General features: G+C 40.1%; 1 protein-coding gene, 1 long non-coding RNA gene, 1 other non-coding gene and 1 pseudogene across 5 annotated transcripts; 2 read left to right on the top strand and 2 right to left on the bottom strand.

The window, feature by feature from the left end:
* The first annotated feature begins 91,937 nt into the window (after window positions 1-91,937).
* On the top strand, window positions 91,938-556,334 carry PCSK5 (proprotein convertase subtilisin/kexin type 5). Of its 3 annotated transcripts, XM_021927555.2 has the most exons (38): window positions 92,388-92,637; window positions 133,576-133,680; window positions 188,576-188,689; window positions 226,573-226,716; window positions 229,548-229,624; window positions 269,271-269,359; window positions 272,756-272,928; window positions 297,520-297,732; window positions 308,617-308,717; window positions 335,121-335,224; window positions 358,103-358,220; window positions 360,019-360,207; window positions 371,278-371,414; window positions 376,565-376,708; window positions 381,139-381,241; window positions 382,928-383,121; window positions 386,193-386,277; window positions 390,026-390,123; window positions 390,554-390,683; window positions 391,091-391,206; window positions 435,181-435,283; window positions 441,119-441,255; window positions 446,652-446,858; window positions 448,280-448,348; window positions 495,595-495,637; window positions 498,642-498,778; window positions 500,037-500,237; window positions 504,939-505,019; window positions 508,929-509,012; window positions 510,911-511,106; window positions 520,794-521,011; window positions 522,503-522,739; window positions 527,440-527,670; window positions 531,830-532,007; window positions 537,641-537,858; window positions 547,667-547,767; window positions 550,988-551,174; window positions 555,591-556,334. In XM_021927555.2, exons 1-38 carry the CDS (start codon window positions 92,446-92,448, stop codon window positions 555,998-556,000), a joined length of 5,664 nt encoding a protein of 1,887 aa, XP_021783247.2. In that variant the 5' UTR covers window positions 92,388-92,445; the 3' UTR covers window positions 556,001-556,334. The 3 variants fall into 3 exon arrangements, with proteins under 3 accessions (XP_031509995.1, XP_021783247.2, XP_031509996.1); XM_031654136.1 differs by lacking the exon at window positions 504,939-505,019; XM_031654135.1 differs by lacking the exons at window positions 435,181-435,283; window positions 441,119-441,255; window positions 446,652-446,858; ... (13 more) ...; window positions 550,988-551,174; window positions 555,591-556,334 and adding an exon at window positions 394,706-397,344 and having other exon boundaries at window positions 91,938-92,637.
* On the bottom strand, window positions 384,495-426,697 carry LOC110741449. Its single transcript, XR_002517650.2, has 3 exons — window positions 426,486-426,697; window positions 426,277-426,337; window positions 384,495-385,891 (listed from the first exon to the last, which is right to left on the bottom strand). It is a non-coding gene; the product is annotated as an uncharacterized LOC110741449 (long non-coding RNA).
* On the bottom strand, window positions 489,463-494,697 carry LOC103878426 (annotated as a pseudogene).
* Window positions 548,220-548,281, top strand: LOC116270140. The gene has a single exon (XR_004178073.1). It is a non-coding gene; the product is annotated as a U7 small nuclear RNA (small nuclear RNA).
* Window positions 556,335-576,716: the final 20,382 nt, after the last annotated feature.

Genomic DNA, 576,716 nt, shown 5'->3' with positions numbered 1-576,716 from the left:
CCATCTCTAGTAAAAACACAAAAAATTAGCCGAGTGTTTTGGCTCACACCTGTAGTTGCAACTACTTAGGAGGCTGAAGCAGGAGAATTGGTTGAACCCAGGTGGCGGAGATTGCAGTGAGCTGAGATCGCGCCACTGCACTCCAGCCTAGGTGACAGAGCAAGACTCTGTCTCATAAAAAAAAAAAAAAGAAAAAAAAAAAGAAAAAAGAGAGAGAGAGAGAATCAGGCAATAAGAACATATTAAGAAGGCAGTTTGCACTTGGTGGAGCGCCAGGGAGTCAACGTAGGAGGTGGTGATAGGTGGAGAGTTTATTTTTCTTCTTTTCAAAGGCATCTATATCCAGTCTTTGCTTCATTCTAAGTTTCTTATAAACATTCACTAGTAATTATTGGATACTTCTTATATTCCACCATGGTTCTTAGTTCTTTACAAATGCTAACTCAGTAGATCCATGCGACATCATTACAAGTGTGTCAGATACTGCTATTTGCTTAGCCAGTATCCCTTTTCCTCCTTTTTCCACATAAATAAGAACTTCATTTTGTTTGGGTGTGGCAATATGGCTAGCTAAATTATTGAAATTTCTAGCTTCCCTTTCACGGTCATGCGATGCAGTTCTATTCAATGAGAAAGAGGCAGTGGTTCTGGGACGGGCTTGCATTACCAAACAATAAGGCAGAGCATTCTAAGGAAAAGATGTTATGCTTTATCTCTTTTCCTTTCTTTCTGACGTTGCCTGGAATATATGTATCGGTAGGCACACAGAAGCTGTCTTGAGACCATGAGAATAAAAGTCATATATTGCTCCACACATTAAGGATAGTGACATAAAACTGTTTTTTAAAGTCCGGAACACGGATGGTCTCCTGGGGCCATTGTTTCAACCCTGGACTGCCTACTCCTGAGTTTTTGTAACCCTAGAAAAATAAACATTATTTGCACAAGCCACTGAACTCACATTTGTTACATGCAGCTAAACCTAAATCCTCACTGATCAAGGTAGATACATACCATTTAAACTCCTTCCTTTCTCGTGAGAAAATAAGGCACAGTAAGATTTAGTACAATGACCAAGATCTCGCAGACAGGATGTGGAAGACCTAGAGTACGCATCCAAGCCAATGATTCTTTTTTTTTTTTTTTTTTAATACTTTAAGTTCTAGGGTACATGTGCACAACGTGTAGGTTTGTTAAACATGTGTACATGGGCCATGTTGGTGTGCTGCACCCATTAACTCATCATTTACATTAGGTATATCTCCTAATGCTATCCCTCCCCCCTCCCCCCACCCCACAATAGGCCCCGGTGTGTGATGTTCCCCTTCCTGTGTCCAAGTGATCTCATTGTTCAATTCCCACCTATGAGTGAGAACATGCAGTGTTTGGTTTTATGTTCTTGCCATAGTTTGCTGAGAATGATGGTTTCCAGCTGCATCCATGTCCCTACAAAGGACAAGAACTCATCCTTTTTTATGGCCTCATAGTATTCCATGGTGTATATGTGCCAAATTTTCTTAATCCAGTCTGTCACTGATGGACATTTGGGTTGATTCCAAGTCTTTGCTATTGCGAATAGTGCTACAATAAACATACGTGTGCATGTGTCTTTATAGCAGCATGACTTATACTCCTTTGGATATATACCCAGTAATGGGATGGCTGAGTCAAATGGTATTTCTAGTTCTAGATTCCTTTTTTTTTTTTTTTAATTTATTATACTTTAAGTTCTAGGGTACATGTGCATAATGTGCAGGTTTGTTACATATGTATACCTGTGCCATGTTGGTGTGCTGCGCCCATCAACTTGTCAGCACCCATCAACTTGTCATTTACATCAGGTATAACTCCCAATGCCATCCCTCCCCCCTCCCCCCTCCCCATAATAGGCCCCAGTGTGTGATGTTCCCCTTCCAGAGTCCATGTGATCTCATTGTTCAATTCCCACCTATGAGTGAGAACATGCAGTGTTTGGTTTTCTGTTCTTGCGATAGTTTGCTGAGAATGATGGTTTCCAGCTGCATCCATGTCCCTACAAAGGACAAGAACTCATCCTTTTTTATGGCTGCATAGTATTCCATGGTGTATATGTGCCACATTTCCTTAATCCAGACTGTCACTGATGGACATTTGGGTTGATTCCAAGACTTTGCTATTGTGAATAGTGCCACAATGAACTTACGTGTGCATGTGTCTTTATAGCAGCATGATTTATAATCCTTTGGGTATATACCCAGTAATGGGATGGCTGGATCATATGGTACTTCTAGTTCTAGATCCTTGAGGAATCACCATACTGTTTTCCACAATGGTTGAACCAGTTTACAATCCCACCAACAGTGTAAAAGTGTTCCTATTTCTCCACATCCTCTCCAGCACCTGTTGTTTCCTGACTTTTTAATGATTGCCATTCTAACTGGTGTGAGATGGTATCTCATTGTGGTTTTGATTTGCATTTCTCTGATGGCCAGTGATGACGAGCATTTTTTCATGTGTCTGTTGGCTGTATGAATGTCTTCTTTTGAGAAGTGTCTGTTCATATCTTTTGCCCACTTTTTGATGAGGTTGTTTGTTTTTTTCTTGTAAATTTGTTTGATTTCTTTGTAGGTTCTGGATATTAGCCCTTGGTCAGATGAGTAGATTGCAAAAATTTTCTCCCATTCTGTAGGTTGCCTGTTCACTCTGATGGTAGCTTCTTTTGCTGTGCAGAAGTTCTTTAGTTTAATTAGATCCCATTTCTCAATTTTGGCTTTTGTTGTCCTTGCTTTTGGTGTTTTAGACATGAAGTCCTTGCCCATGCCTATGTCCTGAATGGTATTCCCTAGGTTTCCTTCTAGAGTTTTTATGGTTTTAAGTCTAACATTTAAGTCTCTAATCCATCTTGAATTAATTTTCGTATAAGGAGTAAGGAAAGGATCCAGTTTCAGCTTTCCACTTATGGCTAGCCAATTTTCCCAGCATCATTTATTAAATAGGGAATCCTTTCCCCATTTCTTGTTTTTGTCAGGTTTGTCAAACTTGCCAATGACTCTTAAACCCAGGCTTCCAGCCTCCTGTCTGAGCTTTCTCTGTCTCTCTTGACTCCTACAGATCCTCAGGGCTTTGGCTCATTTTTTGAAGCCTTGGTGCGGTCATCCCTGTTTCCTGGTTCTAACAGAGAAAAGCAAAGTAGTCATGGCAGACTTTACAGCATTTAAAGTCTCAAGATTAGAGAAAACCATTTCAGAAAGAAATTATCTGTGATATTTCTAAGAAACACATGAAAGCTTTTAACAAAGTCTTGAACTAATAGCCTTCAGATCTTTTTTGCAATGGACTTGGGAGGAATACACTGAAAATGAGTGAAAACATCTTTCACTTCCAACGACTAAATCCCTATTTCTCATTAAGACAGTGTAGTTCTAAGGCCATGCCAGGAGAGCTGTGACTTAGTTGTCAATCTTCAACCATCACGCTCTCAATCTTTTCTCTCCTAGCAAAGCTTTAAGTGGAGATGCATATGTTCTACCTCTTGATATAAATTGTTTTAATTGCTTATTAAGGTTTAAAATGTACAACTGTGAAAGCAAGAAGAATGCAAATTTTCTATCAGCATTCTTTCTTCTGAGAAAGCTCCCAGAAAGTTTAGCACCCATAGAGATTTAACTTTATCAAATGTAACATGGGAAGGGGAAAATAGACGATATATCTAAGACCTGGAAATAGGCTTAATCCACTCACTGACCCTGGGAAGCACTCTAGAGAGTGGTCATTTGGCCATTTTAATAACAGTCTTGCAATGTAAATGCTTGTCTATTGAAATAGAAAATTTCTGAACACTAGAATTAATTCTAAGTGAATTTGTCAGAAATACCTTAGAGTAACATTTCCAAAGGGTCCTATAGTCAAATTTAGGAAATATTATATTTTGAAGAAATTCACAATATATATTAGTGTATTAAAGAGTCTGCAACAAAGGGACCAGTTTGGAATCATTCAATACATTTAAATACACTTTGGGGAAATATTATCCTACACAGAAATTGGAAATATCTTTACCTTACCAGGTTAATGCTTACATTTATACTTTTATAATTTTCCCTCTCACCCCAACTCATAAAGCCTTTAGATATGTAGGAATGTTGAATCAATTACAGTCAGTCTTCGTTTTTGGCAGATTCCATATTTGCAAATTTGCTAACTCACTAAAATGTATTTGTATTCCAAAAATCAATATTCAGAGTGCTTTTGTGCTCAGACAAGCACAGAGAGGCAAAAACTTTGTCACCCAACATGCATGTTCCCAGCTGGGGTCGAATGTTCTGCCCTGTTTCAACTCTCATACTACAAATGAGTGTTCTTTTCTCCAGATAGCAAATGCCACATTTTCCACATTTTTGTGGTTTTTGTTGGTGATTTAGCTGTTCAAAATGTCTCCCAAACCTCCTAGTGCTAAAGTTCTGTCTCGTGTTCCTGAGGGCAAGAAGGCTGTGATATGTTTTACAGACAAAATATGTGTGTTAGATTAGCTTCATTCAGGCATGAGTTATAGTACTATTGGCATATATAGAGAGATATACATATAGTATATTATGTATTTTATAAATATATGTATATATTATATATAAGACAGTAGCACTGTAACTCATGATGGAATGCCTATATTTGATTAATATATAAAATTAATGAATCAACTATATGTTAAATAAGCTGTCTTTAAGCAGGCACATTTAAAATAAGGCTATGTATTGATTGGTTAACAAAAATATGACTAGAGGCTCACAGGAACCTACCCTTATATTGCCCTGGGAGCAGGTGTTCAAGATTGGCAAATTCGGTGTTGATAACTTTATAGAACATAACTACTACAAATAATGAGAACTGACTGTGTCGTGTTAATAAGTTTTAAATTTTCTTCAACACATAAGAACAAGGAATTAATAGGAAAACTTTATATGTGTCACTCCTTGTCTTTGGGAATTTATAATTTAAGAATAGCGATAATGGAATCAAAACTATAACATTTACTGAGCACCCACTAAGTGCTAGGGACTGTTTTAAGTTCTTCACATGTATATATCATTAAATCCTTAGATAACTTGTGGAGTAGAAACGCTTTATTGTCTATATTTAACCTAAGGAAACTGAAACATAGAGAAGTTAAACAACCTGATCATACTCACACATGGTTTTTTCTTTTTTATAAAAAATGTTTAGAAACATCCAGTGAGTGTTAATGTTAGATCATCTGCTTTGTACAAGATAATGAGCTGTTTGCTCCCTGTTTTCTGACCTACAAATGGCTACTGAGGATCTCTCTTGTAGACCATTCCACTTTGGCTTCCTTGGTTTTCTCCCCTCTATAACACCCTGAGTTAATTAATTAGGTCATTCACTACTCAACTTTCCTGAGTTTCTAAGACCTGCAAGATGAAGTTCAAGCTCTGGAAACTTTTATTTAATCTGATCATATTACACTAAACTCAGTAACTCCCAGAGGTCAGGAGGCTAGAAAGGTAGTCTTAGAGTGAACAATCTGGACACCAGGATAGGACACTGGGCAGGCTCGTTGTTAGCTAGCTTTATAAGTGGATATGCCATTTCTCTCTGGTTCCTATCTCAAACAGTTTGAGTATTGGAACTGTATCTCATCCTTCAGTATAGTACTCTCCCCTTCTCCCATCTTCCTAGTACAGCTGAAACAGTATCTTGTACACAGCAGATGTGCTAATGAGTGATTGCTTATTAAACAACACAATGCATTCTAGGAAGAAGTAAACAAATAACAGCACATCTGAAACCACTATGGTACTTGTATACTTATACATGTATTTTATTCTATAAAATAGGTGAGTTCTGGGAGGAAAAAGAGTATCAGTGAATTGATTTTTATAAATTTTCAATTCCAGTAAATAACTTTAAAATAAAGGAACTATCATGATTCTTGAGTAATGCATAATAATTTTGTGGTGGTAAAATTTATTCCCTCATCCTGGATCTGCTTTCCATGTATAATTTAATTTTTATGTATATCCAGAGCTCTAAGTTTTAAGACTGAAAATACTGTGTGAGGCCTCTGTGGCCTGTGGGACAGTATCAAGCAGTCTAATACACACTTCTACTTTGAGCCCCGGAAGGAGAAAAGGAGGCAAAAAGGTTATTTGAGAAAAGGGTTATTTGGGAAATTGTTAGTTAATTTCCCAAATTGGATGAAAACTGAACTCACAGATCCAAGAATCTCAATTAGTCTCTGGCAGAATAAGCACACAGACACACAAATTACTAAGGGTTATTAAAAGCAAATTGCTGAAAACCAGTGATAAAGAGATTTTAATATCTCACTTTTAATTTCTGATCTTCAGTATTTGTTCATCTTAGAAATGGGTAAAATTATCCACTTTTTGGGTTTTTTTTTAATTATTAGAAGGCTAAGTACGTAAAGCAAACAACATGTATTTATGAAGGCCCCCACAGCATAGCGATTCTCAACAAAGGTTTGGCAATCTAACAGCTCGGGTTCAAAGCTCAGCTCTGCCACCGAGGGATCTTTGGTGGTATATAAACTCTCTGTGCTTCTGTTTTCTCACTGGTAAAATGGAATTACATAGCAATCCTACTAGTTGTGAGAGTTAAATGATGTGAGATGGTGGCTATAAAATATAACAATACCAGAAAATAGCTGGTGTTCAATAAATGATAAAGCTGCTATATCATTCATTGAGAAGCAAACAACCATGTTCTAGCACTATTGTGATGCCTTCACCAAGCTGTGCCTGTTGCATCGCAATGTGCCCGTTAGAACTGGTTCTCGGTTCCTTGGATAAAGAAAATGTTCTGCTTTGCTATAGGGGAAAATCAAGGGAAGTGAACTTGTAAAACTAGGCAGAATCTAGTTTCCCTTAGGCTCTCTTGAAAGACAATCTATTTCTGCAACCAGAAAATTTTTTTAATAGAATAGTATTTTCATAAGAAGCCCCCCAAGAGTGGAGAAGAAACCTAGAAACTACTAAGTAATATTAATCCATAAATAAAGGAAGAAACAGTGCCCACTGGAACCTACAGCAATGAATTTTGACTCTGCCAGCTCTTGTGAGCTTCAGAATTGTAGGCTTGGTTTGAGTTCTCAGTTAGTATTCATCCATTAGGCTAAAATGTCCCCATGTGAGCAAACAAACAGATAAAACTATCCCTCCTTGCACAATAAAAAATGACTACAAATTCACTTAGAGATCTGTCCATCATTCTGTTACCAAGTTCCATCTTGCTTTGTTGGATATGGCATCTTAATAAGACTATTTTATCTTAAAAAGACTAAAGTTGAGGTGTCATTTTGGGTTGATATCATTTCATATCATCATAGGGCAGAAGGGTTTGGATCAACATCTCGCTTTCCGCTGACTTTACTGACAGCACTGAGAATCTCATCTCAGAGGAGTGAATGTAAATGCATTTATTGACAACATGTAAATAAGAGAAGATTAGTGGTTTTGCTGGTGAAATAAAAACACCTTGACTTTCAAAAACCCTGTTTGAAACTGACTGTTCATGACTCTATACAATTGACACTTGGAGTTATTCCATCTCTCCGTAAAGTATAAGCAAACTGTCTTATCAAGTTTCTTTTGGTTGCAAGTAATTGATAGAAACTCAAGTTTACTAAAGAAAAAAAATGCATTTATTAAAAACGTGCTGAGTTATCTTGCAGAATGTTGGAGAAACTGAACCTGTCAAGTAACTGCAACCAGAACTGGAAATTAACAAAAATTCAGGCTGTCCTCTTTCTCCTCTGTTTTTCTTCTCTGCTTCAGTTTATCTCAGTGTTCTTTGTTTTCTCTTTACTGACCAGTTTTCCACCTTCTCCTTGCACATGGCAGGTGTCTGACCTAGCTCCCCCAGTTACATTCCGCAAGCAGAAATTAGTAAGTTATCTCTGAATCCCAACTCTAAGCTACTAGGAGTGAAATCTCACACTCAACTCAGGTCAGATATCCTCTGGTAGTCTAATCAGCATGTCAATGTGTAGACATAGTCTGGGGTGCAAGATTGTATGACATGTTCATGAGATATCTGAGCTCCACTTCTGCGAGGAATTAAGGGGCTGTTCTCAGAGAAGGGAGATATTTAGTAGATATTCCCCCAAAACATTAAATATTTTTGCATATTAATAACAGCTACAAAAGAAGATAATGTCTATGTCCAGCAAACAATTCAATTCTTATACTCCCCCAAAATCACCTTATGTGAGGAAGAAGCTCCCACAGACAACACTGGCCCAGCCTTAGAGAGACTGTGCGTAAACAGGTGACTTGAAAGATGCCAGATCTGTGATCATTAAGAAAACACAGGCCGGGTGCAGTGGCTCACGCCTGTAATCCCAGAACTTTGGGAGGCCAAGGCGGGCAGATCACTAGGTCAGGAGATCGAGACTATCCTGGCTAACACGGTGAAACCCCACCTCTACTAAAAATACAAAAAAATTAGCCGGGCGTGGTGGCGGGCACCTGTAGTCCCAGCTACTCGGGAGGCTGAGGCAGGAGAATGGCATGAACCCGGGAGGCAGAGCTTGCAGTGAGCCAAGATCGCGCCACTGCACTCCAGCCTGGGCCACAGAGCGAGACTCCGTCTCAAAAAATAAAAAAAAAAAACAAGAAAACACAACTTGAGGCTCTGGGTCTGCTATTCTTTTTCAATGGTCAAAACAACAGTGTTTTTACAAGTCTTTCTACAATTAATGAGAATTTGAGCTCATACCTAAATATTAGCAAAGATAAAATTTAATCTAGAACGTTGTACCTTTTATTTTTATTTTTATTTTTATTTTTGAGACGGAGTCTCGCTCTGCCGCCCAGGCTGGGGTGCAGTGACCGGATCTCAGCTCACTGCAAGCTCCGCCTCCCGGGTTCACGCCATTCTCCTGCCTCAGCCTCCCGAGTAGCTGGGACTACAGGTGCCCGCCACCTCGCCCGGCTAATTTTTTTTTGTATTTTAGTAGAGACGGGGTTTCACCGTGTTAGCCAGGATGGTCTCGATCTCCTGAACTCGTGATCCACTCACCTCGGCCTCCCAAAGTGCTGGGATTACAGGCTTGAGCCACCGCGCCCGGCCTGTACCTTTTATTTTTAAAGCATTAAAATTTATAGCTAAGCTGAAGTCGGTTTAAAGTGTAATAAAACAAGCTGTTCCTTTGAGATATACCTTGGGAATACGCAAAGGAGTTGATAAAGCCGGAAGGCATTTTCACCTTGATGTGTTGACTTGATGGTAAATATAAACCTTCAGGATGTTGTGTATTTCTTGTAATTTTTTTTATCATCTGCCTCTCCCTCATATGTTTATCCTGAACTCATTCAGAATAGACTGGCTCTTCGCTTTCCTTGTAATTTCTCATTTTCCACAGCACCTAGGATGAATTCCCAGTCTCTCGAATAAAGTAGATTTTAAATATCATTTATGTAAAAAAAAAAAAAAAATCCATACATTTTAGAGTTGTAGATTGAGATATATTGGGATAAAATTGCATGATGTCTAAGGTTTGCCTTGAATACTTTAGTGAAAAAAAGAAAAAGTATTTATATAGCTAATATGGTCTAAATAATAGATATTTGGAGGTGTATTGTACTATACTCTCTACTTTCATAGACATTTTAAATATTTAATAATACTAAAATAGTTTAACATTTTATGAATAAAAAGATGATGTCCAGTGTAGCTATTCTTCTCATGTTGGAAGCCCTCCGTCATACTCCTGGCCTTGTGTTGTTGAGCTTCTCTTTGAAAATCCAAGTCAGTCCATTCCATCTTGGGACAACTATGACTATTTTTCATGGTGTTAAAACTTATTTATTTCAAGCATCAATAACCCCATATTTATGCATCTTCTACCTGGAAGTCATTCAAATATCTATTGGAAAAAATGGTATAAGAGTTATTGCTAGTTTTCTTTAATGAAATAATGAAATAATTATGTTTTAAAAATATTCTTCTTAGAGAAGCATTTTTAGTGTTCATCTCATTTGGAGTATTTACATATAAAAGGATGTAATATCTGGAATTTGTTTTAAAATAATTCAAAGAAAAAAGTAATTTTGGGGGAAGACTAAAAATGAGAAGTTGATAATTGTTAAAATTGTAAAGGTGAACTATTGGTTACTATATTGTTCTCACAAGTTCTGTGTATGTTTTAAAGTTTTTTTTCACAAAATTTATTCTTAAAAGGTTATATATGTTTTGGCATATCTTTGCAAAGATTATATGAGACATGTGTTTCCAAAAATATGTTCTATACATTCTTGCTATATGTTTATTTTAAATGAATATTTGATGATATTTCCCTTCATTTAGGTTCACACTCTTAGTAGCCAGGCACTTTGTTATTATTTATTTCCCCATGATCTGCGAGAGTACTCTGAGATTCTGGTCCCTTGTGGGAGATGGCATTTCTATTCTGTCCCAAACTTAACCCTCCAATCACCTCACTGTACAAGATAGTAATTGTGCTCAAATATCCCAATTATATTCTAAATTGGTCACACACAAAAGCTGTCAAACAGAAGATATTGAAGTGATATCAGTAGAAATAGTGAAGTAAGATCCTCTGAAAATCCTTTCCTCCATAAAAGCAAAGAGAATAGTAGAAATAGTCAAAATCAATTTTTAATAAATTTTTACATTAACCAAGAAGTTACAACACTCTAGAGAGAATCTATTCAAGAAAAACAGCCAAGTGTCAGCAAAACAACATGCTTTGTGGCATTTTAACTTGTCTTATTTCCATTCCTCCTTCCACATTTTCACAGGAGATTTAAAAACCAACAGTCTCACAATCGTGGTGAAAACAAGCAGCCTAGCAGCCACTGAAGGTGACAAAAAAGAGCTGAAGTGTCTCCAAAATCCTATTTACAGAGAATTGTCATTATTTAACCTGTCTAGCATTTTCCTGGCAAACCCACATGCATGGCTTGTCCTTATTTGACCTAACTCAGAGTTTTGCCAATTGGACAATGGAACAGACTTTTGCTGAGGGGTGCTTGTTAAAAAATAATAATAATAGGTGCAACTGTTTAATGCTGCATCTGCTTAAGGCAATCGTAACAGCTGGGGAAAACAGCAAGCTGACTTTAAAAAGTAAAATCAAAAGCTAGAGAAGGAGAAGTCTATAAAGAGCTTTAAAAAGCTCCCACATTTTCCTGGGACTCTAGAAGACTGCACACATGTGTCAGGTTGTGTGCATGCCCAGAGCTGTGTGCATGCTTAGGGAAGATCTGCCAAAGCCTTAAGCATTCACCCAAGGCTGAACTTGAGGCTCTTGTCAGGCAGTAGGTGAAGGATAAGGCAGAGCAGTAAAATGCCAGAGTGTGGAAGGTGTGCCCCAACATACACACAGGACCCTTTAGCAATAACTGGGAGACTTAGTGGTTTTATGCATTTAAGGAAATCTCTCTCTAGAGAGTAGATGACCATTAAAGCAAATGAGCAAAGATGTTAGTGGCCATAGTTAATAAATATAGACTTTACAGAATTATTTCAGAAAAGTCACTAAATAAACAGGGGCAACAGCAACAATAACAAAAAAACCCTAAAGAGGTTGGATAATAGGACTCTTAGAATTGCCACACTATATTGTTTAAAATGTCCAATTTTAAATAACAAATTTAGAGACATACAATAAATAAGAAATGATGGCACATACAGAGGGGGAACATCAGTCAATGAAAACTATCCTTAAGGCAGTCTAAAAGTTGGACCTACTAGACAAAGACGTGAAATCAGCTATTTTAAATATGTACAAAGAATTAAAGGAAAATATGAATAAAAGAAGGAAAATATGAAAAGGATAGCTTACCAAATAGAAAATATCAATAAAGCACTTGAAGGCAGAAGTTGGAAATCATCCAGCCAAAGGAGCAAAAAGAATTAAAAAAGAGTGAATATAGTTTAAGTAATTTATAGGACACCATCAAGTAAAACAATATATACATTATGGTAGTTCAAGAGGAAGAAGACAAAGAAGAGTAGAAAGCTTACTCAAAGAAATAATGCTTGAAAACTTCCCAGATCTAGCAAAAGAAACAGTCACCCAGATTCTGGAAGCCCAAAGGATACCAAATATATTGAGGTCAAAGAAATCCACATCAAGACACATTATAATAATGTTTTTAAAAGTTAAAAAATTTTGGAAGAGCAAAAGCAGGCACCTGTCACATACAAGGGAACCATTATAAGGCTATGAGTGGATTTTTCAGCAGCTACTTTGCAGGCAAGAAGAGAATGAAATTATATATTTAGTGCTGAAAGGGGGAAAAAAAAACTGTCAACCAAGAAGGTTATACCTGGCAAAACTACTCTTCAAAAATGAAAGAGAGATAAAGACTTTCTCAAAAACTGAGGAATTTCAGCACCACTAGGTCTGCTTTACAAAAACTGCTGAACGTAGTTCTTCAATTTTAAACAAAGGGATGCTAAACTGCAATGTGAGAGCATAAGAAAGTGTGAAATTCATTTGTAAACATTAACTTTGCTTAACTTAAAATCAACTGAGTTACGACCTTAAATTAATTGTCAGCAAAATCTCTTCATCTTTGCCATATAACATAACCTAATTATGGGAATAAAATCTCATCATATTCACAGCTCCTGCTCACAATCAGGAAGAGATTATATAGGGTGTATAATCTAGATACCAGAATCCTGGAGACAATCTTAAAATTCTGTCTACCCTGATCCGGCATAAGAGAAGTTCTGAGTATAAAGTACTTATTGTTATTAATGATATTACTATTATTAGTATTGTCATCACTAGTCCATGTTAAAATTTGTTCCCGACAGTACTTGTGTGCTTTCAATACTTGGTGCACTAGAGGGAACTGATAGTATATTATAATATTTGAAGAAGTAATTCAAGCAGAATAGTAGCCTGTGTTTACAAAATGGATGAAGAGGAAATTCCATCCATATTACATAATTCAATAGAGTCTTGTGTCACTTAGTGACAGAAATACTTTCTGAGAAAAGCATCTTTAGGCAATTTTGTTGTGCAGACATCCTATAGTGTACAGTATTTACACAAACCTAGATGACATATCCTAATTTCATACACCTAAGCCTATTGCTTCTAGACTAGAAACTTGTACAGCATGTTACTGTGCTGAATACTGTAGGCAATTGTGACACAAATCACTAGATGAAAGAAAATTTTAAACTTCATTATAATCTCATGGGACCACCATGGTCTGGTCTACACTCTCCATCATTGACCAAAATGTTGTTATGCAGTGCATGACTGTAGTTGTGTTTTAGAAAAAACTGTGGAAAACTAATTATATATGACTGAAATTTTCTAACTGACTTCTTATTTGAGCTGACATAGCTAGGAAGAAAAAAATGTAGCCCTGGATGTAGTAAAACTATCTGGGGCCCATACTAACCATTCTGTTTACAAACCAACCTTTTTAATATAATATTGGTATGTTCTCTTTAGGATATAACAAAACAGGGGCAACAGGATATCATAGAGACTGGGCCGGTGGCGGAAATCAAAACATTACAAAGATCCCCAAACTGTGTGTGTTTAAGGAGTGAAGTCCTTAAATTCAGAATTATGCACCTGAAGGTATCCAAGATAGACTTTTTTAAGTGGAAGTGAAAGACAGCAACAATGCTTTTTAATCTTCTGAACTTCTCCACAAACCAGACAGAAGAACTAAACTAGAATAAAAAAAAATCAAAGAAAATATCCCCAACAAAATATTTCTGACAGAACTTAGTAACGAAATATTCCCACAATGCATCAAACCAATTCAAGACAGCTACCTGACTCATACAGTAACAACATCTGATGGTAGAAAGCAGTGGGAAAGCCACTGATCTTTTCACAGTTTTGAAAAGACAGGAACCCAAAATCACAACAGATACTAATTAGAAAACTCAGCCCATTAAGTAACATGAGTTGAACAAAGAGTTTTCCAGGTTCCAATTTAACAATGAGTGTAAGGGAACTGCTATGAGACTAGCTCTAATGATGCTGGGGCAGTCTGGAATGTGTAAACCTTCAAAGCTGACAAATTCAAATTCTTTTCTGAGACAGAGTTCCTACCAATGACATTTGTGGCTTTCTGGACTGTGTTGAAGAAGCAATGTAAACTACAATTCAAGAACAGCCATCAGGAAGGGCAGGCTGTCTCTTGCTGGAAAAAAAAAAAATTGTTGGGACTAGTGTCCAAGCTAAGCAGGATAGAAACAATAGAGTTAAAAATTGGAAGATCCAGATTAAAGTGGGAGTAGAGAATAAAGGGAGTCAATTTCAGGAAATTCACTGCCATAGTTATTATAAACTTTGTGAAAATAACAAAAGAACAAACTGTAGAGATATGAGGCTGTGAAAGCTTCCCTGGACCTCTTTTCTTTTCTAAAATAATGCAAAAACTTATTTAATTTGAAAATGATTTTTGAAAAACAGATAATGAATAAGTCACATAGTTGCTATAAGAAAAAAAAGTGAATGATGAGAGAGAAGACATGTCTACAGACAAAGAAAGCACACCAGAAAATATGTTCACTACACATATAAAAAACTTTAACCAAATATGTCCAATTGAAAAAGAGCAGGAAAGAGAGAGAGACACACACAGAGACAGATAGACAGACAGACAGACAGAGACAGCATTTTGAGAAAACAACTCATGTAAGACCTGGAAGGAAACTCAGAATTCAGATGATCATAGAAAATGGAGATTTGAAAAAGAAGCTGGCAGAGTTAAGGAAAGAATTAAAAGTGAATGAAAAAAATTATTTTATAAATGTATAGTAGAAGAAATGTAATTTTGTATACATTAAATTTTACACAAGAAAATAATAGATAATTTTGTTTAAAAAATATTTTAAGAGAAATAGAAATTGAGGAAGAAACAAAATGATTTAAATAGAAAATAAATTAAGAAATTAAAAATAAGGATTAATAAAGTAATAGAAAAGACAGGCAAAGAAGATCCAACTTAACTCTAATAGCAACTTCCAAAGATAACTGAGGAAATGGGACAGAACAAGTGCTTAAAATTATAGTTCAAGAAAACTTTACTGAAATAAAAGATTACTTGAAACTACATAGTAATTGGCCATACTACATGACAGAGAACACCAGCCCCAAATAGCAAACACCAGCACATATTCTAATAAAATTACAAGACTTCAAAGAAAAAGAGTAAATCCTTTGGGCACCAAGGAAAAGACAAAGTTCTATTTATAATAGAAAGAAAATCATATTGTTATCAGACTTTTTAGACTTCTCAGACCCTTTATATAAGAAGATTAGAGAGTAGTACATTTAAGATGTTCAAATTAAAAAATTAAGGCACAGCTTTTTATATCCAGTCAAACCAATTTTAAGATGTGAAGACATAAACCAGTTGCTATGATTATGCAGAAATTTGGGAAATCTTGTCTAATGAGACCTTCCTAAGGAATCTTCTAGAGAACAGGCTTCAACCTGAAAGACTGTTGACGTAAGGATTAGTGACTCCTCTGTGTAGAAAGGAAGTTGATACATATATCAGTAATGTCTGTCAGGAGAGGAAGGCTCCCTGCTGCTTGGACTGTAGTTTTAACCAGTTTTTTTTCCAGATAATTACAAACCTTCAAAGAACTCCCCTATAATCCATCAACCCATTCTTGCAATGAATTGGAAAGAAGCTGGGATTGGCTCTCACAATCTTAGTCTGTTCTTTAGAGGTTACTTCAGAAATAGTAAAGCTGCTATAACAAACTACACTAATTGGGTAGCTTATAAGTCACAGAAATGTATTTTCTGTTGGCAGCTGAGGAGTACAAGATCAAGATGTCAGCAGATTCAATGTCTGATGAGGGCCCACTTTCCTCACAGATGGCACCTTTTGGTGTAGCCTTACATGGTGGAAGGGACAAGGCATCTCTCCTGGGCCTCTTTTATAAGGGCACTAATTCCATTCATGAAAGCTCCACCCTCATGATCTCACCACCTCCCAAAGGCCCAACTCCTAATATTATCACATTGGTGGTTAGGTTTTAACATATAAACTTTTTTTGGGGGGGGGAATAAAAACATTCAGACCATAGCACTTACAAAGTCACATTACTCCCTATTCTTTATTCATTTTAATGACTTCATTACCAAAATTTACAAAACAATATGGAGCTTTCCAAGTAACCATGTGCAGGCACCCGTATGTTAAATTGCCTTCTGCCATAATAAATGAAATAATTCTGAAATACATTTAAACTATAACATGAAAATTTGCTAGATTTAAAAGATAAATGTGAATTATCTGCTATTCAATAAATTTTAAAAAGTATTTCTCTAATGGGCACATAATCCTTCTGCCCAATAAGCAACTTTGTCATTTAGACTTTATACTTCAATATTTGAACATTTGAGAGTTTCTAGTCTGCATATACCCTTCAAGAAAAAATATCCATATACAATGAAGAAAAAAATCCACTTGGAAAGAATATTTATATGAAGATTAAGATATTTCCCCATCTTGTAAAGTCTGTGGGAACTATTACTGAAGTAAGTTCTAAAGAAATGTGTTAAGGCTCAGGGTGCCCTATGTGCTGATAGAGATAGGCATCATTCATATTACTTGAGAATTCTCGTTTCCATATACAGAAAGCCAAGAAAATGAACACAGCTTTGATTGATTGTTCCAGGAAAAGAATGTGCAATATGGTACGAGCACATTTTGTTGTGTTTTGTTTTTTTTCTTTTTCTTTTTCTAAATAGAAAGCTTCTGAGAAAGCTACAATGAGAGAGAATTCTGGGATTTTCTTTTTTCTTTTTTTTATTATACTTTAAGTTCTGGGATACATGTGCAGAACATAGGTTTGTTACATAGGTATACACATGAGATGGTGGTTTGCTGCACCCATCAACCTGTCATCTACATTAGGGTATTTCTCCTAATGTTATCCTTCCCCTATCTCCCACCCTCCAACAGACTCTGGTGTGTGATGTTCCCCTCCCTGTGTCTATGTGTTCTCATTGTTCAATTCCCACTTATGAGTGAGAACATACAGTGTTTGGTTTTCTGTTCCTGTGTTACTTTACTGAGAATGATGGTTTCCAGCTTCATCCATGTCCCTGCAAAAGACATGAACTCATTCTTTTTTATGGCTGCATAGTATTCCATGGTGTGTATGTGTCACATTTTCTTTATCCAGTCTATCATTGATGGGCATTTGGGTTGGTTCCAAGTCTTTGCTATTGTGAACAGTGCTGCAGTAAACATACATGTGCATATGTCTTTATAGTACAATGATTTATAACCCTTTGGGTATACAACCAGAAGTGGGATTGCTGGGTCAAATGGTATTTCTAGTTCTAGATCCTTGAGGAATCACCACACTGTCTACCATAATGATTGAACATTTTTCATATGTTTGTTGGCTGCATAAATGTCTTCTTTTGAGAAGTTTGTGTTCATATCTTTTGCCCACTTTTTGATGGGGTTGTTTGTTTTTTTCTTGTAAATTTGTTGAAGCTCCTTGTAGATTCTGGATATTAGCCATTTGTCAGATGGATAGAGTGCAAAAGTTTTCTCCCATTCTGTAGGTTGCCTGTTCACTCTGATGATAGTTTATTTTGCCCCAACAGCATTTATTGAATAGGAAATCCTTTCCCCATTGATTGTTTTTGTCAGGTTTATCAAAGTTCAGATGGTTGTATATGTGTGGTGTTACTTCTGAGGCCTCTGTTCTGTTCCATTGGCCTATATATCTGTTTTGGTACCAGTACCATGCTGTTTTGGTTACTGTAGCCTTGTAGTATAGTTTGAAGTCAGGTAGCATGATGCCTCCAGCTTTGTTCTTTTTGCTTATAATTGTTCTGGCTATATGGGCTCTTTTTTGGTTCCATATGAAATTTAAAGTAGATTTTTCCAATTCTGTGAGAAAGTCAGTAGTAGCTTGATGGGGATAGCATTGAATCTATAAATTACTTTGGGCAGTATTGCCATTTTCATGACATTGATTCTTCCTATCCATGAGCATGGAATGTTCTTCCATTTGTTTGTGTCCTCTCTTATTTCCTTGAGCAGTGATTTGTAGTTCTCATCGAAGAGGTCCTTCACATGCCTTGTAAGTTGTGTTCCTAAGTATTTTATTCTCTTTGTAGCAATTGTGAATGGAAGTTCACTCATGATTTGTCTCTCTGTTTGTCTATTATTGGTGTATAGGAATGCTTGTAGTTTTTGCAATTGATTTTATATCCTGAGACTTTGCTGAAGTTGCTTATCAGCTTAAGGAGATTTTGACTGAGACAATGAGATTTTCTAAATATACAATCATGTCATTTGCAAACAGAGACAGTTTGACTTCCTCTCTTTCTATTTGAATATCTTTATTTCTTTATCTTCCCTGATTGCTCTGGCCAGAACATCCAATACTATGTTGAATAGGAGTGGTGAGAGAGGGCATCCTTGTCTTGTGCCAGTTTTCAAAGGAAATGTTTCCAGCTCTTGCACATTCAATATGATATTGGCTGTGGGATTGTCATAAATAGCTCTTATTATTTGGAGATACATTTCATCAGTACCTAGTTTATTGAGAGTTTTTAGCATGAAGTGGTGTTGAATTTTACCGAAGGACTTTTCTGCATCTATTGAGATAATCATGTGGTTTTTGTCATTGGTTCAGTTTATGCGATGGATTATGTTCATTGATTTGCATATGTTGAACCAGCCTTGGATCCCAGGGATGAAGTCAACTTGATCGTGGTGGATAAGCTTTTTAATGTGCTGCTGGATTCAGTTTGCCACTATTTTATTAAGGATTTTTGCATTCATGTTCATCAGGAATATTGGCCTGAAATCTTCTACTTCTGTTGTGTCTCTGCCAGATTTTGGTATCAGGAGGTTGCTGGCCTCATAAAATTAGTTAGGGAGGAGTCTCTCTTTTTCTATTGTTTGGAATAGTTTCAGAAGGAATGATACCAGCTCCTCTTTGTATCTCTGGTAGAATTTGACTGCGAATCAGTCTGGTCCTGGATTTTTTTGGTTGTTAGGCTATTAATTTTTGCCTCAATTTCAGAACCTGTTATTGGTCTATTCAGGGATTTGACTTCTTCCTGGTTTAGTCTTGGGACAGTGTATGTGTTCAGGAATTTATCCATTTCTTCTACATTTTCTAATTTATTTGCATAGAAGTGTTTATAGTATTCTCTGCTGGTAGCTTGTATTTCTGTGGGATCAGTGGTAATATCTTCTTTATTATTTTTTATTGTGTTTATTTGATTCTTCTCTCTTTTCTTCTTTATTAGTCTGGCTAGTAGTCTATCTATTTTGTTAATCTTTAAAAAAAAAACAACTCCTGGATTCACTGAATTTTGAAGGGTTTTTCGTGTCTGTGTCTACTTCAGTTCTACTCTGATCTTAATTATTTCTTGTCTTCTGCTAGCTTTTGAATTTGTTTGCTCTTCTCTAGTTCTTTTAATTGTAATGTTAGGGTGTCGATTTTAGATCTTTCCCACTTTCTCTTGTGGGCTATAAATTTCCCTTTAAACATTGCTTTAGCTGTGTCCCTGAGATTCTGGTACATTGTGTCTTTGTTCTCATTGGTTTCAAATAACTTCTTTATTTCTGCCTTAATTTCATTATTTACCCAGTAGTCATTCAGGAGCAGGTTGTTCAGTTTCCATGTAGTTGTGCGGTTTTGAGTGAGTTTCTTAATCCTGAGTTCTAATTTGATTGCACTGTGGTCTGAAAGACTGTTTGTTATGATTTCCATTCTTTTGCATTTGCTGAGAAGTGTTTTACTTCCAATTATGTGGTCAATTTTAGAATAAGTGCAATGTGGTGCTGAGAATAATATATATTCTGTTGCTTTGGGGTGGAGAGTTCTGTAGATGTCTATTAGGTCCACTTGGTCCAGAGCTGAGTTCAAGTCTTGAATATACTTGTTAATTTTCTGTCTCGTTGATCTTTCTAATATTGACAGTGGGGTGTTAAAGTCTCCCACTATTATTAAGTGAAGAGTCCAAGTCTCTTTGTAGGTTTCTAAGAACTTTCTTTATAAATCTAGGTGCTCCTATATTGGGTGCATACATATTTGAGATAGTTAGCTCTTCTTGTTGCATTGATCCCTTTACCATTATGTAATGCCCTTTTTTGTCTTTTTTATCTTTGTTGGTTTAAAGTCTGTTTTATCAGAGACTAGGATTGCAACCCCTGCTTTTTTTTTTGTTCTTTCCATTTGCTTAGTAAATATTCCTCCATCCTCTTATACTGAGCCTATGAGTGTTTTTGCATGAGAGATGAGTCTCCTGAATACAGCACACTGATAGTCCTTGACTCTATCCAATTGGCCAGTCTGTGTCTTTTAATTGGGGCATTTAGCCCATTTACGTTTAAGGTTAATATTGTTATCTACAAATTTGATCCTTTCATTATGATGCTAGCTGGTTATTTTGCTCGTTAGTTGATGCAGTTTCATCATAGTGTCGATGGTCTGTACAATTTGGTATGTTTTTGCAGTGGCTGGTACCAGTTTTCCCTTTCCATATTTAGTGCTTCCTTCAGGAGCTCTTGTAAGGCAGGCCTGGTGGTGACAAAATCTGTCAGCATTTGCTTGTCTTCAAAGGAATGTATTTCTCCTTCACTTATGAAGCTTAGTTTGGCTGGATATGAAATTCTGGGTTGAAAATTCTTTTCTTTAAGAATGTTGAATATCAGCCCCCACTCTCTTCTGGCTTGTAGGGTTTCCGCAGAGAGACCTACTATTAGTCTGATTGGCTTCCCTTTATGGGTAACCCACCCTTTCTCTCTGGCTGCCCTCAACATGTTTTCCTTCATTTCAACCTTGCTGAATCTGATAATTACATTTGTTGGGATTGCTCTTCTCGAGGAGTATCTTTGTGGTGTTTGTATTTCCTGAATTTGAATGTTGCCCTGTTTTGCTAGGTTGGGGACATTCTCCTTGATAATATCTTGAAGTGTGTTTTCCAAGGTGGTTCCATTCTCCCTGTCACTTTCACGTATACCAATCAAACGTAGATTTGGTCTTTTCACATAGTCCCATATTTTTTGGAGGCTTTGTTCATTCCTTTTCATTCTTTTTTCTCTAATCTTGTCTTCACACTTCATTAAATTGATCTTCAGCCTCTGATATCCTTTCTTCAGCTTTATCAATTCAGCTATTGATACTTGTATATGCTTCATTAAGTTCTCATGCTGTGTTTTTCAGCTCCATCAGGTCATTTATGTTTTTCTCTAAACTGGTTATTCTAGTTAGCAAGTCCTCCAACCTTTTTTCAAGGTTCTTAGCTTCCTTGCATTGGGTTAGAACATGCTCCTTTAGCTCAGACGAGCTTGTTATTACCCACCTTCTGAAGCCTACTTCTGTCAATTCATCAAACTCATTCTCCGTCCAGTTTTGTTCCCTTGCTGGTAAGGAGTTGTGATCCTTTGGAGAATAGGTGTTCTGGTTTTCAGAATTTTCAGACTTTTTGTGCTGTTTTTTCCTCATCTTCGTGGGTTTATTCACCTTTTGGCTTTGATGTTGCTCACCTTTGGATGGGGTTTTGGTGTGGATGTCCTTTTTGTTGATGTTGATGCTATTCCTGTTTGTTAGTTTTCCTTCTAACAGTCAGGCCCCTCTGCTGCAGGTCTGCTGGAGTTTGCTGGAGGTCTACTCCACACTCTGTTTGCCCGGGTATCAGCAGCAGAGGCTGCAGAACAGCAAAGATTGCTGCCTGCTCCTTTCTCTGGAAGCTTCATCCCAGAGGGGCATCTGCCAGATGCCAGCCAGAGCTCTCCTGTATGAGGTGTCTGTCGACCCCTGCTGAGAGGTGTCTCCCACTCAGGAGGCACAGAGGTCAGGGACCCACTTGAGGAGGCAGTCTGTCCCTTAGCAGAGCTTGAGCACTGTGCTGGGAGATCTGCTGCTCTCTTCATACCCAGCAGGCAGGGATATTTAAGTCTGCTAAAGCTACACCCACAGCCATCCCTTCCCCCTGGTGATGTGTCCCAGAGACAGAGTTTTAGCTATAAGTCCCTGACCGGAGCTGCTGCATTTCTTTCATAGATGCCCTGCCCAGAGAGGAGGAATTGAGGGAGGAAGTCTGGCTACAGCAGCTTCACCGAGCTATGGTGGGCTCTGTTCAGTTTGAACTTCCCGGCAGCTTTGTTTACACTGTGAGGAGAAAACCGCCTACTCAAGCCTCAGTAATGGCTGATGCCTCTCTCTCAGTCAAGCTTGAGCTTCCCAGGTCAACTGCAGGCTACTGTGCTAGCAGTGAGAATTTCAAGCCAGTGGATCTGAGCTTGCTGGGCTCCATGGGGGTGGGATCCACTGAACTAGACCACTTCGCTCCCTAGCTTCAGCCCCCTTTCCCGGGGCATGAATGGTTCTCGTCTCACTGGAGTTGCAGGTGCCACTGGGGTATGAAAAAAAAACTCCTACAGCTAGCCCAAATGACCACCCAGTTTTATGCTTTAAACCCAGGCCCCTGGTGGTGTAGGCACCTGAGGGAACCTCCTGGTCTGCAGGTTGTGAAGACTGTGGGAAAAGCATAGTACCTGGGCTGGAATGCACCATTCCTCATGGCACAGTCCCTCATGGCTTCCCTTGGGTAGGGGAGGGAGTTCCCCAACCCATTGCGTTTCCCGGATGAGTCAACGCCCCACCCTGCTTCGGCTCACCCTCCATGGGCTGCACCCACTGTCTAACTAGTCCCAGTGAGATGAGCCGGGTACCTCAGTTGGAAATGCAGAAATCACTCCCCTTCTGCATTGATCTTGCTGCGAGCTGCCGACTAGAGCTGTTCCTGTTTGGCCATCTTGCCAGCCACCCAGGGATTTTCTTTTTAGCTTCCCCAGTGGTAGCCTCGTGGCTCATTAAAATGGAAGATGTCTTTGCAGACTCCTATCTGTGCTCTTTGGGATCTAAACCATTTCTTTCAGTCTCTTCAATAATCACTTTTTCCGCTAAAAATTTAACAGATAAGACTTCTCCAGTGAATTGCCATGTAGCTTGCTGAGATCAAAATTGAAAACGGTATTACGTCTTGAACTTAATATGCTTCAAACAGGATTATTGATTTCTAACTCGCCTAAACCTGTTCTTCTGGTTTTCTTCATTTCAGTAAATGGTACCACAAATCATCTAATTACTAAAGCCGAAACCCAGAAGACATCCTTATTCCTCCATTTCTCTTACCCCCAACATCCAACCCATCAAGTCTTATTGGTTTGAACTCCAAAGCATGTCTTTAATTCATCCAATTCACTCTATGTCCACTGCTACCATCTAAGTCCAAGCTATTATTTGTCTTACATGGCTCACTGCAATAGCCTCCTAACTGTCATGATTCTACTTTTGTCCCATTGTAGTACACTCTCTCCTAAGTGACTAGATTGGTCTCAGCAGGCCATATCACTTTCTGGCACAAACCCATCTTCCCAGAAGCATCCCATTACACATAAAATTCAAGCCATTTATGAAACCCCATTCTATTGGATCCCTGTCTTCCCCTCTGAGCCCCTCTCCTCCATGGCCCCCTCACTCACTAGACAACAGCTTTCTTTCTATTTTCCTAATACGATGAGATCATTCTTGTGTTAGATCTGTAGATATCTAGAACATTCTGGTCATTTCAAGTCTTAGCCTAAAAAAGACCTCCTAACGGTAACTTCAGTAATAACTACTCAATCTCATATCTCTCCCATTACCTTGTAGTATTTTAATCATAGTACTTATCTCTATTAAAATTATTTTGCTTATTTTTTAATTATTCGTCAAATGTTATATCCACAGAAAACAGCTTGTTTTAGTCCACACTTGCGCTCCAGATCCTATAAGAGTGGCTGGCACCAAGCAGGAACTCAATAAATATGTATTTAATGATTGAATCTATTTTAGGGCTGCATTTACTGAGCAGTACATGAGTTCCTTAAAAGCCAGTCAGTTCTTTTTCACAAGAATTTTTTCAGTGCTTTAGTAAGTGCTAGGCATGATGCCAGAGGCATAAATCCTAAAATCTTAACTTTGCATACCTTGTGCTCCGTTCTGTCCACTGGAGGCCCTCAATACCTTTTGATTGATATTGCATGATCAATTGACGATGCCCAGATAAGATTACTACAGGAGATATTGAACATTTTGACAGTCTCCTACACTATTATGGGAACAGAGACTACTAATACATTTAAAGCACAGATTTGTAATTAAGAGAAAATGTTGGATCACTAATAATAATATGCTAGTATATTACTATAGCTGCTATATTATAGTTATTTTTAAAATAGCCACTGCATAGGACATCCCTGAACTGATGGTCACATGGTGAACACACTGTGCCAGAAAAGCAGCTGATGATCAAGAGACAGTTTCACTCACTAGGCTATCACTCTGTAGTAGCACTGATGCAAATGCATAGGTTGACTCTAGCATGAGCAACTTGCTTTCTAAGATCCAGAATCTTATAGCACCTGCCAGAATGGTCTACGTCAGGCAAGTGTCTGTACCAGCTTGCAGGTCGTGACATGGAATCAAGGCAATTTATTAAGTGTTTACTGTGCATCTACAGTATACCAGGCACTCTGCTGGGCATAGAGGTTCAGAGATAACTGAGACATAAGCCTGCTTAATTATGGATTATTTATTGAAACTCAAGGCTCAGTTCTCCTAATTTTCCTTCTTTGAGGACTAATTACAAGTCACTTTAATATAATAATAAGAGCCTTGCAAATAGTAATTCACTTAATCTTTACAAAATGTCTGTGAAGTGGTATTATAATCATCCCCATTTAAAAAATTTAGGAAGCTGTGATACAGTGAGATGAAGGAACTAGCACAGGATGCATTTGGTATGTGGAGGAACCTTGCCTATTCCACCAGCATCTCCACTGAACTCAAAAACCTCAATCCTGCACCTCACCCTGCATCTGATTTTACTTTTCATGAAGTTGGCCATCTAGATCTCATATCCTAACTTCTTCCTCTGCTTATTGTTTTTGGTAACATCTCAACCTTCCCTTGCCAAGATCCTGAACCAGGTCTCTATTTCTCCCTGATTGATGTACAATAATCTTTCCATCCCAACTTCAAGTTTCATTGATAGAAACTGTCTATGCGCTGTGATGACTATTCAAATGGACTGGTTGTTTTGGATTCATTCTTTCTAAAAAATTGGGACACTGTATTCCCCACACAGACATCTTGAAAAATGCATTCCTATAGGAAATGAAGGCAGCTCAACAACCACAGACAAGTATTTTGAATCCCTACAAATAAGCTGCAATATAAATGCAAGACTATCATCTTTTCCAATAACTTAATTTGCCGAAGGGACACTATTCCCAGACCAATGAAGATGAAGAGTGTTAGAAAGCTGAAAATGACAATTACAGTTTCCCCCCAAGTGGCCCACATTTTTGAGTGTGCTGTCTATTTGCATTCATTTTCGATTTTCTACCACTCTTCTCTTTCTACCCTGTTACCCTCCAGTCTTTTTAATGAGGCATTTCTGTGTATGTGTCGTATGTGTATATATTTTATTTTTATATTGGAAGGAAATGGCTGTGTACAATTGTATTTATTATAAATAGGAAAGTCAGTCAGCAAGTGATTAAGAGCTCCACAATGAATCATAAATATTAAATTTCTCTTAGAGCTTTTGGCACTATGCAATGTTATTTCCCAAATAATGTGCATATAACCCCAGGTCTTATTGGCATATGAACCATAGGTTAAGACTTTATTGCTGGTTTTATCCCTAAGTCCTCCTGGAATATAACCTACTTTCCAATGTGCACTCAGAGCACCCCCTCTTCCCCTTAATTGTGTTTATCTGAAAGTCCCACAAGAAGGGGGTGTAAGTTCCCATGTAATTTTCCTACTGCTGGTTTCTTCTGCTGTCCTTATGTTCCAACTCAGTGCTTGCCATCCTTCTGATTTGTTTTCTAATCATTTGGCTAGGAGAGCTTCCTAGGACTCTCCTGGGGCTACACATGAGGAAACACTGACCTAACCTTTACTTCCTGTGCCCTTGAAATGTCTGCTGCTGCCACCTGGAGCTCTGGAACTGCCTGGCTGTGAATCTCCATCACCAAATGCCACCTGCAACGGTTATCTGAGCTGCCAAAACTCTGTCAGGCTGCCCATGTGTTGTCCCTGAGCTGCTTTTGACCTCTGCTGTTCATCCCTCCAGCTGATGGAAAAAAACCTTTACTGCTTCATGTCCTACTGTTTGTAAAGTAAGAGGGAGATCTTTCACCATAGATACTTGAGTATCCTAGTGTTGAAGATCTAGTTGTTTGAGATTTTTTTTACAGCGTTGTCCTGAGCTCATCCACATTTTCCAAGGCATGAGACATAACTGTTTATGTCTCAATTCCAACTGCAAGAAATATTCAAGCATTTCCCTATGCCCCAAGGAGGTGCCACAGTATTTAGCACTATGCCACTCCCTTTTGCCAACTTTTGACTAGGTGAATTGAAAATGTGGAGGGCAAGAAATGGGTTTGATAGCAAGGAGGAGTAAGGCTGGATATAGAGTGGGGGTTAGTCAGTGCTGAGAGTCAGGCTGGACAAAAAAGGATCTCAGTGTTTACTCTGCTATGCCAAAAAGAATATTAGAAAATATACCTAGAATGGAAAGGAAAGCAAACATAAAACAGAAGGGCCAGGCCACAGTAGGTCAAAACCTAGGAAGACCAAGAGGAAAAGAAGGCTCAAGTGCAGAGCAAAGTGGAGGTTCAAGACAAAAGCACATGACTGGAATGGAGGATATATCATAAAAGGCAAGAAAATCCACAGAAAGCAAGAGCAACAACAAGATAAGCTGAAGAGCAGCAGTGTTGCTGGGTGGAAGGTAACAAATCCAATTGTGATTTGTCCAGGTTCTTGGTACATCGAACAAAGATTTGAACAGCATGCTTGAACAATCAGTGAAAGCATAGATTTATTGGAGCAGAAGGCAACAGAAGTGAAATCACACTCCATGGAATAGTTACAGGCCCAAGCAAGTGGCTCAAGAGCCCTGCTAGCAAATCCTTCCAGGGTTGAAGTGCCCTTTAGAGGTCTCCCATTGGTTACACACCATGTAAATGAAGAGCTGGCTCATGGCCAATTAGAGGCAGAAGTAAATTGGCCTGCAGCCAATCTTAGACTGGCATGGACTGATGACTTATGCAAATGAAGGTCCCAGAATGGGCCAATCATAGGCCAGAGTGCAGGTTTGGTCTGTGGCCAATCAGTGGCTGGCATGAATTGGCACCTTATGCAAATGAAGGTCCTAGAAGACTAATCATTGGCCAGGGTGAAGGGTTTTATTTCTTTTAATTTAATTCCAGGAAGTTTGTGTGAATCAGCCTTAGGTTCCCTGCCTTCAGACTCGACTCTACTGCCTCAGCAGCATCAGTAGCAAGGAGGGACCAAGAGACCAAGGCAGTCAGCTTCCTAAGAGTGAACTGACTCTGCTCTTCTCTTGCTCTGTCAAAAGCTAATCTCAAGTAAACTCAACCTGAAGATCTAAAGATCTAAGGGGAATTATATCAAAACATAGCACATCTGTAGACAGCAAAGAGTAGTTATTTGAGGCATTTCCTTTAGAATAACCATGACATCCAATAAGATGATGAGCTCTGTGCACACATACATTAGAGAAACTCCACAGCTCAAGAGCAGATTAGGTCCTAGAAACTCCTAAACCTGGGGACTGCCTAAGCTGTTCCTAAATCTACTTGTCAATAAGTCCAAAGGGAAAACATGCATGTGACCACTGTCACCATCTGCTGTTGGCAGAGAGAGGAAATATGATTTTTCTCTGACTTTGTCCCCTGTTTGCCTCCATAAAATTCCACAATTGAAAATCCTGAAAATAGATTAGTGTCTTTACAAGCAAAAGCAGAATGTGGATGGACAAAAACCATGTGTGGAAAGTGAGTGATTCAGGGACCTGGATCTTCCTCTCCTTTCAAAGTTCTTATCTCCTCAGGCCACCATTGCTCAGTCCTCTGCATGCTAATTGAAGTCAATAAACACTGAGAGCTCTCATTGGGCCAGGCTCTGGACTAAACACCAGGAGAAATAAAGAAAAAGAAGACTCAGTCTCTACTTTCAAGAAACTTCCAATCTAGTAGGGGAGTCAGTCAAATAATTCCAAGTAATTACATCTTCTGTGTTACAGATTCCCAACAGGATGCAGGCATCTCGAAGGGTGATTTGGTTTGCAAATTGAGAAAAGTTTGGAGGAATCTCCCTTTAGCATTTGAAACAATATGTAAGAAATGCGTGGAACAGAGTCTTTTGGATAAAGAAGGCTGATTGAGCATATGCATTTCATTTCACTCTCTACTAAAGCCTCCCAAATATGTACCAAAGAAAATTTTAAACCATATATGCACAAGAACAAAAGAGATTGGAAGAGGAGGCAACAGTCACAAAACTTTGGAATCTGGAGCAGATTAAGTAAAGCTGCGAAAGCTGAACCCTAAACTGGTAGTGGAGAAGCCAAAAAGGAAATTGATCTATTCCACAGACGCTACCAAAGGCTCAGGAACTGATGGTCCCAGGTATCTCTGAAACTAAGCATGATGGTGATATTAAATGACAGAGGAAAGCCTGTTTAAGAAGAAGGTTAAACCCTGATCCCTTCCCAGAGTCTGTTTAGTCAAGTATTGTCCCTCTCTCACTATCTCTTTAATGATCATAAATCAGATAATTTCTGAACTAAGGTGTATTAGTCTGTTCTCATGCTACTAATAAAGACATACCCGAAACTGGGTAATTTACAAAGGAAAGAGGTTGAATTCACTCATAGTTCCACATGGCTGGGGAGGCCTCATAATCTTGGCAGAAAGCAAAGGGGAAGCAAAGGCACATCTTACATGGCAGCAGGCAAGAGAGCTTTTGCAGGGGAACTCTCATTTATAAAATCATCAGATCTCATGAGACTTATTCACTACCATGAGAATAGCATAGGAAGGACCTGCCCCTATGATTCCAGTACCTCCCACCCAGTCCCTTCCATGACATGTGAGAATTATTACAATTCCAGGTGAGATTTGGGTGGGGACACAGAGTCAAACCATATCATAGGGGATGCCAGGCATAGTCCAGGGAGAAGGTATAATATAGAAACAGGGAAAGCAAATTAATATTGATGCATAGAATGTTGGAAAGCCCAGTCCTCTTCTCTCAGTAAATTTCCAGAACACTATCAGACAGATTGAGCCCTGCAGGTACTAGAGAACTTTTCTGCAAAATCTGAAAATCTCAGCCCAAAGGACAAACCTGAAGGTAATGACACAATGCTTCTCTAGCCATATCCCCACTCAGAGGACCCACCCTCCAAAAATCCAGCTAGCTTGTTAGCTCATTCTGAAAACATGAGCACTCTTAGGTTTTTCCTCAAGAAAAATGAAAACATATGTTATCACAAAGACTGGTACATGAATGTTTGTAAGAGAACTGTTCATAATAGACAAAAAGTGGAAACAACTCAAATGTTCACCAAATGATGAACAGATAAATAAAATGAAGTATACTCCTACACTGGAAAATTATTCAGCAATAAAAAGGAATGAAGGACTAATCCATGCGGTAGCAGGAGTGAACCTTGAAAACATTCTGCAAAGTGAGAGAAGTTGGTCCCAAAAGGCCACACATTGTATGATTCCATTTATATGAAATGTCTAGAATGGGTAAATCTATAGAAACAGAAGGTACTTTAGTGGTTTCCTGGAACTGGAGGGAGGTGGGAATAAGGAGTGACTGCTAATGGGTGCAGGGTTTCTTTCTATGGTGATGAAAATGCTCTATTGTTTGATAGTGATGATTTTCACAACTCTGAACATACTAAAAGCTACTGAATTGTACCCTTTAAAAGGTGGGGTATTTTGTTGTTTGTTTTGTGAGACTGAGTCTCACTCTGTCACCCAGGCTGGAGTGCAGTAGCATGATCATGGCTCACTGCAACCTTTGCCTCTCAGATTCAAGCGATCCTCATGCCTCAGTCTCCCGAGTGGCTGGGATTACAGGCACATGCCACCACGCCCAGCTAATTTTTGTATTTTCAGTAGAGATGGTTTTTCACCATGTTGGTCAGAAGGGTCTCAATCTCCTGGCCTCAGGTGATTAGCCTGCCGTGGCCTCTCAAAGCGCTGGGATTACAGTTGTGAGCCACCATGCCTAGCCTAAAAGATGTACTTTAATGGTATGTGGGTTATGTCTCCATAAACATATACACACACACAACCAAAATTCACCAGACATCTGAGGAAGTAGTCTAACATAGAATGGCCCATTAGAAATATAATGCAAGTTACATGTGTACTTTTAAATTTTTTGTAGTCATATTAAAATAAATTTTTAAAGAGCTAAAATTAATTTTAATAATATATTTTATTTATCTCAGTATATCCTTAATATGATCATCTCAACATGTAAACAATACAAAAATATCAGTGAGATATTTTACACTCTTTTTTCATTTGAACTTCTGAAAATCTAGACTATATTTTATATTTATAGTATATCTCAGCTTGGACTAGCCAAATTTTAATTACTCAATAGCCCAGGTGTCTAGTGGCTACAGCATGGGTCTAAAATGAATGATATAAGCCAAATAAGTAAACCAAAACAAGGCAAAACAACTAAAAAAGAAAAATCCTTAGAGAAAGTAGAAACTACAGAAGAGGTAAATTTTTAGAAATAAGCTATTATTAATACGCTTAGGGAATAAAGAGAAAATGTGACTCAGAAAACAAGAACAAAATATTAAAAACACAGAATCAAAAATTAAAAAATTTTTAATTCTCTTTCTTAGAAAATTAAAATTATGATGGCAGAAATTAAAAATTAAATAGAAGTGTTTAAATATAAAATTAAGGAAAACTCCTTTATAGTAGAACTAAAGGATAATGAAATGGAAAATTACAGAGGTGAAAAAAGGAAATTAGAAAACTCGTCATGAAGGGAATCATGGAATTAATCAAAGGAGTAATTCAAGAATATTTCCCAAAATGGAACAATGAGGGTTTCGTGGTTGAAATGACCCAATCAATAGATAAAAATAAACCCCTGAAGCACGTCAGTTTTGAAATACCAGAACACTGGAGACAAGGGGTTTTCCAAAAAGATAAACTATAGGTCACGCCTCCAAAAAGGTAAACTGTAGATCAGACACAACTGGTCAGGAATCAGAATTTCTTTGAGACTTCTCAACATCATCACTGGAGCTAGGAAACAATGGAAAAATGCCTTAGAAATTCTGAGAAATAATGACTTCCAACCTGGAATTCTATACATAATCATACTATTAGTTGAGAGTGAGGGTAAATGAAGAATTTTTGGACCTGTGATATCATCCCCTTCTTCCATTTTTCTCTGCTTCTAGTCGAATCTCTGACAGTGGCTACTCTTCCTCATGGCTCATGCTCCCCACAACTTGGGTCCTTCCATGGTCCCAGCTTCCGTCTTATGGATCTTAAACAGTAATTATTGAATACTATAATCATCCTTTTGAAACACATGAGCAAGCTTTACTTTAACAGAAATTTTAGAAATTTTAATCATTTCAGAAATTTTAATTACTCTTTTATATCCTCCTTGGTTTTTCTTCAAACTTTCATTCTACTTTTTTCACATAATTTCATATACATGTAATACTGAAAGTCTTCTATTAATCATCCTATCAAATAAGCAACTTTAGTACATAAAATACTTAGTACATAAAATACTTTATTTAGTACATAAAAATTTGTACATAAAATCTTCTAGTTGGTTTAATTTCCTGTGACCATAAGTCTTATGCTATCAGATTTTTTCTGGAATGAGTTTTCATTATGAGTTGTAAACACTTGATCCAAACAACATTTATGTATTACAAATTTTGATAAGTAACTGAAAAATAAGGGAAAAAATTTTAGTGCAAGTGCTGTCCAATGAGATAATTTTTTTCCTATATTAGTTCATGTATCTGTGGATGAAAAGGCCTTATTGCCAAATGAGGAAAGACTCAGCATTGACTCTGTTTCTACTCTGTGTTTCCATAAATGTAAACAGTGAGAAACTATATTTACCTGCATAAGCTTAAGGGATGGACATTCTTATTTCTTTTAAAAAAGCAACGTCACTTGACTCTTTTAACTCCTTCCTGGTTATGAACTAAAATCCAAACAATGCTCTACCATCAAAAGGTTATTTTTAATGATATATCACCTGACAATTTCATTGGAATGTAAAAAACTGAAAACCACCTGAATTGAAACAAACAACAACAGCAACAACAAAAAAAAAAACCTAGACATTTGAGTCTTTCTCTTTCTATATTTCAGTAAAAATAGTCTTTATGCAAACTTAGAAAATTATTATTATTTGTGTTTCTTACTGTTGAATTTAAATTCATCTTGGTTAACTTCAAGAGGGAATTGAGAAAAATCAAAATATTATTAAATTTAATACCCCTTTGCAATTGCAATATTTTTTGATAAAATACATTCATTCAATCACAAGCTTTACATACACGTTCATCAAAACCTTGGAGCTCAGATTTAGCTTATTCGGGTTATGGGAATTCTCTGCCATATAATTTAGTTAGGAAGGCCAAGTCTCATTTTCTCCCCATCAGCCATATGAGACCTGTATTTGTCAGAAACAGTCCAATTCTATTTTTCAGTTGCAATAAGCATATTATTAAGCACTTCAAGGAATATATGTTTTTAAAGACACACACACAAAATAGACTACATATTGTAAAATACATTACTAAAATTATTCAAGATTATAGATCTTTATATAATTAATACATCTATTTCATAATAAGTTTTAAAGATACTAAATCAATATCCTGTTGTTCATTTTCTACCTAATGATAACATGATACATTGCTAAAATCATTGTGAATCATGAAGTATGATAAAAAAGATATGAAATTTAGTAAATATATTCCAATGTTTGGCTTTCAAGAACAATTAAGGATCAAATCTTTAAAATAAAAAATAACTATTCATTAGGCATTATAATCAAACTTTACTTATATACTTTATGAAAGAGCATAGACTGCTAAAAATTAATTAGATTGGCTAGCAAATATTTTTTGTTGATAGAAACTGGAAATGCTAAATATTTCATGGGATAAAATAAAATATTTACCATGTTTGAAATAAACATTTCAAAACATATTTTAATAAAACTGCTGTATCTGTTAAGTAACATCCCAAACTCAAAGGAATTACTTAAAAGTTTTATCCATGGGTTTTCGTCACTATATCTTAAAAATTTTGGTAGCACTGGGAAATATTCCAGTTACATTTAAAAGAATCAATAACAGCAATCAATACTGCTTTGACTCTTGGAAGGTGCTTTTTGTTCTCAGCTAATTATATGTCGTAGGGATAAGTATGGAGAATAGCTGAAATAAACTTGTATTTCAGTATTTTCTAAAGTTGTTTCAGTGTTCAATATTTTCTACCATTTTCCTTTGCTCTTATGGGACCTTCCCTCAGAGCTATGCAGTCTTAATAGTTGGAGGATTAAACAAATTTATGACATGCTATATCTATATACATGGATAGATAGACCCTACTCTTTCATACATCTGAATCTGAATAGGCCAACTAGGACAAAAATACTGATTTTCCAAGAACGAGCTTCACCTTTAACTGCAATATGTATAAGACAGGAAGTGTCACCAGGTTATGGTGACTTGATCGATTGTTAATGGAGCCTTCTCTTTTATTTGGTACTCTTTAAGTTTATACAGACCAGGAAAGATTTGTGGATGAATGAAAAGAAATGCTTTTGCTTTGTCAAATGGGGAAAGAGCAATTGTTGAACTCAGACTCAAATCTTAGCTACTGCAGTCTTAGGAAAGAATATACATGGAAGTTGAAGGGCTAAAACTGAATATCTAAATCTATGCCTATACAACCCTTAGAAAATCCTGATATGGCCCAATTTGAGGACCACCAGCCTCATCCACTTTACTCTTGCAGCGTCTGGGTTCAGCTAATGGTCCTTCGTGTAGCTTTTGCTGTTTGTATTCGATATGACATGCAGGGATACTCCTCACTTATTAACTTGTCCAAAGTTTCCTTTGCAAAATCTCCATTCCAGAGGACTTTTTGAAGGTTTGACCTCAGAAATGACAGTGAGCAGCTGTGGCTTTCAGACTTGACCTAGTCCACAGATCTCACAGACCTTCACAGCCCCAGTTGTCTCTGCTGTGGCACAGTAAAGGGTGGGACCTTTTAAACTCCTTTGGTTGCACTCCCTTCCGGAGTTGGGTGAGAGCTGAAAAACTGCCCATTGTGTGGTGCCAGGACACTTCCTGTGTAGCACAATTAACAAACCCTCTATTGGGGTCACTGCCATGTCTTAACCACATTATACTACTTTGTGGGCTTTATTTACAACTTCAGAAAACATTATTTTTAAAATGTTAGTATAACTGATTTTAAGTATTTTGTAACCTTATCATAATTTTCAACCTATCAGAATTTCGTTAATGAACATGAAATACTCCATTTGAAAATGTTGCTTTTAAAAAGAGTATTTAACATCATTTCTATTCATTCATTCAGCAAATAGCTACTAAGTACTTGTGTGCCAGATTCTCATGGTGATGTGGATACAAAAATGAAAAAAAAAAAAACCGAAACAGGATTGCAAACAATAGAAGAGGAGAATAGATTAGTGGTTGCCAAGGTACGGGGATGGGGTGGGGGTGGGGATGACGGAGTGCCACCCTAAATGGGTAGACAAGGGAATTCCTTTGTGGTAACAGAAGAACCCTGTATCCAAAGGTAGATGTAAAACAGAGGTTGGTAAACTTTTTCTGTAAAGGGCCAGATGGTAAATATTTTTAAGCAAGTTGTGCTTGGAGAAACAATCAACTTTAGCAAGAGGTTTATTTGTCTTATAGATAGTTCACCATGAAAAATTTGGAGGTCTTTTACAACTACAGACAGAACCTCTCAATCTACCCTTCTAAGATGGAACTGGGAGCCCTGTACTAGAGCAATGAAGTCTGTGGGGAGTAGGACGGAAGAGAAAGAGGAGGGAGACCAGAAAGAGCGGAGTCTCGTGCATCTTGGACTGGCACAATAGGAAAAATAAAGATTTGTATTAGAGTTGGCAAACTGTGGCCTGTAGGGCAAATCAGATGGCCCACTTTTTGCTTTTGTAAATAAAGTTTTATTGGAGCACAGCCACATTTATTCATTTATGTGTTATCAGTGGCTGTATTAGCACCACACCAGTAGACTTAAGTAATTGTAACTGAGACCATATGGCTCACAAAGCCTAAATACTTACTATTGGCTCCTTAAGACAAAGCTTGCTGACTCCTATTTTACAAAGACTTTGGACTCTGTGGCTTTCTTTCTGTCATTGTGCTGATAAGCCCTCTCAGGTGTCAAAAGCACAACAGAGAACTTATATTGAGTTCATCCATACACCAGAGTTGTCTGTATCTGTTAACAAAATTTTATGTAAATTCAATATAAAATAGGAAATGTAAAAACTAATCAATACGATCCAATTGAAAATAGTAAGTTGCAGAAAAGTAAATGTGGTCTAAAGCCATTTTATAAAATGTAAATATAAATGATTATATTTTATAAAATGAAATATGCATTTTTGTATACTTATAGAAGAGAAGCCATTGATATGGGTGAGATTATAGGTCAGTGGGGATACAGGGTGTTCCAAGGAGCCATGTGTTACATGAGGGAGGGAAGAGGGAGAGGAGATTGTTATACAATCTGAGCCGAGTGAGGAAGGGAAATTATTTGTTGAGTTTATAGACCCGGGGACAAGTAATGAAAACTAAATTTTAAGGCATCAGATATGAGATGCAAAAATATTTTGAAGTATCAGATAATTGTCTACAATATTGAACATGAATAAAATTTTACAATGTGATTTAATATTTAATTTCTGAAATAAAAGGATGGATGATTATTCATTTTTGTTTTCATGAATTGAGTTGCATTACAAGACAATGTGCTCATTTAAGTGATAACTTCTTCTCTTAACAAAATTGTTCTTCTCAATACCTTTCTGAGCAGTTTCTTGCAATGCCCTTAACAGGTTATGGCTAAAGTCAGACTTGTTTCTTAAACCCTGATGGAATTTTCTGTGTGTTGCATTCATTTTTGTTGCCAATCTTAGCTTAGCAAGCCTTTTTTATCTGTAAGGAAACCTTGTTCGACTTCTTTAATTGACCTATGAGGTTGGAGCACTGGGCTCAAAATTAGTTACTACACTCGTGCCATAAGCCAAAATTCAGCTAGTTACATCAATTGCAGGTATCACCAATGGGGAGCTCACCATGTAACAGCTACAGATTTGACCATGACCCCTTATAACCTTGCCACGTTTCCATGGCAATGAACTAAGAAAATGAAAGTGCTGAAGGGATATGTAACGTACAGAAAGCAACAATTCTTTAAGAAAAAAGTACTAATTTTACATCCAGATAAACTTCTTTTTTTGAGATGAAGTCGTCATCTATTGCCCAGGCTGGAGTTCAGCGGTGAGATCTCAGGTCACTGCAGCCTCTGCCTCCCGGGTTCAAGTGATTCTCCTGCCTTAGCCTCCTGAGTAGCTGAGATCACCCCTTGCTAATTTTTTGGGGTTTTTTGTTTGTTTGTTTTTTGTATTTTTAGTAGAGAGGAGGTTTCACCATGTTGGCCAGGCTGGTCTCAAACTCCTGACTTCAAGTGTTTCACCTGCCTCAGCCTCCCAAAGTACTGGGATTACAGGCATAAGCCACCATGCCCAGCCTACATCTGGATAGATTTGTTTTTTTGAGACAGAGTATCGCTTTGTTGTCCAGGCTGGAGTGCAGTGGCACAGTCTCGACTCACTGCAACTTCCATCTCCTGGGTTCTAGTGATTCTCCTGCCTGAGCCTCCTGAGTAGCTGGGATTACAGGCACACACCACCACCCCCAGCTAATTTTTGTATTTTTAGTAGATACGGGGTTTCACCATGTTGGCCAGGCTGGTCTCGAACTCCTGACATCATGATCCACCCACCTCAGCCTCCCAAAGTGTTGGGATTACAGGCCTAAGCCACCATGCCCAACCCAGATAGATTTCTTAATGTTAGATAATAATAATTTTTAAAATATATTTTCAGTCATACTCCAATACAACTTCAAGATTAGTAAACTGTGAACTTTAGAAATACATACAGTCAAGTCTATATGTGTCAATCATTTAGAATTTCTCATTTAAAGAGAGACTTGCTGAAATTTAATATTATACTATGTATGAGGAAACATAAAAGGGAAAGAAAATTTATTGGCCAATAAATCAGAATGTCTCTTCAGCTTACATAACTTTAGGCAGAACACTTAATTTTCTGAATTTCGGTTTCCTTATTTAAAAACAACTGAAAGACAGATTCCTCTTTCTTCTTCAAATGTGTAAGGGCCATTATTTGTGGAAGCACTGTACAAATGTCAAGCTTTACACAGAGCCATTTCTTGACTATCTACACTGGTTCTACTGAGGGATGTTCAAGATAGAACCACACCACAGAAAATTGTACACTATTATTTTCCAAAATATAGTATCATAAAATTTCAGAGCCAAAAGGTATATTTGGGATATTTTTCTCCTTTTTTTTTTTTTTTTTTTTTTTGAGATGGAGTTTCACCTTGTTGCCCAGGCTGGAGTACAATGGCACAATCACAGCTCACTGCAACCTCTGCCTCCTGGGTTCAAGTGATTCTCCTGCCTCAGCCTTCTGAGTAGCTGGGATTACAGGCACGTACCACCATGCCCAGCTAATTTTTGTATTTTTGGTAGACACAGGGTTTCTCCATGTTGGTCAGGCTGGTCTCGAACTCCCGACCTCAGGTGATTCACCCACCTCAGCCTCTCAAAGTGCTGGGATTACAGGTGTGAGCCACCATGCCCAGCATTTTTCTCTTAATTATTTGAAAATATTTCTCCACTATATGTTTCCAAGACAGCACTCAGCACTGATTTTCCTCCTACCACTCTACCCGCTCCTTCCCAGGCTCCTTACCCACACATCCTCTAGTAATAGGCCTTTTAACATTAGAGCTCCTCCAGGTTCATCCCTGGCCCCTCTTTTCTTACACCCTTTCCCTAAGTCCTCTCAGCTACCTCCCTAGCTTCCATCTCCAACTTCATGCAAATATCTTCTAAGATTTTTATCTCAAGTCCACTCCTCTCTCTAGCCCCAACCCAACTACCCAATTGCCTGCTTAACACTTTTGTTGAACAGTTCAAATGCAGGTCATATAAAATCTCTTCAAACCTCACCTCATGTTTTTCTTTCCCCTTTGTCCCTCGAACTCAGTCCTCTTCCACGTTCTGATCTCAGTGCATCTTAAAGTCCACGTACCCAGATGAACAAATCAGAGCCTTGGAAATGGTTCTTGTCATTCCTCTCTCTATTACTTCCCATAGTCAAGAAAACACTTTAATTCTATAGGTTTTTCATTTAAAAAATTATCTTCTCTTCATCTCTACCAAAGCCTAGATAACTCTCATCTTTCAGCTGACCTATTTTAAGAACCCTCTAACTCTTCTCTTGTTCCACGTTTAACCTGTCTTTCCACTGCATCCTAAATCTATGATTCTCATGTCAGCTTCCTTATGAAAATCCTCCAATGGTTCCTTAGGTTAAAAATGAACATCCAGCCCACCAGGTTCTACATGATCTACCTCACCTACCTGTCTAGCCCTATGTTATTTTCTGTTGTCACCAACATTATGCACTCCAACCATCTGGCCTTCTTTCTGCCCCTCCAAAATATCATGTTCTTTCTTGTCTACAGATCTTTGAACAGACTCCTTTTGCCTGGTACCATCGTCTCCCCGCAAACTCACTCAGAAAACTCTTATTTATCTAGAAGATGCAGAGCAAATGAAATTTTATCATGCAAGTCTTCCTGAAGCTGCCGACGAGGTCACATTCTCTTCTGTGTGCTCTACTTTTCCTTCAGAGTGTTTATCACAAATTGTATTGTATTTTTAGTGTATGTGTGTTTGTATGATTTCTGTCGCAGTTTGATATCTGTCTATACTTACTGGGCTGTAAACATTATCTACAACCAAATCTGTTTTACTTAGTCCAGTGTGAACATAATGCCCGGCACTCAAAAAATATTTCTTAAATGAATGAAAGAACGTTAGTTCATAATGGAGCCAAACGTCACAGGCCATCTTTCTGACTGATGACCATTCCGTTTCTGGTTGAACTATATCAGCATGGCAAGGTATTACACTTTTGAACAACTCTCTTAATTAGAGTGTTTAAAAGTATTGAAATCTATTTTCCCAATTTTAACCAAATATTTGTGGTTTTTTCCCAGAAGAATAGGAATAAACAAGCTTACTCTCTCTTCCTTATAACTCCCCCTGAATATTTGAAAATCTTTACTATGAATTATTTTTTGAGATCACCATTATTTCTCACTGATTTTCTGATATGATTCAGGGCCTTCTATTACTCTGATTAGCCTCATCCCTATAGTGGTTAGGAGAAGAGGCTCCAGACCTAGAAATCATGCTTCAATCTTGGTGCTGCATTCACTAACTTAAGAAACCTTGGCAGATCTCACAACATGTTATTGTTTTCATGTTCTCATTTGTAGAATGTAAATAATTACAGTATCACCTCACACAATTGCTATGAGGAATAAAGAAGTTATTATATGCAAATATCTTAGAATGGTACCTGGCATTGAGTAAGCACCCCTCAGAAACAGAAGGATAATAATACCTGAACATAGCAGGGTGCGGTGGCTCACGCCTGTGATCCCAGCACTTTGGGAGGCCGAGGTGGACAGATTGCCTGAGGTCAGGAATTCAAGGCTAGCCTGGCCAACATGGTGAAACCTCATCTGTACTAAAAATACAAAAATTAGCTAGGTGTGGTAGCGCACGCCTATAATCCCAGCTACTCGGGAGGCTGAGGCATGAGAATTGCCTGAACCTGGGAGGTGGAGGTTACAGTGAGCTGAGATTCTGCCATTGCACTCCAGCTTGGGCAACAGAGCGAGACTCTGTCTCAAAAAAATTAAAAACATAAAAAATAAAATATGTATATATATATGCACACTATATAGGGGCTGTTATGATTATTGTTATGTAACTGAATTAGGGTTCAATTTGGGAAGCAGATGTGAGTTACGGAATAAGGATATTAATATAAAAATTAATTATAGGAGGAACTAGGGAAGTGAAGGTCTAAAAGGAGCAGTTGGGATATTAGGTGAGTCACCATTACATCTGAGAGGCCCCAATCACCCACCTGCCCAACGGAGCGCTACAAAGTGGGTTGTATTAGAAATATCTATGTGAAAAATGGTGTATCAGTGTTCCAGCATCTGGTTTGGCCTGGAGGCCACCATTGGTCCACAGGAAGGAAAGAGGGATGTAGAATACAGAACAAGGATACCTGTCGTTGCTGTCTGTCACTGCTTCTGCCACCACCATCTTCAGAGAGCAAGGCTGCTGCTTGACTTCCAAATCTAAAAAAACAAAATACCAAAAAACCTGTTTTGGCCAACTAACTCAAAATTACCCAGTGAAGGAGATTCAGGAAAAGCAGTTCTATGTTAACCAGCTTGACAATAAACCACGCAGCACAGTATGTAGAATCGCTTCAGGTTGACAACCAACTGCTTAACATTTGCCCCCAGTAGTAGAATCCAAGTAGGACACAACACCACAGCACAGCGGGGCTCCTGCAGCCGACACTCTGCAAGTGGAACTTCTTCTAGATTCTAATGGAACATCTTCTTCCAAGCTTGCATGAATTTTTGGTCATGGCACAGTTGTTTTGTATTGAATTTTCTGACATTGAAAAATCCCACGGCCACCTTCATACGTACTGCTATTGAAACAGATCCCTCAGACACACTATTTGTATATCTGATTTTGTGTTTTCATAATTTACCCTCATATCAATTTCAGCGTATAAATTGGCAGTTATGCTTTGACCTGTTCTAGTTGAAGTCATTTCATAGTCTTGATGTTGAGATGCAATGTTAGCTAGCCCTCCTCTATTCATTTCATATGCAAATTAATACACATGTATTGGAGGATGGAAAGGAAAGGCCCTGAATAGGGCAGATCTCTATAGCATTTTTCAAATGCTCCATGGAACATTAATTCACTAGATGCTCACAACAAACGTATACAATATTTCCCTCTCCCTCTTTATACTTCACTAAATAACTGTGGGAGATACTAGGTTCAGTAAAATCTACAGATTGCTGCTGAACATCCCAGAAACTCCATTCAGTATATATATAAAATAAAGCTCCCAACTCACATCTTTCTTTCCCTTATTCTAGAGAACTGAGATTTTGTTCACCAAATCAAGAATTTTGTGACCCTGGCATTTCCATTAACAACTATGCACAGTGTTGAAACTTCTTCCTCACCCTGACCAAACACATCGACACTTATCTCTGACCCACCTCACCAGCCAGAAGGTCTTGTTTGGGACCCACCTGGTTCACCCCAACTAACCTCCATAATTCAAAATCTCAGGAAGAAAATACTGGAAGTGGGGGTAAGGGGCAAGTATTTATTATTTTCCCCTCAGAAGAACCTCAAACTTCTTATATAAATTAGGCCATCTCTGCCTAGCACCAGCTTTGCATACTAAGGACCTAAAGGAGTGGCAGCATTAATCAAGTTTAAAAAAAAGGTTCTTAATACTGTTATTTATAAAACTGAATGGCCCCTTAAGTGACTCTATGCTGAATAAGAAGGTCTGTTCCTGTAGCCTGCTGTCTCCACCCTTAGACAAAGAAAAGGCTGGGATTTTCATCATCTCCTTAAATCCTATTTAATCTTTGCTTTGACAAGTGCCTGGTTAGTTACTTCCTAGGATTTTGAGAAGCTTTAAGTGAAATAATCTATATAAAGTGTTTAGCATGGTTTGTGGAATGGAATGCATGCTACATAAATGGAAGCTATTTTTATGACTGAATGTTTTAATCTCCCTAATTACCTTTAAGGACCCTAAGGATAGGGACCAAGTCATGTGTTTCTTTTTATCTCCCTAGTAATTAGTGCAATGTCTGGCTCATAGTTGGCTTAATAAATATTTATTGAAGAAATGAAGATGCTTATTTCACACTTTTCTTTGTTCCTATGTCCCTGTGCTCCTTGAATCCCATTTGGATAATGTAATAATTGACATTAATAGCAAGCATTTACTATCTTCAATCCCAGTTCATCTAAAAACCTCTAAAGTATGCAAGGGAAGCAGAATTTGAAAATTCCTCATATTTATGTCTACTATCTTGGAAGACCAATTCCAGGACTCAGTCAGACACCTGTTTACAGAACAGTCTCTTTGTCTACATTGTCACATAAACAAAGTTGGTGCCTTGATTATGTTTCAATTAATCCTATAAATCTCAAGTTCAACTTCAACATCGTCCACAGGAGGCTGGTACTGCACCAGGCTGCTTTTGCTCACTATTGGCTGATGGTGGCAATTAAGGATTCATCCAAAATGTTACCTGCTAGTAGAAAATGTCATAGTCCAACCTGGAAGCCAATAGCAGGCAACGTCCAGTTCTACTCTCATGTACGAAGTGTGGAAATGAGGCTAACAATGAGATATTCAGGCCTCCAAAAAGCAGAAGAGAAGGCTGATTCTGTGGCAGAGGTTAGGGCTAGAAAACTCTTTCCTTAACCTTCACAGCCAGTGCTGTCCAATAGAAGTCTTTACAATTATAGAAATGTTCTATTTGTCCCGTCTACTCTGTCCATATGTGACTATTGAGCATTAAAAATGTGACTTTTGACCCTGAGGAACTGAACTTTGTGTTTAATATTAATGAACTTTAATTTACATTTAAATAACCATGTGAGGCTGGTGGCCACCATATTGGACAGTGCAGCCCTAAGCCATGGGATAGAGTCCTTGAAGGAAAAGCTACACAATGTAGTCCATCGCTCCTATACAATGATCTCAGTTTCTTAATCTGAAAAATGCAAATAATAAAACTAATCTGCTATGTCACGTGGTTTTTATGAAGATCAAATGAGACTACAAATGTGAGCATACACAGTGATGAAAAAACTAAAATCCTCTACGAATGCAAGGCATTGTCATACAGTAAGCTATATCTTTATATAAATATATTATATATGTGTGTATACATATACACACACTTATATACATATTATATATTCAAAGTTACCCAGAAGACAGGGCAAAAATATGGCTACCGTTCTACCCCAAAGATGACCTCTTGCTTCCTGCAAGCCCTTTTTTATATTAACCGTCAACTAAGGGACGAGAAGTGTAAGCACAGGTTTTTCTGAAATGGTACCCCACAGCGTGTCCTTAGCAAGGGAGTTGGCCCCACATCTGAAGTTCTCTGAACTTAAGATGAGAGGTAATTAGTGCCCTATCATCAGATATGGGATCTAATTGCCAATTTCTGAGAAAAAGGGAATAACCCTTTGAAAAACCTCACACCACCATGCTACGTGAGGAAAGTGTTATGGACTGAATGACTGCGTCCCCCCCACATTTAGATGTTGGATCCCTAACCACCAGTGTGATAGTATTTAGAGATGGGGCCTTTGGGAAGTATGTAGGGTTAGATGAGGTCATGGGGATGGGGTTTCCATGATGGGATTAGTGCCCTCATAAGAAGAGACACAGAAGTGCTTTCTCTCTCTCTTTCTGCATGCACACAAAGAAGTCATGTGAGCACACAGCAAGATGGTGGCTGCCTACAAGCCAAAAAGAGAGCCCCCACCAGGATCCAGATCCACCAGAACCTTGATCTTGGACTTTCCAGCCTCCAAAACTGTGAAAAAATAAGTTATGTTGTCTAAACCACCCAGTCTATGGCATTTCGTTATGGCAGTCTGAGCTGACTAAGACACGTTCAGATCCTCAGCTCCCACTTTTCCTCTTTCTAAGAGTTGGTAACTATCACCAGTATCTCCTTCTGCACTGTATCAGAAATAGATTTTCATTTCAAGCGTATTAACCAAAGGAGTTCCAAGAATATTCAACCAAATGGCTGCTTATGGCCCTAAAGACACTTGTCAGCAGGGTGCAGCGGCTCACACCTGTAATCCCAACTCTTTGGGAGGACGAGGGAGGAGGATCACTTGAGCCCAAGAGTTGAAGTTTAGAGTGAGCTATGATTGTGCCACTGCCGGGGTGACAGAGAGAGACCTTGTCTCTTAAGAAAAAAACAAAAACACTTTTCACCCTTTCTCCTGAGATCAAACTATTAAATAAATGCTAAGTCTTAAAAATAATGTGATTAGCCAGACACAGTGGCTCACGCCTGTAATGCCAGCACTTTGGGAGGCCAAGGTGGGTGGATCACCTGAGGTCAGGAGTTCGAGACCAGCCTAACCAATATGATGAAACCCCGTCTCTACTAAAAATACAAAAATTAGCTGTGTGTGGTAGCATGGGCCTGTAATCCCAGCGACTCGAGAGGCTGACAGGAGAATCGCTTGAACATGGGAGGTGGAGGTTGCAGTGAGCCGAGAGAGTGAAACTGTCTCAAATAAATAAATAAAGTGATTAGTTTACAACTTCTGCTGTAACAAATGACCACAAGTTTAGCAGCTTAAAAAAACGATACATTCTCTTAGAGGTCACAAGTCTGAAATGAATGTTAATAGGACTTAAATCAGGTTTGGTTCCTTCTGAAGGATTCAGGGGAGAATTTGCTTCTTAACTCCTCCAACTTCTAGAGGCTGCCAGCATTTTTTAGCTTTACTTGTCATTCCTGAGCTTGCTGCACACCTGGCTTATCCAGGATAATCTCCCCATTGCAAGATCATTAAACTTACTCATATCGCAAAATCTCTGTGGCATATAAGGCAACGTTCACAGGTTCTAAGGATTGGGTCCTAGATATCTCTGGGGGCCATTATTTAGCCTGCCACAAATGATAGCACCACAAAAATGTCACCTGTTTTATTGGTGCTATGCATAATTCTTAACTCTTCCTCCGTGTTACAATTGTTGATCCATATTTTTATATGCTGTTGAGAAGGTCGTGATTTGACAGAATTTGGAAATGGGGGCATGGACAGTTTTCAGAGAAAATGGTATTTTTCCAGGAATAATCTAATTTCCCCATGCACTGTAGGTTTAATTTTTCAACAGCAAGACAAGGTGGCAAAAGCTGCCTTTCTCTTGTGAAATGCATCCAGTTATCCTCATTTGTGGGTGAAATGACTTTCTGTGAATAAGAAGCACAAATTACTTTAATAAATTGGATAATTTTGCAAGTTGTAAAATGCCACACCATTTGAGATATTTTAGATATTCATATGAGAAAAATATCGCATTGGCTCAAGGCAAACTTTAGGAGGCATGTAGAAAAGAAGCCCAGGATTGAATGCATGTAAAGTGTACATATAGATTTGAACATAATATGTGAGCAATGAATATGTATTTCATGTCAAATGGGAGGGTGATTTAGAAGCTTTCTAATGAGTCTGACCCTCTCCTTTCATAGATGAAGAAACTAAGACCCAGTAGGTATAAGATCATGAAACTGTAAAGACTCCTGTGTCTGAACTTTTAGAGATGTCAAAGATGGCAGAGTATGCAACTACAGAGATGAGCAGATTGTTTTGTTATTTTGGTTGGAGATCTTGCCTCCCATATATGCCCTCACACACCCCACTGCAGAGCCTCACACTGGTCTCCTTCAGGTGTGCCCTGAGTCCCCACACAGGAAGAAGGGGGCAGGCTGCAGACATACTGAGGAGAGTGGAAGGAAGGGCAGCCTCTCCAGGTCCCAGCCATCACCCTCAAATAAATGAGGACTGCACACATTAGAATCCACCTCTTAACGACAAGATCAGAGAAGCCTTTCTAGGCAATGGGTCCAGGTCACATAGCTAGTTCGTAGCAAGGCCAAGAAGAGCAGAACCACAGACCGTTTCCCAAGCCAGTGTCTCGCAGAGGCTGTATCCGTTTCTCAAGGCTCATGGTTTACTAATAAGTGAAGTAGAATCACAGAAACTGTGGGATGTCCTACATGTTGACACTAAACTGCTGGTTTAACAATTTAAAATACGAGTCTTCTCTCAATATAATTATAGGATTGATTAGATATATATTATATATCATATATATGTTAAGTAATACTTTGCTTGAGGAAGTGTGGTCTGGGAAAGAGACACAAATTTTAAATTATTTGATAATCATCTTCTAGCAATATTGTCATTGTGTCTCTTTGGCAGTGTGTATAAACTTGGGTGTTATCAAAACTCCACTATGTGCCACAACAAGCCACAAATATAACCACAAGCCTGTAAGATTTTTGAAAAAACTAATTACACAGTATACAGAAGAAGAAAAAAAAAAAGGTTTCAAGAGAAACACATCAAGCTGTTACCAGGGGTGGCCTCTATAAAGAGAAGTTAGGATTGAGGAGGGAAAAGGTATGCATGTTGGCTCCTGTCTTCAAATTCCTTGAATTTCTTTTTTACAATGAGTATGATCCTAGATCATTACATAATGTTTTTTTTTTTTTTTTTTTTTGAGATGGAGTCTCGCTCTGTCACCCAGGCTGGAGTGCAGTGGCACCATCTCGGCTCACTGCAAGCCCCACCTCCTGGGTTCACACCATTCTCCTGCCTCAGCCTCCCGAGTAGCTGGGACTATAGGCACCCGCCACCACGCCTGGCTAATTTTTTTTTTTTTTGTCTTTTTAGTAGAGACGCAGTTTCACTGTGTTAGCCAGGATGGTCTCAATCTCCTGACCTCGTAATCCACCCACCTCGGCCTCCCAAAGTGCTGGGATTACAGGTGTGAGCCATTGTGCCTAGCCCATAAATTTTTTTAATGCTAGTTTCCTAACTGGAAAATATCTTATCCAATGTGTAATTAAAAGTATTGCCGGGTGCGGTGACCCACATCTGTAATCCCAGCACTCTGGGAGGCCAAGGCGGATGAATTTCTTGAGCTCAGAAGTTCAAGACCAGCCTGGGCAACGCGGTGAAACTCCATCTCTACCAAAAATACAAAAAATTAACCAGGTGTGGTGGCAAGTGCCTGTGGTACCAGCTACTCAGGAGGCTGAGGTAGGAGGATAGCTTGAGCCTGGGAGGCAGAGATTGTAGTGAGCCAAGATCACACTACTGCACTCCAGCCTGGGCAACAGAGCAAGACCCTGTCTCAAAAAAAAAAAAAAAAGTGTGAGTCCTTAAGTCTCCTTATAAAGAAATCATTCAGGAAACCGATCCACTGAGTACCGCAAGGAAGGAAATAGGAGGTCATCACTGAAGCATGCATAATAAAAAGCAATGCATAAAACATACCCCATTGTTGCAAAGATTCAATACATGAAAATTAAGATGGGCAAGTCCATTTCTACCTTCTACTAAGTCCCGTCTCTCAAAAAAAAAAAAAATTAAGTGAAAAGATTTAAGAATATAATTTCCTAATAGTGTGGTGAAGTAGAGGCTGGGAGAAAATTTGGAAGTCCTGAACCTTAGTGCTGACCTTCCAGTTTACTGGCAACAAGGATAGAACAAGTCACTCTGCTTAGTCAGCTCCTTCGTGAATGGAAATATCACAATCCACTTGTAAGTCATACTGATTTTACCTTCTAAAATCACTGCAGTCAATTTAGATTGGACAATTTCCAGATCACAAAAATCCTAATGGCAAAAAGCATGGGGTGGGGGAGTCAGAAAATCTGGGGGAGTGAGGTGGGGGTGGAGGTGGGAGATGGATAAGCTCTACTGAGCTTTGTGAATTTAGGCAACACCAAGTTATCTCCCTGGCCTTCTTTTCGAGTCTACTAAAGGAAAATGAATAGGATCAAATAGGTAAGGCACATTGCAAATTCTGAAGCATTCTGCAAATACATTTAAAAATTGACGTTAGCCTCATTTTCCACTTGCTGTTGTGATTGTTTTAAATTGGGTTGTTCTCCATAGAGCTTTGTAACTTATTGATATCCTTTTTTTGGAAGAAGATGAGGTAAAATTTTAAAATTTTTCAAGACCTTTTTTTTTTTTCTGAGACAGTGTCTCACTTTGTTGCCCAGGCTGGAGTATAATGGCATGATTATGGCTCACTGCAGGCTTGACTTCTGGGGCTAAAGCAATTCTCCCACCTTAGCCTCCAGAGTAGCTGGTTCTACAGGTGCACCACCAAGGCCAGCTAATTTCTGTACTTTTTTGTAGAGGCGGGGTTTCACCATGTTGTCCAGGCTGGTCTTGAGCTCCTGAGCTCAGCAATCCACTAGCCTTCGCCTCCCAAAGTGCTGGGATTACAGGCGTGAGCTATGGTGCCCGGCCTGAAGATATTATTTTTATCCCCAAATATTTTTGCAATTATAGGCTGTTACGCAGTGCAGCATAAAAACAGTACAGTAGGGAAAAGAATACAGTTTCAGAGTCAAAAGCCCCAGGTTCAAACCCTAGTTTTGTCAGGTTAGCTGTTTCTAGGCAGCTTTGTGACACTGTAGAGATTAAATGAGACAATAAGTATAAAGCTCAGCAGGTGCCTGGAAAATGTTTGTTTTCTTCCCTGCTTAAGAATGTAATCACACACACACACACACACACACACACGATTTAGAAAGCTTCATGAGCAATCACAGAAAAGCAAAACGTGCATCCCGACTGACTGTACAGCCTCAGCTCTGCCTTCCCAAGCAGCATGTGATGTGCTGAATCAAAGGCTCAAGAATGACGAAGAACAGGAGCTACTATGAAACACAACATTGCAGCTTCCAACACAGATTTTTTGCTTTGAGACAAAGCACTGTGTCTTCTTGAGTTTAATTATGCATAATTGTGACTTTCCTCTAAAATACGATAAACAAATATTGACTTCATTGTTTTAGAAGAACAAAGCTATACGTCTCCAATGCAGGAACTCAGAAAGATTTTTTAAAGAAGTAGAAATAGGCCGGGTGAGGTGGCTCATGTCTATAATCCCAGCACTTTGGGAGGCCAAGGCAGGTGGATCACCTGAGGTTAGGAGTTTGAGACCAGCCTGGCCAACATGGTAAAACCCTGTCTCTACTAAAAATATAAAAGTTACCTGGGTGTGGTGGTGGGTGCCTGTAATCCCAGCTACTCGAGAGGCTGAGGCAGGAGAATTGCTTGAACCCAGGCGATGGAGGTTGCAGTGAGCCGACACGGTGCCACTGCACTCCAGCCTGGGTGATAGAGTGAGACTCCGTCTCAAAAAAAAAAAAAAGAAATAAAAATGTATTTAAAAAGGAATTGATAACTTGTTCCTCTTCCTATCCCAAACCACATTAGACAAGGTTTGGTAATTGAGGAATGAAGGAACCCAGCAGGCATCACCAGCCAGTATATTCCCTCTCAAATCTCTTAGCCTCTTGTGGAAGGAACAGATGGTTCAAAGTGGTCTAGAGAGTGTGAGAAAATCCAGAAAATGAGGTCAGGCGACCTGGGCCCTGTGCACTGACATATTATGTTACCCTGGGCCACAATTTTCTCATCTAACCATGACCGTTAATGGGTCTCCAGTTTATAAATTCAAAGTTACATAGATCCTTTTTCTCACTTCCCACTTCGAAAAATTCTCTCTTTGGTAATTCTTTCTCATATCTTCGTTTGATTACCCCCAAGGCTGTCTTACACTGTGGTTCAAGCTTTGGCTTGAGAAAGTTTACCATCTGAGAGACGTTGGAAAATTATGCAATCCCTCCTATCTTCAATTTTATCACCTCCAAAATAGCAAGAATAATACTATAGAGTTCTCAGAGGTTTCATAAGGTAATTAACATAAAGCACCTGCAGAGTGCATAGTAAATAAATATTACTTATTACTTAGCATTAGTATTACTTTTTTAAAACATTCCTCAAAATTTCTCTTTTCTTATGACTTTATTGCAATTCTCACAGCCTGATTCAAGTGTTTAGGAATACAAATAAGCTTTTTTTGTTTATAAATAAAAAACGGGATCATTTTAGGTATGTATTTGTCAGGTTGGGTTTCGGGAAATGTATTTGATATACATGTCACATTTACCAGTTGGTTGACTTTTGATAAGGTGGGTCAATGTATGATGAACTATATATCATTCTATTATAAATTCCTTAGTATTTCAGGATTTTAATTCTAATTTTGGTGGTTTTTTCCAGCAGTATTATAGGCCTCTGAGAAAGGTTATTGTTTTTCTTCCACAAAGTAAAGTGGCCTGGCATACTCTATCAGTGACTTTAGCAGTCAGCTGTAAGAAAGTTAGCCATTATACTACTACAGCAGACCACATCTTCAGGTTCTCCAGGACCCAACCATGTGAAGTGGGCTTTATCCTGGGACTCAAAATGGTTGAATGGGCTTCTCCTTCTCTGTAAAAAACAGCCAAACAATTCCATGTTTTCCACAATTCTAAATTACTTATTTTGGGGGTTGGAGGTAATATTTGTTATGTCTTACTTTTTCACAATTGGCTGAAGGTAAAAGAGAAGGGACATGGTTTCTCTCTGCTCATTTACCAAAGACTCTGATCTTAAATGGAGAAGAGTATGTTCCAAGATCTATTCCACCCCCAAGCTGCCAGCTGTTGTAAAGGGGTCTCACTGAGCCTTTCCAGATCCTTCAGCTGTATCCCTACCCCCTTCATGAAGCCTTTTCTATAGTAAGCGCAATCAAGTCCCACACTCAATTTAGTCCTTGTACACTGTCTTCAATATTTGGTCTGCCTTGCTTTATCAATCCAAGTAGACAGTAAGCTCCTTGGGTGGGAAGACCATGTCTTGTTCTATCGTAACCAGCACAGTCAAAAATATGCAGTAAGTGGTCAAAGCTGATCTCCAGTCATGTGTCACTTACCAAGCAGATACGCTCTGAGAAATGCATCATTAGGCGATTTTGTTGTTGTGCCCACATCATAGCCTGTACTCACACAAAACTAGATGTTCTGGTCTACTTACATACCTAAAGCATAAGGAGTAGCCTGTTGTTCCCAGGTTTCTAACCTTAACAGCATGTTACTGTAATGAATACTGTAGGCAGTTGTAACACATTAAGTATCTGTGCATCTAAATATACTTAATATAGAAAAGGTACAGTAAAAATAGTATTTAATAGATTAAGAATGGTATACCTATAGAGAGCACTGATATGGTTTGGCTCTGTGTCCCCACTCAAATCTCACCTTGAACTGTAATAATCCCCATGGAGGAGGGACCTGGTGAGAGGTAATTGAATCATGGGGGCAGGTTTTTCCACTGCTATTCTCATGATAGTGAATAAGTCTCATGAGATCTGATGGTTTTATAAAGGGGAGTTCCCTGCACATACCCTCTTGCCTGTCACCATGTAAGACGTGACTTTGCTCCACCTTTGCCTTCCACCATGATTGTGAGGCCTCCCCAGCCATGTGGAACTGTGAGTCCATTGAAACCTCTTTCCTTTCTAAAGTACCCAGTCCCAGGTATGTCTTTATTAGCAGTGTGAGACCAGAATAATACAAGCACTTACCATGAATGAAGCTTGCAGGACTGGAAGTTGCTCTGGGAGTATCAGGGAATGAGAAGTGAAAGCAAAGGCCTAGGACATTACTGTACACTACTGTGGACTTTATAAACACTGTACATTTAGGTTACACGCTATTTAATTAAATTTTTTTTTATTTCTTCAACAGTAAACTAACCTTACCTTAAAGTAAAAACTGCAAGGTTTTTACTTTATAAACTTTTAATTTTTTTAATTTGTTGAGTCTTTTGTAATAACAGTTTAAAACACAAACACATTATACAGGTGTAGAAAAATATTTTCTTTTTAATGTTCTTATTCTATAAATTCTTTTCTATTTTAAAAATTTTTATTTTTTTAACTTTTAAAAGTTTTCTGTTAAAGATGAAGACATAAACACACATATTAGCCTAGGCCTACAAAGGGTCAGGAACATCAATATCACTGTCTTCTACCTCCACACCTTGTCCCAGTGGAAGGCCTTCAGGGGCAATAGTACACATGGAGCTATCATCTCCTATGATAACAATGCCTTCTTCTAGAAACTTCCCAAAGGACCTGCCTAAGGCTATTTTACAGTAAACTTTTTGAAGGAAGTAATGTATACAGTGGTCCATTTTCAAGACAAAGTGACTTAAATTGACTTAGGTTAGCAAACTACAGAAGAAACAAGATATAGTAGGCCACTGCTTGGATAGCCAATGCCTGCTTGTCAGCCTCCCTCTCCCCTTTCTTTCCCCCAACCCTTAGTTGCCGTCACCAGAACCAAAAAACTTCAGTCTAAAATGAAAGCTTTCCAGCCTGCAAAATAGCTCACTTTGTCTGTTCTTATCAGCCTGTCCAGCTACTTAGGTCATAAGTCAAATATTTAAAGAGCCCCTGAGCTGACTAGGATCGCAATGCATTGTGGGCTGCAACAAAATGCAGCAAGACAACCCTAAAGAAAATACCTAAAGCCCCTACCCAACGATCAATAGGCAACGTCCGGGAAGATTGTGACCCCATAGTACTCAGCCTATAAGGAAGTGGGGGAGGGACTTGCACACTAGAGTATACATTGCTTGCTAAAACTGTACCGGGTATGCCTGCCCATCAAACACGGATCTTGCAAGACTGTCATTAAAAGTCTCACTTTCGCTGTTCTGCGGGTCTCTAAGTCCATTCTTTGGGTTTGAATGGGTAAGTTTGTTTCTCATACTTTTTTAATAAGCAGAGGCAGTACACTCTAACATAATGATTAAAAGTATAGAATAGTAAATACATAAACAAGTAAAATAGTCATTTATTATAGTTATCAAGTACTATGTACTGTACCTAATTGTATGTGTTAGACTTTCATACCATTGGCAATGCAATAGGTTTGTTTACACCAGCATCACTACAAACACCTGAGTAATGCTATGTTATTAGGACAGTTAGAACATCACTAGGTAACAGGAATTTTTCAGTTCTATTATAATCTTTTATAATCTATTATAATGGACCATATATATGGCCACTGTCATATATGTTATCATTAACCGAAAAGTTGTTATGCAGTACATGACTATATTCTGTCATTGCAGCTTATTGTCTAAAACTACGTCCTTTCTCAGTCCAATGCAAGTCTTCCCAGCAGTGGTGTCTCAGTTGTCATGTAGACTGTAAACGCCCTGAGGGCTAATGGCTGTTATTCAACATTATATCCCCACAGTCTGGCCCAGTGCTTGACTCACAGTAGATACTACAGCAAATTGCTAATTTGAATAGAATTCTCAAGAGCATCTGTGCTAAAAGCTTTCCTTCCCTCTTCCTAAACACCACATTAAGAAATATCTTGCCAGGCACAGTGGCTCACACCCATAATCCCAGCACTTTGGGAGGCCAAGGTGGGAGATCACTTTAGGTCAGGAGTTCAAGACCAGCCTGGCCAACAGAGTGAAACCCCGTCTCTACTAAAAATACAAAAATTAGCAGGACGTGGTGGTGGGTGCCTGTAATCCCAGCTACTCAGGAGGCTGAAGCAGGAGAATTGCTGGAACCAAGCGGGGCAGAGGCTGCAGTGAGCTAAGATTGCACCATTGCACTCCAGCCTGTGTGACAGAATGAGACACCGTATCGAAAAAGAAAAAAAGAAATATCTCTACTTTTTCTCTCATTTGTTTCTGAACTTCCAATTACTGCTGAGGCTCCTTAAATGGATGCAAACTAAAGCCAATACTCTAGGTCAGCAGTGGGCAAACTATAGGGTCAAATTCTGCCTGCTGCCAGTTTTTATAAAGTTTTACCGAAACAACCACGTCTATTTGTGTATGTAGTGTCCATCGTTGCTTTCTGGCTACAATAATAGAGTTGAATAGTTGCAACTGTATGGCCTGCAAAGCCAAAAATATTTACTATCTGCCACTTTACCAAAAAGCTTGCTGATGCCTGCTCTAGTTTAAACTGCAAAACCACTGCGATTCTTAGTTGTGAAGAGAAAAAGAAAATGAAGCTCTGAAAATTTCCAGGTACAGATAATAATAATATTTGTTGATAATTTTATAATAAAAGTAACCTTTCCTGGTATATTTTACATATATATGTAAAAGCATATTTACACAATTTTTTAACGCTTGATTCTATCAACATCTGGATGATGTAGGCAGGGCAATTATAGCTTCATTTCACAAAGGAAGGAATAAAAAAATTAAGTGACATGTTCTGGGAGACAAAATACTTTTTTTAAAAAAATCAACATCTGTTTGAGTCTTTTCATAACACCTAGTTATTGAAAAAAAAACAAAAAACTCACTCTGCCTTACTCCCTTATTTCTTCTTTACCATTAAGCTGGTTAGTATCTGAAGGTCTCCAGTGCTGGGCTTTGAAGAGTTTCACTTCATAAAAATTTCCATGCTAAAGGCCCTGTGGTCGTATCATATAGGTAGAATTTATTTCATTTAAATTGTTGTGGGCCCCATTTTCTGGGATAGTTCTGTCTGTGCTCCAAAATATATTTGCAGAATGGATAAAGTTGTGAAGGTCCGATTGCCCTGAGGAAGCTCTCCGTCTCAATGTTCTCCTATTGGAGAGTAGCTGTTGGTATATTCTTTCAAATGCTTCTGTCAATGTGCCCAGGTTAAATATTGTATTAGAGAAGGCTTATGACTTTTGGTCAACTCACAGGCTCCTGCAGTGTACACGAAAGGACCCATGCATCCATCTGTGTATGTGAACACAGGACTGTAGCCAGAACAAACTGATGAGAAATCTCATCACAACCTCCTCCTTGTAAATTCTGAAAGTGTGAGTGATCCTGTTTCAGGCACTGGCCTCTCCCTAACTAGCCAATGGCTCCTAGTAGTGCCTTAGCAAGAACTTGGTTGCTTATCAAATATATTATGTACAATTAAGTTAGCAAATAGAAGCCAAGACATTTGAGCAGGTCTGCTGTAAACCATTCAATCATGCAGAAGGGAGGAAGGGGGAGATGACATCTGAGGTAGACAACAATTCAGAGAAAGTTTAGCAGAGTTTAGCAGAGATGCAGCCTTCTTGGGGCAAACTAGTCAGGAAAGTTCAGAGTAGTGCTTCTCCAGCTTTAGCTTTATAGTGCATCAGAATCACTTGGAGGGCCTGTAATAGATTGCTGGGCCACACCCAGAGCTGGCCAGGGTTGGGGCCTGATCATTTGTATTTCTAACAAGTTCCCAGGAGATTCTTCTGAAGCTGCTAGTTCAGCGACCACACTTTTGAGAACCATGCTGTAGTCTAGAACCTAGACTCTGAACCAGTGGTTCTCCAATCTTAATGAGCCAATGAATCAATCTCCTTGGAATCTTATAAGATGCAGATTCTGATTCCGCAATTCTGGAGAAAAGAGGGCTGAAATCTTAACATTTCTAACAAGCTCGCAGATGCTGCTGACTTGGTATATCTGGCCCCAGTAGATTGGATGTTGTGTACAGCATAGGATTCCAGACTGCTCCCTGGAACACACCATTTATTTTGCAACTGCAGTTGGGCTCTTGAAGTTTCTGCGAAGTTATAGCATGCTTCAAGACTTTATATTTACATCAAGTGTTTTTTTCCTAAGACTTTATATTTACATCAAGTATTTTTTTCCTGAGTCCATTGCCTGTCTTCTTTTCTTCCTCTTCTTCCTTTCTTCATTTCCTTCATAAATGGAGTTTACTCTCTCATCTTCACCTCTCAGCTGAGAATTTGTTAGAAAGTCAATAAGAGCTCAGTTTAGTAAACACAGATCTGAGACAGGTAACTTAGATCCTGCTTGGGCTGTGGCTCTAAAAAGGTGGAAGATATTGGGCAGGTCACAGAATCTTTCTCAGCCTCAATTTCCCCAGATTCAAAATGACGTGGCTGTTCTAGATGATGTTTAAGGTCCATTGAAGCTCTCAAAGACTCCATTACATTAAATGTAATCAAAAGCGCACCAAAAACCAATAATACGTGTGCTGCCACCTTTGGGTAGAAAACATAACTTTAGCTAGACCAGTTACAACTTTGAAACAAAAGACATTTCACTGAAACTCTCGTACCCTGCAGGCCCCACACAAATTTAATATTTCTTCCATATGATTACGATTCATAATAACTTCCCTTTAATATGAAATTTCAGACACAAACCAACATAAGTTTGATTTTGATGTCATTTCCCTTTTTATATATTAAAACTTTACAGTCTGACCAACCTTCTGTGGATGTTTTTCCCATCTTAGGAAATTTTCATGGTTTCAGAAAGTCTGAATACTCTGGTTTATAATGCATTCCAATTAAATTATCGATTAGTAAGTAACTGACGAATCCCAAGAATGCACTGTAGAGAAATAGAACAAAAATATCGGCATTGAAATAAGATTAATCTGGATTTGAATTTTTGATCATTCAATTTCCTAACTGTGCTCTTTGGTAAGTCCTTTAACTTCTCTGCATCACATCTTCTCACCTGTGAAATGAGTATAAAATACTTCTCTTCATTGTTGAGGGGTTAAAAAAATAATGTTGTAAAGTCCTTGACAAAGTTGTTAACACTCAGTAAGTGCTCAATATGTAGGAGGTCTTACCAAATGGCCACTGCCAGGCAGCCTGTGATGTTGAAAATAAATCAGGCTTTGAAGCCAGAAATTGGTTTCAATCTCCGACTGTTTTACTTTATGACTTTGCACAGCTCACTGAACCTCTCTAAGCCGGTTTCCTCATCTGTATAAGGATATCAAGACCCTCTGGGGTTGATTGAGGATTAAATTCTAACGCTATAGACTGAATTGTGTCTCCCACTGCCACTACCCGGGAAGAAAAGCAAGTGTACGTGGGTTTATAATCACTAAGACGCGTTTCCATTTTTCACAACCACACTTTCGTCCAATGGAAGGCAGACATGACTCTTATTAAGGGGAGGACAGTCTCAAATCCTTCAAAACTGTCTCCTGTCTCACAGGAGGAAGTAAGTTTCGCCTTAAAAGAGAGATATCTTTGGAAGGATTTCCCGCTCAGTGAATCAGAGCCTAGATCTACCAATAAAAAGATGAGTTTGTTGGCATCACTAGTAGTAAGACAAGTGCAGAAGAAAAAAAAGTTTAAGATTCTTTCTCCCAAGTTTAAAAAATCTTCTTTGGCCTCCAGTTATATTTCTGACCACTTTTTTTTCTTGACCCCATCCTTCAAGGCACTTAACTGCCTACACTTGCCATATGTATCCCGTACGTTCCTCTTTCTGCTCTTTGGTCATCTTGGCCTTTCTCCTGGGAATTATTTTTCCCCAACCTATGGTTGGGACACATTTCTCCATGGGTTTCTCGTGTTTCTACATGTTTTGTGAACAGCAGCACTGACTGGTCTTTATTCTAAGTCTAGATTGTCTTTTCAAAGATATTTGTGTAGCAAGCCTTAGAAGACAGAGATTGTGTATTCCTCAAGAGCAAAGCCATCTACTGCCCCTTGTAAAAGAGTTAGTTTCCCTAAACTCAAGGATTCTCTCCTCTAACAAAACCCCCTGCATGTGCAGGTATTATCTGGCCCTCTTTACATTGCCCTGTGGGAATTAGAACTCAGAGGATAAATATTTTAAAATGCTGATACTCTAGCTACTGCTTTTGCAGTGAACAATAAACTATTCTTTCTTTCCAGGAGTCTCATGACTTCTTCCAACATCACATGAAAGGAGCAGGCTAACTTGTTAGCTTCCAGATAGGTAAAATCTCAAGCTCTGCACCATTTTTGACACTTATTTTACTCCTAAATACCCAGATCCTACTTATATTTTAAAGTTTACTTCAAATGCTTGGGTTTCATGAATATACCCTGGTTAGTTTTTGCTACTATCTGTAAAATAAGGATGATAGCAATAGTATCTATCAATTTGGGTTGTTTTGCAGGTTAAATGGGTTTATATATGTAAACTATAAGTGCTATAAGCATTAGCTGTTAATATCATTATTATTTTTTTATTCCAGAGAAGTTTATGAAAGGTGACATAGTATCCTTGGCAAATAACAGATCTGATTCAAATTCTGTTTTTACTTCTGTCCAGCTCCATGACTTTAGGGAAAGTACTTGGCCTATACAGGCCTCAGTTTTGTCACTAAAAAAATGATGATGATAATTCCTGCCATTTCAGGGAGGTTTTAGTAATAAACAAGTTATATATAAAGCAGATAACACATAATAGATGTTCAAATAAGCATGAGGCTAAGTTATTATAGCACTTTCTACTTTGCATACCACTAATTTATCCAGGTGTATTATTACCTCTATCAACCTGTTACTTCAATGGAAACAAGAACTCTAGTGAATTTATCTTCATGGCCCTCAAATGCCCAGCACAAAGGAGTCAACTTTTTAAGTCATTCAGTCATTCATTCAGAAACGCATATTGATCACTTACTTTGTGCCAGACATATGTATTGAGGATACATCAAGGACTACTAATGCTAAATAGAAGCAGGAGAAAAAATACCCTCAAATTTCTTTTTTTTTCTCTAGGGACATAAGAATTTGGAGATTATAAGTGGGGAAAAAACTTGCTTATGTTATATAAGTTTGTGAGCCAAAATGGGAAATTACTGTATCATGAAAAGCTCATGATTATTGCATTTAATCTTTAGCTTCTTTAAAACAATCTTATTTCTCCATTGTTGGATATTGGTTAAAACAGAAAAAAAAAAAAAAAAGGTCATAGACCTCTTAAACTTTATTCCATTGCTACACAATTGGGTTGATTCAGATGACCCCTCACTTTCTCATTTATTCAAAAATTCTTTACATTTGTAATTTTTCTTATCCAAGCTAGTCTCCCGCATACTGTCTTCAACTTTCTGCTCATGGAAATCAAGTTTCTTAAGACTAACCTCCTGGTTCAAGTCTGGCTGGTGGACTCCACCCCTGGCTGGGTTTTGGCATCTGACTTTGGTATAAAAGGTCTCAGCATTGTAAGTATAGGAAGGGTGGGGGCTTCCCAATGACCTCACCCTTTCATACATGATTAGGTCACTCCCAGATAACAACCACTCTGAAACATGCCAGCCGGAAGGGAAGGGTCAAATTTAGAAAGTCAACAACCCCACTACCCATTCATTCAATCATGGGCCTCAATGCCTTGAGAAAATCATTTTGCTAAACCATGTTTTAAAGTTTCACTTACTGTAACATTATGCAAAACACGCTGTCATCTCCCCAAGAGATGTCAGGAAAGACAGACAAGTAGCCCTAATTATAATCATATTTGCAACAACAAAAATGAATATAGATATGTATCAAAAGGGATTTTTTTCTTCTCTCTTGACACTACTATGTATTAAAGAAACAACAGCTAACCTGATATTGCCCTTACTTCTCCTTGCTGGAATTTCATTGACAACTTAGTTTCCTTTCTGTGTTTCTTTATTAACTCAGTCAGCACAAAACATAGGCAACAGTAAACATAAACTTTTTTATACGTGCAAATTAGTGATAATAACTGTCCAGAGAGTTACTTTTCTAATATGGAGTGATCCAAAGAAGGATAAAGGGAGTCTACATGTCAGGGTCTTCATTTGTTCTCCTCTCCTGCAACTAGGCCTCATACAAGTTTCCTACATTACACTTCCAAACAAAATCAGCTCTTTCAACAAGCCTGGCAGATAGAGGGACTCAAAAAGTATTACCTGAATTAAAGTGAAATGTATTTTTTAAATTTTAAGGATATAAAATATACTGCTATCATAATATCTCTGGTTCTGGACTTCAGACAGGTCTTGGGGTCACAAGTTGTCACCTTTAATTTCAATAGCTATTTGTTCTACCTTTAAGCCAACTAAGATGGGTCTGCAGAGCTCCAACACCAGCATGTTAAAAGAGTTGCATTATCTACCTTAACAAACAGCTGGGCACACAGAATTCAGTAGCAAGAAGCTTCCTGCCATCAACAAGCTCTATTTGTTTTTGAAAACTAAAGGAAAACCTTCTGTTAACAGAGAGAATGTGTTCTAGTGAAACATTATTGACAGAAATTTTGCAAATAAATACAGAAATAATATAGGCAGCACAGTGATGGATTTTCAGGTAAAATAATTTTTATATTATTAAAATCATTTTCTTGTCTAACTGGTCCATGAATATTCATTGATTGCATACCCTTTCAGGCACTAGGAATTAGGAGATGAAGAAGCTGTGTTGAAGGAATATGGGCTTTTCCAAACCCAGAAGCTCTCTTCAGGGGGTTTCCCAGGGTAGTGAGGGAGTTTGAGGATATAGAGTCAGAAGATCACCTCTGGATCTCTTAGGCCCTACCCCACTCCAGAGGATTTTCTTGGAGGTGTCCCTCCAGGGTCCCAAGGAAAGATCGAGTTTGAGTTTAATTATCTTTCCACCCCCAAAAAATCCTCTTCTTACCTGCTTCTCATTCCTGAAACTCCTTCCATGTGAACATTGTTCTTCTTATCAATTTGAGGTACGTAGAAAAATGTAAATAGTTGCTCGACTGCATAATTAATTGCGGCCTGGACTCTACTTGAAATGCAATCAACTTGTCAATTCACAAGCAATAATGACTTCTTCATTACTTATCAGATCTTTCTTGGGGCAGTAGTGTTTCTGACACCCAAACCTTGTCCTTACCCACCAATCTGCTTGCATGCATAAGGTTGCGTCCTGAGCTTGACCTCTCTGAGATTCCATTTTCCTATCTACAAAATGTCTGTCCTCCCTATTATGTGAAGAACAAATGAAATAATCAATGGGAAAGTGCTTTGGAAGCTGCAGCTGTGGTGCAAACACAGGGATGATAATAATGATGGTGACTACCCCCATAGGGCTTAGCACCCTCTGGCAAGGTTTATGTCTCTTCAACTCCTTACATCCTCAGAACTTAAGCTCCAGAAAAGTGAGCTCTTGATTTTGCTGCCATATCACCAGGCACCCTGTAAATGGCAAGAGAGTGAATTAATGTTCCATATATGTTGCCAAGAGGTTTTTTCCCCTCCTCTTTGCTTATTATTTAATAATAACATCATAAGAAGTTTTATCTTCCAAAATTCTTACCAAAATGCAGTTGAAAACTTTAACTTCTTTGAGAGTGCTCTTTTTAAAAATTACTATTTGTTGTACTCTGCTACTATTGGAACAGAGATATTAAATAATCCTGTTAGCTTCATAAAGCTAGAAATGTTGTAAAAGATTAATATTGTATTCCCCTATGGATGAGAAAACAGAGTCCAGAGTTGTGAAGTTTCTTGTCTCTGGCGTGGTAATCAGTGGCATCTATAGGCTGGCAATTGCAGCTTTTGCTTTTGGTGACACCATCTCCCTCTTCTCTCTGTGGACATGTTGGGTGCCTGAGTATGCCCTGCTATTCAGACTAAGGATGTGAATAAGAATCTATCAAGCACATTAAGTGGATGTCATTAGGTCACTTCAAGTGACATGTGTCAAAGCTCTGGGAATAAAGAGAAAATAAATGGGAATAGGGTTCATGTAGATGGGAAGTCAACCAGGGACAGGGAGAAATTAAGGTAGGAAGAACTTTCAATAGCCTAGGAAACCAACAGAGCAGTCATGTATTCATTTAGCAAATAATGAATGCCTACTACGTGCATGACTCTGGGGAAACAAAGGTGATTGCCAACCAGTTGTTGTTTTGATTAAAGATACTACTGTCAAAGGAACAGAATGAATTGATGGATGAGAACTCACTTCTACTTGATGGTTTCTCCTCAAACCACTTTACAGTCCTCACCAGATACTTACATGTGTAAACTACAATAAATTGTGAATATTTTATCACTAATACCAGTCCTAGATATGTAATTAACAACTAAATACTGTTGTCAAGTAAACTGAATGGATTGAAAGACAGGAATTCACTTTACCTTGATTATGTCTTGGGCCTGAGACCCAGTAGGGCCCCTGGTGTAAGTTCAGGAAACTTATCTCACCTCAAACAAGTTTGCAGTTGTCCCTAGGCACTTAAAGGTACAAACGATAATAAATTAGAACAGAGTCCTCAGAAATAATACCACACATCTACAGCCATCTGATCTTTGACAAAGCTCAGAAAAACAAGAAATGGGGAAAGGATTCCCTATTTAATAAATGGTGCTGGGAAAATTGGCTAGCCATAAGTAGAAAGCTGAAACTGGATCCTTTCCTTACTCCTTATACGAAAATTAATTCAAGATGGATTAGAGACTTAAATGTTAGACCTAATACCATAAAAACCCAGAAGAAAACCTAGGTAATACCATTCAGGACATAGGCATGGGCAAGGACTTCATGTCTAAAACACCAAAAGCAACAACAACAAAAGCCAAAATTGACAAATGGGATCTAATTAAACTAAAGAGCTTCTGCACAGCAAAAGAAATTACCATCAGAGTGAACAGGCAACCTACAGAATGGGAGAAAATTTTTGCAATCTACTCATCTGACAAAGGGCTAATATCCAGAACCTACAAAGAACTCAAACAAATTTACAAGAAAAAAACAACCCCATCAAAAAGTGGGCAAAGGATATGAACAGACAGTTCTCAGAAGAAGACATTCATACAGCCAACAGACACATGAAAAAATGCTCATCATCACTGGCCATCAGAGAAATGCAAATCAAAACCACAATGAGATACCATCTCACACCAGTTAGAATGGCAATCATTAAAAAGTCAGGAAACAACAGGTGCTGGAGAGGATGTAGAGAAATAGGAACACTTTTACACTGTTGGTGGGATTGTAAACTGGTTCAACCATTGTGGAAAACAGTATGGCGATTCCTCAAGGATCTAGAACTAGAAGTACCATATGACCCAGCCATCCCATTACTGGGGATATACCCAAAGGATTATAAATCATGCTGCTATAAAGACACATGCACATGTATGTTTATTGCGGCACTATTCACAATAGCAAAGACTTAGAATCAACCCAAATGTCCATCAGTGACAGTCTGGATTAAGAAAATGTGGCACATATACACCATGGAATACTATGCAGCCATAAAAAAGGATGAGTTTGTGTCCTTTGTAAGGACATGGATGCAGCTGGAAACCATCATTCTCAGCAAACTATCACAAGAACAGAAAACCAAACACCTCGTGTTCTCACTCATAGGTGGGAACTGAACAATGAGATCACTTGGACTCTGGAAGGGGAACATCACACACCAGGGCCTATCATGGGGAGGGGAGAGCGGGGAGGGATAGCATTGGGAGTTATACCTGATGTAAATGACGAGTTGATGGGTGCTGACAATTTGATGGGTGCAGCACACCAACACGGCACAAGTATACATATGTAACAAACCTGCACGTTATGCACATGTACCCTAGAACTTAAAGTATAATAATAAAAAAAAAAGAAAAGAAAAAGTGAAGTTTGGCCAGGACCCTGAGGTAGCCCTGGGGCTGGATGTCTGGGTGATAAATAGCAAACCTGCAAATGCTTTACCCCTCTAGACAGCATCAAAGCTAATGCTGCCAAGGGCTTCCACAGTACACAGCAATGTTCAGTTTTGAGAATGCACGTGTTTCTAGAACCCGGTTCTTGTTCTCAGATGACAAGAGAGAGAAGTCTTTTTTTTTTTTTAAATCATAGGCTGTCTTTGGATAAGAAATTTACAGAAGTCTCTGCCTGGCAGGTGAAGGGGAAGGTTGAGTGACAATGACCAAAATGCATTCTAAGTTTCCCTAAGAGACTCTTAGAAGTCCCTATCCATTCTCCTTTGGGAGGAAATACGACATCTGATTTTCATTTATTTTTAATTATAGAAAATGAAATGCTTCATGGAGTTGTTGTTGCCCCTAGATTTACTTATTTGATACAGGAGTTTAACCTATAACAAAATTCATTTTAAAAATATTTTTCATTTGTAGTTGTTTGATACGAGACACTGCAAAAATAGTATAAAGGCTTCACATATACTCTTCACTCACCTTCCCTCCGTGATGACATTTACACAACTATAGTGATTGCAAGTGAATTAAAACGTGGCTCGTTCCCCAAGGAACTCAAACCTAGTGAGAGAAATAGACCAAGAGTGCAATAAGTCCTAGGACACAGAAACATGCTACTACTAAAGACCAGAGGAGAGACATTTCTCTCAGATTGCTTGCCCAGGAAGACTCCTCAAAGACAAGCCTCATTGGAATTGTAAGGCTATGTAATCTTTACCCCCGCCCCTGCAAGGATCACAGAATCTTTGAGGCAGAGGAGCAGCATGTGCTAAGTTTCAGCAATGTAAAATAGCAGGATTCATTGAGAGGATTAAATTAAATCAACTTGGATGGATTAAAGAGCGTGTATGTACTGTGGGTAAGTAGAGGTTAGGGAGAGAAAGAAGGGACAGCAGACATGTCTAGGAAGGCAGTGTATTAGGGTTCTTCAGAGAAACAGAACCAGCAGGACATACACTAAGAGATATACCTGAAAGAGGATTTATTATAGACATTGGTTCATCTGATTATGGAATCTGAGAAGTCCTGTGATATGCTGTCTGCAAGCAGGAGAACAGGGAAGCCAGTGGCAAGGCCTGGGAACCAAGAAAGCAGATGGTTTCACTGGAATAACAGAGAAGGCACTATCACTCTCTTAGCCCAGAAGCAGCAGGTCAGATGACATTCTTACATGGTTATGGACTGAAGTTCATCACCACCTTCTCCTTCTTTTGTAATGATACATTAAGACTATTGAGAGAAACAGAATGCATAGCAAATTAGAAGTTATCCTTAAGCATGAAAAATTAGACCTTATAAAGGAAGCATCTTCTTCTTTCTTGGTAGAACATTTAATCTTTACCTGGCCATGTCCTACAAGTACTAACTAACTTCAGATTAGTAACCTCTTCTCAGAAGCTCTTCCTGGCACGCCTACCCCCACCATGCACAGAAAGACTGAGTTACTGCCACTCCTGAATGCTCCACTAGCAACATCCACCTTCTTCCCTTACAGGACCTATGACACACATGAATTGTCATTACCGTGAATTGTAGTTACTGGCTCACCTGTTTGTCTTCCCCTTAGGCTGTGATAATACTCCCTGAGGGTAGGGATTACACATTGTATTCCCAGTGCTTTCCACCTAAGAAATATGTTAAGAAAATGAAGTGTTGTGGCTACAGGTAAGACTCAAGGAACCAGTCTCTTCTAAACTAACAATTCTATCCATAATTCTGAATTTTCCTGTTGATTTTGTATTTTCCACTGAACTAACATGAATTGTTTTTGTTAGAAACATGAAATCCAAAGTGTACATCAAACCAACTGAATGTTTATTTAAAACCAAAAATCACAGTAACCTCAGGAGGCTTTGAAAACCCTGTGTTATTTCCCAAGAAGAAAACTTACCTGTTGGCCATGTACAATGAGTCGCCAAACAACCTACTTTCCTGATGACCTTGGGTAATTATTAGGCATTTTACCAGCTGGGAAGGTTCCAACGTTCAATACAGAGTAGATAACCTCTGGCACTTTTTAAAATCTGTGATTTCCCAAGCTGAGCATAACTTCCATCACTGGCGTGTTCTTTATCTTCCTCTTTAAGATGAAAGCTGCTTCTGTGATGTGCACCTACACAGAACAGCTGTTCCAGTTGGCTTTACATAAACAAGCAATTCCCCCAAATCAAGACTTGTTCCCACCAGTGCAGTTAATTAATCTGTCCGTTAATCAACAAATGCTTGTTGAAGAGCAGGCACTCTTCCAAGCATTGAAAACACAGCGGTCAACGAAACAGATGAGACCCCTGCCTTCATGGAGCTCACATAATTCAAGGAGTCTGATTGTACTGATTGATGATAAACATACAAATAAAGTTATAAGAAATGTCTGAGATTATAGAGAAAGGATTTCCTGCCTAAAGGAAATAACAGTTAGGTCTTTGCTTTATTGAGTGACTGGCCCAGGGCCAGAGAAAGCACTAGTTGTAAGGATTATTATTGGAAAAAATTTGTTGTAATTAGGTAAACCCAGTGCTATTAAGTCTGAGCTACAGGGATGTGGAAATAGAGAACCTTCTTTGATATGGCATTGGCAGCTATGGGATTTGCCTGTGGGCTGCTATGGGATTTAACATAGAACTGTACTGTTTGGCACAAAAGGAATTTTCCCCCTTTTTCTGTGTGTCCCAAAGGAGCAATATGGGCTATTTAATATACCTAATAAAGTTAAAACTTGACCAGTTGAAAGGAGATTAGAGCACATTTGTTTTTCTGTGTCAGCCTGATTAAAGTAACTCATTAGTGGTCAATCCCACTATACAACCAGATATACAACATGTATGAAAACTTACCAAGTCAGAAGACAGAGTTATGGGCTTATTGTCAATAACTCTACCTGCTGGTACCATCTGCACATTTTTTGACTTATCTGTGTACCCGCTTGTACTATTACTTACCCAACATTTTTCTTTAAGTCAATTCACTTCTTTACTTAAAAAGCAAATGTGATGGCATTATGGATAGAGAAACCAATATCATTGTTATAAATAGCACATAGCCATAAAAATCAATGCAACAAATCAAGCAATACTATTATATTCTAGCTAGATAGTGTTGCCTGGTGACCACTCTGATTTTTTTTATGGTAAAAGCTTTTTGTGTGTGTGTGTGTGTCAAAAATGAGAAATTGGTAACTGAGAGAGGGATTTTAGAAACATTGCAGGATAAGAAGAAGGCATATTCCTTGACGCCATTAGGAGGGATTAGATTCTCCCTCTGCAAGTCAATGTTGCTTCTATATCTATGCATAAGCTAAAATAATATCCTATTGTATGAACAGAAAATGCTCCTCTTTGGGAAATATTGAACCAGGTGACCTTGAGAGTGCCTTCCAGCTCTTAAACGGCACAGTTCTCTGAGACACGCTCTCTAGTTAAGAGCAGGGAGGAGAGATGTCATTCACAGGTTTCTTTCAGGTTGCCCACCAAAAGTCAACCAGTGCTTCCTCTTCTCCCAGCCCTCACGCATAGTTCACATCCCATTTTCTTTACTCTACCTGCAGCAGACAGGCCAACCACCCTCAGCCTGGAAAACTCCCTTTCACAACATGGAAAGATAGAGGAAAGAAGAAAGAACAATGGTGAGATAAGTTACAGTAAGGGAGTCTGGGTGATCTGGGACAAAGGAAGAGACTGCAGCTCCTTAGCTTAGTGCTGAGCTCACATGACACCTAACATGAAGTCACAGTATCTGAAAACCGTCTTTTGTGGAGGCAATATATTGACTCTTGATGGCATGCTTCGCTTCTCATACAGATGTTTGGAATCCTATAAACAGTGCCTCCCTTTGCCTTATGTACCAGTTTATTCTCTGCCAGAATTATTTGTTGTCAGTTAGACACACCTTGAGTCTAACGTTAATTCTTAGACACACAAAACTTTGTACCAAAGGGTCAGGAAACCCCCAGGATTTGACAGTGTGCAAAAAATAGGAGAAACACTGAACAGGCTTGAATTCCTAAGGAATCTTTGGAGGAAAGTCAAGACCTTCTTTGTTTTATTTGTAGATAATCAATGTTTTCTTTTGCTCTATTGATCTTTCTCAATCGTCTCTCTCTCTCTCTCTTTTTTTGTTTTGTTCAAGCAAGGAATTAGTCACAATTTAATCTAAGTCTAAAAAGCTAATAAGCCTTTTTAAATTATTTACGAAAGACCATTTAGTTCTGGGTGCTCAAATGTTATTGTTTGCCTAAATCTTTTCATTAAGACTGTGCATAGAATTTCTATTATCTCAGAAAAATGACTCCCTCTTGTGGCAAGAGCAGATTTTGCAACCAATTCTAGGGCTTTTGAGTTCTTAGATGCTAAAGAGCTGGGTAAGATCTTAGAAACTGTCATTTTACAGATGAAATAAGTGAAACCCAGAGTATAGCTAATGTATTGGTGTTTATATCTGGTTGGTGATTGAGCCAGACCCAGTATCCAGGTCTCCAATTTCCCAGGGAAGGGCTTTTCCCTTATATTTTCAAAGTTTAAAAAATGCCCTTACTGGTGTGATTTCCAGTCACAGGCTCTCCTTTCTGCTGCCTCTGAACAGAGCTGGTGGAAAGGCCATTCTCTGTCCAGGCAACATTTTCCTCCATGTGAAAGCTGCTTCTTGGTGGGCTTTCTCAAAGAGATAATTAGCCATTTCCCAGAGCTGGTCTCTAAGTGGCATCCCCACATCGGACAGCAGTTCTACCCACACAACAAGGACTCTCTTCATTTCTCTGGGAACACCAACCATCTATCATCCTTGGGTACTGCTTTCTGTCTAATTCTCACTCATTTGGCTTGTGACAATAAGTAGGGCTTTAAACACAGCACTGGGAGATACAGGTGGACACATCCACAACCCAGCTTCCTATAAGGGTAACCATTGCAACTACTAGAAATATGATAAAACGATCTGCAGCCTTACTTCCTGAGATGTGTTCTGTGGATCAGCAGCATCAATATCACCTGGGAGCCTCCTAGAAGTGTGAAATAATCTCTTTTGAAAGCACATTCTGCTTTAGTAGCCATGGGTTAGAGCCAGGAGCCAAAATTGTACACTTCTCATGAGCTCAGGTCAATGCTGGTTTTTTTGTTTGTTTGTTTTTTGTTTTTTGTTTGACACAGAGTCTTGCTCTGTCACCCAGGCTGGAGTGTAGTGGTGTGATCTCGGCTCACTGCAACCTCTGTCTCCCGGTTTCAAGCGATTCTCCTGCTTCAGCCTCCAAAGTAGCTGGGACTATAGGCACGCGTCACCACGCCCAGCTAATTTTTGCATTTTTAGTAGAGACGGGATTTCACCATCTTGGCCAGGATGGTCTCCATCTCTTTACCTCGTGATCCACCCACGTTGGCCTCCCAAAGTGCTGGCATTACAGGCATGAGCCACTGTGCCCGGCCTCAGGTCAATGCTATTTTTTTTTTTTTTTTTGAGATGGAGTCTCGCTCTGTTGCCCAGGCTGGAGTGCCGTGGCCGGATCTCAGCTCACTGCAAGCTCCGCCTCCCGGGTTCACGCCATTCTCCTGCCTCAGCCTCCCAAGTAGCTGGGACTACAGGCACCTGCCACCACGCCCGGCTAGGTTTTTGTATTTTTTAGTAGAGACGGGGTTTCACCGTGTTAGCCAGGATGGTCTCGATCTCCTGACCTCGTGATCCACCCGTTTCGGCCTCCCAAAGTGCTGGGATTACAGGCTTGAGCCACCGCGCCCGGCCAGGTCAATGCTATTGATTCATAAATCACAAATTGACTAGCAAAGATCTAGAGCAAAGTAAGCTGCCTACCCAAATTGTAAAGCACAAGTCACAGTTCTGTTTGTTGTGTGACTGGGTATGAATTGATAGTCATTCATCAGTTCTGCTTGAATAATATCAAATTCTATTGACATTAGACACACTCAGCCACAACTGTCTCCCGTGGATAACTCTTTAGGTTTCTATGAACCAAAAGACCTACTTCCAACAAGCCTTCCAGTAAAAGCTGCCATCTTTGCCTATATTGACCAGGAGGCAAAGAAAATCCAGGAAATGAGCCAATTTAGGAAAAGAACAAAGCAACATCAGAGATCCTTGAGGGATACCCATTAGAGGAAGAGGAAGTTGAACAGCCCAAAGAAGACCCAGATATCACTAAATGATTCTGGAGACGTCTGAGAGAAAGAACAGTCATAATTTTTCACAATTATTTTTACGGATTTGGAAAATATAGATAAATGTTTCTCATATTTAATGTTTTTGATACACTAATTAATTACGGGTGATAGCCTCAAGTTTTCCATCTTTTATGATTAGTAAAAACGATGAGATTTTTGGAAACACAGCTCTATTGGAAAAGCAGCTCCAGTGTAGTTCTGAATTGACGGTGTAAACAATCAATTTTAGCAAAACAAATACTGGGGTTTCTTGTTCCCACTTGAGAAATGCAGATGGATAAGCACTAAAGCTAAGCAGGATCCCAGCAAAGCCCTTGAGATTATCTTAGGTTAGATTTCCTGGGAAGTAGCCTCTGAGAGGAGATTTCTAGGCAGCTAGTTTACTGGGAAATGCTATGGAGAAACATGCGTGGTAAGCAAATTGGGAAGGAATGGGAAGCAGAGGCCCTTCCAAGAGGACTGGGCAGAGAAAAAATTGACCTGTGATACAGTTGCAAAAGAAGCTTAACTGAACCCATGGGGAGCTCTGAAGCAGGGATGGCCCATGAGATGTGTCCCAAATTGCATAGGCCAGGCATGGTGGCTCACACCTGTAATCCCAGCACTTTGGGAGGCCAAGTTGGGCAGATCACCTGAGGTCAGGAGTTCAAGACCAGCTTGGCCAACATGGTGAAACCTTGTCTTTACCAAAAAAAAAAATACAAAATTAACCGGGTGTGGTGGCGCATGCCAGTAATCCCAGCTGCTTGGGAGGCTGAGGCAGGAGAATCGCTTGAACCTGGGAGGCAGAGGTTGCAGGGAGTTGAGATCGCATCACTGCACTCCAGCCTGAGGGACAAGAGCAAAATTACATCTCAAAAAAGAAAAAATGTGTCCCAAATTGAGGCAAGGGGGTTGGGCATTTTTACTTATACAGTTGTTGGATGTGGACCACTGCAAGTGGAAGCATGCAACCTTGAGTGAGGCAGCTTTCTTGGGTTGAGGCAATTCTCAGAAGGGATTCAGGTGTGAAAAAAAGCCCACAGAAGCTCAAAGAATGAGTGCCTTGGTCCTGAAAGGGTGGAGGGGGAATATCTGGCCAGCACACCACAGCATCCCATTGCAAAATGTCCTCTTCTCATTTCTCAATACTCATGACATCTTTCTGTGGTTGAGACTGCTGTCTTTCAGCTTTTAGGGTATTTGTCTACCAAAGCAGAATCATTTGGGACAACTCTTCAAAGTATCTATACCCAGTTCCTACTTTCTGATTGAATTGATGTTAATGGTTAGGCAGGGTCGAGCACTCTAGGCCTAATCAAGCAGTTATTCTTAAATCTGAAGGGCAATAATGTCCCTTAACATGTGGGTGCAGTGTCTGAGGATTGCATTTGGCTGGCATGTGACAAGACCATGAGCTATGAATTCCAGCCACCACTGCTCCAAAGGGATTAATTAGAGATGTCTAAGGTGTGTAGGGGAACGAAACAGCCAACATAAACATATACACTACCACCTCAGTCATGCTGCCATCTCCCAGGACTTTGCAGATGAGTTTTATTGGCCAGATTTTAAATGTTTGAAGCTTATAGTTTGTTTCTTTTTCTTTCTGAAGCCCACAGTTTGTTTCTCTTTCTTTTTATTTTTGGTTAAATGTCTGCCTTTGGATCCTTGTATAAAGGAGACTTTTATCCATCTAGCTCTTATAATCCCACCAGTTTTGGCTGAAGTACAGTAGTAGTTCGACTTTCATAGCAGAGCGAACTATACAAGAAGACTGGTTCAGATCATATGCCCCCAAACATAACAGTTGTGCTATAAAAAGCCACCAATGTCCACCCTTTTCTAAGATGCTAACATTATAAAGTCAATGTTCTTTGGTTGTGAGTTTTTGTTTTCCATTTTGTGATTGTGTATGTGTATTTACTTTGTATTATGAAAGTTTCCAAATATACAGCAATTTAGAGAGAATAATACATTTATCTCCTCCTTGTTCATAACCTAACTTCACCACTTATCAATATGTGGCCAATTTTTTTCATCAATACCTACAATTTCTGTCACTATCCCCCCAAAGAAGCTGGAATATATTGAGGGAAATCCTGGATACATCATTCCATTCATAAATACTTCAGAAGACACATGCATTTTAATCTCTGTCAATATCACTAATTGATGAGCATATTTCCTGGCATTGAAGTGGTATGAACCATCACTCCATACCAGAAATGGTAGACTACAGAATTATTCATTCAGTAAGTAGATATTAGTTACCCAACTCATGTTTGCTGCTTAGGATAGAAAATAGAATTGGACATGGTATTTGTTTTCTAGAGTTTTAAGTTCAGTGTGTGTGTGTGTGTGTGTGTAGGTAGGTAGGTAGGTAGGTAGGTAGGTAGGTAGGTAGGTAGGTAGATAGGTAGATGAAGGAGGCAGGAAGGAAAAGCATAGAGTTGGCTACAGTGCAGTTTGTGACTGTTGTGGGCAAGGGAGGCATATGCTTTGGGAAACACTTTTTGTCAGAGCAGATACCCTGAGCTGAATTTTGAAGATTCATCACCAAATGGTGATGTAGAGGTTAAAGTATATTCTAGGCAATGAGAAGAACCCTATGAAGCTCCTAATTTCTAAAGCATGTTAAATGCCAATATGCTCATTGGTTGAAATTGCTCTATTCAGGTAGCTGTCCTAAGGGGGCCATGTAGCATCACTTCCAATGCTTAATTACAGTCAGCCACTCTGATTCCGGACAGAATTTCCGAAAGGAATTGAGTCACAAAGTAATAGCAGGTCTACTCATCTGTAACCTCTTTGACAGCCTGCACCAACTCTTATGTCTTGGATTCATAGCCCAGATAGAAAAATTCTCAGTAGATACTGTGTAGAAGGGGTATAGGTATGAGAATCTGGGCAATTCAGAAGGCATGTTCTACCAAGGGTAACTCAGTACCATAGTCTCTGCACAATATTATGCAATGGATCTATTAGACTATTTGTGTTATTACATAAAAAAGTAGATAAATGATAAAGATAGCACACTAACACAATCAATTGGATTAATCAAATGTTGAGGTTTTTTTCTTTTAACATGGAATCCAGTTAAAAGCCTTTAGAATGTTTGCGTGGAGAAAGTAAAGTAACACTTGTTACTTGATGGTTTTCAGAGGTATTTTGGTGTACAATATTTCGTACACTAAGATAATAAAAATAACATTTGCTTGTAATTTTAGTACAAAACTATATGAAGTAACATGCTAAATCCATTTTCATAACTTTGTAAATCTTCACAATATATTTATAAGTACATCCTAGAATTATACTCATTTTAAAAACAGGGATGGACAGAAAAAATTTAAGAAATGTATGTAAGATCGCACAACAAGCAGTAAATCTTGCATTTGAGCCTAACAGTCTTATTTCAGGGTTCATGGTGTGAATACTATGCAATATACCTTCATTATAGTGTTCTTTACAATAATATGATTTTCCTATAGAGTGGAATATCTCAAAAGTTATACAAGGAATTTTCAGGAAACTATTAAGTCATTCTGGAACTTTATGAAACTTACTCTGTGAAAATCATTTAACTCTGCTATCTTATGACCAAAAAGTGGGCCCTTTCTAGATATTGACACAGCATTATCTGTAATATGTACCCCAAATTGTAAGCTGCTTGTATTTCCAACAATGGAGTAATGGTTATACAGTCATACACTACATAATGATGTTTCTGTCAATGGCAGACCACATATATGACAGTGGTTCCATAAGATTATAATGGAACTGAAAAATTCCTATTACCTAGTGACATCGTGGCCTTGGCAACGTCATAGCTCAATGCATTGCTTTTTCTATGTTTAGATATATAAATGCTACAAATAAAAATATAAAATATATACATAAACATTGTGTTTCAATTGCCTACAGTATTCAGTGTAGTAACATGCTGTACAGATTTGTAACATAGGAGCAATAGGCTGTGTCTAGGTACATAGTAGAGTAGGCTGTACCTCTAGGTTTGTGGAAATGCACTCTGTGATGTTCACACAATGACAAATTGCCTAATGATGCATTTCTCAGAATGTGTCACTGTCATTAAGTGATATGTGACTGTATATATGTGTATATATAATGAATATGTATGTGTGCATACTACATTCATATGATAGACTCTTTTGCAGCCATGAAAACACATACTTAAAAATGAGTAGAAAAATAGAAATAATATATTTGAAATATATAAGTGAACATAACTAAAATATTAAAACAGAATAAAACTATGTATGCATGTATATATGTGTATATGTATGTACATACACACATACATGTATATATGTATGCATGTTTATATATATATATTTTATATTTTTATTTATATATTTATACATATAAATATGTTGACAGATATAATTTGTATAATGCCAACAGAGAGAAAGAGAATTAAAAAAAAATACACCAAGATGGTGAGTAGAGGTTTGGTATTTGGGAGATTATGAAATACTTTTATTTATATTACTGTTTTCTACAATAAACTGCTACTGTTCCAATCAGAAAATGATTTTTTAAAGTACATCTATCTTTCTTGAGCAATACCCACAAGCATAGGCAACCACAGCAAAATGGGCAAACGTGATCACATCAAGTTAAAAAGCTTCTACACAGCAAAGGAAACAGTCAACAAAGTGAAGAGACACCATATAGAATGGGAGAAAGTATTTGCAAACGACCCCTCTAACAAAGGATTAATAACCAGAATATTAAGGAGCTCAAACAACTCAATAAGAAAAAAATTGAATAATCCAATCAAAAATGGACAAAAGATCTGAATAAGACATTTCTCAGAAGAAGACACAAATGGCAAACAGGCATATTAAAAGGTACTCAACATCACTGATCCTCAGAGAACTGCAAATCAAAACTACAATGAGATATTATCTTACCTCAGTGAAAATGGCTTTTATCCAAAAGACAGGCAATAACAAATGCTGGTGAGGATGTGGAAGAAGGAGAACCTTTGTAGACTGTTGGTGGGAATGTAAATTAGTACACCCACTATGAAGAGCAGCTTGGAGGTTCCTCAAAACACTAAAAATAGAGCCACCGTATGATCCAGCAATCCCATTGCTTGGTATATACTCAAAAGAAGGGAAAACAATATATTAAAGAGATATCTGCACTCCTATGTTTGTTACAGCACTATTCACAATAGCTAGCATTTGGAAACAGCTTACATGTCCATCAACAGATGAATGGATAAAGAAAATGTGGATTTGGATTTGTGTCCTCACCCAAATCTCCTATTGAATTGTAATCCCCAGTGTTGGAAGTGGGGCCTGGGTAGGAGGTGATTAGATCATGGGGGTTGACGTCTACACACATACACAATGGAGTACTATTCAGCCATGAAAACAATGAGATCTAGTCATTTGCAACAACATGGATGGAACTGGAGGTCATTATGGTACGTGAAATAAGTCAGGCAAAGAAAGACAAACATTGCAGGTTTTCACTCATTTGTGGGATCTAAAAATCAAAACAGATGAATACACGGACATAGAGAGTAGAAGGATAGTCACCAGAGGCTGGGAAGGGTAGTGGGGGGCTGGAGGTGGGGATGGTTAATGGGTATATTAGTCCATTTTCACATTGCTATAATGAGATACCTGAGACTGGGCAATTTATAAACCAAAGAGGTTTAATTGACTCATGGTTCTGCAGGCTGTACAGAAAGCATAGTGGCACCTACTTGGCAAAGGGGGAGCAGGCACATGACATGGCCAGAGCAGGAGGAAGAGAGAGCAAAGGGGGAAGTGCCACACAGTTTTTAAATAACCAGATCTTGCAAGAAATCACTGTCAGGAGGACAGTACCAAGGAGGGTAGTGCTAAGCTGTTCCTGAGACATCTCCCACTATGATCTAATCTTCCCCTACCCAGGCCCCACCTCCAACATTGGGGATTACAATTCAATAGGAGATTTGGGTGAGGACACAAATCCAAACCATGTCAATGGGTACCAAAAAAAAAAATAGAAAGAATAAATAAGGCCTACTATTTGATAGCATAACAGGGCAACTATAGTCAATACTAAATTCTACATTTTAAAATAACTAAAAGAGTGTACTTGGATTGTTTGTAACCCAAAGGATAAGTGCTTGAGGGGATGGAAACCCCATTCTCCATGATGTGCTTATTTCACATTGCCTGTCTGTATCAAATCATCTCATGTACCCCATAAATATACATACCTACTATGTACCCACGGGCATTAAAAATAAAAAAAAGATTTAGGATAAATAAAATTATAGAAACAATTAGAAGAATAAAGCACATCTATCTCTACCTCTTAGGTAATTAAATTTTTGTTTGAAGAATGTGTCATCAGTGTAAAAGAATCCTGCATTTGTACAAACTGTAGTTGTATTCCAGTGCTGCTGTTATTCCATTTGTTGGTCGGGAGGAAAATTTTGTGTTCAAATGCTGTGATAAGCATTTCTAGTCTTGTCTCGTCTTTGACCCATTTCTAAATGCTTTTAACAAAAAATAATGATATGCCTTCACATATATTGTCTTTCTTCAAGCTCCTGAAGGTCTTGTCTTAATTGATATATACCTGATACCATTAAGCAAAATAGTGGGGTTTTTTGTTTGTTTGTTTTTGTTTTTTTGAGACAGAGTCTCGCTCTGTCACCCAGACTGGAGTACAGTGGTGTGATCTCGGCTCACTGAAGCCTCTGCCTCCCCAGTTCAAGTGATCATTCCGCCTCAGCTTCCTGAGTAGCTGGGACTATAGGCACGTGCCAGCACACCTGGCTAATTTTTGTGTTTTTAGTAGAGATGGGGTTTCACCATATTTTCCAGGCTGGTCTCGAACTCCTGACCTTGTGATCCACGCACCTCGGCCTCTCAAAGTGCTGGGATTACAGGCGTGAGCCACCGCGCCTGGCCGTAAAATGGTCATTTAGTCCATATTTGCAGAAGGATACGTATTAAGATAAGAGAGGAGTAGAGATTGCAATGTATTCTGTGCTAAATTATCTGCTGTCGTGCAGTGTTATGCAGTTTTCTTCAATTTTGCGTGGAGTCATACTGTCTTCAGGCACACTGCAGTCTCAAAACTGTCTTTTCTTTAAATAATGTAGTAAAAAAATTAAATAATTAAAGTGGCAGGCAGGAAGTATTAAAGACTTTAGACAGAAAAAAAGGGGAAGAGTGAAAGAAAAGAAATGAACACTTTAGAGAAAATACAAGAAGCCTTTAAATGCATCTCCTATTTAAAGAGAAAAACCTCATGAATGAGACGTGAAGGGATGGGGGAAATGGCCATTCTTTGTTAGAAGGGAAATTGGTGATCTTCGTTGAGTGTCTCATTTGAGTAGCGCCTCTGGTATTATTGACTAGATGGCAGTGTTTCAAGCAAATTTTAAATTATAAAACTATTGTTCAGGATGTCTAAATTTATTGGAAACATACTCCTGATCTCTGGTTACTATAGAAGCTTAAAGCTGCATTTTGGAGAACCTTTTGGCAGACTGAGTCTCAGACAAAAATCTTTGCATGGAAGGCTTATAATAATACCATTTTCCTGCTCAAGCCTGGTTTTCTCCATATATTGATGACAGGAGATTATTTTGAATGGATTTTAAATGTCTCAGGGAACAGAGCACCCTCTCCAGGTCCCTTTTAACTGTTCCCTAATCAACAGTCCAAACGTTCACACCATGCTCAGAATTGACTTCTAAGCTTAAGGGAAAACACAAAGTCGTAAAGATTCTCTCTGGTTGAAGAGGGATTCCTTGGTATTTTTCAACCTGGAGAGTTGGAGAATGGTTTGTTAAATTAAGTTTAGCCTAATTCTGCAGCCTTATATATTTTAGGTTTGGACTAAAGGTTCCTCCATACGCAGTGAACTGTCACCTAACTGAATGTGTAAACAGGCTGCAACCTACTCTTGTAACAAGTAGCTGAGTCTCAGCCAGTCATGGCGGCCAGTTTTGGTCAATCACAAGCAGCCAACTCTTCAGACCTATTCAAGGAAAGCAAACACTGAGCTGTAGGCAATCTAGTTGTTTCTGTACCTCACTTCCATTTTCTATACATCACTTTCCTTTTATGTCTATAAATTCTATCCAACCGGCTGGACCCGGTGGCTCACACCCGTAATCCTAGCACTTTGGGAGGCTGAGGCAGGCGGATCACCTGAGGTCATGGACTCGAGGCCAGCCTGACCAACATGGAGAAATCCTGTCTCTACTAAAAATACAAAAAATCAGCTGGGTATGGTGGAGTGTGCCTGTAATCCCAGCTACTCAGGAGGCTGAGGCAAGAGAATCGATTGAACCCAGGAGGCAGAGGTTGCGGAGAGCCAAGATCGCACCGTTGCACTCCAGCCTGGGCAACAAGAGTGAAACTCCGTCTCCAAAAAAAAAAGAAAAAAGAAAAACCCTATCCAACCAGTGTGGCAGTCCTGGAGTCACTCCAATCTATTCCAGTTTTGGGGACTGTCCAATTTAAGAATCATTCTTTCTTCAGTTAAACTCTGTTATATTTAATTTGTCTAAAGTTTTACTTTTTAGTTTAAAGTTATAAAAAGGGCTGGGCACAGTGGCTCACACTTGTAGTCCCAGCATTTTGGGAAGCCAAGGTGGGAGGATCACTTGAGCCCAGGAGCTGAAGACCAGCCTGGCCAACATGGCAAAACCCCATCTCTACAAAAAATGCAAAAATTCGCTGTGCATGGTGGCACACGCCTGTGTTCCCAGCTACTCGAGAGGCTGAGGTGAGGATTGCTTGAGGCTGTGGTGGCCTAAAATCATGCCATTGCACTCCAGCCTGGGCAACAGAGCAAGACCCTGTCTCAAAAAAAAAAAAAAATTAATTAAAAATAAAAGTATAAAAATACCTAAAATCTCAAGGTTCTTAATAAAGGGCACTGAGAAGTCTACCAAGTATTAGAATCATGATGTTTTTACTCTATTCAAACTCAGCTCCCAGCCCATTCTTTCAAGTTTATCTCAAGCTCTATTTTCTCCATGAAATTGCCTAGACCACTCCGGCAGCACTTCATCACTTCACCTCTCTCTTACTGTCAGCACTTGACTCCAACAATTAAACAGATTAGATACAGTCATGCATCGCTTAATGAGAGGGATACAGTCTATAAAATGCATCTTTAGGCTATGTTGTCATCACATGGACATCATAAAGTGTACTTACACAAACCTAGATGGTATAGCCTACTACACACCTAGGTTATATGGTATTCTAGGCCACACACCTGTATAGCATGTTACTGTACTGTATACTGTAGGCATTGGGAACACAATTGTGTATTTGTGTATCTAAACATAAAAAAGGGCTGGGTGCAGTGGCTCGCGCCTGTAATCCCAGCACTATGGGAAGCTGAGGTGGGCGAATTGCCTGAGCTTAGGAGTTTGAGATCAGCTTGGACAATATGGCAAAACCTCATCTCTTAAAAATATATATAAAAAGCTGGGCGCAATAGCTCACGCCTGTAATCCCAGAACTTTGGGAGGTCAAGGCACGTGGATCACCTGAGGTCGGGAGATAGAGACCAGCCTGACCAACATGGAGAAACCTCATCTTTACTAAAAATACAAAATTAGCCAGGCCTGGTGACAGATGCCTGTAATCCCAGCTACTTGGGAGGCTGAGGCAGGAGAATGGCTTGAACCTGGGTGGCTGAGGTTGTGGTGAGCTGAGATCGCACCATTGCACTCCAGCCTGGGCAACAAGAGTGAAACTCTGACTCTAAATAAATAAATACATAAATAAAATAAAAATTAGCCTGGTGTGGTGGCACGTGCCTATAGCCGCAGCTGCTTGGGGAGTTGAGGCAGGAGAATCACTCAAGCAAGCCCAGGAGGTCAAGCTTGTGGTGAGCCAGGTTTGCACCACTGCACTCCAGCCTGAGTGACAGAGCAAGACCTCATCTCTAAAAAAAAAAAAAAAGAAAAGAAAAGAAAGCCAGGCACAGTGGCTCACGTCTGTAATCCCAGCACCTTTGGGAGGCTGAGGCGGGTGGATCACGAGGTCAGGAGTTAGAGACCAGTCTGGCCAACATGGTGAAATGTCATTGCTACTAAAAATACAAAAATTAGCTAATTAGCTAGCATTCACTTTCATCCTACAAATGTCTGGGTGCATTGGCACGTGCCTGTAGTCCCAGCTACTCAGGAGGCTGAATCAGGAGAATCGCTCGAACCCGGGAAGTGAAAACTACAGTGAGTCGAGATCATGCCACTGCATTCCAGCCTGGGTGACAGAAGGAGACTCTGAAAAAGAAAAAAAAAAACAAACCACAAATGTACCAAAGGTACAATAAAAATATGGTACTCTAATCTTATGGGACCTCTGTTGTATATATGGTCCATTGTTGACATCCTGATGTGGCACATGACTGTAAAAATCAATTCAAGAATTTCACCAAATAGCTTAAAGCTTTGTGAAAAATGTGAATTTTATATTAGTCATTGATCATAGCACCCAGCTAGTATTGGCTGACTGACTGACAGATGGATAGACAGATGGATGGGTGGACAGATGGAGGCAGCAAGATTAGCAGACAGGGCAGTAGATTCAGGGAATGTGGTCAGGGCTGAGACAAGATGTGATTCAGTTCACAATATTTATTGGCCCACTTCACCTGTTTAAATTACCTGCCTGGTCTCTCTAGGATTTGAGGCTGCAAACCATTATCTGATTTTTGGAACCTGAGAGACGTAAAGGTTCTGAATTCATCCTAAGGAAAAAAATTTAAAACATGCACAACCTTTACTCATGAAGACATTCTCTGCCGTATTATATACACAATAATAAATTGGAAACAATTTACGTATCTTACAATAGAGTTTAGTAAATTATGATACATCAACCCAATGGAGTATGGTCATTAAAATGATAATTACAAAGACCATGGAGACATATTTATAGCATATATTACTTGAAAAATGCAGAATATAAAAGTGTATTTGTGGTAAGTTTATAACTTAATAAACATATGGTTGTTTTCAGACCAATACTAGAAAAGAGTACATAAATATGAAAATCGTTAGCTTTCAGCAGTGAAAAGAAATGTCGCTACGTTTCTCCTTTTCTCAAACTGTTTTAATTTTTTTATTATTTATTCCAATGAAGATCAGGGTGTTGAAAGACAACCTGTGATGAATAGACAGATGGATAGAAAACTTGGAGCAAGGGAAATGTTGGAAGAAAATTGGGGCTAATGTAGGAGAAAGAAATTAAATTTGCCATAAAGAGAAGTGATTCCATTAAAGCTTCTAAACCACATTGAATTTTACTTGTGGCATCTGCGACCTGAAGAATCCTTCCCTTTATGTCTGCATGAACCTTTTTCTGTGTGTCTCAAAGTTCTGACTATTATGTGTGTTGGGGATGTGCCTGTGTGTGTGCCTGTGTTTGTGTGTGTGGTGGTGGTGGTGGTGGTGATGGTGGGGAGGATCCAATTCTTAAAATGCACCTTTTGTCATCATGTAAGAATAGCTCTGATAATAGAAACCACTCATAAAATAAACATGTTACTGGGAATCTTAAGAGAATTCTTTGTAAGAGTGTCTATTGTAATGAATTCCAACAGACTTTGCTATTGTTTCTCATAAAGCTACTGGAATTTCATCACAATCAGCATATTGCAATTAATTGCATCCACAGTTTGTGGGACCTGGATAATTAGCAAGTGAAAAGAAAACCTCTGAATTCAGTCAGGACAGGAGGAAAGCATTTTAGACACAGTGAATCAAACATTCCCTTTCATCCTACAAACGTCTGGGTAGTGTTGATTTGGATATTCATCTAGGGACAGAGCTGAGAAATGACTGAACTTTGAGGTGAAGAGAGATGAGAGGAGGAGGTGAAAAGTAACTGCTGCTCCCTGACAGACCCAGGAAGCCCTGAAGAAAGGCTCTCAGCTTTGAATCCTCCTGTCCTTCCTCCTCAATTGACACTGTAAGAACTTTCCAGAATGAATGATTGGCATATGCGCAGGGATAGAACAAAAGTACATATTTTCAGCCAGGCGCAGTGGCTCACACCTGTAATACCAGCACTTTGGGAGACAGAGGTGGGTGAATCACCTGAGTCTAGGAGTTCAAGACCAGCCTGGCCAACATGGTGAAACTCATTGCTACTAAAAATACAAAAATTAGCCGGGCATGGTGGTGTGTGTACCTGTAATCCCAGCTACTCAGGAGGCTGAGGCAGGAGAATCATTCCAACCCAGGAGGCGGAGGTTGCAGTGAGCCAAGATCATGCCACTGCACTCCAGCCTGAGTGATAGAGTGAAACTCCATCTCAAAAAAAAAAAAAAAAGTAATTTTTTTCAGGGGCTTATATTTGCAGAGACTTTGTTGTAACTCTGGAATGGCGGAATACTGCAAATACAGGCTTCAAAAAATTGAGTTCCAGTTCAAGCCCCATCACTCACTACCGGTGTGCAGCTGAACGAATCATTTCACTGTCGACGTCTCGTATCTGCAACATGATATTGATAGCTACGACAGTGTTAAAATAATCACAATGTCTCTACTTATTTGGCATGTCACTGTGAGAAGTAAATATGATGAAAGGCTGAAGGTATTTTGTAAAGTCTATATAAATGCTATATCAGTGCTCTGTCAGTGTTAGTCACCAAGATCACTCTGGGTCATTATTTATCCAATCAATGTGACAGGGTTTACTTTCACCCTACCTACACAGATTCATCAATTTCCTCTTTTCATTTGATCCAGATGTTTTCAGGGAAACTTACTTTGAATTTGTAGAAAGGAAAAGGCCTGTTCCTGCCCGGACTCCCTTTAGCAGAGAGTTTATCATTAAACATGCAGAGAACATGACTAACACAGGAGAATTGCTGCATTTCTTGGCCCAATGAAAGTAAAAGAGCTATTGGATAATAGAATATTGATTAGATAATTTGTTTCAGAGTCATTAGTTTCCACATGTAACTGAACCACTTCTGGAATCTCACATCTCTCAAATCATGAGAATCAATCTACTAAACTTGGAGCTCCCTACACATACACTTGAGCAGAAAAAGTGTTTTCTAAAGTGTCCAGGGTATTAAATGTAAAATCAATATTTTCATTTAGCCAATGCTGTGGCCTTAAGTATATCACTGACCTTTAGGTGGTCAGCTTGTTACCTTTAAGTATAACTTTTCTTTTCTATCAAGCATCTAGCATCTAGCTCCTTTGAGCCTGGAAGTCTTAACTACTGTCATCCCTTAAGATTTTATTTTCTAATAATGCATAGCCCAGTTTTATAGAATGTCATGGTTTTTCATTGCTGACATTTATGACAAAATTCTTTTCATTTTTTATTTTGCTGCCAAAATGTCAACATGCAAATATCCTATGAATTTGCCAACTTGTATCTGTATGGACACACAAAAAAAGTATGACAAAGACTAGAATAAGAAATGATTAATGATGCTGAATATATTGCCTGTTCTTTTCACATAGCATTCAATCTATGCTCACCTTTTATAGTTCAATATGCTGCCAGATCTCAAAACCATGCTCTTATTATTTTTAAATAAATAAAGAACAGTACTAGAGAAAGATGTTCTCCTCACTCAAACCCTAACTATGAGGCACAGGATGTTCATAGAACTTGGTCTCACTTTCACAGAGAAGGCAATATTTAGCATTAATACAACACATTTATGTTATAGTATTATTTAGCACTTCTGCAAAATAGGCTTTCCCTGTGCATATTTGGAGAAAATTAAAGAGAAGCCTGCCTTAAGATCTCCAGTGATTTAGTAGACTTAGTTGTCGAATTGCTGGAAAAGCTAACTAAGTCATAGGATTTAAAAGGGTAGCATTTGCCAGAGTTCAAATTGGGGTCTGTTTTTTCTTTATGCAGTATCTGTTTTTGAGTCATCACAGGGAACTTGTAAACACAGAGCCAGGGAAATCTTATGCTTTTTAAATTTGAAAGCCCTTAGAAGCTTTCTGCTGAGCTGCATTCCACCAATCTTTAGAAAAATAAAATTTTACTGATAAATTATTTCTAAGTGTAGGTAAGTGTAGGGTAACCTTTTTGAAAATAGAACATTGCTGCCACTCTAGATACATAATAGGAAAGGATATTTGCTGCTTATTGGTATAAGTTGAACCTGAACTCATTTTCTTCCAGGAAAATGATTGCAGTGAGGTCTGGCTCTGAAAAATCTTACTGAAAACACCCTTATCATGAATCGAAAGGCTAAGGGGTTAAGGGTTACAGAAGATGTCTGTTTTGTTTTGTTTTGTTTTGTTTTTTGTTTTGCATGTGTGTGTGTGTGTGTGTGTCTGTGTGTGTGTTTGTTTTCATATACAGACCATCTCTGACTTACAATGGTTTGACTCATGGTTTTTGGACTTTACAAGTGTGTGAAACCATCATAATTTTGAGATAATGTACAGTATTCAACATATTACATGAGATAGTCCCTACTTTATTATAAAATAGGCTTTGTGTTAGGTGATTATGCTCAACTGTAGACTAATGTTAGTGTTCTGATCAGATTTAAGGTAGGCTAGACTAAGCCATGATGTTTGTAAAGTTTAGGGGTATTAAATGCAGTTTTGATTTATGGCATTTTCAACTTACAATGGGTTTATTGGGATGTAAACCCATCATAAACTGGGAACCATCTGTATTACAAAAATCTGAAGCAGGGATAGGGAAGATTGGTAGAGAGATGCTGCAACAATAGCTGCACAATGGCTGTGTAATAACTACATCTTGAATACACCATCGGAAGAATGAAGCTATGTCATACACAGGGAGCAGTAGGTGATCTAGACACATAGCTTCTGGAAACAATGGAATGTAATAAATGTAAAGGATGTGCTTACACAGGGTATTTTCAAACTAATTTTATTATAATTTATTTTTCATAATTCAAATTGACAAGTAAAATCATACTGAATATGTTTTGATTTAGAAAGCCTCATTGGGAATCAACGAATTAGATCTACTCCTTGGAATCAACGAAGTTTTTTTGTTGTTGTTGTTGTTGTTGTTTTGGGATGGAGTCTCACCCTGTAGAATGTCACAATTTTTCATTGCTGACATTTATGACAAAATTCTTTTCATTTTTTATTTTGCTGCCAAAATGTCAACAGGCAAATATCCTATGAATTTGCCAACTTGTATCTGTATGGACACACCAAAAAAGTACGACAAAGACTAGAATAAGAAATGATTAATGGTGCTGAATATATTGCCTGTTCTTTCCACATAGCATTCAATCTATGAACTCCAGGCTTCACTCCAGGCTGGAGTGAAGTGGAGCAATCTCGGCTCACTGCAACCTCTGCCTCCTGGGTTCAAGTGATTCTTGTGCCTCAGCCTCCCGAGTAGCTGGGACTACAGGTGTGCGCCACCATGCCTGGCTAATTTTTGTATTCTTAGTAGAGATGGGGTTTCACCATGTTGGCCAGGCTGATCTCGAACTCCTGACCTCAGGTGATCCGCCCACGTCGGCCTCCCGATGTCTTGGAATTACAGGTGTGGGCCACCACGCCCGACCTCAAAAAAGATTTTAATTATGAAAACCCATTTAGCTTTGTCTTCCTAAGTAAGACGAAGTTGCTACATTATTACTTATTAATCCCCTGATTCCTTGAGGGGATCTTAAGAATACAAGAGCCAACAAAATGTTTGGAGAAAAGAGTCCAGAGACATTACAAAAAGAGCAAGCCTTGACTCTTGGGGATAGGCTGCTGCCATTGGCATAGGACCCATTCTTTTTAGTGAGTGAAGCTCAAAGACTCAAGCCTATTTCTTTGATTTCTACCATCCTTTCCCTACCTGCTTTCTTTCTGAACTAGAGTCCAAAGTGGACCAGGGGTAGGGAGGGAACCATTTTCATTCATCATATCCATCTTGAAGAAGACACTGATCTGGGACCAGAAGTAGAAGGTAAGAGACAGTTGGTGTCACTTCCTTCATATATATCTAAAGGAAATCACCTACAACCTTCACACTTCAGTTTTAACTGAAAAGCTTTCTGGGTCAGGTGTGGTGGCTCATGCTTGTAATCCTAGCTCTTTGGGAGGCCGAGGTAGGCGTATCACCTGAGGTCAAGAGTTCAAGACCAGCCTGGCCAACATGGTGAAACCCTGTCTCTACTAAAATACAAAAATTAGCTGGGTATGATGGCAGGTGCCTGTAATCCCAGCTACTTGGGAGGCTGAGACATGAGAATCACTTGAACCCGGGAGATGGTGGTTGTGGTGAGCCGAGATTGCACCACTGCACTCTAGCCTGGGTGGCTGAGTGAGACTCCATCTCAAAAAGAAAAGAAAAGAAAAGCTTTCTGGGAACCGGTTTGTTATTTTAGGATTTAAATGTCCACAGAGGAAAGCCAACTGTGCCAAATTAAGTCAACTTCAAACAGGTCAAAGAAGGAGCTAAAGCTTCTTGAAATTGATAGACTGTTACTCACTTATTGGTGTCCCATTTTATCAATATTATACGATACTTTAAATGTAGTATCAAACCCTGAATCAACTCTTGTCCTAGAAGCTCATGTGTCATGGATCATGGTTTTAAGTAGTAGTGGTTAAACATCTAAAGAATTGAAATGTTAAATCAAGTTTCCATTCTCCTGACTGTATTTATTTTATTAACTCACATAAGTAAATTGGATTACTGTTAATCCTTGTTTCATAGCACACAGTCATCTTTGATCCATGTAGCTCTTCCTTTGTTTTATTTATATTATTCATGTATTTCTTAACTTATTTTTCCCAGATAGGATTACTGTCCTCGTAACTGACTTTCTATCGGCCTCAGTATTTTTATCTATTAAATAAGGATGTTAGATTATATGATATATTTAGTCTCTTTCTGCTTTGATGCTCTATGAATAACATTAAGACCTGCTTGGCCCAGAGCCTGGCATATAATTAGTGCTTAATAAGTGGTAGTTAATAGTTTACAGTAGACCTTTAAACAATGCAGGGGCTAGGGGTGCCCTCACTCCCTGAAGTTGAAAATCTTGTATGACTTTTGATGTCTCCAAAACTTAACTAATAGCCTACTGTTGACCGGAAGCCTTACAGTTGATTAACACATATTTTGTATGTTTCTTGGCTTCTTTTTCTATGTGTGATAGGGTGTTGCTCTGTGGCACAGACTGGAGTGCAATGGCATGATCATGGCTCAGTGCAGCCTTGAACTCCTGGCCTCAAGTGATCCTCCCACCTCAGCCTCCAGAGTAGCTGGGACCACAAGTGCATGACAACTTGCCTGGCTAATTTTTTATTTTTTGTAGAGATTGGGTCACACTATGTGGCCTAGGTTGGTCTCCTGGGCTCAAGCGATCCACTCGCCTCGGCCTCTCAAAGTGCTGGGATTACAGGCACTGATCACACCTGGCCTATCTTGACCCTTTTTTTTTTTAAAGCCAAAACTCTAAAATTATCAAACCATCCTTTGCCAGTATTAATTCTCCAGCTTTAGATTCTTCAGCTTCCTTTTGCTTTAAGTTGTTATATAACAACTTCCCTTTTTCTTGAATCACATTACATTCTATAGGTATGCCTTTCTTTTAGCAATCCTGCTCCCATATAAAAGCTGCACTACCAATACCAAATAAAAATACATGTTTCTCACCTGCTGGTGAGAAAAACAGTGCGAGGTTGTCTCACCTGCTGGTGTAGCTGCAGTGAAGTCTTTACGAATTTTCTTTTCTTCTTTTTTTTTTTTTTTAAACAATGTTCTTACACTGGATGGATTCATTTATCTTGAAAAGGTAAGCAGCTGCAGCTGCAGACTTCAATCTATGCTACATATCAAGCAATTCAACTTTTTCTCATAATGTCATGATTTTTCTTAATTCTTGGGAGTCCTTCCAGCATCACTATTAGCACTTCATATGGGTCCCATGGTGTTATTCAAGATTTACGGAATTGCCCTAAATACAATGAAACATATGCAAGAACCATGAGAGATCGCTTTTTGCTGTGATACACAATTTACTGGAGAAACTAGCTGCTCATGTGGAGACGATTAGTGTCATCAGATACTTATAACACTCGAGCTCACCGCAATAGCAACAGGAGGTCGCTGAGATATTATTACCATAGTACAATATGCACTACAATTAATTTTATGCAGTTATTTAATATTACATCTTTATGTTTATTCACATTTCTTTCAACTGTGAACGGTGCTATTTATGGTCTGTAGGTGTTTGTGTGTATAAGTTTTAGTACATTTAAATTTTTATCATACATATTTTTAATGATAAAATGGACTAGTATCTACATATACTTTATGCACTCATAACATACCTAACTTTTTCTTTCTTTCTTTTTTCTTTTGAGAGGGAGTTTCGCTCTTGTTGTCCAGGCTAGAATTGCAATGGCATGATCTCGGCTCACCGCAACCTCCGCCTCCCGGGTTCAAGCGATTCTCCCACCTCAGCCTCCCGAGTAGCTGGGATTACAGGCATGCACCACCATGCCTGGCTAATTTTGTATTTTTAGCAGAGACGGGGTTTCTCCATGTTGGTCAGGCTGGTCTTGAACTCCTGATCTCAGGTGATCACCTGCCTAGGCCTCCCAAAGTGCTGGGATTACAGGCGTGAGCCACCATACCCAGCACTTTTTCTTAATTTTTTCAATATATCTAAGATACATGGTTTGTCTGAGAGTTAAACTGTGGCAATCTCCAAAAAAACCTTGCAATATATTTATTGAAGGAAATCTGCATAAATGGACCTGTGCAGTTCAAATTCAAGTTGTTTAAGGGTTAACTAGTAATTTATCATTATTAGCATTATTCAATTTGGGGAACTTTCGTACCAATTCTCAATCTGATATACTAGGATACCATAGAGTTGATAACTCTTCTGATTGGCAGCGAAATGTTCAGAGGCATTTTTTCCTCCCATTGGTCAGTTCCAAACAGCCCATTACCAATTTATCATTGATTCACAGAATCTCAGGTTATAAGAGATCTTAGAGATTAATTTCTAGCAATGGATATAGCAGAGGAAGAAATAAGACGTCTCATAAGGCAAACTCTGCCCAGAATAATTCCAGTTTGCAGAGTTTCAAGATGGGTCCTTATGGAGTTCTTTTTCCCTTCTCCTTCCATTAAACTGCTTAGATTTCTTTCTGTTTGTTGCATTTTCAGTGAAGTTTTCTTTTAGAGATTTAAGGGACTTTGGCAGACAGGCCAAACACTAGTGGGGCCTCATTATCAAGTAATATGTTGCTAAGTATAAGACAGGGTAAAACTGAAACTGCCTGGTGTCCTGCCATATGGCACGTTACAGAGGAAGAGTCAAGGGGCAAATCTTGCAGTTCTATTCTTCGCATACGAAAAGAAAACACTCATGCAAGACTTGGATTTTAGCTTCCTTACAACGTTAGAAATGGTATTCCATCAACCACTACTAGTCTATCAGTTCTTCCTTCCTTTGGCTAGTGAGACATTTGTAATAGAATTGACTGTCATAACCGTCAGAGCCTAAGGTCATGAAATATGACAGATTCTTTGCTGTTGCAATTGGTGCTTATCTGGAAGCTTCCTTCTTGGCCAACAAGGCTCTACCCAAGGAAGCTAATGAGTTCATTAAAGTAGATCCCAAAGCAGGAAGCAGAATGTGCCTATTCATCAATGGAAGTGGGACTTCTTTTATACCGTTTAGGTTTAAGAATCACAATTTTTGAGAATGGACTTATGGAACTGTGATATAACTGCAAAAGCTATGGATAATAAGAGGAATGAGTCTACATCCATATATTTGATTTAACAGATGAATGAGGGTTCAACTCATTTTTTTTTAAAAAAAACAGGGCTAGGTTTTCCCTTTAAAATACATATGCATTGAAATGAAAGAATATGCCCTTTGATTAAGTTTAAATGCTGGCCCAGGGATTAGTTTACAAAGCAGAAAAGTGGTTTGCCCACTTCCTACCTCATTTTCCAATTCTCTCTCATGTTCAATGCAGTGAATGTTACATTTGTGTGTGCCAACCAGGGCATGCTCACAGAAGGAAAGGGTGCTAGTGGAAAGAAAAAGAAAGACACCAAGGAGAAAAAAATATTAATGATCCATTTTTCCACCCCAAGAAAACAATCTCCAGGCTCCAGAAGACCCGGTGCAGTGATTCCTCTCCATTTCATTCAGAATTTGAAGCCCAGAGACAACATGGCTTTGAAAGAGAAGCATTTTGTGCTGCCTTTGTAGTCCGAAACAATAACAGCTCCTGAGTCCCAAAGAGAAACCCGTAGGGCATCCTTCAAACTTGTTACAGAGTACCTTATGTAGTGGCAACCCTTCTGTGGATCATGTGAGACAGGTTCTTCCTCCTACCTGAAATGCCCACAATTCTGAATTAAAAAAAAAAAAAAAAAAAAAAAGGAGATTGTCCTTTATATGTGTATTGAGATGTGGACCTTGACTGAAGTCTTATCCCATCTGAAATTTACCATCTTCAAGAGGAATAATCCAATGTCCCTATGCATAGATGCAGATCGTCAGAGTTAACAGTGTTGTAATAGATTGTGAACTTTTGGACTCCATGGCTGGGGAAGGAGAAAGAGATGTGTCTACAGGGACTGGCTAGTAGGGAGACTGTACCAAAACTCTAAAGCACAAGCATACTGCTTATGTTTTCCTCTTAATAATAATAGGCCAGGCACGGTGGATCATGCCTGTAATCTCAGCACTTTGCGAGGCCAAGGCAGGCAGATCATTTGAGATCAGGAGTTCGAGACCAGTCAACCCTGTCTCTACTAAAAATACAAAAATTAGCCAACCTGTAATCCCAGCTACTCCGGGAGGCTGAGGCAGAAGAATGGCTTGAATCTGGGAGGCGAAGGCTGCAGTGAGCCAAGATCACACCACCTGCACTCTAGCCTGGGCGACAGAGCAAGACTCTGTCTCAAAAATACATACATACATACATACATACATACTTACAATAATAAACCACATTTACTCTAGAATATTCAGAGATTCTGAATTTCACTAATTTTTTTGTGTCTCCCCCTTCCCCTTTCTCCAGTGTACAGCACAATTCATAGCACATGCTAGGTGCTCAAAACAGATGTGTTGAATCAGTCAAATGAATACAATACATACCCTTCTGCACATGTTTTCTTCTGATCTTCTATTTCTTCAGCTATAATGTGGGGATGATGTTATTTCGTGGATTTGTTTTCAAGATTAAATAATATAGCATCCCTTATACAATGTGTAAAATGTCAAATGCTATGCTCAAAGGTACTAGTAGAATTTTAAGTCTGCAGGTATGTTTCAGATTAAAAAAAAACCAGTACCAAAGCTATAGGTGGGATGAGTTAATTAATCTCAGACACATTTAACTAACAGGAAGAAAGAAATAGGGCATGGTAGGAGGAAAGAAAGGGGGACAGTTAGGGATATAGTGAATACTTTTAAAGTAAGTTGAATTATTTCATACGGGGTAATTTTTCTAGTCACAATAAATCACCCTGTGCCCCACCCCCGCTCCAGGAAGGCAGGGAGGTTGTAAAGGAGAAGCGAGAAGAGGGTTAATTTGAGCTCCCTTCTGCCTGCTGCAGTCACAGTGCATGATAGAATAATGAAGGGCCACATATTTCATCTGAAATTCCTCTGTGGTCTTTTTTATATTAAAGTCTTTCACTGTTACAGGACTGTGCTTGGAAAAGTTGGAAAACTTTTCCCTTGGTGGAGAAAAGCCCTCATCAGACGCAATCCAACAAATGAATGGAGTTATTTCCTTGGCCCAACATGTCCATCCACTGGCATACGAAATATTCATAGAAACATCTTTCCTCACTTCCAAGGCCGGAATTTTACTCTCCCCTGGCGTTGCCTAGTATCGGATGCGCAGATTTCGAAAGCGAGCAGGCAACAGACTTGGCTTTCGAGCCACCGTGGTTGGCTTCTCTAGGAGTCGATGCGACTTACTGTCCTGTGTGGTAACTTCTCCCGGGAGCAGAATGTGTAAAATAAACAGTTGCTGAAAAGCATGAAGAATTAACGAAGTGAAAATCTCGAGCTATTTGTTCGGCAATTGACATGCAAGTGACCTGCTTAAATGCCTAGTTATTTAAGGACGTTTAGAACGAGGATGAATGAATCTTCAGGGCGCTTACTTCGCACCGGCGTGTAAATTTCTTTAGTCTTTCGGGAAGTGGCGGTAAATTCATACAAATCCAGCAGGGAGGGGAGAGAAGAGGGTAAAACCACGATCTCGGAGCGCTCTTCTCAGTCCTTTGGAAAGACTTGCCTTTGCTGCCCGGAACCCTGGAGGTTACAGCTGGGAGAACCCGGAGGCGCTAGGACCTGGTCGGCGCCTGGCTGCGGCCGCTTTCAAGAGGGCGGAGGAGGGAGAGGAGGAGGGGGATGTGGGAAAGGAGGGGTGTTAAGGGGGGCGGGGGAAGTCATTTATGCAGAGCAGGAGCTGCTGCCATTGCCACTCAGAATCCCCGCGCGCTGCTCAGAGCCGGAGGGAGCGCTGGGAGCGAGCAAGCGAGCGCTCGGAGCCCGGGCCAGCAGAGGGGGCGCCCGGTCGCTGCCTGTACCGCTCCCGCTGGCCATCTCCGCCGCGCTCGGGGCCCCGGGAGGAGCGAGACCGAGTCGGAGAGTCCGGGAGCCGAGCCGGGCGAAACCCAACTGCGGAGGACGCCCGCCCCACTCAGCCGCCTCCTGCGCCCGAGCCGGGGAGCATCGCCGAGCGCCCCGCGGGCCGGAGAGCTGGGAGCACAGGTCCCCGAAGCCCCAGGGATGGTCTAGGAGCCGGCGCAAGGCTCGCTGCTCTGCTCCCTGCCGGGGCTAGCCGCCTCCTGCCGATCGCCCAGGGCTGCGAGCTGCGGCGGCCCAGGGCTGCGCGCCGGGCGGCCCAGGCCGGAGAAGTTAGTTGTGCGCGCCCTTAGTGCGCTGAGCCAGCCAGCGAGCGAGGGAGCAGCGAGGCGCCGGGACCATGGGCTGGGGGAGCCGCTGCTGCTGCCCGGGACGTTTGGACCTGCTGTGCGTGCTGGCGCTGCTCGGGGGCTGCCTGCTCCCCGTGTGCCGGACGCGCGTCTACACAAACCACTGGGCAGTCAAAATCGCCGGGGGCTTCCCGGAGGCCAACCGTATCGCCAGCAAGTACGGATTCATCAACATAGGACAGGTAACGAACTACAGGCTGGCCCAGCCCTCGGCCCTGAAGCCACTGAGGGCTTCTTGTCCCCTCTGCGTGGAACCCCCTCCCCCTCTTCCAGATGTGCTCTAGCAGCTGTTGCCCTAACTCTTGGGCGATGCTCTGTCTCTTGCGCGCGCGCGCGCGTACACACACACACACACCCCAGAGTTGCCGGGTCCGTGTTTTGTTTACTTGTCTTTTGCAAGCCACGCGGGACTGGTGGGGTCTCGGGAAAAATCCAGAGTGCCCCCGTGGTGGTTTTAGAGACGGCTGGACCTTTTGACTTGAAAAGTTGAGTAGCACTAGTAATCTGAGGCAAAGTCTCGGAGAGGGTGATCGTGGGGAGAGGGTGAAATGAGGTCTTTTGGGGGATAGGGGGTGAGCGCGCCTCTGATGCCTGCGGGTAAGGGAAAGCCTTTCCTGCTCGGACCTGAATTTAGCCCAGAAAGAAGTTTCCTCTTCTTGGGCGAGGGAACCGCTGGCGCTGGAAACGCCGGAGGCGCGGGGACTGGAGCTGGAAGGGAGGAAAAAGGAGGGGGAGGGAAGAGGGGGCGGCACCCGGTGTGAGTGCAGATTTAGGGGAGACATCTAGGCTTCCTTGCCTTAAGCGAGGTCCGCGTGGGGGCTCCCAGAAGGGAGTTGGAATGGGGAGGTGGGAAACTTCCGAAACCGGCTGGCTGGGTTCCGCTCCGGGAAAACTAGGAGTCTTACCCCGGGACGGAAGGTGCCGAGCCGGAAGGTTGCGCCGTGGGGCGAGAGTTGGGCAGGCAGCAGGGGCGCTGGGTTTTTGTGGGGTGCCGCTCGCGGGCTTTTGGCAGAGCTCCCCTGCTAGGGAGAAATGCCAATAAACTAAGGTGATGCTATGAGGATGACTGGAAGCGTAACAGATTTGGAGGTACTACGGGTTCAGTAGTCTTGGCTTTCTGGTTCTCTTCCCCCCACACCCCTGCGAGAAATGGGGGTAGAGAGGGCTATGAAATTGGGTTCCAAAAAGTACCTCCCTCCACATACACACCGCAAGCGTCTTTGAGGCTGGCTGGAGGAGCGGGTCCTGGCTGGGCTCAGGCGAGAATCCGCTAGAATGGGAGGTGAGGGTGATAGATGGCGCCTTTCCAGCAGGCGCGCTTTGGGGACTGCCCGGGGTGCACGCACCCTGCGTGCTCTGCCTGGGGGAAGGGAGAGGAGGTGCTGGCTGGTGCCAGAGGAGTGGGAGAGTACGGACAGTTTCTGAGGCCATTGCGTTCCACGCCCAGGAACCCGGGGACACCCCACCCGCCTCCTCCCCGCCGCCTGGGGGATGCGGCACCTGGAGAGGAGGCAGAGCTGCTGTTGCCGAGTCTAGAAGGAGCTGGGGAGCCCGAGGAGTGTTCCGAGCAGCAGGAGCACAAGATCTTGCACTTTGCCCGCTCAGAGGGAGGACATATTGCAGAGAAGCCAGCCCTGTGGAGAACTGAGACTAGGGCAAGGGGCACGGTTTGTATTCCCTCCCGCCCCTGGAAGTAAGGAAGTAAGGGAAGCCAGCCAGATTTTGTTGCTTGAGTGACTGTCATCTGCGGAAGATTTCCATTCTAAAGGCTTGTTGGGATTCTACTGGCTGCTTTTTCTCTAGGAGAAAACACTGAGTCCGTTCAGGTCTTTTTACATGAACTTAAAGTTGGGCACTGCCTATGCTCTGGGAATGGAACTGGGGAGGTTAGCACTGAAAGTAGCTAGTACTATTAATCTTTCCAGAGACTCATCTCGGGTTCTCCTAACATTGAACATCTCACACATGCCAGGCATTTTTGGAGGAATAAATTCTTGACCATACCCTTCTTTCTAAATCTCAAAACAACCTTGTTTGGTGAATATTACCTCACACAGGAGACGAGGAAACCGAGACCAGCTAAACAGTGGCAAAGCCATGATTCGGACCTGGGACTTTATTGCAGGCCCAGTCCCCCATGGATCCTGCCTTTTAGGGAACCCTTCCATCCCATGATGAAGGAGGAAGAAAGTAAAATCTCCATTTCCTTGAATTCTGATTTAATGGCTCAGTAGACTGGAAACAAATATCTGGTCTCAGTTCACAGATACTTAGTTCAAACAAACCTAGATTTCTTGACGTTAAGAACAAGGGCAGAAACAGCTGTTACCTTTCTGAATTAATTGAGCAGAACTGGTATATGACAGAATCTGGCATAGTGAGATGGGAGAAATTGTCACCCAACCTACTTTTGAACAAGCAAACATTGCAATGTCCAGCAGCCTCTGCCTTTTTATAAAAGGCCTTATAATGAAGATTCATGACTTCTCATTAAAAATAATAATACTAAGAAAGTTTACATACAAATAACACCAAGAATGATTTATTGTGGTTTTTACAGCGACAGTGAGGAAATTTAGTGCTTACAGAGGTTACAGAGGACCCCTTGAACCAGTGTAAAAAGATCAGCTATTCTAGAGTGGAGAGCATTTCCTCTGTAGATCAAAGGAGCTTAAGCCTATGCTAAGTCTTTGGGGTGGTAAATTGAGTTCACACGTGCAGTATCATTGCACTGTAAGGGCCAAATGTATTTCTTAATCATCCTTTACTGCTCTGACCTTTCAACACTTTAGACATCCTTTTGTTATTCTTTCTTTCCATCAGTAAACCAGCTGTGGTAATCAGCTGAGGGCAGTCACTAATTTGCAGATACCTCTGGATTGTTCTGTAAATTTTTACCCATTTGGGCTTGGGGTCTCATGTGTTGCAAATTGGAACTGAAACTTGTTATTATTTCTGCAGCCATTTACTATCCTGGTAGTATTTTTTTATATCTTTGGTATGATATTCTAGGTGAGTAAGGTAGTGAATTTTTACCACAGTGAAGGTACAGTTTTGACTATTTACTCAGAATATCAATGTAATGTTTTGTGTAACATCTTAGCATTTAAAAGTCACGAGAGGTAACATTTCTGGCTGGGCCAGGGGATTTCTATGGGATCAATAGTTGTGCCTCTTCTGTTAAAAAAAGATAGGATGTACAGAGTAACACAAGAAGAAAGCAAACAAACAAGCAAAAAGGACGGGCTTGATTTCCAGAAGGAAACATAAATGAGGATTTTCTTGCCTTTGTTTATAGAGCTAGCATATGTTTTCACAAAATGTTTATATTCTGTGAATAGTTGTGCTTTGAAATCCTGCGATAATAATACTTAACCATAATCATTGTTAGTTGTTGTCATGTTAGCATATATTATCTTTTGGTTGGTATCAGAGTCAGCTGCAAAATGCCCTCCTTTTCTTACCTACAAGTTCTGACTACCAGCCCTCTTAGGATCTAGTGGAACCAGCACCTTCTGAGCTGGCCGAGGGTAGGAGGTGTGCATGCCTATTGACCTGCATGGGAATGGAGGGAGAACCCTTTGTCCTCCCTCACTAATCATGTGCTCTGACCCTTTGAGCTCACGATCTACTGGTTAGACAATTGAAATGATATAAAGGAATGAGACCTGACATATTGTTAATTGTGGACCTCCATTTAGAGTAAATCTACAAAGGAGAATTAATATCTGGTTATTTGAATTCAGGGAGAAGATCCCTTGTGAACAGATTGTTTGCAATGTGCAATAGCTGTATTTATCCTTCTGTCAGTTGCTTATAATCCTTGATTCCAGCCTGAGATTACCAGTAGCAAAGCCCCTTCCCCAAACCACATAACAATTTGAGTAACACCTCTGAAGGATAAAACTAGATGCAAGCCACGCTGGGGAAGTATTTTACCTAGAGCCCCCATTGACAGTATGTGGACTTGGAAACTCTGGAGAGGCCACTTTCGAGGCTGTGAAAGCAGGAAAGTCACTGAACTTAATGGAGCCTCTGTTCCTTCATCTGTAAAATGATAAATCTCTAGATAATAGAGTGAGTTAACTATGCATTGCTCAGCACATAGTTAGACTTGCAGCGAAAGGTTTATTTAATCTGAATCTGAGGAGAAAGGTCAAAATAAATGAGATCCAAAGTTTTAGATAAGGAGAAAGGAAGACATTTTAAAAATGGAGATGCGAAAGGTGAAGATCAGGAAAATAAATTTTTGAAGATTGAATTGTAAGAGCTATATCATAGCTTTGTGCAATTTTCCTGTTCAATGAGTAATTTAAAATATTAATAGTTTAGAAAGAGTTTCATGTTAGATTCTAAACAATTAGGATTGATTTCCCATGGCAGGGCCCTCTTCCCTCATTGATCCCAGTCACAGGCCATGAATTGTTATAAGATAAGCATACTGCAGATGGACAAAAGGGAAGAAAAAAACCTGAAAAATTTTCTTAAATCATATTCGCATTTACATTTTATTTATTATTTTGGATGTAGTTTGTATGAGTAAAGCTAGAAGAAATATTTTTCAAGTAGGTAGGAAGAGATACATTCACAGGGAGAACTTTGTCCAGAGATGTCCTGAACACCTCCCGCCCTGCTGATTAATTTTGAGCTGTGAATATCATAGGACGCTTGAAATGTTGATTCACGGTGGGCTGTGAATTCTGGGTGCTTATGGATAGTCCTGGAAATAGGGGATGTGGTTAGTCTGATGGGCTGTATGGGAGTGGATTGTGCTTGCCTAATAAATTCTTAGGCATTTTGTAAACAGGAGAGTTAATTGGTGCTGTGGTCCCAGATTGGTCTTGGTGTGATAAATCTGGCTTTGCATAGGCAGCTCTTCATGCCCAAGAACCTCAGTCCTGACCCCTGCTAGCCACTCTCATACGCATATTTCTTATGAGGCAAATGAAGGGATAGTAGGGGAACCTTTGCTGGAAAAAGCAATTCAGAGTGCATGGCCTGATGATGGCAGGTCTGTTGCATTAACCTCATAGATAAGGAATGGCTTGTATGTGGTCATTGGGGATTTTGGGGTCTATTTGAAGTGAAAAACTGCATTTTTGTGAGCCTAAAGGCAGCTGACTTTGCCTTATGACTGTCTTTCATGGGCTTGCATCCAGAGGTCCTAACCTTAAAGGTCAGCCAGAGAAACAGGGTAGTACGGTGGGAAAATTTTCAGCAATGTCTGACTCTTTGGCTGAGAGAGGGAGTCCTGACCCAGAAATATCCCCTGGGCAGGGAGGGGTATTTTTGTTGTCGGTTCAAGTTATGTGAAGCAGTGTCTGGTTTTCACCAAGGCTGAAGTATCTCCAGGCATTGCTCTGCATTGGGACTTTACTATTCATTTAATTCAGGTTGTAATCAATGACAGAAAAGCTGACTTTAGCTTCCTGGCTGGTAAAAATAAATGCTTATAGACATTCATCCATGCTAGAATACACACACACACACACACACACACACACATATGATATATACACAGATATGTATGTGTAATATGTATATATATACACAGCATATATATGTCAATTTTTATTTTTACCAGAATAAAATTTGCACATAGTTTAGAGCAAAATTACGCATGTAGTGTTCTCACTAGTTTCAACAAATTATCCATCTCTACATCCAAGAGTACCAAGGAGGAACAATCAGTGCCAATAAACTCTCCAATTTGAGTTCATCCTGGGAATAAAATTAGATCAGAAAGAAAACAAGACTAAGAGTCAGGTTTGAGTGAAATTCCAAGTCTTGACTTTCATTAACCAACCTGACCCTCCGTTCCTCATTTTTCAGATAGGGAGCCGTAATACCTACTTCATCCACCTCCTAGGGTTGCTGTGAAAATCAGGTGCCCTAATAGTTAGTGAAGGTGAATGTGTATGTAGCTAAAATAAGGCATAGGGAGCATTATATGATCTTTAAAGACACCGAAGAGATGCACAAGCACTCAAAGGAAAATAACAACATGCAGTGATTTTCCAGATTCTTGTGATTGTTCCTGGGGATATGATGGGGGCTGCAAGGAAGCTGAATAAGTGTTGTGCCTGATTATCCCATAGGATGATGGGATAGCTACACTTTTCCCCCAAGAGCCATGGAGACAGGACAGGGGCGGGGGCAACTGACAAGAAAATCAGCCGGCTAAGGCTCCCATCTCCTATTGGACAGCCCTCGTTTATAAGACATATACAATATGGAACTTGCAAGATTTTTTTTCTTTCTTTTTTTTTTTTTTTTTCCAAAATGGAGTCCCGCTTTGTCACCCAAGTTGGAGAGCAGTGGCACGATCTCGGCTCACTGCAACCGCTGCCTCCCAGGATTAAGTGATTCTCCTGCCTCAGCCTCCTGAGGAGCTGAGATCACAGGCACGCACCACCACGCCCGGCTAATTTTTGTATTTTTAGTAGAGACGGGGTTTCACCGTGTTACCAGGCTTGTCTCCAACTCCTGACCTCAAGTGATCCACCTGCCTTGGCTTTCCTAAGTGCTGGGATTACAAGCGTGAGCCACTGGACCCAGGCAAGATTTTCTATTTAAAGTATCAAAACATAGTCTTTTAGTTTGACTCCGGTGTGAGTCTGTATAAAAAACTAGTGGGAAGTAAAACTGAAACATAATAGGCCCGTGAGGACTATAGATGGGAGTCTTTCAGGTACAAGTGTTAAAAATCAACCCCAAACTGCTTAAGTAAAACTAACGAACAAGCAGATAAGCAGACTGGGAATGTGTTAGTTTAAACAGATTCACATGCCTTTATGTGCATTTCTGAAAACAGCTGAACCCTTTTTGTAATGAGACCTTACCTGATCTGCACTTTCTTCATGGCCAAACCTACCCTGACTTAAACTGACATTAATTAGGCCTTTAATTTGTTTCATTGCAGAAATATGAATTGAGTTTGATTGCAGGGATGTTGTCCTTGATCCAGATAGAGGTGTGTGTAATATACTCAAGTATGTGCCTCATTATGCTTTTCTCACCTGAATAATTCTGAGTTCTGAAACATATTTAAATCCAGGAGTTTCAAAAACATGATTGTGGGCCCGTCCAGCTGAAAAGCCAGAGGTAGTGCTAATGTCAGCTATTTCTCCTTTTCCCTCAGAAGGTGCTTCCTAGCAAGCAGCAAAGTTCATGTGCTTCTTTGTACCTTTCTTATCCAGTATTGAAATTAACCCCTGAAAAATACTCCTGATCATTGGGTGGGGTCGTATCTCCACATGTGGGCCAATCACTTTGTCTAGGAGGGTAGCAGTATTTTGATGGGTGAGCTTGGATCACATGTCCTCCCTCGATGGGAGATGTTGACCTTTGATGGGCAGTCCACCAGTTGGGTAGGGACAGTTCCCCAAAGGAAAGTGGGATGCTGTTACTAGAATAAGAGAAAAGAGATGTGGGATAAGGAAAAAAAACCCACTAGAGATCAGGTTTTACAGGCCCCAAATGCCTAGGCTAGAGAGTTTCAACCTTATCATTTAGGATAAGTTTATATTGAAGTTTATATTGAAGATCTCTGAGAAGGACAGACAACAGCCCACTGATTCTACCAACACAAGTCTACCATGTAACATATGGATCAGAAAACATTCTCTGTTCTTGAGACGCTAGAACATTTTCACCCATAATTATCATTTAGTAAGACAAATAGTAATGGACTTCTGGGTGGTAGAGTATGGTTCAGTCATGTCTTGGGAGAGTCTGCTGTTGCAGTGTGCACAATGAACTAAATGCATAATGGCAGAGTGGTTATTGTGTTGGCAACGATGATTGGTAATGAAAACAGGAGCCGTGACGATGGAAAGATTTGGGCGTTCGTGTAGAGGAGGATTCAATAGGGCTTGGTAACTAAATGGAAGTAGGGGATGAGGAGGCAGGAGAACGTGAAGATAGCTGCAAAGTTTTAGCTTTGGGACCAGGAGAAGGGTGGACTATTGTGTAGAATTAGGACAGTCTGCAGGATCATTTCTGAGAACAAAAGGAGAGGCTCAGCATTAATTTTCTTTTTAGATTTATCTGTATTATATATATTGAAGGTATACAACATGATATTTTGATATACATAGTGAAATGATTATTACAGGTAACCAAATTTACATATTTATCATCTTCCATAGTTCTCTCTCCTTTTTGTGGTAAGAGCACCTAAAATCTGGTCTCTTAGCAAATATTCAATAAACAACACAGTATTATGTTGTTTATCCCTAGTACTCCTGCTGCACATTCCATCTCTAGACAAATTCATCCTATATAACTGTGAGTTTGTACCCTTTGACCTACATCTCCCTCCTTCCTCTCCTCACCCCTGGTAGTCACTGTTACACTCTGTTTCTATGTAGTCAACATTTCCCCCCCGCAAATTCCACATATAAGTGGGATCATCAGCATTCTTTTTGTTGGAAGATAGAAGGACATGCTTATAGAAATGCCCAGTAGGGGAAGACCATTTAGATTGGGAAAGAAGTATCAATTAGCATTCATCAACCTCAGTATAAAGGAAGCTTGTGGAAGGGCTTAGGATTGTTAAGAGATGAAGCATGAAGAGAGGGGCACTGAGAAGGCAGAGAGAAGAATGTCTCCACTTAGGGAGCAAGGGAGAATGGGAGTAGATGAAGGGGTCAGGAAGGTGGAGAGAGCCACCAGAAGAAAGGGTGCCTCCTTTAGATGGTGTGCAGTAGTGAGAAGTGCTATAGAAAGAATCCAGGAGGATGTGTGTTAAGTGATAAGGAGGCTTCCAGTGCTCTTAGCACCAACGCTTGATTGAATAGTGGAGTGGAAGTCAGGTTGTGGGGCAGTAGAGAAATGGAGCACAACAGTTTTGCATTGCACATCTGCTTCTATCCACCTGCCGGCCTCCATTCCCTCCCTTCATCTCTTTCTTGCCAATGTGCTGGAGTAGTTAGGATCATAGGTTTAGAATTAAAAGGGTTTGAAACCTAGTACTGCTCCTTCCTAGCTGGGGGACCCTAGATAAATGTCTTAAGCTCTCTGTTCCTCAGTTTCTTCGTGTATGAAAAGGACATAATAACAAGAGTGATCCCCAGCCCCATACAATTGTTGTGAGGATGAGTTAAAAGTGGCCAGAATAGTATCTGACACACAAATACTCAGTAAATGAGTATCTTGTTTAAAAATTTTTTGGCCGGGTGAAGAGGCTCACGCCTGTAATCCCAGGACTTTGGGAGGCTGAGGCAGCCAGATCACTTGAGGTCAGGAGTTCGAGACCAGCCTGGCCAACGTGGCAAAACCCCATCGCTACTAAAAATACAAAAATTAGCTGGGCATGGTGTTGAGCATCTGTAATCCTAGCCACTCAGGAGGCTGAGGCAGGAGAATCACTTGAACCCGGGAGGTGGAGGTTGCAGTGAGCCGAGATCGCGCCACTGCATTCCAGCCTGGGTGACAGAGCGAGACACCATCTCAAAAAAAAAAAAAAAAAAAAAGAAAACGACAAAACAAGGAATTTGAATTTACCAGAGTAAGAGAGAAGGCAAAAGGGAGACTCTGGGAAACTAGGGGGCAAACAGTTCTTGAATACAAAAGGTGCCACCTCTGAAGTAGTTGACCATAGTCTGTGAGGAAGGTGGTGGGGCCAAAATAGGACTATTGGACCAATGGAATAGGGTGGTCATAGGGGCTTTACAAACAAAAGAAAAATGGATGGCCAATTTGATAAGAGTGGTGAAGCAGAAAGATGAGAGTCAACCCAGTATTTATATGTTTTTGTAAGCTACTAGCTAGAGTTGTTCTGCTCGATGATAAGGTCCAGGGTATGCAGATGCAGGTGAGACAACCAGGCGGAGAACAGGTGAAGGCTAATGGGTTGGAAAGAGTCAGGAAACAGAGGCTAGAGTATTTGAGGGGTTATCAGTGCGTGGAAGAAGAGGATTCCAAGTAATTTGTGCTGATATATCCACTGGGCAGATAAACATGAAGCTTACCCCGTATTTCATTCTCTTTGGATAAATGTAGGTATTATCTCTGCTTTACACATCTGTGTGCTATTATTTGCACTGCAGGTCCCGTACCAACTTAAGGGATAAAGACAGACACAGGGGTGATTGCTTTCAACTCCCATATTTGGTTTAAAAACTGAAGATTGTGTTGAACACTGAATATAGACGGAACAGTGGAAACAGAGAATGTAAAACCAGGACATAATATTTAAGGATGATTTTTTAAAATGGTCTATACTACCTCACATTTTAGGTTGACTTTTAGCTTAGGTTGTCACATAATCTACTTTCCATCTCAGTATTATAACAGATAATTATAACTATAATTTATTCACATTTCCTGTATTCTGCCCTTTAAATACATATTTTATATAGTACAACAAAGCTATGTTCTGAACATGCCTTTCATGTATTCTTAGCCTAAACTTTACCACCTTATAGGAATACAGATATGTTTTAAAATATGAGTCTTTAAAATTATTTATAGATTGCTCTATCACATATAACATTTTTAGATTGCTCTATATAATAGATTAATCTTGTTTACATTTGTATGATAATCTGATTGTTAATTGAGGTTAGCATCACAAAATAAGTATTTAAGTTTCTATTTTAATTTTCGGTGCATTATCTAAGAGGTTAATTCTATCCTGGGAAAATTACGTTTTGGATACCATGCCAGCATTGAACCTAGTTAAGATTTATTAAAAGCAAGTCTTTCCTTGATGCCTTTCCCAGTATGACAAACTGTTTATATTCTCTCTCTCTGTGTGTGTGTGTGTGTGTGTATATGTGTGTGTGCATATATATGTGTGTGTGTGTGTGTGTATATATATATATAAAATAAGTACTTAAGGGATGATATTTTTGTAATAAGTTTTTAAGGTCTGGTATTTTTCTATACTGAGAAGCTCTTACAGCTGTAAAAATATACCAGATCTCTGCATATCCATGTTCCCATGCTTGTACCTTGTTTTCTCTGGTGGGAGTTCCTCAACCAAAATAAAGCTGGGTAGTCTGAATACAGAGCAGGGAGGGGAGATCATCCCAGGGCCTATAATTTTGTAAGCAAATATCCATAATGTAAATTTAGAAAGATACTGCTTACTCATCCTGTGCCTATTCTAGTTTCATTTAACTAATATGTTTGTGTGTCGGCGGGAACCCCATTCATCAATTTCAGTTTCTCAAAGAAAACAAAATTGTAGGCCACTTAGGATTTATTACAGGCTAGCTTCCAGCAAAACCTTTTTTTTTTTATTTTTAAGTATGGGGCATCTTTCTATTTGGTGCTCACGGACCAATTTACCAAATGCTGCATTCTTTGACTCATCACAGGATGATGTCATTGTTCCTGGGCTAGTTGGACAATGCTGGGAACCAGTGAAGGAAACTCAAAGCTGAAAACAGGTGACTTGAGTCACCTTTTTAGATCCAGCGCTGCCATGAATTTGTCACATATTTATGAGCCAGTTACAGGTTTCCTTTGTCATAAAAGATTAATTCTATTCATTGTTTTATTTTAAAAATAGTTATTGAGGGACACCATCAAGAAAGTGAAAGCACAACCCACAGAATGGGAGTAAATATTTGCAAATCATATGAGGAAGATTTGTACCCAAAGTATGTAATGAATTCTTGCTCTCAATAATAAAAGACCAGTTTCTCAATTAAAAATGGGCAGAAAATATCTGAGTAGACATTTTTTCAAAGCACATATGCAAATAGGCAAGAAGCACATCTAAAGATGTTTAACATCATTAGTCACCAGGGAAATGTAAGTCAAACCTCAATAAGCTACTGGCTTACACTCACTAGGATGGCTATTAAAAAAAAGACAGATCATTACAAGTGTTGATGAGAATGTGGAGAAATTGCAACTCTCCAATTTGCAATGGGAATGTGCTAATGGGAATGTAAAGCTGTGAGATCACTTTAGAAAACTGTCTGGCAGTTCCTCAAAAGGTGAAACATACAGCTACTGTATGACCCAGAGTTGCCTCCTAAATGTATACCCAACAGAAATGAAAACATTTTTCCACACAAAATCTTGTAGATAAATGTTCATGGCAGCATTATTCACAATAGCCAAAAAGCAGATACAACTCAACTGTCTATCGATGGATATATGGATAAACAAAATTTGGTGTATTCATATTAATATTATGGAATATTCACAATGGAAATGAAGTTCTGCTACGTGCCACAATGTGGATGAACCTTGAAAATATTATGCTAAGTGAAAGGAACCAGTCACAAAAGGCTACATATTGTATCATTCTGTTTATATGAAATGTCCAGATTTAGCAAATCTATAGTGACAGAGGGTAGATGAGTGGTCGTGTAAGGCTGGAAGGGTTGGTGGGAAATGGGGAGTAACTGCTAATAGGTATGAGATTTTTTTGGGAGGTGATGAAATGTTCTAAAATTGATTGTTGACCAGGCTCACTGGCTCTTGCCTGTAATCCCAACACTTTGGGAGGTCAAAGTGGGAGAATCGCTTGAGGCTAGAAGTTCAAGACCAGCCTGGGCAATAAAGGGAGACCCTCTGGTCTCTACAAAAATAAAAATAAAAAATTAGCAGGGCATGGTAGCCTGTAGTCCCAGCTATTCGGCAAGCTGAGGAAGACAGATGGCTTGAGCCCAAGAATTTTGAGGATGCAGTGAGCTGTAATTGTGCCACTGCATTCCAACCTGGGTGACAGCAAGATTCTGTCTCAAAAACTAATAATAATAATAACACTGATTATGGTGATTTGTGCACAACTTTGTGAACATACTAAAAACAATGTAATACTCTGCTTGAAAGCAGGGGTCCCTAACCCCTAGGCCATGGACTGATCCGGTCTGTGGCCTGTTAGGAACCAGGCTGAACAGCAGGAAGTGGAGCTGCAGGTGAGCGCTCCACTTCCTGTCAGATCTGCGGGGCCATTGGACTCTGGTAGGAGGGCGAACTCTGTTGTGAACTGTGCATGTGAGGGATCTAGGTTGCGTGCTCCTTACGAGAATCTAATGCCTGATGATCTGATATGGAACAGTTTCAACCCACAACCATTGCCCCCTCCCCTGTCTGTGGAAAAATTTTCTTCCATGAAACCGGTCCCTGGTGCCGAAAAGGTTGGGGACCACTGCTTTAAATAGTGAATTGTTTGGTATGTGAATTATATCTCAATAAAGCTGTTAAAATAGTTATTGAGTACCTATTTTATCAGCCATTCTACTGGGCACAATACAGTTACATTTGTCTGCTTACATGGTGCTTGCATTGTAGTGGGAGGAGACAAGCCATAGTCCAGTAATGACATGAGTAAAATAATTTCAAATTATGATAGGTGCTGTTGGAAAGCAACATGTTAGTAGACTAAAGTGTGACTAAGAGTGAGAGAACTCATTTAGTTGGTCAGGGAGACCCACTGAGGAGGAACACTTAAGCAGATACCTAATTTTTTTTTCTTTTCTTTTTCTTTTTTTTTTTGAGACAAGAGTCTCCCACTGTCGCCCAGGCTGTAGTGCAGTGGTGCAATCTCGGCTCACTGCAACCTCCGCTTCCCGGGTTCAAGAGATTCTCCTGCCTCAGCCTTCTGAGTAGCTAAGATTACAGGTGCCTGCCACCATGCTCGGCTGATGTTTTGTATTTTTAGTAGAGATGGGGTTTCACTATGTTGGTCAGGCTGGTCTTGAACTCCTGACCTTGTGATCTGCTCGCCTCAGCCTCCCAAAGTGCTGGGATTACAGGTGTGAGCCACTGCGCCCAGCCGCAGATACCTAGTTTTAAGAAAGCACCAACCACATGGTAGTCTGGAGTTGGATGAGGTCTTTGTAAAGGAGATAGCAAATGCAAAGGCCTCAGAGAAAGAGGTCAGACAGTGTAAATGGAGACTAACAAGGAAGAAGAGGTAGAGCTTGAGATTGGAGAGGATGATCTTAAGGCTTAATTTTGGTGATGTCATTTCCCTGTTCAGAAGCCACCAGTAGCTCCCATTTGCCTATTGCGTTACAATGGATTCCTTCGCTGGGCTTTTAAAGGCCTGTACCTACTTGTCCTGAAATAGTTTTTCCATCATTTCTCCTACTCATTCCCTTAATAAAGCTAGACCTTCCCATTGTTCCCCAGATATTACGCTCAATGCTTTCCTGTTGCTGTGTCAGTCTTTTTGCTTGAACTATTCACCTGATCCATTGCTCTTCTGGAAATTTTATCTCTTCTTGAAGGCACCTCTCAAATGTCACCTCTTGTCTGTGGCCATACTATGCTGAATGCGCCCTGTCTCATCAAATATCACCTCTTTACCTGTATTTTGCTCTGGAAGTATATGTAAAATATAGGTATAGGTAAAATTGCTCTGATTTTTAACTTCATTGACTTGTGTAATAGCTTGCCCAAAATTCTCTTAGGGAATTAAATATAGTTAAGTTTTTCTTTCTATTTTTCCGTCGACAAGGACTTAATTATTACTCTGTAGCATATAGCATAGTGTCTCACTCTGTATACGTAGTCATTAAATATCGGTTGAATTCTAAAGTATTTTGCAGACATGGAATGTACATAAAATGTAAAATAAATATGAACACTGGAGAAAAATTACAAAAAATTCTGTACAGTCAAGAATGAAATCAGTAGTGCATTGTATATTCTATAAAGGGGTATGGTAAAAAGCAGTGATCTAGGATTGATGAGTCATTTATGTGTGGGTTTGAAAGTCCAGGCTTCCTGGGAAATAGCCTAACCCTTATCTTTTAGTGTTTCAGACCTTGGCATCATTAGCAGGGTCATTCTTCTGATTTTGACTTGTATGAGCATTTTTGGTATGAGAGTCAGAGTACACAGTGTGACAGCATGCACTCCAAGAGCCAAGTCCCAGATTATCCTAGGACTGTGATTGCTTTTCTGTGGATCTTGGTGAACCCTAAGGGTCCTTCCGGCTGTGACCATCTCCTTGGGGTGGCAGTGAAAGTCTTTTGTCTATTGGAGCAGTGGGAAGAATAGCACAGAGTTCCCTAATGAAGGAACTGGTCAGTAGTAAGAAACAATTTCCAATCATGGGCAAATTTCACTGTTTGTATAGAAGCAATGGAAGTAGCAAAAACAAGCAGGTTTGGTGCACATGAAAGATACTAAAAGAAAGGTCCTCTGTATAAAATAAGCTGTAGACTCTTGTGATGGTCAGAGGCTCATGGCAGGGCCTAGCCGGATTGGCCATTTAAGCACCAAAACACTGAAATTAAATCCGGAGACGAGGAGGGATTGCAGACTCCAGAACAAACAGAAATAAAGTAAGCCCTGCAGCAGCTCAGTCCTTAAGGAGTGGCTTCAGAAACATCCTTAGAGATAGAAAATAAACTCAGGACAAATAGAACAAATATTTATTGGGAGTTAACTCCCTTTAATGATAAAAGGAACATTCTCTTGGTTGGGTGACATGGCCAGAAGCCAATCTCTCAATAGAGATGAGTCTCCGCATTTGACGTCTTTTCTTTTATCAGATCCAAGCTGCAAACCTCCAGGCCTTCAGGCTTGGGTAGATAGAGGGAAAGGTGAGTTGTATTTTCTAGGTCAGATGAAGGAGTGATGGAAAAGCTGAGCTTTCTCATAGGATATATAGTTTGAGAGTAGAGCTATTCCTTCCTCACAGTTGTGATGGGACTACTGTAGGTAAGGCCTTTGTTACTCTTATGTGGATTTTTGTGCAAGTCTTACCCTGTCCCCACTATTTCCCCCTTTCCTCTGGTCAAGAAGACTTGACTTCTTCCTCTCCTTTTTTCTTCTCTTTTCCGCCTCTTCCTTTCTTAAGGTTCTCAACATCATTCAACCTAACTATTTTGCCATTCTGTGCACATGAACTGGCATGTCCTGCTTTTTCGCCTCTACTCATGTCATTCTCACTGCCGGAACATCCACATGTCCAGATCTCACTATGTTCTACAAAGCGCTTCTCAGATGTCATTTCCTCAAATGAAACTTCCTGTGGCCAAAACCTCCTTTGTTTAAACTCTCATTGAACCTTGTATGCTTCTTTTTATTGGCACTTGGCATTTTCATCTCACATGCCGTCTATCGATCGATCCATCTATCTATCTATCTATCTATCTATCTATCTATCTATCTATCTATCTATCTGATTTTCTCTCCTCTGCTAGATAATAATCCCCCTAAACATAGGATTTCTGGGCCAGGTGCAATGGCTTATGCCTGTAATACCAGCACTTTGGGAGGCCGAGGCGGGCAGATCACCTGAGGTCAGGAGTTCGAGACCAGCCTGGCCAATGTGGCGAAACCCTGTCTCAACTAAAAATACAAAAATTAGCCAGGTGTGGTGATGCGCACCCGTAGTCCCAGTTACTCTGGGAAGCTGAGGCAGGAGAATCGCTGGAACCCAGGAGGCGGAGGTTGCAGTGAGCCAAGATCACGCCACTGCATTCCAGCCTGGGTGACAGAGTGGGACTCCATCTCAAACACACACACACACACACACACAAACACAAACACACACACACACAAACAAGACAGGATTTCTGTGTGGTTCACCTTTGTGACCCAGTAGGCACCTAGAAGAATTTTCTGTAGTTAAAATGCCCTCAGAGCTGGGTGCAGTACCTCATGCCCATAATCCCAGCACTTTGTGAGGCTGAGGCAGGCGAATCACCTGAGGTCAGGAGTTCGAGACCAGCCTGACCAACATGGAGAAACTCAATTTGTACTAAAAATACAAAATTAGCTGGGTATGGTGGTGGGTGACTGTAATTCCAGCTACTCGGGAGGCTGAGGCAGGAGAATCGCTTGAACCTGGGAGATGGAGGTTGCAGTGAACTGAGATCGTGCCATTGCACTCCAGCCTGGGTAATAAGAGTGAGACTCCGTCTCAAAAAAAAATAAAAATAAAATGCCCTCAGAAACATTTTCTAAAATAGATAAATGGGAGTGGGCAAAAACAGGCAGGGAGTAAATAAAGCCCGCAGCAGTTGTTAGTACTGTCCAGTGAATGTTTCTGGTTCTCTCCCTTGCCTGTGTTTTAAAATTGAATTTCCCGATACTTGGTGTTGAGCATGGCCAGGTGACTTCAGTGGGCCAGTGAAATGTGAGCAGAAGTGGCACGTGTCCCTTCATTTACAGTCAGTTAGTGATTTGTGGTGAGCTGCATCTGCCCTGTGATTGGCAAAGCTCCAGATGGTGGATGCTTCATTAGTCTGAGTCCTTGAGGGATGCGATGAGCAGCACTCCCAGCCCAGTGCACAATAGATACTAACATGAGCTAGAAATAAACCTTTTTTGTTTTAAGTCACCGAGTCTCATGGAATCAGTTCACTCTGGTGGAACCTAGTCCATCCCGACAAACACGAAAGACCAAGCTCAATAGTTTTCTCCTTAGCCTTGTGTGCAGTGTAGACTAAGATAGGTGATCAAAGGAGAGAAAAAGATTGTGATACTCTGGATAAGAACCCTGTGATGTAACAGGAAGACCTTAGTGAACCCCAGCATACATTTTGCTGATTATTCAATTGGTAATTATGTATATCCAAGAAAAAAATCAGAAGTCACTTAGTTATTTCCAAATGTGTGTATGTGGTTCTGTTGTTTAGAGATTTGCATTTCCTGAAAGAAACCCTAAAGGTCCTAAAGCTTAATTGCTCTCAGAGTTGCTTCTTTGTCCTCACATTATTTATTGACCTTGCCGGTTCTTTGGATGAAACTTAGTCTATGAGTTCAGATAGACCTGTTAATCACTGGTAAGCTTCGTTAGAAAATTCAGAGTTTTTTTTTTTTTTTTTTTCATGAAGACAGAAACTTAATGTGTTGCAGGTTGTCTTTTATTCTTCCCCATCAGTTGAAAATAGCATGTTAATTTTGTACTTCAAAAAATCATTTAATAGAGAACTCTCTTTCTGCTTGCCAGTAGCCCTTGCTTGTGCCTTCGCTGAGGGCCACATTGTGCTTCCAGAATTATGACACCCACTGCTGCAGAATCCACTTAAATTTGCCTTTCCATTCCAAAGGACATTATGCTTTAGTTGTGAGAGAACTGGCTTCACAAACATGTGGGTATCGGTTCACTCACTGATTTATGTGATGTGGACACAGTGGGGAACATCTGAGATTTAAAATGTGATGGCCTGAATTTCCAACTGTTGAAATGAATCCAAAGCAGCAGATTTTTCTCCTTTGGCAAGACAGAATTGAAGCAACATGCAGTGATTTGGTTTGCCGGTTTGGGATCTGTTAAAAATCTGAGTAGCTTAAAAATGGGGGAGAGTAAAGCCTGCGTAATGTGAAAAATATTCTAAAGGTCACCTGGTTGTAAAGTCTTAGGCAAATTAAGCATCATGAAACAAGAACTATTTTGAAATAATTGATATGTTGCATGTGAAAATGTAAGCTTTTTTTTTTTTTTTTGCTATGATATTCTATTGCCAAAGTAGTTAAAATCTTATTTTGTTCAACCTATTTCTGAAAAGGCAAAGGTTATAGTGAACCCAGGAAGTTGTTCTCCCACTTTCTAGTCTCTCACCTATGGAAGTCATGGCTGGCATTTATTCATTTCTTTCACTTGTGAGATTTCTCTTTGCCATCGTTCTGTCCTTCAACATTCATTGCAAATATTTGAGAATGCCCACACTATGCTGAGCACTGTGCTAAGCCCTGAAGATGCAGCAGTGCATAATGATCCCTGCGTTCGTGGAACTTATGTGCTCATCAGAAGAGTGTGCCAACTTGCTTCGAAATAAATCACCCGAAACTCAGTGGTTTAATACCACAGTCATTGTTGCTTCTGAAGCTATGAGTTGACTGGTAGGTTCTTGAGTTGACTGCTGGGTCACCTGGGGCCTGGCTGGTCTAGGATGGCTTCACTCATGTATCTGGTGGTTGGTGCTGGTTGCTGGTGCTGGCTTGGGTTACGGGAAGTGGTGGGTATCTTCCCATAGTGACAAGAAGGTATCCCAGCAGCTTGAGAGAGTAGCCTCAATGTGCAAAGTGCTTTTCCAATTTCTCCCTGTGTCTTAATATCCCGTAGGTCAAACCAAGTCATATGACCAAGTCTAGCGTCAAGAGGTAGAGATATATATTTCATCTCTTGATAGAAGGAGTTGCGTAGAATTTGTGGTCATATTTTGCAGTCTATCAAAGGAGATTTCTAATAATCAAATGAATAAGAAACAAAAGGTAAGTCAGATAGTGGTAAGTGCTATGGATAGAGAACAGGAAAGGAGAAAAGAAGAAGAAGAAAAAAGAACAACAAAAAAAGGGAAGAGGGGAACAGAGACTGGAAAATTTTTTTTTTCCATTGTAAACAGGCTTAGAAAGTCTTCATGGAGAAGGTGGCATGAGCAAATTTGTGAAGAAGGTGAAGGAAAGAAATGAGCCTTAAAGATGCCTGGAGGAAGCACGTTCTGGTTGAGGGAACAGCCAGTGCAAAGGCCGTGGACAGGAGAGAACCCTACTATGTTGGAGGCATGGCAAGAAGCCTGGTGATTCTGAGTGAAAAAGAGAGTGGTAGAAGATGGGCTGGAGAGGCAATGGGAGTGGGCTGGAGAGATGGGTTCAATCTTGAAGGCTGGTGCTTTTCACACTTTCATGTGCACCTGGGGATCCTGTTAAAATGTGGATTCTGGTTTAGTAGATCTGAGATGGGGCTGGAGATTCAGCACTTCTGACAAGCTCTCAGTTGTTACTGCTGCTACTGCTGCTTGTGGCCCTGAAACAATGCTTTGAGGAGGAAGCCTATAGGTCTTTGCAGACTTGCATGCACAGGCAGTACTTTGAATTTTCTGAGTGAGGAGGGAAGCGTTAGACAGCTTTGAGCAGACATGTGACCCATTCTCTACTACATGATAACAAAAGATAATTGTTGAGAATGTGTACATACATACATATAGTATAAGGAATGACTACAGTCTGTAGTATGGAGAACATTGTCTGTTCAGCTTGCTGTAGTTTCAGTCTTCTGAATATCATTTCCTCTACAGAAAGTTATTTTCCTCTGTTCTTTTGGTAAATGACAAAGGGACCTAGCTCTGGACACCTCCCCACCCCACTCTCATACCAGATCCTTTCTAGAATGAACCTACTCTCTCTCCTTGCAGTCGCTCAAATCCTGATTTTTTGGAACTCTTCTTAGGCTTTTATTTCTCTGATCCTTAGCTCCCTGACTCAGGTGGCTCTCCATCCTGGCTACTTGTTTCAAACAACTAGGAGCCTTAAGAGACACCTTCAGAGAGACCAGTTAATTGGGTTTGGGTGGGATCTTAACTATGCAGCCCGGATTCAGAACAATGACTGGGCACATTCTTCCTCAGCACCTGGTATGCTGGCTGTTCCCACAGAGCTCAGAGCTTCTCTTTCCCAGAGGAGTCCACTCTCCCTCCACTCTGGTCTCAGTCTTTTCTCATTTCATTACCATCAAAGCACATGAATCATTAGCTTATTTTCAACCCTATTGCATTTTGATGTGTCGGTAGTCAGATTTTGGTTAATTACAATCATTTGCACTTGAGATAGGGGATGATCTTTACATAGCTATACATATATGAGTATTTAAATATTTGTTGATGTTTAGTGTCACGTATTTGTGCTTTTAAAATGTAATCGATTCTGTAGAGAATATAACATATAACAAATCTCTAAGTAAACTTCAGGGTCTTACTCAGGGGATACTGGGAACATGGGCTAGAAAATCATTTGGCTCCAGGCTGCATATTTATGAGGTACCTTTCAATGAGTTTTTAGATACAGTTTTGTGCCCTGGCTGGATTGAAATATAATGTCCATTTGAAAACTTTCATCTCATGTCTCATTACCACATCTCACTGCTTCTAGTACACTAGGAGCTAATACACATTGTGCATTCCAGAACTATCTGGTGAATAGCATAGTTGTATTTGGAGGTTACATGTAAATATTGAAATAAATAAGCTACAGATTTTGGCATTCCTTTTTTTTTTGTAATACAGTAGGAACCTAATATAGTAAAACAGTAATTCCTACTGTATTACAAAAAAAGGAATGCCAAAATATGTATATAGAAGTAGCCTGGGCTCTATCTCAAACTTTTCAAGGCCCTTCTGAAACCCTATGTTATTCCTTAAGATAATGCTTTTTTCTCCCGTTTTAATCCAGCCTATATGTATATAGGTCTTATTTATAGGTCCAGTTTGTTCTTAAATGATTTATAGTTTTCTAATCATTGGAGGAAATAAAGGAAAACGAAAGGCAGTGCAAAATGTTATCTACAAATCGTGTCACAGATTCGCTGTATCATCATGTACCTGGAATGACTTGGCTGTGCATCATTAACTTGTAACAGATTTAAACTAATTATTAACTCAACCAGATGGATTTAGTTGAGTGTTATCATAAAGGGCTCTGAGATGTGAGAGTATGACAAAGTTCCATAAAATTTATTGCTTGAATCTTGTTGGATTCAGTGTTCCCTTAAGGCACTGCCTTTTGCCCCCACAGCACCATGTCAGATTTGGTTGTTACTTACTATTAGGAAGAGTGTGTTTAAATTAATATTTGTCTTGAAAGAAATGCCACTTCCAACAGTTCATGGCTTTAGAGGAGCCCTAATACTTGTCTCCTAAAATATAAATGACCTTTAGGTAGTTTTAGAGGACCCAATGACCTAAAACCCAATGACGATTGGGTTTTAGAGTTGGGAGCAAGAGTGTCACCTGACCCCCTCATTGCAAAAATGAAAAAACTAAGTCCCCTTTCAGTATGGAGAGAACACTGAACTGGCATTTAGCAGACCTGAGTCCCAGTATCTTCAAGTTCTGATTACGAAAGCAACTCCTGAGAGTTGCCTCATTAATAGCATAGTGAAGCTTTTCTATTTCTCAGGATCCTCAGTAGGATGTATATATTTCCTTAATAATTCTTGCTAATAATTTTTGTATTTATCAGGGCCTGTGTTTCTTTAGGAGATACATGTGTGGGGAAAATTGGTCAAGGGAGTTAGCATGTATAGGTATATGGCATATAAGCAAATAATTCAATTTTAGAGGTAGTATTTTTTTCCCTAGTTCTGTGAAAATCTGGCTTTTTACACTCCTTTCATTAAACTGCCTTGATAAGAAACGATAAATATTCCACACTTTGATACAGCAAAAGGTGTGAGGAATAGCTTACAGTTCTACCTTGGTGACTGTTTAAGAATAAGGTAAATGATTGATTGAATGGCTAAAGCATGCCCATCTTGGTCTGTCCCTTGGAACCAGAGAACTCTTTCCTAGGGGAAGTTAGAAGGCTCATTTTGGGGAGGCGTGCATAGTGATGGCTTTTCCAAGTAGGAATCTGACCGTGTTATAATGGGGATGCCTTTACCCATGACTGCAGTGCTCAGGGCCGGCAAGCTAACCTTGGCTTTCTTTGGCTGACCCTGACTGTATTATATAGTTTGTGAAATTGTGTGATGAGGAGTAAGTTGCTGCCTCTATCATGTTGAGCAGCCTGTTCTGTTTTGGGGTCTGTAGAAGTTATACAGTAACCAAATCAATAGAATAGAGACATTATCTGCATATCTAATGTAGTCACTGTTAAGAATCAAAATTAACATGATACATTTCAAGTAGGAGAAAGTGCTTGTGGCTGTGGGAACCATTCCCCACTCTTGGTCTTTATCACTTTAATTTCTTGGGGCTTTAAACCTATTTCACAACTTAGTGACAGACTGTTGGCATGTTAGAACTAAGAGGGAGGAAAACTTATGAAGCCCTGTTCTTCCACTAAATTACCTGCATGTATTTGAACAATGCAAATAAAACAGTCAGGCAATATCCAGTGTTTGGAATATTAAGGTAATTCATGGATTAATTTTCAGTTGTGTAGAAACCTCTGATGGAAGCTTAATATATATTAAATGTACTTTTTCTTCATTTATGCAGATATGAGGAATTGTCCAGATAAGTATAAGTCTTGAGTTACTACAAAAATCTATAAATGTTGCAGTGATTCTTTTGGTAAAACACTGTATTGAGTTTATCTTTTACATCAACAGTAAGTACTTAGAATGATGGAAGAGAGATACTTAAAAGTCAATCTAGTGCGGGAAGTTACATGTTCTTAAACATCACTTCTAACTTTCTATTTTATGGATACAAACATTTACTTGGTAGGCATAATGGTTATTTAAACTCTTTTTTGGGTTTATTTGACATATATTTAAGACTAAGCAAACTGCCGAGATAAAGGTCAGTGGACTTTTTATGTTAAGAAAGAAAATTAAAAGCTTGGCACTTTAAAACCAGGCTCAGGAATTGTTGAGATAAAGATATTAATCTTAAAGTTAATCAGGTCAGGGTTCAAACTTTAATAAAAATTGAAAATATGACTCCAAGCACCAATTATGATATACTGTACCATTTAGCCTATTTAGGTTTAATATAGTATGGTGAAAATAGCACTGAGCTTGGTGTCAGAAAAATCTTGTTTCTGTCTCTTGCTATTAGTATAAACTTGGGTAAATTACTGAATTTTGCGGAGCCTCGGTGTTATTATTTCAAAAATGGAGATTATAATTTATTCATTCTGTAAATGTTTACTTGGCAACCACTCTATCCCACCCACTGTGATAGGTGCTGGCAATATAGCGGTGTGTTTAAAGTAAGGAAATAAACTGCTTGACCAGATAGAGAGTAACTGGGGAAGGCAATTTAGCAGAGAGGTCAAAGAAGACTTTGACTTCTGAAGAAGTGATATTTGAGCTAAGATCTAAAAAACGAGAAGGAAGTAAGAAGCAAGAGATTGAAAAAAAGAGAATTCCAGGCAGATGGGACAGCAAGTGCAAGAGTTCTGAGGCTGGAAGGAAGGCCAGTGGGTTGCTGCATAGTGAGTGAGGGTTAGGGGGAGGTGTTAGGGGATGATATTAGACAGGTAAATGGGAGCCAGATAGGATAGCCCCTTGGGTCCAGTAAAGGCATTTTTGATCTTATTATAAAAGTAACAGGAAGTAATTGACAAGTTTCCCAAAGGGTTGATGTTACCTTACATAAAACAATGTAAGGGAAAGCTCTTTAAAGATGGGAAAAGCAGGGCCGGGTGAGGTGGCTCACGCCTGTAATCTCAGCACTTTGGGAGGCCGAGGCGGGTGGATCATGAGGTCAGGAGTTCGAGACTAGCCTGACCAACATGGTGAAACCCTGTCTCTACTAAAAATACGAAAATTAGCTGGGCATGGTGGCACGTGCCTGTAATCCCAGCTATTCAGGAGGCTGAGGCAGGAGAATTGCTTGAACCCGGGAGGCTTGCAGTGAGCTGAGAGGTTGCAGTGAGCAGTGAATTGAGAGGCTGCAGTGAGCTGAGATTGCGCCACTGCACTCCGTCCTGGTGACGGAGGCAGACTCTGTCTCAGATAAAAAAAAAAAAAAGAAAAAAGATGGGAAAAGCATATGAATATAAGCAGTTAATATTGGTGTTACATAGGATAAGACAGTAAGACAAAGACACGTGGCCTGATAAGTTATTTATTCTGTTTACAAGGTTGTAAAACTGTTGAAGTGGACAATCACGTACGATGCTGAAACACACAGATAATCCAAAACACCTGGCATTTTTCTGTGTGTTTTGGGAACAAGTGTGTGTGAAGTGAGAGGCAGCAGATCTGTCTTGGTAATATTTTAATTAGGCTGATACTCAAATTTTTGTTGCTTTGAGCATGATCTGCTGAAGAACCATGTGTCACCTGGGAGCTAGCATCAGATTCAATATTTGCCCCGAGGCAGCTCAAAGAGTAGATGGTTCATTTATGCAGAATCAGGATTTATAGTTCATGGATATCATGGGCAGATAGTATCAGTAAAACAGAACCCCAAGAGGAGACATTGATAATTTGATGCAAATAAAGCCTGGCTTTACACATTGCACATATCTGCTGATATAATTGTAAAGATATTTGGGATTACTTTATTCATCTTGCTTGTGTTTGATGAACTCCTGTGAAGCCTGATAAGAATAACATTTTTCTACTAAGATATCTGTTGAGATATCTAAACATTTTACTTGAAAAGAGGAAGGAAAATTTAGAGATTATTATTGGTCCTTCCATTTAGGAAGTAGAAGCTAAGAAGAGCATTAACCTAAAGTAGAATATGGCAGGACCTAATGGTTATGGGAAGACAAACTTTTAACTTTTAATAGTTACAATTATTAGTATGCATGTCACCTGGGAATTTTTAGTTCTGAAATTTTACTCACTTGGTTATGAGGCGAACTGAGTTTTCCTCAAGATAGTTTCTCATAGGTAACTATACTTCTAATACTGTGAACATTATTAATGTTTTTTCATTATCTTCTAGAGTTGAGTTTGGATAAAACTCTTCTTGAAATCCCATTTTATTTTAAACATAGGTTGGGCCCTTAGCATTGTAAAATAATAAAAATTAATATAGATTGGGTGAGTATATGCAGCGTGTATTGGTGCTTCATCTTGACTGCACAGGTCAGGAAGGACGATAATGTGCTTGCACCTGCACCCTTTGTTGAATGTTGCTTCATCAACGTGCTTGGTGACCTGCTCACCTCGCAGACTGAGCTGGCTGAGCAGGTGATGACTAGATTCTGATTCAGTTAGGGTGGGGCTGATTAATATGCATTTCTGCCAAGCTCATAGATGCCAATGCTGCTGGTCCAATGCTTCTGGCTCCAGGACCACACTTTGAGAGCCACTGATTTATAGATTTTTATTACTGATTTCAAGACATTTATATTAGGTGTTGTATGGCTGATAGCACTTAAGAGACATCAAACTATACACAGCTTCTCATCTTTGTTTCAAAATTGCCAGCTGTGTTTTTTTTTTTCAGTTTACAGTAGTTCCAAATGGCTCCATCATGTAGCATAATCGTTTATATTTTGTTGTGACTAAGATGGTCATGTTAGTGGAAAGCAGCACTTTACTAGAAATGCTGAAATATTTCATTTATTTCATAAAAGAGAGGCTTTACATATTGTAAATGATTCTCAAGGTTGCTTTTTGCACTGTGTAGTTCCAAATGTTGATGTGGTTGCTATGGCTTTAGGGAAGTTCTTCAATTGAATAACATCAATTTGATCATATATTTTAATCTAAACAAATAACTTCTTAATGTTTGCCTTTCCTTTTGCATTACCTTTTCAACCAGCTCTCTTGATGACAGGGCTTTTCTCTATAGAGTTAAAAAAATCAGGTTTATTGAGGTATCATTTGCATGCAGTGAAATTCACTGTACAATTCTGTACGTTTTGACAAATGCGTATGGTTGTATAGCCACCACCATAAGAAAGATATAGAAAACTTCCTTTGCCTCGAAAAATTCCTTAGTGCTGCTGTGTGGTCAGCCTTTTGCCTTACCTCTCACCTCTCACCTCTGGCAGCTGCTAATGTGTGTTCTGGTGTACCTTTTCTTTTCCAGAAGGTCATATAACTGGAATAATACAGTAGGCAGCCCTCTGAGTTTTGCTTTTTCCTTTGTTGTAATGCATCTGAGATTCATCCTTGATTAATTAATCAATAGTTTGCTCCTTTTTATTGTTGAGCAGTATGACATTGTATGGATGTACCGGTTTATCTGTTCACCAGCTGTAGGGCATTGGGTGGTTTCCAGTGTTTGGTGATTATGACTAACAGTCATGTACAAGTTTTTGAGTGAACGTTGAGTTTTTATTTTTCTTGGGGGAATATACTTAGGAGTAGGATTTCTGCGTTTTATGTTAAGTGAGTATTTAATTTGATGTGAAACTGCCAAACTGTTTTCCAAGTATTCCCAACAACAACGTATGAGTATTCCGCTTACTCCACATCCTCACCGTTGTTTGATATTCCATTTTTTCCTTTTATTTTTATCTGTTTTGATAGGTATGTATCTGTAATGTCTTTAATTAATACAACAAGCCAATAGCTGCCAACAGTGTCTGAACCTCAGGAACTGTAAAAAGAGGACCCATCCTCACATCTGCCTAGATGCAGAACTTCACATCTGATTAAAAGCCTCGCCCACTTCCCCTCTGCCATTATCCACAGATGCTGCTGCTGCTCTTCCCCTACTCTGGGCCCACTTTTGTGGTCACCACGGTGCAGGTGCTAACTCTACCAATCCTTAGAAGGACTCAGATGGGAACAAGTGAACAAAAAGCATCTCTGGGCTGGGGGTGGTGGCTGACGCCTGTAATCCCAGCACTTTGGGAAGCCGAGGTGGGTGGATCACCTGAGGTCATGAGTTTGAGACCAGCCTAGCCAACCTGGTGAAACCCCGTCTCTACCAAAAAATACAAAAATTAGCTGAGTATGGTGGCACATGCCTGTATTCCCAACCACTCAGGAGGCTGGGGGAGGAGAATCACTTGAACGCGAGAGGCAAAGGTTGCAGTAAACCACTGCACGCCAGCCTTAGAGATAGAGTGAGACTCCATCACACACAGACACAAAAAAAGAAACATCTCTGAACTGAACAGCCATTAGCAAAGATATGGGGGAGCTTCTCCTCCTAATAGGGTTTTTAAACTTGGAGTGACAGGGCCATAAGCTGTCCCAAGCTAGACTCTATCACATGTTTTTTGTTTTGTTTTGTTTTTTAAGAGGTGGGGTCTCTGATGATGGTGACTTACTCCTTATACGAAAATTAATTCAAGATGGATTAGAGACTTAAATGTTAGACCTAAAACCATAAAAACCCTAGAAGAAAACCTAGGTAATACCATTCAGGACATAGGCATGGGCAAGGACTAAACGTCTAAAATACCAAAAGCAACGGCAACAAAAGCCAAAATTGACAAATGAGATCTAATTAAACTAAAGAGCTTCTGCACAGCAAAACAAACTACCATCAGAGTGAATGGGCAACCTACAGAATGGGAGACAATGTTTGCAATCTACTCATCTGACAAAGGGCTAATATCCAGAACCTATAAGGAACTCAATCAAATTTATAAGAAAAAAAAACAAACAACCCTATCAAAAAGTGGGCAAAGGATATGAACAGACATTTCTCAAAAGAAGACATTCATACAGCCAACAGACACATGAAAAAATGCTCATCATCACTGGCCATCAGAGAAATGCAAATCAAAACCACAATGAGATACCATCTCATACCAGTTAGAATGGCAATCACTAAAAAATCAGGAAACAACAGGTGCTGGAGAGGATGTGGAGAAACAGGAACATTTTTACACTGTTGGTGGGACTGTAAATTGGTTCAACCATTGTGGAAAACAGTATGGCGATTCCTCAAGGATCTAGAACTAGAAATACCATTTGACCCAGCCATCCCATTACTGGGGATATACCCAAAGGATTATAAGTCATGCTGCTATAAAGACACATGCACACGTATGTTTATTGCAGCACTATTCACAATAGCAAAGACTTAGAATCAACCCAAATGTCCATCAGTGACAGACTGGATTAAGAAAATGTGGCACATATACACCATGGAATACTATGCAGCCATAAAAAAGGATGAGTTTGTGTCCTTTGTAGGGACATGGATGCAGCTGGAAACCATCATTCTCAGCAAACTATCGCAAGAACAGAAAACCAAACACCGCATGTTCTCACTCATAGGTGGGAATTGAACAATGAGATCACTTGGACACAGTCAGGAGAGCATCACACACCGGGTCCTCTTGTGGGGAGGGGGTAGGGGGGAGGGATAGTATTAGGAGATATACGTAATATAAATGACGAGTTAATGGATGCAGCACACCAACATGGCACATGTATACATACATATGTAAGAAACCTGTGCATTGTGCACATGTACCCTAGAACTTAAAGTATAATAATAAAAAAAAAAAAAAAAAAAGGTGGGGTCTCTCTCTATCACCCAGGCTGGAGTGCTGTGGTGATGAGAGCTCATTGCAGCCTCAAACTCCTGGGTTCAAACGATCCTCCTACCTTGGCCTCCCAAAGTGCTAGAATCTATCACGTTTTTAATTTAATGCTCACATCTTGTCTACTCTGAATCTTCTCCTTTAAGAATAAAATGGGTTATTTAAAATGCTATAGAGCTCAAGGCCGGGTGCGATGGCTCATGCCTGTAGTCCCAGCACTTTGGGAGGCCAAGCTGGGTGGTTTGCCTGAGCTCAGGAGTTCGAGACCAGCCTGGGCAACACGACAAAACCCTGTCTCTACTAAAAATACAAAAATTAGTTGGGCATGGTGGCACACACCTGTAATCCCAGTTACTCTGGAGGCTGAGGCATGAGAATAGCTTGAACCTGGAAAGCAGAGGTTGCAGTGAGCCGAGATCACACCACTGCATTCCAGCCTGGGTGACAGAGTGAGACTTTCCCTCCAAAACAACAACAACAACAACAATAACAACAACAACAAAATTAAAAAAAATGCTATAGAGTTCAAAATAGCCTCTGTTTACCAGTATGAAAAAATGTTGGCAATTCTGAATCTGATTATACCATACACATTCAAATACATATTTTCTAAATTTTTTTTTGAGGGGAGAGAGAACTTTTGGGATCATTAATGGAAGGCATAAAGAATGAAACATGCCAGTTACATTAGTTTTAAAATAAAAAGGTGATTAGAGATTTTTTTCAAGCTTATTTTAATTAACTAGGTAGGAATATTTAAATGGAGATTGCAGGATTCAGGGTAAATGTTTCTATTTCTGCTGAATGAGATGGATGAATTGAAACGGTAGTTCTTCACCTTGACTGCATATTAGAATCACCTAGACGGTTTTCAAAGAGAAAAGTACCGATGCCCTGGCCTTAACTCAGACCCTTAAGTCAGAATCAGAATCTCTGGGGCAGGTATGCGGGGGTCAGGGGGTCGGTCCTTTGGCATGAGTACTTTTTAAAGTCCCCATATAATTCTAATGCATGGACAGCGTTGAGCATCACTGAACCTAAAGTGAACATATACTGTTCTAGGCGGTAATTCTAGCAATGTTTTCACCTATAAAAATATGTACTATTTTCTGTTTGTTTCCATCTATGTGGCAATGCTTCAGGTTCCTGAGATGATGCTACAGAAAGGAGTGCAGACCCCATTTTCAGACATACGTTCTTTCTCTCAGCCTCTCTTGGGCTCTCTGTTTCATTTGTGTGTGTGTGTGTGTGTGTGTATGTATGTGTGTGTGTGTATGGGAAATGTGTGTCTTAAAAACAGGTGGGATAGCTTAAATATTAAACAATAATTTCTGTAAGTTTCTCCAGAAATTACTTACAGATGGGTTTTGAAGAAATTTTCATAAGAATAGCTGACTATAAATAGCAGTAATAAATGCTCTTATCTGAGGACTGGAGTACATGGGTTATTTTATATTAAGGATATAATTACTCATTTTGGACAAAAATGGATTGAAGAGAATAACAGTGTAATGTCATTGCCAGGTCATTCTTAAATAACTGTTATAAACGTACTGTAAGTTGAATGTTGAACCCAGTCCTTATCTGTAGTGTGCTAATATGAAAATTTATTTGAGTACTCTTGGGAGAAATGTTCTAATTCAGTAGAGGACATATATTTCAAACTCACAGTTGACACCATGGGGTTGGCAGAATCAAGTCAGGACATTATCTTCATATCAACAGGGACTGTGTTTTGTTCACTCTGTCTGCAGTGTCTTTGGATCATTGCTTGGCACATAGTACACACTCAGTTAATGGATGAATGTCTGATAGCCTGTAAAAGCATTGGTAGGGTACAGAAAATGAAATTCAACCTTTGACAGAAATCTAGATTTCTATCATTTACATGTACATTAAAAAAATTAAAGTACAGACTGGAGGAGAACCAAGTTAAAAAGAGTTCCCAAGGATTATTTATTCTGCTAAAGTATTCTAATTTTAAACTATTTTATTAGAAGTACATTGCCATGGGAGGTCATGGTGTCATGGAGTCCATCCCGACTCCCCCTTACCTGGAGTTGAGATGTGTTATGTTCCGGGCTCCAGGGTTTCTGGGGAGACATTACAGATGGCTTGTCTAGGGGAAGTAACCTGCAAAAGCTTGTTACATGAGAAAAAATGGAGAAACTTTGAGGTTTGGCCAGAAACAAGGAAGACCCAGTAGGGATCTGTTGGCTGTCTGCCATGTAGAAGAGGGATGATGCTCTTGGGTTGTTGCCTTGAGTAGTCAGTGGACCTAGGCTAATTATTGGGAAAAACTTTCTAACAAATGGGCTGCCCCAGAAAATGCAGCACCCTAGCCAATTGGAAGGAAGGATTTCTGCATCCAGTGGGGAAGGGCAGACTAAAATCTTATGAAGGTGTTTTCCGGCTCTGAGATTCTGTGATTTGCTTTGAGGCAAATCTCATGTCCCTTGTGAATAGTTGGACAGACCATCGGATTTTCACATGAACCTGGGAAAATCTGGTGCTTATTCAATTTGCTGTGTCTTAAGTTTCCTTGGTGAAAGTGTTGTATCTGTTTCTTACCTGCTCAGGATTCGTAATCAAGATGTTTTTGATTACTTGCTAGTAAGGTAAACTATGAGGACTTAAATTCTTCTGTACTCTATTCAGGTGGCTTTAGAATAAAATAACGAGGCTTCATATTAGTGAGGGCAAGGAGGTGAGACAGGTTGGGGATACTATGTTAGCATACCCATGCAATTGAATGTGGCTCTACAAAACCCTTTGAGTAAGTTTTAAATAAAATCAAGGTGTTGTACCTGGAAAAAGCATAGATTTTTGGAGTCAGGCTGACCTGGTTTCAAATCCTGGCCTGGACACTTCTTCACTTGGGCATATTACTTAACTTCTTTTAGGTTTAGAGTCTGTTTCCTTGTGCATAAAATTAGAGTAATTCTCCCTCCTTTGCAGGGTTGTTGGGAAGGTTAGACATAATATAGGGAAAGCATTCAGGAAGTGGGAATGTTTGTTGGTAGTCATGTTAATTACACAGTGGCTTTGAATAGATAAGCCATTTACTAGTTCTATTTTTCTAGGTAAATTGCTTCATTTTGGACTTCAGTTTATTTTGAGGATTAAACAAGATCAAGATTATGTGAAAAAAAGTGCTTAGCAGAGTACCTATATTGCTATAGCTATATTGGTATAACTATTTGGAAGCTGATAACCAAATACCTGAGGATTCCTGAAAATTACGAAGAATAAAAAGGCACCAAATTCAAATGGTCATTTCCTTTTCTTATGGGTGTCTCCTGAGGTACTACTTCTACCTTGTGTTAGGTTCCTATTGCTGCTGTAACAAATTACTACACACTCAATGTCTTAAAACAATGCAAATTTATTATCTTGCAATTCTGGAGGCTAGAAGTCCTAACCAAAAATTGAGATACTGGCAGAGCTGTGCTCCTTCAGGAGATTCTAGAGGAGACTTCGTTTCCTTGCTTTTTCCAGCTTCCAGAGGTTGTCTGCATTCCTTGGCTTGTTGCCCCTTCCACCATCTTCAGAGCCAGCAGCATAGCATTTCCAAATCTTTCTCCAGTCTCTGCTTCCATCTCTTTCTTTCTGACTTCTGCTTTGGTTATCACATCTCTTTCTCTAATTGCTGCCTCCTCTTTTCTTTATAAGGACCCTTGTGATGTTATTAAACCCCATCTCAAGATCCTAACTTAATCATACCTGCAAAGTCTCTTTTGCCATAAAGGTAACATATTCATAGGTTTTGGAGGTTAGGATGTAGACATTTGGTGGGGAGCAGTAATCAGCCGACCACATACCTGCATTTCATAGAGATTAGACATCTGAAATCATAGAGATTATACATCTTTCCTTGAGCACCCTGATTTAAAAATATCTATACTGTAGTGATTTTGCTCTGAATTCTTGCCCTCCAATGCCATTCTCTGAAGAGCTCAAAGCTGAGTCTGAACCTGAAGGAATTTAGGAAGGAATCAAGGATTCTCTGAATGATTGACTTAAACCTAAAGTCTAAGAAAAATAGCTTTTGTGTCATTGTGTGGCATTCTACTGCCTGTTGCAATAGCATTTACAAATCTTGGGTGTCAGGATGCTGTGCTTGTTTTGGAGTTAGGCTGGCATGGTTTCAAATCCTGGCTTGGACACTTTGAGGTGAAGGTATGCCTTAAAAATACTTTATTGCCGACATGGAAACACTAATGTAAGTTCTCTGGGGTCAGCGGTATAACCAGGTATGAAGGCCAGGATTCTTGCCCCCATCCCCCGCCCCCAGAGAAAAGGAATGAGCTCTCTCTTACTCTTGGAGATACTTGGCAATCTCTTTTTGCATCTGCTCAAAGTAGATGGAAATATTCCTAGAAAATATCCCCTCTCTATACAACTCTTAGAAATACAGCTTGCTGGACAGCGGTTGAGATCTCTGGGTAACTGTAGCTTTAAGTTCATCCTTAGAAGCTTTGTATTTCAAACATCTTTTAGAGTAGTGAGGAGCATCTGCTCTGGAATTAGGCTGCCCACCATCAATCTTAGCTTCATCCTTTAACTGTGTGGCCCTGGGCAGGTTCTTACACTCTGTGAGCCTCTGCTGTCTCGTGTGTAGACCAGGGATGATGATAGCCTGCTGATACTGTTGTGAGTCCGCAGTGAAGTAATAGCTGGCTTGTACTCCATAAATATTAGCAGTTCATCAGATTGCTGCATTCCCTTGACTTCTGACTTACTATTTTAAAATTAATAGCCTTGTTATAAGTATGATTTTTGTTTAGTGATTTGAAGAAGTCATTAACTGTGATGGGATGAGGGAGGGGACTGAGAAATATAAAGACAGACTATGATGATTATGTAGTGATTGGTGATATATTCTTAATTTCAGATATATTTTTTATTCATTCACCATTTATTTACTAAGCATAGAGCATATGCTACATTATATGTCAATGATTTACCCAAAAAGGGCTATAAAAAAATGAGCAAGAAACTTTCCCTAAAGTTTAGAGACATGCTCACTGTTATTTTGAGTTCCTCAATGCCAGGGGCTATTCATTCATTGCTTTATTCTACTCATTTATTGAGTGTGCCCGGCACTGTTAATAGGAGCTGAGACTAATCCAGCAGTGAATAAAACAAAAATTTCTGCCCTTATGGGGCTAACATTCTAGTGGGGAAAGACAACGATAAATGGGTCACATAAAGAGAAATAGATATGTTATATGGGGATAAGTGTTACGGAGAAAAATAAATCAGGGTATGGGGTATGCCAGAGGGGCAACAGTAACTTTAAACTGGATGGTCACAGAAAGCCTCCCTAAGAAGGTGGTCTTTGAGAAGTGGGGAGGTGAGTTCTAGAGATTTCTGGAGGAGCATTTCAGCCGGAAGGAAGGAGGTGCAAGGGCCCCAAGATTGAGAATGCTCTTGGTGACGAAGGAAAGCAATTGTGGCCTCCTTCTCATGGATTCTCCTTTGAATATTATGGAGTTTAGAACACAGAAGGCAAGTAGTTACAATTATTTTAACATTCTCACATTTAGCCAAGTGCTAAGGAAGCATCACACTTAAATTTTAATGAAAACGATATCTCATGCACTGCCTCTGTAACTTTCTGTCTAAATCAGAAATGAGTTTAACAAGTAGAAGTTTCAGACTTTTCAGTTTTGAGCATTGGAAAGAGGTTGGTCAACAAGAACAATGGTCTTGATGACTTGGTTCTTCCCCGTCTCACCTGAGCAGGTAGGAACAGGTAGGTGTGAGCTGGAGGACACATTCCAGCTCCACATCGTGGATTCTTTCATTTCCCAATCTCTAAGTCACTCTGTGGATTGCAAAGAGATAACCAGAATTCAGAAAAGGGGAATTTATAACTTTTTTGAAATCACTGGTTATTGAGGTATAATTTACGTATCCCAAATGCAGCCATTCCTGTATATAGTTGGCTGAGTGTTGACAAATGTACATACCCAGTGGTGTGCTGGTAAATAGTTAACAGGCTCTTCTTGGAGAAAAGAAAGCCCTAATTTGTGACCTTCGCCAGTTTTTTGTAATGTAAATACTTCTATCCTTGTTGATGTTAAGTCATCAACCTGCTGTCACTGAATAGGGTGCTGGGAAAAGATGTGTTTGGATGTTGGAAGCCGATGAGGAGGAGCTGTTTCCAGCACACACCTTTGCACTTATTACCAATGGGATCACCATCATAATCAAAATGCAAAACATTCTCAGCGTGGGGCTCCAGGCATCTCCCAGCCCGTTCCCACTCCACACCCAGGCTATCACTGATCTGTTTTCTTTCACTATACGGTAGGTTTATCTGTCTTAGAATTTTATGTTAATGGAATCATATAGTATGCGCTTTTTTGTGTTAACATATTTTGAAATGTATTCATGATTGACTGTTCCTCTTGTTTTCCATTACTGGGTATAATTCTATTATATGCCATATGATCTTTTTTTAATCCTATTATATTCTATTTTATACTTTATAAAAATAAGTTATGGTACATATATTTTTTCATTCACCTATTGATGGACATTTGCATTGTTTCCAGTTTGGGGCTACTATTAAGAAAATTCTATGAACATTTGCGGATGAGTTTTGTCTAGAAATAATGTTTTAATTTCTTTTGGGTAAATACCTAGAGACAAAATGTCTAGATCATGAAGAGAGTGTGTGTTTCATAAATGGCCAAATGGTTTTGCAAAGATGTTGAACAATTTTATGCTCCTATTAGCAATATATGAGAATTCTCATGCCCAACAATCTCATTAAAACTTGGCATTGCCTGTCTTGTTAATGTTAGCTGTTGTAGTGTGTGTGCAGTGCTATTATGATTTTAATTTGCATTCGAGCATCCTTTCATGTGTGTATTGGCCATTTGTAAATCTTCTTTTTTTTCTTTTTTTTTTTTTTTTTTTTTTGAGACAAAGTCTTGCTGTGTCACCCAGGCTGGAGTGCAGTGGCGCAATCTCGGCTTACTGCAAGCTCCGCCTCCCGGGTTCATGCCATTCTCCTGCCTCGGCCTCCCCAGCAGCTGGGACTACAGGTGCCCGCCACCACACCCGGCTAATTTTTTTGTATTTTTAGTAGAGATGGGGTTTCACGGTGTTAGTCAGGATGGTCTCGATCTCCTGACCTCGTGATCTGCCCACCTTGGCCTCCCAAAGTGCTGGGGATTATAGGCATGAGCCACCGCACCTGGCCATTTGTATATCTTCTTTCGTGAAATGTCCGTTCCAGCTTTTGCCCCTGTGGTTAATTTGTGTGTAGAATGAAGGTAAACTACTTTTCAAAGAGGAGGTACAGAATTTGGAGGAATCTATAAATTGAGGAAGGCAGGAGAGAAAACCAAGCAGAGAAGCAGCCCGAGAGAAGTGACAGGTTCTTCAAGGGGGCCACAGTGCTGGTGACCCCAGTGCTTCATAACTAGGTGACCAACTGTCCCTATTTCAGCACTGAAAAATCCTGTGTCCCAGGAAATTCCTTAGTCTTGGGTAAACTCTCTGTGGGGGTCAGTTGGTCACCTTTCAGAACTATGTACAAGGAAGCTGCAAACTCTGTGTCATTAGACTGGTGAGGGGTTTCGCTGCATGCTCAGGTGAAGCCGCCAGTGGTGAATGATTTCTAAAAGGCCACACAGCTCCTCGGGGCAGAGCCAGTGTAACGGCATGGGTCTCAGCTCTCTGTTCAAAAGTCATCAGCTTGCTTGTGATACGAAAATGTAGGAACATTGGGAAGGTGCCCTCCTGCTGCTAGAGAAAAAAGTAAACCCAAAACTTCAATGGTTATTTTTTCAAAATAACAGGCTCTGTGAACGCATTTATTTGGCTCAAGTTTTAATTTTCTCATCAAATGCAGTTGTTCCTGAAAGAACTGAAACATTGAGTCTACCGGTCATTTATTAGTATAAAATACTTTACAACGCCTTTCCTAAGAACACGCTTTGGTTCTAGAAAGGATAGAGATAGGAGAATTCTCGGTGCAAGGGTGACGGGCTACCACTCAGGAAGAAAAAGCACAAAAACTTGACAGAATCAGGAACAAGAGATGAAATTCATTGACTTAGAGTTGTGTATAGAGTTGTGTTAGTGTGTGACTGTATAGAAGAGGAGCTTTAGAGGGCTAAGAGTGAAGAAATTATTCTCTCTTTCCTTTATGTAGCTAGCGTTAAGGAAAAGGTTGGGCTTTGCACTATTTGCTATTGATTTTATACTTCATATACTCCTGTTGTTTCTGATTTATTTATAAGATATCCCCATGTTGGTTATATATTGCTTCTTGTTTTAGTCCTTGCTGCTATTGAATAACGTAACCACGATCAGCTTTTGTTTTACATTACCCTGGAGAAGCTAGATGGAATGCCTGCTTATAGATAATATCACTGCTCTTTTTTCATACACTGCCTTTCTATTGAATAACTTCCAACATGTTGTGACATTTTGCTTCTTAATATTTATTAAATGCCCAATAGTATGCTTGGTGCTGTTGAAAGAATACAAAAGATAATTCTCGTCAATAAGGAACATGCATATTAATAGACGAGAGGCATAAACATGCTTTTATATATATATACTCCTAGAAGGTGATAGATTATTTTGTTTAGATGGGGCAGAATAATTGAACTAAGGCACTTTACTCTTTAACTGTTGTCTTGTAAGCAAAATGAAACAAAATAAAGGGTAGAGATGTCTGAACCCACAACTTTCAGAACCTTGGAAGAGTTGGTACTGCAGTTAAGGTAGAACTAAACCATTTTTGCTGAAATCAGCCTTGATGTGATAATTCTTTGATACTCATACTAGAGATTTTGAGCTGCATGTAGCTCTACTGTATGTGGTTTTAGTAATTTAAGTATTCTGATATTTATTTATTTATGTATTTATTTTATTTATTTATTTTTGAGACAGAGTCTTGCTCTGTCACCAGGCTGGAGTGCAGTGACATGATCTCGGCTCACTGCAACCTCTGCCTCCCTGGTTCAAGCAATTCTCCTGCCTCAGCCTCCCGAGTAGCTGGGACTACAGGCGTGTGCCACCAGGCCCAGCTAATTTTTGTATTTTTAGTAGAGATGGGGTTTCACCATGTTGGCCAGGATGGTCTTGATCTCTTCACCTCATAATCCCCCTACCTCAGCCTCCCAAAGTGCTAGGATTACAGACGTGAGCCACCGCACTCGGCTGGATTCTGATTTTTAGGCCATTCATTCAGCAGTCTTTAGTGAGATTCTATCCTATGTTGAGCCATGCACTAGGAGCTGGGAATAAAATGGTGAGCAAACAGATGTGCTCCTGTCTCAACAGAACATATGGGTTGATGGGGACACAGGCATTAAACCAGTAATTGTACTAATTAAGGTATAACTAGAGGTGCATATTCTTTTGATTCTATTAATATGAGATGGTATAATTAATGACGCTGACCTCGCCTGGGGAGTTTTGGAAGACTTCCTACTTGAGATGAGACTCAAAGTATGAGGAAGAGGAGTTCAGTCGGAGAGGGTGGAAGTAGGGGAGGTGCTACAGGTGGAGGGAGCAATGAGCGTGGCACAGTCAAGGAATGGAAGGAAGTCCAGCATAGCCAGTGTATTAGTCCATTTTCATGGTGCCAATAAAGACATACCCAAGACTCGGCAATTTACCAAGGAAAGAGGTTTAATGGACTTACAGTTCCATGTGGCTGGGGAGGCCCCACAATCATAGAGGAAGGTGAAAGGCATGTCTCACATGGCAGCAGACAAGAGAAGAGAATGAGGGCCAAGCGAAAGGGGTTTCCCCTTATAAAACCGTCAGTTCTTTTTTTTTTTTTCCCCCGTCAGAGTCTCGCTCTGTTGCCCAGGCTGGAGTGCAGTGGCACGATCTTGGCTCACTGCAACCTCTACCTCCCAGGTTCAAGTGATTCTTCTGCCTCAGCCTCCTGAGTAGCTGGAATTACAGGCATGTGCTACCATGCCCAACTAATTTTTGTATTTTTAGCAGAAACAGGGTTTCACCATGTTGGGCAGGCTGGTCTCGAATTTCTGACCTCAAGTGATCCGCCTATTTTGGTCTCCCAAAGTGCTGGGATTATAGGTATGAGCCACCATGCCAGCTGATCTCTTGAGACTTATTAACTACCATGAGAACAGTATGGGGGAACCCACCCCATGATTCAATTATCTCCCACTGGGTCCCTCCCACAACATGCGGAATTTATGGGAGCTACAATTCAAGATGAGATTTGGGTGGGGACGCAGCCAAACAATATCAGCCAGAGTACAGAGAGAACGCTGGTAAGTGTGATTTGAGGTGAGGCCAGAGAGAGGCTGGGCCAGACCACGCAGGCCCCTAGGTCAGAGGAGGAGAATGGTCTATTCAGTGAGTTAGATGAAGCGTATGGAATAGTTCCTGGCACAGTGTGAATAAAAGTTTAATACAATATTATTATTCTGATTTACTTTTCAAAACTATATTATGAAATATTATTGATTGTTGACTGATACTATTTATTTTAAGGGCAAAGGGAATCCACTAAAGGATTTTAGGCAGGGGTAGGATATAGAACACAGCTGGATTTGTATTTTGAAAGCTTCATTCCAGCTACTGTGTAGAAAACATATGAGAGGGGGTTGTTCTGTGAGGATCTATCTTCCTTATGGAGATTCTGTTTCTTTCCATGAGAACTACTGTATTCACCAAAGAGAGCTCTTGACAAAAGTTACAGGCGATGAAAACTCTAAGCTTCTTGGGATTTTAAGGTTTTCTTGTAAAGGATTATGCAACCACTCCTGAATTCTACCCTTAGTCCTCTGGAATCTTAAAATGGGCCTGTAAATCCCTCCTTAAAACACTTCTGGAGGCTGGGGCTGGCATCTGTGCCCTCTTCCTCATTGTTCACTGCCGCTTCAGAGTCCAGGATCATTGAGATGAGAAGCTTCCCCGCCTGCATTCCCCACTTGTTTTCAGAGTCCAGGATTTCATCTGTGTAGGTCAGAGCAGTTTCCACTTGAATAAAAAATGTGAGACTTAGACTTTCTTTCAAATCTTAATGATGAGACATTTAATTACTGTGTAAAGCCCTAGTGAGGACATGATTTCTAAATAGCACAGAAATCGAGTGGGATGATGGTTGAGAACGTGATGAAAAGAAGGGAATGAGAAATGAAGCTTTTATCTGGAAAAATTAACCTGGGCCAAGACTTTTTTTTTGTTTTTTGTTTTTTGTTTTTAAATTAGGAAAGTTGAACTTTTGACTTGTCCCAATTGGAAAACTTCCTGATGATAGTCATTATTTTAGGGCAGAGCCATGGATGTCCTGGAGAAACAGCTACTATGGTATTTGCCCAAAGCATGTGAGCGTCAAAGAATGGAATCTGGGCGCTGCAGTGGTCTTGGGAATTAACTAGCCCAAAGTCCAATTTCATAGAACAGGAAACAGAGACGTAGTGTATGTTGTTTAGCTCTGGTGAGTGTCAGCTGGAATTAGAACCGAGCTCTTCTGTCTTCAATGCGTGGTTCAGTTTTCATTCTGTGATCTACATTTTATAATTTGCTGAGAAAATATGGTTGGTTGAGGTTTTGCTCGTTTGCTTTTCCAAAGTGGACAGGGGCTCATTTTCAAAGCCATCCTAAACAGATCTACCTGAGGAAAGGTGTATGTAAATGGGAGGACTGGAATGTTAAAGAAATGGGTAAGATAAAGTAGAACCAACTGTCTTTATACAGGAAACTTAGCTGATTGGTAGGGTGTATGATTTTTGTCTCGTTTTAGAAATTGCGATTTTACTTTTAGTTTTGCAATAAATGAATAAGAGCTCTATATTTATACTCTCTACAGAAGTCAGAAACAAACCGAGTCATGTTATCTTTGTGAATGATCAATTGCTTAAGACATATTTCAAATTAGTTATATAAATAATCTAACAAGGTCCTTCATTGTACATTTCTCAGAGCAAACAAAATGCAATGTGTTTTTATAACTAGATAGCTATTTGATCTTTTTCCCCCTCTTTCCCACATTTGGGTATAGATTGATATAGAATTACTTAAAATGCTGCATATAAATTAAACATTAAAAGGAGATTGGAGAGGCTAAGCTGCCCCATTATAATCTTTAGTTCCGCAGTCACTGCCTCAAGGACACTCCATTTCATATCACATGTCCTTCTTTAGAAAAGTGATCACCAAGGTTCAGGTAACATTTAAGCACAGCCAGCAGCTGCATAATTTATGGACCTTTTTCGTTTTGTGTTCCTTTTTAAATGAAAAACAGGAAAACAGAAGATGTTTTTCATGCATTAATGTCTTTCTTTTGTTCTTTCCTTCCCACCTTTCCTTTGCAGATAGGGGCCCTGAAGGACTACTACCACTTCTACCATAGCAGGACGATTAAAAGGTCAGTTATCTCAAGCAGAGGGACCCACAGTTTCATTTCAATGGAACCAAAGGTAAGAAGAACCAGTTGGGTGGGGACCAAGAAGCAAAGCTTCTGCATTTTTCATTGGTGATAACATACTAGGAGCTGATGACCAGCATGAAGACTCAGATTTCTAGAACTGTCATATTATCCTTTGGTCTAGTGTCTTTGCTTCCTCTTTAGACAAAAATAGGCAGTGGCTTGATTTTTATTGAAATCCCAGTTGTAGAGCAGCCCAGGGGTATCCATAGCTATGGGTTCTCACAGAGAAGTGAGAGGGCCTAGGGACTGGGGAAGACAGTTTGATTGAGAACAACTGAACTGTAACAATACCATGCTGTCTGCCTATTTGCATACAGATCTGAGGTTGTATGAGCTCCACAAAAGGAGGGTTTTCTTCCAGAATCCTTAGGTCAGGGGTACAGATCACCGTGAATCCTCGTGATTTTACTTGGCATTGATAGACCCACACCACTGGCAGCTTCAGGACTAGACTGTGTCTGGAACAGGTGGGATACTGAGCACAGAAAGGGGAGAAGCTGACTCCTGCTCTTGGGGCCTCATCAGGTATCTTTCTTGCGCCAAGTCCTTTTGGGTTTTACAGACAACATAGCCCTGGGAGAGCCTAGAAGCAAGCATGCTATGCATAGGTTTTCCCGTTTTAGAGAAGTGGGGCAGCATTGAAATGGGAGATGGGAAGCTGAGGGTTGTTAGGGACAAACTAATAGCCGACAACTAAGACTCTGAGGTCGAGTTAAGTATCTGCCCTTATTCATTCAGTTGGAGGAAGGAATGGAGTTTTGACTGAGAACTAATTGGCCTCTCTGACGTGTCAAGTAAAGGGGAAGAGGGCACGGCTGTACCAACTTGCCCTAGTTCCTCAGTGGGCTCCTGATTGTGTATTCCTGATTGTAGGGTAGTGTTGCTTTTTTCCCCTCCTTATGATTTGGGTTTGCCCTAAGAACTCATTTTCAAATAAACTGGTAGATAAGTCCCTACCAGTGTGCATAGCAATCTCATCTAGATATCCTCGAAAATTATATTCCTTATAAAGCAAAAAGGCCCCTGGAATTAATATGCAAATGAGGTTTGCAATATTGCGTCTTGCCCTCAGTTATGTGCTGTAGTTAGCCTTGTTTAATTTTTTTCTGGAATATTATGACACAGTGTTCGTGATTGTGAAATTGTAACTTGGCTAGAAAAAGCACATCTCTTCTATGTCCCTATTTTCTGTGGGTTATAGGAACATCCCCTAATACATTTTCATGGTCTGTGGATTACATGTTTTTTCCTTTGTCACTATTCAGAATTGAAGTTTTCTGGAGAGGCAATCAGTTTGGGACATTCATGAATTAGCTGCATTTTCAAAGCAAAGTCTTATTTTTCAACTCTTAAACTTTTTTGAAGTTTTTCTTGAACTTTGATAATTAAAATGATGCTAATTTCAGACCTCATGTACAAAATCAATGTGAATTTGATTAAGTACTCGTGGTTTGGGAAGTAAGAACAGAATGTTATGAGGCATTATTTTCATGATGAAGGATTTACTGAACGTGGAACTATTTCAATCCTTCTTGTTATCTTGGTGCATCTTGGTGTTTATTTCCTCTTATCTCAGTGCATCACATGGCTTATGCGTGATCCGACAGAGACCTTGTATAGTAGGACATGTGGTACCTGGAATGCACTCCTATTTCAGGAGAGCGGGGCCATTGCAGACCAGCCCAAGAGTACATGCTGCACTCCCCTGCCTCCTCAACAAAAATAATCCCTTAGAGTAGAGCCACAACTTACTCTCCATTCCAATGCCGTCTGCTCATCATTCCTGGCTAACATTTACACAAGACAGCCACAGTTCCTACCAGCTCTGCAGAAGGAGAGCCACAAATTGGGAATTGCCCACTCTTTGGATCTGTCTTGTAGTTCATTTATTCATTGGCCCTTTTTCGAGCCCCTAGCAGATGCCAGGCCCTGTGTTAGGCTCTGGGGTTTGGAGATACACTAATGCCCGAAGGGAACTTGCTGCTTTCAGGGAAGAGCACCCAGAGCATTGCAGTGCTTCTCAGTGTTCGGGGTGGGGGGAGCAAAGGACATTGGGAGTTCCTGCTTTTTTTTTTTGAGACGGAGTCTCACTCTTACTGCCTAGGCTGGAGTGCAATGGCGCAATCTCAGCTCACTGCAACCTCCAACTCCCGGGTTCAAGTGATTCTCTTGCCTCAGCCTCCTGAGTAGCTGGGATTACAGGTACCCACCACTACCCCTGGCTAAGTTTTGTATTTTTAGTAGAGATGGGGTTTCACCATGTTGGCCAGGTTGATCTTGAACTCCTGACCTCCAGCGATCTGCCCACCTCAGCCTCCCAAAGTGCTGGGATTACAGCCGTGAGCCACCGTGCCTGGCCTTGTGTTCTTTGTTTGTTTGCTTTAATTTTAAGAAACTTTTTGTTTACAGAGAATGTGCAAACATGAAAATGTTACAAAGAATTTCTATATACTCTTCCTAGATCCCCCAAATGTTAATGCTTTACATTTTACTACAATTAGTTGATCATTCTATCTACACACACATACACACACATATTTTTTATTTTTATTTTATTTTATTTTTGAGATGGAGTTTTGCTCTGTCACCTAGGCTGGAGTGCAGTGGCACAATCTTGGCTCACTGCAACCTCCACCTCCTGGGTTCAAGCAATTCTCTTATCTCAGCCTCCTGAGTAGCTGAGACTACAGGTGTGTGCCACCATGCCTGGCTAATTTTTTGCATTTTTAGTAGAGACGGGGTTTCACTGTGTTAGCCAGTACGGTCTTGATCTCTTGTCCTCGTGATCCACCTACCTCGGCCTCCCAAAGTGCTGGGATTACAGGAGTTAGCCACTGCACCCGGCTGATATACACACATATATGTATGTAATGTATGCATATATATAAATTTTCTGAACATTTGGGATCAAGTTACAGATATGATGTGCCTTCAATTCTAAATACTTCACTGTGTAGTTATTTAAAATAGGGACATTCTGTTTTATAACCGTAAGTATAACAATAAATATCTGGCTATTAATATTAATTTAATATTATCTACAGAATTTATCCAAATTTTTTGATTGCCTCTGGGGCCAGGATCACATTTAGTTGTCATGTTTCCCAAGTCCTCTTTGCTCTGTCATATTTCTTCAGCTTTCTTTTTTTTTTCTTTCATAAGCTAGAAATCATTTAAAGAGTACAAGCCGGTTATTTTGTAGAATATTTCTGAAGTTGTGTTTGTCTGTTTCCTCATGATTAGATTGAGGTTTGGCAAAAACATTTTTGGCAAGAATATCAGAGAAGTGATGTGTTCTTCTCAGTGCATCAGATTGAGAGGCATGTGATACTGCTTTGTTTCATTACTAGTGGTGTTAACTTTGAACACATGGTAAATATCGTATCTGCCAGTTTCTCTACTTTAACATTACTACAGGCACACCTCAGAGACAGTGCAGTTTGGTTCTAGACCCCCTCAATAAAGCAAATATTGTAATAAAGCAAGTCACACAAATTGTTTTCCAAAGCATATAAAAGTTATACTGTCCTATAGTCTATTAAGTGTGTAATAGCATTATGTCTGAAAAATGTATATACCTTAATTAAAAAATATTTTATTGCTGAAATATCCTAATGATCTTGTGAGTCTTCAGTGAGCCATAATCTTTCTGCTGGTGGAGGGTTTTGCCTCAGTGTTGATGGCTGCTGACTGCTTAGGGTGGTGTTGCCGAAGGTTGGGGTGGCTGTGGCAACTTCCTAAAATCCAACAATAATGAAATTTACCATGTCAGTTGACTCTGTGTTTGCCAACATAGTTGATTTCCCTGTAACTACGGGGAAATCACAAAAGATTTCCCTGTAGCATGCAATGCTGTTTGATAGCATTTTACCCACAGTAGAACTTCTTTCAAAATTGGAGTCAATCTTCTGAAACACTGCCATTGCTTTATCAACTAAATTTATGTCATATTCCAAATTCTCTGTTGTCAATTCAACAATGTTCACAGCATCTTCACCAGTAGATTCCACTTTCTTTGCTCAACCATAGGAAGCAATTCTTTACCTGTTCAGGTTTTATCATGAGATTGTAGCAATTCAGTCACATCTTCAGGCTCCACTTCTAATTCTAATTCTCTTGGTGTTTCTATCACATATCACATCTGCAGTGACTTTCTCCACTGAAGTCTTGCATTCCTTAAAGTCATCCATGAAGGTTGGAATAAACTTCCTCCAAACGCCTATTAATATTGCTATTTTGACCTCCCCTTATGAATCAAGAACATTCTTAATAGCATCTAGAATGGTGAATGCTTTCCAGAAAGTTTTCAGTTTACTTTTGCAGATCCATTAGAGGAAACACTATCTATCAGAGCGGTAGTCTTATAAAATCTATTTCTTAAACACATTTGAAAGTAGAAATTAATCCTTAATCCATGGACTGCAGAATGATATTGTGTTAGCAGGCATGAGAACGGTAATCTTGTAAATTTCCATCAGCGCTCTTGAGTGACTGGGTACATTGTCAGTGATCAGTAATAGTTTGAAAGGAACCTTTTTTTAGTGATAGGTCTCAACAGTTGACTGAAAATATTCAGTAAACTATGCTATAAACAGTTGTGCTGTCATCCAGGCTTTGTTGTTCCACTTATGGAGCACAGGCAGAGTAGATTTAGCGTAACTCTTTTTGTTTTTTTTTTTTAAAACAGAGTCTTGCTCTGTCACCCAGGCTGGAGTGCAGTAGCACAATTTCAGCTCATTGCAACCTTTGCCTCCCAGGTTCAAGCGATTCTCCTGCCTCAGCCTCCTGAGTAACTGGGATTATAGGCATCCACCACTATGCCTAGGTAATGTTTGTATTTTTAGTAGAGACGAGGTTTTACCATGTTAGTCAGGCTGGTCTCGAACTCCTGACATCAGGTGATCTGCCTGCCTTGGCCTCCCAAAGTGCTGGGATTACAGCTGTGAGTCACCACATCCAGCCTTCCATTTAGCATAATACTTAAGAGCCCTAGGATTTTTTTTAGAATGGCAAATGAGCGTTGGCTTCAATTTGAAGTCACCAGCTCCATTAGCGCCTAATACGAGAGGCAGCCTATCCTTTGAAGCTTTGAAGCCAGGCACCTGCTTCTTTCTAGCGTGAAAGTCATAGGTGGCATCTTCTTTCAACAGAAGGCTGTTTTATTTCCTCTACATTGACAATCTGTTGTTTAGTGTAGCTGTCTTCATCAATGATCTTAGCTGGATCTTCAGTGTCACTTGCTGCAGCTTCTCATCAGCCCTTGCTACTTCACCTTGCACTTTTAAGTTATAGAGACAGCTTCTTTCCTTAAACCTCATGAACCAACCCCTGCTAGCTTCATACTTTTCTTCTGCAGCTTCCTCACCTCTCTCAGCCTTCTTAGAATTGGAGAGTTACAGCATTGCTCTGGATTAGGCTTTGGCTTAAGGAAATGTTGTGGCTTGTTTGATCTTCTATCCAGACCATGAAAACTTTCTCCCTATCAGCAATAAGGCTGTTTCTCTTTCTTATCATTTGTGCATTCATGAGAGTAGCGCTTTTTAATTTCTTTTAAGAACTTTTCCTTTGCAGTCACAACTTGGCTAACTAAGAGGCCTGGGTTTCTGCCTATGCTTGCTTTCGACATGCCTTTCTCACCAAGTGTAATCATTTCTAGCTTTTGATTTAAGTGAGACCAGAGTGACTCTTCCTTTCGTTTGAACACTTAGAGGCTATTGTAGGGTTATTAATTGGCCCAATTTCAATATAGTTGTGTCTTAGGAAATAAGGAGGCCTGGGGAGAGGGAGAGAGAGATGGTGAATGGCCAGTCAGTCTAGAGCAGTCAGAACAAACGCAACATTTATTGATTAAGTTCACTGTCATATGGGTGTGGTTTGTGGCACCCTAAAACAATTACAGTACATCAAAGATCACTGATCACAGATCACCACAACAGATATAACAATGAAAAAGTTTGAAATATTGCAATAATTACCAAAATGTGACACAGACACACGAAGCGAGCACACGCCGTTGGAAAAATGGCACCAACAGGCTTGCTCGGTACAGGATTGCCACAAGTCTTCAATTTGTAAAAAGCGCAATATCTGCAAAGTGCAATAAATAGAAGTGCAATAAGACAAGGTACACTTGTATTTCCCTTTTCCCAATTAATAAGTGTTTCGTGGGAAAATACTTAGAGACTGCAAATTTCTACAAGCTCATTTTTGATTTTTTTACTCCCAGCTGACTTCATTGGGCATATAAGGCAAGTGTTGGTGTGACTTGGTTTCTTGGGCAGGTCTCCTTTTCTTTTATCTTGGGTGTGGATAGGGTGGGTGATTTGTGTGCCGGAGTGGAGGTACATTTGTGTGTCTGGACCATGTGAAATGGCTTCGTGGAAAATCGGTGATGCAACCTTAAAGTTAATTTTGATCACCACCTTCTCAAGAAAGGAAAAACACATGAGTGAATCGTAGGGGATACACACACTAAACAGATCCTGGCTTTTACTTACTATAGTAAATTGCACACTCCTTTTTTCCCCTCCTTTTATTCTTTACTTACAAGGCTCCAAAGAAGGAAATGCAAAAGTAGCCACATTGTAAGAACAACCCTCTTGGTGCTAAGAAAATGATGTGGTCAGTTTGGGCACATGAGCCCAGAGAACAAGAATAGCCTTGACTCACACATATAATGTGTGTTAACATTATGTTATGATTAACTTTTTAAATGACAGAGATTCACAGACTTCTAACATACTAACATAGAAGCATTAGGGCAATAATAACACAGTTTTGCAGAAAGTGCTGTTATATTTTAAAGCAGTCTGCCCAATAAGGCTTTCATTCTTCTTGTCCACATCTTTCTTGTTGACTTACCAACATTTCTCCGAGAGATCTAAACTAAATTTTAGAAACAATAGTCTGAGTTCACATCCTCAAAGCCTCTTACTAGTCTGTCTATAAATTTTGGCCAGCCACAGACATTTGGGTCAAGGACAGTGTTATCTGTAGGAGAATATTGGATGGAAACTCTTTAGTTGCTCACGGAGTTGGAAGAGTGTGAGAGAGGGAGTGAAGAGAAGAAGATTGTTTTCTTTCATTTTCCTTCCCCTTATCCAAAACCAGAAAAACTAAAATCCTGACTTTTCTAGTAGGGTAGGGCATTTTTGACTTTTGAAAGTAAAACCATAAACTGCCATTAAGTTAGACACCCATGCCCTATGCATATGTAGTTAATTACATAAGCATGGCTTCCCCTTTTTCCCATTAGATTTTATCTCAAAGGTTCTAGTCTATCAATCTTTTATCTTTTCCAATCCTTTATCTATCCTCCAGTCTATTATGGGTCAGTTTTTATCCCAAGACTAGGACAGTGTCACTCCCTCTGATATGTCAGCGATGGGCATCTCCCATCTTTTTGCGCCCTATGTTCACCTCAGCCAGCCTGCCTCTTCACGTGGTTGTGTGTGGCTGCGTTTCTCACTTGGAAAAGTTATTCATATGACATTACTTATTGTGGAATCACAGACTCCTTAGAATTAGAGTTGATTTAGTCTTATCACTTTATCCAATGCTGCCATACCATCCATTGTATTTCTTTTTCTTTTTTTTTTTTTTTTTTTTTGAGATGGAGTCTTGCTCTGTCACCCAGGCTGGAGTGCAGTGGCCAGATCTCGGCTCACTGCAAGCTCCGCCTCCCGAGTTTACGCCATTCTCCTGCTCAGCCTCCCGAGTAGCTGGGACTACAGGCGCCTGCCACCTCCATCCATTGTATTTCTAAAAGGAATTTTTTTCAGATCTGTTTGAACATTTCCAATGAAAGAGGCTTCACCATCAGACAGGGCAAACATTTCTATATTTTAAGAGGTTTAACTTGTTAGTTATAATCTGCTTGCCTGTAACATCTATCCATTGAGTCTACTTTTGCCTTCCAGAATTCTATATAGTGTTAAATCCATTTCTTCATAATAGCTCTTTAAATAGTTGAAGCCCTTTGTTTATTCTCTTGGAAAAGCAATTGTCTCCTTATAAGTGTGGCCCAGCATCAAGTTCAAGGCTTTAGCTTCCCATTTGTTACATTTATCCATAGCCATTTCCTCTGAAGAGAATTTAAAGCAGAGCATTTAAGCATTGTGCAATGAAGAAAGGGCATAGGAAAAGGACAGGAAGGGAGAAATGAAGCGATTGGATGTAGCTGGCAGAATTAGATGAAATCAGACCTGTGAAAGAAGAAAAGCAAGTTCAAGTTTCCTACTCATTCAGGTTGGTGTCTGTTGTGCTCAGGATTAGATTTTCAGGTGCCTGGGGTTTCTCTTTTTGCCTCAAGAGTAAAATAGGTGTGATGGAGTAACTGCAATACAGGAGCACTTCCCTGTACATAATGGAGAGGTTGTGGGCACCTACTCCTTATCATCGAATTCTATTTCCCCATGGATTCACTTTATAATTTCAGAAGTATTTTTTCTTTACTACTAATTGATCTGCAATCGATCCGTGGAGGCAACCATCACATTTGCTATCTCTTTCCTGAACTTGGAGACGAAACCATTTGCGAGCTTTTTACGTACAGTTGATCTACTAGGTGAACTTTGGAGTTAAAGAACCTTATTTGGTTAAAAATAAGTATTCAGAAGTGTGTGAGGTCACTCTTACATGGCTTACATTGCTACCATGCCTCTTCATTAATTGTGGCCATACCTTTTCACAAATAATATTTCATGGGGTCTAGCATAGCTTCAAAATGAGTTTCACCTGGAGTTCAAGTGCTTCCTGTGCAGGCCACTGCTGCATTGCCTCTCTCCCAGCCTGCCCTCCTTCCAGAGGGCACTCCTGGGTGTTTTCTTTGGCAGGTTAACATGCTGCTCTTCAGTTTTAAATGCGATAATGACTTAATGTTTGGGCTTTCTTTTGTGCAGTGCAGTTTTGTAAGTGTAATATAACAATCCAGGGTTTGTGCTCATCCAGCTGTGTGGGCTGATCCAGGGTGTGTTGAGATCTGTGGCTTTGGCCTTGTGTTCCTGCACAACGAGGGTGGCTGTGTTTTCTTCGGGTAGGTACCTGAGGCTTTGTGTGGTTGCTTAGGAATGGTGATTTCACGTTTGCCTCTCCTCATCTTACTGGTAAAGTAAAAATGGTTACTAAATATCCTGAGAGTACACTATATTCTGGAAATAGCATGAGCTTGGATCCAATGACAAGCAGAGAGACTGCGGACGTGCTGATCAGGAGGGACTTAGGGCATCTTTCTCATTTCTGGCTACCTTTTTTGCCGTGTTTTCACCAGCTATGAATGCGAATCATTATAGCAAATCCCTGTCTTTAGCATTTGATAGCATTTCTGAGTCTTTGCAAATCCCACTAGAATGCATACACTCTCGGGAGAAGCCTTTCAGCCTTAGGTTAGCCCTTTGATCCATTTATGGTGACATGATGACGACGAGGGTGGAAGAGACCTCAAGAAGCATGTGGGTGCTGGGTCCACCGTGTTCTCCACCTCCCTGTCCTATCTGTTTTGTTTCCAGGTCTCCTAGGTGTCTGGATGGTCAGAAACCAGAGGGTCAGTTTGTACGCTGCTGGAATATCTGATGGGAACGTTTAGATCAAAGACCCAATCTCTTATAGGCAGAAGTAAATTATTTAAAAAATGATTTCTCAGCTATTTTGGCAGCGCTGCCAAATCTTTAATAGAGAGTACTTGGCAGTACTTCACTTCGAAAGGTCGTAAACTCACATGCCTCAAGTAGGAGTGCAGGTAACACCAGTGAGTGAGAAGGGCCAGGCAGAAGCTCACCGGGCATGCGCCAAAGCGTAGCGCCCTCTTTGCCTGCACGGAGCAGCTGCTACTCAGCTGCGGCCCATTGTCCTCAGGCCGCGGAGCTGGCTTGGTGTTGCCAATTTAAAAGGACCTGCAAGTCTTGAGTTTTACGTATCGTTTTCCATTTTTAAACGCTGGCAACTAGTTCAAAAGTTTAAAAATATTTGTATGGACCAAAGGAAACACATCTTTGGGGCATCCCAGTTTGTGACCCCTTGGGTTGGCTGTGTTGGGAGAAAGGGAGAAAGGCGTAAACGACAGATCTCATCACTTTGATAATTTCGCTTTGGTCTGATGCTCACATGGACACACAATATTAGTTGTGTCAGTTATGTACCACGGTGATGGCTCCAACATGGTTTCTCTCTGTGCCTTTTTAGTCTCCAGATTGAAATATGAGTATCAGGCAAAACATAACAGGCTCAGGTCTTGCAAGTTGTGGCGCGAAGGGTGCCAGTGATGGTGGCAGAAGGTAGAGGGCTTATTCTAGTTCTCTTCTGCTTCCTCCGGTTTTTCCCTAACATCTATGACTGCCCTGGGAGACAGGCTTAACAGACTTGTTCGAGGAAGCGCCATAAGTTAAAGCAAAGAACAAATAGGAAATAAAAGTGATGGCCATAAAAACAGGAAGAAGAGTATGATCAGGGGAGGCAGGTTATGGATTTTGCATAATCTCTTTAGCCACTTGAAGGAAAGATACTAACTGTAAAATCTTTACTTTTTCTAGTTGATGTGGTATTTCTTTTCTTTTTTTTTTTTTTTTCCGAGATGGAGTCTTGCTCTGTCACCCACGCTGGAGAGCAGTGGTGCGATCTTGGCTCACTGCAGCCTCTGCCTCCCGGGTTCCAGCGATTCTCCTGCTTCAGCCTCCTGGGTAGCTGGGACTACAGGCGCACGCCACCACACCAGGCTAATTTTTGTATTTTTAGTAGAGATGGGGTTTCGCCATGTTGGCCAGGCTGGTCTCAAACTCCTGACCTCAGGTGATCCACCTGCCTGTGCTTCCCAAAGTGCTGGGATTACAGGCATGAGCCACCATGCCCAGCCTATGTGATATTCCTAAGATGTCAGATTCTAAAAAGGTAGCTGTTGAAACTAGAAAATGTAATGATAGCATTCTAAATTTCTAGATAGGTACTAAGAAGGGAATTTTGAACCTATAGTTTCTGTTGAAATCTTGGCCAAATTAAGATAAAATAAGCAAATCTAGGAAGTGGAAACAGCAAACAAACAAACAAAAATCCAGCAACAACAAAAAACTCAAAGCCATTTTAATTGTCTGGCTTTGAAGAGAAATTGTACTAATTCATGTGTTTATTTTAATGAATGCAAGAGTAAATAAGAAATCCAATTAAAACACCGCCATTGAAAGGACGTTATTTGTTAATTAAATGCTTGCAAATTTTATTTGTGTGCTGAGTTCTTCCAAATATCAATCAATTCTTACAATACAAAAGGAGGCAATATGACGCAGTGGAAAGAACCTTTGTGTTTTAGTTCTTACTCCCATTCCTATAGGATGGATGAGCTCTACCTGTCAATCTTCCGTCACTTGAAGACTTCCATTTTTCATACATATACTTAGAGAAGTACACAGTATAATGCAATATAATGAATTGTGCATATAAGAAAAGATCAAAAGTGTAAGTTAAATCCTTATAACAAAATAGTAAGTTGCCATTAAAATAATGTCATAAATGTATACATTCAGGTAAGGAATGATCTCTAAAATAACATGTAGGCTGAGTGTGGTGGCTCATGCCTATAATCCCAGCACTTTGGGAAGCTGAGGCAGGGGAGGATGACTTAAATCTATGAGTTTGAGACCAGCCTAGGCAACATAGTGAGACCCCGTCTCAACAAAAAATAAAAAAATCAACTGGGCGTAGTAGCAGGGGCCTTTAGTCCCAGGTGCTTGGGAGGCTGAAATGGGAAGACCACTTAAGCCAGGAAGGTTGAGGCTGCAGTGATCTGAGATTACACCACTGCACTCCAGTCTGAGTGACAGAGTGAGACCCTATCTCAAAATATATATATATATATACACACACACACACACACACACACACACGTATATACCCACACACATATATGCACACACACGTATATATATATAAAGTTTTAAAAAGCAGTATATGAAGAGAGTAGAAGATGAAGATGTCTTCCCATTTATGTTTTACATTTAAACAAAAAAGACCTGTGTGTGTGTGGCTATCATTTTATGCAGGATAGGTTTGGAAGGATGCACATATGCATAAAAATAACTCTTAACCTTTCCACAGTGCCTGATTTTTAAAAACGATAGTAAAATTGCTTTTGTTGAAATATCAAAGCAACAGTGCTTTGCTATTTCAAAACTAATGAATGTATTTTTGTTCTTATCCAACTCCACCATGCTCTTGACATCATGGTTGATAATTTGCTCCTTCTTGAAAAAGTTGACTTGTTTCTTGAGAGCACATTCCCCGAGTTTTCTTTCTGTCTTTCCCCTTGCACCTTCTGTCTTTGTTGAGGGCACCTTTTCTACCTCATGTGTAAAGTTTGGAGAGCCCAGGGCTCAGTCAGCTCTGTTCTTTCCCTAGAGGAATTCATTCATTTCCATTGCTTTAAATCACCATCATGCTGGTGTCCTTGCCTCAAATTTCTATCACTGTTTACTTTCCTGACATCCCCAACTAGATAGTTAATAAGCACCTAAAATGTCATAATAAAAATAAGATGTCCAGGCGCGGTGGCTCACGGCTGTAATCCCAGCACTTTGGGAGGCCGAGGCGGGCGGATCACCTGAGGTCGGGAGTTCAAGACCAGCCCGACCAACATGGAGAAACCCCGTCTCTACTAAAAATACAAAATTAGCTGGGCATGGTGATGCATGCCTGTAATCCCAGCTACTCGGGAGGCTGAAGCAGGAGAATTGCTTGAACTCGGGAGGTGGAGGTTGCCGTGAACTGAGATCATGCCATTGCACTCTAACCTGGGCAACAAGAGTGAAATTCCATCTCAAAAAATATAAGTAAATAAATAAAATAAAACATATAAAAATATAATAATATAACAATAACATATAAGATATATGTTATACATATATAATAAAATATAACATAAAATATAATAATAAAAATAACATACATGGAACTTTTACATTTCTATCACCATAAAAAAAATTTTACATTTTCCATCACCATAGTGCCCAAGCCTTTTCTTTCCCAATAAATAGCATCATGATTTATCCATTTTTGCCGAAGCCAGAAATGGAACAGAATCATTCTTGATTCTCTCCGTTTCCCTCGTTTCTCCTCATTGAGTCATCAAGAGATATTGTTGGCCCCACCACTAAAATTTATCTTGCAGCTCTGAATCTGTGGACTTTCTCCCCCTGCACTGCCACCATCCTGGTTAATCCCACCATCAGTGTTGACCTAGTTCACAGCAATTGCCTCTACTTCCACTGCTGTTCTTCTACAGTCATTCGCCACAGACAGTAAATTTCCAGAGTTCAAAAGAGATTTTTTTAAATGACTTTCTATTGATTCTGAAGTAAAATCCATTTTTTTAAAGTTATCTTCAAAGGCCATTATGATCTAGCCTCTTTCTACCTCTCTGAGCTAGTCTTTGACGCACCTCCTTTTTGCTCATCACACTTGGCCATATCTCTATCTCTCTTTCTGTCTCAAGCCCTTCCCCTTGTTCCCTTTGCCTGGAATATGCTTCCTTTGGTCTTTGTATGATGGATGTCTTCTCAGCCTTCATGTCACTTCCTTTGAAAGACTTCCCCCAGTATCCTTGCTAAAGTAGATCTTTAATCTCACCTGCCCAACTCCTGTCTGCCTTCAGCATGTTAATTTCCTCTTTGGTATCTATCTGAATCCAAAACTCTATATATATATATTTGGTAACTGTTGGTTTTCTCATTCTAGGGTATAAATTCAATAGAGGCCATGCATCTTGTTAACTGTGATATTCCCGTGGCCTGGAACAATATCCAGCACGTAGAAAACCTTCAATAGAAGAATAAAATAATGAATAAATGACATTTGAAATTAATTTTAGAAGATAAGTGATAGAGGCAATAATAAAGCTTGGAGCTGTAATTTTTTTCTTTATTCTCCTAGTACTGACATCATTTTATGGTGACATACACAGTACTGTCTCTTTTAAGTATAGACATTAGAGCAGCTAGTTGGAGAGACACTGTTATAAAATGAAAGTGCATCAGTTGCATTTAGGATATTTGGATTCTGATCTCAGCTTTACTACTAGCTCAGAGTGGCTATTAGCATGCCACTCCTCATTGAGCTTATTTCACTTGTAAAATCATGGAGCAGATGAGCTGCTTTCTAATGTTCATTCTGATCCATTAATTACCATCTTGAATCAGTGTCACTTGTGATTTTACTATTAGTTCACGTTGCCATCATATCGCTTTTTTCATATTCTCTGTTTTAGTTTCTTTCCAAACGTTCTCCTTCTGCCTTTTTCCTCAATAATTATTTAGAATACTTCTTTTTTTGAGTTGGAGTCTCACTCTGTCGCCCAGGCTGGAGTGCAGTGGTGCAATCTCCGCTCACTGCAACCTCCGTCTCTCAGGTTCAAGTGATTCTCCTGCCTCAGCCTCCCAAGTAGCTGGGACTACAGGCGCCCGCCACCATGCCCGGCTAATTTTTTGTATTTTTAGTAGAGACGGGGTTTCACTATGTTAGCCAGGCTGGTCTTGAACTCCTGACCTTGTGATCCACCCACCTCGGCCTCCCAAAGTGCTGGCATTACAAGCATAAGCCACCGCGCCTGGCCAATATTTAAATATTTCTTAGCACTCTGAGCTCTTCCCCAGACACTGTTTTGCCTTAAAAGGCTAATTTTGCAATTAGACTTGAGATTAACTTGGTTAGTCTTGAGACAAATACAGATGTTATCTATTCAGCTATGCATGTAATAAATGAGGAACAAGTAACTGCTTCTTTGCTCCTGTAGTACGTGTTTCTTACAATATAGGAGAATGATGATGAGAATAATAATAATTAAGTGTTATTGCTGGCATTCAGGAAGTTCCAGAAGAAGGTACTTCCAAATAGCAAAACATTGTAGTTAACAGAGGTTCTTCTAAGGAGTTAAAAACTTTATGTGGCTTTTGAAGAAATAGCATACCTTCTAAAATGACAACAGCAATAGAGCAAATTTTACGAAGCCATGAAAATTAGAATTAGAAATATATTAGGAGGCCAGTGGTGATAGGGTCAGGATAGAAAATAGAAGAAACCAAAAATAAAGTCAGATAGAACGAGGGTGGATGCAGTTAATGAAAATTGTTGGTAGCTATGTAGATTACTTTTTAATCCTTTCGCAGAGCTAAGTAAGCATTTTCATACATGAGTTGGCAAGCCTAGGCTGCCATTCCAAGAAAAATTGAAAAAAAAAAAAACAAAACAAAAAAACCAAAAAGAACCAACAAAAGTGCAAAAGACTAACAGAGCAAGTAGGTAAGAAACAGGACTGTGTCCTTAGGACAGATTTGCTAGGCCCCAACTCAAAGGCAGGTTTTGCTCTAAATGGAATGTTCCAATAATGTCCCTTAGGCTATGGACACACTTTTCAGACTTACTCCTGGGACTCATGGGATTCCCTTCTTCAACTCACGTTTGTACAGAGAGAAAAGAAGATAGAAACTTTGGGAAAAATGAGGTTGCTCCTTACATGGAGAAAACTGAAGTCTCCCAGGAATGAGGTAGCATGAAAGAGATATCCAGAGTTTTACTAACCATTCACACATTTGCTTTCTCCATGGGTATTTTAGAGACAGGGCCTCATTCTGTCACCCAGGCTGAAGTGCAGTGGTACAATCACAGCTCACTGTGGCCTCAAACTCGTGGGCTCAAGTGATCCTACCCCCTCAGCCTCTTGAGGAGCTGGGACCACAGGCACATACCACCATGCCCACTTAATTTTTTTTTTTTTTAAATTTTTTGTAGAGACAGGGTCTCACTATGTTGGCTAGGCTGGTCTCAAACTCTTGGCCCGAAGCAATCCTCCTGCCTCAGTCTCCCAACGTGTTGGAATTATAGGCATGAGCCATCATGCCTGGCCTCCCCACAGATATACATATATATATATAAAATATTTTAAATTCTAGGGTACATGTGCACAACATGCAGATTTGTTACGTATGTGTATACATGTGCCATGTTGGTTTGTTGCCCCCAACAACTCATCATTTACGTTAGGTATTTCCCCTAATGCTATCCCTCCCCTCGCCCCCCACCTCTCGACAGGCCCCAGTGTGTGATGTTCCCCGCCCTATGTCCATGTGTTCTCACTGTTGAACTCCCACCTATGAGTGAGAACGTGCTTGGTTTTCTGTTCTTGTGATAGTTTGCTGAGGATGATGGTTTCCAGCTTCATCCATGTCCCTACAAAGGACACGAACTCATCCTTTTTTATGGCTGCATAGTATTCCATGGTGTATATGTGCCACATTTTCTTAATCCAGTCTGTCACTGATGGACATTTGGGTTGGTTCCAAGTCTTTGCTATTGTGAATAGTGCCACAATAAACATACGTGTGCATGTGTCTTTATAGTAGCATGATTTGTAATCCTTTGGGTATATAACCAGTAATGGGATGGCTGGATCAAATGGTATTTCTGGTTCTAGATCCTTGAGGAATTGCCACACTGTCTTCTACAATAGTTGAACTAATTTCCACTCCCACCAACAGTGTAAAAGCTTTCCTATTTCTCCACATCCTCTCCAGCATCTGTTGTTTCCTGACTTTTTAATGATTGCCATTCTAACTCACTACAGATACTTCGAGAGCTCATTGTGTACAAGGCACTGAGCTAGACATCAGATATAAAACTAGAAAAGCAAACCTAGTCACTGCCCTCATAGCACTTCCTATCTTATCAAATGTAAGATCTGGGCCTGATTTTAGATCAAAAACCAAAAAACTGCTTTTGAAGTTACTAATGAATATGTTTTAAGAAAAGTTTTCACTAACACATCTCAAGTTTATATTTGTATCTAGGGATACTATATAAAATAACAAATTTTTAATATGAGTATGTCTTAGATATGTCAAGGGACATATCTATATTGAAGTATTTATTTGTTGCTTATCTGAAATTTAACTCAGCATCCTTTGTTATTATTTGGGTAACCCTAATTTATACCTAAACAATTTTAAGATTAGGATTAAGAATACCAGTACTGCGACATTGGTGTAAGTACTGAGGCATAACTTTTTTTTTCAGATGGGCTTGGAGCATTTGAAAGGATTTGAGGTGTAAGGACTGAACAAAATCCCACTATCCCCTGACATCAGTAAGTCAGGGGATTTCCTATTTTTCCATGTCATGAAATTTTCCTTGAAATCCTCATCATAAAGGAACATGCATTGTATAACCATCGTTTATTTTGCCAATATTTATGTTGGGACATTTATTTATTAAATTTTTTATTTTTTATTTAGTTATTTTTTTGAGATGGAGTCTCGCTCTGTTGCCAGGCTGGAGTACAGTGGCACGATCTCAGCTCACTGCAACCTCCGCCTCCTGGGTTCAAGCAATTCCCCTGCCCCAGCCTCCCAAGTAGCTGGGACTACAGGCGCCCACCACCATGCCCAGCTAACTTTTATATTTTTAGTAGAGACAGGGTTTCACCATGTTGGCCAGAATGGTCTCAATCTCTTGACTTCGTGATCCGCCCACCTCAGCCTCCCAAAATGCTGGGATTACAGGCGTGAACCACTGCGCCCGGCCTAACTTTTAATTTTTGTGGGTACATAATAGGTGTCTACATTTATGGGGCACACAAGATGTTTGATACAGGCATGCAGTGCATAATAATCACGTCATGGAGAGTGGGGTATCCAGCTATGTTGGGACATTAAGATTGGTTTCCCTGTTTATAACAGTATCTGTAATCCAACAAGTAAAGTCTCTCCACCCCATAGTGGTTGTTTCTTTGTAGTTTAGTAGAAAGACAAACTCATTCTGCACATTTTAAGATACTTCACAAACTGTCCTTCTGTATACCTGACCCTTAAACCTTTATAGTGAGACACAGTTATGTGAATGTGTGTGTGTGTTGAGGTGGGGAACTGCTACAGCTAACCTTCTCAGAGCTGCCACAACAAGGGCCTTTTAAATGAATGCATCTATTTAGTTGCTTTCTGATCAGCTGTTGTCTTTCAGATTGTATGATTATAGGCAAAGCAACCGTTGAAAGATTTGTAGATTTTGGAAATTTTGTAAGCAGTGTAGTTGTAGCACTGTTCCTTCAGACGAGAACGTTTCCACTCGGTAGGCAGAAGTCCTCACCAGTAGTTAGTATTAACTGCTGGAAACAGGGTTGAGAGTCCAAACTGGCACTGAATCTGAGATTGCTGAATTACCCTGAGAGGGCAAAGGCTTCACAGGTAGACCTAAATGAAGATAACAGAATGAGTCACCGGTATAGACAATGCTGGTCTTTTCCAGTTTCATGACTGCACAGCTTAGACTTTGGGGGACATTGGGGTTACATCACTGGGAATGAAACTTAGAGACAGTTTTCCCCAGTGGACCAGCATCAGCGCCTGCACTGTGAGTTAATACAGGGGCAGGGAATTATGAAGGCATTCTGAAAGAGTCGGTTTTCTCTTACAATCAATGGATAAATAGTTCAGCCTCATGTGTCCAATTCAAGCGTGTAGTTGAGCAAACTGTGTAAAGAAATGTGAACGGTTCTGCATTTGTGGCATGATTTATAAACTTTGAATCTGAATAATATGTTAGATGCTTCAAAAGGATAGACACAGAAAAATGATACCCTGCAGCTTTTTAACAGTTTATGGCATATTAACTCTTACATCCTTTAAAATCTTTTGCTTTATGTATTAATGCATACAATCAGACCTCCTTATGCACAGATTCCCACAGATTCAACCAACTATGTATGGAAAATACTTGGGAAAAAACAGTAAAAATAATACAATAAAATAATAATAAATAACAATAAAATTAAAAACTGAAAGTATAGTATAACAACTATTTATATGACATTTACATTGTATTAGGTATTATAAGTAATCTAGAGATGGCTAAAAGTATATAAGTCATATACAAATACTCCTCCATCTTATATCAGGGACTTGAACAGCTGTGGATTTTAGTATTCTCACAAATACCGAGGGATGACTGTATTTTAATTCTTTAGAACTGATGTCCCCGCCAACATTTCATTATAACAAATTTCAACCATACAGCAAAGTTTTGAAAGAATTTAAAATGAACATCACTATACTTACCACCTAGATTCTACCATTAGCATTCTACACACTTCTTTTATCACATCTGTGCACCTATCTATCTTTATCCAGCCATTAATCCAGCTAATTTTTCAATGTATTTCAAAGTAAAATGCAGACATCCATCCACTTCCCCCTGAATACTTCAGCATGCATGTCATTAACTATAATTCAATATTTGTTTATGCTTTTTCTTCTTTTAATGTAAAATTTACGTACAGTGAAATTACAAGTCTTAAACATACAGTCTTTGAGTTAGAACCAAAGTCTATATCCCTGTCAAGATACAGACTCTCACTTCATCCCACAAGCTTCCCTTAAGCCCCGTTCTACTCCGTCATCTCTATACTGAAGCCATCCTTGTTTGTTTGGTTTTTTCCCACTATCAGTTAGTTTTGAATGGCATACTTTTTGAAAATTTAAATCAGGTTTAATTTATATATAGTAAAATGCATCCTGTTTATTGGACAGTTCTGTTGAATTTTGACAAATGTATATGGTTGTGTAACTACTACCACAGTCAAGACAAAGAACAGTCCCCACTACCCCTCACCAAAAATTATCCTGGGTTCCTTTATATTCAGCTCCTTTCCCTGCCCCTAGCTTCCTGCCACCATTGATCTGTTTTCTGGACCCGTCGTTTTGCATTTTCTAGAATGGCATAAAAAATGGAATAATTTGGTATGTAGTCTTTTGAGTCTGGATTTTTGCACTTAGCATAATGCCTTTGAGATTTCATCCATGAGGCAGTGTGTGTCAAAGCTTGTTCATTTTTGTTGCTGAGTAGTATTCTGTTACGTGAATGTATCATGGCTTGTTGATCCATTCACCAGTTGAAGGACATTGGGGGTTTGCACTATCCACCTTTTGGTGTTTATTTGTAACTTTAATCTATTACCATATACAAGACAACTGCACAGTCAGGAGTTTCCAGGGGTATGAACTCTATGATTTGGAGAAAATTGTTCAGTGATTTCATTTGAAATCTGTAGCTTCTAACACCTGGTTGACAATATGTATTACATTACATTATGTACTTTGACTTTGGGAACATGAAAAAATATCCTTAATTGCTGGGATTTCAAAGTCTAAAATGACTGTCTCATTTGAACTTTTTTCAAATGGACTTGGGAGCATTTTTCTTTCCTGCGCGGGGCAAATGTTTTACTTTTCCAGTCTCATCTTGGAAGCGAGTATGTGTAATCCACCCTTGTACTCCGAGCACCAAGAGTAAGGATTGAATGGCGAGGAAGCAAAAGAAGTGAGATTAGGGAAAAGAGATAGGGAGGAGGGGAGGGTTTCCAGGAAGAGCAGCAACCACCAATAAATATTTTATTGTGTTGCTATGTGGCAATGGTTACACCAAGTCAAGTTGCTTAACAGTAAGTCAGGTTGATGCAGGGTTTAAAGTGAGCTGAGAGACTGGTGAGGGGGTGGATTTCACCATGAGATTGTGCTTTTGTTTTGGCCAGGAATCTGGTACCAAATGTGAGAACCTGCTGCCACGTGGCTACTGGAAGGAAACATGCTTGTTCTTGCTTCTTGCATTTTCTGTGAAAGCAGAAACAATTTGGTAGTTTTATTGGCATGCGTGTGTGTGCGTGTGTGTGTGTGTGTTTATGTGTGCAGATTTACAGTGGAGTTAGAGATAGCAAAATATCGTATTTGCTTTATTCATTTACTCAGTTATTCGACAGACGTGTTTTAAGCACCTATCAAATTCCTGCACTTTTGAAACCTAAGTCAGAGTAATTAGACCTTAGTAAAACAAACAAAAAGTGAGTATGTGGTTTTGTCACTATTGTAAGAGTTGAGTAGAGATGGCATTTTACTTATGAGCCCCAGTGAAGTCCTGTGGGGGAAAGCCTCCCTCTCTCTTTGCACCTTAAAGCAGTAATTTGGACTTGGAGCTAAGAATCAAGATGAGAAAGGTCTTATAGTAACCTTTGTGTTCACATTCACACTGGAAGGTGTTAAGCGGATAAACTTCAAATAAGAATAAAAGGACACTGTAAGCCATCTGAATAGGTTAATAATCTGTAACTATGTGGCTAAACAGTACATGGGAGTATAGAAAACCAAGTGATTTTGTAAACATGCTGGACATTTTGTTTGTAGAAACAAATGTTTCTTTTTTTTCTCCTGGTAGAATCTGTACATGGCTTCTGAGATTATCATCAGGATATGTTTTTCTTTATTGGAACACTATTGTTCAGATTACACTCATCAATAACTTTAACACTCAAAGCACATCAATAGTCTGTCTTTGTGTTTGTAAACCTTCATGGTGCTAATGAATTTACAAGCACACAAGTTGGTTAATGAACATCCTGGGTGGGAGGGAAAGCATACCTTTGAATATCCCCCCCTCCCACTCCTAGTATTAGAGGAAACTGATGAGGCACCCAGGAAAACACTGTGGTACTTTATCATTACTATAATGATGGCTGTGTTACAAAGTTATTGAGTTACTGCCCCTTGGCTTCTTTTAAGATCAAATTTACTCATAATTGTAGCTGTTACAATGGCAATTTGTTAAACTTAAAATGCTTGGCTCTCCAGAACATCCCTATTAAGGAGACTGAAGTGGGAATTTGGCTACATGGATCAAGTGGATTGAGACATCAGGAAAACCAAAGGGAGATACACACATACCCGGTGGAAGCCTCCAACAGCCAAACCAAGCCAGCATACTGGGAGCATGGCCTGAAAATCTGTCCTATCCTTTTACTCTAGAGCTTTCTCAACAGGAGACCAGTTCTGTGCTGTCCTTGCCAAGGAGAAAGGAAAATTATGAGAAAGCACACTAAAATTTCATTGTGTAGTGCTTGCCTGTACGTCTCTGAAATGCTATTTGCACATTCTCTCCGAACCATGAAATATCTCTTTTTAAAGTAGACATCTTCCTTTAAAAATGATTTGGAAATCTTTTAGGTTCTACACTGAATATTGACTGCGTCCTAAGGAAAAATCTGTGGTTCACATTAATTCAGACTGCCTATATGAAGGGACACCTAGTATTTGTCAAGCACCTAATAGGTGCTGGGCAAGTGCTGTGCATTCATAAATCCTCTGTCAATAGATGCTTTCAACAAACTTTGGGGAAAGTATACCTCTTCCTAGGAAACAGACTTGGAGAGGCCCGGTTCCTTAGCCAAATATTGCTATTTTCACTATGCTGGGCTATCGCCGGCATTTGTTTTTCTTCTTTCTGACAAAAATACAGAGCGGGAAGCGGGAAAGGAGCAATGAAGAAAGATGAGCATTATTTACACTGGAATTCACAGACATGGCTGGAAAATCAGCTTCCCTTCTCCTACTCTTTAAACCCCCTCTCACCAACCCACATGCTTTGTAGTCATTTTTTTAATGATTTAATTAATTTTAAAGAGCTTGAAACATTTAAACTTTAGTTTTAAACTGTAGCCTCAAATTAATTCAATTGTAACATACTTAATTGAGGCCGGGATGCTACCTCTACTACTAAAAACAGGAAGAAAAATTACCGCAATAAATACTTCTTAGATACTTCTTATAGGTCAGGCCCTGTTATAAGTGCTTTGTATATACTAACTCAGTGTTTCTCAGCCTTTTTTTTTTTTTCCTATTATTGTCCCCTTGAGGAGAAAAATTAAATTAAATTTAGGTTTAATTTAAATTAACTGTGTTAATTTGAATTCGAATTAAATTTAATTTATCCATAATGAGAAAAATTAAATACAAAGGAATAAGTTTTTATCAGACAGGGTTGAGCTTTAGAGGGTCATAAACCATTCTAATACCTAAGATTGTTTTTACCCTCCAATGTGCTGTCACCCCTGTTGAGAATACATGTACTAACTCAAATCATTTAGTGCTCTTGACTACCCTAAGAGTTTGGCACTGTTAGTAGTCACCCTATGGTACAAATGAGAAAAAAAGACCCTACGAGATTAACTCGCTCAAAGCATAGTTAATAAACAGCTGAAGCGTCCAGGCTGTACTCTTGTAAACACTACACTATATTGCCTCTAACTCTTCAGTCATTCCTGCTGGCTGCAGCCTCTCTGCAAACACATTTTATATCTCAAACAGCCATCTTTAATTAATATAATCAAGTCTATTAGAATTGCCCTGTTTGTTACCTTCTGGTTTGAAGTTTTGGCCTTGGCATACTTTGCAATGCTTAGCATGAGCACATACTCTGTCTCAGTCCTTTACTAAGCTTGTCACTCTTTTATCTAGCTTAATCCTCTTGATAACCTGTAGAGTGAGTAGGTGTTATTACCATAATTCTACTGATAAATCAGGGAGGTGCTGGGTGGTTAGGAAACCTGCCCAAGGCCATAGGGCAGGTCAACTACTAAACTAGGCAAGCAATCCTGATTGGTTAGATTCCAAAGCCCATGCCTATCCTTGGTCACTTCCCAGATAATCTTCCATGGCAACCTCTGGGTAGACTTCCAATATCTCATTACACATTTGAAAATATATTAATATCATTTAAAGTTTTCTTTGAAATAATCCTAGATTTGAAGGCAAAAGTAGAGTGACTCAGAATTACCCTCTCTGAAATCTAAGACATTTATAGATATAAGATTTAAGATATAAACTACATAGAAATACTGGAATGCTGACTAAAAGGCACTACTGCCTGCACATTAATTAGAAAGGAAGAGGAAATATCTTGGAACTTGGACAAGATTGCAAAATAGATCCCTTATTTTCTTGGTGGTCTGCCTCTCGTTGAAGTCTTCTTTCCTCTATTTCCACCTCTTTTTGTTCTTATTCTCCTATAGGAATTCCTCGTTTTCTCTTCCTCAGCACTTCTCAGACTGATTCTCATGGGCATAATTCACAAATTGTGAAAGACCAATACTAGCTTAAAGTATTATTTCTCCCCAGCAGATTTGCAATTTGGCAGAAATCAAAGCTTAGGGGGCAAAATATTACGAATGACGTTTTTTTAGGCCTGGGAGAGGGAAAATTCATAGGAGGGCCTTACCAAGTCCCTGGCATCCTACACAGAGGGCTGCTGTCTGTAGGCTTACCCATCAGCGAGTTATAAGTCAAATTAATGAGTGTTGGTGTCATGAGATTTGCTGTATGCTCACCTTTTTCAACAGCTGGGCTTCTGTGCTAAGGGAAGCCCACCTTCTCGGTATTGTGTCTTTTTATTAAACTGAATCTTGACTCAGTCCTGGCAGGGCGTTTCGGGCCAAGTGATCCATCAGATGGCTTCTGCTCTTAGCTTCTCAGGGTGACTATGTGGGTGGTCTAGTGTGCCTTAGTTTCTCCATCTGTTTTAGTAGAAAAAGATCGTAACATTCTTGGAGATCACAGAATGGAATGTGCTGTATAAACACCAAGCAGTGTTGTTACAATAAATAGCAAATTAGTGACTCTAGCTTAAATTTCCTACAGTTGATGACTTGTGGGTGTAGCAAAGAATCAGAAGTTGTCACTAGGAAAAAAAAAAAAAAACCTTCCTCCAATTTTCTGACAAAAACAGAATTTTAGGATTTTGGCTACCATCTGTTGAGGAGCACAATCCTGCCTCTCTGTGGAAGGCTGAAATGGTGACTGTAGTAGGATCTGGCTGTCTCCTAATTATATATAGCTGGCTTGTTAGTATCTGCACCAAAAGTTCTAACCTACGTGTCTAGCCGTTTTGTTTTCTAATCTAATGTGTTACACATCTCATTTTTAAAATCTAAAATATGCTGTTGGAAGACACTGCAGTATTAATATCAACATTTCCTCTTAGGCAAGAAGAAAAAATGAAAACGTTTGGAACAATGATGTAGGTACAGAGAGCAGTTGCTTTGCAGTGGTTGTATGGCGTGACTGTTTTCTTTCAGGTAATTCTATTTTGAGAGATTCTGTTATCATTTAGTGTTTCACCAAGGTTCTAAGAGCGGGCAAATGGATCCTCCTTTCTTACCTGAGAATGATGGTTTATGAAACAGAGGAACGAACCATGAGTTTGAGCCTTAAATCTCAGCTCTCAGAAACCTGAGATTTGTTTGTTCCAGCCAGTTATTCATTAGGAACAATGTCTGCCCTATCTATCTAACTGGGTTGCTGTGAAGCTCAAATAAGATTTAAAACCGCTTTGTAAACTTGAAAAGATTATGCAAAAAGTAATCAAAACGTAATGCATTCACAGTTGTAAGATTTAAGGTCTAAGTTGGGGCAAGCCTACTTAGCTTTAAATGATGCCTGGGTGAGAACAATCCCCTGTAACAGGCCTAGAATGAACTCAGCCTTTGACCCAATCCAGGCTCAATAGTGTTCAAGACCTGACCTCTCTTAGCTCCTGTCCGAGTTGGAATAGAGTGTAATTCAAGGGAGGAGAACAAAATGAGTTTCTTAGGATGTTTTACTCTGTGTGCTTAACAGTGATTTACACAACCTGACTATAAACAACAGATGGAATTCTGTTTTCTGGGTACCCATGTGTATCCATGGATTGTGTAGCTTGGAGGCAGCTTGGTTCAGGGGAAGGGTATGAGCTTTAGAGGCTAAAACCTGTCTTGAGGACCCAGGCCATTACCCGTCTAAGATTCATGAGCTTGAGACTCTCTGTGAGATAATGCATTGGGATTTTTCTTTTTTCTTCCTGTGGAAGATTCTGGCTCCTTGATTTGGAGTCAGAAGAACTAGTTCTGTCTCTGTCTTTCATTGACAGTGAACATCTGGGCAAATGATTGAGCTCTATGAGTGGAAGTTTCCTTCTGTATAAAATAGAAATGGTAATAATAAGAACTCAGAGTAGTGTGAAGGTTAGAGAGGTTAATTCGTGCAAAAAGCACATTGTAGTCTTGAAAGCAGTGTATTTATCCATTCACTCCATCAACACTACATATCCCCTGTGCAGCCTACCAAGGAGCTGGTAATCTACAGGGCAGATAGACACAAAAGCTGACATTGTGGCACACTGGCCTTCCTTCAAAGGTCTAACCTTGCAATTTGGCAGAAATAGAAACTGAGGGGACAAACTATTACAAATGACATTTTTTTAGGCCTGGGAGGGGGGAAATTCATAGGAGGGTAGTGATCATTGATGATCTCTGAAGAAAGTGTGCCCATGACATGTAGGGAACTTTGAGGAAAGAGCACACAAACTTGTTCAGAGAATCTAGAATATCTTTCCAGAGAAGGGAAGACTCTTGAGCCAATCTTTAAGAAGAAGTTTGCCAGTGGACAAAAACACTGAAGTGGCTCAAGGACATTCTAAGGAAGAAGACTGGGGAAACTTCAGATGCATGACAGAGAGTGGCATTGTTTAGGCCACATTTCATTGTTCCTCAAGCTAAGGTGTGTGAATATGGAGCAAGTGGGGTGAGGAGGGCCAGGCTGATAAGGTAGATACCCTAGGAACCATGTCACAGAGGGCTGCTTGTTCCATGTTGACAAGCTTGGACTTCACCTTGCATGGGTTAAGGTTTCATGGGTTTCATGTACACATGAGACCATAGGATGTCATGCTCTTACTGAAAGAGGATGCTGTTGAACCACTGTGAGGTGCTCATGTAATTCGATGATCCCCCCTGCTCCCTACCCAGATTGGAGAAGCATTTGTATGAACCCAGTTAACTTCTTACCGAATGCCCCATGTCCAGCAGTTGTACACATTCCGGTGTGGCTGGGCTTGGGGCCGACTCTGTGGTGATGGCACAAATGGAGACATTTGCCGGTGAAACTTAAGAATCCTTATGGGAACCAAGTTCCATTGGTTTCATTTGCAGCAATCAACATTCGACTGAAAAGACTTTACTGGATATTCACCATGTGCTGCGCACAGCACTGTGCTTAGTGCAGGGGAGAAATAGGAATGAGTAAGGGATGGTTAAAGCTTTATGATAAAGACAATAGCTGCCTGTTGAGTGGTCACTGTGGGTCTGTGATGGTTCCACTCAAATGTTGCAAAGCCCTCTGAGGTAGATATTGTAATTCCTATTCTATGTAGGGCAGAAGCAGCAATTTTGCACACTAGCTTGTGGAGGACCTAGGATTCAAACTCATGTGCCCAACACCAAAGTCCATGTTTGTAATCCTACCTGTGTTCGATGATGGAAACAGAAGTGTAACTAACTGTATGTAGGGTGAAGACTTGGAGAGTGAAGGAGATTGAAGAAGCAACATAGAATAGATTTTAGGTGTTTTTTCAACTGTGAAATAAAAATAAAACAGACAGTTCTTTCTTCTTCTGCCTACCTTTGTTAAATTATAGGTCAGAAGACTCAGAGCAATTGTCATATTCTTACAAGCTGGAGAACTGAAGGGGAAACAAATGAAAGACTTGGAAGGAATAGGATTAGTTTGAAACAACCAGAGGTCAGGGCAGCTCAATAGTGTAGACTTCTGAAGGAGTGAGGAATCCAAAACTCTGTGGGCAGTTAATCCTTGAAAGGAAATAGGGGCTGGGGAAGAAGCAAGACAAGAGAGAGAGACTATCAGAGAAAAAACTAATTTTAATATTCTGGGAAAACAGAGGGAATGTGATCATGTGAAAGGGCATGAATAAAGAAAAACAGCTGAAGAACAAAAGGAAATTTAAGATGCCAAAGATTGTAAATTAAACCTTATTGCTATAAAGGCCAGTTTACGCTTTTTCTATATCACAGGATTGCATTTATTATTCCCTAAATTTATATTCGTGGAAGAGAAGGCCAGAGATGAGCATCGGCTCTCCTTCGTGCTCCGGCCATGCTCTACTCATTAACATTCGACAGCTGTTTCCCGAGTGCCTGCCAGGAGCTCAGTTCCTGAGAGGCTCTGCCATAAATTATACTCTTCCAGAATTTGAGAGGGAAAAGGGGTGCAGATGACACCAGGGCAACAGGCTTGAGTTCTAGTCGTCCTGGTCAAATGGGCACATCTGGCCACCCTGTTCAGTGATGAAGAAGGCTCTCTCCAGCAACCAAGTGGATGTCTCCTCTATACGGGAAATTGAAATGATGTTCACAATTAGTTAGAATGAAAAGTGGAAAGGGGTAGAGTAGCAAAGGAATGGCATCAAGTAACATCTGCCTGGAAGAAGGATGGCTTCTTGCTAATCAAACAAAAGAGCAGTGTAACTTAGCCGTGTCCCTGATTCTACCAGTTACTGCTGCTACTGAACTGAGTCCTTGTGATCAAGCTGAGCCTGAAGTCCAGTCCACTGCATCAGGTTCCTCTTATGTAGCTTCGCCTCTGACTGGTGGCCCAGCCCACGGGGCTGGTGCACCCCTACATGGGAGTGATACAAAATGCCCCTCACTTGCTACAAAGTGATTTAAGCTCCCGAGGAAATCTATGAAGTTTAAGGCTTTTCAGTCAATTGGTGCCAACAGTACTTCCCTTACACTTAATTGGTGAAATGACCAATATTTTAAAATGTATTATAAATTTGTCTTCTCATGACCAATATTGTAAAATGTATTATAAATTTGTTCTCTCATTTAGTCATTCAAATCTGACTCCTGAATATGGCAGCCGCTAACCAGTGTGGCCACTGGGTGCTTGGCATGTGGCTAGTGCATCTGAGGAACTGGATTTTTAATTTCACTTAATTAAATTTTATTAACTTTAAATTCAAATTTTAAAACTGACAACTGAGTAGAACATGTTTAAGTATGTTTGATACGATTTGGGTATGTGAACCTATTTCAGCTGTCAATTTTATGAGATCTAAATGCAGATCAAATATCTCTAGTGAAAACTTGCCATCTAAACTGAGATGTGCTGTAAGTGAAGACACAGCTGATTTTAAGGACTTAGTATCAGAGAAGAGAACGTTAAATAGCTCAGTAGTAATTTTTATATCACCTACATGATTAAGTGATAATATTTTGGATATGCTGGGTAAATAAAGCATATTGTTAAAAAATCATCTCAACTGTTTCTTTTTGCAGCTTCAGTGTGGACACCAGCAAATTTAAACTAGCACGTCTTACATTCTCCTTTTGTTGAATAGCACTAATTCTGGTATTGATTATCTGCTATGTCCCTGCCGCTGTGCTCACCAAGGGCAGCAGGGATGGAGGCTGTGAGGTTACTGCGCAGGCAGAGCACAGGGTTCCTGTGCGGGGATGGAAAATAAACAGATAAACATAAATAACCAGTATGGATTGGGATTGTGGTGAGCACTAGGAGGCAGGTCTGCAGGGTGGTGCTCAAGTAACTGGGGGAGGGAGGCCACGTTGAGAGAGTGTGGTCAGGGAAGACCTCTCTGAGTGGAGTTGAGGATTGGGAGGAGCTGGGAAGGAGCATGGGTGGTTTCTCAGAAGAAACCACCTTTGATGTGGGCCCTGAAGGGTGGATATGTCGTTCTTCCTTTAGCTCATTCAGAAAGACGTCTTCGGCTCCTGGGTCAAAAGGAGGATGTGGAGAAAGCGCTTGGCTTCAGACCAGGCCTGGCAACTCGGCAGGTGCAGATCCAGCTGGGCCAGGGGCCAGGCAATCAGCGAGCACATGGGGTGAGAGTCTTGGCAGATTCATCTGGAGCCAGCTGGATGTTGAGGGCTAGGAATGTGGTAGAGTGGCTCTTTCATAAGAATCAAAACTCTTGCATTTTGACAACTGGGTATTCGCAGCAGAACAGATAGTAGGTTTTAAATTGTGGTGCTGGAGTGTGAGCCTGGCTCCACTGTGCAGCCTAACCTTGGAAAGAGACAGACTGAAGTAGACACTCATTGTCATCTGCTCACAGAGCTCTCAGCGGAGATTTGGAAGCAGACCGAGAACCAGCATTTGTAATGGGTACACATAATTTGGCCCATCTGTACAGAGTGGCCACATCAGTGAATGTCAGGGAGCTGGGAAGACATCACACCCGAGTGGCTGGTGGAAATTGAAATGGGACCCACAGAAGCGTTGAGTGGCAGCACAGCCCCGAATGGACCTCTCCACACACCCAGAGCTGGTCCCCTCTTGCTTCATAAGACACTGTATTGGTTAATCGCATGGGTTCTGGAGTCAGATCTTGTCTGAATTCTGCTTTGCCAATCACTAGCTGTGGGAACATGGGCAAAGAACGAAACCTGAGTCCAGTTTCCTCATCCATAATAATGTCATTTACACGTTGCCAACCATACTCCTAATACTGTTGTATGGATAAATTATAGCTATTATTCTTATTAACATATTTTTTATTCTCCTTTTTCTTTCTCTTTTTAATTACCATATAAAAGCAAAGTTAAAAGATCAGATTGGGCCACGGCTCAGAGGTTAGCATTTGGGGATACTTTATCCAACAAAAGAGAGAGATGGCTCTACTAACATACCACTCTGGGGAAAAATAACATAATCTTGGCTCTTCTGGGCTGCAGGCTTTGGCAGACCCATGGAAATCACAGCTTTCCTCTAAAATTATTCTCACATTTTCAATTCTAACAATTTATGGTGAAAATCTAAGGAACTTTTGTGTTTAAAATAAGCAACTTGGAAGAGTAAGAATTATAGAGCGGCGTCTTCACCTGAATCATTTTGTTGACAGTGTCTGCCACATAGAGCCTCTTGACATTTAGTTTTCCTGTGGTTTTTAGCCAACTTAAAGAGGTGTAGACTTCGTGCCAGATATGGGTTGGGGGTAGTGTTAGAGCATTTGTTTGAGTTCATTTTTACTTTTGGTTAAAAAATAATTCAGTCGGCCGGGCACGGTGGCTCACACCTGTAATCCCAGCACTTTGGGAGGCCAAGGCAGGCAGATCACAAGGTTAGGAGTTTGAGATCAGCCTGACCAACATAGTGAAACCCTGTTTCTACTAGAAATACAAAAATTAGCTGGGTGTGATGGCATGCACCTGTAATCCCAGCTATTTGGGAGGCTGGGGCAGGAGAATCGCTTGAACCCAGGAGGCAGAGGTTGGAGTGAGCCGAGATTGTGCCATTGCACTCCAGCCTGGGTGACTAAGCAAGACTTCATCTCGAAAAAAATAAATAAATAAAAGAAAAATAATTCAATCACCGTATACCATGTAGTGGAAAAAGCAGAGGCTTAGGAGTGGGTTCACATCCCAGCTCTGCACATTTTATGTGGCCTTGGACACTTTGCTTAACCTTTTTGAATCTCAGTTTCTCTACCTGGAAAATGGAAATAACATCCAGCCGCTTCTTTTGTTGAGAAGATTAGAAGCTATGTAAGGAAAGTATCTCTTGGTGAGCACATTTGATGATACTTTCTGCTGTATCTTTTTTTTTTATTTTCCTCAGGAGAACATGCTGAATTGTATATATGGGTTTGAGAAATCACTGGCCAGAATACCAGGAAAATCTAAATTCCATACTTAGGTAGCTCAGATCATAACTGGGTGAAAGTCCTTTGGCCTGAACACCAAGTCAGGGCTCTAAAAATGTCTTATATTATAATGTTTTTCTTTTTACATTTTTTTTTTCCCACTCAAGACAGTGAATATTTAATTGCTTGACTAGTGTGCTTACATTGAAAGTATTCTAGAACCCTCTTTCTGACATTATCTTAATGTTTTCAAATATTTAACCACACCTCGAGATAAAAGCAATAAAATAAAACTTGTGTTTAGGACACAGTTGAAAAAAACATGCCAACAACACAGTGAGTTATGGGGCAGCTAGCACCACCCCACCTGCCTTCCGTAAGCCGATAGTCTGTGCTTTGCACCTGGGATGTTTGTCCTTGATACTTGATGGTTACTAGGTGTGTGTATGTTTATGTATGGGTGAGGGAATAAAGCCCATAAATGCCAATGCATGACTAATAGCAGTAGAATTTTGGTTTGATGAATGCCATTATTAATTCATGGTCCATTTCAACTTCATGTATTAATTATGTGCTCACTGCATATCTACTGTGTAGGTGTAACAAGGCTGTTTCCTTGTAGGCCCATATTCCAAATTAGCAATTTGTTTAGGAAGCCAAAAGTTTGTTTGAAATAGCATCTTATCTCTTCTTGCCGATGGCGGGGGTTGGGGGCATTAATCCATATTGGTTCAATTCCATGTCAAAGCCAAGCATCAAGGATTAGACCGTGAAATGGTGGTGGAATAGTGGTCCAGAGGCAGGCCTGAGAGGGAATAGACCTTTCCTATCACAAATAAGTTGTGATCCCACTTGGATTCATGTTCTTTACTTGTAAAATGAAGGGTTTGAACTGGAAGATCTCTTAGATCCAGCCCCAAAGGCAAAGCATCTGTGGGAGGACACAAGAGGCAGCCAAGTGAAGCAATTTGTAGGCCTTTAGTACACGCTGTATTAGGGTTCTGCAGGGACCCAGGACTAATAGGAGATATACATCTGCTGTTTATATCCTATATATGTGTATGTGTTTATGTTTGTGAGTGTGTATATATATAGAGAGAGAGAGAGAGAAAGAGATACTAATTATGAGGATTGGGTTCACTTGATTACAGAAGCTGAGGGGTCCCATGATTTGCCTCTGCAAGTCAGAGACCCAGGAAAGCCAGTGGTATAATTCCAGTCTGAATCCAAAGGTCTGAGAACCAGGGGAGCCACGGATGGAAATCCCAGCCCTAGGACAGAAGACCAGTGCCCCAGCTCATGCAGGCAGGCAGGAAGGGAATGCATCCTCCCTTCCTCTGCTTTTTGTTTTATTCAGGCCATCAGTGGATTGAGTGATGCCCACCCACATTGGGGATGGCAATTCATTTTACTGAGCCCACCAATTTGATGCTGATCCTATCCAGAAACACCCTCACAGTTATACCCAAAGAGAGTATTTAATCCGGGCACCCTGTGGCCTAGTCAAGTGGGCACATAAAATTAATTATCACACTGCCTTTTGGTGTCTTTTTTGGTAAGGCTATTTCCCCCATTCTTAGATCTATGAAGTAAAAATTAATGAATGTAGAAAGCCAGTTGTTTGCTTTTTCAGTCACTGATTCCAAAATAAGAGGGGATTCTTGGGAAGAACAATATCCTAAACTCTGCAACCGCCACCCGAGGGCTACAGATTACTAGCAGTGAAGTGGTTTGTAATAGGGAACATGGACTAAGTTCAGCAGCATGTGAGCTATCACGGACACATAATAGACAGATATGCCAGAGGGTGGATGAAAGGTATTGTAAGGTAGACAAGTTCCCTGCAAGGATCAACACACTTCAGGGTGTGTTGCTCTTAGATGCTGTGTTGACCTCTCTTGGCCCTGAGCCCTTGTGTCAACCAGTGTCTCTAGGAATCACTCCGAGGTTAACACTTCGGGTACATACTAATCTATACTGAGGCAGGGCTAGAAACAGTACTCAATACCCCACCCTGGAGGTATGTCACAAAAAGCAACAGTCTCTTCAGAAGTCAGTCTTCACAGATTGTGTATTGGTGGGGACTGGCCCAAATGCCTGTCGGATATTTCTTACAATGGTGACCGTGAAACAAAACCTCTGATAACTGTATTTTGAACAGTGTGCAGCAGCATCAAATTGGAACATGACATCATGGTTGTCAGCTGAAGTGTCTCCCCTGAACAATAACTTTTTAAGTTCTACTTACAAGTAGGTTATTTATTGGATATATTGCCCATAAGAAGAGCAACTTGTCATCCCAATCTCATGGGAATGTGCTCTTGCAAAAAGTCTCTCTTCTTGCTCTCGGGTAGCTCTCTTTTAGTGGTTTTACAGATTTCAATGAAATTTAATGAATGGCAGGTGAACCTACCCATGTTTTCACTTCCAGGGTATCCACTTGACCTGTCATTAAACATATGTGACAATTTTGTAGCAAAGGTAGTAGTGGGATTGGAAGAGAACTATTTTCTACTAAATACCTATTATGTGCCCTGCACTTCGGCTCACAACAGAATGAGAAAAACAAATAAATTAGATAAGTTCAGTCACTTGGGCAGGGTCACATAGTATGTATTGCTTCCTAGAATTAAATCTAGAACCATCTAGTTTTGTCCATCCTATTTCTACCACAGCCTATGTTGTGAAAAGCCTTAAGCACTCTAAGTTATATCTTTAACATAAAGGAAAACTAGTTCTGCCTCTATATGGCTTTTAGTCCTTTTTTTTTTTTTTTTTTTTTTTTTTTGGAGATGGAGTCTTGCTCTGTTGCCCAGGCTGGAGTGCAGTGGTGCGATCTCGGCTCACTGCAAGCTCCCCCTCCAGGGTTCACGCCATTCTCCTGCCTCAGCCTCCCGAGTAGCTGGGACTACAGGCACCCACCACCACGCCCAGCTAATTTTATTTTTTGTATTTTTAGTAGAGACGGGGTTTCACGGTATTAGCCAGGATGGTCTTGATCTCCTGACCTCGTGATTCGCCCGCCTCAGCCTCCCAAAGTGCTGGGAGGATTACAGGTGTGAGTCACTGTGCCCGGCCTGGCTTTTAGTCCTCTTGATCTGGGTCACAGGTAGCCTTAGTAAATAGTCTCCAAGGGGAAGGAGGTAATCCATTTCCTCTTGAGTCTTCCTCAAGAGGAAGGAACATTTCTTTCTTTCTTTTTTTTTTTTTTTTTGAGACGGAGTCTCGCTCTGTCACCCAGGCTGGAGTGCAGTGGCCGGATCTCTGCTCACTGCAAGCTCCGCCTCCCGGGTTTACGCCATTCTCCTGGCTCAGCCTCCCGAGTAGCTGGGACTACAGGCGCTCGCCACCTCGCCCGGCTAGTTTTTTGTACTTTTTAGTAGAGACGGGGTTTCACCGTGTTAGCCAGGATGGTCTCGATCTCCTGACCTTGTGATCCGCCCGTCTCGGCCTCCCAAAGTGCTAGGATTACAGGCTTGAGCCACCGCGCCCGGCAACTTTTATTTTACTTTCGGTTCAGGGAGTGAATGTGCAGGTTTGTTACATGGGTATATTTTCTGATACTGAAGCTTGGGGTATAATTGATCCCATTACCCAGGTAGTGAGCATAGTACCCAACAGTTACTTTTTCCGCCCTCTAGTAGTCCCCAGTATCTGCTGTTGCCTTCTTTATGCCCATGAGTACCCAGTGTTTAGCTCCCACTTTTAAGTGAGAACATAGCAGCATTTGGTTTTCTGTTCCTGCATTAATTTGCGTAGGATAATGTTCTCCAGCTGCATCCGTGTTGCTGCAAAGGACATGATTTCATTCTTTTTTGTGGCTTTATAGTGTTCCTTGGCATATATGTAGAGAGCAACCTTTTATAATGCAGAGCCTGGAAGCGGCTATTATGTACCTTAAGGGAACAGCTTTCACAAACAGTCCTTGAGGATTAAGCTTGGGTGCCTATTTTCTGTGTTGTTGACCCATTTCATACAATGCAGTTTCGTGGTAAGAGCATGCTGAAGCTTTCAAAAGGTTGCGTGATAGAACATTTTAGAACATGAAGGGACCAAGGGGATTCCTCTGTTGCTAAAGACATGTCATTTGGTATTATAATAACTCCTCCACTGGGCTGTGAGCATCTCCAGGGCAGGGCCCAGTCTTTTTTTTGTTTGTTTTGTTTTGAGATGGGGTTTCACTCTTGTTGCCCAGGCTGGAATGCAATTGGTGTGATCTCGTTCACTGCAACCTCCACCTCCTAGGTTCAAGCGATTCTCCTGCCTCAGCCTCCCGAGTAGCTGGGATTACAGGCGTGCGCCACCACGCCCAGCTAATTTTGTATTTTTAGTAGAGATGGGGTTTCTCCATGTTGGCCAGGCTGGTTTCAAACTCATGACCTCAGGTGATCCGCCCACCTCAGCCTCCCAAAGTGTTGGGATTACAGGCATGAGCCGCCATGCCCGGCCAGGGCCCAGCCTTTTATAGTTAACTGCCAGCAATTAATGAGTCATCTTCACTGAACCAGGAAGTCAGAGCGATGCTGTTGGATTCACTGATACAACACTAGTGCCTAGCACAGTGCCTGGCACCTGATTGTGCTTAGTAAATGTGTGTTGAATCAAATTGACTTGAAAGCTTAGCCAGGAACAACTGTGTCTGACAAGTGTTGAGGGGTCAGTCTCAGGAACTAGCTCAACTGATGCATGGTCTTGACTGCTAGTCTGAGTATATCACAGAGTCCTGTTGTATTGCTCATGCGTTAACAGGTAAATTTATTCAGCAAACGTGTATTGCACATCTGTTATCAGCCAAGGAATCTGCCAGATGCCAGGGACACAGATATGAAAAATATAGCCTCTTCCTTCCAGAGGAATATGCTTCATGAAAAAGTCCGACAGACGGTTAAACTGCTGTTCATAGTGGTTGTGGCAGAGATAAACATAGTGTGCTCTGGAAGCACCATGGAAAGGAAGATGCCCTCACCTAGAAGGTGCAAGGATGAAAGAATTTGCCTACTGAAGTCCACTGCAAGAGCTTGGAAGATGAAATACATGAGGGCAAGACTTTATAGAAATCCATCCAGGTTGTTAGGGATTTCAGTAAGCAAGATGGAGAAAATGAGCGTCTAAGTTAGGGTTATGTCTATGGGAATGCGGAAAAATGGTCAGATCTGATTCATCTCATAAAGACTCAAAAATTCTCCATAGTCAGTGGTAGGGACCATTTGATAAGGTGTGTGAAAACTTCGTGTGATCTGCTTTATTATAGACTTGATTACTTATCATCATAGACGTCGTTGTGTACGTTACCCACTTGCTTTTCTAAATATGGCTTTGCTGTCCTCAGAGACATTTGTGTTCACTGGAATTGCTATAGAGAAGGTCTGGAAGTCAACTTCAATGGGAAAATGTCATGGCCTGCCCTCTGTGGGGAGGGAGGCAGGTTCTGGCATCAACACAGCTGAGGATGGTTCTAGTCTTCATTCTAAGGCTACTGCTAATGACTCCATAAGAAAAAATAGTTGGAAAAATTGTTACAAACAGCAACGAATCAACTTAACATAGCTAAAATGTTTTATAAGTGATCTGGATGCCAGTTCTCAGAGGTTAATGTGATGGTCCTAATGCTGGACAAAAGTAGGTCTACAAGTTTCAGAGACTCAGTAGACTTTTACTAACTACACAGAATCTGAGAACTTTGGCGATTGTCTTCTCTTGTTTGAAGCAGAACATTTCATTCAAGAGATGACCTACTTTGGAGAGTAGGGAGGAGGGGGCCAGAACATTGATTGGCCTTACTGCTTAACTTCACTCCCTGGGTCTTGGAGGCACTTCCCTGGACCCGTAGAGTCAAATCACTGACTTCACTCAACCCCTTAAGCTTATACCTAGGGAAATTGAAACAAAGAAGTAACAGGGCTGGATAGTATAGGTCTCCAGCTTTATACTTTCTTTATGAAACGTCTACCTTCGGTATCATCCTCTGGCCAATCGAGTCTAAACTCAAGCTTGCAGTTCTTAGGCCAATAAAAGAAGCAAGCTCGTTGGTGGGCGTAGCTTGGCTCATGAACGCATCACCATGGTTGCATGGTGGATATTCCTGTGCCAAGGACTGTGTTGAGTATGTGACATGAATCAGCTCATTTACTCTTTAGATTCAGTGATCTTCGCCATTTTACATCAGAGGTTAACTTGCCTGAGGTCACCCTGCTTTGCACTGGGCAAACAAGAATTCTCAAACACAAGTTCCTTGGACTCCAGAAATCCTTTTTTTTTTTTTTTTTTTTGAGATGGAGTCTCGCACTGTCACCCAGGCTGGAGTTCCAATGGTGCATTCTCGACTCACTTCAACCTCTGCTTCCTAGGTTCAAGCAATTGTCAGGTGTCAGCCTCCCAAGTGGCTGGGATTACAGTTGTGCACCACCACGCCTGGCTAATTTTGTATTTTTAGTAGTGATGGGGTTTCACCATGTTGGCCAGGCTGCTGTTGAACTCCTGACCTCAGTTGATCCACCCACCGCGGCCACCCAAAGTGCTGACATTACAGGTGTGAGCCACTGTGCCCAGCCGCAGAAACCCAATTCTTAATCAGTAATCATCATATCTTTTTTGCCTCATCTTGTTAATTCAATCTCTTGTTATTTCAATCTAATTCAGAGCAGCTGGATAACTAAGGATTTTAGTTACAGGTTTTTCTCTTTTCTCCTTCTTTTTCAAAATTTGGGCAATTTTCAGGCCTTGAACTTTATGTGCTCTTAAATTATAAGTCAGAAGGTGCCCTGGAGGGAAAAAGGATTTCTATCATCACTGCCAAGGCTGTGCCTAAGAATTCTTTTGCCTGTTTAGGTTTTTATTCTCTGCTCATCAGACAGTTCTCCTGTCATTTGCAGACTAAACGAATCTCAACCATTTTAAAATGCTTCCAGTTAAGTAATTGAGGACCTCCCAAAATTCCTTGTGTGGACCGTAAAGGCTCTAGAATTATGCCATTCTCTCTCCTATTTTCTTTCTTTTTTGTCTTTATTTTATTTTATTTATTTATTTTTTTTTTTGGAGACGGAGTCCTGCTCTGTCGCCCAGGCTGGAGTGCGGTGGTTGATCTCAGCCCACTGCAACCTCCACCTCCTAGGTTCAAACAATTCTCCTGCCTCAGCCTCCTGAGTAGCTGGGACTACAGGTACACACTGCCACGCCTGGTTACTTTTTTTGTATTTTAGTAGAGACGAGGTTTCACTGTGTTGCCCAGGCTGGTCTTGAACTCCTGAGCTCAGGCAATCTGCCCCCTTGGCCTCCCAAAGTGCTGGGATTACAGGCATGAAACACCACACCTGTACAGCTTAATTTTATTTTAAGTTCCAGGATACATGTGCAGGACGTGCAGGTTTGTTAATAGATAAATGTGTGCTATGGTGGTTTACTGCACCTATCAATCCATCACCTAGGTTTTAAGCCCCCCATGCATTAGCTATTTATCCTGGTGCTCCCTTCTGCTCCCACCACCACCCACCCCAACAACAGGTCTCAGTATATGTTGTTCCTCTCCCTGTGTCCATATGTTCTCATTGTTCAGCTCCCACTTATAAGTGAAAACATGCAGTGTTTGGTTTTCTGTTCCTGTGTTAGTTTGCTGAGGATAATGGCTTCCAGGTGCATCCATGTCCCTACAAAGGATATGATCTTGTTCTTTTTTATGGCTGCATAGTATTCCATGGTGTATATGTACCACATTTTCTTTATCTAGTCTATCATTGATGGGCATTTGGGTTGATTCCATGTCTTTTCTATTGGGAATAGTGCTGTAGTGAACATACACAGGTGTGTATCTTTAGAATAGAATGATTTATATTTCTTTGAGTATATACCCAGTAATGAGATTGCTGGGTCAAATGTTATATCTGACTGTAGGTCTTTGAGGAATTGCTACACTGTCTTCCACAATGGTTGAACTAATCTGCATTCCCACCAACACTGTAAAAGTGTTCCTGTTTCTCCACAGTCTCACCAGCATCTGTTGTTTCTTGACTTTTTAATGATCACCATTGTAACTGGCATGAAATGGTATCTCATTGTGGTTTTGATTTGCATTTCTATAGTGATCAGCGATGATGAACTGTTTTTCATGTTTGTTGGCAGCATAAGTGTCTTCTTTTGAGAAGTACCTGTTCATGTCCTTTGCCCACTTTTTAATGGGATTGTTTGTTTTTTTTCTTGTAAATTTGTTTAAGTTCCTTATTCCTTGTAGATTCTGAATATTAGCCCTTTGTCAGATGGATAGATTGCAAAAATTTTCTCTCATTCTGTAGGTTGCCTGTTTACTCTGATGATAGTTTCTTTTGTTGTGTAGAAGCTCTTTAGTTTAATTATAGCCCATTTGTCAATTTTTGCTTTTGTTGTGATTGCTTTTGACGTTTTCATCATGAAATCTTTGCCCATGCCTATGTCCTGAATGGTATTGCCTAGATTTTCTTCTACGGCTTTTATAGTTTTGGGTTTTACATTTAAGTCTTTAATCCATCTTGAGTTAATTTTCATATAAGGTGTAAGGAAGGGGACCAGTTCCAATTTTCTGCATATGGCTAGCTAGTTCTCCCAGCATCATTTATTAAATAGGGAATACTTTCCCCATTGCTTGCTTTTGTCAGGTTTGTTGAAGATCAGATGGTTGTAGATATGTGGTCCTATTTCTGAGATCTCTGCTCTGTTCCATTGGTCTATGTACCTGTTTTTGTACCACTATCATGCTGTTTTGGTTACTGTAGCTTTGTAGTATTGTTTGAAGTCAGGTAGCATGATGCCTCCAGCTTTGTTCTTTTTGCTTAGGATTGTCTTGGCTATATGAGCTCTTTTATGGTTCCATATGAATTTTAAAGAAGTGTTTTCTAATTCTGTGAAGAATGTCCATGATAGTTTAATGGGAATAGCATTGAATCTATAAATTACTTTTGGCAGTATGGCCATTTTCATGATATTGATTCTTCCTATCCATGAGCATAGAAAGTTTTTCTGTTTGTTTATGTCCTCTCTGATTTTCTTGAGCAGTGGTTTGTAGTTCTTCTTGAAGAGATCCTTTACTTCCCTTGTTGGCTATATTCCTAGGTATTTTATTCTCTTTGTAGCAATTGTGAATGGGAGTTCATTAATGATTTGGCTCTCTGCTTGTCTATTGTTGTGTATAGGAACGCTTGTGATTTTTACATATTGATTTTGTATCTTCAGACTTTGTTGAAGTTGCTTATCAGCTTAAGAAGCTTTTGGACTATCTCTCTCCTATTTTCTTTCCTCCTTCCCCCAGCTTTCAACTGTACAACTTTTAGTAAAGTGTTTGATTGGCTTCGATTAATCTCCAGGCTTTGAAATGTTGTGATAACCCAAAGAGAGAGAAAAAAGATGTGCTCCAACCTGTGTCATCAGCTGAAAAGATATTTCAGAAGGGAGTCCCTGTGCTCTGTGGAAATCCATGGGTATGGATTTACGTCATCAGGGTTCTTGTTTCAGGTCCTTTACAATCATGTGACTGGGTTAAGTCACCTAACCCCACTATGCCTTAGTCTCCCTGGTAAAAAATGGATGATTCTTCCATGGCACAGTTTGGTGGCATTAAGGAAACGATAGGTAGAAATACTTTATTTTGCATAAAACATGAAAAAATTAAATAGTTATACTTTAAAGATTATTATAACCAGTGATTTCTCTACCCACTGGAAGTCAGAGTACCTGAAAAACAACCATCACTGCCTACATTATTTACGCCTTGGCTTTGTGACAAAACTTCATTGATCTGTCATGAACCTAGGTCCAGATGCTCCTAACTGTAAATGACATAGGATTATTTTCTTCCTCTTTCCAGACTGAGAACTTTTGAAGTAGAGCTTGCTTTTCTGCTTTCTCCTAGGTGTTTAGGCCCTGCAAAACAACGGGACCACCAATTATTCTTTGACTCAAAGAGCAGTGAATACAGTCATTCATTCTGTAAATCCCTCCGGAGCACCTACTCTGGGCAAGGCGCTAGCATAGCCACCGTGGGGACTAGAGAAACTTGGAGACCCGGCCTTGGCCTCCTGGATCTCCAGTAAATCTAGTTAGAATCCTCAGCCTCCCTCTAGCCTATAGTCTCAGTCTTTATCCTCTACTTTCCTTCACTCTGAAACTGAGCTGCTGAATATTTAATATTATACTGAACAAAATGTTTAATTTAGAGTAACACAGGTGCTAAAAATTTGACAGCCCTTCCTCAAGTCACTAATGCTCAGTAGGGTTGTTGGGAACTGTGCTCAAGGCCAGCTCTCATTTTAGTGCTGAGGGCCCAAATGTGCCAGGGTGGAACCCTTTTGGGGGCGGAGGGCCGAGGAGTGGATAGAGAGAACTGGTGATAGGCACCCCCCTTGGGTCCGGTAAACACATCACATGTCTGTGAACATTGACACAACAGACTCCAGGGTGAGCCATCCAAAACACACAGCGTGAAAGAAGGAAGCTTGGTGGGGGAGATTCGCTGCTCCTGGGTCTTCAGACTGAGAAAGTGTCAGGTTTGATGACAGTGATGAAAATGTGTTTTCTCTCTCCTTCTCTGAGCCTCAGCCCCAGGGCTCCTCTAATTGACTGTGGTGGGCATGGATTACGTGCTCAGGGTGAGGGAGGCCCAGTGAAGTGACTTGGCACTACTTTCTGCGACGCACATGGAGACTGCCAGGAAGCTGGGAGCTGGGGCACTGCTCGCCTTCCGGTAGGGCTGGCTTAGGACCGACAGGAGCTCCAGCCGGTGCACTCATTTATCAGGCCTTCTTCCAAATTTTTATGTGCTATGACCTGCAAGTTTTGTCAAGCACCACCTCGCTGGAAGCCCCTACAGTGGTTTCTGAGGTGAGGGAATAGCACTCAAATTGAGAAAACATTCGGTTTGCCTCAGGCAACTGGATTTAGGGGAGAAAATGCCAATCCCTTTCCCTTTACCCAGGGATTTTGGACAGCATTTTTCCCTGAGGCCGAAAGGCATGCTTTCCCCCACCCTGACCAAAGTAGCTGTTTGCTAAATATTTCAGAGGGTGATGATGGTGTTTAAGAGCTGCCACAATTCCAGTGTTTTTGGTTGCAAAACACCCCTGCCCTTTCTGCCAAGTGTAAGGTTAGAGTTCAGGAAAAAGGAAACTATAATGAAAACCCCAAGTCAGAGACCTTCCCCCAAGGCAGTCCCTTATCATTTATCTCTGTTGTGTGTTGGGGGGGGGGGCCCATGTTGGGGGTCTTCATTCACATTCTTCCTCACCAATGACTTCATGCTACTTTTTAATTTATGTATTTTGAACTCATTTTAGGATTTACAAACGTAGGTTAACCTCAAGGGGACAGAGTACACTTATGCAGACTTCACACATTTCCGTAAAAGTTGCATATTTATCTTGTAACAACAGAAAGAAAAGACTAATTTTTACCCATCTCCCTTTGATTCATAAGGCTAGAGCTTGCCAGCATAACAATTGGTCACCCCTTGACTTCTAAGATTTTAAATCTTGACAATGAAGAGATTGAAAGGTGCTGGAAAGATTTTAAAAACATAAAACTGAAGCTCCCAGAGTATTGAGAATGCCTCTTATTTAAAAAGAGAAAGCGCAAAATGGATGAAATGAAAACTCCTGGTACCCAGCTCTGAACTTTCACGCTCATACCATTCCCCCTCCCTCAGTTTTCCCACTGTGATCAAAACCATAGCAGTAGGAGCCATGGAAATTTAGAAACAATAGCCATTGCCATTTATATTTAAATAGCTAGGAGAAGACAGTATGTGCAATGGAGCTGAATTAGTCACAAGGGAAGAGTGTTTCTCTCCATAGAAATAGAACTTTCATGACCATTGCTTATGAGTTATGGAATTAAGTGGTATGTTATATTGAGAAGCAAGATGCTGACATGCTTTTTGATATTTAGCAGATCACCCTATGTCCTCTGCTTGGAGAAATAATGAGAGCGCCCTTTCCTTTGCCAGCATTTGCCTCTTTTTTATACTAATCTCAGCTGAATTGAACAATTTCTCTACTCTGTACAAAATAAAGCTCCTCTTTGTATTCACTTGATATACAACTTGAGGGCATCCAATTTTTGCAAATACAGATCTGGGAATATCTGAAATGATTTAGGCACAGACTTGTGGGATTGGTCAAAGAACAAAAACCCATTAAGTGATTAATGCTTTGTTTTAAGGTAAAATTATCATTCTTGCAGTTATCTAAAACTTCAGCAATACTAAGAGCAGAGTGATGTAACATATATTTACTTTAAATGTTGAATAGATTTTATTAATTACATTGCCCTGGCTTTCAAATTGCTTAGAGGATGATTATTCAAAAGACAAATAAATGTAGAATGAAGTCATGCCACTGTGTTTTTAATGCAGTGATGATTTTGATCCTAGAGTGAAGCTGGAGGGAATTCTGTGTTGCCCAGTTCAATCTCTGAATTAAGACTACGTTTAATCAAATGGTGTGAATTTAACCCCAGGTGGCATTCAGACAGTAGAATTTGTTTTAGATACTTTAGAATTTGTTTCCTTTTAATACATGAGCAATTGAAATTGTTTTCAAATTTCCTCTTATTGATTACATGACATGTCCTAAAGTTTAAAATGTAAGAACCTGAAATACAAGTTAGAAAATGGAAGGTTTGGGGGTATAATCTTTCCATTCAACAAGTATTTAATGAGTTCTCATCACTGGCTTTTCCAACCCCCTGCTTCATGTTGGGCGCATACACCCAGACACCACACACACACACACACCTTTTTCTCTCTTTTCCCCCCTTCTCTCTCTTTTCACATAAATTAAGTGCTTTTTACCCTCTGGAAGGCATCTTGGCATGACTAGGAATAAAGGAGCTATCCTTTTTTTCCTCCCCCAGAGGACAAATTAACTTGTCCCAAAGAACAAATATACTTGAGACAAATATAAAATAAGTGTCTTGCCTTTGAGGGATTTTAAGCAAGTTTTGAGAGCGGCAGCGTCAATGGAAAAATGAGCCCGAAGTCTTTGAAATTATCTTTCCTGGAAAGATAAAGCCAAAAAAAAAAAAATTGTCCTTACATGTTGTGAAAAACCAGTTGCTTGTGGGTATTACTACTAGCAGCCAAGATTGGTAGTCTTAAATTTAAATGTTTAAAATATTAAATACTTTATTCAATATTTATGTCATGCCGTAATATTAATATTTTTATTAAATATTAATATTTAATATAAAAATATTAAAATTCAAATGTTTAATCATACTTAATAATTAAATGTTAAAGAAATATCCCCTAATTTATCAGTTTGGCACCTTTTTTTCCACTTAGCTATGAGAGTTGATTGACAGTCATTTCTATGCTCTTGATATTTTCCCCGGTGTAAGTACTTTTAAATTCATACTTCTTTTGCTGTGTGCTTTGATTATGGACTAGGCACTGACCATCGAAATGCTGGAGATGTCTTTTATTAGTCTGGGAGAATGCATCACTTAACATCGTAGATTTCATTGGCTTGATTCAACCCTAGGCCTTTGCAGTTTATGAAACAATGGCTCTTATCTATTTCCAGGTTCATATGTTTGTTTATAACTGCTTTATTTGTAATTGTCAAAAATTGGAATAAACCAAACTGTTTTTTAATGGGTGGATGGATAAGCATATATACAATGAAATTTTTTTGTTACTATTATTTTAAGTTCAGGGGTACTTGTGCAGGAGGTGCAGTCTCTTACGAAGGTAAACGTGTGCCATCCATGTTGGTTTGCTGCACAGATCGTCCTTTCATCTTGGTGTTAAATCCAGCATCCATTCACTGTTCTTCCTGATACTCTCCCTCCCCCAACCCGCCACATATTCCAGGTTCCTGACCTGTGTCAGCACCTACTTTGTTCTTCTGTGTTTATCTGTTTTAATTGTACCCACTGTCTTTTTTGCTGCTGAGATTTTATCTCTTTCCTTCTGAGATTTTGTCTCTTGAGATGGAGCCATTTCCTCCAGTCTTACCAGTAAAACAGGTAAGGTGGAGGAAGTGACTCCTTCTCAAAAGATAAAAATATGTACAAGAGTGGGTTTCTTTTTTGTTGTTGTTGTTTTCTAAGACAGAGTCTTGCTCTGTGACCCAGGTAGGAGTGCAGTGGTGTGATCTCAGCTCACTGCAACCTCCGCGTCCTGGGTTCAAGCGATTCTCCTGCCTCATCCTGCCAAGTAGCTGGGATTACAGGTGCCTGCCACCACACCTGGCTAATTCTTTATATTTTTAGTAGAGATGGGTTTTTGCCATGTTGGCCAGGCTGGTCTCGAGCTCCTGACCTCAGGTGATCCACCCACCTCAGCCTCCCAAAGTGCTGGGATTACAGGCTTGAGCTACCGCGCCCAGCCAAGAGTGGGTTTCATGTGGGTGTCAAACAGAGAAGGGGTCAATGAAACATTAAAAACATAGAATTATATAAAGAAAGATTATATCCTTCATTAATATTTTTACATGCTGTTCATTGCTAGTAATGTAATCATCCTTGTGCTACCATCTATCTGTTGTTGAAATACGAAACATTTTGTAACTTGATAGGATTAAGCCTAAATTTTTGGCTCCTTTTTTTTCACTCCCTTCTATTTAAAATTTCCCAGTTTTTCTTTTAATAAGGAGAACATTTAGACATCCCTACCAAGAAATGTATTTACCAGGTAAAAATATCCATTCACCTTACCTATTTCTTGAGGGCCTGTTGTCAAGCATTGCCTTTGGTACTAGGGATACTAAAACGTAGTTTCTTTTGCCCCAGGCCATTGGTAGAAACATGCAATAAAAACATAAGTTACTAAGTACTATGGGAGCTTGCATTTGTGAAGCACATTATAAGTGTGTCCCTGTTAACAATAGAGGTAATTCCATTTTACAAATGAGACTATAGAATACCAAGAATTTATGTGATTTGCCCAAGTGGCCAGACTAGTGATTGGTAGTTCTCTACCAAGAACTTGAGTAAAATGTTTTCCCAATTTGTTCTACACTGCCCATCTGTGGCAGAGTCTAGCCTAGCTCTGGGCACAGACGGAATCATGTTGCTGTGGTAGGTGTGAAGATCACACACAGGATGTTTTTAGATATTTTAATAGCTCCAGAAAGAATTACTTTATTCTTATAAAACCTAATTTAATGTTAAATTGTTTAGCAAGATTCATCCAACAACTGATATTATTTCTTTTTTCATAGAGTTTCAGAGGTGTTAATATCCAAAATCAAAGGATTAAGTCACTGTGTCTTCTGATTCCTAGTACAGGAATGGTCTACATCTGGTGGTGCACTAAGTTGAATTCTAGGCTTCGTTTGAATGTTTCCTTTTTTTTTTTCTGAGATGGAATTTCGCTCTTGTTGCCCAGGCTGGAGTGCAATGGCACAATCTTGGCTCACTGCAATCTCTGCCTCCCGGGTTCAAGCGATTCTCCTGCCTCAGCCTCCCAAGTAGCTGGGATTACAGGCATGTGCCACGACTTCCGACTAATTTTGTATTTTTAGTAGAGACGGGGTTTCTCCATGTTGGTCAGACTGGTCTCGAACTCCCAACCTCAGGTGATCAGCCCACCTTGGCCTCCCAAAGTGCTGGGATTACAGGTGTGAGCCACCGCGTCTGCCCTGGGACACTTTTTATCATAGAGATTATTTTATAATTTCTCTGCTATTTAGATGGCAGCATTGATTGAATCTGTGATTTTTACTCCATAATTTAGTTGAAAAGACAGATGTTCATCAAAACCCTCTTAAAAAAACAAACAAACAAAACAGTTCATACTGGCTAGCATCATAAGGGTACTATCTCCAGATCTAGGCAAGAGGGTTTTTGCCTAGGACCTCATGCTTTAGAGGGCCTTGCTTGATCCCTCTTTCAGCTGAGTTTATCACCATTAGCTGAGAAGTTGGTGGAGTTGTGGGGACAAGTGCAGCGTGAGCCTGTATCCCCCTTCTAGATTATATTCCAGGTACTTAGGATCCTAGAGTAGGTTGACCAGATGGCTGGGGTTCTGCTTCCATGATCTGAGTGAACTTCTTCCTTTGTCTGTCCACTGGAGGGCGAATGCAATACTGGTAGGCCTGAGAGATTACAATAGTGAACTGCAAACAAAAATACGAAGGTATACAGTCATTCTAGACGGCTTTCTCATTAGCTGGTCACATTGCCTGTAATATCTTCTTTGAGAAATCTGCACAGATGGTTTCTCGTTATTCAAAATTCTATTAAAAGATCAGATCTTTCAAAGAGGCCTTTCTTGACCACCTTACTTGAAATAGCCCCTTCCTCCGTAATCACTTTCTACCTCCTTACATTATTTACTTTTTGCATCATTTAACATTTTCATCAATAACTGTGAAAGTCAGTTGGCTGTTTTGTTCACTGCCATTATCTGGAGAGTGCCTCCCACTTAGGAGCTACTCAATAAATATTTTTACCATGAACAAAAATAAATGAAAGGGTCTTGAGGGTAGAAAGCACATTTTACTGCTTTGATGGGATATAACCATTTCTTTTTCACATTCACATTTCATCTTATCAAAACTGGGGGAAAGAAATAAGCAACAAACTGGAAAATCAGATTTTTAGAAGTAGGTACATAATAGGGGACTAGCTTAAGGGGAGAAATGTGATGTTAATTCTTTGAAAGTGAGTAATGTAATTAGAATAGTAACACTATGAGTTTTTCTATAAACAAAATATAGTGAGATTAAATTGATAACACACGTTTATAAAATTTTGGCTTCCTTAGAGAAAGCCAACTAAACATAAAATTTTACAGCAGAGTCCAGTTTTTCAGTTTGGCCTGTATTTTCTTTGGTAACACTGTTCTGAATGTACATGCAGTGTTTATTTCACAACTTCCCTCTGAATGACCTTTCAAAAATTATATGATTTTTCACATTCATGACCAGATGTTTTCTCTAATAGAAGCATCTGATGTTTGCAGTCATCAAATAAGATTCAAAATGCCTGTTTCAAGTAAATCAAGTAGAATTCTCCATCACATCAAAAGTAAGGCTTTATTTGGTTCACAAGTAGGTTTATGAAATAAACAGAATTTAAACAATCTTCATAATTTTTTCTTTAAAAAGGTGACAAAATGACAATGCCAGTATTTAAAAACTAATTAATGATAAGTTGCTAGATGGACCACAATTTAAAGTATGGAATATCCTTGTCTAACAAATACTTTTACTAAATTCTCTGATTTTTTTTTTTTTTTTCCTCACTGGTTAGCTTTGATGTGTGTTTTTTTTTTTTTTTTATTATTATTATACTTTAAGTTCTAGGGTACATGTGCATAACGTGCAGGTTTGTTACATATGTATACTTGTGCCGTGTTGGCGTGCTGCACCCATCAACTCGTCAGCACCCATCAACTCGTCATTTACATCAGGTATAACTCCCAATGCAATCCCTCCCCCCTCCCCCCTCCCCATGATAGGCCCCGGTGTATGATGTTCTCCTTCCCGAGTCCAAGTGATCTCATTGTTCAGTTCCCACCTATGAGTGAGAACATGGGGTGTTTGGTTTTCTGTTCTTGTGATAGTTTGCTGAGAATGATGGTTTCCAGCTGCATCCATATCCCTACAAAGGACACAAACTCATCCTTTTTTATGGCTGCATAGTATTCCATGGTGTATATGTGCCACATTTTCTTAATCCAGTCTGTCACTGATGGACATTTGAGTTGATTCCAAGTCTTTGCTATTGTGAATAATGCCACAATAAACGTATGTGTGCATGTGTCTTTATAGCAGCATGATTTATAATCCTTTGGGTATATCCCCAGTAATGGGATGGCTGGGTCATATGGTACTTCTAGTTCTAGATCCTTGAGGAATCGCCATACTGTTTTCCATAGTGGTTGAACTAGTCTGGAGAGGATGTGGAGAAATAGGAACACTTTTACACTGTTGGTGGGATTGTAAGCTTTGATGTTTTGATCAGAGTTTTTCGAAAATTTCTAGGATCTGTTGCCTTTGGACTTTAGAACTTCTTGGAACCGCATGTCAGTACTAAAATGTTTTCTTCAGCCCTTGCTTTCCATAGCAAAAATGTGTATGTCCATTATCCACCTAACTCATACTTAAAAACAAAACCCAAAGGGCCCTATTTCGTTTTCAAAATCAAAGAAGAAAATAGAAAGGGGAAGTATTTTTATGTTCTTTTCCCTAAATTGGTCAAAGCTAGTTAGTTCAAAAAAGATACAAAATATGGAATACCACCTATTTTATTTCCTGGCAACTGTTTCATTCAAATCATAGAGTAACATATAATTTACTACACTCATTTATGAATATTAATCTCACATTTTCACAGAATGAGTTAAGATCATTGATCAACTAGAACATCGACCTCACCTGTCTGTTGTTTTTAACAAAATGTTTATTCCTAGTCAAACCAGAGAATTAGACTCTCTAGATAAAATTTCAAAGCTGGAAGAAAGAGAGTAGAGGGCACATTTAGTCTACCTTCCCTCATTTTACAGATAAAAGAGGCCCACAAAGATTTTTGCAAGATCACAAAGGTGACTGGTAGCTAATCTAAGATAATGACCAAGCTCTTCCAAATCCAACTCCTTTTTCTTACTTTACCCAACTTTTCTTAATATTTAAGTTGTGTTGGAATATAATATAAAATCATCTAAGGCACTTTTTATGTATCTTTTTTTCTCATTAACTGCTTTTCAAAGAAATATGCTGTGATTTAGACATGTAGTCTTTTTTTTTAGCAACAGGATCTCACTCTGCCACCCAGGCAGGAGGACAGTGCCTTGATCATGGCTCACTGCAGCCTCAAACTCCTGGGCTCAAGTTATCCTCCCACCTCAGCTTCCTCAGTAGCTGGGACTACAGGCTCATGTCCCCACACCTGGCTACTTTTTTAAACATTTTTTTTTTGTTTGTTTGTAAAGATGAAAGTCTTGCTATGTTGTCCAGGCTGGTCTTGAACTCCTGGGCATAAACCATTCTCCTGCCTCGGCCTCCCAAAGTGCTGAGATTATAGGTGTGAGCCACTGGGCCCAGGCTTAGTCATATTTGAAATTGGTTTTTGATTTTATGATAGTGTGTATAGGTAACATATTCCCATGGATCAAAAGTAACAAGATTTAAAGGGGCATACAGTAGAAGGTCTCCCTCTTATCCCTGTATCCAGTCACTAGTTTTCTGCCCAGAAAGCAACCAGTTTATCACGTTTTTTGTGTATAATCACTTTAGAGAGATGCCAGAAATATAGTATCCCTTTAAACCATTTGTAACTTATGTTTTTTTTCCACTTTAACTGTATCATGGAGATGATTCTCTGTCAGTACATTAAGACCATTTCATTCTCTTTTATGGTTGTAGTGTACTTTACTCCATCATGCAGATATATTATCATTTATTATATTAGTCTCTATTGATACATATATTTAGGTTGCGAATAGTTTTTGGTTCTTAATGGCAGTATTTTAGTAAATAAACTCACACATTCACATGTGTACATAGGTAGGATAAACTCCTAAAAATAGAATTACTTCTTTCACCCTTTTTAAAGGAATTGTTTAATTAACCTCCAGAGTTGTACACGTTTCCATTCCCCTCACCATTATGTGACAATGAACCTTTTCCCATCCCCCCACTAACGGTATGTTATCAACCTTTAGCTGGTTTGTATCTGAAAGGTGAAAAGGGATATCTCAGTTTGGTTTTACTTGCTTTTGTCTTAATATGCATGAGGCTAAGTGTATTTTATATAAGAATCTGATTTACCTTTTCAGAGGTTTCTCTACCCGTATCTTTGGCTGCTTTTCCTGTTGAATTGTTCTCTTATTAATTGTTGAAACTCTCTCTGTGTTAAGGAGATAGTCTTTTGTTCATAGTAGGAGCTATACACTTTTGCCCAGTTTGTCTTTTACCTTCCCTGTGATGTTTTTTGTGTGTGTGTGTGTGTGTTTTTTTTTTTGGCCATGTCATTCACATTATTTTTATGTAGTTAAATTAATCAGTGTTTCTAAATCATCTTTTTGGTTTGTGTCATACTTAGATACAATCTTCCACTCTGAGATTAGTTTTAAACATCTCTCATATTTCTTATAGTACCTTTACATTTAAATATTTGATTCATTTGAAATTGATTCTGATCTAAGACGTGAGAAATGCCTTCAGCTTTACTTTTTTTTTTCCAGTTGGTGGTGGTTCCAACCAACGTGTTCCAAAACATTTATGAAGTCATTTTTTTCCCTACTTATTTAGAATAATCCCATTATCATATACTGTACTCTTACATGTTTTGAGTCAATTTCTTGACTTTCTATGCTATTACACTGGTATATCTGTAGACATTTGCTACTAGTATGTGTTTTAATTATTAGCATAATACTTTTTAATATCTAAAGGGCTGATTCCCTATCACTGCAGGATGCATTTTTAAAGCAACAGCATAATTTGTTTCCCATTTATATTTACGTAATAACTTACATGATTTATATTCATATGATCACATTTTTTCTCCTCCTGTTGCTTTCCCCATGTGTAGTATCAGAAAGCTGGTAAATTCCAATATAATGAGGTACAAGTTCAGCTGAGATTATGAGGCCGGGCTTCCCATAATTGTCAATTAATGTGTTTTGGATCTTATAAAGGAGGACATCTTTAGACAAAGGTTCTTAAGCAGCAAATGTACAATGTTTACTTGGACCAAGGTCCAAAGGGAAGAGAGTACTGTGAATAGAGGGAGGGAGTGTCCCTGAAATCATGTGGCACATGTATGTTTAAATTAACAAAGGATAGACTGACGATTTCAAAGGTCCTGTAGCTTTTACACTCTGGATTAACTGTAGTTCCTTAATGTGTTGGAAATAGAACTTTCAGAAGTTAAGCCAGTGAGGCAAAACACACAATAATTCCCTTCTCCTAGGCTGACCATAGTTTTATGAAAATGAATTTTTAAGTATCTTTTCTTTGCATGAGGCTTCTTGGCAAGAAATAAAATCTGTATAATGCATTACCTCTGGCTTTTTCCTTAAAGAGCTCAAGGATAGACATATGGATAATAGCTTAAAAATATAAATATGGTCTTTCCAGTCATAGAAACCTTCCGATCCAAGAGGTGCTTTTCCCACTTTCCAAAAAATACAGGGCTATATACACATACCCATAAGGCACCAAGGCAAAATACATGGTATTTGACGCTAAAAAAAACCCACTGAACTTTTCTTGAGTATTGCAGCCCTGTGATCAGACAGAGTGACTTGTAGTCAAATCTAGATGCCAAGTTGCTGTGTCACCTTCTAGCCAGTAAGTCCTGTAACTAAGCATTTTTGTTTGGTAAAATTATAGAAGGGATGCTGTTGGGTAAGATATTTTGTTCTATTTTGGTACCTATAGTTCATCTAGGAAAATGGCTGTCACTTGGTTTTCTCACATACTTACTTCATTTGTCTGTTTGAATGTGTGCACAGGGAGAAGTGAGTATTTATAGTGTCTTTCTAAGGAACAGTTATCCACTCCCACCCCAGGATAGACTTTCCTGATCTCTAGCAGTCTCTTTAATGAGTCCACACTGGGGGAGGCATGATACTTTCTGGTTTATGCACATATATAGGTTGGCAGTGTGGAATTTATGAACGCTTCATTAGGAAAGGCCACTGCCAATATAGGATTCGTTTTGAAAAAGAGTTGTCTAAGCAGCGTTCTTTTACCAAGCATGCAAATATGAACTTGTTAACTTTATTGGGATAAGACTTACAGATAGTAATATAAGGATTACAAGTTGCATAGTCAAAATCATCATAAATAGTCTAAGTAATACAGTGATAGGGCCTGTGTCAGATGTCATTCGTGGAGGTAAAGATATTTTTATGAAGTGGAGAATTGTGGAATACTTGTTACATTTCCTTGATAAAGTGTAAGTCCTTCAAAGTTAAAAGCAATTCTTGCTCATCTTCGTATTTCTAACACAGTACCTAGCACTTGTTTGTTGAATGAATGAATGAGTGAATGAACTGCATTCCTTAGATTTTTTGAAATGAGGAGGTTAACATGTTTCCTGGAAATAGAAAATGTACATACACACCCATCGTTGCTGCTCTACTTTGATTGAGAAGGATGCCTTAGGATCCCTTCTCCTCCGGTAATCTTTTAATTGAGTAGGTGAGAGAGGTTTTAAAATGTTCACTGAATGGCTGGATATGGAATTACAGCAGTGGACCACAAAGCCCGCTTCCTCCCCACTCTTTTTTTTTTTTTTTTTTTGAGACGGAGTCTCGCTCTGCCGCCCCGGCTGGAGTGCAGTGGCCGGGTCTCAGCTCACTTGAAGCTCCGCCTCCCGGGTTCACGCCATTCTCCTGCCTCAGCCTCCCGAGTGGCTGGGACTAGAGCCATACGCCCGGCTGGATTTTGTATTTTTAGTAGAGACAAGGTTTGCCGCTATTATGGGATGGTCTCGTCTCTGGCCTCGTGATCGCACGCCCGTCTCAGCCTCCGTGCTGGGATTACAGGCTTGAGCCACGGCGCCCGTCTCATTTTAATTCCGTTGTAGAGGAGGATAAATGGGTGGGAACAAAGGCAATTTCCAGGCATTGTGACTAAGTGAGCTATCACCAGAAGAAATCAAACAAAGGAGCATTTGGGCACAAATTGAAGAACGCCACCAGGGCTGATTCTCCATTGGAGACATCCCACTAAAACTGCAACATGCTTATTTTTGCGTTGCCATATGGATAATCTGTTTTAAAGAAAGTGTTCGCATACATACCCCTACCACTAGGTTATAAATTCTGCATTAGACTCAAGGGTTCTGGTTACTTTGTTTAAACAAGTTTATAACTAAATATTGAGACTTTTCTCAAATAGGGCGTGTTTGAATTTGAGAGCTGGCAGGGAGCCTGTGGCTCAGGAAATTGAGTGGCTTCTCCAATTTTGTGCCAGAGATAGGACTAGGGATTTGATTTGGTTTTTCTAATTCTCCAAATAGTGCTTTTCCACCGCACGGTGTTGTAGAAAGCCATTTAAAAAAAATTGTGATCCTGGAGCATTTTGCTCCCAGAAAGTTTTAAAAAATGGATGCATACTTGAAGTCAGGAATTATAAACTGTGGCATGTGGAACAAAATCCAGCCTGGTTTTGTATATAAAGTTTTATTGGAACACATTCACATCCATTCATTTATATATCATCTACGGTGCTGCAATGGCAAAATGAGTGATTGCATCAGAGACCATGTGACCTGCAAAGCCTAAAATATTTATTTTTTGGACCTTTATAGAAAAAGTTGACTAGCCCTTAGCATAAAGTAAGGATGACAAATTACCTTAAAAGTTAACATTACCAATTTTTAGTAAATTGGAAGTCAATAGGATTTCTGAGAAAGCAAAAAGGTTAGCTTGTTGTTGAGAGATATAAATAATCTATACATAAAAAAACTAAAATCCCTACTTTCATTAAACAAACAAACACAAAAAACCCTGGGTTTCTAAGGAATCCCTGAGCACTTAGACTCAGAGATTTTAGTTGCCACAATGAAACCTGTGACTTAAATAGCATTGACTTAAGATGGGAAATGCCTCAGACTGTCATTTATGTTGTGCTAACCCTGATGGAACATGAATACTCACCCAATGTCCTTCTTGGCAGGTGGAATGGATCCAACAGCAAGTGGTAAAAAAGCGGACAAAGAGGGATTATGACTTCAGTCGTGCCCAGTCTACCTATTTCAATGATCCCAAGTGGCCCAGCATGTGGTATATGGTAAGCTTGCTAAGGAAGCCTGGCCTAGGGCCATGTCATCCAGTTTTGTATTATATGCAGAGAATCTACCGGACTTGGGAGGACACAGAAATACTGACCAGGGGTTATTTCCTATCTTAATACCCACCATTTGAAATTGGTTAATGGCCTATGATGCTGTCTGGATTTTCTTTCTAACTTAGCTTGTTGATTATAATAAAGAGAAAAAGAAGGGAGCTCCGATTCACAGAAATTCTGTTTGAGAGCTTACTTTATGCAGTACCTTTCTAAGTTTGGGCCAGAGGATAGAAAAATATGCAAAGGTGCACACATCCTTAGACCTATCAATAATCATGTTCACCTCTGATACACATTTACTCCACCTTGAAACTAGTCTGGCTAATGCATACTGATTCTTGAACATCATTGAAATGACTCTGCTGGTAAGTAACAGACCCCAAACTTATGTCATCTAATATGTATCCTCTCACTTTAGGTAATAACTTTGTAAAAGTAGACCAGGAAAAGAAATCATTGGAAAGTGTTCGGTTTGGTAGTTCATGGTTCAAGCAAAAGATTTTTCAGTGAAGGAAACTTACTTAACATGTTGGGAAGAGTAATCCACCAGTTCACTTGGCATGGCCTCCTTTGAAAACATACATCTCTAATCTCTTAGGGATTTGAGGTCGTGATCACTGAGAAATGAATTTGAATATGTTATGTACTCTTACTCGTGAAATCCACATGTCACCAATTTACTCTGTAATGTGTAAATCACCCTTTACTTTTTTCTGTCTTGAAAGTTTTTATTGCTAAACTTTGCCGGCATATTATTCACTATACTACTTTAGCTGTTGTATTCCTGTTTTAGTTTTTGTATTCCTGTTCTTGCTTTTTTACAAAATGTCTGCAAACTGAAAGAAGGACATGAATCCATGGCATTCCCATAGCTGCCTCATGCTTTCCTGGCTCCCTGCCTCCCATTCCTTCTGCCTGGAATACGTTCACTGCCCTTCCCCACCTCCTTGGGGCAGGATCCCCTGTCCTCAGAGTCCACACCTCAGGCTGACTGCTCTGGAAGATCTTCCCTATGTTCCTGTCTTTTATCATTTTCCCTCCTCTCGTCTCTTGGACCCTCTCCCTGCTGCTCATGGCATCCATCATGGCACTTTACACTTAGTTATTCATATTGTTTTTTAACCTTCCCCGTTGGACTTGGGGGTCACTTGACGGCAAGCTCTGCATCTTGATCCCTTTTTATATCTCCCCAGAAACCTAACCCAGCACTTTGTAAGGCTGGGAATTTGTGCTTATTTTGAGATGGGTGAATGTGGCTAGTATTTCTCTTAATTTCCCTTTTCTTGGTCTTACCCAGAAATGAAAGGTTATGGAAATATTTTGGACTCCAAACAGAATTTTACAGAGAAATCTTTCTCATGTTTAAGGGGAAAAAAGGGAGGAACCTTAAAGCTAAGTTCAAGGGAAGGTGGGAATCTAAGCATCATTTTGGTGGGAATCCCCTGAGGGACAGGAAGGTAGGTGGCAGGTTATTAGCCCCAACACCCGCAGAGAGTGAACCTCAAGGGAAGGCATTGGGGGGAGCACTGGCAGGAGCTAAGGAGCTTTGTCTGCACTGACAAAATGATAAGAATGTAATGGGATTGAGATATAGGAGGAAACAAAGCTGCCTCTACACCCCTGTTTATAAGACCAGGTCGAGAGAGACCCTCTTTGCTTGTTCTCATAGGAAAGAGCCAAATTGCTGTCTGTGCATGATCCACTGGACAGTAGAACTATCTGGCAGCTTTCCCTGATCCTCTCTTCACCCCAGCAGGGCAGACTGAACTCTAGCAGGAGCCATGACCAAGGCTTTAGCCCTTTGGCTAGCCTGGTGGCTGAAGGTTTCAGTGCCTGCATAGTGAGATCTTGTCACTCTGAAGAACCACTATTGTTTCATGTCTTTCTGACATGAGGAAAGACTGAGAGAAGAGCTTTTGATTGGCCATTTAACATGTTGGGTGTTTTACAACACATATTTGATGATAATATTACAAATAGGTAACATTTATTGAGCACTTACTATGCGCCAGGCAATGTGCTAAGTCTTTATGAGGTTTTTTTGTTTTGTTTTGTTTCATTTTTCTTTTTGGAGAGAGTCTCGCTGTGTCAGGCTGCAGTACAGTGATGTGGTCTTGGCTCACTGCAGCCTTGACCTCCTGGGCTCAAGCAATCCTCGCATCTCTGCCTCCCAAATAACTGGGAGAGCAAGTGCGCACTACCATGCTTGGTTAATTTCTGTAGTTTTTGTAGAAGAGAGGTTTCACCGTGTTGCCCAGGCTGATCTTGACCTCCTAGACTCAAGTGATCCTCCCACCTTAGCCTCCTAAATAGCTGGGACCACAGGTGCATGCCACCCTGCTTGGTTAATTTTTAAACTTTTTGTAGAGACACGATCTCACTGTATTGCTCAGACTGGTCTTGAACTCCTGGGTTCAAATGATCCTCCCACTTAGCCTCCAAAGTATTGGGATTACATGTGTGAGCCACTGTGCCTGGCCATGAATATTTTTCTAATGCAGCTGGAACAAATGCATGTGTTAAAATTGGCCCTAATTTAAAAATGAGAAATCTGTGAGGCTTATGAAATTTAGTTAACTTACCTAAGATCACCAAGCCTGAACGTGGTGGAGATGCCAAGGCAGGCAGGTTGATGCAGAGTCCACGGGATTAGCACAGCATCCTGTCTCCACCCTTCTGCTATTTACGGGTGCTGTGAGGAAGCCTCTGATCTATCCAGAGAGAAATGACTGAAACACACATGACAGAATGGTGGGTCCCCTGTAGGATGAACAAAGTATCTTGAGGACAACCAAAGTGCTTTACAGATTCCTGTTAAATGACTACTTTCCCTTAATAAAAGGGATGGGAAGCAGGTTCCATACCTTATGCTTCTCTGTTAGGACAGAACGAGAGGCAAGACTCTCAGATCTGCAAAGCTAGATGCCCATCCCCATTGCTTCACTTAGAATCTCCATGATTGAATTGGTCCAACTCTCCTCAACTGTAACATAAAAGTGTCTAGCTCTTATGTATGAGTGGTGTTTTGCTGCATAACAAAACTTAGTTTTGTTAGAACTTAGTTTTGAAAACAATTATCTCCCAGCCTGGGCAACACGATGAAGCCCCATCTGTACCAGAAATACAAAATTTAGCTGGGTGAAGTGACGTGCTCCTGTGGTCCCAGCTACCTGGGAGGCTGAGGTGGGAAGATGCCTTGAAACCTGGGAGGCAGAGGTTGCAGTGAGCCATGATTGTGCCACTGCACTCCAGCCTGGGTGACAGAATGAGACCCCCTCTCAAATTAAAAAAGAACAAAACAATTATCTCATAGATTCTGAGGGTCAGGAATTCAGATAGAGCCCAGGGACAATGACTTTCCTCTGTTCTGGGATGTCTGGGGCTTCAGCTGGAAGATGCAAAGTCTTGGTGAGAGTGGGAGGGTAGACTTCAAGGTGGCCCAGTCACAAGGCTGGCACATGGGTTCCTCTCTATGTGGGCCTCACCACAGGGCTGTGTGAGTGTCCACTTGACATGGTCCTGGCTTCCCAGGCAGGTGATCCAAGAGGTCATGTTGGAAGTGGTGATGTCTTTTATGACATCTAACCTCAGAAGTCACAGACCCTTATTTCTGTAGTTTTCTATTGGTCACAGGAGTCAACGCTGATTCAGTGTAACAGGGAACATGTATGAGTGATGTACTAGGAGGTAAGGAGTGTTGGGAGCCCTCTTGGAGGCCGGCTACCACAATTCAATGAAATTTTTAATGATAAGGCTTTAACACAGTACCTGACACCAGAAAACCCTCAGTCAATCATAATTCTTATTATTCTCTGACTTCTTAATTGCAATACATGGTAGTTCCTTTTTACCTTTTATTTAAATTAGTCAAAGAAGGGTGAGAGCCCGTGTCCAGTGGGCATCCTTTGGAGTACTGTTTGGCAGCACATCACTGACACAACCCAGGCAGGGTGCCGATATCCTTCTTCCTTTTCCTGAGCCCTGGAGCTGCTGCAGTGTATCTGACCTCCGTAGGGTCCTGCCTCCAGCTCGTTAGCCTGGGCCCGTTTCTGTCATTCAATATTTATCACAGGAGAATGGAGATTAAAGAATGGCATGAAGTGTGCCTGAGTGTCTCTTTTAATTAACTTAAAAGTTTTTCCCATGTCGCTCCTCCCCTTGGAAACTGGTGTGCAAAATCATTATGTCTAGCCTTGAGGCTTGGGCAACATATTCAGGGAAAAGTGCTTTTATGAGTTTGTTATGGATATGATAGCTGTATAATTACTGCTCTATCCTGACATACTGTGTTGAGATTTCTAGGAGTTGGAGGGTTAATCTTAGAAATTCAACTCACTTCTGGTTGCATTGACAAACTTCTCCTGCATCTATTATTTGTTAGACATGGTGCTAAGTGCTGAGAGTTTAGAAAAACATGGTTTGTGCCTCCTAAGATTAATAAAGCAGGTGAGGAATATATAAGCATCAAAGAAAACTTGACTGGGCAGGCATCTCCCTGCTAAAAGTTTCTCTGGGATCATGTGCATACATTTAGCCTCTGCTGCCTGGACATTGGCCCGTAATTTTTGCTTGCAGATTTGTTTCTTCCATTAGAAGCTCCTGCAGAACTGTTAACAAATCCAAGCTTGGGCCTTCCTTTAGGTTTTGGTGTGGAATGGGGCTAAGGCAGTGGGATGTCATCAGAATTCCCCAGGTGATTCTAACGTGTAGTATGTGGTAAATGCTCAATAAATTCTGATTGAATAAATAGATGAGCAAACTCTGTAATAAAAGCAAACCTGTGTCATTTCCATGGTACAGAACGCTTAGTGTGTGCCAAGCATTTTGCCACACTTTCACGTGTATTATCTTATCGCCAGTGTTCCAGTGAGTTAATAACTACAGTTATTATCTTCATGTTATAGATGAGGAAATGAAAGCAAAGTTAAGTCACCTGCCCAAAGTCACACCATTTACCAGGGACTGACCCTGGTGTTCAAACTCAGTCATTTACTTGTAACATAATTCTACATCATGCTCGATAAAGGACAGGCATTAGAATCACCTGGAGGTCTTCTTAAAACTTGCCTACCCTCCAACCCCCAGCACAGAATCTGGGAATTTGTATTTCTAGCAAGTTTCCAATTGATACTGATGCTGGGGTCTCAAAACCCCTTTGAGACACCACTTTCCTACCGTATTTAAACCCAAGTTTGTGTGAGCACAGCCTCCCAGTTATCAGATGGGGAAAGAAAGGCTTTTAAAATTATGGGGCATTTTAAAGCACACTTGGTCAATTTAACTTTTTCTTGATCTTATACCTTCCTCTTACTGACACAATTTTCTATTGAGAAAGCTGGCAGCTCTAATATGAGAAGATGTTTTCACTTTACCTTCAGTGATTGAAAATACCCTTGGCTTATATATTCTTTCAAGCTTCTCCAGAGACAAAGGATATCTGATAGGAAAGGTCATGAGGATTTGGCCACATCTTTGGGAACTCAGTGTAATAGAATTGGTTTTAAGGTACCTAGCTGATATAATGAGCCATATTTTCATGACTAAAGAAAACTCAGTTTGACTCTAGAGAGAGCAAGGTGAAGTAAGACTCTTCCCCAAGAATCTGGGACTATCAATTGAGAAAGTTCAAGGAGTTAAATATTTTTAAAATTATAAAATATTTAGGATGTTCAAGACAGCCTAGGCAACAGAGTGAGATCCCCTCTCTAAAAAAAAAAGTAAAATAATAATTAAAAAATAAGCTAAGCGTGGTGGCATGTACCAGTACTTCCTGCTACTTGGGAGGCTGAGGCAGAAAGATCACTTGAGTCTAGGAGGTCGAGGCTCCAGTGAGCTATGATTGCACCATTATGCTCTGACCTGGGAGACAGAGCAAGACCCCATCTCTAAAAATCACAAATAAATAAATATTGAAATGGCTGTCCACCCACCCCCAAACTAAGGAATGGAATGTCATCTGTATAATTGAAGTCCTTTGTGATCTCTATTTTAGTAGCATCTCTTCATCGTCTGCAGTCTACTTGCACTGAATTCGAAATACATTGTGAGGGTTCCCCCTTGTTGGTGGGAGGCTTCTCTTTGTAGGAGGGCTTATTCAATTTACAATAGATGTGTGTTTCTGAAATCAACGTAAAATACACATTCGTACATGGAATTCAACAGCTGGGCTATTGCATAGTCCCAAGATGACAACTTAGAAATGACACTTGGCTGAAAATGTGAGTTTAATAGAAAAGATCTTTTATTCCTTTAGTTATGTAAATATTTCATTGCTTAAGGAAATTGATGTCGCATTTATGGTATTTCAAGTTTAACTGTTAGCCAATAATGATTTTGGAGAAGCCCGTAGTAAATAACTGTAAATACACACACACACACAATTTTTTTTCTGCCTCACAGAAGGACTCAAAAGTGTTTCTATTTGACTCTCAGCCTCTAGTAATTCATGTCTGGTACTCCTGACTCATCATCCTAGTTAGCACAGTAGAACTTTTTGTGATGAATATTGGGTGGCCTATTTAATATGCATTATTTAAAGGCAGACTGTAATAAATGGATTCATTTTTGATGCACTACCTCAGATTTCATGAATGCTCTCTGGGTGGTTTTTCTGAGGGGGAAAAAAATTCATATTTGTCGATCAGCAGAGTGAAAATTAGCTGAGTTCGGTTATGTGTGTGGGGCATATCTGCCAAAAGCTATGAACTAGCTAGGAGAGTAATTGTGAAAAATGATTTTAAGCCCCATGGCTTTTTCTCAGCCAACTGGATGGTGTTCAGTACTCCATGAGTTTGAGACATCACTGTCTCTGCGGTTGGCACACATTTTTCTAATGATTTATACTGTCATTTGACTCATAAAATCTGGTGGAGTTTGTGGCATTATTGTCCTGGCAGCTTGGAAATCGTCCTTTTAAGACACCCTATTTAGCTGTTTTAATTGCAAATGCAACATGGTAGACATCTGCAACCATGTGGCACATTCTAATGCAAGCAGGAGACCTCCTGAGAAAGGACAGATGCCAGCTAGGCAGTAAATAATGAACTGGTAGGAACTCGTAAGAGTTGAGATGTAGTTTTATTGTACTGGTCCTAGCTCTGTGACCTCTAGAAAGGTATTTACCTCTCTCAACCTTAGTTCAGTTGAAAAACTGAGGAATCTGGACTAGATACTTTCTTAAGATCATTCCTGCTTGAACATCTAGTTCTACACGGCTAGTTGTACTGCATATTGAGCCTAGAGCGATCACGTACCATCAATGGGCCCATGTCTTGATCTCCAGCCAAGAGCTACCCCATGAGATGTATACCATGCTTTCATGACATTACTAATTCAAAGTCAATATGTACCTTGTTTCGGAGATCCCAAGACCACCTACAAATTTGGTAAATCACTAGGAAGACTTACATGACTCATCATGTAGTCATACTCATGGCTATGATTTATTTCCTAAAAAGGATACAAAGCACAATCAGCAGAAAGAAAAAGCACATGGGGCGAAGTCTGGAGGAAACCAGAATCAAGCTTCCAAGAGACTTACTTTAGTAGATCACACAGAAAGCACTTAGTTCCTCTAGCACTGAATTGTGACCACACAGGTGAAATGCTGTCTACCAGGGAAGCTCATTAGAGACTCAGTGCCCAGTATTAGGAGATGGTCTCATAGGCATCCCTTGCCCACCATGTACCAAAATTCCACATTCACAGAAGAAAAGCAAGTGTTCACAATAAACCCTATCATTTGTATAAACGGTTTAAGTGCAGTGAGCAATTCTAATTGGGGAATGACAGGAACCCTCCTGAAACCCAAGTTCCCAGATGCCAACCAGCCCAACCTTGCACACAGGACTTTCAAAGTCCACCAGTCTCAGGTCTGCTATGTCAACTCCTCTGCACTTTTCCAAACCAAATTCGTGATCTTACCCCCCAGATTTACCTGCTTCCACTGTTTTTGCTCTTAGCGAGTAGAGAGAAACCTGGATGTCATCCTTCACTCTACCCTTAAAACCAATCTACCACCAAGTCAAAGCTGTTTTACCTCTTGAGTCAGTTGCCATCTTCCCTTCCCCATCACCACCTTTTAGTCTAAGCCATCGCCTCTTAACTCGACTACTACAACAGCAACAGCTAGTTATCCACCTCCCAGTTTCTTTTTTTTTTCTTTTCTCTCTCTTTCTTTTTTTTTTTTTTTTTTTTTGTGAGATGGAGTCTTACTCTGTTGCCCAGGCTAGAATGCAGTGGCACAATCTCAGCTCACTGCAACCTCCATCTCCCGGGTTCATGCAATTCTCCTGCCTCAGCCTCTCAAGTAGCAGGGACTACAGGCACGTGCCACCACGCCCAGCTAATTTTTTATATTTTTAGTAGAGATGGGGTTTCACCATGTTAACCAGCATGGTCTTCATCTCCTGACCTTGTGATCCACCCGCCTCAGCCTTCCAAAGTGCTGGGATTACAGATGTGAGCCACCGCGCCCACCCCCACCTCCCAGTTTCTACTTCTGAACTCTTCCAGTCTGTTCCTCATACAGTAGCCAGAGTGATTATTAAAACCCCAAACCAACCAACCAAAGAAAACACCTCCCCATTTAGTCACTTCCCTTTGCTTAACACTTCTGAAAAGACTTCCCACTGTTTTAGGAATAAAAACCCAAATCCATGCCATTGCCTTTAAGGCCTCACGTGATTTGTTCTCTGCTCACCTCTCCAAACATCTTGCAGTACTTTCTACTTTCAGCCCATAGGCCTTATTTTTCTTCATAGAACATACCAAATTCCTTCCCTTCACAGATCCTGTACACATGGTCTCTGCCCGGATGCTTCTCCCGTGTCCCTCTGTTGGGTTAATTCCAGTGCTCCCTTGAGATTCCCATAATCTTGAGTAGCCAGGTCACCCACTCCATTTGCTATGTCACCATGCACACCTCTTTTTGTGTATTTAATGCAGTTATAATTTTCCATCTGTGTGTGTGATCGTGTGATAACTATCTTTCCCATTAGATACATTCTATGGAGGAAGAAACCATAAAAATCATCACGGAAACCTTAGTGACTCCCATAGTTCCTGATATAAAATAGGCCTCTATAAATATGTGTTGAATGAATGAATGGATTAATAAAGCATGAATAAATAAAACATTATCTGTGCTAATGTTTATACTGTACTATATTTCTAGTTTACTTTAACTTCAATAAACTGCCAGTAAAAGAAGAAATGGGTGTTTTATGATTTTTGGGGGATGTTTTGGAAGAAGTTATGTCTTTGTGATTTTATCTGGGAGTGCTTTTTCTGATGTCTTGAATTGAGTGTTGTGTTCCTGAGGTATTCTTGTGATTTGGCCCTCATATCTGGTGCATTTACAACTTTCCTACTTGGCTTCTAGTCACGGAGGACTATTTATTTCACTTACGTCTGTGGGCTAGATGGAGGTCCAGTCTGTTAATAGTTGCAAATGTTGACAATACTTTTAACAGGATTCATTCATACACACACACACACACACCCCTCTCTGATCTTGTTCTCTTCCCAATAATGATGACTTCAATAGGAAGAAAAAGTCAATAATATTTCATAATATTTCTTTACCATTTGTTTCCTACCCAGTATTTCTTTCATTGTGGGTAGTAATCATAATTTTCTGTGGTAGTTTGTGAAGATCTATTTCTACTATGGCATTTTGAAAATCTCTCATTTCCTTGATGAGTTTAGACCTGTGAGACTTCCAAATACTGGGCCAAGGCTATTTAGGGAGCCAAACATGTGAATGACTGAGCTGGAATAATAGCACCTCCTTAAAAAAAAAAAAAAAAACAACCAACTTTGTATTCATTAAATCAATAACACAAAATAAAAATTTTCATAATTAATAATTCCAAGAAAAAGCAAACTTGTATCTCAGGTGTGGTCTGTATTTGTTCTACAGCTTAGGGAATCCCAACTGAATCAAAGTTCCTATGAAGAAGACTTTTATTAATGCATTTATTTATTCATTCATTTATATTTGGCAAAGATTTATTTTTTCCAAGAACTTATATTATTCCTGATGCCAAGGATAAAATAGTAAATGCAATGACCATGTTGCCTTCTTTAATGAAGCTTAAGGGGAGCATTTTATGGGTAGGGATTTGGGTAATTTTTATCCTTTTGCCTAATCAGTTGATGCTGGCCTACTGGGACTTGGCAGAACTGTAATTGGGTACTTGTTAATTAAGTTATGATAATTATGATAACTGCAATTTCATTGTCCCACATGCTGGTTGTGATGGAAGTGGCTATATTAAGAATGTTAAATTGGCAGGGCGCGGTGGCTCACACCTGTAATCCCAGCACTTTGGGAGGCCGAGGCAGGCAGATCACGAGGTCAGGAGATCGAGACCATCCTGGCTAACATGGCAAAACCCCGTCTCTACTAAAAATACAAGAAATTAGCTGGCCATGGTGGCAGGCACCTGTAGTCCCAGCTACTCGGGAGGCTGAGGCAGGAGAATGGCGTGAACCCGGGAGGCGGAGTTTGCAGTGAACCGAGATAGCACCATTGCACTCCAGCCTGGGTGACAGAGCGAGACTCCATCTCAAAAAACAAAACAGCAACAAGAAAAGAAAGAATGTTAAATTAACCTATAAGTAGCTACTCAAAGTGCTTCCAGAAGACGCCAGTAATTAATGGTCCACTTAGAAAAATCATTTTGATAACATCTATTTCTGCAAGTGCAAATTATTACAACCTTTTAAGAATTTCCTTGCACAAGGTACAACTTACTTCATACTGGTAATTTATTTTCTCAGCTTTGCTTTCAAAGAGTAAAAAATTTGTGAGTAGTCTTGCCCTCTGGGCCCCTCTCTACCATGATGGTTCTGTTAACAGAAGCAAAGGTTTTTTTTTTTTTAATCAAGATTTTAGCTAAGATTTTTCTTTAATTAGTAACTCGTTCTCTTTTGGAGAGCAGATAGGATTGACCCTTGACCTGTCTTAATCTGTGGTTGTCTTCCTGAACATGTTGATTCAAGTTCTTTTATCAAACAGCTGCTCTGGTACCTCATTGCTCATTTACTTTTCACTCAGTATTGAGATTAGTTGTAGTGATCAAGGCACATTTTTCTGGCTTACTGTAACCTATCTCTCTGCCAATAACTAGGGTTGTTTTAGTAATTGCTCAATAAATGTCTGTGGATATAACATGAGGAGAGAGCCGGTCATTTAGATTTCTTCATTTACAAATTCACAGAAGTAAATTTGGCTATTTCTAAAAGGTGATTATGCCTTCAGATGTCCTGTGTTGAGATTCACGTTCTAAAATTATCTGAGATAGAGGCATCTGGAATGCTTCTTTTTCTTAATTTTGGTTGGCAGTGGACTTGGCTAGGAAATTAATGGAGTAAAAGGAATGATTTTTAGCAATCCAGTGATGAAAAGAATTGGAAAGAAGAAAAATGCCTAAATCGCCTGGGGAGAAAGTATTAACCATCTTCAAGTAGAATTCTCATGCACATCCATATGATTTTTCCAATTTCTTCAGTGTAAGGAGATCCTTGGTAGGCTGCCTCAGCCTAAGGTTGAGATTGTAGACTGGTGGTGGATAGCCTAAAATGCAGATGATTCAAGCTGAAAGAGCTTCTCCACAGCAGATGAAGTGAAATTACAGGGAGACCTGCAGAAGAAAACTATTAATTACTGAAACAGGATTTGATTGCTTAATTGCATAGGTTGGAATTGAAATTGGGTTCAGAATGCAGAGGTGTTATTTTTTGATGGTAGATGATGTGGACAGTGAAAAATGCATCCACCACTTATTGTTTCCATGATTAAAAAGAGGAAAAACCTGATGAGAAACCTAATTTCTTTCTTTATGCTAAAAAAAAGTCAGTCAGTTTGTCTGGATGGTGTCTATTCAAATATTTGGTACAAGAGTTAAAGAATAATCTTAAATGACTATTTGGAAGAAGTCTAGCTTTTGTTCTACATTTTTTCTCTTTTAGTTTCCTGGTGAGTTGAATTTGACCCTTATAAAAAGCCTACTGGTATAGAAGTTCTGATCCAGACATTCAAAATTAGTGTGTCTGAAGCAAAGTCAAACAAGCTATGGTCAGGTAGCACAGGACTGTGTTCTTCTAATAGTCTCGTTGCATGGTGTCCTGAAACTTAGTTAAATTAGTGCCTTTAAAACTTGGTCTTTGGGTGTGTTACCTAGTGATAGAGAAATCATTTTTATCTTTTAGAGAACTCATAGAAATTCAGCAGTATTCTCAGTCACAGTAAGTTAAGCATAGCAGGCCCACATAATTTTTTTTTTTTCAGCTCATTCCTGGTCTGCTGAAATGTTTTAAATGCTAATTCTGACTTTTCTTTCATTACTGTACTCTGTGTCCCAGGCCCTTCTACTTAACGTTTGTGCATTTACACAAGCACGCAAAAACAAACACTGTGCATGTTTTTGCAATTAGTGCTTACTTTGAATCAGGTGGTCTTTAAGAAGATACTGAAAAAGGGCTCACAGACCACCAAATTAGAATGGGTCTAAATCATAATTGAAGCCCTCAGCTCATGCTCAATACCAATGTAGTATGTTTTCAATAACTAGAAATATACTCAGATGGCTCTTTCTATAATGGGTGATTCCACTCAAAAACACTTCCTTGTACTTTATCAGAAACTTAACGACACTTGGTCTAAATTCCAGGCTGGGGATTACGTATTTGATCAAGTTTACATGCTTTCACTGTAAATATTATAGAAATCTTTTGGAAAATTTAAAAGCAAAAGTCAGGAGACTAATATATCATGAACATCCATATCTCCATTACCAACTTCAATAATTATCAACTCAAGTCCAGTATTCTTTCATTTATTGCCCCCTGATTATCTTAAAACAAATAGCATACCTCATTCATCACTGAATAGCCTAGTATCTATCTCTTTAAGATAGGAACTACTTTTCATAAAACCATATTATTATCATGTAAAAAATTAATTTATTTATATTATCAAATATCCAGCCAGTTTTCAAATTTCCCTATCTTAAAATTTTTCTGTGTCATTTGTTTTTGAGTCAGACTCCAAATAAGGCTTATACATTGTGATTGATTAATGATATGTCTCCTATTTATTTATTTATTTATTTGTTATTATACTTTAAGTTCTGAGATACATGTGCAGAACATGCAGGTTTGTTACATAGGTATACCCGTGCCATGGTGGTTTGCTGCACCTATCAACCCATCACCTACATTAGGTATATCTCCTAATTAGGTATATCCCTCCCCCAGCCTTCCAGCCCCTGACAGGCCTCGGTGTGTGATGTTCCCCTCCCTGTGTCCATGTGTTCTCATTGTTCAACTCCCAGACCTAAAACCATAAAATCCCTAGAAGAAAACCTGTGCAATACCATTCAGGACATAGGCATGGGCAAAGACTTCATGACTAAAACACCAAAAGCAATGGCAACAAAAGCCAAAATTGACGAATGGGATCTAATTAAACTAAAGAGCTTCTGCACAGCAAAAGAAACTATCATCAGAGTGAACAGGCAGCCTATAGAATGGGAGAAAATTTTTGCAATCTGTCCGTCTGACAAAGGGCTAATATCCAGAATCTACAAAGAACTTAGATTTACAAGAAACAAACAGCCTCATCAACAAGTGGGTGAAGGATGATATGTCTCTTAAATCTCTTTAATTTTACAGACTCCTCTCCATTTTTTTCTCCTTTGAAAATTTTTGGTTGAAGAATCTAAGTTATTTCAGGCTTCATGTGATCTGGATTTTGCTGGCTGCAATCTCATGGGGTCATTTTGCAAGTTCTGATATCAATGGGAATCAGGGATCCTGATATCAATAAATTGGTAGGTAGTAAGACCAAAAGGCTCAAATTCAAGTTTAATTTTATTTTTGAGAAGGTGAGGGAAGACTGCTTCCCAGTGATGGTGTGCATTTCCGTCTGTAGGTACAAAATGTCTGCTTGTCCCTCCCTGTGATAATAGCAGCTGCCATCACCTAGATCCTTATAAGTGTTCATTGAGGTTTGCCAGATAATGATACTCATTCTGTGATTTCTTCTTCATTTACTGGCTAGAATACTTTTATAAAGAGAAACTTCTCATCAATTATTTGTCACAGTGAGATACAGTTTTTGTAGGAAAGGTGAGATTAATCCTCAGTTCTTTCGTTTTCTGTATCGGGGCTATTTCCCTAGTGTTCACTAAAGGGCACCAATGAGATGTTTTCCTAGTTTCATTACAAATTCATGAACTTAAACATATTTGATGTGTTTTATTTCATTGATGTTGTAAACCTATTCTTGCTTGAATTGCCCCATCTTTGGCTAGAGAGAGCCTATTCAAGTTGACTTCTAGGTCCTTTAATGTGACCCCAGTACTTTCTTTTTCGGGTATAATAAATACTTCCATTATTATCTTGTATATTTTGTGTTCTGGGCCTGGAATCAACCTTTTCTCTGAGACCCTTTGTTCCTTTTTTTTTTAAATTCATATTTAGAGACCACAATATGAGTGTTGCGATTCTCATTACTGTTGGATTAATATTTAGGAGTTTCCAGTGAGCAGAGTTGAGCAATTTTTTTTACTTATAATATAGCCCATGAGTTTATACAGATATTTTCAATTTAAAACCCATTCAGTTTTACTCTCACCAATTTTACATCTGCATCTTTTCCCCATGTTGAAAATTCTGTTCTCAGTGTCACCAATATAATTACTCTTTGATTTTATCTCATGCTATATACAACACTCTCTTAGAATGACAGAACTACCATCAGCCCTGTGATAGCTGCCAATAATTTAAATTTTATATAGTTCTTTTTATCTTTAAAAATGTATCCCACACATGTCATGTGGTCAAGTTATTTGTTCAAAATTGATTGAAATATTTCTCTCTCTGCAAGTATTTTGAAATGACTCTTATGCTGCCCAGAATCTTCTCAAGATGAGCTATCTTTAGTCCTCCAGAAAAAAATCTTTGTTATTTATTACATGATTTCAAGTCTGCTGTACCATCATAGCTTTTTTTTTTTTTTACCAACATAGTTTAGTTTATGCTCTTTCTACTGTCATTGGAAGGTTAGAAAATATTACAACGATATGCATTACTCTAGCTTGCACAGGCAATAGTAAGTGGAAGGTAGCAAAACCATCTGTTCCAGCAACCTGATGCCCTGGAAATAAATATTCTATCTTGAAGGGATGACATTAACTCTATGAGGTCTTGCACAGTGGCATATAATTATTTCCCTTAATGTGCCTGTTTCAGAAAGGAGTGTGTTAAACTTTCCCTTCTTTATTAGTCTGAAAGATGAGGTAAAGCAGGGCTGGAAACATTTCTCATTTGTAGAATTTTGTCCAAGAAAATGAAAGATTAAAGAGATCCGTAATAATCAAACCTGATTCATTCTGGACAAGCGAAAGGGAATGTGCAGTGAACAAATCATTTAAACTAGTTGTACACACTAATGAGCATTGAATTCGTTCTATCCTCCCAGGACTAAGAACTAGGAGTTACTACCGGCTGCTCAATAAAGGCATTAATTTAATGTGTAACAGAAGGGAAAATGAAGGAAAGAAACAAGACATGTAATTCCCATAGAAGAAAAGTAAATTGGTACTGATTTTATTCATTCAGCAACATGTATTGAATTTCTCCTATGTATCAGGTGTAATTCAACCTGCTAGGGATAACAAGTATGAAAAGGTTATATACCCTGCTCACTAGCAGGTCATAGTCACACTGGGAAATAGCTAACTTTTTGTAATATCTAATAGTATAGTGCAGGCATGCATGAAGTACCGTGAGACCCTTACAAACATACTCAAGCATTTCAATCTTGTTAGGATCTTTAGTTTGATTACATGGGCCTCAGGTTCCTAATGTGAGAACAGACATATGTCAGATGTCAAAATTATGTGAAACAGGAGAGGATTTCTTTGCATGCAAATGAACAAGTTTCACACAATTACTGCAAAAATTGCCTCCTTTGGAAGACCACTTCTAAGGATTCTTAATAGACATCTCCAAATGTAAATCATACTGATATGAACAAACGTAAGATTTATTTACTGTGGGAATTCTCATAGACTTTATTATCCTAATATGCTATGTGAATTGACAGAAGAGATGTAAATAGGCAGTATTTGTTTCCCTGATCTATTTTTCAGTTTGTCCAGAGGGTACATTTTTACAGCAAAACATTGTGTCCATTGAGATTGGGTTGTAAGTGATCAGAAAATTCGATCCAAACTGGTGGAAGGGAAAAAAGTGAAAGAAGGAGGGAATTTATTGGCTTCTTGGACTCTGGCATGCCTCACTTGATCTCAGAGGTAAAGCAGGGCTCCAGGAACTCATTTCTTTCCGCCACTCAGTATAGCCCTGATCTCTGCCATTGCTAGATTCTCAAACAAGTCTTCTGCACATCGTTGCAAGGTAACTGTCAGGAGTACTCAGTTCAAGTGTAATAGGAAAAAAGTGAGAGCCTTTGCCTTGGTATGCCAAGAAAAATTCTCATGGGTGCACACTCTCCTTTCCATCTCTCCTTACCTCTTTCTGAGGTCTGTTCTTGTTTTCTGACTACTAAGCCGTGAGTACTTTGTTGGATGCCTTTGGGACAAAGTGATTTAGAGGGAGAGTAGCATGTAAGAGATAGCAAGAATCTGGAGAGGACTGCGAGGCTAGGGAAAGGAGGTCATCCCACCCCAGTAGAAATCCTGGGACATGGGCAGACATTCTTATCACATGTGTTCAATCTTAAAGGCAGCTCTTGATGAAAAGCCCTCACTTGACAGCTTTCAAGAAGAGACAGCTGGCAGGCTGAGGTGGGAGTATCACTTGAACCTGGGAAGCTGAGGTTTCAGTGAGCTGTGATCGTGCGTCTGCACTCCAGCCTGGGCAACAGAGCGAGACCCTGTCTCAAAGAAATAAAAATAAAATAGTGTCTGTGATGGTTTTTTTCCTTCCAATAGTTTGCTTTAATAAATTTGAAAAGTACAAACAAGTTGAAAGAGTAGTATAATGAACACATATTAATACCTTCCATTCACCTGGATTTACCAAAAAGTTAATATTCTTTTCTGTCTCTATACACACATAGAATGTTTTCTCTGAAGTCTGAAAGTCAGTTCCAGACATTGTGAAAATACAGTCCAAAATATTGCAGATTGCATCTCCTAAGAACAACATTCTCCTATATAACCAAAGTACCACCCTCACTTCTAAGAAAGTTAATGGTGATTTTATCAAAATTACTGTCCATATTCAGTTGTCACAAGGTTTTTTAAAATAGATTATCCCTTTTGATTCCAGAACAAAGGGTCATACATTGCCATTATTTATTTCATCTCTCTGTCTTTTATTTATTTATTTTTTTAGAGACAAGTTCCCACTCTGTCACCCAGGCTGGAGTACGGAAACTCCTGAGCTCAAGCAGTCCCCCAGAATAGCTAGAACTGCAGGTGTGCACCACCACAACTGGCTATTTTTTGTAATTTCTATTTTTTGTAGAGCAGGGTTTCATGTTCCACAGGTTGGTCTCAAACTCCTGGCCTCAAGTGATCCTCCTGTCTTGGCCTCTCAAAGTGCTGGGGTTATAGGCATGAAACACCATGTCCAGCTTGTGCCATCTCTTTTAACTACTAATCTAGAAGGATTCCTCTGCCTTACTGGAGGAATGGGAAAGTAGGGAGGGTACAAAGTGGTCTTTCCTGTTGATGATTTTGATGAGGTCAGGCTTATGGTTTGTAAAACAAATCTCACTTTGGATTTATTTGATGTTTTTTTGTTGTTGTTTTTTTTCAGGAGTAGTTGAGGGGTAAAATATTTTTAGCACAAAAACTACCTAGGGTAAGAATGCATCCTTTTCACGGCTTCCTGTCAGGTGCTATAATGTTAACTTTGTTCACTTGGTGGATTGAGATGACACCTGCTAGATTTCTCTATTGTAAAGATACAGTTTGTCTTTGTAATTAACAGGATATCTGAGGGATGATATTTCACAGCATGTGCATATCCTATTCCCTGTTAATTTTTCCCCAGGATTTTAGCATTTATTGATGACCCCTACCTAAATAAATCATTACATCAGTGCTTGGAAGGTGTTGGTTTTAATTCTGGAATCCCTTCTTTACTCTGCTGTTTTTTAAAAATATCATTATTAACTCATGGATTCCATCCAACAGTAATGATTCATTAGTGACGTTACTGACTTTCTTTTTTGGTTCTGAAATTGGCCCTCGTTTGATGAGTGGGAAACCTTTCAAGTTGACTCCTGTGTCCTTTTCAGAAGTTCCCATCAGTTTTTCAGTACTTCTTCCTTTATAGCACAACAGAATGTTCACCTTGTATCTTCTCTGCTCCAGACCTACAAATAGCTATTTCTCAAATAGGTGGTTTATCTTGTTTAGGAATGGTGTCTAAAAATCAAGATATCGGTGAGAAGGGTATCATTGGTTCTAATGTCCTTTTTCAGCCGACAGAGCTAAGAAGATATATGTGGAGATTATAGTGGTACCTCCAAATGCAATTCCATACCACAGGTTCTTCCTTTTCCTGACAAATTTCAGATTTCTTTCCCTTCCTTTCACAGTGAGAATCATAGTTGTTAACCATATCTGTAAATTTACTACAGTACATGCAAAATACTGTTGGAATTACCAAACCACTACTACTACCAACCGCAAACTTATGTGCAATTTAAGATTTCTCTTTGTCCTTAGAATATATTCCTCAGGGATACAGTCCAAATTATTGCAGATTGCATCTCCTAAGAACAACATTGTCCTATATAACAAAAGTACCACCCTCACTTCTAAGAAAGTTAATGGTGATTTTATCGAAATTACTATCCATATTCAGTTGTCCACAATGTTTTTTTAATAGATTATCCCTTTTGATTCCAGAACAAAGGGTCATACATTGCCATTATTTATTCCATCTCTCTTTTATTTATTTATTTTTTTAGAGACAAGTTCTCACTTGTCTCTAAAAAATATATTCCCTGAGGAATATATTCTAAGGACAAAGTCCTTAGAGTCAGACTCTTTGGTTCCAAAGTTGCTTGAATAAATTTTTTTTTCTATGACTGTGTCACTAATTTGATATATAGTTAGGTTAATTTTTCTCTGTTCTGTTCAGTTTTAGAGCTCTGTCTCTCATCTTTATATATTTAATTTTATTATTTAGTTAAATTTATGTTAAAATATGTGAAACATATGGTTCAAAGTAAAATACATAGAACACAATATACACACTTCTTTACATTTTGCTTTTATCACTTAATCTATTCTTGGAAATCACTATGTATTAGTTCATAGAGATCTTTATGCTTTTTTGCAGTGGTGTTCTGGTAGAGTTACCATAATTTATTTAACTAGCTACCAATGAGTGTGCAGGTAGTTTGTCTCCATGTGTTTCTACAGATAACTCCAAACTGAATAACCTTGTGCTTGTTTTTATAGATGTGTTTTCAGGATAAGTTCCTGGCAGTAGATTGCTCATTCCAAAGGTAGAAGGGAACATAGCATTATTAGATATTGTTCAATCTCCCTCATTAAGGGCTAGGATAGTTTACATTCTCATCAACCATGTTTGGATGTTTTCTTCCCCTCACCTGGCTCTGTTGTCAATTTTTGAAATTTTTCTTTTTAAGAGTCAGGGTCTTGCTTTGTCACTCAGGCTGGAGTGCAGTGGCACAATCGTAGCTCTCTGCTGCCTCAGATTCCTGGGCTCAAGGGATCCTCCCATCTTAGGCTCCAAGTGGCTGGGACTAGAGCCTCCTAAGTGGCTAGGAGCATGCCACCACACTCATTTCTTTTAAAAAATATTTTTCTAGAGGACAAGTCTCCCATCTTTCCAAGGCTACTTTTGGCTTGTTTGATGGGTGAGAAATGGTATCTCTGTGTGTTTTATCTGATATCAGAATCACAACCCTGCTTTGCCCCAACTCTTTATTCTTAGGCATTTGATGAAGTACTCTATTTTAGGTGTTAGATTTTGCTTTGTGAGACAGTTTTAATGTATTTTTATTTAATAGAGATTTTTAAGCTCATTTACATTTATAAATATGACCAATATGTTTAATCTCATCTGTCATATTGTTTTAGATTTTATGTATATATAGTTTATATTGTTATTATGTTTTATATGTGGCCCATTCCTTGTTCTTTTGAAATAACTTATTTTGGTTATGGGGAAAGTTGTATTATTATTTTAGTGATTATTAAACGTAACCTTTATATGCCCTTCATTCCTTTTTCCTTCACTTAATCTATATTTGGTTTGCCAGCTTTAAATCAGATCCGTTGAGTCTACCTATGGAACAATTCATTAGCTTATCCTATTTTACTGTTTCTGTCTCTTTTCTCCTTCTAAGTTCATTGTTTCTATTTTGTCCGAACACATAACATATGTTTCCTTACTCTTCTTATTTTATTTTATTTTGGTTTTTTTTGAGACGGAGTCTCGCTCTGTCGCCCAGGCTGGAGTGCAGTGGCCGATCTCAGCTCACTGCAAGCTCCGCCTCCCAGGTTTGCGCCATTCTCCTGCCTCAGCCTCCTGAGTAGCTGGGACTACAGGCGCCCGTCACCTCGCCCGGCTAGTTTTTTGTATTTTTTAGTAGAGACGGGGTTTCACTGTGTTAGCCAGGATGGTCTCGATCTCCTGACCTCGTGATCCGCCTGTCTCGGCCTCCCAAAGTGCTGGGATTACAGGCTTGAGCCACCGCGCCCGGCCTCCTTACTCTTCTTGCACCCTGGTTCCCTCCTTTGCTTTTATCTTAGATTTGTAAATAAATGTGTTTCATGCGCCATCAGTTCTTTTGCCAGTCATATCTTGATTGGATGAAACGCATCTGCTAGATTACCTAGAAAGGGTTTGTAAGTGCAGTATACCCTGGTTTCTTAATTGTATAAGATGTTTTCTAGAGGATTGATATTTGAAGGATAGCTTCACTGATACTTTTTTCCCCTGCAGGTAACCCTTTATTTATTTATTTATTTATTTATTTTTGGTGTGGAGGTCCAGGAGATTTTTTTTCTTAAAGTGTCCTGTTAAAAATTAGACACAGGTACAAGCATATTAGGTCTTATTCGCCAGTTTTCTTTATTGGTTATTTTTTCTTGAATACTTTTGACCTCTATGTTGCTTTTTGTTCTGTTTCCCATATTTATGCCTTTCCTCAATGCTCCTGATATTTTCAGTTGAATCACTGCTCTCTTGGACACCTTGTAATTAGTTTTTATTTCTAATATAATTTAGTGTTCAGTTTATTTCCAGGGTTTAATCAACTTTGGTTTTACATCCTTCTGGTTTTTGTTGTGTCCATATATTTTAAAAATATTTCTTTGAGCCATATTTCCATATCTTCAGTGTGTTTCACTGTTTCACTATTTCAGTGTGTTTCACTTAGGTTCAGATGTGTTTCATTTTTGTGCTGTTGCAAATTTTTGAGTAGAATTTTAATCAACTGCAATATTTTGATTCTCTTTTTATACTTCTTTGTTATAGAACATTAGGTAGATATTTGTCTACTAGTCTCCATTCATTTTGAGATGTTTTATTTTCTTAGATCATTAGTAGCAATTCTGTGTAGAAAGAGGTGGGAATTTGAATGACTTTTTAAGTCTCCTAGTTCAAAAGAATAATAATATTTTGAAACAGTAAGAATCATTTGATTTTATCAATGTACTTGGAAGGAGTGAGAGGAGGGTAGATGGCCTTCTGATTTAGTGATTCTCCGTTGCTTTAATATGACTTCTGCTTTTCATCACTTTCGTTTTTTTGAGACTGGGTCTCACTCTTGCCCAGGCTGGAGTGCTGTGGCGTGATTATGGCTCTCTGCAGCCTTGACCTCCTGGGTTCAAGTGATTCTCCCACCTCAGCTTCTATTTTTTGTAGACACAAAAAAGTACATGGTTTAGCCATGTTGCCCAGGCTAGTCTCAAACTCCTGAGATAAAGTGATTTTCATCACTTTCTTGTCTCTTTCTCCATCATGTCTTCAAGGGGTTCCACTTCTAATTTGCTCCTTCACTCCCAGAACTGGTGCCTCTCTATAATTTCCATCTCTGCTCCTTTGCACTCTGAGCTCTGTGCAGCTCTCAGATCTGTTCACCATATTTCCCTACTGACGAGGAGTTTTCTCTGTAAGATTGTTCTATTTGTGTCTCACCATTACTGGGCTTTTGCTTCCTTTTATTTTTCTGCTGTCTCTATCTAACTTTCTGCTCTGGAGTGATCTCAAGAGCAGGTGCTGCTGGATTTGAGTATTTTTCTCCTGCTTATGTGTAATTTGAGGTTGTTGTGTTCCCTTTTTCCTAGTTATGATAAAAAATTTAATAGTTTCTGCTTGTTTTATCTTTATGTTGTTTTTGAAGGATGCATGGGGAGATTAAGATTTAGATGGCTTTCATTATCCTGTTGAAGCCAGGATTAGATTCTTTAGATCCTATTCTGGGTAGGAAGCAAATAGAACACTGCATATTTCCTTCTCTTTGCTTTTTTTTTTTTTTTTTTTGAGATGGAGTCTCACTCTGTCACCCAGGCTGGAGTGCAGTGGCACGATCTTGGCTCACTGCAGCCTCTGCCTCCCGGCTTCAAGTGATTCTTCTGCCCCAGCCTCCTGAGTAGCTGGGACTACAGGCATGCGCCACCACACCCAGCTAGTTTCTGTCTTTTTAGTAGAGACAGGGTTTCACTGTGTTGGCCAGGATGGTCTCGATTTCCTGACCTCGTGATCCGCCTGCCTCAGCCTCCCAAAGTGCTGGGATTACAGATGTGAGATTTGCATTCTTACTACAGGCATCTTAATTCTTCCTTAAGAAAGATAGATGCCGTTAATTAAAGTTGGAGATGTCATAGGACAAATTAGTATTATGCTATAAAGTTACCCTTCCTTAGACTGGTGGCACTAAGGGTTGGCAGATGTAGAAAGTGAAAATAGATATTAATTTGAATTTCAGATAAGCATTGAATAACTTTGTAATGTAAGTATGTCCCATACAATATATGGGATCTACTTACACTAAAAAAGTTTTTCTTGTTTATCTGAAATTCAAATTTAACTGGGGCTCTTGTATTTTATCTAGCAGCTCTTCTTTAGGGAAAGAAATGTTTGTTACTATTTTTCATAGTCCACGTGGTACCTAGAATGATACCTGGGATGGTGCTGAGCAGACAGCATGTGCAAAATATTTGTTGAATTAAAGATGCAAATTTAATTTAATAACAACCTTAGTGATCATAATATGTTATTTCCTAATGAAATGTGAGGATAAAAAAAAAAAGTTGAGTTCAGTTCTATTCAATCTCAATTTCAGTTGGACTAAAACATTTATTTTTTCCAGTTATATGAATTGATGTTCTTCTTAATGGTTTTCTTCATGTGTGATTTTTCAAATAACCTTTAAAAATCCTACTACCCACTTTGGGAAGCAAAGGTGGGAGGATCATGAAGTCAGATCAAGACCAACTTGGTCAACATGATGAAATACCATCTCTACTAAAAATTAAAAAAAATATTAGCTGGGCATGGTGGCACATGCCTGTAGTCTCAGCTACTCGGGAGGCTGAGGCAGGAGAATCGCTTGAACCCGGGAGGCGGAGGTTTTAGTGAGCTGAGATCGTGCCACTGCACACCAGCCTGGCGACAGAGTGAGACTCCGTCTCAAGTTAAAAAAAGAAAAAAAAGAAGAAAAATCCTACTACCTTAAACTGTCACAAGGTGGAGTTTATATATATTTATATATGAGACATAGATCATATATAGCTAGATAAGTGTCATGAAAGCTAGATGGACGGATACATGGAGCAATCACAAAAGCTAAGTAATAACCGTATTTCAGACAGTGTCTTTTTCTACCCTATAATCGTACTTCATTATTACCTGCTTTATATCCCTAGGTTTATGTTTATGTAGCTCTGGTGGAAATTACCTCATCTCAGAGAAGGCAAACTGTCTCCTAGCCCTAGGGAATAAATCACGAGTGCTTCAAGCCAGTCATGGGATTCATGTGCGCTGCACCAGGGGTGAAGAAAGAGGTATTCCAGTGACTCAGTTTTAGCCAAATAACAACTACTGATGAAGTTGATACGGAAGAATTTCTTTCTCTTAGGAGAGAAAGCCTTTTGTGATGTCTTTCTTTCTGCTTGGGATACTGATGAGGGATATCATACAAGGAGCTATGGTAGTTATCTTCAAATCAGGAGGCACTTTCAGAGGACAAAGGGCCAACAGCTAAGTCTGGTGACTGAGAAAATAGTCCTGTTCCATAATGATGTCATTAACTTGAAACCACCAGCTTTCAGATTAACTGGATGATAATTAAATGCTTTTTCTGATGATGGTTAATTGGGGCTTTTTTTCCTTGCAGCTAAAAACATTCCAAACTATTAATGGTACAAACTTCTCACTAGAAAGTAACTTCAGGAATTGATAGGTTAAACACATCCTTTTAAAGGAAGTTTTATTTTTTGTTTGTCTTAGAATCTTTGGAGGACTGTGATCTATCACTTTGTTGTTCACTGTGCCCTTTCTTCCCTTTTAATGAAAAATAAGGTGTTGGAGAATAAAGTGGAAAGGGCTGCATTTTTCTGCTGTGTCGACTGAGCAGCTTTCTGGATCTCTGTAACTCCAATTTAACATCTTTCAACATCTTTCTCCACTTTTTCCACTTTGGAAAGCCCTATTCTAAATCATCAGTGAAAACATACCACTGTCAGATGTGAGGATGTTTTGGACTCTATCTGTAAGGTGTTTATGTTAGTTACCCATGAAGAGCTTACTAATTAGATAGAAAAGACGACATGCTTGGAAAACAATGTTCTAAAATATGTATGTGGGCTGCTGAATGGGGCTGTGGAAAGCTGCTACCCTAGTGTTGAATTTAATTGTGTTAACATTATTCCTTTCATTAATGAATGGAAAAAATGTGGGTTAGGTTACAGGAACAGTATTCCAGTTTACCTTGAATACGCCACTGTAACAGGTTAGAAGTTACTATAGAGTTCAGTGTCCTTGCTCTAGACATGAAGATGTGTCACTGAGTTTGGATAGTGACTTTTCTGGAATTACTGTTTTTCTCTAACAAGAAATTCTGTTGGATGCTATTAAAGCAAGTTGCTTGGTTAGATTCTTGAAAGGATTCGACATTTTTTATTAATAAGAAAAACATTTGCAATTACGCTTGCTAGTGGAGGATAAAAATGAGTTTGTTTTCTTGCTCATTATACTCCAGGGTCTGGAGAGAATCTCACCAGGTCGAAGAGGCAGTCTTCTCTGTAGGTTCCTTTATTGAGTGGCTAATCAAATGCATTATGGGATCCTTCATTTTTTCTGAAGCCTCTGCTACTTACCACTGTGCAAGAAGCCCTGGGCATATGATTGGCCTGTCCAGGCAAAATGTTTGATTTTCCTTGCAAGCAACTTTGTAGATTTTATACTAGCTTACATCTTCAAGTGGACAATAAAAGCGAAGATGTCAGGTAGAGTTGGACAATTGTTTTTACTCAGCCTAAAAGGAATGATATTAAAGCAGTCTTTTAGTAGCTATCAGAATTGATTTTGCTGATAGTCAGAAGTGAGATGGTTTTTCCTTTGCCCTGTAAGTAGGTTTATTTTTCTGTGGATACATCATAGCATAGCATATTATCATGCTCTTTAAACATCACACATACCACAGTGTGGATTGTTTTTGTCAATTTTCTTGTTTTTAAATTTTTATTTGAAATGTGGAAAAGTGCTCTGTTTTGTTTTTAAATTTTAAATGCCAATAGGTTGGGAACCTCAATTTTGCTCCGACTTGCTCTTCCATGGCCAGAGTTTATTGCCTGATGCCTATAAAAGCCTCTTTCCAAACTGAAGTTTCAGGGTTTATTGAATAAATGTCAGCTCAGTAACAGAAAAACTGTAAAGAACTCAGGGTATACATTTAATAACACATTTCCCTTAATGTCATGCAAGGTCTTTTTGTTTCCTTCATAACTATTACCATGATCTCTAATTATAGTTTGTCTTATTTGACTACTTATTTATTATCCATCTGCCCAAATTTGAATATCACCTTTATGAAGACTAGATCGTGTGTTTTCTCATTCCCCAATGTACACTTAGTGTCTAAAAGGCATTTAATAAGTATGGTTGGAAATTTTAAAAAACAAACACATGCAGAAGCAAATGAGTACATGTTTTGACAGTTTACAGATGTAGTATAACTGTAATGTAACTGCTATTGCTCTAGCTATTATGGGATAAATCATTATGCAATAGATATATGTCCTTCAGAAGAACTTTCAGATAACTCAACTATGACAAACACACATTAATAACTAAATCCTACACATCAGGTTGAAAATTCTCTTAGTGTTCACATGAATGAAAAGGCCATATTAACTGCCATGTCAGTCAAGCCTTCAAATGGCTTTATCCCCAGTGGACATCTGACTGCAAAGTATGGGAGGCCCCAAGTGAAAGCCACACAGCTGATCCTACTCAACCTGTAGAACTGTGAGTGGTAATAACAAATTATTGCTTCCGGCCATTATGTTTTGGGATAGCTGGCTTGTGCAACATGGGAAAAACAAAAATTTGGCAATATAGACTTCAACTATTGATATTACGTTATTCTCCTTTTCTAAGCAGTGCACCTTTATTGAGGTGATTGCGTGTATTAGACATACTCTTTGATTATATAAAAACATAATGATGAGTTTATACCTGAAGAAGTCATGTTACTAGGAAAACGAAAAGATTTGTGAGGGTCACAGTGGGCTAGTGTGTTGGCAAGAAAGCAAAGTCGAATTCAGATTTTGTCTCCAACTACTTATGGTTCATGCGGGTCTTAAGAAACCCTGCCTCTTTGATATGGTTGCTTGAGTTTACATTACTCCCTGTTTTCTGAGCTTCCATGCCACGATTGCGTCAGATGTCTTATAGAAATAAATATATTTTGGGTAATAACTTATTAGAGGGCATGGCAAAAATCCTTTAGAACTGTTAGAATATTCAAAAAGTGGAGCCAGTAATCTCATAGATCTAGAGAGGAGCAGAGTCAAAAAAATCTGGAAAGACCCATTTGAAATTCTGCATCCCCTTTTTTTTAGATATAATTGCAATACACTAAGTCTTTTTTGTCTTTTAAGGTATCTACCTTAGTGCCTTAATTTGAGACAGAAATTAGGGGACCACTGTTAATGTTTAATACCAAATGTCTGCTGCTCTGTTGAGTTTAAACAGGTTAAACTTGTATTTTACTAGGAAATATCAAGTAGGTCTTATTCTTGGAGTGGCCGAGACTATTTAATGATCACACGTCCATCACTTAAATGTGCACAGCTTCATTGTTTTGTGCATTTGATCCTGTCTTCCTCTTCATCCCTCTATGTCCTCTTCTTTTCATATATATGCCACCTGTGTGACTTGACTTTGAAAACATCCCTTGAAAGCATCTTATCTATGGGAGTTCTAGGGGTTGATTTAAGGAAGCTGAAGTGGCTTTTACTGTTCAGATGTTCTGCAGAGTCCTGGAAAGAGGTGTACCTATTGGTAAAAATTTGTGAGAAATTGAAATGTGATAGGACTTGGAGAGTAAATTATGTATTGCTCTTCTATTTATTTGTCTTTCTGTCTGTCTGTTCATTCGTGCATTCACCCATTCATTGAAAAGCTAATGATTATGTTGTCAAAAGCTGATTGCAGAGTGAATGAAGGCTTTGGGAGATATTATATAAATAGACCCCTGTGCTGCTTGATTTGTTCAACTGAAAAATGGATTATTTTCTCACCTAAAAAATAGCTGCCATCATATTTCATGAGATTATTGTCATTTATGAAGCAATATAAATGAAGATAACATATTAATAAAGTTGTTTTTCAATATTTTCAAATGATATTTAAATTCCCTCTCCTTGACCCTATATGTCTCCAACATTAGAAAAACAATTACTTCCCATATTTTTTTCTCAACTTTTTTTTGTGTGTGTGACTTTGAAGAAATAAAAGTAGTGGGAACTGAAGCCTGTTGGTTTTGCTTATCCAAGCCACACCACAGTCTACTCATTTTTTAAAAAGGAAAAAGTACTCCATTCTATGAGCACTGCTTCCTGAGACCTCAGTGAATAGAGAGGAAGCAGAGGTTTCTGAGCAAATTTATGCTCAGAAGGGACCGAGAGGGTGAAGAGTTCTATGCAGGCAGAATTTTGCAAATAATAGAAACCAAAAAAAATTACATTTTAGAAAAGAATGAGAACTGCTTACTGCTCATGTTCCCATAATTATTAAATAATGCAGTTCAGTTGCTTCTAAAATTCATTTTTATGAGCTCCAGCATAGGAATTGTTTCTTGGCATATAAGCACTTAAGGAAAACATTTTAGTTGAGATCATCCATAAGCAAACACGATTAACTAATATACTAATTGCACAATTTGTGTGAGAGGGTAATGTGTTAAGAAATATTTGATTTTTGATTCATAGTCAGCCAGGAAGAAAGTCATTTGGCAAAACTAAATTTCTCCTCAACTTATGGTAGAATTTCTGCATGACCTAAAAAGGGAAATAATATTCAAATTGAACCATGTACTGAAACCAGAGGAGAGTTGAACAATATTCGCTTCTGTCTTGCCTTGTGTTATTCCAAACAAACTTCTGCATCCCTGAGCTCCTCCCCTGACAGCAGAAATTTCCCACCAGACCTATAAACCCACCTGTTGCTATGTTACCGCTCTTCTGACTTCTTCTGCCAGAAGGATTGTACATTGTTAGTGACATATTAGAATAATCAGCAACCCCAAATGAATGTCTTCTCTTCTCATAGAATTCCCTGTGAAGGCTTCAGTCCCTGCACATTCCCTAAGTTCTGTCTTAGACCTTTACATTGGCAATGCCCCATTATGAGAGTCAATGTACAGAAGATGGAGATTTCTAGATCTTATTTATACCTTCTTTATTACCTGTATTGTATGTATTATCTGTATTATATTACCTGTATTATATATATAAAATATATATTATATATATGGAGAAAGAGAGAGAAAGACAGGGAGAGGGAGAGAGAGAGATTTATCATGAAGGATTGGTTCATGTAATAATGGAGGCTGAGAAGTCCTATGATCTGATATCTGCAAGATGGAAGCCTAGGAAAGCCAGTCGTTCTAGTGAAGCCCAGAAAGCTGGAGAACCAGGAGAGCCAAGGGTGTAAGGCCCAGTCTGAATCCGAAGACAGGAGAAACAGGAGCAACAGTGCCCAAGGACAAGAGAAGACGGATGTCTCAGCTCTACCAGAGAAAGCAAATTCACTCTTCCTCTGACTTTTTGTTGTATTCCGGCCCTCAACAGATCAGATGATGCCCACCCACATTGTGTGGACAGTTTTCTTTTACTAGCTCTATCTATTCAAATGCTAATCCCTTCTGGAAGCACGTGCACAGACATATCCAGAAATAGTATTTACTAGCTCTCTGGGCACTGCTTAACCCAGTCAAGTAACACATAAAATTAATCATCACGCCCTCTCAAAACATAGTGATTTATGAATTATTGAGTATTTTTATTATGAACTTTAAAGATTATAAAGATATAATAATAATACAGCACAAGTGGCTTGTTATTTCACTAGGAAGATAAAACACATATATAAGCAAAGATGACTAATATGAAGAGTGGTGGATGCGTGAGCAGAAAAACACTGGGCTTTCGTTGAAAAGAATGTTCAACGGAATGCCCAGGGATCTTAGAATTTGCTTTAGAATCATATACCGGACAAATTTAGGTGTTCTCATTGCATTTCTTCCCCAATTATACAGCCAACGCTCAGAGAAGTGGCTTCAACTTGATGCACGGATTTTCTCCTACCCTTCTGGTTTGGCCAACTTCCCTTAGATTGATAATCTTGAACATTAATGAGCTTTTGCTGTGTAGCAAACCACACCCTGCTCACCTCTCCAGCCTCAATTCTTCTGTTTTTCTCATCTCCCACCTCACCTTTTGTAACCTGTGTTCTTCAGCTATACTGACTTTCTTAAGTTCCTTTAACAGTCCAGTCTCTCTATGATTATTTTATACTTTTACCAAGATGGAACATATCCTCTTCATCCCCAACTTGCCCTTTGGCTAGTCAGCTTGTATTAGGGGCTCAGTTTAAATGTTATTTTCTCAAGAAAGTGCTCTTAGCCTTCCTGCACTTCCCCCTGACTGGGTTCCATGTTCCCACAGTATCCTGACAAACTGTGTTAATGATGCCTAACATGTATTGCCAAAGGGCAAGCAGGGGATGGAAAGGATATGTTCCATCTTGGTAAAGGTGTGGACCAACCATAGTGGGCTGTTTCCAGTGGTACACTGGATCCACCTGTAACTAATGAACAGTTATTTTGCAATTGCTTGTCTGTCACGTGGACTAGACTTCAAGGACCTAACAATAGGGACAGTATCATGGCCAGTATGATGACTGGAATGTACTAAGTGAGAAGGAGAAATGACAATAGAGATGGAGGCAATCGTTTCAGACCTAGATTTCTGAAGCCTGACTCAGCTTTTTGAACTGAGGTACTTGAGATTGGTGTGAACCCTGGCAGCTCCAGAGAGCTATACATATAACAGATAAGCTTGTTCTTGGTGCCTCAGAAATGCCCGCTAAGTTTTAGAAGCATAAAACATGGTTTAGCACCAAGGCCAGGTAATATAGTGGAAACCAGGTCTCCAAACACTAATGTGAGGCTTGTAAAGATTCCTTAAAGGTGACACAATATGTGTTTGTTGGTTTATCGGTTTTTATTTTGTTAAATGATTTTAAGGCTGGAAGTTTCTAATGTAAGATGGGTCAGGTTTGGAACGATTCAAAGAGGGCCACAAAATGTACAAATGAGAAATGCCATCCACTTAACTAAATCTAAAGGCCATCTAGTTATACTTCGACTGCTGTGCTTTGATTTCTTAATCCTCAATTATGAGTAGAATTTTGGAACTGGATTTATTCTGCTTTCCTCTCTATAAGCATATCTTGTACATCACAGCCTTCTTCTCCCAACCTCCACTGTTTTCTGATGTTCCCTTGGCATTACGTCAGGCGCTATTAACATTTCTAACTGAGAAATGATCTTATGTCAAGACTATAGCATAGTAGATGGGGATCATGGTTCTAGCAGAGTTGGGATAGTGGTATAACTGTGTGGAGTAAAAAGCATGATTCACAGGAGACCAAAACGTTTGACCAGTGTGCCAAAAGGCCGTTGCATGCTGTTTCCTCCTTGTGCACCACATCCCCAGGCTCCATTTCCCACTTCCAGCCCATGACGTCAAATGTAAAATAATTCAGGTCATTCTAGCTAACCTTACAAATGATCAATTGCCCTTTCAAGTTTGCCTAATCTATCTCTCCAGACAATGACGAAAATCATCCTCTCCTTATTTTATGATAATCGATCTCCTTTTTTAAAGAAACCTAAAATTTTCTTCCCTAAACTGTAAGGAAGGCTGTTGCCCCTATATAGGTGCTGCCATCAACAATAGCATGATCATAACAGCAACCAATTGTTATGTACTTTATCTTCTTTAATCTTTATAGCAGTTATCTGTGTTCAAACTACAGATGAGGTTTTAAGAATTTAGGTGACTTGACACTCAAGTCATACAGCTGGAAAGTAGCAGAGGTGGAATTCAAATTCTCCTCTGCCCGATTCTCTTTAGCTCACATCCTTATCTGCTCTGCTGAATTTGGTGTTACTGAAATGTATTGGGCTTCCATGGGATTTCTGGATAATCCACAGACTGAATAATCATCCTCTGAATAATTGCACAGAGCATCTGTTTTGTCTGGGGGCAATTGTGTGTGTGTGTGTGTGAGAGAGAGAGAGAGATAACTAAGGTTACTAAGGATTTGAAGTCCATCAAATTGACTTGTTAAGTATGGTAATGAACATCTTAGGACTTAACTACCTTGATTTATATTTCCAAGAATCTGTAAAGGCACCTGCAGTCTTGGAGGCACAGAATCTCTACTTCATATACCTCAAAAAGAACCCATCAATTGTGGCCTTCCTCACGCATGTCAAATGTTCATTTTTAAAAGGTGGTCTGGAGAAGGAAAGGTAAAGAAGGTCTCCAAAAAAAAAACAAAAACAAAAACAAAAAAAAAACAGGCAAGAGGGAGTGAAACTATTGTCTGAAACTACAAAGGGAAGAATGGAGTCTTGGGTAGTTCCCAGGTACTGAGAAGCAGATTTCAGACACCTTGGAAGGCATGACTTAATCAGAAATGGAGCAGGACTAACCATGGCGGGCTGTTTCCAGTGGTACCCTGGATCCACCTTCTATAAGTCATGAACATTGATTGTTGCACATTTAGAAATTTGCAGTTGTGGTAGTTTAAAACTAGCCATGATGTGAGTATTTACACTGTGGAAATTGGGAAACACGAACACGTAAGGGCTGTTTTTTAAAGCAGGGGTCCCCAAGCCCTGGGCTGCGGACCAGTACTGGTACTGGCTTGTTAGGAGCCAGGCTGCACAGCAGGAGGTGAGTGGTGGGTGCGCATGACCGCCTAAACTCCACCTCCTGTCAGATCAGCAGCGCCTCTAGATTCTCAGAGGAGCACGAACCCTATTGTGAACTGCGCATGCAAGGGATCTAGGTTGCATGCTCCTTATGAGAATCTAAGCAATGCCCAGTGATCTGAGGTGGAACAGTTTCATCCTGAAACCACCCCACATCTGTGGAAAAATTGTCTTCCACGAAACCAGTTCCTGGTGTCAAAAAGGTTGGGGACTGCTGTTTTAAAGAACTGATTTACCAGCTACTTTATTGCCTATTTAATAAAGAAGCGAACTTCCCGTTGCTGAAAATTTTCAAATATAAACTTGGTGTTTCCAGAAAGATGTGATGCAATAAATGGAATAAGGGAAAATTAGGTCTCTAAGGTCTTAAACAACTGTATTCCACTTTATCACTGGAATGTACTCATCAGAGTGCTAAGGCCAGAGTGATTTCTGTTATTTGAGTTTCTTTACAGGAATCTTTCTCCAACATCCATGCCTTATCTACTCCTTATCTACCCTTATCTGAATTTGCTTGTTTTTGACCCTGCTCTAAGCCCTTTCTGTTTTAGTTTTAACACAAGAGTTACATAGTCCAATGCTCTGGTGTCAGACTGCTTGGGTTTGAATCCTGATTTCACATTGGCCAGCTGTTTGAATTCTGGAAGGTTACCTAGGCTGATTAAGTCTCATTTTCTTTATCTGTTGAAAGCAAATGACAATAGTACCTCTTGCAAATAGTTGTTCTAAATTTTAAATAATGGTAATCCAGATAAAGTGATTAGTAAAATGCTTGGCCATGGTAAGGACCTAGTAAACGGTAGTTATATTTTCATTTAAGGAATATCAATTCTTTTTTTTTTTTCTTAAACTTCTAACCACTCCTGAACTCCAAGTTTTACACATAATTTCAAGTATATGTACCCTTTACCTAGTTGACTAGATGTGTGTCTTCATTTGTCTGTAAAGCAGGTTTTTGTATATTTAATTTTATTTTCTTGTTAATGTTGTATAGTCGGAGATGAAGTCTTATTAAGCCACTGTATCAATAATAGTGAACAACAGTTGTTTTCATTGTTAGCAGATTATTGACAGCATTTAAATTAGCAGTTCATTGGAGACCCTCAGAACTTAGAGAAATTTAAAAAATATAATACCAAAAGGCGCCCCCCCCCCCAATAAACCCCGCCAGCACCTCCCACCTCAGTCTTAAAAACAATGATCATGAGAACATAACAAAGGTGTTTATTTGGGGTAGAAACTATCTTTCATTGAAGTGTGAGATGTTTATGAAGACCTAAGAGAAATGGACACACCCAGAGTGGTTTATAAGCAGAATAGCTCGTAACCCTGGTGTGGATAAGGCCATTTCTTGAACTCACAGGACGATGTCTTTAAAATTTCATTCCTAAAAAGGCACAAGCTCATATGGATAAGAAAGTGGGGAACTTTGTGGTAATGGTTGTTTCTTCAGGATATTTTCTGTTTTATGTGTCCAGTGTCATTTCTAAATACTTAATAGAACCATCACTGAAATACAGTGCATTATTCAGAACTGAAAGTACCTACATTTACTGTAAATATTTATCTTGCATATACTGTGCCCATATGTGGTTTTCAATAGCTTCAAATATGCTGGAAATTTCTGACCGGCCCCTTTGGTGAACACCAGGCTGGGGGCTGCATGTGTGGTAACAATTCCAGACACTCTTCTTTAGTTCCAGCTCTGGCAGAGACCTTCTCACCATGGTTGATGATGTATGAGGGGATCACGGCTGTGTTCCTTTTGCCTCTGGGTGCTGCGGTAACATAGATTCCTGGCAAGTAAACAGGGCCTAGTTTAAAGACCATTTCAACTAGGTGGTTAAGGAAAAGAACTCATTTTCATCTCTGGTCAGTGTTGGGTGACATCAGTATTTCCCATAGCCTTTGGTCTCTGGATTCTTGAGGTACAGGAAACAACTACGTTAGAAACACATTTGGAAGCCTAGGCCACTTGAAATGTATTAAAAGTCAAAGATCCACATTCAGGGTTTAGGGTTCTAATTTAAATGCCCTCTGACCTTATTACTAACATTTGCAAAAGACACCCTAGGCTTTAACATTCCTTTTTGTCTTTTGTATTTTGGTGGCTTGCTATATTAGATTATCCAAATGAAAGCATCAGTTGGATATTTCTTCTTCTTCACCTCCTACCATGGTGATGTATATAAAGAAAACAAGCAAAAAGGTGGTACAAGAATATTTAATGGTAAAGTCAGATTCAATAGAAGCAGAGGTGGAAGAAAGGAACCTAGCTGCTTCACTTTTAACACACATGTTTTCCGTAGATGGCTGGTTTTCTTCAGTTTTCATAATTACAATTTCAGGCAGCATCCCTCCACTCCAGGCTGGTTATCCCATTTGTGGGTTACCCATTTCCTGTGCATTTCCTTCCTCCGGCCCACCTCTTGGCCACATTAACATGACTTCATGTCACAATCGATACCGCAGGTGGCCACAGCAGGTTTTGAAAGGAGAATGGAATAAAAACCTGTCAAGGTTGCTTTGGGTTAAATTAAAATATTTGGTGAGGAGAGGCCCAAACTCTTGGCCAGAATGAGGCTTCTGACAAATGGAGGCATTTCAGAAATCTACACTATTTTTTTAATCAATCTTTGTTAACTAAGTGTTAGCTGGCTGTGTATCTTGGAAGAGGTCAGAGCAGTACACGTACTGGAAATAAAGTTGAGAATATACCCTCATTTATGGGATATAATTAGCCAATATTTTTGAAATCCTAGGTCAGACTTAGTTTATTACATGGTCTTCTAGGGGTTTATAGTCAGGGAGACAAAATTCACACCCAGGATTCAACAGTCAACAACAGTTGGGCAGAATTCACTGAGTCGGTGTTGGATTGCATAGAACAGAGAGAGAGGGGGAGAGAAAGTGTGTGTGGGGTGGGGAAGAGGGGGTGGGGTGTATTTTTAAGTTCAGAGAAGGGAAAAAGACAAGTAGGCTGAAAAAGGCTATGTGTTAAGAGGTAGGTCCAAAGCTGGGGCCCAAAAACTGAAGGCACGAGGGAAGGAGAATTCGGATCAGTAGAGTAGAATAGTAGAGTGTGTGTGTTCAGGGCCTCAAGTGCCAGAAAGAAGTCAGGAAAGTGGGGGAAAAGATACAAATGTTCTTACAAAATTAGAAGCCCCTATTCTGTAGGAAATCAATGTTGTCTGTCATGAAAACATGGGTGCACCCTTTCTTAGAATGAATCCTTGAAACTACGCGAGTGTATTTATAACACTCAACAAAAGGCAGTCTCACTTGGGGAATACATTAATTAACAAATTTATTTTGGAGGCATTGGAAGCACCTGTAAGGGATAAGGTTTGGAAAGGAGCTTCCGCTTAGGATGTAGTTGGAATAAAAGCTGAGTTGTGGCCTACAACGCCCTGAATGATCTGACATGCCTCTGCTTCTAACTTTCTGCCTCTGTGCCATTCTCTCCCTCTTCACTAAGCTCCAGCAATACCCATCCTCTGATATGCTGAACTCTTTCCTGCTTTACCATCTTTGCATGTGCTGTGTCCTCTACCAGGACACTTGTCCCTAGGCTCTTGGGCAGACCAACTCCTTCTCACATTTCATATTTGCAGAGACTGGAATCTTTTTTCTGACCATCTCATCTAAAGTGGTGTGCTCAGATCCCTCAGCATTCACCATCATATCACAGTGTTTAAAACACAAAGAGCCTTTAAAACACAGGGAGCTCACTGAATGGTCTTGCTTATTTGGTGGTTTATCTTCTGTGTCTCGCCTTTAGGACAGGGACCTCCTCTGCCTTGTGCACAGCCACACCCTAGCATATAAATTCAAACCGGGTAACTGAGGAACATATGCTTTATAATTTCTTAATTATAGTAGGTACTCAGTGAAGTGTGTGTTAAGTGAATCCATAGCAGTGAAGTCTCCATTGTATTTAGGGCATAGTAAGCTTCTGTTCTCCTCCATTTCCAATATGCTGAAGTGTTTGTTACAAAGCAGGAAGAAAGTAATGAATGGGGAAAGATCTGGGGTGGCTCGTGTTGCTATGGAATTATATAGCAGCACAGCTCTTCTCTTTTGTTCCTGTCCCGAATCTTAAGAACCTAGAAAACAACATCACACAGAGGGATATTTCAAAGAGATGGACTTTAAAGGAACAATTGTGTGGGTTAGATGAATGCTCGTAAATTATGTCAGGAAAAGCTGCTGCCTTAATTTGTTTTTCAGTATGTTTGTATGTTGTAGCCATTGCAGAATGAAATTACTATACATAATGAGCTCGGGTTCCATGTTTTACAGCCTGCCCCTCGAAGCCTTCACACACATTGTCCTGTGTAGGGCACCTTTCTGGACTTGGCACTATTCTTCTTTGCCTTCTTGAAGAAATAGTGCTGGATGAATTTGTCTGCTGCCTACAAATTATAGTACAATAGCCATTGTTAATTTAGTGAAAGAAATGTGGACAACCTGTTATTTTTTCTTGCCCATGGGTTTTTCACAGGAGCGCATATCTGGCTGCTGTACAGAAGCTGCCTGAGTGGTTCCATTTGTAGCTGGATTCGCTTCTAGGCACTTGGTTAAGAAATTGTAAAGTATATGTTCTTCAGTGACATGGTTTGGATTTATAAATGAAATACTATGATGCCTATTTGTATGTCATTCAAACATGTTAACAATAAAATGATACATCCATTTTTCTGCTGTTGAGATACACTTTATTTATTTTATGCTTTTCCAAAAGACTTACAGTATCAAAACAGGTCAGAGCTGGTGGCGGAGAGATTTCTATTTCACTTGCTTTTCCCACATCTTTCTTTCCTGTCTTCCCCTGTTCATGCTGGAGATCTGTGTTTCTACACTAGTAGACAATGTGCCAAATTACTGTTAATTTAACGCATTATCTTAAGAAGTAGAGCCAGGCACAATGGCTCACGCTTGTAATCCCAGCACTTTGGGAGGCGAGGTGGGAGGATCCCTTGAGGCCAGGAGTTTAAGACCAGCCTCAGCAACAAAGCAAGACCTTGTTTCTGCCCAAAATTTAAAAGTTAGCTGGGCACGGTGGTGTGCATTTGTAGTCTCAGCTACTCAGGAGGCTGAGGCGAGAGGATCCCGTAAGCCCAGGAGTTCGAGGTTACAGTAAGCTCATCACACTACTACACTCCAGCCTGGGCAGTAAAGCAAAAAAGAAAAATAAATAAATAAATAAATAAATAAATAAATAAATAGGTAATTCTTCAATTTCCTCACTATTTAGTAATCTTGCAGCATGCTTTTCTTATTTCAGCACTGCAGTGACAATACGCATCCCTGCCAGTCTGACATGAATATCGAAGGAGCCTGGAAGAGAGGCTACACGGGAAAGAACATTGTGGTCACTATTCTAGATGACGGAATTGAGAGAACCCATCCAGATCTGATGCAAAACTACGTGAGTGTATGCTGTGGTTGGAAGGTCTTTCCTTCTGGGAAACAGGGAAACTCATGTTAGGGTTATCAATAAGGTGGATAGCTACTGAAAAATGTAGCAGCATACAATAAGGTATTGTGTTTTGTTTTTCTCTGGTAAAAGATGAGTTCTTTGAATACAGGAAGCATGAGATAACCCTTTCAACTTTCCAGTGACTCTGATGTTCTGACTTAACAAAAAGAAAGCAATAAGGTAGCAGAAACCTCACCACCAACACCATCTGCTACCAGCAACATTCGCTGTTCTCAACACTTTATCCAACCAACCAGGCAGTACTCTTTATTTCTTTTATGGAGAAAAATGTACTTCAAACTTTTCTCCAGTTATCTGATGGTCTTCTTTCTCTCTCTGCCTCTTCTTTTTTTTTTAAAGGACAGTAATGATCGGCCTCCCAGTGGTCTGTAGGAATCAATTCCTTTCTTAAGAAGAAGCCACAAATTCATTTAGTTCTCATTTGAACAAAATGGTTGAGTTGCTGCATCCAAGTGCACCCAGACAAACTGTGTCTCTTTACAGAATAGAATTTTAAAGCTAAAAAGGAACTTCAGGTTACTCTCCTTATTTGATAGGAGAATAAATTGTAGCCTGAAGACAGAAGGGAGTTATCCATGGTCAGATAGAAGAACAGAAACTATGGCTCTCTGTGCACCAGCAGAGATATCCTTCTTGTCACACGCAAAGAGGGTTTTACAGCATGCTGCTCTTCCCCACTGCATATGAATGTATTTGACTAAATACAAATAGCATTCATGTAATTGGGAGTGCAGTCTTTTATCTTTTTCATTTTTCTCCTCTTGAGAAAAAATTCTCTAGAATTATCTGTGCCATTAGCATGATTGGCGCTCTCTTGCTTCTTCTTTATGCTGGACCTGGTGGGGAGTAGAGAAAGCACATTGGGTAACATGTCAAAGACTTGGGTTCCTTCCAGTCTGGATTTGTTTAATCACTTTTAAAGGCAAACAAGCAGATCCAACTTTGGTTTTGGCGATACTGTTTCTTCATATTGAAATCTTAGTGTAGGAAAACTTTGTTTATCATTTTGGTTGGTCCTCTGTTTCGGGCCTCTTTTTCCTTACCAGTAAAATTAGTAAGATACATTAGATACACTCTGAAGCCTTCGTGCTCTAAAGGACACTAAGCAGGTCCGTCGAGCCTCTTTTGCACAGGAAGCAGGAACTTACCACCTGTATATACAATATATATTTTGCTTGATTTCCCTAAACATTTCAGTCTTTATGTTCTAAAAGTTATTTTCAGAAAGAAGAGCCTTTGATAAAGACAGAAAATCAAGATAGTGTTTACTTTCACTAACATTGAAATTAGGAATAATAATAAAGTATAAGAACATTCAGGCTAGGTGCACTGGCTCACACCTGTAATTCAAGCATTTTGGGAGGCTGCAGCAGGAGGATTGCTTGAGCTCAGTAGTTTGAGACCAGCCTGGAAAACAGCGAGACCTTACCTCTAATAAAAGTAAAAAAAAATGAGGAGAGAGAAAGAGAGAGACCAAGCCACTCAACAGAAGACCACCAGAACTGAAAATAAGCCAGATTATACTCCAGAGAAGGGGTCCCAATAATACCACATTATTCCAGGCTAGAAGGTGGAAGCAGCCCATTTTTCATTTGATAGTAAGATATGTTTCTTATAGCCAACTAACCTACATAGAAAGAAACTTCTGCCAAATTATTCTAGTGACTCCATACACTTGTGGTCTTAATCTCTTGTATTCCCTCTGAGCACTTCTTTTCCCTCCTTATATTCTTGTATCTTTCTAAAAGTTAAAAAAAAAAATAGCTGGGCGTGGTGGCACCTGCCTATAGTCTCACCTACTCAGGAGCTGAGGCAGGAAGATTGCTTGAGCATGGGAGATCAAGGCTGCAGTGAGCCCAGCCGTGATCACGCCACTGCGCTCCAGCCTGGGTGACAGAGGAAGACCCTGTTTCAATTAATCAATCAATCAAAGAAAATTCAAAGCATGTTAAATTAGGCTGGCTACAGTGACATAAATTTGATAAATGGTAACAGTCTAGTAATTTTTTTTCAGTATTGCAGATATTTTTCACAATCATTTTTAAAAGCAAACAAGCAAATCCAGCTTTGGTTTTGGAGATACTATTTCCTTATTTTGAAATCTTAATGTAGGAAAACTGTTCATCATTTTGGTTGGTCCAAAAGCCAATGGCTATTAGTAGAATGTCTAAATCATGGACTCCTTTATAGTAGATACAATATCTGGTTTGTATCTAATAGACGAGGGTTGTCTAATAGTGGTCCCAAGATACCTGACATAATAAAGATCTGATATTGATTGTTAATTGGCTTGCCAATGATACGTGAATGATTTTTGTCTTCTGAAATCTGTATTATGATAAGGAAGTTGCAAGCTCAAGAAATCAAGTAAGGAGTAGGGAGAGAGTCTGTGGAGAATAAATCACTTTGTGCCTAGGTAGTCAAGAGAGAAAAGGTAATAATGAGGATGTCTTTGAAAGATATACATTTCATGAACTGGGTCATTCTAGGTATGAGGGGGAAAAGTCTGGCAAGAATGAACCAGGCAATTCTTTGGTCTGTGTAGAGTTCTTCTTCACCTTAAGGGGGAAAAATACAGCACTAATTATCACTGAATGAGCACTCCCTCCCTAAGGCCTGACACCACTGAACCGTGAGCGTATTAGTTAACCTAATTACTTTCTGGCAGAAATGTATTTAAAAATGCATGAGCCTGTGGGTCAATGGCTAATTAATGAATGTCCATTTCCTTTCCCTTGCTCTCTCCTCTGTGGCTATAGGATGCTCTGGCAAGTTGCGACGTGAATGGGAATGACTTGGACCCCATGCCTCGTTATGATGCAAGCAACGAGAACAAGTAAGGCCCAAGTGAGGGGTGGCTGTCATGTGGCTGGCAAGGAGCTTTGTTTTCTGCTCATGCTGAGGGAAGTATTTTCTTCAAAATCCTTGATAACATATGTAAAGGTAAACTGAGGCTGGAGCCGAACCGGGAACGAAGACACAAGGCAAATGGCAGTGAGAATAGCCTTTTATTAGGGCTTGTGGGCGAGGTTCCTCAATCCAAAGGCGTGGGCTGAGGAAGTTGTGCTGAGGGAGGAGGGTAGGGCCTTCTTACGGCCTGAGAGGTAGGGAAGCTGATTGTGCAAACAGGGTCTGGGGGGTCTTGAAACTACTAGGGCAGGAGTTGAGTAAGGGTCATGAGGAAGGGGTCTTTGGAAACTGTTCACCGAAACTGCTGTTTACAAACTTGTGGAATGCAGGTGAGCTGCAGGTCATGGGGGAGTGTGGTTGCCCAGCCGGAACTCTGACGCATGTAAGGCTGCGGGTGTGTACAAGGGTGAAGGGAGTCTTTAACAAAAGGCCTGCTACGCCGGGTAGCGCCGCCATGTTAGGTCTAGATTCCTGCCTAACAATATGATTCTTAATTTGCTCCGATAAGATAAACAAGTGTCTTTCCACTGAAGCCTCTGAGTAAGAAAAAACGGATGCTCCATATAGAAAGAATGGTTGCAGAGAGAGCCCTGGGGAATGGCTCAGCATTTCCAAATCTTGAGACTGGAACTAAGAGATGACCCCTCACATGGTAATTGCCCTGTGACCCATTTGTTTAGGGACAGAGGTGGTGAAGGGAGAGGCCAAGCAAAGTACCTCCCAAAAGAATTCTTTGTTCTGTTAAATTCAACACATGATTGAATACTGCATTTGAGGTCCCCACCTGAGAGTTTATTTTACTTCTCCTTTGCTCCTCTCTCCTCTGTAGTTATTGTGTTTTTCACTAATATACCTGAAATACCTGGAAGGATTATTGCCAATTGAAGAAGGCATTACCTTTCTTATTCTCCCCCCGCCCAGGCAAGAGGCACAGAAACCTGGTTAACCACAGTTATGCTTTCTGTTTACTGCTGTGATTTTTGGTGAATGCAAATCAACATTCACATCCATTTGATAACAGAATATTTTAACATTCCTCAGGCAAGTAAGAGAGAATGGTTTTTCTTGCTTACGTAATGACCCAGATTCCTTACATTATTAGTAGATATTTCTAATCTCTAAATCACATTAATTAACTTTTTTCCCTTTTACTATGAAGCTCCTCAGGATAATGCTGTAATTTAGATACTTTCATGTGAATTTTTATTTACATGTTTTATTTACATTACATACACAGAAGTTGCAAAGAGAACTGTTTAGCCCATTTATTTTGTTATTTCTAATCTGCTTTTTTCTTTAGGGAAAAATTTCTTAACTAGGTTTATTTGATTAAGTCAGTAAGTTTAGATAAAACCATGTGACCTAGAAAATTGTCACTGTACCTATGTGGTTTTTCTTTACTGTCTGCAAAGAAAGCTTAACAAAATAACTAGAAGCATGCTGCTGGTTGACATGAACAACCAAGTAAATCTTCTAGATCAGATTCAGTGGTGAAAGCATTAATACACAAATTGCTATAGGTAGAATTTTCCAGAACTTCCAAGCAAACAGAGAGACCTACGTTAAACTGGATAGTTTTCTTTCAGATTTACTGTGACTGCCCAGTGGGTTCACCTTGTCCACAGCCTAGACAGAGCCAATTTATCAAGACAGGGGAATTTCAATGGAGAAAGAGTAATTCACATAGATATGCCTGTGCTGGAGACCGGAGTTTTATTATTACTCAAATCAGCCTCCACCAAGCATATGGGGATCCGAGTTTTTAAAGACAATTTGGTGGGTAGGGACTTAGGAAGTGGGGACTGCTGATTCATCAGGTTGGAGATGGAATCACAGGGGGCTGAAGTGAGGTTTTCTTGCCATCTTCTGTTCCTGGGTGGGACGGCAGAAATGGTTGAGCCAGATTATCGGTCTGGGTGGTGTCAGCTGATCCATCGAGTGCAGGGTCTGCAAAATACCTCAAGCATTGATCTTAGGTTTTACAACAGTGATGTTATCCCCAGGAGCAATTTGGGGAGTTTCACAGTCTCAGAGCCAGAGGCTGCATGACCCCTAAACTGTCATTTCTAGTCTTGTAGCTAAATTGTTAGTCCTGCAAAGGCAGACTGGTCCCCAGCCAAGAAGGGAGTCTTTTCAGGAGAGGGCTATTATCAGTTTTGTTTCAGGGTTAAACCATGAACTGAATTTCTTCCCAAATTTAGTTTGGCCTACACCCAGGAATCAACAAGGACAGCTTAAAGGTTAGAAGCAAGATGGAGAAGTCGGTTGGGTCTGATCTCTTTCACTGTTCATAATTTTCTCAGTTATAATTTTTGCAAAGGTGATTCCAATCCCTCCCTTTGGGTTTCATAGCACCTTATTCTTAAAGTGTGGCCTATGAAGATGGGAAAAGGCCATCGATCACTCTGACTTCTTCTTGCTGATAGGGGCATAGTGGGGTAGGTGTTGACCCCAAGGTGAGAGGAGTGGAACTGCTTTGCAGCTGTCTGAGCTATCTGACCATACTCACGCAGGCCAGGCTGGGGTTCCAAGGCTTTCATGACAAAGATGTTAGTATTCTCATCTATAGTTTTAGTACAGCATTTAAGCAGACAGTGTACTATAAGGTAAATAATGAGCTTTAGGATAAGGAGTGCAATTCCCAGTTTTAAAAGTAAAGATTTGAAAGCATTAGTTTGGGCACTTAAAGTCCACCAAAAATTTAGGATTTAGTTTAAATTGAAGAAAAATAAAAATGAAATCTCAAAAACAACTAACAACAGGTGTACTGTAGTTTTGGGAACGTAATTTTTCTCTTTCCAGTCATTTTTATTAAAACAAATCATGATAGGACTGATTTATTTGCAAATAAACTTTAGTTTTTTTTATGCTTGGCCTGATTATTTGCATAAGGTACAGCAAGAGTAATTATTTTTTACATAGGCTTTTTAAATTGGCTTTGATGGAACTGTGTTCCATAAGGAATCTCACGTAAGAATTTTTTAAAGCCAAGCCCAGCCATGGGTTTTTACCCTCTAATACCTGTCAGTTGGGTAAATTTCTGTCCTCTTGAGGTCCCAAGGTAACTTAGGGCTCCTGGGCCTGTCAGAAAGTGGCATTCTTTACTTACCACAGGTCAGGCACCCTGTAAAGGAACTATGTAGGCAAGGTTTGAGGCAAGTTTTCGTAAGGGGCTATTATTGACTTTACAAGTCAAGTTTGATTCCTTAAAGGAAAGCATGCCATTCCAGTCAAAGCCTTGGTAAAATAACCAGTTTCTTCAACTGTGTCCTGTTCAAAAGAAAACATTCTTATTGCACTTATGCAAATAACTGTATTGCCATAAGTTAAGAATACTCACAGATAGTTTCTAAATTCTGGAGAAATTAGGTAGAGAGAATCAAATGTGCTCTAAATTTTGTCCACAGGAGTATACTCAATTGTTAAAAGCTGGAAATAGCTCAAAAGAAAAGTGTTTTTGTCTCTGAAAAACAAAAAGGATCAGCAACACTTGAAGCAAAAAAAAAAAAAAAATCTAAAATATTTACTTCAGTTTTGTGTTAGTTCAGTCCATTTAGTTAACTCCTGTTCTGCTGGATATTCATAAACATTTTAGCTCTCTGCAAGAGTCCTGAAAGTTTTTTTTTCCTTTATTCTAATGTCATAATCTCCAAAGTTATCAGAAACTTGCATTCAAGAGCACCTATTAAAGTTTTATAGCCGATTATAAAACCATCTTCTAAAGAGGACCAAATCAAGACAACAGTTATCTATGGATGACAAAAATATTTTAGGGAAGCCACAGTCAAAGACACAATTGACAAGGAAATTTGTTAACTCTGTGACACACGATAATTCAACATAACAATTATAATTATTACTGATGACATGTATTGAGACATACCAGAATTATAGGAATCTTACACAATTTTGTAACACATACTAAACAAATTTATACGAGTATAACCAAAAGAAAGTTAAAAACCATTTTATACTTAACAGTGTTTCCTGCATGATTTTAATACATTAAGTAAGCCGAATATGTGTTGTAGTCTGGATTATAATGTCTATATGTAAAGACAATTCTTTGAATATTTGCTTTGATGGCTTTTTATAGTTTATCCTTTTAAAACTGTTTTGTTTTTTTTTTCCTAAGGATTTCTTTTAAACTTGGCCACTTCCCAAGACCCTTGTTCAAGAAGAATCATGACAGTCATGCTCATCTGGGGTATTCTAGTGTGTCCCGCTTTGACCCATCCTAAGCACTGGTCATGGTTCATTGAGTGCAGTGGGGGATTGATTGTTGGAGGACACAGACATTGTTCCCAATGTGTGCTTAGGTTTGCCATCTTGACAGTGAAATATGGGATTTTCACAGGTATAACTCCCTACCTCTGTTTTATGGAAGTCAGCAGTGCCCTGAGGGTATAGATGTACCATTAGCTCCTCTCAGTAGTTCTGCCTGATTTTTTTTTTCCTCAGCTGACCAAGAGCATGTAGTCAGGCATTTAGGATTAAAATGCCCTCTTTGCTCATTAGACCGTAATAATGGATATGATCAGTGGATCTATCTTTAAGCATGGATCCACAGATAAATAACTCTGTTTGGATAGCAGTCACCTAGAGTTAGGAAATGAGTAGCTTTGTAGTTTGGAGGAGTTGACTTTTAGCTTTGGCTCTCCTTGATTATCTTGTGGTCTTTTGAGCTAACAACTCTGAGCTTTCAGTACTTTTTAGAAAGTCTCTAGAATGGGCATAATAATACTTCCTTCTAGGCTGGGCACAGTGGCTCACACTTGTATCCCAGTACTTTGGGATACCAAGGCAGGAGGATCACTTGAGTCCAGGAGATTGAGACCAGCCTGAGCAACATAGGGAGACCCTGTTTCTACTAAATAAATAAATAAATAGCCAGATGTGATGGCATGCAGCAGTGGTCCCAGATACTTGGAAGGCTGAGGTGGAAGGATTGCTTGAGCCTAGGAGGTCAAGGTTGGAGCCTAGGAGGTCAAGGTTGCAGTGAGCCAAGATTGTGCCACTGCACTCCAGACTGGGTGACAGAGCAAGACCCTGTCTCATAAAATAATAATAAAATAAAATAAATACCTCTAAAGATTATCAATAAAATGTGTAAAATACCAAGTTTACTACATAATAGATACTACATAATTATAGCTGTTATTGTTGTAATTGTGTGTTCTATTCATATATCTAATTCTTGATAACTAGTTAAAAATTACAGTTATCTCAAAATATGTGTGCTTATGAACACTTCAAATTTACATTAAGATTTAGGGTTTATTTCCAGGGTTAGAAGTTGAGACAGGTTTGTCTGCTTCCTTGGGGCTGGGAGTTGTGACTCTTCGTCTACAGTAAGTCTGTTTTTCTTTAATTCCATTTTCCCATCTCCCTTGGTAAAACATGAGTCCTTGAATTTGATACAAAATAGTGAAGGTGAGGAATTTGTAATTATCATCAGAATAAGGAAGCTGAGGCATGTGCTATGCAAATGCCTCCTCACTGTACAATCAGACCAGTAGACTTCAGAACATATTTGGAATTATGTCATACTTGCCTGCATTTGTTTATTCGTTCAAGCAGTATTTATTAAGACACTGCTTGGCAAGTGGCTCTATGCTAAATACCTAGGGAATCAATGATGAAATATAGATTATTAATGGGCTGAATTGGGAGAAAATGTAGTAAGAAACTCTAATGCCTGAAGGGTTTTTAATACTAATAGAGGATCTAGCCTCAAAACTATGCAAATTATCTCTCTTAGACTTGCATGATTACATTTCTAGTGCCAAGGCTTTGGAGTGAGGGAAATCACCTCTGAAGTACAAAAGTTATAAAAATCCCTTTCTCGTCACTTTTACAAGTTCCCAAATGGTGGTATGTCAGATTTAAATAACTGATGCTAAAGAAATAGTGTGATTAGAAGAGACCATAAAAACCCATCCTTTGATTCAGCTTTGCCTCCATTCATATTAGCTTGCCAAATAAAGCTGACTGCATTGTTCTAGGCTTAAAATAGAAAATGCCTCCCTACAAATGAAATAGTCTGCTGGCATTTCATACTACTACTCCTATTTCCAATAAAATGAATTATTGATGTCTGAGTTAGATCAGCCCTTCCCTAGGTTACTTCCTTTTAGAAGTTCTCTGCTTAAAAGTCATAGCAACATTTAGTAGGAGCTGAAACCACGGCATTATATTTTGAAAGAGTGGTATATTTGGGCCCAGAGTCTAATTCCTTTTCAAAATAAACCAACCTCTGGGTAAAAGACTCATTTTCTAAAAGGAATAGATTTTTCATTTTGTTTCTTATCTCTGTTTCAAGGAAGATTTAACCAGGGTGAATGGAAGTAAATATCTTCTGGTTCTTTAGTTTCTTTTCACACATCATTTCTTTTACGAGTGTTGCCATGTTGCAGAAACCAAAGTGTGTCCTTCTCTTTCCCATTTCTGTAGACAAGGACTGTTGTGAGGAAATAGTGTTCCAAAGCAAAGCCAATAGGTATAGTCAGCATTTTCCACATATGGGGGAAATATGTTAACTTATTATAATAGTACTAGAGAAAAAAAAAAAAAACACACACACACACACACACTATAGGTCTGTGGCCTTAACAAGTACACACATTTTTTCTTCATACCAAGGATTTGGCCAAATATATTAAGATAAAGTTATACTATAGCTTAGTAGGTCAGACAAAACTTAAAGAAAATGAGGGTCAGTATCAGAGGCTGATTTGATTTTCAAATATTTTCAAATTTTTTTCTCTAATACTTTTGCAAAATAACATCTACAATATACTACATAGTAGATACTTGATCAATGATTATCAAATGAATTTAGATAACATGGACTAGAAGTGTACATTACTAGAGCCTTAATGTATACCAAACATGCAATTGTGGGAAAAAAAAAATCTGACACTTTCCATACACAGCTGTCTTAGCTGAGGCTGCTATAACAAAATAGAGTGGGTAATGTATAAGTAATAGAAATGTAATGCTCAGTTCTGGAACCTGGGATCAAGGCACCAGCCATTTTGTTGTCTGCTGAGGGCTCGTTCCTCATGAAATGGTGCCTTCTTGCTGTGTCCTCACATGGTAGAAGGGGCAAACAAGCCCCTCAGGCCTCTTTAAAAGGGCACTAATCCCATTCCCTAGGGCTCCACCTTCATGACCTAGTCACCACTGCCCAAAGGCCCACCTCTTAACACCAGCATGTTGGGGATTAGAGTTTAACACATGAATTTTGGAGGGACACAAACATTCAGATCATAGTAATAGCTGTAGATGTTCTATTCATGAAAGAACCTACAGCAAATATTTTAGAAAATTCATTTCTATACATACAAGTTCATGATACATTACACTGAAGTAAGTAACATCTTTGATCATCATGTAGGTTCTGGGAAGTGGCCTCCCATGGAAAATTGCAGTGTGTAACAGGAAAAGACTTCTTTCAGACCAGAAGCCAGCCATCCCTTCCCCTTCATCTCAACAACTGTTAGTCAGTAAGTCCTGACAATTCACACCATTTAATTCCTCCTCTGTAGTAGCTCTCAAAAGCCTTAGACACAAACCCCCAGCCACCCACACTAGCCACTATGTTTATTCCCCTTCTCTTACCTATATCCTTGTAAGAGTCCATTAAGTCATTTTCTTGTTTCTGGTTTTCCCCCATCCTGCTGTCTGAGTGATATTTCTGAACCAAAATAAGAACATTAAACTCCTTTAATATCTTGACATGTATTAAAAATACAAGACTCTTCAGGATCCATTCCCTTCCTTATTCTATTTTACTCTATCCCCTCCTCCTCTTCCTCTTCTTCCTCCTCCTCCTCCATTCGTCAGCCCTACAGGATTTGTGTCATTCCTCTAATGTGCTCCAACTGTTCATCCTTCCACCATCTACACTTGGAGAATTCCTCCTCTACCTCTAATGCATGTCACTTTCCTAGTGATGCCTTCTCTCACCCCCCATGGTATGAGCTGGTTATCCCTCCAATCAGTTTCTCAGCACCTGTGAACTTACTATTTCTTTTATAAAACTTTTAAAAAATCATAGATGGGGTCACATTTGTCAGAGTAGGAAATAGAAAGGCAAGAACATATACTAAGTTGATTTTCAGTTTAGTTTGGGATATAAAATGTCTATTTGTTCTTTCTTAGAATAATTATGAGAGTACTGACCTTGATCGGTTCATCTAGATGAATGAGCAAAATGTGTCCGAATTGAAGTTGCTGACCTATTAAATGGTGTTATATAAAGTGGTCCTTTGTGCTAGATACCTTTTTCTCTGACCTTCCATTTCTGCTCTGTATCCCAGCAGGCTGACTTTGAGGGACCGCATTAATTGTCTGTCTTGCCCACTGTCTTCCCATTGGGTTTGGGAAGTCCCTTGACTAAATTCGAGTCAATAAATTCAAGCCCCTTGAATAAATTCTTCTCAGGTTTCCTATTGTAAAAGAGCCCAGTGTTTTCCTGTTAGGCCCTTGACTGACATGAGTATGTTCTTTATCCTGGTATCTTTGGTAGAATAAAAGGAAAAATGTTTAAATACCACTGAGAATGAACTAAATTCATGGCAGTTGTCTAAATACCTGTTTATTCTTTAATGAAAGCCAAGTAAATATAGAAAATGATTATCTAACCTCAAATTCCTATATACCTGTTACCTGCAGTGTAAATATTCATCTTTGTAAAACAATGCGTTAATTACTCCCAGGCTCATAATCATGATGATGCATTCTTCGGAACTGCTTATTTTTCTCTTTGCCAATTTTAGTATGTTCTCCGGATTTGGGAACTTCAGTTTTGATAAAGGGTCTGATTGATGTTACAGGTTCAAATGAAGTATGAGTGTAATTTATGCTAACTCAGTGTATTATTGACATGAATAATTGATAGTTGCTTGAATTTAAATTTCTTATTTAAAAAACAGACTTACAAATTCCTGGGGCCTCTAAAGCAGATGGAAATTGCAGTAAAGAGATAAATATCCTTTTTAAATAATGGATTAAGCATATAAACAGGTTTTCCAGACAGGTGTATTTAATTAGCTTTCTCTTTTAATCTTCCCTTCTAACCTTCTCTTGCATCCTTATATTTTCTTTTTTCCTTATGTGTAGAAATCTGTAAGATGTGGAGACTGAGGCCCTTGAGAGGTCAACAATAGCAGTTTTTTGTTTATTTCATTACTAAACATTGGAGAAGACATCTAAGAATTTTCAGATCTCATCAGCCAGTGAACACTCAGGTTAGTTGCTGAACAAGGAGGAGAAAAAAGCCTTATTTTATTTTTTTTCGCTCCCTGTACAGCTACCAGAAGACCATGCTGAAAAAATAAATAAACCTCAGGCTTATAGATTATTCATTTTAACATTACCAAAATATTGTTTAGGTATTGATTACCCTACTATTCATATCATACAGCTTCTCAGTTAAAGAACTAAAGTTAGAATTTTATTTTTGTAAGCTAAAAGAAAGGTTATAATTTTTATATTCTAGCAATTTAGTTAATTACAATGCAAGCTTTCTGTTCCAGTGTATTTAAGTATTTGTTTATGTGTATGTGTGTTTAATACCAATGATAGGTATGCATTTTAACTATAATCCTTAATAAAAGATGAATAACATTGGGTCTGTAGGCTATTTAAATAAAAGTGGAAAGGAAGAAAATATGTCCTTTAGATTACAACATATTTGATTCTCATAAAATACTTTACCAAAGAAGGCAGGGTGATAGAGGAAAAAATATTCTGTTTTTAGAGGAGATCTAGGTACCAGCCCCAGCCTTTTTATTGACTATGTCTGTGACCTTGGAGAAGCATTCTTCTCAGAACCTTCCTCACCATATCAGTTTCTCCATGTTCTTGTTCCAATTAAACAACCAAAACACCTACAAATGTCTGGGGTTGCTATTTGACTCTATTTGAGTGCAATGTAAACAACTGCTAACAAAATTAGTACATCTTCATGTTGTCTCATTTACTGCTCACAACAACCCACATTCGGAGCGAAAATCTAGAGAGGTTAAATAACGTGCCTAACATCACTGAATGGCGGAATCAGAATTTGAGCTTGTTTGTTCTCACACTGTCTGATTACCTGCATAACTAAATTAATCGGTGGTCAAGTAGATGAGTAGATGAGAAATCAATTCTTGTGCGGAGCACAAGCTTCAGTAAGTTTACTATCAACGGAGAACTAGAATCACCAGAATTTACAGCATTGTGTTCAGTAAGCACTTAATAACTTGGCTGTACCAAGTGCTGGTACTCAGGTCCCTGTTTCTCCAGAGAGAAGGGATTGGTCTGTGTCGTTTCCTAATACCGTGTGTATGCATAACTTTGAACAAGTAACAAAGATTATTTTTTACAGTAAATGATTATATAAATTTGACTCCACAGTGGTGTTCATTTTGTGGAAGTAACTGAAGGCCACCCAAATGAGACAAGACACTGTTCAGAGCTTGGAATAGCAAGGAGTCAGCCACCATCACTTGCAGAGAGACTCAAAAGCAGACACAGGACTGGGAAAGCTTTATAGTGAGGGGAAAAAAGCCAAACAAAGGAAAGAGAAAACTTCACATTTGGTCTATTGGAGAATGTCTTGGAGAAGCTGGAGTTTGGGTCTCTTTGTTCTCAAACAGTTCTACTCAGATATATTGACATGTTTGTTTGTTTGTTTGTTTGTTTAATTAAACTTGAATGAGTTCCGGCTGGTGATAATATAAACAAAAGGTTTTTGGAAACTATATAGAAGTACCACAGGTACAGATGTTGTTAATATTGTTACAGGTGACAGTAAGCAGAGATAAGGTTTTAGTCTAATTCTCAGAGGGCAGGTGGTTAGTTTTCATATTTCTCTATTTGGAGATATGGATTCTTTGAGGTTGGAATCACATAAAATAAAAGACACTTTTGCAATGTTTTTGCACTTCAGCGACAACCTTTGTGAGTCCCTCCGGAAATGTGGGCTGTGGAAGAAAGATCCTCTGTAGGAGGAAAAGACTGAGCCAAAGAAGAGCCTGTGAAAATCAGAAACCTCCTCTTACCCTAAGAAGGGGATGGGATAGTGAGGATGTGTCCTATGTGGGGAATTGTAATGAATTCTCTTGCCTATACAACACCTAAAATAGCTCCAAGGAATTAAGAAGAGCAGTAGGGTACCTGTGGAATCCCTGCCAATTCTCCTGAATCCCCTCCTTCTCCACTCTCATCTGAAGCTGCCATCTCATGAATTTTAGAAAACAGTGACCTTTGTTAACAGTTTACCACTTCCTATTTTTAGACATCCACGCACCAGCTGCATGTAATTTACATATGCTAGTAAATGCATTTGAATTTGCATGAATTGCAGATAAAATCCCTTGTGGTGACATCCTGAGCTGAGATGAGCTGACTGCTAACATTTTTGTATGACCTTTTTGCTCTTGGTTGGTATTCCCTCCTTCTGAGGTTCATTCTCAAAGGATCACACCCCCTCCCATGCCTGTCCCAATTACCATACATAGACTCTCATTTTCTCTCCAGCCCTTCAGCTCCCCTGCCCCAAGTATCAGGTTGTCACATATCCCTTTCTTTTTCCACTATCCTGATACCCTGATCTTCCCATAGGCTCTAGTATTATGTTGTTACTCTGCAGAGTCAGAGGGACACGTTTGTGTCTAGCAGTTGCCTCTGTCTTGGGACCGGTTCATTTTAATTTATGCTAGGTGATCTGATTTGAATTCACATTGGTCAGCGGTCTTAATTGTGACCTGTGTTGTTAATTTCATTGAATGTCATACTCTTTCATAAAATTTATTTTTCCTGAAGAGTGACAAATCCCTTTAATGTTTTCCAAAGGAGTGGGAAATAGGTGTTGTTATACTTGAAACAAAAACACTTGATTGTTTTCTTCTCTTATCCACCCATCTCGTGTATCGCATAAGAAGTAATGGGATAGGTTGGACAGTGGAGCATCCAAGGGGAACTGCAGTTTGAATTGAAGAGATCAAAGAGTTAGGATACTTGGCTTTGTTGAAATTTAATTCGTAAAGAGGGAAGGGAAATCCCCAAAGTCAGAAACAATCTTAGATGCAGCTCCACTGACAACCATGCTTTCACTTTATCACCCATATATTGAATGATGCCATTCCTGGGACAATAGGAGCCCCATCATTGCGACTGGGTTTTTCCAGTACGGAGATGCCACAGCAACTGGGGTTTAATTCTTCCATGGGTTGATTTTTATATCAAATTGCTCAGCCCTTTGCAGGGAGAAATACTAGTGGCATTGTTTTAGTAGAACCACATTCCATAACATGGAGTGCAGGAACAATACCAATTTCACTGTTATATTTGGAGGTGTGTTCACATTTGTTGAAATCTTTGTAGGCCGAATGCAAATATGAGGAGGTATTGAGGTAAGCAATTGCAAATTATATTTCTGTTCTTTTATATTTCATGTTTTCAGATACTGTTTTTACATCAGTTCGTTCCATTTATGTTCATCCCATTTTCTCATTGTGTTTTTATAAGCTTCTGTTAGAATCCCCACTGTAAAACTTACTTCAATTATAGGGTATACTAACACATGTTTAATACATCGTGGTTGAAACAAAAAAAAAATACCCAGAACTTCTTTATATCTGTGATGTCAGGTTTTTTTTTCCCTTGTCTTTGGTTAGGGAGATGTCATACTAATAAAGTACTTAGTTAAGGATGCTACCCATATCTTATATTCACAAAATGATTTTCTTTTTCCTTTTATTTATTTTTTTTAGACAGAGTTTTACTCTTGTCACCCAGGCTGGAGTGCAATGGCGCGATCTCAGCTCACCTCACCTCAACCTCCACCTCCCAGGTTCAAGCAATTCTCTTGCCTCAGCCTCCTGAGTAGCTGAGATTACAGGCATGTGCCACCACACCTGGCTAATTTTGTATTTTTAGTAGAGACAGGGTTTCTCCATGTTGGTCAGGCTGGTCTCGAACTCCCGACCTCAGGTGATCCACCTGCCTCAGCCTCCCAAAGTGCTGGGATTACAGGCGTGAGCCACCACACCCGGCCACAAAATGTTTTTCTTAACAAAGTTATAGATTTCTGAAATGCATATGGATAGTACGTACTCATAGATTTCTAAGACATGTATTTGGAGGAAAACAGGAAAATGTGTATGAGGAAGGGAGGCCCAAGTAACTGCTAGGTAAATTGTTTAATAAAATTTAATAATTCTCTTATATGCTAAGAGAATGTTCTAAGCAATAACCTATAAAAGCATGCCTATGCTGAGCCATGGACAAACACTACGTGTTTGTACTTGAAAAGTTATTGTCATGTTGTTACAATAATTTTTAAAACGCAGTATACAAGAACTGCTTATTTGGTCTTCCTGTGAGCCGTTCTACAGCTTTGAGAAGCTTGATGTATGATTTGGGTGGGTAAACGAAGAATAACTTTGTCTTCCAAAAAAACTTTGGCTGCTTTTGCCTTGGGCAATACACTCAGTAAAGACTAAATAGAGTTCAGCAGGGTCGTTATGTGTTTTTCATGACAGATTGAGAAAAAATAACACATCTCAGGTTCCCTTGAATGACATTAGCCCCTCCAAGTTGCCTGGGATCTCACCTTGTCAAGCAAGGAGGAGCTATCAACTAAAAATAATAATTTATCTAGAATTTTATAGTTCACAAAGTCCTTTTACATTTATGCTCACATCACTTATAAACATTCGTGTCAGATAGGTCGGGTAGATTTTTGTTTTTGTCCCCCAGTTTCTGAATTCTTTTTTATGTATAAGGAATCTTCTGTCTTAAGTCTTGGTTGAGGACAAAGACTGCTTGGTAGTATGGCAGCTGAAAATGCCTAACACTCCTCACTTCATGTACTGTAGGGCACAGGCCAGTGATCTAGATTGTAAAAATCAATTGCACCTGCTATTAAGAGCATAAGTCAAGTAAGGTCTCACTCCCTTGAATGTGTTCTCTGTCTCTCTCTGTCTCAACAGGTCTTTTCTCGTAGATAAGCTGTGTCTTTTTCTTGATCCTTAGCTTCTACCCTGGTTAATCAGTGCTCCCAACAATTCTGAGCTTTCCAAGGTCCCTTTAACAAACTACTTTTCTGCTTAACTCAGTCAGTTACAGCAAAGAACCAGAGATTAAATGTCATTACCAGTGCCCCCTCTTTGCAGAGAAAGAAAGTAAAATTTAAGGCAGGCTCACATAGCTTATGAAAGTGAGTCTGACCTCCAAACCCATGCTCTTTATATCACATAATACACTCTAATTTGAGGCAGGATCCGAGATGCTTTTTCTGAACATAGTGTTTACAAGCAGTAGACAATGTTTAATTCATGGAAACAATTGTAGTTAATTTATGAAAATTTAGTGTTTATTTTATGGTATATCATTTCATTTAGAAAGGCTTTCTGAATACCTAGTAGAAACATAGCAGTGTTTTGGTTATTCATTAAAAATCTGCTAGTGATATACTTACAGTACGTAGAAATTTAGTATTGATCCATCACTTAACTAATGCAGTGCAGTTAAAACAAACCACTAGGCAGGATGTGATTTGGAGACCATCAGTTTTCCAAAAGCGTTTCATGGAATCCTGGAGTCTGCTGATGGATTTCACAGGCTGTCCAGCTGTGGCTTTGAGGGTGTAGCTCTCCCTCAAACAAACCAAAATCTATTTTAAAATCTTATTTACATGGTAGAATTTCTCTTAGAATTGTATTTGAAGTAAAAAGTTCTTTTTATGTAAAATACAATACACAATGGTAAACCAGGGCCATAAACCATAGGTACAGGATTTAGAGGAGTTGTTACTATAGTTGAAATTCAGAGAAGACTTCTGCAGGCAATAGTAATTTCACCTGAGTCTTAGAAAATGACTGATGGAAGGGAACAACCATTCGTGAGATGACTTTTGTAATGACTGACAGTGCTCTGGTATTAGTGAGCTCCTTGCAAGCTTTGAAACAAAAGGCATCTTCTTCTTAAGCCAGACATTTCTTATTTTCCCTGGAGCTTCTCCTTTATCTAAAACGTAAATCTGAATGTGTTTTGCCTCTATCTTCAAACCCCTTATGACCACATCCAAACTCTTTAAATGTATGTAAAGAATTTATGGCTAGGTGCGGTGGCTCATGCCTGTAATTCCAGCACTTTGGGAGGCCAAGGCGGGCGGATCATGAGGTCAAGAGATTGAGACAATCCTGGCCAATATGTTGAAACCCTGTCTCTACTAAAAATACGAAAATTAGCCAGGCGTGGTGGCATGTGCCTATAGTCCCAGCTACTCGGGAGGCTGAGGCAGGATAATCACTTGAACTGGGGAGGCAGAGGTTTCAGTGAGCTGAGATTGTACCATTACACCCTAGCCTGGGTGACAGAGCGAGACTCTGTCTCAAAAAAAAAAAAAAATTTATAATATGCTCTCTATCTTTTTAGCCTCACCCCTTAACCCTTTCTACAATATGCTAAGGCTTCAACTAATGTTTTTTACAGTTATCTGAAAATAGCATACCTCATTGAATGCTAGAGACTGATGAATAGTAGATACCCAATAAGTGGTCATGTTGTTATTCCACAGTGCTTGGAGATCCTTATATATAGGATGTTACCTTGTGTGTTATGATTAATTCTGATTTAACCTATTTGAAAGCTGAGTTATGCTACGTCCCTGTCCTGTGTCAAGATCATTGCCCCTTTTTCACTTCTTGAGCAAAAAGGGGAAAGAAAAAAGGCCATGAAATGCAAAATATTCAAGTTGTATGGATAAAAAACCTAAAACCGCCGGGCGCGGTGGCTCAAGCCTGTAATCCCAGCACTTTGGGAGGCCGAGACGGGCGGATCACGAGGTCAGGAGATCGAGACCATCCTGGCTAACACAGTGAAACCCCGTCTCTACTAAAAAATACAAAAAACTAGCCGGGCGAGTTGGCGGGCACCTGTGGTCCCAGCTACTCGGGAGGCTGAGGCAGGAGAATGGCGTGAACCCGGGAGGCGGAGCTTGCAGTGAGCTGAGATCACGCCACTGCACTCCAGCCTGGGCGACAGAGCGAGACTCCGTCTCAAAAAAAAAAAAAAAAAAAAAAAAAAAACCTAAAACCAGGGGCAGAAATAAGTTTTAAATGAACTTTAGTCTTTTTCTGATATTCCAAATTTTTGTGTAAAAGCATACTGCTATTTTTGTCTTTTGTTTCTATTTCTCTTAAATGACTTTAAATGACTAGAAGTTTCAGGCCAGGCACCATGGTGGCTCACGCCTGAAATCCCAACACTTTGTGAGACTAAGGTGAGCAGATCACTTGAAGTCGGAAGTTCAAGACCAGCCTGACCAACATGGTAAACGAAACCCCATTTCTACTAAAAATACAAAAATTAGCTGGGCATATTGGCATGCGCCTATAATCCCAGCTACTAGGGAGGCTAAGGTGGGAGAATCGCTTGAACCTGGGAGGTGGAGGTTGCAGTGAGCCGAGACCATGCCACTGCATGCCAGCCTGGGTCACAGAGTAACACTCTTTCTTTAAAAACCTAGAAGTTTCAGCAAAGGGAAAAAACTTGACTGTAGACTGAATGTTTGTTGCCTGAATGTTTGTTGTATTTTCCCTTAGCTAGAATTAAGAAGCACTCCATCCCCACCAAATCTCCAACTTACTTACGTACAAACTTACATAAAGTATTAGCACAATCACATAGTGATGTTCCTTCAGATGTTTTTGATGAACATGCATCGCAACAGCCTGTAATTCCTTCCCATGAAGTGCCTCCTCTTAAAGGGGACAGTGATAACAGTGAAGCTGTTATCACTGTGGATTGGCCTGTAGCACTAGTGAGATGAAGAGTTTGAGGTTTTAATTCCAACCAATCTCCCAAGATTTTCTATTGCAAAAGGATTGGCAGACTAGGAAGGGATAAAAGATGGTAAAGAAATGTATTTTCAGGCCTGGCACGGTGGCTCACATCTGTAATCGTAGCACTTTGGGAGGCCGAGACGCGCGGATCACGAGGTCAGGAGATCGAGATCATCCTGGCTAACATGGTGAAACCCCGTCTCTACTAAAAATACAAAACAGTAACCGGGCGTGGCGGCGGGCACCTGTAGTCCTAGCTATTCAGGAGGCTGAGGCATGAGAATGGCGTGAACCTGGGAGGCGGAGCTTGCAGTGAGCCGAGATCACAGCACTGCACTCCAGCCTGGGCGACAGAGTGAGACTCCGTCTCAAAAAAAAATAAAAATAAAAATTGCATTTTCGAAGTATTTACAGATATTAAAAGATAGGCTTCCATTTAGGCTCTGAAAAAAAGACTGCAATTTTCATGGAAAGAAAATGTTGCAAGCTGCGTGGGGCTGTTTTCATTAACACTGACTAATTCTTATTCTTAGGCATCTGAAAGGAAATTATGAATTAACCTTTGATTTGCAGGTTTTTGTTTTTCTTTCAGATGTCATGTGCTGGCCTTGCTTATAGGAGGTAAATCAGTGGTATAAGCTTTACAAAATGTGTTCACTAAGAAATTTTAGGATGAAAAAATGAAAATGGGCCATGTGCATGTAATTATTGATTAATAAAACTTTTTATTTTATGTATGTATTTATTTTGAGTCTGAGTTATGAGACTGGCTAATTTTTGTATTTTTGGTAGAGACAGTGCTTCACCATGTTGCCTAGGCTGGTCTTGAACTCCTGGGCCCAAGCAATCCACCGGTCTCAGTCTCCCAAAGTGCTGGAATTACAGGTGTGAGCCACTGTGCCCAGCCTGATTAATAAAACTTTTGAAGTAATCCCTTGAGATATTTGAATTTTAGCCAAAATCAGTCTTTCTCTCTCTCTCTGTGTCTCATCACACACATGTACACTTAACTAATTATAATTAGGGACAATTTTTTTAAAATAAAAGAAGGTGGCTTGAAAAATGTTATCAACTTTCTTGTTATTATAGTCTTATTAACCATATAATTGTTAATAAATATAAGGTTAAGCCTCTTAAATCGCATAAGCAGAAATGGGGAAACAAATCAGATATAATTAGACCAACTTAAGAACAACTTCAGATGTAGAATTTGGCTATAGTTTTAACAACTTGAGATTTTAAAAATCGGAAATAAGAATAGTAAATGAGTTGGCATGTATCTGTGGTAGTATTTGAAGTCAGACATTTCCACACTGATTTATCTTTCACTAATATGAGGAGATTAGAATTAATGAGATGGGAAGTAAATGTGATGATATTTTTGAATTGGGGTTACAAGCTAGAAACATGGAAATGTGCCTGTGCAGGACAGTTGTGAAAGTCTGATATGGGGAAAGAAGCTCAAAGGTTGTAGGAATAACTGAGGGCAAGTCTTATTACCACTGGGAGACTTAATTATCTTCTTTGTGTAAAACAGTGGGGGGAAAAAAAGCTACCAGCAGTTTTCTGTGAGCATTACAGATGATGCATTCTGAATGTTTGGAATGCTGTACGCAGTGCAACCTTTTGTAATAACTCATGGTATTAGAGCTAATTTAGAGGTTTTGGTCATCAGGAAAGCCTAGTAATAGCCTAGTAAGAGAGCTCCAAGCTAAATAAATTATTGACATTTTTTCATCCTGTTACTCCTTTGTGGGAAATTATTAGGATGTTTGTATTTTAAGTGTGCAAACAGTCAAAGTAATACCTGGATTTTTCTTTTTTTTTTTTTTTTAATGAAGGGGGCCATTCAAATTCTCTTGGAAAGGCTGAATGGTTTTAAGAGCTATGAAGATTATTTCTGCTTTGTAATAATTGGTCATTTAAATAGTCTATTTAAAGTCTGATTTTCATGGTAGAGTTTCAAAAAATTGAATACTCCTCCAAATCTTTTCGCAAAAACAGATCACAGTCTCTTCCTTCTCTGAAAATCGTACTTTCTTTCCTCATACATTTGCTAAGAGGATGTAGAAGCGGAACATGATAATACATTTTGAATGGATTTCAGGGGTTTGGAATTTTCCCATTTTCAAATATAATTTATTTATTGGATTTAGAGCAATTTGTCGTTCAGTGAATGATCAGAAAACCTCACTAGGATACAGTAATTATCGTGATTATGAAGAAGAGTTGCAACAATAAAGCCGCAGTGAATTATTTATCCACACAGACATCTCTGTGTGTTTTTGGAGATTAGACCATGCTCTCATCCTGATGCAAGAGAAAAGTTTTAAAACAGTGATTATTTCAACATTCTTATTCAAAAATTTGATCTACCTTGTTTTCACCAGTTGGTGATTGGTTTCCATGGAAATGGAAATGGAATAAGCATTCCTCCTTTTAGATTCTCAGCTACCCCATGCCAACTGAGAGCTGTAAATGCCATTTGGTTAACAGCAAGGATTCAGAATTCTTCCATTTTAAAGTGGCAGAGGGAGAGGAAAAGAAAAGTTTTGCCAAGTCATTTCATTTTTCTCCCTTTGAAAAGGACACAGTTTCATGATTGTCTGAGCTATTGACAGATGACTATCAGACGAAACAAAGTCCAACAGTGTCTCTTGACTAATCAATTTAAATCTCTTTTCTACCCTTCACCAAGTTCTTTACTCATTGTGATTTATTAATAACTGACCTGTGATGGACTTCCTGGTTCTCCACCTGTTATCCCTGTGGTGGTCACTGAAGTGATTTTGATGTTGGGAGGAGACAATTTGGTGATCTCAGTGATCTGTAACCTGAGGGAATGATAATCTGTTGATAAAGGGTGTGGCGGGGGTGGTAGATAGACTGGGGTTGTCAAATTCTCACTTCTGAGAGATTGTTAGTTAATTTGCCATAAGGGTTTTCCATTTCTGCAAGTATTGTTCATAACTGCTACATTTTCCCAAACTATTCCATAGGAAGGAGAATGAAGAATACTAGAAATAAATGCTTTAGCATGCAATGTTTAAGCATTAATACAGTTGTTTTCTTTTGTCTTGTTTTATGACTCTGGACAGGTGAATCAATATGAATGCTCAAATGCTAACTTTAGTGGCATTAACACATAATTTTTTCTTTTATATTTTATGATGTTTAGATACTACAGTAAGAAGGAATACAACTCTAGTTCTTTTTGTTTTGTTTTGTTTTTGAGATGGAGTCTCGCTCTGTCACCCAGGCTGGAGTACATGATCTCAGCTCATTGCAAGCTCTGCCTCCCGGGTTCATGACATTCTCCTGCCTCAGCCTCCCGAGTAGCTGGGACTACAGGCGCCCGCCACCACTCCCGTCTAATTTTTTGTATATTTAGTAGAGATGGAGTTTCACTGTGTTAGCCAGGATGGTCTCCATCTCCTGACTTCATGATCCGCCTGCCTCGGCCTCCCAACGTGCTGGGATTACAGGCGTGAGCCACCGCGTCCGGCCAACTCTAGTTCTTAAGTGTCGTCCAGTACTGTCTGTGAACACGCTTCTTCTCCTGGAGATAAAAAGGAGTTTCTGTATGTCCCAATGTCTGACATTAATGAAGAAAAGCAAACATAATGGCTTCGAGCCATGCACTGCCCCTGTGTCTCTAAGTGTGATATCATAGCTAGCCAAAACAGGTCAACCAAGGAAATGAGATCCTTATTTCTAAACTTAGGAAACTGCATGGATACTTCAAGGGAAATCTTACTGATGCTGAGATTGCAATTCAGACCCTGAGATTTTCTATTATCATATTCATGGGGGGACTATCACTTTGATAACGATTTTGGTGTAAACAGCTTGTGACTTCTAGTGACTTGAGAAAGTTATTGAGGATATGGAAAGGGACTTGCATAGAATATACGTTAGAGGTCAAGGTAGCAAACCAATTCTGCATTTGGCAGTGACTCGATCGCTGTCACCATTTCTGCCCTCTCAAGAGAGGGGAGCAATTTCCTTCTCTTATTTTATCTACGACTTTCCCAATTTGGAGAGGCAGTGCAGGGGGGACTCATTAATGGGATAAATGGGCGTTGTGGGGAGAAAACATTAAAAATGAATCTGTTTAAACCGAGGCCAGAGTCTTGTTATAAACCTCGCAAATGGTGCTTTATTTGTAATAATAAAAGTAAATGTATGAAAATTCATGTAGTTTATTACCTAATAGAGCATGCAGATATAGTCATTCTTGTATCAGACAAAAATGAATCATGTTTAAAGTTGTAGGTTTTCTGTAATGTTATGAAATTTGAATTTTAGTAGGGTTGTAAGCAGACTAAGTTTATAAAAATCTTTATCGGTTTTTCCAAGGGCCATTTGGAATCATTTTATTGACAAATCATTCTCATTTAAAACCACTGTCACGTTGCCATCCTTGTTGATTTTCTCGCTTCCATTTTTACTGATCTCACACGTCTGAATCCTCTTTCAACATGACTTTGAGTGTGACCGAAGCTGTTCTCAAATATTATTTTCATTCATTGTAGAAACCCTATGTCCTGAAAATTCATTAGGAAATCGATTTGCTTGATTTGACTTTTATTGTTTGTTTGCATTTTATGTCTGTACAGATTTAAAGTCATGGCACTAAAGAGGAGAGGGGTTCTCAAATTGGCACTAATTTCATTAGTAACAGTATCATTCTTGCATGGATTTGTTTGGCTTTCTCACTTAGGAAACCTAATAGTTATGGTATCCTGTTAGAAGGAACCTGTGAACACTGATCTGGATAGCTTCAAAGATGCGATTTCTGAGCAGTTGTCTCAGGAAAGATCTCAAATCATCATTACTTTGTTCTGGCACTAAGTCCGTGTGTACCTGAGGATGTTTGCATGTTCTTGTTTAAATGTATTTTTCATTTACTGTTAAGCTCTAGGACTTGGTTTCAGAAGATCTGGGTTTAAGTTCTTTCAAAGTAAGATGGCCGTATTACTTTAGCAAAGTCACTTAACCTGCAAGAATTTCCATTTTCTTACCTATAAGGTGGGGATAAAAATACATGTAATACAAGACTATTAGAGAGATCAAATGAAATTAAATATGAGAAACCTAAGTGAAACTGCCTGACAAGTAAAAGATAAGTGATCCTTACAACCTTAATTGATGTGATGTCTACATTGCAAATTATGTTAAGTATTCTTTCAAATGGAAATTATTTCAGTAGATATGAATGATACATTATATTTATTGAGTTTATTGATTTACGTAAAACAGAATTCAGTATCAATATAAAATCCTAGCGAGTGGAGGTAGAAAAGGTAGAAGCATGTGTTTTTTGGTTCCCAAGATGACATAAATGGCTATGATCATCTTTATCATATGTATCCTTTATACCTGGAAATTAGAGATTGGCAGACTACAGACTAGGGGTCAAATCTACCCAGTGACCCTCTACCTGAGAGCAGTTTTCATGTTTTCAAAGGGTTAAAAAAAAGAAGAAAGGAAAAAGGAGACATATCAGAGACTGCACGTGTCCTCATAAAGCCTAAAATATTTACTACTTGGCCCACTGCAGAAAATATTTGGCGATTCCTGTTCATAAGCTCTTGCAAATACCATCATAATAAAAACCCATCCCATAAGTTTTTCTAAATGAAATATGGTGTATATGCTAAAATGTTGAATTGATCATTAGGGATTATAATAAATTATATGTTTTGAAGGGGAAGCATTCTTTAATTTTTGGTTTAGTACTTCCATAATGCTGATAGTCTCCCAATGTGTGTGGAAATGGCCCTGATGAACTCTGCAAAAAGAACCAGGAATAACTGTCAGTAAACAGACGAGTCTGTGGTTGCTTGGTGTAGGTAATTTGAAATGGTAACATGAAAGCTCGGTGAATAGATGGTGTTAGTCCTGCTTATCTGTACTCAGCACCCCCTGTGCAGAGTGCAGAATAACCCTGGGACGAAGCTCCACCCACCTCACACCCTAAAGTGTATTGCAGAAGAAACAGTAACACCAAGGAGCCCTTGGATCAGAATTTCATGGCCATTGTTTACCTGTATTTCAGTCAAACAGGTATTGTCAACCCTTACTCCCTGGGAAGGAAGGCTCCTATTTTCAGAAGTGTTTTCACAGTTTGCTTATGATCAGGAAACAGCCCTGAGCAGAGTGAAATCAGACATTTATAATATCATCTTTCTCCATCAGTCAATCATTAACAGATTTTGAGCAAGACAAGTATTTTTGGCCTATTTTACAAGTATTGAATGCTATCTTTATTTGAATATTTTAATAAAAGCAGATCCATTAAATATATTCATTGTTACATAAACATAGACTTGTAAATTATTGTCCATGATTCAGGATTTTCTGGCCAACAGAATTTATTGAAACTATGTCATACCATGTCTTTTTTTCTCACTGTTGAATCCTTAGTGAATAATCACATTCTTAGCAGGTAGTTGGTACTTGATAGATATTTACTGAATGAATGCTTCAGAAAAATAAATTGATTATGAGTCAGAAGATGGAAGTAGTCTCATTAGGTATAGTTAAGAAGGTCTTTATAATAATATTCATAAAATTGGATTTTACCTATATACAGGAGTATAGGTGAAGTTGAAACGTGGTCTGTTTCCATTCTGCCCTACTGGTCCCTTGCTTTGTTACTTCAGAAATATTTACATGAGATCAATTTCAATGTACATTTCAAAAAACATATATATGGAAAGAAGTAGTCCCCCAAAATCAAAATTATAATTTGATACAGGTCATTATTTCTTTCATTCTCTTTATAGATCTTTTCTAGTCTCTTAGCATATGCACTCGGTGTACGCTTCATATTTTATGCTTTACTGCATTCTAATTATAAAATTTTCTTTTAATTATGATGTGAAATTATAGGCAAATCAGTTCAGGTGTAAGGAGGAGGAAGCTGCTTAGATTGCATACTGTACATTTTCACAAACACCAATCCCAAACTAGAACAACTGGAGCAGAAATTCTTATAACAGCTTGTACATAAACCTCGATTAACATGTATCACAATACTTGGTGATTATTTGCATGAGCTTTGCAATGCCCCTGTCAGTGGTCTTAGGTTCCATTAGTCAGTCAAATTCATGGAACTCACTAGGCCACCGGAGGTAATTATTCTATCCTTCTAGGATAGAAACAATGTGCTAATAGGGTAGTATCTGGTTTATATCTTCACCAAGAGTGACCAGCAGTCCCAGAACAATTTTCTGCTCCTCCCCTGTCTCACTGCCTCCCAAGTGACACCACAGTTGTAAAGAATGAGCCATATGGTGGAGGGGGGTATGACAGTCACTTTACCTTAAAAGCCCATGCTCATAAGAGCAATATTTTTTGCAATAGCCTATGAATATAACTTCCAAAGCCATGCAAAGAAGGCCACACTCCATTTCTAGGGGTCTAACCTCAGAGGCCCAATGCTAAGGCTCCCCATCATTTATTTATAGTCCTGGTCACAGATCTCTCAGTTCATGGTAATTTACCAACCAGGGTTCATTTTTACTGTAAGCAGCATTGCTTAGTGTCTGACATCCCACATTTATCTAATATCAGGGAGACCAGAGCTAGAAAGTTAAACCAAAGTAATTTTTCCAAACATGAGGAAAAAAAGGTTTTGTTAATCCTTTACTCAGAATATTCCCCGCCAAGACGGTGAGCACCACAGCCCTGCATTATTCAGCTTTGTGTGCCCCATGCCCCAGAAATGCTCACTACATAGTACGTGAATTATTTGGACTCGAGAAAGGAAGGAGGGAAGAAGAAGCGAATTAATATTGTTAACTAAAATATTTCTTAAGTGGTACTTTGGTATTTTCCAGGAAAATGAAAACAGCATTTCTGACAGTTCATTCCTTACTTAAAGAGAAAGTGTCATATTTTTATTTTCTGATATCATAGGTAATACTTAACTCATTAAGGCAGACAGATGTCCAAAAAAAAAAAAGAAAAAATAGGCACCACATTGACCCCTCCAATTTCAAGGAAGATTTTGGTCCTCCAGATTCACATTTGTGTGAGGAAACACTGCCTCCCAGCACACTGAGAACAGACCTAAAGTGAATCAGCAAGAATGACGACTTTCTGTAATTTCATTGTCAAGGAGTAAAGAAGACAATTTCCCAGTCCTCCGTTTGTGGTGGAAAATGAGACAGGCTGCTCCGAAAGCTCCAACCACATGGACTAAAAACTAGTGGATCTAAGTCTCAGAAGACTAAACAGAACCCTCTGATAGAGTTAGAAAGCTTGAAGCGCAGGATTTGAGAGTCCTAGTAGACCCAATGCAGAAGGAAAATCATGGCATAACTGGGGGCCACAGACAGACATGGGCAATCTTTTTTCATAGAAACAAGCTCAAGTACCACATCAAAAACTAATCATTTAAAGAAGAAAAGGAACCAAAAGGCATGGCAGGGTAGATCTGGAGTACTAACCAGGGAGCCAGGACAAGGGGTTGCATTTCATTGTTATGATTAGTATATTTCATCAACAGGGAGCTCTCATACCCTATGACCTTGTTGTTGATCCCCAAGATACAAATGAGAAGAAATGTTAGTAAGGAGGTGCTTAGTGTGTTGGTCAGAACCATAAACATATATACGTACATAAACCCTGTGCATTAGTCTGTTCTCATGCTGCCAATAAAGACATACCCAAGACTGGGTAATTTATAAAGAAAAGGAGGTTCAATGAAAGACCTCACAATCATGGCAGAGGTGAGGAGGAGCAAAGGCAAGTCTTACATGGCAACAGGCAAGAGAGTATGTGCAGGGAAACTGCCCTTTATATAACCATCAGTTCTCATGAGACTTATTCACCATCACGAGAACAGCATGGGAAAAAACCCACCCCCGTGATTCAGTTACCTCCCAGTGGGTCCCTCCCACGATGCGTGAGGATTATGGCAGCTACAATTCAAGATGAGATTTGGGTGGGGGCACAGCCAAACCATATCATTCTGTCCCTGGCCCTTCCCAAGTCTCATGTCCTCACATTTCAAAACCAATTATGCCTTCCCAGCAGTCCTCCAAAGTCTTAACTCATTTCAGCATTAACTCAAAAGTCCACAGTCCAAAGTCTCATCTGACACAAAGCAAGTCCCTTCCACCTATGAACCTGTAAACTCAAAAGCAAGTTAGTTACTTCCTAGATAGAATGGGGGTACAGGCATCAGGTAAATACAGCCATTTCAAATGGGATAAATTGGCCAAAATGAAGGGGCTGCGGATCCCATGTAAGTCGCAAATCCAGCAGGGCGGTCAAATCTTAAAGCTCCAAAATGATCTCCTTTCACTCCATGTCTCACATCTAGGTCACAATGATGCAAGAGGTGGGCTCCCATGGCCTTGGACAGTTCCACCCCTGTGGCTTTGCAGGGTACAGCCCCCCTCCTGGAGGCTCTCACAGGCTGGCATTGAGTGTCTGCAGCTTTTCCTGGCAAATGGTGCAAGCTGTCAGTGTATCTACCATTCTGGGGTCTGGAGGACAGTGGCCGTCTTCTTACAGCTCCACTAGGCAGTGCCTCAGTGGGGACATTCTTGTTGGGGGGGCTCCCACCCCACATTTCCCTTCTGCACTGCCCTAGTAGAGGTTCTCCATGAGGGTTCCTCCCCTGCAGCAAACTTTAGTCTGGACGTCCAGGCGTTTCCATACATCCTCTGAAATTTAGGTGGAGGTTCCCAAACATCTGGCTTCTTGTTACTTATGCAAATTTCTGCAGTGGGCTTGAATTTCTCCCCAGAAAATGGGTTTTTCTTTTCTGTTGCATTGTTAGGCTACAAATTTTACAAACTTTTATCCCCTGCTTCCTCTTGAATGATTTGTCACTTAGAAATTTCTTCTGCCAGATACCCTAAATCATCTCTGTCAACTTCAAAGTTCCATACATCTCTAGGGCAGGATCAAAATGCCATAGTCTCTTTGTTAAAGCATAACAAGAGTCACCTTTGCTTCAGTTCCCAACAAGTTCCTCATCTTTATCTGAAACCACCTGAGACTGAACTTTGTTGTTCATATCACTATGAGCATTTCGGTCAAAGCCATTCAACGTGTCTCTAGGAAGTTCCAAACTTTCCCACATCTTCCTGTCTTCTGAGCCCTCATAGTCTCTAGGAAGTTCCAAACCTCTGCCTGTTATACAGTTCCAAAGTCACTTCCACAGTTTCAGGTATCTTTACAGCAGCACCCCACTACCCAGTACCAATTTACTGTATTAGTCTGTTCTCATGCTGCTAATAAAGACATACTTAAGATTGGGTAACTTATAAAGAAAAAGAGGTTTAATAGACTCACAGTTCCATATGCCTGGGGAGGCCTCACAATCATGGCAGAAGGTGAGGAGGAGCAAAGGCATGTCTTACATGGTGGCAGGCAGGAGACCATGTGCAGGGAAACTGCCCTTTATAAAACCATCAGCTCTCATAAGACTTACTATCACAAGAACTGCATGGGAAAAACCCACCCCCATGATTCAATTACCTCCCAACCGGTCCCTCTGATGATGCGTGGGGATTATGGGAGCTACAATTCAAGATGAGACTTGGGTGGGGACACAGCCAAAGCATATCACCCTGCCTTGGGTTTTTTTACTGTACTTCATCATTCCATGCAACATTATATTTGAGAAGACAACCAAAGTGAGGTGAAGAACTAGATTTTCTGGTAAACCAAGCTACTTATTCATTCCTTTAAACATGGACCAGCATAATTTTTCATGTTCTTTTAGTTAACAATGAATAAGCTATTTTCCTAGACTGGGGCAGATAAAAGGAGAGAAAAGATATCAAATATCTAGGCAGGGAAGGATAAGAAAGAGGCAAAATGACAGGTACGAAAACACTTCTAAAGCAGTAGATTGACCACTTGAATTTTATTTATTTTGATGTTATTTTATTGTCAATATTATTTGTGTTCTGACCAAAATCTACTTGAATTACAACCAGTCTTATAAATACCTACCGATTCTTCAAACCTACAATTATTTTTTTAATACTGTTTTTGAGAAAACATTATAAGCTCGCAGAAATTTGCAAAAATAGTACAGAGGTCTTTACTTAGTTTCCCATGATGGTAACAGTTTATGTTATTCTAGTATAATATCAAAGTCAGGTAACTAACATTGATACAATTTACAGGCCTTACTCAGATTTCACTGGCTTTGACATGCATGTGTGTGTATGTGTGTGTGTCAGACAATACTTTAACTCACCATAAAAAATATTTTCTTGTTTTTGAAAGCTTGCTAGTTATTTACATTTGATATATCTAATGATAATTATCAATAGTGATTTATTATTACTCAGTACTATGAAATATACTTTTCATTGTTTTTCTTGCCTACAACATATCTGTCAGATGTTGGAGCAGTTGATGAATGCTTTTAATAATTTCTTAAAATATTGTACATTATTCCCGATGGCCAAAATAAGGATTCAGAATCTCTATTGCTAGATCTAAAAACCATCATAATTTAAAAGTTCATGCTTAAGATTATTTCAGTATTAGGCTCTCAAAGGATCTCTGAACATAATCTTATTTTATGTATCTATTTATTTGTTATTTTGAACCAAGTTTTCCTGACTCTCTTCCCCCATAACAAAAAATTTAATGTTTTTAAGGCCTCATGGACTTCATGTAATTCCAAGTACTTCAGAAGCTATTATCATGATTGAGTCACAAAAACTAATCACCACAAATAGACTATATGATTTCTTTTTACTTCTGAAATTTTTAAATTTTTTTCCTCAAATGTATTTTGGTAAGCTTTTCATTGACAACAGGGGGATAATGCATTTTCAGCTATTTTCCATTCTTAAGTTTCATTTTTAAGATTATTACTATTTCCTTCTGGTAAGTAAGTTGAAAAATACATCATGGAGGTTCAGTGAAACATGGAGGTTCAGCAAAATATACTATCAAATATCCTGTCATCAATACTAATGGAGTATAGTCACTGCTCCTCCACAGAGCATCGATAATAGGCAAAAATTAGGGTAGCAGATAAAGGAGCCATGAAATCTTGGCAATCATTCAAGGCCTTAAGAATGTAGGCCTTTGTGAGGCTTAGCAGAATGGTAGAAAGTCATTATACAAGGAGCTAGGATACCCTGGCCTAGTTCTCATTTGTAAAATAAGAGAAATAATATATGTTTTGCTTACTTCACAGGGTTGATGTGAGAACCAAATGAGGCAAAAGTACTTTGACATTACAGAGTGTGATATAAGCAGAAGGTGGTAATATGATGACCCACAACATGACCAATTGGAAACATCAATTTTGCACACTATGTTGGAGAGCATATTCCCATTTCTGGCTCTCCTCTCCCCTTCTAAGAGGACTTTTGAAATAAACCTAAATGATTTTTGCCTAGATTCATACCAAATTTAAAACCTACAAGAAAGAATAGACACCCTAGGTGTCAGAAGGGAATACCAACGGTGAAAGTAGGCAGAATCCATGAACACCTGAAGATGTTTGTTCCAAGAAAGGAATGAAATATAAAGTCACTTTTCTCCCACTTGCCATTGCTTGATAACCTATAAGTATAATTGTGACTGTCAAGCAATGCAATATCAAGGGTAAAGGGTGACCCCTGTGTGTGACCTGATGTCTCTGATTCATTCTGAGCTCACTCACATCTTGTCTTCCGATCTGGGGTGAAACCTCAAATAAGTTAATGTTTCCATCCACATTAACTGATACGGAAAAAAAAAAGTTCTCAAAGCCATGTGATGGGAGGGCAAAAGGAGAAGTGAAGGCAATATCTCCCCACTTAGCAAGATACAGTGACCCCATGAAGGCCCCGTGCTCACTTCACCTAATTTGTATGTGTTCATGATATACAGAAATTAACAGGCACTTTCTCATCTGATTTTCCATCTTTTCAATAAGGCATTCCAGGTAAAATTTTAGACCTTTAATTATAGTGGTTTATTGTTAGTAGTAGATGATAAAACTTGGTAAGAAAGGCAGTAGAACAAAGGCAGTCATGATCTTTAAGTCAAGATGCTCTTCAAGAGTTAAAATGGTTTTTTGAGGTAAAAATTATGTAACAAATTGTTTCATGCTTACTAGGCTTTGACAGTAATGACAGTATCCTTAAGAGAATAAGAAGTGATGCAATAAGAGGCATCTTTTTAAGTTATTAGTTTGTCTGCAGCCAATTTATTTTAGATGACATCCAATTTCTTTTAAGTCATTGGTCTATAGATCAATTATGATTTACAGAGTGGATTATCTTCTGGAAGTCTAGGAAAATATGCATCTTAGTAATATCGTGGGCATATGCAAGAGAGCTTAACAGATGACTGATTTTCCAATGAGTATTTATTACATAAGAATTGGCTAGTAAAATTCATGTGTAGGTGCATGTATGTTAGAGTGTAATATAATGAATATATTGTTTTTCTGGACTAAAATCTACTAAAGTTTTTTCCCCATGCTGAAAGTATTCTAAATGCTCATACTCTGTGTTTTGGTCTCTGAGCAAAAGCACATCTGAAACATACACTTCTGTTTTTGTGACTTTGATATTTAACTGACATCGTAAACATACCTCTTGCTGACCACCCTTATAATTCTGTGGGAATTTAAAAAATGAATCTGGTTCATACACTTGAACTTCAAACAGGTCATGATATCTATTGCTCTATAACTTGTTTTAAATCCATGTGAAAACACTGAGTCCCACTAAGATATAAAAATGTAAGATGACTGATACTTTTCTCGGGGTAGTGATCGTTGTCATCTGAAGAGAATGGGCTAGGGTGATTTAAATGTGGTTGAGCTAGCCGTTTGGACCATCAATTACAATATGCTGGAATGTGTTATTTAACTGTTACATAATGCATATGTATCGGCAGTAGAGTGAAGGTTCAGCTCAGATAATTTCACTCTCTCCCAAAAATGGTTCATATAATATGGTGTAAAGCAATGTACAGAAATCTTTATAAGAAGCCCTTTATAAGGAAATAGTCACTATATTATTCACTCAGGAACATTCACTATGTATTAATGATGCATGTAATCTGTGCAGGGCTTTTTTACATTGTTGGACTACAGAACCAAGTTAGCTCTTCCATATTTTAATAATATGGTAGAATAAATATTCAATTACATCTTTCCTAGTATAGTACAGGGAAGTATTCAGGGATGTTTTTTTTTTTTTTTTTTTTGGAGACAGGGTCTCACTGTTGCCCAGGCTGGAGTACAGTAGCATGAACACAGCTCACTGCATCCATGAACTCCTGGGCTCAAGTGATCCTCCAGCCTCAGCCTTCTGAGTATGTGGGACTACAGGCACTTACCACTATGCCCAGCTAATTTTTGTTTGTTTGTTTTTTTTTTTTTTATAGAGTCAGGGTCTCAGCATGTTGCTTATTCTGGTCTCCAACTTCTAGGCTCGAGTAATCTTCCCAACTTGGCCCCCAAAAACTACAAGGATTACAGATATGAGCAACCATGTCCGACCCTAAGGGACTTTTTAGTGTATGGTTGAGTTGGCGGGACACCAAGAGAATTTCTCTGAGAAAGTTCAAATCTATACGACTAGGCAGGTACATGCATTTTCGAGAGTGAGCAACCAACCTCATCTAGCCTGGAGCTATTTTTTAATAAGCTCAGGGCCTTGGTTCAGTGGGGTGAGTGAGGATTCTGTGTAAAACAGAACCCCTGAGATACCATCTACAGTACTTTAACTATATGGGAAAAGCAAAACCTACACACAGTGAGATAGAGGACATACTTGACTTTCCCAACCTGGGTAAGAGATGAGACAAGAGGAAAAATAAATAACTACACTTGTGTATATGAATTACTAACATCCTCATAGGATTTACACCTGTAATTCATATTACCTGTATGGCCCAAATTTTAAATGTGGAAGTGGCAAATTTAAATCTTCTTTGGATCAAGGAGCTTCCCCCTCAAGCCTCAAAGAATTCACAGAGATAAAAGCTCAAGCAATGTGGCCTCTAAATGGAAAATTCATAGCTACATGGGGAAAAAAATTGATATGAAAACAGAAGGACAGCAGACACAACAGTGGGATTAAATTCACAACTTTGGAATTATTAGATACAGGATACTGTGTAGGTGTAAAGAATATTTTTGAAGTGTTTAAATCAAAAGAGACTATCAGAATTAACCAGGCAGATTTGAAAAGGAACTTCACAAAATGAAACTTTTAAGCCAGGCATGGTGGCACACACCTGTCGTCCCAGCTACTTGGGAAGCTGAGGTAGGAGAATCACTTGAGCCCAGGAGTTTGAGACCAGGCTGGGCAACTTGGTGAGACCCACCCCCACCTCCCCACACAGACAAAAAAAAAAAAAAAGAAAGAAAGAAAAGAAAAGAAACATATAATAATCTAAGTGAATAATGCAGTGAATAGATTAAATAGCAGATTAGTCGTGATTTAAGGTAGCATAAGTGAAATATAGAATTGAGCAAGTTACACAGAATACAGCCCAGAGAGAGAAGGTTATGGGAGTCTGAAGGACAGAGTAACCTTTAAGGTGATGTGAGAATATCTGATGTATGCTTCATTAGGACTTCAATTTTTTTCTTGTAAATTTGTTTCTTTGTAGATTCTGGATCTTAGCCCTTTGTCAGACAGGTAGATTGCAAAAATTTTCTCCCATTCTCTAGGTTGCCTGTTCGCTCTGATGGTAGTTTCTTTTGCTTTAGTTTAATTAGATCCCATTTGTCAATTTGTCTTTTGTTGCCATTGCTTTTGGTGTTTTAGTCATAAAATCCTTGCCCATGCCTATGTCCTGAATGGTATTGCCTAGGTTTTCTTCTAGGGTTTTTATGGTTTTAGGTCTAACATTTAAGTCTTTAATCCATCTTGAATTAATTTTTGTATAAAGTGTAAGGAAGGGATCTGGTTTCAGCTTTCTACATATGGCTAGCCAGTTTTCCCAGCACCGTTTATTAAATAGGGAATCCTTTCCCCATTTCTTTTTTTTTTGTCAGGTTTGCCAAAGGACTTTGAAAAAGGAACTAGAGAAAGAAAGGCAGTTTTCAGAAAGTAAAGCTGAAAATTCTGAGGAATTAGACTTTATAACGACAGGTTTAAGAATTCCTCGAAAGAAATTTTTTAAATTCTAAAAGATTATAAATGTTTTAAATTTTTTTATCCTACAGAATAAGAAAAAAAAAAAGTCAAACAGAGAAGCATCCGAGACAAATAGATTGCCCAAATACCTGATTTCTTACCAGAAACAATGCAAGCTAGAAGACAGTGGAATGACACTTTTGAAGTGGGCTTACTCTAGAACTCTGTATCCTGTGCAATCATTTTTTAAGAAAAGTAAAAAGTTATTTTCTGAAGACTTTCAAGAGCCAAAAGACTCTCTGAAAGGCCTTTTCACATTTGTAGAATAAATGCCCAGAATATTTATGAAATGTTCTTCAGAAAGAAATAAATGATCCAAGAGGGAAGCATGAGCTACAAAAAGAAACAGAGCAAAGAATGTACACTTGACCCTTGAACAACTCAGGAATTAGCCATGTTGACTCCATTCCATGCAGCTGAAAATCTGCATATATCTTTTAACTTCCCCCAAACTTAACTACTAATAGCTTACCGTTGACTGGAAGCCTTATTGATAAACATAAACAACTAATTAACACATATTTTGTATGTTACATGTATCATATACTATATTCTTACAATTAAACAAGCTAGAGAAAAGAAAATGTTATTAAGAGAATCATAAAGGAAAATTATTGTAGTATTCATTAAGTGGAAATGGATCGTCATAAAGATCTGCATCCTCATCACCTTCACATTGAATAGGCTGAGGAGGAAGAGGAAGGGTTGGTCTTGCAGTCTCGGGTGGCAGGGGTGGAAGAAAACCCATATATAAGTGGACCTAAGAAGTTCTGTGCTGTTCAGGGGTCAACTGTATTTGTAAATCTAGACAAACACTGTTCAAATTAGTAACTAATTAATTTCTAGGGTTAAAAAATCCAGGGTATCACTATAATCATAGGAAGCTTGTACATGGGTATAAGAGATGAGTAATCGGAGTTAAATCAGTCTAACGTCTGTATTGTTTGGAAAAAGCGGATTGATAACTTTAGACTTTGTGTTAGGTATTTGTGATCCAATACCTAGGATTGCCACTAAATAATAGAATGCATAACAACCAAGCTGATATAGGGAAAAAGGTTACAGAAATGAACATGAATATATCAATAAACACAATTACTATAAATGGTCTTACTCTTTAGTTAAAGACTCATTGAACGTCTAGTTTCAAAAAAGACCAAGTTATATTCTTTTTATAAGAGACATAACTAATATGAACATAGAGTATTTGAAAGTAAAAAACATATGTATACAAATTAAATAGTCACTAAATATCTTTTTTTAACTGCAAGAGCCATTCAGTGTTACTACATATTTATAAATGGTGTGTTTCATTAGAAAGATTAATAATTCCATTCTAAGTAAAACAAAATTGATAAAATTGCAAAGCATATTAACAAACCAACAGTATAATAAATAAGCCTGATATGGTGGACACATAAAGAATAATTGGAGAATATCCATCATTTCCAAGCACATGGAACATTTATTAACATTGATCACAAACTCAGCCATTGGGTAAATCTCACAAAATCCAAAGAATTGGTTCATATAAATAATATTATTTTATCACAAGTTAATTAGATTATTATTGATATCAAAAGATAACTAATTACCCACATATATTTTTAAATATCAAAACATACAAGTAATCCATGGGCCAAAAATAAACCAGAGCTGAATTTCAAAATAAAGGCCCTTGTGGTTCAGTAGCACTGGGCATTAATTAATAGTAGATACAATGAACTATAAGAACAGTAGTCTCATTAAAGAAATTACACATTTGAATAAAAATAACTTATGAAGCCTAGTGAAGGATTATAGTTAATAATTGCTAGGTTTGGGAGAAAATTAATAGTTGAGCTTGGAGTTTCCAAAATAAATAGTTTTTCTTTTAAAAATTGATCATAGTTTACAGTTGATTATAGTTTACAGTAATCTATTGTATATCTCAAATTATCTAAAAGAGAATAATTCAAATGTTTCTAACATAAAGCAAAGACAAATATTTAAGATGATAGATAGCCCAATTACATTGAATTGATCTTTACAAATTATGTGAATGTATTAAATTATCACATGTATACTGAAAATATGTACATCTCATATATCAATCTATAAAAATTTTGAAAAATGTTTTAAATTGATCATTTTTTGATGATTAAAATGATATAACCACATACCAGAATGGGAAGATAATTACTAGTACATCAAAATTAAAGATCGTCTCTAATTCCATTGGTTTGGGAGGCTAAGATGTGAGATTCACTTCAGGCCAGAAGTTGGAGATTAACCTGCGTAACAAAGCGAGATCCTGTCTCTACAAAAAAGTTTAAAAATTAGCCTGCTGTGGTGGTGCACACCTGTTGTCCCGGCTACTCAAGGGGCTGAGGTGATACAATTGCTTGAGCCCAGGAGTTTGAGGTTACAGTGAATTATGATCAAGCCACTGTACTCCAGCCTGGGTGGTAGAGCAAGAACCTGTGTCTTAAAAAAAAAAAAATGAAATTGTGTATGACAACCCAAAATTGATATAAATAAGATTGTATGTTCCAAATATTAAATTTGGAAACATTTGTGACAGATAGGACAGGAAGGAAATTAAGAAATTTGGGCAAAGGGCATGAAGAGGTTATTTACAAAGCAAGAAATAGAAATAGCTAATACATATTTGAAAAATATTCAACATTAAATATAAGGGGCAGGAGGAGGGAAACGACGAGATAACAGTTTTCATGTCGAATTGTCAAGGATGAAAGAGATTGAAAAACTCGTATGCAGGGGTGTGTGTACATGGGGTTTATCCAGATATTTTCTCCATATGTCATTCAGCTTGGCGTATGGCCTTTTTGTTTGCCATGGACAAAATTTAATTTTTTATAGTAATACTTTCTTGTTAAAAATGTTTGATTGATACATAATCATTGTACATATTTATGGGTTATATATGGTATTTCAATATATGCATGCAATGTATAATGACCAAATAAGGGTAACTACGTTATCCATTGCCTTAAATATGTATCTTCATTCTGTGGGTAATTTTCCAAATCTTCTCTTCTAGCTATTTTGAAATATACAATAAGTTATCATTAACTATTATCATTCTACTGTGCTATTGAACACTAGACCTTATTCCTTCTATTTAACTGTATTTTTGTACCCATTCCCCAACTCCTCCTCATCCCCCACACTGTCCTACCCTTCCCAGCCTCTCTTAACTATCATTCTACTCTACCTTCATGATCAGGTTTTTTAGCTTTCACATATGTGTGAGAGCATGCGATATTTGTCTTTCTGCTCCTGGCTGATGTCACTTAACATAATGACCTCCGGTTCCATCCATGCTGAGAATGTCAGGATTTAATTTTTTTTTTTTTTTTTTTTTTTTGAGACAGAGTGTTGCTCTGTCAGCCAGCCTGGAGTACAGTGGCATGATCATGGTTCTCTGCAGCCTTGATCTCTTGGGCTTAAGTGATTCTCCCACCTCAGCCTCCTGAGTCTCTGGGACAACAGGTGTGCACCACCACACCTGGCTACTGGCTAATTTCTTTTTTATTTTTGTAGAGACGCAGTCTCCCTATCTTGCCTAGCCTAGCTTTGAACTCCTGGGCTCAAGTAATCCTCCTGACTTGGCCTCCCAAAGTGTTGGGATTACAGGCATGAGCCACTGCATCTGGCCAGGATTTCATTCTGTTTTATGGCTAATATTCCATTGTGTACATATACCACATTTTCTTATTCATTCACCTGTTGATGGATGCTTATCTTGGCTATTGTGAATAGTGCTGCAGTAAACATAAGTGTGCAGATATCTTTTCAATAGGCTGACTTCCTTTATTTTGGATATATACCCAGCCTTGGGATTGCTGGATGATAAGCTAGATCTATGTTTAGGTTTTGCAAGACCCGCCATACTGTTTTCTCTAGTGGCTATACTAATTTACATTCCCACCAGCAGTGTTCTCTTTTCACTGCATTCTCGCCAGCATTTGTTATTTTCTGTCTTTTTGATAATAGTCACCTTAACCAGGGTAAGATATCTCACTGTGGCTCCAATTTGCATTTTCCAGATGATTAGTGATGTTGAGCATTTTTTTCACATACCCGTAATCCAATTATATGTCGTCTTTTGTGAAATGTGTATTCAAATCATTTGCCCATTTTAAAATTGGATTACTTGGCTTTTTGCTATTGAGTTACTTATACATTCAGTTTATTAATCCCTGGTCAGAGAGTTTGCCGGTATTTTCTCTCGTTATGTGAGTTGTCTTTTCCCTCTGTTAATTGCTTCCTTTGCTTTGTGGAAGGTTTTTAGCTTTATATAATCACATGTGTCTATTTTTGCTTTTGTTGCTTGAGCTTTTGAGGTGTTACTCAAAAAAATCTCTGCCCAGACCAATGTCCCAAAGAATTTCTTCAATATTTTCTTCTAGTAGTTTCATAGTTTCAGGTCTTATGTTTTAATTTGATTTCCATATAGGGTGAGAGGTGAGTGGAGGGGGGTGCGTAATAGTTTCATTCTTTTATATATGATATCCAGATTTCCCAGCATTATTTATGGAAGAGCCTCTTCTTTCCCCAGTATATGTTCTTGACACCTTTGTCAGAAATGAGTTGGCTGTATATGCATAGATTTATTTCTGTGTTCTCTATTCTGTTCTGTTGGTTTATGCTAGTACCATGCTGTTTTGGTTTCTACAACTTTTAGTATATTTTAAAGTCTGCGGCTTTGTTATTTTGCTTGGGATTGTTTTGGCTATTTGGAATATTTTGTGGTTTCATATGAATTGTAGGATTTTTTTTTCCACTTCTGTGAAGAATGTCGTTGGTATTTTGACAGGGATTGCATTGAATCTGTAGATTGCTTTTGGTAGTATGAACATTTTAACAATACTAATTCTTTCAGTCCAGGAGCATGGAACATCTCTTCATTTGTTTGTGTTCTCTTCAATTTCTTTGATCTGTTTTTTATAGTTTTCATCATGTAGTAATTGTTTCGATCTTGCAACTTTTATGAGTTTTGGTTATATTACTTTTGTGTGCTGTTAACAATTTGACAACATACTGTCTACTCTTTGATCCAGTAATTCTACTTCTAGGAATTCGTCCCAAGCCATAAAATGATATCTGTACTCAAGATTGCTCTTCATATTGTTGTTAATATTAGTGAATAACTGAGCAAAGTTGCAGGAAAAGAGGACTTGTTAAAAAGCTTATGGTGTGTGTATATATTGACAGATACACACACACTACACAAACATTTATATATATCATTTAAGGAATTATGTAGTACATTAATAACCATTAAGGTAATATATAGATTAATATTTATATAGAAAGATATGCATAGTATTACTAAGTGAAAAAAGCAGTATATATCTCTTTTCTGTAAACTTGTATGTGTACCTTTCAGTTGTAAGCAGTAACTTGATTATAGTTGCACAGAGAGTAGTGGTCTGAGGCAGCTGTGCTGTGAAATTAAAAGCACTGAAATGGATTCGGGGACTTGAGTTTTAGTTACTGTTTTGCTAACTGTGCTACTCTCAACATACCTTTTCATATCTCTGGTCCTAGATGCCCTCTTCTCTAAAAACGAGGGAAGGGATGGGCATTTAACTTCACTAGCAATGACAGATAAACCATAGTGACTGTTACATCCCCCTTCTGCAGGCATGGCAGACATTAGAGGTCAGTCTTAGTGTTCTTTCTCTGGGCTCAGTCACACTTTAGAATTCTTCCCAGCACACAGTTTTAGGCCACCGTTTCTAAGCAAATTGTACTTTATACTGAAAACTTCTTTGCCGTCCTTAAAAGAGGATCTTAGAAGTTCTTTCAGCTAAAAGATTTCTCTGATCAAGGCACAAAATTATTGTGACAAGAAATAACAAAGAATGCTTTTTCGGTAAATGTATTTTTTTTAATTTTCTAGTATCCACATTTCTTTTAAAAAGGTGAAAACAAGTAAAATAAGTGTGGATGACATATTTTATTAAATAAAATATTTTAACATGTATCTGGTATAAAACAATGATTAATAAGATATTTTACCTTTTCATTTTTGCATACAAAATCTTTGAAATCCAGTGTTTATTTAAAGCACATCACATTTCAGCTAATAAATTGTATTGGAAATACTTGATCTGTATTTAAATTTACAATTTAAAAAGCAGATTCTCATACCCATCTTAAGTTTTCTAATAATTGATTTGAGTATTAGTTCTTAAGCTTAAATAAAAAATTGAGATGAGGTTGCAGTAGTCACATTTCAAACATCTGGTAGCACATATATCCAGTGACCACTATGCGGATCAGTAGATGTTTGGGGGATATAGAAACAGAGTTTTTCTAACTTTTATCCTTCAAGGAGATTGTCCAGTTGGGAAAGCAAGATATCCAAAATAAACATGTCAAGAATATAATCCAGAACGGTCTAATTAAGTGCTAGAAGTTTGCCATGGACAGACAAAGTGCTACTTGGGAAGGAAGTTCCAGAAACACCACAGCTGGGTACATTCTTCACCACTCTGAGTGGTGGCAGTGATGCGTTGGCTTTGTGAGAACGGTGCTTGTCTTACTTTAGAAAGTGTGTGTGTTCTGCCTGCAGGCACGGGACTCGCTGTGCTGGGGAAGTGGCAGCCGCTGCAAACAATTCGCACTGCACAGTCGGAATTGCTTTCAACGCCAAGATCGGAGGTATGGGAAACCAACTTACGTGGATGTAGAAATGCACCAGTGAGCTAGCTCTTTGGTTGACTGGCTTTCAGAATCCTTTTTAAATGGAGGTTAAACGATTGGGCATATCTTTACGTAATAGCGTTCAACTATTGCTGGCCCCAACATGACCATGTTAGCAGGCACTGTTAAATGTATTTAGTTAAAGACTTCTGAAGCAGTCACCCTAAACTATTGTAAACACTTTTCTTTTAAACAGACTTGAAAAAATGTTATCTAGTAGTGAAGATGGGGGTCATTGACATTTGTACCAAAATGCTACAATTGGTGCCTGGGTCAGAAAGAACTAATCATATAAACATTAGGCCATAATACCTCTATGGAAAGAAGCATTTTGTAATTCTCTCAAAGTAAAAAAATCCTGGTTTTGTTTTTGTTTTTTTCCTTTGGCTTAGGCTTTTAAAAAGTTCCTTTTAATTGTAATTAAAATGATACATGGCAAAAATCTCCTTTTGTAGTCCCATAACATAGTGATACTATTTCTATGAATGATTCAGATTATATCTGTATGCAGGCATGTGTATGTACAAACTCAATTATTATAAGGACCCAGCCAAAGCTGTATAAATTTAAGCATTAATAAAAGCAAACTCTTAACTTTCCCATTTGTAATCATCTTTGTAAGAAACAGCCCGGTGCCACAGCCACACACAAATGGGAAGAAAATATTGTGATACAGTCTATGTATCCTCATGATTTTATCGTTATGCCTGAAGGTATTCCCTAGGGGTCTCCTAAGGGCGTCATAAGATGAATGAAGCTCCTGGAACCAGGTTGACCTCCTTGTTTCCAATGCACTATTTGTTTTCAAGTGGGAAATAGTGTTGGAGCTAAAAAATTAAAATGACAATTCTGTCTGGGATAGGAATATGAATATAGAGTTTCCTTAACATGAAATATTTAAGGTATACAATAATAGAACTAAGAAAAGGCTTTCTGAATCTACCTTGAATATCAGTCCACAGTGCATTTGATCTCTTTCCTTTTTCTCCCCCTGAATTCTTATGAGTATGATAGTTTGTTAAGCAATAATTAATTAGCGGGGAGCATCTGCTATTTATTAAGCACAATGCATATGAAAGAGCTAAAGAAAAGAGGCAAAGAAAAAAATTCGTCATTCCCTGAAGAACGATGAGAGTTCTGGAGGCCCCTCATGATCCCAAGAGAATTAGATCAGAGGCTGCCAGGTCAGCCCTTCTCATGGTCCAGGATATAGTCTCTCGCATACACAGACACACAGCTCCGGGTTCTTATCATTACTCTCCAGCACAAACCCAGAAATCTTAATAATTTTGAAAAAATGAGACGATGAACTTGTGAACTCACAGATAAACCAATGACCTAGCTTACAGAACCTTATTTTTTTAAAAAAAAAAAAGGAATGTATGGCAACAAATCAAAAATGTTCTAAAACAAGAACATTCTGAATAATAAATTTAACCCCCATACCCAAGGCATGAAGGCTTGGAGTTAAATGAGGAAAAAATAGCCTTTTATCTTTAAACTTGACAAAGTAAAAATCTTTCTTGTGAAATTTCTATTAGAAAATGAACATCACCCTCTAAGTATGATTTACAAGCATTTTTTTTGTATATGACATAGAAACTGAATTCAAGTGTTATGTCCTACTCTCCTGTTGGCATTTAGAACACTAGTGACCTTATTTGGGGCAATTACTGTGTTTATTTCAGACCTCATTGTACCAATAAAATAGTTTCATTTTATGCTTTTCAATAGGAAGTAAGAGGATGGAGTCGTCCATCTTTCTTTGCTAAAAAACATGCAGGTGAATTTTGAATATTTAAATTAAATTAGGCCAGTGGTTACTCAGGATGCAGTACATTGAGATCATTATGTAGGGTTTTTTACTCACGCAAAACAAACCATGGAAAAGTTTTCCAATTTTCATTCCAAAATTTGTAATGGAACTTGTTCATAGCTTTCATTCTCCGCCTCTCCTGTTAACACACATCTCCATTAAAAATTCAAAAGTCTCGAGGAAAGACAGTCAAGAGACATTAACAACCAAATGTCTTTAGAGATACATGGAGGGGAATGGAATGTTGGCTAGATATTAGATGACAATGGGAACTTATTTCCCTATTTTTTTGTAAAAAATTTTAAAGGATGAAGGGTTGTATCTGTCATGGAATTTAAAATAGTTCAACCTAATATCTATATTTTTGGATTAAGGAAATGAGACAAAATGGTAACAGTTATTGAGTAGTGGCTATGTGTATGTATATGTTCATTCTTCATTCTATTTTTCCTTGTTTGCAAGTTTTATAGTTAAAAGTTAAACATTTTTTTAATGCACAAGGAAGATATAGTTACTTCAAGAATATTTTTATTTCTATCAGTATTCCCACCTCAACTCACATAACTCTATCTAAAGCTATTTGGTTTGGGGTTTTATTATTTAATCCCCGTTTGTTGATAACCAATAAAAACTTAAAATCCTACTGATGACAAGGTTTTCCTAAGGATTAAATTTGGCCTGTAAAAATATAATTTTTAAATGATACAGTGTTTCAGTGATGGTATTTAATTTAAGCTGAAGGAGGGATATGTTTACGTAACAATTAGATGCTTGGTTGTGGTTGTTTTTATGAGCCTCCAAAATAAAAGGAAAAAGGAAAGCCTGACATTTGGCATAGAATTTATTTCTGAGTATCTTAGTGTCTCTTTTTGCAAAGTAGGGTTAATAATAAATTCATATCTGTTTGATAGAAATATGCTTAAATGAAGATTAATAACTAAACATGGCTAAAACCCTTTGAGAATTATTTGAATTGTTGCATCCACAGAGATCATTCTCATTTATTATTTGACATAAATAACTTAGCAAAAAAAGAAACATTAAGTTCACATCAATCTTATGATTAGAGGCTAATATTAAATATGGAAGACATGAGACCATCCTACCTTGGCAGCTTTCCAAATAGTATATGACTGCTAAGGTTAGATAGAATGTTTTATATCAATTAAGAACACAAGTTATTCAATAAAGAGTTTAAGGAAGATGAATTGCTTGCAGATCTCTTTGTCAAGTACTCACTCAAGAGAGGGATGCAAAGGGAGAGACTGTGGCAGCTGTTATAAGGAATGGAACCTTAGAAAAAGAAAATGATGGATTAAAAAACATTTTTAAGTTTTGCTCTTTTATATACAATGTGACATCCTTTCTGCCCAAGACACTGCCTGCAAAGTATACATTATCCTTTTGCTAGGGGAAGATATGCGCACTTAAGTGTTGATTAAAAATGTATTCTTCCCCCCGAGAATCCTGCAGCTGTGTTTTTGGAGTGTTGTGTAGTGAAGCCCTGTAATGAACTAGTTCTCCTTTCTGTGTTGAAGGAGTGCGAATGCTGGACGGAGATGTCACGGACATGGTTGAAGCAAAATCAGTTAGCTTCAACCCCCAGCACGTGCACATTTACAGCGCCAGCTGGGGCCCGGATGATGATGGCAAGACTGTGGACGGACCAGCCCCCCTCACCCGGCAAGCCTTTGAAAACGGCGTTAGAATGGTAGGTTTTAAAAGCATGCAGGCTTATACTGTGTAGATGGGTGATGATTCTCATATGAAGAATCTATGGGTTTCTGGCTGCAGTCTAGAGAATTGGATGGAGCTCTTAGGCTGAGCCAGCAGGTAGGCTAATGGAAAGAGGTGGTGAGCATTTGGGATTGTGAGTTATTTCTGTTCTGCCAGTGAACTAAGAGCTAGAGAGTTTCTTCTGAAGAAAACAGGTACACTACAGTGCTTAAATTCTTTCAAAGAAAATATATTAATACGTAAATCTTGCATTCAGAGAAATACATTCTTAGGACTGTGAAATTGAGTGAAGATAATTTAACACTCTCCAGGTAGTGAATAGATTGCATAGTGATGCCCCTTGGGGCATCTCCCTTTTTTTAGTACTTTCCCTAGTTTCTCCCACCTCTGTCCCAGGACAATATTATTTGTGTTCCAGCTCCTGATCTCTACAACCAAGTAGCTTAATGCATCGTTCTTTTCCTTAATTACACCAAAAAATTGATTGACCACTCTCCCCCAAAAAACTAACCATATAATCTAATGTAATAAAATGTCTATTTCAAATTACAGATCTTAAGAAATCCTGTCTTATTTAAATTAAATTTTGAAAATAAGGATACTAATCTTTGTAATCATGAAAGGAGGAGAGCTCCACCAGAAGTAATGTCTTTTTCTTATTCATGAATGGACCTTTGGGTGATTTAAAGCATACCGTTAGTCTTGTTCATTTAAGGCCATTATTGATCTGGCCCTAACCTCGCTTTTCTTCCTCCTCTGTTTTACTCCTTATAATGTAGACGTGCTCCACTCCTATCCAACAGCACAGAATGTTTTCCTTGTTCTTCCTACGTAGTTCCCGTGCCCCATTCCCAAGTCCTCCCACTGTAAGCCCAAATCCTGTTTGACCATCAAGCCCCAGCTAAAAAAAGTTTACCTCTTCCCAGAAGCCTTCTCACTGCCCAAACTAGAATTAACTATAAACAGACCCTACCTGTGCTTTATATTCTTACTACTGTTACATAGAGTTCCTCTCATATTGTGCTTTATATCAGAGTTAGTTCTGGGTATATCTTCCATACTAAATTGCGAGTCCTAGAGAGCCGCCCTTGTGCTCTATACATCTTCATGGGCTTTGCAAAACCTAGACAGTGCATTGAATTCTAGTGAGTATTCAATAAAGTTGTTGAATCAAATTTAATTAACTACAAATGATGCTAACCACAGGGTTGTTAAATATCCAGCTCAGATATTTACAGTGGAATGCATTGTTGATTAATGTAATGTTGCAGCTGGAGTAAAAATGATTTGCCCACATCTCTGTGGGATTTTTGTTAGAGTTTTAATAGAAGACTGAGCTAAGCTGTCTTCTAGTTATTCTGAAATAGACTGGAGGAGAAAATTATATACTTATTTTGTAGATACTTCCTAGCTGAAAGATAGTTCACGTTTGGTTAAAACATTCACTTTTTTAGCTCTTTGTCAATTTTCAGCTCTCTATATTAGAGTCTTTTAAATCATAGGATAATGTTTTAACTCATTGTCTAGAAGTTTTCTTTCAAGGTGCCTTAACAGCAAATGAATATATTCTGTGTAATCTGGTGATTTCATTGCTGAAGCCACAGACTACAAATTGCTGTGATCTCTATGTTTTCAGTAGAATGATCATTCAAATTAAGTAAACCAAGCACTGTTCATATTTAATCATAAAACTGTATGTATATGGCTCTTATAATAAAGAGCAATCTGGACTTTCTCATTAATCTGAAAATACTTAAATTAGTAATACACATAACCTCATGAATGCGCATGTATATATAAAGAATGCCCCATATTCAATAGCTGGTTTTACTAACAGACTAGTAGGCATCTCACTGAAGCAGAACACATAAAACAACAATTTTCAAATTTATTTTTGCTGGGGAGTCTTTCATTCGATGGAAATCTTAACTGGAAGCTTAGTGTGTAAAAAGTTAAAAATGTGCTTTGTTAAAAGAAGAGTAAAAGGAGGTTAAGATTAGAAACAAAATCATCTGAGAAAATTATTCAAACACATAGGAAGATTATATTTAGAAATTTGGAGGAAATTTACTTTATATTCATTATTAATTATGAAAGTAACCTATGCTTATTGTAACAGATTATACAAAAATGAGTGTAAAGATGAACTTAATAATGGATTTCCACACCCAACTGGGTAACCACTGTTAAGAGTATAGGCTACATGTTTCCATACTCTTGTGCATATTAACGTGCAAACAGGGATTATATACCTCTGCACGTTACTAGTTGCACTTAATGGTCTATCCTACGCATCTTTCTGGGGCAACCCTTAAGAATAGAACTCATTTATTTTATTTGTTTCAAAATTTTTAGAATATAGAGATACCATAATTAATTCAATATTCCATTGAAGATCTTCCAAGGTTTTACTTAGGGAAAAAAAGGAATTCAGTTTTAAATCAAACCATTTGCTTTTAGAGTTGAGGTAGTAACAAAAGAAATAACTATCAATAAGAACAAATTGTTTTTTTGGCTCATAGCATTGCACATCTAAATATGGAAAAACCGTGGTGATGCATTTAAATGTGATGAGGTCAACACGATAGTGTTTTCATGTATTTAATACAAATAGGCTTTCAGGTTAGGCTAGGATTGAGTCCAACATTTGCCATTTACTTCTCTCTAAGCTTATATAGATCAAATTACCTCTCTGCTTCCATTTTCTTATCTAAGGTAGGGCACTAATAGTGATGTTATGCTAACTAACAGATGTTATAAGTGCAAAATGAGATGATAATGCATATAAAACAACTAGTATAATACCTGAAATATAATAAATGCATTTTATTTTTCAGAGAAAAGATCATGTCCTCCTACAAAACTATTTAAATTTGTCCTCAGTCCATCATCCTTCTCTCCTATACCATTTCCACACTGCCTAGTTCCTGATAATTCCATTAAGTTACCTGCTGGGGTAGATTAAAAATAATATGATGCAGGCCGAGTGTGGTGGCTCATGCCTGTAATCCCAACACTTTGGGAGGCTAAGGAGGGCGGATCACCTGAGTTCAGGAGTTCGAGACCAGTCTGGCCACCATGGCAAAATCCCATATCTAGTAAAAATACAAAGTTAGCCGGGTGTGGTGGTGGGTGCCTGTAATCGCAGCTACTTAAGAGGCTGAGGCAGGAGAATCCCTTGAACCCAAAGAGTGGAGGTTGCAGTGAGCCAGGATCGTGCCACTGCACTCCAGCCTGGGCAACAGAGTAAGACTCTGTCTCAATAAAATAATAATAATAATAATAATAATAATAATAATATGATGGAAGTCAACGTAGCCTTCCTGAGCTGTGTAGTGTCATTTATTTTGTTCTTCCTATGTCTGTACGAAAGCTTCAATTTCACTTGCCTTTAAAGACATATCTTCAATTTCAGTGAGATAGCCTCTGGATATACAAATTCAGTCTAGTTATTCGTGTTTGTAGTCCTGAATTTTGTTTGTATTTTCCCAAAGGATGTTCCTCTAAATATCTATTGATATACAATTTAATATTTTAAGCAGTGTATTTCTCTTTTCCACGTTAATTAAATCTTTTTTATGAGGCATCAAGTGAGACAGGAAATTTTATATTCTTTGATAGTATTATCATTTGTATTTTTGTATCACATACATTGTCAAAGATAAAGAAAATAATTGACTAAAAACAATACAATATTAGACTATAGGGTACAACAAAGAAATAGAAAAGTGATTTATTGGCTTAATTACTTAAGGAATGAAGAAATAAATGACTGATAAAATAATTCCTTCGGTTAGCTAGCTGAAAACCTACGCAGCAGCCTAAAGTCATTCTGGCCTATTGGGGTTTATCATCTACAAAAATGTAGAGATTGGAATTTATTTATTCATGATATTAAGCTTAGCCAACTCCCACTTTCTATATACTGTAGATAAAGGGGTGAAAAAGACATCTGCATCTTATATGTGATACATAAAAGTTCCTACATTCTAGCAACAAAACAAGAAACAAGGTAGAAACAATCAAGACTATTTCAGCTGAGGGTAAGTATAGGAATGAAAGTAAACTGATTTCTGCTGAGGGAAAGCACAGCTGCCTTAGGGAAGACAGAATATCTTCTTTGAGGAGGTGATATTTGAACAGAGACATAAATGATAACAAGCTAATCATATGAAGAACTATTATATGCAGAAGGAACAGAAAGAGCAAAGAACCCCAGGTAGGGAAAGATTTAGGTGTATTTCCAGAACACAATACAAATGTAGGTGTTGAGAGCAAGTTGGAACAGAAAGAGGGCAAAGGGAGATGTGTTGGAGGGGAAGGTGGGGGCCAGCTCACAGGGCTTTCTAAATGATGGTGGACGTGTCAGTTGTGTTCTGTTATAGGAAGCCATGAAAGACTTTAAACAGAATTGTGGCCTGACCTTATACAATTTTAAAAGATCACTGCTATGTAAACAGTAACTGTGTGTGGGGTGAGAGATGAAGAGGCATGACTGGAAGATTGAAGTGGTCCAGGAGAGTGTTGGATCAGGGTGGCAGCAGCGTCAAGACCATCAAAGAGATCAGGCAGCAATAGATAAGCCCAAGTATCGAAAGATTTTCACAGAGGAAATAAATATGTTTTGCTCAGGGAGTCAAGTATTGATTGCATCCATTATTTCTGCAAGCTAATCAAAAAATGTAGCAAATATTGAATTTCAAAATGCTCCCTATTTGTTTACTATAAGATAAGCATTTGGCTCAAAGAATGTAATACTGTTTTCAAAGACTTTAACAAAATCAGAATTGATTCAATTTATAGCCCCTTTAGAATTAATGTGGCAAAATTACATTAGAGAAACAGTGTTAAATAAACCATGTCACAGTTGACAACTTGCTCTTTCTTCTAAGGAATGCATTTTATTTGATGCTAAGGAGCTATAAAATTAAGTGCAAGAGTTAGAGTTATATACTTTGGGCTGTATACAATTAATAGTAATAATAATAGCAACATGAATATTTAACATTTTGTTCAGTTTATTATACTGTAGTCATCTTCTAGGACTTAAATGATAATATTTAATCTTCATGATCTCAAAAGATAGGTACTGTTCTTCCCAATTTATAGAGAGGAAAACCAGAAATTCCCCGTAGCCAAGAAGACAAAACATAGGCTTCAAAAAAATCTGGTAAACTCTGTTACATGTTGTCATTTTGATTTTATTTGGCACACCGGACCTTCCGCCTTTATCTGTGGCCACATACTCTAGCTTTTCTTCTGTTACTATGGTGAATTAATTGTTCATCTTCTACCTAAGGCCACCTCCTCCATTTGTTCACTGGACCCTATCCCATGTCGCCCCATCAAAGACCTCCTCAAAAAATTGTTTTATCTTCAAAATTTCTCTCTCAACTCTATTATTACCTTCAATATACATTTGTACTGTTCATTCTCCTGTCTTAAAGAACGAGAGGAGACTCCCTCTTTGGTCTTTTTAAAAATAATCTCAACTTTATTTTAGATTCAGGGTTACATGTGCAGGTTTGTTACATGGGTAAATTGTGTGATGCTGAGGCTCACCCAGGTAGTGAGCATAGTCCCCAGCAGATAGTTTTTCAACCCATCCACCCCTTCCTCTCCCCTCTCCCCATAGTCTGCAGTGTCTGTTGTTCCCATCATTATGTCCATGAGTACCCAATGTTTAACTCCCACTCATAAGTGAGAGCATGCAGTATTTGATTTTCTGTCCCTGTGTTAATTTGCTTAGGATAATGGCCTCCAACTGCATCCATGTTGCTGCAAAGGACATGGTTTTATTCTTTTTCATAGCTGTGTAGTATTCCATGGTATATGTCTACCACATTTTCTTTATCCAATCCACCATTGATTGGGCACCTAGGTTGATTCCATGTCTTCACTATTGTGAATACCACTACAATGAGCATATGAGTGCTTGTGTCTTTTTGGTAGAACAATTTATTTGCTTTTGGATATATGCCCAGTAATGGAATTGCTGGGTTGAATGGCAGCTCTGTTGTTGTTGTTTTTTTTTTTTTTTTTTTTTGAGACAGTCTTGCTGTGTCGCCCAGGCTGGAGTGCAATGGCGCAATCTCGGCTCACTGCAAGCTCCACCACCTGGGTTCACGCCATTCTCCTGCCTCAGCCTCCCTAGTAGTTGGGACTACAGGTGCCCGCCACCATGCCTGGCTATTTTTTTGTATTTTCTTTTAGTAGAGACGGGGTTTCACCGTGTTAGCCAGAATGGTCTCGATCTCCTGACCTGGTGATCTGCCTGCCTCGGCCTCCCAAAGTTATGGGGTTATAGGCATGAGCCACCACGCCCAGCCTGTTTTAAGTTCTTTGAGAAGTCTCCAGACTGCTTTCCACAAATGGTATCTCATTGTGGTTTTGATTTACATTTCTCTGATGATTAGTGATGTGGAAAATTTTTTCATGTTTGTTGTCTGCTTGTATGTCTTCTATTGAGAAGTGTCTGTTCATGTCTTTTGCACATTTATTAATCAGGTTGTTTGTTTTTTGATTGTTGAATTATTTAAGTTCCTTATAGATCCTCGATATTAGACTTTTGTTGGGTGTGTAGTTTGTGAATATGTTCTCCCATTCTGTAGGTTATCTATTTATTGATAGTTTCTTTTGCTGTGCAGAAGGTTTTTAGTTTAATTAGATCCAACTTGTCAACTTTTCTTTCTGTTACAATTGCTTTTGAGAACCTGGTCACAAATTCTTTCCCAAGACCCATATCCAAAATGGCATTTTCTAGATTTTCCTCTAGGATTGTTACAGTTTGAGTCTTACATTAAATCTTTAATTCATCTTAAGTTAATTTTTGTGTAGGGTGAAATGTAGGGGTCCAGCTTCATTCTTCTGTATAAGGCTAGCCAGTTATCCCAGCACCATTTATTGACTAGTGAGTCCTTTCTTTGTTACTTATCCCAGGGCCATTTACTGGGATAAGTAGAGATAATACTGGGATAATAGAGAAAGAATAAGGAGTCCTTTCTCTATTGCTATTTTTTGGTTGACTTTGTTGAAAATCAGATTGCTGTAGATGTGTGGCTTCATTTCGGGATTCTCTATTATATTCTGTTGGTCTACATGTCTGTTTCTGTACCAATACTGTACTGTTTTGGTTACTGCAGCCTTTTAGTATAGTTTATATCAAGTAATGTAATGCCTCTGGCTTTGTTCTTTTTGCTTAGGATCACTTTGACCATTCGGACTCTTTTGTGGTTCCATGTGAATTTTAGAATAGTTTTTACTAGTTCTGTGAAAGATGTTAGGAAAAGCATTGAATCTATAGATTTCTCTGGGCAGTATGGCCATTTTAACAATATTGATTCTTCCAATTCATGAGCATGGAATGTTTTTTTCCATTTGTTTGTATCATCTCTGATTTCTTTTAGCAGTGTTTTCTTATTCTTCTTGTAGACATCTTGCACCTCCTGGGTTAGACGTATCCTTAGGTATTTATTATGTGTGTGTAGCTATTGTGGGTGGATTGCATTTTTTTAAAAATTGAGATGGAGTTCACTCTGTCACCCAGGGTGGAGTGCAGTGGCGTGCATGATCTTGGCTCACTGCAACCTCCACCTCCCAAGTTCAAATGGTTCTCCTGCCTCAGACTCCCAAGTAGCTGGGACTACAGGTGCACACTACCATGCCCAGCTAATTTTTGTATTTTTAATAGAGATGGGGTTTCACCATGTTGGCCAGGCTGGTCTCAAACTCCTGACCTCAGGTGATCTGCCTGCCTTGGACTCCCAAAGTGCTGGGATTACAGGCATGAGCCACTGCACCCAGCCAGATTGCATTCTTTATTTGGCTCTCAACTTGAACATTATTGGTGTATAGAAATGCTACTGATTTTCATACATTGGTTTTATATCTTGGAACCTCACTGAAATTGTTCATTGGTTTCAGGAGCCATTCAGTGGAGTCAAGGGTTTTTCAAGTATAGAATCATATCATCAGCAAAGATAAATAGTTTGACTTCTTTTCCTATTTGGATGCTTTTTATTTCTTTCTCTTGTCTGATTGCTTTGGCAAGGACTTCCAGTACTGTGTTGAATAGGAGTGTTGAGAGTGGGCATTCCCTGTCTTATTTCAGTTCTCAAGGGGAATGGTTTCAGCTTTTGACTGTTTAGTGTGTTGTTGGCTATGAGTTTGTCATAGATGGCTCCTACTATTTTGAGGTAAATTCCTTTGATGCCTAGTCTGTTGAGGATTTTTGTTATGAAGGGATGTTGGATTATACTGAAATCTTTTTCTGTCTGTATTGAGTTAATCATGTAGGTTTTGCTTTTAATTATGTTTATGTGGTAAATCACATTTATTGATTTGCATGCGTTGAACTAGCCTTGCATCCCAACTTGATTGTGGTGTATTAGCTTTGATGTGCTGCTGGATTCGGTTTCTTATCTCCTCCCTAATACTGCCTCGTTTCTCCTTTTTTCCCCTGTAGAATGAAATTCTCTGAAGCTGTTGTCCCACCTTGCCATCCTCCAACTTTCGTTTTCCATTATCTCTTGAAGCCACTGCTTCAGGACTTCACCGCAGCAGTCCACTGAAGCTGCTTTTGACAAGGTCACAGTGACCCCTATATACAAAACCCCATGCTTCCCTGAGCTCTCATCTAACTTGTTTTTTTAAAAGGCTTCACTGGTTTTTCCTATATACAATATAACACACACGTACTCCAGCCCTTCAGAATCCCTTCTTTGCAATTATTATACCTCCTTCTATTGATTATTTCTACTGATCTCATTTTCTCTTCCATGCTTGTTCTACTGCACCCAAGTACCCACGATAGTGTCTGGCACTCAACAGGGGTTTAATGAAGAAAGGATGAATGAGCGAATGAATTTATAAATGACTTCCATGCCAATTTGATGCATGTACTGAGATAATTTACTTAAGGATCACACTGGTATTATTTTTGCTTAATATTCTAGAAATGTGATAAACATACATGGTATAGTGTGATGGTTAAAGTACCCAGGCCCTGGATTTGGAAATATGAATTCCAGTACTTTCGTATCATGTTCAAGTTAATTAGCCTCTCTGAGGATCAGTTTGTTTCTATATTAAAATGGAGCTAAATTCTAGTAAATGCTTTATAGTAATGTTGTGGTGATTTTATGATTAATTCCCATAAAATATTCAGCAGAGCTCCTGTAACAATGTAAAGTCTCTAAATATGTTATGAATCTTAGTCATTATCACTATTTAAAATGGGCAAAGGTAATAAAAACAAAAAACTGACTAATCACGCAAAGTACCATAAAAAATTTTTATTGTTCTAAGTCTCATGTTGCTGAGTAACCCTTATAGAAAGTCATTATATAATCTTGAGATTATTATACAAGAATGGCCTATATAAGTGGGAAAAATATCAAAGATAATATTTTCTTAAGTATATGGCATAAATCACTAATTTAATAAGATGATAGGCAAAAGGGGTTGGGGGTAGAGAGGTTTTACTGTCAAGTATACTTAAGAAACTCCACTTCCTATATGCTCCTTTTGAAGATTTAAAAGCATATTAAGGCTAGGCGTGGTGGCTCTCGCCTGTAATTCCAGCACTTTGGGAGGCCGAAGTGGGCAAATCACCTGAGGTCAGGAGTTTGAGACCAGCCTGGCCAACATGGTGAAACCCTGTCTCTACTAAAAATACAAAAATTAGCCGGGCATGGTGGCCTGCACCTGTAATCCCGGCTACTCCGGAGGCTGAGGCAGGAGAATCGCTTGAACCCGGGAGGCGGAGTTTGCAGTGAGCCGAGATTATGCCATTGCACTCCAGCCTGGGTAACAAGAGCAAAACTCTGTCTCAAAAAAATAATAATAATAATAAATAAATAAAAGCATATTAAGGGCTCTGAGAAGTCCTGTAGTGAAAGCGATGCATTTAACCACGGTTCTCAACTTTAACTACATAGAAGCTTTTCTTATTACTTTTTTGAATTGCTTTTAAATTTAACTTCGTTTTAAAATTTGCGGAATTACTTTGTGCAGTTCAGCTAAAGTCATTAGACCTTTAGAGTCCAAACATTGGAACTAGAAATAATATTAGTGGTTAATTTTATCAACATGTATGTATTCTCTCACTTGTTGATGGCACTCCCATTCACCCAGTCTCCCTTCCTAAACCCTAAGATTTCTTCCATTCCTCATGCTAGTCATCTAGTAAGTCTTGCATGTTCTGTTTCCTAAAACCTTATGAAATCCATCTGCCTTCTTGTCCTTACAGTTAGAAACAAATCTCTCATACAGACTTCTACAATATCATACTTTCCAAACTTCCCAGCTTGAGCTTCAACTTTGAATTCTGCCTGAATACTGCAGTCAACGAAGTATTTTCATAGGCAAATCTTGTCATTTTTTTTCTCTTTAAAACTCATCACTGCTCCTTATGACTGAGAAGGAACATCCTAGACTTCTTAGTAGGGCATATAGGTTCTCTCACAGGTTCTTTCTCAGTTTTGCCAGGGTCTCAGAATTGAAATTTTACATGTCATCTTAGGAAAGGATAGTTTAAAAGTTTCTCTCATTCAGACTTACACAGTTGCGTTTACCATGGTGAGCCTTTGGCTTGGCTCCTTGGCATGACCAGCAAAGCATTCTCTCAGGGAACATTCTTGGCTTCATCTTCCCAGTCAGTCCTAAATAGGAAAATGATTTTATAAAACAAGTGAGTTGACAATGTTTTAGCTGTAGATGACCCTAGGGTTTGTGTCAGAATAAGAAGCTAAGACCCTAAAGTTTTCTATGATTGATTCTTTATTCATTCATTTATTCCTGGTTGCACTGAGGAGGCATTGACTGAGGGGTTATAATATTCCAGGCACTTTTCTAGATGGTAGGGAAAGATGAATAGCACTCAGCCCTTGTCTTTGGGGAGCTCACTGTATAATGATGAATAAATGTTCTAAATAAAGTGCCAGCAAGCTTCCAAAGTCCCTTCAGTTTACAGAATCTGGTAAGCTAGGGCAGAGTAGACAGCCCACAATAAGAAGACTTACTGTAGCACAGTCTAGTTGCCTTGGAATCATCTTTTTTGCTCCATTCGGATTTTAATACACTTGGTGCAATCGATATGCATCAGCAGGTGTCTAATATCGACAGCATTTCACAATTTCCTGACAAGTGTGTTTAATAACATTTTTTAGAAAAAGAAAAAAACTTGAAATGGAATCTTTTTCATAGTCAGAAAAGCCTCTGTTAAGGTTACCAGTGTTCCTGTTATTATTTGACTCAAATATGTTTTAAGGCCGGGCGCCGTGGCTCATGCCTGTTATGACAGCACTCTGGGAGACCAAGGCGGGCGGATCACTTGTGGTCAGGCGAGACCAACATGGTGAAACCCCATCTCTACGAAAAATACAAAAATTAGTTGGGCATGGTAGCACATGCCTATAATCCCAGCTATTCAGGAGGCTGAGGCAGGAGAATTGCTTGAACCCCAGAGGCCAATGTTGCAGTGAGCTGAGATTGGGCCACTGCACTCCAGCCTGGGTGACACAGCAAGACTCAAAAAAGCAAGATATCAAAAAAAAAAAATTCTTTAATACCCACTATATGCCAAGCACTGGTTTGGCATTTATCTTAGTCTTTTTTTTTTTTTTTCCTGGAGAAATCATGCAGTTTTTTGTAGATATTTTAGGAGCATAGCTTATAGAGTTTGCTTTGTCATTTTATCTACTAGTATACTTTGGAGTTCAAGTCATTGTTCTTTGAGCTTCTTAGGCTTTAGTAATATCAATTAAAGCTTTCCAGTGAATTCTAACAGAACAGAGCCACTGTCAAGGATGGTCAGGAAGAGTCAGTGAAGTCAGGATCATTGGCCCCTTCACTCTCTGTTGAAACTGTGGACCTCATCCCATCCTGACTCTTTTGTATTTAGGGGTCCAGATGGAAACCAAGACATCTGATAGACATCTATTGGCATATGTCTGACTGTTTGGTCTCTTAGGAAGACTCTGTTTACTATTTTCCCTTCCCATCATCAATTGCCTTTTCAATTCACCAGATTTAAAAACTGATGGATTATATGGAGTGTTTGCTGAAAGCAAAGGTTGCTTGAACATACACACAAGTGAACATACACATATTTCCCCACCCTTAAATTAAAGGCATATGTTCACCAGGAGGGCAGAGAAGAGGTATAATGAAAGCAGTAATAATAATCATAATAAAGTTAACCAATTCCATCCAGGAGGGATATGTTTTTATCTGATACACGCCCAGCTGTAGCAGGATTAGTACCAGTTTGCTTTTTAATAAATGACAGATTACTGTTAAACTAGTTGGCAAATGTAAAATTTTGGAATGATACATAACTAGGCGGAAAGAAAAGGGAGCTTCTTTAAAAATTGGTTCCACTTAATGAAAATTGACTTTAACTGGGATTTGCTTTAGAAATTCTGCCTTAAGATTTAACTACATCCTGGTGGAATTCTGTGTATTTAGAACATTAACAAAGCTAAGACGTGGCTTGCCGAGTGTACCCAATATAATATCCATTTTGGAAACAAATGTGCGTTTTTCATAAATACATATGTGGTTTCACATTATTTAATTGCACAAAGTTATCTGACATCCAAGTATCAAATTTAGGTTACTATATTAATGTGAATTGTTGTGCATTTTTATGGAGAGGAACACAAATCTATTCTAACCTTGCATAGGTGCAAATTTCAAATTTTTATTAACATCTTGTTTTCAGTTTTAGTTTAGAGATCCATTAGTAACTGGGCAGTTTAAATCAACTTTTGCAAATCCTATTTTAATTCCCTCTGTTAGACTATTCTACTACTAGATTAATCAGTTATCAATAACAGTCGTTTGTTCCTTTGGTTTGTTTGCTCTGTTTATAGTTACTGCTGGGCTACCTGGGAGGTAAGTGAACTCCTCCTCACAAGAGTGTTCTAGTATAGTATAGTATGGGTGTCCCTGTTAAGGGAGGATTCCAAATCATATAGGGATTAGATTAGGTCAAGTTGAGGTCTATACTAATTTTGAATTGCTCTGATTCTCAACATAGTTTTGAGAAAGTTGATAGGGAGAACAGACAGATTAGTTTCCTTCAACATAACACGGCAGTCATCGGAAAAGAAAAACCACTATTTAATACACAACGGCCCATTGAACTCAGTTGATAATATCAAATGATTTTAAAGTACATATGGCTTAGATAGCAGGTTTGTTTTTCCACTTCACCTGAGCTTGCTTTCCTCACCTCATGTTTGATGAATACAGTCAAACCTAATATTTAGCTGTGAACATTATTATAACGCCTACAGCCAGTTGACATAGGCATGAGCAGGAGCCTCACAGGAATACTCAGCTTATTGATGTGTAAACTGAGTCTTGGCAAAGTTAGGCAACGGGGCCAGTAAGAAATATGACTGTGGCACTTTCTGCCACCATGCTCTGTGCAATAGCAGCTCCTGTTGGGTGGGACATGTGGGCCCATCTGTTCACACGCAGCTCCCAGTCAACCGTAGCTGAATTGTGGTCACCAAAGTGAACACCACAACAAAGATCTCTCTTCTGAGTTCCTGGAGAACTGATCATTCAGGCAACTGATTTGGCACATCCCTGAACCCTACCGTGTGGTCTGTTCTCTTCCTCTTCATCCTTGGATGTGGCCTGCAGTGGTATAGAGTCCCTCCCTTGCTCAAGTTGGTTACTCTCTGGCTATTTCACCTGAGACAAACTATGAGCACTGGTTTCCCAGACAAAAGGCTATGATAGGACTTGCTTTACAGAGCTATCGTGAAGGCTGAATGATATTGCACATATGAAGTGTGCAGTCCTGCAATGGGCTTCTTATAAAAGGAAGGGCCACACTGGATGCATCTTTAAGGACCCGAAAATAGTCACTACAGAGGCTTGTAAATAATGTGAGCCTGATAACAGCTGTAATTTTCTCTAAAGCATAGTTTGTTTTAATTAAGACAGGATTGTGTTCATGGGTAGGAAATGGAGAGAGCTGATCTTTATTTCAGAAATGTTAGGAGTTACTCCGTGTAAGATCAAGATTACTACTTCATATAGTAGAGGCGTGTGACAGTTCAGGCCGCATGCTGGGCTCTAGATGAGGGTAGCTTACCCTTGCAGACTTGAGCTGGCACTTGGAACCACTTCACAGTGAGAGATTTCATAATTTAGAGCTAACTTAGGGAAGAGTATGAACTTTTCATTATTGTTGGAATATCCTTCTATCCTCCTTTCCAAGTGCCTGTCCAAATATTTACGGTAAGTTCCTTTCATACCTCTGTCGATAATAAATGTTTTTATTCTTTATGAAAGGAATTTTTCAAATTTTATGCCTTCCATATACATTTAAAGGTGATATATATTTCTGAGCAGTTTCAGCATTGGTAATCAATGTTAATATTAGAAATGTCCTTCTTAACTTCATAAACCTGGCCCTGCTGAAAGTCTGAGCATGGTTTTGCCTTTGCTCTGGGATGAACCAAGTTGTAAAAACTTTTGGAAGGTGTGAGAATAGCTTTTCTGGCCGGGCGCAGTGGCTCATGCCTGTAATCCCAGCACTGTGGGAGGCCGAGGCAGGTGGATCATGAGGTCAGGGGTTCGAGACCAGCCTGGCCAAGATGGTGAAATCCCATCTCTACTAAAAAATACAAAAATGAGTTGGGCGCGGTGGTGGGCGTCTGTAATCCCAGCTACTCAGGAGGCTGAGGCAGGAGAATCACTTGAACCCGGGAGGCAGAGTCTGCAGTGAGCCGAGATCACGCCACTGCACTCTAGCCTGGGCAACAGAGCAAGACTCTGTCTCAAAAAAACAAAACAAAACAAAACAAAAAAACAGAGAATAGCTTTTCTTCTCCCAAAAATGGGGATGCTGAGATGGTGGATGTACCCAGAACAGCTGTGTTGTTGCTAGTAATTGTTGATTGTGGTTATTTCAGAGAGCATATCAGATATACATTTATTTTCTTAGCTGCTTGGAGTGAGGAATTGAGAAATCTAGTCTGCCTGCCCCTCTTTCCAGCCAATGTGAGATGCCCCCACACAATGGGAAAACTGTTTGTGCAGGGGCTCAAAACATAGAGGATGTAGGAAGGAGTGACCGGAAGTTAATCACCTGATTCTTGCTGAGGCTTCTGTGAACAGATGAGATGAGGTCTGAGAAAAAACAGAATTGACCAGTATGAATTGACCATCGAGGGACTATTAACGCAGCTAATTATTTGGGAATTGTTGATTTGGCAAAGGAGATAAGGCAGAAGGGAAGGTTGTTTTATTTTGTTTTTTATTTTTAATTTTCTCGAATCCACTATGGTTAAGCATGTTTTCCTAAACAAGCTGTTAAGTATTTTTAGGAACACCTGGTGTCAGTACTAGTCAGGGGAAATCAGCATTGGATGAGGTAAGACTGGGTGCATTCTGGTCCCAGCCCTGCCTCTAACTGGCTCTGGTAACATCATTTCCTGAATTCCCTTATGTAGAAATGTAAAATTATGCTGAATGAACCTTTTATGTGTCCAACTTTACATAATATCCATAGGGCATTATTCAGCTCCAAAATTATATTATTTGAAGTTCCTGAATGACCAGAATATCTAAAAGTTCATCGAAATAGAATTCTTTGTATGAAAGTGTATTTATTTTCATTGGTAAACACACCCAGTTTTTATTTCATCATACATATTCTACTACTCTTTCTGCATGTAAGACTGATTTTCTTCTTCCAGTTATGCTGTGAAAATAAACAAAGTAAAAGAAATCTACACGATTGTGATATTGCTGTCAGGAGCCAAGGGTCACACCAACTTGTACACTGTTGTGATAAAGTTAAGAAGCTGTGTTAAGTGTGTAAATCCTCAGTGTCAATCAACCCTTATGAAGAAAGGGCATCTCTGATAAGGAAATTGATTCTACTAAGCCTTTAGTGAGTTGGTGCTCTACCAAATTTATATTCTAGCAGATACGGTGAATAAGTAACTCAATTTTTTGCTTTCTATTCACACAATAAACATAAAATTAGCTAATGATAGGGATGCAGGCAAGTTCTGTATTTGCAGCACCGATTCATTGTCCTTGACACTAGCCTTTGACCACCTTACTCACCATTTCCAAGTGTCACTTTAGAAAACTGACCTGAAGTCCCTGAATTCAGTGCAACGTGCTCTCCATTCATGGACTAGGAAATGAACAATATCATGAAAAGACCCTAAAAGTAGCTTATAAATGACATTTAAAATTTTGTCATTTGCAGTTGATCCTATAGTCATTATTAGGCTCTCTATTTTTTGAAAAGTGAAGTTGGCTGCATTTGGTATGCTCAGGAAGCATATAAAATGGATTATCATTTGTGAATGGTAAAATTAATATGATTGTTAATAACTGCATCTGATAACTTGAGTGCATCATTAAAAAGTCAAAAGAACATTAAAAATTTCTTGGCTTAGTGACCTATTGTGTGCACAGAAAATCATAATACAGACTACCTGGTATGGGGCTGAAAAGATAGATTGGTGAGGTTAAGATGCGATGGAAGAGGAGGGAGCGAAATCACGTCGCATAAGAAATGGCAAGAAGACAGAAATGAGCGGAAATAGGTAACTATCCACAAAAGCCTTCTTTTCTCCATTTTTCTTACCAGAGAAGTAGAAAATCACTGCATTTGTATTTCCCATCTCTCTCATCAGCCATCTTTTGAGTGGCTAAGTAGCACAGAATGTGAATGATGAAGATACTCCCGTACAGTGTTCTTTGGAAGCCAGTCTGATGATGTTTAGGCAGCCCTTCCTCAGAGTCTCTCTTAGGCTGCATGGGTGGGTCTGGCAGCGGACAGGCTAAAGCAGGTGCATAAAGATTGAGACCACTAGCAGGGCCAGGAACTGGGCTGCGGGAAGCACTGGACATCAGCAGGTGCTGGTGGAGGCCACTCACTGGTTGTTGGCTGGTTGCAGAAATCAGCTTTAGGGAGCTGTTGCTTTCCATTGGTAAGCATTTTCGATCCTGGAATTTTTGCTTGGAAACAAGTGGAATTAATGAACTGTTTCCTTTACTCAAATCACCAAATAAATAAAGCATAATTAATGAGTGTTTGCTTTAAAATACATATAATAGTTCCTCTGTTTACCCTAGTTATTCTGAGAGCACAGTTATGAAATATTCTAAGTGTAGAAGCAGAACAAGAGAAACCTGGATACTCTCTACATTGGACAAAACATCTTATATTGTCTCATTCAAGTTACTTGTGGATTTTTTGAGGAGATGGACCACCTTATTCCCTGAATCTTAACTTGATTCCATATAATTAATTTCTGTAACCTCAGCTCCATCTTACTTGGATGAACTGATTGAAAAAACAAGTCTGGGGCTTAAGTAAGCTCTTGTCCCATAGATGTCTTCATACACCTTTACCATGACTACATCATCTCTGTGCATGACCAAGAACCCTTTATCCCACCAAGTTATACCAGTTTAGCTTGTTTCTAACAATAGGATAAATGTGATCAAAAAGTTATTTAAGTTGCTTAAAGAAGCAATATGTTTTAGAATTCTGGAACAAACGTTTTGTGTGAGTGCTACAAAAAACAGTAGTTTTTAAAGGGCGTTTTGGTGGTATTTGTGAGGTTTTTTAATTTTTTTTTGGGGGGGGGTCTTTACATTATGTTTCTAGACGAGATCTATTTCTTTCAATGAACCCTGTTCTATAAAGCAACAAGATTTATTTCAAAAATGCTAGTCAGAATATCCTTGAGCTTTAAAAATAGAAACAGTTCTTTATTTCTTAGCTACTAAGTCATTAGTAGTAAGTGTCCTTGTCTCTCTCCAACTTCTTCCCCTTATCCCTGGATGCCCCTTTATCCAGGGAATATGCAGTATGGAATAACCATGGCATAAAAAGCTTACAGAGAGAACTGTGCTCTTTTCTTCCCAAAAGGAGGAATATCAAAAAAGGTGGGGAGAGGAAAGACAAGGGGCTTTGATAAGTTGGGTATTGAGGCGGTGCTTGCAAGACATCATGAATGAATGGAAGTGCCTCATTCCAAAGTTGTTTTTTTGTGTCTCTTCAAGTTGACATATACAGATCCAGAGGTTCTGATCAGACTCAGGGTCTCGACCTCTTGTCTCTACCACGTCCTAGTTATATGATACTGGGCCTATTACTTAACGTTATCAGTTTCCTAATATGGAATAATCCATTCAGTGCTATCTATTTTGCTGGTGTTGCTCTAAATTCTGCTCTAAATTAACTAATAATATGTGAAAGCTTCTAGCACAGTATCTAGCCACATATTAATATATGTTACTATCTTTCTGACTCTTTTTTATATCACAAGAATTTACTCATGGCCTTTTAAAAATACTTACTAAGCAATACAGGAGAAGAAAGTAATACTAAAATATCAAATAAAACCTAACTGCACTGACTAAAAAATAATCACACTATTTTAAAGAAAGAAATTTAGTTCCATCATACACTAATGTTCTCAAAGCCTGGCTCGGAGTGTATGATTTAATTGGTAATCCAGCATAAAGTGGCCTTTTCTGACCTTCTGAGCCACAAGGAAATCCAATTCTTTTCTATCCTTTAATAATAATGCTGATAGGGTATTACAAATTGATTTTCATAGGGCATTCATGAGAAAAAAACGTGCATTTAGATACAAAGAGAGTATTTACAGGTTGTTCAAATGGATCCTGCATGGATTCCACAATGTATTTTGCCTTAAGTTAGCTGACTTTTAACGGAGCACTCAATTAAATTGAAGAGATTTTTCTTTTTTTTTTTTGCCATGCAAAGCCATATTTAAATAGCCAATTGCAATCACACTACTTCACCAAGCTAGAAAATGTCATTATTTCCCACACTTTAGGAAAATATATGCCTCAAGATTCTTTTCTCTTCATAGTACTCCTTACACCCTCCCTTCTCCCTATATCCCTCATTAAGATTTAATTCTTAAATTTACTTTTTTTTTTGGAGAAATGTCCAGATTTTTAATTTTTTGCCACATATGTTTTGGTTTCTGGATATTTCATATGAATGGAAACCCCCTGTGCCTCTGTAGGAAATGTATTTTTGAATTGCTAATTGTTTAGGATTAACCCCATAGATCTTTAGCAGCTGTCTTGATGGCATTTCTAGCCCACAGATTCAGTCTGTTTATTTCTGAGACTAAACCATACTCACAGGAATAAAGGTCAGCTTGCCTCCTGGGTCGAATGATGGCAGTCTCTCTGCATTCTGTGGCAGAGCACACAGAATCCAAAAAGGGGCAGGCTCCTGTTCTTCCTCTCTCCTCGTGTTAGTCAGCCTGGGCTACTGTAACAAAACAGCACAGACTGGGTGGCTTAAACCAGCGGTCCTCAACTTTTTTGGTGCCAGGGAAAGGTTTCATGGAAGTCACTTTTTTCACAGAACGGGGGTTTAGGGGATGATTCAAGCACATTACATTCATTGTGCATATTATTTCTCTTATTACATTGTAATATAAAATGAAATTATACAACTCACCATAATATAGAATCATGGAAACCCTGAGCTTGTTTTCCTGCAACTAAATGGTCCCATCTGGGGGTGATGGGAGACAGTGACAGATCATCAGTCATTAGATTCTCTTAAGAAGCATGAAACCTGGATCCCTCACATGCGCAGTTCATAAGCGGGTTCGAGCTCCTATGAGAATCCAATGCCGCTGGTGATCTGACAGGAGGTAGAGCTCAGGCGGTAAGTGAGTAATAGAAAATGGCTGTAAACACAGATGAAGCTTCGCTTGCCTGCCCACCACCCACCTCCTGCTGTGTGGCCAGATTCCTAACAAGCCACAGATCAATTTTGGTTGCAGACCCCTGGCTTAAACAAGGGAAATTTATCTTCTTACAGTTCTGGAGGCTGGAAGGCTGGAAGTCCAAGACCACAATGCTTGTAGAGCTGGGTCCTGGCCCTCCTCGGCTTGCAGATACCACCTTCTGGCTGTGTCTTCACATAGCCTTCCCTCTGTGCCCACACCCTGAGAGAGAGAAAAAGAGAGAGAGTGTGTGCTAGAGAGATCTGAGCTCTGATATGTCTTCCTCTGTTTATATGGACACCAGTCCTGTGCGGCCCCACACTTATGACCTCATTTAAGCTTAATTGCCTCACTGAAAACCCTTTTTCCAAATATAGTCACATTGGTCTTTAGGGCTTTAGCATATGACTTTAGGGGAACACAGTGCGGTCTACCACACACCTTCAGGACTATTCCAGTGTCTCCTATTTAACCCTTAAGATCTCTTCTTCCCTTCTCTCCACAAGCTCTGTGCGTGTGGATACTGATCTCTATGGGTTTTAATGAGGTTTGGCCAGTGGGGTACGCTGGCCAGAAATTGGAATGTAAGACGGGGAGACTGGGGGCTCAGGTATACATTCACCTGCCCCTAATCTGCAGGGCCAACACAGGCTAGTGTGTCCCCTGACCAACTCTGATTAACCCCTCTGTCACCAGCTCCAGTGACTCCCCTCTCTCTGTGCCCCTTCAGGCCTAGAAGTGGTTATTGACCCCACACGGTCCTTTGAGGTTTTCCTTCACCATGCTCAGTTATAAAACAGTTCCCTCAGATTATTTGTTCAAAACAAGGACATCACCTCTGTCTGGAAGGGACATTTTCAGGGCAGCAGCAACCTACTGTCCTCTCAACTCAGGACTCTCTCAACCCAGTAGATCCCCAAAGCACCCCTCAGCAATGCCATTGCCCCTCCTTATTGGTGTCTTCCGTGAGTGCTGCCAGAACAGAATGACCTGTGTTCACACTTCTGAGGGAGTCCCCCCTCAGGGTGGGATTTCAGGGAACTTGGGGGTTGGAAACTACATCCTACCTCTTGGGGGCAAGGCATACATCTATTCTTTATCAGTTCTAATACTACTGCCAAGTCTAGAAAGGACTTGAGTGCTGGTCTGCTCTTACATTCTAAGGCCAAGCTGCAATGAAGTCATGGGAGATTTGGCCAGAAAGGGTACAATAACCAGTAGCCCTCTTTTTGCCCAAAAGAAGACTGTTGTAAGGATTAATAGCTCAGGCTGTGGCTCCAGTCAGTTTTCAAGGTCTGGCATTTTCTTTTTTTTTTTTTTTTTTTTTTTTTGGTTTAGAGACAGTCTTTCTCTGAGCCCTGTTGCCTAGGCTAGAGTGCAGTGGTGTGACCATAACTAACTGCAGCCTCGACCTCTTGGGCTCAAGTGATCCTCTCACCCCAGCCTCCCTAGAAGCCAGGAAAATAGGCGCATGCCACCGTGCCTGGCTAATTTTTTATTTTTTTCTTAGAGACAAGGTCTCGCTATGTTTCCCAGGCTTGTCTCTAAGTGCTGGGATTACAGGCATGAGCCACTGCACCCAACCCGTTAGTGAGCAGTTCTGAGAACCAGTTTGCTCATCTGTAAAATGATGATAATATAAACTTGGATCGTGCAGAGTAATGTTTGTACAGCGCTTGGCGCATAGAAGGTTTTTTAGAAATGTTAGCCTCTGTTGTTTTTAGTACACAGTGGACCTTCTATGGGTAAAACCCCTTTTGGCCATAACATGAAAAAATTATCTCTTAAGAATTGACTCTGTGTTTTCCCTCTTAGTAGAGGAATTAAAGTTCTTGTTTCTTTTTATTAAAGTAAGACATGGCCATAGAAGATTGACATAAAAAAATAAAAATAAAAAGCTTTTCTGATCTTACAATACAGGATAACTTCAATTACATTTTCACGTTATGGTATGCCTCTAAATTTATGCGTATAGACTGCTGTACACACACACTTTTTTGTCTTTCCCTTTGTTTTGTTTTTTTTTTTTAAAGATACAGGGTCTTGCTCTGTCACTCAGCCTGGAGTGCAGCAGAGCAATCGTAGCTTACTGCAGCCTCGAACTCCTGGCTCCAAGCAATCCTTCTACCTCAGCCCCTGAAATAGCTGAGACTAGACGCATACACCACCACTTGGATATTTCTTTTTAATTTTTTGTAAATATGTGGTCTTACCCTGTTGCCCAGGCTGGTCTCTAACTCCTGGCCTCAGATGATCCTCCTGCCTTGACCTCCCAAAGCACTAGGATTATAGGCGTTGGCCACTGCACCCAGTCTACACACATTTTTTCCTAAACTGAGACTATGCTATATCATTTTGTATCCTACGTTTATAACTACATTATCACAAAAATGCTTCCTAAATATTTTCTTATTAAATATTCTTTAAAATCAAGTTACTTTTTAAAGATAGTTTAATTGAATTTTATTCATGGGCACACTGTCATAATTTTACAAATATACACACACACACACACACACACACACACACGCTTGTACCATATATGCCTTTTAGTTGCATTGTGAGTCTTTGTCTATCATCTGTTATGGCGCTGTTTAAATCAGGTGGGTTTTTGCACAATCCCATATACTCTATTGACCTGTCAGGTGAGGCCCAGTGGTACCCTGATTTTTGCCTGTAACACAGCCCCTCTGTGTCTGATAGAGAGGGAACATATTGATGATGACTTGGAACATTCTTTCTTTCCCTCTGGTATGTTGTTCTGTCTCTGAGGTCTAGACATAGTTTCTCAGTCTGACCACCCTCACCATAGTGATGCATAATCCCTCCTAGAGATTATCATAGCATTGAACAAGATTCTTAGTTTGTGATGGCTTGGTGATTACTGCACCTTTCTCTCTATTTCATGAATATTTTGATGAAATGTTAAGGGATGGTAAACCAGGCCGAGCTGTGAGCAGCAATAACAACTGAAAGTTTATCCCCCTCTCTCTTCATGAATATTTCCAATTCCTGGGTAATCATAAAGCATTTTTTCCAAGTTCAAGTACAAAAAGAAATGTATGATCAGGTCTGTCAAATCATGTCATAAATATTCCATTCCTTGAAGAGTCAAGGTCAGGAAGAGTTTATCACAGATATTCTAGACTTTGTTGTCTCTTTTTTTTTTTGGCTCTTTTTCCAGAAATTCTAAGAAAGCATCCCCCAAATTTTCCTTCCACCTGGGGACCAGAAAACTAGGGCCTGGAAGGAAGAAAGTCTCTGCCATCACTAGCTTTGTGACTTGGGTTCTCACTTCCTAATAGAAAATGATGGATTTGGCCTCAATGTCCTCCAATTTGCCTTCTAGCTTTAAAATGGCACAATTTCTTAGAGATTCAGCTGTAGCTATTCCCAGAAATACTCTCCATTTTGGCTTAATTCTGTTTTCTCCCGAAGACATCAACTTATAGTCACTTCACTGTGTATGTCTATATTCTACTTTTCTTCTATTCCTTAATTATTGAGAACTTTAAGAAAGTCTTTTTTTTTTTAGACAGAGTCTCACTCTGTCGTCCAGGCTAGAGTGCAGTGGTATGACCTTGGCTCACTGCAACCTGCACCCTCCACCTCTCAGGTTCAAGCGGTTCTCCTGCCTCAGCCTCCCGAGTAGCTGAGATTACAGGCATGCACCACCACACCTGGCCAATTTTTGTATTTTTAGTAGAGACGGAGTTTTCCATGTTGGACAGGCTGGTCTTGAATTCCTGTCAGGTGATCTGCTCATCTCTGCCTCCCAAAATGCTAGGATTACAGGCATGAGCCACCATGCCTAACCAAGAAATTCTTTTAGTTATTTTTAGCTACCAAGCTTTGGTATGAAGAATGTGACACTGTCTTGTAGCATTCTAAGAAAATGTTAATAGATCTATGGTCAAATATGTTTGGAAAAATTACATTAGACTGTATCCTGCTTTTAGAATTTTACAGTAAGCATTCATTTATTAAAGGTGCTTAGAAGTTTTGTAATAAAGAGGCTCACTTAATTTTGTTTAACTCAGGGATTCCCAAACATATGTGATCTTGAAATCCTTTTATTTATGGTAGCATCCATTAACATCCCTCAGTAATTAGTGCCCACACCACTCATGGGAAGGTCAGTTCTATAGAAAGAAGTACTGTTAGTACTTGCTTCTGACACTCACCAACAGTGTGATTGAGCATGGAGGCATAACCTCTGCATAGCTCATGTTCCTCAGATGTAAACGAGGGTGCATGATAGCACCCAATTCATGGCAGATGTGAAGATTTTAAACAATAGTGCGTAACTATGGTAATTACAACTAATAATATCCCAACTCTCATATCTCACTGGGTTCAAATTTTGGCCCTACCACTTACTGATTATGACCTTAGAAACATTATTTAAATTCCTTTTTTAAAAAATTTTTCATTTAATTACTTAACTTCTGTACCTCAGTTTCTCCACAGCATAATGGAGACAGGAATTGTGCCAGCCTCACAGGATCGTTGAAAAAATTCAATCCAGTTCATGTAAAACTCTTTGACTTGTGCTTGGTCCATAAATATTAGCCATTATTATTGTCATTATGTGTGCTCCTGTAACTTTTCTGACCATTTTAGTCTATAAGACCAACTCTTCTTACTCCACTCCCAAAAGCTGCTTAAGCCCAGCATATTAAGATAGCAACACACGCCACCTGCACATACTCAGTTCAGCTCAGTGGATTCTGACCTCTTCATTTAGAGTCATTTCACACCATCATTTAGCTTTCTCTGTTTGTGAACAGGGGCGGAGAGGCCTCGGCTCTGTGTTTGTTTGGGCATCTGGAAATGGCGGAAGGAGCAAAGACCACTGCTCCTGTGATGGCTACACCAACAGCATCTACACCATCTCCATCAGCAGCACTGCAGAAAGTGGGAAGAAACCTTGGTACCTGGAAGAGTGCTCATCCACGCTGGCCACAACCTACAGCAGCGGGGAGTCCTACGATAAGAAAATTGTACGTGCCATGTGCATGCCCATCACGATCTGTTTATTTAATGTTCACTTTGAAATACAAAGGGAGAACTATAAATACATATACACAAGTAATATATGGAAATAGAAAATTAGATTCGTTGATAACATCAGAAGTCGTAAACATTGCTAATTGAAAATGCTTGTGCAGTCATCACATTGCAACATTTAATGCGGCTTTAGACGTGATTAAGCTTCAGTTTTATTGAGGATAAATGATTGGTTCACATTCACATTGTGAGTTAGTGGCAGAGAAGAGACTGGAATCTATGCCTGACTCAGCCCTGGGCTCCTATCACTGTGTTTCCACACTGACTTTTTTTTTTTTTTTTTTTTTTTTTTTTGAGACGGAGTCTCGCTCTGTCGCCCAGGCTGGAGTGCAGTGGCCGGATCTCAGCTCACTGCAAGCTCCGCCTCCCGGGTTCACGCCATTCTCCCGCCTCAGCCTCCCGAGTAGCTGGGACCACAGGCGCCCGCCACCTCGCCCGGCTAATTTTTTGTATTTTTTAGTAGAGACGGGGTTTCACCGTGTTAGCCAGCATGGTCTCGATCTCCTGACCTCGTGATCCGCCCATCTCGGCCTCCCAAAGTGCTGGGATCACACTGACTTTTAACTTTAGCTTTAGTGCTTTGGTTTCTAAGTACAGCCAATTCAGTGTGAAAAACAAAAGTGTGTAAGGAAACTCAGAATTCCATTGAAACTATACTTACTTAACATGAACTAAACCTCTATAAAAGGTGCAGTTTTTTGTTTGTTTGTTCTTGTTTTTATGATGTTGATGACGAAGTCTGTTGCCCAGGCTGGAGAGCAGTGGCGTGACCTCGGCTTACTGCAACTGCTGCCTCACAGATCCAAGCCATTCTCCTGCCTCAGCCTCCCAGGTAGCTGGGACTACAGGAGCCCACCACCATGCCCAGCTAATTTTTGTATTTTAGTGGAGACAGGGTTTCATGATGTTGGCCAGGCTGGTCTCAAACTCCTGAACTCAAGTGATCCACCTGCCTCGGCCTCCCAAAGTGCTGGGATTACAGGTGTAAGCCACCACAGCTGGCCAAAAAGTGCATTTCTTATAGACAGCACAAAGTTTTCTGGGTGGAGAAGCACAGAAGCTGCATGGGATCCCCCATTTACCAATATATCCTGTACTCTAGGCAAACAGCCAGTGTGATTAAGAGTTCAGGTGGCAGGCCCGGCCTGCATGAGTTTCTTTCACTCTTGAGCTATTTGCTAGTTGAGTAATTTTGGACAAATTAATCTGTCTGTCTCAGCATACTTATTTATACAAAGAGGACATTTAGTAGCACAGAGTTCATGGAGTTATTACAAAATAATGAGGAAGGCAGTAAAAAGTGCTTAGCATAGTATCCGGCCCTTCATTGCTTACAAAAGCTCTAACTTTTCGGGGGTGCCCAGCACTGTGCTGCTGATTATAAATTTCACACACCTTTGCACTTTGCCCTTTTTCCTGATCATGATTTTGTAAACTTCTCTGGATTTGTCTTTTTAAGGTAGAGCTAAGATGCTGTACCTGACACTTTTTAGCGCTTAGCCAAGATCCTGCTTCTGGCTCTAACAGATCTACGCAGGTTGGGGTCACTCTACTGGTGCTCCCTCTGCCTTTCCCGCAGTCCATAGGGGATAGGACTGTACCTCCTTTGTGCAAGTCTTAATCCACATCCATTCTATTCCTCTTGATTCCTGGTTACTATATGATTTTTCTGTTTCATTTATCAGTTACTTTTTACTACCTTCTTCAGTTACATTTTGTAGATGGATTTAGGTAAAAATTGCCTCCCCATATACATATCCCCCTCTTTCCCTAATTGCTCCACAATGTCTGGGTTTAAATATATACACCCAATTCTACCTGTCAGTACCTCCAACATTCATCAATAAGCATAACTCCGAAGCAGCAAGTAAAACATAAAAGGCGAAAATGCAGAGATGAGCTTTGCATTTGAAGTTTCTGGCTTCCTTAACTGGAACGGGGATGCCCCAGTGAAATTTTGCCTCCATTAGAGAAATGTTATAATCTAGAAATATCCCTCTGCTTTTAAATAAGAAGACCTTGTGTCTTCTAACTCATGGTCAACGTCCATTAGCACGGAGTGACATCCGTCAGCCCTGCATCATGACATTCCTGATGACAACTCTGGAATAAGAGTTCTCGTTTTTTACCTCTGGAGTTTGAAATCATCTTAAGGCAAACTCACTATTGCTTCAAAGTAATTATGCCCATTTAGTCAGTCCTATTATTCTCCGTGGGGTGATTGCTGTGGGGAGAGTATTGTTAAGTTTTATCAATGCCTTCTGTAAGAGAAGCATATAGTCTCATGGCAAGAATATCAAAGATGTAGGAAAGGTTGTCGCGGTCCAGATGGGAGAACGCAGTGTGTACAGAGGGACTGCAGAATCACTATTGTGAGGTTTACTCTCTAAACCTAACCTCCTGGGGCCTTCGCCATTATTTGCTGTGGTTGTGTGGTTGCTGCTGTGACTCCCATGGCAGGGGTGTCATTTCGGATTCTCCCATGGATAGACAAATTGATCCATTCTGTGGGCAGGGAGAGAGCTTCCCAGGAAAAGTGGACGCCATGACGAAATGTTAATATCCTTTCGTGAGGTCATATACTTTTCCCCAGTTTTTGCTTATGGTTTCAAAGCCTTCTGTGACTCACTCTATGTATTTAACTTAATTTGTTTCTTCCTTTTTGTTTAATGCCTTTCTTCCGTTTTTGTGAGATTATATTAGTCAATTTTCTCTAGCTAGTTCTTAGATTCCCTTACTTCGCCTGAATTCCCAAATTACCCCCAGTTGGAGAGGAAATTTGAAAGCTGTTTGTATTAGTCTCTAGCTTCAGAGAAACCACTCAGTGGATAAGCAACCCTCACGGAGTCTCGATTGCCTCGTCTGTAAAATGGAGATGATACCAGCGCTGACCTCAGAGATTTCCATGAAAATAATAAAATACTGACCAGATACCTGGTTCCTGGTCCACAGGAGCAGCTCAACGCATGCTCAGCCGCGTTTTCACCTACGCTCCTGTAACTTTCTGCATCCTGGGAGGTTAGGGCGTTTTTCCTAAGAGAGTTGCTTGTTGCACCTCAATCTTTCCAGTCTATAAAACACTGTGATCTGTTCCACCCATCCCATAAAGAGAGACACCCTGATCAGGAACACGTTAACAGTTTGAACATGAGTGGCGTTGGCAGCAACGTCAGCCTTTTATGGTCCAACTGACCCCTTTTCCTTCTAGATATCAGAATGACAAATCATCCTGTGTTGCGCCTGGGACCTTTCCTTCACCAGGCTTTGAACCCAGATGCCTTTGGTCCCTCGGTGATGCCCACATCCTGTTAGTGGCATATGTGATTGAGTGCTACAGGAATGGCAGTGCCTGTCTTTGTACTAGGCCCCCTTCCCTGAGACATTCATTTCCTTTTGTCATCTGCAGCATCCCCAGAAGAGCACAGTTGTCATTCTTCATTCATAGAGCACCTTGGTGATTTGTACCAAGACAGTTGCTGAGGATCTGAGGAGAGAGGGGAAAAAATCTCCTCTCTGCTTCTGGGAAAGCATTTTTGTTAAATAAATCGTACTTGTTCTGGACAAAATGACTTTTCATGATACGCAAACAGGAAAGCCTTGCCCTGGGTTTCAAAACATAAGGAAGTCCCTGTCCCTTGGTTTCCTGCCATTACTTCTAGCACAGTTGTGGACCTTGGTATTGCATTCATGCTTTAGTAGATTTGGATCAGCAATGGCCTTATATCTTATTACAGCAAAGCAAGCGTTCAAAGTATAAAGAGTACAATGAAAGAAGCTCTTTCATAAGCTAAATAGAAGTCATTTAAAATGACTAGTTTTTTTAAAGTCATACAATGAAAGAATGTTTTTAGGAACATATTTGTTCACATTGTATTACATGTCTCACATGTGATACATTTATATATTAACGTGTTGAAAATCTCACATTTTTTGCCCTTCTCATTTGTGCCTGACACTGCGCTATGCACGTCGAATGCAACATCTCATTGTATTCTTGGGAAACCCTATGCAGAAAGATCATGGTGCCCCCACTTTACAGATAAGAAAACTAAAGCTTGAAAAGTTAAACAAGCAAACAAAAACCACAGCTAATAAATGGTAGAGCTTGGATTCCAATCAAAGTCAGGATGGACCCCCAAACTCATCTTGTAATCAGTATGCTATCCCACCCTGATACGTCTTAGGGATATCCAGTATGGGGCTATGTGAAAGAATAGTGCTTTTCTTACCTATTTTGAGTTCTTTTCAGAGTCATGAAGAAGCATTTAGAATATATACATTTCCATGGTTTTTCACTAGTCTCCTCATTTTGAATTTCATTCCTTTACCCTTTTTCATACCCCCTCAGACAATTGAACCTCTTGGAAAAAACTCAAGCTGAGTTGCTAGTTCCTATGGCAGCAGAGTTAGCACTGAGCTCCCAAGGTTATGGCTTTTGTATGATGTTCAAACCAGGGCTCTCTGATGTGCAAAGTGCCCTCTGTTAGAACACTCCTCTACCAAATATCACTTCATTTTTGTCTCCTCTCAAATTTCACCTCAAAGAGGATTTTCTTCATCGCCTTTTCTAAAATAGGGGCACACCCCTCCACCACTCTCTACTCTACCCGGTTCAATTTTTTTTTTTTTTCCTAGTGCACTTATAGGTACTTCACATGGTGGTACATATTTTCTTACTTACTGTCTGTTTTTCATGCTACAATGGAAACTACTTGAGGATGAAGACCGTGTTTTGTTCCTTTCCAGAGTCTGAGCTCAATAAATATTTGTGCATAAATGACTAGCAAACATTTGGAAGGATGGAGGCTTCACAAGTTGTTTATATAGCTGCAAGAAGACAGGGAGCTGCTCTGTTTCTTTCAGAGAAACTTCTTCTATTGGTAGGTTGGTGAAAGTTAAACGTTATTAGACAGGATATTTAGCATAGAAAATTGCCAGCAGGAACCCTGCTACATGATAAAGCTGTTCATGTAACCTGTTTTTAGTGTCAAAAAGCCTAAAAGATCCCATCTATAACCCCTCACCTCCTCCTGACGTTTCTGTCAAGTTCTGTTTTATGAATAAGGCTCCCCCTTCTCTCCAGTCCCTCCCATCGTTAAATTATCTCTTTCTTTTTGGACTTGTTCAGACTTTGACTTTTTTCCCCCCTAGTAATTTATCTTAGTGATTGGGACATAGGGTCTCTCAGATTCCTCCTGGGAGGGGTTCTCTGAGCCAGAGTTGGGAGAATATATGTTCTGCTTAGCCCTCTCCTGATGTCATTTTATTTATTTGTGTTCAAAACAAAGTTGCTGCCTGGGGTATCTCAGAGTTGGCCTGAAAACCAAATTCCATGTGGAGGAATTATCTTATTGCTTTTAATGCTTCTAAGCAACTCTCCATTTTCTTTTGCAGAAATATTCTGCTGTCTCCTCTCCTTCCTCTTCTACCACCCAATTCATTTTTCAAATACATTCACCCTTTGCACTGGGTTGTTCTCTGTCATCTCTCCATTTCTTCTTTTGACTTAAAAAATGCCATTATTTTTCATGAGTAAAAGTCTAGCGAATCCAGATGTGTTTAGTTTATTTGGAAGTTTGATACATATTCTCTTGAGAAAGTTAAAAAGCGAAAAGGAAACGTTGCTTCTGAAAAGGTCTCATTTTAATGGCCCAAAGGAACCTCCTTACGGACTTGCTGACTTGGGCTGGGCTACAAGGCCAGTTCTGCCATTGTTGTTGCCTTTGCTCTCATGAATGACTACACTTTGTAACTCAGCTTTTTTTTCTTTTGCTACTATTTAAGAATTTGATATCTTTACCACTTACGAGTCCTTTTGTAGCTGTTTGCCCTTGGGCAAGTTACTTAACCCCTCTGAGCTTCTGTTTCCTTTGGTAATAAAATATCTTCCTTGCAGTGTTTCTGTGGGTTTATATATCTTTTATACAGACACACTTAAGGACCTCTTGCACACTGTCTCACTCATTGCAGGCTGCTCATTGTGGTAGTTTTAGAGGAAGCAGTGGAGTTTTAGAGGTAGTTTTAGAGGTAGCTGGTGGTAGATAAAGCATCCCTAATACAAAATTTCAAAATCTGTAGTATTCCCATGAGCATTTCCTTTGAGTATCATTTTGACATCCCAAAACTTTGAGATTTTGGAGCATTTCAAGTTTTCAGATTAGAGATGTTGAACTGGTATAATGCAGATATTCCATAATCTGCAAAAATGTGAAATTGAAAACACCTCTGGTCCCAAGTATTTTGGGTAAGGGATACACAACCTGTAGTGCTTCTGAGAGTATTAGCTGTACTTCAAACCCTGGATTGTATATACATATATGCACACATAATTTTTGTAGGTTGACTACAAACTTCTGTGAGTTTTGTTTGGATGGTGGAAAAAGAATGACTTTGACTGTTTTCTAATGAACGGAAGAGTTGCAGTATAGAATGAAATGAATATAAAGGGGCTTGATTTTAGGGATTCAACTTAGCAAATAAATATTGTGCCTCTTGGTGCATGGAACTGAGCTGAACATTACGGAGGTACAAAAGCGATATAACATGGGCTTCTTCTTTAGTGATAGCAACCCTCCATTTGTGAGCAAAATCTATTTGTACTTCACATTTACAGATTCTTTTAGCAATATGAGAGTGGGATTTTGTATGGACTTGTCAGTCATGATTGAATTTTTCACCAGTCTTTGCGACTTCTGTGGACGCAAAAAGCTTTCTTTAGTCTTCAGTTCCTTTTTATTTTACTGTGCTTAATAAATCAGCTTCTTCTATTTTACTCATTGACACATTTAAGAGTTAATTTCTGCCCTTCTCCCCCATAGCTGTGTCTGAAACAGCTTTCTTGACACAATTCTAGTTCAAATCAAAATCAACACCAGAAACAAATTCAACCTAACAGACAGTAAAATCATTTCATGTTTCAAAAATATCTGTTCAGTTGCTCTTTTAACAGATATGAGACAATATGGCACCTTCAAAGTAAAATAGATCACTAGATATCAAGGAGAGAGAAACGCTTGACTATGGGGTTGCTGTAAAAGCTTGTCACTTATGGCCAAAGTCAGTCTGAACTGAGATTCCCTGGAGAATTACATCAATAGGCTAAAACCAAATGTCCAATCAGAACAAGTAATGAAATGTGAAATATTAGGAAATAATTGCTTAAGGTGAGAAAAAGTGATGGGTCATCTTAGTGGAGGCTGTCTAAACCTGAACAATATCCACCGCTTCTCACCAAAGGAAGATGACATCCCTAACATAGTGGAGTCCAAAAAACCATCTGCTACTGATCCTGAGAGATACTGAAAATCTAATTTGCTGATCAGGACAGCTTTGATCTGGCTCAGGGCCTGGTGTCCTTTCCAGTTTCCATCACTCTGATGGGCACAAATGATATTTTCTCGAGCAATCTGAGAAGTTCTTTGGAGAAAAAATTCTGTTTCTGATTTGTGTAGTGAATTTGGGGGAATCTGGAGCATGCAAGATGTGCCATCAGGATTGAGACCAAATTCTGAGACATTCTTTAAAATGGAATCTAAAGTGAAAGGGCTTGCATGTAGAATCTTTGCGCTCCCTGCCCCATGTCGTGGGCCAACTGTTGAATGCAACTTGCCTTTAAATTACACTGTCAGATCCTATATACATGTGTTGTGATTAATGGGGATATTCCATGTGGTTCCAGTTTTCATAATGTCATTTTTCTTCAAGATTGCCTGCTCTTTGGTGGTCTTTGCCTTTTATTTCTGAAGATAGACACAAAAACTCCAATACTGCGGCTTCTCTTAATGACGAAAACCCTGCCTTAGATCTTTCCAGCAATTTACACCTAAATATTGCTCCCTCTGATAGTAACGTCCTCATGAAATGACCCAGCTGGAACTTCCATTTCAAGCAGGATGAGAAGGGAGCGGGGGATGTTTTTGTTTCTTTTCTCCCCATTCCTTTTAACTACTCCTTTCCATCACCTTTCTCCTCCACCCCATCCAGCCCTAGCCACCAGTCTCAAGTTTCATTTCAAGTGGTTGAAAAAAATTATAACACAATGAGGATTTGGAATTACACAGACTTGCCTGCATTAACAGCATTTAACACTTCATTTGTGTTTATATATAAATGTACTAAGTGACTTTATATTAAAGTATATGTTGTATGCATAGATACCTGGTCACTGTACAGACGAAGCATATTCCTATTGCAAATGCAAGATCATAAAATTTTGATTGTTCACATTTGAGGTTGGCTGAAGGTGGTTATTTATTAGACTCAAATGCTGCACACACTTGGAGTGTTTATTCTGGATTTGTTTCTGTGCATTGAAAGTGTCTGGTGCAGCTGAAGAATAAGCAAGGAGAGCCAAGCGGGGAAATATCATGAAAAGTCTTGAATCCAGGCACAAATCATTGAAAAAAAAAATAAAACTTGAACAAAGGAATGTGACCATGGGGTGAGGTAAAATAGGAAGAATGCAAGCAAGGCCGTCTCAACAACAGCAGATCTGGACACCTGGAAACAGGCTACTTCTGGGGTGTTCATGCATTGACTTACGGACCAGGGCTTTGGAAAATCAGGCTGCACATTCACCCATAATTTCAAATGAGGCAGCAATTCCTTTTCACAATCCAGCAATTCCTCTTCTGGAATTAACGATTTGAAGGAACTCAAAACAGGGTCTCAGAGAGATTTCTGCTCCCCCATGTGCGTTTTCAGCCTTCTTCACAGTAGCTGAGAGGTAGACGCCACCCATGTGTCCATCAACAGATGAATGGATAAAGAAAACATGGCATCATGGAATATATTCAGCCTTATAAAGTAAGGAAATCCTGTCACATGGTACAATATTGATAAACCTTCAGGACATTATGCTACATGAGATAATCCTATTATGAAAAGACAAATACTGGATGATTCCACTTACATGAGGTATGTAGAGGAATCAAACACATAGCAGTAGAAACAAGAATGGTGGTTGCCAGGAGGTAAGGGGAGGGAGAATAGGGAATTGTTCAATGGGTACAGAGTTTGACTTCTACAAGATGAAAAAACCTAGTGATATTGTACAAGCTTGTACATATGGTTAACAACATTGTACTGTACACATAAAAATTGTTCAGAGGGTAGATTTATGTTATATGCTTTTTAACAGAGTAAAAGAATACCTTTTAAAGTCAACAATGAAAAACCCGATTTCTTAACATAGAAGTGGGTAGGGCCCTGTTTACCCAAACATCCTGCAAGCATCAGATGTCGAGGTTCAGTAGATGGCTTCAGGGTTTTACACACCATTCATTCATTCAGGAACGCACAGTGAAAGGTTTGACTCCTTCCCCACCACCATATCTATGGAGTTCTATAGATCTTTGTTCATTCTTTCACTCCTTTTATATCAGTACCCACATCCATCTAGTACAGGTAATCTGATAACATTAGCATTGTCAAAAGGAACGAAGAAAGGATAGTAAGAACTTACGGTCTCATGTGAAACTAAATCAGCCAGAATGCCTATCTAGATCCATGAGAGGTCATAAAAGAGTCTACTCAGACATCTTCGTGTGACCTAGAATAAACTTCTAAGTGAGACTCTGTCTCTAAGGAGCTATAAAGCACTTTGTTCTTGTGAAGATCAAATTTCTTTCCAAACCAAATTTAACTGATTTTCACACTCCTCTGGAAAGAAGCACTTTGAAGGAGAGGGCTTTGTTTTCAGCTGCCTGGATCCCCCTTCACCTTTCTGCTGACCTTTATCTGTAATATATGGTAATATACTTGCCTTGATGCCAAAGACAGATACTAATAGTCTTCCAGTAACTTCAATGAGACCACTAACTCCTCTCACAGCCCTCTATACTCCCCCAGAGGTGATAATGTCCCCAAGAGGTCAAAAAATGGATTCTTGTCCAAGAGAGAGGATTTTAAAAATCTTAGAGCTATTACAGTGGTTTCTAGAATCTTATTCCATAGTATTTAAGTAGAATTTAAATTTAATGTATTTTTTTCCATAGTGAGAAAATAATGAAACAAAGGTTGAGAAACATTGCCTTTGCTGGATGATAATATTATTCCATCACAGCTGAAGTGAACTGGATTTAAGCCAAGAGGATAAAAATGACTTAGTTCTCACATTTTGATTAAAAAATAAAATGGAGAAATAACTAATTTTCTCTAATATACAAGCTTACACTTAGTGCTGTAATTGCATATCAAGTACACTGGCTTCAGCCTTATTTTTAGTATCCATGTTATGTCTTTGAGGAACTCTTGCTTCATCCATGCAACATTTCTATTGATTCTAGAAACAGGTCCACAACCAAAGGTTCTTTCTATGGCAGAGCATACTTTTGGCTTGAACCCCCAAGGTAACAGTTCTGGGCTGCAGGGACTGTGTACTTTTATTCTGTATGTTGCCAATGCCTGCTCAGTGTCTGGATTTGATACAATGTGTTTGATTATTTTAAAATGTTGGGGCAAGGGAAGAACTTCAGTTTTAACCAGAACTGGCACTAGGGAGAAGCAAGCAAGATGCTTACAGAGCAGAATTTAAAGAGGTATTTGCACAGTCTTTGTGTTTTCATCCATAGGCTCATCCTGGTTTTCACCCTGGTTTTAACAGAAATGGAGTTCAGTTTCCAAACCCTTCCCTTTTCAGAGTTGATCTATGCAGGCAATTCTCTGGAAGTGATATGATTTACAGGCATGTAGAAACAAGGAATTTAAAACAAGTATTTAACATATACCCGCATTCTATTTTTGTGAGTATATTTCTTGCTACTTGCAGATAACTCACATTGGCCTCAGAGATCTAAACTTTTCACTTTGTTTTCCAGATCACTACAGATCTGAGGCAGCGTTGCACGGACAACCACACTGGGACGTCGGCCTCAGCCCCCATGGCTGCAGGCATCATTGCACTGGCCCTGGAAGCCAAGTAAGCCTTGATCTCTATATGTCTTCAATGGTGACAACCCCTGATCTCAGGGAAAACGTACCCCTTCCCTTGTATATGGCCCCTAGCATGACAACCTAGAATATAATCTTCCCAATCCCACCTTTAAAACTTCAAAGGTTTGGGCTTTTAAAAAAAAGATTCCCCTATATTAAGAAGATAAGGTTTTTGGTTTTACATGCTTAAAAAATCAAACTGTGTAATTACTTTATTATGGAGTCATAGCATATGCATGCCAGTTGGCTCCCTCTTTTGCCTTGTTGAGGTTTTTATTCTAGTCTGGGAATGTTCCTGAGCGTCCCAGAGAGGTTAGGGCTGCCCATTTCTGGTCCCTTGCTCTGAAGCATGACTAGGCAGCTCAGATTCCACGACAATAGCACAGTCACAGACTGGCTCTGCAGAATAGAATATGCCAGGGATTAGGACAACCCACTTATATCAAATCCTGTTCAATATAGTCAAATTCTATGTCAAAAAGATTACTGTGAAAGACCCCTTTAGGCTATTTGTAAATAGGTCCCCATCTCTTTTTTCTCTAAGAACAAATAGGTTAATTTGTCTTAACTTTTTGAAAACCTAATAATACAGATCTAAAATCTCTTGTCCTCAATTTTAAAATCCTAAATGCCAGGAAAACTGAACGTTCTTTTGCAAATTTAACACTAGAGTTCATTTTTTGGCAAAGTTTGCCATATACTTATTTGAGGCTATTTACAGTATTATTTATAACATTTATTGTGAAATATTCATGTATTTGATTGTGAGGTGCTGGCTCAGCCCCCCGCTGGAGGTTTTGTGTCATGTATGTTACAGGCACCATCTCTGAAAAGAATCTGAATTCCAAACCCGTCTTGGCCAATTTTAGAATAGGGATGGAAGGCCTGTTCTCTGAGGCTCTCCCTGTCGGAAGATCATAAGAAAAAGGAACTGAACTAATGATATAAGCGGTATTCTAAAAATAGCCTTGCACCACTGCCCTAGGGAGGAAGGGAAAGGCCCATTCATCTAGTTGTACCCTGAAGTAGCGCAATAGCCAGTGACAGGGAAGGAATATGAAGATAATGAAGAGGCTTAGCGATTACAATAAGAACTGTGTGGCTGGGCGCAGTGGCTCATGCCTGTAATCCCAGCACTTTGGGAGGCCGAGGCAGGTGGATCACAAGGTCAAGAGATCGAGACTATCCTGGGCAACGTGGTGAAACCCCATCTTTACTAAAAATACAAAAATTAGCTGGGTGTGATGGCGGGCACCTGTAGTCCCAGCTACTGGGGAAGCTGAGGCAGGGGAATCGCTTGAACCCGGGAGGCGGAGCTTGCAGTGAGCCGAGATCGTGCCACGGCACTCCAGCCTGGTGACAGAGCGAGACTCCATCTCAAAAAAGAAAAAGAAAAAAAGAATCATGCTAGTTCATTCTCAGGACACGGGTAATTTCCCAGCATTCGCAGCTGCCCCTCTGTAAGACGGAGAGCCTATGTTAAGGCAGCTGGACCTGAATATAATGTGGATACAGTAAATTGCTAAGTCATGTGTTGGACTGAAACTGGGGGAAGAACATGGGCTGTGGATATGGTGCCCTGTCTCTGGGTGGCCTCTTGCCCAAGCCTTGCCATTGAGAGATATCCAAGCCCACATGAACGTTTGGATTTCTTTCTTTTTGACGAGGTTAAATATGAAGTCATTTTCAACATATTACATCTTTTAAGGTGTTAAAAGTTTGGGTTTAGCAAGGAACTGGCACTTATCCTATTAAATTCTCACTTTACAACTTTTCACTAACGTGTTCTGGCAGCAGAAGTCTCAATTAAGTGTCTGTGTTTTTAATTTGGTGAACTCTACCCAGGAGTTTTGAAAAATACATAGTTTTTATTCTGAAATTCTAGATTGTTTCTCTGGAATATGTTTCCACAAAATATTAAAAGAAAAAACATTAGGAATTCCTCTGTCCTGCTCTCCCTCAAAGGCTATCTCAAAGTAAAACTTGGCAGCCTGATACTGTAACTATTGCTACATAGAATTAGGTGATACTCAGTTCTTTGAGATATTACTATAACACTGTTATTTTTTTAAAAAAAAAAAAACAGTTGTTTTAATCATGATTTAAGCTGAAATGTAAAAATCTTGCTTTGTGCCTCAAATAGCCTGAGATAAGGTCACTTCGGACTGCGTAACACATTGAAAGACTACAGCTGTTTTTTTTTTTTCTCTCTCTCTTTTGCATTTTGAGCATTTATAAAGATCTATTTTTGACAAAACTGTGGTGAGTAGAAGGAAGTTCCTAAGATAGAGGCTACCTGGAAAATCCACTGTGTTTTAAGATGTGAACAGTCCACTCCAATTGTGGGGCCAAAATGGATGGTAAACTATCTGATAAACTGAGAAAGAACAAACCTTTTTTTGTGACTCCATTGGTTTGTTGTACAGACCAATCTTTGCCTGTAAAATGAAGCTCAAAATTACGGGAAAGAGGTCTGAGTTACTAAAAGGGTGGGTCAGATACTGATGTTAAATTAGCATCAATAAGCACTGGGCCTCCAGCTTAAGGTGAAACATACCTAAAACTAAGAAATTAAAGAGAGGAGCTCCAACTGCATTAAGGCTGCAGTTGCTCTAAATCTAAACCTATTCCTTGTATATGTGCCTCACTCATTTACCCAGCCCCACCCCTTGCAATCTCCTCTTACACTATTACTTCTCAACAGCACTTGAACTTTGGTATTTTGAGATTCAGCCTTTACTATCACAAGTTGAGGAGCAAGATCTACAAGATACTCTCTTTTAAGAAGAGAGGAGAGAAAGCCACAGTGCTAGGCAGAGTTATGACTCAGGATACTGCCCTACTCGCTGGGAATGCATGGCCTGTCAGGGTTCATTTAGTAACTGGATATGCTGAGCCTTTGAATGAAAAGCTGCGGGTGTCTGCCAGTCCCTATTTAACTGCATGTCCTAGCTATCTCCGTACTATCAGGAGAAATGTATTGTTTCTCTGAACATCACTAGATTACTGTATTTACTCAGTCCTAGGAACATTAGAGAAAACTAGATCCTGAGCTTTTCCCTAGCCTCCTTTCCTTACATTCCAGATGTCTGCCTGCATGGGTAGGACTGTGGTGCTTTCTGTGATGCTGCTTCTACCATTGGCCTCTCTGCCATTCGAAAGCCTTCCCAGGAAACTTAAGGGAAAAGAAAATAAATACATCCATCCTGTAGTCCTAGCTACTCAGGAGGCTGAGGCAGGAGGATCCCTTGAGCCCAGGAGTTCAAGGCTGCAGTGAGCTATGATCACACCAGATTCTATTGCACTCCAGCCTGGGCAATAGAATGAGACCTTATCTCAAAAACAATGTCGTGGGGGAGAAAGAAAAAGAAGTGGAATGAAATACAAAACATAGAAACAGATAAAGTATCCAGATCTCTTATTCAAACATAACAAGTTTGATCATGAAATAACTTTGCTAAGGCTGGGCGCAGTGGCTCATGCCTGTAATCCCAGCACTTTGGGAGACTGAGGCGGGCAGATCAGCCACCTTTGACAATCTCATCATGAGTCTTGCTTTTCTGCTAAAATGGGAGATTTCCTCCTTGCTCTCAAAGATGCTTCCAAAAATTATGGACAATTTCAGAATAAGAGAAAATACTTTAATCTTAAAAGAGAGGGGAGAAAAAACTTTTTGTGTTGTGGTACCCTCAGAACATTTTTATTGGTTCAGAGGGTTTAACAGTACGAATTTTTTGTGTGTGTGTGGATTTTTTTTTTTGGTAACTTTCTGGTGTTTCAGCTAAGTGAATAGGGAACATGTAATCAGTGATTATAGGATATCATTTGGGCTATTGCTGCTTAAATGGTGTCTTTTTACGTAACCTAACTCAAAAAGTTCAAATAAAACGAGTATGCAAGGAAACAGGTTTATTAAATGAAAAACCAAAATGAAAGATGGCTGTACTAATTTTAGCTTAGCAACCTGGCCAGGACACCTTCTGTCTGTAAGTGTTTTGCATCTAGATCCTAGTATATGCTCCTAGTGCTATGGACCTATGGGGAAAAAAAATAAAAGAGCTTGCTGTTAAATGATGGTTTGTATTAAATGGTTTATAAAATAAAGTCTAACTAACATTCATGAAAGTACAGAGTGCTCAGAATAATAAGTTGTACTGAAAGTTTTCCTCACCCATCTGCAATTATTAGCAAAGAAAAGCTTATTTTAGTGGAATATTTCATATGTAAAAATATCAGCATCAACTCAGGAAATACAAAAATTAAGTTCGTCAAAGGAACCTTTCTTCTTCTAATTGCAAAGGGTCTTTCATTGGAAAATGGAAGAATATATGTTCAGTGATCAAGAAACGTTACACTATACTGTGAATGGTAAATAAAAGGGACTGAGTCAGGTTGAAACGTCTGAAATTATCTAAAACTTCCTAAAAGGGTATTGGTATAAAGAATCTCCTACGAATTCTTGCTGTAAGTGACCCCAAAGCCTTTTTCTTACATTTCATATCTCAGAGGCCACAAGAATACCTTACTGTGCGAAAACCCAATATATCTAGATCTAAATTTAGAAAATAAATTAAAATAACAGCTGCTCTTATACAGTAGAAATATACCTGATGCATATTGAACATTAGCTCCCTCTGGTATCTTATATATGCACATACATATACACATTCACATGTTTCTAGGTAGGCTCATCTACTTTCTCCTTATTACTTATCTTTTCCCTCCTATTGCAAATTAAATTTAAATTCCTTGAGAATAAGGATTATATCTTATCTTTATTTATGTGTATATAACAAATATATTGAACGCTGCAAAAAATTAAAGCATCATACTAGGCACTAAGTTAGGGCATAATTCAAATATGTATAAAACATTATATATCACTTGCTTTCAGGGGATTATATATTCTCATTAGGGAAGCAAATGTACACTAACAGATATATGCAAATTATTTAAGGAAGTCAATGAAATCATTCTGGGGGAAAGCTTGTAGAGGGTGCAGGACTTTAATGAAAATAGAAATGCCCAGCTTTGATGATTCAAACTGGAACACTGGTTCCATAGAAATTTGTATCCTCCATGACACCTAAGTATAGTGTTTTGAACAAGGTCCATTCTCAACAAATATTAAATTAATTCATCTAGTCCAGCGTTATTTTTTGTACAATGGAACTGACTCCTAGAGAAGTTAAAGAATTGCTCATTAATTACTTTTACCTTCCAAATACTTTAGCTGATACTCATTAGTGACTTCTTTCTCCCATACTGCCTCAACTCGTCTCTCATCCTGTTGATTTATCATTCATTAGAAGTGGACTTCACCTGGCTAAAATAAAGACATGATGCTATTCCCCCTCTCACCTTCCAAGAGAAGCCCCTCTACCTTTTATCTTTGGAGGAAGGGATCATTCGAGACATGGAAAGGTCAAAGTGTGAAAAGTTAAAGAAGTGTTGAGCCGAAGGATGAGTCACACCATATGCTGTTGATTTCACAAATCCATCCTGAAAATTTTCTCAGGCAATTAAACTGACCATCCGCATTTCTTGTAAACCTAAAAAGTCCGTCTATATAAATCTTACGTAATTCAGATGAATCAACTGCTCTGTTTCTGTTTCACCTTTCATCATGATCTGTCTTACCTATGTGTTTCCAGTGTTGGAAAATTGTTGGAAAATGACCAGAATATTTGGGATACAGTGATTGTGAGAAGTTAATATGTGGGACAGTCGAGAAGGGGTTCTGGAGTTTTGAACCAGCCAGCTCTGAGTTAAAGTGCTCACTGGGGTGAGGGGTGCGTCAGATTTCTAGAACTGAGCACTGTTAACAGAGGCTACAGAAGAAGGATAGACATAAACATTTCTTAATATTGAGGTTAGCATCTTAGTACTGATATCCTGTAAAGTAGTCTTATCATCTTTGTATTTTTTAAATTAAAAACACATTTTAGTATAAAATGTCTCATTAAAACTTTTCCCGAGGGCCACATGCAGCTCTGTGAGATGCTGCAGTGGGCGGGGAGCACAAGTGTATTTGCTTATTGAGGTAAAATTGCAGAGGGCATACCAAGCTTTTCCTTTTACGACAGTTTTATTTATTTTAATTAGAACTTAGGAAGTGCTTGCACAGAGAGAACTACAAGCATATGTGCCCTGATTCCACACAAATACAAGGGTAAAGAAGCAGGTATTCCACACGCCCTTCCTTTCACACACACTTAGGAGTTTTTGTGTATTGGAGCGTTGGATGTTGGGCTTAAAATTTTGCTGAGATTTCTGGTATGAATGCTTGGGGTATACAGTGTGAAGGGGTGAAGAGAACTAGAAAACCAGGGAGGAGGGCTGAAAAAGGTTTATAAGGTAAAAACAGTGCACATTTCGACTTGAGGCCTAGCGGACAGAGAAGGGATGTACTGTCCTGAACTCTTCCCTATAGTGAAATAATTGTAACCAGACCCACAGAGCAGTTACCACGGGCCTTCTGCCAGGACTGTGCATGAAAATAGCTTTGTTATGTCTACATACACACAGACAATACACTCTGTCCTCTAGTCCTTCTCAAGTTCAAATTATGTAGAAGCCAATTTTTCCTGGACTCAACTTTGTACCTTAACTAATGGTTTCAAAAACTACAGCTTCCAGAGGTGTCTATTATGACTGGAAAAGCCCTGGTCAACGGCTCATTCACCTTGGATTATCTTGAAATGTAGCCAGTGTGTTCCAACTCCTTCCCTAGATGAGAAAACTAAGAAACATGTTGGATAGTTGAATTGCTCAGAGACTGAACTGAAGACAGAAAAGTTCTTAGGAGACTGTTACCTGCCTCTTTTTCCTTAGCTATATTTTGAAAAATGTATTAGTTACTAAAAACATTTTATTCTTATTACTGTAATAATAAAGATTGCTTTTCCCAAAGAATAGTTGTCAGTCCTGTTGCAATTGCCAGACCTTTTCCTTGTATAGCTGATGAAGTATCATTTTCAAGTGTCAAATGTTGGAAGTGTCTCATGTTATAAATATCCAGTTTGTGCTGGAGCAAGGCAAGTAAACCATTTGGGAAACCAGTGTAGTAGTGCAGGAGAGATTAGGCTAATCTGGTCAAGGTGATGGGAATGGGGACAGAGAGAAGTGAGTAGATTTGATGTATATTTTGTAGGTATAACCAACAGGTAATGAATTACATATGTGCCTTTGGGAAAAGGAAAAAAAAAAAATCAAGATCTAGTTTCTTTGCTAAACTCAGGTAAATTGTGGTACCATCTATGGAAATAGATATCCTTTATTCTTCCCATGGGATTCTGGGGATTAGAAGCTGCATAAAAATCCAGTAGTACAAGAAAGTCTCTGGGCCTACAGATTTTGCAACAAGACCCGTAGCAAATTTCTCTGGCAATTATTGACTGTGCTCTGGTACACCAGCCTCCCCATCAGTGAATTAATCCGCGAAAGGTGCCTACCCAGAGATCATGATTGCTGTCAATGACTGAGACGGTTCCCATTTTTAAAAAGTAAAAGAAAACAGAGAATATTATTTACATTATGAATTGCTCATCTGCTTCTGTGTCTTTTAATTTAAACAGAGTGTTAGCAAATTAACCTTTACGCAGTTACCCGATAAGATTGCTTAGAAACTCCACTGATGTATTAGTGAGTTTACAAGAAATATGTGAAATTTAGTATTAAATTTAGTCTCTTGAGGGTTTGTGGATTTTACTCACTGCCAGGACATTTTTGTTCTTGATAGTGCCTATGGTAACACCCCAAATACCATCAAATATAATTTTTCTTGCTAAGAAAAAGAGAAGATGACTTTTTTTTTAGGGTCCATTAGTTTCACATCATAGCCTGCTACTTATCACTTTAGTCAAAGCATATTAAAAGATTCATTGCATAATAACTCATTGGATGGCTTCATCAAATATTGCTGTTTTTGTATTTAAAAATTCTCAGATTATATTCCTGTACTCTATATTGAAACACAATTCAAACTTAATCTGTTTATATGCTAAGTTTTCTTCGATTGAGTTTTGAATTGATCTAGCCTATGGCTACATTGTCTTGCCCTGTAATTTTTTACTTCCAGGACAGTTTTGTCATATAAAAGTTAAAATTGTTTGGTGTCATTTGCTCAGAAGAGCCTAATTGTTCCTAGTGGCATTGGAATCTAGTTTTTGTATTAACTGATTCCAGCATTCTTTTTTTTCCTCTGTTTAAAAATTTATAATCATAATGCATTTTGCCATCACTAGGAGAGAAAAGTAAATAAGGAAAATAAAAAGGACAGATTGAAAGCATGTCAGTTTACTAACATGTAAGATTTTATTCATCCTGACATCAACAAATTGATTATGGCATCTGATGTGTTGAAAGCTCCAACCGACACATTCATAGTGAAATGAACTGTAATACCTGCAATAGAACATGCAACACAAAAAGAAAGACATTGTGTGTTTATAAGATTGCATTATTTCTTACCATCTTAGATTAAGTTTTCATTTCTCTATTCATAATTCTGAACTTTATTGAGTAACCACCTCATGTGTGAGTAAGATGAAGTAAAAGTTTATGTTGTTTGCATATCACAGAAAAAGCAGTAAGTCTGTGATGCCTGGTAGTATCATCCCTACCAGTAAAGATTATAGTACATCAGACAGTGATACCCTGTTTGTGACCCAAAAGATTCTTCTTGCCATTGGCCCCCCTTGAGTGTGGAGATGTTGCATAGTGCAAAAAGATAAAAGATAAAATGAAGAGAGAAAACGGTGGAAAAAACAGCAGTCAACCTTCATTGAATGCTTGCTTTATGCCAAATACTGAGCTGAGTGTTACACTGGTAATCTCATTTTATCCTCAAAGCAGTGCTCTAAGGTAGGCATTATCACCACATTTCCTATGTGGAAAATGAGGAGTAAGAATTCACACAGGTGATAGGTGTGGTAGGTGGATTCAAGGTAATGTGACACCAGAACCCACCATTCTACCACATCACCTTTCTGTGTTAAGTACTGTAACGGGACGGTTAATTACAAATGGACACTATAAACTGCAAAGTGAATGAATGAGTAAATGGAGAGAAGGAACTTTCCCTACAGCTATTCAAAAGTAGGGATAGGTATCTATTCCAGTATCTGTAGTTAGTGAGATATTGTTTAAACTCTAAATCTTGATTGATTCATTCAGGAAATATTTATTGAGTCATGCTTGTTATCATAATTTCTTTATTTTGAAACAAACTTTTTCTTCATATTTCTAAACCTGTAATACATCTTACAAGTCATTGTTGCAATGTTTAGCTAGTTCGGTATGTGCCTGGCACTGTGCTAAGAACTAGAATACATCTATGAACAAAACATGCATGGTCCTTGCCAGAGCTGCCAGGAACAGTCAAGTAAGTTGAGCACAAATGTGTGTGAGGCCTTGAACTTGGCTCCAACAGAGCCTACATTTCAGTCTAGGGAGGTAGAGATTAAAGATAATTATATCTGGCGTGAAGGAAAAAATAGAACAAAACATTATATTGTGCTAGCAGGATTGATGGTAGGGTGAAGAGTAGGAAAGGATGAATAACAGCAAATAAGGAAAAGAAGTGGCAAGGTCATCAAGGAGATGACAGCATTTTTGCTGCAACTGGAGTCATAAAAGTGATTCAACTTACAGTTGGTTTTTGTGAGTTTTTAACTGAGTTATTGCTTTCTGGCAACGTTAAGCACATCTTACCTTTTTCATCTAATAGAGCTTGCAGTCACAACCAAGCCTTAATAGAAGGCCAAATGATAAAGAGGAATACCTGAATGATCCATAATTTTTATATTCCTATAACAAATTTAGAAACCTGCCTGTATATGATTGAAAACAGGTTGAAAACTGGCATGACTTCACAGATGAAAATTGTTCATCTAGTCAGCAAGAATGCAGTTATGTAGTCTTCAGTGAGCACTCGAATTTATTTGAAAATCTTGATACACAACCAGGGAATGTTGGTGCGAAGGAAGAGAATTCTAGTGAGATTTAAAATAGGGAGGTGAGGGTCTCTCAAGGGCTCTCAGCAGAGTCTGCTTGTTATTTAGCTATTGGAAACCTTTACAAACAACTTGAAAGAATGTTGTAGCGAGCTTCCTGGAGAGAGTGTGATACAGGAGTGATCGTATTAGTCATGCTGAATTTTTGTTCATTGCTCTGAATTTAGGTGCCATTGGAATTGACATTTGATAGCCTCATTTTCCATAGCAGATGTATTCAATTTTATAATTTTCAGTGTGCTAAAACTCTCAAGCATTTGGGATCCCATACCTGGAATATAAAGCAATTGTTGTCAGTTTGTCTGAAGAATCATAACATTGGAAGATTGCCCAGAAACCATCTGGTCTGTAGAGATGCTATTCAGTGAGAGTGTTCAGGGGTCACCAGGCAAAGGTGAATAACAATGGCAATGTAGGTTATTTTTAAAACAAAGGTATATTTTTTAATTTAAAAAAAGGAATTTTTAAAGTGACTCATTCTGATTATATATACTGTTTTCGCATAACATTTTCCTACTTGTAGGAAATGATGCTATCCTTACTTAACAATGAAAGTGATGAATCTCACGTTGATTCCCAAGTTGAAAAACAATGTTCCAGTCTTTGAAATACAAAAGATTGAGAGCCTTTTTCATCAAAGTGGTGCTTGCAAGCATTCTACTAATTTCATTTGCCACTAATACCTTAGAAGCAAATAAATATTTATTTAATACTGACAGATTCCAGGAAGAGCAATCCCATGATGATTATAATATATTATTAGCAATAGAACCATTTTTAAAATTTAGGTATTTATTTATATAATGTATTATTTATAATATAGTCTTCAAATTAATATAAGTATTATCAAAATACATTTTATATAATATATATATAAATCATGTAGAATGTAAATCAAATATCTCCCTACACAGCCAACTTTAAGCATGTTTTAAGCTTTTAGTGTAACTCCTAATGCTATGATGCTAGTTCCAAATATTCTTAATATATGCATCATGTTTACTATAAAAATACTGCATACTTTGTCTTCAGTCTGCATTTTGCCTTCCTTTCAGATTGTGTTGTTCATTTTGTTGTTCCCCTCCCATTTGTTTTTTTAAACCAACCTTTTTTTAACCAAATAATGTTCTTCTAACCTGCAGTCAAGCAAGATTAGATTAAAGAAGGTTTCAGGTTTTTGTAGGTGCTGTCTCCATTCAGTTCTTGGAAATTAGATGCTGAGACATTTTTGAATTGTAAGGACTGGTATTCAAATTGAATTTGAAAAGTGTATTTCAAAGTCACTCGAAAAGATAATAATGCTTTGAATCTTCTACTAATCGCCTAATACTCTTTCATGTTCATATTTGTCTTACCTGCATATACCCAACATATTACCTTTTGGCCATAGTTATAGCAAGTAATTTTTTAATTTTTCATTTGCTTTTAGGTATTGTTTATATTGTTTTGAAATAGGGAATTTTTAAATTTATTTTAAAAGTATTATTTAGTCAAATACATGTGTTCTTTATGAAATCTTCAATTAGATAGGCATACCTGATCTTTTTGTACCTCCTAGAGAATTTTACATATGCTGATGAAGCTATGTATGTTTCACCCTAAATGAGTCCAGATTTACATGTGGCAAGGAATTTCCTGTACCTTCGGGGAATTCATGGACCCCAGGTTAAAAAGCCTCAGGCTAGGAAGTTCTTTCCTATTTCAAAATTTATTAATGAGTGACATTTTCATGTAATGTTTTCTTTAATTTTTGAGTTTTTAATTTTTAATATTTTTGTAAGTACATAGTATGTGTATATATTTAGGGGGTACATGAGGTGCTTTGATACAGGCATGAAATGTGTAATGATCACATCACAGAGAATGGGATATCCGTGACACAAGCATTTATCCTTTAAGTTACAAACAATCCAATCACTCTTTTAGTTATGTTTAGATGTACAATTAAGTTATTATTGACTATAGCCACCCTGTTGTGCCATCATTTAGTAGGTCTTATTCATTTTTTCTAACTATTATTTTTGACCACCCCAACCATTCCTACCTACCCCCAGCACTTGCCATCACCACCCTTCCCAGCCTCCATAACCATTCTTCTACTTTGTATATCCATACGTTCACTGGTTTTAATTTTTAGATGCCACAAATCAGTGATGATATGTGATGCTGCTTTCTTGTTTTATTTGTATCATTAAAGTTTAACCAACTAGAGTTTATTTTGTTGTCCAGTATGAGGATCTGAATTGAGTTTTTATAGGGATCCTATTTGCCCAATGTCATTTGTTAAGTAATCTATCTCCTCCAAAAGCAGTTTGTTTTGTATTCTTTTAAGTTGTTGCATGTATGAAGATCTCCTTTAGTATTTTCTGTTCTATCATTCTACCAAATCTTTAAACATTACAGAATCACTTCATATCTCAAACATTTTCTTAAACATTCTTGTTCGTTCATTTTCCCAGATAAAATTTAGAACTAGTCTTTTGTGTTCCAAAAACAATCCCAGTGGCAATTTATAACAATTGTGTAAATCTTGGCTTCTTTACAAGTATTCCCAATCAAGAAAATCATTATACATTGTTTAGATCTTCTTTTTATTGGCATATTAATGTATCAGACTTGTCCTTAATTTCATAGGTTTTCAGATGTATTTTTTGGAATAGCAAATATTTGTTTGTTTTGCTATTGCTATTATTTCTTTAACTGATTTTTACTTATCTGTAACAGAGCCATTATTTTTGTATGTTTTTCTTGTCTCTAGGTCCTTTAACTCACATTATATTATAACTCACATTATATCTTGTTTGTTTTTTTCAGAATATATTCATAGCATCTGATGATAGTAATACTTGTCTGTGTTTTAAGAATTTTTCATATTTGTTCTTACTGGATAGTGGTACAGATTAGTCATTATAAGTTGAGATTTTGGAGTCAAGCTAACTTCAGTTCCAATCCTGCCTCTACTATTATTTCCTGGATAGACTTGAGCAAGTGGAAGTTGTATTTCTTAACCTTGTTTAGTTGTAGTTTTTTCATCTGAAATCTGGGTCAATAACTCAGAATCACAGGATTGTTGCTGGTAAAAAATGAACTTAGGTATATGGAAAGTACTAAAAATGAGGAAGCTGATATCATCACAATATTACTTCGATTACATTAACCCTTCAAAAAATGGTAAATATTATGAGATAGTAAGCGTTCACATTTAGATCCTGATTTTCTATTGATTTCTTTTTTTTTTTTCACCTTCTGTTTCACTTTTTGTCAATGTTTGTGTTTCTTTTAGATGTTCTTCATAATGCCTATGCAGCATTTTTGGTTTTATATTATCATTAGGAATGAGATTTGGGTGTTTCCGTATCTGTTGAGATGAATATATAGTTTCTCATACTAGATTTGTTGATATGATTTATTAGAATAATACATTGTTAATATTCCCTGCTTATATTTATGAATCAGATTTAGTTATTTAATATGCTATTGGTTTAATTTTAGCATATTTTATGTCTGAGTTTATTTTTCTGAGATTTTCTTTTACTACATAATGTATGTGTATATATGTGTGTTCTATGTTATTATTACGGCAGCTAGCTAACATTAGTTGTGTACCTACAGCAGATAAATAGCATTTTCTAAAGTATATTTTTGGTATATTTCATGTAATTCTTATCTATAAGGTAACACGGGTAGTAAACGGAGAGTCAAGCTTTTAACTCACGTTTTTTTAAACCCATGTTGGTTTGACCTTGAAACTGGCCTCTGTCTCTGCAAGTTTTTGGTATCAGATGATGTTAAATTCACAAAATAAATTATGGAATTTTGCAATTTGTATTTTCTCTCCAGAGACCCTTGGGATCAGAGTTCTTGCATGTTTGAAGGAAACCATCTGGCCTCAAAGCCATTTTTAGAAGTAACCCCAGTATTTTCTAATACTATAAACATCTCTTGTATTGGTTTTTATGACTGCCTTAATATTTAGAATTTATTAGTGTTTTCTTCTTAATATTCTCGATTAGTTTTTTTGTTACTGTTTTTCAAAGGTCCAGTTTTGAGATTTCTTTATCAGTAATTTTTTTTCCATTTTTCTTTCTTTCTTTTTACACTTTCTTTCCTGTTTTCCTCTTCATTCTTTTATGAATCTTATTGGCTGAATCATTGTTCATTTATTTTTCCTTTTATATTAATAAAACTTTTTAAAGAAGTGAATTTATCTCTGAACACACTTTTGAGAGACTGTCATATTCTAATGATATTTTCACTTCCTGTTTGATAGAATGACAATTGAGTAAAGTACTGTTAAGTGTTAAACAAACTTTATCACTATTGAGATTTGACCCTTTTTTCACTACATTGTAGTCAGATAATAGGGTTAGATGATAACAACACTAGTGTTTTGTGAGGTATTGTTTTCGCTTAGGGCAATTGGTGAAATTTCCTTTTGACCTAATGTAACTTCAACTTTTCATTACAAGCTCTTAAGTTGATCTGTGAAGTCTTAAAAAAAAAAATGACTCTTGGCCGGGTGTGGTGGCTCACACCTGTAATCCCAGCACTTTGGGAGGCCGAGTCGGGCGGATCACGGGGTCAGGAGATCAAGACCATCCTGGCTAACAGTGAAACCCTGTCTCTACTAAAAATACAAAACAACTAGCCGGGCATGGTGGCGAGCGCCTGTAGTCCCAGATCCTCGGGAGGTTGAGGCAGGAGAATGGCGTGAACCCAGGAGGTGGAGCTTGCAGTGAGCCGAGATTGGGCCAGTGCACTCCAGCCTGGGCGACAGAGGGAAACTCCGTCTCAAAAAAAAGAAAGACTCTTTATAGGACATATATTTCAATATTATTAAATTTTAACTATAATGTAAACAAATCCTGTATGTTTTTTCTCCTGACATAAATGGATTACATTTATCTGAACATTACTGTGCTTCCATCAGTTACTTATTTTTTCTTTTTTCTTTTTTTTTTTATATTGAAACAAAGTTTCGCTCTTGTTGCCTAGGCTGGAGTGTGGTGGTGTGATCTCGGCTTACTACAACCTCCAACCTTCACCTCCCAGGTTTAAGCTTTTCTCCTGCATCGCCTCCTGAGTCGCTGGGATTACAGGCGCCCGCCACTATGCCTGGCTATTTATATTATTATTAGTAGTAGTAGTAGTAGAGATAGGGTTTCATCATGTTGGCCAGGCTGTTTTCAAACTCCTGACCTCAAGTGACCCGCCCACTACAACGGCCTCTCAAAGTGCTGGGATTACAGGCATGAGCCACTGCGCCCCGCCTACTTCTTTTTTCTTAAAGTCTTTGATTCATCCATTTTGATGTGCAGATATCATGCTGTTACATCTTTAGTTTACTTTATCTTTCAAGTAAATTCAACTTTTTGTCCTTTTAAGTGTTTTTTATCTAAAATGTTATATTGTTTGCAATGAATTCTCCCATTCGTGAATCTTTGTATATGTTTTGTGCAGGGGAAAAAATCTATGTCTATTGTTTAATTTTTAGTTTTCATATTTTATACATAGTTGTAAATAAAGCCGTATTTTGAAAACAATGTGTTTTGTAATAGAAGAGGTATCACCTTTGACTCCTTGCTATATAAACATGGCTTACATTTACCACCCTCATCTACTTATTTCCCTGTCTTTAATACCATAATTTGGATTTCTGCCACAGACCATTTTTGTTAATTTTTCTTAGTATTTTTTATTCCCAGAAGAATTCTTTTAAAACAATTATTAAGTCTCAATTCTGTTCATTTTATTTTGGAGTCATCATTAGGTCTTTTCTAATAACAACTACATATTCTACAGTTTTAAATTTTGAGTTATTCATAAATCGAAATAAATCTTTAAATTATTTACTTATTTTATTTTGATCTTCAGTGTCTGTATTTGTCGACGGGCAACTTAGTTTTCTCAATCCTGCGAATATGTCTTCTGTATTCACTCATGAAGGATGACAAGGCTAGTGTAAAATTCTTGGGTTTATTTCTTTTAAATCATTTTAACTGTTCTATTATTATCTTCTAAAATTAGCTTTGCAGAGAAATCTTAAACTAGAAGTCCTGTTTTGCTTAGTTTTAGGATTTTTTTTTTTCATTTGTATTGTAATGAAAACGTATATATTTTAGGACTAGTCTAGGGGATGCAGCTCTTTTCATTAATATGTCTTGGAAAACATTAAGTATTTTTAGCCCACCTTGAACATTTTTAATCAAATGTGACTTTGATTAGTGGCGAAGATCACCACAGAGCTTCAGAGCCTGCGTCCTGAAGTGTATGAGAAACCTTCCTTCAAATTCCTGTTCTGCTTCTTACTAGTTACATGGCTTTGAGAAAGAAAGTTAACCTTTCTAGGCCTTAGTTTCCTTATCTGTAAAAGGGGAATAATAATGCTGTTTATCTCATGGGGTTGTGTGTTCATTAAGTGAACTTATATACCTAAAGCACCCAGTAGAGCATCTGGTAAATAGGAAAGACTCAGTAATTGTTAGTCCTGAGAGCAAGGTAAAGCTAATATTCTGAAGCCAGATTTGTTTCCTGTCCTCCAAATCCATCATCTTGCCTTCTTTGTCATCTTTTTCCTTAAAAATATGCAAGAAGTGGCCGGGTGCAGTGGCTCATGCCTATAATCCCAGCACTTTGGAAGACCGAGGCAGGCGGATCACGAGGTCAGGAGATCGCGGTCATCCCAGCCAACATAGTGAAACCCCGTCTCTACTAAAATACAAAAAATTAGCCGGGCATGGTGGCGTGGGCCTGTAGACTCAGCTACTTGGGAGGCTGAGGCAGGGGAATCGCTTGAACCGGGGAGGTGGAGGTTGCAGTGAGCCGAGATTCGTGCCACTGCACTCCATCCTGGTGGCAGAGCAAGACTCCATCTCAAAAAAAAAAAAGGCAAGAAGTCCTCAGATTTGTATTCCACATCATTAACTCAGCTTTCCATGATATCAATTCCACCTATCCATGTCAATTTACTCTTTCCTATGCATCCTTTGCTTTTGCTAATACCACTTCATACTCCTCATAATCTTCCTTTCTCTCACTCAGTTTGCTTTATTACTTGGTTGATTCTTTTTCCCTGCACTGTGTTTTCCATCAGCTCCATATTATTGTTATTCTTCCAGTCTGGACTCTTCTCTTTTTTCTCACCACTTCGTTTTCCTTTCCCTGTACTCTTCTCTTGCATTTCTTTTTCCTTCTTTTCTTTTTCCTTTCTTTGTTTCCATTCTTTCCTTTTAAAAAAAAATATTCATTCTCAATTAAAAAAAAAAAACTGCTACAGAAAGGCTGTGGCTCTGTCCTTGCTCTGCTTAGCCTCCAAGCACAGACCTACTCAAATCTGCCACTGAAGGATGGGATGAGGAGCAAATCTTCCTGTCCAATTCTGAGATTCTAGCAGAGATCCCTCTGAAGTGAGAGGATCATTTCCTACCCCTTCTGACAAAACTAGAGGCTGAACGGCCAGTCCCTACAAGCACCATTAACCTGACTCTTTCCATCATGCCCCCCTCTAGTCGGAGACAGTGCAGGTGGCGGGGGTCAGAGCTGAGGCTCTGAAATCAGGCTGCCTGGGCCAGTCTCAACTGTGGCTAATTGTATGACTTTGAGGAAGATCATTAAACTTCCTCTGCTTTGATGTTTTTATTTTGTAAGTGAAAGTAATAACAGTATTTGTCTCACAGGACTGTCACGAAGAATAGATGAAATAATGGATGTAGAATTCTTTTGATAGTGTGTGTGCCTGGCCCACAGTAAGCCTTCAATACATGCCGTCTACTACGCCGTACTTTGGGAGATACATCTTTTAGGAAATGTCTTCAGTAGTAAGAAAGAGGGTTGAAAAAGAAAAAGTCCACGAGTTAGCAGTCAAGATGTTGACTCAAGGCTACCAAGCTCAAACTACCAAGGCCAAGGAAGCTGAAGGCTACCAAGGCCAAGGTCTATGTGGGGTTTTTTGTTATTCTTTTCTGAACGGTTGCTGCAGCTCCAATCATCATATCCACATTCCAAATAAAAGGAGAAAGGAAAAAATGATGCAGGACCAGCAATCCTTAGAGCAGGAAAGCAAAGCTTTGTCAGAAATGCCCAGTAGACTTTTGCTTTATTAGTCAGAACTCTGTCTCCTGGGTACCCTTCACTGTCAGGGATTCTGGAAAGATACCATTTTGGCATCCCAAGATGTATAATAGAGGGAGACAATGAAAAAGAAAGTTAAAAATTATTTTCCTCATAGTCACATCAGCTCATAAGATTTTTTGAAATACTTCCAAAATTTCTGAAATAGATTTGTTAGTCTTTGTTGATCTTTTCCTGTGCGTGTGTGTGTGTGTGTGTGTGTGTGTGTGTGTGTGGTGTGTATTTTTTAAAATATTTTTTGTTCCTATCAATGATGTCTAATAATTAGAAAGACTGCTAGGAATTGATACACTAAACTGGGAGTTTCTAAGATAGGCATAATAATTCAGCAATTAAAAAATGAAATAGGCTGGGTGCAGTGGCTCACACCTATAATCCCAGCACTTTGGGAGGCTGAGGCAGGCAGATCACCTGACATCGGGAGTTTGAGACCAGCTTGACCAATGTGGAGAAACCCCGTCTCTACTAAAAATACAAAATTAGCCAGGCATGGTGGCACATGCCTGTAATCCCAGCTACTCAGGAGGCTGAGGCAGGAGAATTGCTTAAAACCAGAAGGCAGAGGTTGCGGTGAGCTGAGATCATGCCATTGTACTCCAGTCTAGGCAACAAGAGCAAAACTCCATCTCAAAACAAACAAACAAAAAAAGAAATCATGTGTTTTATAGCAATATGGATGGACTAGAGACTGTTATCTTAAGTGAAACAAGTCAGACACAGAGAGACAAAATACTGCATGTTCTCACTTAAAAGTGAGAGCTAAATAATGTATGCATATGGATGTTGAGTGTGGGATGATGGACAATGGAGAATGAGAAGTGGGAGGCGGTGGGAGGGGGTTAGATGATGAGAGATTACCTAAGGGATACAGCATACGTTGTTTGGGTGATCCATTCCCTAAAAGCCTTGATTTCATGACTATGCAATATATGCATGTAACAAAATTACACTTGTACCCCGTAAGTTTATACAAATTTTTTAAAAATAGGCATAATAACATTTACTTCAAATTCTAGAGGCCAAAATTCTTATTTTCATTAAAGTTGACAGTGAAAGCTGATCATTGAAAAGCCTCATTTTAAAATATACTTCAATAAACATCAAGAGAAGCATCATTTTAGTTCTTTTACTTAACAGGAAAAAATGGGATAAAAAGGCTATAAAGTAATTTAGAATCATAATAATAATGGCAATGCAACCAATGATTTCTGTTGCCTCTCCAAGGGTTTAACTACTGGCTTTTGAGGTGAAAACTCTGCAAATCTCTGAACTATGTAGAACAGTATCAAAAGCACTTCAGTCTGGCAATTTGGCTAGGCAAATAAGTATACTTGTCCTCATTCTAACATTTGATATTCTGAAACACTCTCATATCAAACCAAAGAACATCTCACAATCCTCCACAATTACATCAATGGCTAACTATTAAGAGGGAAGATTTCCCACACATAGAGTGGATTTATTAACAGTCCTAGTGGATCCAAAAAGTGCCACCTACACTATTAGGCTTGTGAAAACCAGATCTTTTTGACAGATCTTAGTAGCATTGTTGTTTCACTAAGCAGAAATATACTAAGGTGTTTAAAATGCTGTTTTGTTCATCTGTTAGTGAAAGTAAAAAACATATTACTAAAGTTTAGGAACATTGCAGAAAACTTAGCCTAATTATATACAGATTCATCAAATGCTGGTGTAAATTCAGCGAAAGTAGTCCTTCTGAGTTATAATGGTACAGTAGGTTCTTAATCTCAGTAAATCATCATGGCGCTTGTCTTTGGTAGCCTGTCATATGCCAAGCTCTTTATTTCCATTACCTCAAATTCTTGCAACTATCTTGTGGAATCAGCGCTGTTTTCTCCACGTTGCGGCTGAGGAAACAGAGACCTCGAGAGGTTCAGTAAATTGTCCGGTGTTACAGAACTATCAGGTAGGAGGTCATGATTCACCCCTAGAAGAAATAGAAATGAGGGGGGTAACCATGTCTTCCTGCAGGACTTAGTCTGTGAGCCTAGAACTGCATAATTTATTCATGCTAAGTGCTGGGACAGCCCACAGAATGAGCAGAAAAGGGAAAGTGAGCAAGAGTTTCTCACAGGTTGAGGGGGATACGTTTAGGAACACTGACACTGTCACGTGTTGCCTACTCTGAACAGTTTTCAAGCTTGGGGTAAAAATGAAGGGCAGAACTAGATTCTGGGTTATGGGTTTGAATAAAAAGAGGCCTTAAGGATTATATTCAGGGCACAATTGTTGGAGGGAGTTAAGTCTAAAGGGAGACCTGGTGGAAAGCTTCATATTTGCGATTTGATTTCAATGCTTGTGATCTCAAATGACTGACCCTTCCTCAAGTTCTATTTTCTAAGAGCTTATGTAGCAAAGTATTTCAAGGAAATGATTATTGAGCTTGCAAACAACATATTATATTTTCATAGGGCCTGCATAAAAACGTAATTTTTGTCTTTTAGATGCAATAAGTATTTCCAGTGATAAGCCAGGATTTCTAAGGAAAAGAAGATACTTCAGCTTCAATGACAAAATTTTTCTTTATAAATTAGGGGCTATCTTTTCTTAAGTGTGTTTAGAATCCAAATTTACCTTTGGTTTAGAGTAAATCCAGGGGATTTGAATATTTTCACAATAAAACTTCACGTGGTCCTGAACCAATTTTTTATTTTCTTTCATTTTTTCCACTTTGGTTCAGGTGTGGAGGAATCATAAGTGGGTATTTGGATAATACCAATACAACTCACATTTCTAAGTCTTGAGGCATTATTAGCTGTATTTTCCAATACTACAAACCAATTTTAGGCCTGAAACTTTTGAATTATTGTAGACTACAAAGCAAAACAAATGCACCCCCAGTGGTGGATAATCCTGCTCGCAATGGGACTGACAATCTGATGATCCTTTCGGGCTCTTCATTACCTAACAAAAGAAGATTGTTTTTCTTTGTAGGAAGGTCGGTATTTTATTCTTGAATTACCACTTTCATACACTAGCTGCAATCAGAGTAATGTTTTTACCGATCTCAGCAGGCTTTAAATACATTCTGCCTCATCTTTGTGTCTCCAGCTCACAATGAATCTGTTCCCGTAACTGCCGATTTCTTTTAGCATCGGTACAGTGACATTAATTTTCTGACTGTTTCTATATCTATTTTACATATACAAAAGTGGTTTTATTTTGCATTGAAGGAGACTAGTTTCATCTTGGATTGGTTTTGAACATTTAGGAAGTTGGATATTTGTGATGCAATTTTCCCATTGATCTGGGCCTCATCATTTCATTAGACAGAATCACTCTTGTATTTTAGGATTGCTCTTTTAGGAAACAGGTTCATTATCTGGACTAGCTGTTGCTCCTCTTATTGATAAATTCTCTTTCTGTAATAAGATGTGTATCTGTTGTCTTTTTTATCAGCTGCCCCTAAATGACAATGAGGATGTATTTGGGTGGTGGGTTGAGCGGAAGGTTGGTTATCTTTTTCTCCTTAATAAGTGCAGGTGAGTCAGTCACCCAAGATTTCAAATTGGTCCTTGTTTTTAAAGACCACTAGGTACAGATGTATTTTTTTTTGAAACGGAGTCTCGCTCTGTCACCCAGGTTGGAGTGCAGTGGTCAGATCTCAGCTCATTGCAAGCTCCGCCTCCCGGGTTTATGCCATTCTCCTGCCTCAGCCTCCCGAGTAGCTGGGACTACAGGCGCCCGCCACCTCGCCCGGCTAGTTTTTTGTATTTTTTAGTAGAGACGGGGTTTCATCGTGTTAGCCAGGATGGTCTTGATCTCCTGACCTCGTGATCCGCCCGTCTTGGCTTAGCACTCACACATGAATTTCCCAGAATTATCTGGGAAAACCTTTTGGTGAAGCATTTTTTTTTCAATTGAAGTGCTGGCAGTTGCACTTAACCCAACAAGAAACACTACACAAAATGTCTCTCTTGGGAGATGTCCTGCTTCTTCTAAACCTTGTGTTGGGCCTGTGAAATACTCGGAACTGCTCAGAGTAGAAATGTAATGCAAACGCTGTGTAGTGATAGTGTCAATTATGCTGTTTTTGCAGCTGAAAACTAGAAGTGTTTAAGGTGAGGTTCAGCTGAGGTTCATTGAACAGAGAAGGGTCACATAGCCTGGCTGTGAACCACATCCAAGTGTGGCCATGGCAGGCAAGATGAGAAGTTCATAACAATAATGGTATGCAATAATATACTGATGTTATGACACACAGCATGCATGTAAACTATTATAAAAATCATGTGATTTTCCTGGTGTGTTATTTTTCTGTTTACCTTTGAAAGAATGGGTAAAAGTTAGGCCTTTGGAACCTGCAGAACAAGTTAAAACTCAGGAATCTTCTGAATGTTATGGTAAACAAAAATCAACAGAGTCGAGAAAGAGTGTGTGTACAAAGTGTGTGTAACCATGAGGACGCAACGTGCCATACTTGGCTTTTTGATCCAGTTGTCAAAGAACTTCCTGACAAATAGATGTGTGTGTGTATCCATTAGGAAATAGTGTTATATGGTGATTGATAGCATAAGTTATATAGCCAAGTCCAGCTGGCTTGAATTCTAGTTCTACTTACTACCTGTGTATTTGAGTTACTGTGTGTAACTCATAGCCTCAATTTTGTTGTCTGTGAAACAGGAATAAGAATGTTACCCACATCATATGATTTTCAATATCATGCAACAGTGATGTACATAAAACATACAGTGCCTGGCCATGGCCAAGTGCTCACTGAATGTTGGTTATTACTATGAGTTCAGCAAAGGATGCAAAACTAGAAATGATTACATATATAGAACTCCCCAGAAAGTCATGTTCATTTCATTGGTTTGAAAGGTCATAGATGGCTACCCGTATCTTGTAGGTGTTTATAAATGTTACTCTCTTCATGTATATTTTTGTTTAAGGGCATTTGTTAATAATTCCAGGAAGACATTTGAGGGGTGTGTAGCATAACTACATGTGATTTATTATAGGGCGGTGGTCACGAGACTCAGGATTGGGAGATGTTCTTTTCTCCAGGTGGGTTAGACTTTTGATCTCTCAATAGTTGCTTGCTTCAAATCTCTTGTTGCACAAGTCTGTCTATTCTTGGAGATCAGAGAGGTCTCGGTTTTCAGAGGCCATTGGAGTTTGGGTCCAAGATACTTGGCAGAGAGGAATAGGTATTAGGGAGTCCTAAATTATGGTTGTGGACTGTGGAGTTCCCTGCAGAGAGCACTCAGCCTTCTCTCTCTGCATTTACTTTATAAATGGTTTACGAGATCTCTCATAGTTTGACTTAGTCGTTACTTCTGCATCATCCCTGTGAGTATAAATACAAATGAAAAGTAAGATGTGAATCAGACGTATCCATAAACAAGAGTCGTCTCTGGATTCTAGCAATAAATAAACCATAATGTCCAGTAAAATTAACCTATGGCTGTTTCTTGAGCTAATTATCTTCCCACAGATAGAAACACTACTGATTCCAGGTCCACTGGTTTTTCAATTTGTCTTCCTTACTTTATTTTGGTGAAATTCAGGAAATTTTCAAATTAGATCATTTCTGAAGTTGTGCATTACCAAATATCAGAGTAAAACCATCCAAATACCTTCTCTTTCCATGTGTAGTTCCAATTTCCTGAAGCTAATTTCTTCCTTCTAATTACAAGCACTCCAAGAACTAGGTTTTGCTACTCAGCATGAGAACAAGTAACTCTTATTTCTTCAGTCTGAGTTTGAATGCAGGAGGCTTCCTGAATCTGCCAGAATACAGGTGCTTAAGGTATAAGATCAATATAAATGTTCCCTGTTCTATTACGAAAATTAAATGTTTAGTGCTAAGGTTAACTAGGGAAAACGTAGATCTCCCAATGATCAGAACTTCTTGCTTGATATATCTGAAGGAATCTTGCCCTGGTGACAGGTAACATGAGACACTGACTTCTTTTCTTATTTTCTCCTCCCTAAAGGGGGGTTAAGTTTAAGGAGTTAAAACGTGGAAGTTCTAACTAGGTGTCAAATGTTGCTTTAAAATTACTAGGTTGATGTAGGTATTTTCATCAAATCCAAGTGTACTCTTTGGTGTCTCACTGTTTACTCATGACAAAATGAAAACATATATGTTCATTTGGGAGGATTCTGCTTTACCATAAATAAGTGGCTAGAATGCCTTTCTGGACCAAGCTTTCTTGTCATTTTTACCCTTCACCCTAATAACTAGGACATACCATCTTAGCAGAGCTAGAACATCTTATGTTGAGACTGGCATTCAAAATTATCCCTTGACTTACTTTCTGATTTCCCTGACAGTAGTGCATTGAGTCTACTGAAGGATCATGTGAATGAATTTAGTGTTAGTCAGCAAAGGGTCAAATCATGCAATTTGTTTTAGAAGCAAAACGTCCTGCCCCATTGGATTCCACCAAACAGCCTCCCTCCCTTTCTTGAAAGTTTCTTGCTTTATCAGATTCTAAAATTGATTCCTAACAAGTGCTGTAACCTAAGAGAACAAGAATAATTCTGTTTTCATCGTTCTCATAGTTTTAAAGTGTATGTAGTTGGGATTTAATTTCCACAATAAAAGTTCCTTTGTTAATATCACTTTACCAAGTAGTCTAGATCCAGTCTTACCCGCTTGGGAAACTTTAAAAAATGGCAGGACTCAGTCTCCTTTTATTTTTAATCTGAGACCATAACAGAAAAAGGGTCAGAACTCAATAGTACTTTTCTTTCCCCATTTCTTTCATATTCAAGCCACCAAATAAGAGCTGTGGCTGCAAATTTTAGCAAAATGCTTTGCTATCTACCACTTCTTAATGGCTTATTATGCACCAGGCACAAGGTTAAGTACTTGGCATTATTTTAACTGATTCAATCAGTATAACGATATAAAGCAGATACTAGCATCCATGTTCTAAGTGGGGATACTAAGACTTTGAGAGGTTAATTTCACATAGATAGAAAATGAAGGAGTCAGAATCTGATCACTAGACCCCTTCTTACTAGAAGGCCACCGTGACCACCCGAAAAAGCATAGATGTGGTGCGTATGATGGGGGAAAAAATGTAGTATAAAGTGAAGAAACATACAGCCCCTATCATGAAAAATTAGGCACAATTAAGATACTAAGTTCTCCCTCTGCCTGAAAGACCCCAATATCCATACACCTATAAAAGAGAGTGCAGAAAGACTACCTCAAGGCCCATCACACCTCAAGGCAGGTAGTGAGAATTTTCTCCTCTTCCCTTAATCTTCTCTCCCATCCTTTGCAAATATTTCTGCTGAAGTGAAGGTGGCTGGTGAGAAATAAATAAAATGGCTGCACACGCTGCTTGAAAATTGTCATATTTCTTAGTTAAGGAAAAGATCAGCACACCTCAGAATTCAAGACTGAATCAAATAAGTATCCTGATTAGAATTGCATGCATGCCCTGAGTCAAATGCCTTCGAGTACATACATAGTCAATGAAAGGGAATAAAAGTCTGTGTGTATGTGCTTGGATTTGTTTTCTGTGTGATTACGATTAGCATTGCAGTTCTCCAATGAAAGTATCTCCTGCTCAGTAGTCTCTTTTGTGTTCTTCAGCGCTAGTAGCCATAAGAACTAGGTATCTAATAACACAGTATAACAACTACCCATTGCAAATTAAGAATGCCCTTATAACTGTCTGTGCCTTGGAGCCCAGCTTTGGGTTCTGTACCATATTCTCTTCCTTAAAAATGCTGACAATTGGGATGCTGTTTCGTTGAGATTTTTCCATATCCCACATATGTATGCATAGAAGGTTCAGCATTGCTGAGTTCTTTTGGTTAATTGCAACTCAGTTACCGAACTATTCAATGATTAAAGAAGAAACGTTCCAGAGGCCTTCTGTTTTGATTCTAGCTTACTGTAATCTTCTGATGATGATGCCAGCTTTTATACAAAGGACGACAGCACTATAGTGGGCAGCCATTTTGTTGAGGAAACTGGAAACGCTCACCCTTTTAAAAACCTAAGCTACCCTGACTACAGTCTTATTACTTCTTCAGTTTAAGGTTACATTTTCTGCCTCCCACAGACTAATGTCACTTCTCCATGTTGAGAACAAGAGCGACATTTGGCATTTGGTTATCCCAAACCCAAATCTCTGACCCTTTGTTTTTAGTACTTTGCCATTTTGATTTTGCTTTTTTAATTTGCTTGTGACTCTCTGCTTCCCCCATCTTTTTTTTTTTTTTGGTACAATGATTCTTACCTTGTCTTTCCCCAGTCCGTTTCTGACCTGGAGAGACGTACAGCATGTTATTGTCAGGACTTCCCGTGCGGGACATTTGAACGCTAATGACTGGAAAACCAATGCTGCTGGTTTTAAGGGTGAGAACTTCTTTCATATTCTGTCACAGGCAAAATATTTTTATTTTTCCCCCATTTTAAACGGAGAGCAGGAAATAGAACCCCTCAAACAAAACTTTAAATTTTGTGCTGACACACAAAGAGCTTGATCTTTTAGTAAATAAAAGGCAGGTTGATTTTTTTAAGTTAAAACTACACAGATAAGTGAGATTTCTTTGGCTTCCCACATCATAGGTCAATTTTTTTTAAAAGATCGACCAACTCCCATGTATAGTCGACCTATGGGACCCCTGATTAGTTTACTATTTGCTGTCATTGAGTATCTAAGTGATATTTATAATAATGTATTTTAAAATTCCTCACCTTCTATAGGACTACTTTCACTTCAATAGTAACTGATATATATTGTTCACTTTAGTGTAGCACTGTTAGTTGCTAAGGCCATGCATTCTACAAATTTTGCTTTTGTTTGTTTTAAATTTTCCACAAAGAAAAACAGGGAATAATTCTAAGAAATGTTACTTTATATAAACTAAAAATTCTGATGAAGCTTTATAATGTCCAGTCCTTATGCAATTGTGCACAGTATGTAACAAGTACTGAAGATTTTCCCATGGCTAATATGGATCATAGTTCCCAAAGTCTTATTAACAGTAGCTATTCTGTCTATTGTCATAGGTAATATATGTTATAATAACAATAAAATGGCCATATAAAACATATATCCTAAAGTTTAGTATATTTACTCAAGTTGTAAGTGACCTAAGTTATAATAAAGTTTTAATTCAGTAATCTAACTTATAACAAAGAATAATTTGTTTATATCTACAGACTTAAAACGTATTCCCAAATAATCTTAGTATCATCATATATCTGTATGGATGAAATACAGTGTTCCATAGCACAGGGCACATCTACTTAAAAATTGAGGTTCTGATGGTCAGACCATTGGTAACATGGTCCTGAGCAAGTCATTTAATTTTTAAGGGCCCTAATAATTTAAGCATTTTGGATGCAAACTAATATTATCTACATATCATATCTTACATATGATCTTAATATATCCTTATATATGACCAATATATGCAAATATTTCTACCAGAATGTATATTTTTAAAATTACTTGTAAATAATTTATTATAGACTCATGCTGAAACAAAACCTATAAATATCCTGGATTACCAATGCCACATTAAGAATTCTTTGATTAATATCTTCACAGAAGGCTTCACTCTATTTTTAGGAAAAGAATATGTCCCTGCTTTGGAGTATTATCAAATACCTTTCCATGCATGTAAACTATATAATGCAGCAGTTTTCAATGAACTTTTAATCTAGAATTGTAAATACCTGTTGGCATTGCATTCTCTGAAGCCCAAATCAGGAGATTTGATCCCAAAATTGTAATTGTATGGGCAACATCAAAATTATTAGAAATTTCAGTTGTTCCAGAAAGTCCAGGATGTAATTTGCCATATGTATGTTTCGTTTTGATTAGCTTCCACATGCTCCCAACTCCTACAATATAAATCCATGAGGCTGCAGGGGAGAGAAGGAGCTGACACATAACCTTGGCTGATTGAAAGCTGGAATGAACTTCTTAGTAGAGGGATCACAGACTAAGGACATTAACCTCCATGAAGTTGAGGAAACTTTAACCCAAATAAATGTCTTAGTTTTACTTATTATTCTTTGGCAATTTAAAAAGAGCAAATAGTTCTAACAAAAATGCAGCTCTTTTGAAAATCTCTGTTGGTTTAGGAGAGGGGGAAACGGAGGATTTAGACTAAATCACCAGACCCAAACCTGAATTTGAAGAGGGTTGTGCACTGCTTCTGGCAAGGAGGAAATGGTATTTTACTATTGCACGTGGCAATATTTAGTATAATATTTCACTCTTCTCTTAGATGGCTGCCAAGAGTAACAATTAAAGTTCACTTTTTCACAGATGAATTATTCTGAATGGGCTGGGCTCCCAGTGGGATTGTTTTGTAATTTTGTTGATGGCAAGTCCCATATTTCATCTAAACAGGATCATAATAAGATGACTTTAAAAAAAAAAGAGTTATTTTCTTCTCTACTCTAAACATTACCATCCCCTCCCTAGAGTCCCACAAATAAATGTGATTAAGGCAGAGGCTAGCAGGAGAAGCAACATGCTTTGGGGAAGTGGAGAATGCGGGGTACTAGGACTGCAGAAAGATGCTATGACTTTTTATGAAATAACATCTGAAAGAACAAAAAAGAGCTAAGGCTTAGAAAAGGTTCCTACACCAAGAGCTCAACAAGGGCTTGTATTTAAATTAGGTCGGCCGGCTTTCGCAGGTCTTGCTTAGCAGGAATCCATAGTCATCTATTTCTCCTTAGACTGGGAAAACGGAAATTGCCTGCCTACAGAAATGTATGGTCCTGGGTGCCCTTCTTTATCCCACCCAACTCTGTCCTAACACTGAGTGAAATATATGCATGAAATGAATCTGAAAACTCCTGTTCTTCCTTGGGCTTGCTTTTGTGTCCCAGTGTTGAGTAATTTATTAATAACTTGTTGGAAGAGTAGTTTAAAAAAAAAATAGAACAATTTCACAAATTGCTTAATTGCCAGTAATAGGGACATCAATGTCCCCCATCAGAATTTCTTTCTCATCAGGTAAGGCAGAAGCCACTTAGGGTAGCAAACAACTCAGTTTTGGAGTTCAGACATCACTAGACTTCATAGTCTTTGTTATCACTGATAACTTCAGTAAAGCCAACACCCCAAAGAACAGTCTCTACCAAAACCCTACCAAATCCATTTTATCCAACCTCCTTACATTTCTTCAGACATACCCCATGTCCTACATCCTAGGCAGACAGCAGCACTAGATGATGTTTGAGCTAGACTTGTGTGCGGCCCTCCTGAAGGCAGACTTGATCCATTCATACCCACATGTGTTATGGACTGGAACAGGGAAGGTTTCTCATTCTGAAGCAGCTGCTGGCTTGGACAGATACTCATTCAGGCTAGGAAGTTGGCCTTGAACAACTAAAGAATGTGGCTTTCTGATGACTCATCTCTGTTTCTCGGAGAGTGGGATTACCCTGGAGGTGCTCACTGATGAGCTAGGGACAGAGAACTTTCTTCTCCTTTTTCTGTGCCCTCCTTATAAAAGCACTCTGTAAATGACCCTATCATGAGATGACCTCACAGGGAAGCCACATGTAAACATTCTTATGCTAATAGCACCTTAATTTTCAACAATTTTAATCAAACTAAGATTATTCTGCCCTGCTGCTTCTTAAATAATAATAATAATCTCTTATAGTATAATTAAAATATCTTTTCCAATAGATTAGTTTTTCAGAATAAACATAATCCGATGAATACATACCTATGGAAACTGACTAAACATTGTTTTGCTTTGTTCATCTTGTGAATAATCCTAGCTAAGTTTCAGACAACAGCTTTTGACTTTAAACCTCCTCCAGAGATAGTTTTTTTAAATTAAATGGAATAAAGATCATGTACCTATCAGAGAATCTACTTTAGATTGCCCATGAGAATAGGGAATTATTTGCCTTAGACCAGATGAACAGATGTGATATTCTGCCACCAGAGAACTGGAATCCAAATTCCAGTATTTTGCTTCTGACCAGTATTTGCAACGCCAGGAGGTGACTTTGGCATTAAGCTGTTTGGGGTTTTGTTAATATTATTTCTTTCCTCCCTTGATCCCTTCCCTTTCTGCTTATGAAAAGTCTTTTCTGTTTTGTTTTGTTTTCTATTCTTTTTAATTTTCCCTCGTGTTCCCTAAAGCATACGAATTAGCCATAAAAGTGAAGGCTGTTGCCATTCCAGCTGGTTTTTCTTCCTGGAATTTAATGGATGTTGTCTCTTCATTTATCTATTTCCCAATATTTCCTGAGCACCTTCAGCATGCCCACCCAACACATGTTGAAGTGAGCACAGAAAGTGGGAGGGGAAGAAATTTCAGGGACACCATGGCATGGACTAATCTGACCTGCCCTGGTGTAACTTACATACAGAAACAGAAATTTACACTCCATCTCTTTTTTTCTTTAGTCAAGCCCAAACAATCTGTCAGGTCATGTTAGATAAGTGATGATGATCCTTCTCTCATCATCTAAAATTCAGGTTAATGTCGGCAGCAGAAGGCATCTGCTATAGAGAATATCTTTGTCTGCTGTGTATTTTGACCAGCTCCATTTGGGCATATAGTATATGCAGATCCACAGAGCCATGCGGAAGACTTCAATGCAGGCATTTTTCATAACCTGTGGCTTATCATCATTTCAGGAAGAAGTGAGCTCTGTCTTGTGATCTCCTCCCTTTTACTGCTGTAATCTGAGGAAACTGTAAATCCACTGACCTCTCCCACCAGTGCCTGGGCTGTGCGGGCTGATTCTTGCCCCGAGTCCTTATCTTTGGTTTGGGTGTGCAGTTATAATTATAATTGAATGCATGCAACATCAGTGATCTAGTTTTCTTTTTTTCAAAGTGTTTATATTGGATTATATGACTGTATACAGTTAAACTCTCTTAAATCTAGGAACAGGAATAGACGTCAGATAATAAATTAGGACCTTCTGTCATCTTTACTAGGCGAAAGAATGAAAAAAATGTCATTGAAAATCAAAAAATGACAACTAAGTGAGAGAGGTTACCACGCCTTCCATTTCACTGCCCTCCCAGACTATGTAAGTCTCTTTTTTTCTACCAGCATGTTGCTGAAACCTCCCCCATCCCCACTGACTCTTTCTTTGACCACAACTAAACTACTAGATTTTTTTTTTTTTAATTTCTAACTGATTACCCACCGTGGGGAAAATAATTGACAGTCTAACATGACTTCTTAGCCTCCGAGGCCTTAACTTTTAATAACCTGTATTACTTTTAATTGCCATCATTTTATTTCCACTGGTAGGGTTGATAATTTTAAGATGTCCAAAATATTTTTAATACCTACCTGTCTTGTTTTCAGTTTGTAACACTTATTAAAAAGAATTGAAAGTGCTGAAACCATTAAGCATGCTGTGTGTTCAATCAAAACGAAAGGTTTTAAAATGTGTTTTTGAGTGTTTTTGAGTTGTGTTTTGAGTGTAAAGTGATTTCTGATGTGTTACCATTTGAAAGGGTAAAGTTTCATTGTACTTTATTATTTCACTGTACAAATAATATTCCATCTTCACCACCTGCTATGCTCATACACTGTTGGTAGCTATGATTAAAGCTACATAATGCACTTTAATTGGTAATCTGTACATTGTGGTTTTGAAGAAAGGTTGAAGTGAAATGGTACTCATCTGGTCAGTGTCTGAGGTGGTATTATCAGAAAAATCAGTCGCTTGACTCCAGTCTTGATCCCACTTGCAGAAATAAGGCCCTTCCTACTTGAAAAGACAGAGGGAGGTAAATACATTTGATTCCACCTAATAAAATGTACTCCCTGGAAATGCCGCCTCATATATTTTTTTAAGATAATGTGTTTTCTACCACTGTGCTCTGTGAACTCTTACCCATTTCATATTTATTGACTGAAACCCTTTCATTTTTGTATTTATTGACCATTGTATAGATGAGTTTATCTTCTAGCTCATTTACAAAAAAAAAGTGTGAATCACACAGAATTTAGGAATTTTACCCTTATTGTTTTGCCTGGTAGATGATTTACCATAACATCTCCATGGGAATATAGAAACCCTGATAGCAAACTCTGCTTAATCATGGCTTCATCTGGAGTCTTTCATCCCAAATGCCCACTTGTCTCATCAGAATGTTCAACTCATGCCTACCGAATATGTGACGCTCAAAAATATTTTCTACAAATGAAAAGTGATGATTTCTGTCTGCCTGTCCTTGACTGAATGGTGGTATTAGGTTTGTTAGGTTTTTGGGGGTTTCATTTTGTTTCGTCCTTTCATCCCTGTTAGTGTTAAATGCATGCGGTTTCACACTTAAAAACCATTCTCAAAATAGAATTAAAATGATGGTTGCACTCTTTGCCTGTTATCTCTATACAAGATGTAATTAGTTAACGAAGAGAACTACATTTGGAGTGGTTTTGTGATTTTGCCAAAATCTTAAGAGCCTTTAAATTCAAGTAGAAAGTCTATTAGTGATATTTTCTGTGGCCTTTGAGGAAGTCAATTAGAGTTTTTGTACCTTGGTTTTTGAGGAATGTGGATAGCTAATACTAAACATAATGAGAAGAATGAATTGAATGAAAAGTGCTTTGAAAATGGAAAATACCAAACAAAAAGAGTCTTAAAACTATATTTTCATACGTGAAACTTTCTACTCCCTGAAATGAGAATAAAGACATGGAACTGTGATGTGAATTAAAATGTTTTTTTGGGTTGAAAATTAATTCAGTTACCTGGAGTGGGCTACAGAAAATATATCAAGGACTTTATAATAAAATATTACTAATATGTCATCAATGTTTTTTAACCGTTAATTGTGTATCAGTGATACTGCAACTATACTTAAATTCTGTTTTGCAAATTAATTTAAATGTTTAAATGTCACCTTAAGTTCAACCTGCTAAATCTTTAAAGCTGTAATTAATTGCTTCAACTTAGGAACTAATGATAGAAATCTGAACTCATTGTAGCCTATCAACAGCCTATCAACTCTAGTAATTGATATACAGTGTAAATCTGTGAGTTTAAAATATGATTTTTAGCAATGTGTAAAAGCATCTACATTTAAGAGAAAGTAGACATCTCTTTTGTGTAATCACCTGAAGAAATTCAAATCTCTAATTCTAATGACACTGGACTTTAGGTATTTGTAAAACTCTTCTTTCAGCCCATGACTTTGACTATTCTTAATAACAGCAACTCTTATTATTTTGTGGTTATGGTTGATATTTTAGGCAAAGATATATGTCGTCAAGCTCTAAGCTTGTGATTATAGAGGATGGTGTCAGTCCAAAAGTGTATTTTGACTATAAAGTAATGAAATTGAACCACTCATAATTGGATTCTGAATCCAGTTCCAAAATAAGATGCCCAAAAATGATTTAAGTCAAGAGAGTCTTAGCAAAGTACACACACACACCCCTCTACATTCCTTTTACAGCCTATTTTGAAATTCAACAGTCATCTTCTTATTTGAGGTTTTGTATTTATTTAAAACAAAAAATTCACTCAGCTCTGAACTCAGTGGTTCAGTGGTTGGGCTCCAGAGTCCAGCAACATGGAAGTGAATGCCAGCTTTACACAGTGTATCTGGTAATCTTCATACATTCTTAATCAACTTTATTGAGGTAAATTTACATATAATAAAAAAACACATTATGTGTACAGTTCAGTGAGTTTTGACCTATGTATACATCCATGTGACCATCACCACAATCGAGTTATAGAAACCTCTGTCACTCTAAATAGTTATTCTGCACTCCTTTTTCATCCTCTGTCCTTCTGCGCTGGCAACCACTCATGTACTTTCTGTCCCTATAGATTAGATTGTCTTTTGTAGGCTTTCATATATATCGAATTATTTGAAACCAGCTTCTTTTTTGCCATAAAAGATTTTTGAGGTTCATCTGTGTCATTAAGTAAGTCAGGCATTCCCACCATAAAAAAGAATGAGATCATGTCTTTGGGGGAATGTGGATGGAGCTGGAGGCCATTATCCTTAGCAAACTAACACAGGAACAGAAAACCAAATACTACATGTTCTCACTTATAAGTGAGAGCTAAATGATGAGAACCCATGAACATAAAGAAGGAACAACACACACTGGGGTCTATGTGAGGGGGAGGGTGGGAGGAGGAACAGGAGCAGGAAAAATAACTATTGGATACTGGGCTTAATACCTGGGGGATGAATTAATCTGTACAACAAAGCCCCATGACATGAGTTTGCCTATATAACAAACTTTCATAGGTACTCCTAAACCTAAAATACAAGTTAAAGAAAAGTAATGTTTTAAATTTTTAAAAGTATATCAGGCATTCATTATCTTTTATTGCTATCTAGTATTCCACTGTATGAATATACCACAATTTCTATACTCATTCACTTTGTCATGGAACATTGTATTGTTTCTGGTTCCGAGTTAGTATGAGTACAACTGCTCCAAATAGTTATGTACAAATCTTTATGTGGACAAATTATAATTTTTAAATATTTAGTTAGAAAAGTCCTCTTCAATTTGAACAATTGAAGAATAAGGGATCAATCCAAGAGGCTAACTAGACATAGAGCATTTCAGGCAAGATGAACAGCATGTACAAAACCTGTTCAAAGAAAAACAAGAAGGCCATCCTAGCTGGGGTGGGGTGAGCAAAGGGAAGGATGAGGAAAATCGTATCATATAAAGAATTTAATGCCTCTCTTCATTCATAGTATGCACTTAAGGAAAATTATTTATGAGCTATATGTCATGCATTCTAATATAACATATTCAGTTAATATTCTGTTCAGATTTTTGTAAGATAAGAATCCAGCATATTTTATATAGAGATACAGATGTAGATGTATATAGAGCTATATCCATTAACATGGAATTTGTATTTTAGAAATGAAATTCGGTCCCTAGCCCTTTCAAATATTAGACTCACTACATTATAGTCACATATATCTTGTGACACTTCTTTTCTTTCTTTATAGTCTGTTTTCTCTAATTTGGGCTATTGTTTTCATTTCATATTGTCAGTGATTTTAGTTGATGGTTCTGGATAAATTATTAACCTCCTTATTTTCTCTTTTTTATAAGATTGCTTGGATTTCAGTAAACAATAAATGGCCTCAAAAGTGTTGGAAATAGCATAATCTGCCAATGATTATGAAGTATATTAATGTCATATCCCTAACCTAAATAAAGCATAAGTAAGTACAGTGAAAGGGCGAAAGGTTTTTGAGAACTTGAGGGTTACCAAAAGTTGGAGAACCAAGCTTATCTGGAATACTGTAGTTTCTTTTAGTTTAAACAAATGCCTTCTTTTGTTTGTGTTTCCTGGGGACTGGAAATTATAACTGGAGGAGACAGCTATGGTGAAGGCAACAGGTCGGGGGAAGGAGCAAAAGAGAGGGCCCAGTGTGCAAAAAGGACAGGTATGGTGTGATGAGGAAAGTAATCTAAAAGAAATCAAAAGCAGAGCTACTTGAATTCTACAGTTAGGAGTTCTCATTTCATTTGAAAACCATTTTGGAGCCGCTGCAGTGATTGAGAAAGTGAGCTAGATAATAGTAATGACTTTCAAGCAGGTTGATTCAAGTTGCTAGTCTGATGTCAAAAAGAATATTATTTCTTACATTGATGGTGTGAATCTATTGTTCCTATGATATGTCTTACAAAATGGCATGTATGTAACAAATTGACTGGTTGAAATGAAATTGTCTTGCAGTGATCATTTTATATTATCTTAGTATGCAGTTGTGTATTCGTGACCTTAAGACTGTGACATTCAGCGAAATTTTTTATCATCTCTTGGCCTTCTTCTAAATGAGGAAAGTTGTAGAGTTGGGATATATAATCATCTTTGCTACATCCCACTTTCGTTTTTTAAGAAGAGAAAGAAGTGCTTTTTGAAATGACTCTTTAATAAACCCCGGGCAAAGGGCGTGGTGACAAGATTGCTTCTTGAAAAGTATCAGGTCAGAAATTGTGCTTTGAGAAGCCTTCACATATTTCCTTTGACCAAAGTCTTTTCGTTGGTTGTTATTGCTCACCATGACCTCCAAAAAGCCATCTAACTTCTGATATTTGAATTTCTTTTTAGCATACAATTGTAGTCTTTGTATTTGCCATATAACCTTACAAACATTTAAAGAAAGCAAGTATACATAATTGTGGTTAGCATCTTGAGTTGATGTACACGTGCTATGCAAGCAGAATGACAGAAGCTCTTAGGGTTTATAAATGACTTTTCCTCCTTCCAAAGTATTGTATTCATATTCTTTTTCTAGGCCATGAAGCCAACTTAGAATTTTCAATAGTCTTAAGAAGCTATATTGTTTTTCTGAACCCACCAGAGGTTACAATGTATATGCTTTCTTAATATACTATGTGGGATGGTTTTGTCAGGAAATCATCTGCTTCTTTTCTTGTTTTACCTTCAGAAGTACATTTACAGCCAAGGTAGAAGATATGTATCCAGCTTGGTTCCAAAGTTCAATACTGTGCATCTTAGAAGCCTAAAACCCCCACTGAATTGCAGTCACATATCATGAAAGAATCAGAGAAGATAGCTAAAAACATGAGAAATATCTGATTGTTTGACAGAGCTGCCACACTTGGTTTCATAGGTTGTTAACTGCACAAGGGAGCCAAACTAAAGGGTTGAGTGGGTGGGGACAGAAATCTGGCCTTGGATCCAGTCACCAAGGAATGTGCCGTGCCCTACAGTGGGATGATGTCCACCTTAAGGAAAGAGGTGCCTTTCTCTAATCAACAGAAGCCCCACATGGGCATCCCCGTTGCATGGAATTCTGTTGTGATTTCTTCCAGAGCTATCAAAGGCACAGATATCTTTTAAGAAGTATGCAACCAGAGATGGTTCTGTTCATTTTAACCTGCAGCCATTGCTTCAGTCTTGATACCCACAGAACCTATTTCTTCATTGGCAAAGTAACTCAGTGTTACTAGAGTTAAATAAAATTTTGCAATATCTGTCCAGGAGCAGTGGCTTAGGCCTCTAATCTCAGCAGTTTGGGAGGCTGAAGTGGGCGGATCACGAGGTCAGGAGTTCAAAACCAGCCTGGCCAACATGGTGAAACCCCATCTCAACTAAAAATACAAAAATTAGCTGGGCGTGGTGGCGGGCGCCTGTAATCCCAGCTACTCGGGAAGCTGAGGCAGGAGAATCCCTTGAACCTGGGAGGTGGAGGTTGCAGTGAGCCGAGATTGTGCCACTGCACTCCAGTCTGAGTGACAGAGCAAGACTCCATTAAAACAAAAAAAAATTGCAATATCTGTGACTATTTCATCACTATCTTTATCATCAGCTCTCTAAACAAAGTTTGAAGTAAAATCTCAGAATCTTAAGTGAGCATAAGTGCTAAGCACAAATCTATAATTCTTTTCAGGTACTTTTTTTACATTCAACAAAAATGATGGAAGCTTCTTGAATTCAAATGTATGATTCTTTCATTTGAGTTCCAGTAGAAGATCCATATTTGGGGTGGAGTCCTTGTAAATATTGGCATATGTAGGATACATGAGCCCAGAGCAGGGGTGAAAAGGCTTCATTTGAAGTCTTCCATGATTATCATCAACCTGTCTTATGAACATACTCCCCATAGCTCATTTTTTCTACCAAGGAATAGAGCTTTCAATGTGAAAGGAATAAACTGCGATTGAGGTAAACAGGAGAAACTCTCTCATTGAAATTAATACATGCATATAAGTTTGGATTCTGGCATCAGATATTCCTGGCACAGACTGTAGCACCAGTTTCATATCCCACATCAGGGACAGAGGACTCTAACTTGCTGTGACCACACCGAGACTGTGGTGGTAAGTAAGCCCTGTGGAAACTAGTTGAGGATCAATAAGAGGGCCCAAATAAACAGGAGGAAAGGGGGCTTATGATTACATCTTTTCCAAATTCAATTTTAGTAAAGATGGCTTAGCCTATCCTATTTTGTTGTCTAGAGAGATCTTTATATTAGTGCCAATGTCTATAATATAAACCAAATCCAAAGGCTCCAAAAGAAATGCTGAAAATTAATCCTTCCCTGGTTCTACGCATAACTTGCTAAGTCCACTGCACCTAGCACTATACAGTGAGATTCCAGGCAGTTGCTTTGCAGAATCCATCTGGATACATCTTCTGGGAAATAAATAGATCCAGACTCTTTTTTTTTTCTTAGAATCTCAATTCAGACTCTTTACACATGCTCACATCTTGCTAGCCTTTGGCATTTCAAAGCAATTAAACTTCTATCACATGTCCCAATAATGGCTTCAACAGGCTTCATTTTATGGTGTTATACCAGAAGACGCAGTACACCCTGAAATTTCCAGAGTCATCCTTGGAAGAGCCAAAAAGAAAGCTATTGTGATCACTGCTGGATGTTAACAAATGGGAAGTTGCTCTTTGATACTCAATGTCATTCTTCAATCTATAAGTGCCACAGAAAGTGTTAGGGACCAGATGTTAAACTTTCCTTCCAAGTCCAACATATACATATATATATATATATATATATGTTGCACATGATGTTTTAATGAGTTTTGAAGATGAGAGCAGTACTTTGTGTAGTTGACTTGGACAAGACAAAGTTATGTAGATGATTTCCTAATATGTTTTCCCCCTTTATTACCTTGCAGGGTTATTCTGAGGATTATAATTGATTTTCTTACCACCTTAGTGGTAAGAAATATTGTATGTCTTGTAGACCACAGTAATCAATGGATAAATATATAGTAGAAAGAAATTCTGAAGACTTGAGCTTGAGTTTCTATGGCTTTGCACAAGTTCTTTTCGTGTTCATGAGACCTAGTTTCTTCAGCTAGAAAATGTGAATAATGCTATCTTGCTAATAAGATCGTTGTGAGGATTTTATTAGCTACTGTGTAATAAAATACATATGTGAGATATGAATTTTGCCTCCCCTGTAAAATTTCCCCCCAGCCTCTCATTTTGAGAAGCATGCTCAATGCATTAAATGTGCTTCAATTGTAGGGGCAGTAGGATTCAGAAATAGACACGTCAGTGCATTTTCTATTTTCACCTTTGTACACTGAGCATGATTTTTCATTCAACTCAGTCAGACCCTGATTCTATCCTAACACTGCTGATGTACTTAACACCTTAAGGAATGTGCATTCAGACTCCGGTCTGACTGACAGAGCAAGACTCCATTAAAAAAAAAAATTGCAATATCTGTGACTATTTCATCACTATCTTTATCATCAGCTCTCTAAACAAAGTTTGAAGTAAAATCTCAGAATCTTAAGTGAGCATAAGTGCTAAGCACAAACCTATAATTCTTTTCAGGTACTTTTTTTACATTCAACAAAAATGATGGAAGCTTCTTGAATTCAAATGTATGATTCTTTCATTTGAGTTCCAGTAGAAGATCCATATTTGGGGTGGAGTCCTTGTAAATATTGACATATGTAGGATACATAAGGAAGTATCTAGACTTCCTTCTTTGAGTGATAATGCAAGTGCAAGTTAATTAAGGGAACTTTTATCTTCTCAAAATGTTTCTGTAAGAGAAGCAGAAATGTTTGGGATAACCATATAAAAAGATACTTACATCATATACTGTGTAGTCAACTCTCATTTCTTTTGCTCCTGGCATGAGGGAAGGGGTATTTGAGAATCATGCCTGTAGAGTCTCAGGGCCTATGCTGGAGATGTTAGCCTAATTAACCAGACTTTGCCAGGAGATGCCATCCCTAATAACCTAAGTGTTCTCAAAGTGTGGTCCCCGGACCAATAATATACCAGCATCACCTGAAAGCATGTTAGAAATTCACATTTCTGGGCCTTACCTCAAAACTCCTGCATCACTGGGACCGAGCAGTGTGTGCTTTAACAAGTCCTGGGTGATTCTGGTGCACATGCAAGTTTGAGGACCACTGTCCTAAGTCGCCCACCATATGTAATGAATTACCTTCTCTCCTGTGCATCTGGAAGTACCATCCTTAGAAGAATAAAGTGCCATCCCTAGAAGAAATGAAAAAGTAGTCTCTCAAATCGTGTTTTTCCTGCTGTTTCAATATGGAAGTTGTGAAAGGCTTTCCTCAAACATCTCTCTTGTCAGTAGCTGAGCCATTTGCTCCCAGCCACATCCATTCTCTTTTCTGTCAATTGGACCATGACCCTATGTTTTCAAACTTCCTATCACTCTTAAAGGGGGAGAAAAAAAAACGAAAACCTTTTCCATTCTACTGCCTTCGTTCCATCCCTCCTTTCACAACTAAAAATTCCCAGCAAGTAGTCGAATTAGCTGAGTCCATTTCCTTACTGTTCATTCAGTCCTTCCGTAATTCTTTGCAATCTTGTTTCTACTTTTATTGTTTCTACTTCTACCTTTGAAGAGAAATTATTCTACAACTTTGACCCATCTCCTGCTTGCCATATCTGAAGACCTATTGTCTTCCTCTAGGATTCATGCTCTAGATCAACCCAGTCTAGATCTCTCTTTCTTTTTAATGATATGCAGATATAGCCCTGGTTCTTTGACTCTTTACTTATTCTTTTCCCCCCTTCTTTAACCTTAGCCATTCCCTGAGGTCTGTTGTTTACAGAGGGAGAGAGGGAAGGAGGGAGTTTTTCTCTTTCTTCCTCTCTCTCCCTCCCTCCCTTCCTCTCCCATCCTCTTAATGCCACTGCTTTTCTTTCACATGTCTGCCTTTTTTTCAGTTACAAGTATCATGTCTTCAGTAAAATATCACTTGTACGTCTTCAACATTGACTTCAACCATTACCAATCTAGAATCTCTGCACAAGGCCCTCTCTGTGTCATTTACAGCTGAGAACTTCTAAAACAGAAGCTATCAATCATCTTTCACAAAACAACTTCTCCCCAAAGCTGACCTCTGTTGTCAGGGGATACCCTTCTGGCCATCACGGTGTTCTTGACTCCTTGGTCACCTCCAGTTTTAATTGCAAAACTCCATTGCTTCTTCCTTACCTGATCTCTCATTTCGAAAATTCACCATTCCCATAACCTGGTTTATAATCTCACGTGCCTGCACCATTGCAATAGGTTCCCTGCCTCAGTCCTTCTGCCCCTGATATCCCGTATAACAAATCCCAGATTAATCTTTCCAGAATATCAATTCACTTATGTCATTTCCTTGATCGTTGGCACTCATTGCCTCCAGAGTAAATCGAGCCATGCATTCCAGGACCACAGAGCTTCCTTGAAAATGTTACCATTCCAGATATCCTGGTCTCATTACCTTTTCTCCATGAACCCAAATCTTACTGAAGGATTTAAGGGCCATCTCAAGTCTTATTTCTTCTAAAAGGACATCCAGTTCTCAGTAATGACTTACTTTTCATAAATTTTACAGAAATTTCCCTACTGATATCCATTAAGCTTAAAAATTATTTGAGTTTCATGAAAATAAAGGAAATGCTCCTGAGAAGCCTAACATAGTGGCAGAAGCTGAGAAGGATATGTGGTAGTTTTCTTCTCAGTGAAATGGTGACATTCCCACTGACGAGGAATAATTTTTCTTTGTTCTTTGCCATCATCACCTCCAGCAGTGGGTGAAGAAGGCTCCTTGTGAGGTGAGCTGATGGATGTGTAGCTGGATGAAATAACCAAATCTTTGTAATTACTGTTAACCACTGAGTAAATAGGCATTCACTTGAAATAAATGTCAACTAAATTTTCTATTCCTTTATCTTATGAGAACTTAAGGGAAAAGCAAAGCAAAACTAAAGGAAAATTAAATAAAGAATTATCTAAAAGTAATATGTAAATAATCCACAAACAGGAATTTTGGCTGCCGGCTAACCAAACTCCCATTTCATTCATTGTTTGCTCAAGTTTTACATCAAGAAGATCTAGGCTGGGGAACTGACATCTGGTCAATCTAATCTTCAACTAGCCTTTACCCAAAAGCCCTTGTGGTACATTTTCTATCTTGTTCTCATCTTTGTCCAGACAGTCATTCCTAAAAACAAGCAAAAATGGGATCTGGGTATGCTGTGGGTTACATGGCTCGGTCTCCCCAGGCTGGTATAATAGTTTTCCTACTCCTGTTCAAGAAATACCCATTAATTACCTTAAGCAAATTACTTGCCTATTGTAACCATGCTGGGAGCAAATAAATGAAGACTGGTCAGAAGAAAATAAGAAAATAATTTGACACTTTTTTCTTTTCTTAAAATGGAAAGAGGCCCTTGACAGAAAGCAGACATATCTCCTTCTTGTTTTTACTCTGCAAATGAAACAAATAGTAATAAATATGTTTCTGTATGTGCATATAGAATATAATAAATTGTGTGTGTATATATAAACATTATATTCCTATATGTATAATGAAGTACATCGTACATGGAGAAGAGGAGCTCCGCAGTATTTTCCTAGTCTGTACTAAAGAGCCTGTCTGACTATGTACAGCTGCTGACCAAACCCATCCCCAAGAGTAGCTTTGAAGTGCAGGCCCAGGAGACAGTATCTGGAAACTTTCCATGTGCAAGTTCTCAGTAGCACTGTTGACGGCTGGCATGTTTGGATCTGGCTGGAGTTGTTATGAGAGCCTGAGATTTTAGGAAGAGCAAGGGAAAAATAATAAACCAGGCAGCCGGGAGCAGTGGCCCACACCTGTAATCCCAAAAGTTTGGGAGGCTGAGTTGGGTGGATCACTTGAGGTTGGGAGTTCGAGACCAGCCTGGCCAACATAGTGAAAAGCCCATCTCTATTAGCCAGGCATGGTGGCGCATGCCTGTAATCCCAGCTACTTGGGAGGCTGAGGCAGGAGAATCGCTTGAACCTGGGAGGCAGAGGTTGCAGTGAGCTGAGATTACACCATTGCACTCCAGCCTGGGCAACAGGAGTGAAACTCCATCTCTAAATAAATAAATAATAAATAAATACCAGGCAGCAGAACACAGGTGCCAGCTGCTCCATTGTACTACCCCCAAGGGAGTCTGGATTTTTGCAGTGAGAAGAAGAAGAAAGCATTGCAACTATAGTTCTGAATCTCTAAGAAGCTCATGCTCCTTTCGCCCTGAAATATTAGAGTACATGAAGAAGAGAGAACGGAGGAAGGGAATAAGACAGAGGAAGAAGTAGGTGTTTCTGGGAGCATTCTGGCTTTCCACTGTCAGATATTTAGGTGTGAAAGTGCCGACAGGAGACTGAAAAGTATCACTTCCCACCTTTTCTTTCTTCCTTAGGAAGCTTCATTTTGTTTTCATATTTAGCTGTTTCTTTTTACATTTAAAAAAAAAATTACTTAAGTGTTTACATTATGCATGTGGGATGTGGCAGCTTGGGAAAGTGTCCCAAGGTTCTCTCAGTTGCATGCTCTCCTCCTGTCCTACACATTTGGCCTGGTTTGATTAGTAGGTGAGGGAGGCACAGGGTACGTGGTGGGAGCAGTTATTTCAGAGCAGGTGGTTCAGCACATTGAGGATCAAAGAATCCCAAGGTGCTAGGACTGCAACAGCTGCAGGCAGCTCTTTGATCTCTGGTTCGGAATTTCTACCCAGCCCACAGATCAAGCAGCCCTCCTCAAGACAGGAATTTGGGTAACTACCTTTTATTCTGGTGGTTTACTTATAGGTAGATGAGAATAGCAACAACTTGATTGATGGCAGCTGACACCCAGCAATCGTGGTTGTCTTTGAGTTCTCCTGCAGTCTGGTCTCACCCTCTATTCCCTGCATACTTACTCTCCCCTTCCCCTGCTGACCATTCACCCGACTGTAGGAATGCTGGTTTCCTTGGTGCCTCAATGAACCACACAAAGACTTAATTATCTAACTAGGATGCTCAGTCCTGGCCCCTGCGATGTGCTACCTTCGTCTCCACCTAACTAAATCCTACACATGCATGAAAGCACAATCCAAATATGGATCACTTTCCCCTCAGGTTACTTTAGGTTACTGCAGATTTGGGTTCACATGGATTGAGTACTTACTGTACACCTGGTTCCATGAGGTTGCTTCCTATCCCTTGTATTTGACTGATTTCTTACTCTTTGGATGTCCTTTTATACTTACAGCAATTATACATTTTGGTGCTTTTGTTTCTCAAATTATAAAGTTATTCTTGTCTCACCTCCTACTTGAGTGAGAACACAAATTATTTTCTGTTGCATTTGGATCCCACTGTTGAGTATGGTGTTGAATACAGAGTAGGTGCTTTGCAACCTGAGTGATATGATAATTAATTGGATCAATTTTTAACTTACATTGGTGAAGTATATTGAAACAGATGCTTTCAAATAATCAAATAATTGAATCTAATTTATCGTCCATGTTTCATATTTTGATGGTTATGTGCATCTGAACAAATAGAAATATAGGTGCAGGATGCCTGACTGCCCTCTAGGAACTAGATTATTGATGTTAACAGTTGGGAGAGTACTGTCTCTCCATAGTACTGTCACATTCCGATTTCAGTTGCACGTATGGTGACCAGTCTCCTGGTTTGCCCAGGAATGAGGGAATTCCCAGGGCTCAAGCATTTCAATGCTAACATCAGACAGCCCTGAGCAAATGTGGACATTTATTCTCCCTGGTCATAAGGAATAGAGAGGTATTTTAGCTATGCTTTTACATTAAATACTCAGTAATGGACAGTTGTTACTAAGTTGCATTTTTTCAGGCATAGGCCAAATTTAAAGTTTCTCCTGGGCTGCTTGGAGAGAGTTTTTGGTGCTGCTTGTTGGCCTTAATTTGTTTGTTTGCCCTATTTTATGTATTTGTTTGCGGACGCTGCATAACGCTATGTTTTAGCAGAAAGGTCCTCTCTCACTTTAGGAAGCTCAGACTGTTTGTAACCAGTCAATTCCTTGTAGAGTGATTTACTAATAATCTTGTTAGTGTCATCATGAATTATCCATTCAGTGTAATCCTGTAAAACTGTTAAATAGCTGGTTCCAGTAAGGACCATCCACTAAAAGAGATGACATATACCCAATTTTTCCTAGTTACAGCTTCTTATGCCCAGAAACTTCTATTTTTTTTTCCTGCTGAGCTTTCTAGCTTTTCTTTAGAATAGAGTCTTTTAGGCCTCCTAGCTAAAGCTGTTGTGTATGTTAAATGAATCTGCTTTCAAACTACGCAATTACCTACTTGTGTGCCTAACGATTATCTTCTCTCAGCACTTCTGGTCTCATCAGAAAATGAGAATATACCTGCCAGAGAATATTAACTATTTTCCTGTGTTCTCTTGTCCATCTGACTATTCCAAGCAGGGAGGCCTTTGGATACTTTTGAATAAAAACTAGCTGTACTTCTGGTGCAAGATGAAACGGCTTTCCTGAGCTTACGTGCATACATGAGGCTATGTGTGAGACCTCAGTTGATATCTTATACCTATCAAAATGTAAACAGCCCTGAACTCTAAAGGAACAGATATAACGGTAGGCAAGTTTTGCAAACTTCCTTTATTGAAACAGAGCTTGTCCTGCCTCACTCCACTAAAAAACAAATTTACTTTCCGAAATGTACTCCAGTAACTTTGCTTCAAGATCTTTAATTATTCCATATACGTACTTTGTTCCCTCAATATGTTTTTAATATTTGATTTTTGAATTTTAACTAAGGTTAAAACTGAATTGAATGTTTCTGCCCCCACTCTTAGGAATGAAAAATTCTATTTGAACTGGTCAGGATTCCTGTTCACACCAATGTTAATAGTGCTCTGATTTCATGCAATTCTGCATTTTACACAGTGCTTGCATAGAGAGGCTTCCTCTTGATCATCATAAAATTATATTCAGGCTCAGCTTTTGCTCTGAACTGGGCATGAGAAATGTGCATAAGTAAGATTACTTTCTTTATGGAATGGCCATATCGTAACCAACCATTTGTACGGTATATTTGCTATAATTGTACATTGTAAAATGTGAACATTGGCTCTGTCCTTGAATAAATTTCAAATGTTAAGGGTGACTTTACAGAAATCAGTAATAAAAAGAACAGGTCTCTTAATTTCCCCTTACAATTCCCTAGTAAACACTTTATGACACTTGGTGAATTAAATAACATTTCTCTTCTTGGTACCATTCATTCATTCCACAAATATTGATGAAAGCCCTGCTCCAAGCCAGGCATTTCACAGCCGCTGGAGAGACTCATACTCTGAACCCTTGGGAGCCCCTCAGGATAACAGTAGATGAGCAAGACAGACTTGACTCAAATGGTCACCCAAAAAGTCAATGTTTCTCTCTTTATAGGTCATTTTGAGTATGAAAATTTTATGTAAAAAATTGTCAGTGCTTCCAAACTGCTTAATGGCTCTTCCCCTATTGACACCAGATTTTGAGGGAGTTCATCTGCCCAACACATTTATTGTGCAATTTCCCTTATTGACATATTGACCTTCGTTGATCTACTCAGCAACCAGTTTTCTTGTTTATTAATATTATATTAGTATGAAGGTTTTTTTTCATTGACCAGTCTGCAGTTTAACTGTAGCTAGTCAGCCTCTTTTCTAAGCATCTAGTTTGAGTGTTTCATGAACAGACATTGTCTCTGGAGGGTAGAAATTGAATTGGAAAAGGAAACAAATTTATGGCCTTCATAAAGTCTCAAGGTGCGTTTCTACTTAACTCAAGTGGTTGTTTAACAGGCATGAAGTGTTTGCTGTATCTGATTGTTCATGTTAATTTATGTCCTTGTGGTTGTTAGGTGGACAGTTACGGAGGAGGGGAGGTGGAAATAGGAGCCAGTGCAGCTGAGTGCAAGCGTGGGTGCTCAGGTGGGGCACGTACCTGGTATTGCAGTGACAGCTCAAAGCCCTTGCCCTCTCCAAGTCCCCACCTCCCTTCTCCATACCCCCAACATGCAATCAAATCTTTCATCTTATTTCCCTAAACTGAAATAAAATGATGAGTTGTACTAGTTTAAAACCACTTGACCCTAGCATGGGGGATATTTAAGGATGATCGGAGGTAGAACTCCTGACATAACATCTTTCAATTTCAATTTCAATTTCAGTTTCCCCGGGGTGGGGGAAAAATCCCATCGACTGTCCATGATGACCTGGTATAGGCTATGGTTAAACGATGAGTAAGAATATAATGATTCTCATAATCGCCACAGTTTAGTTCCTTAAGCCCAAATTTGACATTTCTTCTGTATCATGTGAGTACCTCTGTCCCTTTTTAATGAACCCTCATGATGTTATGGAACTAAAACTAAATATTCAGAATTTTTCATAAAAGTTATCAACTTGTGATAAGGTTTTTGATAACTTTCATTTTGTTTACTCTTTTCTGGATAAGATGTTTTACAATGAATATGCTTACTTTTTAATTTAAGAAAAATAATAAAAATTACAGAAGTACATTTTATAAAACTCCTACCTATATCCGTGCCATAGCGAAGTAGGTTTACTTTTTTTATTTCATATGTCCTATCTGGCTAAGTACCTGTTATTAAAGTAAGGTGACCTTACATTATTATGGTTCTTTACACAGATTTTCTCACATGGAGCTTCATGAACTTAATAATATAGATGACGTAGATCATAACATCCCAAAACAAGGAAAATGTGTATTATTTTTTCTTGTTTGCTGAGAATTATCAGCAAATAAGCATGAATAAGTCAGTATTTTTTCATCCTAGCACAATGTTCCTTTTTTATATACTATAATTTATTTGTCCTCTATGTGCATCAAGTTCTGTTAACTTAGAACACATAAAGAAACAAGACCCAGTTGCTGTCATCAAGCAGTTTATAATGCAGCTGGAGTAAAAAGACATGCTGACAGAGAGAGTTAATTGGCAATGCAATTGATGGCACAGATAAAAAGTGCAGTGCCTGATAACAGTGTGTGGCACATCAAAGGCATTCAAGAAATGACGGATGGATGGTGGGATAGATGATGGATGGATGGATGGATGGATGGGCAGAAGGGCAGATGGACTGACAAATTAATTAGTTACCAGAATAGAAAGGAGAAAAGTCCACTGGTCACAGATAGTTGAATTTCAGTAAATGTCTTTTGACTATTTCATGGGTCAGAGAGTACTTCAAGAAGGAAAAGATAGACTAGCCAGGCCTTCAGGAACTTATAAGAGTAGAGCTTAACTCTGCAGAGAGAAAGAAAGAGGGGTTGTGAGGCCAAGTGCTCAACCTGGACAACAGCAGGGGGGCAGAAAGAGTAGCTTCTGACTAGGGTCTCAAAGAGTGGCCTTCCTAAAGCAAAAGGTTTGATGATGAGGTGGGTTTGCAGGTAGAATGGAATTACATCTGAGCACACCTTGACAATCAAGCTAATGTATTTATGTAATCCATAAGCATGGGCAGCTATATAAATGTTTGCGTAAAGTCATTCATGTGATAATAAAAAATGTTTTAGACAAAAACTGGAAATAAGACATAGTGTTGAATATAAAGTTATAAGAGACAGTTCAATAAGAAGTGGAGATTTTAAGTGCCAACTGGAATTTTAAAGTATTTTTAGAAAGATCTGTTGCACATGTATATATTACTGTATCAACCAAGTATTCCTATATCTAATTGAAGTTTCTGAGACAGTTAAGTCAAATTCAGCTTTAGATCAATAGGTATGCTAACTGAGAACCAAAAGATCCAAAGACTCGAAGCTGGCATGAAAGTCTAGAGGCCTCCAAATATTTCATGGATCAAGTTTGATAAATTTTGTATATGGTAGAAGAAAGGTAATAATTTATGTCTTCTAAGGTAGTCAACTTAATTACTAGACATGTCAGAACATTGGTATCTCTTGTATGTAAGTTCTTCTTGCGCTATGAGAAGTCATATACATTGCTACTTCTCTTTAAACCTATCAATTATTTTATCTTATGAAAACAGTGATGTCATCACTTAAATGCAAGTGATTGAACAGGGGGGGGCCTGGAGAAAAACTATGTGCATTAGAATCTAGTTCGACCAGTGACTTGCTAGTCAATCTTGGCCAAGTTTTTCTCTGTTCTTCAGTTTTCTCATTAATGAATGATGATAATAATAATGGCACTAACTTCTGAAGATTGTTGGGAGGACTAAATGTAAAACTGTAAACTAGTGCCTGGCATGGAGTAACAATTCATAAATGATAGGCCTATTACTGGTAGTGATAGATAATCAATGAAAACTGTACATATGTCTTATTTTCTTGACATGATTATGTATTTGTTTTGCTGGATTTATTTCTCAAATCATTGCTGGAAAGTTAGCTAGGATCCCACAGGGGTGTATCTGGGGTCTTCACTGAGTGACTTTATAATTCGACATATGTAGCTTAGTGAAGCTGACCAGTCTCTTGCTTTCCACAGTGAGCCATCTTTATGGATTTGGACTGATGGATGCAGAAGCCATGGTGATGGAGGCAGAGAAGTGGACCACCGTTCCCCGGCAGCACGTGTGTGTGGAGAGCACAGACCGACAAATCAAGTAATGCTTGCTGCTGGCAAACAGCATGACAATGCCCCAAACTACAGCAAGCCAGTAAATTGCTCAAGACAGCCCCTTGTTGCACACAGAAGCTAAAAGCTTCTGTAGTATCTCTCTAATGTGACTATGAAATGGTAATAGAATGACTAGGATTTTGAGCTATTAAATTGATACTAGTATAGCCCAAGAATCCTTCAAAGAAAAGCATCTTTTAAAAAGGGATTGGGGGATATGCTTACCTCTGGGCTATTGAAGGTTTTCTACTGTCACTATTTCTATTTGATGGTGCAAGTATTCTCCAGAAGTCAGTGTACTTTTAAAAACTGTAACTGCTCTATACCGCGTAGTTATCCAAAGAGTGATGCAAAATGTACAGTCAATGAGATTGCAGTTTACTCACAGCTTTCAGGGCCTATTCCCCAGTTTTAGTGGCATAGACTTGGAGGCTGTGCTGACAAGGTTTGCCAACAGGATTCTATCGTAGTAGGCTTATTAGTGTTTTGCTCTTGGCTTTCTGTTCAGGGACTTTTCTCTCTGAAAAGTATTTTTGAACCTTGGCTAATGTTGAAACTAGAGATATTGTCATTCTTGAGAAAATGTGTTGGGAAGCAGAAGTAAACCAACTAAAGTTGTTTGAGTTTATTTTCATTCTACTCTTGTGGCAAAGAATGAGAGAGAAAAAACAGAAGGGTGGAAAGTTAACCAGTGTTTGTTGAGCACTTACTATGGGCCACGCCAAGGGCTACAGACTTCATGTATGTTTTCATGTTAAAGCTGTGTAACAACTTGGGCGTTATTCTCATTTGAAAAATGAGAAAATGGGATCAAAGGAATTATGTGTTTATTCATTCACAAACTCTTTCAGTAACTATTTTTCTCCCACTTACTGAAAATTAAGCACTGAGAAAAATATTAGGAATAAAAAGGAGAATAAGTAATACTTCCTACCCTTGTGGAGGTTACAGTCTAATGGAGGCATCACACCAAAAATATAATAAGTAAATAATTACAAATTATAATAAATGAATGTTGGAAATTTTAACAATGTAAAAAATAAGAGATGGGGGACATATTTTCACCGGTGGCTCGATGAAGGTCTCAGTGAGGGGAAATTTAAGCTTTGACCTTGAAGGAAGAAGAGTTAGCCATAGGGACATCAACAACAACAAAAAAAAGTACTTCAAGCAGAGTAGTGTGTGCGAAGTCCCCAAGGTGGGAAACTTGAATTATCCCAGAGGTTGAACCTGATGCCATTGTGGCTGCAGCCCAGTGTTCAAGGGGAACTGTGGCACAGGAAGAAACTAGAGAGGAAAACAGGAACCTGTAGGCAAGAGGGAAGAATGTGCTGGCGGGTTACAGAGCGAGGAATGTGAACCCCCGTTATGCTAATCCCCAAGCCTCCACTGTACCACAGTACAGTGGTTCTCACAGTGTATCCCTATCACCTGGGAACTTGTTAGAAATGCAAATTCTTGAGATCCATCCCAGACCTACTCAATCATACACTCTGGGACCAGCAGTCTGTGTTTTAACAAGGTGATATCAATGCACACTCAAGTTTGAGATCTATTACCTTCATGAAGATGGAAGACCCTTGTTCGTTTTTCACCTCTCCCTTGCATCTTTCCCACTAACTGGTAATCCTTTCAGTGACCCAGTTATTTTGGTGATAGCACTGTTGTTTAGTATCCAGCTATCAGCTGCTTGTCTTACATTGTAAGTTTATTCCATGCCTCCAGCTTCACTCACCTGAGCTCTATGGTGTCATTTGCTCAAACTCCCTCTCTCTCTGTTACAGGACAATCCGCCCTAACAGTGCAGTGCGCTCCATCTACAAAGCTTCGGGCTGCTCGGATAACCCCAACCGCCATGTCAACTACCTGGAGCATGTCGTTGTGCGCATCACCATCACCCACCCCAGGAGAGGAGACCTGGCCATCTACCTGACCTCGCCCTCGGGAACTAGGTCTCAGCTTTTGGCCAACAGGTACAGCAGTGGTCTCTGCCCACCAGTGTAGTAGTCACAGTGACACTCGGCTATGCCTTAGGGAGAAGGGAACAACTGCTGCTTTCATCTACCCTGGGAACCAGCAGAGGGGGCGCTTAGATGTCAGGATCTCACTGATCATAAGTAGAGTGTGTGAAGCTGCCTATAATCTGCAGACATGGAAAAGTGGGGCATTTAATAGTTGGCTAAGAAAAGGATGCAGGAGAAAAATTGAAGGCCACTTGTTCTTTATCCTACAAAAGAATTGCAGAACACTGACTCGTAAGGCCTCTGAGATCCCCTCCCCCACCATTAAGTATCTGCTGCCATTCGTTACAGATTAACCGAATTCTCTTGGCCAAGCACTTACTTTCAAAAGTTAAAGGAAATTCTAATTTTTTAAAGCAGGTGTTAACAAATTGTTTCTGCACAGAGCCAGGCAGTAAATGTGTGGAGCTGTGTAAGCCCGGTCTTTATCCCTACTCTACTCTGCCATTCGAGTACGGAAGCCACCTAGACAATATAAATGAATAGGCACGCCTGTGTGCCAATCAAACTTTACTTACAGACAGGCAGCAGGCCAGATCTGGCCTGAGGATTATGGTTTGCTGACCCCTGTTTTTAAGGTTGACTCTTCAGTCTTTTGTTTTTGGTTTTTTTGAGACGGAGTCTCACTCTGTCTCTAGGCTGGAGTGCAATGGTGCAATCTTGGCTCACTGGAATCGCCACCTCCCGGATTCAAGCAATTCCCCTGGCTCAGCCTCCTGAGTAGCTGTGACTACAGCTCCACCCCGCCACACCTGGCTAGTTTTTTGTATTTTAGTAGAGATGGGGTTTCACCGTGTTGGCCAGGATGGTCTCGATCTCCTGACCTCATGATCCACCCGCCTCAGCCTCCCAAAGTGCTGGGATTACAGGCGTGAGCCACCGTGCCCAGCTGACTCTTCAGTCTTTACTGCCCTAGAGGGTATTCAGTTTCTCTTGTTAGCCTCTCCTCCCTGCTTCCTCCAAAACACTTCCCCAGCAGGTAAGTAACTGTATTTTGTACAGGCCAAGATCCTGCTGAGAGAATATGGCCAGAATGTTCTATCACACATTTTCTTTTGCTCCCTTGGCTTTTTGCGTGATTGGGAGCATGGGAGAAAGTTGTCAGCAAGTGGGACCGAAGAGGGGAGATGTCAGATCCTCATTCTCATGGTGGTTCTAAACGACAAACCACAGCCCAAAGCTTAAAGTTTCTTTGATGTTTTTTTTTCTCCCAGAAGAACATTTAATGGGAGCAAAAACGTTCTTATCAGTGGCATATATAGTTCAAATGAAAGTCAACCTTTTATGTAGATATAGCCACTTGTCCACACACCAGGTGACCATGGCAGTGGTGATCTTTGTTAGAACACTAACAACAGGCCAGAGGTGTTGAGAGGCAAGAGGCCCATGAAAGTCTGCACAGCCAGCAGTGAGACTGAACTTGCCAGTTGCTTTTAAAAATCTCCAACCTCATCTACTATAGGACAGTGATGAAAGGAGAGAACAATAACTTTTCTGGCCTATAGCAACTAGGAGTACAGAATCTGAAATCTTTTTTTTTTTTTTTGAGATGGAGTCTTGCTCTGTCACCTAGGCTGGAGTGCAGTGTTGGCACAATCTCGGCTCACCACATCCTCCACCTCCCAGGTTCAAGTGATTCTCCTGCCTGAGCCTCCCCAGTAGTAACATTAGTTAAAATGTTACTAGTGATAATAAATTAATCAGAACTTTGGCCTCTGCCTTTGATCCTAGTTCCCGTAATCTCTTAAGTGCTAGGCTCAGATAATGTGGCCCTTGCAGGGTTTGGGCAGCTAGTCCTCTAACTATTTTCTACAGGTAAAATGTACAGCCATTACAGGCACATGCCACCACACCAAGATAATTTTTGTACTTTTAGTAGAGACGGGGTTTCACCATGTTGGCCAGGCTGGTCTTGAACTCCCAGTCTCAAGTGATCCTCTCACCTTGGCCTCCCCAAGTGCTGGGATTACAGGCATGAGCCACTGCACCCAGCCCAGAATCTGAAATCTTCATGTGCGTTTTATTTCTGTCTTAGACTTGCTGTGTTCTTTCACATCTAACATCTTCCATTAATGTATGGGAAACCTGGGTTTAGTACTTTAAATGTGATGTGCAGCTTTGCCAGAATGACTGTCTGCAGGTGCAAGGAACATAAAGATTCCTCAGCAGAGGATCCCTGGGCACTTCTTCATGTCCTCCTCCCACTGCAGACAAAGAGGCCTCAGCGGGCTGCCTGCAGGGTAATTTCAGCTACCTGCCTGAGGTTTCTTTCTAGCAAGCAGAACTTCAGATACACAATTACGTGATTAATGAAGGTCTCTCCAGCTGTTGTTACCGAAGCTAGGGAAGGCCTTTATTTCTTGCTTTTTTTTTCTTTTCTTTACCATTATTCATCTGGGTTTAACTTGAAAACGTATCCCGGTGAAACACTGTGAAGTGCAAAGGTTGACTTCACATATGTGTGGATCGTGTTCCCCCGAGCCCCCTCCCTTGTAGAAAAACAGTCCCTCCGCTGTTGCTGTTTGCTTGAAACACTCAACCACTTAAGCCTGTCTGGGCTCTTCCTGCATATTCTGCTATTTATTTTTGGCTTCCCCTGAAATGACGTCAGTGAGGAAACTTGTGAGCAGAGGAGCTATGGATTCCATCACAGGCATTTGGTGGATTGCAGTGTTGCTGGCTTCAGGCTCGCATGCATTCTTCAACAGCCGACATCTGCTTTGCTCTTTGCAAAGTGCTGAACATAAGAGTGCTGCGTGACTTGTGTCAGAGAAAAGAAACAGGCATTTCCGAGGCGCGGTGACCGGCGCTCCCATAGCGTACCTCAGTGTCCCTCATCAAGACCACCTGGGAATCAAGTTTGCTCCCGGAATGTGTCTTCTTGGTCTGGAGCAGTTTCTTTAAGTGCAGCTCTTGTTTATCCTCCATCTCAGTCCTTGAAATAAGTAGCCACCGAGGACAGGTAGACAGCCTGGAGATTGGAGGGGGCTGGAGACGCCAAGATATGTAAAGGATATTGTGAATTCATTTGTCTACAAGCTCCACAGAATTATTGCTCTGAGCCGCTGACCCTTTCCATGTGAAACAGCTGCACCCGGTCCCAAAACCATGAATGGCCACCTTCCAAGGCCTGGCTCCCCCGTTCCCGCTGTGCTTGACACTGGTAGCGTCCCTCCTACCGAGGCAGCTAAGGAAAGACAGTTTCTTCTGGCACTCTTTCCATCTGGAGTACTCTGAAGCTTTCATTTCATTAGAGGAAACTTCTCCTCAAAACCTCTCAGTCTCTGACCTAGTGACAAGGAGGCCTCACGCCCTCTCACCTTGGCCCCGTTTCAAAGCACATTCCCAGAATGGAGAGCTGGGAACAAGGGCATAGAAAGGGGTGGAGAGGAGGTGAAGCAAAGGCCTACTTTGCTCCTGGTGTCCTTCCTGTTGGTGTGCAAGGCAGTCCATCTCCGTGGTGGGGAAAAAAAATGAAGAGGTCAGGTTTTGAAGGAATTTGCCAGAGATGATTGGTAAGAGCAATAAATATTTCCCCTGCCAGATCCTTGTCTTTTTTTTTTAGAGAAGTCAAGATTTCTCAGGAAGACCATGTAAAGCAAAGAATAAAGATTTTTTTTTTTTTAAATAGGAATTCTGAAAAAGTTTAAAACAATGTTTCCCTAGCAGAGGTGGTTTGAGATGAAGACGTTGGCTTCTTGTGGCAGACTTTCCTCATTTTATCTGTCCTACCCCTCTGGGGGCGGGGGTGACTCTTTTCATCCAGAATTAGAATTTCCAACACTGCACACTTAACTAGCCTGGCAGCCAACGTGGAAAACTCCCCAAGGCCTTTGAAGCAGCTCCTCTGTTCCATGGCTTACTCACAGCAGACTGCGTGTTGGCTCCTGGGAGAAGGAACCAGAATCTGGAGGCTCACTTGGCATCACCTCTCCTTTGCAATGAAAAAACCAGAGACCAGACAATAAGGATGAAGCAGAGGGGGAGAGTCCAGAGGATGGCGCTGTCCTTTTCAGTATTGACAAAATATACATCCTAGTCTGGGGACCTGAAACTATGGTCCCTATGTATGGTTGGCTTTCCAGAAGTCCTCATTTACCTAGACATTTCAGTGAGGAATTGCGTCAGAATCGTTTATCTCCTCACCACAGGAATTCCTTGAAAGTCTGTTTTCTGCGAAGTGCTGAACACGTTGATGTAGTCCGTGTGGGCCATCTGGAGCCCCTCAGTGGCTCCCTGTCCTGGCTGACGGGCACTCGCCTGAACTCCTGTGGAGAACAGCTGTTGGAGGAGGAACAGTTTCCCCAAGCATCTGCAGGTGCTAAGCACTGGAAGGCACTCAGCGGCATTCAGAACTCCAGTCCAGCTTGAGCTCTGTGCCCCATTAGCCCGGCGTGCACGCTCCCCTGGCAAGCCCCATGGATCATTCAGTGGGTGGGCACCGTGGGTCAATGGAGAAGTCCTGGAATGGACTTTCCTTTGTTCTTCCCCTGCCCTCCCACCCTCTCGGTTCTCCCCTTGGCCTGTATACCCTGCCTAACAAAAAGGCAAATTGAATATTCACAGCAAGTGATTTACTTGTATAAAGGGCATGGAGGTCGAGTGTGTAGGGAGAAGCCACGTGGGCTTGGGTCCTTTGAAAATGTTTTTAGTGAGAGCAACTTTAGATATAAGCCTATATACTATGACACATTCAAAGTCTGCCTGTGTCAAAATTTTCCAAACAAAAGCTTATCCCAGCAGATTCTTCAACTGCATTTGTTAGAATTATAAAAAGCTGTCTTTTTTTTTTCTTCCTGAATCTCCCTCATTGAGTTTTAGACTTAGCTTAGATGTATTGGCCCTCTGTTCCAAATTTTGGCCTCTGATTGAAAGCTGAAACTTTGCCTCCCTTTCTAAATTTGATTACAGATGAATATCTCTGCTTCTAATTATGTCCTTAAATAGAGAGAAGGTATACTTTCTAATCTGCAAAACCTATAGGGTCCTATAATTAAATATGTTTAAAATGTAGTGTTTATGCTTCAGTCGTTTCTGTCACTTCCCTACCCAAATGTTCAATGACAGACTATTGACATTTGTAAGGCATCATGGTGTATAAATGCATCTGTGGCTTGCAGTAAAAATTACACTTTTGCAGTGAATGTTTTACTTTCCAGTAACACCCAACCACGTGAACCTTCTTCCTTCATTCAAAAGAAGGTACAGCCTTTGGAGTTAGAGCTGGGTTTTTCTTGACTTCACTGATATCTGTGTTTCAATTTAGAAAGCCTAATTTCCTCATTTATAAAATAGATGTAATAGTATATACCTCACAGAGTTGGTTAGTACATGTAGTAAGATCACGTACAGTTACATACTTAGCACAGTGCCTAGCATAGTAAGCACTTAATAAGTGGTAACTCTTATTTACACCGTGCTTCTTGAAGCACCTGGTACATGACTCTATCAGGAGCAGATGACTGGGCCCCTCTCCCAAAAAGTCTAATTCTAATCAGTCTGGGGTGAGGTCCAAGGATGTGCATTTCTAATAAGCTCCCAGGTGATATTGAAGCTGCCTGTCCACAGACCACACTTTAAATAGCAAGGATTTAAAAGATCATCCAGCTTTTTCATACACATTCTTATTACTTTTGTGTCATCAAAAGACTTGGGAGCAGTATGTTGCTGGATGCTGTGCAAGGAAATTACAAAGGGGCTTATAATATAAAACAGATACTTCAGTAAAATCCATCTACTCTAAAATGAATTAAATCTTGAGGAAGATTAAGTACTTATGTACCCACAAGAAGGAATACATTTTGGGGTTGGTGAATGAATTGATAATAGTTTGCATATTGGAAGGTTTTTTACCAGGAAAAAAAGAAAACAAACAAAAAAACCTTATCATTTTGGGTGTTACAGACCTCTAGAACCAGTTTCTTTCTCCTTCTCAATCTTAAAGAAGTAATTGAGATTAGGAAAGAGAGAAAAAGCAAATAGTATGTTTTAAATACCCTGTATCAGAAGAAATTATCTAAAACTTACAAAAACCAAACATCTAAAGAAAACAAAAAACTCAACTACAGTGGAGCCGGATGTGTTCTTTGAGCTCTACCTTCAATTGTAATGAAGCACTTTAAAAAAATAAAAAATAAGGCCGGGCGCTGGTGGCTCACACCTGTAATCCCAGCACTTTGGGAGGCTGAGGTGGGCGGATCATGAGGTCAGGCGTTCAAGCCTGACCAACACAGTGAAACCCCATCTCTACTAAAATTACAAAAAAAAAAAAAAAAAAATAGCCAGGTGTGGTGGCAGGCACCTGTAATCCCAGCTTCTCAGGAGGCTGAGGCAGGAGAATCGCTTGAACCCAGGAGGCAGAGGTTGCAGTGAGCTGAGATCGCCCCACTGCACTCCAGCCTGGGTGACAGAGCAAGACTGTCTCAATAAATAAATAAAGAGAGAGCGAGAGAGAGAGAGAAGAGAAAACTTCCAGGAATATTGTCCTGATGTCTAGTTCTGTAGTGAACATTAATACTGTTTGAATAGTAGTGGATGATTCCGAAACTAAGATCCATTTACAATTTTAGAAATAATTATATGATAACACATAGCTGTCAGTATTTATAAAACATCTTGTTATTTAGTTGCTATAACATAAAAGAGTGCTATAGCCTTGATACATTGGCTAGACTGTTTAAGAGGAAAGGAAATAAAGCTTACAGTAATTATGTAAGTTATTTCCTGAGTTAATTCCTCAAAAGGATATACTACACTTGATGGTCCTCTTTTCTACCAGGCTTCATCCAAAGTAATTTATTTGGAAACCACTTGCAAGGATAGGGCTGTGGGGCACCATTTTAATAACTGGATGCATAATTTGTGCCATCACATGCATATATCGTTTCATCAAGCACATGATTATGAAGTCAACTTTGACAGGACAGAATTGCACTGCAAGAGGAGAAGTGGATAAAGGCATGGAGTTAATCTACTTAGGCTTTCAGCACACTGGCTCTGCTTTATTGACATTTTACCCACACTAATAATGTTGGCATGTGTCTGACTTCTTCACTGTTGGCACAGCACAGACATTCACACTGGGCATTAAACTTTTTAGTTGATAAAAGAAGATCCCACAATTGGAATCTCTGTAGCAGGTGTCCATCGTTTGACACTTGATTGTCTTAAGCAAGTATGTTCTTTGCAAACAAAGCACATCTACAAGCTATATTACCTTTTGTTTTACGCAGAGATGCAGTTTCCTTTAATGTTACAATGGTAGAAAATAAGAAGTAACTGAACTATTGAATCCAGGTTAAAAGACACAACAATGTGTACTTATAAAGGACGGAATGAAACTAGAAATGTGAAGCCCAGTTAGGTGACAACATCCGTCCATGCCTGTTTTTCTCCCCATCAACTCTTTCAGCAAAATGTGATGGTCGTGTTTGGCTGTATTTTCATCCTTCTCCTCAACTCTTATATTCACATGAAATTAATGAACTTTCCAATTCTGAATAATGTGAAGAGACCAGGGGAGTGGAAAACTGCTTAGCCACATAGACAAAGCCCATTTATGTTTGGGCTTTGAAACACTTATTTGAATTTTGATTTGTGGATATTTCTTCTTGGAACTCGGTTTATATTTGATTTTTGTTCCTGATGTGATTTAAAAGTGATTGGTAGCCATGGAATGACTTTCAAAGGTGGACAGGAAAGGGTGGAAGGGAAGAAACGTAGGGTCTGCTAATCCAGCAGTCAAATCATTGACCCATGGGTGATTAAAAGTTGGCTGAGGTTGTGGAAACAAGACTACCCCTCATGTGATGGCAGCTTCAAGTCTCCTTTGTAGTTTTTGGATGTGAGGCAATGAGCCAAATGTTCTGTCTAAACTGTTTGGGAACTGCTTTTAAGTTCAGCACTCTTGGAGAGGTATTATGTGACAAGTTATTGCTTCAGTGCCCTCAAATGGCACCATGGCCTCAACGAATTAGAGCTTAAGCTGGAGCTGTGGAACTTAAGGAAGGAAGTGGTTCTAAACTGCGTTTCTGCCTCTAGCCATTTCTGTATCAACATATTCCCTTTAACAACATCTCTCTGTTAGAAAGGGCAGTTTGAAAAAGCTCCTCTTCCCCTCTCTTTGTTGTCTTTTTGCCCAACATACACATGTTGTGGGTTTTTAGTGAAGGATGCAATGGATGTAAGTTAAGTATATAATGACACAGCCATTTCTTCTTACCCAAGTCTAGTCTTAAGCTATAAACTTGTGAAATGAGCTGATTGTGGTCATTCAGTGGATTGTAGGATCTCCATAAAGTGCACCATCCTTTCTCTATTGAGGACCCATTCCAGTGGGAAAATATTCATGTAAAAAGCTACCATCTTCATCCTTGTCATTATAAGCCAAAGTTGCCAGATCCAACCTGGTTCCTCACTGAAGTGCCACACTCCTCTATTTCGAGAGGAAACCGTTATAGATCATATACAGATATCCTAAAAACAGAGAGAGAATAGGCTTCATGTCCAGGTAAAGTTTGAAAATCACTGCCTCCCAATTAACCCCGTTATGGAAATTGACAAAACATATTTGCATATTCTAAAGACCTGAGATGTCCTCTATTAAAGAGTTCTATCCATCTTTGTTTGATTCAGCCTTTCCCAAATTTTTTGACCATGGGACACCTGAGAATGCTGCCTAATAATTTTCATTTTTCTGTCTTTCAAGGGTTCAGGAACATATAGCAGGTGATTTTCCTGTTTATTGCTTTTCTCTAGGTAACATTGCAAAGTGCAACCTATATCACGGTCCAAAATTGTGTTTCTGAACCCTTTAGCTTTAGAATCCTGCTGGCATTTTAGAAAGAGCCTCAGACACACTGACAAAATACATTTTTAAAAAATCAGAGTTCTAATATATTGTTATAAGAAAATTGAACTAGTTACTTTTATGTTTAGAAGGACACATTTTCTCTCAGTGGGAAGAAGTACAGAGAAGGTCAAATTATAACCACCAATTTGTCTGGTAAACATGAGATTAAAGCAAAGACAGTTGATTTGTGTGTTTTGAATAACCATCAAACTTCAGTTACCATAACCTTTGTTACCATTTGTCCCCATTGAAGGAGAGAAATATCCCAGTGACTGGACATGATTACCCCAAAGAAAATTTTAGAGATATTTTTCCTCTCTGTTTGCCTCTCTCACTTGCAGTGAAATAATAGATGAACATAATTTTTATTTATTTTTTTCAGTGAAATAATACATGAACATAATTATTTTTTTTTATTTTTTTCAGTGAAATAATAGATGAACATAATTTTTTAAAGTACTATAAAAAAAAGGACTTGCCCCATCTTCCACTTTCTACTATGTAGGTTTCATCTTTACAGAAAGTGTCTTCTGTGGCTTTGGGATATTTATTTGGGTAGTCAAGTCTACGTTATAGACCTGCATCAGCGATATGTTTGTTTGTTTGTTTGTTTGTTTGTCTGTTTGTTTATTTGAGACGGAGTCTCACTCTGTCACCCAGGCTGGAGTGCAGTAGTGTGATCTCGGCTCACTGCAACCTCTGCCTCCCGGGTTCAAGGGATTCTCCTGCCTCAGCCCCCTGAGTAGCTGGGACTACAGGTGCGCCACCACACCTGGCTAATTTTTGTATTTTTTAGTTGAGGCGGGGTTTCACCATGTTAGCCAGCCTGGTCTGGAACTCCTGACCTCAGGTGATCTGCCCACCTTGGCCTCTCAAAGTGCTAGGGTTATAGGCATGAACCACCGTACCCACTTATTTCTTAATATGTTAATTTTATACATTATTAATGTCTCTTTATTCTTGAAAGGGAATCTGTTTGTTTTCTTTCCCTTCATACTTTATATCTTTCAGGATTCCATTGCAGGAAACAGAATAATTCTAGCTATTTCAAGCGAGAAGTGATTTTAAACTACAAATTCGAAGCTTTGGAAATCGCTGGAAGGGCTGAAAGAGCAGGATGTAGGCTGGGATTTCAAGCATGACTCCTTGAACTGGATAAGATTAGTGAGCAGTCTTTTTACTGAAGCATAATTTACCTACAGTGTAAATTCAGTTTTTTATGTGAATAATTCAGTGAGTTTTGACAAATCTGTGTTGCTGTATAGCCACACACCATTACTTTCAACATACAAAACAATTCTATCACCCTTAAAAATTCTCCATGACTTTTCCTCACTCCTCCCCAGCCCCTGGCAACCACTGATCTGTTTCTTTACTTACAATTTTGCCTTTTCTAGAATATTGTATAAATTGAATCATGCAGTATGTAGTCTTTTGTGTCTGGCTTCTTTCACTTAGCATAATGTTTTTTTAAATTCATTTATGTCATGGTATGTATTAGTAGTTATTACTGGGTAGTTTGTGATATGGATATACAGTCATCCATTTTCAATCTGTGATTGAATTCACAGATGCAGAATCTATAGATACAGAGGGCCAACTGTACCACAATTTACACATTTACCAGTTGATGGACACTTGAGTTGTTTACAGTTTTGGGGAATTATGAGCATTCATATGAAGTTCTTCATGTGAATATATGTCTTCATTTATCTTGTTTAAATAGGTAGGAGGGGATTGTTGAATTGTATGGTGTGTGTGTAACTTGATAAGAACTGTCAAACTGTTTTCCAGAACCTCGTATCATTTTGCACTCCCATCAGCAGTATAAGAGAGCCCCAGTTCCTCCACGTCTTCAGTACTCTACTGTCAGTCTTGTAGGTAGAGTCTTAACCTGGTTTTCCTGATCCCCAGTGGGTTCTCCCTTCCAGATTTGCTGTTACATAGCCAGCTGCAGTTCTGTTTCTCTGTGGTAAAACAGTGATTTAAATATATGTATGTGTGTGTGTATATATATATCTGCAAATTGGTGACATCCAGGATGCAGACCAGCTCCAGTGCCCAGCTGAACTTGCTAATCGGTACATAAAACAGTGTTGATCTTGGTCTTAACTAGACCCTCACTGGATTTGAAATGTTGCACATAGCAATGTTTTATGGTTCTCTTTCAGGCTATTTGATCACTCCATGGAAGGATTTAAAAACTGGGAGTTCATGACCATTCATTGCTGGGGGGAAAGAGCTGCTGGTGACTGGGTCCTTGAAGTTTATGATACTCCCTCTCAGCTAAGGAACTTTAAGACTCCAGGTGAGAACTCCCTCTCTATACATTGGTCTACTGTGTAGAAGAAAATGATGGAGTATATTTTGGCCAGAGTGTTTCACACTCACATATTAGCATCTTTTTTCTAATGATTAATTTCATGTGTGCTTTGAATTGCCTGCACATTTTTCAGTTTTCAAGATTACCATTTGAGAGGTAATAATTTAAGGATAGGAAATAAGGAATACATATAGTATAGAACGAAACGTGACAGCTTTTGATTGATGTTTCAGAAGACATGATCCACAGCTCTAACCAGCTTCCCAGACTTCCTTTGTCTGTAAACAAGCCAACCTGTCCACTGGCAATGAGTTCAACTGCATGATTTCACAAGAAGAGACAGGCTTCCGTAGTTATCTATTTCTTTTTAGTTTTCCCCAAATTTACTTTTCAGTTTAGGCAAGACATTGAGCTCAGCCCATGCCAGCTAATCTGGGTACCACCAAAGAAAATGATGATGATATTCTTCCCTGCATGAGCCCAAGAGCCAAGGAAAAAGAAATGCTTCTTGACATGTAAAACAGAAATTATGATGTTAGCAAAGGTCTTTTCAGGTAGGCACAGTCTGTGTCTTCACACAGCCTATTCCCGTCTTCATGCTAACCTGTAAAGCTTGTTTATAATATAAAATAAGGGAAAGTACAAGGCAACATGGGGTGAGAGACTGTGTTGCCCATTACAGAGCCCTGCAGAGTGGCTCAGCAGTGAATGATCTGTTTAATAACTAACTAGCTTCCCACCCATCCATGAACACATCTTCAGCCATCAGATAAAGTCCTCCTTCTCAATGCTCTGTCCAGTCCTATTTAAAAGAACTAGGCTTGGGGGAAGTTTTAGGACTGACATCCAGTTCTAGCCCTCTCCAAATTACAGAATCAAGTAACCTAGACATTCTGTAACTGTAGGAGTGTGTACCATTCAGATACAGCTAGCTGCTCAGGGCAAAGGAGGCACACAGCAGAACACAGGGATAAAGGGCACATTTGCCAGACTTTTGCCTGCCAATCTGAGAAAGTTACTCATTCTGAGAGATCCATTGTTGACTGTACATTTTGGCTATCTCTTCCCTAGTTCTATAATGAGGTTCATCTTTGTTTGCCACAGTGGTCCCATAATCAGGGAGGTCAAAGCCAGAATGGTGGCCAGGTCACAATGAATCAGGATAAATGTTTCGTTAAAGAGTATCTGTGCCCAGCTCACTGCCAGAATGCAGCCTGAATATAGTGGTTACCAAGTTTTTATCAAGAAAGCAAATGTTTGTCAACAAGGCAGGATTGATAGAGAAAACATGCAGATTATAGACCAGAGTTTCTAGACCCTTTCACCTCTTCGTAATCTGCATAGTTCCCAGGACCTTCCTGTCTCCTTTCTTCCTCTTTGCAGCCCATGCTTATTGCCCTTGCCATGAGGATGCACAGGGTCATGGCACATAGGTGAAATGGAAGCATGGTGACTGGGCTGTGATCCATTAGCAGGCATCACTGCACGACTCTTATAGGACAAGAGACCCCAGAGAAATAAACACTGTCAAATGTGGCAGTTGTGTGCCAAGGAAGGTGCAGACATAGAGAGTACGTTTTTGAGCATTTTAAACAGTTATAAAACTAACTAAACGTGAGTCTGTTCTTTATTACCACCAGACACCAGCAACTCCACTCTCCATGATAAGCCCAGGCTGCTCCTAAGGGCTACTGGTTAACCATGCATTGCATCTAAGGGTCAGGGGCCATGAATATAAATCCCTCTGCCCTCAAGAAGTTCTGAGTCTATACAGAGCTTACTGTGATTATGCGTGTTTAAAACTCCACAGTAGCTCAGGTAATCTAGAGTTACCTATTTCATAGCATTGGCATCTCCTTATGCTATTTAAATGTTCACATTTAACCCTAGTCACCTGCAGTCATTTTAGAAGTGTTGAGGTGTTCTTTTTACGCCAGACGAGAGATACCCTAATGCTATTACGGACCTGGAGACTTTAATAGAAACATAGTCTTTGTGTATCTTTCCTTCAACCTTTCATTTCAGGATGAGTTACACCTTTAGTAGTGGACTTTGAGTGGCCTGTTTATGGGCGTGTGTGTGTATGCGCATGTGTCTGTATCATTGTTTCTGTAGTATACAGTCCTATGTTAGGTTTCTTCCTCTCTGATTAATAAGGGATTACATCAGTAAGCGAGTAGAATTTCAGTTGCATCTGTAGAATTTTCCAGCCCGATTAAATGGTAGACTCATCCCCAAATATAGAACTTCCTGGCTCCAAAATGAATTTATATTTGTTTATTGTTTCTTCCCATTTATTTATTGTTACAATACATATTAAAAGTGTTTGAGGGTGTTGTTTTGATTTTTGGCACATTGAACCTATATATGCAGATTGCATTTATGTGTTAGCAAGATGGATTTTTCTCCTTCTGTATTTACAAAGCTATTTCATAATAACAGATTTCAATATTAATTGCAAAATCATCTATAAAATTTAGCAAACAGAAAAAGGGGTAGAGGAGAAAAAAAAAATGATGGCCCAAATATGGCAGTTATTTGATGTGAATTGTAGTAGAAGTTCTAAGGAAATAAAATTACATAATAAGCGAAATATAAAGAGATGAATTACACAGGAAGGATATGCCTAGTGGGCTTATGATGTCCTTCAGAAATAACACAAAGGGAAATAATCAATTTTGAGACAGCACTCTTCAAAGCACTTAGAGGGTAAACTTTTGCATCCAAAATGATCTTAAATAAAATGAACTGAGTTCTAAGGTGACTGATGATTAGGATGACCTATAGTGTCCTTGTATTATATGCTTCATTTGTACACTTGAGAGATGCCATAAGGAAAATGGGTTCTCTTTTGCACTGCTACCTAAAGGCAATCAGATAGGTCATCAATTTCCAGCAGTCATTCACTTCTTACCACTCCCTAATGCATGCTACTTAGAATTCTGGGCCTAAATAACACCCTGATTGTGAAAAGCATGGTCATTAACAAATGAGTCCAAAGAAAAGCTGTCAGAGGGCAAACCATATATAAACTAATTGCACTGGTGCAATGTAAAAGTCAGAAAAAAATACATGCATCACAGAATGTTCATTTTTAAATGTAAGGCTCCTAAACTCCTAGAAATGAATAGGAGACAATACTGTATATGGTTTAAACACACAGGATTTGGACTCGGAGTATGTTTTAATACCAGTCTGTCCTCTTATTGCCTTTGAGGAAGTTACCAACCTCTGTGGCTCTGTTTCCTCCTCTATATATTGGGAATGTTAGTACCTACCTTAGAGTTGTTTTGAACATTGAATGGAATAAAACTTACAAACCACTTAGGCCGGTGCTTAGCATATAGTAAGCACTTAAAAACATCAAACATCAATTTGATGGTGATGGTAGATGCTAATAGATGAAGGAAGCTGACAGCTGAAATCCATCACTCTCTGAGCTAGCCCCAGACCCTAGCCCCTGACCTTGTCTGGATTCTATGCATTAAGCCAAGGTGAGAGGGGTTCTGAGGGGCATCCTGCCTTCCTACCAGAATATGCCTATGTTTGTATTGGTTTTGTCTTAATCACTCCTGCTTAGGGTTGATTCCTTTTGAGGTCAGTTTTACTAACTTTAATGAAATGGAGGCATGTTTCCTTTTTTTTTTTTCTTTTTACTTTTTGCGTTGAACACAATTTTATGAAGCTAAGAAATAAGTTAACAAGTAAGAACTAAATAAGTTAACAAATAAATAAGAACTAAAGCAACAAAAAATGCTCCTTGTGAGTGATCCAAACTCATAGAAGGTGAAACACTTGCCTCAGGTCTCAAGGCGTTCTTGACCAGAAAAATGCTGTTTGGGGCCAGGTGCGGTGGTTCACGCCTGTAATCCCAGCAGTTAGGGAGGCTAAGGCAGGTGGATCACCTGAGGTCAAGAGTTCGAGACTAGCCTGACCAACATGATGAAACCCTGTCTCTACTAAAAAATACAAAAATTAGCTGAGCGTGGTGGCGGCCACCTGTACTCCCAGCTACTTGGGAGGCTAAGGCAGGAGAATCACTTGAACCAGGGAGTCAGAGGTTGCAGTGAGCCTGGATCACGCCATTGCACTGCAGTCTGGGTGACAGAGCAAGATCAAAAAAAAAAAAAAAAAGAAAAAGAAAATGCTGTTTTGCACATTAACCCAGAGAACATTCTGCAATGATGGAAATGCTGTCCAGTAGGGTGGCCACTAGCCACATACAGCTCTTGAGCACTGGAAATATGGTTAGTGTCATGGAGAAGCTGAATCTTAAAGTTTTTTTAATTTTAGTTCATTTAAGTTTAAATAATCAAATGTGTAATGGCTATCACATTGGACAGCACAGGTCTATAGGATACTATAATTGGTGATGTATTCTTAATATTGAATGAATGATACCAGGAATTAGAACAAAGAGTTGTTCTGTCTACTTATTAACAAGTCAGATAATGCCAAGAAAAAAAACTTTTTTTTTGAGATGGAGTCTTGCCCAGTGCCCCAGGCTGAAGTGCAGTGGTGTGATTTCCACTCACTGCAACCTCCGCCTCCCGGGTTCAAGCTATTCTCCTGCCTCAGCCTCCCAAGTAGCTGGGACTACAGGCACATGCCACTGCGCCTTGCTAATTATTTTTGTATTTTTAGTAGAGACGGAGTTTCACCATATTAGCCAGGATGGTCTCAATCTCCTGACCTCGTGATCCACCCGTCTCGGCCTCCCAAAGTGCTGGGATTACAGGCGTGAGCCACTGCTCCCGGCCATATAAGACTTTTATACCTAGAAAAAAAAAGCCTTCTATTAAGTTCTGCGATTCTCTTAAATATTTGTAATTTGAAATTCAGCCCTTGATCCAGTAATCTGAAGTTTGTTTCTCAGTCTTCCTATAAATGCTGATTCAATCAAGGCCTCTCCTGTAGTACATGCTCAGTCCATATGTGGTATGTGAATTATTAAATAGTTAATTCTGCCAATGGTGAGAAATATGCATTTCTAGCTCTGCGTTTGACGTAGTGATTCATATCCATCTGCTTCCTACAGTTCTGTTGCTTTTTCTTGAGTGAGAAGGACTTAAAGATGTTACAAAGCTAAAGAGGGAAGATTTGGTCATGCTGTTATTTCATTATTATTTCTCAAGGTAAATTGAAAGAATGGTCTTTGGTCCTCTATGGCACCTCCGTGCAGCCATATTCACCAACCAATGAGTTTCCTAAAGTGGAACGGTTCCGCTATAGCCGAGTTGAAGACCCCACAGACGACTATGGCACAGAGGATTATGCAGGTGAGCTGGCTTCCAGTGGGACACAGCCTAAAGAGAGAAAGCTCATGTGTCATCCCACCACAGAGGGGAGGGGAGGGGAGGGGAGGGGAGGGGAAGGGAGGGGAGTGGTGGGAGTGGGAGTGGGAGTGGGAATGGGAGTGGGCATGGAATGGGAATGGAATGGAATGGAATGATAGAACAGAGCAATATACTACCCATATTCTGACATATTTTCTTCCATCTTATTATTATCCCCTTAATATCTGTATGTGTGTATATATCAGTGCACTTATATATTCAGATATCCATGTGTTATCTACAAAGCTGATAGTCCATACTGATTGTACTGTAATATATAGTTAATCCATAATCTGGGACACATACTTCACTTACAGAGTTTTACACTATTTTAAACACGGGTTGGATACACATCATTATTTATCAGTCTTTGTCTATATCTTCATTATTTCTTTAGAATAGAGTTCTGTTTTGAGACTCACTGCATCAAAGAGGATAATCAGCTTTAGGGCTTGGAAACATTTTGTCACTTGCTATCCAGACAGGATGTACCAGTCTACACTGTGACCAGCTATGTGATTGTTTATTACACTCATTCCTGCCAACAGAAAAAAATAGAAAAAGTAAAAAAAGAAAGAGGTGAACGTTTTAAAAATGTTATAGCTTTGATTGCCTGTAATTCTAAACATTTTTTTCCTCTGTAGTTCTCTGAATTAAATACAACTGTCTTTTACCCATTTTTCTATTCAAAGTGCAGTAATCCTCTTATCTCTTTGTGAACACTCTGTTATTGTCTCTCACATTGTTTCATAATTGCTGAAAACATATTCTCACTTATCACTGAGAATGTAAGTTTTGTTTTGTGTTGTTTTGACAAAAAACTATGAGAGGCTGGAGTTTATGGTCTCAAATATAACACTGATTTTTTGCAGAAGTTCCATCCTTTAATGTCTACTGAATATTCACGTGCTTTGTTTGGTAATCTCTTGTTTTTTACATTTGGCCATTAATTCATCTGGAACTCATTTTGGTTTATGACATATAGTGTCAATTGAAGCTCTGTCTTTAGTTATTTTCCAAACAGACTAACATCATTGGCTAACTATCCCTTCTTTTTTTATTAGTTTAGGATGCTTCCTTTATAACAATATAGTAAGATCTTATACCAGCATCTTTTCTGGTTCCACCTTTCCTGATTCATCAATCTAATAATTCTCAAACCAATACCACCCACACTGTTTTGTTTTCATTTCATGATGTATTTTTATATTTGTAGAACATCTGCTTCCCATTTCCATAGCAATTATTGCCCTATTATTCTTCCAGATGAATTTTAGAATGATTTTTAAGTCTCCCTTTAAAAGTCTCATTGGAATTTAATTTGAATTTATATGCAATCTTGTGGGAAGAGTTGTTTTTACAACATACAATCTTTCCATTTAAAACATAGATCATGTCCCATTTTACTGAAATCTTTTAATTTTATGTCATTTTCTTCTTGTTAGTGTTACACCTACGTATTTTGGGCCTTGTTGCTCTTATAGTGGAAAATATTCCTTGCTTTCTAACTAGTATATGCTGGTGTGTAGGAAATCCATTGGCTGTATTTATTTTATATATGGCCACTTTGCTTAACTCTCTCATTAATTTATATAGTTTAGAGTTGAATTTCTCGGATGGTTTAGGTACTACAGCCTTAGCATCTGCAAATTGGTTTTGTTGTCCTTCTCGTCATTATTTCTGACGACTGTCTTGTTGCATTGGCTAGCACTCCTAGGAGCATTCAATCCTTCTGAGATATGACATATAACACATAATGGACAAAGCTTCTTCTAATGAAGAACTATTTATAGGCCCGGCACGGTGGCTCATGCGTGTAATCCCAGCATTTTGGGAGGCCAAGGGGAGTGGATTGCCTGAGCTCAGGAGTTTGAGATGAGCCTGGGCAACGTGGTGAAACCCCATCTCTACTAAAGATACAAAAACAAATTAGCTGGGTGTGGTGGTGCGCACCTGTAATCCTAGCTACTGGAGAGGCTGAGGCACAAGAATCACTTGAACTCAGGAGGCGGAGGTTGTAGTGAGCCGGGATCAGGCCACTTCACTCCAGCCTGGGCAACAGAGCAAGACTCAGTCTCAAAAAATAAAAAGAACTATAAATACAAGTGTAATGTATCTTTAGATGAGAAATATTTTTTCTTGCAGTTCTGAGATTTTCCTTTAAATACTGAAAATAAAATTACTTCATTAACCACCTGAACAGAGTATCTTAAATACACATGTAGTTACTTTTATTCTAAACAGATAGCATCCTAGAATCAATAAACACGCTTGAAGTTAAGACCAATCGAGCTAATCAGAGCTGGATTGTATTAGATTTTGTGATGTTTTGCTTTGAGCCTATAGCATTACTATTTATATTTTAACTAGCGAACTATTTTGTCTTCTCGGATAGGAGAAAGTATATCCAAAATAACATAAATAGAGTGTAATAGTAAGCTGTTACTCTTTATTCATATTTTGGTAATGTTTCGAATTCAAATTTCGGAATGTTGAGTTCAGAACAGTTATACATCTTTGTGGTTTTTCTGATTATATCTCTAAAACATCAACATTGGCGCTTGTGAGAGAACCAAGACAATTATTGCATTATTATCCTGCAACCTACAATGCTAAACTGCATCTGGGACAGTTTAAGATGATAAAAGAAACAACATAGTATGTGAACTTGCCATACAGTGAGAGCCCTTTTGGCAAATATTAAGAATAAATGTTTGGGATTTTTTTTTTTTTTTTAATTCTAGAAGTCATCTGGTGAAAATTTAGGGCCACCCATGATTCCTTTCCTTTGGAGCTGCAATTTTCACCTTCATTTAGAAGTCAGCCAGATTAGAGACACAGATGGCGTTATCATAACCAGATTCCCATACTGTGTCATTGGATCCCAGGGACTGTGAGATCACAGCTGGCTGAACTTCAGTCCATAGGCAGCAGAGACACCACTCCCCTGGTGTACGATGGCAGATGGCTAAAATGTCCCAAGTTGCAGTAGCTATGGAATTTAGAGATCAATTTGAAGCTTTGGGGAAAATAGAAATAAGCAGTGCTGTCAAATGACTCTTGCAGTTAATAAGAAGTATATTCAAGTCTGCAGCATTTTGAAATGACTTATTTCCATTCAGATGGAGAAGTCATCCCTAGTACATGGTTTGCTACCTCTAAGCAGGAAATTTTTACCTAGGTATCAGGACCTACGTTGACCCCTCTCCTCACCATGTGATACTGGGCAAGCCACTGAAATTCTTGGAAAATCAGTTTCCTCATCAGTAAAATGAGGGTATTTGACTACCAGATTTTTCTCTAAGTCATTCCACCCAAGATCTAACATTTTATGTTTCTGTGATTCAGTAATTATGAAACATAGTCCCATAATGACTCAAAGAAACCAAGGTATAACAGTAAGTCCTTTGGGTTAAAATAAGTAGATTTTCTACTACCCTTGATTTACTATTTGTACATTTCATTCAATACATTTATTGCTAGTTAAAATCATATGAATTTTCAGTGGGAAAGAGTTTGCAGATTATGAGACCAAATGTTCCAGAATATGGCGAACAAAGAAGAGAAGAATTAAAAACTTCTAAAGTAGCCCATGTCATTAGAAAGTTTTTCATCAATCACAAAAGTGCTCCATCTTTCTGGCATTTTTTTTTTCTTACTGTGCATTCTCTCCAGTTCTATACCAAAGAATAAGTAGTAAGAGAGATTGGGAACTTTCATCTCAGGTCTGGAATCCTTTAAACTTGCTTGCATTTTTTTAAATTTATATATCATTTTCTTTTGTCGAATTGCCCATTGGCCTTTGTATAGGAAGCAATTTTAAATCTATTATCTGTGTTTGAGACTGGATGCTGATAAGCTTGTGCCAGGTGCCATAATGGTGTTTCTTACCGGCCACAGTATTTGAGAGGTATTCAGTAGCTTTAATGATCTTAAATGAGACAGGTCATTTGGTCCAGGCATTAAATAATAACTCTTTTCTTTTTTGTCAACAACTTCTCTCTTTTCTACAAATCCAATCTTTTTATTATTACACATACTTAATTGCAGTTGGTTTTTTTCCAGTTGCTACAGTTCATTTGAATTCTAAAATATTTATCTACCACGAGGCAGCCATATGTGCTTTGAAGACCAGGCCATGACTAGAATTTACATTCTTTATACCTAGGCAATTGAAATTGCCTAAGAATCAAAAGTCGAAAAAAGTCAAGAGCTCATCTCTGGACCTAAAGCCACATTGACAATTATTCCTCTGTCTTAAAGAAACTCTCTGCATAAGAAAAAAAAAAGACTTATTTTATACCAAATTCAAGGTAAAGCTTACCTGCTCTAAAATCATTTTTCCAAGTATTGTTCTAATGTCTTTTGGAAAGGTCCCTGCGACCCTGAGTGCAGTGAGGTTGGCTGTGACGGGCCAGGACCAGACCACTGCAATGACTGTTTGCACTACTACTACAAGCTGAAAAACAATACCAGGTAAGAGAGGGGCCAAGTCACATCCCCACAGCATGTGCCACTCCCACAGGCATCTTAGGAGTCCCTGCAAGGCTAATACCATGGGGTGTGTGCAGGCCACTGGCATCTTCCACTATTCTCCCACCAGGTGTAAGCATAGAAAAGAGGCTGCTGTGCAGGCCGACTGCCTCCCTGTGTTATTCAGAATGATGAAAACTATATTAAGTTACAAAACGCAAAATGTGCGTGTATGCTGTGAAACTGTAATGTCTTCTCTCACATTTGGAGGATGGTGGAGGGACCAGCTAAGCACCTGCCCCTCCAGACCTTTCTTTTTCTTTTTAACTGACAAGTAAAAATTGCATGTATTTATAATGCACAACTGATGTTATATATGTGTGTATGTATGTATATGTATGTGTGTATACATACACACATATACACATACATACATACATTTTGGAACAGTTAAATCAAGCTATTTAACATATGCATTAGCTCACATACTTATCTTTTTTTGTGGCCAGAACACTTAAACACTACTCTCGTGACAGTTTTCAAGTACACAATGAACTGTTATTTACTCTAGTCATCATGACAGATTTCTTGAACTTATTCCTCCCATCTCACACAAGTTTTGTGTCCTTTCCACCCCACTGATATTCGATTTCATGGCTTCACAAAGATGCCAATGCACAGGCCACACTGATGCTTTTCCACGTTCCCCAGCACATAGGCCATCAGTGTGGCAAAGGGGTTGGTCCTGCTTGATCTCACTCTTCTGCCGTGGGCACTAAGGTGGACCCTGTGCCTCTGAGCCCCTGGTGTCTGCTTGAGCTGTGCAGATACGTTTCCTGGGCAGGGCCAAAGAATGGAGACTGCCCCAATCAGAGTTCATCCTGACCTCCCGTTGTCTCCCACAGCCTCACCCACCTTCTCCCTCCTCCTTCAGGCGAAAACTCACTAAGCGGAGCTGCCTCATGGTTCCTCCATACTCCAGTCCCCCAAACAGACCCAGACATGTTAAGAATTCCTGTTGTAAGTCTGCCGGAATTTAAATTCCTTAAGAGAAAGGAGGACTTTGACTATCTCTCAGCCTCTGTTATCTCCTGCACTTAGCAAAATGCCTAACATTTAATTGGTGCTCAGTAAATATTTGTTGAATGGATAAATAAAACTCTGTCCTTCCATTATGGGCAAACCAGAAAGTTTTTTTTTTTAAGTGTTCTCATACACAACATAAATTTAAATATATTTATATTAATTTAGACAACAGCATACAACCACCACCACCACTCACATATGCACATACAGAATCCATATGACAAACAACACATGAAAATAGAAGTCACACCTTATTAAAGGGACCTTTTTGAATGAAGTCGTGGTTCCCACATAGTTTTCCTCTGATTCACCCCCATAACCTTCCTCTCTGTAACCATCATCCTTTTTCAAGGGCTAGGTGTAAACCAGGAAATGGTTTGACAAGTCTTGGTAGACTTGGTGTTGGGTAACTGCATTGCTGCTTCAGCACACTGTGCAGGAGGAAGTTTAACAATCAATCTGGCTTTCTGGATGTGGTGTTGGCATCCTGGTTTAAAAGTGATTTGGAGGCTGAGCTCAGCCATTTGCTCAGCACCTGCAAGAGAATGCTGAGGACTGCTTCGCTCGTGACGCTGCCTTCTTTCTTATCGTTTCACAATGCAGGATCTGTGTCTCCAGCTGCCCCCCTGGCCACTACCACGCCGACAAGAAGCGCTGCAGGAAGTGTGCTCCCAACTGTGAGTCCTGCTTTGGGAGCCATGGTGACCAGTGCCTGTCCTGCAAATATGGATACTTTCTGAATGAAGAAACCAACAGCTGTGTTACTCACTGCCCCGATGGGTCATATCAGGATACCAGTAAGCTCACTTCAAGTATTTGGGTTTTAGAGAAGAAATGTGGGGTTTTCATGTGAGTGACCTCAGGAAGGATAGTCCTCTTTGTGAAATCTGGAATTGTGCTTCATATCAAACAGGATCTAGTTCATTTATTTTAAGCGAACCCTTTAGAAGCTTTATATAAAAATGCTTGTAACTTTATCAGGGTATCCTCAAGCCCACCCCCCGGTTCAGTGATTTGCTGGGAATATTCACAAGGCTTGGGATATAGTCGTGCTCATGAACTCATAGATAGGAGATATTACAGCAAAAAAATCATCAACGGGAAAAGGCATATGGGACAAGGTTCAGCCACACAGGACGTGTTCAGTTCCCCATGCAACCATCTGTGACGACATGCATGAAATGTTGTCTACCAGGGAACCTCATTAGAGACTCAGGGCCCAGGGTTGTCACTGGGGGCTGGTCAGACTTGACACGTACCAAAATTCCAGACTCTTCAAAGGAAAATAGGTGTTCCCCATAAACCATATTATTTATACAAACAGTTTAGACAAAGTGAGCCACTCTTTTCAGGGTAGTGGGAACCCTCCCAAAATTCAAGTTCCCAGATGTGCCAGTCATGGACCAACCTTACAAGCAGATTTGCAAAGGACAACATTCAGGCCTGCTCTTTTCTGCACACTGACCAAATAGACACCGGGCCTGTATGATATCAAAATATACTTTTTAAAACGTTCAAAAAATATGATTGTCTTTTAAGAGTCGAATGAACATTTGTCAATGACTTATTTAACCCACTAATAAGGGAACTTGCAAGGTGACGAACAGGGCGGAAAGATGATCAGGTACTGTAGTCCACCAGGAAAGGCAAAATGGAAATCCTTTTGCTAAGTTAGAAACAAAATGGAATCATTTAATAATTTTCTACATGGCCATACAAGTAGAATTTGGGAAAGTGTTGTTTTTTTTTTTTTTTTTCTAATGAATAGAAGTAATTTGCAACCTTACCAAACAAAAATCTGTGCATTAACACAGAGTTTGGGCCATAATCAGCCATCATTAGCAAACAGACGAAGGTATATTTCCCTAGAGAATTAAATAATCTTAAGGTAGACCTTTTGGACAGTGTTCTAGTGTGGCTCTGAAAAGGACTGCAGTTACCTTTTACTTTATTTCTGAGTTCTGGATAATTTCTCTTAACAAGAACGTCATACCATGGTATATGATGGCACTGAAATTTCATGTTTCTGCACAACCTAAGGAAGAAAAAAGAAAACTCAAGTTTAAAGGAACAAGAGTTATTTAAAATAAAATCAGACAAGAAATCTGAAGTGAATACTCTTGCTTCTTAAGAAGTGAAATTCTCTCTGGTTTCAAAGAGGAGCATTTCTCTGTGAGGCAGACAGGATCTCTCAACTTACCCTTTAGGGCAGTGGGTAGGGACTCTGCCTTTCTTGCTTGCCCCAAAATTTAGAACATGAACTTTGACTTGAGGGAGAAAAGAGAAATTGGGAGAGAGAAGGGGGCATAAAGAATCCACAGAAATATGCAGTATTCCTTGTGGGGAAAAAAAGTCAAAATTCTATCAAGAAGGTTGAGCCTTGGAAAAGAAATTTGATTCTGGAATATTATATGACAGAACCAAAGTAATTGAGAGTCAGTTGTTTCCAGAGCCTAGAAGGTAGATAATTAAGGTGTTCAAACTATGACTTCAGCTACCACAAAGTGTTGATACAAGTGGTTTGTATATCTCTCTCTATGTAATTGCCTTATGTTATAGTTTTCTTCTCTAATGAGTCCATTTATGTACAACATAATGATCACATATGATCAGTAGTAGTAATTACTGCCAACACATTTACAGTGCTTAATAGTTCATATCGTTCCCTTGAATAATTAATTTTATTTAACTTCTCAAGACAACCAGAGAGGTGGGTAGCATTATAATCTCCATTTAATGAGTGAGAGAACAGAGACCCTGAACTTGCCCACTGGAGTTGCTAAAAGCAGAATGCAAATCTAGGACATCCGAGTTCAGATTCTATGCATGTTCAGTATTCTCAGTGAGACAGTGAGAGAGAACATGTGATGACTACTGTTAAGATTGTAAGGGGCTTCGTATTTCATGTTCAGAGGCTCAGACTTGATCCAGCAGGTCCTTGCAGGGATCCACTAAGTTGTGTTTCTCTATGGAACCCTGAAGAACACCAACATTTAAAAAGCAGATGGAAGCCCATGAAGAAACTTCATTCAGTTCTACACATTCACATGGCTATAATCCACTTGCATATCAGAGCAGGTACCAAGACTTTAGCAAAATTTTGTCTAAGGTAGAAGTCCTTCCTTAATATGCCAAATGTTTTCCTCCACAGAACAACCATAAATTTGCCAACTTTTTTCAATATGGACCTGGTAGTAACTAGGAAGGCAAGTATTTACAGTATACTTGTTCAAATGATGCATTTCTATTCTCCAGAATATAGATATTATCTGAATTATAATAACATTTATACCAATTCCATGGCTGCTGTAAAGTGCAAGACACTAAAATAGTGTTTAAAATAAACAATGTAAGAAATAAGCAGTCCTTACCTTGCAGTCTTAAATGTAGATTCCCTTCTCTAGTTCAGCTCAACTGACCAGCCCAAAAAGTTATGAGCATGAGGGTCTACATTCCCATTCCTCCGTCTCAGGCATTGCCTTTCAATCCTTATAGAGTGATGTTTTTCCAGCTTCGTGAGTGGGCTTTGCACTGTTGCAAGTTAAGAAACCCTGCTGGGGAGAGAGACTAGGAAGAAAAAGAAGAAAAAAAAGGCCTATAAACTGTTCAACTAAGAATTAGCTAGGCTATCATTTTCTTGTCTGCAAAATGGCAGAGAAGTGTAAGGTGTTTTCCAGTGTTACGGTTCCTGTCTGTACTTGGTTTGCTGAGAAATGATAACAAACAGTGATTCTATGGCTTTTCCGGTAATTTTCTAGTCAAGGCCATAGGTACTATAGCATACATTAGCCAGCATTAGAACATCTCTGATGCTTTTATGGAATCCAATTGACCAACTGATTTATAACTTTCTCTTTTTTTTTAACAGAAAAAAATCTTTGCCGGAAATGCAGTGAAAACTGCAAGACATGTACTGAATTCCATAACTGTACAGAATGTAGGGATGGGTTAAGGTAAGAGAGTGAAGGATTTTATTAAGTAACACAGCCCAAAGAGCTTCTCAATGTAAATAAAATGAAAAAATGCTAAACAAATAGCCCTCTTACGATCTACCCTTGGTCTGACTCCCATTCAAGCACTTGATTGCTATTTGCATTATCTCTACTATTATATGTGAGAAATGGGATGCTGTGTTGGCTAAAGAAGGGTTGTATCCAAACAAATTCTCTTTAGAAAAGATGGCTCAGATATAAGTCAATAAAAATGGCCGTTTGAGAGGCATTCTTTGTGCTTTTTAACCTGCATTGTGCCAGTCAAGGATTACTGTGCAGGTAATACCAATGAATTATATTTAATCCCCCTGATTCATTCCTTGGTTGGTCGGAAATTATTCCCTTATCTTTATTATTTCTCTCCACATACCCAATCATTCTCTTATCTTAAGTACCTCAGGCTTGGTTCCATTATGCTATAGTATGCACATAGATTTAACACCAGGAGATGTTTTCCTTGAACGGATGACTTGCTCATTGCTAAAGCTCAATAGTTGGTCTGCTCTCTAAGAGAACAATGTACAGCTCAAACTAACTAGGTAGCCTCTTGATCTCAGTAGGGAAGGTCAGACCATTCTGCATTTAGTGAGGAGTTGGACTGGGGCTGTACGTGGAATTAGAACTCTGCTGCACTGGATTTCTTTTAGGTATTGATCGTATCTTTATTTCCACCTGTGATTGGAGGTAAACTAGGCAGGGTCCAGGCAGTTTCCAGGTAGGTACATTCTTCACCATTAACCAGTATTGGAGCATCATTTTCATTTAGATTGATCAATTATCTATGGCTTTATTTCTTTCCCCCCCGCCCCCATAAATGCATTCAGTATTAGCTTACTTGGCAATTTTCATCTCGAGACTTCAGTACTGAGAAAGAATTAGCCACCTAATTCTTCTTGAAGAAGGAGCAAAGCAGTATAATAAAAAGAAAGTAGATGTGGACTCACATCCTCCTCTGCTACTTATTAACTGTGTGACTTTGGGCAAGTCACTTGACTACTCCGAGCCTTCATTTTCTCCTCTATAAAATGATGATAATAACCCCTGTTTTGCTGGATTATGATAAAGGTTAACTCTGATAACAGTTACAAAATACCTTTTGTAGCACCTGGCCCATGCTTGGTTCATGAGAAATATAAGATGATTTAAATTATCTTATTTCTTAGGGAACATTATATAGGGTATGTTAAACCAGTGTATGCCAATAGAAATTTGAGAGCCATATATGTAATTTTAAATATGCCAGTAACCACATTAAGAGAAGTAAAAAGATACAGGGGAAATTCGAGTTTCATAAAATATTTTATTTCATCTAATATATATTATTTCAACAATTGAAAAACTATTATCAGATGTTTTTCATTTTCATTGTTTTACTGTCTTCAAAATCTGATGTATGTTTTACCCTTAAAACACATCTGAGTTCAGACAAAATTGTTTTCATGAGAAATATTGGATCTTTATTTAGGTTTTGTAGTTGAAAAAGAAAAGTTTACATAGCCAAGTTGTTCCAGACTTACCCAAATTTTTGCCAATAATGGAATCAAGTGCCAGTTTTTCACATTTAGACTTAAATTAGTTAAATAAAATTTAAAATTCTGTTGCTTAGCCATACTATAGCCACCTTTCAAGGTCTCAGTAGCCATGTGTGCCAGATTATGTTGTCCAGCACAGGTCTAACCTGGCCAGTTTATCACAGAGAGCACAGAGGCGTTCACAATACCAGGTGCATTAGCCTCGCAGTACCTGTATTTTGGAAGCAGCAGCAAACTTCAGGATTGGTGACTACTGTCTGTTACACGTCCCCCTTACCTCATTCCTTCTCCACACAGTGCAACCTCTGTGTCCTGCTGAACAGATGCCAGCCTCACAAGGAAGTGCTATCCTGTATTAGAAAAACTAGGCAGCTTTTTAACTTTGATAAGTGTTTCACTGGTCCTTATTTCCTCTCAAATAGATCCATTTAAGGCAATATCCTTTTTTCTAGTGCTACAGAAAGGGAAAGGGATTTTCTTTTGGCTTTTTAAATGACAGCTCGCTCTCTCTCTCTCTCTGGCCAGTGAGATCTATGAATGAAGTCCACTTTCAGTTATGCTGCCCTTAGTCTCCTTGCATTTTTCTAAGAGCTTCCAGGGTTGACCATTTTGCCTCAAGAGACTTGTAAATTTTTAAATAGTGGTGAAGAACAAACAGGAAAAAAAAAAATCAATGCACAAAATCCAGGAAGGAAATAAATGAAAATGCTAATGGTGACTGTTCAGGTTTCTTTTTTCTTCAACTTTTTGTACTTTCCAAATTTTTTTAAGAGCATAGGGAAAAATAAATTTTAATTTTTAAAATTAGCATTATCCACATACAAAGCAGTCAATTAAGATGTCGATTGGAGCAATATAAAGAGTTTAAAACAATGGAAACCATTTAACCCTGTTTAGATACTGATCTTCTAGTTTCATTGATTTGGTAGCATAGGGTTACATTTTCTCACTATGTTTCGAATCACACTAGTTATTCAGTGAGTAATTTTTTATATTAACTTGTAATTTTTTTTTGACAGAGTCTTGCTCTGACAGCCAAGCTAGAGTGCAGTGGCACGATCATAGCTCACTCAAACTCCTGGGCTCAGGCAATCCTCTGGCCTCAGCCTCCCGAGTAGCTGGGACTGCAGGCAGGTACCAGCATGCCTGGCAATTTTTTTTTAGCCTCTGTAAAGATACGGTCTGACTGTGTTGCCCAGGCTGGTCTCAAACTCCCAGCCTCAAGTGATCCACCCACCTTAGCCTCTCAAAGTGCTGGGATTACAGGTGTGAGCCACCATGCCCAGCCAAATATAGTAACAATTTTTTATTTGTTTTCAATTTTAAGAATCAACCTGTAGACTGTGAAAAATATAATAGCTAACAGAAATTAGAAGGGAGAGAAAAATATGCATTTCTCATTTGACATTCTGACAACTCATTAGATACTATCTCATATTACTAGATGAATAGAAATTTAAGTAGATTATTATAGTTAATTCCCAGAAACACTAAATAATAACAAAGAAAAGTCAAGATGATTAGGGAAATAGCAGTACAGTTTTGATAAATTTTTCATTAGAGTGTTTAAAATGAATAAACCAAGAAATAGAGGCAAAAGTATTTTAATTCTTTTTTTGATGAGAACCCATAGAAGACTGAAATCAGAAACACAATCAGAATGGCTACTCGGAGAGTTTGAGCTGTGGATTGGACAGGATGGTCGTACACTTTTGCTCAGTCGTAATTCATTTTACCATGTGTCCCTATTGCATTTATAATCATGAAATAACTCTAATTTATTATGTGGTAAGTCTGGATATTAAGAAGTTGTTGGGCATGTTGCTAGACAATGTGATTCTTTTGTCAATCAAATACTTTTTAAAACCTCTGGGTTGTAAGATGTTGCGCAAAGTAGGAGGGTGCCCATCAGTCTAACAAATTAAGGAGAATGTCCCCAAGGCCTAGCAGCATGTGTGTATGCTATGGACATCATTGTAGGCACAGAGAAACGTTATAAGCATTGAGAGGAGGGGGGAAAAAAAAGGGTACACGGGCTATTTCCCCTGCTTTGAAGCTTTGCCAAGTCCACTAGCCTCTGAGGGAAACTGTATCTGTTACATATGGAGTTTGGGGAGTCATTACGTTTTGGCCTGATCACAACAGTCTGTTTGAAGCTCCCTTTATACTTCTTCCAGCCTGCAGGGATCCCGGTGTTCTGTCTCCTGTGAAGACGGACAGTACTTCAATGGCCAGGACTGCCAGCCCTGCCACCGCTTCTGCGCCACTTGTGCTGGTACCTTCCCTAGTTCTTTTGTTTATTCTCCCGGTTCTGGTTTTGCTTTTCTTTCTGGTTTGAGCCGTCACTCATGCCACCCACTTGTTACTTTTAAAGTAATGCTGGAGAAGTATATTTCTCTTTTAATAATTGTGCGTGTATTCTCATTGAAAGTCAAGCAGTCATCGGCATCCTATCCTCACTGAGAAACTTACATAGCCCAGTGGTATCTCCTCTTTCTAAAGGGAGTGGATGTTTTTGTCAAGAGGTTCCATTTTAACTGGGAAGGCTTTTTTCCCAGGGAAATTAAGAAAAAGCATGAATATTCAATTATTAATCTTAAAATTATAGCAGGTTGATGCCATTTTCTCAAACTGTTAAAGAAGCCCATGACACCACCTCCTTTGAGGTTTTATTTCTCATTTCCTGTGCTTGTCTTGCTTTTAAGGGGCAGGAGCTGATGGGTGCATTAACTGCACAGAGGGCTACTTCATGGAGGATGGGAGATGCGTGCAGAGCTGTAGTATCAGCTATTACTTTGACCACTCTTCAGAGAATGGATACAAATCCTGCAAAAAGTAAGTGGATCTGCCCCCTGGGCCCTAGCAATTAGACCTAAGTTCTTTTGATGACTACCTTCATAAGAAAATAAGAAAACGTAGAATTTGTAATGATAACACTAGGTTTAAACGTGGACCTGTGGACACTGTTGTGAAGCTTTAACCCAGCTTATCTTTGATATTTTTATTCCTTTGCCTCGGAGGCACCTTAATACCTTTATTATTTCAATTTCAAGTATATGCTCGATACCCTTTAAAATCACAGTGTCTACCTGTGTCATCAAACCTAGCAATTTTTGTGAGAAAAGATTTTTGAGTCATCTTCAGAGGGATAATTAAATTTAAGACATTATGAGGCTACTAGTAAACACACCTTCCCCTGTGCCTGTGTGAATGGCTTAAAAAATTATACATTTTTCTCATAGATGTGATACCAGTTGTTTGACGTGCAATGGCCCAGGATTCAAGAACTGTACAAGCTGCCCCAGTGGGTATCTCTTAGACTTAGGAATGTGTCAAATGGGAGCCATTTGCAAGGATGGTGAGTACAACTGCTCATATCGATCTTATGAGCAAAGTATGGTCTTTCTACTTTCAGGACTAATATTTTTCCACTTAAAAAAGAAACTCACAGCATGCATCAGATATGACATGCCCAATATTTTGGTGGCATTCATTCATCTTGAACTTCTACCCTTAATGGATTTGTTTGTTTGTTTGAATTGCAAGAAGAAATAAGTCAGCTATAGTGGCACTGGCCAATATAGCTCAAGTTAATTTTTTAAATTAATAAACTTCATTTTTTGAGAGCAGTTTTAGATTCATAAGCAAAATTGAGCAGAAAGTTCAGAAATTTCCCATATACCCCCTTCCCCCAACACAGGCGTAGCCTCTCCCACTATCAGCATCAAGCACTAGAGGGGTACATTTGTTACAGTTGATAAACCTACAGTGACACATCATTATCACCCAAAGTCCACAGTTTACATTAGGGCTCACTCTTGGTTGTACATTCTGTGGGTTTGGACAAATGTATAACAACATATATGCAACATTATAGTGCCATGCACAGTAGTTTTATTGCCCTGAAACTCCTGTGAATTACCTACTCATCTCTCCTTCCCCCTACTGGTTTTTTTTTTTTTTTTTTTTTTTTTTTTTTTCCACTGTCTCCATAGACTTGCCTTTTCCAGAATCTATATAATTGGAATTATACAATATGTAGCATTTTCTAGCTAATTGTTGTATTTCTTTCCAGTTTTTACCATAGGTACTTTTCACCAGATTTTTAAAAATACCATGCACATAGAGTTTTGTATGTTACTTTTTGCACTAAGCATTAGGCAGAAACATTATCCTATGTTTTTACAGTTTTAGGAAACTTTATTTTTAATAGCAGCATAAAATTCAATCATGTGAAGATGCTACAGTTTTTAGCCAATCTCCTATTATTTGGATTGTTTATAATTTTGATATATAAAGAGTAATTAAATGGTATCTGAATCTTTCATTAAGCCTGTGAGGCTAGAAAGTAATATCTTCATCTTACAGAAGGGAAAACCCAGGGTGTAGAGCTAGGAAATGATCGACCTAAGTATAGAACTTAATATTTCACAATGTTGGTCTGTTCTTCTTTGCACCAATGATTCTGAACCAAGATGCCAGGATGCAGCACCATCCCCAGATATTCTGATTGAATTGATCTAGGGTGCAGCCCATGATCATGGGTTTAACTTCCCAAGTGTTTCTAATCTGCAGCCAGGTTTAAGAACCACTGCACATCCAATTCTCCCTAACAATTTAACACCAAGTTCCCTCACCTCTCTAGCCTCAGTTTCCCCATCCGTAAAATGAATGAATTTAAAATTACTCCAACATTTTGTGAACTAACTTATGCTGAAGGGACCCTGAAATTTACTCCTAAATTTATGCAGATATAGAAAGATAAAGATATGATGTAGAAAGACATTGTTTAAACTATTGTTGTTCAAAACATCTTCAGATTGTTATAAAAATAGAGAAAGAAAACAAAAAATATGCAGTTGCAACAATCTGACTGACACGATCCCTGCCCTAGGTTTATTCTTTCCCTTCTTTTGAACATTTCCCCTTCTGGAAATTTCATGAAAGAAAAAACAGTGCCATTGTCAGGAGAATGTGGACTTGGAAGTCAGAATGCCTTGGGCAGGTTATGAACTGCTCTGGGCCTCATTTCCACCATCTCTAGAAAATGAAGAAGATAATACTACTGACCTCATCTGGTTATTCCACAACTCCCTATAAGGAATCTCAAAAAGGTGTCAGAAAGGACTGGGCACATGATAGCACTGATAGGACATCATTTGTGGTCTTATTTCTTTGGAGCATCGTAGATGACTTTGCATCTCCATGGTTTTTCCAGTATATGACTGGTCTGGGGCAGGGATGGGCCCGACACAGGCCCTGTGTTCCGAGGTTTTCTTGCCAGGGCTGATTCTACTATAGCACACTGAGGTGAGAGAGGCTTGGGGTGGTGGCACCCCAAGGACCATGTAAGTGTCATTTTTTAGTTACCAGCAAGTGCCTCCTTTACTTTACTTAAAAACATGGTTCCCCTATTTCTGAATATGACCAGAATTTTTTGTAAGTTAGTAACAGAAAATTTGAGGAAGATGAAAGAGATTGGGCCAAGCATGGTGGCTCACACCTGCAATCCCAGCGCTTTGGGAGGCCAAGGAGGGCAGACCACTTGAGGCCAGGAGTTTGAGACCAGCCTGAGCAAAATGGTGAAACCCCATCTCTACTAAAAATACAAATATTAGCCAAGCATGGCACGCACCTGTAATCCTGGCTTCTCGGGTAGCTGAAGCATGAGAATCACTTGAACCCTGGAGGTTGCAGAGAGCAGAAATCGTGTCCAGCCTAGGCAACAGAGCAAGACTCTGTCTCAAAAACAAAAAGTGACTGATGCAGGAAATCCATTGTAACTTGAAATGTTCACCAATAGCACTTGGTACCAGGCATTTCAAGAGTTGCAATGCTTTAACTACTTTCCCTAAACCATGGTGAGTACCAGACAAGTTATGTCAAATGGCGCTTTGCTAAAAGCGGAGTGTCAGCATAGTGGACAGAAGTGGGAAATGAAGAATCGTATCTGCAGTGAGTCCATTTTCAGGTCAGTTGCAAAATGAGATCATTGATGGCTCACCAGGCTTTTGAAATCACATGGCAGCTGCACTTAAGGATGTGTTATTTATTCTCTTTCAACTGTCGTATTTCTGTGATTCTAAGACATATTTTTTACATTTTATCATCTCGGAAATCAGATGCATCTTATAATTTGTGGCAGTTTACAACCACTTTTGACCAGAAAACTGATGTGATATCAGTGTTACTGCCCAGATATGAGACTTGGATGCAGAGATATCTGTTCAACCGAGTTAGGCACACGACTACTTCTTGTGTTGAATTTAATTGCAGTTCTAAAGAAGTTCGAAAATTAAACTATTGTTCAATATTCAAAGGAAAGATTCTTGCATACGCATGGAAACAAAACAGAATGTTACATAAATATAACAAATACTTTTAATAAGTATAAAATTAAAATTCTAATTGATAAGAGAATATTGTGTCACAGTTTAATATGAAGAAGCATCTTTTCCTTTGTGTTACTTAAAATGATGATGCATCTTAAATCTTGTGTCTTAGATTCAATGAAATATGGTATAAATGACTGTATACTCTCTGCTCTAGGTAACGCAAAGAAGAAAAATTTCTTGCTTGTGTTATTAATTGATTTCTAATTTATTCTTTTTCTAATTTTTTTTTCTTTCACAAATGGATACCAATTACATTGGACTGCAATGTCTCTCCTTGAAAAACAATGCTGTTGACTGAAATCACTTTGGGTGGACCAAATTTCCTCCTGTTGACTACTCCTGAATGATCTCTTCCAATCCCCCAAATCTGCCTCTCTGGCCAATCACAACCTTCTTCCGTGTGTGTCCATCATGCCGCTCTGGTCTTCAACTCCCCTCCTCTCTTGCTGACTTCCGGAAAAGCAACGGAAGAGTCCTGGGCGGAAGGAGGCTTCTGTATGCTTGTGAAAAAGAACAATCTGTGCCAACGGAAGGTTCTTCAACAACTTTGCTGCAAAACATGTACATTTCAAGGCTGAGCAGCCATCTTAGATTTCTTTGTTCCTGTAGACTTATAGATTATTCCATATTATTAAAAAGAAAAAAAAAACAAGCCAAAAAAAAAAAAAAAGCAAGCCACCTCTCTCTTTCTTGCTCTCTTTTTCTTTTTCTCTCTCTCAAGTTTGTGCAGGGAGATGGTGAACTGTTTTGTCAGAACTTAAATGGAAAAAAAAAATAAACCTACAACAAGCCTACCTTTTATAACTGGGTGTTTAGTGCTAAACAGCCAGAACCACAGAGACAGTATTGTATGACCAAAGCATTTGATGCCAAAATTTGACGTTAAAGTAATGATTTGATTTCCTGCCCTGGTTTTGAAGGTCCATTTTTTCCCCTTTTGCATTGATTTGCTTGTTTCCCCCTTTGAAACACCTAAAAATACCTTTCCAAAACATTGCAAGAGCATAAATAGACAAAAATGAAATAGAAAGCTCTTGCATGCTTGAGTCCACCATTGGGGGAAATGACAGAAAACTGGACCTGAGGGCATTAGGAACATCCTACAGAGTTGTGTTTAGTGTCGTTTGCCATGGTATTTCACAGTGAAACATCGATACTCTCCACACATCATTTACTTCATGCATTATGTACTGGTTTTTGCATTTTACGCACTTGATAAGTCTGCTGCACTGGTTTCATCAGATAGACTTGCTGCTACTGGCTTTTCCATTGTAGATTGGGTTATTTTACACACAGTTCGCCAAATGGGATTGCTCTGTATAGTCAAATTGGTGATGGACAGATGGACAGAATGCAGAGGTACATAGATGAGCTGAGGCTGATCCAGCTCCCCTGAAATTCAGAGTGTTAACTTTGTAGACCCTGCACAACCTCTTGGTGCTATCTAGCCATTATCCCCATTTTTTTTAAAGGCCATCAGAAATTCCATTTGTCATGGTGGGAAGCATTTTGAATATGATGCAGGAAATTTCTTCCTGGAGTCAAAAGTTTCTAAGAGGTCCTGTATTTTTAAGAAATGGAATTTATTTAAATAATATTTAAGCTGGTGCCCATGTTGGCCAGGCAACTTTTTTCAATGGTGCTTATTAGAAGTTTTTTCATCTTGTCATTTTAAGAAAATAAAACTGGAAATTGAATATGGGTGGCATGATTGTACCCTTCTAGTTCTTATTTTCCCACTCCTCTGTCCCTCTATAACTATGCCATACTATTATATGCTGGTCCACTGAATGTTGAGATGATCTGTTTCTTTGGGTTTTTTTTTTTTTTTAAGAAATATTTTCACTGGTTTTCTATGACTCTAAACACTTCATCAAAACTAGAAGACTGAATTATGAGAACACTGTTTGAATTAGTGGCCAGAAACGATGAAATCTTATAGATCTTTTGACAATTTCTCTGTTTAGGGGAGGGTAGACTGATATCAAGTTTCTTCATATCAAAGCTTCATTGGTGACCTCATTTGCTTTACGAGTGACCAGCCATCTTGCAGGCTTCATGCTTCTGAGAGCCTTACTTCGAAGATGCTGCTGGAGTCACAGCTGAGGAGAGGAATACTATCAATATGGACTATCCTGGGAAAGAGGTGGGAAGTAGATGCTAAGGTCCCCATCCAAACAGCAAGCTACTAAAAAACCTGCCTTGAAAATATTTCTAGACATCAAAGATAACTTACAACCCAAGGTGAATAATAAATAAATTATCTGATGACCCTGTTAATAGCATTGCAATTTTACTGAATCACATAATGATTCATAAGTAATTAGGGAACCAACTGATTTTGCTAAGCAGTCTTCCCCTTCATAATACCGCAGGCCCTTCTGACACACAAAAAAAATGAAAGTTAATCCTGGGCACAGCGTACGGTTTTACATTTAAAGGCACAGTCTTACATGGACAAATGCAAGCACAAGCCTAAACCAAGGTCAAGCAGATGGCAAAACTGAATTTGCCTGCAAAGAAATCTATTTAACTGAACCAGCCCATAATATTTAAGGCACGAGGTTACTGTGATAGGAAAGATAAAAATGATGTCTGTTTTCTTAGACGAATAACCATCAACATGACAACAAAATTCATCGGGGTCTACCAGCGTGCATTCCATTTCCCACTGGCCATGCAGGTGCACGTTGCGGAAATACTGGTTTAACTACTAGTGTGTTACTGCCTCATTTATCTACATAACATTATTAACTAGAACATAATGCTTTCAAAGTTTAAGTTAATGTTATATATTATGTATAAATATATATATTCATAATGAGATATATGTAATGGATAGTACAAAGTTTGGAGACTCAACAAATGCTCTAACCTTCTAGAGACAAAAGTCCTATTTCTGTTTTCTTTTGTCTTTTTATTTTCAATTAGTGACCCATTGTTAAATCCAAATCCACTTTTACTGAAAAATACTGTACATGTGTAAAATGTTCAGTTGTTTTTTTGTAAAATATAGTAGAATGGTTGTAATTGATACTGGCCAAAATCAATGTTATTCCATATTTTATTTTTTCTATTAAATTAACCTAAGTTCCTGTTTATTTGATCTGTTCATACCCACGTATAAACTTCTCTGAAAGGGTAAGGTCGTGAGAAACTTCCCTGTTTCTACATAGAAGCTGAATATGAAGGAAAGGGTGGAGGTGCATGAAACATCTAAATAAAGTTGGAAAAGAGAGTGAGCAGAGGAGGGAATTGAGAAGGAGTGAGAAACAGCAGTGTAAGAAAGGAATGGGTTAGATTTGGTCATGAATATATGTTAAATCCCATTTTTAGAAAGCAAGGCTGTGAAAAAAAATCTATAAAGGCTTGGTATTGTTTCTATCAGATCGTACAGATGCTGGCCCCCAGAATAGGGCCCACCTGGTCCCGCTCTTCCTCTAGTGCACAGCACACCCACTGGTGTATGTCTGTAGGGTTGGGAGCCATGGCTGGGGGCAAGGAGGTAGGCAGTGTAAAAGCTGTTAAAGAGGAAGGTGGCTTTGTTCAATTTGCTGACATCTTGTGTAAAGTCGACATTGGCTGGATGTCTAGAAGATGATTTTGTCTAAAATAAATCTCAAGTATATACCATGGGGTGGGACTGAACAAGCTAGCTAAAAACAGCAATGGAGTATAGATCTTTTTGAACCATGCCTGAGATGCAATTACTAGTCTTAAAGGTTCAGTGCTCTACCTCTTGGGGAAAAGAAATGATAAATCAGCCAAAGCCACAAACAAATTGAGCCCCAACTAGGTTTAAAGATCTGGAGATAACAACCATTTATGAGGAAGAGCCTCTACTGCTTTGAAATCCCATTATGGGGATGGAGAGAAATTAATTTTATTGATCACTTACTATGTACTACACAATGTGGGAATATAGAGTATGTATATACATACTGTTGTGGATATGTTCTCTCTCAATTTTCAGGACTCTAGAGGTGAATGTATTATCCTCCATTTACACATGAGAAAAACTGAGTCACATAGACTTGAAACAAATTGATTGAGATTCCATATCCAGATTCATCATCATAATACAATTTAACATTAAGACAATTCACAGCAAGTGGTACATGCCAAATCTCAAATGAGTGGTACACTGAGTTGTTAAGTTCAGAACAGGCAGAGATTCCTTTGAACTGGACTGTTCAGTTCCCTAGAGCAGGTAGAGCTAGAATTGGCCCCTGAAGCATGGACAGACAGGAAGAGAGCGGGAAGAATGTTACCAGTGAACTTGCTGCATACAAGATGCTTAGGGAAGTAAGATGTTTTCATGGTTTTAATCTAATTATCTATTGCTACAAAGAACAGTGATTCAAAATTTGGTGGTTTAGTTCAGAAAAATCTACATTTGTACACTTTGTAGAAGAAGGATAGTGTGCCCATTCTCAATCCCCACATCCATGGAAGACTGCTAATTATCACTCATTTTCCACTCCAGTTATCAGAGGCTTGTCACACTGATCTCTTCTACCAGATTCATTATTTTCCATTGAATAATCTACCCTTCATTTTTGAAGAACTTACAAACTGAGTACTTGGTAAAGAAGGGGAGGTGATTGCTATAGTAACTACTAAATTAAATTTCTCAATCAAAGTGATCAATACTTGTGACATATCTGAGTATGAAAATAAACACATAACATCTTATCCCCCTCATGTAAAAAGAATGTCATGCAGCTAAAATATAAAATAGACATTCATTCTTAACAGCTTCCATATTATCATTCAGCCCTGCACAAAGAGAACAATGGCAGACGGCAATGTGTTGAATAGAAATTGCATATTGGAGACAATTTTCAACTATGGGCCAGCCAATTTAATACCCCCTCCTTCTGTCCTCAAGCACAAGATGGCAGAGGTTGAACAGAGGACAGCTGCAGTGTGACCTCACCCAGACCAGGCTGGGCCCTGGGCCCTGCACGCAATACATGTAGATGACAGCACAGATCTGCTTCTCTTCTCTGGCCAACATCCCTTTCCAAATGTTATGTTTGTTGCAGGCTTATAAAATCTGAAGTTCTCAACAGAATGCTTTAGAGCCTTTGACATATTTAGCAGGGCATAGCCAAGGTGGACCTAATTTCACTGTAGCTCATTAGAACTACTTGGCACCTAGAAATGGGGCTAATCTGCATAATCCTGTCTCCTCTTCATCATGAGAGGTGAAGATCAGGTCCAGATTCATTTCTTGAGCAATGAAGATGCAGTTATGCAGCATCATTACGTTTCAGCAGACCAGAATGTGACCTGGGACAGCCAGCGCTCCTTCCCATTCTCTACCTCCAAGGGACTTACAAGGACAGTTTGACTGGCTTATTACCAAAGGACTTTCTTACGAGGGCTCCTCTCTAAAGGACCATTGTTTGGATCCAGCTGTGGTTTTTCTAGGGCCAGGTATCAGACAACAAAAGATGTTTTGTATCCCACTTTCTAGAAAATTCCAGAAACATTCCCTGAGGTCTGAGTTGGAAGATCTTTAACTTTTTTTTTCATTTTAGAAAACAGTACATTATTTTCAAAATACAGTGTTTTAAGCTTCACAGAGTTTCACTAAAATGGATTTCTTTAATGTGGCCCCCACAAAAATCAGGCCGATAGACATTCATTTTCTGATGCAAGAGGCACAGCTAGTAAGGGGTGTGGCTAGGACTCAAGCCCACAGCTTCAACATTCTGTACAACACTGATTCCTTTTTAAGAGTGCTGGAGAAAAGCATGTCCACATTACATATGCTGCAAGGCAGGGTGTAAGAGCCTTTTCTCAGGTGAAGATAGAAAGCACACTGTGTCCCTGGGCTTGGCTTTTTCTCATTCCAAAAGAGTTGCTTCCATAAATAAATATTATTGAGTCCCTGCCACAAACTCGGTTCTGAGGTTTCTCTTGCCCTCTTCAAACTTACAGTCTAATGAGGGAAACAGACACTTAGACATAAAACACATGGTTATAATGTGAAGCCTTTAAAGGGTAAAAAATATTGTCAGGAGTCAAAGGAGCAAGCGCACTTCACTAATCACGTGCTAAGGTTCCATGCCCTTGCACTACAAGCTTTCCAAGGATATCCAAAAATAGCATGAAACCTTAAAAATGGAGTTGACTCAAAAATGTACAAATAAAACTGCAAAGATCAAAATCAAATGATACCTTGATTAAATATCTACAAAGTGGATCATGTCAAACTAGTCCACTGCAACTAAGGAATTATACTTACAACCATTGTCACTTGACGTCAGGGATATGCCTGAGAAATGCATCCTTAGGTGATTTTGTCATCATGCAAACATCATAGAGCACACTCACACAAACCTAGATGGCATAGCCTACCACCCACCTAAGCTATATGGAATGGCTTATGGCTCCTAGGCTACAAAGCTATACGGCATGTTACTGTATTGAATACTGCAGGCAGTTGTAACAAAATGGTAAGTATTTGTGTGTCTAAACATAGAAAAGGTATGGTAAATATATGGTACAATCTTATGGGACCACCGTCATATATACAGTCTGTTATTGACCAAAACGTCATTATATGGTACATGACTATAATTAACATTAATGTAGAATAAAGGAGAATTTTAATATGTTTGATATGATGTGAGACCTGCAGAGGTGGGAGAATCTAGGATCTTGAGAATCTTAACAGCCCTGCAAAGGAGGGAGGAAGTCACTATTCACCCTCTAGGGAATAGAAAAGAGGAGAGAGATACATGTCCTATCCTTGGTGGTGGTAAGGGAGGTCTCTGGGGTGGGGCATGGAAGGGCAGTGTACAGGACTGCAATATGTGGATGTCTTCCTGGATATCATCCTCTCTTCTTCCCTGTGCCTTCTACACTCCCTCCAAGGAGATCTTTGTCAATCTCATGGTTTTAAATACCATCTATATGCTGATGACTCTTAAAATATATATAGATTCCTGATCTCTTCCCTCAAGATTCACACCTGTAGATTCAATTAACTACTTGACATTTCCCTTCAGCTGTCTAATAGGCATCTCAAAATTAACATGTCCAAAATAGACTTCAGACACCCCAACCCCCTGACCATCTTTACCACCAAATCTCTCCCACCTCAGTAAATGGCATTCACTGCATTTCCAAATATATCTCTAAATGGTCTACTTCTGCCCACTCCATAGCTGTAACTGTGACCAAACCACCATTGTTGCCATCCCAGACTGCTGCAACAGCCTCCGAACCAGCTCCCAGACTTCTCCCTCTCCTCTCCTCTTCCCTCTCCCTTCAGTTCTCTCTAATCAGTTCTCTACACAAGCATAGTGCCATTACAAATGGAAAATCAGATTTCATCTCTCTGTTTACTGAGCATAAAATCTGAACTCCTTACCTGAGGTCTTTGTGATCTCACCTCACACCACCATCCCCCATGCCCTCACATGTTTTAGTCATGCCAACTTTCTTTTCATCCTTCAAACAAAACCAGCTTGTTTGGGACCCAGGACCCTTGCTCTTCACATGGCTGGCTTCTTCTCATGCCACAGGTCTCAGTTCAAAAACAACTTCCTCTGATCAGTTCCTTCCACCACTGACCCCACACCTGCCCACCTCATTTTGACTTTCCATAGTACTTACCAGCACATGACATTTTATGGTTTGTTACTTATTGTCAGCCAGCCCCATGAGAGCTGGTGCTTTGTCTGTCTCGTTCACAGCTGTATCTTACATGTCAGGCACATGCCTTGCTTAAGAAATATTTGTGGAATGAATGAATAAAAAAAAAATCCAAGAGAAGTGTCATTTGACCTGAGCCTTGAAGGATAAGCAAGAAATTACAAATCAGAGAAGGTGATGATGTTTAGGAAGGATATTTGAGAGAGAGAACCTGTGCAAAGGCACAAAGCCATTGAAAGGGCTTGTGGATGGCGATCACTTGGAGGCCCAGGCAGGGGATGAGCAGGGCAGGCAGCTTGGGAGAAAGGATGGAGAGACGAGTGGGGTCAACCGGTAAAGGACCTTCACTGGACTGTTGCCCTTCCTCCACCTTCTTGTCATCAATGTCATCAACCCTCTTTTCAGAGAGGCTAATTGATTTGCTCAAGGACCCCATCAAGTCAACTCTTGGCCTCCTGCCAACATATTTGAGAAGCATTCATTCAGACAGAATGCTGAAGAGGCCAGATTTCCTCAGTCCCCAGGCACTTATGGCTGTATTGAGCCAGTTGAATGAAAGAACAGGGTGCAAGCTCACATGAGAGGCAGCAGCCCACAGCTTCTGTTCACTGTGATGTCCACAGCCAGAGCAACAATTTGGCAAGGCCTGTTTTGCAAAACTGGACTTGGGACCATAAGCCTGCTCAGTACTGTCTTTTTCTCCTAAGACCCCCTAGCCCTCTAAACTGTCATCACCAGAGAAGATCAAAAGGAAAAAACATGATGTGCTAGCACTTCCCTTCCCTAACAATGAAAACAGTAACCCCCATATGCAGAGTACTTCCTATATGCCGAGCTAAAGGCTTCATATGGGTTATTTAATGCAATACTTCCAATAGCCTGATTTGATCTCCTTTTTACAAATAAGGAAGCAGATGAGGTAAATGCCTAAGGTACTCCAGTGGTAGATAGAAGGTCTGGGATTAATTTAAACTCAGACAATCTGATGTCAGAGCATCCACAAGGAGAAATGCAAGAGCCAAGGAGGATTCCATCAAAACAAGCTTCAAGCTGTGATTGTGGAGTGTGCGACGGGTTTCTATATTTTAGCTGGTGCTGTCAGGTTCCAGGTGCATGTTGTTAATATCCACCCAGGAGTATACACTGTGGCTAAATCATGCTTTGTGTGAACAAGGCAGGAGTCAATATTTGATCATTAAAGCTAGTAACCACCAATGGGCCACATGGACAAAATCAAAATAGACCTAAGCTAAATGAGGCAGCGACTGTTACAAAGAAATGCGGATATGATGATATGATGCTTCCTTTCACAATTTATTGGTCAAGAGGCTATTGTTTGCATTCTCTAGCCCTAGTTGAAATTAGGAAGAAATAAAACGGAGATATTGGGAACATTAGAAGAAATATTAGCATGCTGAAAGTTAATACAAATACATAATACAAATTCTGTGAGCTCCTTTGACAAATCTGGTGAAATATAAATTCTTTCCAGGTGATATTAAACAGGATTTCTTGCCACCAAAATCATAATGGTTGCAATATAATAAAAGCTAAACTATAAAAAACTATAAACTATATTTATAAACTATAAAAAATAAGGCTCTTTATTATATATAGGAATATAATGTTTAATTGTTTTATGTCATGAGAAGAGCCACAAATATGGCAGAAACCAGAAGCCATCTTGACCTTCTCCTTCGTCACTCCCACAACACCAGGTCAAGACAATCCCACCTCCCAAATCTCCCAGATCCACTTTCTGTTCTTCGCCTCTTCTGCCCCTATCCTAGCCCAGCACCTTGGATCAAGCTACTTCTTACCTGGGCTATTGCAGTATCTCCTCATTAGCCTCCCTGAACACACCCCATGTGTCCACAGTCATGTGTCTTCCATCTTCATCTCCTATTCTATTTTCCACAACAGCCAGAACGCTCTTTTTAACAATTCAAAACTCAGCATGAGACTCCACTCCCCTGTGACTTCCCATTTCCTAGGATAAAATTGAAATTCCTTTCCATGGGCTTGAAGGCCAGGGTCTATCTGACCCCCTACCCGCCCCCCGGCCGCCAAACTTAGCTCATGACATTCTCTTCTTCCGCAAGTATTTTCCTGCCACATTTACTTTCCCTGATTCTTCTATTCTTCCCTGCATCCCAGAACATCCCCACACATCACTCCCCCTCCTTTAATGTTATCCCACCCGAATCATCTATCATTTCGGCCTCAGTTTAAATGTCACTTCTGATTCCTGGTCCTTAACAGACAAGGTTAGATCTCCTTAGTGTAAGCTTTCTTGGAAGCCTCTACATTTCTTTTATATTAATTTTATAATAAATATCTAGTTACTTGTAGAAATATGTGTTTGATGTATGTAATTCCTGCTACATAGTTTGCTGGATGGGAGCAAAGTCTGTAAATGCCTTCTATGTCATGAACCTGCTAAAACGTCTCATAGAGAAGGTGCTTGATAACTGTTATGGATAGTTGAAAAAAATGAATGAATAATTAAATGAAACATTGAGCAAATGACAGGAAAGGAATAGCTCTGATCCAAGACTTGGTCAACTAAGTTGTAGCCTGAATTCTGTAAAATTTCAGCATAGCTCTCTGTATGTCTATACTTCAGATTCCCCTTCTTCAGCACCATCCCCGTGAACCTTCCAGCCCTTCTGTTCCATGTCAAGGGAAAATAGCAGGAGGCTTCACAGAGTTTCCATCGCTGGTCCTAAAACACACGCAAAACCCTTGGCACAGACTCATTAAAGCCAATGCTTTAGAAGTTTGCCACTAAGAGTGTGGACCAGCAGCAGCAATAGCGGCCAGGAATTGGCTAGTGTGAGAGCCGATTTCTAAACATGCATTCTCATTCCCTGGGTACTCACTGTTGACAAGGGACTTTGCAGGAGAAATTAAAGATTAATATCAAATGAACTTAAAATAGAGAGATCAGCCTGAATTGTCCAGATGGGCCCAAGGTAGAGGCGATCAGAGAGGTGTGGTAGAAAAAGGCAAAACAGGCAGAAGGGGAGGTCAGATTCAAGGCGTGAGATGAACTTGACCCACAGCCAAGGAACTTGCAGCAGACCCAGGCCCAGAGCCCCCAGAAAGAATGCAGCCTGATAACAGCTTGATTTCAATCTTGTAAAACCCAGAGCAGAGAACCAGATGAGCCACACCATACCCAGATGTCTGACCTATAGAACAGTGAGTTAGGGAAGGGGTGCTTTTTTAAGCTACAAAGCGTATAGTAACTTGTGATGGCAGCAGTAGAAACTAGCACAATGAGACCATACCTGCTCAATCACAATATGTCCTTTTGCCAGATCCCAAGTTGATATTTTCAAGAGATGGTTCAATGTCATAGTTGCAATCACAGGATCTGAAGGGAGGCTGCCTGGGTTCAAATCCTGGCTCTGTCATTTACTAGCTATGTGATCTTAAGGAACACATTTAACTTCTCTGTGCCCCTGCTTCCCCGTTTGGGTGATGGTAATCCTACCTCTCTTCCAGGAACATTCTGAGGATTAAATGACAACACACGAAAGCACTTAGGACTGTGCCTATATGTATTAGGCACAAAACATGTTGGTTACTAATATTACTTAAACCAGAATTTTTTGATTCATTGTTGATCCGTCTCCCTCCACTAATATCCAATCCATCACCCAGCTAGTTAATTTACCTGTTGAGTATCTCTTGAATCTGTCCTCTTCCCTCTATCCCCACCATGACCATCCTAGGTTAGCTATCATCATCACCTCCCAGAAGCACTCTGTGAATCTTCTCCAGTCCCACAAAGAAGCTAAAGTGACTTTTCAAAACATGAATCTAATCACAATGCTCTCCTGCTAAAACCTGTGGCTATCGGGGTAAATACAGGATCCACTAACGTGTCCTGCAAAGTCTGATACCCCTACACCCAACTCAATTTCGTTTTTCTTTCTTTCTTTCTCTCTCTTTCTCTCTCTCCTCTCCCTATCCCCTCTTCTCTTCTCTCTCTTTCCCCGCTTCTCTGGCCTTCCTTCAGCCTGTCCCAGTGGCTAACCCTCCCCTCACTGGACCCTTTGCAGACATGGTTCCCTAAGGCTAGAGTGCTGGAATCACAGGTCCACAATTGTGTTTGTTCTTATTTGATGGATGTCTGAGTCCCACTCCAGACTCTAAGCACGAGGGCAGGAGTGCATTTGCTTTTTCTCATCATTGCATACCCCATAATTAGCACAGTTACTGGCACAAATACTGGCTAAGGAAACAGTTAATGAACAAACGAATGAGTAAAAATACTGTGGCACAGTTGAAGAGGCAGGACAAATAAGATGTTGGTGCTTCTTTTGGTTTGACTCCTACTTGGGGGCAGGGAGGTCAAGAATTAAATTATGTCAGATTGAAAACATCAATTCACTGACTGGATCACTGTTGAGTTGCTGCAACCTTTGTGAGTGTGTCACAGGCTATGTTGGAAGCAGCTGAGCACAGAAGGAGAAACCAGAAGTTGGTTCAGCAAAGGGGCCATCTCAAAATATGCTACAAGTCTGAGGGGTTATATAAGAACCAAAAGCTGAAAAATTTTCTTTCCACTCTCTCACCATAGCTATCATTTCTTTAGGTTTGTTGCCTAGAAAGATTTCATCATCAGATTTTTTTTCCCCCAACAAAATACATAAGCCTCAGTTTGCAGCTATCTCACTGCTAGGTTAGCCCTCACTGTCCCTTTCCGTATTCAACCCTCCACCTCCCACTTCCATCTCTGTAGGCGTAAAACACGATGATCCAGAGCTGGAGAATGAAGACCCGCCTATGCTTTTCCCACACAGAACACAGCATGAGGAGGTGACGAGACATTCGCAGACCATAGAGGGCCCTCAGGGGCGGGCTGGGGCAACTTGACCTCAGATGTCTGTGCCAGAAAAAAAAACTGATGAACAGATACATCATTCATGAATGTCCAAGCTCACAAATTCTTCATGACGCCAGTAGAACGTGGAGGCCTGAAACCCTCCTCCAGAATCTAACTCACGCCCCACCACTCTGTGATATGTATTCTCTGAGCTTCCATCATTGAAGTTCCGTCTCCCTGTCTTATAAGCTCCAAGGAACGTAGGGACCATGTCTAGCATGGAGAATTCCAGATACAGGCAGGTGCTTTAAACCTGTAGCTTAATCAAATGGTTGTCAACAGAGACAACATCAGCCTCCTTTTGTTGTCTCAGGCTAATTATTAGACAATTCTGAAATAGAATAAAGATGATGTTTAGCCATGTCTTACTGAACGATTCATATTAAACTCACTCTCCAGGCAGTCGGCAGAATTTCTGACTCTGTGCTGGATCCCCCTTCATCTCCCTCCTAAACCCTCCACCAAGAGGACATACGCCATACCCACCCTTCCGGATGGCAGGTCTGGAAATATCAGTGCACTGGCCACTTTCTACCACTGGTGCTAAACAGTAACTCAGAGTAGCAAGCAGCCTAAGCCTAGGTTGAGATGGCAACAGTCCTTCTGAAGGACTCTGAGGCAACGAGCATAGAGCAATGGCTCTCAGACTTGAATGGCTATCAGAATCTCCAGGACAGCCTGTTCAAACACAGATTCCTATCTGCCACCCCCACCTCAGAATTTGTAATTCAGTAGATCTGAGGTGGAACCTGAGAATTTATATTTCTAATAAATTCCCAATCGATGCTGATGCTGCTGGTCCCACCATGAGAACCACCAACACTGATGTTAATTACATAGTCTTAGTAATGACACTAGAAAGACGTGGGTTCAAGTCCCAGCTCAGCCACTTTGCATGTAACCTTGGTTAAAGTATTAAATCTCTCAAATTCTCACTTTCCTCATCTATGAAAAGAAGTATTAACCGCAGCAATGCTGAGGATTAAATAGGTAATGCATCTGGAAGCATACGAAACATCCCCACCCCAGAATACAGAGCCCCTTTCCCTGCACCACACCCAAGCCCCTGCTTTCCCCAGGCTGCAGGTGCAACTCTCCTTAACAGGACTGCTGTAGGAACATTTGAGCGGTGGGCAGTGCACAGCTAATTGTCTCCACCTGCCTCTGTCCAGTGGTGTCCTGTCCACAAGGGCAACGCTAAGATGAGCATCAGCCCACCCCACAGAGCACAAACAAGGCTATTGCCTGATGTTTCTGCAAGAATGGTGTTTCACATCGCTTTTTGCCCTGAGACTAAGAGATAAAGTAATTCATCCAAAACCACACAGCTAGTAATGGCAGAGGTCCAGAGTTAGGACAATGCACCTGCTGACTCACCTGTACTGAACTGTATTTGTAATCTTGCTGTATTAATTTCTTATGGCTGCTCTGACAGATAACTACAATTTGGTACCATAAAACAATACATATTTATTCCCTCACACTTCTGGAAGTCAGTAGTCAGAAATCAGGGTTTCAGTAGGGCCACCCTACCAGAGGCTCCAGGGCAGAACCCATTTCCTTGTCTTTTTCAGCTTCTAGAGCTGCATTCCTGGCATTCTTTTGCTCATGGCCCCTACCTCCATCTTCAAAGCCAGTAGTAGCCTCATTAAATCTCTCACTCTACAGTGAGAGAGATTAGATCACCTTCTTCTGTAGTAAAATGTCCTTCTGTTTTCTTCTTCTAAGAACACTTGTGATTATATTGGTGCCGCCCTGATAATCCAGGATAATCTCCCCATTTCAAGATCTTTAACTTAATCACATCTGTGAAATTCCTTTGGCTGTACAAGGTAATACTCGCAGGTCCCAGGCATGAGGACTTGGACATCTTTGGGGGCCATTATTCAGCCTCCCACACTTGGATTGGTTGTCTAACTCTCTGAGCCACCATTTTTTCTTCAGCGAAGTGGAAATAATAATATATCCTCATGAGAACATTACCACGTGGTACACACTAACTCGCTGAATAAATGTCCACTGGATTGTTGAATGCTTCCTGCAATACTCTTTTGTGTATATCTTGCATTAACTCATTACTCATCTATTTACTCTATTTACTCATCTAACTTTTATTAAACACTTACTATGTGTTAAGTACTGTGCTAGGCAAAGGGGATATAATATAAGGGTATATAAGGATATAACAGAATACATTTCCTCCCTTTACAGATTTTATACTGTAATAAAGGGAGATAAATGAGGGAGCAAATGCCCTGATGTGTTAACATGTGTTATGAAAAGAAATTAGAGAGGATATGCTCTACAGAATGGGTCGTCTAGTCCCCTGGGGAGGAGGTAGGAGTGGAAGGATAGAGCTGGAGACAGGAGGCTGGAAAGGGACAGGGAAGTGTGAGCACCTGGAAAATGCCAGGAGTTTCTCCCTGATGGAGCCTTGGGGCTGTCTTTGTCTGCTTCCTGCTGCTCTAACAGAATACCACAAACTGGGTAGTTTACAAAAAAAAAAGTTTATTTGGCTCATGGTCCTGGAGGCTGGAAAGTCTAAGATCAAGCAGCTGCATTTGGTGAGAACTTTCCTGCTATATCATAACATGGTGGAAGGCCTGGTATGGCAAGAGAGTATGCATGTGTCAGAGAGAAATGGGAGCCAAACTTCATGTTTTTATCAGGAGCCCACTCTCACCATAACTAACCCACTTTCACAGTAATGGCATAGTCCATTTATGAGGGCAGAGCCCCAGGACTTAATCACCTCTTAAAGGTCTCTCCTCTTGATATTGTCACAGTGGCAATTAAATTTCAACATGAGTTTTGGAGGGGACATTCAAATCATAGCAGGTCCCAAAGACTGAGGCACAGTGTGAGAGAGATGAACTAACAATCCTCCCAAGGGTCTGACTGCAATGACCCCAAGTGCCATGTAAAGAAATCTGGGTCATGTTATGTACTCCAGGAGCCACTGGAAAGTTTAAAGAGGCCCTTCTCAGTATTCCATCCTCTGCAGTGATCCAGGCTCCTGGCAGGAAACCCTGAAAGCTCTGTCCTCCTTATAAATATTAAAATACCAAATTCACAGAATTCTCTGTGAACTAGTAGTGGTTTCCTTAAGTGCCTCTTGCCTTTGCCTTTGTTCCCCATTGAGACCTTTTGTGATTTATATTTTCAGAATTTTATTTTTAGAGCCTCTCGTTACAGCGAGCCATCATCTCCCTTAGAATCTGTCAATCTAATTTATAAGTCATTTGCTCTTCAAAATATTCTTATACCCCTGGATCCCATTTAACTCTCTAATCTTTGCAGTTCTTTTTATATGAGAATGTTCAAAAGGCAAATTCACTATATTAACTATTAGGTGGAGAAGAATAATTCTGATTGCTCATGCAGTATTTTTTTCCAACCTGGGTGGTTTTGCTGAGAAGTGGATTGATGGTAACTGTGATATGAATTTAGTTGAAAATGTTTGCTTTCCTGGATGCATAGTCCTTGGTCTATTTTATCCCTCCACTTTACCTCCTGAAACTTAGCACCCCTCTCTAATATATTTTTGTCAACTCATATCATTCTCCCCATGAACTTCAATAAATTGGCAGTGAACTTCTGTGCTGGAAAGACATTTTGCATTAAAAACTGGATTCACAGCAGGCAATCTGCCTGGGGACCACATGTCTAAGAAAGCAGTCATTTTTAACTAAGGATATTTCAAGCCTAGATAGAATAGGGCCGGTGTGCTCTGAAGCCACAAATGTCTAGCCTACTAAAAGCAAAATTACTGTACTGCATATTGATAATTAACCTTGTCAACTAACTTTCATAACCACTCCAGCGTAATACACACACTCTTCTTTTCAGTTATATTGTTGTGATTTCTGGATCCCATTATATCCTACTTGCAACCTGCATTCCTATTGCTACCCCTTACCGGCACTCCCTGATTTGCTTGCCCTATTCAGCTTTTTGGTTCATAGGATTTAGTAGCTTCTAACCATACTAACCATGCATGTGTTTACAGTTTACTATATATCTCCTGTGTTATGATGTAAACTCCACCAGGAAGGAGATCTGTGTTTTGTCTACTACTGTATCTCAGATGCCTGGAATAGTACCTGACATGTAGTGGGCGCTCAATAATTAGACAACGAATGAATTAATGAATGCCTTTTCATGGAGCTTTTAACTGTCGTGTCACTGCTTTTGGCATCCCTAACTTCCAATAGTCAACTTATTTATTTACCAAAATGTTTCAATCACTTCATCACATGGCAAGTTGTGGTCTAGATCACAGAAAATTATTCTTGACCTTAAACAGCAACTAGTCCCTGTCAAGGAGACACATATGTGCAGAATCACCAGTTGATATAAATAATTATAAATAAAATTATACATTAAAATATTAATTATGAATTTAAATATATATTATAAATTAAAATATGTACAAAGCACAACCAAGCACAGAACGAATTAATTCAGCTGTGTAATGATGTGGTAGGAAAGATTCAGATAATTCTTCACAGAGGAAGCTACTTTGAGTTGTAGAGAATGAGTAGAAGTTTGCTAGAAGAAGAAAGGAAGGAGTGGGCATATGTCAAATGGCTGTTCTAAGTGGGAGAGTGCATCATGGGCTTGGGGGACTGGAAGTCTCTTGGAAACGCCAGAGCATGAGGATGTGTCTTAGTTGACCTCAACAGCAGCTGACCTTGAAACAAAGATTCAAGTCCAAGAGTTTTTTAGGGGAGGTCAAAGAAAACGCCAGTGGTGAAGCAGGAGAGTCAGACAGGGAAGGGAACGCAGCCAGTGAAGGTTATGTCATCAAGCCAGCTACTGTAAGCTAGTGGAGGGGCAACTGGAGTTCAGCGTTGTGGGGAAACTCTGGAAAATGGTATATAACATAGGCCTCAGAGTTATCCCGCTGATGGGGCAATGGCGCTGTGCTTTTCATATACTAAATCCCTGTCATTGGTTGAGGACGACTCCTGGGGGTCAGTTCGCTCCTTCTGGCCTGCCATGTGTTCCTGACAGAGCATAGGCCTCAAGGAAGTATGAAGCAACACTTTCCCCTGGAAGTTGGTTTCTGCATCTGGATGTGATGAGGCCAAGGGGTGTATGCAGGCCACCAAAAGAGTCTGCTACAGTTTGTAAGGCGAGCAATAGAGGATGACGATAAAATTGCAGCAAAGGCCAAATTTTTAAGGCTCTTGTATGTCATTCCTTTGAGCTTTATTCTGTATTGAGGAAGCAGCATTGCAAGATTTTAGGTAGGAAAGTGGTCTGATAAGATTTGAATTTGAGAGAGAACATTCTGGCTACGGAATGAATGACAGAATTGGCGTGGGGGCGTGGAGAATATCTAGTCCAGGAGACCAATTAGGAAGATAAATTCACCATATGGTATAGAAATGACTGAGCTAAAAGACATGGGATGGTGCTAGAGATGGGGATGAGCAGATGGAATGGAGAGCTGTTCAGGAGATAGAAGTGACTGAAATTGTGAGGGATTAGATGTGAGGAGGGATCAGGGATGACTCCCTGGTGACGGCTTCCCTGATTGGATGATGGTGGCACTCACCTAGATGGGATGCACAGGAGGGGTATCAGTGCTGGGCTAAAGTGGTAAGGCTTGTTGAACATGGTAAATTGGAGATACTTGTAAAGTATCCAGGTGGAGAATCCAGTGGGCAATGGATGCAGGATTATCGAACTCAAGAGAAAGTTCTGGACTGAGAAGAACTGTTTAGAAACCACCAGTTTATGGAAGAGATTTAAGGGCAGAGAAGCAGAAGAAATTCCAGCATACATAACTGAAAGTTTGCCATGTGGGATGAGTTGATTGAATGTTACTATCAGCATCCATTCATATGAAGTCCTTTGTTAAGCTAGAGATGACCTGGCATCTATCATCCCTAGCTATTGCTTTGCCTTTATTTTTCTCCACATCTTTCTAAAATGATTATTTCTTTCCCTCAGCCTAGTTGGATTTGGAGAGACAACAAGACAAATTGTGTAATTTGGGTCAAGCTGTAGAAACTCTAATTATTAGCTTCTTCATCTGTAAAATGGGGATCCCATAAGTGGAGACTGGTTTGTCTGATAGTCAATTGAAGACACTTTCTTGAGAAGCTTTCCAAAGCTTCTTCCCTCTCCTGACCTCTAAAGATCTTAAATGTGGGCATGGTGGCTTACACCTGTAATCCCAGCACTTGGGGAGGCTAAGGTGGGAGGATAACTGGAGGCCAAAAAGTTCAAGACTAACATGGACAACATAGGGAAATGCTATGTCTACAAAAACAAAACAATTAGTCAGGCATGGTGTTGCATGCCTGTGGTCCCAGCTACACAGAAGGCTGAGGCTAGATGAGTGATTAAGCCTGGGAGCTTGAGGCTGCAGTGAACTGTGATGGTGCCTTTGCACTGCAGACTGGGTAAGAGAATGAGACCCTGTCTACAAAAAAAAAAAAAAAAAATCAAACTCACGTTCTTGCCCTACAGGGCACTTAGCTGGGTTGGTACAAGATATTCCTCAGAATTGGGGGGCATGCCCAAGATGGCCAAATAGGAACAGCTCCAGCCTCCAGCTCCCAGTGTGAGCGACAAAGAAGACGGGTGATTTCTGCATTTTCAACTGAGGTACTGGGTTCATCTCACTGGGTCGTGTCGGATAGTTGGCGCTGGTCCATGGGTGCAGCCCAACCAGCAAGAGCTAAAGCAGGGTGAGGCATCGCCTCACCTGGGAAGCGCTAGGGGGAAGGGAATCCCTTTTCCTAGCCAAAGGAAATTGAAACACACAACACCTGGAAAATCGGGTAACTCCCACCCTAATACTGCACTTTACCAAGCGTCTTAGTAAACGACACACCAGGAGATTATATCCCACACCTGGCCCAGAGGGTCCCACGCCCACGAAGCCTCCCTCATTGCTAGCACAGCAGTCTGAGATCTAATTGCAAGGCGGCAGCGAGGCTGGGGGAGGGGTGCCCACCATTTCTGAGGCTTAAGTAGGTAAACAAAGCCACCAGGAAGCTCGAATTGGGTGGAGCCCACCACAGCTCAAGGAGGCCGGCCTACCTCTGTACACTCCTCCTGGGGACAGGTCATAGCTAAACAAAAAGCAGCAGAAACCTCAGCAGGGGTAAATGCCCCTGTCTGACAGTTTTGAAGAGAGCAGTGGATCTCCTAGCATAGAGGTTGAGATCTGAGAACGGACAAACTGCCTGCTCAAGTGGGTCCCTGACCCCTGAGTAGCCTAACTGGGAGACATCCCCAACGAGGTGCAGACTGACACCTCACACGGCGGGGTACACCCCTGAGACGAAGCTTCCAGAGCAAGAATCAGACAGCAACACTCACTGTTCAGCAATATCCTATCTTCTGCAGCCTCCGCTGCTGATACCCAGGCAAACACGGTCTGGAGTGGACCTCAGGCAAACTCCAACAGACCTACAGCTGACGGTCCTGATTCTCAGAAGGAAAACTAACAAACAGAAAGGACATCCACATCAAAACCCCATCAGTACGTCACCATCATCAAAGACCAAAGGCAGATAAAACCACAAAGATGGGGAAAAAGCAGTATAGAAAAGCTGGAAATTCAAAAAATCAGAACGCATCTCTCTCTCCAAAGGAACGCAGCTCATCACCAGCAACGGAACAAAACTGGACGAAAAATGACTTTGACGAGTTGAGAGGCTTCAGTTGATCAAACTTCTCAGAGCTAAAGGAGGAACTACGTAACCAGTGCAAAGAAACGAAAAACCTTGAAAAAAGATTTGACGAATGGCTAACTAGAATAACCAATGTAGAGAAGTCCTTAAAAGAACTGATAGAAATGAAAACCATAACATGAGAACTACGGTGACAAATGCACAAGCTTCAGTAACTGACTCGATCATCTGGAAGAAAGAGTATCAGTGATTGAAGATCAAATGAATGAAATGAAGTGAGGAGTGTAGAGAAAAAAGAGTAAAAAGAAATGAACAAAGCCTCCAAGAAACATGGGATTATGTGAAAAGACCAAATCTACATCTGATTGGTGTACCTGAAAGTGATGTGGAAAATGGAACCAAGCTGGAAAACACTCTGCAGGATATCATCCAGGAGAACTTCCCCAACCTAGCAAGGTAGGCCAACATTCACATTCAGGAAATACAGAGAATGCCACAAAGATACTCCTCAAGAAGAGCGGAACCTTAAGATAATGAATTGTCAGATTCACCAAAGCTAAAACGAAGGAAAAATATTAAGGGCAGCCAGAGAGAAAGGTTGGGTTACACACAAAGGGGTGCTTCCATCAGACTAACAGATCTCTCTGGCAGAAACTCTCCAAGCCAGAAGAGAGTGGGGCCACATTCAACATTCTTAAAGAAAAGAATTTTAAACCCAGAATTTCATCCAGCCAAACTAAGTTTCATAAGGAAGGAGAAATAAAAATCCTTTAACCAGACAAGCAAAATGCTTAGAGATTTTGTCACCACCAGGCCCGCCCTACAAGAGATCCCATGAAGCACTAAAACATGGAAAGGAACAAGGGTACCAGCCATTGCAAAACATGTCAAAATGTAAAGTCCATCGAGCAAGCAGTGAAAGAAACTGCATCAACTAGTGAGTAAAATAAATCCAGTTAATAATCATAATGACAGGACTCAAGTTCACACATAACAATATTAACCTTAAATATAAATACCGGGATTCCTGTTCGGTCCAATTAAAAGACACAGACTGGCAAATTGGATAAAGAGTCGAGATCCATCAGTTTGCTGTATTCACATGCAGAGACATACATAGGCTCAGAATAAAGGAATGGAGGAAGATCTACCAAGCAAATGGAAAACAAAAAAAAGCAGAGGTTGCAATCCTACTCTCTGATAAAACAGACTTTAAACCATCAAAGATCAAACGAGACAAAGAAGGCCATTACATAATGGTAAAGGGATCAATTCATCAGGAAGAGCTAACTATCCTAAATATATATGCACCCAATACAGGAGCACCCAGATTCATAAAGCAAGTCCTTAGAGACTTACAAAGAGACTTAGACTCCCATACAATAATAATGGGAGACTTTAACACCCCACTGTCAACATTAGACAGATCAACAAGACAGAAAGTCAACAAGGATATCCAGGAATTGAACTCAACTCTGCACCAAGCGGACCTAATAGACATCTACAGAACTCTCCACCCTAAAGCAACAGAATGTACATTCTTCTCAGCACCACATCACACTTATTCCAAAATTGACCACATAGTTGGAAGTAAAGCACTCCTCAGCAAATGTAAAAGAACAGAAATTATAACAAACTGTCCCTCAGACCACAATGCAATCAAACTAGAACTCAGGACTAAGAAACTCAATCAAAACCAATCAACTACATGGAAACTGAACAACCTGCTCCTGAACGACTACTGGGTACATAACGAAATGAAGGCAGAAATAAAGATGTTCTTTGAAACCAATGAGAACAAAGATACAACATACCAGAATCTCTGGGACACATTTAAAGCAGTGTGCAGAGGGAAATTTATAGCACTAAATGCCCACAAGAGAAAGCAGGAAAGATCTAAAATTGACACCCTAACATCACAATTAAAAGAACTAGAGAAGCAAGAGCAAATACATTCAAAAGCTAGAAGAAGACAAGAAATAACTAAGATCAGAGCAGAACTGAAGGAGATAGAGACACAAAAAACCCTCCAGAATATCAATGAATCCAGGAGCTGGTCTTTTGAAAAGATCAACAAAATTGATAGACCACTAGCAAGACTAATAAAGAAGAGAAGAGAGAAGAATCAAATAGATGCAATAAAAAAATGATAAAGGGGATATCACCACTGACCCCACAGAAATACAAACTATCATTAGAGAATACTATAAACACCTCTATGCAAATAAACTAGAAAACCTGGAAGAAATGGATAATTTCATGGACACTTACACTCTCCCAAGACTAAACCAGGAAGAAGTTGAATTCCTGAATAAACCAATAGCAGGCTCTGAAATTGGGGCAATAATTAATAGCCTACCAACCAAAAAAAGTCAAGGACCAGACAGATTCACAGCCGAATTCTACCGGAGGTACAAGGAGGAGTTGGTACCATTCCTTCTGAAACTATTCCAATCAATAGAAAAAGAGGGAATCCTCCCTAACTCATTTTATGAGGCCAACATCATCCTGATACCAAAGCCTGACAGAGATACAACAAAAAAAGAGAATTTTAGACCAATATCCCTAATGAACATCGATGCAAAAATCCTCAATAAAATACTGGCAAACTGAATCCAGCAGCACATCAAAAAGTTTATCCACCATGATCAAGTGGGCTTCATCCCTGGGATGCAAGGCTGGTTCAACATATGCAAATCAATAAATGTAATCCAGTATATAAACAGAACCAAAGACAAAAACCACATGATTATCTCAATAGATGCAGAAAAGGCCTTTGACAAAATTCAACAGCTCTTCATGCTAAAAACTCTCAATAAATTCGGTATTGATGGAACATATCTCAAAATAATAAGAGCTATTTATGACAAATCCACAGCCAATATCATACTGAATGGGCAAAAACTGGAAGCATTCCCTTTGAAAACTGGCACAAGACAGGGATGCCCTCTCTCACCACTCCTATTCAATATAGTGTTGGAAGTTCTGGCTAGGGCAATCAGACAAGAGAAAGAAATAAAGGGTAGTCAGTTAGGAAAAGAAGAAGTCAAATTGTCCCTGTTTGCAGATGACATGATTGTATATTTAGAAAACCCCATCATCTCAGCCCAAAATCTCCTTAAGCTGATAAGCAACTTCAGCAAAGTCTCAGGATACAAAATCAATGTGCAAAAATCACAAGCATTCTTATACACCAGTAACAGACAAACAGAGCCAAATCATGAATGAACTCCCATTCACAATAGCTTCAAAGAGAATAAAATACCTAAGAATCCAATTTACAAGGGATGTAAAGGACCTCTTCAAGGAGAACTACAAAACACTGCTCAGTGAAATAAAAGAGGACACAAACAAATGGAAGAACATACCATGCTCATGGATAGGAAGAATCAATACTGTGAAAAGGTAATTTATAGATTCAGTGCCATCCCCATTAAGCTACCAATGACTTTCTTCACAGAATTGGAAAAAACTGCTTTAAAGTTCATATGGAACCAAAAAAGACCCCGCATTGCCAAGACAATCCTAAGCCAAAAGAACAAAGCTGGAGGCATCACGCTACCTGACTTCAAACTATACTACAAGGCTACAGTAACCAAAACAGCATGGTACTGGTACCAAAACAGAGATATAGACCAATGGAACAGAACAGAGCCCTCAGAAATAATACCACACGTCTATAGTCATCTGATCTTTGACAAACCTGACAAAAACAAGAAATGGGGAAAGGATTCCCTATTTAATAAATGGTGCTGGGAAAATTGGCTAGCCATAAGTAGAAAGCTGAAACTGGATCCTTTCCTTATTCCTTATATGAAAATTAATTCAAGATGGATTAGAGACTTAAATGTTAAACCTAAAACCATAAAAACCCTAGAAGAAAACCTAGGTAATACCATTCAGGACATAGGCATGGGCAAGGACTTCATGTCTAAAACACCAAAAGCAACGGCAACAAAAGCCAAAATTGACAAATGGGATCTAATTAAACTAAAGAGCTTCTGCACAGCAAAAGAAACTACCATCAGAGTGAACAGGCAACCTACAGAATGGGAGAAAATTTTTACAATCTACTCATCTGACAAAGGGCTAATATCCAGAACCTATAAAGAACTCAATCAAATTTACAAGAAAAAAACAAACAACCCCATCAAAAAGTGGGCAAAGGATATGAACAGACACTTCTCAAAAGAAGATATTCATACAGCCAACAGACACATGAAAAAATGCTCATCATCACTGGCCATCAGAGAAATGCAAATCAAAACCACAATGAGATACCATCTCACACCAGTTAGAATGGCAATCATTAAAAAAAAAATCTGGAAACAACAGGTGCTGGAGAGGATGTGGAGAAATAGGAACACTTTTACACTGTTGGTGGGACTGTAAACTAGTTCAACCATTGTGGAAGACAGTGTGGCGATTCCTCAAGGACCTAGAACTAGAAATACCATTTGACCCGGCCATCCCATTACTGGGGATATACCCAAAGGATTATAAGTCATGCTGCTATAAAGACACATGCACACGTATGTTTATTGCAGCACTATTCACAATAGCAATCAACCCAAATGCCCATCAGTGACAGACTGGATTAAGAAAATGTGGCACATATACACCATGGAATACTATGCAGCCATAAAAAAGGATGAGTTCCTGTCCTTTGTAGGGGCATGGATGCAGCTGGAAACCATCATTCTCAGCAAACTATCACAAGAACAGAAAACCAAACACTGCATGTTCTCACTCATATGTGGGAATTGAACAATGAGATCACTTGGACACAGAAAGGGGAACATCACACACCAGGTCCTATTGTGGGGTAGGTGGGAGGGATAGCATTAGGAGATATACCTAATGTAAATGACGAGTTAATGGATGCAGCACACCAACATGGCACATGTATACATGTGTAACAAACCTGCATGTTGTGCACATGTACCCTAGAACTTAAAGTATAAAAAAAAAAAAAAAAAAAGATACTCCTCACTGCACCAGCCATGAGCATTCACCCCAGCAAGCACTGCACCTTTTACCTGCTAATGCTGGTTCATCTTTTACCTAGCACTTCATAACTGATTGAATAGCAGCTATGCCTGGGACCATTTAGGATGGTCCCAAAATCCCAACCACTGAGACCACTGTGAGAAAAGCCCTTCGTAACAACTTACTTTCTCTTTGTGTTACTTTTATGCCAAGTATCTACAGATGTACAACTCTTCTGCCAGACAGTTCTGCAGGCCACGGACAGGATGGCCCCTCTGAAGGAATGTGCAGGTGATGACATTTCTTTCATCATTTTGGTATTTAAACATGACACTCTGTCCAGCAACAATGAAATGCACTCCTGATTGTTTATGGCATGGCTATAGGTGGAACGGGCTGTGAACGTCTGCACTGTATTTTGCTCCATCAACTCTTGTTATCTGGGTTGATATAGCAAGAGAGATAACAAGAGTTGTGTGTTAGAGAACACAGCCACCCAGCATTGAGCAGGCTGAAAATACTGCCACTGTCAAAATACTGCCTGTGGCATGCGGTTAAACACACAGTGCTACGCCAGGAGTTGCTCAGTTTCAATATATCTGCTAGATCATTCCAACCAGCTTTCTTATATTCCCAGGCTCTGGCAATGCTACTGCCGTTTCCTCACTCACTCCAGTTTAAGTCCATCAGCTCGACTCCTTTTTCGCCACTCATTTCCTGTATGCAGGCTGTCATCATTTATCAGTAATAATAGCATTTATTCACCATTTACTATATTCCAGACAAACCCTGTGCTCAGTGCCTTTAAATACTTTATCAAATTTAGTCATTACAACAACTTTCTGAGGTAGGGCTATTTTTATTTATTTATTTTTTTGCAGCTATGGAAACGAGGGTTAGAAAAGTTAAGTAGCAAGCCTAAAACACCACACAGCTAGAAAGTGGCAGAGCTGGAATATGGATCTGGCTTTCCCAGCCACTTATGTACCATAGTCCCTCCTGTAGAGCATTAATGATCTTATCTGTCCCTCCTTTATGTGACACTTTGAAGTTTCCAAAGCATTGTCACAAAGCGTATCCTTTGATCCTCCGAGTGGAGCAGAGAACTAGGCAGGACATGTATCATTGTCATTTCCACAGAAGTGACTAAGCCCAACGGGGTTTCACTGACCTACTCAAAGCCATGCGTCCACGCCTTGGACTCAGATCTTCTCTCTTTTCATTATTCCCATAAATATCATGCTTTTTGTTCAGAGAAGCTGATTCTTCTGTAATGACCAATGTATAAAATTTCATGGGAGGCCAGATTTAGCCTACTACAAAGATATTTCAGATGGTTGAAGTTTTCCAAAAATGGAAGAGGAGGTAGTGAGTTCTTCCTTTTCAGTATTCATTCAAACACTGAGCAGTCACTGGCTAGGCTAGAAAATCATTGAGGGAATTCAACCCTGGGGGCAGGGTAAATAAAGGCAGCTAGAGTAGATGAGTTCTAAAGGTCATCTCTCCCTGAGATCTGATGGCTCAATTTTCTGGACACCACTCTGTCCTCACCATTTTGGTTGTAGTGGTTCAGCTCCCTCACCCTGGCTTACTGCAGCCATCTCCTGGTTGATTTTTCTGGACTTTGTCTTTCAATTCATTTAGTCTCCCTTGACCAGGGTGATCGTCACTGAAGTTGTACCCAGCATAGATTTTATCTCTTTCTAAATCTTCAATGGCTCCCTTTGACTAGCCATACCCACTCGAAGCCCCTCTAATTGATGTTCTGTTATCTGTCTACATCCTCTATCCAAGGTCATTTTTTATTTCTCCCAAACTCGGTTTCAATTCATTTAGCCTCCCTTGACCAGGGTGATTGTCACCAAAGTTGTGCCCAGCATAGACTTTATCTCTTTCTAAATCTTCAATGGCTCCCTTTGACCAGCCATATCCACTTGAAGCCCCTCTAATTGATGTTCTGTTATCTGTCTACATCCTCTATCCAAGGTCATTTTTTATTTCTCCCAAACTCGGTTTCTACTTCAGTCAACTCAATCATTTACCTGCTCCCAGGGACATCAGACTTATTCTACCTTCACCCCTTTGCTTTGTCTCTCTCTCAAACATTCTCCACTTTCCCTCTTGCCCACTTAGCTCCATCTATTCTTTCATGCCTAAGGCAATCTTATTTTCAGTTCAACAAACAAAAACATTGAATGAATTCCTCACACTTAGAAACAATCTTCCACTCATACAGTGAGGCCACAGAGACCCCAAAATAAGCAAGAGAGGGCCCTGTCCTCGGGGAAGAGTACAATGAGAACCAGCTGCTCTGGGCAAGCCTTAGATTTGAACACTTGATTCTACATCAGCTAGTTTTCTTGGTAGTTGATGTGAGCTGATTCTGTCTGTCCCACAAAGGGTAGAAAGTGAGCCTTCTTCCAACACCCCACACACCATGCAAGAAAATGGCAGGCAAGCAAATAGTTTCAAGTTACATGATTGAGGAGTCTACGATTGCATGTTTGACTTTATCCCCACATTCACTCACACACACGTGCACACACACACATATGTGTGCATGCAGCCCACCAATGATCTGAATTTCTGGCATATTGGAAGGGGGGTGGCATTTAAAGATAAAATCTCATCTCTACTACTTTCTTGGAAAAGGGGTATAACAAAACTCTGGTTAAAAGAGAAGAGTCTGAAACCTGACTTCTTGATTTAAGTCCCAGCTCTGCCAACAGCTAGGTGACCTTAACAGGCCACTTAATGTCTCATTGCCTCAACTTTCTCAACAACAACAAAAAGCAGGTGTTGGGCATAATTTAACAAACAAGCAGTATACAATGCCTTTCTCCCAACAGGGTCAAGTTACTGTAAGGATCAAGTAAGTTAGTATTTGTGCAGCACTCCGAACAATTCCTGGCATGTGGTAATCACGAAATAAGTGTTAGCTGTTCTTATTATTACTAATTCAGAAACCTTGGTCAGACTGTTTAAATTTCCTGAACCTTGTTTTCCTCATCTGCAAGATGAGAACAACGCTCACCTCCATAAGCTGGCTCCGAGAATTAAGTGTGAAAATATTGAGAAAGCTTTTCTAGAAAAGCTTCCCTTATCTTTGACCCAAGGCCTGGACTTACACTCCCCAAACAACACAACTACGACTTTCTCTTCTCCCTACTTTAGCCATTTTGCAAGTCTATCATTCATGCTACTGTAGTAAGCCGGTTGTTTTTATTCCATAGAAAATGCTGGCCTCTGACAAATTCATCTTTAGAAAATTGTAACCTAAATGACACTAGACAATTGCATAACCCAAAGACTGTTCAAGTTCCCCAAGCCCACAGGCAGCTTTTCCACAGCCCATCCCTGCCCATTTTGGCAAACTGTGAACAGCAGAGAGAGGAATTGGCCCTCCCCAGGAAGATTTGGGGCCCGAGGCACATCATACCATGTAAAATCTGGTTAAGATAAATATCAAGAGCAGCCTTGAAAGCAAAAAAGAAGTCAAAGCAGGTCAGACAGCAGCCGGAGGGAGTTTGGGAAGGGGAGGAGGGCCTGAGTCACCAGCTCTGCCTGAGATGATCACCAGAATCGAGTTTCCAGGGAAAGGCAGGCTTCCTGAGCCGTGGATGCTAAGCCTGCCTGGTAGCTGCAGATGTAAGCCATGGGCTAGGTTTTGAAGGCCCAGGACCCCTCCCCCTCCCCCCCGCAAATGGGGTCCAGACTTGTTTCTCTGGTTGCTTGTTCTCTAGAGATGCTGCTAAAGAAGCCACCAAGGGGAAAGTGACTTACTTACCTAGTTCAGGAAGGTCCAGTGGCCTCCACGGGAGACGCTGAGTACCTACTTGCGGTGGGCTTGATAATAAAGGAGAGTGGAGGCCAGGTGCAGTGGCTCAAGCCTGTAACTCCAGCACTTTGGGAGACCAAGGCAGGTGGGTGATCCTTCTCCATAAGGATCACCTGAGGTCAGGAGTTCACGACCAGCCTGATCAACACAGTGAAACTCGGTCTGAACTAAAAATACAAAAATTAGCTGGGTGTGGTGGCACACACCTGTACTCCCAGCTACTCAGAGGCTGAGACAGGAGAATTGCTTGAACCTGGGAGGCAGAGGTTGCAATGAGCCAAGATCACACCACTGCACTCCAGCCTGGGCGACAGAGCAAGACTCCATCTAAAAAAATAAAAAATAAAAATAATAATGGAGAGTGGAGTCAGACTCCAGGGCAGGAGGGTTTGAAGGCACTGCAAATCGGCTCTTCTACCGGAGGGGCTGAATTGTTCTAGAGGCCACGTAGACTTTCTAGAGCTGCAATATTTGTTTCTAGCAAAGTCAGAGGTTTTGTGTAAGCTCCTCCTCTGTTCTCTACATGTCTCCAAAGGACTTCTCTGTAGGACTAGGCTGAGAAGGCAAGTTCTCAGGTCCATATGGTAGAGGGGGACAGAGGCTACAATGTCACTGGTGGAACCAGGCTCTCTATGGCATAGATGGGGTAGAGAGAGGCATGTAGAGCCTTGAAAGGAGATATCAAGGCATTCAGGAAAGGAAAAAAGAGCAAGAATGCATTGAGTCATACCACTCTGAAATGTTTTGATGAGTCAAGCATCCTCTCATGATGTTATTAATGTCAAAGAAACAATTCCTTGGGTTTATATTGAGGTTGCACAAGTTAGCTCACAACCAATTCCTGACCACTGTGCTAAGAGCTGGGTGAAGATCAGTGAATGTCACAATGTTATGTTACTCTCAAGAGCTTTCTCCATGAGGCAAAAAGAGGAATAATATTAAGCAATAGAGGAATAGCTGAGCTGCCTTTCTGTCCAATATTGGTTTACAGTGGCCACAATTTTTTAGCAAGTGAATCCTTCTAGAACTGTGGATTTAGCATTGGGGGTCAACGGGAAGTTGGCTGCCATTTCCTGAATAGAACTTTGGTGCCAAACAGAACCATGCCTGGTTGACTTCTTCAAGGTAATACAATGGTTAATAAAATTGGAGTCTGTTTTCTTAAGGGGTCCCTGAACAGTTGTGGAGAAAAGAAATCCTTTTATTTTGTGTATACTTACTATGCGTTTCTTATTTTGGTTTTTGAGATGGAGTCTCGCTCTGTCACCCAGGCTGGAGTGCAATGGTGTAATTTTGGCTCACTGCAACCTCCGCCTCCTGGGTTCAAGCAATTCTCCTGCCTCAGCCTCCTGAGTAGCTGGGACTACAGGCATGCGCCACCACTCCTGGCTAACTTTTTGTATTTAGTAGAGATGGAGTTTCACCATGTTGACCAGGCTGGTCTCAAACTCCTGACCTCAGGTGATCCACCCGCCTCAGCCTCCCAAAGTGCTGGGGTTACAGGCGTGAACCACCATGCCCAGCCATTACTATGCACTTCTAAATCAACCACAGTCTGAGAAGGAATAATATTACTTGATATTAGGCAGGAGACAAACAGGGAACTAACAAAGTTTGGAGCAACTGATCTCATTTTATGAAGCTGAAGAAAGATTAAGTACATGATTCAAAGCCACCACACAACAGAAGTGAGTTGAGCATTGAGTGTTTCTAACGACCTCTCTGGTGTTGCTTATCTGAGGGACCGAGTTTTACGCACTGGAGTAGCAACAGCTGAATGTTATTGAGTGCTTACTAGGGTGCCAGTAGGTTTCAAAGCACATTTCATGGGTTAACTAATTTAATCCATCTGGCCATTTTCTTAGCTGTGATTATCACCATTTTACAGATGAGCTGACTGAGGCTCAGAGAGAGTTATAGAACTTGCCCAAGGTTACAGAGCTAGCCAAGACAGGGCTGAGGTTCACATGTGGGACACCTGGTTCCCGATACAGGCACTTCACCAGTCTCCCACCTCTCGGGGGAAAGCATGCGTCCAAATGGGCAGGAGACAGCTCATCGTCATCTGAGCACACAGCGGGAATGAGAGGAATCTCAAAAAGCAGAAAGAGCCATCCTCTCTACTGTGGAACCAGTGAGGTTCTAGTCCTGGATTCCACACTCTGGACAGCCTAAAGTTCTGATAGGATGCAAACCACGGGGAAGGACGCTGGTAGGCAAGGAAACACCTGAGCCCTCTGACACCTGGATCTGGAAGCCTCCTGCCCCGCCACACCACATTCCCCACCCCCATCCATACACACGCCGCTGCCCTCACTTCCATTCTCACCTGTTTATGCGCTCCACCTCAACGAGGCGGAGAGGACTGTACAATTTGTCCTGATACCTGCCAAGTAGGGGAGCCCCCACCACTCAGTGAAGAAGCAGGTACAGCCCAAGTGCAGTGACCAGTCCATAGGGGACCAAGGATTCCAAGTTCTGAAACTGACTTGATGAGGCTCTGCTGGGGAAAAGCCCCATCTGATGGAGATTCACCTATTCCTGACCGACTTCGACCTCAGCATCCTAAGAAGGGCACAACCATGGCTCTGGAATTTTCCACAGCACAGTGCAGGAAAAGCTGGCTTTGTTCTAGTATAGGGAGGCTGTCTCCAGGGGATGCTAATAATAAAAAAAGAACATGTGTAGGTTGCATCCGCAGCCCAGTTGCTTTGCGAGATCATTGTGCTCGGTCCGGAGGGTCATTAATTTTAGCTGCCTCATTGCCACCCACATATGCAGCCAATACATTCCTTGGGGGCAGGAGAAAAAGCACAATTTGGGATCCAGTCTGACCAGGGTTTAGATGATATTCACACAGGGTTAACATTCTGGTGCTTAAATTCCTTGTTTGATCAAATGGAGCTGAGACCACTATGTACCCTACATTATTATCTGAGATTTAATGAGATAACACAATTAAAGAAACAGAATCATAACTAACCTCTGTCATCCATTCTTCTGGTGCTGTAGGTCTGTGTTCTCATTTGATTCCCCACCACATCCTATGAGAGAGAGAGAGAGTATTATCCACATTTTACAGAAGAGGAATGTCCGGGAAATATGTGATTTGATTAATTTCATACAGCTGGAGAAGGAAGTGACCCCAAAATGTAACCCAGGACGGGATGACTCCAAAATGTATGCCCTTACCCAATATAGTTCTTCTTACAATGCTGACCTGCAGTAGGCACGGAGCAAACCTTGATTCCCTTCTTTATTTCCACACTTAGTCTTTTTGAAAGCACAATCTGGTCACTCCCAATAAATCATTGGGCAGCCCGACTAATCAAATGCTTCTTCAGTCACCAAGGGACAGAGGCATCCTGGGTGCCACATCCCATACAGACCTGTCACTGGGCAAACCTGCGGATCTCTCAGACAGTGTTAATGAGGACCGGTGAGAGACTAAACTGTCAGTTACAAAGCTGCGACCAGCTACTATGCAGCTAGAGCCCCAGGCCTTGGCATGCAGCTCCTCCTCTTTCCAGGGGCTTCTCTTTTCTCTTGATTAGAGATTTGGCTGAAATGTTTGAGCACTTGAAGTCAGGGCATAAAGAAAGAGGAAAGGAGTGTGGGAGAGGAATGATGAGCCAGCACTTTCTATGTGTTGATGCAGAGAAAGAGAAAGGGTAATTTGAGGATGTTCCTTCCCATGGGGCAATGGAGCAGAGAAAGTCACACTGCAGCGGTATTTCAAGGGGTTTAAGAGAAGTTATAAAAGCCATGAGGGAGGTTCATTGGGTTGCTAAAGAAATGAAAGAGGATAACAAGTCTCATCCATGTGTCCGTGTTTGAGGACTTAAAAGCCGTAACAAGGAACATTTGGATGGTATTAAGCTCTGTGGGAAGGACTTGGGGCTTTAACTCTTGGTGCACTAGCACCTTTATGTAGTCCAGAACGTCAGGAAGTCTCTGTGGGCCATGCTCCTAAAAACTTCACCTGCCATCTTCATCACTCCAAAGAGAAAGGAAGAGGCACATCCCTAAAGGCCTGGCAGTGTTGTGCTCACTCATGGGAAGTGCTCTCCCAGCCCTCAGTCCTTTCAAGTCATTCACTTTCTCAGTAAGCATCTCCCAAGGGCGACTTGCATCAGGTTGTTGGCGCTGCTTTCTGAAAGATAAATAAGTTATTCTATCAAATTATGCTCACTTATTTCTGTCAACATGTATGTAAACTCAGATGTCGCCTCCCTGTGAATGCATCAGATGCTGTACTGCTCTCCCCACTAGGGTGGGCCCTCTGCAGCCACAAATAGAGGAGACAGTTGGCGATAAAATCATAACTCTGATGAACAGAGGCTGAGTGCAGTAGCAAACCTGTAGAAATTCTAGGCTCACAGGAATAGCAAAAGACAGCCCACTAAATAAAGAGACTGTCAAGAAGTGTTTCACACCTAACACAAGCAGTCAATGGATTCCCATCCACCACCAACGTCTTTCATGATTTTCCTCATCCACAGGTTCAATGAGAAGCTTTGTAAATTTATTTTGTTTAATTGCAGACAATAATCACTCTCAGGGCTGGGCGTGGTGGCTCACGCCTGTAATCCCAGCACTTTGGGAGGCTGAGGTGGGCGGATCACCTGAGGTCAGGAGTTCAAGACTAGCCTGGCCAACATGGTGAAACCCTGTCTCCACTAAAAATACAAAAATCAGCTGGGCGTGGTAGCAGGTGCCTGTAGTCCCAGCTACTCTGGAGGCTGAGCAAGGAGAATGGTTTGAATATGAGAGACAGAGGTTGCAGTGAGCTGAGAATACGCCACTGCACTCCAGCCTGGGTGACCGAGTAAGACTCTGTCTCAAAAAAAAAAAAAAAATCACACTCAGCCCTTTTACCTCCACCCCACCTCCAGACCCCACCCCTTGGGTCTGGTCTTGCAACCAGCTGTTTAGAAACTTAAAAAATGACACATAAAAATTGTGTGCATTTATGGTGTAGAGCAAAATGTTTTGAAATATGTATACATTATGGAATGGCTAAATTGAGTTAATATATGCATTACCTCACATACTTATTTTTTGTGCATGAGGAGAACACTTAAAATCTACTCTTAGTGATTTTCAAGTACATAATACATTGTTATCAACTCTAGTCACAATAAATCTCTTGAACTTATCCCTCCTGTCTAACTGAAATGTATCCTTTGACCAAAATCCCCCCAGTCTTCCCCACCACCACAGAGAGCTGTTACCATACTTGTGGTTGTAAGCTATTGCTGGGGAGCCAGTGTATTTGTTTTGAACAGAATTAAACAACACAGAAAATCCCTGTCCAGACCCTCAACCAAGTTAATTCATTCAAAAAAATATTTCTCAGTTCCTCTTAGGAACTTACAGCCTAATGGGCAAAACAAACTGCTTGTAAAATCTTAGTTTACTTGATACATGGAATTGCCTTTTAAAGAATGGTGGCCATTTTAACAGAGAAAACAAATTTGGAGGGTATAATCAATCGTTGAGTAAATCTGCTTTGTGTAGCATGCCTGCTCAAAGTTTGTTTGTTTCACAGTAAATTCCTTTCTGATGCCCTTACCTCATCAAGTGGTTGAGATGAGGCATGTACTCGGTTCTTCCTTTTTATAAATAGCAAAGCTACTTGGAACACTAAAGGGGGAAATGAATCCATACCAGCAAATATCGTAGAAAGAGCATGGGCTCAGTCTCAGACACACCTGGGTCACAGCCCAACTCTGCCACTTACCTAGTTGAATGAACTTATGCAAGATTTTTTAATCTCCCTGAGCCTCAGTTTCTTGTTTATAAAAGAGGTTGTTGTCTGGATTAAGTATTACATAGAACAGCACTTGTAATACAGTAGGCGTCCATGAATAGGAGCTTGTATGATTGCTACATCGCCACTACATTCAGGTGTGTTGGCCAAGACTTCACTTTGGATACACTTTTTTAACTGCCTGACTGTGGTCAAGGGCCAAACGACGGTGGAAACTAGAAAGATCAACTCTTAATTCTGCCCTTTGAACAACGTGTAGGCTGAAGGAAACTAAATATTTGTGTGTGTGTTGGAGCCACAATTTACGATCCATCCTTTTTGCAGGAGTGCCAACCCATGAGGTTGCCAGAGTAGCATTTCAGAGCATCTGCACAAACCCCACAGATCAATGCCAATGCCTGCCTGAGAATGAAAAAGCAATGGGACCAGGAAGGATAAGTCTTGTCAGTCAAAGAAAGAATATGCAGGAAGGACAAGGGCAAGTTGTCCTTGCGAGAATGGGATAGAGAAGAGATTTCCTCCAGACACCTCCAGGGTAGGGATGTAGAACCCTCCTCCTAGCTGCCTAATGTTCATTCTGTCTTTAGAGCATCCTTGAGGAAAGGAAGAAGACAGAGTTTTCCATCTGCCAGATGTCTCCCTTATCCTGAGTTTTATTCATATATCAATTTATTTCCATTATCACAGGAGGTCTCTCAAGCCTCACTCCAACAGACTGCTTCCCAAGATGGTGGATTGGTTGATACCCTTTGGACCCATCCCCAAAAGACAGGCAATACTGATTTTTTTTTGACTAAAATAAAGTATTGGCCTGCTAAGCCACAATCTCTTTGTGTAGACTTAAAAAAAAAAAAAAAAAAAAAGTGGTAGAATATTCATAACATATATTTACCATTTTAACTATTTTTAGTGTGTAGTTCTGTGGCATTAAGTGCATTCACATTGCTGTGCAACCATTACCATCATCTTCATCATCTTCTTCCACTGAAACTCTGTACCCATTAAATAACCCCTTCTTTCCACCTACCCTTAGGCCCTGGAAACTACAATTCTACTTTGTCTCTATCACTTTTACTACTCTAGATACCTCACCTAAGTGAAATAATACAATATATGTGCTTTTGTGACTGGCTTATTTCACTTAGCATAGGGTCTTCAAGGTTCATCCATGTTATAGAGTTTGTCGGAATTTCCGTCCTTTTTAAGGTCAAATGATTGTGTTGACTTAAAGATGCTGCAGTCTCAGTTGATGGCCTCATAGTTTGAGTCTTGCTATAAAACTTCATGCTTAACAAGGCTTTGAAAACCAACTTATTTCATTAGTACATAAGTAGCTGAAAGTGTTGCTGCATATTTATTGTAGCTGGTGAAAAAAACATAGATGTTTTAAATAAAAATTATCTTCACAGAATGGTATCTTAAGTTGGAAACTATATGTTGGCATCCTTGCAAAGAGATAGTATTATTTGATTAACACTTGTGATTGTAGAATCACTCATACTGTATGATTTCTGGCATCTGAGTGACAAGGCACATCTACAGATAATTTCACACCCCAAGGTTACTCACTGAAATAACCAGATCAAAAACCAAGCAGCTGAATTCTCATCAAATTCCTCCCACCCTCTCTTACTAATCATCTTGCTAAAAAGTTTTTAAACTCGCATCATAAACTATCAGATTTATGTGTTGATTAGTTTATTCAGTGGACATATTTATTTGCTAGAATTCTCTAAGTTAGCTGTAATCAATAAAGAAATATGAGGTATAAAAGAAAGCATAGCATTTGTTCAGGAGAAATGAGGCTCTTCTGGCCATGTAAACCTTAAAAATGATTACTTCAATCATATTTTGTAACTGTGGGTGTTGTGATACACGTTCAGTTATTCTGGAAGACTTTATAACGTTTCCTTAGAATCTGGACTTACTGACAGTATTCTACAGTGTTATCAAGAGATGGAATAAGCACAGTAAGCCACTCGTAACTTTTTAAAATTTGTAAGTATTAATTTTTAAGCTGGGTCTTCAACTTTTAAGGTAGCATTCCTCTCCCAGTGACTACATTTCCTCAATGTCCTTTGAACCATTATAGCATAGGATGAGAAAGGAACTAAAGGGGGAATGGAACATTTTTGATCACAGGAGAAAAATGATCTGGAAATCATAACAACAGATGAAGATGCCAGAAAGAAGAGCTTGTAGGATGAGGTGGAAAACAAAATACTGGCCCCTGAAGGCTCTGTTAAAAGTGACTTTTTGTAAGAATTTTGTATATCATGCCTGTCATAAACATTCAGCTTCATTGTGCAATGAAGACAGATGACAAGAATTGGCTGCTCCAACAACCAAAAAAAAAAAAAAAAGCAACTTCTCTGTGTCCTTGGAACCTGGTTTCTTCAGTTCCAAACATGCAGTGAAAACTTGTGCCTGTAAGAGCTGGGGGCAGTTGTTTATGTAACTACTTGAACATCTACATAAATATGAGCATGGGAGAAGCTTCCTCTGTTCTCATCAGCTGTTCTAACGTGAAGAGGCATGCAGACTTGAGAGACGTGCACAGTTTAGCTGTCTTACACTGACTCTCTTACATAAGCTTCAAGGTCATGAAGTTTTCACCATTTTGTTTCCAAATAGTAGGAGGAAAAAACAAGTTTTACGAGCACCTTATCAGGGTGGGGAAAGGGCTGGGGAAGGTTTTAGGTTAGCAGAAAACTTTTGTAGATCAGACAAGGATGGGAGTTGTGAGGAAGAGATTAAAGGCAGAGGAACTGGTGGAGAAATATCCTGAGGAAAGAAGATTATAACAGTAGATGGGGAATTGACAATAGCCAGGAAGAGAGACAGACCTTTCTTGGAGACAGAAGATAAGTAAAAAGCCAAGAAGGAAACAGAGATGACTTTTGACATTGAGACAAAAAAAAAAAAAAAAGCCGAGGGAACTCAGACATCTTATTGCAAATGAGGAGGTGATGTCTCCTTTTGCAGAAGAATGGGTGGAACTTGGGCTTTGGGATGGCTTGGGGGATGCAAGGTGGAGATTGGAAGAAGAGGTGATGTCTCCTTTTGCAGAAGAATGGGTGGAACTTGGGCTTTGGGATGGCTTGGCCTACCCCAAGTGGGGGAGGCAAGGTGGAGATTGGAAGAGATGAATGAAGGGATAATCACAAAGTGATAGGGAGTCACCTGGGATGATGTAGACTCATAGTGGGACATAAGAACCTGTGCTTGGAGGATGTATTTAAAATCTTGGAGATGGGGTAATCTTTTGTGGTCATTAAATCTAAGGCAGCACATTGTGAGTGCCAACAGAGGCAACTTGAGTTGAGTAGATTGAGGACATGCAAAGCCAGGGTATTAAAGCCACCTACTGGTTTATGGAAGCCAATGAGAAGGCAAACAAGAGATACAGAAGAGAATTCAAAATTTTCACTGTTATATCTTAATAACCCTCAACTAACCTAACGATGCCTCATCTGCATGATAAAAACTTTGAGCACAGACATGATATAACTTTCAGAACCTTCTAAGTAGCATTTGACTTAGCAGAGCAAGGTGTTTTAGTTTAAAATCCTATCCTAGCATTGGATCTGATACGTCATGGAAATGAGGGTAGATGAATATGAGGAGGTGGAAGAACCAAACCACTGTGTCCATTCCTATAGGCACCGATGTCAAGGCAAAGTAATTGTCTTTGCCTCTGGGTCTAGCAGAGTCCTGTGTACACCTTCTGTTTTGGTTTTTAATCTGGCCTGAGGAAGTAGAAGTCCCTTGGCTAGTAATTGGGTTATAACTATCTCTTTATAAATCATTCTCATAAAATCTTTGAGAACCCACGAGCAGGGTCTTTTTAATTTGTACATCTCTACATCTCCCTTAGTTGCTGGCATGTATGTAGTGTTAAAAAATATATCCATAAAATGAATGAACAGATAAGTTGTGCTCTCTAAGAGTCCGTATTTCTCTAGAATACAATTTTTGTGGGGTTTTAAGCTTCTATGAACCTCCTCCATTCTTGTTCCACTCAGCATATTTTTTTGAAAGATACATAGATATCATCTAACTGTAAACACAAAGTGTTTGCACTGGCCCCTGTAGGCAAGGTCTACTTCTTCCCACCAAGCCTGCCCTGGGTCCTCTGCTCTTAATTTTGCTGGTACCTGGACTGATAATCACCCTGCTCAATTGATTGTGCCTCCTACAACAATAGTGGAAGCCATAAATAAGAGGTGAAGTGGAGGAGCCTGGATAAATATAAAGAAGGCTGCATAACTATGATGATGCCTGTAGTAAGTGACACAGTCTCAGCTTGAAATCACCACTCCTGCTAGATGGAGGTCACAGCTTTTTGCTGTCTTGGGACTACTGGTTACCAAGAATGTAACCAGTCCAGTCAACACCTTTGTGTGAGTTAATAAAAGGTGTCCCTCTACAGAGGCAGAGGCAGCCTACACCAGAGTGCCTGGCATGGTGAAGCAAACGGGCTGGATGTCAGCCTCCACGGGACCATTTGGGTGGGTAGGCACCTTGTGCAGTGAACAACCTGCATACCTGTATTCTTTGCCCCTGCTAGTTATGCACTCTTTTGGGCCTAGGTCTCCTAGGAGGTTTCCTACTCAGTCCTGAAGTAAGAATTACAGTCCCAGTCCCATTCGCATTCTAAAAATTGTATATAAGTTTCCCAGTCCAAATTGTACCTTGGTAACAACGAGGAGATATAGAGGAACAGAGCCCGGGGTGTGCAGGTTGTGCTGTGATTACATGTTTGCATCACTTTGAACATGCACTTTTCCCTTCAGTTAACAAAACGAATGGAATAACTCTACATGAAAGGCTTTTTCTGCTACATAAAGGCAAACTCTAGTTGTCTCTTCACATTCATCTTTGAGGTTTAGTGCTAGCAAGTGTAAAATTTACATATATAAGATTTACTTACATGCTAGCTGTACCAGTCCAATGAAGCGATGGGGCGGGGGGAGGGGAGAAAGAAGGATGAATTTCCCTCATTTCCTCACCAGTCAAGTCTGGGTTTCCAGGACTCTTTTCAATGCAACTGTGCTAAATCAGGCAATGAGTCTTGGCGTTTCAGTGAGACAACCTGATTAAACCCTGGGCGGGTCCTGCTATCTCACCCCACCAGCTGGATCTCAGATTGACAGTGTTCAGACATGGCTTATGGGGGCTGTCAGAGTTGGAGGGGGTTGAGATCCAGTGGAGGTTGTGACTCTGCCAAAATCTAAAACCATATTTTCTGGGCATGACCAGTTTCTAAACCAGAAAAAGTGGCTCTGTGGATCTGACCAAAGAAGCCTGTCAATTTTTTTTTAAGACAATAGCAGGTTAGGATGAGTGCAATGAGGGTTGGATTCAGTGAGTAGAGGCCCATCTTTAAATCCATGAGATTTACTTTCCATGAGACTGGCCCCCCTTTGCCACCTTTACTGTGGAAGTAATTTCTTAAAATGTTTCCAAGAAACTTGTGAGGCTGGATTTGCTTCTGTTGCAGGGCCCCATATGTGTTTTCCCTTGGGAAAGATAAAGTTTCCAATTAAAGGAAGAATTCCCTGGCTATTTCTTCACTATTACTCTTTCCGAGTGAGATGTAGCTTACAATTGCCCAATGTCAGCCAAGACTCAGCACCCATTCTTGACCAGTAACCACGATTCCCGCACCTCTACCCCATGGGGTGGTAAGGCAAGATCGGGGTGAGTCCTGCTCATTGCTTGACTTGAACCAAAACTATAGGGCCCTCTGTGGACCAGGAGACCTCAGCTTTTAATGGGAAAGTCAGTAGGAGTTCAGTAAAGGGGTCTGGTGGGAAGCCCCGCTTGGCCTTCCCTACTTATAAAATCTGTAACACATGTTGACTAGATTCAGAAATATGTCATTGCCTCATAACTTTTTGAGGTTCCAACTTCTGGGGCCCCCAGGAGAGGAACCGTTGTTATGATAAGATCAGGATTTGGGACTAGCAGCTGAAGCCATTCAAGGCCTCTCCTCTCTGTGTTGTCTGCATTGCTTTCAGGCAGCCACAGAGATCTGGCTGCTCTCAGACTGACAGCCCAGGCAGCCTTGCCATGTAGAAATGAAGTAAACAACTAGATTTTGTCCCCCAGGAGAATACGTTGATGACCATGGCCACTGCCAGACCTGTGAGGCCTCATGTGCCAAGTGCCGGGGACCAACCCAGGAAGACTGCACTACCTGCCCCATGACAAGGTAAGTGGCTTCTCAGGATCTCCCGGTGGTGTGAGCTCATGGATTGCAGGGTGGAGAGAGGAGGTGCTTACCACCTTAGCGGCACCCCATGGGTCTGCAGTGAGAAAGAACCAAACTCCTTCCCACTCCACAGATATTCTCCTTGGTCTGGGCACAGCCCAGCTCTGTAGTATCCTCTCCCCATGACGCCCAGTCCCCATCACAAGGACCAGTTCCCTGGACATGGAACAGATTTCCTCACCAATGAATAGGGTGCCTTTGATGCCACTTTTGATGCCTGAAATCTCATCCTTTTGTGCACACCCATTCCTCAATCATCATTTCCATCTGCTGGTCAAGTATCTACTTATTTCTAGAGTCAGTTCAAAAGTGAACTGTTCTTTTTTTTTTTTTTTTTTTTTTCCTGAGATAGAGTCTCGCTCTGTCACCCAAGTTGGAATGCAGTGGCACTATCTCTGCTCACTGCAACCTCCAACTCCCGGGTTCAAGCAATTCTCCTGTCTCAGCCTCCCTAGTAGCTGGGATTAGGCACCCGCCACCACGCCTGGCTAATTTTTGTATTTTTAGTAGATACAGGTTTCACCATGTTGGCCAGGCTGGTCTTGACCTCCTGACCTCAGGTGATCCACCCGCCTCGGCCTCCCAGAGTGCTGGGATTACAAGGGGTGAACTGTTCTCAAAGGCATTTCTGACCTCTTCTCAGTAAAATTAATCTCTTCCCAGCAAAAATTAACCATTTTTATATCTCTTTGCTCTCTATAAGCTTCCATAAGAGCACCTGTAGCCTTTGAAGGTTTTCATTTACAAAGCTATTTCTTCATCAGACTGTAAGCCACTTGAGATACTCATCTTTGATCTCTAGTACCTACCACAGTTCTGGGATAATAGTAGACACTCAGTGATGTTTGCTAACTGAGTTAATGAGGTAGCAAGTATGTAAATGGAATAAGCATCTTTGCTAATACACTGGGAATTTCTAATAAAGAAAGCTGGAGGCCTGTTGTATTTTCATTCAATGCTCCTCTGAGCCTAGCACTGAATATTTGTTGGCTGCTGAGTGTTTCACTGAATGGCCTCATCACTGCCCTTCCCAATGCAAAGGAAGCAGGTCTCTTGCAGGCAAGGGTGATGAGGCTGCTCCAGTAGCAGGCACTTTGCATCTCTGGGATGGACATGCCCTCTGCTTTGCATAATGGTCATTTTGTCCTACTTCTGCAGGACTGTAATATTCTTGCAAGCAGGTGCTGTGATGTGTTTGTTCCTTTATTCCCCATAGTGATCAACACATAACAATTCAATAAATGTGTTTTATGAGCTTGATGAAGTATGTAATCAATATCATAGGTTTGGCTCTCCAAATAGCTCCCTCAGAAAGAGGAAGGAAGAAAGGAAAGAATGAATAAGAGAAGGAAAAGAGGAAAGAAGGAAGGAGAAAGGACTGAAGAAGACACAAAGGAACAGTTTCAAGAATTTTTAATGCTAACCATGAGCATATTTTTCCAAGTGTCTCTTTAAAATAACTATGCCTCTAAATATTGAATTTGCCTTAAAGAAGCCTCAGGACTTACTCTAAGATACAGATAGCATTCTCAAAATGAGGTTCTGTTTTTTTCTCCAATTCCCCACCATACCAAGAATCAAATTCCAATGCATGTGTGCATGTCTTTTGAACCCGGAGAATATTTGAACATTTGTTTAATAAGGCAGCCACCACCCTTCCTTTACAATTTTATAAACCACTGGGTTTAGCTCCTTAAAGACAATTAAAAACCTGGAGAAACCAAGCGCCCTCTTTGCCACTGTATTTAACATGCAAAACTCTGTGATGCTGGGGTCCTCACTGCCCAAACTAATTTCCCTGCCCAGCCCTGAAGGAGTTACAGAGTCAGTGAACTAATTAAAAACATTTCAAAGTTATCTCCGCTCTGACCCGTGCTCAAACATTTTATTTGATCTATTTCTATGAATTCAGACAAAAAAAATCTTCCTACTAGATTTCATTCTTTTAGAATATTAAAGCACCAAGAAATTACACTAAGTGCCATTGTAATGACTTTAATTAGGCCAAGTCAACAATCAGCAAAGAGGACAAGCTAACCCTGACATGCCATCTCTTTCATTACAGTTCATGTCACACACACATCCTGGGGCCTTCTGGAATACTCAGCGCCAAGGTTAAGATCATCTCTGCCCAGCTGTTGAGCACTTGGTTCCACTGCATTCTCCCTTTCTTTCAGGCCTGTTCAGTCTGGAATGGTTCACTTCCTATGAAAAGGTCAAGAGCTGGCATGAGCTGGGGAGAGAAGCTCTTCCCCTGCAGAGATGAGCTTGCCTGGGCATCTCAGGAATCCATGAATTGGATGCCTGGTGGTCCCAGAGATGCCTTGAGTTGGCTTTAAGGAAAATTTTCATCAGCCCCATTTTCTACTTTTATAGAGCAAAATATCTATTCTCTTCTACTACGGAAAATTTGTTGGTGTCTGTTGAAAACTGTGGCCATTTGTAATGGGATAGTTCTTCAAGTTTCTTAGCAATATTTTGGGGGCAGTTTGGAGAATGTGGGGTGGGTTGTGGTGACATAATTCAGTGCCTTCACTTAAGCATAACTGTCTTCCCTATCTTTCTATCTTTAGAAATAATCATCCCCTTACAAAAACTAGAGATGTAGCCTATGCTTTTGTTAGGGTGGACATGGAGGGAATGGTTTCAAGCATGATTATGTGATTGATATGTTCCTAAAATCAAGTCAAAAAGACAGCCCCTTCCCTATGTAAACATGGAAGGGTTCTATTTCTGCTTCTTCTCCTATTTCTGAGTGGTTTTTAGTGGTTCCCATTAATCAGAGATCACTTCTCCCAAAACAAATTATTTCCCCCCAAGCCAATCTGTCATCTCATCTTATGAAACATGGGTTCCCAAACTCCAGGCCATGAACTGGTATTGGTTCATGGACTATTAGGAGCTGGGCTGCACAGCAGCAGGTGAGCAGCAGGTGAGCAAGTGAAGCCTTGTCTGTATTCATAGCCACTCCCCGTTGCTCACATTACCGCCTGAACTCAACCTCCTGTCACATCAGCAGCAGCATTAGATTCTCACAGGAGTGTGAACCATATTGTGCACTGCACATGTGAGGAATCTAGGTTGCACACTCATTATGAGAATCTAATGCCTGATGATCTGTCACTGCCTCCCATCATTCCCTAGATGAGACCATCTAGTTGCAGGAAAACAAGCTCAGGGCTCCCACTGATTCTACATTATGGTGAGTTGCATAATTATTTCATTACATATCACAATGTAATAATAATAGAAATGAAGTGCACAATAAATATAATGCACTTGAATCATCCCAAAACCATCCTCTACATCCCCATTTGTAGAAAAATTGCCTTCCATGAAACTGGTCTGTACTAGATTGTTCTCATGCTGCTATGAAGATATACCTGAGACTGGGTAATTTATAAAGAAAAGAGGTTTAATTGGCTCATAGTTCCGCATGGCTGGGAAGGTCTCAGAAATCTTACAATCATGACAGAAGGCGAAGGGGAAGAAAGGCTCCTTCACAGGGTGGCAGGAAGGAGAAGTGCTGAGCAAAGGGGAAAAATTCCCTTATAAAACCATGAGATCTCGTGAGAACTCACTCACTATCACGAGAACAGCATGAAGATAACCACTCCCATGATTCAGTTACATCCCACTGGGTCCTTCCCATGACTTAGGATTATGAGAACTACAATTCAAGATGAGATTTTGGGTGGGGACACAGCCAAACCAAATCACAGTCCCTACTGCCAAAAAGGCTGGGGACCACTGCTATAAGAGATAAAATGATGATGTACTTCATATCCCTTTCTCAATTGATTTTAGCAAGAAAATAAACCCTCAGAATAAACTTGCCCCATTCTCCTTTTCAGCAGAACATCAAATAGCTTTCTTGCTTAAAATCCTCAGAAAGCTCTTCCACAGTTTTTCTTATAGAAAGATTATAGTTTTCTTTGTTTGTTCATATTAAATTAGCCACATCCAGACTATTCCTTGAAAAGTCTTCTGGCTCAGTAACTGGTGCCAGGGTGGGGCTGGGATATTCCCCTTTGGCATTAGCGCCATCCGCTAAAAATCTGGGCTGGGAGCACAGGCATCTCATTCTACGCCATGGTGCAGGGGATCTGTTTTGACATGGACAGCCAGATGCATGTGAGTGTCTGTTTAGGACTGGGACTCACGCTTTGCAGAGGGCCAGAAGGATTGTTCATTCAGTGGTGCTGGGGATGGTTAACAGAACATGAGGGCCTGGGAATCCAAGACATAGGTGGACTTCTGTCTCAGGTTGTTGGCTTGAATCCCATTCTGCCTCCAAACAGATGCAAATGACACAGACTTTCAGTGTGTGGGAATGAATGAGATAGAAGACTGCAGGTGACATACTATTCAGGATGCCTTGCCCCACCCAACTTTCCTCTAAACCTGGGATTGAAATGGCCCACTCCTCAGTTCAGGGTTGGTTCTAGCTCTGGAAACAGTGAACTTTAAACAAGCCAGTGCCAATACAGGAACAAGTTGCTTGAGGCCTACAGCTGACCTTTCATGTGGTGTGCAGCTTAAGTGGAGAGGAGTAGTAGAGAGAAAAAGACAACTTTCCCTGTCTTCGCAGGCCCACTCAGATGTCCCAGGCCTGGATGGCAGCATTATGCTCACGGGAGCACGTGTATGCTGTGTACTCAGTGAACCTCACAATTGACACAATAACTGTTATTCTAAGGGAGTGTAAGAGATGCCAATTTGATGTCACCTGTATTACACAGGAATCATTTAGTGAATTCCACAGTAATCCAGACTGTCGCCGAGCAGCGGATCTCGAAGACTGCTCACCAGACCAGCAGCACTGGCACCATCTGGAATGTCAGAAATGCAAATTCTCAGCTGCCTCCCTTTAAGACCCACTAAATTAGGAACTCTGGGTGTACAGCCCCCAGCTCATTTCATCTATTCATATTACCTATCTGACTCTTGCATTTGATAAACATTTTGTATTTTTCTGAACAGAACACTTGGATACAGTTTACTTAATCACATTTGCTCTTATGATTAGTTCGCAAAGAATAATGAAGCAAAATTATAAAAATATTAACAATGACATTAGGATATATATTGTATATGTGTAAAACCAAAGTTTTAGAAGCCCATATACTAACTCATCAGTAATGCCCTTTGTAGGTGTTCACAGAAAGTGTTCATGGTCAGAAAATAGAGACTCCAGTACTCCATATCTCAGGAAATGCTTGCAAAACAAGACATTCAAAATCAGAGTTCATTGATTACTTGCAATATACACAGGCCGGGCTTCTAAGTAGCACCCGAGCTACAAAGCAGTGTTTTGTTCTACACGTCAAGAGCCCTTGGAGCTGACATTTCCCTTGCAAAGCATAAGCATGCTGATAGATAAAGGAAGAACATTTTCTCCAAGGCCTCTCTCAGAGGCCCACTGAGTGTATGGAAAGTTTAGAAACCTCCATCTGACTGTTGGCTGGGTTTGGTTGGGGCCTATAATATGGGTTTAATCCCTGTGGGCACCAGTTAGCTTGTTTGGAACCAGATTCGGGATTGTTTTCCCAGCCAGTTTCTGGCATGCTGGCTGTTAGGTCCAAATCTTGGGCCAAGGATGGGTACATGACTAATATTTTACATGTTCTAAGATGATCACTCCCAGTTATCCCCCTTGTTTCTGGAACAATGAAGTCAAATCTGTACAGCAAACATGAAAACCACATGTTCTGATACTTAGGGCCACTCTGGAAAGCCACTCTGGTGAATTCTAAAAGTCTGCTTTTCCTCTAGGATTCTTGATGATGGCCGCTGTGTTTCCAACTGTTCCTCACGGAAATTTGAATTTGAGAACCAATGCCATCCATGCCACCACACCTGCCAGAGATGCCAAGGAAGCGGCCCTACCCACTGTACCTCCTGTGAAGCAGGTGAGAGGACAGCTGCTCCTCCGTCTTCCTGACCCCAAACCTGTTCCTCTCCTGATGGCCGTCATTTGGTTTGACCCAAAAGCCTTGTGTCTGGGGTTGAGGGTTAAGATCAGACAGCTGTTCACTGGAGCGCCTGGACAACCTTGAACTTTCTGCTTGTTGTCAGGACACAAAAAGCTTGTTCACCTTATTTGGGTGTAGACTCGGTGCCCTTGAAAAGATGAGAAAGCAGCTAAGAGATGCCTTTCCAGAGAAGGACAGACAAGCATGAGGTCAGACATGAGATAAGACAGTGAAGCTAAGATTTGTGGAAGTACAAGTGAAAAGCTAGGGAATTAAGACAGACACGTTCTGTCTTTAAGGAAAGTATTGTATTAGGGGCTGTGTGTGAGTCTTCTTGGAGCTGAGGTATGCCACTTAGAAGTTGCCAGAGCTCAGCAGAGCAAGGTCATCATTTCAAATGATTACAAATGTGACCTTTGAGTCCCAGATTTACCTGCACTAAAAGTTTCCTGCTGCCATTGGATTCTATTTCATGCTCTCAAGGGTTCTCTGCGTTCTGACTCTTGACTCCTTTCCAGCCTCAACTCATATGCCTGTCCCCTACTGACCTCATGTGGGCCAGATTCGTATTTTTTTTATATATATACTACTTTTTAAATTTGAGCCAAATTTAAAAACTGGGACATTGCAGATAAAAACTTGAGGGTTTAATGTCTATTGAAAATTCAAAAGATCCACCACCAGACCTGCATTTCCCAAATCATTACCTGGAGTCCAAAAGAGGCTGCTCTCCATCTCTCCCCAGTCCCCACCATTCCCAGTTGTCTCACTGATCCTGAGGCTGTCAGTTACCAGCATCATCATCCTTAGATCATTTTTCTGGTGGAAAAGAATTATTGATCTTTAGTCTTTCTTGCAGTAAACCAAGAAAAATGAAGAACACATTAGGAGTACCAAGCATTTGCAGGAGATCAGGAGATAACACATTTCTGTGTATAAATTAAAATTATTGCTTTGTGTTTCATGTGTCAAAATAAGACAAACATCTGTCATATTTTACCTCTAGACTGCCTTATTCTGTTTCCTTCCTCATCTACAAGATGATGATAATGCTTACTTCTTTAAGAGTTTTTATGAAAATTAAATGACATGAAATGAGATAAAACAGTAAAGCATTTAGAACAAGGCTAGCCACATGGTGAGCACTTAGAATATTAACTATTATTATTTTTATTATCATTACTGTTATTGTTTGTAGCTGCTTACTCTTTTGGGCATTTGAGTTTCTCTTTCTCTTAAGACTTTATTTGAGATGTTTCCGCTTGTTGTCTGGCTGATGTCTTCCTATTCCATGTTAGTTTCAACATCGTTTCCTCAGTGAGGGCTGCCCTAACCTCCTTGCCTGGATTAGGCCTTCACAGGAGCAACCTGGGAACGCTGCACTTCCCCCTTCACGAGCCTCAACACATTTGATGTCTATTTGGTCCATACGTTTGTATGCCCCATAAGAGCATGGCATGGTTTCTCCCTTGTTTCTGCTGTATTTTGAGCACCAGCACAGTGTCTGGTATATGGAAGGTTCACAATAAGTAACTGAATGAACGAATGAATGAATGGTTCAATGGAAGGAATGTTAAGACCAGCAGTCAGAAAATGTGGGTTCAAGTCCCGGCTTTGTTACTGACGAGAAGGTACTAAACCAGTCACTTTACCTCTTTATGCCTCTTCTTACTTGTAACAAAAAAAAAAAAAAAAGAAGAAGAAGAAGAGAAAGGACAAGATGGCATCCAAAATCACTTTCACATCTCCATATATAGCACAAAATTAGAAAGAAGTTTAGATACCAAACAAATGTCTAGTCTTCTAAGCATCCGACAGTTACTTGGACCAACCTACCTAGAAATGAGCTGACATTTCTTCTGGTTTTGTTTTTTTTTTTCTGTTTGAAATTGTGCTTAATCCATCATCTTAAACATTTATTGCATCCCTTCTATTTACAAGTTACTGTGTATGGAATGCCAGAGAAAATGAGATAAATGATAGCAGATACTCACCTTCAAGGAGTTACAGTCTACCAAGGAGGTTTGTCCTCATATATTACAAAACAAGAAAATAGTAGATGAAGACCAAATGCATGGTAGAAATCCTACGCCAGATCAGAGAAGCAGCATCACTTCCAGCTGTAATGAACAGAGAAGGCTTCCTCGAGATAGGGTGTTGTTTAGCAAGCCCTGAGGTAGTTCTGCCTACTTAAGAGTGTGATGTCCTTAAGAAGCATTAGTGAAGCAAATGTAGCAGAGACCTTGATGGGACAGTGCTGAAGAAAAAGGATGATTTAATTGAAGAAGTTCCATATCCATAAATGGAAGCTTTAATAAAAGGCTAAAAATCATCCAGCCAGGGGGTCCCATCAATCTTCATAAGCCCCTCCCACCAATTTGTAGAGATTGTATCCCTTATTTAATTGTGACTTCACTAAGGTTTAGGTATGATGCCTTTTGGAAGTGTACATCTCCAGCTATATTGCTGAGGATTCACTCCAATTCTCTTCCAGATTTATTCACTACCAAAGTGGACCCAAAGCTGAGTTCCATCAATCACACAACAGCTACAGTAAGCAAAATGTGGTAGTCAACTTCATCAAGTTTATTTTCAGAATCCCTGCACCTTTCTTTTATCCTTTCCAGCAGTCCTTTTCACCTCATGCCTTCAACCCTCACCCTTCCTTTTCTCCTACGGACATCCAATATCTTCATGCTGGTCCACCTTCTCACCTAACAGAATCAGCTGTCAAGAAATGCTCTGGTAAAAGTGAATCACTCTCCAGAATAAACAAAAGCCAATCCAAACTCTTGTCCCCTATTATCCCATTTGAACTCTTGTCCCAGGAAAATTTTTGGTGCCTAACAAAAGTATCAGCCCTTCTACCACTGGAAATAGCTTCGTCTACATACTATTGTAATAATTTGAAGTTGAAGACCCTGGGCGAGTAGCCAAAAATTTATACATGGTATTTAAATTATCATCCATAACTAATTGAGCAGGGCTACTCAAAATCTGACCAAATCTTGACATAGTCCTGGACCAAACCTGTGGGAAAAGCTGGTCATGACCAAGGCATCTAAGTGACCTCCCTTTGCAGGTCTATGTATTTTAAACACTGAGACCCCCTCAAATCTCTGTTCTTTAAACCCAAATTATAACACCTGAAGAGGCCCCTCAATAAAGCCATGTCCAAACAATAAAAACGGGATTGAAGAACACTTCCTTCTAAATCTGGGCCCATTGTTGCTAATTTTCAAGATTGATGATCCAGTTGGATATAGGGGAAAAATTGAATATTGCCAAATATGAATTAACTCCATTCAGTCATTCCACAAATACATATTTAGAGCCTTAGAGTCCCCCTAAGCATCTGGGTCCTGAGTTGATGTCATGTGAAGGCGTAGGGGATGCAAAAGAGGTAGATTTCCTCACTGTTTTCCCTCAAATCTTCCTACCTACCCCAGAGAAATTGGGGAACTCTGAAAAAAAGATTTTTTTCCGAATGAGTCATGGTGGATGGAAATGGCATTGGTTATGGTTTCATAAAGTGACTGAGAACATAACTTGGAAGGATGACCTTCTTGTGGTCTCTAGAGATTCCAGGTTCCACCAGATCAGAGTTTTGTGCTCCACAATGTTGATCGATAGCTATAGAATCACCAAATGCACAGTAGTCCTTCCAAACCCTCTTCTTTCCTTAGAGGATAATCTCTTCTATGTCTAATTTAGAAACAGCAGAATATTTTCTTCCACCACCTCTGTGGAAGCCGTTTTTATTTTCTTGGTCCTATGGGAACCGGTAGCCTTCAGGTATAAAATCATAATCAGCAAAAAAGGTAGCTTGAGAGCCCATAATCCAAAAGCATGTTTTAAAAATTGCATTTCAGGCCAGGCATGGTGGCTCACAACCAGAACTTTGGGAGGCCAAGCCAGGCAGATCACTTGAGTGAAAGAGTTCAAGACCTGCCTGGGCAACATGATGAAACCCTATCTCTACAAAACATACAAAAAAAAAAAAAACAAACAAACAAACAGTTGGGCATGCTGGCATGCACCTGTAGTTCTAGCTACTTGAAAGACTGAGGTGGGAGGATCACTTGGGCCCAGGAGGAGGAGGTTGCAGTAAGCTGAGATCATGCCACTGCACTCCAGCCTGGGCAACAGAGTGAGACCCTGTCTCAAAAAAAAAAAAAAAAAAACGTATTTCAACTATGGCTTTGCATAAATAAGAAATATTATGATAAATGATGTGAAAGTGCCATGCTCACAGGTAAAAAATAGTCAAATGTTGGCAATTTCATGTGAGTCAATTTAACATTAGACTGACTTTCAGTTTCCACACTTGCAACATGGGTTTAGTGTTATCTTTATCCACAAATTCAGCAGCCTTGCATCTTGAAGGTCAATGATTTTGGATATCCATGTGGTAGATCACATGATGAATGAACCCTAGACCCTGGTTATTCTGAGTAACACAGATCGGCTGCTCTTCAGAGGCAGGGACATATGGGAAATCTGATTCAGAGAAGATGGATACCCCGAGCACACTCAGCACAAAAACTCCAAGAGGGTGGGAGTAGGAGACCTCTAGATGCATCAGTATTCACCTTATTGTTGTTTTTGTACTTGTAACTGATTAGAATCCTTTGTAATTAATTGTGATGCTTTGTAACTGGTTAGGCTTCTCCATTCCCACCAGGAACAAATACCCATGGTCTGTTATGCTGTGGGCACTGCCAGTTCTTTCCTTATAGAATCCAATGTTGACAGAAGTCAGGAACATTCAGGAATGCATGTAAAAGAGTCAAAGAAGTGTGCTTGGTCTAGTGCTTCAATAAGCCCGTCATTATGGGCATTGGCAGCTCTGCGGAAATTCAGACCTTAGATGGTTAATGCAAGCATGTGATCGATACCAATTCAAAATCATTTTAAAAGATTGCACTTTCATAAAACGTGTCGATCATTAAGCATGTGTTTATTCTCATGGGATCTCTATAGCCCCCCCAAGTCTGAGAGATTTCACAGATACCAAAGGAGCCCTTGGGAAAGTTAAACACATTTTGAATTGTAGTTATTCACAGAGTATGGTTTTGCAATGATATCCCAGATAGTAGTCGCTATTCACTGAAATATATAAAATATTGGAAAATAATTCCCTGCAAGGAAAACTTTTCAACTACAAGGATATAGTTATTGCACTTTTCATTAAATCCATCTTTATACCCCTCAGCCCCTAGGAACGAAAGCACTCAGTTACATCTTTTTTAAATATAATATCTTACATTATAATAGCTTCATGGCTAACTCGGTACATTATCCCTCTTCTCGTTGCCCCTGTAACTGATCAGACAACTATGGCCGAGAGTACTTCCTATACCAGGGAGAGTGTCGAGAGAGCTGCCCAGAGGGCCACTATGCCACTGAAGGGAATACCTGCCTGCCCTGCCCAGACAACTGTGAGCTTTGCCACAACATGCACATCTGCACAAGATGCACAAGGGGCTACTTCATAGCGCCCACCAACCACACGTGCCAGAAGTTGGAGTGTGGACAAGGTAAGCCTACTCCTAGGCCCTTGCCCAGCACCAGAACATGGGAGGAGGGTCTGCGCCCTGGATGTCCTGGAGACTTGAATTGCCTTCCTGGCTTGCGTGTCGGCACTTGGGATGATTTTGGGTGACTCCATACCCAAGTGGGGAGAGAGGTTACTTTCTCTCTCTCTATTCACACACCCTTTCTCTGGGTTTCCCCAGACATAATCCAAGATCGTAGGAATGCACCTAAGTGTATAGAAAATTGGCCAGGTGCAGTGGCTCGTGCTTTAATCCCAGCACTTTGGGAGGCCAAGGCAGGTGGATCACTTGAGGCCAGGAGTTCGAGACCAGCCTGGGGAACAAGGTGAAACTCTGTCTCTACTAAACATACAAAAATTAGCCGGGCGTGGTGTTGCATGCCTATAATCCCAGCTTCACAGGAGGTTGAGGCAGGAGAATGGCTTCAACCCAGAAGGCAGAGCTTGCAGTGATCCGAGATCGTGCCACTGCACTCCAACCTGGGAGACAGAGCAAGACTCCATCTCAAAAACAAAGAAAAAAGAAAAGAAAATGATCTTGGCAGGTGGGGGGATTGTGGACAGGATATAGGGGAGAGAAAATAAGATTAGAATCCAAAAGTCTGGGTCAATAGTTTTCTCCTTCCCAATTACTAGACACGAGACCCTGGGCAAAACTCACCTAACTTGCCCATGCCTTGTTGTCTTCATCTGTCAAAGGAAGAGCAGAGCATCAAGACAGAGTGGCTTTGAGAAGCCAGTGAGGATCAGCCTAAAACTACTTGAAAATATTAAAATGGTCTGTGAATCGTATGTGTTATTGTTAGTGCCCAATTTCTTATCTTTTATGGGAAGAAGGAAATTAAAAAACAACACTTATAGTTTCGGTTCTCTTCTATGTAAGAATGCCACGGACTGTTATTGCTCTGCTCTGTGTGAGAATTATGCCTGGTCTGGTGCTGAAGAGAGCTCCAAGACATTTTTAGAATAATTAAGACACTCAATTCTGTCTCTCCTTAATGTTTCTGAGTGTAGTAAAAGGTTTTAAACTTTTTAAAAAGTGTTTAGTAGGACAGATAAAAAGAGGAAGGGAACCTGTTCATTTACATACCCAATTCCATTTTCCCAGAAGTAAAACTGGTTTCTTTAATAAATAAAATCACCAAGCTTGACTTCAAAACTAGCTGCATGGCATATGGTCCAACCTGGTTCTCTTTGTACCCAATCAAGCTGATTTAATCTATTCAATGAATAGAAGGAGATTAAAAAGTAGAAACCACATATATCCTCAAGGATGGTTTTGGGCTTCATAATTGCTCTATGATTTACTTTAAAAGAAGCTACACAAGAACATATTTTTAGAGCAATTCACGTGTCTCCACTCAATGGAAATGAGTTGTGTTTTTCACTTCTCTTTCTGTGTAGGTGAAGTCCAAGACCCAGACTATGAAGAATGTGTCCCTTGCGAAGAAGGATGTCTGGGATGCAGCTTGGGTATGTCCTCTTCCTTTGTCACCTAAAGAGTTGAAATAGCTGAGTCCTTTTCCACACATCTCCATCTTGTCATTGCCCCAGCAGGCATTCTTGTCATTGCTGTCAGCATCAGTGTCACCATCAATGTCTTAAGTAGGCTCTCTTCAATACAAACGGGATCACTGTGAGGAAATACTTGCTTTTGAAGCAATGAATGGGTTTCTTGTCTTTATGAAACTCAAGTTTAGAAAAGGAGACCATGGCACCTTTTCCTCTGGTTGTCAATAAATTGGTGGGGCTTACTGACCAGCAACCGCATTTCAGGTGCCTGAGACTCAGCCTCTCCTTAGCTTCTCAAGGTGACACATTTGGAAGATTAACAGTGAATAAACTCAAGCAAAGAAATGCCTAATTCCTCTAACTCACTTGGTATGTAAAACACAAAAGTTTGTGGGTAGAGGAATGGGGGTTTTCCTTTATAAAAATGACTCTGTTGGGCCAGGCATGGTGGCTCATGCCTATAATCCCAGCACTTTGGGAGGCCAAGGTGGGTGGATCACCTGAGGTCAGGAGTTCGAGACCAGCCCGTCCAACATGGTGAAACCCCATCTCTACTAAAAATACAAAAATTAGCTGGGTGTGGTGGCAGGTGCCTGTAATCCCAGCTATTCGGGGGGCTGAGTCAGTAGAATCGCTTGAACCTGGGTGGCGAAGGTTGCAGTGAGCTGAGATCATGCCATTGCACTCCAGCCTGGGCAACAGCACCAGACTCCATCTCCAAACAGTAAAAATAAAAATACAAATGACTCTGTTGCTTGGAGCCTAAGACAACCCTTAGAGAATAAAGCATCGTGGTGACAGCGGAGTTGAATTCCTCATCATACAATGCAAAGCACTTGTCTCTCTCATGTATAACTCTTAAATTCAAGTCAGTGGCTCCTTCTTTCTCCCCTTCTCACATGCCTGCAGGAGGCGATGGAGACAGTTCATAACACATGGCACCACTGCATTGGCTATAAGATGAAAAATAGGGAGGTTACCGAATTCCAGGATTGTTTCTTAATGTACGTTTAGGTAACATATAGAAAATAATTAGCATGCGTGATCTTTGAAAGGAAACTCATCTGAAAAGTTCATGGAATAATTTCTCTTCATGGAGCCCTAGGATTGGTTGACTAATGCTTCTAAAACTTCAGTGTGGCACAAATCACCTGGGGAGTTTGTTGAAATGTAGATTCTGATTCACTGGTCTAAAGTGGGCCTGAGAATTTGTGTTTCTGACAAGCCGCCCAGTGAGGCCAATGCTGTTCTATAGAACACTCATGAAGTTTCTAGGGGTAAGATTGTGCCAGAATAAAGTAGACTTTTTGTTTGCCTTACCCAATGGATTTTCTTAATTTTTTCTCACTAATATATAATAGTTTTACATATTTATGGGATACATGTGATACTTTGAGATTTGCATAGGATGTGTGATGATCAAGTCAGGATAACTGGTATATCCATCACCTCACACATTTATCCTTTCTTTGTGCTGTGAATATTCTAAATCTTCTCTTTGTGCTAATTTGAAATTAATACTTAAATATTATACATGAATTATATAATTTATATTGTAGCTATCACCACCACTCTTTGCCTTAAATGGAAAAGATACATTTTCTATAATATCTGTAACTAGAAAATGCAGTTTCTGGAAGCTTAAATATCATTCTCCCATTATCTTCCACTATAATATGATGCTTATATTACTGGATAATAAAATGTCATAAAAAGTTAACAAACACTTAAGAAGAAGGTAAAATTTAGAGTCAGATATTTAAGGGTAAAATGCTAATTACCTGGGAAGCAAAAAATAAACCTAGGCATAAATAAGAGTACTGAAGTAAAAAACTATAAGCAAATTGTAGTGTCTGTCTCATGTGAAGTGATAGAAGGTGAGTTTGCCCAGAGCAATGATGAATATTTTGACTATCTTGATTTCACTGTTTGCCCATTTCAGATGTATTTTCCCATTAAATTTCACACCCCAGCTAATTTCTGTGGTCTTTGCCATTGTGTGTTGTGTGCCCATATTAGCATCTTTGTGCATCTTGGAGAGGGGTTGTGTATAATCTAAAACCTGAGGTTTCATCTCTCTTGGCTCTACTCAGTGATGACAGTGGGGCAAGTCTACCCAGCAAGATACATGTAGAGAAAAGAAGATGTTCCTTCCATAGCTTCAAGACACCTTGAGAGGAATGTATGAATGTGTGTGAACTCCTTCAGGATCAGTGAGGATCTTAGCATGGAGGTGGGAACAGTGACAAGAAAACCACGGTCACTAGGGGTCTGTATTGGCCTCATCCTCCATTTAGTTGACCCAGCTAAACATGACACCATGGGGAAGCCACTGGAAATGGACTCCGCGGCAGATACTGACCCTCTGGGGGCTCAAAATCCGAAAGACTCAACTTGCAAAAAGAGATACATTAGAAAGTTTGATTTACTTTACAAAGTGCTATTAAGCTCTTCAGTCCATTCATTACTTAAGAAACTTTGTCTACCGTGTGCTGAGTGCTCGCCTTGGTGGTGAGAATTTCGCAGGTGATATGGCTGTGATCCTGCTATAAGGGATAGCAGGATCTGTCCTAAGTGACACACCTGGAATGAAATCTCTTAGAAGACAAGCTGCCAGAGTAGAGACAGGTATAAAGTGCAGTGACACCACCAGAAAGGGTGGCAAGAGCATTCTAAATACCTCTAAGTTCTCATTTTAAATTCTAAAATGTCCCTTAATTTATAATATCTCTATGTATTTATTGGGCCTTGTTTATTCTTGGATTGACTTGGCTGAACTCAATTGTCACCTTGTTTCTGAACCCTTTTTTGATCTCTCCAATAGAGTAAATTCTCCCTTTTCTAGTTTCCTTTTATTTGTTAGGCCAGTGACACTATGTTTTAGAGGTGACTAGTGTAATATTTGCTATGTATACACCTTTCTGCCTGGACACTAAACTACCTGAGAACAAGCTCTTTGACTTATATACTCTGAACTAGCAGAGTGCACAGGACATAATAAATGCGCAATTAATGCACGAATGTTTGTTGAATTGAATTTGAGAATTGCCCAAATTCAAAGCAGAGATGAATGACTTAGGATACCCAGGGTCTTAGATTTGCTGTTTTCCCTAATCAAACTTTGTTTATGAACCAAGAAGAAGAAAAAATAAACCATACAATACAAAAATAAATTATTTTGGCCAGGTGCAATGGCTCACGCCTATAATTCCACACTTTGGAAGGCCAAGGTGGGCAGATCACTTGAGCCCAGGAGTTTGAGACCAGTCTGGGAAACATGGTGAAACCCTGTCTCTACAATAAAATACAAAAAACTAGCCAAATGTGGTGGTATGCACCTGTGGTCCCAGCCACTCAGGAGACTGAGGTGGGAGGATCACCTGAGCCTGGGAAGTCAAGGCTGTAGTGAGCCGTATTCATGCCACTGCACTCCAGCCTGGGCCACAGAGCAAGACCCTTTCTCTAAATAAATAAGTTAATTAAATTAAAAAATGATTTTTCACGAACTATTAGAACTGTAAGGAAGCTTTGATCAGAGCATGGTTTATTAAGTTTTATAATTTTAAAGAGATAAATGCAAACTTGAAAAATCTGAATACTTTTCTATAGATTTCCCCAAGATCCTTCCTGTGAGAAGGGACATCATCCTTTGGAAAGAACTTAATTTTATTCCATTTTAATAATGTAGATTCATCTCGGGGCCAGGTCTAGACCATCTCTAGGGGAGTCAGAGAAGAGTGAAATCTGTCATTGTGAGACATTTTATCTACATTATGTAATAATTAGCTATATAAAATAATTAGTAATAAAAATCCTGGGTTTTTTTGTTTTTTTTTTTTTTGAGTTTTGTATTCCTTTCCAGCTATTTAGTGAACATTAATATCTATCTTTTATACCTAATAAGAAAAAAACCTCAAATTCCATATTAACTGGAATCTCATCTGTTTCCTGGGTGGAGCTAGCTATCTGTCATTCCAAGAAAAGATTACCAAAAAGGGGGCAGAAAACTAAACTCATGACCAAAAATCATTGTTTCATCTGGAGGAAAGTGTTGAATTAGATACTTTGAGATGAAATGATGAGATTCGATTTCTCTTCTTTATCAAGTTGTAAACAAATAGATAACATTTTATATAATACCATTTTGTTCCAAGAATATTTGCTGTCAATTCTTTCTCTTTCTAACCAGTATCTTGAATGGAAATTTTAACTACTAAGATAAATCTGAGAGTTTTAAATTATATTTCTTCAATAACTGAGGACAGAAGTAAATGGAGTAACTTTTACCTAATGTTTTGAGGCACCTTTTTTGTTTGTTTGTTTTAATTTAGGGAATGTAGCAATAGCTGTGACACTTAACTATAACCTGAGATCCAGACATCTTAGATTATATACCATTGACTTGATGATTGATTTTAATCAAATTACATAAGATGTTCTTACTTTTCTACCTCATCAATAAATATAATGGTTAATGTGCCCTTGTTTTAACTTAGAAAGAGATAATGAAAATGTATTAGTGTTTGCCAATTGAAATAGCATAGTCTACACTCTTGGGATAAAACATATCCAAATTTAAAAATTTTAAGGAATTGCAAAAAAAAAAGAGGCTATATAAATTCAGTGCAAATATATGCACCAAAAGGATTTTTTAAAAAAAGAGAACCTCTAGGCACTGAAGTGTTCAAGGAAGGCTTTTAAGAAGATGAGAGTTGAGGTGGACATTAGCGTTTACGTAGAATTTAGACAGATAAGAGAGAACAGCTGCACTATAGGGGGTCTTTATATTTGGACAATAGCAGGAAAAAAAGGCTTCTGCTATGGATTTTGAGACACCGGGTATACTAATTTTGCAGAAAGAATGAGGAAATATAAGGAAATAGGCAAAGAAAAGTTTGGAGAAGTGGTTGAAAACAAAATCTTGAATTACAGACTAATGAGGTTAAAAGTATTCTGTGACTAAAAGGGAATCATTGAAGGTTCTTTTAAAAACAGAAGTGGGAGAGTGTGTGTCTTGAAATGGGTATTAAGAGGTTAAGTTGGTTATTGTGTTAACTGTGTTCAGGGTAATTAAAGGGAGAGAGGCTTTAGTAGATAAACCAGCTAGAAGACTATTTCAGAAATCCAGATATAAAATAAAGCAGCCAAATCTAAGGTGATAGCCAGGAAATTATGAGGACAGAAGGAGAAATGTTTTTTAAAATCACATGAAACAAATGGCCTTCAAGCATAAGAAAAGATGCTTGTTCATTATATGGGAAATGCAAATTAAAACTATGAGAGGCCCGGTGCGGTGGCTCACGCCTATAATCCCAGCACTTTGTGCTTCGGGAGGCCGAGGCGGGCAGATCACTTGAATTCAGGAGTTTGAGACCATCCTGGCCAATATGGTGAAACCTCCATCTCTACTAAAAATACAAAAATTAACTGAACATGATGGCCCACACCTGTAGTCCCAACTACGTGGGAGGCTGAGGCAGGAGAATCCCTCGAACCCCGGAGATGGAAGTTGCGGTGAGCCAAGATTGCGCCACTGCACTCCACGCTGGGCGACAGAGCGAGACTCCGTCTCAAAAAAAAACTACCGTGAGATACCATTTTTCATTTATCAGATTGGCAAAAATTCAAAAGCTTACAAGTTCTATCAGCAAAGTTGTAGGAAAGCAAATACCACTGTTATTGCCTCCTGGTAGGAAGACAAAATGGTACAATGGCTGTTGAAGGAAATTCGACAATATGACACAACTCCATATGCATTTACCTTTTGACCCCACAACACCCCTTCTAGGAATTTACCCTGGGGACATACATCCACAGATTCAAAACAGCATATTCACCATGCTATTTATTGTGGTATTACTTCTGGTAGTAAACTATCAGAAACAACCTAAATGCCTGTCCATGGAAGATTGGTTGAATGAATGGGATACATATACACAATGGAGCACTCTGCAGCTACCAAAACAGCAAAGACGATCTGAAGAACTTAATGGTAATTTCATGACACGCTGTTACATGGAAGGCAAGGCACAAAAAGTGCACATAGTATGCTACCTTTGTGGTAAGAAAATGGTGATATAAAATGCATGAGTGTATTTACATTTTCATTTACTTTTGCAAAGAGAAAAAAGATAACTAAGAAACTAATAAAAGTGGTTATCTATAGAGAAAGGTAAAGGAGATGAGCAGGACTTCTCCAGCTATATCTTTTTATTTTTTAATCTTTTCCTTTTTTTTTTTTTAAGACAGAGTCTCGCCCTGTCACCCAGGCTGGAGTGCAATGGCGTGATCTCAGCTCACTGCAAGCTCTGCCTCCTGGGTTCAAGTGATTCTCCTGCCTCAGCCACCAGAATAGCTGGGATTGCAGGCGCCTGCCACCATGCCCAACTAATTTTTTGTATTTTTAGTAGAGACGGGCTTTCACCATGTTGGCCAGACTGGTCTCGAACTCCTGACCTTGTGATCCGCCCGCCTTGGCCTCCCAAATTGCTGGGATTACAGGTGTGAGCCACCGCGTCCAACCTTAATCTTTTTTTTGTTTAAATTTTTTTTAAGAGATGGGGGTTGCACTATATTGACCAGGCTGGTCTTGAACTCCTGGCCTCAAGCAATTCTCCCATCTCGGCCTCACAAAGTGCTAGGATTACATGCGTGATCTACTGCACGCAGCCTTTAGCTGTATCTTTTTAGTTTTGATTTGAACCAGATAAATATTTTACATATTCATAACAAATGACAGAATGAGTAGTGTGAATGGACTCCCGTTAGCCAAATGTAGGACAATTAGAGCATTTTTAAAAAATGGATGATAAAGAATTCCAACTCAATATTTTAAATCCATGCATCAATAGTGAGAAAAAGGAAAAGAGAGGGGAGTAGAATAAAAGGGAAAGCTCTTCTTTACAGAAAAATTTCAGCTGTCATGTATTTCAGGAAAGAATTAGGAAATCATTATTTTGCATCCCCTAGTATATGGACCCAAGGGAGAATCATCAAATTGTAAGTAGATTTAAACACACTGGGTGGAAAATTGCTATGGAACAAGATCATCACACAGACTCAAAGTACTGCCACAATTAATAGTTAACTACAATGAAGAGATTTGCTGGTTACCAACTTAAATAATCAGTATTATCAGTTCCATAAACCTGACATCATATGTCTCCTGATGTGATACTTGAGTAATAATATCACCTCATATTCTTTTTGTTTTGTTGTTTTGTTTTGAGACAGGGTCCCCTGTCATCCAGGTTTGAGTGCAGTGGCTTGATCATGGCTCCTGAGCTCAAGTGATCCTCCCAGCTCAGACTCCCAAGTTCCTGGGACTACAGGCATGCACTAATAGCCTGGACTAATTTATTTTTTATAGAGATAGGGTCTAGCTATGTTGCCCAAGCTAGTCTCAAGCAATCCTCCCACCTTGGCCTCACAAAGTACTGGGATTACAGGTACGAGCCACCATACCCAGCCCTCACCTCGTATTCTTGACAAAAGTGTCTAGATCACTAGTGGACGCAATTATGCCTCCATGAAACATTTGTCAATGCCTCAGACAGTTTTGATTGTCGTGACTGGAAGGTTGTTACTTGCGTCTGCTGGATAGAGGTTGAGGATGCTACTAAATATCCTACGATGCATAGGACTGCTCCCCGACAACAAAGAATTACCTAGTCCAAAATGTCAATAATGTTGAGGTCAAGAAAAACCTTATTTAGCCTCAAGATAATCACAAGATAAATCAAGAATGTGAGGTATCTATAAGACAATTGACCTGTGCTTGGAAAGAAAATTCAATATTTTGGGGGGAAAATGAAAATTAGGGAATTAAAAAAGAATAATGAGAAAAAACAATCAAGAAGATGCATAAGTATTTTTATTCTTATTTTGAGACAGTGCTCTATGTCTGAAGTGCTCTGTCAGCAGAGAGGACTTAGAAGCAACAATACCCCAGCAGCAGTAAACACAGGTGCCTTGATCGTGGTTTCTAATACCTTTCTCCAATAAAATATAACAAGGCTCCTTAGAGAATTGGCTGATTTGGGGACTGGGACAGGAAATATACAGGATGAGCCTGCAGCATCTTGTAATGACAGAATGTAGGACAGAAAGGGGTATAGCTCCGAGGTAAAGCATTTGACTTCAGAAAGTAAGGAGGTGCTCAAAGGAAAAAAATCCATAATGATGGACATATGTCAAAGGGACACATGAGCCAAATGAAGTTCTCAATGGCCTAAGCTGGAAAAATTTTGGCAATAATAAAGATAGAATTGTATTAGATTATAACCCAAAGAATAAAATAAGTATCCATGAGTTCATACAAATATAAATAAATGGTGGATAAGTAAATATGTGAAAAAGAAACCATTCCTATACAAAAATTATATTCTTGTACTCACCCCCAAAATACAAATGATGCAAATGTCTCCTCTACCTATAATCCAGCACTTTGGAAGAGGCTGAGTGACAAATCCTACAAGTCAAAGGCCAGACCATCATGCCTGTTAGCTCTATCATAAACTTCTAAAATGCTATAGTAGGCTGTGTGGCCAGCACCTGTCTCCTCTACTCAAAAAGCTAAACAAAATCAAATATGGACTCAGATCTGGTCTCTAATCAATCAGATCTTCCACCTCCTCCTCAGGACATCAGTCTGGAGATCCATCCTTCAGCACTTCGCTTCGGCACTGGACAACTTCTTTGCTTTTGCGCTGCGCGCTGCGCGCGCGCGCTTCGGCAGGCGCTGGCGGCGCTTTGGCGTGAACTGAATATCTCCTCTCAGTCAACTATCAAACCAATCGGGATAGGGGCAAGAGAAGGACCTCACAGTGCAGAAAGCTGACAAACACTATATCCCTTTACCATGTGATGGATGGGAAACATCAGGATAAATCATATCAGTTCCCCGGGCCTCAGCTACTCTGCATTACAATGCTGTGAGAAACACTTTACCTCTATAGTCTTCCTGCCAAAAAACCATGACCCCAGTCTGGTCGTGAAGAAAATATCAGACAAATCCCAGTGGAGGAACATTTTGTAAAATACCTGGTTAATACTTAAAACTGTCCGGTTCATTGAACAAGTCAAGTCTGCGAAGCTGTCACAGCCGGAAGGAGCCTAAGGAGATATGATGAATAAATGTAATGTGGCATCTCGGGTGGGATTCTGAAACAGAGAAAAGACACTAGGTAAAAACTAAAGATAGCTGAATAAACTACAGACTTTATGTTGGTAATAACCACATTATAATAAAAACAAAGGGCATGGTAGAGCTATTTAGGGTTTTAGAAATGTCCTCTATCTTGATTGTTGGAGTGATTACATGACTGTAAGCATTTGTCAAAGTTTATAGAACTGTACACATAAAAAGGGCAAATATTACACGATGAAAATTTGTATTTCAATCAATCTGACTTGAAAAGTAGTCCAGGCACAATAGCTCAGACCTGTAATCCCAGCACTTTGGGAGGCCAAGACAGGAGGATGGCTTCAGGCCAGGAGTTCAAGACCAGCCTGGGCAACATAGACACCATTTGTACGCAAAATTTAAAAATTGTCAGGGTGTGGTGTGCACGGCTCTAATTTTAGGTGCTTGGGATGCTGAGGTGGGAGAAACACTTAAGCCCAGGAGTTCAAAGCTGCAGTGAGCTGTATTCACGCCACTGTACTCTAGCCTGGGTGACTGAGCTAGACCCCCATCTCTAAAGAAAGAAAGGAAAAAAAAAAAAAAAGAAAGAAAAAAGTGCTTCAACATTAGAATGATTCCATTAGTATTCTCTTTTCTGATTCTGTATAATATAGTAACCAAATTGCTAGCATTTATTGAATATTACTAATGTGCCAGGTGCTATACTAAGTTTTTTTAAGTATATTACCTGACTTAACTCTGTGGAATAGATAGAATAATTATTGTTCTCATTTTTCAGCTGAAGACATTAAGGTCAGAACATTTGCGAAATGTGGATAATTTCACTAGGCTAGTAACTAGTAGAATCAGGACTTGACCCTGAATAGCTCAAGACCAAAACTCATGTATTTTATTACATTCTAATCATACCAGCTAATGTTCTTCCCTTCTGATTCTAAAGCAGAATATTATGCTTTTTGCAATAATAAAAAGATAAAAGAGGCTGGGCGCGGTGGCTCACGCCTGTAATCCCAGCACTTTGGGAGGCCGAGGCAGGTGAATCACGAGATCAGGAGATCGAGACCATCCTGGCTAACACGGTGAAACCCCGTCTCTACTAAAAATACAAAAAATTAGCTGGGCATGGTGGCGGGCGCCTGTAGTCCCAGCTACTCTGGAGGCTGAGGCAGGAGAATGGCATGAACCCGGGAGGCGGAGATTGCAGTGAGCTGAGATCACGCCACTGCACTCCAGCCTGGGCAACAGAGCGAGACTCCGTCTCAAGAAAAACAAAAAAATAAAATAAAATAAAGCTTTCTTTTCTACCCCTTTCTTCAGTCCTTCCTACTAAAGCCATCATACTTAGCTTTTGGCTACAGCTTTATGCCCAATGACATAACTGACGCCACTAGTCAAACAGTGACACTGTTCTTCATAGTCATGCAAATTAATCTGGGTTCACCACTCACCCAAAGCTCTCAGCTTTCAGGGCCTACATCTGGAAGGTTCTGAGATGGGATTGAGCACACAGAGGAGAGCTCTACAGCAGCAAGACTGAGTCAGTGAGCATATTTTCAGTTAGCCCCGGCATCCTCCCCACCACTTTACCTTCCTTCAGTTTCGTTTACCTCTACAAAGGACTTTCTGGCTCGGGGAAAGTGGGTTCTATTATGAGTGTGTGATTGGTAGAAGACACCCTAACCCTTTTCATCTTAACCCACATTAAATACAAGCTTCAAATCTAGGACTTAGAGAACCAACCTCATTTACTCTTACTACTCCATCTTTCCTTAAAAAGTGATACCCTAGTTCATAGAAAAAGTATTGGCGATATGGAAGACATGAAGTTCACTCTTTAATTTGCTAATGCAGCAGATATGCAAGGTTTTCAAATTAAATACTGTGGACATAGATTGCTATTTATTTCACTTTTACTCAGCTCTCTCACTGGAACCTTTCCAAATACTTTCAGAGGCACAAGAATGGTGTCAAACCATTTTGGTACCTTCCAAACCAAATATATTGCAGAATAAAATATATACTAGCACTGTGTCTCCTTTAAATTGGAAGGAAGTTGCTGATTGTAAAACTGCTACTCAGCATTCATAAAGCGTCGTCTTTTCAGGGACCTAGTGCATCATCCACTGTGTAGCCAACCTTAGTGCATGACCCAGGGAGTTACCGGTCATCATCTCCATGGGGAAGGGACATTCAGGATGCCTCTCCTTTTTTTTTTTTTTTTTTTAAGACCAAACACAGAGCCAGCTTCAGAGGAAGGATTCGAAAATAAACACAATGTCAATAGTTTTCTGAAGATAAGAGAAACAAGCTCCATTAGACAGTTCTGTCTCTAAAATATTATAAACTGACTGTTTCTATTTTTTATTCACTGGAGCCTCCCTGCCCCCTCATTGTCTAAATGATACCTCATTTCAAAGGTGGGCACTAAGAAGACGTAAAACCTTTAAAAAAGAGAACACAAAGTTGGAGGAACTTGCAGACATTGTGCAGTTTCATTGTCTCTTACTCATCCTGGCTTTCTTCATTGATTCATTTGGCGCATATTTATTGCATGCTTTTGTGCTTTCTGCTTTCCTATCATAACTTGTTCCGTTTATTCCACATATAATAGGACTGTATAGCCTAATATTGATCAAGCATCACCAGGATACATACTTAATGTATGTGATGTGTTTTCACATCTGCAACCCAACAATTTTAACATATGGGGAAATGGAGGGTTAGAGAAATGGTGAAATGTGACCAATTTTGTGCATACGGGAGATGACAGAGTAGTTCAGACACAGTTTGTTTGGAGCAACCTTGTGCATAATTTTGCTCCCTCTGTCTTCACAAAGGAAGTAGTTGGCTTAGAAGCTCTTAGTTATAAATAAACCCTAGGATACACAAGGTTGTATTTCCCAAATCTTGGTGACTTCAAACAACACAGGTTTATTTCTCTCTCATGCTGCATCTTCATCATGAGTGAGCTGAGAACTCTGCTCTGCGGGATCCTTAATCCAAGACCAGGTTGACAGTGCAGCCACTATCTTGCCATGGCAAAGGCAAAGCAGACACTGGCTCTTAGAGGTTTCTCCAGGATGTGGCACTTGTACCTCCTGCTTACACATTTTTAACTAAAGCAAGTTACATGATTGTGCCTGGGATGAGAGAGTGGGGAGGTGCAGTCTTGCCATGTGCCTGCAGAAAAGAGAGAAAATAATGATTGTGAGTGATGGTGACAGTCTCACAGGGGAATGAGTATTGGTCATGGGACTGTTGCTGGCATATCCTGAGCTTTCACATTGTGTGTTTGCACATGAAATAGTCCCAAACATGAGCCCAATATGCTTCAATAAATGATTTATCTTCTGCTCCTCTGACCTTGTCCATTGTCTTATCTTGGAAATGTCTAACATTTTTCTTCTCTCAAAGCAACTCTTTTGAAGAAATCACTAATTTAAAAAAAAAAAAAAAAAAGATGGAATTTCCCCAAGTATTCTGTTATCTCACATCTCTCATCTCTGGCAACTGATGAGTCAAGAAGAGGACCAGTGGTCAATGCCTTAAGGTCAATAGGTAGGCTGTCAGCTGAAAGGACCTTGACCCTTCTTTACTGTCATCTTTCAAATGCCTACTGTGAGAATAGCAAGTCCTGCTATCTCTTGCCTTTGTTTGCTGCCTAAAAAAATGTATTGACCCATATAAGACACGTCTTGGGAATCTGAACAGCATCTTTCAGTTTTTGAGTTAGATTCAAGAAATATTTCCTGAGCATCCACATCAGGCTAGGCATGGGGACATGAAGATGAATAAAACTTGTTCTTTGCTCCTAAGCAGCTTATATGCAAACGTGATAGGCCAGAGGTTCTCAGCTCTGGGTGCACATTAGAATCCTGGGGAGCTGTAAAATGCAGGTACTGACACCTACTCCCAATGTTTCTGATTTAATTAGTCTGGAGTGAGGTGTGGGCGTCAGGATTTTTTAAAAACACCCTGGCCAGGCATGGTGGCTCATGCCTGTAATTCCAACACCTTGGGAGGCTGAGGTGGGTGGATCACTTGAGGCCAGGAGTTTGAGACCAGCCTGGGCAATATGGTGAAACCCCATCTCTACTAAAAATACAAGAATGAATCGGGCGTGGTGGTACAGACCTGTAGTCCCAGCTTCTAGGGAGGCTGAGGTGGGATGATTGCCTGAGCCTGGGAAATTGAGGTTTCAGTGAGCTGTGATCATGCTACTGCACTCCAGCCTGGGAAACAGAATAAGACTCTCTCTCCCAAAAATAAAAACAATAATAAAAAAAAACTCCCTGACTAATTCTAATGTGCAATCAGAGTTGAAAGCCACTGATTAAGATAGATACAGAAACAAATAACTTCAACATCTGTTTAAGTTACTGTGTTGAGAATGGAAGCTGAAACAGAGGCAGATACATTATATTAGAATTTATTGTTCAGCTAGGTGGACATTTTATAAACATGACCTCTAATCTTCAATATAATTCTCTCTGCTCAAAATCCTTACAATAGGCTGGGCTCAGTGGCTTACACCTGTAATCCCAGCACTTTGGGCGGTCAGGGTGGCAGGTGAGGGGAATCACTGAAGTCAGGAGTTCAAAACCAACCTGGCCAACACAGCAAGGCCCCATTTCTACAAATAAATTTTTTTAAGTTAGCCTGGTGTGGTGACATGCACCCATAGTCCCAGCTGTTTAGAAGACTGAGGCAGGAGGATTGGTTGATCCAGGTTGAGGCTGCAATGAACTACGATGGCACCATGGCACTCCAGCCTGGGCAATGGAGTGAGATCCTGTCTCAAAAAGAAGAAAAAAATTCCTTATCCTCATTTTATAGATGAGAAAATCAATGCCCAGGGAGCTTATGTCATTTGCCCAAAGTTACACAGCTAGCAAGTGTTAGAGCCAAATTCAAACTTAGGACTGTCTGGCTCCAAACCCACAGACCATCCAAATATTTGCTCTTTTTCCAAAGTAGACTGCACTTATACACTATTTTCCTAAAGAACATAAATGAAAGTTGTGCAAAGGTCAGTCTGCTGCTTTTGTTTCATTCTTGATTACATTCTCCGTTCCTTAGTTGTGTCTCCTGACATTTCCTTTGCTCCTTCTCCAACATTCAAGCTCACATTCTTAGAGTTATGGGGGAGAAGAACATAGTGGCGAGGTATCTTAAGTTCAATTCTAGAGCAATTAGCTCATCATCTTGGCTCTTTGTGCTATTACGCTATTTCCCCCGGAGCCGGGTATAATCAAAGTTCCTCCTACTTGTTGTGTAACTGACCTGCGAAGCTGAGCTGTGAGCCAAGTCTGTCTGGATCACGTAAGCTTGCAGAGAGAACTGAGCCAAGAACTTCCAAAACAAACCTCGTTAAACAAAAGCGGAGCGTGGTCGAGCCGGACACACAGGGTGGAGGGTTCAGAAGACCGTCTGCCAGTCTCGAAATCAATATGGGGTCTGTGTCGTTAAACATCCAAGGGCAGCTGAGCTGGAGGGCTGGATTCACCTTTACAGATGAATCTGGAAACCAGTGAGAATGATTCTGCATGATTAGGAATAATAGCCTGGAAAACCATTGCCAAATTGCTTCCTTTTAGTGAAATATCTTCAATTTTTCTGAAATCCTAAGGCAATCAAGACCCCAGCTCATGTCTGTTCATCAAGCTTAAAGGAAAATGACAATGAGTCTGGCAGTAGCGACTAGAACTTCAGATGGTTAGGTCTCATTTCACTTTGCAGGAGTGTGGAAAATTGAGTCAGAAATCTTAGTCTCTATTCATCTCCGTCCTTCCCCTAACACAGTGAAAATCTTGCGCAAGCCCTATACATTTTTTGTTTCTTAATTTTATCCTGTTTTATAAAGGAAAGCATCACATACATTGCCTTCCTTGTACCTCCTAATAGGTACCTAGAGATTATTATGAAAACTAGAAAGGTGCTCATATATTCAGTTCTTCAAGAGAGAGGAACCAAGAGGCTCTATTGTGAATATCAAAACAAAATTGAATTTGCTTTCTCTCCACGTTCAGCCTTTTTCTAAGAAGCCTTTTGGTGTATCTGAAGCCACACGTCTGACATGCACCACTGTGTCACAGCACTTAGCCCAGTGCCTGTCACCGGGGAGGCACTCAGTAACTATCTGTGACTTCTGTGCCTGTTACTGGCTGTCCTCATCTCACCCCCCAAATCTTCATCTCCCTATGCCACAACCAAACTGCCATTTCATAGTCCTTTACCAGATGGTAGGAAGAGCTTCAAGCTCCACTGGTTGAAGAGGAAAAAAAAAATGGATGTAAGTCACAGAGCAGACACCAGAATAGAGAGACGCTGTGTGTGGATGAGGCAGGAGCATCTGCATGTTGATACCCAGCTGCTTAACAGGCTGGTCTCCAACTGAGAGTTGGGCCAACGATGAGTGTCAGTAAATTGCCTCCGCACCTCTAGAGCCTGAAATTCCCGCTTTCCAAAAGTCAACAGGAGGGTAATTTGGTAGGCGTCCAGACTCATCCTTTCCACAAAGTCTCTCTGCACCTCCCACCAGGGAAAATTTGGCTCCAGCCCTCCCCGCAGCCTCCAGTTAAGCTTCCAGCACAGTGGGCCAGCCGGGGCCATCAGAAGCAGAACAGGGACCAAACGCTGCGGCAAGCTGGAGAAGGACTGGGTCCAGGGGCAGGATCTGGACAGGGCCATCCCTCACTGATCACCCTTTGACCAAGTACCCCAAATTGAAGCAGTGGAAGGCAAGGGGTATCCAGACTGACCTCTCCAAAGCTTAGTCATGTTCTCACTGATGATGCAAGTGGGTCAATGAAACCTTTTTTCCTCGCAGCTGTGCCTGTGGCCATCTGTAGCAACCAACTTTCCTTTATGTACATGTTTTCCTATATGTATATGTTTTCCATAAAGACAGTGTGTTCTGACTAGCTATAAACTATCCATTATTAGGTGAGACAAGTGAATAACGTTTTGTATGAACCAGGCAGGTAACCCAGGGATGTCTACCTCTCAGATCCTGATTCCACAGCTCCCAGGGACAGGGAGGGCCCTGGGAACACTGGGAGAACAGTCCCCACTCAATCAGATCACCAGGGTAAGAGCACAGACATGGCATTATCTCCAGAAGGGCAGGTGGTAGAACATTAGAATAGAAAAGTGTATCAGTCTCTCCAGCCTCTGATATGGACCAGAAAGAGCTGATAGCCTGATTTATCATCATGGTAGAATTTTATGCCCTCACATAATGGCTAGTAACCTGGATGTTCCACTGGAAAAATAAAATCAACCCAAAAATGTAGACTCCAGATTACCATGACCTCAGCATTTGAGTGATGACATTGAGCCTCTGGGTCAGGTTTGGAGGTGAGTCTTGAGAGAGAAGGGAAGTTCTTTCGAAGGGGTGCTTACTGGAAAGCCTAGTGCAATCATGCTAGCTGGCCAAGCCAATTGTAAAATTTCAGATTTATTGTGTTTAGCAGAAATACAGCCTGTACATTTGAAATATTATCCAAATGACCTGGTTTCAACTTAGAAATCTTACATGAATTGAAACAAGTGAATTAGGGAGGCCTCTTGCCTTCAGCCCTAAAGGGTCTGTGGGAGGTAAGTCAAGAACCATTTATAGTAGTGATAAAATACTATATTTAAGGCTGTAAAAATTTGGCACGCGAGGACTCAGCTCAGAAGTAAATTCGTTTTATGTGCTCGGCAAAGGAGCAACTGGAAAGTTTTACAAATGGGAAGTCTGACCTACTGAGATTTTAAAGATAAATTATGTCAATTATTCCTTAAGACTGAGTACGGTCATTTACCCTCCTTGAATGTTGAATTGCAAATCCGAACCATGAAGTCAGTAACAACTTCACTTTGCCATGGTGTACATGACTAATGACAGTTACCCAAAGCCATTGTCCAACTGTCACATTATGTGCCTAAATGTGCATTAATGGGATGGGCCACTTGGGAACCTGGCAGGCAACCGGGGAGAGCATCAGAGCTATGCCCAATTAACAAACACTTCATATGATGGGGTATGATGCTTTTACTGTGCCAAGAAGCTAGTGATCCTTTACTTGGGAATTCTATAATATGTCTGTCTGAAGCTAGAACTAGTAGATAATGCTTGATGCCTGACGGATGTGTGCTTTATTCAAAAGAGCCTCATTAATTTTAGTCTCCTAAACATCCCTGGCCTCACTGTCTACCTCTTGTTCCTCACCCTCATTCTCCAGCTACACTGCAGGGCCCTAGTCATGACTGCTGTAGCCCATTCTTGCCCCAGGGCCCTGCACTAGCTATTCCCTCTACCTGGAATGTTTTTCCCAAGATACCAATGTGGCTGGCTCCTTCCTTTCATCACATCTCAGTTTAAAAGTCAGCTCCTAAGAAGCTTATCCTCAGCACCCAATTCAGCCTCCCTCCCTCTCTGTCTACACTACACACACACACACACACTCACACACACACTCACACACATCAGTCATCCTACTTTAATTCTAGCAGATCAGATATAAGTATCTGATATTTTGATGTTTTAATATATGTGGATCGTATTTCTTCCCTCACATAAAACGTAACTTCCAGGCAGGCAGAGACTTGATCGGTTCTATTTACTGTTGTCTCATCAGCTCCTTGAGTCATGCTTACCACATGCAGGTGGTCAATCCATAATGTTCAACCAAGTCCATGGCAGCGTCCTCACATGTAAATCTATGGTGAATGTTTGAAAGGGCCCTTGTGGAGCACGGAAGAGCCATACTTCAGTATCAGGGCTCACCTCAGTTGAGTCATTTCAACCTAGTCTCTGGGTCTCCTGCCCTCATCTGGAAGCAGAGGGGGCTAGGCCAGACCGGTGGCCCAAATCAGCAGCCTGCCACCTCTCTTCTGTGAAGCCCTTTCTCTTCCTCACCATCCACTTCTCCCTGTTTAGCCAGGACAGCTTTGCTTTCATCTTGTTAATGTATTTGATTTTTCGTAAGCTTTCATTTGGTAAAGAATTCTGCTGCTAGAGTAAAATTTTAAATCTCCCAGCTGGGATAAACCCTTCTGTTAGAAATTCATCCTGGCCCAGCTCTAAGAGGCTAGTTGTGCGCTTTGGGGAAATTGACTTAAGCCTCAGACTCCTCATGTAAATGGAGGATGATTTCCATATCTGTCTCACAGCGTTGGTGGGAGTATTAAATGAGATAATCCATCTGTGGTAGGCAGATAATAGCCCCCGAAAAGTTGTCCATGTTCAAATCCTCAGAGCCTATGAATATGTAACCCTACACAGCAAGAGGACTTTGAAGATGACACTAAGGTTAAAGATTTTGAGATGGGGAGATTATTCTGAATTAGCTAAGCGGACTCAATCTGAGCTCATGAGCCTTTAAAGTGGAGAACCTTTCCAACTGCAGTCAGAAAGACCCATCATTGATAGCCCTGAAGTTGGCAGAAGAGACGCCCCAAGCCAAGAAATGCAGGTGGCATCTAAAAGCCGGATACAACCCTCAGCTGATAGCCAGCAAGGAAATGGATATCTCAGGCCTACAACTGCAAGGAATAGAATTCTGCCAACAACCTGATTGAGTGAGGAAATGGATCCTTTCCCAGAGCCTTCAGAAGGAACCCAGCCCTGCTGCCACTCTGCTTTTAGCCCATTGAGATCCCTACCAGACTTCTAACCTACAGGACTGTGACATAATAAACTTTTATGTTTTAAGCTGCTAAATTTATGGAAATTTGTTATGACAGCAATAGAAAACTATTTAACCATTACATTTAAACTATGTAATAAAGTACTTGGCACATGGGAAGGGCTCAATAAATGTGAGCATTTCTTATAAATATTATTAATGGGGTAATTATTAATATCATTATATTGTCTCAATAACCTCTTCCGGCCTTGATGCTGAGCTTTGAATTCTGAAACTCCATTTCATGCCTATCCTGCAGATGTTTACTCTCAGTTATCTTACAAGAATTATTCACCAGCTTCAAGGTCCAGGTGTTGTGCTGGATAGCAGTTAGAGGAAATTTCTGAGATGTGGAACCAAGTGTACAGATTAACAACACTAAAGAGGAACAGATGGACACTGGGTGCTTCCTGAGGTGATGCCTTAAGAAAGGCACAACATGACCCATGTAGTAGTTTGGCTACAGATACTTAACTTGAGTTTACACATGAGGAAATATCAGGAAAATCCCAAATGAAAACCTTTATTAAAAATAAACCATTGCCTTTCTCCAAATAGGAAAAGAAGAAGTCAAAGTATCTCTCTTTGTGGATGATATGATTCTATACCTAGAAAACCCTAAAGATATTGCCAAAAGACTCCTGGAACTGAAAAATGACTTTGGTAAAGCTGCAGGATAGAAAATCGATGTACAAAAATCAGTAGCATTTTTATACACCAATGATGTTCAAGCTGAGGGCCAAATCAAGAATGCAATCCCATTTACAATAACCCCCTTCCTGCCACCCCCTCACAAATATGTAGAAATATATCTAATCAAGGAGATAAAAAATCTCTATGGGGAGAACTACAAAACACTGTTAAAAGAAATCAGAGACGACACAAAGAAATGGAAAAATATTCCATGCTCAGGGATTGGAAGAATCAGTATCATTAAAGTGGCCATACTGCTCAAAGCTATCAGATTCTATGCTATTCCTATCAAATCGCCAATGTCAATTTTCACAGAAGTAGCAAAAACTATTCTAAAATTTATATGGAACCAAAAAAGAACCTGAATAGGCCAAAGTGATCCTAAGCAAAAAGAAGAAAACCGGAGGCATTACATTACTCAAACTATACTTTAAAGTTACAGCAACCAAAACAGCATGGTATTGGTACAGAAACAAACATATAGACCAATGAAACAGAGTAGAGAATCCAGAAGTAAATTCATACACCTACAGCCATTTGCCCTGCAACAAAATTGACAAAAATAAGCAATGGAGAAAGTACTTCCTATTTGATAAATGGTGCTGAGATAGCTGGCTAGCCATATGCAGAAAAATAAAACCATACCCCTATATTTCACCATATACAAAAATTAACTCAAGATGGATTAAAGATTTAAGTGTAAGACTTCAAACTGTAAAAATCCTAGAAGAAAACCTAGGGAACAACATTCTGGATATGGATCTTGGGAAGGAATTTATCAGTAAGTCATCAAAAGCAATTGCAGCAAAAACAAAATTGACAAGTGGGACCTAATTAAACTCAAGAGCTTCTGCACAGCAAAAGAAACTATCAATAGAGTAAACAAACAACCTACAGAATGGGAGAATGTATTCGCAAACTACACATTTGACAAAGGTCTAACATCCAGAATCTACAGAATCTATAAGGAACTCAAACAATTCAAGAAGCAAAAAAAAAAAAACAAAAAAACTTAAAAAATGAGCAAAAGATACCCTGCGGTGGCTCACACCTGTAATCCCAGCACTTTGGGAGGCCTAGGCGGGCAGATCATGAGGTCAGATTGGGACCATCCTGGCTAACATGGTGAAACCCTATCTCTACTAAAAATACAAAAAAAACACCCAAAAAATTAGCCAGCTGTGGTGGCGGGTGCCTGTAGTCCCAGCTACTTGGGAGGCTGAGGCAGGAAAATGTCATGAACCCAGGAGGTGGAGCTTTCAGTGAGCCGCGATCACGCCCCTGCATTCCAGCCTCGGCAACAAAGCGATACTCCATCTCAAAAAACAAAACAAAAAAAAAGAGCAAAAGACATGAACAGGCACTTCTCAAAAGAAGACATACTAGCTGACAACAAACATGAAATAATTATCCACGTCACTAATATCAGAGAAATGCAAATCAAAACAAAAAGCTAACATCTCACACCAGTCAGTGTAGCTATTATCAACAAGTCAAAAAACAACAGATGCTGGCAAGCCTGTGGAGAAAAGAGAATGCTTATACCCTGTTGGTGTGAATGTAAAGTAGTTCAGCCACTGTGGAAGGCAATTTGGAGATTTCTCAAAGATCTTAAAGCAGAACTACTGTTTGACCCAACAATCCCATTACTGGGTATATATACCCAGTATATATATATATATATATACACACACACACACACACACACACACATATATATACACATATATATATATATACACCCAGTATATATTTTATATATTTTATACTGGTATACTGGGTATATTTGGTCAGAAAAGAAATCCTTCTGACCAAAAGACACCTGCACTCATATATTCATCACAGCACTATTCACAATAGCAAACATATGGAATCAACCTAGGTGTCCATCAATGGTGGGCTGAATAAAGAAAATGTGGTGCATATACACCATGGAATACCATGCAGCCATAAAAAAGAACAAAATTATGTCCTTTGTAGCAACATGGATGCAGCTGCAGGCCATTATCCTAAGCAAATTAACACAGGAACAGAAAACCAAATACTGCCTGTTCTCATTTATAAACGGGAACTAAACATGGGGTACTCATGGACATAAAGATGGCAGCAATAGAAACTGGGGGCTACTAAAGAGGAAAGGGAGGGAGGGGGATAAGGGTTGAAAAACCCTCATCCCAGTATCAGTTATTCCCCAAACCACAGTGTCACTCAATATACTTAGGTAACAAATCTGCATAAGTACCACCTGAATTGAAAATAAAAGTTGAAAAAAAGTGAAAAAAAATGCCTTTTAAAAATATCAGTGTCACCAAAGTCAAAGAAGAGCCAAGAAATTGTTCTAGATTAGAGGAAACTAAACAGATGAGATGGCTAAATGCAATACACGATCCTAGAATAGATCTCTATTGAACATTACTGGATCAACTGAAATAATTGGAATATAGATGGGAGAGTAGGTAAACGCATGTATTAATATTAAATTTCCTAAGTTGAAACTTTCTGAAGTATGACTCTATTGTGGTTACATGACAGAACATACTCATTCTTAGGAAATACACACTGAAATATTTATGGGTAAAAGACCACAAATGTGCATCTTAGTTTCAAATAGTTCCAAAAAAATGTATGTATAATATATAAAACAAGTGAGTGACCACCTTATAAAACAAATGTGGCAGAATGTTAACAATAGGTGAAATCTAGGCAAAGGGCAAATATTTTATTCTTGCAAGTTTTCTGTAATTTTGAAGTTATTTTCAAATAAAGAGTTTTAGAAATTACCCAATTCTCTTTGCGATCCTGTAAAGAGAAGGAAATGTTAGCTCTTGGTGCCCATTTAAACCACGTTTTTCTTCTGATTTATAATTTCATCTGATAACTATGTTATTGTGCCTGCCCATTTTTAAGACTTTCACAAAGTAGAGCTTTCAAAATTAGTATAAAGACAGAAAGCTTCTTCAAACTTCCCTTTAGGTGCATTATAAGTAAGCACTGGTTAAAGAAAGCACAATTTTCATGTAATCCACTGGTTTTAGATGCTAAGTTCTTAGATACTGAAGCATTAGCATAGTCTTTGGAAATATTCATCTAATGGGATAAATTATTTCTGGTAGGCTATATATCTCTTCAAAAAAGTGGCAAAGCTGTCAGCTAAACAGCTAAATGAATGAAGTAAATAGTCCATTGTAAAAAAATAATTACATGGTACTTACTGTATGTAGACATAACTGGCAATAATGGACCAAAAGGAGGGATCACGGCAGCTTGGGTCAATCACAAGGGTCTCAAATGTTTCTAAATGTGTGCCTATTTAATTCCCATTGCAAAATGAGTCCTTTCATCTTTCATAACATTGATTAAAAAACGTTGATGTTCACAGTGGTGTTTTTATGGAAACTGAACCCTGTTCCCCTCCCTGCACATGCCAAAATCCATGAGCCTTCTGTGATCAAGCTCATCTCTCTTCCATCAGTGCCAAACTTCTTAGAAATACTGAAGATTTCTAAAATGGATCAATGCTTTGGCAAATTGCCTCATCACCAAGAAAAAACAGTCACAAACTTAAGTGGCTATTTGTGCATCTACCATTCAACAGAGCCTCAAGATACTGGAATTGACCTACCAGTGGCTTTCCTACTGGCTGGTTGCCTCTCCTGAAGCAAAGGGAACAAGGCTGAGCATTGTCATCCATGCAGTACGTGGCCATTGGTAGATGCTCTTTCATTGAGTCCCTTTGGACTAACAGCATAGCCCATCTGGAGCACAAAAGCTGTAAACCTGGAAAAAAATAGACTGCACAGATGAGCAGTTTCAGTGCACCTTCCCCATTCAGAGGTGCTAATAAGGAAAAATGCTGAATTACTATGATTACCCACGACTTGAAAATAGCTTATCACCTGCCAATCTGAATGAAGTACCCTGGAGGGCTGTGAAATGCCACAAAGAACAATGGCCTTGGAATCAGAATCTGCGGTGTCTGAGAGAGGCATCCCAGTGCAAGGCTAAAGGGCCACCGGCCTTCTAAAATGGAGCTCTTATTCTCAGTAAACCCTGCAAACTGGTTCTGGGCTATTCCCATGCCAGAGAGAAGGAAAAGAGAAGAGCTTTCATAAAACAATCAGGCCCATAAAAGTAGAAATGCGGGGGAGAGAAAGCCAGCAATTTTCCAAAAGAATCATATCTTAGATAAGCGGCCAATTTAAGGTATTTCACGGTGGGGCAAAGCTCTCCCCAAATTCAGCTGATAATTGTTAGCCTGCTTTCTACTTTATGTGTTATTGTGTAAACTTAATCATACTGCAAAATCCCTCTTGTCTTCAGACCTCAGTGCCCCTGGAATGTTGTTCAAGTGGTCACATGAGGTTCATTAGGAAGAAGAGCTTGGCTTTGTAGAGACGGGGTATTTGGCTGTTCACAGGAATCTTTTCTTCGTTATCACAAAGCTCTGTGTTAAGACCATTGTAGACACTAAAGCAGAGCATCTCCCAGCCGAGCAAGACATAATATCTCAGTGGTGGCCTGCCCCATTGGCAGGTGCTAAGCTTTTATTTTGATTATTATAATGGCTTTGTTTCCCCATGAACCATTTAGATGAAGTATGACCACAGTCTGAGTCTTCACTTAGGGCCAACTTTTTCTCTTAATTTACTGTGGCATCAAAACAACAAGGATTTATTTATAAATTTTTGTTCTCTTTAAGAATGGATACAAGGAGAAAAGTCTCTCGAAATTGAAGAGCATTGCCTTTTTATTCAGTAACGCACTGCCTACCCTCACAAAACCCACACACATGCTTGTGGGTACACACACACACACACATTTGCGGGTCTGCCTTCCTTCAAAATGTTCTAACGTGGGACTGGAGAGGTGGATAGGCTGACTTGTGCCAGAGACTAAGACATCTGCCATTAATTGGTGGGACAGCAAATAATGTATCCATATTTTCTCTTTCACTAGCTTCTCTAGACAAATCGCCTTTGTGTTCATAATGCTGCTTCTAAGTTTCTTTCATCTTGTTCATAATTCCTAGCTCTCAGATTGCCTTTGAAAAATCCTGAAAAGCTGCCACTTTTGGAGCAGAATGAGCTGAGAGGGTATTTTCCCTTTTCTTGCCCACCCAGCCCACACATACACATGCTTGTCACCTGGTAATGCGTTTCTCTATACCTGAATCATAATTCGCTTCTTTTTCTAAATAACCCCAAGTGTTTTTTAAAGCCCGCAGTGATAAGAGTTGTTGCGTTGTTCATTGCCTGGTGGTCGCCCACATGGATTTGTGTAGTTCTTAGTCATAATCAGTCTAAAGCATATTTCATCATTACCTGGTGTGTACCCCAGTCTGTAGTATAAGGAGAAACTAGAAGATTACGGTTTTAATCTTCAAAAACTAGAAGTGGCTGGGCGCAGTGGTTCATGCCTGTAATCCCAACACTTTGGGAGATTGAGGTGGACAGATCGCTTGAGCCCAGGAGTTTGAGACCAGCCTGGGCAACATAATGACACCCCATCTCTACAAAAAAAAAAAAAAAAAAAAAAAAAAAATTAGCCATAGGTAGTGGTGCACACATGTAGTCCTATTTCTTTGGGAGGCTGAGGAGGGAGGATCACTTAAGCCCAGGAGGTCAAGGCTGCAGTGAGCTGTGGTCGTCCCACTGCACTCCAGTCTGGGTGACAAAGCAAATCTCTGTCTCAGAATCAAAACAAAACAAAACAAAAAACAAAACTAGAAGCACTGGGCTAGTGATGAGTAAAACTGGATTTAGTCCTCAAGCTGCCACTAATTAACTGTTTGGCTTTGGTCAAGTCCCTAAAATTTTCTAGTCTCAGTTTCTTCATCTGTAAACTTTGGCAAGGGGTGAAATTCATTTCTACAAGTGCCAGGCAGGTACCATGGTCAAGTAGGCCAACTGAGGACTGAGGCCACAGGGCATCCCCGTCTAGACGAGTCATTTGCTCCTCAGCCCCAACCAATTGCTACACGCAGAACTCGAGGTAATTCAGACTTTCATGAAAAATCTTTTGATTTCCTTAAATACAGTTAAAACATTGTTTGTGCTGGCTGAACAAATCATTTCTGCAAAGTATATTCCAGTCCACCGTTTCTAGACTCCTGGCACTCTCAAGTCTCTCCTTCCCTCTTTTGTGTGATGTTTAGAACCATTCAGCAATTGACATCCAATCCAAGCGTTCAGGGGAGTGAATCCAACCCAGGAAAGATGATCACGATATTCCTCAGGCTACCAAGTGATTAAGAATTGCGCTGATCACTCGGCACAGTTTCAGCAGGTCCAGGTGTTAATAACAAAAATTAAGATGGATTGCTGACTTTTGAGAAGGAGAAGCTTTAAAAGGGTATTAAAGAAAACAAAGCTCCATTTGTAACTAGACAGCATTTCCACCCGGCAGTATACAAAAGAAAGAACAAGTGGAAGCGCTTCTGTATAATTTGCTGCACAACTCTGGAGATTCAGCTAAACCTCCTATAGCTGTAAGCAATGAAAGCACAGAAGTAGAGAGAAGTAATCAAAACATACCTAGTATTCCATAGAAGTCATCACATAACACAGAGGACAAAAATGTGTAGCAATAAATAACACATGGAACATAGCACAACTCTCAGATCAAGAGAAACATTTTTGAAGAAAACTATTTCCAAAATCTGTGAAGTTTTAAAAAGGTAGAGCAATAGGCCAAGGCTCCAAACCTAGAGGGAAAGGGTAGATTCTCTGGCTGGTGCCTCCTGATTAACGAATAGAAAGTGATCCAGTTGCTATAGCGACTTGAAGATACACAAAAGAAAACATCACTTCTTTAAAATATGCCTGATGATGAATAGGCAGAGTCTTTCAAAATATTTTTTAAAAAATATGAGCAACTCTTTTTTTTTTCCTTTAAAGTGAATCACACAGGATGGCTCTTAGACTTCTTTCTTTCTTCTTTTTGTTCAGATAACAGGACTTGTTTACACAAGGCATAGTTTGTTTACACGAACCAGCAATTCGGGCAAAAATTAATGATCAGAAAATATGTCTGTTGGAGATTAAGTTTTGTTTTTCGGCAGTTTTGTTTCTGTTTGAGCAGCGAGGGAGATAAGTGTATGTTGTCTTGGTTTTCCTTTTTTCCAGCAATATATTTATTTGGAGAGTTTCCTTGGATGTTGAGAATGTGAAATGTACCTAAGCAATCAGGAAAAGGAAGGTTGTGTTTAATGAAACCTTCCATTGTCTATCTGAATGGAGAGGTAATAAAAAAAATATGATTTTGGTGGAACTGTATGCCCACTCCCTTTGGCTCTCCAGCCTGGACCCCACCATCTCCAAAGGATTGTTCTGTTTTGCTCCAGGCAGTTCAGCCTTGGCACAGTATCCTGAATAGAGGATATTCAAGTCACGGTCTTGAAATAAAAACTGCAGTGATTAAATATCCTGGGGACCCCTTCTGTGGAGGATGGAGAGCTCTTACTTGAATGATTTGGGTAAACTGTTGGCACAGGCCCCAGCTGAAGTGTCCCAAGGCCTGCAGCCTGGACAGACATTCTTTAGTTGAAAACGTGATGTGGGCTTTTGCTAACCAGCCGAGGGGTCAGTGATCTTGAACAGCATCCTAAGCCTGTGTAATATGGTCTTTTACAGCGGGTGTGTGAATATATGTATTAAAGGATATGTAATCTTAAAGAAAGGTAGTTCATAGGGGAGCAGGGAAATCACTTGAAAATCGCAGGAAGAGAAGTTTCCAAACCTGCACCTGTTTTGTCTGATCTTGGACAAGTAACCGAGGTTTTTTGGGGCTCAGTTTACTCACCCCTAAAATGAGGAAGTTAGACCACTTTAAAGTCAGCAAACATATTAAGTGCCCGCTACGTGCTGTCATCTTCCACTTATATCCCCAGATCCCACTCCTGAGTCCCAGGGATCCAAATCCAGCACTGTTCAGCTGCTCAAGCCAAAATTCCCAGAAACCCGTCATTCCTCCACCTTTCCTTGGGCTTCACTGAAATAAAAAGGAAATAGTCGCACCTCTCCCACAATTCAGAATCAAATGAGAATTAAGGGAGAAAGGAAATTATACAGAAAAAAATCAAAGCATCAGCTTTATTCCTTATAAGGCCAAAAGGAAAAATATGAATGAGATCTCTGAACCGCGAACTTCCTAACCACTCCCCTCTGCATTCACTTTCCCATCTCACTCAGCTGGGCCTATGAGTTCCTTCTCCCAAACTCACCAATTCACACATGATAAAGCATTCCTCTTCTCACTAAAAAGACGTAGGTGAATTGAAAAGAAGAACTGGCAGCTCCCTTTCCAATATTTTAAAGATCAAGGCAGGAACACATGGTGCCCCTAAACACTAGTAAGTTACATTTTAGTTTCCCAGGGCTGCTGTCACAAAGTACTATAAAATGAGTGGCTTAGGTTGGCAGGTGGCTGACACCTGTAATCTCAGCACTTTGGAAGGCCAGGGCAGGAGGATGGCTTGAAGCCAGGAGATTGAGACCAGCCTGGGCAACATAGCAAGACCCCATTTCTAAAAAAAAAAAAAAAAAAAAAATTTAAATGTGTGGCTTACAAGAACAGAAATGTATTCTCTCACAGTTCTGGAAGCTGGAAGTCCAAAATCAAGGAATTGGCAGGATTGGCTTCTTCTGGAGGCTCTGAGGGCAAATTCTTTCTTGCCTCTTTCTGGCTCCTTGTGGCTGCTGGCAGTCCTTGGCATTCTTTATCTTGCAGCTGCATAACTCTCACCTCTGCCACATAGTCTCACGGCCTTCTCCCTTCTGTGTCTGTGTGTCTGTGTCTTCACGTTTCTACAGAAATGAGTCATTTGATTTAGCTTAGGGCCCACCTTAATCTAATGTGACCTCATCTTAGTAACCTGAGTACATCTGCAAAGACCCTATTGCCAAGTACAGAGAATACTTGAATGTGTACTATGTACTTAGAGTACTATGAGCATGTACTATGTGTACTACGTACTTGGAGTACTATGAGAATGTACGATGTGTACTATGTACTTGGAGTACTATGAGTATGTACTATGTGTACTATGTACTTAGAGTACTGTGAATGCATACGTAGAGTACGCATTCATAGGTAGTAGGTATTAATGTTTGGACATATCATTTTGGAAGACATCATTCAACTCACAATGGCTGAACAAGTCTTTTCTACTTCCTAAATATTTTTCACTCTGTCTACTTCTACCCATCTCAACAACTATACTGTAGTTCAGGCCACGGACATCGTATTCCCCTAGATATCGTATCGGTCTTCTAACTAGTCTCTCTGATTCCAGTCTTCTTCTATTCTCCCATTCTCAAAAATTCACTCTCTACTCTAATAATGGCCTTCTTTCTAAAATGTAAACCTGATGGTGACACTGCCTACAAATCAAAAACGACTTCCCATGGCCATGGATGAAGTTCATCCTCCCAGCTGGGCGCGGTGGCTCAGGCCTGTAATCCCAGCACTTTGGGAGGCTGAGGGGGGGCGGATCACGAGGTCAGGAGATTGAGACCATCCTGGCCAACATGGCAAAACCCCATCTCTACTAAAATACAAAATAATTAGCTGGGAGTGGTGGTGCGTGCCTGTAGTCCTAGCTACTTGGGAGGCTGAGGCAGGGGAATTACTTGAACCCGGGAGGTGGAGATTGCAGTGAGCCAAGATCATGCCAGTGCACTCTAGCCTGTTGACACAGTGAGACTCCATCTCAAAAAAAAAAAAAAAAGTTGATACTCCTAAGAACGACATAAAACCTTCTTCGTGATCACTGATCTTCAGCCACTGCTCTGTCCAGCCTTTCCTCTCCTGCCTCTTCTTGCTTCCCCAATCATATCTACTCCTTACTCTAGCTACCCCAAACTCTTTGCAATCCAGCTTGGTACTTTCCCCATCCTATTATTTAAAACCTGTATGTTTTTAAGATGAGGGCAACTATGCTATATTTTGAGGTCCGTCACTCACTCTACAGTTTCCTCAAGGAGAATTGAATACATCCTTTCACTAAAGGAATCATCTCTGTAGATTTAGCTCTCTCTACATGAATGCCTTTCTTTCCTTTTCTGCCTTCTCTCTGCCCCACTCCCTCTAATTCATCTTTCAAGTCTCACCTAAGGTTTTGCTTCCTCAAGAAACCATTCTTTGAAGGCACTCCCCACACACATACACACGTGTGCTCTAATTTAGTTATCACTTTATTTTCTTAGCAAATTGTTCAGAGTCCTCTTAGCAACACTGAAAACACAGCATTCATTGCGATATCTTTCTATTTGCTTCATTCCCCCTGACTCTGAGCTAAATATTGTAATGGGAATTAGTCTCCTTCATACCCTCCTTCTTTCATCCACCAAATTTCAATGCCCCTTCTCAAGGTATTTCTTCTTATATACTATATCTCTTTACCGTTCTCCGTGGGCTAACAGTTGTTTGCTTTCTTGATTATTCTGCAATTTCACTGTGATGAGTCTTCTTATAGATTAACAAAGTATGTATTTGTGCTGCTTCTTAAAATTAATCATGGGGATTTATTATTATTATTATCATTACAGACAGTATGTCTCTGTCACCCAGGCTGGAGTGCAGTGGTGCAGTCATAGCTCACTATAGTCTGGAACTCCTGGGCTCTAGGGATCCTCTTTCCTCAGTCTCCCAAGTAGCTGGGATTACAGGTGCATGTTATCATACATGGCTAATTTTTAACTTTTTTTTTTAGAGACAGAGTCTTGCTATATTGCCCAGTCTGGTCTCAAACTCCCAGACTCAAAAGCGCTGGAGTTACCAGCATGAGCCACTGCACCCAGCCAGATTGGTGGGTTTTTTTTTTTTTTTTCCCCCCAACAATTCTGGAAAATTTTTAAGGATTTTATTATTATCGAATATTGTCTCTTTCCCATTCTCTCAGTTATCTCTTTTTGGAACTTTGACATTTTTCTAGCCTTTCTCATTTTAACCTACATGTTTCTTAACCACTCTTTCCTGTTTTTTAGCTTTTATTGTCTCTACGGGTTGAAGCTTCTGTCTTTTCTTTTTACCTATCTTTGAGTTTACCTAATTCTTTTTCTGCTATGCCTAATCCACTGTTTAATCTATCCACTGAGCTTTAGATTCTAATTTTTATGTCTTTCACTTATAGAAGTTATATGTAGTTGTTTTACAAACCACTTGGTTATTTTATATTTTCAAGATGTTCTTTTTATTTCTTTAAAAATTTTAAATATTTGTTATTTTATATTTTGTACCAGATACTTTCAAGATCTGTAGTCTCTATGGGTTTGATTCTGGTGTTATTTCTGCTGACTTTCTCTCATGGTGACTGATTTCCTTATGCGGCTTATGTTTTTAAACTGTGACCATTTTCCTCGAAAATTTACCCATGAAAATATTTTAAGGTCTGGGTTAAAGACTATATTTTTTAAGAGAAGATTTGCATTTCCTTCTATCATTTGCCTTAAGGCATTACTTACCTGGAACTACTTGAAATTGAATTTTCCTTTTGAGATGTTCCAGAACACACAGATAACATGAATTATGACTATAAACCTATGTGAGATCTGGCTTAGGGTTACACATTCTCAGAGGAGGTTTTTTGTTGTTTTATTTTGTTGTATCTACTTGTCTTAGTCCATTTGTATTGCTATAAAAGAATACCTGAGGCCGGGAAATGTAGAAAGAATAGAGGTTTATCTGGCTCATGCTTCTGCAGGCTGTACAAGAGCATAGCTCCAGCATCTGCTTCTAGTGAGGGCTCCAGGCTGCTTCCACTTATGGTGGAAGGGGGAGAAAGCAAGGGGAGGGGAGGCACCAGGCTCTTTTGAACAAGCAGCTCTCATAGGAATTCTCACGGGAAGTAGTAAAGCAAGAACTCACTCATTCCCAAGAGGGCAGCACCACCCTTGCATGAAGGATCCACCCACAGGAGCCACCTCCCATTAGGCCCCACCTCTAACATTGGAGATAAAAAATATTTATCCTTTTTTAAAATATATTGTTTTTAGACCTATATGAATGGGAGGAGTTAAAATTTTAGCATGAGGTTTGGAGGGTCAAATAGCACTACTGAATGTTAAGGATGAGACCGAGATAATTTTTTCCTATCTCTTCCTCCTGAAAGTTTATTTTTCATCCATCCTTCACTAAGACTGCAATCCTTGGGTTCCTATTCCAGCCCTGCATTTTATCTGACAGCCCTTACTATAATAAGAATGCTCTGAATTTGCCCATTAAGCAAGATAAATAAAAGCCTATTTTTTGTTTGTTTGCTTCTTCGTTATTTTTGTTTGTTTGTTTGTTTTTGTTTTTGTTTTTACAGATGGCGTCTCTTTCTGTCACCGCTGGAGTACAGTGGCATGACCTTGGCTCACTGCAACCTCCGCCTCTCGGGTTCAAGTGATTCTCCTGCCTCAGCCTCCTGAGTAGCTGGGATTACAGGCACCTACCACCACACCTGGGTAATTTTTATATTTTTAGTAGAGATGGGGTTTCACCATGTTGGCCTGGCTGGTCTCAAACTCCTGACCTCAAGTGATCCACCTGCCTCAGCCTCCTAAAGTGCTGGGATTATAGGTGTTAGCCACTGTGCCCGGCTGATACAATCCTAATTAAGTGGGAAGAGAGAAGAGAAAGAATCATAACTTGGCTTCTTTCAGCCTGAAAAAATATCTCTGTGGTACACTAGAGTAGAGGTTTCTCCTTTCTATCATTCATCACACTGTGGTTTCTCTCTAATTAGCTTTGTTAATTACTGTCCCTTTGCCAGGTTGCAAATTCCTTGAGGTAGGGACTGCCTTTCTCATCTGCATATACTCTTTATAGTATCCAAAGCCATGGATGGACTGTAGTGTGGGATCAACTAAGTGTTTATTACTTCTAAGTCCACTTCACTGCTGGGTGCTCCTCTTCTCCCATCCACCCAGGTGCTTGGGCAAGGCCAGGGAGTAATCCCATTCCCTCACTGCACACATCTTATCATTTAATATTCTCAATTTTATTTCTTTACTTTCTCTCAAATCTGAGTTTTCCTGTTACTGTACCCACAGTCTTAGTTTATCCCTAATCATTTCTCCTCTAGTATATTCCAAAAAAAAAAAAAGTTTCTTGAGTATGTTACATAGAATTTAGTTGAGCAAGATTTAATGGACGTATGTGTTTCTGCAGTTAAATAAGCCATTACCACACAGTAGACACAGTCATCATTTTAAGTAAGTCAGATCACATAGGTCATTTTTACTGAAGCTTCTCATGTCTCCCCATTACTCTTAGATTAGAATGTAAACCTCTTATCCTGGCCTATGAGATCCTATATGATCTTGTTCTGCCTACGACCCTGGCATCACTTCCTGACTCTCTCCCTTTCTCTCCATCTCTTCCAGCCCCACCAGCCTTCTTGATGTTCCTTGAAGGGGACAAGCTTTCCCTGGCCTCTGTCTGGAACACCTGCCCTCAGAACCTCCCATGCTAGCTCTTTGTTATCATTCGAGTCTCTACTCAAATGTCAATTCTTGAAAGACACCGCCTCACTAGCCCATCTAAATTAGGGCCTCTCCTCTCCACCCCAGTCTCATCACTCTCTAACCCTTTATCTGAATGTATGTACTTACTTAGGTGTTTTCTTCACCCAATGCATATTTCTGGAGCATCCGCTATATACCAGCAATTCTTGGTACTAGAGATATAGGAAAACAAAACAGAACAACCTGTCTTCATGAAACTTGCGTTTTAGTGTTTGCTTCATGCATTTATTGAACAACAATTTATGCTTTGTTTTCATTCTAATAATTATCTAGGCTGGGTGCAGTGGCTCACGCTTGTAATCTCAGCATCTTGGGAGGCCAAGGTGGGTGGATCACCTGAGGTCAGGAGTTCGAGACCAACCTGGCCAACATGGTGAAACTCTGTCTCTACGAAAAATACAAAAAAATTAGTGGGTGTGATGGCGCACACCTGTAGTCCCAGCTACTCAGGAGTCTAAGGCAGGAGAATCGCTTGAATCTGGGAGCCGGAGGCTGCAGTGAGGTCATGTCACTGTACTCCAGCCTGGGCGACAGAGTGAGGCTCCGTCTCAAAATAAATAATAATAATAATCTAATTTTTTCTTTTTGTTATGTCTTCCCCCAAAAGAATGAAGGCTTCAGAATAAATGAATATGTGAATGACTGTACAGCATTAGTGAGCCATCCCTATAGGAATTGCTGCATATTTTCATCCAGCACTTCTACCTGCTAGTCAGTCTACAGAAGCATGGAAATCCACAAACAGTTTGCCTATTATGATATTCCCTTGCTGGAATTAGAGAACTTGATTTTAAAGACTAGAGTCCAATAGAAGACTGAGCCCTCTTTAGCCAGCATTTGTAGACAATAATTTCGATTATTTATTCCAGTCTCTTCTACCACCATGTCCCTCCAGGGAGTTGTGCCCCACTGTCAGCCACACCATTTGCATTACTGCCAATTCAAACATTTATTCATTATCCCTGGGCACCGATGAGGACAACATGATTGAAAATCACTAGCAAACCCTCAACCAAATACTTTGTATCCCAGCACCATTGAACCTTCCAGAAAAATCAGCTTTGGCAAAACTGTCAGAGGATCCATTTTGTATTCGAGTGTTAATTACTTGAGGCAATTCTAAGTGCAAGACCTATTTGAATTATGTACTTTTTAGTGTTATTTGGAGCTTATAATTAGTTGCACTCTTTGGGAATATAAATGTTTTACCCAGTTCATTATCTTCGGGTAGACTGAAAAATGTCAGTGACTCTCCTGCAAATTTGCACAGCGTTGTTCAGTAAGTAAGTATATATTTACCCTGGGAGAATATGCATTATTGACAATTTACTTAATTATCTCTCAAAACAATTCAAGTATTGGCTGCTTCTCATGCTGTCTTTCTCCTCAAAGGGAGCAGTAGGACATCTCAGCAGGGCTGGACATTCTGCTGCTGTTTCAACAAGGCTGCGGGTGCTCATCTAGGGACTTGTTTAAGAATGCTTGGCCCCAGTGAAAGCCACAAGTCTCGGGAGAGCCAAGAATAACCCCATCTCCTATTCATTGGCCTCCTTTGCAGAATTGTATCAGAAAAACAATTCGTTTTAAAAGTGAATCTTTTTCAAGGAGATTATACAAACATCTGCCACCGTTTTAGCCACACCCCGTGGAAGAACATCAGTCCCGTCCTGATGGTGTAGAATTAGGAAATGCCAGGAGACAAAATGGGAAGATGAGAAAATAGGACCGGGCAGGAAAGAAAGGAACAAAAAAATAAAGAGCTTAGCCAAATGACAAGCTCCCACGGGGGAGATCTGTGGGAGGATGTTGTTTTCAAACACATGACCCAAAAGATGTCTAGAATCAGGACCTGAGCTTTTTTTTTTTTCTTCTTAATAACATTTTTGTTTTAATCAATTTATTTTTAAAGCAAGGAAACATATATGTATACGTAAAACAAAGACTATTGTTAATATTTTAGCATTTTGCCTTCTGATTTTCGATAAAGTCATCTCTGTGTATCTATCTATCTATCTATCTATCTATCTGTCTATCTATCTATCTATCTATCTATCTATCTATCTATCTATCTATCCATCCATCCATCCACACAGGTAGGTATCTACCTACCATATACATAGATATGGATTATCATCCTTTTTTACATAGCCTGTCATGAAATGTTTCTGTGTCATTAAATGCACTTGAGAAACAAAATTTCAATGTCTGTCTATTAGCCTATCTTATATAAATGAACAGGCATATCTCGTTTTACTGCATTTCACTTTATTGTACATTGCACATATTGCATTTTTTACAAATTACACGTTTGTGGCAACCCTGCCACAAGCCCGTCTATACCACTTCTCCAACAGTACATCCTCACTTTGTGTCTCTGTGTCACATTTTTGTCATTCTCACAATGTTTTGAACTTTTCATCATTATTGTATCTGTTATGGTGATCACAGTGATCAGTGATCAATTATAATTGTTTTGGGGCACCATGAACCCCACCATGTGAGATGGAACTTAATTGACAAATGTGTGTGTTGTACCTTTTCCACTGACTGGGCATTTCCCCATATCTCTTCCTCTCATCAGACCTTCCCTGAGATATAACAATATTGAAATTAGGCCAGTTAATACTTTTACAGTGGCATCTACATGCTCAAATGAAAAGTTGCAAGTCTCTCATTTTAAATCAAAAGCTTAAAATTGATTAAGCTTAGTGAGGAAGGCAAGTCAAAAACAAAGATGGGGCTGGGCACAAAGGGTCACGCCTGTAATCCCAGCACTTTGGGAGGCCGAGGTAAGAGGATCACTTGAGCCCAGGAGTTAGAGACCAGCCTGGGCAACATGGTGAAATCCCGTCTCTACTGAAAATACAACAATTAGCCAGATGTGGTAGTCTGTAGTCCCAGCTACATGGTGAGCTGAGGTGGGAGGATTGCTTGATCCCAGCAGTACGAGGCTGCAGTAAGCCATGATCATACCACTGCACTCCAGCCTGAGTGACAGAGCCAGACTCTGTCTCAAAAAAACAATAACCAAACAAAAAGATAGGCTGAAATCTAGGTCTCTTGAACCAAACAGCGAAGTTGTGAATGCAAAGCAAAAGTTTTTGAAGGAAATTAAAAGTGCTACTCTAGTGAGTACACAAATGATAAAAAAGAGAAACAGCCTTAGTGCTGATATGGAGAAAGTTTTTGTGGTCTGGATAGAAAATCAAACCAGCCACAACATTTCCTTAAGCCAAAGCCTAAACCAGAGCAAGGACCTAACTCTCTTTAATTTTATGTAAGCTGAGAGAGGTAAGGAAGCTACAGAAGAACTGTTGGAAGCTACCAGAGGTTGGTTCATGAGGCTTGAGGAAACAAGCTATCTCCATAACATAAAAGTGCAAGGTGAAGCAGCAAGTAATGATGCAGAAGCTGCTGCAAACTGTTCAGCTAAGATCATTGATGGAGGTTGCTATACCAAACAATAGATATCCGGTTTAGGTGGAACAGCCTCCCAATGGGAAAACATGCCATCTAGGACTTTCATAGCTAGAGAGGAGAAGTCAATGCCTGGCTTCAAAGTCTCAAAGGACAGGCTGACTCTTTTATTAGGGACTAATGCAGCTGGTGTCACTTAAAGTCAGTGTTCACTTATCATTCTGAAAATCCTAGGCCCTTAAGAATTATGCCAAATCTATTCTGCCTGTGGTCCATAAATGAAACATGGCTGGGGGCAGCACATCTGTTTGCAGAATGGTTACTGAATATTTTAAGCCCATGGTGGAGACCTACTGCTCAGACAAAAAGATTTTTCAAACTATTGCTGCTCATTGACAATGTACCTGGTCACCTAAGAGTTCCGATGGAGATGTACAAGGAGATTAGTGTTGTTTTCATATCTGCTAACAGGACATTCTGCAGCCCATGGATTGAAGAGTAATTTCAAATTTCAAATCTTATTATTATTTTGAAACAGGGTCTCACTCTGTCACCCAGGCTGGAGTACAGTGGCACGCTCTTGGCTCACTGCAACCTCCGCCTCCTGGGCTCAGCAATTTCCCCACCTCAGCCTCCTGGGTTTCTAGAACTACAGGTGTATGTCACCACACCAGGCTAATTTTCATATTTTTTATAGAGATGGGTTTTGCCATGTCACCCAGGCTGGTCTTGAACTCCTGAACTCCAGTAATCCAATCACCTCAGCCTCCCAAAGTGCTGGGATTATAGGCATGTGCCATTGTGCCTGGCCTAAGTCTTATTGAGAAAGACATTGTGTATGGCAATAGCTGCCATAGTGATTCCTCTAATGTATCTGGGCATTGTAAATTGAAACCTCCTGGAAAGGATTCACCATTCTTTTCTTTCTTTCCCCACCTCCCCCCAACTCTGTTGCCCAGGCTGCAGTACACCATTCTCCTCCCCTCCCCTCCCCTCCCCTCCCCTCTCCTCTCCTCTCCTCTCTTTTCTCTCTGTTGCCCAGACTGGAGCACAGTGGTGTGATCATAGCTCACTGCAGCCTCAAACTCCTGGGCTCAAGTGATCCTCCCACCTCATCCTTCTAATTAGCTAGGACTACAGGTGTATGCCACTGTGCCTGACCAATTTTTTATTTTATTTTATTTTATTTATTTATTTGAGACAGGATTTTGCTGTCATCCAGGCTGGAATGCAGTGGTGCGATCTTGACTCACTGCAGCCTCGACCTCCGAGGCTCAAGTGATCCTCCCACCTCAGCCACCTGGGCAGCTGCGACTACAGGCACATGCCAATACGCCCAGTTAATATCTCTTTTTTGTAGAAACAGAGTTTCCCTATGTTGCCCAGGCTGATCTCAAACTCCTGGGCTCAAGTGATCCTCCCATCTCTGCCTCCCAAAGGGCTGAGATTACAGGCATGAACCACTGCACCCATCTTATGTTTTTATAATTTCAACTTTTATTTTGATTCAGTGGGTACATGTGCAAATTTATTACGTGGGTATGCTGTGTGATGCTGAGGTTTGGGGTATGAATGATCCCGTCACCTGGGTAGTGAGCATAGTACCCAATAGTTTTTCAGCCATTACCCCTCTCCCACGATAGTCCCCAGTGTCTGTTCTCATCTTCCTGTCCACGGGATTCACCATTCTTGATATCATTTGTGACTCACGGGAGGAGGTCAAGATAGTAACATTAACAGTTTGGAAGAAGTTGATTCTAACCCTCATGAATGACTGAGAGGGTAGCAAGACTTCAGAGGAGGAAGTGACTGCAGAGGTGGTGGAAATGGCAAGAAAACTAGAATTAGAAGTGGAACCCGAAGATGTGACTGAATTGCTACAATCTCATGATGAAACTTGAACAGACGAGAAATTGGTTCTTATGGTAGAGCAAAGAAAGTGGTTTTTTTGAGATGGAAACTTCTCCTGGTGAAGATGCTGTGAACATCGTTGAAATGAGAACAAACGATTTAGAATATCACATAAATTGAGTTGATGAAGTAGCAGCAGAATTTGAGAGGATTGACTCGCATTTTGAAAGAAGTTCTGCTGTGGGTAAAATGCTTTCAAACAGCATCACATGCTACAGAGAAATCTTTCGTGTAAAGGAGGGTCAATCAATGTGGCAAACTTCATTGTTTCAAAAAATTGCCACAGCCACCCCAACCTTTAGAAACCACCACTCTGATCAGTCAAGCAGCCATCAGTATCGAGGCAAGACCCTCCACCAGCAAAAAGATCTGAATGCTCAGATGATCATTAGCATTTTTTAGCTATAAAGTATTTCCTAATTAAAGTGTGTACATTTTTTAGACATAATGCTATTGCTTACTTAATAGACTACAGTATAGTGTATTACTTTTACATGCACTGGGAAACAATAGAGTTTGTGTGACCTGCTTTATTGTAACATTTGCTTCATTGAGGTGGTCTGGAACCGAAACCATAATATCTCTGAGGCATGCCTGTACTATACCATTTTAAATATATTCCCAACAGATGAACTTTCAGGTTGTTTTTTTAATCAAGGCATAATCATTGATTATTTTCATCTAGAAAGTTTGCTCTAGGGAATAAATTTATGTACTAAAGCTACAGAAGGTGGTGAAGAGGTGGAAAAAGTGGAATCTAATCGTATTATTAAAACATTTTCATTCACATCTATATTTCCACTTGTCTCCTGATGCAAAAATGCTAGGTAAACAATTTAATCAGAATCAAATAGTCCATCTATAAAGAAGGGCTGGAAGCCAAGAGCAGGGGATTCCTCATGTACATGCAACTGAGTGACCCCGTCAGAGAGCTATTTCTTCTGGTTACAATCTTAAGGAACAAAACTCAACATATTTTGACAAGGTTAAATATGAATTTATTAGCTCAGATGTAGCATTTGTTTAGGTGTGGCCTGGGTCACTGGTCTCCAGAAAGAGGTAGGCAAAATAATTCATTTAAGCTGAAAAAATGAAAAAACAAAAAAATAGAACTTATGTTGATGATTTTTATGTTATCCTCTTAAATCTTAAATTTTCTGCTCTAGCACATCTTTTTAATCTATGTGAAATATTCACTGATATGGTTTGGCTGTGTCCCCACCCAAATCTCATCTCGAATTGTGGCTCCCATAATCTCCACATGTCACGGGAGGGACCCAGTGGGAGGTAATTGAATCACGGGGGCAGGTTTTTCCCTGTGCTATTCTCATAATAGTGAATAAGTTTCATGAGATCTGATGGTTTTATAAAGGGCAGATCCCCCACACACGCTCTCTTGCCTGCCGCCACATAAGATGTGCCTTTGCTCCTACTTCATCTTCCACCATGATTGTGAGGCCTCCCCAGCCATATGGAACTGTGAGTCCATTAAACCTCTTTTTTCTTTTTCTTTTATTTTCTTTTTTTTTTTTTTTTTTTTTGAGATGGAGTTTCACTCTTCTTGCCCAGGCTGGAGTGCAATGGCGCGATCTCGGCTCACTGCAACCTCCGCCTCCCGGGTTCAAGTGATTCTCCTGCCTCAACCTCTCAAGTAGCTGGGATTACAGGCATACGCCAGCATGCCCAGCTAATTTTGTATTTTTAGTAGAGATGGGGTTTCTCCATGTTGGTCAGGCTGGTCTCAAACTCCCGACCTCAGGTGATCCACTGGCCTTAGCCTCCCAAAGTGCTGGGATTATGGGCGTGAGCCACTGCACCTGGCCAAACCTCTTCTTTTAAATTACCCAGTCTCAGGTATTTCTCCATAGCAGTATGAAAATGCACTAATACATTCATTCACTGGTACATAATAAATAATAATGAATAATAATTTATACACACACGTATGTCAGCATGCAAGTGGAGGGTGAGCATAATGTGTATAAATGTTATATTTTCTAACATACCAATTTTTTAAGCCAATGAGTGATTAATCAAGACAGTATGGAGCTTAGAACTTTAGATTTCTGTTGTTGATGGAGGTTGGAGGGTAACTGGGGCTGGAAGTTCTATGAAGTATGGCTGGAGCATGACTTTGGTCTGATACTTGGCCTAGTGTGGGAGATAGTGGCCAAGCTGAATCCTGGGAAGGTAAATGGAGCCCCTAGTTTGGTAGAGCATAAGATATAGATGATTGGACCAGAGAAGGTGACTGGGCAAAAAGGTTGAGATTGTCTGGGAGAAGCAAGTATCCAGGATATGCTAAACTACAATCAAATGGGTAATGTTTTATGGAACATTTGCAGATGTAGCCTAAGAGAGTCAAAGTGGAAGGAACCTAAGGAGTCTAGAACACTTGAGAAGAGAGTGAGAGAGGTGAGAGCCTAGCAGTCTCCCAAGAGCACATATTTGCCATGCCCATTCGTCTATCATCCTAGCCAGTAACCTAGTAGGTTCTTGCAGTAACAGGACACAGGGCAGATAGGTTTCAATAGCGAGTGGTAGGGGTGAGTCTGGCTCGCATGGGGTATGAATGAAAGTCCTAGAAGCTTGAATGAGATAGCCAAAGATAAGATAGGAGCACCCTAAAATTACCCACCCCACCAGTTTTGCAGAGGGTGGATTGTGCCTAAACAAAGTATCTACTTCATGGCCAATTGTGGCAGATATAGACATTCTATGATAAAAGGCTACCCTGAAGACATTGAGTTTCTTCTGTCTCCCCCAAAAGAGAAATAAACATGCGACAAGAGTATTAAAATTAGGATAAAAACCAAGTTAGAAGCATTTTAGCTAGTATGTTCCTTTTTTTGACTGGAATACAAAGACATTTCATTTTGGTTTTTTTTTTTAGATAGTGACTATTCAATTTCTTTGGTAATAAATGAGAAAAAGAAGAGGAAAGAAAAGATCTGGGCTGTGATGGGTACTGGTTTCTATTTGTCTTTCTCATAATGTGAATTTAAAACAGTTAAATCACACTTATGCCACTATGAAAATTAGTACTAGTAACCTTTTTGTAGATTATAAAATACAGTATACCCAGTGGACAGAAACATGTTCAAAAGGTTTTTTTTCCTGCAGGTCAACTTTTCCCCCCATAAACACAGACGAAGTGAACATATGATTGGGTTGGTAATTCTGTTGTATATTGCAATTCGCCCAGCTTCTTGTCATGCACAGAAATGAAGAAGACAGGCATTAGATTTTATTTGTCATGCGATATTAGTAGCCAGATGTTTTAGTGGCAGCTTATTTGAGGTCCATCCGTCCTTTGAATATGCATAAAAAAGCATGGCCATTGTTTCTCACCTGCCCACATCTGAACACATTCAGATACCATGGAAACCACAAAGGAAGAAAAAAAAAATACTTATTCCAAGATTCATTGATTGGGATGTTTAAATGTCCTTTCTTTCATACAGCCACGGTGTGATAATGTGCTAGGGCCTGCTGTGCTTTCTGGCATGAGCTCCATCTCTGAGGGTCCCGAGAAAGACAGTGGATTGATCCTGGAGTCCTCTTGAAAGGGGAAGGTGGTTCCATTGAGTGGAATATGCGTGGCCCAAATCCTGGAGGTAGGGGCAGAGCAATAGTAAGGATGAGGACAGGGCAATAGCAGCTGAACATGGCCAGGCAATGTTCACCACAGCTGTAGGAGCACTTGGAGGTAGGTTGAAGTCATGGCAGATGCATCTGCTGCTGCAGAAGGAGGAAGAGCTCCTGGCAGTACTGCAATCGGCTCTATCTGCATCCCCAGGTCTGGGGTTCTGTCATTTTCCTTTCCTCTGGCTGCCTGGGATCTTCCCGATTTTACACTTAGTCTGCAGCCATTGATGATGAACTTATTAAAGGACTTCTCTGCAGCTACTTGTGCAGCCTGCCCTGTGGAAACCTGGATGAATGCACACCGTTGTCTCTGCACAACAGGGATTGTCCAGATCTCTCTAAATAGGTAGAGATTATTTCTTAAGATCTGTCTCAGTAATGGTATCACCCGGATCACCAACTAGCGTGGGGATAGTCTTGTCCTCTGGGAGTTCCGGATGAGGCATGGTTGAAGCCTACAATAGAAGCTTATCTGCTACAGGGTCATTGACTGTATAATATTGGTCTTTAATATCTGATCAGCAAGGGAATCATGTGGACCTGTAGGCTTCTCATGTCTCTATCAAAACTCCTCTCCTCTCTCACCTTTCCCTCCACCCAGAAGGAGCAAATGTGGGGCTTATTCCTTAGGTAATAAGGTATGGTCCAGGCCAGTTTGTCCAGCATGTCACTGGTGGATGTGGCTTTCCCCCCAGCAGGCCAACTGGCCATCTTCCATTCGAGTTAGAAATCCCTCTCTCCACATTCTGCATGTAGTACTCTTCTCTGATATCTGACTTTGGCGTATCATCTTTTAAAGACAACTCAGCATCACAAACCTGGGTGGGCAGGCCATGCTCCAGGTCTAAGGGGCAGGTCTGACAGACATACTTCAGTCTTCTGCAGATTCGACACACTTTATTTTTCTTGAAATGCATGTGGGCCCCAGGGCACCAGCAAAACATTGTGAATGGCCTGGCACAGATTTCACATTTTTCTCATGCTTTTCTTTGGTCACTCAGATATACGGGTTTCCTCTAAGACATGTCTGATATGGAATAGAGAATTATGCATCTTCCCAGTGTTTCCTGTTTAAGGTGTTGAAACCAAGACAGGTCACCATCTTGAGGGGGTCTTGAGGTAGTGGTAGGTTTTATGTGGGACAGAGAACCACCATGATCCTGTCAAGCCCAGCTCTTCTTTGTTCCCCTGTTCTTGAGGCTCCGGGCCATTGCCCTTGACAGTATATGATTCTCCGTTCTTGACTCAATGTGAAACTCGCTTCTCAGGAATCCCCATTCTTGGAGAAAACTCTGGATTTCCTGGTCTCTCCAAGGACTGGGCTGTAATACCAGGGCTTTGGTAGCCTGAGGCAGGAGGATTGCTTGAGGTCAGGAGTTCAAAACCACCTGGGCAACACAGTGAGACCCCATCTTAAATTCCACGCTTTTCTGCTAGAATACTGAGACACATAACCTGGAAGCTGGAAGTCCAGTTTCTTCACAAGTATCTTTATCCAGTGACAAAATAACTTCCCTGTAATCACAGCACTTTGGGAAGCCAAAGCAGAAGGATCACTTGGGATCAGGAGTTTGATACCAGCCTGGATACCATAGGGAGACCTGGTCTCTTTGGACAGCCAGTATGGCCAGGGCGGCCAGTCTCACCCTGTAATTGTGACATTGCATCTTCATGAGATGCCAGCTTGCTGACTTGGGCTGACATTTTCTTTCTCACAGAGCAGCAGGAGGCCAGGACCCTCTCACAGTCTGCATGAGGTTGCCATGGTTATGCTCACCCTCCACTTGTATGTATCCTGAATTATGGGACACCAAGTTCATGTAAACCATAAAAATAAATTCTTCTCTAGACATTCAAGTTTAAAATATCTCCTTCCCAATACATCTTATAGGTACGATGTGCACAGCTCCCACTGTGGCCCTCATCCATCCAAATTCAATGGTGAAGGTGATTGGTGTTACTGAGAACAAAATAAAATGGCATAGAATGTAAATTGGCTGCTGAAGGTGATGTTGAAGCAGGAGGCAATTTCTCCATGGGACAGTGAGTTCATGATGAGTGACAGTACGGATGATCCCACTGTGTCACAGTGGGAAGGTGACACAGGGCATCATGAAGAGCTCTCAAGATAGAGTGGACATTGTAGTCCTGCCCAACCCACCCCATACAAATGAAACAATAAAAATGAGTTTTCTCGAGACAGAAAGACGGCATCCCCATCCTGACAAGGCATCTGCTCGCATGCTCTCCTTAGGAGGGACAATGAGCAGCTGGAAGCCAGCCACTGCTTCTGAAGGCTTTTTTCCAAATGTGTGAGGCTGTCTCTGAATTCTGACTGAACTTTCCCTATCTCTCCCTAAAATATGCTCTCTCAGCTCAAAAGTTTGACAAGATCAAATCACCCGAGCTATTTAAACATCCTTCTTTGGATAACACCTTCCAAGACAGCTAACAATTGTAGCTTGTTTAGACTCCCTTTCCATTCCCCTTACCACACACATACACACACACGCACACACACACACACTAGAAACCAGGAAAATTCATCTTTCTCCTTAAGCCACCCCTCCTCACCATCTAAATGCCAAGCTGACTTAGAGTCAACTTCTAGATTTGGGATTGTTACCTTCTTCCTTAAACTCATAACAGCAGCCTCTCAGTGGTCAAGCTAAATCCATTTAGCTTATGTCTGACTTGTGGATCTTCTGGGGTGGAAAACATTTTTTAAATAATTCTCATTCTTTAGAACAACTGGTAATAATGAGAAAAACTAATGGACATTCATAAACTGTTATAAGACACAGTTCCTGTTCTATGCATTATTCATTTATGCAAACAGTTGTAAAGGTACCAAATTCGCTGCGCAACTGGGCTGGAAAAGTCCCTGAACTCAAGATTGCATTGGTATGCACATTTCTGAGGCTTGGTTCTGTTTAACATTTTCATCAGTGACCTGCTTAAAGGAGCAGAGAGCAAGCTCATTAAGTTCCTAGATGGGAGGGATGACCAGAACATTAAAGAACAGGATTAGAATTTCCCCAGCCCTTGCCAAATTAGCAAAACTGTTAGAGTCAAATATGTTCATCAGGGAGGCAGAGTAAAGTAAGCTGCCCCAATGCAAGCTTAGTGGTAGGAAGTTATTTAGAAACTGAAAAGAATATGGATGCAAAAATAGACTCGTAATGGAAAATGAACTAGTCCAGGGGAACCACTGGTGTTGGGGCCTCTGCATGCACTTACAACGGGTTCAGATCCCCAGTCTATGAACTGGCCTTCCCCAAGATTTCTAAGAATGCCAGGGAGCTTTTCTTTCTCATGGTCACCTCTAGCTTCAGTTCCTGGTTCCACCTAATTAGCCTGGTTTTTGGTTCATTTCACTGTCCTGTCTTAGTCACCGTATTACAAACCATGTTGACCCAGATATTAAAAACCATTTCCCGCCCATGAGCAGATAACAGCTTCCTGCAGAAGGGCCCTTCTATCTCTTTGGCTGTCTTGGCTCTTGTTCAACTCTTCCAATTAAAACTTCTACCCCAAGGAGCTTAACAAGGTAGTTTCCCAAATATAGATGGTTCTTTTGCTAAGAGGAACTCTGAAACCAGCTGTTAAGACAACTACAGCACCTGTGTCCCCTAGCAGAGATGAGCATGACCAAGTCACGAGCTGATAGTGCTATAGTCAGGGGATGGCAAATTCTGTGAAGTGGCAGGGAGTAAATATCTTTGGTCTCTTGCAATTACTCAACTCTAGTTATATAGAATGAAAGCATTCTTACACAATACAAATAAATAGATGGCAAGGTCAAGGTCCTGGGGCGGGCCACAATTGCCAACTCTTGCTAGGCTCAACTTCAGAAACTGTGACTTTCTGGAAGTCTTAACAACCATCTTGTCCAACCAGCTCATTTTATACCAGCAGAAACCAGGACCCAGAAAGTAGAGTGACATTTGTGCATGTTCACAACACAATTAAGCCTGAGTTGAAACTTCAAACAGGAAGCTCAATTTCCAGGCCAGCGCTCTTTCCACTGCACCATCATCAAGCTATTTCCCGAAGTTTCTGCAGATCCCTGCTTTAATTAGCAGAGCCTTTGCTAGAAATTTTCCCACTTAACATTTGGTGCAATGCCTTAGTTGTGTTATGTGTAGTACACAGTAATATCATTTGGTAGCCTCCCTAGGACCTAAGATGAATGTGTGACTAAAGATTTGGATGAGGTTGCGTCTACCTCTTAAGGGCAGTCTGAGAAAACCAGAAGAGGGCAGAACAGATTAGAAAGGAATGCTATGCACAAAGTTCAAATGATATAGTTTTATTTTGTTAATTAAAGGTGACATAAAATTTTCACATACCAAGAGGAACATTTTAAAGAGGAGCAGTTGCCTTTCATCTCCTATTAAAATAAAAAGAGCAAGACTGGAGGGTAGGTTAGATCACAGAAAGAACCTGCCAGTGATAGCTCTATTACGTGCAAGAACTGCAGGCCAGAGGAAGTCATAGAATTCTCTTTATAGCCAGATCTGAGAGTTGCATCTCTTGGGAAGTGTTAGGAGGGAGAGAAATAGACTGAGATGATGACTCTGAAAATCCTTTCTCTCTTTAAGTCCCCTGAACGCTGCAGGAGAGAACCCTTCTGTGAGCCAGAAGGGACGCATTGAATCATTACTCTTAATGAGACCAGGACAATTTTTTTAAGAAGGTTGTGAAGGGCATAACATGAAGTGGATACTTGGGAAAAATAATTGTGTAGATTTCAAAGGAGCGCCCCAAATGATGCTCACTTCCATTGGCAAGATTCTGGGGTAACTGATGGAAAACCCTCTATTCAGGGTCAGAAGCTTGTAGCCCTTTCCAAATATTTGTGTGTGGACTTGCTTGATCCCCCTATCTCTTAGAGGCCAGGAGGTTCTTAATGTGGATGGTCATTGATCTTTAATTTGAAGACCCAGTAGCTTGAGCCTATTCCTCCTTGAAAGTAGGGCCAAGTGTTTATAAGAACTCTTATTACCTTTGATAAAGATAAATCCTAGTGTACATCTTGTTGCTAATTAAAAATGGTGCAATCTGTTCACATATTATTTCTGGACAGTACATTTCATGCAACTATCCCACAGGATTGTTTATCTCAAGCCACAACTTTTCCAGAGCCTATTTTTCCAAATGACAAATTCCTCATAATTATTATTTTTTATTGTTTTAATTTTTTTCCAGATGATCCAGGAACGTGCACATCTTGCGCTACGGGGTATTACAGGTAAGTCTGGCCTTCCTTTTCATGGCACTAACTTTTCTGCAGTTTAAGCATTACTGACTTAATCCTCAATCCAGTGATTAAAGCAAAGTGGCCCTGTAGCCTGAAGCAACTCTGTCCTGTCAGGCTATTAATGAGCAATTCTTGGATTTAGCAATAAGAGCCCAGCTGTTTCCTTGCCTCGAAAGGAGGCCATCTCTTTCTTGATCCTGGAAGTCATCCAGCCTGACACTGGTGTCTAGGAATCCTGCCATGGGTTACCAAGATTCAGATCTTGCTGTTCATGGACAGACCTTAATAATATACCTAGTCCCAAGTAAGCTGTTTGCAAACGTCTGCATGGATACCTTGTCCTTAACCAGAGCGAAGGCGCCAGGGCGAAGCCAGGTGCTATAGTAGCTCAATCATCCCCTAGGTAACGACAGACACAGACCACTAGGTTAGATGAAACAGAGGTAACCATCACTGCCAACACACTCTAATAATCCACAAAATCAAAAATGGCATGTTAAAATATCACCTCCTCTTCCTAGTCTAGCCTCCCTTCCAGCACACACTGTTGACTGTCCTAGAAGGAAAACTAAAGAGAAAGGAGCTGCAAAGGAAAGGAAGGCCCTGGGTAATGCACAGGCTGCATAATCCCTCCCTGTCCTCCTAAGAACTCAGAAGTTTTGTGATATACAAACTCCCACAACTATTTCATCTCTCCATCATTTTATCGAGATTGTCAGAGACACAAGGAGGATGTTAATCTCCTGAAGAGAAAACTGAAGCTCAGAGAGGGACAAGGTTTTACTCAGGTTGCACACAGCTAGTGACAGGTCTGCATTTGGAACATTTGGACTTTGGCAGGTCACCTCCTCTTGTCACCACATTGCCTTTTCCCTCCATCCATGGAATCGGACAAAGCAATATGGTGACAAGAGGAGGTGACCCACCTGTCCAAAGACAAATACTCTTGAAATGTGGTAATAGGGAGGAAGAAGTGAAAGGAGTGAGGAGGATGGGAAAGAAAAGGAAGACCAACAAGCTAAAACATACTAAAAATGATCAGTTAACCTTATCAGTTCTTAGCCTTCTGGTTTTAATCTAACTTTTCCAGAATAGCCTGCCATTCTGTACATTGACTATGTCTCACATCACTGCACTCTTGACCCACTTTGTTTTTTTGTTGTTGTTTGTTTTTTGGTTTGTTTTTTAGACAGAGTCTCACTCTGTGGCCCAGGCTGGAGTGCAGTGGCAAGATCTCAGCTCACTGCAACCTCTGCCTCCCAAGTTCAAACAATTCTTGTGCCTCAGCCTCCCTAGTAGCTGGGATTACAGGCACACACCACCACGCCCAGCTAGTTTTTGTATTTTTAGTAGAGATAGCATTCCGCCATGTTGGCCAGGCTCTGTTAAACTTTGTTAAACACCCTCTGTTAAACTTTGGAGCCAAACCTGGCCGCCTCTCCAGTTCACCACTAACTCGCTAATGAGCATGTTTCATAAAACCCTCTGAAAAACAAATACCCTGAAAGAACATGCTCCAGTATCACCAAGGGTACAACATGAGATATTTATTTCGAGAAACAAACATATCTAATCTTTGAAAACATTGAGCAATTTTGAATACAGCTAGTGAAATGCTATACAACAGAGGTTGTTGCCAGCCATGTTGGCTCGCGTCTGTAATCCCAACACTTTGGGAGGCCGAGGTGGGTGGATCACCTGAGGCCAGGAGTTTGGGACCAGCCTAGTCAACATGGGGAAACCCCATCTCTACTAAAAATACAAAAATTAGCTGAGTATGGTGGTGCGCATGTGTAATCCCAGCTACTCAGGAGGCTGAGGCAGGAGAATCGCTTGAACCCAGGAGGTGGAGGAGGTTGCAGTGAGCCAAGATCACACCATTGCACTCCAGCCTCTGTGACAGGGAGACTTAGTCTCAAAAAAAAAAAAAAAAAAAAGAAGTTGTTAAAGAAGATATGCAAAGGTTTCCCCTGATATCATGCTGATGCTTTGAAATTCATCAAAGGCAGGGGTCGATTTCAGTCCACTCCCCCTTCAGGTAAGCCTGCAATTCAGTGAAGTCTGAATTACAACATTTTTACTGTATCATGAGAATAACAGATAACATACATAAAAATATTTATAAATAAAAGCTAAGCTGCTTCGCTACTATTGTTAATAATCTGGTTACAGACATTTTAGTAAGCTGCTTGGGCTTGACACCAAGCTATTTCAGGCCTCGGTGCCAGTTGCTATGTGACAAATCACACAAGCAACCTTTTCACACAGACTTTGGTTAAAATCCCAGTCCCAACATTAGCTAGCTGTGTGATTTTGAGCGCTTAACCTTGAGCTCCAGTTCCCTTACCTAGAAATTAAAGATACATGATATCTACCACACGAGATTTGTGGAGATTTAGATGAGCTAATACTTGACACATAATCAGTACTCTATAAATAAGTATCAGTACCCCTTCCTTCTCCCCAGCCTTCTCCCAGCTGCCCTGATAAAGAGTCCTTGGAGGTCCAGAAGGAGGTGGTTAGTGACTTGGGTTGACGGGGGCACAACAGACCAAACCTGAAATTCAATTACTCACTCCTGCTGAAAACGCTGCATGGGCTGGGCGTGGTGGCTCATGCCTGTAATTCCAACACTTTGGGAGGCAGAGCTGGACGGATCACTTGAAGTCAGGAGTTTGAGACCAGCCTGGCCAACACGGCCAAACCCCCTCTCTAGAAAAAAAATACAAAAATTAACCAGGCATGGTGGTGTGCACCTGTAATCCCAGCTACTCGGGAGGCTGAGGCAAGAGAATCACTTGAACCCGGCAGACCAAGGTTGCAGGGAGCCGAGATCAACCACTGCACTCCAGCCTGGGCAACAAGAGCAAAACTCCATCTCAAACAAAACGAAACAAAAAACTCTGCATAGATATATATAAGCAGATTAAATTATGGTGGTGAAGAGTAATACATCAACGTATGTCATGCAAGAAATGATGTCTTCTTCCTCTAGGTTTGATCAGCATTGTTATAAAACCTGTCCTGAGAAGACCTACAGTGAGGAACTGGAATGCAAGGCATGCGACAGTAACTGTGGCAGCTGTGACCAGAATGGGTGTTACTGGTGTGAAGAGGGCTTCTTTCTCTTGGGTAAGTTAGAAAATGGTACCATCCGAGGTGAGAACCAGGCACTGGAGCTCCACCCAGTTGGGGCCGCAGGAGCACACATGTGATTAGTTTCAGAGTCTGTGTGTGCTGGCACCTCTGGCCCAAGGAGAAATTTTAATTTGGTTTAGAAATAAACATTAGCTGAACCACTTCCTTCTGCTTTTATTACTGAAGCATGGGTCCTGTTCCACTAATTAATCTCACATATCTCCAAGCTGATGGAAACAAGGCTGAATTGGATGGAGATAGAGAGTGGGTAGCTGAAGATAAATGTTTTGGTATTGAAGTCACCTGGCATATTAAGAGCTCTGACCCTTGTCTTGAGATTTAATCCATCTCATATATCTCTGTGCACTGTAAGAAATTAACAAGATCCCTTGCCTTAGGTTTTGGTCACTGACTGATGGAAATGGATAGTTAGGAAAGAAATACAGTGTGAATCTTGCAGCTGAAGAGATAATAGCCCAATGCACTTGAGTGTTTGGGGGAGAAAGAATGAGAAAGACAGCCCACAATGTTCTTCAGTGTTTCTCTACACAGAGATTTATTTTATTTGTAGTTTTTCAAGGCCTCAAGGATTCTGTAGTCAATGCTCTTAACCCTTTAATGGCCAATGTAAATTCCCAGTTGAAAGAGGACTTAGGTAAAGTGTTGGGTTTTTTTTTTTTTTAGATGGAGTCTTGCTCTTGTCACCCAGGTTGGAGTGCAGTGGTGCAATCTCAGCTCACTGCACCCTCTGTTGGCCAGGCTGGTCTCGAACACCCGACCTCAGGTGATCTGCCAACCTCAACCTCCCAAAGTGCTGGGATTACAAGCATGGGCCACCTTGCCCAGTCTGAATTTATTAAAACACATTTCTTGGTTGAAATAAGCTAAAGCCATCTTGGTTTCTTTAAAAACAAATGAAAAGCCTGGACAGAGTGGCCTGGCCAACATGGTGAAACCCCATCTCTACTACAAATATATAAATTAGCCGTGTGTGGTGACACACACCTGTAGTCCTTCCTATTCAGGAGGCTGAGGCAGGAGAATGGCTTGAATATGGGAGATGGAGGATGTAGTGAGCCAAGATCATGCCACTGCACTCTAGCCTGGGCAACAGAGAGATACTCCATCTCAAAAATAACAATAAAAACAAATGCAAAGAAAAAGGTCCCTAAAATTTCCTCCAGCCTCTTTAGAACTTGGCCTTGCAAAGATCACCAAAGCCTTCATGCTTTCTCTCTGTGTTCTCACATAGGTGGCAGTTGTGTGAGGAAATGTGGCCCTGGATTCTATGGTGACCAAGAAATGGGAGAATGTGAGCCCTGCCACCGAGAGTGTGAAACCTGCACAGGCCCTGGTCATGACGAGTGCAGCAGCTGCCAGGAAGGACTGCAGCCGCTGCATGGGGTGTGCGTGCGTGCCACCCAGACCCAGGAGGAGGGCAAATTCTGGAATGGTATGTGCCTCCCAAAAAGAGATCACAGGGGTCTAGCTGCCTACTCTGCTTCCTTCCTTCTATAACTCTGGTTTTTTGAACTATCCAGGAGAGAAAGGCTGTGCAGAAAAACAAGAGTTTGGAGTGAGAATCAAGTTGGGGTCGTTCCTGAGTCTCTCTGATGCTTGTAGCAGGAGTAGGTAGGAAGCTGAGGTTGGTGTTCAGCCAGCAGAGAGAGCCCAAAGGGCAAATTTATGATTGGTCCACCCGCTTGAGTTTCTACCTAGGTGAAGCAGGCCCAGAAGCAACTGAAGAGAGTCACGGAGGGAAATGGCCCCGGTATCATTTTTCTCTGAAATTTCAGAGTCACTTCCATCACAGGCAGGTCCTATGTCCTTATTACATGTCCTTTTTATAGTAAAGGAAAATTTTACCTGTAGGGTAGGCTTTTCCAATTAGACAAGGAAGGACTGCTCGAACATATTAGAATTTATGCTAAAAACAGATGGTCTCCATGGCTGCGTTATTAGAGCTCACCATCATTCAAGCTTGCCTTTAAAAGTTACTCTCCCCAGTTGCAGACAGGGAAAGCATGAAGCTTCTTGAGGAGGGAGGAGAGGAGACAGGTGTGGGAGCTTGGAATCCAACAGCAAAGCCCTGCAGGTGCGCATTCCTCCCTGCGTCTTTACAACACGCCTCCTCACACCTGAGCCTCAGTTACAGGCTTCCTTGCAAGGTAATTACAAATTTTCAGCGACCCCTCCGTGTCCGAGGTTGTTACAAAACAAAATCCTCTTCCTGCTGGAAAAATCTGACTCCTGTTCTATGCAGAGACAGTCACAAAAACAGGAGCTGCTCTTCATTTGATTTCGAGGCAACAATTGGTTTAAAGGGTCAATTTGGTGCAGAGGCAATGGCAGCCGGAGAGACGGCTGTACAGGAGGAGTGTGCTAAGGGCTCGAGGGAGTGACAGCTCTGTGGTTTATGCTGGGCTGGAGAGGAGGCCTGTCCATGGCTGCTGTCTACTACAGCAGTTTTACACATGTGACTTCAAGGAAGAGCAGCTCAGAGACCGTGAAAAACCCGGCAGCCAAAGGCCACAGAGAACGTGGGCCCTCTTTCAGAGACATAGCTGAGAAGATGATTCAATCCAGATTGGGATATCTTCTGTGAGTTATAGCTGAAGCAAAATGCTGAAAATGAGTTTGTCTGGCATTCAGGCATTTAAGAGGCAGCGCACGCCAAAAGGAAAATGGTCTGGTGCTGTGTTTCTCGCTGAACATCTGTATTTTATCTGGCGTCCAGATGATGACACGGTCCAGGGAGCCAAGAGTTAGAGCAGGCTTGATTCCCCAAATGATTCCACGTCCCTTCAACTGGACTACGCATTTTGCAGGCAGAAACCAGGCTTCAGTGGTTCCCTTTTGTCGAAGCACCACACCCACCCCTCCGCATTTTCTACTATTGCAATGTAATGTTTCTGAAGAGAGGGAGGAATTAGTGTATTTGGGGATTTTTCACTAACAGGGGATTGGGGACAGAGATGGGAGTGTTTCTCATGGCTGGACAAAAACAATCAAATCAATGACAGAGCTGTACTTTCTCATTCCTGTGACCTATGAAATAAGACATGCAGACCATTAACACAGAGAAATAGCCATTTATTCACTAAGCACGGTAAAGCCATAGCTCAGCTTCCCCCAGCATAGTGTAAGCAGTGAAATGGAGAGTAAATGGGAAATGCATTCCATAAAGTCCTGGGAGTATTTGAGCCAATGCCTACGACCTTCTCCTGACTTCTTTTTCTTAAAAAACAGGATCGAGAGTGTAATAGGAGAGTAGAGGGTTCCAGAGAACAAGCACTAATTAGCCACACCTTTAAGATGATGGAAAGCAGACTGCAGTCATCCTGGGTCAAATCAGAGGAAACCCAGGCAAAGTACAGAGTGTTTTTGAGAGGATATAGCTGTCTAGGTAGTACCAGAAAGTTTTTCTGTTCTGTTTTAGGTTTTGTTTTATTTTGTTTTTCAAACTCGGATTCAGATTCAGGTAGGAGAGGTAAGATGACGCACACTTCAATCCATTTCTTCACCCATGCTGCTCCCCAGTGGAAACAGTAAGATCCTGTTTGCATCTGAAGACTACAACCCAGGAGGATCTATCAGCATAGGCTGGGAAAACACCCTTAAAATAAAAGCCCAGCTAGAGTTCCCTGAACTCCTCTTTTAATAAGGTGGCTAATCAGGATGAGAATGACTACAGTGAGAGAGCCATCATTCTTTGCCAACTACCAGCAAAGTGGGCATACCTCCCACCTAGTTCAAGGATGCAGATTCCTCCACCTATCAGACAGTGCCTGACAAATCCTCCAGCCGAGACTAAGTCATCAAAGATGGTGCTCAACTCTCTGTTTTTTCAGCCACCAAAAAGTCACTGCACAAATGTAGAGATCATCCCCAGACCCTCTGTCTGGGGATGTATACTGTGACAATTATTTAGTGTCCCTAAATGGCAGGAATAAAACCAATATTCAAGGCCAGACATGGTGGCTCACGACTATAATCCCAGCACTTTGGGAGGCCGAGGCAGGCAGATCTCTTGAGATCAGGAATTCAAGACCAACCTGGCCAACACGGCAAAACCACATCTCTACTAAAAATGCAAAAAATATTAGCTGGGCATGGTGGTGCTGGGCATGGTGGTGGGTGCCTGTAATCCCAGCTACTCGGGAGGCTGAGGTGCGAGAATCACTTGAACCTGGGAGGTGGAGGTTGCAGTGAGCTGAGATTGTGCCACGGCACTCCAGCCTGGGCAACAGAGAGAGACTCTGTCAAAAAACAAAAAAAAAACAATATAATATTCAACAGGCTGCAAACGGCCTCAGCGGTGACTCAAGCATCACACAACCTTGGTGGAAAGGTTCAGGTATGGCAGACCACGGGCTTTGAAGGAAGATGATGGCTTCAGCTGGTTTCCTGAAGCCATTGTTGGGAATGGAAAGAGTTTCCTCTGTTACTGTTAAACCATTTGGATTTTCTTAAGTGGTTTCCCCTGGTAGTGCTGGAAAGTCCTAGGAGTAATTTCTGCACATTTCTCTTACCTCATATTTCCATCATTGATTAAATCCATGTTATAACAGGCTCTAATTACATATTCTGGTGATAGTCTAATCTACAGAACACAGACATGGTGAATTAGCTTTGTGTCTTTGACCACATCCTAACAATTTATCACTAGCCTGTCTCTTGATCTTAATTCTTATCCTTGGGGAAAGACTGGAATCCCAGAGTTAGTCACAAACACTGAAAGCCACACACATGTGGGGGGAAAAAAAAAAATCCACTTCAGTAGTGGGAAGATATGTTGCCTAATAGTCACTGAACTTTAGAAAACTTCAAAGATGCCACGGAAATCTGATTTTTAGAAGGACTTTGTAGATGTGTGCAGCTGCCTCACTTAGAAATGAGTGCACTATTTTTATTTATTTAACCTACCAGAACACAGAGTGCAAAAAAACACATGGCACTGGGTAAGTAATCAACTGTTTGGCCAGTAGGATGAAGGAAGCATCTGTATCAACTTGCACGGATGGTTACATACTCAGGAGTTCTCTAAGTGGATTGTGAAACCATTGACAGCTTGAAATTGGCTATGGTGGGAGTATTTACACCACAGAAATTGGAAACACTACAAATCAGGTTTTTGGTTTTTCATTTTCTAGAGACCTGTCTTACCAGCACACCATTACTTTGGCTTCTATCAAATTACTTTAGAATTCAAATTTATTACTGAAAAATTCAAAAGCCTATGTCTACACCCTCTAGCAGATGCAGACTTTAGAGCACAGCACACATTAATTCAAATCCTGGCTCTTTGATTTGCTAGCTGTGTAATCTTGAGTGAGTTACTCATCCTCTCTGAGCCTCAGTGTCCTTGTCTGTAAAGTGAAAACATGAAACTGCCTCACACAAAGTCATTTTAAGAATTAAATGAGAAAATGCATATAAAGCTCTCAGGACACATATGACACAATAAAGCCTAATCTACTCCCTAACTCTTTGACTCAGGCCGGTTTTAACACTTGAAACACTAGTTTGCTTTGAAAGCAGCATTCCCTGAGTCACGAAAGAAAGCAATTCTGGGGGCCATGCGCGGTGGCTCACGCCTATAATCCCAGCACTTTGGGAGGCCAAGGTGGGCAGATCACTTCAGGCCAGGAGTTCGAGACCAACCTGGCCAACATGGTGAAACCCCATCTCTACTAAAAATACAAAAAATTAACCAGGCATGGTGGTGCTTGCCTGTAGTCCCAGCTACTTGGGAGGCTGAGGCAGGAGAATCGCTTGAACCTGGGAGCCAGAGGTTGCAACAAGCTGAGATGGTGCCACCGCACTCTGGCCTGGGAAACAGAACAAGACTCCTCGTAAAAAAAATAATAATAATAATGTTTACAAGGAATGTTAATGACAAGAGAAAATGCCTACGAGATTTATAGTGTTAAATACAGTGTTCAAGGTCAGTCTTATGTATACGGAAGCTATAAATGATCACACATCTATACATAGATGTAATTATACTCACACACTCGATATGAAGATGAGACATCCATGTACCACAGTATAAACAACAGACATTTCTGGGTGGTGGGATTATAGGTGAAGTTTATCTTCTTTATCTTTTTGCATTAAAAAAACTAAACACTTTTTTTTTTTAATAAAAAAGAAGCTGTGCCCATTGCAAACCTATCTGTGGTGAAGAGCCTGCTGCAAGAGCGACGAAGGTGGAAAGTTCAAATCAAAAGAGGTAACAGGGAAATAGGGAGGCGACAATCACAGCGGCAGAGACTGTCTCTGGAGATGGTCTTCGTGGAAAAATCACCCCAAGAAGCTGGGAGGCCAGATGCAAATGGGGTGCAGAGATGCAGAGGTCATTAGAAAAAGATGGAGAGAGGAGGGGGCCATAAACACAACCTATGAGCAGTCACTCAGAGGGAAGACTGTGAGAAGCTCAGCAGTGGAGATTTCTGTAACAGATAAGGACATGCGTGACATGCTAAATGGTCATGCCTGGCAGAGGCTATCAAGAAGAGCATCTGTCCTCACAAAACTTTAATAGGCTGAGGAAGCACCTCTGCCTTCCCAGTCCCTGCGGCATTGTTTGAAATCACAAAGACTGGAAAAAACTAAGTGGTTACCAGTAGGAGACGAGAGAAATAAAGTCAATGTATTCATACAATAGAATACTATGGAGCCACCAAAAGGAAGAGGTTCTTTCTGTACTGATAAAGAATAATCTCCAAATATATTGCTTGTTTATAGGCAAGGTGATAAACCATGTGAATAGATAGTTTGTACGAAAAAGGGTGGAGAAGGGATTAGGAGGGAGACATCACAGTACATGCCTTTTCTCCATTTTGCACCATGTGCAGATTATGTATTAAATAAAAAATAAGTAGAATAAATGAACCCCTTGCTTTATATAGTTTAGCTACAGGCATTTCTGAAGAATGGATACTGCACTTTCTGGATCAAAGTGGTTCTTTCTTTTTTTTTTTTTTTTTTTGCGGTCCTGTCCAGTCTAGAATTTCCAGAGTGGGAAAAAGAGAAACTATGATCACGGTTAAAATTTACTTGTTGAGATTAAGTCCCTAATCTTTTATGATAAAGAACTCTTGCTGGGGAGGACTTGATCCCATGCCCAGGCCTAATTGCTAAGTTAACTGCTTGTACAGATCTCCCTCTGGTGGACATATGGAGACATTACAGAATTTTATTTTATTTTTATTTGTTATTATTTTTTAAGAGACAAGGTTTCCCTGTATTGTCCAGGCTGGTCTCAAACTCTTGGCTTCAAGCGATCCTCCCACCTTGGCCTCCAAAATTTCTGGGATTACAGACATAAGCCACCTTGCTTGGCTGACATTACAGAATTTTATACCAGGTGTATGCAGTAAAATACCAAATTGCCAGAATGTGAGATACATGTAATTATAAATATGTGCATATGTGTAGATATAGACATTAAAATGTATACAAATATGAGAAAATTAATGAAAACTCATGTCTTTATGAATATATTTTAGTATATACATGATAACATCAAAGGAAAATCAGCCTGAAGCCTGGATGTAGAAGATTTGCAAGGTGTTCACTCTCTGATTAATATTGTTGTCTTATTACTCTTTGCACAACTGCTCTCAGCCATTCAGTGAACATCTGACTGATAGTAGCAACAGGATTGTTGCTCGCCTTTCGGCTGCCATCTCTTTGGGGCTGAGTGATATTGCAGGTTTAAAAGGCCTTCGGGGACAGAATCGGTTACTTTGAGAGGCATGAGGAACACCTTTGTGACAATCCTGTGGCTCTGCACAAGGCTAAATTCCTTAACAGATGCTCCAGAGAGAGAGTACACCAGTCAATCATCAGCTTTAATTAGTATATTGGAAAACCAGGGGGCTGGCTGCAGTGGCTCACACCTGTAATCCCAGCACTTTGGGAGACCAAGGTGGGTGGATCACCTGAGGTCAGGAGTTCGAGACCAGCCTGGGCAATATGGTGAACCCACATCTCTACTAAAAATACAAAAATTAGCCAGGGTTGGTGGCAGGCGCCTGCAATCCCAGCTACTTGGGAGGCTGAGACCGGAGAATCGCTTGGACCTGGGAGGCAAAGTTTGCAGTGAGTCAAGATTGCGCCACTGCGCTCCAGCCTGGGCGATGGAGTGAGACTCTGTCTCAAAAAATAAAAGAAAACCAGGGTAAAATTTTCTCTCCAGATTAGGAAAAAACCAACTACCCTGCATAGCAGCCTAATCATTTACATCTCCATCTCCATCTCCACCTGTATCTGAATCTATCCCCGTATCTATATCTATCCATCCTATCCATCTATGTACGTATCTTTCTACCATCTATATTTGAATCTAGTTTCCTCTATAGCAAGGCTCATCAGCTTTGTATCCATGATATTGTAGAAGCTGAGCAGTGCCACTCAGGTATGAAACAGAGGGAAAGAAGAGGGGAGTAAAACAAGCCTCAGAAATGGAGTGGAATTGTGACGGGAGAGAGACAACAGGAAGCAGAAGGAACTACCATTTACTGTGCCACTGTTAAGCACTTAGCACACATTATCTCATTTAGTCTTCACAACAATCCTATAAGGGCAGAATTATTTTCTCTCATTTTAGAGACAAGGAAAGCAGGACTCTGAGAGTTTAATTACTGTATCCATGGTTACCCTTCCCTTCGGCGGCACAGCTGGGATCTGAAGGCAGGTGTGACTAGAGAGCCATCTATACCCGGTTCTGACTCTTAGGATGAGAAGAAAGAAGATGAAAGGCAGGAGAAGAAGGAAGGGAGAAAGGGAGGGAGGAGGAAATGAAGGGAAATGGTGAGATGTCAACATTGGTTGAGGGTCAGGGTCATTGAAATCCCACATTCTGAGCTAGAACGTCGTTTTCTAATTTTTCCCTATGTGAGCCATGCTGATTTCTGAGCAATCCCTGAGCTCTAGTCAAGGTCTCAGTGTGTATTGATTGAGTGAAGTCTTGAAGCTGTTCTGTCTTTGAAACTGTCCCATGGAGTTGCTGAGGTGACCTCCTGGGAAAGCCTGCCCATCAAATGCTGTTGGAGGGAAAGGGAGAAGGGAACACTTCCAATGTTTCCCTGGTGAATGGTGTATTAACCTGGGATGGCCTACTTATAGCCCGACCAACCAGAAAGCTCAAGAGTAGGGGGAAATTTTGATGTTTAACAATGATTTGGGACAAATTTAAGATGAGATAAATTTAGGTTGCATAGCACAGTAGCTACTCTGAAGAAAACAGTGACCCAAACTTTGACCAATAATAAAATCTGATTTTCGAAGAACAAAAACAGAAAAAAGAAAAGAAGTTCCTCCATGAGAGGTACAATGAATTCTCAATTATCATCTTGGAGTGAAGAAAAATGGTCATCCGGCTGGGCACGGTGGCTCACGCCTGTAATCCCAGCACTTTGGGAGGCTGAGGTGGGTGGATCACCTGAGGTCAGGAGTTCGAGCCTGGCCTGGTCAACATGGCGAAACCCTGTCTCTACTAAAAATACAAAAATTAGCCGGGCATGGTGGTGAGCACCTGTCCCAGCTACTCAGCTGGAGAATCGCTTGAGCCCAGAAGGCGGAGATGGCAGTGAGCCAAGATCATACCACTACACTCCAGCCTGGGCTACAGAGCAAGACCCTGTCTCAAAAAAAAAAAAAAAAAAGACAAGAAAAGAAAAGGTCATCCAACAATCTTGGCAATAGAAGTGATTACCTTTGACTCATAAACTCATTCACAAATGCATACACACAAACACAAACTCACACTCCCATTTTTAACACACAAAAGAAGTAATCATTTGTTAGTTCAGATATCCCCACAGTATTTGAGGCTATCTTATAAGATACCACATTCCTTTTGGTACCACACATTCGTGTGGTATCTTTCTTGATAATCAATTGCCAATGAAGTCTTGATATTCAATTGCAAATGAAGGAGTAAGAGAAAAAAATAAATAAATGAAGTCTTCACAATGGCAATGAGCCAGTGCCAACAATCAGCTCATGTACAATCAAAAGGATTCCATTTGGGGCAGGAAAAGGAACTAGGTTACCCATGAGATCTTTTTCAGCACTGGAATCCTATGTGCCTATTCAAAGGAGAAGCCTGAACTGTTGTTTCTTTCTCATACAGATACTTTGAGAAAATCCCAGCCTTGTCATTCTTCTTGTAAAACCTGCAATGGATCTGCAACTCTGTGCACTTCATGTCCCAAAGGTTAGTGTGTTGTGTGACAGGAGATGGCAGCAGTCAAGCCAAGTCATTGAAACTCATGTGTAGTGGCATCTTTGTGTAAGGAGGTCTGTAACGCCTTGGTCTACTCCCATCACATGTTGGGAGACACACAAGGACCCAAACATTGGCCAATGATAAAAGCTGGTTTTCAAAGGACAATACAAAGAAGTGGTCGGGTGCAGTGGTTCACACCTGTAATCCCAACATTTTGAGAGGCTGAGGCGGGAGGGTTGCTTGAGCCTAGGAGTTTGAGATCAGCCTGGGCAACATAGTAAGACCCCATCTCTATAACAAATTTTTAAAATAGCTGGGCATGGTGGCATGTCCTTGTAGTTCCAGCTACTTGGGAGGCTGAAATGAAAGCATTGCTTGGTCTCAGGAGGTCAAGGCTGCAGTGAACCATGATCATGCCACTGCACTCCAGCCTGGGTAACAGAGCAAGACCCTATCTCAAAAAAAAAAAAAAAAAAAAAAGTTTCTTGATCTAAAGGCATGATGAAGAGGGAGGGAGAAAGAAATAAGAGCAGCAACATAACAGCTTGATAACTTACCAATTGCTTCATCTATAGAAACAAAAATCACAAATAACATACCTTCCCTGAATTAGGGGAATATTTTACTTAAATGGTACACTGACATAAAGAATGTTTAAGTGGGCTGGGTATGATGGTTCATGCCTGTAATCCCACACTTTGAGAGGCTGAAGTTAGAGGATCACTTGAGGCCAGGAGTTGGAGACCAGCCTGGCCAACATGGCAAAACCCCGTCTCTAATAAAAATACAAAAATTAGCCACATGTGTTGGCACATGCCTGTAATCCCAGGCTACTCAGGAGGCTGAGACATGAGATCACTTGAACCTGGGAGGCAGAGGTTGCAGTGTGCACTTCAACCTGGATGACAGAGCAAGACGCTGCCTCAAAAAAAAAAAAAGAAGAAGAAGAATGTTTACATGATCATTATAAAGTCTGTGTTGGAATGTACAATGTTAATAGTGGAATATGATGCAAAAGCAGAAAAATTTACAAAGGCAAGCCACGATTATAATCATAAAAAATATAAAAGGTTACACTCAAAAAGCTAAAGCATTTTCTTGGAATTTTGGGTTTGAGAGTGATTTTGAAAACTGGTTTTCTTAATGAGTATCTGTTGTTCGATTAAAAAATAGATGGATCCTCTGTTAAAGGGAGAGTTGGGTGGAAGAGTTGTAACTCTGTGCCGAGCCTGTAATCCCAGCACTTTAGGAGGCTGAGGCAGGCAGATTACCTGAGGTCAGGAGTTCGAGTCCTGCCTGTCCAACATGGTGAAACCCCGTCTCTACTAAAAATACAAAAATTAGCCAGGTGTGGTGGTGCACGCCTGTAGTCCCAGCTGCTCGGGAGGCTGAAGTAGAAGAATCGCTTGAACCCAGGGGGCGGAGTTTGCAGTGAGCCAAGGTCGAACCAGTGCACTCAAGCCTGGGAGACAGAGCAAGACTCTTTCTCAAAAAAGAAACAGTTGCAACTATGTTAGTGTCCTAACAAGATGACCTTTGGGGAAGCAGAGTATTAATAGATTCTATCAAGCTGCGCATGTACAGCTGCCTCACACCAGGAAGACATAGACAGGGTGTTAACAAGACTGATCAGCTGGGCAAAGGGAAGCCCCGTCATGACCTCTACCTAATATCCGTGGGAAAGGAAAGAACCAGGGCAAAAGCCTCTTGCTGTCAATTGCCTTCTAGAAATGTAACTCATCCTGGAGGACTCAGCATCACTAGTAAATATTTTGGTAAGCCTGAAATAAGTGCCTGGATACTTTGGTCTTTGGAAAGCTTAAAAAAGCCATGTCTCTGCATAGAAACACACATCATGACTATTCCTATCTTCCCTGGATTTCTAGGTGCATATCTTTTGGCTCAGGCCTGTGTTTCCTCCTGTCCCCAAGGCACATGGCCTTCTGTAAGGAGCAGGAGCTGCGAGAACTGTTCGGAGGCCTGTGCCATCTGCTCTGGAGCCGATCTTTGCAAAAAGTGCCGGATGCAGCTGGGCCTCCCTCTCTTCCTCCATGAAGGCAGGTGCTACTCCAAGTGCCCGGAGTAAGTTTCCTTTTTAATTTTACTTCCTGCTTGTAGTCGCTTTCCTAAGGTACTTTGGGAGCAATTCCTTCTTGTTCACCAAAAAACTCTTCTCCGCTCTATGAGCACCCGCATAAATGTCCTCTGTTGTCTGACACGGCTATGGGCCGCAGCAGCCAAAACTTACATGAGGCCAGATGCCCACTTCTCCTTTGTGACTATTTTATGTGTATATTTTTACTTTTATGAAAAATATGTTCAGGGGCTAGGCATGGTGGCTTCACACTTGTAATCACAGCACTTTGGGAGGCCAAGGCAGAAGGATCGCTAGGAGTTTGAAACCAGCCTAGGCAACATAGCAAGACTCTGTCTACAAAAAGTTTAAAAAATTAAACTTTTTGGGGGGCCGGGCGCGCTGGCTCACGCATGTAATCCTAGCACTCTGGGAGGCCGAAGCGGGTGGATCATGAGGTCAGGAGATCGACCTGGCTAACACAGTGAAACCCCGTCTCTACTAAAAATACAAAAAATTAGCTGGGCATGGTGGCGGGTGCCTGTAGTCCCAGCTACTCAGGAGGCTGAGGCAGGAGAATGGCGTTAACCTGGGAGGCAGAACTTGCAGTGAGCCAAGATGGTGCCACTGCACTCCAGCCTGGGCAACAGAGCAAGACTCCGTCTCAAAAAAAAAAAAAAAAAACTTAGCCAGTGGGTGCCTGTAGTCCCAGCTACTTGGGAGGTTGAGGCGGGAGGATTCCTTGAGCCCAGGAGATTGCAGTGAGCTGTGATTGCGCAACTGCACTCCAGCCTGGATGACAAAGCAGGACCCTGTCTCTTTAAAAAAAAAAAAAAAGAAAAAGTTATTTTCCCACCTTAATGATCAACTGTTGTCATGGCTTTTCTTTTTTCCTCCATTACAAAAGTAAGGCTGTGATGTGAACCTCTTCTAAAGGTTTAAACAGGTGAGGCATGAATTATAAATAATAAATAATACTTCGTTAGTTAGTTATTGATTCCTCCTGGTTTCCTTGGTCCCCTGGTTTGTAATTGCTTTACTCTTCCTACCAATGGTCCCACCTCCAGAATTTACCTAGGAAGAAAGTGAGGAATAGCAAATGGAAGAGTACAGCAAGAAACTTTCAGCAATAAGCAACAGAAATGCCAAGTAAAATGACTGAGACATAACAGGGTTTATTATCTCACAGAACAAAAATGTTGCAAGTCCAGTATCGGTCACTTCAGCGGCCAAGAAGGTCATCACAAAGTCTGGTTTTTCTGTTTTGCTCTTGTACCTTCCTTAGCTCGTCCTCTCTGACCGGCGCCGCTGCTGAGCCCACATTGTGTGTCTCAGCTGCAGACACTGTCACCCCATGCAGCCACAATCAGGGCCAGGAAAGGGGATGTCTCCCCTTGTTTATCCTTTTCTTGAGAGAAAAGAAAATTTCCTCAGACTTCCCTGCTAATCTCAGTCCCAAGAATGCATCACTGATACCTCCCTAAATCAATCTCTGGCCAAAAGAATGGAAATATAGGCGTGGTTCAGGCTGGACAAGATTTACCCCTGAGCACGCAAACAACTCAGGACTCTGACAGCCAGGAAGAATGGAGAGAGGAAGGCAGGAAATAAATTTGGGGAAGTAACTGACAGTGTCTACTTTAAGGAGTTAGGATTTTCTTTTGCCCTCTTAGTAAAAGAATTTGATACAGTGACACCCGTTTCCTGGCTGGGCATGGTAGCTCACACCTATAATCCCAGAACTTTGGGAGGCCGAGACAGGCAGATCACCTGAGGTCAGGAGTTCAAGACCAGCCTGACCAACATGGAGAAACCCCGCCTCTACTAAAAATACAAAATTAGCCAGGTGTGGTGTCCTATGCCTGTAATCCCAGCTACTCGGGAGGCTGAAGCAGGAGACTCGTTCAAACCCGGGAGGTGGAGGTTGTGGTGAACTGAGATCACACCATTGTACTCCAGCCTGGGCAACGAGAGCAAAACTCTGACTCGAAAAAAAAACAAAAAAGGAAAAAAGCAAAAATGGCACCTATTTCCTAGTGACCTATTTGTTTTCATTACTGAGATAGACTCTATATATAGAGTATAAATATAAGTAATGAGTATAAATATAGAGTATAAATATAAGGTATTTATTCTCAAAAAGCATCCAATCTAGTATAGAAAGCCAAGCATATTCACCTCAACAACACAGATACATATTTAGCACCAACTAGGTGTAAAAATTGATACTGATACAATATCAATAGATTACATTGTATATATGTAGCTCAGTGGAGTCTATTCTTCTACCAACAATTGATACTGATATTGATATTGATATTGATATTGATATTGATATTGATCCTTGATATGGAAAGCTAAGTTAAGACCCACTGAAGGAAGTCTGGGTCTGCAAAATGCTTACAATCCAGTAAGGGAGGTTTACATCAGGCAACGTCACACTTCTCAGAGCCTTAATGTACAAAAGGCTAAGAGATTCCAAGGGAAAAGAAAACATTTTAAATCACTATTTTTTGAATGCTTGCAATGTCCAGGTATTGTGCTAAGGGCTTTAAATGTATGATCCCATTAATTCTCACAAGAATTCTCTTATTCACATACTATTATTTTCCCTCATTTGACAGATGAGGAAAAGAATAGCAGAATCTATTTTACATGTCAGATACATGGTGTGGTCAGAATTTGAACCCAAACCTCTCTGGCATTGAAGTCCATGTGCTTAACTATCACTCAGTGCTGCCTTCTTGTATAATTATTTAATCACAACTTTATTAAGACATAATTCACACACCATACAATTCACCCCAAAAGCGTATAATTCACTGGTTTTTAGTATATTCACAGTTATGCAACCATTACCACAATCAATTTCAGAACATTTTCATCAACCTAGAAAGAAACCCTATACCCTTTTAGCCATTATTCCTACTTTTTCCATTTCCCCCAGCCCTTAGCAACCACTAATCTACTTCCTGTCCCTATAGATTTGCTATTCTTGGACATTTCCTATAAATGGCATTGTATAAAATGTGGTCTTTGAGCCAAGCATGGTGGCCATGGTACACACCTCCAGTCCCAGCTATCAGGAGTCCAAAGCTGGAGAATTGCTTGAGCCCAGGAGTTCAAGGTCAGCCTGAGCAACATAGCAAGACCCTGTCTCTGAAAATGAAAACAAAACATATAAAACGAAAAAGACAAAACATGTTTTTCTGTGACAGACTTTTTGACTTAGCAGAATGTTTTCCAGCTTCATCCCCGGCTGGGTATTTGAGAAAAAGCTTGATGGTCACTAGCTCTGGAAGGATTTTGTCAAGCAGAGAGTGGAGAAAGGGTAGCAAAGGGTCAGAGTAACAGAACCCAGGTGAGAAGGCAGGTTTGGAAACTTCCAGTCCTCCTCCCCTATCAACCGAGCTCCCCCGCGGCAAACTCAGCCAAGTGTTACAACAAAGCGAAGGTGAAAGTCAGAGAGCTGCTTACCAGAGTCAGTCATTGCTTCCTCAGTGGTAGGATTGAACTGGTTGTCATTATTATTGCCTTATTTATTTAATCATTACCTTTTTCAACGCTCTCTTGGGTTCTTTGAGTGTTCCAGGAATTCACAATGCATTAAAACAAGGAAGAAAGAGTGTATTTTGCTTTACTCCAGTTAGTCGACCGCTCAACATTTTTTACCTCCAAGTCTGGGGTGAAGCATTTTCATGGAGCAGTGAGACACTATGCAGACATGCAGCAGTCAATATAGTCTGTATTGCTTGAGCAGTAGGAAAGCTACGAGCATGGCCTAGAAATACTGCAGACTATAGAATTGCAAGCATATGCCCTCCTGCTATGGGTAGGGTGATCTGATTATAGTGGAATCCCTCATCTTTGTGTTTACAGAAAAAGAAAAAGAAAACTAACAACAGAAGACACAGGGTCTGAGGAACATATAATATCCAGCTTATCTTGGAAGCTTTATTGCTGTTTCTGAGAAATCACCCTTTTGGGTGTGATCCATCCTAGAACAGCAATAAGATTTATAACAGGAACATAACCTGCAATGACACAGCATCCAGATATTCAGAGCTATTTATAAGTTAGCATTTAGTGGCCCCTGCTTTTTCAAATATAGTATATGTTCATGAAAAAAAAAAAAGTTGTTTGTTTTGTTTTGTTTGTTTGAGACTGAGTCTCACCCTGTCACCCAGGCTGAAGTGCAATGGTGCTACCTCTGCTCACTGCAGTCTCTGCCTCCCAGGGTCTAGCAATTCTCCTGCCTCAGCCTCCCGAGTCATTAGGATTACAGGTTCATGACACTACACTCAGCTTTTTTTTTTTTTTTTTTTCTATCTTTAGTAGAGATGAGGTTTCACCATGTTGGCCAGGCTGGTCTCAAACTCCTAACCTTGTGATCCACCCACCTTGGCCTCCCAAAGTACTGGGATTACAGGCATAAGCCACCGCACCCGGCCAAAAATAGGTTTTAACAGTAACATATATCTTTTGTTTTGTTTTGGTTTTTGAGATGGAGTTCCACTCTTGTGGCTCAGGCTGGAGTGCAATGGCGCCATCTCAGCTCACTGCAACCTCCGCCTCCCAGGTTCAAGCAATTATCCTGCCTCAGCCTCCCAAGTAGCTGGAATTACAGGCATCTGTCACCAAGCCCAGCTAATTTTTTGTATTTTTAGTAGAGATGGGGTTTCACCACATGGGCCAGGCTGGTCTTGAACTCCTGACCTCAGGTGATCCACCCAACCTGGCCTTTCAAAGTGCTGGGATTACAGGCATGAGCCACCATGCCAGTAACACATATTATTATGGTGGCTGTTTAAAAAGCAACAGAAAACTTAAGGTGGACTCACATTCACCAAACGTGAACAGATTTGAAGCTCTGTTGAAGAAATACAGCCTTCCTTTAAGTGCTGCCAGTCGCTGTCTTGGTGTCTGTGAAATGGAGGTGAAGGTCCCGGACCACACAGCTTTCACAAGACATGGATTTATCTGAGCTGAAAGACTGCAACACAAAGTAATTTGAATTTAACAATTTAGTATATGCAACCATTTCTTTCTAAAACAAATATTAGTCTTCTTAAATAAAATAATTGTGAAATAAAGCACTAAGAAAAACAGTTTTATGAATGCAGAGAGCGGAAAGGAGGACAAACTCGCAGGCAGATCTGTGTGGAGACTACTTTTAGCAAGTGGCTCCTTAAAAATCACCTCTCAAGTTGCCTTCTGGCTGTCTCCCAACAGCTTCTGATATTCACCTTTTTTTTTTTTAAGATGGAGTCTTGCTCTGTCACCCAGGCTGGAGTGCAGTGGTGCAATATCAGCTCACTGCAATTTCTGCCTCCTGGGTTCAAGCGATTCCCCTGCCTCAGCCTCCTGAGTAGCTGAGATTACAGGTGCCTGCCATCACGCTCGACTAATTTTTGTATTTTTGTAGAGACAGCATTTCGCCATGCGTTGGCCAAGCTGGTCTTGAACTCCTGACCTCAGGTGATCTGCCCATCTGGGCCTCCCAAAGTGCTGGGATTACAGGCATGAGCCACTTCAAGAGTTTTATTTTTTTTCTTTTTGCTTGAATCCATTTCTTTCATTTCAGCATCTCATCCAACATCCACTGACCCTCTTCTGAGAGGGATCTGAAAAAGATTTCTTCATGCTGCATCTTTTTAGGCTCTATATTAGCATTCATCATCTTCAGTGTCCAGAGGTCTTGACCAGGCCTAGCATTGAGATTCCCTGGAGGTAGGCCTGATATCACACAGCTCCCCTCCTTTAAACACAGAGTGGATCGTTGTGGCACACCAGCTCCCACCGTAAGCTTACGAGATGTGGCTGTCCCCACTCGGAGGCATCCCAGCACCAACCCTCAGGTGTGGCAAGAGAGGCACATCATGAATAACAAAGACACCCCTATCTCTTAGGAAATTCCAAAGGTTTTGAGGTTAGCTGAAGAGTAAGACTAGACTTCTCTTTGGGTGAGGTCAAATTCTTTACTATGCATACAGGAACAATGAATCCATCAAATTTTCATTCCATTAGAAGGTGTGATTGGTAAGGTGCACCTGTAATCCCAGCACTTCGGGAGGCCATGGTGGGCGCACTGCTTGAGGCCAGGAGTTTGAGACCCGCTTGGGCAACATAGTAAGACCCCCATCTCTACACATACACAAAAAAAGGGGATAAAAATTTAAAAATAGCCCAGTGTGGTGGCACAGACTTGTAGTCCTAGCTACTCAGGAGGCCGAGATGGGAGGATCACTTGAGCCCAGCAAGTCGAGGCTGCAGTGAGCCATGATCGCACCACTGCACTCCAGCCTGGGCAACAGAGCCAGACCTTGTCTCAAAAAAAAAAGAATGTGATCTATTTAAGACTGCACTAAATTTCCTTAATTTCAGATTTCTCAAATCCAGCCAAACTCTTGATGAGCATATAACACATTGCCATCCACTGTCTTCATTTTTAAGAGATAGGCTTTGTTTGGGGAAAGTAGCTGAGTCTCTTCTTCAAGCATTCTCTGTCATGGTCAAAAAAAGCTAAGGGTACTAATGTGTGAGGAAGCCTGATCTTAGCTTTTATCTGGATGCTATTTCTTTTTCTCTCTTCTACCTAAACTGCTTTCTTCTCCAGTTGTTCTTACCTGAAACTATATCAGAAATATAACTTTTTGGCTGGGCACATGACTCACACCTGTAATTGGGAGGCCAAGGCAGGCAGATCACTTGAGGTCAGGAGTTCCAGACCAGCCTGGCCAACATGGTGAAACCCCGTCTCTACTAACAACACAAAAATTAGCCAGGCATGGTGGTGCATGCCTGTAGTCCCAGCTACTCAGGAGGCTGAGGCACAAGAATCACTTCAACCCAGGAGATGGAGGTTGCAGTGAGTCGAGATCACGCCACTGCACTTCAGCCTGGGGGACAGAGCAAGACCCTGTCTCAAACAAAACAAAACAAAGAAATGTGACTTCTGTTCACCCCTGTCCTATTTCTTCCTGGCACACTCAATATATTTTTGTTTACTGAATGCATACAATAAATAAATGACTGAAAGAATGATTAAACGTATGAGCGCTAATTAATTAAAACATCAAGTGAAAATGCTATGTAGGAGCAGATCCCTCCCGGGCTTGCGATTTTAAAAGGTCTCTGGTAGATTGGGTTATTTGTTGCAGTTCTTCGCCACTCCTTGTATTCATGCCCACTGCCTGCAACTTTGTACCAGCGCCACTAGAGGCGAAATGGACTTCTTTGTCCCTTGACTTTGACTGGGTTATGTGACTTGCTTTGGTCAATGACATGTTAGCAGAAGAAAGGTGCAGGCAAAAAATGTGCCTAATTGAACTTACCCTTCTGCACTTCTGTCACAGCTATGAGAACGTCCACTGGTAGTCCCTGTAGCCAGGGAAAATAGAGAGGTGTGAAGACGTGGACTCAGTGTGCAGCCTGGAGTCAAGCCTGCCAAGCCCAGCCTAGATCTGCTTCCCCCCACACATGAGTGAGAGTAAAGGAGTGTTGTTTTAAGCCACCAAGTTCTGGGTTGGGGTGGTTTGTGACACAGCACTATTATGGCACCACCTCACTAATGGATCATGATAGAAAGCAATTGCAGTAGGTACCCATGGCATCAGAAGTCCATTTTCTCTAAGCCGGCTTCTTGGTTCTTCCTCTTCTGCAAGTTCCAGCTCTTCCCTTCAGCTTTTCCCACCAAAGAAACCTCATCTAAGTTCATGTCCTTTGCAGGGACATGGATGAAGCTGGAAACCTTCATTCTCAGCAAACTAACAGGAACAGAAAACCAAACACTGCGTGTTCTCACTCATAAGTGGGAGTTGAACAATGAGAACACATGGACACGGGGAGGGGAACATCACACACCAGGGCCTGTCAGAGGGTGGGGGGCAAGGGGAGGGAGAGCATTAGGAGAAATACCTAATGTAGGTGACGGGTTGATGGGTGCAGCAAACCACCATGGCATGTGTATACCTATGTAACAAACCTGCACATTCTGTACATGTACCCCAGAACTTACAGTATTTTTTTAAAAAAGAACAAAGGAAACCTCATCTATCCATTCCTCATCTCCCAAATATATTTGAGAAGACTGGGGTTTTATATTTTACTGTGCTCCCCCACCAGTGAGTGATTTCTATAATGGGATAATCATTGGGGTTCTATATATACAGACATAAGATTCTGCCTGGAAGAAGGTCATTTGCACAAACATACTGGTACTCAACTATATTTAGTGCTGTGTGCAAGTGTTCATATGTATGCGCTTGAAAAAAGTCATCAGAGACTGGGTGAGAGCATCCAGTGGTTCCAATCTGACAGGGCATTAACCCTTTTGAGCCTTTTGGAAATATTTTTTAAGTTTGTTAAATGTTTTTAAAATGTATTAATTGAATAAAAAATATTTTCTACTTTAAAGTTAGGCTCTAACAAAAAGAAAGAAAGAATAATGAAAATTAGGGGGTCATATAGAGAAAAGAGAAGATGACTAAACTGCACACAAATTAACAAAATTAACAATGGTTCTTCTCAAACCAATCAAATTCACAAGAATGTGTACCCCAAATATCTGAGACAGGTCTCAGTCAATTTAGAAAGTTTATTTTGCCACAGTTAAGGACACATGCCCACAAGCCAGTGACGTAGCCTCAGGAGGTCCTGATGACATGTGCCCAAGGTGGGCAGGGCACAGCTTGATTTTATACTTTTTAGGGAGACATGAGACATCAATCAATATATGTAAGATGTACATTGTAGCTTCTTTTTTTTTTTTTTTTTTTTTTGAGATAGAGTCTCACTCTGTCACTCAGGCTGGAGTGCAGTGGTGTGATCTTGACTCACATCAACCTGCACCTTCCGGGTTCAAACGATTCTCCGGCCTCAGCCTCCTGAGTAGCTGGGACTACAGGCATGTGCCATCACACCCAGCTAATTTTCATATTTTTAGTAGAGATGGGGTTTTGCCAGGCCAGTCTCAAACTCCTGATCTCAGGTGATCCACCTGCCTCGGCCTCCCAAAGTGCTGGAATTACAGGCGTGAGCCACCCTACCCAACCCATTGTAGCTTTTTAAGATCTTAGTAACTATCTTTTTTTTTTTTTTTTTTTTTTTTTTTTGAGACATAGTCTCGCTGTGTCGCCAGGTTGGAGTCCAATGGCATGATATCGGCTCACGGCAACCTCTGCCTCCCAGGTTCAAATGATTCTCGTGCCTCAGCCTCCCGAGTAGCTGGGACTATAGGTGCGCACCACCACGCCAAGCTAATTTTTGTATTTTTAGTAAAGACAGGATTTCACCATGTTGGCCAGAAAGGTCTTGATTTTCTGACCTCATGATCTGCCTGCCTCGGTCTCCCAAAGTGCTAGGATTACAAGCGTGAGCCACCGCGTCCGGCCAGTAGCTATCTTTTTAAGGAATAGAGTGGGAGGCAGGTTTGCCCTAAGCAGTTCCCAGCTTATTTTTCCGTTTGGCTTAGTAATATCGGGTGGTGATTTATTTTGCTTTCACAAGAATAATGCCTGTCCTTTTCCTTACATTTTTCTGAATGTTCTTTTTCACTTCCTCATAAATCCCGTGGATGCCTCTCAGTTGACAACAGCAGCAGCCCTTTTGTTTTTAGCCCTAATCCTTTTCCCCAGGAAAGAGTCACTTCTCCAGCAGGGCAGCTTCTCCAGTTGCACTCTCTTTTCCTTCCACAGGGGCTCTTACGCAGAAGATGGCGTATGTGAACGTTGTAGCTCTCCTTGCAGAACGTGTGAAGGAAACACCACCAACTGCCATTCTTGTGAAGGAGGCCTCGTCCTGCACCACGGAGTGTGCCAGGAAACCTGCCCCGAGAGGCACGTGGCTGTGGAGGGGGTGTGCAAGCATTGTCCGGAGATGTGTCAGGACTGCATCCATGAGAAAACATGCAAAGGTACCTGGGAGCTTCCCATGGGAGAGCGAGGCTCTGCTGAGCCACCGGGTGGGGGCCGATTATCTGATGGTGGCTGGCAAAGGGCTGTGGGAACCCGTGTCCCTACCATTCCTGAAATGTATGTCTCTGTGCCTGTCATCAGAAAACTCGAGTGTGAGATACACTCAAGTGTCTTTTCATTACGGATGCTGCAAGCTAAGACAAGCAAGAGCCCCTTTTTGCATGATTTCTTACACACACACCCACATGTACACACACAGCAGGTGTGCAAGTGCTATCCTAGGTGCTAGCAATACAGAGAAGAACCCAATGTTCTCATCTTTTTTTAATTTTTCTTGAGATGGAGTTTTGCAAGTCAGACATAAGCTAATGGATTTAGCTTGACCGACCGCTGAGAGGCTGCTGTTATGAGATTAAGGAAGTGCAATGGCGCGATCTCTGCAATCTCTGCGATCTCTGCGATCACTGCAATCTCTGCCTCCCGTGTTTAAGCGATTGTCCTGCCTCAGCCTCCAGAGTAGCTGGGATTACAGGCATGGGCCACCACGCCCGGCTAATTTTGCATATTTAGTAGAGACGCGGTTTCCCCATGTTGGTCAGTCTGGTCTTGAACTCCTGACATTAGGTGATTCACCAGCCTCGGCCTCCCAAAGTGCTGGGATTACAAGCGTGAGCCACCATGCCCACCCGTTCCCATCTTTTTGAACACAAAATCTTATAGACTGATAGTAAGCCACAAAACACAGAGGTAGCTAGAAAACTACAATTGTTAAAAAGGATAAGAAAGAAAAGTTCGGGCAATGATGACTGAGATGACCGCTCTGGCTATGAACAGGTTTTGTTGTTTTTTTCCCTCGGGAATTATCTCCCCAAAAAAAGCTGTTCAGTTTTCTCTCCAGAATAAGACAGACTCATTTAACTGGTGCTGTCCTATCCAAAGTATTCTCTCGGTGTGACCTCAAGTGTTTTCCAGGATTCCCCCCAAAGTAAGAAAATGAACACAAATAAAATAAACCCGCAATGTATTCTTCACACTGATCAATCCTTTATTCATTGTGGTACCTGATCAATGAATGAAAAGTTAACTAATCCAACCATTCCTAAACTGCCTTCTGTATCGAACAGAGTGTGAAGTTCCCGATACAATTTTTTAAATCTGTTAATGCTCTTCAGGGTTTTCAAACAATACCGCCAGCCTCTCAGCCATCCTTGTCTTTTGCAGCGTTGCAATTTTTTGCACCTCCAAAGGGCAGACCATTTCAGTGCGTAAGTCCAGCACCATCTAATATGGTCACCATGTGTGGCCTCCTCCTCCCAAGGCAGGGCTTGTTAGACATCAAGTCTCTGTCTGCCCTGGTAGGATGGGGAAAGGGCTAGGGTACTCTCAGGTCAAATCAACCAAAGTGCTGAGGGAGGAGCTAGCCCACTGTGGACAATGGATTCCTTTCTCCTGTCCCCCGGGGATAACTTGCTGCTTCCTCCTTTCCCCAGAGTGCATGCCTGAGTTCTTCCTGCATGATGATATGTGCCACCAGTCCTGTCCCCGTGGCTTCTACGCAGACTCGCGCCACTGTGTCCCCTGCCATAAAGACTGTCTGGAGTGCAGTGGCCCCAAAGTCGACGACTGCGAGCTCTGTCGTGAGAGTTCCTGGGTCCTCTATGATGGGCTGTGCTTGGAGGAGTGTCCAGCAGGAACCTATTATGAAAAAGAGACTAACGAGTGCAGAGGTAAAGACTTCTGGGATTCAAAGTAGGCTCCGGGGTTTGCAGTTCCAGTTCCAGCCCCAGCCCCAGAGCTGTCATCTTTTTTTTTTTTTTTTTTTGAGACAAGGTCTCCCTCTGTCTCCCAGGCTCGAGTTCAGTGGCATGAACATGGCTCACTGAAGCCTCTGCCTCCTGGGCTCAAGTGATCCTCCCATTTCGCCTCCAGAGTTGCTGGGAACATAGAGACGAGGTCTCAGAATGTTGCCCAGGCTAGTCTTGAACTCCTGGTTTCAAGCAATCCTCTGCCTTGGCCTCCCAAAGTGCTGGGATGACAGGTGTGAGCCACCATGTCCAGCCTGTCTCATCCTCTCACTTACCCTCTTACCCTCTCACTCAAGGAGGCATATTTTGAATCGGTTGTAAATAATTTTTAGATGAATCGCTCATAAGCTTTGTACAGGTAACTTTTATTAGTGACAAATCACATGGACCTTCCTCACAATAGTGGCTATGAACTGCTGGTCAAAAACAGTTCTCATATAAAGATTTACAGCAGAGAGAAGGAGCCCTCAAATGTCACCCGAGACTTTTCTTGAAATGTTAAGCCATTAAAAGTTTATAGCACAAGCAAAAAAAACTTTCTTGGTGCCTCTTGTCTCCCTTCATGGGTGATTTTTTTTTTTTTTTTTTTTTTTTTTTTTTTTTGAGACAGAGTCTCACTCTGTCGGCTGGAATGCAGTGGCACGATCTCGGCTCACTACAATCTCTGCCTCCTGGGTTCAAGCGATTTGCCTGCCTCAGGCTCCTAAATAACTAGGACTACAGGCATGCGCTATCATACCCTGCTAATGTTTGTATTTTTAGTAGAGACAGGGTTTCACCATGTTAGCCAGGCTGGTCTCAACCTCCTGACCTCAAGTGATCCTCCTGCCTCGCCCTTCCAAAGTGCTGGGATTACAAGCATGAGCCACAGCACTAGGCCCATGTTTTGTTGTTGTTGTTGTTGAGATGGAGTCTCACTCTGTTGCCCAGGCTGGAGTGCAGTGGCATGATCTCAGCTCACTGCAGCTTCCACCTCCCGGGTTCAAGTGGTTCTCCTGCCTCAGCCTCCTGAGTAGCTAGGATTACAGGCACCTGCCACCACACCCAGCTAATTTTTGTATTTTTAGTAGAGACAGGGTTTCACCATGTTGGCCAGGCTGGTCTCGAATGCCTAACCTCACCCCGGCCTCCCAAAGTGCTGGGATTACAGGCATGTGCCACCGCGCCCAGCCTCCCTTCGTGGTTTGCTCCCTGGAAGCTCCCCACCTTCCTCTTCATCTTTCAATTCCTGCTCCAAGGTCCCCATTTCCACTCCCACTCAGTCCCTACATGTTCAAGAAAGGCTCTGCTATTATTTATACCTCCTTATGTTTTAGCTCGGCATGAATAATTTGCCTCTTATTCATTATCAAGGAACAGAAAAATAAAATAAGTGATGCACTCTAGAATTCTCTAGCAAGTGAGAGAAATGTTGTGGGCCAGGGGGCTTTTCTAGAGCCCCAGAATTCACTCCGATGAGGCAGCCTGCGGTCCTTCACCCCCACTATGTTGCCCCCAAGCAAACACGAGATAGATGTCCAGAGGCAGTTCCCCTAACAACCGTGAGAGTCTGAGAATGACCTTCCACTGAGAAACCCTGGGACACCCACGCCCTAGGACATACTCAGGGGAAGGTTTTTGGTAGGACAGGAAGATGTGTCTCCGTCCTGAAGGCTTTCTGCTCCAGCCTTGTGATATGGATATGCCTTTTTGTGTGTTTTATATAAAGCACTATTTAGTGTTAATGTCCTACCTGCCCATATGCGAAAAAGCATGGATGTCCAGGCTGTGCCCGCAGGCAGAAGAGGCGGGCGTTCATGTAGGAGGCAGGCTGTGGAGCTGGGGACGGCTTCTGGGAGGTGGGAGACTCAGCCGCAGGCCTTCAGCGCCATCTTGCCTGTGCGAAGGCAGGAACTGAGGTTCAACTTCTGGCCTTTCTCTGGTGTTGAATAATGAAAGTAATTTACCATACAGAGAGTTTTACAGGTCTCAGAGCATGTTTTCTTAATTTATCTGATTTAATATCTCCTTGAGAAAGGACCCTGGCTGCCCATTAGAATCACCTGGGCAGCTCTAACAACCACAGATGCCTGCACCCAACATTGTAATTCCTTCTCCCACCGCCAGTAATTCTGATGCTTAGTGTGGGTTGAGAGCCAATGAGGTATATGGCAATTTTCTCCATTTTTCTGAGAAGCACATAGATGCTTTGAGAAGGTAAGCACCTGGTGAGGACAGAGTTGAAAACTCACTTGAGGCGTCTCCCTACAATGCCATTGAACTTTCTTTTTCTTTTTCTTTTTTCTTTTTTTTTTTTTTTTTGAGATGGAGTTTCGCTCTAGTTGCCCAAGCTGGAGTGCAATGGTACGATCTCAACTCACCGCAACCTCTGCCTCCCTGGTTCAAGCGATTCTCCTGCCTCAGACTCCCGAGTAGCTGGATTTACAGGCATGTGCCACCATGCCCAGCTAATTTTGTATTTTTAGTAGAGATGGGGTTTCTCCATGTTAGTCAGGGTGGTCTCGAACTCCCGACCTTAGGTGATCCACCCGCCTCGGCCTCCCAAAGTGGTGGGATTACAGGTGTGAGCCACCGCACCCGGCCGCCATTGCACTTTCTACCAGACCAAAGGGATGGGAAGGAATGTAGTATTGGAAGGAACACAGTGACAACCTGACTTTCCAGAGAGATAACACAAAGAACCCATCTGAAAATTAAGATTCAGGGAAATGTAGAGAAGCATTTAGAATGGAGCAATCTCAGCTGGGCACGGTGGCTCGCATCTGTCATCTCTTTGGGAGGCCAAGGCGGGAGGAATCTGAGACCAGCCTGGGCAACATAGCAAGACCCTATTTCTAAAACAAAAATAATAATACAAAAATTAGCCAGATGTGGTGGTGTGTGCCTGTAGTCCCAGCTACTCGAGAGGCTGAGATGGGGACATCACTTTAGCCTGGGAGGTCAATGTTTCAGTGAGCCATGATCACATCACTGCACTCTAGCCTGGGTGACGGAGCAAGAACCTATAGGGAAAAAAAAAAAAAATCTGTAAGCGGGATCTTCTCTAAGAAACACAAGGACTTTAGATCCATTCCAATCACGCAGATTATCCCCTAATAGATAGTACAGACACCTCCAAAAGTCCCATACCTTTCCTGAGGCACTGGGGCAGAAGCAGGCAGGCAGTTGCTGAGGTCCTGGGCTCAACTCCTGATACTACTTAGCGTGAGTGACTTAGCATCTCCAGCCTCAATTTCCTGATTTAGATAAAATGAGAGGATAATATAAGCAATAATAATACCATGCACGTATCCACCCAGGGAATGCTTACAGGAGGGCCCGCTATGTGCCGTGTGCTCTTTCAGGCCTGGGGAACAGCAGGGAGTGAGACAGAGTCCCTGCCCTCATGGAGCTCACATTCTATTAGGGAAGACAGGTACTAAAGACCATAAGCCAAGAGCAAAAGTAAGGCAGAGGGGCAGGACAGGAAGATAGGTAAGATGGAGATAAAACTTGAGAGATGTCTTAGATTTCATTGAGAAAGGGAGGAAGCAAACCATGCATGCATCTGGGAGAAGAGAATTCTAGGCAGAGAGAACAGCAACTACTAAATCCCAGAGATGGTCGGCCTGGTGCAGTGGCTCATGCCTGTAATCCCAGCCCTTTGGGAGGCCAAGGCAGAAAAATCACTTGAGGCCAGGAGTTCAAGACCAGCCTAGGCAGTAAAGTGAAGGCCCATCTCTTTTTTTTTTTTTTTTTTCCTGAGACAGGGTCTTGCTCTGTCACCCAGGCTGGAGTGCAGTGGTGCGATCACAGCTCACTTCAGCCTTGACCTCCTGGGTTCAGGAGATCCTTCCACCTTAGCCTCCTGAGTAGCTGGGACTACAGGGGCCCGCCACCATGCCCGGCTAATTTTTGTGTTTTTTCTAGAGACAGTGTTTTGCCATGTTGCTGAGGCTGGTCTTGAACTCCTGAGCTCAAGCAATCCACCCATCTTGGCCTCCCAAAGTGCCAGGATTACAGGCGTAAGCCACTGCACCCAGCCCCCATCTCTATTTAAATACAGAAAAAGAAAACCTAGAGGTGGAAGAGAATTGTCATTTTCTTTTTCTAACAAATAATTATGGATTCCTGTTACATGCCAGGCTCTCTCATAGGCACTATGTATTCAAAAATAAATGCAAAAGGGACCTTCATTTGTCAACAGACAATTAAATACATTCCAACAATTGCTGTATTGGCGGTAAGTTCAAGGTACTCCGGAGGTGACTGGAGGACCATAACAGTAGATGTGATGGTGGAAAATTCGGTGCTGTTACAGAATGGCTTGTTATTATTTTGTTGCAGTTTGGGTAATTATAGTGAGCCTTACTAATATTTCTGAGGTGGCTGTTGCAGGAAGGCACTCCCTGGATACAACAGAAAATAAAATAATACTTGTCTCTCATTTTGCAAAAGAATGGTCCACCCCAGAGCTCAAGGGCTGTACCCAACTCATGGTCCCACGCCCTCGGCCCAGAGCTCTGGAAATCTCCGGAAGAAATGTGGAAGGAATGTGAACACCCTTTCCCAGGGGAAGCCCATTCCCCCGAAGGCCATCCTGGCTCTTACTCACTCTGTCTGTTGCCCCTCCATGCCCACAGATTGTCACAAGTCCTGCTTGACCTGCTCATCGTCTGGGACCTGCACTGCCTGTCAGAAAGGCCTGAGGATGAACCCTCATGGGAGCTGCCTGGCCAACAAGAAATGTGGCCCCTCCGAGTACTGGGATGAGGATGCTCCCGGGTGCAAGCCCTGCCACACTAAGTGCTTCCACTGCACGGGGCCGGCGGAAGACCAGTGTCAAACATGCCCCAGCGTCAGCCTTCTTCTCAGTGAGTTACTTCTCCTCCGAGGAGGGCTTTGTGTTTCCCTCCCTCTGGGAAACTGCCTTGCACACTGCCTTGTTTGGTAGATACTGGATTCTTTCTTTTTGATTTTTTGCTTTGTGTTTGGGAAATGTTCCAACCTACAGAAAAGATGCAAGAGTAAGAACTGTACAAAGAACAGCACACGGATGTGCTTCATCCAGTTCGCAAATTGCTCATCTTCTACCCCATTTGCTTTATCATTTGTTTGTGGGCTTTCTCCCTTTCTCGCTCGTTCTCTCTCTCTCACTCTCTCAATGTATACATGTACATCATTCCCAATATATATTTTTCGAAGCCATTTGAAGGCATACATCATGGCCCCTTTCCCATAAATATTTCCTCAGATTAGTGATAGTTTCTTACATAACCACAGGATAGTTATCAACTCTAATAAATTGTACCTTCATACGATACTTTAATGTACTATCCACATTAAAATTTTCTCAGTGCCCCTTTAGGATTCAGTCTGAGTCCATTGTTTCATGTAGCTTCCATGTCCCATTTTGTTTGTTTGTTTGTTGTTTATTGGGAAGGAGTCTCACTCTGTTGCTCAGAGTGGAGTGCAGTGGTATGATCTTGGCTCACTGCAACCTCTGACTCCTGGGTTCAAGCAATTCTCATGCCTCAGTCTCCTGAGTAGCTGGGATCACAAGTGGGCACCACCACGCCTGGCTTTTTTTTTTCCCCCCATATTTTTGGTAGAGATGGGGCTTCACCATGTTGGCCAGACTGGTCTTGAACTCCTGGCCTCAAGCAGTCTGCACTCCTCAGCCTCCCAAAGTGCTGGGATTACAGGTGTGAGCCACCACGCCCAGCCACATTTTTGTTTGTTTGTTTTTGTTTTTTGTTTTAAGAGACAAGGTGGCCAGGCGCAGTACCCAGGCTGCTAGAGTGCAGCGGCATGATCATGGCTCACTGCAGCCTTGAACTCCTGGGCTCAAGAGATCCTCCTGCACTTTGGGAGGCCAAGGCGGGCAGATCACGAGGTCAGGAGATCAAGACCATCCTGGGTAACACAGTGAAACCCCGTCTCTACTAAAAAAAAATACAAAAAATTTAGCTGGGCGTGATAGTCCCAGCCACTCGGGAGGCTGAGGCAGGAGAATGGTGTGAACCTGGGAGGCAGAGCTTGCACTGAGCCAAGATTGCGCCACTGCACTCAGCCTAGGCGACAGAGCAAGACTCCGTTTCAAAAAAAAAAAAAAAAAAAAAAACAAAACAGAGATCCTCCTGCCTCAGTCTCCCAAGTAGGTGGGATGGGATCACAGACATGAGCCGCCATATCTGGTCCTTCCATGTCATGTCCAGCTAATTTTTTTTTTTTTTCGTTTTAGAGACAAGGGTCTCACTGTGTTCCCCAAGCTGGTCTCGAATTCCTGGGCTCTAGCTATTCTCCTGCCTCAACCTCCCAAAGTGCTGGGATTACAGGCATGAACCACTATGCCAGGCCCTTCCATGTCCCTTTAGCCTCCTTTAATCTGGAATGTTTCCACAGACTTTCTTTTTCTTTTACAATATCAACGCTTTAGAAATATACAGTCTTGGCCAGGTGCAGTGGCTCACACCTGTAATCCCAGCACTTTGGGAGGCCAAGGCAGGCAGATCATGAGGTCAGGAGTTCAAGACCAGCCTGACCAACATGGTGAAACCCTGTCTCTAAAAATACAAAATTTAGCTGGGTGTGGTGGCGGGCACCTGTAGTCCCAGCTACTCAGGAGGCTAAGGCAGGAGAATCGCTTGAACCCGGGAGGCAGAGGTTGCAGTGAGCCGAGATCACGCCACTACACTCCAGCCTGGGTGACAAAGCAAGACTCCATCTCAAAAAAAAAAAAAAAAAGAGAAAAGAAAAATACAGTCTTCATTTTTCCTTTTGGGTGAGTGTGAAGTTGTCCGTGCTGAGTTGCAGTGTGCATGCTCGGCCAGCATACTTCAGAAGTGATGTTGTATCTTCCAAGAGTCACATCTGGAGAAACGTGATCTCCACCTGCCTCTCCTCGGTGATATTAATGTTGATCACCTGGCCAAGATGTTCAGTTTCTCTACTGCATAATTACTATTTATTCCCTTGTAACTAATAAATAGCCTGTGGAGTTACACTTCAAGAACATGTAGATATTCACCTCCTCGTCAAAATTTCCCCTCCATTTAGCATGGTTGATTAAGAAATCTTGAGGAAAATGTGGCACAGGTCAACGTAGGCCACGTCCCACAGATCCAGTTTGAAGGTTATTGCTAATATGAAGTAATGTCCTCAGGTTTCCAGGGATACTGTGACTAGGCTTAAAACAAGCATAGGAGAACGAAAATGAAACAAAACTGAACTAAAAAAGAAGCCATAGGAGACAGAAGGGAGACATGAATATGGTGAAGACCGGGAAGTATGAGCACTTTTCTCCCCCACCAGGAGAGTAGACCTGAGAAGCATGAAACTCCAAATAGATACCTGTGGTGGGCTGGGCGCAGTGGCTCACGCCTGTAATCCCAGCACTTTGGGAGGTCAAGGCAGGAGGATTGCTTGAGTCCAGGAGTTCAAGGCCAGTCTACGCAACATAGTGAGACTTCATCTCTACAAAAAAATGGAAAATAAAAATAAAAATTTTAAATTTTAAAAGTTTAAACATTAATAAAAGAAAAATGTTTTAAAGACATGTGCGGCAAGTTTCTCCTCTTCATATTGAGGGAGGACACCATCCCCCTGCTAAGACACAGGGAGGCCTATTCTCAATACCATTCCTGATCCCTTCACAATAGAAAACACTCAGAGAAACCATTCTTCTCTATCCATCTACCTTAGCTCCTGGCCCACAAATCTCTGTGACTCTCCTTCCCAGCAGCTGCTACTTCATAAAAGCATTCCCTCCAGGCACGTCTTCCACGTAATCCCATGGGAAGATTCCCAAAACCTTCTTTTCTACTTACCTCCAATCTAGAGTGCCACCAGTAATCATCTCAGATGCCTTCATACAGAGAAGACACCTTGCCTCCACAAGGTGGCCTTCCCCTCATCCGAGGCTGCAGATTAGACTAGAGCTGAGGCTTCAGCGCTGGTGTAGGACACAGAGGTGTAGTCCCCTTGGGGGTGGGTGCAGATTTGCTCAGCCTGGTCTCCTCACATTCTCTCCACCCTGTCCCACACCACCACACCACCAAGGTCAGGCTATTTATAAATTAGATACTTTTTTTGGACATTAGGCTAGACTGAATAATGGCCCCCCTGAAGATGTCACATCCTAATCCCCAGATCCTGTAAACGTATTACTCTATTTGGTAAAAGGGACTTTGGGGCTGTGATTTAATTAAGGATCTCAGCGTAGAGAGATTATCCTGCATTATCCACGTAGACCCAATGCCATCACAAGGGTCTGATAAGAGAGATGCCGGGGGGTCAGAGTCAGTAGTAGAAGGTGATGTGATCAGAAGCAGAGGGACAGAGAGAAGCTACTGCACTGCTGCCTTTGAAGACGGAGGAAGGGGCCATGAGCCAAGGCATGCAGGTGAACTTTAGCAGGTGGAAAAGGAAAGGAAACAGATTCCCTCCTAGAGCCTCTAAAAGGAACAGAGCCCTGTGGATCTATTTTGGACTTCTGACCTCCAGAACGGTATAATAATAAATTATTATTTCAAGCCCCCAAGTTGGGGATACTTGGTAAAAACAGCAATAAGAGACTAATACAGAGATGTTTTTTCTTTAGGAAGCTAGGGCTTCCCCCTAGTTAACCAGATACATGAGCTGGACTATGAGTCATTGCCAACATCCACAGTCGCCGGACCATAGTTTCTATTCTACCCACCACGGCTAATCCACTGAGAGATTTGGGTGGGACACAGATGAGATTTGGATCTCTGATGAGATGAGATGGGATCACTGATGAGATATGGGTGGGACACAGAGCAAAACCACATCAGTGACTTCTGTTTTCCTTGTATTCCTCGTGGCCTTAGGGTAATTCTGTTTCTTAGACACTCATCTTAGTTCCCAAACATATCCGTCAGCTCACAGGGACATCATCCCATTCTTCCTGCTGCCCTCTCCTCCCTCCCACCATGGTACACAGGAGGGAGAACACAGGGGAGACATGTGTCATGCTCAATGTCCAAAGAGACATTTTTCCTCCCATGACAGACACAACCTGTGTGAAGGACTGCCCAGAGGGCTATTATGCTGATAAGGACAGCCACCAGTGTGCCCGCTGCCACAGCTCTTGCAGGACATGTGAAGGGAGACACAGCAGGCAGTGCCACTCCTGCCGACCAGGCTGGTTCCAGCTGGGAAAAGAGTGCCTGCTCCAGTGCAGGGAAGGGTAAGTGCTCAATACATTTCCCCCTCGCCCCATGTAATTCCACAGTCACACCAGATATCAACCCATTTTACAAAGGAGGAAACTAAGATTCAGAACACTTATAAAACCAGGTTGAAGTCTCAGTGCTAGTAAGGAGCAAAGATGAACCAATTCACAATAACAGAAGAGAAACAGGAGAGGCTGTTACTCTTGTGATCCCATGAGTTATCACAAAGGGTCAGATTGTCAAGCCAGACTCACCTGAGCAATTGATCTTCCTCAGCAACAGTCCTCACTGATGATTCAAAGCATATTGGCAGCTGGGCACTGTGGCTCATGTCTGTAATCCCAACGACATGGGAGGTTGAGGCTGGAGGATCACTTAAGGCAAGGAGTTTGAACCAGCCTGGGCAACACAGTGAGACCCCGTCTGTAAAATATTAAGATAAGATTAGCTGGGCGTGGTGCCATGAGGCTATAGTCCCAGCTTCTATGGAAGCTGAGGCGGGGCATGATCACTTGAGCCCAGGAGTTGGAGGCTGCAGTAAGCTATGATTGCCCCACGGCACTCCAGTCTCAGTGACAGAGCAAGACCTTGTTTCTAAAAATTAAAACAATTTGGCAAAGGGTCTCAGTAATCACAAGGCAGAAGCAAAGCATCCTTTCCTCAGAGAAGCCCAAGACCATTAATGGAGGTTCTATTTCTTCGGCTTCAGGACTTGTTCTGATTCAGATTTAAAATTCAGGGTCTCACGTTCTCCCAACCTGCTTATGTGAGGAGAGCAGTGCATGCGGAACATTGATTTACAAAGGAAATAGCTCCATTAACATCTCCATTTATTCCCCATTAATTCCCCAGCCTGTCATGTCCCCCATAAATCCACAAATTACAGGTCTTGTTATCATAAACAACCTAGACACACACTTGATGTATCCCTCTAAAAGCATTTCACGGATAAGGACTCTATTATTTTTCTGCCAGGAAGAACTGTTAGTGTTATCCAAAGGTCTGATTGCCAGGATATCCTTTTTTTCCCCCGGGCATCCCCAGTAAAGAGTAAAAGATTGATGATAGGCCTGTTGCTGACTCTTTCTACCCAATCAATAACCTAGAGCACTGGGAGTTTCCAGACACAAATCAAGGGCTGTGACCTTAGACCTTCCTCAAATGCTTTCACCCAAATTGACACGTCTCTTCAGTCCTATAGCAGTTACTGCTTGTTTCATTCATTTTAGTGCTATATGCTGCCTTGCATTTTGATTTATCTCATTCATTCACTTATTTATTTAACACGTCTCATGACGAGCACTTTTTATATATAAATAAGATGAGTAAGAGAAAGACTGACCATGTTAGTTTGTTTTCACGCGGCTGATAAAGACATACCCAAGACCAGGCAATTTACAAACGGAAGAGGTTTAATTCAACTTACAGTTCCACGTGGATGGGGAGGCCTCACAATCATGGCGGAAGGCAAGTAGGAGCAAGTCACATCTTATGTGGATAGCAGCAGTCAAAGAGAGAGAATGAGAGCCAGGTGAAACTGGTTTCTCCTTATCAAACTATCAGATCTCGTAAGACTTATTCACAACCACAATAACAGCATGCGGGAAACCGCCCCCACAATCCAGCCATCTCCCACTGGGTCCCTCCCACAACACGTGGGAATTATGGGAGTACAATTCAAGATGAGATTTGGACACAGAGCCAAACCATATCACTGACTTTAAGAGTTTATTCTTATTTTTATATGCCTCTTCCCAAGAAAATCATAAACTCATGGAAGAAAAACACTTCTTATGTCTTACATCTGCTTCTACAACACTCAGCACAGAGCCACACATTAGCAGCTCTTGAAAAACACCAGCCAGGCCGGGCATGGTGGCTCACGCCTATAATCCCAGCACTTTGGGAGGCCAAGGTGGGCAGATCACAAGGTTAGGAGTTCAAGACCAGCCTGGCCAACAGGGTGAAACCCCATCTCTACTAAAAATACAAAAACTAGCCAGGCATGGTGGCATGTGCCTGTAATCCCAGCTACTTGGGTGGCTGAGGCAGGAGAATTGCTTGAACCCAGGAGGAGGAGGTTGCAGTGAGCCAAGATCATACCACTGCACTCAAGCCTGGGTGACAGAGCAAGACTCTGTCTCAGAAAGAAAAATACCAGCCATATAGATCAAGGAAGAAAGGGCCCTGCCAGATTAAGAACAGAGATGGATGGACAGGCATGGTGGCTCATGCCTGTAATTCCAGCACTTTCCGGGGCTGAGGTGGGCAGATCACTTGAGGCCAGGAGTTCAAGACCAGCCTTGCCAACATGATGAGACCCTGTCTCTACTAACCATACAAAAATTAGCAGGGTGTGTTGGCAGGCGCCTGTGATCCCAGCTACTCGGGAATCTGAGGCATGAGAATTGTTTAAACCTGGAGGCAAAGGTTTCAGTGAGCCAAGATCGTACCACTGCACTCCAGCCTGGGCAAGAGAAAAAGACTCTGTCAAAAAAAAAAAAAAAAAAAAAAAAAACAGGGATGAAGCTACCTGGCTTAGCCCTTCTGCATCACCCTAGTAAGTGTCTGAAAAGATCTGGAGCCCATCTTCCTCAAATCAAGTCAGTAAATACTCTCAAGCACAAAAAGGGTGCTTAATCATCCTGTCATCTAGGTAGAATGCAGACCATGGAATTAAGAAGACAGTTGTTCCATGGTGTGTGAACCCAGGGCTGGTGAGGGGAGGCACAGGTTGCCACAGATCCCTTTAATAAAGAAGAAATTGAATATTCATGAGGTATAAGAGGCGAACTCTTCCTTTAGTAAAATCAGTGTTCCACATGCTTGGCATAAGCCTCGTATGTTAAATCTCTGCCTTGGAAAAGTAGATACATACTTCTCTGCACCCTATCCCAACCCACATAATTATTTTGGTGTTTAACTCAGAGAAGTTTCTTTAAAGCCTAGGTTACTGCTTATGCTTATGCTCCTCGAAGCTGGGAAACTGATGAGTCCTCAAAGCAAGCAGTGGTGTTGTACTCTTTTAATCTGGTCCAATAAACTCTTTGTTGTCTCTTTTAGCATTCCTCCTTGATAATTTAAAAAACCTACTTAAAATTGATAAGCTTTCTTTCCCACAGTTCCTACTGATGATTTTCATCTTTATAACAATCTACAATAAAAACATTAGGTAAAAAAAAACTTTTGTATGCTGCTTAAGAGTTACAAAGTATTTCCACTCACAATGTATCTTTACATTATGATTTGATTCTACAACAATCTCATGAGGTTGCTATTAGTCTCTCCATTTTACAGATGAAGAAACTGAGGCTCAGAGGGGTTAAGTGACTTGCCTAAAGTCATGGAGCTACTAATACATGGCGGAGCCAGGAGTAAAAATTCAATCTTCTGACTCTAATCCTGTGTATTCCCTCTGCTCTGTGTACATTTCACTTTTCTCTGATGGTTTCTTTTCTTGAGTCTTATGTGGGCTTTGTCAGCCATTCAGCTCATCATCGCTTTGTCTCTCAGATACCTCAGTCTTACAGATTGACACATAGTAGTCATTGTTCTTCACATAACTGCAGAAAGCGAAGCAGGTCTCCAGTTACCACAAGCCGGGCCACTGAGGTTCCAATGTGCTCCCTCAGATCAGTGACGGGTGGCTAAATAGAGCAAGGCTCAGCATAACCTAGGCATGGTGTGAGTTCTCAGCAAGTTCACGGAGCTGAATCAGTCTACAAAAAAAGCCTATTGGGACCTGTAGTGTTGCACCAGAGAAAACAAAGATGAACCTTTAGGTTTCTAGGATAGGTTTAGTGGTGCTGATGTCTAGAGATACAGAGATGAATCAGATGACCTTTAGAAGCTCATCCTTAGCAAGAGGATGAGCTTGTTACCCTCTTATGTCTTGCTTGCAAACCTTTGTTTACCTTCAATTAATGAACTATTTTGTTACAGCGTTTAACAGTTAAGCTCAAATCATATTGTCCCACTTCACTAACTGACTTTAAGCAAGTTGTCTAAATTCTCTAAGCCTCAATGTTTACTTCTGTAAAATAAGGATAATAATACCTAAATCATAAGATTTGCTATGAGGATAAATCATACAATTTATAATTATCACTAATGTACATTCATTATTTATAAAGTGCCCATCATGGTCCCCACCCCTTTCTCAGTAACCGCATGTTTAATTGTAGGTACTAACATTAGCCCCATCTTATAGATGAGAAACCTGAGGCACAGAGATGTTGAGTGACTGGCCCAAGGTCACACAGCTTGTAAGTGGTTATGGCTGGGATTTAAAACTGTAGTCTTGTTCCCTAGGGCAAATGGTAACTTCCACACTCTAGGGTCTCATTTGCAGGTTCAACAAGGTGAAATAATGTTTATGAAGTCCCTGGAATACTATCAGGCATATTAGTAGAAACGTAATGAATAGTGGTTATAGTTATTATATTTAACCTCCAAAAATCTTTTCAAACAAGGTTATATCTGTTATGTAAATGTCAATATCACACTTGTCACCTCCTATTTCAAAATCTGTTTTTTAATTGACAAATTAGAAGAATAATTCAGAGGTACATTTATTTTATTTATGTTATCTTTTATTTTATTTTATTTATGACAGTCTCACTCTGTCACCCAGACTAGAGTGCAGTGGTGTGCTCTCAGCTCACTTTCCTGTGTTCAAATGATTCTCATGCGTCAGCCACCCAAGTAGCTGGGACTACACACCACATCTGGCTATTTTTGTTTGTTTGTTTGTATTTGTAGTAGAGATGAGGTTTCACCATGTTGATTCACCAGGCTGGTCTCGAACTCCTAACCTCAAGCCATCCTCTCATCTTGGCCTCCCAAAGTGCTGGGATTACAGGTGTGAGCCACTGTGCCTGGCCAGATGGATCTCTTTTTTTGAGATGGAGTCTCACATTATCGCCTAGGCTGGAGTACAGTGGCATGATCTCAGTTCACTGCAACCTCCACCTCCCAGGTTCAAATGATTCTCCTGCATCAACCTCCCAAGTAGCTGGGATTACAGGCACATGCTACCACATCTGGATAATTTTTGTATTTTTAGTAGAGACAGGGTTTCACCATATTGGCCAGGCTGGTCTCAAACTTCTGACCTCAAGTGATCCAACCATGTTGGCCTCCCAAAGTGCTATAATTACAGGTGTGAGCCACTGCACCCAGCCTGGATGGATTTTTTAAATGTACCTCTGAATGGCCAGGCCAACATAGTGAGACACTCATCACTATTTAAAAAAAAAAAAAATTTTTTTTAATCCTTCCATTCTCTGATGCCAGCCATTAACCACAACTTAAAGCATGAATTTGGAGAGGCACATGGTAGAAAAAGGCAATGGTAGCTAGCAACAATGGAGATGCTACTAGGTGTGATAAGCACTAGGTCTTTTCATATGTGTTAGTTACCCAGTTTAACTTTCACAAATAATAGGGGAGGGATTGGCCCAATTTACAGGTAAGAACACTGGGAATCATTGGATTCATTAGTGTTATTAGCAATGAATCTAATGAGTAAGGTAAAGAGGCTAAAGTCACTCAGCTTGTAAATGAAACCTGACTACCACGTTTTTCCACTGCACCCAATTTACGATCTAAGCTTGGTATTCCATCGTTTCTTCTCCCTCGGTTTCAGGTATTACGCAGACAACTCCACTGGCCGGTGTGAGAGGTGCCACAGGATCTGCAAGGGGTGCCGGGGCCCACGGCCCACAGACTGCCTGTCTTGCGAGAGATTTTTCTTTCTGCTCCGCTCCAAAGGAGAGTGTCATCCCTCCTGCCCAGACCATTACTATGTAGAGCAAAGCACACAGACCTGTGAGAGATGCCATCCGACTTGTGATCAATGCAAAGGTGAGAGTCTGTCATTTTGCATGTGTGCGTAGAAAAATGAAAAGGTTTTCTTCCTTCTTTGCCCCTTTCTCTCTTCTCACCACTTGGGAGATTCCTCTTGCTTCCCCACCTCGTGTATGATCCTCTCCAGCATCAGCGCCCTCTGTTTGCTCTTAACTTCTGCCTCTTCCCTCTAACCTGGGCTGTTCCTGCCCATCCCCCATCCTTCAAGGCCCAGAGACAGGTATCATCTCCTTGAGGAAGCACTGTTCGTCCACTCGTCATTTTCCTATTCTACCTGATGAATCTGTCTGGGGGGATTTGTTTATTTTCGTTGCTTGCACTATTCCCTGAGACTTCTGCCTCAAATTCTCGTAAGTTCCATACCTCTTTTACAGAAACTTGGTTGTCTGTCCAAGAGATCATTACGGCTCACCATCTACCCACGAGCCCAGGCTGATACTTTGAAGTTCTCCTCGACTCTTCTTCCCTTGTCACCTGCCCAACCCACCCACCTCCAACAAAGCTAAACTTCAAGATCTGTTGATTCTCTTTCCCAAATAGTTATCTAATGAGATCTTTTTCCACTCTCACTACCCTCATCTTCCATTTTTAGTATCTAGTATCACACCTTTTGAAGCAGCCAGCAGGTCACCCCAACTCTGAATCTTGCCCCCACACCAGGTCATCTGGTATACTAATGCCAGAGTGAGTGCCCTAAAAGTCAAATTTCTCATTTTTCTCTACACCTTGCCATAAATATGTGATCACCATGAACGCTTCTCAATATTTAAGAAAGAAATACTTCTATATTTTAATTGTTAAAACTTTCTACAAAAAATATTATTAGCTGGTAGGATACATACCTGTGCTTTTCAAAATTATCTTGGCTATGCTTAGTTCTTTTACGTAAATACGTAATCAGTCAAGTTTCATTTTTTGAAAATCTTTCATTTTTAAAAAGTATTTTGATATTGAGTGGCATTGCATTGAATTTATTTTGGAGAAAACCCCATCTTTACAATCCTGAGTTATATTTATGAATGTGGTATATCTCTCCATTCTATGCATTTACTTATTACACTTCAGTAAAGTTTTAATAAGTGTTTTTTTGTTTGTTTGTTTGTTTGTTTTTTGAGATGGAGTATCGCTCTGTCGCCCAGGCTGGAGTGCAGTGGCATGATCTCAGCTCACTGCAACCTCTGCCTCCCAGGATCAAGCGATTCTCCTGCCTCAGCCTCCTGAGTAGCTGGGATTACAGACTCACACCACCATGCCTGGCTAATTTTTGTATTTTTAGTAGAGACGGGGTTTCACTATGTTGGTCAGACTGGTCTCGAATTCCTGACATCATGATCCGCCCGCCTTGACCTCCCAAAGTGCTGGGATTACAGGTGTGAGCCACGGCACCTGGCCAATAAATGTTTTTATATTTAAAAGGTGATTCAGATTTTCCCAGCAGTTCCCTTAACTTATGCCTTAAGGACTCTTCTTCCATATATTCTAGAAGCTAGAACTACCCAGAACCACTCAGCAGCCACCAAATGTGCCAGGCTCTTTCATGCCTTTATTGACTCAATGCTCTAGGGAACCCTCTATTAAAGATTCAGCTTGAGTATCATCTCGTCTCCTCCGTGGAGCTTTTGTTAGTCCTCCCAGGAGTATTCTTCCTCCTTCTTAATTCTGTAATACACTGCTTTATCATAGAAATTTTACATCACATTGTAATTAAACAAGTCCACCCCTCCTACTGATTGTGAGCCCCTCAAGCAAAGGCAAGGATTATACTACATTCATTGTGTATCCCTTGTTTCTACTCTGGAGTGTAAAACATAAGTTTTCATTAAGCGTTTGTTCACTGAATGGATGACTGTATAGGAAACAAATTCCTAATGTCTTTTTGCAAATTAAAAAGTGTTCAACTCTAAGATCTTCAAATAGCCAGGCGCGGTGGCTCACGTCTGTAATCCCAGCACTTTGGGAGGCTGAGGTGGGCGGATCACCTGAGGTCAGGAGTTCAAGACCGGCCTGACCAACATGGTGAAACCCCTTCTCTACTAAAATACAATAATTAGCTAGGCGTAGTGGCAAGTGCCTGTACTCTCACCTACTTGGGAGACTGAGGTGGGAGAATTGCTTGAAACCTGGAGGCGGAGGTTGCAGTGAGCTGAGATTGCGCCATTGCACTCCAACCTGGCAACAGAGCGAGACTGTCTCAAAAAAAAAAAAAACTTCAAATATTGTTTCTCCACTCTCCCCTCCAATCTCCTTTTATGGAATTTCTATTAAATGCAATTTAGAGTTTATTATCTGTCCTTTGTATCCTACCTACTCTTTTTTATTTTACCTCTTTGACTCTATGTGAGTTATACTAGGTTAATTCTTCAGCACTCCATTTCATTCCCTGACTTGTTCTCTGTGCTCCGTTTAAAATCCAACCCATCTATCTTTTTGTTTTCAGTTTAAGTGACTATATTTTTACTTTTGAGAGTTCTAATTGGCCAGGTGCAGTGACTAATACCTGTAATCACACCACTTTGGAAGGCCGAGGTGGGAGTGACACTAGAGCCCAGGAGTTCAAGACTAGCCTGGGCAACTTGGCAAAATCCTGTTTCTACAAAAAAAAAAAAAAAACAAACAAACATTAGTCAGGCATGGTGGCACACAATAGTAATCCCAGCTACTCAGGAGGCTGAGGTGGGAGGATCACTTGAGCAAGGGATGTCAAGACAGCAGTGAGCTGTGATTGTGCCACTGCACTCCAGCCTGGGTGACAGAGTGAGACCATGCCAAAAAAAAAGATTTCTAATTGTTTCTTTTTCTCATCCATTTTTATTTTAGATCTTTGTTTGTATCTTATAATTTAATATATTTATGGATACTATGTTTTTATTTACTTATGAGCATCTTAAACACACCAATTTTAAAGACTTTGTCAAATGTTTTTATGAAATCAATATTATCTGAGGTAAATTTATGTTCTAATTATTGATTGTGTTTGTCATCTTTTTTTTTTTAACTTTATTTTATAGAGACGAGGTCTCGCTATGTTGCCCAGGCTAATCCTGAACTCCTGGGCTCAAACGATCCTCCCATCTTGGCCACCCAAAGTGCTGAAGTTACAGGAGTGAGCCATTGCACTGGCCTGACATCTTTCTTAGCATTCATTTTATCTATATACTTTGGAATGTTCGTCTTAGCTCATTGTAAATGAAATATTTTGGTTTTGGTTCTTTACTCCCTCTCTCTCTTCTTTTATCTTTACTTCTCACAGTCTGGAAATTTTTCCATTAACTCTATTCCTGTCTCCAACCTGAAACTCAGTCCAGAAACAAGATGTTCCAGCGTTCCTGGAAGTGATATTGATGACAGCACAGATCCCATCAGCAATTCAACTAGCAGCTCAGGAGAGCTCTTGTCAGAAGTTGATGTCTGTGAAGGCAGAGTCTCAACATGACTCCTGATTTAAGCTCTAAGCCTGGATTTTGGCCCTGGTCTTACATAAAACACTTTTAGTTCCTTTTTTGGTAGAAAAGGTGAACTCACAGCCACCACTGCCTACTTCCAGTCCTGGAGCAGAGAAGGTGGATGGTTAGAACCTGACTGCCATTTTGCAGTTATATTTCCTTTATGTTCCAAAGAGATTACATTTTCTATGTAAGGCCAGCTATCTTTTTTGTTGTTTGTTTTTCTCTCTTTATATTTATTCCATAATTTCATTATGTTTAAAGTGAATGGGCTGTCAGAACCTGAACTTATAAAATATTATTTTTAATGCATATGTATTACTAATGGATAATCAGATACTTAGAAGAGGATTGTACCCTAAATTATTGCCCAGCCTCACTCTACTAATCCAAATGCCTGGTGGGATTACAGGCACACACCACCATGCCTGGCTAATTTGTGTGTGTGTGTGTGTGTGTGTGTGTGTGTATTTTGAGTAGAGACGGGGTTTCATAGTTTTTCAACCCTTGCCCCACTCCTTCTCTCCCTGCTCTTGTATTCCCCAGTGTCTATTGTTCCCACCTGTTTTATTTTATTTTGTTTTTGAGACAGTCTCACTCTGTCACCCAGGCTAAGGTTCTGTCTCCCAAGCTAAAGTGCAGCGATGCAATCTCAGCTCACTGCAGTTTCCGCATCCCGGGTTCAAGTGATACTCATGCCTCAGTCTCTCAAGTAGCTGAAACTAGAGGTTCATGCCACCATCCGTGGCTTATTTTCGTATTTTTTGTTGGTTTGTTTTTTGAGACAGAGTCTTGCTCTGTTGTCCACGCTGGAGTGCAGTGGCATGATCTCCACTCACTGCAACCTCTGCCTCTCAGGTTCAAGCAATTATCCTGCCTCAGCCTCCTGAGTAGCTGGGACTACAGGCATGCGCCACCATGCCTGGCTAATTTTTATATTTTTAATAGAGATGGGGTTTCACCATGTTAGCCAGGCTGGTCTCAAATTCCTGGTCTGAAGTGATCAGCTCACGTTGGCCTCCCAAAGTGCTGGGAAGACACGCGTGGGCCACCACACCTGGCCAAAGTCTTACTTTTTTTTTTTTTTAATGCTTTAAGTTCTAGGGTACATGTACACCCAACGTGTAGGTTTGTTACATATGTATCATTATTGCCATGTTGGTGTGCTGCACCCATTAACATCATTTACATTGTTTATATCTCCTAATGCTATCCTCCCCTCCCCTCCCCACAATAGGCCCCAGTGTGTGATGTTTCCCCTCCCTGTGTCCAAGTGATCTCATTGTTCAAGATTCCCACCTATGAGTGAGAACCTTACTTGGCGGTGTTTGGTTTTCTGTTCTTGCGATAGTTTGCACAGGAATGATGGTTTCCAGCTGCATCCCATGTCCTACAAGGGACCACGAGAACTCATCCTTTTTATGGCATATTAGTATTCCATGGTGTATATGTGCCACATTTTCTTAATCAGTCACTGATGGGCATTTGGGTTGGTTCCAAGTCTTTTGCTATTGTGAATAGTGCCGCAATAAACATACGTGTGCATGTGTCTTTATAGCAGCATGATTTATAATCCCTTTGGGTATATCCCCAGTAATGGAGTGGCTGGGTCAAATGGTATTTCTAGTTCTAGATCCTTGAGGAATCACCACACTGTTTTCCACAATGGTTGAACTAGTTTACAGTCCATCAACAGTGTAAAAGTGTTCCTATTTCTCCACATCCTCTCCAGCACCTGTTGTTTCCCTGACTTTTAATGATCGTCATTTCTAACTGGTGTGAGATAGTATCTCATTGTGTGGTTTTGATTTGCATTTCTCCTGATGGCCAGTGATGATGAGCGTTTTTTCATGTGTCTGTTGGCTGCATAAATGCCTTCTTTTGAGCAGTGTCTGTTCATATCCTTTGCCCACTTTTTGATGGGGTTGTTTATCATTTAAATATTTAATCAATCTTGAGTTATCACCTATATGGTGGTAGGTAGGGATCCAGTTTTATTCTTCTGCATATATGTAGCCAGCTATCCCGGCACCATTTATTGACCAAAAATTCTTTTTCCCATTGTTTATTTTTGCCGACTTTGTAAAAAATCAGGTTTTTCGGTGTGTGACATTATTTCTGGGTTCTCTATTCTTTTCCATTGGTCTATGTGTCTGTTTTTGTACCAGTACCATGGTATTTTGGTTACTGTGCCCTTACAGTATAGAAATACTATACGTGTCTTTAGTTGGGTTTGAGATTTCCTGGGTGAATTAAGGATGATGATTTTGGGCATTCTCAGTCTCAAAAGTTCATCCACACAGTGTTCTTGAGATTGTATTCAAGGGATGACTAGGAGTTAGTGGGTAAATCTTGAAGCTGTCCTGAGTGTTTGTACCTCTTCCTCTTGTATTTGACGTCAACCCATGAACTTGCCCAGTTGAAGTTTTCTATCTTTGGTGCTCATTTTTTCTGCTATCATTCTTTTTTTAATTTTTATTTTTTATTTAATGTTATTTTTTAATATAATTATTTGCAATGAGCAGTCCTTTCTTTACTATAGCACACATGTCCCTTGCTGGTTAGGAAAATGTTGTGCTATCATCTGGTTTTGCAACATATAGATACAAAATCTGGAGACAGGTTTTTCTCGTGGAATACAAACTAGGTAGAAAAAAAAGATGAATTCCTTCCTTTTTAAGTCATTAACTCTCATAGTAAGAAATGAGGATGCATGAAAGAATCAGAAAAATAATTTAGCAACCTAAATAAGAAATTACCAACTAAATTATATTTCGTTCACTTTGGACTGCCCAACAATTTTAGATGTTAAAAAAGAAAAATATGTAAAAGCATGGAAGGAGAGGTGGAGCAGGAAAACATAGCACACTCAGGCTTCATACGTACCTTTCTCTGTAACTGATACCTCCATAATTAGCTCATTTCTTGCCTTCACACACCTAACTTTTTACTTATCCTCCTCATAAAATTTTATTTGTTTTTTGGTTTTGTGTTATTGTTTCTTCTCCTCAGAAAATGGTTTGGAATCAAAATCCAGGCTGAGTAACCAAAGCCTCTTAACTCTCCCAAGCTGCATCTTTCTGTGCGGACTGAGGCCCATGAACAGACCCCAGAAGTTGCTCTGCATTTGTTGAATTCATCCCATGGGATTCAGTCTGAAGGAGAGCAGATGGTGAGCTGCTCTGAGTTTTAAAGAAATGACAAAATGCCTGTCTTTTAGGTCCCAAAGCTCCCGCAGAACCTTAGAAGCGATGATAGATGTAGGGTGTTAAACTTTAAAATAATAGAAAGCCTTCTGGAAATTAACAAAGTGCCTTTTGCTAAAGATTCTGAGTACCCTAAGTGTGCAAGTTTTGCAATAAATCGGTGTAGGAGATGTAAATGAAGTCCGATTTGTCACCCAAAGCTGACATATAGTGCCCTTGGGTATTGCCTAGGATCTGGGCCTCAGACAATTTATTGTTGGTCTTCTGGAAAATGTAACCAAACTTGGCCAGGCATGGTGGCTCATGCCTGTAAACTTTGGGAGGCCAAAGCAGGCAGATCACCTGAGGTCAGTGTTCAAGACCAGCCTGGCCAACATGGTGAAACCCCGTCTCTACTAACAAGAGTAAAACCCCGTCTCCAAAAACAAAAAGAAAAAAAAAAAGAAAATGTAACCAACCTTAAGGTAGGAATTTTGTGACCTAACCTAGTTATGGACTGTTCCCCCTCTTTTAGTGTTTTCTACTCTTAATTTATTTTATTATAAATTGACAAATTATAATTATATATATTTATAGGGTACGAAGGGATGTCATGATATATGTATACAATGTGGAATAATTAAATCAAGCTAATTAACATGTCCATCAGGCCAGGTACAGTGGCTCACACCTGTAATCCCAGTACTTTGGGAGGCCAAGGTGGGCGGATCACTTGAGGTCAGGAATTTGAGACCAGCCTAGGCAACATAGTGAGACCTCATGTCTATAAAAAATAAACAAAATTTGGCCAGGCACAGTGACATGCCTGTAATCCCAGCAATTTGGGAGGCCAAGGCAGGCAGATCACTTGAGGTTAGGAGTTTGAAACCAGCCTAGCCAATATGATGCAACCTCATCTCTACTGAAAATACAAAAAAATTAGGCAAGTGTGGTGGTGCACACCTATAGTCCCAGCTACTCAGGAGGCTGAGGCAGGAGAATTGCTTGAACCTGGGAGGCAAAGTTTGCAGTGAGCTGAGATTGCGCCACTGCACTCCAGCCTGGGTGACAAAGCAAGACTCTGTCTAAAAACAAAAATAAATAATATATAATATATATTTGCTGGGTATGGGGTGTGAGCCTGTAGTACCAGCTACTCAGAAGGCTATGGTAGGAGGATCACCTGAGCCCAGGAGGTCGAGGCTGCAGTGAGCCATGATTACAACAAGCCATGATTGCACCATTGCAATCTAGCCTGGGAAACAGAGCAAGATTCCACCAAAAAAAAAAAAAAAAATCCATCACTTCAAATACTTAATCATTTTTGTGGTAAGAACATCTGAAATTTACTGTCTTACCAATTTTGAAAGTACAATATATTATTGTTAATTATAGTCACCATGAGATATAACAGATCTCAAAAAACATGTTCTTCCTGTCGAGAACCTTATACCCTTTGACCAGCATCTCCCCAGTCCCCTCAGCCTCTGGTAACCACCATTCTACTCTTTACTTCTATGAGTTCAATTGTTTTAGATTCCACATTAAAGTGAGAACATGTATCTACCCTTAATTTCTCTTCATTTAAAAAAAAAAAGTCTCTTGTATGTTAAAAATTGAAGTAAGACATCTAAGCTATATTTTAGAAAAATGTAGAATGGGAAAAAGGAAGAATGGAAATAGGAGAAAAGTGATTCTTCCATCAGAGACCACAATAATGTTCCAGAACATGTAGGAAATTCTGTATGAAGCTAGAGCTAAGATAAAAATAAAGTGGTTTTGAATTTATATCACTACAGGCAGCTTCCAACCTAAGAAGCAGTTCAGTAATAAAGGTGTTTATTCTCTAAGCTGTTGTTTGGAGCTCAGAATTTATTTTTCCACAGAAACATTATAAATGATTGAGCTCACAGTTCAGCCATGAAATGTCAATTTAACTACATTGTGAATGTAAATGACAGATCCATGGTTCTATTTCAAGTTCAAAAACCACCCTTTACAGGATTGTTCTGATGGGAAGACCTATATCAAGTTCCAACTTACAATACCAGGCACATTCTATGCCCATTAATCTTATGTTCCCATTTTAAAATGATCAGCAAAAATGTCCAGGACTTCCTAACAGAATGAGCTAGATTTAGATCTCCTGTCCCCAAACTTTCCAGAAGTTATCCCTTGATACCTGCATGGAAGAAATGTTTGGGTCGGTCCTTTCTGGGGTGTCTGAATTAGGAGAAAGAGTATTGTCTCCACAGGAAACAGAGGCTGTAGATTCAGACCTCCTCTATTTGGTGGCTCATGTGCTAAGGCAGATAGTGTGGTAGAAAGAGCACCTCAGCAAGGCGCAATTGCACACATCTGTAATCCCAGCTACTTGGAGGCTGAGGCAAGAGGGATCCTTTGAGTCCAGGAGTTTGAGATCAGCCTGGGCAACATAGCAAGACCCCCATCTGAAAAAAAAAACAAAAGAAAACAAAAAGAAAGAAAGACAGATCAATGGATTATGAGTCAACAAACTTGAATTTGAATCTTGACCACCACCTATGTAACCCTGGATAGGTGGCATTACATGTCTGGGCCTTAGTTTTCATTTATCAGTATTTTCAAAAAGAGAAATAAATAAGATGTCAAATTTCTGAGAAGAGAACTTACAGCTTTCAAGAGAATGTCAAAGAAATCTAGCACCATCAACACCACCCCAAAATTAAGAACCACCAAACAAAATGACCTGCTGAATCCTTTTAGCCCTAGCATTTAAGTGCCAAGTTTAGTGCTGTTTCTCAATTAGAAACTCTCTATTCATGATTTATGCACTGAGTATTGCAGTCCTCCAAACAGCTGGTAACATCCTCCACACTAGTTAAACAATAAGCAGAATAACAAAGGTTTTATAAACTTTCTACATGATTTCTCATTCTCTGAAAATCTTTTCTCTTGCTGTAATAAAATATCTGTCATCCCAAAATCCTCAATTTTCAGACTGAGAGTCGACATAGATTGAACTAATTGTATAATTTCTACTTTGTGTGGGAGACTTTTTTCTTTTTCATATCCTCAATCAATTCACCCTTCCGCTTCAATTTACTTGACATATTCCTTGTTCCTAAGTGTTCCGGAACAGAGACAGAGGTTGAAATCTAAGGTCAATCTCATAACATAGAATGTTTTCTCTTTCAGGAAAAGGAGCGTTGAATTGCTTATCCTGTGTGTGGAGTTACCACCTCATGGGAGGGATCTGCACCTCGGACTGTCTTGTTGGGGAATACAGAGTGGGAGAGGTATGGAGGGCTAGGGGTGCTGGGCCTTCTGCTCTCTCCAGAGAGGAACATGAGCTTAGTTCCTGCATGTCATTCTGGCCAATCAAAATGTCCCAACATTCTCATACTATAGAAATACTGTATGTTTAATATTTTAAAATCTTGTACCATTGCATCATGTAATAATGGTGCTACCCACCTGTAGCCTTAACTTTTACTCCAAAGGAACTGAGAAGATCTAAGCTAATGGAGAAGTTAAGTCGTGAGGGCCTTGGAATGAATTATTTATTTGTTGTTCATCACCATAGAAGTTTCAGTCAACATAAGAATATTATGTCAGAAATACAAACTATCTTGTCCCTTACTTCTCTCTGGTCTAACCAGAAACATGTGAATAACATAGGAGCAACACAGCTAATGTTGACCTTTTGTTTCCTCTACCTGATCACAGTGTATTAAGAAGGATTCATTTGCAGCGTTACAGCTCTTTTAGGATTTGTACAGCAGGTTTTCTGGTTTCTACCAGAAAACCCCATGGAAAAGAAAAGAAAAGAAGAGAACAGAACAGAACAGAAAAGAACAGAACAGAACAGAACAGAAAAGAACAGAACAGAAAAGAAAAGAAAAGAAAGAAAAGAAAAGAAGAGAACAGAACAGAATAGAAAAGAACAGAACAGAAAAGAAAAGAAGAGAACAGAACAGAACAGAACAGAAAAGAAAAGAAAAGAAGAGAACAGAACAGAAAAGAATGAATGAAAGAAAAGAAAGAAAAGAAAGGAGGGAGGGAGGGAGGGAGGGGAGGGAGGAGGGAGGAAGGAAGGAAGGAAGGAAGGAAGGAAGGAAGGAAGGAAGGAAGGAAGGAAGGAAGGAAGGAAGGAAGGAAGGAAAAATATGAGGATTCATTTGCCATGGATTTTGAGACCATAATTTTTAGCCTGGATCTCTAATTTCTCACCCAGGCTGGAGGTGCAGTGGCGGAGCATAGCCCATGGAAGCTGGACTCCTTACCAGGTGATCCTGCCAACTCAGCCTCCTGAATAGCTGGGACTACCATGTCACTGGTCCCCACCACTTACCCAAAGTTAGCCTTTGGGTTGGGAGTTTCCTCACTATTGTCACTTCTGTGGTTGCCAGAAAGATGCTACCGGAAAGGGGTCCCAATCCAGACCCCAAAAGAGGGTTCTTGGATCTCACACAAGAAAGAATTCAGAGCAAAACCATAGGGCAAGTGAAAGCAAGTTTATTAAGAAAGTAGAGGAATAAAAGAATGGCTACTGCATAGACACAGCAGCTGTGAGGGCTGCTGCTTGCCCATCTTTATGGTTATTTCTTAATGATATGCTAAACAAAGGATGGATTATTCATGGCTTCCCTTTTTAGACCATATAGGGTAACTTCCTGATGTTGCCATGGTATTTGTAAACTGTCATGGCGCTGGTAGGAGTGTAGCAGTGAGAACCACGAGAGGTCACTCTCATTGCCATCTTGGTTTAGGTGGGTTTTGGCTGGCTGTTTACTGCAAGCTGTTTTATCAGCAAGGCCTTTATGACTTGTATCTTGTGCCGACCTCCTATCTCATCCTGTAACTTAGAATGCCTTACCATCTAGGAATGTAGCTCACTAAGTTTCAGCCTTATTTTACCCAGCCCCTATTCAATATGGAGTTGCTCTGGTTCAAATGCCTCTGACAACCATGCCCAGCTAATTTTTTGTATTTTTAGTAGAAACGGGGTCTCACCATGTTGCCTAGGCTGGTCTCGAACTCCTGGGCTCAAGCCATCCACCCACCTCAGCCTCCCAAAGTGCTAGGATTACAGGTGTGAGCCACCGCACCCGGCAAGACCACAAATTTCTTGATTGTGTTTTCAAACTTTAGAAAATAAGTATATTTCCCCATGATGACATTAACACAAACTAATATATTTACGTATGAGTTCTCTTTAAATTCTGGCAACAGCCCTCATTACAGTTTAGAGAAACTGAGGCTCAAAGAGGTTAAATAATGTATTACAGATTATATGAGTACAGCTGGGGCAACATGGTGAAACCCCATCTCTACAAAAAATACAAAAAAAGAAAATTAGCTGGACATGGTGGTGTATGCCTGCAGTCCCAGCTATATGTGGGGCGGAAGCAGGAAGATTGCTTGAATCCGATCACACCAGTGCACTCCAGCGTGGGCAATAAAGTAAGCCCCTGTCTCAAAAAAAAAAAAAAAAATTATATGAGTGGTAAGTAACAAAGCTGGGATTAAACCTGAAGGATGAGATAATATGTGAGATGCAGGATTCAATGAGATAGTAACAGCTGAGAAAGCATCTTGTCAGTGCCTGAAACATGCCAAGGTGTTCAACAAAAGCAATTTCCATTCCTTCTTCTTTTTCTGTCATACCATACTTCCAAAGTTACAGAAGTAAAACAAGAAGGCACCTTCCCTAACCCACGTTTCCAGCACCAGTCAAGGAGCAACTTGTCAGGAGGGAAGCCACTTTCTTCTCATCTCTCCACTCTCTTCCTAAAGAGATGTAACTACTTGAGCTACACAGCCACAATCTATATTATTCTGGGGCCTGACCACAATAATCCAGTAACCATAGAGGGCCAAGCAGGTCACAAACATAAATGCTGGGTCAAAGAAAACCACAGTGTAAGCTTGAAGCTTGAAGGAAAGTAGAAATGGATGTATCACCTACATGTTGGTGACATCATAGCAAGTGCTGGGAATTGTGTCAAATAGAAGAGTGGAAAGGGGGGCCATTGCCACGTGGGAGTGACGAATCCAGTGTTGACAGGTCTTCTAGTTTCTAAAGAGAAATTAGGAACGAATTTACATGTGAAATATCCCACTTTTGAGATGTGGGAAATGAATGCAAAATATTTTAAACTGAAAGTCAACAGTGTGGGCCAGACAAAACTAGTCCTTGACCTGAGCTATCCTTAAGCACAGGAGCTGTCCTTGAGCACAGGAGCTGTCAGCTCCTAACCCAAACTGTTCTAGACGTCTGTTCTCCCACTGTTATTAGCAGATCTCAAAGGGCAGGGCACAGCCATGATTCCACCCTATCACAGACAGTGGGTTCTTTCACCCAGCACAGTTAAAATGGGCTCAGAACACACCATCCTTCTGCTGTCCCCCACACACCTCCCTCCTTATGGAGACAAGATGAAATACCATCTGGGAACTCCAGTGCTTTGTTAATCCCTCTGCACTCAGATGGAACCTCTTGATTGCTCTTACCAGGGAGAGAAGTTTAACTGTGAAAAATGCCACGAGAGCTGCATGGAATGCAAGGGACCAGGGGCCAAGAACTGCACCTTGTGCCCCGCCAACCTGGTGCTGCACGTGGACGACAGCCGCTGCCTCCACTGCTGCAACACCTCCGATCCCACCAGTGCCCAGGAGTGCTGTGACTGCCAGGACACCACGGGTGAGGGGAGAGCAAGAGCAGCCTGCAGAGGAAGGGCATGTCCTCAGGAAGCCAATGGGAGCAGAGGGAGTGGGGATGGAAAGTTCAGGAGAATCAATATGGCTATCTTTTTATTAAGTGCCTACTATGGGCCTACTGTACTTGAAACTTCACGTCCATTGTCTCACTTCACAAGTAGAGATTATCAGTCCCATTTTATAGATGAGGAGTCTGAGGCTCAAAGAGTTTGATTCACATGCCCAAGTCCACACCAATATTAAAAGTTTCATCTGGAGACTAGGCGCGTTGGCTCATGCCTGTAAGTAATCCTAGCACTTTGGGAGGGCGAGGCGGACAGATCGCTTGCGTCTAGGAGCTTGAGACCAGCCTGAGCAACATGACAAAACTCCATCTCTACTAAAAATACAAAAATTAGCTGGGCGTGGTGGTGCATGCCTATAGTCCCAGCTACTCAGAAGGCTGAGGTGGGAGGATCTCTTGAGCCCAGGAGGCAAAGATTGCAGTGAGCCGAGATCACACCACTGCACTTCAGCCTTGGTGACAGAGCAAGATGCTGGCTCAATTTTTTTTTAAAAAATGGTTCATCTGGAATTAGATGCTCCACTTGCCTCCAAGACTAGAACTCAAGTAGAGCTAGCATTTTATCTTTATGAATTACTCTGTTCCTTTTTTTATTCTTCCCTCCTGGGAAAAAAGGAAAAGAATCAACTATCAAGGAAGCTGATGTCAATATTATCTTGATTCTGTTGAAGAATCATTCTATGAAAGTCAGCCCAAACCGGGGCCTCTCATTAGAGACTTATGACATTTTAGAAATGAATTTTTATTGAAGGGTAAGAAGAAGTAAAATCCCCTTTACCAATTTCCAGTCCCTCAGCTATCCTCAAGTCTAACTAACCCCATCCATGTGGGTACTTGGTTCTCGTTGGTCATAAACTTAGAAAAATCTCAAACTGAGTGATTTTTTCTAAAAGAAAAAAAAAGAAAAAGAAACATATATTCTTAAAATATACTCTCTAGGCCAGAAGTAGATAATTTCCTTGGGGTCTAGAAGTAACATTCACCTACAAAAAGAGATGCCATATTTCTGAGTTGGTCCATTTGTAAGTAAAGAAAATCCCAGACCCAGGCCGGGCACGTTGGCTCACGCCTGTAATCCCAGCATTTTGGGAGGCCAAGGCGGGTGGATCACCTGAGGTCGAGAGTTCAAGACCAGCCTGACCAACATGGAGAAACCCTGTCTCTACTAAAAATACAGAATTAGCCGGGTGTGGTGGCACATGCCTGTAATCCCAGCTACTAGGGAGGCTGAGGCAGAAGAATTACTTGAACCTGGGAGGCAGAGGTTGCGATGAGCCGAGATCACGCCACTGCACTCTAGACTGGGCAAGAAGAGCGAAACTCCATCTCAAAAAAAAAAAAAAAGAAAAAAGAAAATCCCAGACCCATAACTGCTACCAGCCACTTCTTTTTTATTTTTGATCAGCATTTTTCTTCTCTTTCTTTCTTTCTTTCTTCTTTTTCTTTCTTTCCTTCTTTCTTTCTTCTTTCTTTTCCTTCCTTCCTTCTTTCCTTCCTTCCTTTTGTCTTCTTTCTTTCTTTCCTCTCTTTCTTCCTTTCTTTTCATCTTTCTTTTTTTTTTTTTTTTTTTTTTTGATGGAGTCTCACTCTCACCCAGGCTGTAGTGCAATGGCACAATCTCGGCTCACTGCAACCTCTGTCTCCCAGGTTCAAGCGATTCTCCTGCCTCAGCCTCCAGAGTAGCTTGGATTACAGGCATGCGCCACCACACTCGGCTAATTTTTGTATTTTTAGTAGAGACAGGTTTCACCATGTTGGCCAGAGTGGTCTCGAACTCCTGACCTCAGGTGATCCGCCCGCCTCAACCTCCCAAAGTGCTGGGATTACAGGCATGAACCACCGCATCTGGCTTGATCAGCATTTTCAGTTGGGTTTTAAGTATCATCTTTCCAAAAACATTTTCCTGCTTTCAGCTTTCCCAACCCCATGAGCAGCTGGTTTTCCCTGTTCTTCAGACACACCTACCTTCAGGGTCTGATTGCTAGTATCCATTCTGTTTCAGCTAAGAATAATAACCCTCACAACATTAACGCCTTTAAATGAAACCAGAAGTTTGTGCATGTTGCATGCAGAGTTTCTGAAAGCCTGTTCCAACTAAGAACTATCTTGTCAGCTCTTCTGGTCCCCCTGCAGCTCTTGAAGAGCCACCTGCGGCAATCTGCAAAAGTCTAAATGCTCTTGATTACCTGATCCTTCTTTACAGAGACACTCTGACCCTTCAGGGAAACCATATCACAGAGGCTAACCCTGACTCTGCAGATCTGGGATGGAGAATAGTAAGCAAGCCATGACTGCATATGGCACCCTAGTAATTGAAACAACATCGAAAGGTTTTTATATTGATTCTACTGCTTCAGGCAGTGTTTATCTCACAGTACCACACACAGATTGCTTATCAATCTCTCCATTGCTTTAATGTTTTCTCCAGGGAAAAATTCTGTGCTGAACTTGCTAATGATGAATGTAATAATGATAGGGCTGTTACTTTAGAAGAAGAAAGTTGGCTTGATAGGTAAAATCCCATGAGAATGAAAATTATGATAAAGTAGAAGACTTGTTTCTCACTAGCAAAAAAGAAAGAGAAATACACAGTCATGATGAATCAGATCTAATTGGTCAATATTTAATAAGCAAAAATCATTGCACCTTGGCAGCAGTGTTATATTTATTTATCTAGTGTGTAGAATGTACCTAGAATTGTTCATGAAATTATCTCCTGAACAAGAGAGATCCAAGAGGTTCAACAAATATTTATGAAAAACCTACGTGTATCTCAGCCTGTACATCCAACATGGCCTGATAGTTTTTTTCTCTGGTTCTTTCATACTCCCATGTGGTGGGTTAAAGAATAGAAAAAAAATAGACATACTACCCAAATCATACCACCTGGATAAATGAATAAGTAAGAAAAATGAGCTCATCCTCATCACTAAAGTTACAGTTGAATCTTTCCTTCCATGAAACTGTTTTGGTTACTCCATATTCTCAATCAAGGCATCAAAACAAAGGCTGATGGATGACAGGGATCGGAGCTCTGGATTTCAAAAATCTTAATAATGGCTGGGTGTGGTGGCTTATACCCCAGCACTTTGGGAGGCCAAGGGTGGATCACCTGAGGTCAGGAATTCAAGACCAGCCTGACCAACATGATGAAACCCCATCTCTACTAAAAATACAAAAGTTAGCCAAGCATGGCGGTGTGCACCTGTAGTCCCAGCAACACAGGAGGCTAAGGCAAGAGAATTGCTTGAGCTTGGGAGACAGAGGCTGCAGTAAGCCGAGCTATTGTTCTACGGCACTCCAGCCTGGGCGACAGAGAGATACTCCATCTCAAAAAAAAAAAGAAAACAACTCTTAATAATGATAGAAAAAAATTCCCTATCATTCAAGTTGATAGGATTTAAAGATGGTACTTCTTTTTCTGCCAGGCTAGGAGCACAAAACTCCAAGAAGCCAAAGAACAGTTGTCAGAGCCTTTTGTCCTAATGTCTTTAGACCGTACCATGGAGCTAAGATTCCTGGATTTGAATTCTGATTGCTCCACAAATAAGGTCTTGTCTCTGACAATGTGACAATTCACTTCCTCTCAATGGACTTTAGTTCCCTCAGATGTCAAACAACAAATTGGCCTAAGTAATTTCTAAGGCCCCACATGGCTCTCAGAGTCAGTAGTTTTATAAATTATCTGCTCTTGCCCTTAAGTGGTGGGACAGTCATCTTGGCCCAGGCTTAAGGGTACCTTGGGAGAGGACTCAGTCTTAGAAAAGAAGTTGGAATTGGGAAAGAAAATAGAGCATTTAGCAATAACTAAAGCTTGGTCCAAGATGAAATATTTTCTTAGGAGGGAAATAGAAGAATCAGTTGATAAGGTTGGACACTTGGTGACTGACCTATGAGGTACGGGGATAAGGGAACTCCCTTTGGATGGCAAACTGACCTTCTTTCTAGAAGGATTTATTGGCTTCATCAGACATAGGCTAGGATTCTCACGGGGTACATACTCCAATTTTATACAGTGGTATGCCTTCTAGGAAAATTAGAGACAGGCCGGGTGCAGTGGTTCACGTCTGTAATCTCAGCACTTTGGGAGACCAAGGTGGGAGGATCTCTTGAGCCCAAGAGTTTGAGACCAGCCAGGGCAACATAGTGGGAAGCTGTCTCTACAAAAAATTAAAATTAAAATTAAAAAAAAAGAGGAAAATCAGAGACAGTGATTCTACCATTTTCAATTTTGAAAATAAAGGTGAAATTCTTTACTTCAGAATCTAATTTTCTCTATTCTATTTCTTCTACTTTTTCCCTCTTGCCTCTTCCCTTGGGATCTTCCTCCAACAGAAGAGTGCGTCCTTCGAACAAGCAAGGTTAGGCCTGCAGCTGAGCACTTCAAGACAGCTCTATTCATCACCTCCTCCGTGATGCTAGCGCTTCTGCTCGGGGCAGCTGTGGTCGTGTGGAAGAAATCTCGCGGCCGAGTCCAGCCAGCAGCAAAGGCCGGCTATGAAAAGCTGGCCGACCCCAACAAGTCTTACTCCTCCTATAAGAGCAGCTATGGAGAGAGCACCAGCTTTGAAGAGGATCAGGTGATTGAGTACAGGGATCGGGACTATGATGAGGATGACGATGATGACATCGTCTACATGGGCCAGGATGGCACAGTCTACCGGAAATTTAAGTATGGGCTGCTGGATGACGATGACGAAGATGAGCTGGAATACGATGATGAGAGTTACTCCTACTACCAGTAAACAGGCACCCCCCCACCACCACCATTCCACTCTCAGGCATGCCTGTGAGCATCGCTGTTTTTGGTTTTATCCCCACACCAGGCTGATGTGTGAGTGTTTCTATTTGTCTTCTTTAACCATGAATCCAACCAGAATATGTGAGAATGATGAAATACTTTGTTCTTTTGAGTGGCTAAACTCAATTAACAGTTCCTGTTCAACTGTAATTGAAGAGCAAGCATAAAATTCAGAGGAATTTCCTCAAAATAATGTGTGAAGACACAAAAATGCAGGAAGTGAAAACAAATGAGATTTGTACAAACTCTTCTATGTGATTGAAAAAAAAAAAAAAGGACAGTAGATCTACAGAAATTCTGCTTGCAAGCTGCGTTGTGGAGGTGTCTGCTGCCTCCTGGTATTCTAACTTTTCTTTATCTAATTTTGGGGATAATGGAGGTACAAAGGAGTTGTTGGTTTGGTGGTGTTTTTTTCCCCTTTAGCTGTCTTTAGGCAGAGATTTGTTTTGTAAGGGCCAAGAAAAGAGGGCTCTTATCAATTGACTCCAGGCCACCCCTGGTGAGCAGAAGAGACCACCTGGGCTGGGCTGCTCAGGACCTACTTGAGATAAGGGAAGAAAAGAGAAGGTGCATCATAGCTGAGGAGCCATGAGGTCCCCAGGCACTAGTTCCTCCGCAGGAATCCACAGTCACAACGATTCTAAAGGCAGAACAAGCCCAGCGAAAAAGAAATCACTGAGTTTTCAGTAACTGCACCCTCATGATTTTCCGGGTACTTTTCGCCTGGGAGTCGCCTGGGATGTCATCAGCTAAGACATCAAATAATAAAAGAAAAATGGCAGTGTGAACTTAACATACAATGGAATAAAATGACAAACACTTCATCTACTCTAAAAAATTCAGAGCTTTCCTTCGTCAACAACCCATCACAAAACCGTGGGCTCTCCATAGAAAGAGTTGGAATAGAGTCTAACGTGGAAAAAAAAAAATCCCAATATGCTGCTCACAAGCTGTACTCTGGCTGCTGACCAGCCTTCCAGCACCGCTCATCACTATGATTTTTGTTTCTAGACTTCCTAGGCTTCCCTTTTTCCATTCTTCTGTCAAGTGTGTTCTTGGATTCATGTACCTGAGGACAGTTTTTCTCCAGATTGTAACACAGAGAGGGGCTCTGGCTATGCAAAATGATGTTGGCATGGTCTTACAGATTTCCTTGTCAAAGCAGACCTTACAGGCAGTACTAGGAATGGAGCACCAGAAAGCAAAAGTGACATTTTCAGAGAATGATGATAATTATAATCTATTGCACACCTACTACCAGATAACAAGCTAAGTAATTCCTCCCAAAAAATGCCCCACTTACCCATTTTGGTACTTACCATACTCCCATGAGGTTGGTATGGTTATTATTCTGTTCTTGTAGGAAACCTAAGGCTTACTAGAGGTTAGATAACTAGCCCAAGGTCATGCAAAGCTCATCAAGATTCAAGAAAAAAGAATGACCACCCTAAAGCATGTGTTCTTGTAACTATGCTACTGACATAAGGTGGGAAAATAAGCATCCTAAATATAAAGGCAAGCCTATTATTTTAGTCTATAATATCAATTTTATCTTTACTAAATTCATGTATTTTCTTTTTTTAACATAATGTATGACTGACACAGAAAATCTTTATGAAGAAGTCTTCAGTTTACTAAAGGCTTGTGTTTCTTTAGAGGAAAGCTCTTAAAACAGGGCTGACAAACAGTCTCTGGAAAGAGGCAGCTAGTAAGTACATTAGGCTTTCTTGGCCAGAAAGTCTTGTCATAACCACTCAGCTTTGCTATTGTAGCATGAATGCAGCTGGTACATAATGGATGAGTGAACTGTGCTTCAATAAAACCTTATTTATGGACACTGAAATTGGAATTTCAGATAATTTTATTCTTCTTTTGATTTTTTTCAACCTTTTAAAAATTTAAAAATGCAAAAACTGTTCTTAATTAACAGCATTACAAGAACAGGTGGTGGGTCGGATTTGGCCAACAGGCTATACTTTGCTGACTTTATCTTTAAAACACTTTTCAGAGATCATACACGTACATGTATGATATGCCTTCAAAATTTTTGATCATTTAAAATTATCTCCTTGGCCAGGCATGGTGGCTCATACCCGTAATCCCAGAACTTTTGGAGACTGAGGCAGGCAGATCACCTGAGGTCAGGAGTTCGAGACTAGCTTGGCCAACATGGTGAAACCCCATCTCTACTAAAAATACAATAAAAAGCTGGGCGTGTTGGTGCACACCTGTAATCCCAGCTACTCAGGAGGCTGAGGCAGGCGAATCATTTGAGCCCGGGAGGCAAAGGTTGCAGTGAGCTGAGATGGAACCAGTTCACTCCAGCCTGGGTGACAGAGCAAGACTCTGTCTCAAAAAAAATAGCTAAATAAATAAATAAATAAAATTATCTCCTTGCCAGGAGTGGTGGTTCGTGCCTGTAACCCCAGCACTTTGGGAGACTGAGGCAGGAGGATTGCTTGAGCCCAGGAGTTCGACATCAGCCTTGGGCAACATAGTGAGACCCCCATGTCTACAAATTTTAAAAATTAGCCAGGCATGGTGGTAAGTGCCTGTAGTCTCAGCTACTCAGGAGGCTGAGGTGGAAGGATCACTTGAACCCTGGAGGTCGAGGCTGCAGTGACCTGTGATCTTGCTATTGCACTTCAGCCTGAGTGACAGAGCTAAGACCCTGTCTCAAAATAAATACATAACATTATCTCTTCAAAATGTATCTGAAGCCCTGATAGTTCTCCTTTCAATCCTTAGAAACATATAAAAATATATGCACGATAGCCATCATATCAATGGAAGACTTTCTCATCTCTGTAGTTGCAGTTAGCTTACAAAAACAAGCAATTTTGCTTATACTTTGTTGTTCATCTTCCATGATAATTCTAAAGCTCTGATAGACTGAGTTTGACATTTTTTTCTGTAAACTAGAAATTGTTTTCTATGAAAAAAAATCTGTGTTTATGATACACAGTTAAAGATTGGTTGAGGCTGAGATGAACTTCAATACTAAGAAAAATTGTGGTGTTCCTCTATGTGGCCTGCAATGAAAAGAAGGTTCATGCTTGTGTATTGAGGTTTGACATCTTTTCTTCTTTGTTTTTAGTCATGCAACGTCATTCTCAGATGGCTTTTGAATACTATGCTAATGACTATCTAAATAGATAAATATGTGGTTGGAAAACAAAGTCACCTTTTAGTTTTCTGCTTGTAAATCACTTGGAAATATTAAGAGAATCCTTGTAGACTGGAAACACACCAAGAGGCTGGGTAAAGCATGGAAGGTTCTAGTTAATAGAAAGTAATTTTAAAATTGGAAATAAAATTAAATCAAGACCAGATAATTCTATGGAGACTTACTTATTAAAGAACTATTTCTGAGCATTTTTATGTGATTAGCATTACATTTTACCGAGTAACAGATACACAACAATAACAGTGCTATTTTTTTCTCCTTTTTATCTACCTACACCCGAAGTCCAAGCTAGCCTTATCAATTCTGAATTTTGTCTCCTAAAAATCAGCTCAATCTGTCTTTCTGTCTCATCAGCACTGATTCAGTCTAAGGGAGGAGACCACCCCTCATACTGTCTTATGCCCAATTTCTGCCTCCAAAGAAAGAAGTAGTAAAAACTAAAAGGCAGAAATGAAATCCACAGGCAGACAGCCCGGTGCCACGCCCTGGGCCTGGTAGTTAAAGATTGACCCCTGACCTAACCGGTTATGTTATCTATAGATTCCAGACATTGTATGCAAGAGCATTGTAAAAATCCCTGTCCTGTTCTGTTCCGTTCTGATTACCGGTGCATGCAGCCCCCAGTCACATACCCGCTGCTTGCTCAATCCATCACAACCCTCTCACGCTTAGAGTTGTGAGCCCTTAAAAGGGACAGGAATTGCTCACTCGGGAGCTTGGCTCTTGAGACAGGAGTCTTACCGATGCTCCCGGCCGAATAAACTGCTTCCTTCTTTAACTCTGTGTCTGAGGAGTTTTGTCTGCGGCTTGTCCTGCTACACATCAGGCCCTCAGTATTTCTCATCTAGACCACTCATACTTCTTCCTGAAGTATTGTGCAGCTTTAATCTCTTTTACTTTTTCTCCTGGTGTATTTTCTACCCTGCCATCAAAGGTCATTTCTAAACTTCTTCAGATAATCCCATTCCAGGGTCCCCGTCACCTACAGTATTTATGACATTCAAAACTTTGCTACATATGGCCACTGGCTCTGTCTCTGAACTTATCACCCTCAATTTCCTGGCCCCCTCCTTACTTCCCAGCTTCATCATTATGCTCCAACAGTACTGAATTGCTTCTATGTTCTCCAGGATAATATCCTGCTATCTCATGCCTTTGGGCACATATTGTTTACTCTCCTTGGAATATTCTTCTCCCACCTTAACCAGCTGGAAAATTCCTAACCTTCCTTGAAAAGTCACATTTCCTTATAACCTGATTTTTGAGAAAGTTAATCACTTTCTCCCATCTCTGCTACCTAGATACTCTGTGCATATAGTTTTTCATATCACCTTGTGATGTAATTGTTAGATTACAAAGCTGTATCCACTGAAAGACTAGGTACTCCCAGAGGCAGCTACTGTTTCTTTTCTAGAACCCAGCATACTGCCCAGCAATTGCTTAACAATCAAGAATGACTGGTAGAATTGAATTTTAAGAAGACAAGACTCAAAGATATGGAGAAATCATCTAGGCCCTACGTTGTATATGCAGTGCACTCCTGTTTAATCCCGACAGTAAATGGTAAGGAGGGGAGGAGGTGGTGCCAGTTAAGCATGAAATAGCTACAAATTAGAGCATACAGATGTGGCTTCATGGAAAGATTTGTGCTTGGACTTAATTTGAAAAAGAGGATGGAGGCAGGATTCTTTGAAGAAGGCACTGGAGTTTACCTGACTTTTTTGATAATAATTATAACAATCAATTACCAAGTATTTGTTAAGTGTCTAGCATGTGCCAAGCACTATTCTAGTTACTGGAAAAACAGCAACTGGGATCCATCAGATTTGAGGCCTCATGGAACTTTCAATCTAGTTGATACAGGAGCTAGAAAGAAATTATTTAGGCAGATAGTAAGGGTGAGAGAGTCTTCGATAAGGTTTCCTTTTAATAAAAAGCAGCCCAAAAAATCAAGGTGCAGGCATAGATAAGCAAGCTAAAAGCATCCATAGGTAACTGCCAGCAGTGTGCCAATAGAAAAGGGATACCTGGAAGGCAGGTATATTCAGCACGGAGATTCTCTTTTTCCTTTTCTTTGTCACCACATGTGCAGTAAAAAAGCAGACAACATGGCACCAGCCAGGTACAGACCCCATCTGCATAATCAAAGATTAGGGTGGGATAGCCATCTTCTTTGCACACTATGCAAATGGAACGTCTGGTCCGACCAACCTCTCAGGCCCTGTGTAAATCAGACACCACCTCCTCGAGCTCCTCTACAAAATCCCATGCATTTCACCATGAAACCGGAAGACCCACTCGGCCGCCCCTCTCTCTCTGCAGGAGAGAGCTATTCTCTTTTTCTTTCCCCTGTTAAATCTCTGCTCTTAAACTCACTTCTTATGTGTCCGTATCCCCGATTTCCCTGGCGTGAGATGACGACCTTCGGGTATTTACCTCAGACAATGATACTGCTTTATAGTTAGGGAGAAAACAGCTACCATGTTTAATGGCATCTATGGGCCAGGCATGGTCTTTGGCACTTCACTCGTATGATGATCTTATTGACTCCTTACAACACAAATGCTATAAGGTGAGTAATATGATCCCTCTTCACGAATGAGGAAGGGAGGCTCAGTGATGATACTTAAAGTGCTCTAAGTCAAAGTGTCTGCAAATGGTCAAACTGGAATTTGAATCTAGGACTCTCGGATTCATGTTTTTTTCTGCTCTACCACTCGGCCGTTATGCAAAGAATTAGCCTAGCCTTTGTCGGTAATCCCTGAACCCTATTTTGGGATTAGTTTGAGCTGGGTGGAATTTACTATAATGGTGAGTCACCACAAGGCAATGCCGATGAGGTCCTAAAGGGAGCCTGCAGTTCAGGTGCACAATCTCATCTAGAGGCACGGAGATGAGGATCGGTAAACAAAGAAATAAGTTTAGGTGACTGTAAATATTAATGCTGTGTAACTATGTTTCAACCCACTAAAAAGTATTCATGAGAGGTTCTACCCTACAAAAGAAAAAATATCTGAAGAATTATGAATTTCCAAATGTGGATTCAGAGGTGGCATCAACTGGAGGTAAAATATTTAGAAAAACTAAAGGTAAAGACTTTAGGTGCTCAATACATACTTCTGACGTTAGATCTCTCAAGATCTGTTCAGAGTTAACAAGGTTTGCTTTAGAATTCACAAAAAAAGAAACTGCTCCATGTCCTCCTACCCAAAAGAGGAACCAAGTTTAGATGCCATTAATTGAAATACATAGTGGCCTTCATTTTACACTGTCACATAAGAAGTACAGGCCAGCCACGATGGCTCACACTTGTAATCCTAGCACTTTGGGAAGCCAAGGTGGGTGGATCACCTGAGGTCAGGAGGTCAAGACCAGCCTGGCCAACATGGCAAAACCCCGTCTCTCCTAAAAATACTAAAATTAGCCAGATGTGGTGGTGGGTGCCTATAATCCCAGCTACTAGGGAGGCTGAGGCAGGAGAATCACTTGAACCCAGGAGGCGGAGGTTGCAGTGAACCGAGATTGCACCACTTCACTCCAGCCTGGGCAAAAGAGCAAAACACTCTCCAAAAAAAAAGAGGTACAGATAAGACTGTATCAAAAACGAAACAGAATTTCTATCAATGCATGTTTGGCCTATATAGACTTTAGATCTAACGTGATCACCACACAAGATGTAATTTAGCAAGGCACTCTGAGAATGAATAAACAAGATTAAAATTTCAGGTTATATTTTGGGGTTTTAAAGCCACTAATGCCACCTGGTATTGTTCTCAAACACAGGCAAAAACAAAACAAAACAAAGTCATGAAGGTAAAGAAAGTTAATGACCAGATGTTTTGCTCATCTCTGTGCTAGTGCCCAGCACACTACATGGTACAAAGGTAAATATTTGCTGAGTGATTACAGACATGAAAATGCTTGTATATGTGTGCCTTCTAAGAGTAGAAGCCATGGAACTGGGTTCCATGGCCAAATGTAGCTGTAAGGAAGGCTGGAAAGCAATTATGTGATAAAGGGTAATGAGATTAAATCATGACTCATCTTCTGGGGCTTTGCAGCTCTGAATAAAAATCAATTTTTATTATCACGGAAGAGGAGGGTAGGACAGGGTAGCTGTTAGGTCACCAACAGCTGAGAATACCTATCCTATCCTCAAGACCCTGTTTCTATTTTTTAAATTTTTTTTTAATTAAAAAAAAAAAGAATGTATATCACTCTAACAAAAGTGTTTACTGAGAAAAACTGATCCCAGCCTGCAAGGGAAATTATATAAGGCTTATTAGATGAAGCAAACATCTGTTTGTGAAAGAGAGGATTATAATACAAGATCAGAACACGACTGAGGATGGAGAATTCCCATCCCTCTAAGTTACTGTTACCAAGTGAAGCCACTCTGGGGGCTAGCAGTGTAATTCTGGACCTGGTACAGACATTGCTGTGTCATTTAATTTGATTTTAATGTAAATGATAGAAAATTCAAACCAAACTGACTTAAATACAAAAAAAAATTTATTGGCTCAATTAAAAAGTGTAGAGGGCCCGGCATGGTGGCTCACCCTGTAATCCCAGCACTTTGGGAGGCCCAGGTGGGAGGACTGCTTGAGCCCAGGAGTTTGAGGTCAGCCTGGATAACATGGCCGAAACCCCATCTCTACAAAAAATACAAAAATTAGCCAGATATGGTGGCACACGTCTGTAATCCCAGCTACTCGGGAGGCTGAGGTGGGGGGATTGCTTGAGCCCAGGGGGTTGAGACTGCAGTGAGCCATGATCACACCACTGCATTCCAGTCTGGACGACAGAGCGAGACCTTATCTGAAAACAAAAACAACTGAACATAGTGGCACAGCCTATTGTCCCAGCGACTGAGGAGGCTGAAGTTACAGGACTGCTTGAACCCAAGAGTTTGAGGCTTCAATGAACTATGATTGCACCACTTAACTCCAGCCTGGAGGACAGACTGAAGCCCTGTCTCTTACAGGAAAAAAAAAAAAAAAAAGTGTAGAGTTGGGGGTGGGATCAGGTACTGCTGGAGATGAACAAACCATGTCCCCAGTACCAGTTTGTCTCCATCTCTCTCTCCTGGCTTTTGCTACATTGACTCCACTCTCACTGGAGTCTCCCTAAACACTGGCAAGATGGCTGCCGCCACTGCTGGACTTTGCATTCTCTTTGGTCCACATCCAAAAGGAAAAAGGCCTTAGCTCTGATCTAAGTCTCTGAAAAGCTTTCCTGATATCTCATTGGCTTAGAAAAGGCATTTTCCTATTTCTATGGTGTAAGTACTCTCATCATGGCCAATTTCAAGCCTCAACTGCCATACCACTGAATGTAGGGTGAGAAAGAAATGGAAAAAAGCAAACCATTATATAGTATTTCTGCCATACAAATGCATTAGATGTAAATAATCTCAAGATCATAGATAATAATAAAATGTAAACTTCAGAAAGATGAGTTGGGGGGCATTTTTTACGTGTTTTTAATATAACTTCTTTAGTTGAAAGTTTTTCTAACTTAACTTTTAATGAGAGCCGTATCTAACAAGTGACCCTCAGGATGGGCACAGTGGTTCACGCCTGTAATCCCCGCACTTTGGGAGGCTGAGGCAGGTGGATCACTTGAGGTCAGGAGTTCGAGACCAGCCTGGCCAACATGGTGGACGCTCGTCTCCATAAAAATTACAAAAATTAGCCGGGCTTGGTGGCAGGCACCTGTAATCCCAGCTACTTGGGGGGCTGAGGCAGAAGGATTGTTTGAACCTGGGAGGTGGAGGTTGCAGTGAGCCGAGATTGCCCCGTTGCACTCCAGCCTGTGCAACAGAGCGAGACTCCATGTCAAAATAAATAAATAAATAAATAAAGTAACAAGTGACTCTCTAGATTCCTGAAAATTTAACAATTGGCTTTTGTAAGGTAAGAGAAGCCAGCTTCAACACACTACTCTTAAAAATATAATAATTTTTCCAGAAGTCTAGAACATACTACTCTTTTCTAAGTAGAATCTTCTCCTCTGTGATTTTTCTCTCAGTATCAAATTTCTTATCCAGAATTTCCTCTTCTTTTCTCATTTATTTCCACACTCCAGTGCTATGAGAGGGCAATACAAAATTTTTAATAATGTCTTAGTAACTCTCCTGCTTCAGCCTCCCAGTAGCTGAGATTACAGGTGCACACCACCGCACCAGCTAAACTCTGTATTTTTAGTAGAGATGGGGTTTTGTCATGTTGGCCAGGCTGGTCTCGAACTACTGAGCTCAGGTGATCCACCTGCCTCGGCCTGGGATTACAGGTGTGAGCCACCACACCAGGCCAGCAAACACTGTTTTAATTATAGCATACAATTCTGGAGTTCTGTCCACTACCACCTGCATGAACATCAGCAATTTCATGTGTTACTTGGTAAGAGAGTAAGCCAATGTCTTCATTTTCTTTGATTTTATTTCTTCTTCTTTTTTTTTTTTTTTTTGAGACAGAGTTTTGCTCTTGTTGCCCAGGATGGAGTGCAATGGCGCCATCTTGGCTCACTGCAACCTCCACCTCCCCGGTTCAAGTGATTCTCCTGCCTCAGCCTCCCGAATAGCTGGGATTACAGGCATGCGCCACCACACCCAGCTAATTTTGCATTTTTAGTAGAGACGGGGTTTCTCCATGTTGACCAGTCTGCTCTCGAACTCCTGACCTCAGGTGACCCCCTGCCTCGGCCTCCCAAAGTGCTGGGATTACAGGCGTGAGCCACTGTGCCTCGCCTTATTTTCCATTGCTGCATTTTAAAAAATACCACAATTTAGCTACTCTAAACAACACACATTTGTTATCTCAAAGTCAGAAGACCAGGTGGGCTCCCCTGGGTTTTCGGCTTAGTTCTACTCCAGGGCGAAATCAAGGTGTCAGCCAGGCTGGCCTCTTATTGAAGGCGCTGGAGGTGAGTTGTTTTCCAAGGTATTCAGGTGGCTGGCAGATTGTTTCTGGCGGCTAGAGGACCAAGGTTTCTTTTCTGGCTGTCAGCCACGGGTTACTTTCTGCTCCTAAAGGGAGCTCCCTGGTTTTGTGCTTGGCTCCCTCCTCTTCAAAGCCTGCAACTGTGCCTAGAATCCTTTTCATACTCTGAATCTGTCTGACTTTGCTTCTACCACCAGCTGGGGATAACTCTGTGTGATTAGATTAGACCCACCTGGCTCATTTCCCTTTGGCTGTAACAGTCACAGGCATGACACTTCATCATATTCAGTCCCAGGTTTTAGTGTGGGGAGGCTTGGGGGCCTACCACAGCCAATAAAACTCCTTTGGAAATCAATTTAGCAAAATCAAGTCTTTTAAGTGTTCGTTCTATTTGAATTCACCAGTTCCACATTTAAAAATATTATAAGCAGAACCAGAGCTTTCACACACAAAATGTTCATTTTTGTATGTAAAACTACTTCATAACATTTTAAACCTAAGTTTATAAAGACTATACAAAATATGCTATAATAGTTACATATAATAAGCAAGATATAAAAGTTTCTTATGTACATGACCATTTCCACTGTATTTTTGCAATTAAAAAAAAATAAAGCCCTGTGTTGATTATGCTAGCTAAACTGTAGAAAGCAAAGCAAGACATATGATCTGCCCTCAAAGAGCTTAATAATTAGGTGGAAAAACATATATGTGTACAAATAGCCACAATATGAGAGAGAATGTGAGCATTGCAATAATTCAGAGGGCGGGGGAAAACAAAACATTGGAACACAAAGAAAGGGAAGATTAGGAAAAGCGAATTTATTCATATACCGGCTCTTTTAGAAGAAAAGTTGAGAAAAGTGTTTAGGAGAATAAAAGGATCTTCAGAGCTTAGTAACTATAGATGTCAAGTCTCTAACTTGACTTTCCTGTCGTCTATAAAATGACAAGCACTTTTCAAGTGAACTTGAAATCACAGGTCAATTTCAACTCAACATGATAATGGACATTAGTCCCTGAACCAAGCCAGGCTCCTTGAAGTTGGCAGAGGCAAGGCAAAAGTAATAAGTAATGTCATCAATGGAACCTATTTTCTCTTGTCACCTTAATTTTCCTTTTCTTGTGATAGTTTTCCAAGGAACCAATGACCCCTAAGAAGTGGGAAAGTTCCACCAGTGTCCAAAGACATTGGCCCAGTGCCAGCTTAACAAACTATACCCACACTTCGATTTCAATAATTATATCCCATTCCGTTCAAACATAGACTATTCCTAAGTATAAAGCTCTTCTCTTTTTTAAATCTCAGTGGTCTTTCAGCTCAGCTTTGTTTTTAAAATATCAAAGAAAAGGCCAGGCACAGTGGCTCACGCCTGTAATCCCAACACTTTGGGAGGCTGAGGTGGGTGGATCACTTGATGTCAGGAGTTCAAGACCAGCTGGTCTAACACGGTGAAACCCCATGTCTACTAAAAATACAAAACTTAGTTGGGCATGGTGGTGCACGCCTGTAATCCCAGCTACTCGGGTGGCTGAGGTATAAGAATCACTTGAACCCAGAAACCGGAGGCTGCAGTGAGCTGAGACCTAACCAATGCATTCCAGCCTGGGCGAGGAAGTGAGACTCCATCTTAAAAAAAGGAAAAAAGGAAAAAAAAAAAAAATCAAAGAAAAGGCTGAGCACACTGGCTCATGCCTGTAATCCCAGCACTTTGGGAGGCTGAGTTGGGCGGATCACTTGATGTCAGGAGTTCAAGACCAGCCGGGCCAACATGGTGAAACCCCATGTCTACTAAAAATACAAAACGTAGCCAGGCATGGTGGTGCACGCCTGTAATCCCAGTTACTTGGGTGGCTGAGGCATAAGAATCACTTAAACCCAGAAACCGGAGGTTGCAGAGAACTGAGACCTAACCACTGCATTCCAGCCTGGGCACGGAAATGAGACTCTGGCTTAAAAACAAAAAAAGATAAACCTCAGTAGGTGATGCCATGATTAGACTTATCATTCCTACACAGTATTTATTTTTATAGAGAGGGCTTGGCATAACAGAAACATCATGAGTTTGGGTGGGAGCCAAAGATTCCTGGGATGGGATTTCAGTTCTGACATTTGCTGATGTGGAATCTTGGGCAAGTTACTAAACTTCTGACTCTCTGTTACGTGTGGAAAACTTGCATTCCTGACCTCCCAAAGTTGCTGTGAGGAATGAGATTCCACCATCAATACTCCTGTTATGCAGAAGGGGTTCAGTCATAGTTAATTTCCCCTCATCCCTCCCATATCATTTTAGTAGCTGTGCAGCTTGTTAATAGTCTTCCTTCCTCGAATCTGTTTTGACAGGATTTGTGAAGCAAGATTACATAAGGGAGAGAAAAGTAGATTTGACTTCTCTATAAACTGAATCTGGAACCAAACACACACCCACTCAGCTCCTTTTAATAAGACCTTCCTTTTTTCCTCCAAAAAGCAATTACACTCTAATGAGTGGTTTTAAATAACTAGGTCATTAACTGGATTTTCCAACTTGATTTCTCAGCAGATAGAGTAACAAAAAGACTGCTCGTTCAGAAACCCAAAATGAGTTGCTTCCGAACCAGGAGAAAATAAAATGCATTCTTGACTCAAGTCATCAAGTCTTGGTTAAAGCGCCAGAAGATCAATAAATACACTGGCCAAGTACTTGACCTCTAGTGAAATGTGTTTATCTCCCCTACAGCTTTTTACTCTCCATAAGGCAACCATAGCTGCATCCCAGCAGGATAGTCTCTTGATAGAAATCCTATTTATACCTTGATCATCCAAGAGAATCCATGCTTCTACAATGAACCCCTCCTTTCTCTCCAAGTTGTGAAAAACTTGAATGTTGGAATTTGGCTGCAATGCTACAGACAATCTTAGGAGTGTGCTGAGGACATTGGAAAAGGAAGGAGAACAATGACCCAGTCTTCCTTGTAGGTCAATTTTACTTTGAATGCATGTAGAAAACCCCTTAGGATGCAGGATTTGAAGAGTGCCCTGAGAAAAGAGTTGGAAAAACGAGCATGTCTGTAGCATGGGGGTGAAAAGTCATGAAGACATCTTTCTTTGTCTCATTCTGCCCTCAAACGGCTGTGAGTTAGGGACAAAGTTGCAGTAGATTACGCTCCCGCAGGGAAATTCAGCCAGCCAGTGCCTTGCCAATAGCAGCAGCAGCCTGGACTTTAGACTTCAGATCGGAACCACAGTTGTGCAATTGGGGCAGGCAGAGAGGCAGGAGATTAGGTCGGACAACCAGGTGGAAGCAAATAAAAAACCACAGACTGGGTGTTGCCGGGTTGTCAAAGGGCTGTATTTGGTCTGGATTTGAGAGTCTAGGTCTCAGGCCAACAAGCTTATAAAGGTGGCTTAAACCCTGTTTTCAGCATTGATCTGTTGCTTTAAAAAAAAAAAAAAAGGGACACAGAAACCAAATCAAATTGCTAATCAAGAAGTGATGAGTCAAAGGCAGAATCCTTGACAAAGGAGTTCTCAGCTGGACTTCGTGATGTATATCCCTGGGCTGTGAGCAACCATGAGGGATCTCTGTGACTGATGCTCCAAGTTGCTCCAAGAACAATGTCTCTCTCTTCCTTGGCTTGTGATTGGAATTTTTATTCCCCGTGATCCCTTTGGCTAAACTCCACACTGAGTCCTTTATTGACTTTGTAACTTTTGCAGCGCAGCTGTGTAACATCTGGATAATTTTTTGTACTGTTTTTCTGCTGATTTTCACTTAAAGAGATGTTTGCCTATCAAATCAATTTAATCTCCTATAGGTGGGTTTCTGATTGCCTTAAATAGACTTGCCTCCTGACATTTGCTCGTGAGGGTTAAAGGAGGTTATGCACATGAAAGTCTGTCCTAAACTATAAGTTGCTACACCAATGTAATTATTGCCTTGTTCACCTGTTATCCGTCCTAGGTAGGCATGCCATTTACACTGTAGAAACTGGGAGAAATCAAACAATATTCTCAGACCAACCATCTGGATTTGGCTTCTCAGAAAACTAACAAAGTCAATTGGTAGTGGCAACATAATCTGTGGGGCCCAGTGTAAAAATTATTACAAATTTCAAGATGGCAGCAGCAGCATATGGGACCCATACAAGCACAAAGCCCTGGTCAGACATGGTGGCACATACCTATAGTCCCAACATTTTCGGAGGCAGAGGTGGGTGGATCCCTTGAGCTCAGGAGTTCAAGACCAGCCTGGGCAACTTGGCAAAATCCCGTCTCTATAAAAAACACAAAAATTAACTGGGTGGGATGGTGTGCACCTGTAGTCCTGGCTACTTGGGAGGCTAATGTGGCAGGATCCTTTGAGTCCGGGAGGTCAAGGCTGCAGTGAGTCGAGATTGTGCCACTGCACTCCAGCCTAGGCGACAAAGTGAGACCCTGTCTCAAAAACTAAAAATAAGCATGAGGCCCTGTGTTGCTGATTGCCCAAAGGGCACACCCACGGGACTGACCTTGATATTCAATGTACTCACAGCACTGATCAGCATGCAAAATGCATCAGCTACTGCATCTACCTCCACCCACAAGTGGATCAAAGAATTTAGTACCAAACGTGGGAGCTGTGAGGGGAGGCGAACAGTTCTTTAAGATCTACAAAGCATGTAAGCGCTGAGGAAGATGGCTTGATACGGAAGGGGAAGAATTTCTTTTCAGGCATAAAAAGCTTAATTAAAAGCCAGCTGGTCTTCAAGTCCAGGATATCTTCATTCCCATTTCAGCTCCATGTGACACTGACCAACTCATTTGACATAATGTACGTGGGTATGCTTTGTGTGTTATAAATGTGTAAACGCGCATGACAATTAAGTGTCAATTTTTACTGTTGCCCTTTTTAAAGGTAGTTCTTGGCCCTTTTAGGAGACACACACACTTTCTGACCCTCGGCCACACCAGTGTCGTCACTCTACAGCCTACAGCGCCATACTCTTTCCAAAGCAAAGTCGGGGAGGGCTTTATTGTCCCAAATCACAAATCAGTCTTTTTTTTCCCCCCCATTTCTTTTCTGGTTCTCACTTCCTCTGTTCTAAAACAAAAACAAAGAAAACAAACGAAACACAAAAATAAACCAACCTGTCAATTGGTTAATTTCCCACGCAACCTTCTTGGAAGTCTGCGAGGCTTTGAAGAGTAGGGTGTGGGAGGAAGTGTTGGCCCTGCTCACCCTGCCTGACCTCCCTGGGCTGTGACGTCAGAGCTCTATTTACATAGCTGAGGGACTGGGAATGCCGGAGTGGAAGGAGGAGGTGATGAACAATTCCGGAGGACACGCCACATCCCTGATTTTCTTTCCTGCTGGCTTCTCAGCTGCTCCAAGCAGCAAAGAGAGAAGAAATCATAAGGTTCTGCTCTGTCATTTGGAGCCATCTGTTTCCTTTCTTTTTCCTTCCCTAGAAACTTTTTTCAATAAACAGTATAAAGGAGACACCAGAGGATGTCTACAAGACCAAATTAATCTTTCTTCAAATGTAGACTTTTGGAAACCTTTGGCATTTACAGAAAAAGTCTCCGATGCTGCTGTTCTTTCCTCCACATCTCAAATGTACTAGAAAAGATCACATGATTTGGGAGGCCAAGGTGGGCGGATCACCTGAGGTCGGGAGTTCGAGACCAGCCTAACCAACATGGAGAAACCTCGTCTTTACTAAAAATACAAAAAATTAGGCAGTTGTGGTGGTGTGTGCCTATAATCCCAGCTACTTGGGAGGCTGAGGCAGGAGAATCGCTTGAACCTGGGAGGCAGAGGTTGCGGTGAGCTGAGATCGCACCACTGCACTCTAGCTTGGGCAACAAGAGCTAAACTCCGTCTCAAAAAAAAAAAAGAAAAGAAAAGAAAAGATGACATGATAAGAGGCTCCCTTATTTACTGCATCTGGCTGAGGTAAAGAGAGCTGATGATTCTTTCCAGCAAAACGCACTCAGTATATATTTTCCAGAGGCTAAGTGTGGTGGCTCACACCTGTAATCTCAGCTCCCACTTTGGGAGACTGAGGTGGGAGGATCGCTTGAGTCTAGGAGTTCAAAACAAGCTGAGTAACACAGGGAGACCCCATCTTCCCCCAAAAAATGTAAAAACTAGCTGAGCATGGTGGTGAACCCCTGTGGTCCCAGTACTTGGGAGGCTGAGGTGGGAAGATGACTTAAGTTCAGGAGTTTGAGGCTGCAGTGAGCTACGGTCCTATCACGGTACTCCAGCCTGGATGACAGAGCAAGACCTTGTCTCCTAAACAAACAAACAAACATCTATTCCCTAGGCGCCTACAATATGCCAGGCACCACGTGGGGGTGATGGAGATAAAGTCAAATAAATTGGAATTTCTTTTGCAGACTGTATGTTCTTCGAGGTCAGGGGTATTATCTTATTTCATTCTGTACCCCTAGCACATAGCAGAATGCCAGCATGTAATAGCTACTCCATAAATATTTGAGGAGTATGTATTTGCTCACAGAAATCATTGTCTTGAGCTGAACAAAACTGGATTGTGCACATAATTTAGGGAAGAATTTACTGTATCTTCAAAATCACGTTGTTATCTTTGGCCATGAGAAAAAAATCTCCAGGAGGCGGAAACAATTGGCATTTGTGAAGCACATACTGTTATTTTAGGTACCATTAGAAGCACTTTGCATGGATCAAATAGTTTAATCCTTTTAATCGTCCTAACAACCCTATGAGGTAGGCACTATCGTTATCCAGGTTTTATGGATAAGACGTTAAACCACAGAGAGGTAAAATAACTTGCCTGGCTCCAGAGGCCTTGATCTTGATCTCCCTTATTGCAGCTGCCTAATCCCTCCAAAACCAAGCACAGGGAGAACAAATTAAAACAGGAACTTTCACACTTTTTTGGACCACATTCACAGTAAAAAAATAAAATTTACACCAACACCTATTTATAAAACTGAAGCAAAAGTTTCAGGAAACAATATCCAACCAATGTATTTTCCAACACATTCTAGTTTATTATTATTTTTTTTTAAATGACCAAAATCCACTAATTTGATTTCAAAATATATAGCTTGAGAAACTCTAGGTCAGGGAAAAGAGCCCAACACTGACTGGCTGCCCTGAGCCTGCTGTGATGAAAACATTTTCTCTTTCTGAACTTTCCCTTCTGGGGCAATTCAATTACAATGTCTGTAGTGTGCCCGATGCCTCCTTTAGCAGACTGCTTCCAAGAAGCATTTCAGACCCTGAACTTCTGGAAATCTTTCCTCTGCCCCTCTTCTGGGTCACTTTACCTCTGCACGCTGCCATCTTGAATGGAATCTTCTGCAAATGTGACTCTAGTCATATCTGCAGACCTGGTCCATGGGAAGCATGCATCTTTGTCCACCCTCAACCCCCTACATTGAGGGTGAAGCTGCTGTCTTCTCTCTTCCTGCTCTGTTCTCTAAGGCCAATCCAGCCACAACTTCCCAAACAATTCTTATGTCCCACCTCCTAAGCTAGGGGGACACAAGTCAAGCTCTCTGATTGATACTTGAAGGGGATAGAGGCGGAGCACACTGATATCTCCAAAGGAATTCTCCCTCCCTCCCCTCTTCAACTTCACTCCTTTATAAATTGAAATTAGTTATGGGCAGAAAGGGTTTCACAATCTTTTTGCATGACCTGGATTTTCTAGGACTTGGAATGTGTACCAATTTGCATCTATTACAAAGATTTTTCCCTTGGCAGCCTCTTCCAAAAGTATGAAGAAATCAAGGGCTCCATTTGCACATCATCTTACAGATGGGTAGGTGTAAGTGGAGGAAACGGGAAGAAATGAGCAAAGGCTTGGAATCTGGATAAGCAATCAGAGTTTGGGGATTACTACGGAACATGAGCTTGCTATGGAGAGTCCAGGTGTGGTAAAACTCCACAGGGAACAAAAGATAGCTATGAGTCAAAGGAAAAGCAACAACAGGTAGGCCAAGAAGCTTGCCAGGGGCTTAGATTTAAATTTACTCTCTCCTGGCATTAGTTGACCATTCTGGTCCAGTCTGTGCTCTGGATCCTCGTTACATCCCAATTCCTCCAGGCTCAGAGACTTTGTGCCTGTCACAGTGTATCAAGTTGATTAAGGCTTGTGTGTCTATGAAGTTTCTGCCTTTTTGCTGCCTCTGCTAAAAGGTTGATCTCCAACTTTGCTAACTTTAATCTGGTGCCTGAAACAATCCAGCTAGCAGGGGCAAGAGCCAAGCAAAGGATGAACGGACATGTCCTGCAGAAGCTGAACTGGTGGGCCTGCAGATCGTCCTCACTTACCCTCCAGCATCCACAGCTCACAGGGACCCAAGTCTCAGATGTTCACAACTCCAGGGCATGGCAGCTAAGCCTGATTCTACTAAGATGATGTCCCTCTGAATGTGAGCTGAAAACTAAGATTCGACGCTCAGCTCTGAGGTATGTTGGCTACATGGTTTGAGTTGGTCTCAGTTTATCTTTGTCTTTCAATTTCTTCTGAAGTGCAGTAACAATGACATCTAGCTAGATGATTCAGATGTATTGTGATGAACAATGAAGTGATATAAAGAAAAGCAAATTGAAATTCTGCTACAACTGCTGAAATTTACTGGTTTAGTAGATGAACTGGAGAAAATATACTCACTCACATGTTGAATCTCTATGGTGAAACGTGGGGACTTAATTTTTTTTTTTTTTCTTTTTCGAGACGGGATCTCACTCTGTCACCCAGTCTGGAATCTGGAGTGCAATGATGCAATTATGGCTCATTGCAGCCTCTATCTCCTAGACTCAAGCTATCCTCCCACCTCAGCTTCCTGAGTAGCTGGGACCACAGGCACACACCTCCACACCCAGCTATTTTTTGTATCTTTTGTAGAGACAGGGTTTCACCGTGTTGCCCAGGCTGTCCTTGAACTCCAGGATCAAGTGATCCCCCTACCTCTGCCCCCAAAATGCTAGGACTATAGGCGTGAACCACCATGCTGGCCTCGTTTTTCTTTTTTTTAAATTTTTTTCCATTTCTTTTTCTTTTTTCTTTTGAATGTTCAATGTGCATCTAGTTATCTTTGTTTAACTTTTCAAATGTTACAAAGAACGAGATATCTTCAATGTAGTTAAGCTGTGGCAGTAACAAAGCAAGACTGTCTAAAAAGGAAGAAAATAAACTTTCCAAAGAGCAAAGAATCCAAGGTAACATTGCCTTCCGTCTTCTAAAATTTCAAAAACATACTCAAACCAAATCCACAGAAAATAGTAGAGAACAGAATAAATCAGCTGGTCAGACAAAGGGCCAGGGGAAAAGTCCGGTTGTAAAATATGCTGGGAATCTCAGAATCTTAATATTAGGTTTTGTTGATTTCAGGAGATAAAATGTAAAATAAAACAAAATCTTCATTTGGCAGAAATTCTGTACTAGGTGAGGAGTCATTCATAAATTTGAAATATCCTCAAATCAGTAATCAAAACAACTCCCCGGGCAACCCTAGAAAATATTTTGAAGGCTCAGAAAGACCTAAAGGGACTCTGAAATGAGCCTGAAATTCCCATGACGGACTTGTAGTTAGCAGCTGGTGTATGTTTACGTGGAGCCAGGCAGAACTCACACCTGGGAATCTGCTCAGTGCCCTAGAGGTAGTGACTCCTAGGCTTGACATGGACTGCTTCCAGAAAATGCTTGAGGCGCTGCCTATTATGTGTATGTTGTTGACATGAAAATAGAGAATGTGAACCATGAGTGAGGAGGAAGGAAGTATAACTAATCAAACCAAACAGAAGTTACCTAGTATTTCTTAGCATTGGAGGCCTTTTTACGCAGTGAAGTCTTCTAAGGAACCCATATATAAAACAATTAGTGTGACCTGAGTCCATGGGCGAGAATAAGTCAATGAATAAAAATAAAACAATTAAGAGTGCTGCACAAGCCAGGTGCAATGATCCAGGCCTGTGATTTCGGTTCCTTGGGAGACTGAGGCTGGAGGATCACTTGATGCCAGAAATTTGAGGCTGCAATGAGCTATGATCACGTTACTGCACTCCAGCCTGGGTGACAGAGCAAGACCCTGACTGTTTTTAAAAAAAAAGTGCTGAGCACAGTGGCACGTACGTGTAGTCCCAGTTACTGAGAAGGCTAAGGCAGGCGGATCCCTTGAGCCCAGGAGTTCTAGGCTGCAGTGAGCTATGATTATGCCACTGCACACCAGCCTGGGCAACAGAGCGAGATCCCATCTCTAAAAAAATTTAAAACAAACAAATGAAAAATGTTGCTGTCTTAAGGTTGGGAAGGGACAGAGATCCCTTTGCTCATCACCAAGACTTCTATGAGGCCCCAGGGCTCTTTGTAGAACGTTTTGAAACTCACAGTTCTAAGTAATTATAGTTACTGTAACTGAACTAATTTAGTCCTAAGCTTCCTGCAATCAAGATAGAGAAACACTATGGACGGCGTTTCTCTTCTTCTTTAGATTAAAAAAAAAAGTTTTAGTCAGAATGTTAGTTAAAACATTAGTTTACCTGAAACATGTTAGTTTCAGGTAAAATGCTCAA

The sequence above is a fragment of the Papio anubis genome, chromosome 13 (genome assembly GCF_008728515.1).
Source record: "Papio anubis isolate 15944 chromosome 13, Panubis1.0, whole genome shotgun sequence".
Classification (NCBI taxonomy): domain Eukaryota; kingdom Metazoa; phylum Chordata; class Mammalia; order Primates; family Cercopithecidae; genus Papio; species Papio anubis.
Note: the sequence above shows the minus strand (reverse complement) of the source record. Positions and strands in the feature narration are given on the sequence as shown.

Coding starts and splice junctions, on each gene's coding strand:
- PCSK5 (XM_021927555.2), top strand. CDS start 92,446: ATGGGCTGGGGGAGCCGCTGCTGCTGCCCGGGACGTTTGGACCTGCTG. Junction 391,207..435,180: donor GGGAGCCATTTGCAAGGATG/GTGAGTACAACT, acceptor TTTGTCCCCCAG/GAGAATACGTTGATGACCAT. Junction 448,349..495,594: donor ATGTCTGGGATGCAGCTTGG/GTATGTCCTCTT, acceptor ATTTTTTTCCAG/ATGATCCAGGAACGTGCACA.